The sequence below is a fragment of the Tenebrio molitor genome, chromosome 9, assembly GCF_963966145.1.
Source record: "Tenebrio molitor chromosome 9, icTenMoli1.1, whole genome shotgun sequence".
NCBI lineage: Eukaryota > Metazoa > Arthropoda > Insecta > Coleoptera > Tenebrionidae > Tenebrio > Tenebrio molitor.
This window is the reverse complement of record NC_091054.1, coordinates 14,712,845-15,200,431: the sequence shown is the minus strand read 5'-3', so window position 1 is coordinate 15,200,431 and position 487,587 is coordinate 14,712,845. Positions and strand designations below refer to the sequence as shown.

At 36.6% G+C, this 487,587-nt stretch overlaps 24 protein-coding genes, 18 long non-coding RNA genes and 1 pseudogene across 71 annotated transcripts; 18 read left to right on the top strand and 25 right to left on the bottom strand.

Moving 5' to 3' along the window:
* The first annotated feature begins 2,668 nt into the window (after nt 1–2,668).
* On the top strand, nt 2,669–8,390 carry LOC138138288 (dipeptidase 1-like). Of its 2 annotated transcripts, none has more exons than XM_069058123.1 (12): nt 2,669–2,810; nt 3,348–3,488; nt 3,718–3,775; nt 3,860–4,022; nt 6,303–6,438; nt 6,492–6,642; nt 6,696–6,762; nt 6,811–6,987; nt 7,729–7,810; nt 7,873–7,948; nt 7,999–8,143; nt 8,193–8,390. In XM_069058123.1, the coding sequence occupies exons 2-12, from the start codon at nt 3,431–3,433 to the stop codon at nt 8,340–8,342; spliced, it is 1,263 nt and encodes a 420-aa protein (XP_068914224.1). In that variant the 5' UTR covers nt 2,669–2,810; nt 3,348–3,430; the 3' UTR covers nt 8,343–8,390. The 2 variants fall into 2 exon arrangements, with proteins under 2 accessions (XP_068914224.1, XP_068914223.1); XM_069058122.1 differs by having other exon boundaries at nt 2,801–2,932.
* A 2,119-nt stretch (nt 8,391–10,509) lies between these two features.
* LOC138139101 (uncharacterized) lies at nt 10,510–11,445 on the top strand. Its single transcript, XR_011162208.1, has 3 exons — nt 10,510–10,651; nt 10,714–10,802; nt 10,851–11,445. It is a non-coding gene; the product is annotated as an uncharacterized lncRNA (long non-coding RNA).
* A 5,989-nt stretch (nt 11,446–17,434) lies between these two features.
* On the top strand, nt 17,435–18,302 carry LOC138138760 (uncharacterized). 2 transcript variants are annotated; one of them, XR_011162100.1, is made up of 3 exons: nt 17,456–17,836; nt 17,902–18,000; nt 18,063–18,302. It is a non-coding gene; the product is annotated as an uncharacterized lncRNA (long non-coding RNA). The 2 variants fall into 2 exon arrangements; XR_011162099.1 differs by having other exon boundaries at nt 17,435–17,836; nt 17,902–18,302.
* A 961-nt stretch (nt 18,303–19,263) lies between these two features.
* LOC138138657 (uncharacterized) lies at nt 19,264–20,640 on the top strand. Its single transcript, XR_011162065.1, has 2 exons — nt 19,264–19,525; nt 19,883–20,640. It is a non-coding gene; the product is annotated as an uncharacterized lncRNA (long non-coding RNA).
* A 2,617-nt stretch (nt 20,641–23,257) lies between these two features.
* Nucleotides 23,258–38,542, top strand: LOC138137721 (serine/threonine-protein phosphatase 6 regulatory ankyrin repeat subunit B-like). 5 transcript variants are annotated; one of them, XR_011161858.1, is made up of 4 exons: nt 23,258–23,383; nt 27,012–27,116; nt 29,018–36,586; nt 36,793–38,542. XR_011161858.1 is itself a non-coding variant. In XM_069057250.1 (4 exons), the coding sequence occupies exons 3-4, from the start codon at nt 30,716–30,718 to the stop codon at nt 36,337–36,339; spliced, it is 4,788 nt and encodes a 1,595-aa protein (XP_068913351.1). In that variant the 5' UTR covers nt 23,258–23,383; nt 27,012–27,116; nt 29,018–30,715; the 3' UTR covers nt 36,340–38,542. The 5 variants fall into 5 exon arrangements, 2 of the variants coding, with proteins under 2 accessions (XP_068913351.1, XP_068913350.1); XR_011161857.1 differs by having other exon boundaries at nt 29,018–36,683; XR_011161856.1 differs by having other exon boundaries at nt 29,018–36,743.
* Nucleotides 38,543–46,039: 7,497 nt separating this feature from the next.
* LOC138137722 (uncharacterized) lies at nt 46,040–52,439 on the top strand. 2 transcript variants are annotated; one of them, XR_011161860.1, is made up of 4 exons: nt 46,040–48,028; nt 48,084–48,451; nt 48,509–52,007; nt 52,063–52,439. It is a non-coding gene; the product is annotated as an uncharacterized lncRNA (long non-coding RNA). The 2 variants fall into 2 exon arrangements; XR_011161859.1 differs by having other exon boundaries at nt 47,284–48,028; nt 48,509–52,439.
* Nucleotides 52,440–61,648: 9,209 nt separating this feature from the next.
* Nucleotides 61,649–168,861, top strand: LOC138139437 (alpha-tocopherol transfer protein-like). The gene is made up of 8 exons (XM_069059716.1): nt 61,649–61,704; nt 61,925–62,070; nt 165,289–167,784; nt 167,835–167,979; nt 168,029–168,278; nt 168,326–168,436; nt 168,483–168,585; nt 168,637–168,861. The coding sequence occupies exons 3-8, from the start codon at nt 167,640–167,642 to the stop codon at nt 168,783–168,785; spliced, it is 903 nt and encodes a 300-aa protein (XP_068915817.1). The 5' UTR covers nt 61,649–61,704; nt 61,925–62,070; nt 165,289–167,639; the 3' UTR covers nt 168,786–168,861.
* On the bottom strand, nt 66,950–69,349 carry LOC138138069 (uncharacterized). Its single transcript, XR_011161956.1, has 5 exons — nt 68,991–69,349; nt 68,634–68,910; nt 68,373–68,581; nt 67,964–68,321; nt 66,950–67,901 (listed from the first exon to the last, which is right to left on the bottom strand). It is a non-coding gene; the product is annotated as an uncharacterized lncRNA (long non-coding RNA).
* LOC138138067 (uncharacterized) lies at nt 69,482–72,828 on the bottom strand. The gene is made up of 3 exons (XR_011161955.1): nt 72,483–72,828; nt 72,318–72,429; nt 69,482–72,266 (listed from the first exon to the last, which is right to left on the bottom strand). It is a non-coding gene; the product is annotated as an uncharacterized lncRNA (long non-coding RNA).
* On the bottom strand, nt 127,912–130,330 carry LOC138139440 (uncharacterized). The gene is made up of 2 exons (XR_011162300.1): nt 129,897–130,330; nt 127,912–129,849 (listed from the first exon to the last, which is right to left on the bottom strand). It is a non-coding gene; the product is annotated as an uncharacterized lncRNA (long non-coding RNA).
* On the bottom strand, nt 133,488–136,130 carry LOC138139439 (uncharacterized). The gene is made up of 2 exons (XR_011162299.1): nt 135,740–136,130; nt 133,488–135,679 (listed from the first exon to the last, which is right to left on the bottom strand). It is a non-coding gene; the product is annotated as an uncharacterized lncRNA (long non-coding RNA).
* On the top strand, nt 137,752–139,406 carry LOC138139435 (alpha-tocopherol transfer protein-like). Of its 2 annotated transcripts, XM_069059710.1 has the most exons (7): nt 137,752–138,026; nt 138,118–138,285; nt 138,335–138,479; nt 138,537–138,786; nt 138,841–138,951; nt 139,008–139,110; nt 139,161–139,406. In XM_069059710.1, exons 2-7 carry the CDS (start codon nt 138,141–138,143, stop codon nt 139,307–139,309), a joined length of 903 nt encoding a protein of 300 aa, XP_068915811.1. In that variant the 5' UTR covers nt 137,752–138,026; nt 138,118–138,140; the 3' UTR covers nt 139,310–139,406. The 2 variants fall into 2 exon arrangements, with proteins under 2 accessions (XP_068915811.1, XP_068915812.1); XM_069059711.1 differs by having other exon boundaries at nt 137,753–138,285; nt 139,150–139,290.
* On the bottom strand, nt 149,523–172,030 carry LOC138139438 (uncharacterized). 4 transcript variants are annotated; one of them, XR_011162297.1, is made up of 6 exons: nt 171,547–172,030; nt 171,409–171,490; nt 163,432–163,608; nt 163,153–163,375; nt 149,861–150,111; nt 149,523–149,804 (listed from the first exon to the last, which is right to left on the bottom strand). It is a non-coding gene; the product is annotated as an uncharacterized lncRNA (long non-coding RNA). The 4 variants fall into 4 exon arrangements; XR_011162296.1 differs by having other exon boundaries at nt 171,409–172,030; XR_011162295.1 differs by lacking the exons at nt 171,409–171,490; nt 171,547–172,030 and adding an exon at nt 163,788–165,297 and having other exon boundaries at nt 163,432–163,729.
* Nucleotides 154,800–160,170, top strand: LOC138138510 (uncharacterized; the record flags this gene model as incomplete). The annotated part of the gene is made up of 2 exons (XM_069058487.1): nt 154,800–155,135; nt 156,030–160,170. Coding segments are annotated over 2 exons (828 nt in total), but the record flags the coding sequence as incomplete, so codon positions are not given.
* Nucleotides 172,031–178,004: 5,974 nt separating the features above from the next.
* Nucleotides 178,005–179,638, bottom strand: LOC138139029 (uncharacterized). Its single transcript, XR_011162186.1, has 2 exons — nt 178,750–179,638; nt 178,005–178,694 (listed from the first exon to the last, which is right to left on the bottom strand). It is a non-coding gene; the product is annotated as an uncharacterized lncRNA (long non-coding RNA).
* Nucleotides 179,639–189,435: 9,797 nt separating this feature from the next.
* LOC138139436 (alpha-tocopherol transfer protein-like) lies at nt 189,436–200,209 on the top strand. Of its 3 annotated transcripts, none has more exons than XM_069059713.1 (7): nt 189,436–189,607; nt 198,844–198,997; nt 199,049–199,193; nt 199,243–199,492; nt 199,540–199,650; nt 199,697–199,799; nt 199,851–200,209. In XM_069059713.1, the coding sequence occupies exons 2-7, from the start codon at nt 198,853–198,855 to the stop codon at nt 199,997–199,999; spliced, it is 903 nt and encodes a 300-aa protein (XP_068915814.1). In that variant the 5' UTR covers nt 189,436–189,607; nt 198,844–198,852; the 3' UTR covers nt 200,000–200,209. The 3 variants fall into 3 exon arrangements, with proteins under 3 accessions (XP_068915814.1, XP_068915816.1, XP_068915815.1); XM_069059715.1 differs by lacking the exon at nt 189,436–189,607 and adding an exon at nt 195,891–196,343; XM_069059714.1 differs by lacking the exon at nt 189,436–189,607 and adding an exon at nt 198,534–198,685.
* Nucleotides 200,210–209,488: 9,279 nt separating this feature from the next.
* On the top strand, nt 209,489–222,001 carry LOC138138162 (E3 ubiquitin-protein ligase UHRF1-like). 4 transcript variants are annotated; one of them, XM_069057942.1, is made up of 10 exons: nt 209,565–209,677; nt 209,739–209,920; nt 209,978–210,411; nt 210,463–210,638; nt 210,690–210,876; nt 210,922–211,105; nt 211,157–211,362; nt 220,918–221,203; nt 221,260–221,520; nt 221,765–222,001. In XM_069057942.1, exons 2-10 carry the CDS (start codon nt 209,759–209,761, stop codon nt 221,909–221,911), a joined length of 2,043 nt encoding a protein of 680 aa, XP_068914043.1. In that variant the 5' UTR covers nt 209,565–209,677; nt 209,739–209,758; the 3' UTR covers nt 221,912–222,001. The 4 variants fall into 4 exon arrangements, with proteins under 4 accessions (XP_068914044.1, XP_068914041.1, XP_068914043.1 ...); XM_069057943.1 differs by having other exon boundaries at nt 209,489–209,677; nt 210,922–211,362; nt 221,793–222,001; XM_069057940.1 differs by having other exon boundaries at nt 209,531–209,685; nt 210,922–211,362.
* A 5,898-nt stretch (nt 222,002–227,899) lies between these two features.
* On the bottom strand, nt 227,900–229,248 carry LOC138139332 (uncharacterized). Its single transcript, XR_011162272.1, has 3 exons — nt 228,882–229,248; nt 228,144–228,235; nt 227,900–228,042 (listed from the first exon to the last, which is right to left on the bottom strand). It is a non-coding gene; the product is annotated as an uncharacterized lncRNA (long non-coding RNA).
* A 20,661-nt stretch (nt 229,249–249,909) lies between these two features.
* On the top strand, nt 249,910–253,343 carry LOC138138052 (cathepsin B-like). Its single transcript, XM_069057769.1, has 4 exons — nt 249,910–250,440; nt 250,493–250,699; nt 252,622–252,850; nt 252,954–253,343. The coding sequence occupies exons 1-4, from the start codon at nt 250,051–250,053 to the stop codon at nt 253,286–253,288; spliced, it is 1,161 nt and encodes a 386-aa protein (XP_068913870.1). The 5' UTR covers nt 249,910–250,050; the 3' UTR covers nt 253,289–253,343.
* A 10,424-nt stretch (nt 253,344–263,767) lies between these two features.
* LOC138138849 (uncharacterized) lies at nt 263,768–470,707 on the top strand. Of its 2 annotated transcripts, none has more exons than XR_011162120.1 (5): nt 263,768–264,100; nt 264,158–264,271; nt 468,399–468,659; nt 468,723–470,559; nt 470,621–470,707. It is a non-coding gene; the product is annotated as an uncharacterized lncRNA (long non-coding RNA). The 2 variants fall into 2 exon arrangements; XR_011162119.1 differs by lacking the exons at nt 263,768–264,100; nt 264,158–264,271 and adding exons at nt 468,011–468,166; nt 468,228–468,341.
* LOC138139384 (uncharacterized) lies at nt 267,227–267,863 on the bottom strand. Its single transcript, XR_011162280.1, has 2 exons — nt 267,473–267,863; nt 267,227–267,418 (listed from the first exon to the last, which is right to left on the bottom strand). It is a non-coding gene; the product is annotated as an uncharacterized lncRNA (long non-coding RNA).
* LOC138139183 (cathepsin B-like cysteine proteinase 4) lies at nt 273,933–276,321 on the bottom strand. The gene is made up of 4 exons (XM_069059375.1): nt 275,878–276,321; nt 275,623–275,832; nt 274,373–274,601; nt 273,933–274,312 (listed from the first exon to the last, which is right to left on the bottom strand). Exons 1-4 carry the CDS (start codon nt 276,211–276,213, stop codon nt 273,951–273,953), a joined length of 1,137 nt encoding a protein of 378 aa, XP_068915476.1. The 5' UTR covers nt 276,214–276,321; the 3' UTR covers nt 273,933–273,950.
* Nucleotides 296,661–299,712, bottom strand: LOC138139234 (cathepsin B-like cysteine proteinase 4). Of its 2 annotated transcripts, XM_069059439.1 has the most exons (5): nt 299,074–299,712; nt 298,890–299,025; nt 298,816–298,838; nt 297,092–297,320; nt 296,661–297,031 (listed from the first exon to the last, which is right to left on the bottom strand). In XM_069059439.1, the coding sequence occupies exons 1-5, from the start codon at nt 299,407–299,409 to the stop codon at nt 296,679–296,681; spliced, it is 1,077 nt and encodes a 358-aa protein (XP_068915540.1). In that variant the 5' UTR covers nt 299,410–299,712; the 3' UTR covers nt 296,661–296,678. The 2 variants fall into 2 exon arrangements, with proteins under 2 accessions (XP_068915540.1, XP_068915539.1); XM_069059438.1 differs by having other exon boundaries at nt 298,816–299,025; nt 299,074–299,711.
* Nucleotides 305,750–307,478, bottom strand: LOC138139331 (gut-specific cysteine proteinase-like). Its single transcript, XM_069059569.1, has 4 exons — nt 307,009–307,478; nt 306,751–306,960; nt 306,190–306,418; nt 305,750–306,129 (listed from the first exon to the last, which is right to left on the bottom strand). Exons 1-4 carry the CDS (start codon nt 307,342–307,344, stop codon nt 305,768–305,770), a joined length of 1,137 nt encoding a protein of 378 aa, XP_068915670.1. The 5' UTR covers nt 307,345–307,478; the 3' UTR covers nt 305,750–305,767.
* LOC138138851 (uncharacterized) lies at nt 310,681–327,338 on the bottom strand. The gene is made up of 5 exons (XR_011162122.1): nt 327,320–327,338; nt 327,082–327,270; nt 326,495–326,726; nt 326,258–326,434; nt 310,681–311,077 (listed from the first exon to the last, which is right to left on the bottom strand). It is a non-coding gene; the product is annotated as an uncharacterized lncRNA (long non-coding RNA).
* On the bottom strand, nt 352,540–392,230 carry LOC138138843 (cathepsin B-like cysteine proteinase 3). 3 transcript variants are annotated; one of them, XM_069058944.1, is made up of 7 exons: nt 390,546–392,230; nt 389,881–390,497; nt 389,576–389,804; nt 388,428–389,525; nt 388,170–388,379; nt 387,632–387,863; nt 387,194–387,572 (listed from the first exon to the last, which is right to left on the bottom strand). In XM_069058944.1, exons 2-4 carry the CDS (start codon nt 389,923–389,925, stop codon nt 389,479–389,481), a joined length of 321 nt encoding a protein of 106 aa, XP_068915045.1. In that variant the 5' UTR covers nt 389,926–390,497; nt 390,546–392,230; the 3' UTR covers nt 387,194–387,572; nt 387,632–387,863; nt 388,170–388,379; nt 388,428–389,478. The 3 variants fall into 3 exon arrangements, with proteins under 3 accessions (XP_068915043.1, XP_068915044.1, XP_068915045.1); XM_069058942.1 differs by lacking the exons at nt 387,194–387,572; nt 387,632–387,863; nt 389,576–389,804; nt 389,881–390,497; nt 390,546–392,230 and adding exons at nt 352,540–352,919; nt 352,980–353,208 and having other exon boundaries at nt 388,428–388,918; XM_069058943.1 differs by lacking the exons at nt 387,194–387,572; nt 387,632–387,863; nt 388,170–388,379; ... (2 more) ...; nt 389,881–390,497; nt 390,546–392,230 and adding exons at nt 352,540–352,919; nt 352,980–353,208; nt 353,538–353,726; nt 353,775–354,244.
* LOC138138853 (uncharacterized) lies at nt 354,852–357,375 on the top strand. Its single transcript, XR_011162124.1, has 4 exons — nt 354,852–356,091; nt 356,144–356,351; nt 356,406–356,764; nt 356,825–357,375. It is a non-coding gene; the product is annotated as an uncharacterized lncRNA (long non-coding RNA).
* On the bottom strand, nt 360,159–376,078 carry LOC138138837 (cathepsin B-like). The gene is made up of 5 exons (XM_069058936.1): nt 375,307–376,078; nt 375,069–375,257; nt 374,482–374,713; nt 374,245–374,421; nt 360,159–360,555 (listed from the first exon to the last, which is right to left on the bottom strand). Exons 1-5 carry the CDS (start codon nt 375,640–375,642, stop codon nt 360,248–360,250), a joined length of 1,242 nt encoding a protein of 413 aa, XP_068915037.1. The 5' UTR covers nt 375,643–376,078; the 3' UTR covers nt 360,159–360,247.
* LOC138138848 (cathepsin B-like) lies at nt 396,352–397,848 on the bottom strand. The gene is made up of 4 exons (XM_069058950.1): nt 397,305–397,848; nt 397,038–397,247; nt 396,739–396,973; nt 396,352–396,689 (listed from the first exon to the last, which is right to left on the bottom strand). The coding sequence occupies exons 1-4, from the start codon at nt 397,638–397,640 to the stop codon at nt 396,358–396,360; spliced, it is 1,113 nt and encodes a 370-aa protein (XP_068915051.1). The 5' UTR covers nt 397,641–397,848; the 3' UTR covers nt 396,352–396,357.
* Nucleotides 397,958–399,283, bottom strand: LOC138138842 (cathepsin B-like). 3 transcript variants are annotated; one of them, XM_069058940.1, is made up of 4 exons: nt 398,897–399,281; nt 398,637–398,846; nt 398,350–398,577; nt 397,958–398,303 (listed from the first exon to the last, which is right to left on the bottom strand). In XM_069058940.1, the coding sequence occupies exons 1-4, from the start codon at nt 399,242–399,244 to the stop codon at nt 398,118–398,120; spliced, it is 972 nt and encodes a 323-aa protein (XP_068915041.1). In that variant the 5' UTR covers nt 399,245–399,281; the 3' UTR covers nt 397,958–398,117. The 3 variants fall into 3 exon arrangements, with proteins under 3 accessions (XP_068915041.1, XP_068915040.1, XP_068915042.1); XM_069058939.1 differs by having other exon boundaries at nt 397,958–398,577; nt 398,897–399,283; XM_069058941.1 differs by having other exon boundaries at nt 397,958–398,577; nt 398,637–398,850; nt 398,897–399,027.
* LOC138138847 (cathepsin B-like) lies at nt 399,397–400,916 on the bottom strand. Its single transcript, XM_069058949.1, has 4 exons — nt 400,518–400,916; nt 400,262–400,471; nt 399,811–400,039; nt 399,397–399,762 (listed from the first exon to the last, which is right to left on the bottom strand). The coding sequence occupies exons 1-4, from the start codon at nt 400,860–400,862 to the stop codon at nt 399,431–399,433; spliced, it is 1,116 nt and encodes a 371-aa protein (XP_068915050.1). The 5' UTR covers nt 400,863–400,916; the 3' UTR covers nt 399,397–399,430.
* Nucleotides 401,284–402,808, bottom strand: LOC138138838 (cathepsin B-like cysteine proteinase). Its single transcript, XM_069058937.1, has 5 exons — nt 402,718–402,808; nt 402,223–402,664; nt 401,966–402,175; nt 401,689–401,914; nt 401,284–401,641 (listed from the first exon to the last, which is right to left on the bottom strand). The coding sequence occupies exons 2-5, from the start codon at nt 402,661–402,663 to the stop codon at nt 401,337–401,339; spliced, it is 1,182 nt and encodes a 393-aa protein (XP_068915038.1). The 5' UTR covers nt 402,664; nt 402,718–402,808; the 3' UTR covers nt 401,284–401,336.
* On the bottom strand, nt 403,247–405,322 carry LOC138138509 (cathepsin B-like). Its single transcript, XM_069058486.1, has 5 exons — nt 404,506–405,322; nt 404,366–404,451; nt 404,105–404,314; nt 403,634–403,847; nt 403,247–403,584 (listed from the first exon to the last, which is right to left on the bottom strand). Exons 1-5 carry the CDS (start codon nt 404,705–404,707, stop codon nt 403,247–403,249), a joined length of 1,050 nt encoding a protein of 349 aa, XP_068914587.1. The 5' UTR covers nt 404,708–405,322.
* On the top strand, nt 407,853–409,130 carry LOC138138852 (uncharacterized). The gene is made up of 3 exons (XR_011162123.1): nt 407,853–408,438; nt 408,494–408,924; nt 408,982–409,130. It is a non-coding gene; the product is annotated as an uncharacterized lncRNA (long non-coding RNA).
* LOC138138846 (cathepsin B-like cysteine proteinase 4) lies at nt 409,992–411,399 on the bottom strand. 2 transcript variants are annotated; one of them, XM_069058946.1, is made up of 4 exons: nt 410,931–411,399; nt 410,675–410,884; nt 410,394–410,622; nt 409,992–410,345 (listed from the first exon to the last, which is right to left on the bottom strand). In XM_069058946.1, exons 1-4 carry the CDS (start codon nt 411,276–411,278, stop codon nt 410,014–410,016), a joined length of 1,119 nt encoding a protein of 372 aa, XP_068915047.1. In that variant the 5' UTR covers nt 411,279–411,399; the 3' UTR covers nt 409,992–410,013. The 2 variants fall into 2 exon arrangements, with proteins under 2 accessions (XP_068915047.1, XP_068915048.1); XM_069058947.1 differs by lacking the exon at nt 409,992–410,345 and having other exon boundaries at nt 410,452–410,622; nt 410,695–410,884; nt 410,931–411,394.
* LOC138138835 (sialin-like) lies at nt 414,276–416,631 on the bottom strand. 3 transcript variants are annotated; one of them, XM_069058933.1, is made up of 6 exons: nt 416,359–416,627; nt 416,116–416,315; nt 415,526–416,066; nt 415,178–415,480; nt 414,882–415,120; nt 414,276–414,832 (listed from the first exon to the last, which is right to left on the bottom strand). In XM_069058933.1, the coding sequence occupies exons 1-6, from the start codon at nt 416,390–416,392 to the stop codon at nt 414,683–414,685; spliced, it is 1,467 nt and encodes a 488-aa protein (XP_068915034.1). In that variant the 5' UTR covers nt 416,393–416,627; the 3' UTR covers nt 414,276–414,682. The 3 variants fall into 3 exon arrangements, with proteins under 3 accessions (XP_068915034.1, XP_068915035.1, XP_068915036.1); XM_069058934.1 differs by lacking the exon at nt 414,276–414,832 and having other exon boundaries at nt 414,952–415,120; nt 415,182–415,480; nt 416,359–416,631; XM_069058935.1 differs by lacking the exon at nt 414,276–414,832 and having other exon boundaries at nt 414,952–415,120; nt 415,194–415,480; nt 416,359–416,631.
* LOC138138507 (putative inorganic phosphate cotransporter) lies at nt 425,821–426,700 on the top strand (the record flags this gene model as incomplete). The annotated part of the gene is made up of 3 exons (XM_069058485.1): nt 425,821–425,974; nt 426,022–426,324; nt 426,513–426,700. Coding segments are annotated over exons 1-3 (645 nt in total), but the record flags the coding sequence as incomplete, so codon positions are not given.
* LOC138138850 (uncharacterized) lies at nt 426,715–427,967 on the bottom strand. Its single transcript, XR_011162121.1, has 4 exons — nt 427,816–427,967; nt 427,576–427,772; nt 426,964–427,520; nt 426,715–426,907 (listed from the first exon to the last, which is right to left on the bottom strand). It is a non-coding gene; the product is annotated as an uncharacterized lncRNA (long non-coding RNA).
* On the bottom strand, nt 435,791–436,574 carry LOC138138854 (uncharacterized). The gene is made up of 2 exons (XR_011162125.1): nt 435,998–436,574; nt 435,791–435,949 (listed from the first exon to the last, which is right to left on the bottom strand). It is a non-coding gene; the product is annotated as an uncharacterized lncRNA (long non-coding RNA).
* LOC138138841 (putative inorganic phosphate cotransporter) lies at nt 440,219–441,828 on the bottom strand. Its single transcript, XM_069058938.1, has 5 exons — nt 441,694–441,828; nt 441,105–441,652; nt 440,756–441,058; nt 440,432–440,670; nt 440,219–440,382 (listed from the first exon to the last, which is right to left on the bottom strand). The coding sequence occupies exons 2-5, from the start codon at nt 441,568–441,570 to the stop codon at nt 440,233–440,235; spliced, it is 1,158 nt and encodes a 385-aa protein (XP_068915039.1). The 5' UTR covers nt 441,571–441,652; nt 441,694–441,828; the 3' UTR covers nt 440,219–440,232.
* On the top strand, nt 441,966–445,864 carry LOC138138834 (sialin-like). 5 transcript variants are annotated; one of them, XM_069058930.1, is made up of 6 exons: nt 441,966–442,320; nt 442,406–442,560; nt 442,611–443,151; nt 443,199–443,501; nt 445,378–445,616; nt 445,673–445,864. In XM_069058930.1, the coding sequence occupies exons 1-6, from the start codon at nt 442,290–442,292 to the stop codon at nt 445,820–445,822; spliced, it is 1,419 nt and encodes a 472-aa protein (XP_068915031.1). In that variant the 5' UTR covers nt 441,966–442,289; the 3' UTR covers nt 445,823–445,864. The 5 variants fall into 5 exon arrangements, with proteins under 5 accessions (XP_068915031.1, XP_068915030.1, XP_068915028.1 ...); XM_069058929.1 differs by having other exon boundaries at nt 442,364–442,560; nt 445,673–445,860; XM_069058927.1 differs by having other exon boundaries at nt 441,966–442,560; nt 445,673–445,861.
* Nucleotides 470,708–471,462: 755 nt separating the features above from the next.
* LOC138138845 (cathepsin B-like) lies at nt 471,463–473,676 on the bottom strand. Its single transcript, XM_069058945.1, has 4 exons — nt 472,843–473,676; nt 472,584–472,796; nt 472,059–472,287; nt 471,463–472,009 (listed from the first exon to the last, which is right to left on the bottom strand). Exons 1-4 carry the CDS (start codon nt 473,173–473,175, stop codon nt 471,660–471,662), a joined length of 1,125 nt encoding a protein of 374 aa, XP_068915046.1. The 5' UTR covers nt 473,176–473,676; the 3' UTR covers nt 471,463–471,659.
* Nucleotides 473,677–483,563: 9,887 nt separating this feature from the next.
* Nucleotides 483,564–484,811, top strand: LOC138138611 (alanine--glyoxylate aminotransferase-like; annotated as a pseudogene).
* Nucleotides 484,812–487,587: the final 2,776 nt, after the last annotated feature.

Genomic DNA, 487,587 nt, shown 5'->3' with positions numbered 1-487,587 from the left:
AGAATTTAGGCCTTCTTTTACGACTTGCACTGCATCTGGTCTCACTTTTAAGTCACTATCTGAACTAGACATTCTTTCAGTCGATTAACACACCAAAATCAAATTTTCAAGCACTAACAGTGAAAATTTAACCTAATAAACACAGCAAATAATTTGTTAGTAAAAAACAAATGAGTGATCACCGTCGTTAAGAAATTGATTCCATAGCGTTCGATTCTTTATTGACGATGTCAAATTCTACAATAAAATTAGACTTGATTTTTAAGAAATTTAATATTTTGGTCAGTCGAAAAGTCTAATACAAATGTCGTACGGGAGGTATTTTCCGGCGCTCCAACTAATCAGCCACACGGCTGCGTCATCGTGGCTAAAAGTAATTGTCGCGCCGGAAAATTCACCTCCCGTACTCTAATGTAAATAACTATTTCAAGCCAAGGAGACACTTTAGGCAAAGCCGAGGGCGTAAAAGTCTCGGAGGCGAAGAAAAGGGCTTACATATCGTGCATTGTATTACATTGTTCCTTCTCCCCGCTCCTTATCAATATTTGGTGGCCGATTTTGAGAACCTACCACCTAGCGACCAGTCAAAATTTTCAAACAAATTTCTCTGCCTAATTTTGTGAAGAAAAAATGAGTTCAATTGAAGAGGCTGCTAAAGTTGCGTCTGGTTCCTTGTTGCCGACTAAATCCTAAGAAAGATACAAGCAGACCTATGAAAATTTTATAAAATGGTGTGCGACGAAGGATGCAGAAGAAATAAGTGAAAACGTTTTACTGGCGTATTTTTTGGAAAAATCGAACGTACTGAATTCTTCTGCTAGCCTGTGGTCGAAATATTCAATGCTCAAATTAACAATTTCCGTAAATAAGTATTCCCAAGTTTTAATGTTTAATGTTTAACTTGATAAACATATCAAGAGGAAAGATGACGGATATATCGTCCGAAAATTGGAGGTTTTTCGAGAGACCTGGTTGTGAAATTTCGGTTAGACGCTCTTATTGTAATTTTACATTCAATGTGAATTTTAAATAAATACTTAGCAATTTCACTTTTTGTCCTAAACCCGAAAATAGAAAACCTATGAAGATTTTATGAAATGATGTGTGAAATGACGTGTCACTTTTTTGCCCCGGGAGCGTAAGTAGTACTTTTCGTACCTAGCAACAAGAACTTTGCATGTTTCACTTTCGGTTGCATCGCTCTATACTCTAATCTAAACTCGTGATTAACATAATTTCTCAATCATTAGGGCAATTCTATATGATAATCACATTTACTCATGAATCATTCAAGTTAAATCATACGTTTCTAATGTTTTTGTTTTTCATAGCCTACTCGACCACAATTTTTTTTTGAAACATACGGTATAACTTCATGTGCAAGATTTGACTTTAAAATATACGATCGTTTATGAATTATATGTATTTTTTTTAAGAAGCCATGTCAAATTAAAATTTGGCTTTTGACAAAATCGAATAGCGTTCAGTGATCAAGTACATACTTATTTTTGAAGGGATAATCGAAGGTAAAATAACAAGACCTAATTTCTCTATCTGATAAATTTTTCAATTTTACGAAAACTTTTTGCTTTGACAATTTTACGAGTTGAATTTGGGCATTTTAATTCTGGTTAGACCCGAGAGCTTTAGCTCGAGGGTTTAACCCCTGAATAAAAATGCCCAAATTTAACTCGTAAAATTGTCTAAAGCAAAAATATTTGAGTGAAAATTGGGAAATTTATCAGATTTAAAAAATTAGGTCGCGTTATTTTTGGCAAGATTAATTTCAGAATACAAAATTTAACGTTAATTATTTATTTGTAATACATACAGTTATTAAAAACAATTTGAGAATCTGACAGGAGTAACATGAAATTTTATCCGCTTTTGACAGAAGATAGACTAGGATGATTTATCCGCGATAAATATTTTTGATTGGATGAAAGCGAGCGCTCTGATTGTCTAAACACGCACATTTGATGTATGTGGGAATTAATCTGTCAAAAACATTCTTAATGAAATTAGCAGATCAATATTGAGTTATGGCGAGGAAAAAAATAAAGACGAATAAAGAACTGGAAGACAGAATTCTGCGTCAACAACATAAGACGACGACGTTGTCCACGATATAATTTTGAAAGATCAATAAATCGTTGTTAAACGAATATCAGAGACCTTGAGCATCTCATATAAATCCACTCAGTTTGGACGTTGGATGTTGGACCCTATAGCTGCAATCTGCAATTGATCAAACTTGGGTTCATCGTTATGCCTAAAGACCAAAGAAATATCAAAAGAGAGGAAACGTGCTCGATCAAAAAAGTTTTGGCAGCAGAAAATCTGCCAGAAAAGACTTCGTCGATGATTGCTGTTTTGGAAGTGAAATTGCAAAAATACGTGGTGGAAAATTTTTTAAAGGTGCGTAGCTTTTGAAAAACAATGCACCTGCGAAATTCAATGAAATGATTTTAAAATTGCCAATCGTTCAACATATTCTCCTGACTTGGTCTCTTCCTAAATTTATAACAACTGTTTCTTCTCAAAAATTTGCATCAAGCACTTTATGCACTATGCGTGTTGACAAGCCAATCACAAATCAAATTACCACCAGATAATTTCTTGATTGCTGCGAAATTAACACCACGGACGTCCTTCAAGTGATTATGTCCAGTAGCATTACAACATAACGGCGGACCTTAGCAGTTCTGCCAGTATTTTTAGAAATTTCATTCTTCACATCGTCAATCCACACCCGCACTTACATTCGTGTTGTTCCCGTCCACACTCCAGGATTTTATCGCCTCGTCACAGTGAGTTAAAAATATATTTCCTCGCACATTTCCATTTATACGAGCACGTGTTGTTAAAGTTGCTGATTGAAATTTTGTGATAAAAACTTACCTTGGTAGACAGCACTAGCAAGTGAGTCAAGGTAAATTAATCACCACCACATATTTGTCGTTTCTCAAAAACAGGTAAATATTTTTTATAGGATTTTCATGACGAATTTTTGAAAACGCTTCTTTGGCAAAATTACTTTTTTGCCACTTCCATCATTAATCGAACATACAGGGAGTCAGAGCAAATTTAAAAAAAAATTGTTTATCGGAAACTGCAAGAGGGATTAATTTTTTTGCCGAGAAAGTATTTAATCTCTTGTTCTAATTTTGTATTTGCTGTCATTTCTTCAAATAACTACTTTCGTTTGTTTGAGTTCTTTACCAAGTTTTGCGAGACGACAAAAACTACAATGATAATCTCAGTTTAATCCTAACGACTTAATCCATTTATTAAGCTTGTAAAATATATTTGTTTTTAATACTGTTTTATTGAATTTTCAATGTCAGTTCTAAGTCAGCGTTCACGTCATCTGACCTAAAATTACAGTGTTAGTTTGAGTGCAGTGTTGTTTAAATTTAAAACAATCGAAATGTGCAGAAATCTGCTGTTATTACTTCTCTCTTCATTTATTTCGTCCAGTTTGCAAGGTAACGACATATCCAGCGATCAAATTAATTTGTAATCAAGTCATCTATGGATTTGAATTGCGTTTGATATGTTGAGATCTAACCTGGGTTTCGCGCTGTGTTTATTGGAGCGTGGAGTTCAAGTAACGACATACGATTCCGGATTCATGGATAACTTGATTGAAAAATTAATTTGATCGCTTTTTATTAACAATCAAATAAAATGTTTGGTGAATTTGTTTTGAAATAGCTCCTAGAGCGGATGAACCAGGAAGCACGGCTCTGGACAATTACCCTCTGGTCGATGGGTGAGTGTATTTCTTTCCACACCCAGTTTAGCAGCAAAGCTAATGATTTGTCGAAGAAAAAGTGCATTGTTATTGTTGTTGCAGCCACAACGACTTACCCTTCAATTTGTACAGCTTATTGAAGAATCAGATAGCCGATTTCAATTTTGATCAGGATTTAAGTAATGATGCGGTGTTCGGATTTGACAGTTGCAAATCCTGTTTTACTGATTTGCCGAGGATAAAGAAAGGAAAGCTCGGAGCTCAAGTAAGAATCGATTGATAATTTTATTACAGAGGCGTTTCATTCCGGAGAAATGGGAAATAAACAAATACATTTGCGAATGTGTGAAAACGAGTTTTTACAGGTCTTTCTTTTTATTACTGTGTTTTACTACATTTAGTCACCCACCTTTTGTTTAGTTAATTTTCATTTCTACAGCTCTGTCTTTTATTTACATTTTAATTCAACGAGCTAAATTTTATAAATTACCGAAATATGTGGAGATTTAGATTTACTAGATGGTTAATTTTTTATGTTTTGGATTTGGATGTGGTACAATTTTGAAAAATTATTGTGACGGTTCTGTATATGATTCACTTTCTTTAATCGTTCTGTATACAGAATGTCCCATTATATGATCTTCGAAAATAAAATATATGGATTTTTTTCACTTTTGCCTCCACTTCTTTATCTCTACACCTAAAGACGTTCTAAACTCAAAATTTAATAACGCAGAATCGAAATATGAAGTCAAAATGTTCACGTCACATTAGAGTTATGTTTCAATAGAGCGGCAAAAATGTCATAATTGTCATAACATGGGCATGGTTTGCTTCGCCTACAATAATTTATTATAACCTTGTATTAAAAAATTAGTAGTTTTTGCTTGGAAGACAGAAAATATTTCCAAGTAAACACTAAATACAAACGAATTGTTCTCCTTTATGATTGTCGTAATAATAATGAGGGCGCTAATAACAATAAAACGTTAGTTCACGGAAAGCTTATAATTCATAAAATGATTTAATGAATTAAATATGATAATAATATAAGATAATAATTTAATCTGTAGTAATAAAAATACAATGTACCTACAAAAATATTTCGGAATGATAATACAAAATATGACGACGCTTTTTTGAAGGGTAGTTTATAAATGAAAATAAACAATATATTATAATACATTTAGCGCCGGCTGCATCAACGCCAGTTAAAGTTAACTGTAGGTTAAAATGCTTCGTTACTGTAGTTACCTAGTGTTATAACAATGTTTTCGTATATTTTAATCTGTAGTTAAATTTAGCTCACGTTGGTGCAACCGGCCCCTAGAATTTAGTGGGACTTTACACACGCGAGCGCACTTTTTGGCAGAGGTGCACATAAACATTTTTGGGCGACCGCAGGAACTACAAAATAGAAGACATCATTAGAAACATTTAAAATTTACTTTGTATGTATCTACTTTTTTATGGATACATTTATTAATACACATTAACGATTTTTTGTAATATTTTTTATCAGTTTGCCAACAAAACTTATTTACATAATTTTTGGTGACAACACAATTATTGCAATTATCATCTGCGATTTCTGGCGGCAAATTAGACATTTCTTCATCACTTTCGCTGTTGCTATTGATTATATGAACGTTCATTTTTTTATTATGCAGCGAATAAGTACCAGAAATAAACGATACAACACTCCTTCGGGCAAATAAAATATTTCGGTTAAATTTAACTGTCACATATTCATTTCTGTTCAGTCGGTTTACTCGTTTTTGTTGGTGTCGTTGTTAACTTACTAAACAGACCAACATATGGCGCCACGGTCAACGTCCGAAAAATAGTTACTTTTCGTCCGCTTGTGAGTATGTAGAATTATCGTTTTTATTAAGGGTGCCTAAAATAGCTATTTATTATACAAGTGTCTTTTAAGGCAAATAAGTCATGAAAGAAATGTTGAGCCACTAGAGCTTGTTCGAGTGGGCTAATTGTTCTTGAGTGACTTATTTGCTGTTAAGGCACGAGTGTAACAAGTACATAGTTTTATCCAACACCTCCTTCTGTAACTGTTACTGTTCAATTCTCTCTAAACTGTTTAATTATAAAGACAGTTTAATTATGGGTTCATAAGTCGACTATAGTGTCTTATAGACCTCATAATATATTCAAAATCGGCATTATTATGACTTCATAATAAACAAGTGTTGGAAAAATATATTAACACCTACTTTTTTCTTTAATTTCCCATTTACGTCTCTTTCCTGTAGAGCTTGAAAAAAATCAATTATTCCCAATGAAATTTTTCGCTCTCTTTTAGTTTTTGTAAGAGTTTATACTCTAAACTGAACTACTAAATAGGAGTATAATAATTAATAAAATTGGTCCAGATTCCGAGTACAGTAAGGTACCTAACCTTTCTTGTCATTGTATAATTTTCTTTTCCTCTTTTAATCATTAACATCGCAATTTTTTCGAATTAAACGAAAATAGTGGCCGTAAATGTAAAAATGTTCCGTTCTTCAAATCGTCATAAATGTTTCAGTTCTGGGTTGCTTACGTGTCCTGCGACCCCACATATTACAACACTACTGTGTCGCGCAGTTACGAACAAGTAGATGTCATAAAGAGACTAATAGCAAAGTACCCCAACGACATGGAATTCGTCACAACCGCAGACGGTGAGTACCCACTCGAACACCATCTTGTGACAAACACCCCATTCATTGTGCAGGAATCGAACAAGCTTTTGCCAATAAAAAACTGGCCAGCATGATTGGACTGGAAGGGGGACATTCCATTGACGACAAGATGTCCCTTCTGAGACAATTTTATGAGCTGGGGGTACGATACATGACTCTAACCCACTCCTGTAACCTGGATTGGTATATTTCTCGTTTTATTTATTTTTTATCTCATCAATAGGTATTTCTTCCAGGGCCGATGCATCCCCCGTCGATGGTAAATCCGGATCTCCTGTATTAAACCTGACGGATTTTGGCAAGGTTGCTCTGTTGCTAATTTTAGCTTGTCTTTTTAATTTTCGTTCTTAGAAAATCGTTCTGGAAATGAACCGTCTTGGAATGATGGTGGATTTGTCTCACGTCTCGCATAATGTGATGAGTGAGGCCATCGACGTTTCGAAGGCCCCAGTCATCTTTTCACACTCTTCAGCATATTCGGTCTATGCCCACCACAGAAACGTTCAAGATGATGTCTTAGAGAAAGTGGTGAGTAATTAGTTGTGGCTGGTCCAGAAGTTAAGAGATTCAACACACGGTGTTACACACAAGAAAGTACCTACTAGATTTGAAGCAAAGAAAAAAACTAAACTAAAACTTCATAGTAGTGAAGAGGCAAAAATATACTCTGGAATTGAATCTAATTGACATTATAGAGTTGTCTGTCTGGTAATCTCTAATACTTTTTTTAGATAACAATATTTAGACTAATCTTTGGATTAACTAGAAGGAAAACTATAATCGATTATAGTCTGAATTGAAAAGACAATAATTTTTTTTCCATCAATTTAATTTAGGCAAAATTTATCTAAGACTCTTTGTACAACTGAACTGCAAGGCCCCTAAAGTGCAGCCCTGAGGCGCTCCGTTTTTCTATTTTAACAAAACTTATAAAATGAAATTTTGCTTCAAACAAATAACTACTGGGTGATTCACAATGATTGTGGCCAAGTATGGCAACTATGTACGAAAATTTATGTGGCAACTGTGTGGATGAGGTAGAGTTGTCATTTGTACGACCTTTCATAAGCGTGCATTTGATTTTTTTTATATCATTACACATTGATTTGACAGTTTTCAAAATTGCGCGACTATGAACTGTCAAAAAATATCAACTCTACCCTACCCACACAGTTGACACAAACATTTTCGTACATAGTTGCCATACTTGGCCACAATCATTTTGAATCACCCAATATATAGATCCTAGTAATTAATAAGTTATTTTAGACAGTAAATGGGGGTGTCGTAATGGTTAACTTCTACTCCCAGTTCATTGGAGAAGGAAATGTCACAATAAATGATGTAGTGAGTGAGTATTCAGTTTGATTCCAATCGATTTACGTCTGCTGATTAATTAATGTCTTCTTGCAGATCACATCAACCACATTGCAGATGTCGCTGGGGTCGACCACGTGGGTATAGGTTCTGATTACGACGGAGTTAACAGGTGAGGTAGTAAAAATGTATTTTGATTCGATATTAAAGGCAAGTTTGAAGCGTTCCAAAAGGGTTGGAAGATGTATCGAAGTACCCCGACCTGTTTGATCTTTTGAAAGAATTGAATCCGGACAGATGGACCATCGCTAATTTGGAAAAACTGGCGGGAAGGAATTTGGTGAGAGTTTTCAAAGGAGTGGAACAGGTAAATAATCTTCGATTGGGGAGACTGATTGTTGAGTTGATTTCCGCAGGTTAGAGATCAACTGTCGGCGGAACTACCTGATGAAAGTTTGATCCCTCAGAAACTAGGTCATAATAATTCAGACCGAGTGTATGCCAGTCTTGCCAGTTTTTCTACAGCAGTGTTGATCCTGCTGTTGCAGACGCTGAATCAATTATAATAACATGTGTGTAAAGTTCTACATAGTAATAAATATTCATATACTTAACACGTTTCAAGCATTTCATTTTAAGTTGCTCCAATGTCTTTTTTTAATTCGTAATATTCGACAAGCACAGCATAAAAAATGTTGTATCTTAGATCTCCAAGTAGATTTCTCATGGATCATCTTGGGTGCCAAATTGAATATGATGAGAGTTTTAATAGTATATTATGCAACAAGTTTTATAAACGGTATTTTAGTCACGAGCGTCTAGAGAAATTTATAAACGGGTTGCATACTATACTTTTTCTACGACCAAATAAACAATACAATTACACCGTGAATTCGAAATACGTCACAATCTTAAAACACCAAGATCTTCAGACCAATTGTGAAAATCACGTGTACTCAGTATTGCGCTATAGATCCGCATAAGGACAGAAAAGCCATGTACAGATCAAGCAAAAAAGGATCAAGGGAAAAGACCAAAATTTATGATGGAAAATTTTCAAAATATAGGAGCACCATCAGCGCTGTTGTGATATTCAGTGTTGAAGACTACACTGTTTGTATTTCAAAACGTTGACATCTTCAGGTAAGAGGATTTTTAAGAAGCCATTAGTTGTGTTGATAAAGAGCGATCAAATTAATTTGTAATCGAGTTATCCATGAATTCGAAATTGTATGTCGTTACTTGAACTACACGCTCCAACAAACACAGCTTGAAACAGGTTAGATCTCGACATATCAATCGCAAAAGATATACGGATTCAAATCCATGGATGACTCGATTACAAATTCATTGGATCGCTCGATATAATAAATGGTACAGGTTCAGCAGTCTCACCTCCTTTTTGAAAACAAACTGTAGAAGCTATCAGCTGAAAAAAGCTGCAACTTTTTCAAAAAACGTTTTTACTGGAAGCGGCGGACCAAGAGTGACTCATTCAGAAAGTTGTACTGATGATGAGCATCAGTGGCGTAGATAGCTTTTTGCTTTGGGGGGGGTCCACGTACTTTTGCATTAAGTTTTTGGTTTTCAATGTAGTTTCCTATTTATAACACTAGAATATGAAATTATCACAATACGACTTGAAGGAACACATGTTTATTGTTTATACTCATGTTGAAAAAAAAAACCTCAAAGAACAATTTTAGATAAATAGTCCAGCACGGAAAAAATCGCCAAAAATTATGCTGTTTTAATTAAAAAAAAGATCATGATTTAAACAAATACGTACTATCGGCGCCAACGAAATGTGAACGAATTTGTGGTGCCATAGAAACGTCTTCAGTTTTGTTCTACATTAAATAAAACTTTGTTCACTGGCGTACTATATGTATGGAAGTTAAGAAAAGATTTCTATTACCTATAACTTTCTATTACAATTTTTACAATTTTCGTCGAGTTTGGCAACAGCCCTCGCTTTTCCCATATCGGTCAAGTGTCGTGGCAGGTATATTGTTAAAAAATAAATTAAATCTGTTGACTAATTATGTTTGTGAAAATTGTCACAAATCTGTCACATTAACGCACGCCTATGATTGATGCTTCAACACACACTAGGAAAATTTGGCGTTCACATTTCGATGGCGCCGATAGTACGTATAGTCGCGATCATTAAATTTAGGTCGTCAATGTCATTCTTTGACGCAATTTAAATGGTCCATTGTGTTCAGGCCGTTAGCCCTACCACTGGTGGGGGTTACCACCCCCCCTAACGCAAACCCTTGTTAGTTCTATATCGCACTTGCAACTGAGAAATAAAACCAGAAACATCATTTCAATAAGTCTTTTTTTTTGCTTCACCAATTTTAAAAGCGCCAAACGATATCGCAAATCTGGTCCTTCGAGAAAACGCGATGACATTGTAAAACGGTCGTACCTAAATATCATAACCTATCATCATGTCGTATGACATTAATTTTAATTTTTTTACACTTTGTTGACGTGGACATAATCCGCTAGGGATTTTTCTTTAATTTGTGACTAACCAAATTTTGAAATGACATTGACGACCAAAATTTATTGCTCGCGACAGTACTTAGACAGGCAGGCAACGTTCACGTTGTTTTGGTATAAGGAGAGGCCATGGTTATTTTTTTTAACGTTGGACACACTGTTTGATTTCTGTCACTAAAGTGCCTGACATGCGGACCTATTAAAATGAACATAACATGCACAGACCATCAACAGAATTAAGACTTTCAAAACCCGTATAAAACATGGGAGACACGGACAACACTAGCGCTGCTCTAGCGTTAGGCCAAACTAAATTACCGAATTTACTCGTTAATCCGATCGGGAGTTTCCGTTTAAAAAGAAGGTTGATTTTAATATTAATTAATAATGTCATCAGTAATTTTGAATTTTCTCATTTCTGTCAAGGTTTAGTCAATAAATTTTATAAATTGTTCTACAAAATAAATTACTCCAAACCAGTCTCTTGAGATAATTTTTCGTTATCTTTTTATTTGGTAAGTTATCTTTTTCTTTTTGAAAAAGTACGAAATATGGTTTTTCAGATCGCAATTTTTATTTTATTTATTTGGATATGGGAAAAATTAAACATAAATGCTTTGTAAACAACAAGAGCGGCGATAAAAAATAAACATTTTAAGTATCCAAAATTAGAAGAACAAAGGAAACGATGGATAGAAGCTTTAGATAAATGTTGCACCACCCTTCAAAACAGATAATGCCTTTATTTGCGAGAAACATTTTAGCAACAATTTCTTTACTCAAAAAACAAAACTCCATAAATACGCCCTGCCGTCGATTTTTCTTCGTGAAAACAAACAAACTTCAATAAATAATGTTAGACCAGCTGAACAAATTGAAAATTCTACGATTACTAAAAATCCCACTGTAGAGAATCTAATCCTTCCTGTTATGCCCAAGGCCCAAAATAGACACCCAACAAAATCTTCTAGTGTGTTGCAAGTACTTGAATGCAAGAAAGTTAGTAGTCGTACTTCAAAAGGTAGAAACATTTATTATATGGACCGATATCAGCGAAAAACAATTTCAAAATTAAAAAATCTTTTACACGATTCTAAAATTATCTCCAGAAATTTTAGAAGTTAACGCAAGATCAAATTATTGAACTAGATCTACCCTTCAATTTCAGTTTCACTCGCCTTGAACTAGCCCACTCTTGCCCAAAAAATCCCAATTTACACACAAACTCGTTTAATGAACTACTAATTTGTTGTATATGTTAGAATTTTTATTAAAATGTTTAATACTTATTTAGTCGTTTCTATTTTTTTTAAATAAGTATCAATTTAAATCAAATTGAAAAAAAAAATAGGCAACTAGGTATACAGAAAGTCAGATATGCAACTTGTTATACATTAGTTTGGCCTAACGCTCGGGCAGCGCCACTTGAGCGCGTCCCCGAAAATGTAATCCCACTTGACAGTCTTACTATAGTTTAATTGTCTGTGATAACATGTTGCTGAATTTCCCACGATGTCTGAGTATTCTTCTATTGCAAAGTAGTAAAACTGACAAAAATGCACTAGACATTGACGCTATTTATAACCTCAAACTTAAAAAAATATAACCTAATTCAACAGACACCGTTACTAAAATTAAATGCAACATTTCCATGGCCTCCCATTAGGCCAAAACAACGTGAATGAATGAATGAATGTAGTCGATCTTTCAATTTTTAAATCGTGATTTTTTTTTCAATACTTTATGTATAGGTACAGTGCAAAGGTGCCAAAGGTAATTGCATGGTAAAACTTATACCCCCTCTTAACTTTTGTTCAGATGAAAATATTCAAACCATTTTTGGAACAAAGTTGGAAGATTTTTTAAACTAAACTGTCAAAAAAGTTGTGAAAAAAATATTTTAGTAAAAGTATTTTCTTGCCACTATCATTTTTAGCAGGCTGAAATGTTAGTTAACTTTTGCCACCTTCATTTTAAAAAAAGTATTATTCAGTTGTGAAAGAATATGGATGAGCTCTGGGGGGGGTCCGGACCCCCTGGACCCCCCCTTATCTACGCCACTGATGAGCATATACGGTGGCTGTCGTTGTGATGAATTATGTAAAATGATGAATTGTCATAGTTACTATTGGTAATTATTTTCAATATACAAATTCATTTTCATCAAATCGAACTCCAATCATGCGTGAGCGAAAGACAGTGAGCGAAAGAGTGAGGGAAAGTGAAACCTTCACCCACTGGTAACCATGGATACAGACTCACTTTCTAGGGAGGTATCGAACAAAAAATATTTTTCCGTCTCCCAAACTCGGAAATACATCGTTACCGTACACTTTAGGTCAAAGGAGCTGCGATTTCCCGAACAATGTCAAAAATTTCTAGTGGAATAAGGGAAAAATGTCTGGTGTAAAAAAACACATTTCCCTGTATTATTTTTCCGATAAATGTGTTTGTTTAATTTATATTGACCAATAAATAATCATAATCAGAACAGGGAAAATACAACCTATCGGGTTGGTAGCTGTATATGTCAAAAAGTTTGACAATTATTATTTCGTAAAATTCTGCAAAATTGCACAATAAAACAAAACCACAGAAGTTGATCTATGGTCTTAAAAACGTTTTATGTACCTACTTTATCTACATAGTACTAGCTGTTGGTGCTAAAGTACAATTGGAAAATAGAAATCTTGTATTCATTCACCTGCAGAAAGATAATTCGTTTGGGTCCCGCCTCATGATGCACGTTGTCTCGAAGAAGAGCATCGTCTTTTTGTCCAGGTAGCTTTTACGGAGCCGCAGTCTTTCTGGTACAGGAAGAGGAGAGGAGTGAGCGAAATGAACACGTTTAGAACGTGAACGAATTTCGGCTGGCGTCACCTACTTATCGGAAAGTTGGGACCAAACACGGCACGAACGGAATCCGTTCATCGGTCGGCCAATGAGAGAGCAGAGTGCCCACAACAAAACCTTGATGCAATGGCGCTCGGGTGACACACTCCCCTTTTCCGGAGGCCCAACTTCCATAATCGGAGACGCCAGCTTCAATGGTCATCTTTATTTATTTCCAAAAATGAAAACAAACAAGCAAAATTAAAAAGAACAAAACTAAATCTAAAACAACCAAATTTAAAATAAAACAATGCAAAACTAAAATGAACTTAAAACTAAACACGAACAACGAAACAAAATACGCACACACATACACACGTACGCGATGTTCTCGTCTCGCCCATTTTACGTCCTTGATGTTTTCCGGGCTTCGCGGCGCGTCGTCTCCTGGTACCTGGTCTTGTCGGGCCTGTCGCGGGCACGGATTCTACTCCGACGTGCTGGCTGGAGGTTGAGAGGAAGGGGAGCCAGGCGTCTCGATGGTGGTCCGGTGACTTAGCAGCTGCGTCATGGTGGTTTTGGAGGACCAGGAATCCACCTTGTTACCAGTAAGCGAGACGCTAGGCTGAATTATTGAATTCTCTCAAAGCCCGGCCGGTGACAATTTTGGCGCCCAACCGGCCCGGCTTTGAGAGAATTCAGTAACGAAGAAATGAAAGTTTTATTTAATTCAATCAACAAAAACAAAAGTTGTTAATACAAAAATTAGAAAAAGTGAAGTCAACTTGACAGCGACCGCGTGCTACTTCATCGGTGCCTAGCGTCTCGCTTACTGGTAACATCCTCTCCCTCTGGGCGATTGACTTGGCTCCTACCTGGAGCTGGACATGATGGGGTCGACTATGGGCAGCGGCTGACCAGCGACGTCTTCTTCCCGGCTTCGCTCTCCGGTCGACGGGAGCGACTGCTGCTGCCATCCGGGACGCGGACATCGGTCGAAGAAATGAGCTCTCCAGCTTAGATTCAGATTACGATGTCAAATGAAACAAACGACCAAAACTGGTCGTCGCCGGATTTCGAGAAAACAAAACAATTTTTTACATAACTTACATACCGGGTGTAATCAAAATAGGCGGAAATATTTTAAGCCGCAAACCACCAACACATTTGAAGACGATTTGCACTAGCTGAAATTGCCAATTAAAAATTCACCTCATTCCGGCAAATGAAAGTGAAATGGTAAAAAAGCGATAACGAAAATGATTACCACGCAAGAAATTTGACACTGACGCTAAATTGTGTCGAAAAAATGGACAAAATTGACAAAACACTTTTACTTTTAGCGTATACCTTATTCACAGTAAATGCTGAAAATGTTGCCCTCTTGATGCACGGACCCTTAAGAAACTTCACAATCTTCTCGAATTTGGGGACTAGCTGCCACGACACGCCCAGTTAGTTCTTCTACTGAATTTATCGACTGGCTTTAGACCAGTTGCCCCGATAAAAAAATTATAAGTTCACAAGGATTTAAATCCGGAGATCTTGGCGGTACTTTTGGTTCAACCACTCGCTGCCACGATCATCCGTTCTTGGATGGAAATTTCCTACATATGTCTCAATCGTTGCACCGTGGAAGTAAATGTTTTTGAATTAGGTAAACGTACAAGCCTGTCTGGAAACTGTTCCCGGTACAGTATTTGCGCTAGGACCGCGTTGCCACCTGCCGCACCGTACGCGAACACCTAATCCGTTAATTCCTGGTTTCTAAAATTTGGCATTTTAAATGATTCACTAACAAATACCTACACGATTATTAACTGCTACACTGCACCGTTTGTGGAGCTGCAACTAATAATTGACCTACGCCAACCTCCGATAAAAAAATGCTTTTTTGCCATACAAGATAAATGTCACAACTTGTAAAAACGAAACGTCAAGTTAATTTTAAAGATTTTAAGCGATTTGAAGCCTTTAAGGGGCTCGTCGAACAAAAAACGTTGTATTCAACTCGTTCGTTTCACTCGCGTTTTAATCTGGCCCACTCATGCCATAAAGAGCCCAATTTACACACGAAACTCGTTAAATCGCTAAAAAATATTTATCACGGTTAACGAAAATATGTCAACAGTTTATTTATTTGAAACTGTTCGAAGAAACTTTCTCCACTATTACCTGCGACAAAGTGATGTTTTACAAAAAATACTGAACTGTAGTTGACAGTCAGTTGGCAGTCTATATACACAAACTTTAGCAAGGTTTTTGATAAGGTTGGCCGTTCCTTACTGCTGCAGAAATCATCCGTTTACAGAATATAAAAATGCCTGTATAGTATTTTTTACCCCGATTATAAATATTGACTAAAATCATAAATCATACCAACAAAGAAACAGATCTTAAAGCACCTCATCCGGTAATTTATGGTGAGGTGGTTTTTTTCCTATTATAATAGTATATTAAAAGACAAGTTTCATAAGACCAGTCTTGAAGCACGAATTCAAGATTAAAAAACGAGTGGCGTGGCCACGAGTTATTTTAAAGAATGAGTGCTTCAAGGTCTTATGAAACGAGTTTTTTTATACTATTTTTTGAAATTGGCCCTTTTTAAACAAAAATGTTTACTTTCTTCGATTTAGGGATTTTTGTGGCGGTTGGTAATGTCTTAATTTTAAAAGTGAAAATTTGATCAAGTCTTCAAAGTCGCCTTTTGTTTTATCCAAATTTTGTCACAAAACACGAATATGGAAGATAATCTTTCATGTACGCCCGCTGAAATACGTGACATTGCCAAAAGTACGGTCGCGAATTTGTTGCCTGATAAATCCTGATAAATAATTCTTTGCACATTTTGTAATTTAAACTGACACGCATGACGGATCAAGCTTTGCCAACCTAAATATTTTCGTAAAATGTTCCGTGAAATAATGGCTATAAGGACATCCCAGATGATGACATCGCGTTCGTTAATATGTCTATTAGAGAATCAAAATGGAGGCAAATTACAAAAAATGATTTATGTACAATTTAAGTCAAAATTGACTATTTTTCAACGAGGACTTTACCGCGAGGTTCTACAAGTCTATACAGCGTGGAAACTTTAACTGGAATAAAATTTGTAACTCGGACATTTTTGTGAAACCGGTCAATAATTTATTGTTGTTCCTCACCCACATTTTCGCATATACAGGTCGCTAAAAAGTATGGATACAGCTAAATATTTTCAGAACGGTTTAGCAGGACTCGTTGAGATTTGCCACACAGATGTGTTTTAAATTCTATAATCTGAGATTTTTTTTCAATTTTCTAACATCGTTTGTTTTGAAGATACAAAGCTAACTTGATTTTTCTTAAGTGTAAAAATAAGACATTTAACTGAAACAGAATATACATATGTATTTAATTTTAAAAAATAAAAAGTTGAAACGCGAAATACACTGCGCCGCAAAATTAGCGCATACTGTGTAAAAACTTTAAAAAAGCCTGTAAATTTAAATTTTAAATGAAGCATTATGAAAAGTGGTTTTCTAATGAGTATCGGATTTAAACTTTAAGATAATGCGAATTAACATTTTTGGTTTCTAAATGGCAGTGAAAAATTTTCTAAAAGGAATACGATTAATTTTCTAGATTATGCGTTAATTTTGCGGCGCAGTGTACATAATTTTTATGCTAAAAAGATTTTCAAAATGGCGGCGAATATTAAATTTGACCCCCCCGGGCCATTTAAAAAAATCAAGTTAGCCTTGTATCTTTAAAATAAACAATGGTATCAAACATTATTTGATTAAAGAAAATCATAGATTTATACTGGGTGCCCCAAAATTCGCGGAACAACTCAATGAGGCAATGTCAATTCAAGTTAGAAAATAAGGAGAAAAATAATTAAAAAATTCTATACCTCTTAGATTTGAAGATATGGGGGCCCAAAAGGTGCAGCTTTGATCTCATTTATTTTAAATAATAAAATTGTTTTTGACTATTTTTCTTTTACTAGCCAGTGGCCTAATAATTTTGAACGATTGTGATCAGGTTTGTAATTATTTTCTTCATTATTTGCAGCATTTCCAAGTAGTAATTTTACGTTCGTTTTACCTCAAATAGCGTACGGCAACACGGCTTTGATTTTTCCCTCTTATTTCCATGGATACAACAAAAATGAAATATTTGCAGACTATTGGTATGCATAGAATGTTTTTAAATGTTGCCACATTTAGTGTAACGAGTAGGTCCATATCTTCTACAAACAAGAAGATTGATTTTTTTAAACATTTTTACCTGATCTCTTAATGACTACTTGACAACGTACTGCAGCGTGATCAACAAGGACTGAAGCTGTTGGCAGCAAAAGACAGCAAAATATTCCCAAAGTATGAAAATATTTTGTGCGTCAGTGTTGGCACCCGCTGCAAGTTGTGAATGTCAAAAAATTTAGGTTATGTTACGAGTTGGTAGTTTTAAAACACGATACGTATCAAACGACCAAAAACAGTATAAAAAGTAATTAGTCGTACTTAATTAAATGGCCCACTGTTTCGAAATTCATAAAAGCGACAGGGCGTGCCCGCATGCCCCTCCTGAGAAACAGAAACATGATGCAGGGATAGGATGTGGGTGAAATTTGTAAGGGTGGAACTTTAATTTCTTCTTTAAAATGGTTAAGCAACTTCCATATGACAAGCTTGTACAGTAAGGAAAAGGAATGACGGGATTTTTAATGGTAAGAATTATTAGGCCCTGCATTAAACGTGCCCAACAAAGAACTTTGGATGCGTGTGTTTTAAGATAAGAGTCACACCTGTTTGGAGTGAAAGCTTTCGCACTGACTTTCGAGGGCTTTGTTCCATTCTACCTCGAACATTCTCGATCTCGACTACATCTTCTGTAAGTGTAGATGATGTTCTTTCTACCAGTAGCTTTTGCCTTTTTCCATCACTGGTTTGTAGGTAACGTTGCACCAATCTCGTGCAATGCTGCTTAAACGCAACTAAGGTATATAACAACTGGCTCGGGGAACATTTGTTGAAATTGGTGAAATGCATCATCCGTGCTCCGTGGAATACATGGTGGAATACTACCAACCGTTAGCAACATCAAAATTTCCAGTCCGAAAGTACGCCATACCAATTAAAATGTCTTGTTCTAGTGTAAAAACCATTTTAATAAATAAATTGATACAAAAATGACACTTGATTTTGAAGTTTGAATTTGCCCGTCAAAATTGACACCTGAAAATGTAATGCTACCAATTTCACTGAAATTTTCATCATGTTGTCATTGTTGCCAACAGCTTCAGTCCTTGTTGATCACTCTGTACTATAGTAAATTCAAAAAACTCCTGGACTGTCAAAATTAAATTTTAAATAAAATGCTTGTTTTGACTGTACTTGGATATAAAGAATTTTCGCTAGAGTGTACCGACATCAAAATCTAGTTACAAAATATATTTAGGTTATGTTATATGTTTTCATTTTTAATCATTGAACTAAAAATGTTTTGAATCATTCATTGCTTCGAACACTTGAAGTGAAATGCAGCAACTAAATGAATTAAAGCAATCTAATAAAGTTCATAAAAAACAAGCGACAAACTAAAAACAGGTAACAAGTTAAACAACAACCAAAATCATCCAAAATAAACTAACCTGTTTCATTTATTCAGAAGAAAATTATTTAACACTTGATTAACACTTATCTCTCCAAAATTTTGATTTGTGAATCACAAGAACGAACACCAATTCTTAGTTAACAATACTGGAGCAGCTTTGGCACAAATTTGTAATTTCTTTCCGTTATTATCACTATTTTGTTTGTTCCTCATAATGATTTCTAATGGCCCTCTTCTCTCGCGCAAATAGAACCACCCTAGTTCGTTTTGAACTTTCCATTTGAACCTTTTTACAAAATATACTTAAATAATTTTGGAATTTATTTGGCAATGTCAATTTAAACAAATGAATAGTTTGAAAAATCAAAAAATCATAGATACCGACCGGGCAATATGAAAATAACTAGTGATTTAACCAACCTAACAACTGCAATTTTGATTTTGACAGTCCAGATGTTTTTTGAATGAACTTTACGTTGTTCCGCGAATTTTACGGCACCCAGTATACACAGTAACCCTAACAACATCAAAATAGCTAAACTCCGTCCAGCGAGAGATTGGGAGAGTTTAAATTGTAGGCTTGTAACCCAACACTACAAAATGCACTAGAATACAATACAAAAAAACTTAATAAAATAAATTATTGTGGTGGTACCTTTGAAATAATTTCGCGGGCATTGTAATCCTACGCCAATTTATGCTGTCACAGCAAATTGTCAAATTTCAGCTGTTGTCGTTGCCGCTGTCATTTTGAATCGTCAACATCGTGTGTGGTTTATTTGCTCGTTCGTCTTCAAGTGAGGTATTTTGTTGTGTTTAAAACTTCTTAATTATCTGGGATAAGTTAGTTTGTTCGTTTGTATTGACTAAGTTCTGTATTGTTAACCTCCGAGTAATGTGTGTTTTGTTCGTTATTTCTTGCTTAACTATTTTTTTTGTGGTGTTTAAACATTATAAGTTTTTAAGATTAGTTAGTTTGTTGTTTTAGTTTGTTTCTGTTCTATAAGTTTCCTATTGTTTATCTTCGAGTGCCTTTTTTAAGTGACATTTCTATTTATAAACATCCCTTTAGTGATATCACGAACAATATCTAGACTGATGCAAAGCTTTGAAGATAATATTTTTAATTTAATTACATTGCTTTAAAACTGTTTTGTAGGCAACCCGAAGCTATTTGACTGCTAGCTGGCAACCCAGCAGCCCAGAGAATGATGCAAGTGCTTATTCATTTTTCATAAATGAAAAACTTACAACTGAAAGTCCACTGGAAGTTGCTTTTCATACCTTATAACACAAAATAGTATTATATCATAATTTCAGTGACATCATCATTGATTAGGTCAGATTAGTCAAGGGTTAAAAGTATTTTTCTTAAAGGTCACTGCGAGATGCTTAGGAGTTAGCAAAAACACAGTGTCAAGGCGTAAAGATGGTCCAACTAAAACATCATCAAGAAAGTTGACGAGGCAACGTTCCAGAAGAGTTACAGCAGACTAATATTGCAATATTAAGCAAGAAGTTCATCTTGTACTCAACGATATGTTGCAGAGCAGTAAGACAAGGGTTGTGTACTGTAAAGCTAGTTTTTTTTTCAATGAAATATTTCTTTTTTAAATTTTCAGTCTTCTACCGCCACAGGCTCTTCTGATGTTTATTCAATAAGTAAAGTTAATATTCTAAAATATATTTTAATAAGTCAAATTGAATTCGGACTGGCGCACGATAGTCGGTCATTCAGACAAACGTCTGCAGAAAGTCTCAGGATTTAATTTAAATTAACCTTGACGATCTAGTTGTCCATTTTTGTTTTATGTTTATATTACGTATTAATAAAATAACCAGTTACTGCAGGTGAAAACAAGTATGTATTTGATTTTATTTATTTGAAAAATTAAATACAGGCGTCCTTCAACCCAAGGAATTGTTTTATTTTAACTCCTAGCCCCCTGAGAAGTTCCCCATATTTTGCTTCACGAACTGATCTTCTGTTATTTTGAACACAACAATTTCGTAGACATTTCACGACCAGCAAAAGTAAGTCTTTTGATTTCGCATTGATATAAAATTGATATATAAACGATCTTATTGGTTGAGGTTTTACTTTTAAATATTCTTGACGCAAGTAATTATCAAGAGTACACGTCTTCGTGTAAAATACTGCAACTGTAATATTTTCATTCATTTTATCTCTTATTCGTTATGGTACTTCATTAATTAGAGCATAATTTCAGGGCACAAAATGTTACTGCTTGGGTATATTTCAAATTTTACGCGCGCTAGGTACTACTTTCTCTGCGTAGAATTTAGTGATTTTTATGTCAACCAATCTCTCGCTGGACAAACTATAATTAAATTTGCATGGACACAACTTTTAGTTGATTTCCTTTAAGGAATACTAAATATTTGTTTGAATCATTTACAAATTATAAAATAGAATAAAACGTTGTATGTACCACGGGCATAATTGTCGATTATGGCCCTCGGGAATTTAACAGCCCTCGTTCCTCGGGCTTTAAACATTCCCTCGTGCCATAATTTCCTGATTATGCCCTTAATACATAAATAACTACATATTAACCTCTAAATTACAAGTCTCACAAAATTTTACACTAGACAGCATTGCCGACAGTAATTATAGAGGAAAATGCGTCGTTGATGGTTTTTTTATTTTTGAATGGACTTTATCTATCTTAATTAGTAACGCTAACTATTTCTGAATTTTCATTTTAAGCACCACAACGTATCGGAGACTTCAATATATTTCATCAAAAAAATTACTATTATTTGTCAATAATGTAATCTACTTCTCGATATCTTCTGCATTTAAACACTTAACAAGCTATTTGCCTAAAATTATTAGACTTTTTTGTAACACGTGTTATATTGGCAACTATTTTTTGAGTACTGCTTAAGATAAGAAATTGACAATAAAATCACGCCGCATTCCGTGATAAGTCCGTGTTCGTTTGACAAAAATACACAGCTGCTCCAGCAATATTGGTTAAAATATATGGATTTATAGATTACAGCAGTAGGTATGTGTAACTGGAATAGAAAATATGTTACCTCAGTCCTGAGGATTGAGGAAAATTGAAAACTTACATAGTGAGACTCCAAAAAAATTTCTATACCCAATAGGTTCTTGTTTATTTTATCCCTGAACAAATATTTGTTTCGATTATCGAAAATATGTTGTCAACAGTTTATTTATTTGAAACTTTCAAATAAATAAATTTCTCCACTATTACGTGCGACGAAATGATGTTTTACAAACATTATTGAAGAGTATTTGGAATTACCCTATCCACATGCACGTATTTTTTCACAAATTTTTAGGACTTGATGAAAAGTGGTTGTTGTTTGTGTGGAAATTTATTTAGATATAAAATTGGAATTTTACTGCGATCCTGTTTCATTTTACTTTTGATCAAGTGTAGAATAAAGGCCTGCTGAATATGTTTCTGCCGCTTCAATATTCACAACTATTATAATCCTATTTATCAGACAGATATTCAGAGTAAAACGAGAAGAAATCTACTCTAGGCTTAGGAAGCAAATAATGCGTTGTATTCCTTGCGAAATGGTCTTTCAAACGAGGTGTCACTTGACACACCCTTACATTTGAAAAAAAAAAGTTAGGGGTGGTTGCGCACTTCTGGGAGGAGATATGCAAAAACCATATGCGCTAAAATGTGGGCAAGGAAAAACAAAAATCGACCTGTTTCGGTATTTTTTTTACAAAAACCGCCTATGTCCACGTTATGAATTTTATTCCAGTTAAAGTTTGCTCACTGTATATTGTATCATCTATCAAGCACGCGTGCTGTGTTTGCACTTGGCAAGAAAAGTGATTAGAAACGTACCTTAACTGGAAATTCCATATCATTTTTACTAGAATTATGTTGCTAGGCAATTCAAAGTGTGGGTTAAATTTACCTAAAATTCAAATTAACAGCCTTTTTTTTTCTGATTGGTCAATTTTAATTATTCATTACAAAAAATCGAATATACCCTGTACTTTTTTTTAATCGCAATTGCTTTCAGTTATCACCAAGGAAAACGCACTCTAAGTTTGATCCGCGAGTTCTGGGACACCCTGTATAAATATAATTTTAACTAATTTGTAAAACATCACCTTGTTAAACATAATAGTGAAGAAAATTTCCGACATTCGTTACAATTCGTAGGCCCGGTTGTATAAAGTGATGTAAAGTTCTTGTTAAAGTTAACATAATGTCAAGCGATCTATTTAAAATTGGATTTGATCAGCCATTCAAATGGGCGGATTTCCGACTTGACGCGTTGTTAGCTGACACGATGTTAATCTCGATGTTAACTAAGCTTTATAAAATCGGGCCCAAGAGTAATAATATGTATTACGAAATAAAATGTTCAATATTTTATGAGTTGAGTGTTTAAATATGATAAGCAGAAATAAGGAAAAATTGAATTGTCCAATTTCTTGGAACAGTTACAAATAGATAAACTGATAATTAAATATTTTCGATAACTGAAATAAAAATTATTTTGTAGTGTACAATATAAATTGTTTCAGGGATAAAATAAATTAGAAGTTGTTGGCCAGTGAAATAAGTTGAAGCCGACATTGTTTGCTGTTGCCCTTCCTGGATTTCAATTTTCTGCAATCCTCAGGACTGAGGTATTTCTTATTTCATTTACCTACTGTTGTAATATCAAAATCCACACATTTTAACCTAGCTTGCAGCAGCTGCGATTAATTTACGTATTTTTGACATATTTACCTCTCTTGAAGGGAATGGAAAAATGAATGTAAAACGATACAAACATTCTGCCATATTTTATTCATTGCGTTCATTTAAATTTATCCTCAAAGTAGGCGCGATTTGCGACCGCTTGGAGATAAAATAACTATTTTACGTGTAGTAAAAAACATAGGGTATTAGACTAGTGGAATATGAACTCATATTCCACAATTCTTAGAAATTTTTAATCAAAAACAATTTGTTTCCTTGACAACTACCACAGCTCACTTCGGCAAAGCATTTTAGAGGGCGATTCAAACCAGAACAGGACATCACGTAGTCCGCGTAGAAAGACGTCGGCTTAGTCCATTGTTTCAGAAGGGAAGGACGTGTATTACAGTGCCGGCGTTAGAAAGTAAAATTTTGCCCGTTTTTACGCTTATTGTTGTCTGTCATAAGTGCTTGTGTACTACTTGTGTTGCGTAAAATGAAAAAAAATCCTGTTGAAAATTCAAATCAATTTTGCCCATTTTCGTATTTCGTAATGTTTATTATTTTAATCAAGTAGTAATAGTTTCATACGCCACTGGTCACTTGAACGGCGCGCATCTTAAGCCCCGCCCTTGTCTTGTTCTGGTTTGAATCGCCCTCTAGTTGAAAATTCATAAGTAGTACTGTAGCAGGTCAAATTGCCACTATTCGTTTTGGCCAAGAGGCCAAGAGGTCCTACTTTTGCTCGCGGGACAATAAGATCGCTGTTCGAAAATCAGGAACAAGCAAGACAACGCACGGCACATGACGTCGCGACGCGCCCACCCTGCCGTAACCTTTTTCGGGACGCTCATTTCGAAATTCTTTCAGTTTCGCTTTCAGTTTCACTTTCGGTTTTCGTTTGTCTCTTTCGCGGTTTTCATTTAGAGGTTTTCATTTGGTAGAGTCTTTGTGCCAGCCAGTTTTGGGGCGGCTGGAATAACACATGTTAGCCCCTAAATTTTAGGCTGAGGTGGCCTCACGCCTCTAGGCTGTCTAGCTGCGGCCTATCTATTTATCGTTCGATTTTTTCTTCTTTCTCCTTTCCTTTTCCTTCAATCCCTCTTCTTTTTCTTCTCAGCTCGGGTAACCGTACGGCAAAGTTAGTTCCGATTCCCTTTTGTTCCCGTGACTTGCCGGAAAGTTATCTTCTTCTCTTCTTTTCCCCAACCTTCTTCCTTCATCCTTGTTGTGTTCAACCTTTTGAGATCCTGCGGGAAATAGCCGTCAACATCTTTCGTGAATTACGCGCGGACTCACCGACACATTACCGCTTCAACATCTGAATTTTCGGATCGGTGAACGTCCAACGTAAACAAACCGGCGCCATGATCGACCATCTGTCATTTAGCGCGCAAGTGTAATATCGCCGGAAGTAGTCATCAAGATGCGCGGTCAGTACAATTACTGGGACGCCTTATCGCCCAACGGAATAAGGTCCAGATCTTTCGTGTTGATCTCCTAGAGTCGGGGGTAGCCAAAAAAACCCATCGCGAGCGGAAATTGGAGGACTCGGTCGGCGACCGCCGAGCGGGCGGCAGGTGCCGCAAGTCGCGAGCTGCGAATCACGTGCGTGGCGTTCGGGATCCGCAATCATCCCTGTGGGTGGATTGCCGAACGCCATGGCGCTTATCGTCCGGCGCTGCCAGCCTTCAGGGCCGTCGAGGAGCCCGAAGATTTACCGTTACCGTACCGCTACCGTTACCGTTTTGCCGTGGTCGAGAAACCCCTCGTCATCTAGCGAGATAGAGGTAATTATTGTTCATTAGCGAATTCACTTCACTAACTTTCGTCTATTAGGGGTAGTTCGAGCCAGATTACCGTACCGTACCGCGAAGGAGAACCGGAAAGTTCTCCTTCGATTTATCGTGAAGCAACCCCTTTCAGCGGAAAGGGATCGTTCCCATTGTTCTTAAGGGTCAGCCGGACCACTTACCGTCGTTTGGATATCGTTTTGAGAATGATTCTTCGCCAGAATCACCGTTTTGAGAGTGGCCGTTAGCCACATCGCATTTTGAGTCGTCGCCAGACAAGTCATCGTTCGTAAGGACCATTTACCGTTCAAATAATGAGTACCGTCAAGGTCACGCCGTGACGCCAAAAAGGAACAGTACCGTACCGCAAGCAAAAAGGACGCAATCGAGGACACACCACGTTACCGGCATAAGATAAGTCGCACAATTTTATTGCGGAATCATAAGAATTTGCGCCTCAATTTTCCCGCTTCTCAACATTTAGAACCGTCTCATACTTGTAAAATTTCATACTTCAAACATTTCAGATTTTTCACAAAATTTCACAAATTTCAAGTTTTCAATTTTGCATTTCAATCATTTATAGCAGTTCTTCTACTTTCAGAAAGTTTGCAAAGTTCACATAGTCAAGTCAAATTTTCGGAACTCTTCCGACCGCAGTTTTTATGACTTTTTTTGTAAAACTATAATGTCAGGGTCACTGCCAGGCATTTTTCAATCATAGAATCAAAGTTAGTTTATCGTTGTAAATTTATAAAAGCAGAAGACTGCGTTTCTTTTTCGTTTCACACCAGTAACAAATTCTATCTTCTTTACATCGGAGTTGTTGTATTAATTTTAAGTTTATTCACAACAAAATAATCAGATAAGTTACAAGGTCACCTGTAAGGGAAAGCTTTCTTAATAAGACCAGAATAAGTGTATTTAATAAGATCATTAATGTGAACTGGTTCGAAATTTCCAATTGAACAGAATTACGTAGAATAGCGTTTGCCAATTCCACGGACCAGTGCACACTTTAGTAAGCACTTCTTATTTCCTGGACTGTTGGCCCTAAAGTTGAATAAACCAATTATTTAATTCCCAAGGAATTAAGTTTTTTTATTTGTATTGCCTCCGAAGTATAAGAGAGTACTGAGCACTTGTCCCGGCAGCTGGACAAGCTTAACAACCAGCTCAAAACAATAGCTGCCTGGCGCCCATTTTTTTATTTTCCGAACCCACGCCCTCTGCCCCGAAAAACCCCCTGAGAGCCCGGAGCTGTCACTGGCCAACTTTTGGTCACAGTACAACAAAACTGTAATTTTAAATAAAGTAGCTGTATAGGAAGTACTGGTAGTATTCAATTCGTATAGGTATAATGGGCCACTCAAATAATTACAATTTCTCGTGAAATGTCCTACATTATACACTAATTAAATTTTTAACATCATGCCCCACGTTGTGGACCACTTTTAACAGTGTCTGTGTTGTAAATTGTTTATTTACATAAAGGTAAAGAAAGTTAACAAAGGTTTGTGGTGAGACTCTTGAGGGAGCTCGAATGATCAAATGAATGATTCATTGTCCATGCGTGCATCCCTCTTATAGCCTGGCTGGGGATGGTGCGGCACGCTCCGACGACGCGCAGCTGATGTGATGGTAGGGGCCCAGCAATTAGATTCTCGCTGGTGACGGTAGCGCTTCGAAAGGGTTAGTACGGGGCGCTTTGGTACTACATCCGTGATTTATGCTACAAATGATGTAATATACTATTGTGCTAATTTTATTTTCGTTTCAGTGAATTACAAGATCAAAATATAAACTGAATTCGTTTCTCATCGTCGATTCCATTGTTGCTTTTCCTGGACCAACTATTTTAATTGTATTCAATAATGGCCCTAGGGTAAGAATCTTTCATTGAATTTACATTGTCTACATCTACTCGTAGAAATTTGGAATTCCAACGTAAAACATTAATTGATGTTTTTATTAACTTTCGTATTTTTATTTTTAATTTTACGTCTTCTTTCACTTAACGTTTTCACTAACATGTGACGATTAACGTTCACAAACAGAAAAATGTACAGCAATTTTTAAATTAATTAAAATGTTATATACAGGCTGAAATTGAAATACATCACAATATTATACCATAGAATCTTCAGACCAATTGTGAAAATCGCATGCATTCAGTTTTACGCAATAGATCCGCATTAGGGCAGAAATGCCATGTACAGTTTAAGCACAAAAGTTGAATACACCACTGATATCACGTTAGGAAGAATAGTAAGATTAAAATTATCGAATGCGTTTAGTTTACAACCACCTTGGGGACAGAAAAATAACGATGCTCATTAGTAATTACTGATAATATTTCGGGTGCTCTGCTGTGTTCCGGGCTATTGAAACTGTTTGGTTATAAAGTAACGCGAGGTGGGCATTTCCAGTCCTCCCCATTGCCTAACTCTCACCCCATTTCTTGTAACTTGCTTCCTAGTCTCATTTCAATATTTGTTTTTAAAGCAAAAAGATTTTCCCCAGTGATTGTGTCGTCATTTGGTATTAATTTTGATTATTTCTTCCCAAATGTAATTTCTTTGTAATTAGAAGTTATTGGGACCGCGTTTGGCACAAGTCGCTTCATTTTGTCCCCATTGATATCTGTTCCCGTAAAATGTTTAGCACAAGCATGCCTGCTTTTGCGAATTCTTCAGTTTTCGATTTTTAAAATCTCTTTCCAAATTGGCTTCGTTTGCTCAGTTGATGGAAATTAATATACCGGGTCATCACTCGAAAATAAATGACTCCTTGGAATTTTGTTTGGTATTAAAATATGTAGAAACTAAAATTGACCCGTCCAAAGATTTAATGTTTTTTTTTACTTTTGACAAAAAAAATCTGGAAAATTGGAGAAATATGCACTAATATGCATTTTTTCCCAAACTATGCTCAAGGTGCTTAAAATATGCAAAATATGCATTTTCAAAATGACGTAATTTCATTCAAAATTTGTTAATACGTCCAGAAAATCCAAAATTTTGTCTGTATACGTCATAGAAACAAATATGCAATTTGCATAGAATCCGAGCTTTACTTATAATAAGTGATTCATGATTTTTTTGTTGAAACTAATTTCGGAATCATCAGACACGTATTGCATCTGTGCTGTCAACCATAAAGTTGAATACAAAATATATTAAAGAAATATTGCAAATTAAATTCATCTTGTCTTTTTATTTGTCATCACATTCACATTATTTTTGTATAAATTGAGTTGAATTTAGTTAGATTGTATCGTCCCAACATAATCTACAGTTTTATTTATACTGCTGTTTTTTGTTTAAACACTTTAACGGAGAACGTCATGAAAGGAATTGGACTTTTCTAATTCTACACTTTGGAGTTAATTACATTTTTAAAAATTCATTTTTTGCATATCGTAATGAAAGTGGCACTTTTTTACACGAAAAATCGTAGTGAAAGTAGTACTTTTTTTGCATCATTTTATTACATCTCTTTGGAGATGATTGTCAAAGCATACCTATTTTTTTTTTGTAATTTTTCATTAATCTTTTTAGACCAAATTTCTCAAGTTACATCGATATGCAAAAGATTAGTGTGTACAACACGTTATGAAAGTCTCTTTTTTTCATTTATTTGCTTAATTCAATCAATCTGCAAATTCGGGAAAAAAAGTATGACTTTCATAACTAGTTGTACAAATAACCATTCTAAACTTTGATTACTGCTTTTAAAAATCGAAGATATTATATCCGTCGGAGGTTAAAAAATTCTCTCTTGTAGAACACACCTGGTTTCGGAATCGAATACAAAGTACTAATTCCGGCATACTTCGCATTAAAACTCAACAAAGAAAATATTGAAGATTTTGAGATGATTCAAAGTAACATCGAAGATTTGGGACACATAGAGGATGTCGTAATTGAAGTGACAACGAACAAGACACAAATTTCTTTTGCCATACAACTTAAACATAAGGAAGACAAGGACAAGTGGTTGTTACCGTCAGCTTTGGAAGCAGAGCAAGGCGATTTCAGTTTGAAGAAATATTGTGAAGCATTTAAATGTTTGAGCGACGTGAACAAGCAACGTCAGTTTATTCTCTATACTAACGCCAAATTCGATCCAAAACGGACAGCAGAAATGACTAATTTTACGATGATCCAAGACGACTGTTGTAATGGAAATATGTATTTTAATACAAGTTCCGGTGGAGGAAACGTATACAGATTCGAAGTCAATGATAGAACTCACCAAGATGGAAAAATAACGAAATCAGATTACAAAATATTTTTTTCACGATTTAAACTTTTCGTTTGTCAGAAAAATTTTGAAGATCTGAAACAAGACACGGCCGAGATTTTGCAAAACGATACCATGGACGTAGTTCCAAAATATCTCGAATTATTCAGAAACTGGCATCAAGGAAAATTTACAAATAAAAAAATTGACAAAGCGACGGTGAATGTTCATCTTATCGAGATTTTTCTGTCGCCATTCATAATAACAGATCGCTATTTCCCCGTTGGTCAAAATGAGAAATTAAAATTGTTTGAAAAAGTAATTAAAGAATTCGACGTTACTTTAATAAAGGATTCTTTCACATACTTTACGGAACACTTAACAGATAATTTCAAACATGAAGAAGGAATTGAGGGAAAATTGAAAAGCTTTAAACAACTGTACAGAATTGACCGCAATGCATCATCTGAAGAATGCATAATGCGTCTAGCGAAAGAAATCAAAATAATTGACAGATCTGTATCACTATTAGAAAATGAAGTCAAACTGAAAGTATTGCATTATGTTTTCGAAAAACCAATCATCGTCAACTTCAATGAAACTTCAGAAGAGTTGATTTACAAAATAATGGAACTACATCAACTAGGAAGCAAAATAAAATTTATCTTGGTCGGTCAAGGAATTCAATCGGCTAGGCTGTCAAGATTTCGAATTTTTGAAAATGTGAACCACTTACAGAACAACGATGAATTGTACAGCGAGGTCACTGGGTCATGTCGCCTATCTCTGCAGGGCAGGCAAGAGACGACTCTAGAAGAACTGATAGATTCCTGCGAAGAAATTAGGGAACACGTCGGAGCAAGTGAAGTACTCCAAATGTTGAGAGGAAAGTTTTTAATCGGACAAGAAACAGAGAGTATTCCATCATTTTACATAAACAGAAAAGTTTCTTTAAAAGTTAAAACAATCGATGCATTTTTCAATAGAACATTTTTTGAAAATCATTTAGCCGTTGTTAAATTCGACAGAAAAGTGACAAGGATACAAAATGAAATTCGTAAGTGCAACATAAATGTCGTCGATGTTGACGATTATTTGAAGTCGACACAAATTTCAAATGAACCAACGATAATATCGACGGTTGAAGAATGTTCGAAGCAATTACTCCAAGATGTTTAAAAAAAAAGCGACAATAAATCTGTAGTCTATTTAGGCATTTCAGAAGACAACGGTTTACTAATGATATCTATAGAAGACAACCAAATTCATTATTTAAACAGACCAGTGAATATTTTATGCGCCGATGCTGGCATGGGCAAAACGACGATGTTGAAAAAATTGAGAAACGAATGCGATTCCAGGTTTTGGACAATCGCTGTCGACCTCAAAGTCCATAATGAATTCTTTAAAACAAAGCATGACGTTAACGAACGTTTTAACCATTTGATCGAAGGAAACGAGAATAGCTTTTCGAAACACATTAAGGCAGTTTTTCGATCGAAGAAAAATATATATTTCTTTTTTGACGGTCTCGATGAAGTTGAAAGGAGTTGCGTCTATAACGTTTTGGATTCCGTCAAAGAATTGTCGTCGGAGGGATTTCACGTTTGGATTTCTTCTCGAAAAAATCTAACAACGAAATTAGAAGATCGTTTCGACAAAATAGTGATGGACATGGAGGATGTAGAAGAAGAGCAGCAGAAATTCTACATAAAGAATCGCTTGAAGAGAGAATATAACCACGAACAAATAGAAAACCTTATTAGTAAAATTTTTAACAGTTCTGATATAGACAACAATTGTCAAGTTTTGGGTAAATTTCTTCAACTTTACATTATAACACAAAACTTCCTTGATAACAAAGATTTACATCAACGGATGACCGAAAACACATTTGTTTTCACAAAAATGTATGAATTGTTTTTCCGTGGAAGATTCAAACATAATCTAGACAAGGAAGAGCCAAAAAATTCATATCTGTTCTTGGCAAACGTGGAAGATGTTTTAGAACTATACGAACTTGTAGCTGTGCATTCTGTGTTCGGCGAAGAAATTTTAAAAAAACTAAACTTGGACCAGAGACGAGTGCGACGTTTTTTAAATCAAATTAAAACGAACAAGGACCCCTTGTGTATCGTAACAAAAGTAAACGACGAAGGAAAAGTAGTCTTCGAACATTTTACTTACGGGGAATATTTTGCTGCCCGCTTTTTCGCAAACAATTTCGACAAAGCTCGTCTGATCCGAGAAGAACTGTTTTCCGATGAACGCAAGAACTTGATGATGATTTTAAATGTCTTACTTGCCGAAGAAAATCCTCTACATTTGGCCTTGATATATCGAGATGTGGATGAAATTGCAAAATATATTGAGGACAAAAACGTGTACGATAAAGCTGGTCGCAATCCCCTCCATTTAGCGACGTACATTGAACCAAGATGTGTCGATCGGAAGTCTTGTTTAATTGATGTTTCAGTAGAAGCTTTACAGTATTTGACAAATATTAGTATTTTTAAAAAACTTGTACAATTTAACTACGCCGATTGCGACAAATTGTTCCAATGGAATGCTCTGGAATATGCTTTCGAAAATAAAAGTTTTGTTTCTGTAGAAATTATCATAGAAAGATGCGAATATTCAAACGAGCAATTACATCAGTATACCAAAAAATATATCAATAATGACAACTTAGTCCTATTTTGCTTAACGCATGGATGTAGAAGGTTGTTGTCTTCAATACTGGAAAATATCAAAAAGCAAAGCAAAAATTATTTTAAACTAAACCCTTTCACTATCATTGAGCACACAATAATAAACTGTTACTTCCAAGAAAAGGAAACATTACGCTTCGTAATCGATACTCTTGGACATAAATACGGTTTTAATGTAAATTCCACAAATGAACGAGGAGAAACTGCTTTACACTTAGCTGCAAAGTACGGAAAAACATATGCCGTCCAAATATTACTCGAAAAAGGAGCATCTGTTACAGTTGTTACAGCTAATAAGAAAACTCCATTACATTTAGCTATTGACAATGGACATGGACAAATTGCCAATTTATTGACAGAGAAGACTAACAAACATTGTTTGCCTATTGGGAGCGAAAGTGTGAAAACAGTCGAATTTGTACCCGACAATAATGAATTTCGGTTACACTTGGCTGCTTACAGTGGAAATGTGAAAAGAGTGAAATTATTAATCGACGAGGGGGAAATTGTCGATGCCGTCACAAATATTCATGAAACTCCATTGCACATTGCTGCTTTAAAGGGGCATGTGGATACAGCCAAATTACTAATCGAGAAAGGAGCATCTCTTAACGCCCTTACAACTGATAATCAAACTCCGTTACACTGCGCTGTCCAAAGTGGAAATGCAGAAACAGTCGTATTACTAATGGCGAAAGGAGGATCTGTTAACGCCGTTTCAAGTTTTAATAAAACTCCTTTACATCTCGCCGCAGAAAGTGGAAATTCAGAAACAGTCGCATTACTACTCGAGAAAGGAGCATCTGTTAATGCCCTTGCAATTTTTAATGAAACACCATTACATAGCGCTGCAGAAAGTGGGAATTCGGAAACAGTCTCATTACTAATCGAGAAAGGAGCATCTGTTAATGCCCTTGCAAATCTTAGTGAATCTCCATTACATCGCGCTGCAAAAAGTGGAAATTCGGAAACAGTTGCATTATTAATCGCGAAAGGAGCATCTGTTAACGCCCTTGCAAATTCTAATGAAACTCCATTACATCACGCTGCAAAAAGTGGGAATTCGGAAACAGTTGCATTATTAATTGCGAAAGGAGCATCTGTTAACGCCCTTGCAGATTCTAATGAAACTCCATTACATCGCGCTGTGGAAAGTGGGAATTCGGAAACAGTCGCATTACTAATCACGAAAGGAGCATGTGTTAACGCCCTTGCAGATTTTAAGGGAACTCCATTACATTACGCTGCAAAAAGTGGGAATTTGGAAACAGTCGCATTACTAATCGCAAAAGGATCATCTATTAACGGTCCTGCAGATTTTAATGAAAGTCCATTACATCGCGCTGCAGAAAGTGGGAATTCGAAAACAGTCGCATTACTAATCACGAAAGGAGCATTTGTTAACGCTCCTGCAAATTTTAATGAAAGTCCATTACATCGTGCTGCAGAAAGTGGGAATTTGCAAACAGTCACATTACTAATCGAGAAAGGAGCGTCGGTTAACGCTCTTACAAATTTTAATGAAACTCCATTACATCGCGCTGCAGAAAGTGGGATTTCGCAGATAGTCGCATTTCTAATCGACAAAGGAGCATCTGTTAACGCTCTCGGAAATTTTAATGAAACTCCATTGCATCGCGCTGCAGAAAGTGGGAATTCGCAAACAGTCGCATTACTAATCGACAAAGGGGCCTCTGTTAACGGCCTTGCAAATTTTAATGAAACTCCATTACATCGAGCTGCACAAAGTGGGAATTTGCAAACAGTCGCATTCTTAATCGAGATAGGAGCATATGTTAACGCCCGTGCAAGTTGTAATGAAACTCCATTACATCGTGCTGTAGAAAGTTGCAGTTCGGAAACAGTCGCATTACTAATCGAGAAAGGAGCATTTGTTAACGCTCTTGCAAGTTATGATAAAACTCCATTACATGGGGCTATAGAAAGTGGGAATTCGAAAACAATTGCATTACTAATCGCGAAAGGAGCATCTGTTAACGCCCTTGCAAGTTATAATAAAACTCCATTACATCGTGCTGTAGAAGGTGATAATTCGGAAACAATCGCATTACTAATCGAGGGAGGAGCATCTATTAACGCCCTTGCAAGTTATAATAAAACTCCATTACATCGCGCTATAGAAATTGGGAATTCTGAAACAATCGCATTACTAATTGCGAAAGGAGCGTGTGTTAACGCCCTTTCAGATTATACTAAAACTCCATTACATCGCGCTGTAGAAAGTGAGAATTCGGAAATAATCTCTTTACTAATCGCGAAAGGAGCATCTGTTAACGCACCTTCACATTTTAAGGAGACGCCATTAGATTGCGCAATAGAAAGTGGGAATTCGAAAACAATCGCATTACTAACCGAGAAAGGAGCATCTATTAACGCCCTTGCAGATTTTAAGGAAACTCCATTACATCGCGCTGCAAAAAGTGGTAATTCGGAACTAGTCGCATTACTAATCCAGAAAGGAGCATCTGTTAACGCCTGCACAAACTCTAATGAAACTCCATTACATTTGGCTTGTAAAAGTGGGAATTCGGAAATAGTCGCATTACTAATCGAGAACGGAGCATCTATTAACGCCCTTGCAGATTTTAATAAAACTCCATTACATCGCGCTGCAAAAAGTGGGAATTCGGAAACAGTCGCATTAATAATCGGGAAAGGAGCATTAATTAACGCCGTTACAAGATTTAATGAAACTCCATTACATTTGGCTTCTAAAAGCGGCAATTCGGAAACAGTTGCATTACTAATCGAGAAAGGAGCATCTATTAACGCCCTTGCAGATTTTGAGGAAACTCCATTACATTGCGCTGCAAATAGTGGGAATTCGGAAACAGTCGCATTAATAATCGGGAAAGGAGCATCAATTAACGCCGTTACAAGATTTGATGAAACTCCATTACATTTGGCTTCTAAAAGCGGCAATTCGGAAACAGTTGCATTACTAATCGAGAAAGGAGCATCTATTAACGCCCTTGCAGATTTTGAGGAAACTCCATTACATTGCGCTGCAAATAGTGGGAATTCGGAAACAGTCGCATTAATAATCGAGAAAGGAGCATCTATTAACGCTGTTACAAGATTTTATGAAACTCCATTACATTTGGCTTCTAAAAATGGGAATTCGGAAACAGTCGCATTACTAATCGAAAGAGGAGCATCTGTTAACGCCCTTAAAAGATTTAATGTAACTCCATTACATCAAGCTGCAAAACGTGGTAATTCGGAAACAGGCGCATTGCTAATCGAGAAAGGAGCATCTGTTAACTCCCTTACAAGATTTGATGAAACTCCATTACATTTGGCTTCTAAAAGTGGGAATTCGGAAACAGTCGCATTACTAATTGAGAAAGGAGCATCTGTTAACGCCCTTGCAGATTTTAAGGAAACTCCATTACATCGCGCTGTAGCAAGTGGGAATCTGGAAATAGTCACATTACTAGTCGACAAAGGATCATCTGTTAACGCCCGTTTAAAGTCTAATGAAACTCCATTACATTTGGCTTCTAAAAGTGGGAATTCGGAAATAGTCGCATTACTAATCGAGAAAGGAGCATCAGTTAAGGCCCGTGCCATATCTAATGTAACTCCATTACATTTGGCTTCTATAAGTGGGAATTCGGAAACAGTTGCATTACTAATCCAGAAAGGAGCATCGGTTAACGCCCGTGGAAAAAATGATGAAACTGCATTACATTTGGCTCCTAAACGTGGGAATTCGGAAATTGCAGCATTACTAATCGAGAAAGAAGCATCTGTTAACGCCTGCACAAACTCTAATGAAACTCCATTACATTTGGCTTCTAAAAGTGGGAATTCGGAGATAGTCGCATTACTAATCGAGAAAGGAGCATCTGTTAACGCCTCCGCAAAGTATAATGTAACTCCATTACATTTGGCTTCTAAAAGTGGGAATTTGGAAATAGTCGCATTACTAATCGAGAAAGGAGCATCTGTTAAGGCCCGTACCATATCTAATGTAACTCCATTAGATTTGGCTTCTAAAAGCGGAAATTCGGAAATTGTTGCATTACTAATCGAAAAAAGAATGCGGTGTTGACCTGCAACATTGTCCAGGTTCAGGGACCCGAAGCCGAAGTAACCAGACAACTCCCTCGGCGCCGACGACACTGAATGACAGTTGCCGCCAGAGTTAAGAAGAGACTGACTTGGACCGTCGGCGTCGTGCAGGAACCATGAACTTCAACTCCACCTTCACGACCAGCCGGACCCCGAGTGGGACCTACCGAGTACTTCGTTGCATGAGTGAAGTGGATATGTACACGATCGACCTCTGGAACCGCGTCGTGAATTGCCATGTCGATCAAATCCGCCTGATATACCCATGCCAAATACATCAGCTTATCATAACGAAAACGAGGTAAAGTTCCCCGAACCCAGGTCCACAAAAAGACACAAAAACCAACTTAATAAAAAATAAGAAAGAATGCAAATCACCCCCAAGGAAAAGCATAACAGTAATTATTCTTATAAATAAAATACTTGCAGCTTGTAAATATAGAGCATTCATTTTAAATGTAAGTTATTAAATGTATACCTGAATGGTTTCACATCTTACTTTTTTAGGCAGGATTCCGGAGTTCCGCAGCGATCAGTTCTGGGTCCGCTGTTTTTCAACATTTACGTAAATGACATTGTAGAATCTTTGAACTTGCCATGCTTGCTTTTTGCCGATGACATGAAGGTTTACTCCATGATTGGTTGCCATGATGATGCCCTACGACTGCAGGATGGTATTGACAAGATCGTCCGATGGTGCGCTGATAATAATCTATTTCTGAACTGCGCCAAGTGCAAGGTGTTCACGTTTCACTAAGAAAACTGAACCTCTCTTGTTCAATCATAGCATCAACGGTACAACACTTCCGCGCAATAATTCAATTCAGGATCTTGGTGTTGTTTTTGACTCCAAACTGTCGTTCACTAACCATATTGAGTCAATCGACAACTCATCCTTTAAGTCTTTCGGATTTGTTTTGAGAAACGGCAGAGAATTTTCGGATGTTGACACGTTAAAGCTGCTCTACTTCACCTACGTTCGATCACGCTTGGAGTACGCTTCTATAGTTTGGTCACCAATGTACAGTATTCACATATTCTCTCTAGAGCGCGTTCAGTGCAGATTCTTGAAAAACGGGGTACATATGTTAACTGGTAGTTACTGTTACGATTTAAATTTAGCGGCAAATCGTAAATTTTAGAAGGTTCGTTAACGTTCCAGAACGGGCCCGATTTCCGGTACCGGTCGCGACGAAATTGCGAGAGAAGGGGCAAAAGGTATAAAAGGTGGAACCGACGCCATCTCAGAGGTTCACGGGTCACGGTTCACGGTTCACGACCGATTCCGTGTGTGTGTGTGTTTGTGCTCAAAGGGGGGAGATTAGGGGGTGTTTTCTCACTGCAACAGGTGTTGGCGAACCCGTGGAGGAAGACCGAAACGGCTGGAAGAATCGTCCAGAGGGAGCTCCAACCATACGATGCGGCGGATCTAGGCTTCTTCCACGAGGGTCAACCACCCTACGCTTCGGCCGATCATATTTCGCCACCCTGTTGGGCCGCTGTCATCACCCAGGATCCCTCCAGAGAGCAGGACCTCACACCGGACAGTCCTAGGCCGAGGATCCCGAAATCCAGGAATCGTAACTATCTGGCAAGGTCCTTCAGAGTCATCTTATCTTGTCCGCCATTTTGGCAAATTTCTTTTACATAGTTTATGTTATCGGACCTGAAGTTTTTGTTCTGTTTTGTCACTTTTTACATCAGGGCTATTTCCTTACTTTGTTTCGTTTTATCTCTAGGAAGGGTCGAGGGGAGGAAGGACCCCGAGGACCTTCCGTGGATACGGACGGCGTAGTGGACTAGCGGCGAAAGAAGGACTCGGAGGACCTTCCTTCAGCTCGCTCTTCCCAGGACTCATCTGGATTGATTTTACGCCTTAGACCCGGTGTAAGAAATTTATTTCGTGTTTAATTGCAACATTATTCAAATATTTAATTATCGCCTGGTTTGTACCGGCACTGTTTGTAAATTTCAATTTGTATTTTACGCGCCTTCTGCGCTATTCATATTTCTAGTTTTCACTTTGCTTTATCGACTACATCTCTTACTTAAGGACATTGTAATTGTCTATCATCTTACTTTTGGGGTCACTACTTTTACTTTGATTATTTGTATCATTTTGGATTCAGGTTTTACTCTTCAACTCAATTAGGTTACAGTTGTATCGCCCGAAGTGGCATCTAGGTTGTCTTTTGCTTTATCGTGGATTGTTTCACTGTATGACCTGTAGTGGAGAATTAAACTTCAGTAATTTGAATCTGAGTTTTCATCCAACTTCTGGAGTTATACCGTGCTAGTTAGTCGTTACTAATTTTTCACCTTTCTTCTCGCTCTCGAGACTTTAATGTGTTTGTGAACAGGACCGAGGAGACAGTCAGTCACAAAAAGCGTTATTTTAAAATTTTCTCAGTGTAAGTTGAAAAATCTATTTTACTGATAGAGTAAAAAATTAATAACGTAACATTACCCACCCAGAGGCTATCCTAATGATCTTCTTTTGGGATAACTCGGAATGTCATCATCACAGGTCATCACTACTGTCGAGACGTACTGAGCACTCAGTAGTTTTCGTGTTCAAATTGATCCAAGGCCTTGTTGATTGTTCAGATTTGTTGTCGCAAGTTACTTTTAAGGTAAATCGTCCAGCTTGTCGCACGAAAAACACTTTCTTTCTTCCGACCAGACGTACAAATACTGAACTCTCGTCGCCGGTCGTCCGGATGATGATCAATTATCAGAACATTGAGGATATGGCGGACATATTTTGTTGCGGCATCGATGCTACTAAGTTATTAAGAGGTGCTATTTCAAGCCTCTCATTAGAAACCTGCAAAAGGATGCTATAGGGCATTCATTTTAAACGTTGGGTAATAGTTGTAAACTCAAAACACCATAAATTACGAAAGCGGCAAATTTTCATTGTATCGGTACCGTAAAGTAGGAATCCCTCTGTTCATATAAAGCTGGTACCACGTCGCACTTTCACCATCTTATCGACGAGCAAAAGAAAGAGACGTTAAAATATCCACAAGTAAAAAAAAATTAAAACACATTTTGTGATCAGTAACCAAAAAAATGTAAAGAGATTGTTGATTTTAAATAATGCATTTGACAAATAAGATTACTTAATAAAGAAATAAGAGTAATTAGTAAAGTATCCATTTAAAGTAAGTAAAAAATAAATAATAAAATACGTAAACAAATAAAAAATTAATCGTCATCTGAATCAAATTCACTAGATGATTCACCAGTATTGGCAACAAATGTTAATGGTTTCACTTGGTCTGGTTTGGTTTCTTTTTGGTAAATTGACTCCACAAACCACCAGATGAAAAAACTCGTTCTTCGGTTTTTTATCGGGTTACGATTCCTAAAGGTTTATTTACACTTTACTTGAATGTCAAGAAAGTGACGCCAAAATTTTTTGTCCGCCATAGTACTATTGCACGGAATTAGACGTATTAATAGCCTCATTTTAATATCTACTATTGCCTCATATCATTTTGCAAATTGCAATCGTCAATTCTGAAAAACTGCAAGTTTTTAGATGTGATTTTCTGAAAACTAAACCGTCTTTTTTATTAAACTTTAGAAATCAATAACTAATAATTGTGCATAATTGTGTTGTTGTGTGAAGTTCCTTCAAAATTAATTATTATGACATTTATGACAATAACGCTTAGACTACATTGGGTTTTTTTAAATGACATGACATGTAAATTGCTGCCCGAAATTCCATGCTCGCAATAGTACAACGTAAGGAGCAACGTGATCAAGAAGGACTGAATCTGTTGGTAACAATGAAAATTTGAATGATTTTGGTACCACTGTAATCTAAACGCATTTCCGGTTGTCAGTTTTAACAGAGTTGACAGGCGAATTTGACGTTTACCAGCAAAGCGTCATTTTTGTAATAGCATAAACATACCCGACATAACCTAATTTTTTTTTAATGTCGTGTCAAGTTAAAACATCCGGCCAATTACGAAACAGAAAAACACCAATATTTTTCAATTGTTTCATTGCCAACAAACTCAGTCATTGTTGATCACGCTGTACAAATTACAAAATATTTTAAAATTCAAAATTATGGGCAATGCCTAACAAATAATCCATAGTGTCTATCCTACCGTAACTTTCTGCACTATATTTTATGTTCAAAGGTTTTGTTATACACATTCCACATTTGAATAGAAAATTGAGGAGCACGCCTTTGTCTTCTGTTTCTTCGTCCTAACGGGTAACTTTTAAAATTTTCACTTAGGGTTGGCTTGGATCAGTTATAACCAGTTATAAACAAATAAGCACAATTTATTTTAAAAATAAGTAATAATAAGTCAAATAAGTTATAATATAATAAGGCCTGGTTTATTCACCTTCAAGTAAATTTATCTGGCCAGTAGTTGCTATGATTTAGAATCTGCTATTGGTAGATCCATGGTAATTACCGTTCAAATAAAGTTACTTGAAGGTGAATAAACCGGGCCAAATTCAAATAAGTTATAATCAGTTATAAACTCGTTCAATAGTCACCTGTTATAAGTATGTATAACAGTCCTCAAAATAATAAATAATCATTTTGTTGCATTTCTGTCACGTCCAACTGTACCCACGAAGGTGTCGACCCTTATTTTTTGTAGAAGTAGGTAGTATATAAGATGTAAAATTTTGTAAATAGAGAGATAATAACTAGAAACCAGTAAGAGACGAATAAAGCGCTCAACAAAAGTTATTTTTTTCTCTCGAATAAAGACGTCCAACACAAAACGTACAATTCGATCACCAAAACCCAGCAAAACACAGCATACAAAAGGATTACAGTCCTAACATTTTTGGTCCTTCGAGCCGGATCCAGTGACAGTGCATTAAAAAGTTTAACAAAAGAAAACATTGGAATCCAAATCAACTCAAGTCGCTACAGTGAAACAAGCAAACCGTGTGGTCCTCCTCGAATCGGATTCACCGGCTGTGGAACATCAAGGTGACATCGTATCCGCCAGAGGTACAAGCAAGAAGTTGAATTCAAGAAACGAAAGGTCAGTCCCATCTACCAGTCATTTCCTATCAGTAGAATAGTTTCTCAAATTGCATCGATTTTAATTATGGCAGAATTACCAGAACTGTTGAAAAGACAATTTTAAAGTCAAGCTTAACTCGATTCATGACATTCTTTGAAAACCACAAATCAGATATTGCACACGCAAAACAAATTTCAATTCGGAAAGAGAATTTAAACAAAACCTTTAACGATTTCAATAACATTGGAACTTCCATTGAGTTATTGAAAGATGATGAATAAGAGAGAGTTTTGAAACCGATTACTAAAGAGCGATCAAATTAATTTGTAATCGAGTTATCCATGAATCCGAAATCGTATGTCGTTACTTGAACTTCACGCTCCAATAAACACAGCTTGAAACACAGGTTTGATCTCGACATATCAATCGCTGGATATAAAATTATCGCGGATGTAAGCTGTTATTTAGAATTACGTACATTTTCATCATCGTCAACATCAGTCAATTCAAATCAAGGTATTGCTGAAAGTGTAGTAGCCAAACTCCCGCCAATAAACCTACCTTCGTTTGAAGGAAATTATATTGAATCAAGTGTAAAGGGCTAAGCACAAAAGCTAATTGTTCATTTAGCAATTACCCATGACAATTACATGACAGCCTACAAACGAAAACTTTGTAAAAATTGCTTAAAAACCAATCATATCTCAGACAGCTGCAAAGGTAGTGTGTGGCAGTAACACAACACATTATTGCATAAGGATACCATGGAGCAATTGGGTGAAATTAACAATGAAGTAAATGTCCTAAATTCGAGTACTCCGACATTGTCAACAGCAATGGTGCAATGGTGCAAGTACGAGATCACGTAGGTAATTTTACCCAGTTACGAGCTCTCTTCGACGGTGGCTCACAATCCAATTTCATTACAGAATCAGTTTTGAAAAAGTTAAATTTGTCATGCTACAATACGAATATAGTTTGTGTGGAGTTAACAACAGCCACAGCTTGGTTAATAAGAGCACAACGCTGATTTTCAAATCAAATATCAATAATTTTCAAGCATCAGTAAAATGTCTAGTGTTGCCGACCATCACTAAAAACATCCCAGCGAGTTCGTTAGTTTAGGACACTTACAAATCCCTAGTAATATAAAATTGGCCGACCCTACGTTCTATAAACCCCGTCCCATTGATCCTTTTCTCGGAAACGAGCTGTTCGGGAAGGTACTGAGCGTCGGGAAGGTGCAATTAGGCCCGACCAAACGGTTGATAGCTAAAAATACTCAGCTGGGGTGGATTTTAGGTGGATGTTGGGACACTAACAAAGAAAACGCAAAGACGATCTGCACTTTTTCCAGCAAGGACTTGGATAAGCAAATGGTCAAGTTTTGGCAAATTGAGTAAATAGGCCATAAACCGATTCGTTCCAGGGAAGATGAAAGGTATGAGAAACAATTCTCAGAATTTCACAAACGGCTTGCTACCGGCAAATTTCAGGTATATTATTATAGACTACGTCCACTGATAGAATGCAGTTTTTTAAATATCCTTAAATAACAAAATCCCCAAAGCACAACATTAAAATATTAACAAAGTATCATAGGTTGTGTTGGTAATATCTTGAAACATTCGCGCCACGGATTCTCATTGGTTGTTACGAAACCCACGCGAAAAATAAATTATATGACATTTCAAATTTGAAATTGTCAGTGCTGTTATAGTATTTTACAGTAGAAGTCCGTTAGGATAGCCTTTACTGCCGAGCCAGAGATTTTGTGAGACGAGCTCGCAGAGCGAGTCGAATAATACTGGCGAGGCTGTAAAGGCCCTAACGGACGTGTATTGTACAATAGTTTTTGTAATATCTGTACGATTCGTTCACAATTATCTTTTTGAAATAAATTTTTTTCAACGCCATCGAAAAAACCGAATGATTAATAAGTGTGCGGAGGACGTCGTCATGTTAACCGTTGTTTGTGAAAAAAAGTTGTTTCAACGTTGTTTGTCAGATTTATTCAACGCTTAACTTTCCGTTGAAAATAAATTAATGAAATCAATAAAAAATCGCAATCAAGATATGCCCGATGTCCGGAAGTGAGGTATCGTTATTGCCTGCAAAATCGTGCTTGTGTTAGTCTTAAAATTGTGAAGCGTCATCTTCTATCTTGTCTACATTTGCTGCTGTTTGTCAGATTTGTTCAACACTTAACTTTCCGTTGAAAATAAACGACTGAAATCAATAAAAAATCGCGATCAAGATATTCCCGATGTCCGGAGAGCAAGTGAGGTCAAAGTTATTCCCTGCAAAATCGTGCTTGTGTTGTGGTGTTAAAAGTCTGAAGCATCATCTTCGATCTCGTCTACACCTGCTAGTGGCATACGGATTTCGATTAATTCAAGGTGTGTCCCATAACATTAAACATTAATTATTGTACCAATTAGTTTTATCGTTCTTATATTATAACATAATTACATAAACATTTTTGTTTTATAATACAAAAATTTCCGATAATATTGCGGAATCTGGAAAAGTGCCCCGAATGCTTGTAGCGTTTCCACGTTGAATGGCAAGGGAAATCCTCTCGAAAAGGAATTTCTTTGATTTTGAATCGCCTGATTCCGCGATAAGTCGGTTTCCGATGACATTAATGAAATCGATGGCTTCTTTGCACCAAGGGCCTAAGGTTTCAAATGCTAAACCTTTAAACACGTAGTTTGACGAAATGATTGAACTATATTTAAAAGTTATTAGTTTAAATCTTGTTGCGGTTTTGATCTGTTGCGTTGAGATTTTTTGTTGATTTTTTTGAATTTGTGAAGAGAGTGCGTGCCACAAGAATCTAGCATAATGAACCCTTTCAGTGACATTACAAACATCGAAAATGATACAGAGGATACAGAGGTCATTTTTGTTCATGCATTAAATATTAAATAATGTCGTGTTTGTGTTTAGCCATTTCCGAAAAAAGCTGGATCTTTTAATTTCAGTAGGCAGCTTTTTTCGGAACGTCACTTAATACACTATATTCCAACCAGCTAGGGTAGAGTTTATACCATGAAGTCATGAACTATTAAATTGTCTAAATTTATCATTGAATTTCGTTCTCGGAAATAACTTCAAGATTGGTTGTGTGGGTCCATCAGTAACATTTTGTGAAATATCTCCTGGCCCTGGAGGCTGTTTGTGAGTCGATGGCTTTTCTTTTTCACTTTGCTTATTTTTGTCCAACAACCATTCGTTAAATTTGGGAGATTTTTCATCATCTCCACCAGGGTCGGACTCTGCGTCTGATAAGACGTCACTTTCAAATTGAAGATCTGGTGTACATTGAAGACTGGACACAAGGGCAACTTTAGTTTTGGCGCTTTCAACGAGTATTTCAAAGTCAGGAGGCTGATTTTCAGTAACTTTTGTACTTGTTGATGGTTCCTCTGATGATTCTCCATTTTTTTTTTGCTTCTTATGTGATGAAAAAAATCTTGCACCTGTTGTTCTTTTACCACTCATTTTAATCAGTAACACAGTACCACAGTCCGCACAATAAAATGTCAAACCTGGCGGTAAAGACAGAAGAAAGAAACTGAAAGCTGAACCGGGAATTAACCCATATGATTGTTTTTAGTTTATTTTTGTATTTGCTGAGTTGACGACTAAGAAGTTGATAACGTTGTGGATAGCTTGGACGGGCAGGTCTGATTTAATGACTCAAGTATTTTTATTGGGAAAAATGTTCATGTAAGTGCTTATTCACAATGGGCATAAGACATAAAAAATACATAAGAGATACCTAAGAATAATTTATAAATTTGGGCAATTGGAAAATAATTTATGTGCCCATATAACTCGAATATGATTCTCCATGCCTTTTTGTACACAACAATATTCACTGAGGTCACTTCTCACAAGTTATATAAAAATTAATAGTATACACACTGCATGTATCATGAATTTCTTATGCCTTATGTCAAGCTTATGTCCAGTGTGAATAAGCACTTAGGGATATTGTTCTAATAACATCGTCAGCGACAAATTTACAACACCTGAAACTTTACACTAAATTCATAAGTGGATTCCTTTCTTGTTCTAAAAATATTTTCTTAGTTTTCTTAACGTGGGCACACAGGTGAGGCCCTAGCTACGGGCCTGAGTGAGGACAGGTGATACATATAAAAAAATTAGCTTACCTGAAATAATATCTCAAAAACGTTGCTAGTTCCTAGACTAATAGTTTAGCATCAGTTGTTATGTTTTCGTTATAAAGCTTATTTAATTCAAAGTTATATAGGTTAGGGTTGTAGGGTTCATCTTATAAATTTAATTTGAGAGAGAACACTTTTTCATCACCCAGCATCACTATCACTAGTCGGTGACCTCGTCAGCTTTAGGGTATCGGCAGCGTCTCCAACCTTTTTGTACGGGTTCTTCTTCGGGCCCTATCGGACCGGAGATTTCTCACGTTGTCGCGAGATTCCTTCCCGAAACGGGGAGGAGCGCAGGACCAACCGTCGCGCGAGGGCGGGTAGTGGGCTTAGCACCCCATAAAGGGACCTCAACCCTTCTCCTCCTTCGTGGAACCAAATTCTCCATTTTCGGGGTCAATATTCTTTTACGTTGAGAAGTCTCGGGGGCTCGGGGGGAAAAAACACAAGTCATCTTTGAAAAAAAAAATCTTGACAACTAGTATTTATATTTTTATTTATTTTATTATATTTAGAGTTTTTTTAATGGAGAATGATGGAAAAATTCTTGCTTATTGTGATAAATATCAGCTTAACCCCTTCATTCTTTACTCAACTGGATGATGATGTTTTGTCTGATAACATTATCGAAAACAGTCAAAATTTGAACTGGGTCGCCGGAAGGAACTTTCCAGAAAACGAAGCCAAGGAGTTGGCGAAAGGAATTGTCAACTACATAAACTTGGACGAAATCAACACCCTCGACACTCCAAACTACAGGGCCGCTCATTACAAACACATCCCATCCTGGTTCGACACAAGATACCAATGGCCAAAATGCAAAGATCTAATAAGTTCTAGTCTACGTTACGTGCCAGTATGTGTAGACGATGTGTGGGTAAGACCTCAAATTGTAAAGCTTTTACTCAAAGTAGTGATAGGTTGCTGCCCCCGCTAAGGTTATGACAGCCAGGATGTGCATCGAAACAAACGGGAATATTCAAGTACCATTGTCTGGAGATGACATATGGACGTGTTGTGACTTCTGTCAAAATAGAGGGAGGACACTCTTCAACGCATGGAAGTTTTGGGTCCGCGAAGGAGTTGTGAGTGGAGGCGATTATTATAAGTCAGACCTCGTAAAATAACAACTTCCATTTTGTGAATATTTTTCCATGATTTACTAATTCGTAAGGGTTGCAAACCTCATTTCACATAATTGAAAACAATGATATAGTGCGGGTTCGAATGCAAACGCGAGTGTACTATCGCGGCCAAAATACTTTGGTCGTCAATGTGACATAAATGATATTCAATTGTAAAGCAAGCTTGAGGATGTTTAACCTTATTTTTTATTGTTGTCAAAATTATTTAATAGTTATTTAAGATATAAGTGTAAAAAGTTATCCTTTATTGCACGAACGGGTTTAAAATACGACCGAGGTACGAGGGAGTATTTTAAAAGATGTGAGTGCAACAAAGGAACTTTTTACACGTATGTCTTACAACATTTTATTTACGATCGTGAGCTCATCACACCGGTTTCAACATAAATTTGTATAAAATAATTCATTGGTTCAATATTTCATGAATAACCACAGTCGTTTGAGAACCACGTCATTTAGCAACCTAAACAATGTTTCCAACAAATTCGATTGTTGTATTCTGACAGTTCTGTGCCATAAAAGCGAGAAATCGTGCTCTAAAACTTTTAGAGAACGATTCCGGCAGTTTCTCTAAACGTCAACTTTGACAACGATTTTTAGTGCAAAAAGTGCCTACTTTTTACGCGATCGTAGATAATAGTGATTTAAGATATAAGTGTAAAAAGTTATCCTTTATTGCACGAACGGGTTTAAAATACGACCGAGGTACGAGGGAGTATTTTAAAGAATGTGAGTGCAACAAAGGAACTTTTTACACGTATGTCTTACAACATTTTATCTACGATCATAACCTTTTACTTTTAGTAATTGTTTTATTTGTGATTTTTTAAATTGTGACAATGTGATAACTACATCAGCGTGCGTTGATCGCCACGTGCTACCTGCGTTGTTTAGCTCCCAGTTTATAAACAAAGTGTACGAATTTAAGACGCCATTTGTAAAGTGGAAACAAATTTTTGAAAAAATGTGTGAAAACAATGAAGAAAATATTCCCCCGGAAGTATTTGAAGCTGCACGTAAAGCTACTTTAAATTTACTACCCCAAAAGTCTCGCCAACAGTACGAACTGGTGTTCAAGAAGTTCAATGAGTGGTGCATTAGGAACAAGGTCGAAATGAATGTAACGGAAAATGTGTGTCTAGCTTATTTTGCTGACAGGGCTAAACATGTAAAACCATCAAGTCTTTGGTCGGAATACTCTATGGTAAAGTCTTCGCTGCTGATAAAAAAAAACATCGACCTTAAACATTTTTTTAAATTAACTGCGTTTATGAAACGGCAATCGGCAGGCTATCAATGTAAGAAGTCTAAAGTATTCAGCAAGGACCAAATTTACAAATTTATTAATGAAGCACCAGACGAAACATACTTGATGATGAAGGTAAATAACTTCATTGTAATTATTTTCAATTAATTATAATATTCTAAAACTGCAGGTCGTGTCTATTTTTGGAATTGCAGGCGCGTGTAGAAGGGAAGAGTTTCTCAAGATGAGCACTAAAGATATAGAAGACACTGGTTCTATCTTAGTAGTGAAAATACCTGACACGAAAACCAATAAACCCCGAACTTTTGTCATTGATGGAAGAGATCATGACATCAAAAATATGGTTGAAATTTATAGAAGATATGTCTCCCTTAGACCTTCACATACAAAACATGAGCGATTATTTGTTTTTTATCGAAATGGAAAATGTTCCACCCAACCAGTCGGGATTAATACCTTTGGAAAAATATCTAGTGACATTGCTAAATATCTTGGCTTGACAAATCCACATGAGTATAGTGGTCACACTTTTAGAAGGTAATTATTATAAACTCGTATATTATACACTCATATATTATTTACTATTATCATTAGATCCTCTGCCACCATCCTTGTCGATGCTGGAGGAGACATATTATCTCTAAAGAGGCATGGAGGATGGAAGAGTACAACCGTGGCAGAGTCGTATGTGGAGGAATCCATAGCAAATAAGATTTCCATTTCCAATAAAATTTTGGGGATAGGAGAAAATCAGCCTAGTACTTCTTCTACTAGTCGTGCGGAAAATGAAATGGGTACATCTTCTCAACTGCCAAGCACTGCCAAATCCTCACAGCCTCAAGTACCAAACTCTTTACCGAAGATTATTGTTAAAAATTGCCCCAACTGTAAAGTGGATGTACATATAGGGAAGAATTATAGTATATTATACAGGGTGGTCCCGATATAACCTGCCAAAAAAATTCTGGGTCATTAGAAGGATCTAACAAGTCCAAAAAACCCCCCTTCGTTAGGTCCAAAATAATGGGGATAAATTAACCCCTATCCACACCCATTCGACGCTGCTGACCACAAAAATACGTACCTACTCAGGAATTAATTGTTGGTGTTTGTAAGGATGACAGTATCTAAGCAACATAGATACCTGTATCGTTTATGACAAATCTCAAATCTGACAAACTAAGGCCGGTATTTATAGTCGGCAACTCAAGTCCAACTTGGGTAAGTTGTACTCAAGTCCTGAGTTTTGCTCAAGTCTAGATGCATATTATAGTCATTATTTCGGCTAAACTCGTAAAAGTTAGACTTGAGTCTTACTCCAGTTTCGTTTGAGTCGAGTTGCCATGGTTATACCATACACCTTGTGACAGCTTGTTTTGAATTCTTTTGAAAAATGAAAATCCCGTACAGTTTAAAGGAGAAAATTCTGTTGGCTTCTCTCATACACGATATGGAAGAGGCAATAAAAAATAAAAAAACAAATACAGTTTCGGTAGAACGAAAAAATAGTATTTAGGAAAGGATTAACACCCAGTACAATAGCTAACCAGAGAGTACTACAGTACGCACGGCCCAGCAATTGAAAAAACTGTGAACCAATATACAATACAGGGTATTTCACGAGTGATAATGAGCCTAACGGAATAAAAATGAGACCCACACTACATTTCCGAAAAAAGCTGGCTACTGAAATTAAAATGTCCGGCTTTCTTTGAAAATATATTGTGGGGTGCATTTTTTATTCCGTTAGGTTCATTATCACTCATGAAATACCCTGCATACAAAATACGTTGTATTTGGAACTTCTTCTTTAAAGTCATAACTCATAACAATCTTCCATCCTGCGATAAATAGGTATTTAATGCTTACATCTGAAATTCAAATCTGAACATTAGTGCCTACCCATATACTCGTAATTGAAACGAAACGAAAAACAGGAAAACAGCAACTGTCAGACAATACAAAGACAATTTTGGACCTCTAAACTCATGTAAGCAAGACTTGAGTCTGCCTAACCCCTAACTTGGGCTTGAGTCAAACTTGAGTGCTCATCAATGCTCAAGTATTGTTTATAAAACACAAATCGGAACTCAAGTCTGTCTCAAGATTGAGTCTAACTTAAGTTTGGACTATAAATACGGGCCTAAATCAAATTAATGACATTTATTGAAAACGCTGGACACTGTGTGCGTTAATTCACCAGTACAAAAGCTGATTTTGTAAATAAATGTAGAGATAGTGTGTGCAAAATTGTGGAAGAACTGTGTAATAAGAGTATCGTCTTAATTGTGGTTAAATAGCCAAAATAATGTATTGAAAACATTTATTTACACTTTACATATTCCTACTTTCAACTCTAACTGAGAATATCTACTAACTAATGAAAGGTAAACTAGACTAGAAACATTATTTTATAATAAATGTTCTGTGTGCCTTCCGTTGGCATTTAAGCACATTTGAGTACGCCGGTACCAATTTTCATAAACAGAATTCAGCATTTCTGGGTTTTTACGAATCTGGTTCGCGGCATCTGTGTCGCGTTTCTGGAGTTGACTTTTTGTATTTATTTCAACTTCGTATACCAAATCTTTCGTGTGGCCCCAAAAATTAAAATCCAGAGGGGTTAAATGGAGGATCGGGGACGCCATCGTATTGGAATCAGTCAGAACCAACCTCACATAAATGCAGATGTAGCTCCACAAAAGTACAACGGGACGGAAGGACTCCTTCAGGAAAACGCTCGCCGTATGGTAGCCTTGCCGGTCTTGAATTACCACGTGCTTCGCCATAGAGTAAATGCAAATCGGCGTATTCTTGTTTCGTGAATTTCATAACTTTTTAAAGGATTCGCAAATTTAAAATTAAACTTGACAAATGTCATAGGTGTTGCAGGTACCGTTGCTAAAGAAATCGCAGCCAAGTAACCAGAATTACCTTTTTAAAACTGATTAACTCATTAGCGTACAGCAAATTTTGACCAAATTTTCAATTATTTTTATCTCGAAAACGAAAAGACTTTTATTAGAAACTTTTTTTGTGTATGAGTTCTACTCATCGTCACCTATTACTGGATTTCTTCTGGCAGGTTATATCGGGACCACCCTGTATATTGAGGGAGAGAAATGCATGATTTTTCCTAAGGTGCAGTTTGTAGCCAGAGGGCGAAGCCCGAGGGCTACAAAGCACCGAGGGAAAAATGAGCATTCTCTCCAGAAGTATATATACTATTTTTTTCACGGTAGGGAGTAGAAACAGCACAAAAATCTCAAATTTTAAGAATAAAAAAATGATGACAAATGAGTTGTCATCTTTCGATGAATTTAATGGAATTAGTAGTTGCCTTGACAACACAATTAGATTTTTGTCACAACAGTCAAAAAAAAATGAAAACTCCCATTAGATTTTTGTCACAACAGTCAAAAAAAAATGAAAACTCCCATTAGATTTTTGTCACAACTGTCAAAAAAATGAAAACTCCCTAGGGAGCATATTTGCTCCCTAGGGAGAAAATGCTCTACTTCTGTCACGATGTTGACATCCGAAAAGTTGATTTCTACTCCCGATCGTGAAAAAATTCTTTTAATAGTAAATATGTATCTATGTTTTGTTAATACCAACACTCTGTATCATAGACAACACAGTAAACCTATAGAACGCAAACTCCTATGCATTTTCCCCATTTTTTTGGAAACGCACCCACCACAAGCCGTCAGGGGACGCTGCCGTTTTATAAAAATAAAAATCGCGGAAACTTATGCCAAAATTTAAAAAATTATATTTTGACATATCAAGTCATAAGTAATAAATTTACTATTGTGCGACTTTGCACCCTGCAAAGGAATTATAAACCATGTGGAACTCGCCATAGATTTCCATATCCCGGGCGTTTTATGGAATGGATTAAAAGACGGGTAACAAGCAGTTATCAACTTTGGAGCCTATGAAAGTACCTACACTTTCATAGGCTCCAAAGCTAACACAGCTACACTGTGTGTGGACTTCATTTTACCAGCAAAGACTTCGGCACGAACGAATATGGCCGTAGATACCCTCGATACAACTTCCCTCCTTTTCCAGTCCAGACTTACTTCCAGTAATAGTAAAAAAATATTGATAATTATATTTCAACTGAAAACTATTTTTTATAGAATTTTCATCCGATCTACTGATCTACGATATTTCTACTGAAGACGCTATAAGTAAATTGTGTAAATCCTGTTTTATGTAGTAATGAAGATATAAATTCTTGTGGAAGTTTCAAAAAGAAAATGAGAAAAGCTGAGCATATTTAAAATTATAAAAAGGCAGAATGTTAATCCAAAATTCGGACTGCAACTAGGGGCTGCAATGTACCGAAAACGTTACATGCAAAATTCGATGTCAAAATAAAGAGCAAAATTTTGAAGGTGAGGAAGCCATAAATCTCTGTTTGTCACAATTGAGGAAAAGAAATACCAAACCAAAATTTATAAAAATGCAATGGAAATGTATCGAAAAAAATTGAAAATAAAAACTTCAAAATAAATGTAGTCTTAATTTCATAAATAAATTATTTTGAAAATTAAAATGAATGAAAAAGCCAGGATATCCAGCTGGCTGTGTCTTATTTTGCACCTACCACAAGCCAGTAGATGGCGTCGGGACACAAAAAACTATGGGAGTTTGCGTTCTATAGGTTTACTGTGTTGTCTATGCTCTGTATATTAAATCACTGACCTCTAGAGGTCAGTGATATTAAATAAATATAAAAATCGTTATTACAGATTTCTTCTTTTTTGACATAATCGTGCACTAAAATTTTTATAACACTATTTTCTTGTTTGACATAATCGTGGACTAAAAGTTTTATGGCACGATTCCGTCAATTCACTAAACGTCAACTTTGGCAACGATTTTTAGTGCAAAAAGTGCCTACTTTTTACATGATCGTAGATAAAAGTCATAAAGAAATTTCAAAATTTAGCACCAGGTATTAAAATTTGTGACCGAGGAAGTTTATCTCTTTTAGGCTCTCCAATCTTTGACCAAGGCTTCAAAAACACTGTCGAAAAAACTATTATTACAGTTGAAAATCTTTTAAATAAAGCTGAATTTCTTAGCAGACACGTGGCTTATACCTTAATCAAGAACTGTCTTTTCATACCGAAATTTAATTTTTTATTAAGAACAACTCCTTTTTGGAAATTTTCTAATTACGTTAATTCCATTGATTCTTCTTTAAAATCATCTTTAGAAAAAATATTTAATCTGATTTACAATGGTGTCAGTCCACTTTACGGATTAGATTTGGTGGACTGGGAATTCGCCGCATTTCCGATATTTGCCTCCCTGCTTTCCTATCTTCAGTTTATGGTGTTAAAAAGCTTGTTTCTCAATTACTAAATTCAAAGGATAATGAGCTTATTATTCACCATTATGATGAAGCTTTAGCAGGCTGGGATGTAGAAAATGAGAACGAAAGACCAACAATTCCACAATTTCAGAAGAATTGGGATAATATCAATATCAAAAGAATAATTGACAATGACTTAATCTTTAATCCATCTAGGGACTTGGCTCGTTTTAAGGCTTTGCAATGCAGAGAATCAGGACCTTGGTTACATGCAATACCTTCTCCTAATATTGGTACTCTTTTAGATAACACTTTCTTCCAAGTTTGTATTGGTTTAAGATTGGGTTGTAATCTTTGTACACCTCATATTTGCAAATGCAATGCGAAAGTTGATGAAATTGGTATTCACGGTCTAAGTTGTTCCAAAAGCAGTGGTAGATTTTCAAGACACACTGAAATTAATTCTATTATCAACCGGTCTTTGACTTCTATTCATGTTAATTCAACTTTAGAACCAAACGGACTATCTCGTGATGACGGAAAACGCCCTGATGGGATGACTTTAGTACCGTGGATTAAAGGTCAACCTTTGGTTTGGGACGTTACTGTCGTAGATACACTTGCAGACAGTTACGTATTGAAATCATCTGAAGTCTCAGGTTTTGCCGCTGAAATGGCTTGCAAACGCAAACATAACAAATATAGTTCAATTATTTCGTCAAACTACATATTTAAAGCTTTAGCTTTTGAAACCTTAGGCCCTTGGTGTAAAGAAACAATAGATTTCATTAATGTCATCGGAGACCGACTTATCGCGGAATCAGGGGATTCAAAATCTAAGAAATTCCTTTTTGAGAGGATTTCCCTTGCCATTCAACGTGGAAACGCTGCAAGCATTCGGGGCACTTTTCCAGATTCCGCATTATTATCGGAAATTTTCGCATTAAATTAAAAATGTTATTTTATGTTAAATTTTAATAAATGATACTAGACTTTTAATCTATCAGTGTCATACAGGTGGGGTAAATCCCAGCTGCGGAGGCAGGGTTCAAAAGCAAAAGATCAACATGGTCGCGGTTTAGACAACCTTCAGAAGCAAGTAAGACAATTCTATATTTATCAAAAACTGAAGGTGCCATATTTTTGACAAGAATAATTTGAAATTGTCATGTATATTGACATTAATACTTGATTTACATTTGAAGTGTCAAAAAGTGACGACCAAGGTATTTTGGCCGCGATAGTACTAACAAAAAAACAAAACAGAGTGTGTCGTGAAGACGCACGATAGAAGTGAAACTTTTGTATTACAGGGAACCATTGTAATTATTCATCAATCACTTTTAAATAGCATATTCACAACAAAATTGTATATTTTAATGAAGAAAATATATATTTTTTTATAGCCTTCCCCTTTCACCATATTGGCCTATCAGGTACCCTGCGGTCGACTAATGTTTTCCATTTTTCCTTTGGTGGTGCGGCGGGGCTCCGGCCACCCACGCCCACCCTCTGCCACCCTCTCCTCTCCTCTCCTTTGTCTGGACGATACGAAACGCACACAACACAACATCCATGGGAGGCCCATCCGGCCTGGGATTCGAACCCTGCTGACCTCGCGGTGGTGTCGGAAGAGTGTCGCTCTTCCTTCCACCACGCTACCGTCAGCCCCTGATAGACATACACACACATCCATGGCCCGGCTGAGGTTCCTTCCTTCGAAAAAATCCTCCCCCAGCGACTTTACATGACAATAAGAAAAATACAGAATAACACAATAAATTTGACTATCTACCTCTGGAGGAGTGTAGAAAAAGTAAGAGTTCCCTTTCTTTTGTTTTGTTTTTGTCGGGATGAAACTATACAACAAATAAAATAACAACGGTTGTTCAGAACCTAAACTCGTAATACAAGAACAAAGCGGCACCGTGAAACAAATGATAGTTATGTTATTACGAATAGACACTGTAAATGGGATGAGTAAAACCCCCAAAAATCATCCACAAATGATGGCGCACTATAATCTTTTCAATTGCCAAAGTTACACAACATGTTACATAAAATTGCACAGCAAGACTCTAAATTGCAATAACAGACACTCTAATTTCCTAATTGAATATTACGGACCTCTGACTCTCAGCTCTTCAAGATAGCACGCGGTCTCCGATCGCGAAGTTAACCTAGTTCTCGCCCCCCAGTCTCCTAATTTCTACCCTAGTGACGTCGGGTCGTCCAAGTCCCTGCGACATCTAACTCGTTATGGGTGCAGTGCCCCAGTTTGTGTCCTCCGAATCACCCTTGCGGGTCCCACACTGGATGAAACAGAGGCCTTCCACCGAGGGCGTCGAGAAACTACATGGCCAAGGTCACACGTCATGAAAAAGCCTCGTGGGTCCCACGTGGGCAATCTCACGTCGGCCCTTTTTATGTGTTCTCGTTCTTCATTGCAACGTGGATGAACTGACCCCGCGTTTACACTCCTAATTTCGGCCAAACACGTCCCACGTTTTTTCTTGTGGCAAATGGAAGGCCGTTCCCAAAATGGACTCCCGTTTTCCCTTAAATCGCTGACGCAATGTGTTCGGTTAACCGTTTCTACCCCTACTCAGAAAATGGACTCGCCCAAAGTATTTCTAACTGTTCACCGCTAAATAACTCTGATTTTAAAACCTGGACGCGACCAACTGATTCCCACGGTTCACCCCTTACTCTCTCTAACTTTGAAAATGGACTCGTCCCACGGCTGTTAACTACCTGACAACTTTATTGCGACGTTCCCTCAAGAATTTACCCACTCTATCAATTCCTACTTCACCCGAGCTTATCGGAATAACAAAACGCAATAACATACCTGCTAAACACTACTTGTTGTCTGTAAGATCGTCCTACCTGAATTACAACGCGCAAACTGTTGGCGACACACGAGGTGCACACCTGTAATCTCCTCCGCGATTGGCGAATGTTTACGGAGCACGGCCCAGATTACATTGACAATACACAAGAAAATGCACGACTCGAGATTCGTAACAGCAATAACTACATTTTCAACTAAAACAATGAAAGCGACCCGTTTAACCAAATACCACCCTTCCCTTCCGAGGGCTGAGAGTCGAGTACCGCGTCGGTTCGTGTACCAACTGTACGCAATCAAAATCTAGCAACCGTGCACAACAAAAGAACCAAATAGTTCCTCTAGCGTTTGTTTCGGCGGCGGCAATTTGAATTCAAACTGGAGCAGGTGATCACGTAGTTAAAATTATAGGGTGGGGTGAAGAAAAACGTGAACCATACTGGCTCGTTGCTGGCAACATGGGTAATCGTTTCGGTAAACATAATGATAAAATTTCCCAGAGGTAAAGACGAATTTGAAATTGAAAGACATGTTGTGGCGGGAAGAAAATACTCATTACTGTCACCTCGTGAGTATCTGGTACCGTCGAGAAGTGAAGAGACACAATTAAATATAAGTTTTAATAACTGTTGTACTGATGTAATTAGAAAATCTCTTCGAAATATACCTTACCAAAATGATCTTGATTTAGAAGTAAATTTATGAAACGAAACGAAATTTCTCCCGATTATTATTTGTAGGTATGTTGATAAGTGTACAAGTCGCAAAACTTAGCTTGATACTAAGGAAATCGATGCGCAGTGAAATTGTGGAAAGTAGTGGGGAGAGAACCATGAACCACAGTAAATGAAGCCGTCGGAGGATCTTTCTTGCAAGTCGAATTTCTCACTCTATTTGCGCATCCCAAGTATCAAGCTACTTTTTGCGAACATGGACAACGAACGAAACCCTAAAGAGCAAAATCCCATCTTGCGAAATGAAATACGAGGAGAGATTCTTATATTATCTACCTTGCTATGAAGGAAAAGAGTTGAGAGTAATATTTTATTTTTCAACCATATAATCCATTAAGGCCCGGTTTATTCACCTTCAAGTAAATTTATGTGGCCAGTTGTTGCTATGATTTAGAATCTGCTATTGGTGGATTCATGGTAATTACCGTTCAAATAAAGTTACTTGAATGTGAATAAACCGGGCCTAAGGGTTACACACTTGTTCCAATGTTTTTCCAATAAATCTATGCCTTCAAAAAAATTCTTTTGATTAATCCTCGAAAAATTCCTCCACCGCTCCTTTCAGGTATTCATTCGATGTGCTTTTTTAATTTAGGAAAGAGACAGTAGTCACTCGGTGCCAAATCTGGGCTGTAGGGTATAGATGCTCCATCTCTAGAAAGCCGCACTCGTCGATTACTTCACGGATTTGGCGGGCTTTGTGATATCTGCAATTACACATGAAGCAGCGTAATCTTTTGATCACAGTTGTGGGGCCTTTTTTGCCGTATGGCAGTTTTCAACATTCTGATTATTTCCTTATAGCTTTCTCCTGTATGTAGAGCCTTTTTTCATGTATTCAATCAGTAAGATTCCATGCATATCCCAAAACATCGTCGCCATCAGCTTTCCTGATTAATTTTGCGTTCTTGCTTTTTTGACGGAGGAGATCCCTTGTGGACCACTGCATGGATTCTTGTCTTGTCGGTCGACCCCAGTGATACACTCACGTTATATCACCTGTTATAATTTTCGAAAAAAGCTCTCTGTCGTCAGCCTAGTTTTCCTCGCAAATGTGTTACCGACACAGTTTTTGTTCGGGATTAAGCAATTTCGGAATCCAACGTGCTGAGTCCTTATTCATTCCTAAATCTTCATGCAAAATTTTCACTACTGTAGGTTCCGAAATCTCAATTTCATTGGGCAGTGGAGGAAGAACCTGTATCTAAACGCTGTTCAAAAATCAAAAAACTATTGTGGTTCAAATGACTTATCTGTCACTGTGATATGATAAGTAATAGGAAATGTCATGAAAAATGTGTGTTATTTGCACCACACTGTTTTTTTGATTTTTGAACAGCGTTTATAATAGGTAGGGCGTATTTTTTGCGCTAATAAGTTTCACCCCTACCACATCTGTTTCGTACAAGAACTGAAGCCCATAGATTTTCCGAAACGGGTGCAATTTTGTCAGTTTATGCAATAAAAGATCAATGAAGACGGAAATTTTTGCAAAAAGACCTTGTGCAGTGACGAGGCCAGAATTAGTAATTACGAGGAACTAAATCTGAGCGGGTTTAAAGAGACACACTTTCAATAGTTTTTTTTTTTGTTTCAAAATCAAAAATCCACCACCCGTTGAATTATGTTGGCAAAAAAAAAGAAATCCCTATCTCTAGAATAAGTTTTATTTATTTGGGTTGGCCCAACTTTTTTGAGTGAAAAAATAATAAAATGAGAACAAAAAAACACGATGAATTACGACCAAAACGACTCAACACTTTTCTTTCATAAACCCACTTTTTTCTGACATTTGCAGACACACTAAAAAAAAAACAAAAGTTGGCGACGTTGGACGTTGTCGGTTGTATTTTCGAGGTAGAATGCAGAATGCAGTGTTGGTGGAACGTATTCTCTGGTGGAACGCTATACTTGGGCCAACCAACAGATATAAAGTTTGTCTAAACATAAGTGAATTTTATGGTTTTAACATCTAAAGTACTGTATGAGGGATTTTAGGGTTGTTCACGACAAATCCGTCACAACAGAATATTTAGCTACCTTGTCGTAAATTTTGCAAGGCGTGCCTGTCTTTGTTAAACGAAAAGCTGCAGATTTGGTTATTCCCACTTTTACAACATCCCTCATAAAGTACTTTAGTTGTTAAAACCGTAAAATTCACTTATGTTTAGACAAACTTTAGTAATAAAACCGCCCCCTAGTGCCCGCGTATTTTAAATAGCAGCTTCCAATTGGCTTATTCAAAACGTGCGCAGATTTTCGAAAGCCTGATGTACATCCACAAAAATTACTTGATGGCATCCGGCATCTCATTCGCTTCGGGAGTTTGACCAGGTGTTTATGTCTGTTTGTTTTCCTTGGCATTTTTCGATTTGTACAGTTGGCTTCAAAAAAAAACGGGAAATGAAATTTGACCTAATGTGAATTGAAAACTTAATTTGTCAATTTATGTCAATTTGTGTCTGTTTGACAGTAGTATTTCTGACACATAACTGCAGTTTTTTAACCTAAATTCTAAAAGGCCGTTTCAAACTATAAAAATTTAATAAAATCTAACAGAACTTTTTCTAACAGTTCCCGTTTTTTTTGAAGCCAACCGTATTACAAAATAATTTTTTTTCAAGACTTATAAGAATGACAAAAATGGCAAAGAACCTGCTTCATTGTGAAACAGGCTTCGGCGTATATCGTTCTACGCAACTAGGCCACATCCCCTTTTTTTTATTACTATATCTGTTGGTTGGCCCAAGTATAGAACGCTGCTTAGTGGTATAGGGCATTCTTTCAAATGTTGGGTAAAGTTGTAAACTCAAAACATCATAAATTACGAAAGCCGCAAATTTTCATTGTATTGGTATATTTAAATAAAGAAATAAAAGTAGTTACTATCCATTACATGTATATTTTAAAGTAAATTAATAAATGAAATAACAAAATACTTAAAGTCCATTCAAAAATTAAAAAACCACCACCTGTTGCTTTAGGTTGGTAAAATTTAAAAAACCCTAGGTAGATATTTTTTCATACTATGTTGGTAACTATAAATTATGACATTTATTTGAATCAAAATAAAATTCAATTGCTTTGAATTTCGTTCATATTGTTTTATTAGCAGCAGGTTTCATTTATTTATTGATTCTTATTATTTTTACTTAAACATGCCCACAAAAACCAGACAGTTAATAAACATTTAACCTCAAAATTACAAGTCTCACCAAATTTTACACTAGACAGCGTTGCCGATAGTAATTATCGAGGAAAAGGCGACGTTGGTGGTTTTTTGATTTTTGAATGGACTTTACATACTAACAATAAAAAATTAATCGTCATCTGAATGAGATTCACTCGTGGAGGGAGAAAAGACTGGAGATGGCATTTCCTATGCTTCCCATGTTAATAATCCGTACCCTCTAAAAGCACGTGCAACAACCTTTTATGACCCAGTCCACAATGCGCTAGATAAAGAAGCACAATGCGCCTGGAAGGAAGGCGAAGGAAGCCATTGGCCTAGCGTCTATGTTCAGAAACCTTTTATGACTCTGTAGTTTTCGCGGGCCGGTACACTTATTTGAATTAGTGCCATCTCCAGTCTTTTCTCCCTCCACGGATTCACTAGATGATTCACCAGTATTGGCAACAAATATTAATGGTTCCACTTGGTCTTCTAAAAGTTGATCTCGATCCCACCATTCTTTAATTTTGGACCCGAATATATTGTATTGAACACAGTTTTAGATTCACTGAGTTTCGGACAAGTGTCAAAGCACTCAAAGCAGGTAAGTTTTATTTCAAAACCCAACATTTAAAATGAATGCTCTATGCTCTATAGTGCTTAGTGACTTTAGCGATAGTGGGTTGGCGCTGTTGCCCGTTGGCAGTGTTGCCAGATTGGGGGTTTTCCCCCCAAAAATGGGGGTTTTTTAGAGAGATGGGGTAAATTTTGGGGGATATAAATGTTTGGGGTTTTTTTTGGGGGGACAATAATTTTTGGTGGTATTTGTGGGGGTGAGGAACATATTATCAATATTCAAGATAAAAACACTATTTTAAAAAAATGTTTTCAAATTTATTTTCATATGTATCTACGAGCAGAAAATGTAACAATTTTAGAACTTTTTTCAGGAATTCCCTAAATTCATAGGTAGGTGAACAGTCGAATGCAAAACGTTTTGGTCGTCAATGTCACTAAAAAATTATGTATTCGTTTATGTCAGAATTTTGTAATTTACACTGTGTAATCAAGCCTTATTGCCATCAAAAAATCAAAAATAATTTAAACGTCAATTAGTATCCTGCGTTCATTTAAATTTATCCTCAAAGTTAAAGTTGAAGACGCACTATACATATTACGGTTCACGGATCAGCTGTTTAAATCTTACGTTTTTACACGAGTGAAGTGATGCGATCACAATCGACTCTTCAACGCCAACTTTGAGGATAAATTTAAATGAACGGACGATAGCATTATGGGCCTGACACCGCAGCGCCAATGTCACAATTAACGTCAAAGTTTGTCAAAAAACGACATTGACGACCAAAATATTTTGCATTTGACTATTGTAGATTTCCAAAACTGCATTCCGGTTACTACCATCAATCTTTTACATTTTTGGGACTTCTATGCGTGTCTGAAGGGGTATATTCGTTTTTTTCCTGCGTTAAGTATATGTATTTGATTTTTTTTTGTTTTTTCAAAAGTTGATGAGTATAATAAATAAATGTTTTATTTATTTGAAATTTTGGGGGTTTTTCTGCAAAATACCATTATTTTTGGGGGATTTCGTGCTTCCAGTTGGGGGATTTTAAAAATATCATCTGGCAACACTGCCCGTTGGTTTCGCGCGCGGTAAAATCTGTCAAGTGTCGACCGGACGTAAGTAATTTTTTTTCATATCTTTATAATTACGCTCATTACTAATTATATTTTTTGTTGATAATGGCTGTAATTGTGTACACGTCTGTTGACTGTATTTACTTCTTCTGTGAAGCGTAACGGGTAGCACAAATTTTGAGGTTATGTTACAATAAAATCATTTTTACTTTATCAAATGTGAAATGTTTTCATTAATTACATGTTTTGTTTTGTTTTACAGATGAGGTGTGCGAATTGAGGGACCGTTGTGTGTGGCTTTTGTGAGGTATCATTCGTGAATTGGTATTTTAAGACCAACAACATCGAACAAAATGAGGGACCAGTTTAACAATTTGCTAAGGACAATTGATAAGTCACTGGTCAGGGGTAAGTTTTTTTAACAAATTTCACAGTTCTATGTGTAGCTATTTCAGAGTTATAAAAATGTTGGATAATTAGGTATGAACTTATAGTTATTAAGGGTTATGTACTATTGCGATCATTAAATTTTGGACATCATTTTTCTGTCATATAAAAACAATTACTCTAAATCATGCTTTATTGAAATTGTCACACATGATTGATGAAATTGTCAAATTTATCTACAATTTGTCAATATGAGCGATGATTTTTGTCTGATTTTTAAAACTTCTTGAATGTTTTGTCGGTAAATCTGACATTCACATTTTCAAAATTGACACAATCAAAATTAAGGTTATTAATACATAAAGGTCGCTTTAGAATGTATGACAGCATGATGACACTAGTGTCCAAAATTTATTGATCGCGACTGTACACCTGGAATAAACACTGAATCATGTGAACCATAGGTGAAGTGTGAATATGACAAAAAGTGTAAACTAAGGTATCTATTGTACAGGGTGTTACTAAAATGAGTTCAGAAAATTTAAATAAATTCTAACCAATCTCTAAAGAAGTTTTCACACTATGAGAAAAATTGTAAAAATGTGTCAATTTTATTCTGACAGTCCTTTTTTTTGCAATCAACTGTACTCTGCTTTTTGACACATCACTACATAAGTTCAAGTGGCTTGGTTTTCTTTAGTCTTTGGAGTAGGTGTTGATTGTCCAGCATTGTAGAAATCTGCACTTTCAATTTACACTGAAAACCTAGAGTTTCTAGAAAAAATAAACTATGTCACAAATACATATACAGGGCTGTCTCAAAAGTATCGCCTTTCCTTGAAGGTACGTCATTTAGGGATGTGGTAGAGTGCTGGAAAAATATTTTTTTAAAATCCTGACTCGATTTTGAAGAAATATACCCAATTTTAAAATATAAAAAAGGCAGCGCTATAACCTGAGAATTACCTCTACCTAGAAATACGTAATATCATTGTATTATTGAATACTTAGGCAATCATTTTGATGAGCTTGAGAGGTAACACAACAATCAAACACTTCAATAAGAGATTAAAAAAAAATAAATGTTCAAAATTTTGCCCATTTGCGTCTAAACATGCGTTGGCTCTTTTAACGATGTTGCATTAATGCCCGAATTTTTTATTTTTTATTTGAGGGATATTTTTAGGCTTCTCTGTCTTATAGTGGGATTATTGCATAAATAAAACTAAAAGATACAAGTTTTTATTAATAAATTTTGAAAAAAAGTGCTTTTTTAAAAATGTATAAAACTTACAATTTTCTCAAAAACATTTATTTTGTGTGGAATATTTCGAAACAACTAATACATAATCCAACATCGCATTTCTTACACATCGTTCTTACATGTGAACTGCAACCCTCACCTGCGCAACATCTTCGCTTGTTGTGCGGGATTGAGACCACAAGGTGGTCAACGGAGTCGTACCGTAACTCATCCGAAACTCGATTGAGGCTTACTGATGACGATGATGTTGATGGTCTTCCTGCTCCCTTTGGAGGAGTTCCATAGGTCTTCAAGTATGCTTGAGCTATGCAATGCCTAAACTCCAACTGTGAAAAAGTGCCTCCAGACTTCCTGTGGCACTGCCATGCATTATGGGCGCATACATCTATGATCCATGTGAACAGGCACCACCACCATTTTTTCCCCTTTACGGCAATTCGGTACTGGGATGTGTTTTCATCCATTTGGTCATTCCCCCCCATAGATTGGCTATATTTGCCTATAATATTTGGCCGTGGAACTTGAATATGTTGTTTCTCAGCTTGTGAGTAGCGTCGAACATTTGTGATTGGTTCTACCCCAAAACAAGAAGAGGCTGCCGTAACAGTGCTATTATCCACCCACCGAACAATACTAATGCCGTCAGTTCTGTCAATAACGGATTCGTAGGAGCCTCGCGGTTTTTTGTCCATCGACTTTTGGTTGCAATAGGGTAGGATTGAATGCGATTTTCGCGTAGAGTGCCTGTTCCTTGAACGCCGTTGTCCCGAAGGTATTTTATCAACGACAATCCCGTGAAAAGATTGTCGAAAAAGAGTATAGCCTGGATTATAGTGAACATAACAGAACCGTAGCCGGATCCGCTTTCCGTACCGTAAAGTTAAACTCTGTGCCAGGCAGTGAAAGCTATTATAGTGGCCGCAGACCGTGCCGCATCGTATTGTTACCGTATGAAAGTTCGCCAACATTTATCTTATATGGGATGGGTACCTACGAAAATGGCCTTGAGCTGTAACAAATAGCCAATCAGAATGCAGAATGTGAGAGTGGAGTGGCAGTGCCTATGGCATCTAATGAGTAATCTGTCCTATGGTGCCGACAGCACAGCCCACAGCCCGACAGTTGTTAAAGAAACAAAGGGTAAACTGTTTGACATCGGAAATTCCCGTCAAAATTTCTTACCTAGTAACCAGTAACCTATTAGTTATTTATTTAACGAGTTCGTGTGTAATTTTGGTTTTTTTTGGCATGAGTGGACCAGTTTAAAACTCGAGTGAAACGAGAGTTTTAAAGGTCCACGAGTGCCATAAAAAGCCAAAATTACACAAGAACGAGTTTAATACAACGTTTTTTTGTTCGACGAGCCCCTTAAAGGTCCCATATCGCTAAAAATCTTTAAAATTAGCTTGACATTTCGTTTTGACAAGTTGTCAAATTTATCAAAATCCGTTCACACAGGAGAAAATTCTCAAATTCTGAGAGTGTCGAACAAAAATAGTAGTTTATTTAATGAGTTCGTGCGTAAATTGGGCCTTTTTTGGCACGAGTGGACCATTTTAAAACGCGAGTGTAACGAGCGTTTTAAAGGCCCACGAGTGCCAAAAAAGGCCCAATTTACACACGAACGAGTTGAATACAACGTTTTTTGGTTCGACGAGCCTCTTAAAAGCTCCAAATCGCTAAAAATCTTTAAAATTAGCTTGACGTTTCGTTTTGACAAGTTGTGACATTTATCAAAATCCATTCACAAAGGAGAAAATTCTCAAATTCTGACAGTGTTGAACCAAAAAATTATTTTATTGCCACGAGGTATATTTGTGGCTATAACAAATAACTAAAAAAGCAGGTTACTTTAATTTAACATGAGTCGTGGTAAAATTGTGGCAATATTGTTAGAATCTATTATCTTATATTATTTACGTTTTTTTTTTTTAACTTTTATAGAACAACCAAACCTGGGCACATTGATTAATCTAGTTGCGCTCGTTCCGAAATCTTGCCTTCTCTCAAAATAAAATCTTACTTTTAACACTTATATCACTAAACTAAACTATATTTTGTACCTAATTTAGACACTCTCGTGTCAAAAATGGATTACTCTCTAGGATTTAGGGATCCAATCAGCTTTAATTAGGTTTTCATTTCCACAATGGAAGATGTTGTTTCTCCACAGTTGGGTTAAAATCAGAAACGTTTTTTGTTGAAGGGATGGCTTTATAATATAATAATTTGTTATGGCCCTTTTCTCTCGCGCCAATAGAACCACCACAGTTCGTTTGAACTTTCCATTTTAAACTTTTTACAAAATGCACTTAAATAATTTTGCAATTTATTTGACAATGTCTATTTAAACAAATGAATAGTTTGAAAAATCAAAAAAATAATAGATATCAACCGGGCAATATGAAAATAACTAGTGATTTAACCAACCTAACAACTGCAATTTTGATTTTGACAGTCCAAATGTTTTTTGAATGGACTTTATGCGAGAACAGGCATGGGACGAAATAGGAAGGACCCTATCTACTGAATATAACATTTTAGTGGGAACGCAGCAACAATGACATACGGCAATTCTATATCTGTTCCTGGAAGTTTTTCACTTCCCAACATTTTTATTTGCTTTGCTAAATCTGTCAAATATTTACTGGTATTAAATAGGTATTACATAAATTATTATTAATATTACTTTATGTCTTCTGGGATCTCTCTGGCTTCTCAACAAAATACGAATTGGAATAGCATAACCTACAATATTTAACATGAAATCTGTCAATACCTTAGGGGTACGGCAACGTTACGGGTCACTATAACTAGCAACGCATTTTTGCGGGGACGTTGCGATTGCGGGGAAGGGCACGGTTCGGGATACGGAAGCGTTCCGGTCACTATAATCTAAGCTTATGTGTGGATGAAAACCTTTTGCTTCCTTCAGTTCTTCCAGCATTGCTACTAAAGGGGCGGCCGATTTCCCAAAATTCTTCTCATACTCAAGAGAACGTCTTGGGTTGTTCCCCTGGTACTTTTCGAAATTTACTAAGTACGCAGATGGAGCGTTGAGGGACCAGATTTTATACCCAAAGCGTATGGGTTTTCCACGTATGTATTGCTTGCACCTGTGCCTTTCGAAATATTTCACCATACAGTCGTTGTAGCACAAATTTTCTTCAGGGACAAAACATTTCAGGCAATTGTTCTTTACTCTGTCCATTAGGGGCCTAAGTTCCCAAATTTTGTCCTGTGAATCAGGCTTCGTATTATCAGCGCAATGAAGAAAACGGCATATTTCCAAAAATCGATTCCGCCTCATTCAGTTGTAAACCAGCTTGTTTCGCATATCGTTTTCGGTTTCCCAATTGTACCTCTTTCCCGGCAATTCATTATATGCTGTCAAGATGAGAATTCCGAAGAAACATTTTATCTCACCAACAGAGACTTTCGGACCCTGACAATTTTTAAACAGAGCGTAACGCGTTGTTTCTTCTCTCAGAAATGATACAATTGTATCAATTTAAAGACCGGATTTTTAGGACCTTAAAAGTTGGGAATTGGATCCTAAAATAGATGTGAAAAAACCAAAAATAGGATCTAAAAATAGGACAAATCCTAAAACAGGACTTTCAATAAAAAAATCAGTAAAACCGCAAATTACTTCGTTTTTTATTTACAAAAATTTTCTAGAAAATTGCACATAATACACTTTGGTAAAATAGAAACACATCAAACCTAAAAATGAGTAAAACCAAAAATATAGGATTGAACAATATAAATATATGTAGTAAGTAATAAACTAGGCAAAAATGAATAGGGAATTCCACAATTTTTCTTGGAAATCAAAATAATTGCCCCAATCCTCCCACATATTCTTAAACACAAGATAAATCTGAAATGTTACAAGTACTTGAAACATTACATTTAATGTGTATATTAATATAATTGTAACACATTTCATTACAAATTTTAAACGGTATTTATAAAAAATTCAAAAAATGAAAAATTCCCTATTCATTTTTGCCTAGTTTATTTAAAATAAGTGTAATAAGAATATGATGATTGCGGATAATATTGATGACGATATTGCACATAAAATTTAACTACAACTGGTATTGTGCATTTGCATAGCACACTAAATAATTTTCGAGATTTTCAACTGTGAAATTGGTCCGCCTTTCGGTTAGAACATTTTTTAAAACAGAAAATGATCTTTCTACATCACAACTTGTGATGGGACAATACTTAAAAACAGTGCAATCAATGTCAGAATCTAGGGAACTTCCATTTAGTAAATTATAAATTTGTAATACATATTTTTTCATATCCAGGGTTTTTAGCAAGAGTACCCTGCAATTTTTCAAAAGCAGCTTCAGCAACATTCCCCGCTGCAGATTCTAATGATTGTTTCACATTTTGCACGATTTTTAATGATTCTGTGAGCGGTAAGCCTGTTTCTTCTACCTTTATTATGCCCAATGGTAATACATATTGCAAAATGGGCCTTTATACAACGCAGTTCATTTATTGTATTACTTTTTCTGCAAATGTCTTTTTTTATTGAATCAGATTGGTTAGGTGGAAAATCCATAACGACCTAAAAGTAAAACAAATTCTACAATGGTACTATTGGCTGAACAAAAAAAAAAATGCACTTACATTTTTTATGCTTTCAAAATTATCAGCATAAAAAATAGCAGCATCCAACCAAGTTCCTCACCGAGTTAAAACTGGTTCTGGGGGTAAAGGAACATTTGGCATTCGATCCTTGTAAGCTTGTATCATGAAAGGTGCTTTTAAAAAAAATTTTTCACACTAGATATTATAATATTTACATTTTTGTATTTGGATCTAATAGTCTCACACACCAAATTTAATGCGTGTGCCAAACATGTTACATGGATTAATTCACTGTAAAAAATCTTTAGGTTTGTGCCAGTTTTTAACATGTATGCGGCACCGTCTGTTAATAGTAGTTTCACTTTATGGTATTGAATGCCATTAGGCCATAAAATACCTGCAATATAAAAAAATTACCTCTAAAACAAAAATGATTATCTTGTGTTACCTAGTGATTCATTAATAAACCGAGTGACGGTTAAATGGTTTGTTTTTTTCCAAACTTTTCGATGCCAACAAATATGGATGACCTGCTTCATAGGAGGTCAGTTTGCTGACTACAATGTTGGCCTTATATCGACCAGTAATATCAGTGGTTTCGTCAACAATTATACATATGTCACTTTCACCTATTGATTTTCTAATGTTGCTTATAATCTAAAATTATTTTGTTAAATTGCAATGTAACATTAGCAAATAATTCACGTACCTCATTGTAGCAGGGAAGCATATAATTTTTACGTAGTGTACTTTCATTTGGTATGTTCCGATTACAGTATTTTGTTAAAAAGTTTTTCAGTGGGGCAGAATTCACTTTGTTCCATGGTATATTTGCAGCAACAAAAGCATTGCAAAGATCCTGGTTAAATGAATCATTTCTATTATTTGAATTCGTTGTATTAATAAGATTTTGTTTCAAACGATCCTTAATACGACGTTGATGTAAATCTGTCTTTTCATGCTGCTGTACTTTTTTTACAGCTGAACTGGAATATACAATAAATTTTAATATTTAATAGAAAAATTATCTTAAACAAACATGCACCTAATATAAATTTATACTTACACTTTTCACACAAGATCTGCAAAACAACGTTTCATCTTTTTCACTAAATATTTCGTACGATCCAGTTTCTAAACTGTGGCCAAATTTGTTCAGCCATAGCCTTACTTTACTCACGAGATCACTTTTTTTTTCGGCATTTTCATTAAAGGGTCGTTTTCATGGTGGCTTTACAAGCGTGGCTCGCTTGGCTTCGAAGCCACTCGACCAATGGGAGCACAGTTTTTAAAAAACGCCGCGGCGTGGCTCGGACTTTGCTAGAATAGGAAATATTTCTATTTTTCAAAGCCACGCTTAGGCTTTGGAAGCTTGCGCATGCGCTCGAAGTCGCAACTACATAATCAAATCAGCTGATGTGACAGTTCAACCAACACCACCGAAAATCAAGGCCTGATGACGTGAAGTATGAGTCATCACGAGTAGTCATGATGTCGTTTAGCGCATATAGGCAAGGCAGACTGAGCGGGTTAGTTCAAATCATCGAACAAACGCCAAACTTGAAAAATAGTTTATTACTTCATATATTGATTAAACATAATAACAATTAAGGTGTTGACCGAAAAAGGGCCCATAAGCAAAATTATGGTCAAGAATAAAAGAACGCATCACTTGTATTTTAGGCTAGTGTTAAGAACGGTGTTTGCAACAAATTTTTATTGAGATAGTCCATACATTAAGTAGGTTTGACTCTTTTACATTGAGGCATATTTTTTCTTACAATAACATCATTTTTGTTTCGAACATAATTATTTAAAAGAGTATTTACACTACAACTTACTATATGCTTAAATATTAGAGTTTTATTATGTTTAGAACATTGATGTCCAAGAAAAATATCCTGATTTTCCAAAATGGGTAAACCCAGCTTTGCTATTACGTTCTTATGCTGGTTTAAAGCCAAAAAATCTTTTTCATATTCCCCCGATATTAATTTTGTTACAATAATATAAATTATTGAAAAGCAGCGTACTACATCGTAACTGGGATATTGTAAACCCCCTCTATTTTTGGCAGTAATGAAAGACGTTGGTATTTCATTACTTTCCTCAAAAACAAGATCATCTTTCTTAGAAACGAAAAACGTTTCACAGTACTGACATTTTATTTTTTTATTGCATGCAAATGAACAATAACCAGCTATGAACGTTATTATTGGCCACATATGTATGGATTCAATATCATCATCATCAACTGTTATTTCAACAATTTTTGGCGGCAAATCAAAATCAATGTCGTAGTCGAGGACATCAGAGTCTGGAATATTTAGTACATCAGCAATTATTTCTTTCAACTTTCCAGGGTCTAAATTTATGGAACCGTAAATCGAAGACTTTAAAATTAAAGGCAACACGCTCTGCATTCGGAGTTTTGCTTCTGATTCAAATATTTGCCTCAGAGACACATGATATTGAGCTCCTGCCAACTGCCTGTATTTTCCAAAGCGGTCTTCCAAATTGTCGGTCTGAATTTTACCCGGAAGAAAATAAGCATTTCCCTTTTCTCTAATCCAATAATCAGAAAATTTTATTAAACCCTCTGTGGTAAATTTGAGAGCGCAGAAGGTTTCTGACGTTAATTTACCACGATTTTTAGCAGGCAATATTAAACTATTCCAACTCTGCAACCAACTTAAAAAAGTGTTCAAAAATTCTAAAATATTGTGTGAGTCAGCAGTAATCGGTTCTTGAAAAGGATTCCGGAGCCTTACGCCTTTAAATGGGGTTTTAACATTTACAATATCCCACCATTTACATATAATTTCTATAAAAGCACTTGTATCCTTCCAAGATGTAAAATTTTTTTTTGGCCCTAATTCTGATAATGCCGCCACATTATTAGAGTTAAAAACTTTCAACGCTAATTTGACATTTTGTCGCTCGATGGATGTTGGATAGAGTGCTTTAAGGGTTAAACCAAATCCATATTTTATGAGGCTGTTTTTTTCAAGTGCATGCATCTCTTTCAGAGCACTAAAAGATGCAATTAATTGTTGAGTGTGATCTGCAAAATCAGGACAAATCATTTCTTGATTTTTCTCATTGATCCAATTATTTCTTATGCACTTAATAATGTGAACTGAATCAAACCAAAAAAACATGGGTTTAGTGCTGTCGTTTGGATGCGGATATACATTTATAAGTTGAGGAGGATCAGAAAACAAAGACATACATTTCCTGTTTATAGAATGATTATCAGTTACTACTCCCATCACTTCAAAGCCAATATTTTCTAAACCTATGATAATTGCTTTCAAAAATGAATGTAAAATGTTTGCATTAATTTTTCTTACAGGTAAAATGTGGACAACGTCTTTATATAGAGATTTCAGACTATTAATCATAAAGACAAATGCGCTTGAAGCATTTTCTGTACCATCAAAAGCAGCTCCAACAATTTCGCCCCCTTTATAGTCTAAGTCAGGTTTTAGATGAACTTCATCCATAAGCAAAATTACACTTTTATCTTCTGCATTCAAAATATTAAATTTGGAAGTGATATATCGCAACAAATTGTTTTGTTCAATAACAGGATTAGTTTGCAAAGTGTTTGTATATGACTTGATAACAGAACGACAAGGAAGTCGCAAGTAATCAGAATTTCTAAAAAAATTATATGCATGAGGAGAAATTGAGCGAAATAAACTACAAAACACTAAAAAATCCGCTGAATAACGCGTTTGATTTTTGCATATGTTTAGAAAAGAAATTTGCTGCTTAAAAAAGTTAATATTGCTTTCATCATGTGGTAAATGTTCTCTCAATAGATCTAAGTACGTCAAAATAATTAAAATTAGTTCCTGCGCTGAGCTTTTCTGACTAAATTCTTTGTTGAAAAATTGTTCATGACAACTTTCAATTAAATTATCAATTTCATTTAAATTATTTACCTTCTTGGGAATGCTTTTTCCACGAACAAACTTAATTTGTACATTATTGTGGTAAACAAGAACATTCAAATCGCTGGTTATTTTTACACAACATACTATTGTAGGATTAGGATCATCTTTAAGTAAAAGTATAACAGTACATGACTCTTTTACAATTACCGACCAACCTAATTTGACCGCATGATTTTTCAGCTTCATTTTTAATTCATTAAAACATTGGAAAGATTTCGCTTGCTCATAATTTATATGTGTTTCCAAGCTTGCAGCAATAGCATTGCTGAGATTTTCAGAATCTAAACGAGCCCTTTTCGTACTGGGAGCCTCTCTTCGAGGCGGGTCGTTCTGCACAGCCGATGATGATGGGCTATTGAGGACGTGAACAGGCACAGCACCTAAAGATTTTTTTATTTAAACTAAATACTTATATAACACTAAAAAAATACCAGGTGCAGGTCGAGGATATTTAAGGGGAGCCTTCAAAATCGTTCCTGTTTTTTCGTCATGCATGGTTGTGAACCGAAGAATGTCCTGCTCATGAAAATGCAGTTCACACACCTGTAAGTGTGTATTTAACTCACGATATGTTACACAAAAAAATTTGTTCTTACCTTTGAAGATGCAGTTGGGACAAAACTTTTACCATTTTCTCCTTGCCTTTTAATCGCTTGCACCCATCGGGCCTTCAGGTCTTTGTCTTTTGGAAAATTAAAGAGGCTAACTTTAGGGCCGCCAGGGTAATTTCCCCTACAGTTGGGCGCACAACACCGAAACGGCATGATATATGAAGATATAAATCACATATAAGTGAAGATGAACTTTATTAAATCACCGCTTGGGTTTAAAATCACCACGAGATCACCGTTTTGCTCATTTGCTTTGCCAGCTTTACTCAATGTTCTGCGCACGCTGTTATGACTACTTGTGCTGACGTCACAGACTGCCTTCTTTTTCGCCATCTGGGGTGTTGGTTCAACGCTAGCTCGCTCAATAGCGCATGCGCGTTGGCGTGGCTGTCTTGAAGACAAGCGTCTGCGGCCAGTCCACGGGGCAACCCAATCCCTTCTACTTATACAGTTGGCGGTATATTTAAAGCTAAATAAGTATTTATTTCATAGTGTCCGGCATACCCTTGCTTACTATCACTTGAAGATTTGAGTCCCGTAAATGGAATATTATACCGAGCGATCATTTAAAAAATAAATCGAGTTTGCTTTGGAGCCTATGCTATAGCATGGGTTGTCATAGGTAACACGCCGACTCGATTTATTTTTTAATTGATCGCACCGTACATTATGTGCATTTGTCTTATTGTTGTTGTTACTTATTATGTTTTATTACTGTTTTGTTATTTTGATTTAAATAGATTATTATACGAGTACAAACATTCTCGATTCAATGAATGCACTTTACTTATTTTTGAAAGTTAACTTATGATAAATTAAAAATAAAGAAAAAACTACAAGTAAACGTATATATTTATTTAAATAATAAACAACTATTTTCTTTAACAAATAAATGCATTTCATTTTACGTATTGCTTTGCTGCCAATTTCCCATCATTTCTAGAGCCAATACGGTCTTTTCTGTATTTAAAGGGTTTGAATATTTCTTTTGCTTTCCTTTATTTTTCTTTTTTGTTGAAGAAAATCTCTTTTGGGTCTCAATCTTCTTGTTGGATGGCTCTTGCAATGTTTTTGGAAGAGGAATGTCTTTTTTTGAAAGTGCATTTATGATACTTTCCAGAGGGGCAACTTGTTTTAAAACTGCTTCCAACTGTTCTTCATTTTCGACGGTGTTACCCACTTGCAGGATCTTATCCAACATATGTTGCTTTCTTTTTTGAAAAGTGTTGCCTGATTTTACCCACTACACTTAAAATTGCACTTTCTTCTGTATTAGTGCCAGCAATATTAGGGATAACTTCGGTTGAATTATTCATTTCAACGCAAGTTGCTTCCTCAAGATGCCTTTCGGCACAATTTTGATTGGTTGGAGTTTTATTTTTTAAAAACATGCAAACTAGATGAATGTGCTTGCACATGTGCCATCTGATAGAAAAGTCTATACAGGTGCACGTGTAATCATGAATGCATGCGTCACAAACCTGACAACGTAAATTGCAAGTACAACTAATTTCTGTTGCTTCAACTTTATAAATATCATTGCATTTAGTAGCAGATACATTCCAGAAATCACCTTCCTCTATTATTGTATTGTTAACCCCAACTGACTTTTTGTGAATGTTCCTTATAGAAGCTAACTTTGTTGAAATTTTTCCTTTATGTAGTAGGTACTATCAATCTATCAAACAATTTGTCTCGTATGAACTTCATTAAAACAATAATGGCCTTGTCCATTTTCTTCACTTTCTTACCACAAAAATAAATATGTTTTAAGACCTTATGCATATTTTCCAAATTCATGTTAGTGTTTATTCCGCACTGCTTGCGGTAACAATAGGCCCATGTTGTACTTTTTTTTGCATATGCCTCAAAGTATCCAAAAAATTCCAGACATTCGGGATCTGAACGTAACTCAATTAATAAATTATTAATCATAGCGTTAAATGTTGCTAAATCTGTTTCATGCATGATTATTTTTATTTTTTTGTAAATAATAGCCTGTTTCTCTTTGCTTTTTATTTTGCCTAAATTTTTTCGCCATGCCCTATCCACGTGCCAGCTGCAAAATAAGCGATTTTCAACGGGCCCTATCACACCAGTCCATGCATTATAAAATGTATCGTCCATGTCAGACATAAAAGTCTTAGGCTTAATGAAGCTATCATGAAAACAATTTTTTATTGTTGTGAAATATATTTTCATAGCGACAATATCTCCTCTATTTGAAAATAAAAAAGAACAAGGAAAGCCTTGCCTTGCATCGTCCAAAACCATAACAGTATATAACTGACTATATCATTCATTACTTTATAAACCAACTAGCTGACCCGGCGAACTTCGTACCGCCTCAGAATCAATAAATGTTGTGTTAACTTATTAGCTGAATTGAATGAAGTTTTTTTATTAAGATAAAATGAATAATCAAAAGGAAAACTCCCATGAATTTATGACAATTCATTGAGTTCTGAAAAATTAAGTTTTTTCGGTAAATTCATTTGCAAGAAGTCAGAGTATAATGAGTAGTAGAGCAAATTGCTGTGTCCCGAGTTGTAACTAACTATGCAGTGAATTTTTTATCAATGAACCATAGGGATTGACATGGTGTAAACTTTATTTCATGTCGGAAAAATAATTTTGAAATTAGCAATAGAAACACCATTGACACGAAATAAAGTTTATACTTGTAAATCTCTATGGTTCATTGATAAAAAAATTCACTGTATAAAAATAATCCGGAATTAACAATCACCATAAACGGACTATTTTAATGAGTTTGGTTGGGATGCAGTCAACATCTGACGGGAAGAAAATATGGAAAATTAAATTAAAAATTGGAAAGAGAATTACTAAGCATATGCGTGTTTGTTGGAAACATTTTGTAGATGAAGATTTTGTTCCACTGCTTTGTTGGTTTCATGGTTTGGACGCACTGTTCATTTGTTTTTGTTTGATAGTTTCGAGGTTAGGTATGCCGCACAGCAATAAATGTTCAACCCTAAAACAACTTCCCCCGAGACGTAGCATTACTTGGGGTAGCATTTAAATAATTACAGACAGTTGACTACTTAAATGCATAATTAGTTAGGTAGATACAGGTGCGATACACTGAATAAGTGAATAAGCCCATTTCGAGTGTTAGCCATGACATAGCAGCGGGTATGTTCCTGTACGGATGTTGGCCTTGTAGGGTCCTTTGATGGTTGATATAAACGCGAGATTAAAAAAAAAAACAAACAAAATTGCAAGGGGACAAATCCGGCGAGCGGGCTCTCTACTACAAATTGCCCCTTATTGAGGTGAGACTACAGTTCTTCGTCTTGTCGCACTCCCGGTTTGTCTGAAATCATGGTCTGAACGTAGTGACCCATGTAACAATTGATTTCTGGTTCGGGACACGACCCAACATTGAAGCAATTACGGAAGGGTTGCGATCACAAAAAATCAGTTTGAAAAGTAGACCTCGACGGCAAACGCAGGCTTACCACTCTTCCAACGCATGATGGCAGGGTAGGGAACAAATCTTGAAAACCATGGCTTCCGAATGAGACCACTCTCGTCCCATTACGACCCCTACAGTCTGAATAGCGCGCATTTCAAAAAAGGAAGTTATGTTGTCGCACCCTGTACAATGCAAAAGTAGGTGTTGTTGATCACCATTGATCACAATTGGTGTTAAAACTCAGCTGACGTTAAATCTCAATTAAGTTCAAATTGTCGATGCGCGCACAATGACAGATTGTGACAGATGACATAACCTTTCAAAATGAATTTTCTTCATAATTTTTTTTTCGTTAGTTATTCGATGTTTTAATAGTTATTCTGCTAATCGGGGCGAAGACAAATCCAACAATATAAAGATCATAAAAATCTGTCCAGCCGTTCTTGAGTTATAAATAGCGTAACTAACCCGACTTTGTTTTATATATACCGGGACATTTTTTTAATACTGAACATAGCCCATACTTATTCCCTATGTTCAGTTTTAAAAAACACAGGTCAATGCATGTATGTAATCACGTAACCAAGGTAACAAAAATAAGTACTTGACAGTTTAACAAAATGGTCAAGTTGTTTGACGAAAAAAGTACACATAATGCTCTTATTTCATGCTAATTAGACCACTAGAAATGTGCGTAACATTTCCAATACAACACATGATAGACCAATTTCATCAATCGGAACAAATTTTAACATTATTGCAAAATTTCGACCATTTTTGTAGGTCGTGTATAATTGGTTGCATAGCAACTCACAATTCATTGATCTGTGTTTTTTAAAATTGAACATAGGGAATTAGTATGGACTATGTTCAGTGTTAAAAAAATGTCCCGGTATAAAGATAAGAATCTTTGATTTTCTTTAGTTACCATGTATTACAGCGGTTATTGTAGTAACCAGGGCGATTTCGAATATACGAACCTTTGTATATTCGAATATACCAACCTTTGTATTTTCGCTCGCCGCCTTAACATACAAAATTTTTTGCGCTAACCGTCACATTAAATTGCTCTGCTACTGAATGCGCCCAGTCGGTTTCAGGAACCTGTTTATTTATTTCTTTATTTATTTTATTCATGATATAGTCTACCCGTATACAACTCGAGGATGGAAAATTCTCGATTACTCGACGTGTTGCCGGAAACATCACGAGATCGTAGATCTACGATCTTGTGATGTTTCCGGGCAACACGTCTCGTATAATCGAGAATTTTCAATCCTCTAGTTGTATAATATATGAAAATCATAAGCATTAAGACCATGTGTACCGTCAATGCACACACAATCATTGCCAAATTTCTGCAGTATCTCTTTTTGGGCTTCATTCATAATAACTAAAAAGAAATCCTCCTTTTTAAGTTCCGGAAAATATTCTAACAGTACCCCTTGGGGTTTATAAAATCGAATTAAATTAGAAGATGTTTGCATATTTGTCACCCAAGCTTCGACACTTATATAATCATTTTTGTTCAAAATTGCTTCGTTGTTTAAATTATATGAATCCGCGATATTCCATAAATCCTTCCTAGTTATTAGATGAATTCGATCCAGTTTATTGTTGACGACGTTCAAAATTTCTTCAAATGGAATTTTTAACGCAAGTTTTTGAGCTATATTTGCTTTATCGGATTCGCTAATATTTAAATGACCTAAATCTAATTCATGTCCAACATGAGTCTCCATATAATCCACCACAATATTCTGGTCTTTTGCATGAAGTACAATATTTGCTGGACAATGAGCATTTATTTTGTTTGAGCCAACTAATTTAGTGTGTCTAAAACCTTTGCTTTTTGAACGAAAGTAACCGTCTCGGTGACAAATATATGTTGTAATATCTATACCACGTCTTGCTGCATGTCGACTGCGAGTTGTTTTTATGAAATGTGACTTTGTAAGCTTTTCAAAATTTTCTTTCCAAGCATTAAACTCTTCAGTTGAATTAAAGTTCAACGTTTTTTTGGAAATATCCACTTCATGACTCACCTCGTAATGTCGAAGTACATCTGCTTTAGTTGACGCACTAAAGTCACAAAAAAAAACAATTGATTTGATTTTTACTTTTATCCTGATCCTTATTATGGCAATTATTTTCATGTCTCTTCAAATGATATTTTCTAGTAAATGTCTTTTTACACACACTGCATTCGAAACTAGATGTTTTTTCATGTTTCCACTTGTTATGTGATAAAATAGCAGTCCTATTTTGGAAACGTTCTCCACAATTGTCACAAACATATAGGGTGATTTCTTCATTGCAGATAGTAAAACCAGAAATTTGGGGGTTGCCGGTTAATGCAGAACTTCTTACATTAGATTCAGAATAAAAAAACTTTTCTGGAATAAAAAAGTGAAATAAAGGAAAAGTATGTACAGGTCTTCCAAAACTGCCGCCAAAACTTTACAGAATATGATAAAATATGCTATACTGAATAATAAAATAAATAAATCCTTTAAAAATATTCCGTTTTTGTATGTCTCCAAAAGATAAGAGTTGCAAAAGCTGGAAGAAAGAGATAATGGGCCGTATCACGACACCGTTACTAAAGTTGCCAATAACTAAAATTGTGATTAAAGTAAACAAAAACGATATAGATTTACGCAATTGCGAGAAAGAGATGAATTCGTCACCAAGATAATTAGAGTCATGAATCATGATTAAATTTAATAAGGGTGTCGTGATACGTCCCCATGTACTCGTATCTAAGCATTCTATGTGTGTATGTGCATTCACATTATTTTAAGATGGGCCTACGGACATAACTGACATGTTCCATAAAAAATAAACTGTTTTCCTTCTTTTACAAGGTTTTCGAAACCCTCGTTTTATTTATTTATTTTTTTTTAATTTACATTTGGCAACATCGATTTACCTTATAATTTGCAATGTCCAAATATTAATCAAATTATACGGCAAACAGTATCGAAAAGTATAAAATCATACCGACGCATTTAAAAAAAATTTTTTTTGAGTCTTCGAAATCTGCCCTTCAACAAAGCGTAAGCACGTTCAATAGTTACACGTGATTTACTTAAAATAACTGTTGGTTGTGGTTGATTCGGAACCAACGTGTGTGGCTCCAGAAAATAACTACACAACGTGTAAAGCGTAACGAGATAAAGTTTATTAAAATAAAATGTGTAGGTATTCAGTACAACGTATTGTGATGGAGTCACGGTGTATGCGCGCCGGGGTGCGCAGAACGCAGAATCGTTGAATCGCTTGAATATTCCAACAATAACATTAAAATTTTTTTGACGAAGAGTCAAGTTTCCGTGATTTTTGAAGCCAACCATTAAGGTGCTGGATAACTTATAAGCTAGTTCATCAATCTCGTGTAAAGGTCTGAATTTTTGAAGAGAGAATGGTTTGCGAGCGGATGACGTGAGGGTCCCCTTCGGGGGACCGATGCGCGTGAGACACTGCAAGGGTCCCCGTTTCGGGGACCGATGCGCGGTGTAACGTCTTTCTTGCCTTCGGGCAAGATGAGGACGGGGGAGACTGCGGTCTAGCCCCCAAGTGTGGTACGGGTAAATGGCAGACCACAATCTGTTTACCCATAAAGCGTTCCGGCAGACTACCCAATCCCACCGCTCCGTGGGTAACGGGCGTCGCGGTTCGCAATTTATGTGTGGGACTAAGGGGGGAGGGAAGCCCATCGGCCTAGCCGGTGCCCTCCCACGGGAACGGACTCTTAGTGGCAACGTGTATACGTTAACCGGTAGGTAGCAATCTTCTAGGACTTTTAGTCGTTACGGCAGATAAGTCGGGCCAAGGCCCAAGATGTACATTCATGCCCCGAAGATTTGCGGTGTTTCAGCGATTCGCAGCGGACCGGCAAGTCGCACACCGTCGTAAGATTGTAGACGCCGCTTTGGTCTCGACGACCAGTGGTTTTTGCCTCTGGGTCATTCTGCTAACCTTGGAAGCGGTTATTCCTTGCGTCTTCAGGTCCTCCTTAACAACGTCGCAGGCCATGCCTCGGTCTATACCTTTGATGACAATGTTTAGTGGGTTCTCGCATTTCAGCTTTAACCAGTGATAGGGCAGCTTTTTTAGGTCGAAAAGCGCCGTCATCGCTCTGAAGTGGTCCACGGATGTTGGCTGGATCCGGATCCCGTCTGCGGTAGTCTTGGCGGAATTGAAACAGATTTTCTTTCTGTTTAGTAGGCCACCTACTTACACAACTGTTGTTGGCCTCTCTCGCCCTTTGCTTTTTCGGCGTCTGAACTTTCTTGGCCGTCCTGCATTCGCAGTTTCCGGGAGCGACGGTCTTCGACGACGGTGAATTCGCCGTTTTCTTCGTCATCGTCTCTGATGACGGTTTCGGGTGTCGATCCCTGCGAGTCGGCATTTAGGACTAACACTCCTTAACGAAATTGCCGCAGAAATATCATCTCCTGACCACCGCACCTTTTTTTGCGAAATTAAACTTTTTATTTGCCCATGAGTAAACAAACCCTTTACTCCAGTTACATTTTTTTCGCTTTCATCCCTCACACTTAATTGTTTTTGAAAATGAGTTTTTTCTTTACTTACCTGTTCCAGTTTGTCCGATTTTGTTGTACAAAACGATTTTTTTTTACTTTTTTTGATCGAATGGTTTCTGTAGCTCTTTTGTCTGGAGTCACTGCCAAGCAAGCAACTGGTGGACAATGACCTGGAGGGCTTCTTTTAGTGGGTATGGCTGTTGTTAGTAAGCGTCTTCTGTTAGTAGGGCAATAGACCAATAGTTTTTGTTGCAAGGATTTATAACTAACATTGTCCGAAAAATGTTCAAAACATATACGAGCTGTAAAAAATAGTATTTCATTTGTAGTTAACACTATTGTTACAATTTGAAAATACTAAAAATTATTTACCGTTTTTTGGGTTTATATTACGTTTGCTATTGCAAAATTTTACCCATTCTTCACATATTATTGTGTCTTTTGGGAACCTATAAAAATGAACGTTTTGCGTCTTTTTTTGGCTATTATTACAACCAGAGACTGCACAGTATGCCATTATAGCCCAAATTCAACGTAAGCACTGGATCACAATTTTCACCCCTTAAATTGTTGGTCGGTGGCGACATGTTTTGGGCCCTGGAGGACTTCTTCGAGTTATCGGTCCAGCCCGTGTCGCAGCGTTCCTTTAAACACGTGGAGCGGCGTCTCGATGAGCTCGGGGACGGGGGTTCCGGGATCTCGGGAATCGGGGATAGGGGATCCTGGATCCTGGGGAGTCAGCAACTTGTAAGAGCGCAGCCGTCTTTGGCCCTTCGCCGGAGTCCGAAATTGGGCCATGAGCAGGAACGTCTAAAACGAAAAAAAGTTAGTCACTAGCAACACGATAAGGTGTACAAAAAAAGGGCCTATATTTATATGCGCCCGGCTGAAGGCCGAGGCGCCAAGGACGGCTCTTAATTGGTCCGGCCAGAAACTTTGGTGGCGCAGCCGAGAGAAAACATGGGCCTATAAAGCCAGCGGAACAGCCGCGCGCGCTCACCGAGTACTGTGGCCAAGCGCCTAGCGCGCCACTTTACATTCGGGAGGTCCCGGGTTCTAACCCCGGTGCCGCCTGACCAGGTGTGGGTTTTTTTCAGAGGTTTCCCCACACCATCACATCGTGGTATGTCTCATATCACAGATGAGGCGAATGCTGGGTCAGTATCAACCTCTCAGTACCTACCACCTTCCTTCCGCACCCATCCTCACCGTACCCATCCCGAATCTTCCCGTCAGTGTGGCTGAAAAGGCTGAAAGCCTCAGCAGCCCGCCCCCCTTCGGGGGGGAATGAAAGATGTACCGTTTCCTTTTTTTCCGCGCGCGCTCACTATAGGACAGGCCTCCTCGTCGACAGCACCACACCCCGACCGGTTCAAAATGGGACCTTAACCTAAATTTATTGACAAAAAATGCTTAACCTAACTTAACTAACTTAACCTGCTTGTTCTTAATTTACATTTATGTACAGTATTTACAAAATCGGGACTAAATCGCGAAGCGCTGCATCAAGTTCGAATGTTACAGAACGCAGAGAACAGAAATGAAGCGTCTCGCATTTGTGTACGTGGCCGTACAGTTCGATCCCGTCCATCAGCAGCTTGTCGAGGGAGTCTTCATCATCTGTCACGATCCGGATGAGGGAGGTTGGCTTGTGGGTCTTCCTCGATATAATTCTCCAAGCCTTTTTGATTTGGAGTTCGGGGACGTATTGGATGACGTCTTCGGCGGTGATCTCGCTGGAGACGTTTTTTATTTCCACTGAGAAGGTGGGCTTTTTGGGGGCTCGGGCCGCGGAGTGGTTTTTCGTGTTGATCGGTGATACGGTTATCGTCTTGCTCTCTCAGGATATTTTCAGCCTGTTGCTGAAATTAGAAGCCAGAGCAGTTGGGAGTTCTAAGAACGCGGTCTTATTGAAGTTGACCTTCAATGAGACGTGTTTCAGGCCGAGCTCGGCAACCAGAAGTTCATAGAAGGTTTTTTGGGAAGCGTACTGGGCCGGGATGTTTTTTTTTATTAAACAGTTGTTTTCTGTGGGTGTCGTCCGGACGAGACGGGTGGCTTTTTCTTGTGGCCCTTCGGAAATGTTCACATGTTCACTCTCCACAAAAACCGGGCGAGCCGGGCACAAAAGCTGGGCGAAGTTTGGAGCTCTGCTGGTCAAATTCAAATACATTTTATTAATTTTATATGAGTACATTACAATATGGTTCATTTAAATTTATCCTCAAAGTTGTTGGGGGAGTAGTGGGAGGAACGTCGACGTTTTGGATCTTGGCTGGTCTGCAAAGGGAAAATCTGTGCAGTAAATTAAATACAGAATGGGGGAGAGCACGGAGCCTTGTGGGACTCCTGCCTTGATGTTTACAGGGTGTGAGAGGGTGTTGCGTATTTTGACTTTGCATGTGCGATTTGAAAGGAAGGAGTCGATGAGTTTAATGAAGCTGGGGTTTAACCGTAGGGAAATCAGTTTGTGTAAGAGACTGTCGTGCCAAACCTTATCAAAAGCGCGCTCTATGTCCAGGAGTACGGCGATTGTGCATTCTTTGAGGTTGGCGTGTCGTGTTGAGTCTGTATGGAGTTCGAGGATGGGGTTTGTTATGGAGTGTTGTGGTCGAAAACCGAATTGTTGTTTGGGGATGATGTTGTCTGTTTCGAGGATAGTTTTGAAGCAGTTGTTCAGAATTTTTTCAAAGATTTTTCCCATTATATTTAGTAAGGACATGGGGCGGTATGAGAGAGGATTGTGTGGGTCTTTTCCATGTTTGGGGATCATTATGGTGGAGGTGGTTTTCCAGGATTTAGGAAAGTACGAGGTGTTAAGGCAGTTGTTAACGATTGTTGAGTAGGGCCTGGCAGGCTGGTTCGGGTAGTTGTTTAAGGAGGATGGGTTTTATTTTATCGGGGCCTGGGGCTTTAGTGTTTTTGAGTTGTCTGATGTGGAGGTGTATTTCGTCTAGTGTAATTTCTTGTATTAGGTTGTTATCGGGGGGTCGGGCGACTTATCTCTGAATGGTGGAAGAAAGTTTGGTTGAAATTGGGGTTTTGGGGTATTGTGTGGATGTTTTGGAGGGTGTCAGCGAACAGGTCTGCTTGTTCTTGTGGGGTGGTTAGGAATGCGCCGTTTTGAGTTAAGAAGTGGGCGGATTGGGTTTTTTTGTCCTGTCAGTAATTTAAATTTGTCCCAAAATTGTTTGCCGTCACGGTAGTTAGTTTTTCGTAAGTGTTTGTCCAATGGTTTTCACGGAATTCATTTATGTCGCACCTGACCTGAGCATTGAGTCGGTTTATATGGGTTCTGGTGACCGGGTCTCGGGTTCTTAGGTGAGAGCGAAAAAGATTACGTTTTAGTTTAATTAAATTGAGAATTCGCGGTGGGAGCGGACGTTTGTTTTTCGGAATGTTTTTTTATTTGGATTGCAAGTTCTTTCGCGGTGTTAATTGTTATTGTGAGTTGTTCTATTTGTCTGTCGATTTCGTCAGGGTCGCATGCGGGGGTGATTTGTGGGAGGTTCAGTTCAGCCTTTGATACGAGAGCAACAACACCTTTATTTTTTCCGCACATGTTTTTGTCACCATCAGTAGTGATACTCTTTAAGTTTTTCCATTGAAGATTGTTTTTCTGAACAGCATTTTCAACTCCTTTAAAAACGTCTTCTCCAGTGGTCGTACCCTGAATACTGTTAACGTCAAGAAGCTCTTCATACACTTCATAATTTCTGTTTATACCGCGAATAAAAACTAACACCTGAGCAGTGTCCGAAACATCTGACTAATCCAGGGCCAAAGAGAACCACTCTAAGTGTCGATTTTTGTCAGACAATTGACTTAGTATATTTTCAGCAATATCCTCTACTCTTCGAGCCACAGTGTTTGCTGACAAATTGATGTTTTGAATATATTTGCTTTTTCTGGACACATTTCTTTTGCTGCTGCAATAATGCAATCCTTAATTAATTCGCCGTTAGTAAATGGTTTCCCATGTTTCGCTATGGAATGAGCCACACGGAAACTAGCACGAGTTGCTGCTTCTTGTTCAGAATTTATTTTCTTAAACAACAATTGCTGCGATTTCAACCCACGTTTTAAAGATTCATAATTTTCTAGCTGTAGGGTTCCCGTAAATTTGGAGTAATTTTGAGAATGTTTACTCTCATAATGACGTTTTATTCTTTGAGCACTGATATTGTTTCATTGCAAATTATACACATTGCCTTATTACTTGACTCAATCACAAAATATTGATGTCCCTATTTCTCTTTAAATGTTCTGCACTCACTATATATCTTTCGTTTCTTTTCCATATTGTATTTTCACTAAGAAATTATAGTCACAATACACACTAGTCGCACTATATTTCGCTTATTAAATCGTACTTCTCATAAGTTGTCGTAACAATACGTAACGCACACTACATCAGCAATCTCGACCTCAATGTACAAGAACTAAACTCAATCGAGAGACGACAGAGGTTTTGTGATCGAGTGCGGGAAATACCCAATACTAAAAAGAACATCATCTGGACTCCAGAACGGAGCGGAATCCACCCCCGCGGGTTGCGCCATAGATATTCACTCCCCGGCTAGTCACGAAACGAACATTTGTACGCAATTAAAAACTACAGGATGTTGTATGATGAGCTAACTAGGTCTTGGCCCTTGGGATTTAGTGGAGGAGTCAGTGTGGCCTTTAGACTTAAAAGTTTGGAGACCTCTGGTTTAGGATATTGAATTGTAATCTATCCGATAGTTTAAAAAATCTTCCAACTTTGTTTCGAAAATGGTTTGAATATTTTCATCAGAACAAAAGCTAAGAGGGGGTATAAATTTTACCATGCAATTCCCTATGGCAACAGTTAAAAAAATGCTCTGTATAAGTGTGTTCGGCACTAACACTCACAGAACAAACACGGAATGGGAACGTCCGCTATCATCTTAAGGCGGGTACAGATCAAGCGCGCCGATCCGTGCAAAACGTTCGCGAACGTTGCAGACCCTTTCAGTTTGGACGGGTTACCGAGCACAAACGTGCAACAAAGCGCACGAACAAAAATTCGCAAACATTATCTGCCTGATGTCGGTACATCAAAGAAATTTGCTTATTCGTTCACGTTCGTTTTGGACCGACTTTTATTAGTTTGTCGGTTCATTCGTCAAGAGCTGTATTTTAGGGCCTAATAATTCATTAATATTTGAAAGTCTTCAGAGGATGTCACAAATTTTTTTGAATTACCTTGTATTTTCAATTGACAAATCACACAGTAAGTCACTGCCTCTGTAACGATTTCTATTTTAAAAAATTCTTGTGATCCAACATCGGCAATCGTTCTTCTTCTCCTTTTTTAATATTCCACTTAATACAATAAACGCAGCACTTGCTACTTTAACTTTATCATCATTTGCCATGATTGCTATTTACGAATGAAATAAACGCACTGAACTCGGAACCTTTCCGAACACAGCCAAACATTCGCGCATTTGGTCTGTCTGGACAGTTCTGTGAGCGTACACGAATTTTGTTCGCAAACGTTTTACACGGTACGTCGCGGATCGGTGCGCTTGATCTGTACCCGCCTTAAGGACTCAACGAACTGCCCTCTCGCCTAGCTGGTTGGTTTTTTGAAGCAGTTGCAATTTTATCCCTTGGCTTCCTATTTGTTTGTGGTTTTTATGTGTGGTGGCTTTGCGTGTTGTCGTTTTTAGGGGACGATTGTTAAGTTGCGCAGTTCCTCGTGGGGGTGGTCCTTCAGTTTTTCTTGTAATTTGTTTTACATACTTTGTATACGTTCTTTGATGGGTTCTGTGTTTGTCTCCCTCTGGATTTGTGTGTTTCTCATGATGAGTGGTGCTTCTAGTGCTCTTCTGAGGTATGTGTTTTGCAGTTGTTCCACGATTTTTATGTTTGATTTCACTGTTGTGGACCATATTTCAGCTCCGTACATGATCGCTGGTCTTATAATTTGTTTGTATATTAAGATTTTGTTGTGTTTGTTTAAAGTGCTTTTCCTGTTTATGAGGGGGGAACTGTCCTGGATGTACATTCCTCTTATATAGGGGTCGGTCGACGTCACTGCTTTGGTCTGGCATCGGGCGGGGGCGTTGATCAATGGGTTTGCGTGGAGCGGTGATGGGTTCTGTGGAAGGGTAGTACCGCAAGGTACTACTAGCGACACCATGAGGGTAGTAGCGGGGCGCGTGTGTACCACTAATTCGGAATGGTGCCAACGGGAAGGATTCGAATATCCTTGCACGCATCAATTTAACAATAATAATATTTTTAATATATATATTTTTTTTTGTTTAAATAAAATGAAAATAATTAAGTTATGACCTTTCTGGGTCTTGAGATTCTCTGTCATTTTCTGCTGCATCGCTATCCTGTCAAAGTTATTGTCATTATTGATGTCTTCTGATAATACAGAAGGACTGCGTATGTTAGAGATAATAATAATAGATATATTTCCGGATTCCGGATATTGTTTTATCCAAGCAAAAATTGATCCAGATATTTTCGGTATATTATTTTTAAAGGCACTTTTATTATTGAATTGAAATTACAAATTACAGTGGTGATACTTACAGATCAAAGTCATAATCGGACTGACTAATCACATTTTCCTGATCGTCGTTGTCTTCCTCCTCTTCGTCGCTGGAGCCTGTATTCACAACAAATTCTATTTGTTTTAACGCAACGTCTAAAAGAGGCTCCTTCGCAACATAATCGTCCACTATTTTGTTCATATGATTACAAACCACTTCCCAATTTTCCTTGCCGATTCTTTCAAATGACTGCCTCGTAAGTTTTATGAGTTCACCCATATTTTGACGACCTACATTATGCGAGGCTGTGCCCAAATTTTTTCAATCGGGTTTAATTTAGAGTGGTAGGGCGCAGCCGTAAAGCAGTATGCCCATGTTGGCCAAGCAACATGTTCAGTTTATAAACTGGGCAAGCCGGCTTATTTTGTTTGACCAAATTGTAAATTTCCGGTTTTAACATTTTTTCATCTACTGGTATGTCTGTGTCTTTCAACCAGCAAATCATATCACCCTTCCTCGTGGCCATTGTAGGATCTCGTAATTCTTTGGTGTTGTGATACGACGCATTGTCAATCACTCACAGATCTTGGCGGCAAATTCGGGATTAAGTGGTCTGTTGTCCATTTTTCGAAGTTAGTCCAGTTCATATCTGCGTGGTAGTCACCTGACTTTGAGCCTGATGGAAACAGTAAAAGCCCGTTTTGTACAAAACCATCTTTATTGCCCGCATGAACCATAATTAGTCGTTTGCCTTTTGCGACGCTTAATTTTACTCCCTTTGTACTACCGTCACTCCATTAATAGGACGGTAAATGGTTGGTATGTATGTAGCTTTCGTCAGTAAAAAAAATTGGACGACCTTCAGCCATAAATTCCTCCAATTGCTTCACATACTGAATTCTCTTGAAGCGAATATTATGCCCTTCCATTAAAACTTTTCTGTTATCTAAAGTCACTTGACTTATGCCATGATGAGCTGAGCTCATTGTAACATTAAATCGATCAGTAATTTGCCTAAAGGTTTCCAAATTCATGTTAAGAGTTGAATTTAACATGAGAATTTAACAAACCAGAACCACAGACATTTACGAAACGGTTCAAGTTGACTTGAACGATTTCAAGGTCAAATAATTTTATTTTTTGGCTCTGTAATTATGTCTGCTGTGTGGTATTTAAAAATTAAATCAGGAATTCAAGTAGGTATTCTATTTATTTCTCCTGCAATAAAACCACCAATCGTACAGCAGGTGTTATTTTTTTACCTTGTTGCTTAAAATGGAAAGCATATTGGGTGATTCAAAATGATTGTGGCCAAGTATGGCAACTATGTACGAAAATTTATGTGGCAACTGTGTGGATGAGGTAGAGTTGTCATTTGTATGACATTTCATAAGCGTGCATTTGATTTTTTTGATATCATTACACATTGATTTGACAGTTTTCAAAATTGCGCGACTATGAACTGTCAAAGAAATATCAACTCTACCCTACCCACACAGTTGCCACATAAATTTTCGTACAGAGTTGCCATACTTGGCCACAATCATTTTGAATCACCCAATACTTTTTTCCATTATTATTCCATTCCAGAAATTTTATTATTATTATTATTAAAATAAGCGTTCGGGCAGAGGCCGAGTCTGTTATGCCCTCGCGTCCAAAACAATAGTAAACCACAATACGTTTTAATTAATTACTGAAGTCACATAACTGTCATACCGGGATTTAAAGCCAAGAGGTGTTTTGCTGGTAACTACTTCTACAGGTAGGGAGTTCCACACGTCGAATACTCGATTCGTGATGAAGTTTTGCCTAGCACTTGTGCGAAAATTGTCCTTTGCCAGCTTCAAATCATGCCCTCTAGTTCTCCCCCCGTCGTTTAATGGAAAAAGGTGCTTAATGGAGGAATTTTTGTCACCAGTCAGCGCTTGATGTACCAATATAACATCTCCTCTTTTACGTCTGTCGGAAAGCAGGGGAAGGTTCATTAAGGAAATCCTTTCAGAGTACTCGGGGCGATTTCTACCGAAAGGGATACGAGTCGCTCGTCGTTGTACAGATTCCAACTAGTCAATGTCACGTTTTAAATTAGGAGCCCATACTCCATGACCGAACTCCAGAACTGGCCTAACATATGACTTAATAAGCTTAGCAGTTACAGCCAAGGTAGTCTTAGTAAATGTTTTGCTCAAAAGATAGACAATTTTATTCGCCCTCTTGACCACATATGAGGTATGTTCCGACCATGACAAATTTGATGTTACCAGAACTCCCAAATCCAAACATGAACTCGACTTGAGCAGTTCCACACCACCGAAATAATACCCATGACACGGGTTCTTGTCGCCAATATGAAGAACCGTGCATTTCCCAATGTTAAGTGGAAGCTGCCAATCGCTTGCCCATTTACTGATGTTAGAGATGTCGTTGAAAAGCATTTGGTAATTTAAACTGTCATTATATATCTTCATATCATCAGCATACATGACCCATGACGATCTTACACTGTATTTGACATCGGCCGTGTAAACTATAAACAATAACGGACCGAGTACGGACCCCTGTGGAACCCCACTTATTACCTTTTCCGATGCGCTAAGCATGCCACCAACTTTAACCTTAAAAGTACGATCACTAAGAAAGGCGTCAAGCCAATAAAAAAGACTGCCCCGGATACCGATATGTTGCAATTTAAATAAAAGAAGCTTTCTTGGCACCCGATCGAAAGCCTTGGCAAAATCGAAATATACAACATCAAGAGGTCTGCCTAAATCTAACAGTTTGGTCCAGTCAGAAAGACAACATAGTAGATTGGAGGTGATGGACTTCCCTGGAATAAAACCATGCTGATTATCAGGTATGACATGATGCTTCACTAAGAATTTTATGGTAGTATAAATAATCGACTCCATAATTTTAACCACTAACGACGTCAAACTTACAGGCCTATAGTTACCTGGATCAAATTTATCTCCTTTTTTAAAGATGGGACAGATAATTGCCGTCCTCCAATCCGAAGGTAAAACCCCCGAGTCAAACGATTGCCCAAATAGCATGCTAAGAGGTCTGCACAGAATATCAGCACAAGTCTTTAATACGCTGGCTGTGATTCTGTTGGGGCCGGGAGACTTTGTTTTGTCTAACCCACGTAACTTTTCCAAAACCAGCTCCTCAGAAAATTCTATGTCAGTAAAAGCTGTAGTATTTCGGGGAAAATCTAGTTTCGGCGTACCCGCCACCGATTCTCTTGTAAAGACCTTGGAAAAAGACTCAGCAAAAATATTGGCACAGTCAGTATGGTCCCTTACGATATTTCCATCTACATTCCTAACTTGAGGTATCTTGACCGGTCCTCCCAACGCAGTGCGAACGTGCTTATAAAAACTCTTAGGATTGTTAGAATTCGCAATCTTCAGTTCGTACCTAATCCGCTCCTCCTTAATAATTATTGTAGACAGCTTGTTCGAAAAAGCTCTGTGGACTACATGGTCTGACTTACCCACTGGGTCAAGATATTGCACATTTGTTAGTGAGGAGTCCTCTGTTGTTAAAATCAGATCAAGAACTGACGGTTGCTGGTTGGCTCTAAATCTAGTTGGTTGCGTTATTAACTGGCGCATATGGTTATTGGTTAAAAAATCAACCATCAGTTGAGAGGATGGACTTCGACAGTGTCCCGAGTTCCGGGACCAAGAAATGTCAGGCATATTAAAATCCCCAAATACGAACACCTTGTCGTGCCTAGGCGTTAATTCCCCTAACACGTCCAATAAAGTACAGTCATCATTAATGTTAAACGATGGAGGTCTGTATACACACCCCAGAATAAAATTCCATGACTGATTATGTACCTGCAAAAAGAGCGACTCTATACCCGGTGTGTTGGTAACTATGGGGATGAATTCGTTATCGGACAGTAACTCATTGGAAACGTAAATACACACACCTCCTCCTCTCTTATGATTTCGAGCATTCCTGTAAATGGTATAACCATCCAAAGAGGCTAGCGAGTCCGGTACGACGTCCGAGAGCCACGTTTCAGTTAATGATAGGAAAGTCGGTTTCAAATCGTTAACATATGCAACCAGGTCCGAATACTTTGCCAACAAAGAAGCTATGTTAGTGTACAGTATGGAACTAACAAAAAAATTGGAGAAATTATTACTATTTAACGGTTCCATTTTGAATTTAATAAAAAAAAAAAAATAATAGGAGTATAACGTAACCAAGGTCCTTGTTGAATCATCAAGAAATTATTGTTTAGTGTCCTGGGTTGTCACAACTACTTCCATATTGTGAGAATTATCATCTAGAATGTTGGACTGTGCTTTTTTTTATCTTTCTTTGTATTTTCCTACATCTGTTTTTTATGCTCTTGTGCTCCAAACTAGGAAATATCTCATACAACATTGTAGAAACACCTTCAATATCAGAGGTATATTTATGTATGAGCTCGAGTATGTTACTTTCCCCGGGAACCTTATCTGCAAATTCTACCAACGCATCAAAACTAAGGGGGTATTGTTGCTCGGAGCTGTCGAATAACGATTTAGCCGGTGACAACAATTCGAACGTAGAAGTCAAACTCTCCGTTGAGTCGGAAGATTTCTTCCTCTTGAGATCCGGATCCCTTGTGTCTAAAATTGTATCCATTGAATTTGCGGAGATATCTACAGGATTAGTTTTAAGCGCATTGTCATCATCAGTAGACTTTCTTTTGCCAGAACCTTCCCCAGGGCCAACTGTTTCTTTGTTGCTTTCTGGTGTCGGTGAAACGTTACTAGTGCAATCATTAGCAAAATGTCCCGCCTGTCTACATTTGTAACAAACATCGTCATAACTCATATATATTCTATAGTTAGTTTCCTCAAATTAGAAAAACCATGGATGAAGGAAGGTCAATAGAGTTGTTTGGTTGAACAAATATCTGTCTTCTAAAACTTAGGACGTGGTTGTATTCTTCCCTATGGATTCCAGCCCTCAAAAATGACATTGGCGTCACCGTAACAAATCCTAAAGTTTTGACCAAATTCTCAATTACAGAGTGGGGGATACACGGATAAACATTTGAGAGAATAATTCGCTTAGCCGGGTTTAGTAACCGTCGGACAGTAATGTCTTTTCCGCTAATTACAATAACACCATGCTCTAATACATTTTTGTCTACTAAGTCTTTGCTACTCAAATACATATATATGCGGCTATTAGAGATTCGTGAGGCAAACAAAACATTTTTTGGTGTCACTATATTACCTATAGCTACAACATAATCATCAAGTTTCAAGCCTTCGATAGCGTTAAAAACTATCGCCTGCTCCTTAATGGGGAATTGAGCTGAAGTGGAGGACGCCATATATGATAACAAAAGGTGCTATAAATTGTTACACCTCTCCTTTCAGGAACGCGCCCAAATGAGGCGAGTACCGCGAACTACCGCAGTCACTCGCCTCCGTATAAAGAAATGGTCAATGATAACTGAAAAAGTTGTGATAATATTCGCTACGAGATAAGCAAATACTCAACCAATAAATCAAATTATTCCCAGTAGACTATAGAGTAACCAGACGTCTCATTACGTCCCACAAAATATGAGGATAACGTAACAAAACAGATCTGTGCCGTTTCCAAATTTAATGAATTGGAAAGAACTCACCAAACGTTAGGTTTAACACGGAGCCACCGAAAACACAGCACACACCTTGCAACCTCAATTATAATCAATAATAATAATTTTAGTGCTGTTGCAACCATTTCATCCATGTGTCTTTTTTTGTCAAATGTTATGTTTGATAAACAAATAATTCACATCCTTCCTACTCGTATTTAATAATTGTTCCGGCTTGGAAGCATAATCAAGAAACGATCTGATTTTATATATGTAATGCCATAACTGGCTTGACCTTTTTTTGGCATATTTAGGTTGTCGTTGAGATGCAAGTGTATTATTCTTAAAAATCGTTTGACTGGTTATTACATGTCGAATCCTGGAGAATGAAAAATATTGGTCCGAACTCCAATACAGATGCATAATTGGTAGGGAATGAGAGCCCATTATTATAAGGATTCCAATATGCCTTCATTTATTCTACCGTCAATTTTAAACAAATGTTCTTTTGTGCTGCATACAAATTGGGCTGTTAGGCAATGTAATCAAGAAAGAGGGGTATCCAAAATACTAAAAAATATTTGTAGTGGGTTTTTATATTGAATACGATGTAGTTTATCTGACATCCCGAATGATCTATCGAAAACCGCAAATTTTCTTCCGCGAAGGTCTCAAAGCCGGAAATATCGGGATTATAAGGTGAATGGGTGGATGGTCAATTTCTGTGAAACCGCAGTCTTGTACAGCACCCTTTGCAATTGCCGCTGTGTGGAGACGACTTGCAACAGCAACACATCACGGGCAAGTTTTTCTCGTTTTTTCAAGGAAAACATAAAATTACTACAATATATCCTCGTATGAGGAAGGTGTAACTATTCTAGCATCTTTTACATTTGTAGTAATCAATTTACAAATTTGTAAATGAGGATAACGTATTTTTTCTCTTGGAAACAAGACTACCACAAAATTCTACTTTTTCACCTTTAGATGTACAGTCAGTATTTAAAAAATCTAATTTAGAGTAAAAGCTAACGTGTCGCATCAGAAAACGGGAGGACTCGTTGGTTAGTTCTAAAAAATAACTGTCATTTGCTAAAGAAATAATTCACATCGCTGTTTGTTCGCCGAATAAATGACGTTTGACATCTGTGGTTTGGCACTCAATTAAGCTACGCCATACGTTCAAGGAACCAGTTTTTTAACGGTGTTGTAATGATATAATACATTACTTCTTTCCGCCAAATATTCGAACCTGCGGGTGGTGGTGATCGTCATCGAAACGTTCTGTTTTTCTTTTGGAGGAAAAGGTTCCTCATGCAAACGATGAGGGTTCCAGTTGGAAGAGTACCGCAAAATAAAACACACATGTGAGGGACGCCAAATACCTTTTATTGAAAAATAGCTGTAATAACTTTGATTTCCGGCGAACAAATGAAACGAATCCAAAATAACGAAAATTAGATTTAACAAATTAAAGTAAGTTAACTAGTGGAGGCCGTTGCCAAACAGCAATATTTATACGGCAGCACTTAAAAACGAACAGAAACCGGTAAACGACAAACAAAAATGAGAAGTTAAAGTTTACAAAAAAACAGGGAACCAAATTATAATGCAGTTATCACAGACAGAGACGAATAAAAACCCTCTTCAAAACCGTATCCCAGGTATTACTCATCTTTTACAATTCGATTAATGACAATCATGTGCTTAGTTAGTAAATACAAAGTCCAAGTACATCATCGGGGACTTAGAAGCTGGTGGCAACAAACTCTCGGTTGCGAGGGGGTCATTATAAATGTTTGTAACAACTAGTGGGCGTAGCGGCGCACCTAAAGCATAGCGCACAGCCACCTATGATGGAACAATCATTTATAATGACCCTGTATTATGTATGCAGTGGCACTCTGCAGTGCAAAAATTTTGATTTTTAATTTATGAATATTAAAGTAATAAAATAATAAAAATCAAATCTCATATTTAATTAATATCGCGTAGATTTTATCAACTGTGCATAAGCAGTCGACCGATTAATAGTCGCCTGTCTGCGCACCGACAGCCAACCAAACAGTTTAGTTTGCCTTGGTTTGCCTGGTGTGCGCGGAAGCTAGCCAATCGGACTAAATTATCGGCCAATTATTTAGTCTGTAGTGTGGCCCTAGCCTTATAGATACTCGTGTTAACGCGCGTCGGGCTATGTTTACCGACAAATAACGAGTGATAGAACCGTTCCGGTGGTTTCACGTAACATCCCAGAGCAAGGCTTAGGTCCACCTCCGCTAAGTAACCGCTGACCCCACGTTTCTTTACTAGCTAACCCCACGACTTCCTGAATGTCCCATAGGGACATAGGGAGAGTCGGTGCGCTCAGAACTATGGATGTGCCTTGGAATAGCGCTGCTGGAACTTCTTGCGGATTTATTCGTCTCGGTGGTGGTAGAATTTCAAGTTGGTCATGTTGTACACCCTTTTTATTTCGTTTGATACTGGATCGGCGATCTGGTACGTGTTTGGATGCGGTTTGGCGATTATTTTGTACGGTCCCCGATACAATGGCACGAACTTGGCGAATGTGTGTTCTCGTGTCGGAAGTGACTTTGTTCTTCAGCAAAACCCAATCGTCCAGTTCTAGTACCGTAGTTTCACCCTTTTGATTTCGTTGACGGAGGTTCGCGTGATGTCGTAGGTTTTCGCGGACCTTGGCATGAATTTCTTCTCTGGAGAGTGGTGCTCGTTGCGGAAGTAAACCTGACGTAACGGCATCTAACGGATTTGGCGGTTTTCTGCCGTACAGAATTTCATACGGGGAAAATCCGGTACTGATGTGTGGAACGTAGTTCAAGCAGTCTTCGATGTTGTTCAGATGGTTGACCCAACTGGCGTGATTTTCTACAGTAAGCTCGGAAGATTCTACCTAGCTCCCGCATTACGCGCTCGCTAGGATTTGACTCTGGATGTCGAATCGATGAAAGTGTTGGCTGTATGTCGGCAGCTCTCAGACTGTTCTCCCAGATGCTGGAAAGGAACTGTGTGCCATGGTCACTCAATACGCATTTTGGTTTGATGTATCCGGCGTAATTTTCGATGAGTCGTTTGGCAGCGACTTTAGCGGTGGCTTTTCTCAATGGGTAGAGCTTGAGAAATTTGCTGAAGGCGTCGATGACAACAAATACGTATGACGCCCCCAAGCGTCCGGTCGGTAACGGTCCATAGAAATCGACGCAGACTAAGGCCCAATTTCATAATCAGGCCGTTAACGGCCTGTTTGTTAAAGTGAACTTTAAAATAAAGTCCACTTTAAGTAAGCACTAAAGTCAAATGCATTTCATAAAACGATAGCAGCATTTTTTAACTAAAGTAACCTTTATCGATTCCGACAACCGTCGAGCATTATGTTGGTATGCCTGAATCTTCCGTTGTTACTGTATCCACTTCTACGCGTCTTTGTTTCGTGTTAACCACGTGAGAAAGTAAGGTTCTGTTTTGTGTGGTTATTGTTAGCCACATTGTCGGTTTTGCGGGTTTTTGCGTTTTTCTATTTATATTTTTCAATAATTATGGCTAGTGCCAAGAGAATGCGCTCTAATAATTATAGAAAAGAGGAAGAATTGTTATTGCTAGAAGAAATTAGCAAATTTAACAAAGCCATCACAGTTGCTTTTGTAATCCGAAATCTGTCAAAGAAATCGAGATCATCATAGTGTTCAAAGTAATTTTTCCTTTGTCTGTAGACTTTCGTTCTTCTGACAAACAAAAATTCTTCATCTTCTGATGATGATGAACTTAATGAATTGTTTATTACGTCCATACTTTTTATACTAATCACAAATTTTAACACTGCAGACTGCACATCCAAGACGGCGAACTGTCATGTCTGCTCCACAGTGTGCTTACTTAAAGTTCCTTTAAATTATTTAAAGGCACTACAATGTCACTTTAAGTTAAAGGTACGTTAACGCGCCATTAAAATAAAGCCTACGAATATGAAACTGTTTCTTATACATAAAGGGACTTTAAAAATTTAAAGACACTTTAATTTTATTATGAAATTGGCCCTAAGTCCCTTGGCTGGCTACTTTTTCTTCGTGTGGGACGGGAATAGGACTTGATCAGAATCCAAAGTAACATGTTTCCTAATTTTGGGAACTGCTTTTTTTTTAAATTTGCACCGTCCCATTGCATCAAAAAAAATAATCTTCTCGATCAAAATGCAAAATACATACTTTTGACCTTTCCGATACAGGTTTAAAATCTTCTTAGGCACGTAAAATGGGTATAATAATAATAAATTAATTAAACACAATATTAAATTAATTAAATCACAATTTATAGTAGATAAATATAAACACCTTTCAAATGTTCGTCTGTAGTAATGCTACTTATCCACCAAAAACGCTTATGTTTGTCGCCCGGAAATTCGTGATACGTGACTTTTGGATTGGAATTTGAACAAGAGAGGATGCAACAAAACATCTTTCAAATTATTACAACACTATTGCTGTCAAAAAACAAGAATAAATAACGCACTTCAATTTAAACTACACGCTATTTAGCTGTCAGTGAAGTGATAACTAGCGCCACGGCAAAAATTGGAACTACTCGATATTTTGAAAACTTCTTTACTTGGCAGGCTTTTATAACCAACGCAGGCGACGAACTGATCAGTTGTTCATCTGTTACAGTTGATGATAAACCATGGAAACCGTTACATACCAGTACATCTTCCCCGGCATTTAGACTAAGTACGCTTTTTTCTTCATTTTCCCTCCACCACCCGGCGGCACGGCAATTTTGCCGGAGTACATACACTATTACGGATATTACTATCAAGTAATAGTGCACTGCTAATCAACATAATTCTGTGGCAATGTTAAGGAACTTCTTCAGGATATGACATGAGTATAATAATATACCTTTTTGAATTTCAACTACCAATGTGTTCCCTAAATCCAGAATTTTTAAATTTTTAAAAAGAGATTGCGGTACTATTCCCGATGCTGAAATTATATGTGGTAAAATCGAAATTTTTTTCTAAACACCAAAGATTTCTCATAGCAACGGAGAGCTGTAAATATTTATTAATTTTTGTGTTATATGTCTGTGTTATATTATTACATTATTACTATTCTATTACTTGTGGAAGTTATATTACATGATGTCGCAATTTCATTATGATGGTAATAGAGTAGAAAGAACCCTTTTATAACGAGAATCAACATATTTACTCATTATAACCGGTTTTCGCTATAAACAGTCATGGACAGTAAAATATGTACAGTGGAACTTCCCTAACTCGAACCTCCAAGGGACCGAAGATAAAATTCGAGTTAAGGAAAATTCGAGTTACAGAAAAATACATTCAATTACAGATTTTCAATTTATTATGTATGTATGTAATACGTATTATGTTATGCATATTATACAGGGTTATTCTAAATGATTGTAGTCCGAGTAGGCGTAAAAACTGAATGTAAAATTTATGGTTGCCGCTCCGTATAAAAAACATCAAAATGATGTGAATAAGTGAGTATACACCGTTCAGACACAGGAGTTAAATTGGGTGCAAAACAACTCAATATTTTTGGATTCAATCGTTAATTGAAAAATAATAAATAAAATCCTCATCACCGCACTTTTCACCTAAAAAATGACAGTGACAGCAATAAAAATTGTACAGTTCACATGAAAGCGGCAAAAATTTCATAACATGGGCATGGCCTGCTTCGACCACAATCATTTAGAATAACCCTGTACAATACACAAAATTATGTATAACGCTCAAAAGATGAAATAAAACAAATTGTGAAAAGAAATTGCTATTTAAAAAAGTCAGTAATTTTTTTTCTGTGTTAAATTAGACTATTTTTCCTTTTCTACAAAGTCTTCCACTAAATTTAAGGATCTGTGTATTGGATTTGGATAGCAGAACACGCTTGGTCAAATGTAGGAATTGCAACAGTTAATTCATCGTTATCATCATGTTCATCCTCGTCTGAGTCTTTTTTATTTTGCTAGGTTCTAGGACAAACTTAGGTACTTTATTCATTTGAAACAAAACTTTCCATTACACTTTCTAATATGTCTGTTGGAAAACCCATTATGTGCACGCCATCATCAACATTAACATATTCTTCAAATGTGACTCCCTCCATTTTCATAACATTTTGGTAGGAAGCCCAAAACCCATGTAACTCAGCCAGGGGAAGATCGTCTTCCTCATCCCAGTTATCAATTTCCCCTTCAATTTTAGCAAACCTTGCTTTTTTGAAGCATTTGGCAAGTGTTTTTGCTGTGACATTGAGATGCCACGCTTTATTCAAATCTCTAATTGCGTCAAGTAGTGATACACTTGTTGAAGTTGCCTCTTCCATATGAGCCAAAATTTTCCTTACAATCTTTTTTCTGTAATACCCCTTCAGGCAGTACCATGGGTCGTTTATGGAAATATACTCACCGGTTTACGCACGTGTCGTGCGGGGTCACGCCCTCCTGTGGTAAAACTTTAAATTCGTTATATTATAATTACCCTTCTTATGCCCAAGGAGTATAGAAGTAATAGGGAGGGGACATACGCCAGCTTATGGGCGCGTTAAATTAAAGCAGTGAGGGACAAGGAAACGGGTGCAATTTTATGCAACCTGTGAGATACGCCCCAGTTAACACTATTTGAGATTTGGGAATTAACAATAAAACTGCAGGAAAATAAAACACTATATTTTTTTTGCATCACTTCAGAGTATGAGAAACTAGAAAACCACACTAAATATCACAACGCAAGTGATTTTATTTACTTTCTTGGGGCGTACTAATAGCAGACATGCGCATTAAGGCGGCTTCCCTCGGCCGGCCGTATGTCCCCTCCCTATTACTTCTATACTCCTTGCTTTTGCCCTGTAATCGGGTCGGCGACCGTATAGAGTTATAGACGTTAGGGTACGGACACTCGCGGATAACATAGGGCCCGGAGTAGAGGGGATAAATCTTCGCTATCACCTTCTTGGCGGCGTTCGAAATAGGACTTTCCCGAAGAAGAACGTAGTCGCCCGCATGAAAAACATCCTCCCAGTTTTCCCATACCTCCTCCGTCGTTTGGCTGCGCGTTGAAGATGGACTCGTACATCCGCGCGAATTTGGTCGACTGGCCGGAGTGGCACCGCTGGAAGAAGTGGCCCGAGAAGCTTGGTCAACGGGTTGGTCGGACAAGGAAAATATTTGTAAAGGTTAGGCCTGAAATGGTGAACTCCAGTAGTGCTTGCCACTTGATCCGCGAACTCTGTTGTCCGGCAGCACCCACGAGACGAGATGTGGACACCGGCAGTGTGTGGATCGTATCCCGGGCCTTCAGTGCGATGAAATATTCTTCATTAATGCAGGTAACTTCACTACCAGAGTCCAAAAGCGACAAGAGAGGGGTTCCTTGGATCTGTATTGTGGTGTGAGGCAACAACAGCCATTGTCTGCCCTCGACGGAAGTTATCACCGGATGTGGTCGCAGGGTGTTGATGATGGCATCCACATCTGGTACTTCTACGGCGGAGTGGACCATGGGATGCGGCGGGGTGATGACATGCGCGAGAGGTGTCTTGGTTTTCCTGTTTATATGAAGTTTTATAGAAAAAACTCAGAGAGCTTTCTTTCTTAAATTGAAGGCACTTTATTTCTTCCCAAAAAACAGTATTTCCATCAACACGCCACGCAAAAGGGGGTTTTCGAGCATTTCTTATTAAGGTGACATACTGATGTGGAGATTATTATTAGTATTAATCTAATTTGATTTTCTATTAAATTTATTGCCGCAGTTAATAGAGCTCTTGGTTCCACGATTTGAAGCCGATTATTTAATGCTGCCCATTGTTGCCATTTGGCAATTTTACATTTTCCTCCATTTTATTTTGTCTTTGCTTGTTAAATCGTTGCTGGAGACAAAATTCGTCAATATCACTTTTCATTGGTCGGACTGCTATGCTACGACATGGTTGATTCATTGCGATCTCATCAGCGGCTGGGGTCTCTGTTTCGGCTACCTCTTCATGGATTTCGTCCTTATCAGCGCCAATGGAATTGACTTCCCAACCATCATCTTCATCGTTTGATTCCTCTCCAGAAAAAGTTCCAACATCCATCAACTCTACCAGTTGTTCATAGGTTAGTGGCTTCACAGTTTTTATTGAGGGTGCTATGACCCTGTTGTTATTTTATTTTTTTTTTGAACTGGTAAGTTCCAATTTTTTTGTATGTGCCAGATGCATACTCGTAAAAGTTTGCTTCCAATTTCCCCCATGATGTTTGTCATAAATTAATGTATCGTCAGTCATTTAGGATGAATTGGACCTGTTTTCTCCTTCGGGGAATGCAAAAATACCTCTTGTACAATTTTATCCTTTCTGTTATAAAAAATGCAACTGTTTTTATCGTCCAGAATTAACACTGCTCATATTTGTAAGGATGATTGGTTCCGTGGTACATACCATCCATACAAATAATATTTTTTCCGTACCTTTTCAACTCCATTTCTTCATTCATGAATCCAAACAAGAAATCTTGAGACAGAAGATTAAATTTTTCCTGGCCTTATGTTTTGTATAAAAAAAAATTTCTCTTTCTGCATTCCATTCTTCTATTTTTAAATTTTGGTGAGGAGATTTAATCTAGAAATTTGTTGTTCTGTAACTTTTCTAGCATCTAGTATTCAACCCCATTTTCTGCATATGTACACTGATAAATTAGGACAGAAACTGTCGGAGTAATCATGTCAACAATCATAATTGTTACTTGAATCCTTGCTTAGAATAGAAGCAGACTTGTTTCATCCATCGCTAAACAATTTGTAGCAGTGTGTTTTAAGTCATGATGGACCAAAAGTCTTTTAAAACTTTCTACAAATTGTTTGGCAGAAGGATTGTTAAAGCCTCCTTGGCTTCGGGTCGAAGAGAAGAATAGCTCGATGTGGTCCTGGCTGTCCTTATAGATATTTGAAACAAATATAATTAAAACAGACATTACGTTTTTGCAAAAAAACATACTTTAATGGAGGATTGTGCCTTTGATCAGCATTTTTTACAGTTTGATCAAAAATGTGCTCCGTGCTTTCTATAAAAGTCAAAAATTCCAAAAATGCGGCTTTTCGGGGAGATTCAACAAACAATTTTCCATTTTTCATAGTACACTTTTTGAGCTAATTGAAACTTTCTTGTAAAAATGGGCGGAAAACCTTTTCATTTGTAAGCTTTAAGGGAGCTTTATAGTTTTTACCAAAAATATTTTTGGTATTGAAAATGTCGAATAACCTAATAACATGTAAATAGTTAAATACCTAGTTTTTACGAATACTTAAAGCAAGAGAAGATTGCTCACGTGTCACAAACTCTAATAAATCTTGTGGTAGCTTTTGATCCAACAAATTGTGGCAAACCAAATACCTCCCGGCAAAAATCAGTTGCATGTCAGGCACTTTAGTAACAGCAGAGATGACAGAAATCAAACATGTATCCAACGTTAAAAAATGAAATCATAGCCTCCCTTTATGCCAAAACATCGTGGTATATACGCAATGAAAACAAAACCCACGAAATTCAAAAATGGCCAAGAGCGCGTGGTCGTACCTCGTTAATATTCCTACGTTGTGTATTTTTTTTTAACAAATTAAACAATACCAGATTCGTTCCAACAGGGTTTGTGAACCACACAGAAGAGTGCAAATAAAACTACACAATAATTATAACCAGCTATTTTTGCAACGCTGGGATTAATGAATAATAAACGTCTCGGGAGAGGGCACCCAAGTCTCCCCAAATGTGAGAAGACTACTCATTCGGAACTCTAGGAAAATAGTTAGCTCTGGCTATTCCCTTAGACCCCCGAACGAGGCTCCACTAAAACCCCTCCGGAAAATACGAACAAGTCCGAAGTGACAACGGAGACGTGGAAAGTTGTTGAAAGTTGAGCAAACCTGATTTCATAAGCAACACAATTCAAAATTCAGAAAGAAAAACAGCAGGGTCATAAACATTACAGCAAGGCAGTTACTTCGGACCGTTCGAACACAATTCCGGAAGTTTGTGCCAAGGAACTCGGATTCAACTTACGTCATGAGCGACGTTGCGGACTAGCATTCAGCAAGCCCCGCCAAGCGTTAAGGTTTTCAGGCCTCTCTTGGGGCGCAAAATGTTAACGAGGGGTCGCGGGGTCGTGTTCGACGCTTGGATGTTCGAGGAAGCAAAAACCCACAAAGAGAGAGAGACACTCGCGATAAGGAAGAATTGACATTTACAGCAACTGGAAAATGCAAACGAAACCGCGACAAAGATTTGTTGACGGAGTTACCTAAGAAAACTTTCAGTTTGGGATAGGATAAGTGGTAACAACCAATAACACATACATAATAATTTAAAACCACAGTCCGGTCAAAGACTAAGGATGATAAAGACCGAACACTTCTGTCGGTCCCTTTGATGTTTCACCGAAGCATTGTATGACCTTGAATCCTTGTCCCTTTAAATCAGGGTGCAATTTGTGCGGGAAATTTGAATGACAGAATAATCAAACCCGGTTGCACCAAAATAATAACATTTAGAATTGAAAAAATATCGTTTTCGTAATGAGAAAAAAATTAAAAAATTTCATCCTCTGAATAGGCTGTTGGAATCGCTATTGTCAAGAGACTTTTTTGTGTGCACTGCACACACGATATGAGTACGAAGGTCCTTGTGACTCTTGCACAACAAATCAGCACGCCCACAAAGGTTAATCCATTGCTTGCACCTTCAAAAATTAATAGGTAGGCAATTTATAAATAATCACGATTTATATAGCACTTTTGAAGAAATACCAACGTATATTGTCTCATCACTCGGAAAGTGAAAAAACTTTGTCACTTGAACAAGAGTAATATTTATTTGTACATCCTTTGTAGGAACAAACGTTTCCGCCCCTTTTAGATTTTTTGCTCGATGGATTCATAATGTCAACACCTTAGCTTTTAACAAATAGGTAATATAAAGTAGCACGGCTGTTCATATCTATCTAGTTCGACACATTAAAAACTTTGGTTTTTGGTTATGTTTTCCTCCCAGACCGCGTGTTTGTTCGGAAAATGGACCAATTGCAAGCGTTGATCTTGGTTGAATTCACGATAACGTAGGAAAATACCCGATTTCAACCGAGAGGACATTTAAACGGGGGTACATCTCCCATCTTTGTCAAGAAACACGACTTTTCTTTCTAGTGAGCCCTCTTTATATAGTTACTCTTTGGTCCGGTCGACCCCAGCTCTTTGTTGAGTCGACGTAAGGTGGCACCCTTAATAATATGTAAATGAAACTGCATTTGTTATGTCATCGGCAATTCTTTCCGGCAAATCTGATTTGCATGGGAGCTACACCAAGGTGCTGCAGGTCCAGGTCAGCTGATGTCGTCGGTTCTTTATGCGTTGTTACAAATGAAACCAAGTTGCTCAGAAGATGGTGTTGGTCGTCGACACAATTTGTTCCAGAAAGATTTTGATTTGTTAGGCCATTTAAAACTTGAGTTTTTAAGCTGGCAATAAATTGAGTTGCTGTTGGATTGTCGCTAGACCCACAACCTCCTCTTATCACCCCAAACAAATTCTTGAGTGAATCTTGATTTAGGCTCCTGCCCCGTAAATAAGTGAGCCCCTTTTTCCTAACATAATCCCAAATCAATGGCATTGCTCTAAGGGACGTCATCCATCCAGTTTGAGGGTTCCAATAAGTCTCATGAGGCCCATTTTCTTTGATTGAACATTTCAAGGGCTTCCCATCTGGAGCGGTTTTTTGGCTCCCATTAAAGCTGTCAAATAATTCATCAACTTATTGTATAAATACTGCAGTAGCAATGGATCGTTTTTCCAACTCAGCTATAAATAAAACATTAATTAAATTAAAACGATGAAATCAATGAATGGACTACTGAACTCACATCTGGATTGTAAGGTGTAAATAAAGGATGCGACACTTCTGCTCATAGTTTGTACCGCAATGCAAACCTTCATGGCATACCTCATGATGGGCGCCATATTAGTGGAGTTTCTTTATCAATGTCATATGCCTTCCTTATGTCTGAAAATTTAGCTTCTAGCATAATGTCCTCATTCTTCACATTTACAGACAATATCACGTTGTGCTTGCGAAATAAAGCAGCTATGTACTTCAATAGGTGGGGCGGATCAAACAAGGTGAAAATGTCCTTCCCTTCAAAATATGGACACTCAGTTGAAGAACCCATAGATTTTAGGGCTTTCACATTGGTGGTACCCATATCACAAATAGTGGCAACAACATCAAGTCCCCCTAAATCCTTTGCTGCTTGCAAAACTTGCAATATGCAGTATTTCAAGTTTTCAGAAGAACAACCATTCCTAGAAAAGTAATAAGCTACTGGTTGCTTCCAGGGGCTATTCTGATCCCCAAGATCGGCGAGACCAATGATTCTATCACAACTTGAATCATTGAAGATTTTCCTTGATGTTCATTTCGTCAAATAGCACACATCTTGTTCATGACTTAAACTGTCATTAATGTGCCTAAATAGGTGGGCATTGATGCCAACATCAAACGGGACCTTTTCTAATAGTAAAAGTGATGTTCTCTGTGAAGGCATTGCAACAATCTTCGATAATAGTTTGTAGCACTTTCGTGAATCTGGTCTTGATTCTCGACCCTCTTCGTAAACTCGAGTTCGTTCGGCTACGAGTAGGTCGATGGGGGGAAACCCCGCTATCACCTCCAATGCCTCCGTCGATGCAGTCCTGTACGCACTGCTTACCCTCGCAGCATTCTGCCTGACAATTCTTTTCAAATAATTCCTGAACCTTTCCACTTTCATGGCATGTTCCCATATAGGGGCCCCGTACAACAGTATCGAGAAAACTACCGCATTTAACAGTCGGTTCATTAACTGCAAGCAATATTGTGGCAGATTTTCTATAAGCGCCTTGATTACCTCCGGAGGAAAAGCATCCGGTCCTGGAGCCTTGCCCAGCTTCAATCTCGAGGCTGCCTCCTCAAGTTCTTTGGACGTGAAAGAAGTAATGTCTTTTTCTTCTAACGGTCTTATTTGCCACAGTCTTCTTTCACCAGTTGGTGAGCTTTTTGGCCATCTGCAGCTTTTCTTCTTTGGATAGTTGGATCTTGGGAAATGTCTTAAACTTTTTCAGTACTATTTTATACCCATCACCCCAGACGTCGTTGTCGACTTCTGCGCAGAGGTCTTTCCATGCTTTGTCTTTTGCGGCCGTTATGGCTTTTCGCAAGGTCGATTTCTGAGCTACGTATCTCATTTGCAACACCTTTCTCTCTTCTACGGTAATGTTTTTACCATTTCCCCGTACGAGTTCTCTTTTTTTCCTGAGGCTAGCAATCTCCGCGCTCCACCAGTACACCGCTTTTTTTCGCTCTCCAAAATTTCGTTTTCGTTGAAGGGATCTATCACAAACGGATCTGAGGATCTCCTCGCATGTACCCGATGTGTTTTGATCCGGCTTGCCAAACCTGCTCTCTTTGCTCAGATTGTTACTGAGCACCACTTCCATTCCCTCTTTGGTGACTTTCCAACCTTTTACCGTTATTAGATCCTTTTTTATACTTGCAGTCAGTCCGCCCATTGCAATTTTGAAGCATATGTACTGGTGGTCCGAGAGATTCTCCACGTCCAGAACCGTCCATTCCTTTATGTTGCTCGTTAAATTTTCACTACGAAACGTCACGTCTATGTAGGAGTTGCTGGCACCTCTCACGAAAGTTGGGGCGCCCCCTGTGTTTAGCACGTGCAGATCCTGACCCGCCAGCCATTCCACAAGGATCTCGCCTCTCCTATCATCTGTGGGAGATCCCCACATCCCACTTTTTGTATTCAGATCCCCTGCTACTATAAATCGCCTGCTTGTCTGGCCTCGAAGGTTTATTTGGATCGAGTGCAGAATTTTCCCGAATTCGATCCACGCGAATCCGTTTCCACCTCCTGCATTCGTAACTTTGACGTTTTTATTTATAACCTTGATGGCCGCGTCCTGTGCCCTGCTGGTTTGCCAGTGTTCTTTCTCGGTCAACTTGACATTGGGTTCTGCCACTAGCAGTATGTCGAAGTTCATTTCCGTTGCCGTCTGTTTAAGCAGTTCGTGTGCTGCGCGACTTCTGTTAAGGTTTACTTGCAACATTGTGAGCGTGACCGTGTTCTTTTTCCTCTCCGTCTTGACCTGTTTGCTTCCCCTCGCTTTTTCGTTTCCCAGAGGTTCCGCGTATCCGACTTGGGTTGGTCTAGTCACAGGTCGTTTGGTTTCTTGTGGGACGGCGGTCGCGTCCCCTCAGGCGGTTTGGAGCTGCTCTCGATGTTTTCCTGTAACTGCGTGCCCTGTCCCTTCTTCGGGCAATTTTTCCCCCCGGATATTGCAGAACACGCAATAGGGGGTGTTCTTGCATGTGGATGCTACATGCCCTTCTTCGCAGCACACGCGACATAGGTTTCTCCTGTCCAGCCGGCTGCACGCTTCTTTTGAATGACCGCTGTGCCAACATCTCGGGCAACCCATCTAAGACAAAAAACCTGAAGAACCTTCACCAAACATGCCTGGAGCACAACCTGAAGAATCTTCACCAACAATTCCTGGAACATACACTACCTCCTCTGCCTGATGTGTCAACTGACGACATGGGCAAAGAGTGGGTCATCATCAAATTTACATTTACATCATTTTCATCAGTAAAATGTCGGGCACATTATTATTATTATTATTATTAATCAGCGATCGGGCAGAGGCACAAGCCTGTTTGCCCGCGCTATCAGTATAGGCAGCGCTTAGCGTTATGGTCCATCTGGTCGTCTAGACTTTAAGAGACTGTCATATTTTGCTTTAAAAGAATCAGCGGTTTTACAGTTGAAAATCTCTGGTGGAAGAAAATTCCATGGGTCGAAAATCCTATTTGTAAGAAAGTACTGTCTTGCAGTTGTCACAAACCTGTCCTTCAATAGTTTCAAAGAGTATCCACGTGTGCGATCCCCTTCGTGCAGAGTCAACAGATGCCTAATAGGGGATTGTTCAGAGGACAAGCCGCGAAAAACTACCAGGAGGTCACCTCTAACGACGTAGCATAGGTATTATTTCCATAACTTTGTTGCAAATTCAAATGTTGCATATTTAGTGGTAAATTGTGTAGCTGATTGTAAAGTTAATTGGGCCAGTTCTCCGCAAAATAATGTTTCATACATGGATTTATTAGTACTGGATACGGCAATACCCTATAAACGTATGTCGACTTTGAAAAAACATATCACAGACTTCGGTACCTTCCCCCATTTCGTTCTAACCTGTATTAAAAATTAAAATATGTTTCTCTCTGTTATTACAATACGTATGTCGTTTTGATGTTTCGCAAATGTCAATTTTGAAGTTTGAAATTAATTCAAAAGTCTGAACCTGCGGTCTGAACTGTCATAAAACTTCCTGCATTCGTAAAATAGAATAATTGCAATAATGAAAATGAAAATTTGTTCTACTCCTTATAGTTCTTCAAGACAAGACTTATCTTTTCACTGGTATGTACCTAAAATAGACGATTCTTTACAAATACCGAAGACTTGGGTGAAAAAATGATTTCAGTTTTCCAAAAGAAACCTTCTTAAGAAACAAATGGATATCAGTGTGGAAGTGACAATCAAAGTTGCAAACGATGCGGTTATTTGTTCAAAACATTTTCGGAATTCTGATTAGGATGAATGTAAAAAACCATGCAAAATTTTAAAAAGGGTTTGTATAGGTATCTTCACAATACCTGAATTTTCCTACCACACCTAATGCCCCCTTTAATCTCAATTTCGCAGAAGAACATTGTAGTGGCAACAAAGGTAGAGCGTATAAAACTTAAATATTTAATTTCTCTTTCATAACTTACTTACCTATTTTTAAAAATTGTTAAAAATTGGCTACTCAATCAGTTGATTCGAGATATAATGCAGATGTAACAGTAGAGCATTTTAGTAGCCCTCGAAAAGCAAAACGACATGTAAATATCATCCAACATATTGACGAGCAAAGGGAAATAGACTACGAAGTACGAATGTAAGAAAACTGCGAAAGCTATAAACAAAAACAAGATAAAAAGTAAACTTAACAAAGTTGTATTATTTAATAATGAATAAATATAACAATCTGTTACGATTAATATTTATTTTGGTGTTTTTTTTTGTAAATTTTTCATAGATACTTGTGAGTTTGAATTTACGCACAAATTAAAGTTAAGTGCTTCACAAAAGTATAGTTGTTGAAGGCAGACAACTCTCTTCAACTTTGTAGTCCAAACCTGGATTTCCTTTTGTGAAATCTTTACCAACAGCATTGTCAGTGTTTCACATTAGAGTGAAAAATACCTGGCTTTAGACGAATTAGTCATTCTTAATATGTTCAAGTTCTAAAACAATAACACTTGATAGAGTTAACAGTTCAAATACTCTCGAACCATGCAAACTTGAGAGAAACAGATTAGAAAAAAGATGACACGAATGACAGGAGAGTAATAAATAATTGATAGATTGAGAATTTAAACCAATCAGAGTCGGGGGACTCGCTAAAGGATAGTGCTAATACCCAGATAATGCGTTGAGAGCGACAGAAATAGATGGTACGTCTGGTCTGACATTTAACGAAATAAAATTAGGTTAAAAAATATTTTTAATTTTTGTAGTGCATTCATCTCAGATTATTGAAATTCACATTAATAAAAAAATCCAAACATTATTCCAATCACAAATTATTTGCTAACTAATGGCTTTTCGCCAATATACGGAAGATGATGTTTCAGCTTTCAAAATCTTTGTGAGGCATTGCTGCAAATTTTAGTTAATCTTCGGGACGAAAATACCCCAAATTCGAATGGAAAGTCGAGTAAGATCGCAAAATGTCAAAAGCACCAAAGTCAAGTAACTGTTAACAGAAAGAGAACAAGTAAATGGGATGTTACACGGTTAGTTCATATTCTCCATTCGGTTTCAGTATTTATATTGAATGAAAACTGAAACCGAACATGGAACTAAACAGACAGTCTGAAAGTAGCCACCTTAAGCAAATTGACAAATAGTCGTATCAATTAAAATTAAATTAAGTATTGCACATAACCTCACACAATAGGAGATAACAATTTTATACATAATTTAGAGTAAGTGTTGAAAATGTGCACCCTGTTCTTGTAAACACAACCTAGTCCTTCGTCTAATTGCATTAGTTACATTTTCTAAAACAATAGGATTATTATTAATTTCATTAATTTTCTGTGTTATCCTATTTCGTAGTTCTGCCAAATCATTTATGGGTGTTGTGTAAATTGAATTTTTGATGTGTGGCCACAAGAAGAAATCACAAGGAGTGAGATCACATGATCTAGGGGGCCAGTTGTTTGGTGTATTACGGCTTATAATTCTCTTGTCGTAAAATTCGGCCAAAAAATCTATTATAGCCCTTGTGGTATGAGCTGTAGCACCATCTTGCTGAAAGTTGCCATAAACTAACTCATCATCATGTAGCTGATTTAAAAATGGAGTCAAAATTTAATTTCTCTATCTTGCAGCATTGATATTTCCTAAAAAACATTGATTATTATTTAATTACTAAAACATTATTACAATTGTTACCTTAAAAAAAGATTGGACCAATAATTCTGCGTTGGCTAATAGCAGCCCAAACGCCTACTTTCTCGGGGTAGTGGGGTGTTTGAATGAAAAAATGTGGATTTTCTGAACTCCACATTCTTGTATTTTGAGAGTTGACATATCCACTAAGATGGAAGTAGGCTTCATCAGTGTAAAAGGTTCAAGGTGAACATCTAAAGTATTCAGAAACCATTGACAATATTCTAATCTTTGGGGGAGATCAGGGGGATGTAATTCTTGAACAGATGTGAGACGGTAGGGAAATAGGTGAAGATCTTTTTTCACAATTGAATGACAGATACCAACAGACACACCAAGTTGTTGTGATAAATGTTCAATTGAAGTGCCTGGGGCTTCTTCCATTGTTTGTCTCACCTCTTCAATCACTTCTAAAAGTTCTTTTCTTTGGCGTGCCGCTTCCAGGTTTTCGTCCCACAGATCCATTTTCTTGGAAATTCTTTAAGTTTGTCGAAACTGCGTATATTCCACTGCAATGTCTGGGAATTCTTCTCCAAACTCTTCCATACATAACGCAAGGGAATACTGCCAAACTCCATCTATTTTCACACTATTTCGAAAGTACCATGAAGATTTTATGTTGTTCAGTGAAAGCCAATTATCTACACTGTTAACAGAATTAAAACGTCGTCAACACCTACTCTAAATATATATTTATTTGAAGGCACGATATAATTTTGCTATTTGTGCTATAAGTTTTTGTCTTTTATTGATATTTCTTAAAGTATTTTCAACATGATGGCCGAAAATAGTAAACTCATCTTCTGGCTCCTTCTGCAGGGTTTTGTAAGCCATATTTAGGACTGTGTCTCGACATAGTTCTTGTGATTTCCTCTTTTTCATGGCTGCCATGTGACCAGGGATAGCCTTATTTCTTTCTTCTGTTTCCTAAAACAATTTTTGTTTCAGTTTACACAATCTGAAGAGGAGTGGATGCAAATTGAAAGAGATTTTGAACAATCATGGAATTTTCCTCATTGTTGTGGAGCTTTGGATGGAAAGCATGTCAATATAATCCCACCTCCTAATAGTGGAAGTTATTTTTATAATTATAAGGGTGCTCATAGTATTGTTATGTTGGCTTTAGTAAATGCCAATTATGAATTCATAATGGTACACGTTGGGACAAACGGAAGAGTAACTAGGGAATTCTCTGTACATGTTAATAAATTCTTCGATGAATTGTTTGGAATAATTTCGCAAATCACTCATTTTTGTGAATTTTCTATTAATTAATGGAGGTGCATCAGACGTAGTAGCTGTGTAAATTACACTAAACAACACTGCACGAAAGCCAAACCTGACCTATTGTTCTCGTTGATGCGCTTGTCCTTGGACAGTAACTACGCGTAAAAATCTAACTCCAAATTCTTCGCAAAATGATTGTATGATTTGTTTCTACCAACATATCTCCACGCTACACTCAATTATTGGTTTGCCCAAACAGATTTATGCAAATATCTCCACAAAGATGTTCTAACATGTGGGACCATGTTTTGTTGATGATACAATTATTAAGGCGCGTCCAGACTATATAACAAAACATGTATAGCAATGTTATACAACATATTTGTTATAAATAAAGACCGGATAAAAAAGCATAAAAATTTAAGAAATAAGCGCTTAAAATGGCACATCATTTTGTCAAAAAAAGCATATAAAAAGCCTAAAAAGACATAAAAAAGCATATTAACCCAAAAATAAAGCTTAAAAAGACTGAAAAACGTATAAAATTGCACTAAAAAATACTTTTATTATGAGCATACCAAACTGTATTTTAACATAATAGTGGAGTAACGATAGACAAAAATACGGCGTTATTTCGGAACCGGTAGCAAGAGTTCCGATTGTAATAATTAATTTTTTTTTATGTCATGAATACAAAATACTAAAACCTTTATAGGTTAAAAATTGACGCTCATAGTGGGAAATACACTCACCGGCACAAAAAGCGACTCATTATGATTTCTTTAATAAATAATTTTGAAATTATATTTGTGCTTATTTTTTTTTTAATAATAGTTAAATTGGGATATTTTCAAAGATCGGGAGTGCTATGGTCACCATGGCAACCGAATTGTTTTGTTTAAATAAATTATTGAAAAGTTTGCTCTACTTCCATGTTGTGTTTTTGTCGGTTGTTTTACGTGTTAAAATTTTTAATTTGACAATACGAGATACTAATTCAAAATACTGTTCAAATTTTGACAATTTTTTATAACATTTTTTTTTTCTAAAAAATAGCTTTTATCATTTTTCATTAAAATCTTATTTCCTGTGTTTAATGTTTTGTTTGTCGGATATTCTTTGGCAAAGAATAACTTAAATAGCACCTACCAATACAACATGATACAAAAAAAAAATTCTAAGACAATGAATTACTTAAAATTCAAAGTGAGTAGAACTCTTCAAACGATCATTGTGACGGGTATTGGTAAAAAATATACAAGAGATGCTGAAAGTAAAAATGTATTAAGAGTGTATTATAAAAAAAAAGAAAGTTGACGAAATTGGCACCCACGGTCTAAGTTGTTTCAAAAGCAGTGGTAGATTTTCAAGACACACTGAAACTAATTCCATTATCAATCGGTCTTTAACTTCAATTCATGTGAATTCAACTTTAGAACCAAACGGACTGTCTCGGGATGACGGAAAACGCCCAGATGGGATGACTTTAGTACCGTGGATTAAAGGTCAACCTTTGGTTTGGGACGTTACTGTTGTAGATACACTTGCAGACAGTTACGTATTGAAATCATCTGAAGTCTCAGGTTTTGCCGCTGAAATGGCTTGCAAACGCAAACATAGCAAATATAGTTCAATCATTTCGTCAAACTACGTGTTTAAAGGTTTAGCATTTGAAACCTTAGGCCCTTGGTGCAAAGAAGCCATCGATTTCATTAATGTCATCGGAAACCGACTTATCGCGGAATCAGGCGATTCAAAATCAAAGAAATTCCTTTTCGAGAGGATTTCCCTTGCCATTCAACGTGGAAACGCTGCAAGCATTCGGGGCACTTTTCCAGATTCCGCAATATTATCGGAAATTTTCGTATTATAAAACAAAAATGTTTATGTAATTATGTTATACTTAATATTATAAAAATTAAATATTTTCCCCGGTTTCATCCTCTTCTATGTCATTTTCATCTAAAATTGTTGATGGTGGGCAATTACAGTGTCCTATTTTTGAACACGTTGTTTTTCAGGAATGGAAAAACAAAATAATCAAGGCAAGTTGTTGGTACAGTTGGGAGTAAAAAAAAACGGACATCAAAATTGTGACATTTTCAAAAATTTAATATAATCCATTCTTTATTGTCAATGTGACAGTTTATGACAACTGGAACATTTGAAGAATTGTCAAAAATAAATTACTTCCTATGTTTCGAACTTTTAGAGAAATAACGTTTTTCATGTTGTGTAACTAGATTTTTCAGAAGTAATTTTGAATGCCTAAGGTTTGGTTGAGGGATAAAGTTCAATTAAATATGCCGACAGAAACCAAAATTATTGTGAAACGAAAAATCATCTATCACTTAGCGAGGCATTAGTCATTAATTTGCAACTGTGACAAGGAATTAGCCACAGCCTTACATTTTTGAGATATCTTTTGTCTGCCACCAGAAACCACATAGCCCCCAACCTAACCAAATTTATGGCAACCTACTATTGAATATCCCTAAATCCTAGAGAGTAATTTATTTTTGACACGATTGTAGCACAGTTATTAACTAAACTGTCACAATCAGTCTAAATAAGTTTAAATGTTGGAAGGGCGGTTTCACACTTAATGACTGTTATGTCAAAAATTATGTCTGGTTTTTTTTACTCTCCACTGGAAGTGCCTTGAAAGTCCGGAAACTTGTTGAAATTCCTCGAAAACTAGAGGTGTTGAATAAGACGATTCGCCGTTTCTGAAGTAACCCTGCACAATGAAAATTTTTTGCTCTGAAGTGAACATACTGCAATAGCAATTTTAATAATCAATAATTAATAATGACAGTTCTCCATTGTAATGGCATCTGATGACATTTGAATTACATTTTTACGTGTTGCCAACTGAAGCGTATTACTCACGGACCTCTGCATTTTTTTTATTTTCGATCGCATGGTATTACTAAACACTTTTTTGTCAAAAACCATTAAAAATAATTATATATTTTCTTCAGAAAATGATAACTATGCGACTCTAGAAGACAAACTGAACGTGTTTCTATCTGAGCCGGTCAACACCGGGCTACCGAACATCTGCCTATTGTACTTCTTTTCCCACATACAATTAATTCCAAACAAGTTTCAATATAACAAGATACTCTTCCCAAAGTCATTCTATATTGTTCTCTAGTATTTTTCTTGCGAAAATAACGATTTCTAACTGGAAAATTTCAGTTCTTATAAATAAACAATAAATTAATGAAACAAACAATGAGCGGCAATTTTTAACCTATAAAGGTTTTAATATGTTTTATTTATAACACATTAAAAAAATTACGTTCAAATCCGAGCTCTTGCTACCGGTTCCGAAATAAAAACCTAACGTTACTCCACTATAACTACAAAAATAAAATAATACCTTATTCTTATGCTATGGTAACAATCTTCTTTTAAACATATTTTGTGTACAAAAGTAACTAACAAAAACCATATAAAATTTAAAAGTCAGATTCTTGTTCCTGCTTGAAACAGCTGATAATAAGATGTTGTTCTATACTGGCCATTGTGAAATTATGCCTCCTATCACTTAAGATGTTTTTGTACGCTGAAAAACTTCTTTCTACATCGACACTAGTGATATTTCAATTTAACAATTATGTCAGAATCCACATCTGTATCAGCTTCTCCATTTAAGATTTTACAGATTCTGCAATTTAAGAAAACCTTCGTTTTTTGAAAATGTTTCCTCTGTTTTTTTTTTAACGATTTCTCCTATTTTACCCGGGACAGAAGGAATCCTCTCTTTAAATTTCTCAATAATTTTTATCGATTCGGTTAACAACAACTGCTCTTTTTCAAGATGTTCTATAGTTTTGCTTACAAAATTGAATCGGTGAGTCCAAGGACGACAGTATGAGTCCAAAAAGTCAGTTTTGAGATAATCGATAAAAACTGAATAGATTTATAATAAATGAAGATATTACTTTGGCCAGTACAGAAGACTTGTAGAACCGGTAAAGAATAATGTTTTTGCCCAAAAATATTTATGAAAAAACTAAACTGAATTAAGATACAAACAAAAAAACTTCATGGACTAGTACTGTTCTTGAACTCAATTATTTTCAGGCAGTATTTTGGTAAATTTTAAGGGTCAGTGAGTTAGTTGATCTTAAAAATTAATCACCAATTAAGAGTATAGTAAACGATACGACATTTTGATCAAGTTTTGTTTTATTCAGTAACTTATATAATAATAGAAAATGAACAAATATTAAATTTAGTGAGTAGTGTTATCTCATTTCGCTTCTAGTCGTCGTCGAGATTACTATTTGTCGTTTTCCATGAAGTCACATAATAATAAAACTCCAGAACCTCCCCTGTAATGTACTGCATCACCTTCTTTACGTCATTTACCTTATTTTGGTTGATGGGAACTGGTTCCTTATAAGCACGTCCAGTGGGAAGTGAAGGACTACGTTTGTTTTGTTTCAGTAGTTTAAATGAATGCGAAACTAAACCATCAATGTACTCGTAAGTGGTGACATATCCAGGGTTTGAACTGTCATAAACGAACTGCCTGTAGCTCGAAATTGCAAAATTGTCTTTTCCTGCATTGCCACCAGTCGCAGTTGAGCTGCAGTTCTTTTTGTAACTGTTGGGCCACCAGTTTTTAAAGTCAATAATATCTTTATAGGTAATTTGTTTTACAGTAAATGGGTTATTTTTTCTACAAGATGTCATCATTTCCTCATATTCTTCTGGGATGTATACACGGTCATGTTTTCTAACCAATCTCTTCAATGTTCCAAAATCCCTGTCACAGGGCAAAAACGAGTGTCCTCTTACGGGGAAGTAATGATAGATTTTCTTGAAACGTTTAGTAGCTTGCAGTGCCAAGAGAAATCTAACCATTGTGTTATTACGATTCTGCCCTGGACATCCATCACAAAATATGTGCAATTCGGTTATATCTTCAGAAACGTGACTTTTTATATAGTCATTTAGAAAAGTGCATACCTCATCAGGTCCTTTTCGGGCTTGGCCCTCATGGTAAGTATAAAAATGTCCAGTATTGTCTTTAATATTATGCACTTCAAACGCGTATACCCACAGTTGCCGAAAGTAGAATATCTCTTGGACTGGTATGTGTGACAGGGGTAAATTTTGTATATAATCAAATGTTATTGCTGCCACGTCAGCTCGTTCAGAACAGAGTTGCTTGATTTGCTTTAGTTTAGTATACAATTTCTTTGCACGTCTCTTGTGCACCATTAGTTCTGCAGCAACAACTCGCTTGGCGTTATCGTTAAGATTTTTATCTTTTAATTTCGCACCTAATCTTTCACACTCAGAACATACATCTACTTGAGGTCTTCCAAATTTTAGAGCATAATTTTCATTAAAATATTTTAAGTAAAATTCATATTTTAACAAGTGTTGCATGTCTGGAAATTTTTTAACAAAGAGATTGTGCATAGTTTTCACATTCAAGGTTGCATCTAAGTAATGTTTTGTCTTAGCTGAATAATGTGATGTCTTAAGTGGAAAAGATTCGATATGTTCTTTTATTTTTAAAACAATAGTGTCTGATATAGCGCGTGGTCTATTGTTATGTAGTCCTCTCAAATCCTTTGGTGATTGTCCTGCTGCGAGTAGTGTAGTTAAGCGCTGCACTTGAATATGCGATATGGCATGCAGACTCATGAAGGCTTGTTTGCATACGAGAACACGATCAGAATTTTTCAAGACATGGTATGCAAAATTTGTAGGTCTAGATTTAACACTTTCTTCTGAACGTGGTCTACGTCTCTGAATTGGTTTAAGTTTAATGAGCCCTTGCAAAAACGTATCGTGTTCATTTTTAGGCCTACCATCGTACAATTTTGCTATCACAGCGTTCTTTTCGTCGTTAGTAAACTGATTAGTACATTTTCGTTTACACCTAATTAAAACAGAAAAATACCTGTTAGTAATTTTATTCTTTGCAGACCTAAGGTTCTATGAGCTTACATGCACGAAGGTCCAGACTTTTTGCTTCAACTCTTTTCTCCGCCGTGGTATTATAGGCCTGACCAAGTGAACGGGCAAGTTTTATTTGATTGTTTTTCCAAGTTTTGGGATTTCGTTTTCTCTTCTTACTCCCATGCACACTGTCTTCATGATCACTACTGTCACTAGTTGACATGGTCTTTTAAGCCAAATACACACAATAGTCACAATTGGTTAACACCACGCTATGGTTTCTAGGCGACTGTTTTAGGTTATGTGCTATGACCGCGCCATTCTCCAACTTTACACTATTGTGACGTTTCTGAGAGCAAGAACAGTTTAAGTCCTGGACTCATACTGTTCTTGGACTCATTGCAATAAATGGGAAGCGTATTCTCTCACAAAGATCGTTCGTTGCGTACTGTTCTTAGGCTCATTCGATGAGGGAACCAATTTTATTAACTTTGGCTATCTTGACTCAGTACCGCCATTTTGTGACTCATACTGTTCTTGGACTCACCGATTCAATTGTAGTTGGCTTTAATAAACACCAAGTTGTTTTGTAACTCTTGACGTTGCATAACATCTTTGCAGTCCGTTATGGCTTTTGTAGTTGTATCAGTAAATTCCAAAACAATTTTCTTAAAATCTTGAAAATTATTCGCATAATAAACTGCGGCGTCCAACCAAGTCTCCCATCTTGTGAGTACAGGTTCCGGAGGCAGCGAAACATTAGGTAATGCCGTTTTGAAGTGCTGTACTCGTAAAGGTGCTTTCACGAAAATTTTCTTACCACTTTTTACCAACTCGTTAACTAATGGAAATTGTAAGCGAATTGTTTCAGCGATCCGATTAATGAGATGCGCCAAGCAGGTACAATGGATTAATTTCTCATAAAAAATTTTAATATTAGATGCCGCTTTAACCATGTATGGCGCTGCATCTGAAAGCATTAACAAAATCTTGTTTTTTGGTACTACATTTGGCAGGAAAAACCTTGCCAATTCTTCAGTAATAAATTGTGAAATTGTTACAGCATTGGTTTTATCCAACTGTTTGGAGCTGATTAAAAATCCTTTCGTGGCAATCTCGTCGTTTAACACTCCTACAATGAAATTCGCCACGTATCTGCCACAGCTATCGATGGTTTCGTCAACGCTGAACCAAATGTAGTTGTCTCCAACGATTTTTTTAATCTCCTCGATTGTTTCCTTGTAAATCGAATTAACGTAGTTTTTGCGAAGGGTACTTTCATCCGGAATGTGTCTGTTGGAGTACTTTTCTAGGAATGACTTGAAAAATTTGTTCTGCAATTTATTCAGAGGTATATTTGACTTGATCATGGCCTCACACAAATCTGCATTAAATTCTCTTTGTCCGGTAGTGGAAGATGCAGCTACACATCCGGTAATAGTTTGTTGCTTAGCCACTGCATTTTTTGTCTTTTTAACACGGTCTACATGCAAATTTGTTTTCACGTGTTGAATTATATTATACTTTTTGTCACATGGAATCTGCAATGTAAGAAATTTAACTATTAGATAAATAACGGTCAACTTAAGATATATGTACATATTATTTATAACGTGAAAATATTTTTTTTAATTTGATTGAAGGGATGCGGATGACTTTGTTAATTCTATTTTAATTTATCTTACAATGAAGTCCTTAGAAATACGTCAATTTTTTTCTAAATTATATTTATAACTAGCTGACCCGGCGAACTCAGAGTCAATAAATGTTGTGTTAACTTATTAGCTGAATTGAATGAAGTTTTTTTATTAAGATAAAATGAATAATCAAAGTGAATTGAAATTTAATGATTTAATGCATACACAAATTTAATGCTAAGCACTACGCCCTCTGACGGAGATTATTGATATTCACGTCACGTGATGTGCAAATGTGATTAACGATATAGTACCTTAATTAACTCCCATGAATTTACGACAATTCATTGATGAATACTGAAAAATTAAGTTTTTTCGGTAAATTCATTTGCAAGAAGTGAGAGTATAATGAGTAGTAGAACAAATTGCTGTGTCTCGAGTTGTAACTAACTATGCAGTGAATTTTTTATCAATGAACCATAGGGATTGACATGGTGTAAACTTTATTTCATGTCCGAAAAATAATTTTGAAATTAGCAATAGAAACACCATTGACGCGAAATAAAGTTTATACTTTATATCATGTAAATCTCTATGATTCATTGATAAAAAAATTCACTATATAAAAATAATCCGGAATTAACAATCACCATAAACGGATTGCATATTTTAATGAATTTGGTTGGGATCTGACGGGAAGAAAATATGGAAAATTAAATTAAAAATTGGAAAGAGAATTACTAAGCATATGCTGTTTGTTGGAAACATTTTGTAGATGAATATTTTGTTCCACTGGTTTGTTGGTTTGATAGTTTGGACGCACTGTTCATTTGTTTTTGTTTGATAGTTTCGAGGTTAAGTATGCCGCACAGCAATAAATGTTCAACCCAACCCTAAAACAGCTTCCCCCGCGACGTAGCATTACTTGGGGTAGCATTTAAATAATTACAGACAGTTGACGTACTTAAATGCATAATTAGTTAGATACAGGTGCGATACACTGAATAAGTGAATAAGCCCATTTCTAGCATTAGCCATGACTTTGATGGTTGATATAAACGCGAGATTTAAAAAAAAAACACAAACAAAATTGCAAGGGGACAAATCCGGCGAGCGGGCTCTCTACTACAAATTGCCCCTTATTGAGGTGAGACTCCAGTTCTTCGTCTTGTCGCACTCTCGGTTTGTCTGAAATCATGGTCTGAACGTAGTGACCCATGTAACAATTGATTTCTGGTTCGGGACACGACCCAACATTGAAGCAATTTCGGAAGGGTTGCGATCACAGAAAATCAGTTTGAAAAGTAGACCTCGACGGCAAACGCAGGCTTTCCACTCTTCCAACGCATGGTGGCAGCTGACAGGGATAGGGAACAAATCTTGAAAACCACGGCTTCCGAATGAGACCACTCCCGTCCCATTACGACCCCTATAGTCTGAATAGCGCGCATTTCAAAAAAGGAAGTTTTGTTGTCGCATCCTGTACAATGCAGAAGTAGGTGTTGTTGAACACCATTGATCACACTTGGTGTTAAAACTCAGCTGACGTTAAATCTCAATTAAGTTCAAATTGTCGATGCGCGCACAATGACAGATTGTGACAAATGACATAACCTTTCAAAATGAATTTTCTTCATAATTTTTTTTTCGTTAGTTATTCGATGTTTTAATAGTTATTCTGCTAATCGGGGCGAAGACAAATCCAACAATATAAAGATCATAAAAATCTGTCCAGCCGTTCTTGAGTTATAAATAGCGTAACTAACCCGACTTTGTTTTATATAACGGGTGACTATTAAAATTTTCACTTGGAGTTGGCTTTGAATAAGTTTTTATTTTTGCTGTTACTTTAGACACACGCAAGAACGAACGACAAATGTCAGTCAGTACAATTGAAACATAACCTATAATGTTAATCATAATGTCAAACTTGTCAGTGTCTAAGGTGCAACGTAAAATAAAGAATGATCCATAGCCAACCCTAAGTGAAAATTTTAATAGTCACTCGTTATATAGATATCTTAAAAAATAAAAATTGACTTACCATTTTCATACATGGTTGGCAGAACAGTTTTTTATTTTCATATTTTAATTCCGGGTAATCCTTTACCCACTCATCTACAGTAGGCTTACGTTTTGGCATTGTAACTGATTTTAAAAACTTTAATTATTCAATAAACAGGAGATTGTAGAACTTCACAAACATGCACTTTTCTTACGTTACACTTGTCGAAAGACTATCAAACTACTAACTGCTTTGTATATGTACCGGGTGGGGCATCGTATACGCGCACGCGAGAAATCGCAACTTCTAATTAAATAAAATTGTCGAAATTTTTCAGACTTACCTGGCTATTGGTAAGGTACATTTCATAATTTTTTGATAATTTTTCACTTACAAACAAAGCCAAAAAAAATTAAAATGTAAATTTCAACCAAAAAGTCAAATTCTGATTTTTATACTAACCTACCCAGATTCACTTCCTATAATTATTTACGAAATCTACGGAAAAAAATACCAATTAGATTTTGAATTAAACGCAGTTTTACATTTCAACTTTCAAAATCATTTTTATTTATGACCTGCTACTTGTGCTGTCGTAAATTTAGGTGACAATGGAAACTGTCAATTTTATGGCAAAAAGGTTTAAAACGGTCGGCTATACCTTTGTTGGGAAATTATACCATTGTGCCGTAAATCACCCGTCTGGTTTACGTTTAAATAAAAAATCGAATTATTTAGCTAACCAAGTCAAAATTTGTAATTGTGCCACCAGGGTTTGATGGGCTAGCAGATACAGATTCATTTAGTATAATGTAAGATTTATTTTACATAAAGAACTAAAAACTCACAACACATTCAAAAATCCAACAGGACAATTACATATCTAATTTACTGAATATGAAAATGGCACAGCCGTGTGCTCCAGGCAACAGTCAGCCAGAAAGTGGTGAATGTTGACAGGCGGCGGTGACTCTGTACGTGTCCTTTATCAAAACATAGGATTTCGTTCCTAACACGGCCATCCTGACAGGACTTCGTTCTCGAAGTTGAGGAGGCGACTGGGGAACGACTACTGAACAACGATTCTGCAACATGAAAGCACACAAGTTAACAAACTCTCCGTCCTAAGACGTTTCTAAAACAAAACATTCGTCTGATCAAGCTCACAGACGTCGAACTCCTTTTATTGAGTTCCATCTGAAGACTAAAGCTTGCAGATGTTAAAGACATTTTTTTTGATCAACCCATCTGAAGACTAAAGCTCGCAGATGTTAAAGACATTTTGATCAACCCATCTGAAGACTAAAGCTCGCAGATGTTAAAGACATTTTGATCAACCCATCTGAAGACTAAAGCTCGCAGATGTTAAAGACATTTTGATCAACCCATCTGAAGACTAAAGCTCGCAGATGTTAAAGACATTATTGATCAACCCATCTGAAGACTAAAGCTCGCAGATGTTAAAGACATTTTTGATCAGCCCATCTGAAGACTAAAGCTCGCAGATGTTAAAGACATTCTGATCAACCCATCTGAAGACTAAAGCTCGCAGATGTTAAAGACATTTTTGATCAATCCATCTGAAGACTAAAGCTCGCAGATGTTAAAGACATTCTGATCAACCCATCTGAAGACTAAAGCTCGCAGATGTTAAAGACATTTTTGATCAACCCATCTGAAGACTAAAGCTCGCAGATGTTAAAGACTTACATTGTTCATTTTCCGACTCTGCTTCCAAAAACTCAAGCAGGTCGTCCATATCAAGAGCCACACTCCAATCTTTGGGCCACGGACGCAGTTGTTCCTTTGCCGCCTTGGTGATAGCATTCCGGCCCAAACGGCGAATCTCGAATCGGCCTTCGGGGGTCACACTTATAATCTCATACGGCCCCATAAACTTGTATTCCTGTTTAGATTTGTGCATAGTCGAATCACGGTGCATGAGAACAACATCTCCAACATTGTATCGAGCAGTGTTACGTCGTCTGGTATTTACGGCACTCAGGTTAGGGGAGTTTTCTTTTAAAGCTTTCCTCACCAGCTCGCGATCTGCATTTATGTTACGTATCGGGCGAACATCATCGGTCAGATTTTGTACCATCGACTGGACTAAAGGAGTTGAGGCCCTAATACCCAACAATGCCTGCAGTGGTGTCATTCCGATTGTTTTTTGAATGGTGGTGTTCAGTACTAATTGAATTTTCCATAAGTGGCTCGACCATTCTGACTGCACAGAAACTTCTATCCGAATTAAGTTCATTATTGTCCGCATATACCTTTCCACCTGTCCATTACCGCGGTGTACGTCGGGAGTAACAAAATGATATTTAACACCCCATTGGTCAAGAAATTTAGCCAGATCTAAATTCTGAAAATTGCGCCCAGCATCGGTTATAATTCGTTTCGGTGCCCCGAATAATGAAAAGAAATTTTGTATTTGTTCTTTCGTTTCTTTTGAAGTCAATGTTCTTATTGGTAGTAATAGACAAAATTTGGTAAAAGCATCAATGAAAACCAAGACGTGTTTATGACCATCTACTGTCGGGGTGAGAGGTCCTAAACAGTCAGCGTGAACAGTATGCAAGGGTTCATCGGGCTTAGGCAGAGGCCCGATGTACCCCTGCAATGGACCAGTGCGAGTCTTCTTGACAGCACACGGGAGACAATGTTTTACATAATTTTTAACAAAATTTCTCATCCGTGGAAACCAGAAATGTTGTCGGATCGATTCTAATGTTTTTTCGGTGCCAATGTGGCATTGTTCATCATGAAAAATGCGCAACAACCCTAGTCTGCTTTGACGAGGCACGAACCAACGCAGAGTATTCGTACCATCGGAATTCAACTCTTGATGGAGTAGCATACCGTCTTTTTCAACATATTGCTTGGGGTCTAGTTTTCCGTCTCTAAGGGAGGACAATAATCTCTGAACTTCTTCATTGCCTCTTTGCGCAGCGCGCAACCAATCGTTATGTGCCACACGACGAACGGAAACAGGGTTACGACTAAGAAAATTGACGTGTGACAATGAACTGCCCTTACGGTATTCAAGGGTAAAGTTAAAATCCTGCATGTAGGACCACCACCGGGCTACTCGCGGTAGGAGGGTCTTTTTGTTAGCAGTGGATTTGACCGTGTTGCAGTCTGTAACGATTACAAATTCGATCCCCAAAAGATATACACGAAAAAATTTTAATGAATTAACAATGGCCAACGTTTCCAATTCATACGAGTGATATTTGGCTTCTGTTTGCGTGGTACGCTTGCTAAAGTAAGCAATTACTCGAGTCTGTCCGTCACATTTTTGTATTAGAATACCGCCGTAACCAACCGCGCTCGCGTCAGTATGGAGCTCTGTGGGGAGCGTAGGATCGTAGATAGCGAGTAAGGGTCTACTTGTTAGATGAGTTACCACATATTCTCGCGCCTTATCTTGTTCAGCACCCCAACGAAAAGGTTCATCAAGCTTTGTGAGCTTAGTAATACAAGACGTCGCTGATGCGAAGTTGGGCACAAATTTTCGGAAGTAACCAGCCAACCCCATAAATTGGCGCACCTGTTTGGGGTTCGTAGGGGTTGGGGAGCTCACCAACGCACGAACCTTATCCGCATCAGGGCGAATCCTATCTGATGAAATTTCGCGGCCAAGATATTTGACTGACGACTGTAGGAATTTACATTTCGAAATATTTAGCGAAAACCCCGCTACTTTCAGGGCCTTCAATATTAGTTGAAGAAACTCTAACCCCTCTCCTACCGTTGCAGACGAGATCAAAATATCATCGAGATACACTACTGCTATGGAATCCTTTAAGGCACCTAACGCATTCAACAAAGCCCTCTGGAACACCGCGGGGGCATTTGCGAGCCCGAATGGCATCCGCAAGTAGTCATAGTGCCCGTCAGGAGTAATGAGACCTGTTTTCTCGATCGATTCGTCACTAATGGGGATCTGATGAAAACCAGAAGCTAAATCAAGGGACGTGAAGAATTTTCCTTTTCCCAACCTGTCCAGTTGGTCATCGATTAGTGGCAATGGATAGCGGTCTTTGATTGTATGGGAATTTAATTCGCGGTAATCTACACACATCCTGTAATTCCCATCTTTTTTTTTTCACCAGCAGGATCGGACTAGCGTGGGGGACTCGCTTTCGCGAATGATCTCATGTTCCAGCAAACTTGTGACTATTTCCCTAACAGCAATTCGTTCCGTCAAAGCAAGACGAGGCGCCGGTCGATTGACTATGTGGTTATCAATTAATCTTATTGTTAAATTAGCCGTTTTTTATAGCTGGAACATTATACCCTGAAGTTATGAGTTCGGAATACGCGTTCAATAGGGCTATGACATCATCGGCATACACAGAAGGCACGTCGTAAACTTGAATCTGAGACGTCCGACCTTCGAAGGCGCGTCGTACGGCTGGGACCTGCTCACGTAAAACATGCGTTCCAGAGTGATCGGTTACAGTAAACAATTCAGAGTCGTGGAATAAGTTGCAACCGATAAGAACATCGAAATCCAACATGCCGTCCGGAACGATTATAAAAACCAATTCGGTACTCTCGCATGTAATTTCCACCTTGTCGTCCCACCCGTAGGTAGATCTGCGCGTATTCGTCGGCCGCATGAAGTCAGTCGTTGACGTTACCCGTCAATGGATTGAATTCATTAAGAATGCCGCTAGAGATGGTTCCGACGCTTACCTCAGTCCGTGGTTTAACCTGTCTTACCACCTCGGACATGCCCTTGAGGATAACTTCGCTCACGCGGGAGACCGTCTCCTCCGTGCGCTGGGAGCTGGTGCGGCTCTCGCTCAGGTGTCGCCTCCGCGATTTCCCAGAACGGCCCTCGGTTGTTGACCTCGGGGTCCGGTGACGATGACGCCGTTTCTCCTTCCCCGACCGACGACGCTTGGGTCGACGCTCATGAGACCTGGCCCTGGACCTGCTACCCCGAAGTTCCAACTCCTGGGATCCAGATCCGGAGCGTGATCTCCTCGAGGCTCGTGAACGGGGCATTGTTTTTTTTTTCGCACTTATTCACTGAGACTAACTAACTAACTACTCTTTTCACTACACTACTTTTCGGGTCTTTTATCCCACTCCTGATGTAAGATTTATTTTACATAAAGAACTAAAAACTCACAACACATTAAAAAATCCAACAGGACAATTACATATCTAATTTACTGAATATGAAAATGGCACAGCCGTGTGCTCCAGGCAACAGTCAGCCAGAAAGTGGTGAATGTTGACAGGCGGCGGTGACTCTGTACGTGTCCTTTATCAAAACATAGGATTTCGTTCCTAACAATAAAAACTTTATAGGTAAATTAACAGTTAATTTCAGAAAACTAATAAAACCGTTCCGGCCTTATTTATTAACAATTTTTTTTTTTTAATTCTCAAATATACCTTATCAATAATTAGCCAGGTATATAAAATTTCGCCAATTTTATTTAATTAGAAGTCGGGATTTCTCGCGTGCGCGTATACGATGCCCCACCCGGTATAACAGAAAATTATTTCTTTCGGCATGAAGGCGTCACTTCCACGAATTTGATACATTTGGTCGATGTGTGTGCCGGCAAGAGAATTATTGCGTACGTCGGAGTTAAAAAGGCCGCCGAACAGCACCACAAAAAAACTTATCAGTTTGCATTGTTCTACTACCCGGAAATCGCACCAACTTAAAACATCAGCACTTTAAAGTGGTATTATTACTTTTCCAAGCATTGCAGCTGTGCCGGCATATCATAAGTAAATTAGGTACACAAAAAAAATTGAAAAATAAAAATAAAATTTTATATAAGCATAAAGCATAAGCATAAAGCATAAAGATAAAAAATAAGCGTAAAACTACAAAAAAAGCGCAAAAAACATAGTGTCAAATAGTTTGTTTTTATACGATTCATAAAGAAATGAATTGATTTTGTTGCTGCTTTTAATTTTTGTTGTAAGCATAAAACTTATAAATCCGGTCTTTAGTTATAAAACTATGCTGTGTAACTTGTTAGAATTTTATGTTTTTTAACATGAGCATCTAGATTATATAACAGGATTTTTATAGCAAAATGTACCGCAGCTCAGTACGTAAAATGGCACTAAATGCAGAGGATGCAATTTTGGCAGCAGCAGCAGCCTATATAATCATTGTCTAGACCGCGCGTTAAGTCCACACGAAGATTTTGGGTACGATCATCTATTTCAAATTCTGTGCCTAGTTCACTCCATGCGTCGTGTTTTTTATCCCTGTTTTTAAAATCCATAAAGGTAGAATCCCATAACACTCGTTTTTCACGAAACAGCTCAATTAAACTAATGGTATTTTCTTTCGCCCATTCCATTGCATACCGGGACATTTTTTTAACATTGAACATAGCCCATACCTATTCCCTATGTTCAGTTTTAAAAAACGGCTTATGTTTATTTGATCAGTAACATTATTCAGTTGACAAGTAAAAAAATAAACATTTTTCAAGTAGAAAATTCAGTTTGATCAGTATGTTCTGTCCGGATAAAAATTAATCTTTGACTGATTTAAAAAAAAATGATATGTAGAAATACTATTTGATCAGATATTTTGTTCAATAATTAATTGCATTTCGATTCTTAAAAAAACTTAAGTTTCATAATAATTTATGATAAGTATTTTGATTCAATATGATTAAGTATAATAGTGAAATTGAAATATAAATAACGATAAATGGTCTGAGGGCAGAGCCAATGGCAGAGCTGACTGATAATATACCTACAGAAAATGTACGGCAGCACGGCAATACAGCATAGATTGTGAGGCAGGTTCTGTACTAATCTCGACAAGAGGAATTTCAAATAAATAAAATCAGGACAACATTATGGTAGAATTTACTTGAAAATTAAACGATAAAATAAACAATGAAAAAATAATTTTCAAACTTAAAAATTAAAAAAAACATTTTCTTAAGTACCTATAGCTTAAAGTTTATGTATATTACTACTGCACAATAAGAGCTTTTTTTGCCTTAGAAGGACGCCCTCTTTTACGTTTCCCTTGAATACTTATATTTCGCGCTTCTGGTGGTGGTTTGACATATTTAAGTCTAATGGCTATGCCAATAATATGTTTACATATCATATTTTTAAAAAAAGCTGGACAATTACAGTTTCCCTTAATCCACTCATCTGGAGAAGTTGACATGGTAGTTATCCAGGATGAAAATGCCTTATTTTTAAACTCTTCAAATTCCACCCAATTTTCTGCGCAAATGTCATTTAATTCTCCTGGTTCTTCGGTTGAATCCCCTGCTGGAATTTTGTAACTAATTTGACTCTCCTGTTGGGAGACAATGAGAACTGGTTTATTCTTTTTAGTCCACTGATAGGCAGATGTCCACAGGGACAATGTAATTGTTGGTATTTTCGAAAATTTTTTCAACTCAGTTTTATAGTCGTTCGACCATTGTTGAACACTTTCAAGAGCAACCGATAGAAAATGGTTTAATGAAAGGCGTTCCCGAAGGGTATGAGTGTCTTTTATAACTTTATTAAACGCTTCTAAGGCGTTATTAGTACTTGGTACATGTTTCATTACACCTTCGTACCAATTGCTATTATCAGACAGCCACTCTCTTTCAAAATAATTCAAAAAAGCTTGCTCCGTATTCCATTTTTTTTTGAAAAGTTCAACAGCTTTTTCGAATATCTCTGGAGATGAAGAAAGTTGAAGAGTGTTAATATCACTCAGAATTAGGGAACGGTTTTTTTTCTCCACATCACGCTCTACACGTTTCTGAACATTTTTCCTCATATGCGCCCAGCACATGATTATCAACTTATCAGTTCCGAAAATCTCTATGAAAGCATTCTGAATACTTTTTGCAGCATCACATATCAACACGTTAGGTTCAAATTTTTTTTCAAATAATTTCTTTGATGTGGCAACTAACGCTCTAAAGAGAAACTTGAAATCCTCCTTCTTCTCATTAGTACAAACAGAAAGACCAAAAGGGTGAAAATGTTTATCCATATCGGTAGTACCCACTATTAGAACTGGAAAACCTTGCCACAAGAGTTTGTAGGTTGCATCAGCATGAATTTTGTAACTGTTGGCACAAATACTCATCAAATATCTACTTGTTATGAAAAATCGAAAAATGCTTTCCTCTTCCTCAGTCTCTAATTCGTATTGTGCGACGAAAGGGATATGCAAGTCTTCTGGAATAACTGAGTTTTTCAGTAGCCATGCTTCCAATTCTCCAACACTTATTTGTGACGGGCCATATTTGGATTCTCGCAACTGATGCAAGTAATTATCTAATTGTCTTTTTGAGGGAAGCTTCCTGATATCACTATTCTTGGACAATTCTATTAAAATAGCCTTTGGCTTTAACTTTAGGTCAAAAAGTTTTTGGATTTCCAACTTTAGAGAAGGGTCAATTCCAAGAACGCCTTTTGTTTCAATAGAGTCATGATTGTGTTCTGATTTAGTCTTGAATAAATGCACTTCATGCGATGTCGAATCATACTGAAGATATATTTTTGCAGAACATTGTTGTCCACGAAGTTTAACTTGATTGCACCTGAAGTATTTCTTTATTCCTTCTTCTGTTTTATTTTTATAATGAAATCCCCATATTTTTTTATCTTTTATAAATTTTTCAGCCTCATCCGATCCAGAAAAAACTCCAATCTTTATCCAATTTCCTATAACTCTCCTCTTTGGCGATGATTCGTGATGACGTCCTTCCTCAGAGGATGATTCCGACGTTTCGTACTCCGCAACTAGACTATTGTTCATCCTGAACGCCTGCAGAATATGACTGTGAAAAAATATTTATAAATACCTCAATTTACCTTGTAAACTTATGCAATTTATTTCACCATAACACAAGACACTTGCAGACTATTGCGCGGTCAAATTTATAGGTTATGTTGTTTTTCTCGAATCGTACCTAATTGACACAATTTTAAGAATCAAGTAAATTGTACACTGAGCAATTGTTTTTTTACTTGTGTTCTTCAATATTCTGTGCCACAAATTAAATTTAATACTTAACAAACGCAAATTCATTGAATCAGATTTAAAATTTCGTAGATCAAAATGTTTTACCACTGTCCAAACAATATTTTACTGATCATTCAGTATTTTAACTTGGAATATATATTTTTAACTTGCCTCTAAATATTTTACTGTGCATTCAGATTTATTACTTAATTATTTAGTAAATATTATTACAAATAGTTACTGATCAAAATGTATTTGTACTCATCAATTAAATTGTTCCGTTAAAAAACACAGGTCAATGCATGTATGTAATCACGTAACCAAGGTAACGAAAATAAGTATTTGACAGTTTAACAAAATGGTCAAGTTGTTTGAAGAAGAAATACACATAATGCAGTTATTCTATGCCAATCAGAGCATTACAAATGTGCGTGACATTTCCAATGCAACACATGATAGACCAATTCCATCAATTGGAACAATTTTTAACATTATTTCAAAATCTCTGGTGTTCGGTATAGTTGGTTGCATAGCCACTCACAATGCATTGATCTGTGTTTTTTAAAATTGAACATAGGGAATAAAAAGTATGGACTATGTTCAGAGTTAAAAAAATGTCCCGGTATAAATACCTCGTAAATATAGGCCAACAGGAGAACACAATCGCGTTGATCACGTTTCGCGCTATAATGAAACGCAAACGCCGAAGAAATGTTTCAATAACATGTTGTCCATTGTCCAGTATGGACAAGTCTGAACATGTTATAAAACAGTGTTTTAAAACATCGTTTGATCTTTACCGACAACTGATGGATAACATAAAACATGTTATAAAACAAGAAAAATGTTATAAAACACTGCGTTATATAACATTTTTTCTTTCGTTTTTCTAACAAGTTGTATAACTTTGCTATATAACATGTTTTGTTATATAGTCTAGACGCGCCTTTAGGAAACATATATGTCAAACATTTTAAAGTTGCTTAGACTTGTTGGTCAACCTTGTTTGCACAAACAACTTTGCAAAAACATAATTAAACGTGTATGTATGTGCATACAAATTACTCAAACATGTAAGTCATCTTTGTTTTGATATCTAGTCTCTCACTAATTTTGTATGTATGATTTGTTCGTACAGTCAACTTCATAAAACTTGAATGTACGTCTAGGAGCCCCTTTATCAAAACCTCCTTTTTGTTCAGATCCATTGTTTTGTAATGGGCCGCCACATGAACGTTGGCAATTTCTGCTTTGGAAGCTATTTCAGTTTTAAATTCGATCAAATCAATGAACTCCATTTTGTGAGCTGTTTTGTGAGTTTTTATTTTTCTCCTCATCATCATCAATAAAAACTTAAATTCACGAAGTTTTTGTATGTCCTCCATACTCACCAAATTTTGTTCCCATCTTAAGCTGACCTTGAAAATTAATAACAGAGATCCTAACCTCAATTTCAAAAAATAAAATAGAAAATTATCTAAAGTTTTACTTACTTCTTCAGTCAGTCCCGAGTCCAATAAATAAGCGAGCAAGAGTTGTCGTTCATCAGAGGACACGATGAAGGCGAAGGATCTTTGAACCGCGGAAATTTTAAAGAATTAATTTCATTGTTTAGTAAACGTGATGTTAACTTAAAAAAATTTGTAGAGAAAGATACTAATAGCAGATCCGTTTTTTGCGGCACTTCGAAAACGATTCAAAATTAATTAATTGACAGCATTAATTATTATGTTTAAATACAAAAATTACGACGGTGCTGCAGTTATGGCGAGTGAATTAAATGGCTTACAAGCAAAAATTAAATCATTTGCCCCTCAGGCAATTTTTACGAACTGCTATACACATGCATTGAATTTAATAATGGGTAAAGCATGTAATTCAATCTAAAAAGTACGTACTTTTTTTTTTCTTTGTCTGGATTTTCAGCTTATTTTTCAAAATATACAAAACGTACCAATGTTTTAGATGAAATTTGTGGAAACCGCTTACCTACTAATGCTCCAACTAGATGGAATCTTACTTCCCTGAATTATTGTTGATTACGTAAATTTTGGGACATTAGAAATTTAACCATTTTATTACGTTCAACTGACTAAGTTTAGACCATATACAAGGTGATTCACGAGTAATAATGAACCTAACAAAATTTGTAATGCAACCAACAATACGTGTATCCCGTAGTTTTTTTTTTAGTTTGTGTTTTTATTGATTATTCCCATATAATGATTTTGATTAAATTTGACAAATGTAATGCCGGGCACATTGACGTGTTTTATAAAATTAAAATATATTTTTTTTATCCTCATAATCAGTCCAAATGTAATGTTGGCTGCATCACAAATTTAGTTAGGCTCATTATTACTCGTGAATCACCCTGTACCTTTTTTTAAATCAGATGGTGAAATGTAGCAAAAATCGGTAGGTGTATTTTCTATAATAAACCTAATGCATGATATTGTTTTGTTAATGTTACTGTCATTTTCAAGACGTCCAGGTTAGCGAAAGGTGGAACATTTTGAAATTACGTCTCACCTTTGTAATAAGCATTATACCCATCACCACCGTTTAACTGGTGAAAGGTAAAAAAAAAAAACGCGAAAAAATGACCAAGTGTTCCAACTGTAACTGCAGTTAAAGTTTTGAAAATGCGCCCATCATCTCACTATCCGAGGTACAATGTCTTTCTTATTCACGGTGGCCTTGACGGAATTAGAATCAGTGTTAAAGAATTCACATTTCACAATGGCCGATGTCTCTAGTTCATAAGAATGATAACGCACCTTAGATGGTGAGGTACATTAGCTGAACGTACAACTCTATGCTGGGGTGCGTTTATGAAACACTACCCGAGTAGAGTACGAGTTGTGTTAGTATGGCGTCGAGTAGTTTACTGGTCGACATATTCAATGAACGCTCCCGAGTAAAAACCTAAAAATTCAGAGCTGTCACACAACCTGCCATTTATCGGCATTTAGAGGTTAAAAGTTGAAAAAAAAACATGAATAATAATAGTAACCGTAATAAGATTAAAAAAGTAATTGCAATGAACATATTATCATTTGCTAAGAATTTTTTAAATCACCAAGAGGTTTGTACCTATAATTAAATATGTATTAAAAAATAGACATAATTTAGACATAAACGTGTTTTTTTGTTCGACACTGTCAGAATTTGAGAATTTTCTCCTGTGTGAACGGATTTTGATAAATGTCACAACTTGTCAAAACGAAATGTCAAGTTAATTTTAAAGATTTTAAGCGATTTGAAGCCTTTAAGGGGCTCGTCGAACAAAAAAACATTGTATTCAACTCGTTCGTGTGTAAATTGGGCTCTTTATGGCATTCGTGGGCTTTTAAAACGCTCGTTTCACTCGCGTTTAAACTAGCCCAGTCAGCCATAAAGAGCCCAATTTACACACGAACTCGTTAAATAAACTAATATTTTAGTCAGATGACGAGGAAAGTGACGTGGTCAACAATGGTTTGCTATTAATATTGCAGAAAGGAGAAAAACCCATTCGTATTACTGTATATGTGGAAAATGTTGTTGCCCATTATAATTCGACCGAATTTCAAAGTCATTTTAGAATGACTTACGAAACGTTCGAACATCTTTTGTCGATAATGAATCCTATTTTAATAAGACATACTTCTGGTCCTCCAAACGTTTCACCTGAAAAACAACTGCTTGCAGTAATTTGGCTTTTAGCCACACCTGATTCATATAGGTAGATACAAGTTTAATACAAAATTATCATCTGAAAGTAATGCATGTAATAAATGGATAAAGTAATGTAATGAACGTTATTAATTTTTAGATCTATTGGGGAAAGATTTGACTTGGCCAAGTCTACACTATCTGTATGTTTTGTCAGAATAATTAAAGGTTTATGCCGAATTGCACCAAATTTGATAAAATGGCCTCAAGAAAATGAGATAGAGGGATTAAAACGCAAATTTCAAAACTTATGCAGACTCCCACATGCTATAGGAGCCATAGATGGAACTTACATTGCTATTAAAGCTCCAAAAGAAAATCCTGAATCCTATATAAACAGAAAGTGTTTTTATGGAATGACATTGCAAGCTGTTTGTGATCCCTGTTTACAATTTACAGATTGCTTTGTGGGATATCCCAGTTCAGTTAGTGATAATCGCATTTTCAGAAATTCTCACATTTATGAAGGTGTTCAAAATCACCCACAAAGATTTTTTCCACATAATGAGTATATTTTGGGAGACAAAGCATATCCTGTACTACTATGGCTCATGACACCTTACATCAACCGAGGCAACCTAACTGCAAGGCAGATTTATTATAATTCTGCAGTATCTAAAGGAAGACAAGTCATTGAAAGAGCATTTTCATTATTGAAAGGACGGTTTCGAAGACTGAAATACATTGATATGAATCGGACTGATTTAATTCCGGAAACAATTCTAGCTGCATGTGTATTGCACAACATTTGCCTGCTACACAATGATGACTTAATTGACCAATATATAAACGAAGGTCGAGAATTAGATAATGATGATCAAAATGCTGATAATGCAGCTATGGAGCCACATGGGCGACATATTAGGGATTCTCTGGTAGATTTTCTATGGAATCATCGTTAATAGTAAAAAGTTATGTAAGAAGTGGATAGTGGATATTGTTAATCAATGAAATTATTTCTCAATAAACATAATTTTCATAATTATTGCGCATACATTCAAAAACAAACCTTTTCAATAAAAAGAAGAAAAAAAATTGAATTTACAATTTTATCAATAATAATAAAAAACAAAAACAAGCTAATAATAAAAAAATAAACAATCTTATGAAACAAAATAAAAACTTTGATAAAAAAAAAATTAACAAACTTTCCTCAATATCTACTTAATAAGAAAAATCAACCTTGATTTTTACAATTTATCAATTAATTTATCCATTTTCTGGGCAAATACTTGTATGGCTTCTCTTTGAATTTCCATCAACTGCTCATGACGAAATCGTTTGCTCTGTTCTTTTTCCTTTTCAGTGTTTTGAATATGTTCCAAGAATTTCTCGGCTTTAGATTTCCTCTTCTTTATTTTATCTTGCACATCTTTAATATTACTGTTGTTTGAATCTGATGTATTTTCTTCTAATGCATCTTCTATTAATTTGGTCTCCATGTCTGTCTGTCTTCTAGAAGATGAAGCTATTGCAATTGGATTGACATTTGGCTTTTTCCCAAAGATTTCATCAAATTGACTGAAATACTCAAATTTTACTGAAGCAGCACCTGTATTTCTCATACTATCAATTTTTTTTTGGTATTGTCTTTTCAAATTTTTAAATTTATTTTCGCACTGAGTTCTATTATATTTAAAACCATTTTCATGTAATTTTGCTGAAATGGATTTCCAAACTACATCATTTCTCACACTTGTCGACGTAAATAATGATAGCGACGATTTATATTGATCAATTAACATGAGAATTGCCTTATGTTCCCATCTGTTATTTATATCAGGAAGATCCGTTTGGTAACTTGTACTTGCACACTTTGAACTTTCATCATTTGAAGTTTTATCACTAAGAATTGCAGCTTCGGATTCCACAGGTTGACTTATGTCTTCATCCTCTACATACACCAAACAATTATCTAAAATTTAATTATTTCTATTTATTGTTCAATTAGGTAGATAGGTCTAAAATAATTAACTTGTTTCATCATACATTAATGACAACCCATTTTCATTTTTCATATTGTTCCCTTCAGTATCCTTAACTAAGGAATATTTAGGTATTGAAGTAGCCATTTCAATATAATATTTTAAATAGCTAAATCGTTTTGCAAATAAAAACAACAACTTAACCTCATTCAAAAATATTGGCGGTAACAAAATGAAATGACCACGCGGTTGACCAACACAACATCCACCGTGCGCATGTGGTGTTAATTTTACCCATCGCTAGAGGTGGGTTAAAAGTGTTAACTGGGTGCAAAACCTAGGTGTCCTTATGAACGCCCTATCCGGATATTTGGGTTAACGCAGATGTTGTCATAAACGCCTTGGGTTACTCCAGAGTTACTCGAGTGAATTTCATGAACGCACCCCTGGCCGTCATATTTCTGAATCAAAATACCACCGTAGCCAAGGGAGCTAGCATCTGTGTGAAGTTCAGTGGATAGATCAGGGTAAAATACAGACAACAATAATTTTGAAGTTAAACAATCATTGACATATTGCCTTGCTGCTTCGTGTTCATTGGTCTACATAAAGTCGACATTCTTTGTCCTCAACGGATTAATGCAGGCGGTTCGAGACACACAACTAGGAACGAACTTCCGGAAATATCCGACGCACCACGAACTGGGAAACCTGTTTCACGTTAGAAGGGGCCGGAACGTCGATTAGCTGTTTCACCTTGGTTAGGCTAGGTTTAATAAGATAAGATATCATCTGGAAAAATCTCACGACCAAGATATTCGATCCTGGACTGCAAAAAATTGCAATTTGACACATTTAACGAAAGTCAAGTTCAAGACTTGTAGTGTTGCTTCTAAATGCACCTATCGCTCCCTGTTCAGCTGTTTCAGATGGGATTAAAAATTCATGCAGACAAGAGCACTAGTAGGTATGTTTTCAATTCTCCAAGGCACGCTGAAAAACAGCAGGCGAATTTGCCAGACCACAAGGCATTCGTAAATACTCAAACTTCCCATCAGGCATCACGAATCCGGTCTGAAAAATTGAATTTTTTTTGATAGGTATCTGGTGTGTGTAAAAGTCATCTCTAACCAGAAATTTTCCGAAAAAAATATCCATCTCTTAAAAAAGAAGATAAACCCTAAAATTTCATTATGAATTCCCTTTTGGGTTGAAACTTTAGTAATTTCATCAAAACATCAATTTCTTCCAAAATGTCATTTTATATATTTTTCCTGTAAAAAGTTGTCTGGTTCAAACTTTAGAAGGGGGGACTGTTTATGTCCTCGACATATGGTTTTTCTAAATCGTGTTAATTTGTTTGCGCACTGTGTAGAGTATTACGTATGTCTTATTTTTGAATGTTTATTTCCAGGGCGCAGAAAATACGTAAAGTTAATAATGGCACCAATCCGAAGCTAAAGTTATTAAATAAAATTATCGTAAATAATGTGTTATTTGCCGGGGCTATTTGACAAAATGTCAATATATTTTTAAATATTTCTACTTTCTAAAAATTAAGATTTTCAATTTCATATTTATTTTATCTTACAATTTTGGACCACTTCTAGCCAAGTGATCGTCAATTATTTTAATTTTTATGTAACTTTTTCAATGTTGTTTTTTTGTATGCTAAAGTGAAGATCTAGAAGAGGAGATGCTTCATAACAATTAATTAATTCCTTCCTAGGCAGAATTTAGGACATTGAAGTTATTCAACTGTCACAGTGAACTCCCAGCAAACATCGATAATAGTCAGAGGATATTTTTGTAATTTGTTTTTAAAAACAACTACACTGTTTGATTCAACTATGTCATTGTTTAAGCTGTTCCATGACAGAAAGACACGAATGGGTAAGAAATGTTCTCTGCATTTGGTTTTATGTTGCATTTTTATTATGTTTTTTGTTGTAAAAATTATTTTTTTACTAGAAACAACAGTTTCCATATAAAAAAATCTTTGGAATAAATATCGTGGAAAAGGGAATTTTTTCCATAAATAGCAAATTATTGTTTAAACAATATAAATATTCACGTGCTCCAACCAAAATGTTTCTGATTTCAAATAATATGTAAATACTCACATTAAAAAAAAAAAAACATCAAAATCGGAGCTGTTTCTGAGGATTAAGAGGTAAAAACCTTCATTGACTCGACTAACTGGTTTGTCTGCTATTTTGTACTTTGAATGCAGGATCAACAGTTTCAATGACGTCTAATTTATATGTAGGATATTTATTATAAATGGCTTGTAGTTAAATACTCACCACAACTGTGACTACTTGTGCTTTGAAAATTGTAAGGATTATTTTTTTTAAACATTTAAAAAATCTTTGGAATAATACCATCTCTGAATTTATTTATTATTTATTAAACAAAAAATAATTAGCCGCTTCTCGAACAAATTGTGAAATGGATTCACTGTTAATAACTACAGCAGAAGAAAAGAATCAGATTCTAAAATTGTACAACATCGGTGAAGCTGAAATAAAAGAAGACGTCAACTTGATCAAAGCGTGGATAGTGAAACAACCTCATCTTCCACAAAATTTATCCGGTTTGTATCAAAACCTACACAGTTGACAATTCAAGATTTGTTATTGCAGATGATTGCATCGAAAAAGTACTATTGAGAAATAAATGTCGCGTAGAAAGAACCAAACAAAAGCTAGATAACTACTATTCACTTCGTGGACACAACAGAGACCTCATCCGTGACTTTGAAAATGTTGTTCCATCAGAACACGTTTCGTGAGTTCTCGATAGAATAAAATCTAAAGACAAGCTTATTTTATAAATTAATTTTAGTACGTACTTGCCAATGCCCAAGCTGACACCGAAACTTGAACGGATTCTTATTATGAAAATACTGAAACCTGAAGCAGAGCTGTACGACATCATGGAAGTCATTAAAATTAACCTGGCCACTACGGAATTGTTATTTAAATATGACGACAGCGTTGGGGTGCGTTATTTGTACGATTTTCAAGGTTTTACCCTGAGACATATGGCGAGAATGAATCCAGTACCGATCATAAAGCAAATATCCATGATAGAAGTGATTGTGAAGTTTTTCTCCCAATTTTCCGAATGTATGTTTGTTGACTTTTAGAAAGGCTATTCTTGTCGAATGTTGGGTGTCGATTTGGTTAACTTTCCGTCCTTTGCGAGCAAGATTATGGCATTGTTGAAAATGCTGTTGAGACCAAAAATATACGAAAGAGTAGGATTAACTTAGAGAATGTAGTACTTTGAGTAACAGTGATGTGTGATTTTCAGGTGAAAATTCACCCCAATTTGGAGTCCGTGTACGAAGTAATGCCGAAAGACTGTTTACCGAGTGAATACGGAGGTACCTACAGTACCATTCCAAAATTGACGAGTAATTTGTTACGCTTTGCTAAAATGCATATGAGTTTAGTATATTTTTAGAAATGTGGGACAAAGCGATACGAGATCATCGCCAGTTTTTCGTCGACAATTTTAACAATATTTCTTTGGAACATCTGCGTCCGTTAGAAGTACCTGACGGTGATGCGTTCGGAGTTCAGGGAACTTTCAAGAATTTAACTATCGATTAATAATTGTTTGGGTTTACGCCTATATTAATTTTATGTAGTTTTTTCCAAATAGTCAATAATCTTTGTTAATTGGTAATAAAACCAGCCACTTACTAAAGTTCTGTTTTTTAAAATCATCAAAGCTTTCCCACTGTCTTTCAAAAACTTCACAAGTGTTTGTTTAACCTGCTGGAATTTGGTAGTAGGTAAGTATAATCGTCATCGTTACCTAGCACACTCTTTTGTCATTTTTGTTCATTGATAAGAATCTGTCCAGTCATTGGGACTTATGGTAGGAACGTTCACAACTTCATTATTTTCTGGATTGGTAAGATATATTAGTTGACCATTCGTTCATCATTTTTGTTGCAACTACGAGGGGTCGTTTTTATATTCCCGGACTAGGCATGAAATAAAAAGATTAGAACAGCAACAAAAATATATTGTTGAATATAGGCTTTTTGCTTTTGAATACAAGTATTACATCGTTTCAATAACATTTTTAATCCATTATAAAAATATTAATTTGGTTTGTCTGCAAAATGCCTTTCAACAGCCGCTCTAAGTTCATCATCCACCCTTAGTTTTGTTCCCCTTAAGGTTTTTTTGAGATTTGGAAACGGCAAATAGTCACAGGGGACTAGATCTCGACTATAAGGCTGATGGTCAATTTTTACGAAGTCACATTCAGCAATGGCAGCTTTTGAAAATCTTGACTTCAGGACTGGTGCATTGTCGCGGAGTAACGGGACACCTTGCGTCAGTTTTCCGCGCCTTTTCACTTTAATAGAATCTCTGAAGCCATGCATTAAGTTTGCATAATACTCTCCTGTTACCGTACTACCCTTATCCAGAGAATCAATCATTAAAATTCCTTGCCAATCACAAAAAACAGTTGCCTGGCAGAGATCATCATCCAGTGATTTTTCGACCATACTTAAACAATAAAGCAATAAAGCAATTAGTCGATTTGGAAGAATAATCATCCCCGTATACGGCCAATACTTCTTCACGCATAATTTTTGGAGCTTTTCCTTGTTTTGTTTGGAATTTTATAACTGTTCGATATTCAAGTTTGTTCATTTTGATACGCGACAACACAAACTGACAGATATTAGGACTAATACTGCTGCAATTGTTCTCGAAATTGTCAAACACATTACTAAGGTATACGTGATTAAAAACCATGATGTCTAACACGTTGATTTTTGTCCAATAAAAATTCAAGAAAATAAACAACATTTTTATTACGTTACAATGTTTTATTAATGAATTTGAAAAAAAATCTAGCGCGCCGTGGATGTTTTAAATCACACACACCTTCTTCAGTGACTTATTTAGCATTTTCCATTTACAAGCAACCAAGTTTTCTAACCTAAGTTGTTCAAGGAAAAAATCTGACATACGTTGACATACGTACGGCCAGAGTACGGCGGTACACATAACCTCACCTCCGAACTCCGCCGGCTGAGTTAATTCAAGCAAGCAGAACAGCTTACTTGGCAGGGGTGAGGGACGAAGTAAGATACTAACCAATACTAAGATACTGAGATGGTAAAAGGAACGTGCCATTAAGTTAGTATCTTAAGTTAAACTCAGAATTAACTTAGTATTCTGCCAAAAGGAAAGCAGCAATTGTCTCCACCAAACAGTAGGCACACAAAACAGAAAAAGGTATTTGTTTCTTCAAAACCACATATCCACAGCGTTTTTTTTTTAAACACTCTTATTAAACCGCCGGATAAATGCAGCTTTGTTTTTATATTGCTTCTGTTCATGAACAATATTTAAATTCGGCACTGGTTGACCGCTATTTTTTAGATAAATTCAACCAAACTTCAGTATTTTTAAATCACTTACTTTCGTTTTGTCAACGTTAAAAGAGTGTAAATACTGCCAACACGCGTCAAAATCTCGTTTGCAACGAGCCTATGAACGTTGGGCGCCGACTTTGCCTGCCACAAACGGCCTCGTGAAACGTGACGTTGTCATGGCAACGCAACTCGACGCTGCATTCCATTGATACAGGATACGCGATCGAGAGCTCCAGAGCTGGCCGCCCTCCCCAAAGAGGAGAATGAATAATATGAAACTTATCGCGGACAGAGTTAGGTTACTATCTACAACCTTTGCATACGATACATCTACATACCTATATTATTGACATAAAATAAATAAATCAACCAATCTTTAATAAAAAATTTCACACATTTAAAAGAATATATTTTCCTTATGTCCTATATAAATTTCTGGGAGGGCGCCGCCCCAGAGCCCCCCCCCCTCACGGGCCGCCACTGCGCGAATTCCTCAGGTATGTTTTTTACCGTCTATTTGTACAGGGTGGGCTTCGGTGTGGGAGAGTCGGGGCGGTAAGCGCTTGGACCACTCGGTCGTGCGTGCGTGTTTTGTGAGGTTATGTTTTTTTTTTTGTGTGTGGAGTCACCAGTTAAGATCCTTCCGAGGAAGTTCTGGTGGTTGTTTCTGCAGAGCGCGAGACATGGGAGCCAAGGGCGTAGCAAAGGGGGGGGGCAGGTGGGCCCGGCCCACCCCAGAATCCTTCTGGCCCACCCCAGAGTAAAAGTGAAACACTTATTAAAAACAAGATACATCGGCAATAATATAAAAAAATCTAACACTAAAGCGCTTAAAACAAAAACAAATTGCAAAAAATAATTTTTAAATCTTCCCGCGCTCACGGAATTTCAAGCGAGGGCCGCGACTACGGCGCAGGACACAGCATGGTGGCAACAAACAAAATATCATTTGTTTACATTTGTTTGAAAGTGTACATGCAGTGTATTTTTCTTTATTTCAAGTTGGTTGTGCTGTGAAATTTGAATTTGTGACAGTTTATATTCTACCTATTTACTTACAATACGGCTGTTGTTTTTGATGCGAAGAAAGGTAAGTGTAATTACTAATTACAACTCACTCACTTTGTCACTTTGCCTAATTACAAATTAGGCAAACAAATATGCCTACATAATAATTAGTAATTATTGCTTTGCGTGAAGTTACTCATTTGCTTAGAAAAGATACACTTTAAAAAAATGTATGATCACAAGAGTGTGATGTAAATAATTTTTTCATCTTCCCTAACTGGTAAACACACCTTTACCTTTCAATTTAGATTTAGGTAGTTGCGGATGTAGTAAATTTCTGGAAGAGTACGGTAAATTTACGGTTAATTTACTCTTTTAGCAGTTACTTTAAAATTAAAGTGTTCATACGTTACTTTAATTCAGTGTAAAAAAACACATTTACTCTACGACATTTACATATATTATTTTTCCGATAAATATGTTTCTTTAATTTTTATTGACTTATTATAAATAATCATAATAGAGAAAATACAAATTATCGGATTGGCAGCTCTGTATGAGAATATAGCCTAAGGGAGTCCGTTTCGGCTCAGGGACGCGAGGGTCGCGGGTTCGATTCCGACCCAAGGCGAAAAAAAAAAGGCTATATTCTATCTCGTGATTCGGAAGTCACGTTAAGCCATTGGTCCCGGTCTATTGAGTTGGTCATCACGTCCCTCATAGATTTGTAAACCAGTCGTAGACTGTGTAACAACATTTTTCATAAAAATCTGCAAAAGTGCAAAATATAACATTTGGTCAGCCGAAAAGTCTAATACAAATGTCGGTCATTGTTTGACCTGACTTTTCATACGGTAGGTATTTTACAGCGCAGGTTCGAGGCGAAGCCGCGCTGCAAATAGTTATTTACATTACTTACACATTACACATTATTTATGATAAAGCTAACAGTTTTTTGGAGGTCCCTGAAAGCTTAAAATTTTCGTGGTATTTTACACGCTCCGTGCGGTAAAATGATAGATAAAATTAGATAAAAATATTAATCAATAGGTATGTATTTAAATCTACCAATAACAATAACTTCAAACAATAAGTCATCATTCTACATTAATTACACGCCAGCCTTGAGTTACCTTTTTTGTAAATATTATACTCATCGTAATAAATTTCTCATATTTTAGAGCGATACGTAATGAAGAAATTTAAAGATATAAGATCATTCTTTAGGAATCAGAATCCTCCAGTTCAGTCAAATGATATTAATAAAACCAAATCCAGTTCCGGCGATATCAGTACCACTAGTACCAGTGACACCAGTGTTGCTCCTGATGTCAGGCAAGAAATTAGCTGTCCTGCCAAGCCCGTTTCGCCCTTACCGTCATATTCTGCGGCTGGTACTAATACCAGTAAAGACGATCTTGGATCGTGAAACTGGTCCATCAAGGCCAATTTTACATTTTCCGAGGAAAAAAATCGGTGACAGACAGAGATGCTTTTCTTTAAAATATTATGAAGAATGCCCTTGGATTGAGTATAGTGTTAATGAAGACAAAGTTTACTGTTTTGTCTGCAGAAATTTCTACACTAAGGATTTACGTACTCAAAACGAAAAGTTTATTACAAGCGGCTATGATAATTGGAAAAAGATAGGAGAAGCATTACACAAACATCGAGATTCTTTAATACATAAGCGGTCCACGGAAATGCATATTGCTTTCAAACATTCGCTTGTTTCGGGAAGCGTGCAGGACAAAATCGTGACGCAACATGCAACAGAAATAGTTGAAAGAAAGCAATATTTGACCAAGCTTATAGAGTTAATAATGTGTTTGGCTCGTCAAGGAATGCCACTTAGGGGCCATCGTGAAGATATTCTTTCCCGGAATAAAGGAAATTTTTTAGAACTCTGTGACCTTTTCGCCAAATATGATGCCACATTTAAAATCTATTTAGAAAAAAATACAAATTATTGTTCCCCTCAAATTCAAAACGAGATAATTGCTACTATAGCTCAACTTACTCTATGTGAAATAGCAACTGAAGTGAAAAAATGCGGTTTTTATGCTTTAATGGCCGACGAAGCACGATCATTCAAAAAAGAGCAGTTATCGGTGGTAATAAGATACGTAAATAAAATGGAAGTTGAAGAGCGCTTTCTTACCTTCATTGATTGCTCTACGGCACGAGACGCACAGGGATTGGCGACTTATATTTTAGAAGCAATAAAGAAATGTGATTTGCATGATTTGCCCATAGTAGCGCAATCATATGACGGGGCAAGTGTTATGGCGGGTAAACACCGAGGCCTCCAAGCAATTATTAAAGAAACGCACCCGGAGGCAGTATACATACACTGCCTAGCACACAGGTATAATATTTTAATTACATTATTATGTCTTAATTAATGTACAATAATTAATTTTTTTATGTTAACTTTTCTCAGCGGTTACTTTACAAAATCTCTAAATGATGAAAATTCTCAAAAAATTCGGAGCTAATTCAATGATTATTTCAATTTCACAGGCTTAACTTAATAGTGGTAGATGCGTGCACCAACATATCTACAGTACTTGGATTTTTTAGTACAATAGAAGCTCTACATATACATCTCGCACACCCAGGTGTAAATGCACAACTGAAGAAACTTCAGGAATCACTTGATATCAAATCAAGTAGAGAAATTCACAGCCTAAGTGAAACTCGCTGGGCTTGTCGTTTCGAAAACTGTAAGGCTGTTTTAACAAATTACGAAGCCATCAAAACAGTTTTAGAAGACGAAGTAAATAACCGGCAAAATAAAAATTCAGTAGAAGCAATAGGTCTTCTAAATTGCATCTCGAAAGCAGATTTTGTAGTATGTCTGTTTATATTTAGATCTGTTTTATCAATGATAAACGTTTTGAGCAAATATTTCCAAAGTAAAGACGCTACATTAGGCCAAGCAGTTGATATTATCAAAAGCACCATAGCAACGTTGGAAGAGGACAGAAATAGTACGGAACACTTTCAAAAGCTATGGGATGAGATAGAGAAATTTTCGGACGCAAACGAAATTTCCTTAGAGCCGTTACGAGTGTCTAAAAAACGAAGACAACCAAATAGGCTGAATGATTTCATTGTCGACACCACCTTGGGGAAAAGACATGATGCAGACAATCTGGCATCATCAGCATCAGATGTAAATGCTTCTGAGTATTGGAGAACAAGTGTGTACCTTCAAGTCTTAGACAATATAATTAATCAATTCAAAAATAGATTTGAGAACTTGCCATTTGCAGAATCACTAGATTTTTTCATAAAGCTGGATTTCAGAAAGTCTGAAAGCTTCATTAATGCGTATAAAGACAGATTACTAGTAGATACGGACTTACTGCAAGCAGAAATTACAATTATAAGAAGTATTTTTAAGAATAAAAATTTAGACTTCAATTTGAGAAATTTAAAGCAGGAAATAAAAAAAGATTTTTTCCCTAATTATTACAAATTGCTACAGGTAAGTATTTTTTACATTTTTGTGATAACGTAATGCGCTTATGTTGCAATTTTAACGGGTTTCAAAAAAGGAAGATTTTTCTCAGTCTTAAATTGACAGAATTATGTTGAACTCCGATTTTATTTCAGGTTGCTATAACAATACCGGTAAGCTCGGCCGATTGTGAGCGCAGTTTTTCGGCAATGCGGCGGATAAAAAATTGGCTACGGGCATCTATGGAGCAAGAACGATTTTCTAATTTAGCTTTAATTAGCATTGAAAATTTATTTGTCAAAAATATAAGCGCAGATCAAGTAATGCAGGAATTTTTAAAGAAGAATAGAAGAATAAATTTCGATTAGTTAAACTGATAATAGATAGTGATGTGGTAAAATAAATATGTATAATATGTCTTTGCATTAAATTCTAACTGTTAATTACACTGAATTTTAACTACCTCTACCACCTATATACTTATTTAAAAGTTGAAAAGTTTGGTTTTCGTTGTCTATCATCTGTCATCTGTCTGTGGTCGGTCGGCAGCGGTGGTTTAAAATCTGGCCCACCCCAGCAAAAAATCATTGCTACGCCCTTGATGGGAGCCCGAGGCGTGGAATCTGGGAGGCCGTGAGCCGTGGCTGGGGGCCATTTTTAATGGTGGTCTTTGTTCCCCCACAGTGTTTCTCCTTGCGGGAGTTTTCGGAGCGGAGCGTCATCCGACTAGTGATGGGACATCGAACTTTGAACATCGATGTTGACATCGAAACCAACATCGAACTTTACCATCGATGTTAAGAAAACAAACATCGATGTCTTAAAGAAAAAGGATATTTTTATTTTTTAATATTTTATACAGTGAGTTTTTTTTAAGACTGGCCATAGGGTTTTACATGCTAATTTTTCAACCCCCTCTTAACTTTTGTTCCCATGAAAATATTCAAACCATTTTTGTAACAAAGTTGGAAGATTTTTTAAACTATCGGATAGATTACAATTCAATATACCAAACTGTCGAAAAAGTTGTGAAAAAAATATTTTTTAGCGCGCCGAAAGCGTCCAAAAGTGGTGCTGGTTCAACCGACGATGGCGCTACTCTGGCGGCCGCTCGACGTACTATTATTTCGGCGCCCTAATAGTATACGAGCCCTAACAACTAAATGTTCGGACAAGCATTGTTTTATTAGTGAAGAAGGCAGAAAGTAAAAATTTGAAAGAAATAACTTCCTTTTTTTTAAGTATACTGAACATCATTGAATATAATAAACATTACAATAACTAATAATCAAAATGAAACAATTAAAACAGAAAAACTTGGCAACTAAATGTTCGGACAAAATACTTATTGTTTTACAAACTTAATATTCAGTTACGTCCCCTTTTGCTTTTATGACTGCCTGAATCCTGGCGGGCATAGTTTTTACTAGATCCCCACAAAATTCTGGGGTAAAACGCCCATATTTTTTCGATTTGATTTTTTAAATCCTGAATTGTTCTCTGTGGGTGATTTCTCAAATAGCTTTTCATTTTGTGCCAAAGAGTTTCGATGACATTTAGGTCCGGACTATTTGAAGGCCATGAAAGAACATTTATGTTATGTTCACCGAACCATTTTTTAGTTGTTTTCGCGGTGTGACATGCTGCCCCATCTTGTTGGAAAATAAAATCATCTTGAGGATACAAAAACTGAAGAGTCGGTAATAAACTATTTTGTAAAACTTCTTGGTATTTTTCTGCATTTACCGTACCCTCAATAAAAATGAAAAGCCATGAGGGGTCCAAACTATGGATATGCAATATTTTCTGTCGGTGACCTCAAGTAATCCCTGTATTTGGTAATGATAAGGATGATTTTTTTTAGATATATTGAAATCATGTAGGTACATAGTTGATTGTTATTGTCAACATTACAAAATTTAATGATTTTTTTACGAACTGCTTGAACAGAAGAAAGATGTTTTCCACTAAATGGACACTTAATTTCAACTATTCCCTCATTTCCTACTAGAGCATCAGGAGATGCACCGAAATAGGGCAATGTTTTGTGCACAAACATGCCACATTGTTCATAATTAAAATTTAAAACTGTAGACGCTTCTTTTAATGCTTTTAACTCATTTTGTTGACCCCATCTTGTATACTTATTTCCTTCAAAATTTGAATAAAGTAAATTTTTTTATTTCATCCTGTGTCAAATTTCAATACTTTACGTCATCAGTTTGAATCCGGGAAAACGCAAAAAACGGCCGGACGCCGGTTAAGTGTTGCTATTGGAAACACAAAAGTAACAATCGCAATAACAATTATTTATTCAGGTTTAAGAAATGATTTATTCAAAACTACATCTAAATACAAATTAACAATTTAACTATTTCAGCCACAAAGAAGATGCACTTACTCGTACTTTCTCAGACTAAAAACGTTAGTTCACAAATAAAATAATACAACCATTTAAACCAAATCTAAAAAATAGGCCAGCCAGCATAACCTCTTCCGTAATTTTCTTCACATTATTTTCTGATTTCCATTTACAAAAATGGCTGAATTGTTTTTGATACCTTTCACCAGACTTGCTAGGTATTAATTCAGCACAGGCTTCTGTAGATTTTCTTACAATTTCTGGAGGATTTGCTTTAGAAGTCATTTTGACGCACCAAATTATTTCAACAAAATAAACAATTGCCAAACATCCGTTACTAATCATGTTCCAAAAATGTGACTAGATTTGGAGCTTTTGTTAAATTATTTTGAAATTAATTTCAATGTTTCTTTGAATCTTTGAAACGAAATTTGAGGCAGGATGAAATAAAATGCATAACGACATTCGTCCGGGAACTCATAGTTTACAGTACGTGTTAGACGTTTAAGGACGAGGCGACGAAGGAGCCGAGTCTTGAAACTCGAAACGAGCATAATTTATAACGTTAATTACTATAGAACCGTTAGCCGAGCGGTACTATCTCAATTTGCAAATTTTACCAAAATTTGAAGCAGTCAATTGTTTGAATCTTTCGTTATGCCATAATTTATTTTGGTGTTGACTCCTTGTAGATTCTTGTATGTTTTTATGTTTGGATAGTTCAATTAAAAACTGAGATGATTTTTGTTCATATTCCTCTTCATCCATTAAATTCGTCACTCCACCGTTATCCTTGACTGCTCCAGTTACTTTTGCTCGGGATGTTTTTTTTGTTCTTTCAAATTTTAAAGAGCGTTTGTATTTGGCACTCTTTCTTTTACTGCAATTATTTGCAAAACGTTTTACGTATTTTCCGGGACTGCGATGTGTCATAGCTTTATTAATTTTAATTAATTATTGTTAACGTTAAAAATTAAACTTTGCACATTTTTAATTAGCACGGTATTTATTAAATGCATTAATTACAGCATCCCATAGTTTAGAACTCTTTAAATCATCAACAAAGTCTACATCATTTTCAGGATTTTTGCAATTAGTGCTTGTTCAAAACAGATGTCGTGTCTACCAAAAACATGGTTTGGGGCATTCATAAGATCTTTCATCAAATTGACTTGCTTTTCATTTATAGATGTAAACTCGTTGGGATGTTTTTTGATTGCGGAATATACACCGATCCTCTTGCGATCCAAGTTTATTTATAGTAGTTTTCGCATTTCTAGTGGATCAGTTCTGTCTTTCGATAATTCTGATAAGCGTTTATTAAAATTCCGACAGATGTGATTAGTGCATTCAACTTTTTCAATTGGTGAATCTACACCATAAGGTTTAGCCCTCCTCAGTTTTTCGGTGACACTACTATCACCGTCACCTTTGAAAAAAGCAAAATAAATACGAATTGAATAGAAAAGTAAAATTTTTCTAGTTTGGATATGTACTATTACAAACCCTTTGGTTGTAGACTCGGGTTTGCACGTGACAACTGTGTAGCTTCGAGGGGGGTTGGATGTAAATATAACACATCCGTTAACTTAAGACAATGTATTTTCACCAATGCTGAATGTGATTATAAACAAAAAGATATAAATGTCAATGCGGATACTACTGTTGGGTTTGCGTGGTCTCGGACCCTTGGCTGGTGGACCTGGATGGTGGAGCAGCTCCGTGCTCGCCCGGAACTGTTCCGGACCAGGGTAGGTGCCGGAGCTGGTGGGCCAGTGGCCTTGAGGGGTGTGAGTTTCTGAGGAGGACAACGGGCGTCTTCCGTTCTAGCCGTCAGGTGATGTGGCCTCCGGAATGAGGTAGGTCCTGTCCGCCGCAAATGGCGTAGTTGATTTGTTCGACGAAATAAGGAGTTTGCTTACTGTTCCGCTTCCGGTGTGATCGGTTGATCCGCGCTACGGCGATTACCTTGCTGAGTGCCCCAGGTTTTATCCGTTCGACGGCGGTGATGCTTTCGTCTTTTACGAATCGTGCACTGTGTTCTGGGGAACTAGAGGTCCGCAACCTTTCCGGAGATGTTACTAGTTATAAGCGCGGTGTTAGAGTGTCCTCTCTCTCCCCCAAGCTCGTCACGTCCCCCCACCGTGGTTCGATATTCTAACGACGGCCGTACCTTAAATATCGTAACAGTACCTATAATGTAATCATTATACAGTGAGCGGCAAAAGTATGGAATAAATTCATTAAAAATTAAACAAAATTTTTTTCAAAAAAATCTTTGAACAATTTTGGTTTATAAAAATAAATGTTTTAGTATCAATGAAAATTCCAAGCAGTCATTTGTTTTCGAGTTATCACGTCAACGATAGTACAAACCCCCTATTTTTTTTCTTGATTCTGATAGCCCTTTTAATTGTCTAAATGACAGTATAAAAATGTTGTTATCTTAAGGGCCCTATACACCTAGCGTTTTGTTTGCAGGACTTGCTTGCGCTTGCAAGTATGTGATACAAGTTTGTCAGCAACACACACTTTCTGGCATGTTTGTCAAACTTGTTTGCGTAAATTTGTATGAGATACAAGTCTTGTCCACACACGAATGAAAATTTTTATGACAGCACATGGTTTGCTCAAACAAAATTTAGTAAAATCACAGTGAGTGACCGATTTTTGTCTGTTGCGATGTATGTTCATACAAGTATAATTGATTTCATATAAATGTTCATCAAGTGAGCTGTGCATTTATAAAAGCACCTTTAATTTAGTAACATTACAAAAGTCACATTTATGAAGGTCATGTCCAATAAATCTTTATTTGGTAAAAATACAAAGACAAAAACAAATAAGAATTACTTTAATGTAATCAGTAAAAAGACGTAACATTGCTTTTAAAATCAGCAATGTTAAAATTGACAAAAACTGAAAAATTAGTCAAATCGGGTTCGCGCAGAGCAAGCAACTTTGAAAGTCAAAGTCACTAGCTTTAGCTTTACTACCAACAGAAAATCAGATTTTCATGACTTTCTTAGATGCACATTTATATGAAATTGAGTATATAAGTCTATCAAACGTGTTTGATATTTTTGCGGTGCGGCTTAACTTCGAGTTCAGTCGGTGAACATCGATACAGTTTCTAGGGAAACAAACACTGATTTTTGTAAAAAATCAAGATGAGTGACATTAGAAATTATAGTCGGAAATTCATCGAAGAGTTTATACAGTTGTGCAGGTATGTATGTTTTATTGATTAAGCAATTTCTTTGCTTTTGATTAAAAAGCAAAAAAAAATTAAGTAGGTACTGTGATGAACGCGGTATTTATACATTTTATTTTATTACCATCGCGGAAATTATTCACCTTAAATTCAACAAATTCAAATTTGTCTTAACGACCTCCAAGTTGTTTCTGTGCAATTTATGCATTCCATTTATTTCCATTTTTAAATACACACATGTTTTGTAAATGTCAGAATGTTGAGAAAAACAGAGCCGTTCCCACGAAGGGTTTCCTGGAATTTAAGACCGTTGCAAATCGCAAAATTAACTTCTTTAGTTTCTTTCAAAAGGCCATGTGGTATTTCTCCAAGTTATCAGGGTGGCGAGACGCCCACCACACGACCAGTCGACCAAGCAAGGCATTCATTTGCATACGAAAGGATAAATAATTTAATTGTTGTTTAAAAATTGATGAAAATAGAGATATAACGATAAATAAATTAATACATCCGTTTAGAAAGGAGTCGCCGTGTATTTTGAGTGACACAAACAAAATTTAACTAGAATTAACAATGTTGATAATAATTCAGTTCGTCTGAGTTTGGTCGTAAATGATGTTTTTTCACGATCGGGAGTAGAAATCAACTTTTCGGATGTCAACATCGTGACAGAAGTAGAGCATTTTCTCCCTAGGGAGCAAATATTTGCAAATATTTGCTCCCTAGGGAGTTTTCATTTTTTTGACAGTTGTGACAAAAATCTAATGGGAGTTTTCATTTTTTTTGACTGTTGTGACAAAAATCTAATTGTGTTGTCAAGGCAACTACTAATTCCATTAAATTCATCGAAAGATGACAACTCATTTGTCATCATTTTTTTATTCTTAAAATTTGAGATTTTGTGCTGTTTCTACTCCCTACCGTGAAAAAAATAGTATATATACTTCTGGAGAGAATGCTCATTTTTCCCTCGGTGCTTTGTAGCCCTCGGGCTTCGCCCTCTGGCTACAAACTGCACCTTAGGAAAAATCATGCATTTCTCTCCCTCAATATATAATATACTATTCATTTACATTTCTCATAAGATGTTTACATTAAATAGGAAGCTTTGTTCGGGGTTGCTGAATCCATATATGTAGTAAAAATTGTTAATTAGTTTAGTAAATCGGTCAAATCGTTTAAAATATTCACAATTGAATTGGTCCACTAGAATTTGGTGTCTGCGATTTAGATTTTAAACACAGCGTCGCCAGCCAAGGGTGGTCCGTTTTGTTAAGGTGGCGAGAGACGCGTTACAGATCGAGACTTTTAAGTAAGATATCGGATTACACTTGCACGTGTGGTCAGTTGTGGGAAAATTTAGCGAAATTAATAAATTCTTGTTTAAACAAAGTCAAGTTACAAACCCACTATTTTAGAAAGACGCGCTGTATTTTTCTGAACATTTTGATATCCAATTTAACCCTAATTTAAGCTGGTGTAATCGTAATTCTGATGTACAAACCAATTTTCCTTATTTAATTATTGTAAGCAAATCTTGCACCGTACGATTACTGCCCATTTACTAACATAGTTTTACCAGGGAAGTAGGTAGAAATTTCTGTAGGAAAAACGTAGATAATCGTGAAAATGTAAAAATAGTACTGCTGTAGTACTGGGGGCGACATCTAACAGGGGGTAGTACTACGAAATTTACAGTTTTCTTACGTCTTTCTTCCGTATGCTTTCCATAAAATTTAAACAAACGAAATTTGTTGTTACATTCATTAACCACCTTCAGTTCAACAATTAGTTGCAGACCGAACAACAACCAATTTTGGAGTTTAATTTCTCTTTCAGCGTAATTGGGGTGATTCGCTATCGTTACTGTGTTGTATTATATTGTCCAATGGACTAACAAATTGTATTTATCAGTCATTCAACATGGAATATTTAATTTCAATTTATTCAACAATTTGAAATAATCAAAATCCAAATTTAAAATAATTTTTCCAAGTTTCGAGGTAATTGAAGTAAATGTTTAAAGCTAGGGGGTAGCCAGCAACAAATGATTCTATTTCCGATGGAAAGGGGCCGCAACACTTTGGTTGTCGGATTACTTAAATTACAAATTTAACTTATCTGATCCTTTGATTCTACATTTTTTATATTAAATTTTTTACTCCATATTTGAGTGTAACCACCAGTCAGGGATTTTGAAACTTAACAGTCAATTACTAATTTATAACTAAATCGTTCCTGAATTTTCTCAACTGGTGCCCTCAAATCAGATCGAAATTTCTAGTTATAAACTTTAGGGAGATAGAATAATTGGTTGCATATTCAATATAGGGTAGAGTAGGGCTATTTCTCTCCCGCGTCGTGTTTAGGCGACCAAGCAAAATTATTGTTTTGCACCAATTGCACCTGAAATTATAGGCGTGTTTGTCGGCCATCAACGATGAGGAGAGTCGTGGTTCCCGGGGACCCTCTTCTCCAACTTTACTAGGTCTAAGACACGGTGTCAGGTCGTAGTTTCCGACCGTGGACTAGAATGGGCGTCGTAATTCCCGCTCCAACGACATGTACTATGTATGTGTGGGCTACCACGAGGACAAACGAGACAAAATAACCATCCCGGTTACCTGTAATACACTGGTGTCGCGTACGACAAAGTTCTGTACAAGTCTTTGTCGAAGCTCGTGGACGAAAATTTGTGAGAGAAATGACGCCTACAGTCATTCAGATTAATTTGCGAGGACTTGTGTACCCGGGTTTTGTGCCGAAGTTGTGATTGGTGTTTTAAGCACCGGACTTTTACCGGAAGCGGTATTTCGGCAGTAGGGCGTAATAGTTAAATGCGATGCACTTATCAAATGCCGCGAGCATGTTACCTTCCGACTCTGGTACAAGTCTAACTTAGTAAACGCGATATTAAATGTTGCTTGGGTGACATAAGTTCGAACAAGTTACCTGAAGGTTAGGGTAGATTTGCCGTACGTAAATAGGGTTGCATAAAAATGGGGGTTACAGCAAGATTAAACTTTTTCAAATCTAAATTGGATAACATAAAATATAATCAGGTGAAGACTGACGACTCAATCATCTGTTTAAATTCATGATCACAATTACCAAGAAAGTCTCTTACGAATTTGATTACAAACATAACCTCAACAATAATTTTAGCACAGGGCAAAATTTGATCAAACCCGCAGAACTCATCCATTTTTGTAAACAAGGCTTCGAAATATTTTGTAATAAAATAATTGTGGGGAAACTTGTGTTTAAATCTCTTCCTCCATGCGTTTTGACACTACTTTGTCTCCGAATTTGTGTTACGACTACTGAGTATTGCCTAATAGGCCTTAAGATAAAACATCATCATCGCTATAAAGGTGACTAGCGACGAAAAATAAACACAACGTAGTTAAGTGAAATTAATAAGTGTAAAGGGTTACTGGAAGAACCAAATAGATTAGTATATCAAATTGAGAGTTTAAAAGATAGATTAACAGTTAAAAATGCAAAAATTTACGACATCCTCACGATCAAAATGGACGGTCTCACTAGAGTACCTATTTGAAATGATAGCACAGAATTAAAGACATGAAACTTTATTTTCCTAGCTGACTTATAATAATTTAATAGTATATACACGTTTATAACTTTTTAGATTGTCTCCGAGTCTATGGAAAGTTAAAAGTAAGGACTATAGTAACCGGAATCTGCGAAATGAGGCTTACGAGAAATTGATAAGTAAGCTAAAAGAAATTGAGCCTACTGCTGATAGAGACATGGTGATCAGAAAAATTAATTCTCTGCGTTCTGCTTTCCGGCGAGAGTTAAAAAAAGTGAAAGATTGTACACACTCCGGCATGTCCAGTGAACAAGTTTACGAGCCACATTTGTGGTATTTTGATTTGCTATCTTTTACGGTTGACCAAGAAACTCCACGAAAAGGAAAAAGTTCAATGGATTCCGACAATGAGGATAATGAGACGGAGGTATGTATGTTTCTATTTTATTTGCATTTTTACGCATAATAGAAATGGGTATTATAAAATTTTAAGTTAGTGTTGTACCATTTGGTCTTGAAATAATACCTTTCCTTCATTCATAAAATATAGTTTAAGATGATCTCTGATAGATTTTGCTTCCAAGGGTGCATTTTTGCCTCTTGTTATTTGTAGTGGTACCAAATGTTGAGGTTCAGTTCGCCATGCGCCTTCAATTATTGTTCCACTGTCAATGTTTTCAGAATCGATGAGTTGGGGTGGGGAGTACGTACTTCTTGCATTTTCACGTAAAAAATTGTGTAGGGCACAACATGCTAAAACTATTGTCTCAACCTTGTCCGGCTTCAAATTAATGGCGGTATGAAAAATTCTAAAACGCGAAGATAATATTCCGAAAGCATTTTCGACGACCCGCCGTGCCCTTGACAATCTATAGTTAAAAATTTTTTCTTCATATGCCAGCGTGCGATGACTAAAGGGTTTCATGATGTTGTTACTCAAGGCAAATGCATCGTCTCCTAGAAAGACCCGTGGAATCTCCCTATTATCTCTACTCCTTGGTAGGTTCACTGTTAGGAAGTTTTAAATTGGAATTTTGTAGTTTGTTGTAAAACGTTGTTTGTTCAATAACACCACCATCCGACACTCGTCCATTGACACCCACATCTACCATCAAAAATTTGTAATTAGCATCTACGCATGCCATGAGAACAATGCTGAAAAAGCCTTTATAATTGTAGAAGTAGCTTCCGCTTCCTGGTGGTGGAACGATTCTTATATGCTTGCCATCTAGCGAAAATTCCAACCTTCTTGAAAATCCGTCTCTATTTTTAACCATTCCTGTTCTGTTCGTGGAAACTAAAATAAAAAATTATGTTTCAGGAAATCGCAAATTTTGAAGAAGACTCTACGGTGAGTGATAAAAACGAAGAAAATCAACCATCAATCGATTCGTTCACTCAGCACTCAACGACAAACCAAGTAAAACCAAATAAAAGATGTTTAAAAAGGAAAAATACAGGACAAGAGGAGAGAACTAATAAGGAGAGACTTCTTGGTTTACCTTGTGAAACTTTAACTCAAAACAAAAGCAATGACCGGTGTGAAATATTTGGTAGCAATGTTGCTGTTAAGCTGAAAGTGATGTCTCGCGAACAGCAGCTATTAGCAGAGAAAATTATATCAGAAGTGTTGTTCTACGGAGAACTTGGACAATTAACACTTCACACTGTCAAAATGATACCAAATGTTCTTTCATCTGATTCACAATTGCCCTCACGTACACCATCGTCATTATCATCCCCCTCGATGGTTTATTATCCACAACAAATTTCGCCGGATATTCCTTCGCCGAAAATACGGGGTGATCAATAAGGACTGTTTAAGTTGGTAACACTGAATCGTATTTTAAATCGTATAACAGAAGTAACTTCCGGTTGTTGGTGGCTTGTCGTTGTTAATGCTATACCTATATCAGATATTTGTCAAATAAACCAACAAAACATATCCAGTTACAGTGTTGTAAATAAAAATTTTCTTAATTGTATTGCCAACTTAAACAGTCCTTCTTGATCACCCGGTATATACTCAACTTCATAATTATAATACTGATAACATTATGTAATACTAATATTCATTGTAATAAAATACAGGGTGTTTATAAATGTCTGTGATCGCGGTTTGCCATGAAATTAGATTCATACAAATGGTAACCAGTAACCACTATAATAAATTTGAGGTTAAGTGTAATCTGACAACAAATGTCAGTGCAAAATGTCAATGCCAGCAATGTTTTACCCTTTTACCAATAAAGTGATAGCTGTAGTATAAGTGGTAGGTAAACGTGAAATAGACTTATCCATTTCAGGCAGATTTGATTTCAGTCAAGTCTGCCTTAAGTAAGGTGACCATATTTTCATTTTGAAAAACCAGGACATGAGTTTATAAAAATTAAAAATACTTAAACTTAACACATTGGGGTATCATTTAGGTATATGTATATTGAAACAAAAAGTTAAAATACATTTTCAACATAAACACATTTTTTTTTAAATAACATTTATAAAATTTTCATTGAGGAAACATGAAGTAAATTACATATAATTATTATTGGTTAGTAGGAATATATTTTTTTGATGAATGGATTGTTTTCAACAAGGCTTCGTTTTGTAGCAGCATCATATAAAACTGCACACAATCTAGCTTAAAATTATATTTCGTAATTAACAAGGATTTTAAAGTTGTTACTTTCAGTTGAGATTTCTCGCTTGTCCACAGTTGGTTCATCAACGAAAAAACTCTCTCCGATGCTGCATTACTACCCGGCAAACAAAGACAGTACTCCACTAAACTCAAAAAATTTTTGTAGGAAACATCATTTTCCCGAAAATTTTTGAAAATCTCTACCCAGCGTTCAGATAAAGGAACCGAATTACGTTTCCAATGATTAATTTTTTCAGGTGTTACATATTTTATAATCAAAGAGGTTTCGTCAAATAACTCTCCTTCATCTATTTTTATTTTCATTTCTGCAAAACTTGTCGTCATCACATCACTGCATGTTTCCACCATGTCGTGTGTTATTACATTATTTAACAAAATCCATTGAAAATTGTTTGTAAAGTCAAAATGACCGCCCCATTCCTCTAAGTACTGATGACATGTATTATAGAATACGTTAGCGTTTTCTTTAAATGATGCTGTTGATATGCCTTCCTCTTCCATTTTTTTCAAATTCTGCTTTACTTGAAAGGGTAGAAACAGATGTTTTTTTCTTTCAAAAACTTGCATTTTCAAATCGCTGTAAATTTGAGCTATCTCGATAATTGAAATCTCCTGTTTTTCAATCTTTAAAACCGCATTTTGATAAAGAGACGATATATTGTGTAAAAAGTATAACCAGCTTTCGGTCTCAGGATTTTCAAAACAGTTCTTTATTAGAGTTGGGCACTTATCAATTGATAAAAAGTAAGATTTCAAACCTGAGTAGATTTGCAATACACGTTCAACGGCAGGTCTTAGAGCTAGCCAACGTGTAGCACTGTAGCCAAGTACTTTTTTGTATTCAACCTGGACAAATTCACAAAATTCTTTTAATTCGTTGACACGAACAGTATAAATATAAAAATATGAATAAATTTTGCTTATGAATGCCATAACATCTACTGGTAAACAATCAGCTGCAGTTTGTATAGAATTGTTGATAATGTGTGCAGCACAGCCAACACCTATCAAACCTTTTCCTAAATCTGCCTTAATTTTGTAAAATATATTTCCTGTTCCGTGTCTACGTCGTCCCCCAAAGTTGCTGTTTGTATTATCTGCACAAATTCCCAACAGTTTTGATTTTATATTATGTTTCTGTAGAACTTCTAAAATATATTCTGACATAATGGTTGAAGTTTCGCCAGGGAGATCTTTTAATTCTAATATTTTAACATGGACACCGGTTTCAGGCAAAAAGTATCTCACTATAATTGGTACTATTTTAATCTCTTTGTGATTTGAACTATCAAAATATATTGAAACAAAATGTGTTGTGTCTCTATTAAGTTCTGCATCTAATATATTTTGAATATATGGTACAAAGACCTGGTCAATAATACTTTCACATTTTGTGCGAGCACATGTAAATCTTGGCTCAAAACAGTGTTTTATTAACTTACATGTGCAGTCCATAGATCTAAATGTCTGATTGTGAACTACAGTATGATAAGCCCAAGCGCCTTCAATAGCTGCTAATTTTTTTTCATCGCTTTGAAAACTCTTCTTTTTGAAATACGACGTCATTGACGAAGAGCCAATTTCAGCAGCAATTGCCCGTTTATGTTTCCCTGTGCCAATATGATTTTCTATATCCGTTTTCCCACTATTTGCAATCGAAAATGTTCCCTTGCACTTGAAGCATTGTACTTCACTGCTTATTTTTGTAGATTTTAAGTACGGGTATTTTTGTTGTAGTTCTTCGTTAAACACACACTTTCTTCTTTTAGGAGGCATGGTCACAAATTACATGGGGCCAGGAACGTACAAATCACAATCTATCCAAGTGCACTCGCTACTCGCTCAACTTTAACCTCTAACTTAACCTAACCTCATAATAACCAAACCACAGAACCTAATTGACATTGACATTTGTGGTTGGTCGTTGGTATTCTAACTTCAAGAACCAAACAACGTAAATTCCCGAAAGGTCTCATTTTGAAGCGCAAAACTACATATGTACTTATACTTATCCGCTTATACTTTTATTACAATTTAAAAAAATAGGTTGCCAACGTGAAAAACCAGGACAAAATCCAGTACACTGTTTATCCAGTACAGAGGTGTTAAAAACCAGTACTGTACTGGTAAAACCAGTACGAATGGTCACCTTAGCCTTAAGCCAGGTTGAAAAAGAATGAAGGTTAGAGGAGGAACCATCTCTAAAAAAACCAGGATTCATCTGGTCCGGATGATAGCACCCTAGAAGAGCTTAGGGTTACCAGATGAACATACGAATGGTCAGAAAAGCAAACGAGAGCAGAGGAGCAGATCAGTGGATTTAGACTGAAGTGCCAATCTCCGCAAAAAAATGTTTGGATTATCTTCAATTCTTTCGCGGATATCTTCCACAATGTCTTGAGCAACTGGTGGCCTACCTGAAGACTTGCTTTTTACGACGCTCCCAGTTTCCTGAATGCGTTCTAAAGTTTGTCTGATTTTCTGACGTAGACAATGATCGTTACAATGGTAATCTGGAAATCTGATGCGGAATTGATCGAGACAAGGCTCGACAGAGTATGCCCAGACACCATCGTTATCTGTACCGTTCCTAAAATAAGCCTCTAAAATGAATTTATTTTGTTCGAATTCGATCTTTCACAATCTGTCTACGTGCATTGCTAGTCAAGTTCACGATTTTGTAGAGAATTAGCTTTTTTCAAAGGCAACGTGATAACAGACATTTATAAACACGCTGTATAATAAATAGTTTACCTTCATGTATTCATTCTTCAGTACTGAATAAATAGCTTTGCACGTTTCGGGAATAATTTTGCCAAGCGCCTTTGGAGAAATTATCGCAGAAAATTTAAGGTCTTCTTATGATCGTCCAGTGGCCAAGAAACGAATTGTTACTGCTAACCGTTCTTCAGCTGTAACAGCTGTCCTCAGAACTGTATCCTCTTTCTCGATAAGAGGTCTAACTTTTTCTAACAAAATCATAAAGTTGTCTTCAGACATCCTCAAGTAGTTAAAATAATCTTGAGATGAACTTCGTAGCTCTTTTATTAATTCTATATGTGATAATCTACTTCTCTGCAATAGCCACTCTTTACACCACACTTTACGTTTCTTCTTTTTCGGCTGTTCATCAGTTAATTCTGCTATTATTACAGCAACACAAGCGAGCTTGACGTTCTCGTCACACATGTTTTCTGAAAGTGACAGCTCCTGGGTGTGTGGTCGAGTTTTTAATATTAAAAAATCCACTTGTCTTTACATACAAAATAAAGTACCAAAAACATATATTAGCCACACACTTAACAGCATGCATGAATACAATGTTAGTACTACACATGTGTTTTATCAAATCCTGTAGTATGTGATCATCATATGTATTGGAAACATGAATGCGCATACAAGTACTGCAAACAAAACGCTAGGTGTATAGAGCCTTTTACATAAGAAAATTTTTGAGAAAAAAAACTAAAGTTTGAAAAAATTAATTTTATAACGAACAAAAACAAGTCAAAAAATCAAGTAGGTAAATCAAACAGTCAAATGTTATTGTCAATTTCAATCGTATGTGTTATTTGTTTTACAAAACGTTTTCGAAAATGACTCATTTAACAGAAACACAACGTATAAAAATTTTTTTGTAATATCTAGTTGTTAAAGGTGGATATCCGGACTGTTTGTCACCATGTAAACAACCTCATAACGGCCGGAGTCCGTTAAGGGTGTCCGTTATGAGCGGGAGCGGCCGTTATGAATGACCAAATAACTATAGCAACGTAGATCTAAACTTTATTTTTCAACTTTTTTACAATTGGTACAATAATTAATAATTAATCCGTAAGTCACTAGCAGATGTAGACGAGATCGAAGATGATGCTTCAGAATTTTAACACCGACACAAGCGCGATTTTGCAGGGAATAACGATGACCTCACTTGCTCTGCGGCCATCCGGACATCGGGAATATCTTGATCGTGATTTTTTATTGATTTCAGTCGTTTATTTTCAACGGAAAGTTAAGTGTTGAACAAATCTGACAAACAGCAGTAAATGGAGACAAGTTCGAAGATGATGCTTCATTAACACAAGCGCGATTTTGCAGGCAATAACGGTGACCTCACTTCAGGACATCGGGAATATCTTGATTGCGGTTTTTTATTGATTTCATTCACTTATTTTCAACGGAAAGTTAAGCGTTGAACAAATCTGACAAACAACATTGAAACAATTTTTTTTTCACAAACAACGGTCGACATGACGACGTCCTCCGCACACTTATTAATCATTCGGTTTTTTCGATGGCGTTGAAGAAAATGTGTTTCAAAAAGATAATTGTGAACGAATCGTAGAGATATTACAAAAACTATTGTACAATACACGTCCGTTAGGGCCTTTACAGCCTCGCCAGTATTATTCGACTCGCTCTGCGAGCTCGTCTCACAAAATTTCTGGCTCGGCAGTAAAGGCTATCCTAACGGACTTCTACTGTAAAATACTATAATTTTGATTGGGTGCGGGGATAAAACTAGATAAAACTAAAACAGGGGGAATTTCTTCATAAACTTGCTTATTGTCAACAAGCTGGGGGATGGCAAATCGAACATTTAATTCCAGAATTTTAAATACTTACTAACACAGTTTTTGACTTGTTTTTGTTCGTTATAATAGTATATTATGTTATGAGGAGCAAAAGTGAAGTTTTATGTGCTGCGGCTGGTAGATTGGCTGCCGAACGCAGTGAGGCAGACAAACCAGCCAAAGCACATAAAACCATTTTTGCTCCGAATAACATATACTATTTTTTCTTCAAACCTCCATAACAAATTATTTAAGACATGTTAAGAAACCAGGTAGGAATTTCAAATGATTTAGCTAGTTTACTTTACTGCCGCTCATCAGCGGAGATAATAACTTCACGGACGCCCTCAGCGGAGATAATAACTTTATCTGCCGCTCTCAGCGGAGATAATAACTTTATCTGCCGCTCTCAGCGGAGATAATAACTTTATCTGCCGCTCTCAGCGGAGATAATAACTGTATCTGCCGCTCGTCAGCTCGTTAGATGCCATGACAATGAAGTGACACTTTAGCATTATCAATGCAGCAGGATAATGTCATAATTTACGGACGTTTGAAGAAAAAATGTATTTTTTCCAAATTTATTTTTTTTTCTCAAAAATTTCCTTATGTAAGGTAACAAAATTTTTATACTGGCGTTTAGACAATTAAAAGGGCTATCAGAATCAAGAAAAAAATAGGGGGTTTCCATTTAAAAAAAATATCGATGACGTCATGACTGGAAAACGAATGACTGTTTCGAATTTTATTTTGCATTAAAATATGTACAGGGTGATTTACGAGGAATAATGAGCCCGACGGAATAGAAAATGCAACCCGCAATTCATCAGGAGAAAAACCCGGACATTTACCGCTTCGATGTCCGGCTTTTTGTTGCAATGTATTGTGGGTTGCATTTTCTATTCCGTCGGGCTCATTATTCCTCGTAAATCACCCTGTATTTTTATAAACTAAAATTGACCTGTCCAAGGATTTTTTTGAAAAAAATTTTACTTAATTTTTAATGAATTTATTCCATACTTTTGCCGCTCACTGTATTGTACCTATACTTATAATTAATAAAAACGAAAATATAGATAATATTTGATGATAATTTATTATTCACTAGATGAAATTTTAGATTAACTACATTATAGAAGCCAAAAGTAGAAAAATTGTAAATTAATTTTCGTCCTATAAGACCCATCGTAGCAGATGTTCTTACAAACCTATTAAACGAATATTCTTGGCTCCATGCATTGGAAGGCTTTGTTGAAAACCTTCAACAATTATGTCGGACTCCATTGCATTTGGAGAGCCCGAGCAATTTTTGAAGCAAGTATAGTTTGGTGTGTCAATTTGCCTTTTTTCCGCCAATCTACAAGGCAAACAGAAGATGTTTCGTACACCAATACACAAATATTTTCCCGTATGGAACCCTATTATAGAAGCCTATAAAGAACCACAAGATTAAAAATAGAAAAACCTTGACATTCTAAATAATTTACCATTCCCGACAAAGAGCTATAATTACATTTCTAGGACCGTTTAGCCCACGATCCGTCAGCAACTACCGTCAAAAGAGGTACCCCGTTTTCGTCTACATCTCCTCTTTCTATGGCGAGTTGTTTCTCTTCATCAATCGTTTCCTTCATTTCCTCTAGAGTTCTCTCACCAATTACCTTCTGGAAGCGTGCCTCTATTTTAAAATACGTTTTTGAAGACATAGAAGGCATATACAACACGGCATAGCGCTCTTCCATTTGGGAAAAGCTTTGTCCGGTACAAGTGTTTCCTAGTAGGTACCTTGAGACGATATTGAAATGAATAAGCACACTAACAAATTTTACAACAGGTAACTCACAGTAGCTGTGTTGACATCCATATATAAGATTCGTCTTTAGGCTCAAAAAAACGTTTTTCTACCTTGTGGCACATATCACATTTGAACATCAACTCAAAACTACTTCCTCGTCTAATTTCTTTTTGAAAACTCATGTTCTTTCCACTACAACCAAATAAACCTTCTGAATGGTGTCCAAATGTTTTTAATTGTTCCACAAGGAACGCAACGTCAAAAATCCTTCTGCCTTCAATTATAGCAGAAACAGCATGATCCGATTCTACTATTTCTGTATCATATATGGCAAATCTAGTAGTTCATTAAGGTGAGCCAAATTGTTATTTAAATTTTTATAATAACTTTTCCATCATACCTATTTTGAGTAGTAATACTTTCAACTTCTTCTTTTTTAGATTGAGAATCACTACTATTGTCTTGAAAAGATGTCTCCATGAAATCATACCTGCTTTGAGTGCTATTGCTCTCGGAGTTGTTGCTAAAGTAATAAGAGTTGTCCATGTGTATAAAGACAAATAGAAAACTTACTCATCTCAATTTGTAAAACTTGAAAGCACTCCTTGAGCCTCATTATTATTTTTACGGCTTTGAGATCTAATATGCAATTAGACAAATTAAACAAAAATTATTTTGTTTTAATTAACTTTTATTAATATACATATACAGGGTGGAACAAAAGTATCAAATATTGGCTGTAACTTTTTAATTTGACAATTTATGAAAAAATGTTGAAAATAAAAGTTGATTGGTGTATTATCCTGCATCATGTGGTCTTTCTAGTTTGTTCCTATCTTCTTTTGTTTCGCTGCTAAGGCAACCAACTTTGGTTTTTTAAGTAGCACCCATACATTTTTTGTGTGATTTTCAAACAAGCGTATCTTTCTGTATTCATAAATACAGTTTTGCCATTATGGGGAAAAAGAATAAAATTTAAAAAAAAGGTGATAAAATTAACTTACTAAGTAATAAAATGCAATATCATGAATGCCATGGAAATTTAACAATTTTTGTTGAACGTCATGCATGATAATAAACCAAAGTACTTTTATATTAAACATTTTTTCATAATTTTTCAAATTAAATTTGTTTAAGTTGAAAAGTGAGGCTGTAGAAAAAATACTTTATGGTACTCAAGAAGAAAATTTATTTTGCACTCCCGCGTAGGTATCTTATATTTGGCAAAAAAGCATTATTTTCTTTTCTTTTAGAGTCATTTAATATTATATTTTAATAATTAAATGAGTTTTGTTTATAAAATAGTGTCATTATTATTACCCTGTTCAATTTAGGGCCAAAATAATAGTATATTATGTTATGAGAAGCAAAAATGAAGTTCTATGTGCTGGTAGATTGGCTGCCGAACGTAGTGAGCCAAAGCACATAAAACCATTTTTACTCCGAATAACATATACTATTTGTTCTTCAAACCTTCATAACAAATTATTTAAGACATGTTAAGAAACCAGGTAGGAATTTCAAATGATTTAGCTAGTTTACTTTACAGCCGCTCATCAGCTGAGATAATAACTTCACGGACGCCCTCAGCGGAGATAATAACTTCACGGACGCTCCTCAGCGGAGATAATAACTTCACGGACTCTGGTCTGCTCGTTAGATGCCATGACAATGAAGTGACACTTTAGCATTATCGATGCAGCAGTGCAATGTTATATTTTACGGACGTTTGAAGAAAAACATTATTGAGTTCGGATAAGGTATTTTATAGATGTTGTACAAACTGTTTTTGGGAGCAGGGACTATGTAGACATTATAGGCATATATAATCTGTTTCAAAATCAAAAATCCACCACCTGTTGAATTTTGTTGGCAGAAAAAAAGAAATCCCTAGAATAAGTTTCATTTTTTTGGGTTGGCCTAACCTCCCGCCAAAATTTGACTGAGAACTGTTGAATTTACTCACGTAATACAAAATAATTATTATGTACAAAAGGTGGTAGCTAGCAGATCATACCTTTTGAGTGAAATAATAAAATGAGAACAACAAAACACGATGAACTACGACCAAAACGACTGTCAACAATTTTCTTTCATTACCCCACTTTTTTCTGACATTTGCAGACACACTAAAAACAAAAGTTGGCGACGTTGTCGGTTGTATTTTCGAGGTAGAATGCAGTGTTGGTGGATTTTTGATTTTGAAACAGATTATAGGTTTGTTTATTATTATTTCTAAAAAAAAATTTATTACCATTGGTGAATATTTTTACCTGTATTGGCTTGCTCATTTAGCACGATTTCGTTTCGAAAGTCTCTTTTTTGAGAGTCTTAAACGGCCCATTTTTATATTAATTTATTGGTTAGGCGAAAACGCGGAAAAAACCAATTATTCCACTACGATCGAGACTACGATTCACAATGGATCTTTGCGAGGACACGACGGCGTGAGGTCCCTCTTGCGTCACCCCTTTACCTAGCCTGAGTGAGGGTAAGCAAAGTTTGAGCGTGCAATTTCGGGCTGCAGAGTGTTGCAAAATTCCGTCTCATTACTTTATTTGCTCATCATTTGACAAAAATGATACATAGATATCTTCATAAAAGATGAGAGATAGTACCGCCGGTGTTATTATTTTTTAAAAAGCATCAGAAATCAACAATATTATACCGTGAAAGTGACCATTTTTCAGTCGCAAACCTGCTGTCATTCTACATTTACCTCATAGATGTCAATGTTATTTTTTTGTCATTTGAACAAATAATGCTGTCGAATATAAAATATTTTATGTTCGACTGTGACAAATATAGATGGTTTATGACGTTATTTTGAGGCCATAAACTACCACTTTATCGGACTAGTCCGATAAATAAGACGGTAAGGTAATAAATACTACTACATATAATAAATAAAGTCGCAAACCTGCTGTCATTCTACATTTACCTCATAGATGTCGCCGTTATTTTTTTGTAATTTGAACAAATAATGCAGTCGAACATAAAATATTGATGCTTTATTGGACTCATCTATTTATGGCCTCGCTCGCTGCGCTCGCTCGTCCATAAACTCGACTCGTCCAATAAAGCATTACATTATGGACTTGTTACATAAATAGCTATTACATATTGTATTAATTCTAGAGATTGTCTATAAAAGAATGTAGGATCGCAGATCTGGAATTTGAATTCGCCACTTCATTTAAATTCTTGAAATACTAATCGCAAACTGCCACATATTGACAACCTGTCGACACAAAGTCAACTTAACCTTAACCTCATGGTAATTGTTCACTTTAACTACTTCTGGAATTTTCGCGTTTTTTCTGGCTAGACAGCCTCAGGGCGTCCTCCTAGATCGTGTCCCACCATTAAAACCTTGTGCAAATGCCTTTTTTTTCTCTCTTGTTGTGTTTCAAGGTCGCGTCAAGTCTTAGTATAACTAAAGGGTAAGGAAAATTTTCATTTGCACAAGGTTTGACTGGTGGGAAACGATGTAGGAGGACGTCCTGAGGCTGTCTAGCCAGAAAAAACGCGAAAATTCCAGAAGTAGTTAAAGTTTGTGGTTTCTTATTAATATTATTTAGGCGAAGAGATTCGCTTAATCTTAATTTGAGTCAAAGATTTTCTACCAGATTAAACGGCAATTGACAACTTTATTAGTCTTTTTGACAAAAGAGAATAATACATTTTAAAATAAAGTGTGAACTAGTGAACACTTGTGTATTATGTCATTGCTTTAATTGCATCTGTAGATGTAAAAAACAAAAAGTACATGTGCGTGACTAATCAACACCGTTAGTAGATTATTTAGTAATGGTCACGAAAATAATGCAAAACATTCTTTTTCCATGACTTTGTTTTAAAACAAGTAAAAGTTTGTTTCTCCCTCAAAAACAATTCAAAATGGACAAGCTATTAGTGGTGACTGAAGAAGAAAAAGAACAAATGAGGAAGCTGTACAATGTGAACGAGATTCGGATTAAACAAGACATAGAAATCATCAAAACATGGATTATTAAGCAGCCCCACCTTCCTCAGAACTTGACAGGTTCGTATTGAATAATTTTAAGTTTTGAACAAAACGGGACTTTATTTTAGACAATATGATTGAGAAATGTCTGCTGAGGAATAAGTTTCGAGTTGAACGAACTAAGCAGAAAATGGACAATTACTACTCGCTCCGTGGCCACAACAAAGATCTGATTCGTGATTTTGAAAATGTGGTCCCGTCGAAACACGTCACGTAAACCGGTTCAAACCAAAACTGCCCAAAATCTGATTAAATATTTCAGAACGTACTTGCCACTACCGAAACTCACTCCGAACTTGGAACGAATCATTAACATGAAGATCCTTAAACCTGATCCCGAAGACTACGACATCCGGGAAATCATCAAACTCGATCTGGCTATCGAGGAGATGTGCTTGCCGTACGACTCCTCCGTTGGGTTGCGCTATCTCTTCGACTTCTCCGGATTCACCCTTCGACACCTCACCAGGATCAACCCCATTCTACTCGCCAAGCACATTACACTAATAGAAGTGAGTATCTTGTGCACTCTCTTGCTCGAATTCATTTGCGATTTTAGAAAGCCTACTCGTCTCGAATGCTCGGATTGGAGTTGGTTAATTTTCCAGCATTTGCGAGCAAAATCTTGGCGTTGATGAAGCTCGTGCTGAGGCCCAAGATCTACGAGAGGGTGAGAATCAAAGTCTAAGGTTGAATTCGAATGATTCGGTTTTCAGGTGAAGATCCACAAAGATATGGAATCTGTGTATGAAGTGATACCTAAGGAATGTTTGCCGGTCGAATATGGAGGGACGTTGGGGACCATTCCAGACATGCTGAGTAAATTTGATCGGTTTAGCTTGACGACTTGCATCGCTGTTTTCTTTTCAGGAAAGTGGGACAAAGCGATGGAGGATCATCGCGACTTTTTCGTCGAAAATTACGAAAACGTGGCGCTGGAGCATCTGCGGCCTTTGGAGAGTAAAGCGGATGATGCGTTTGGAGTGGATGGAACGTTTAAAAAGTTAGCAATTGATTAGATTGTCTTTTTATTTGGTTGTATTATTACAATTGTTACAACTAGCGATATTTATCAATAAAAAGAATTGAAATGGAGATAGTGAATTGTAACTGAAGAATAACGGATCTCCTTTCATGACTAAGGAATATTTAGTGTACTCTTGAGTGAATTAAGAGTTAGTTAGTGATGGCTGAAACGGTTGGAGGAAGTTTTCGACCAACTACAAAAAAATCGACTGAACACAAGTACGACAGACAATTTACATTGTATGGTTAGGACGATGCAGCGACTAAAACCGTATTTTTATAGTTTTTCAAAAATGTGTTATCTTTAACACATTTTCAACTATAGCTTATATAGGATGTTTTTTTTTTTTAATTTCACCTCAAAATTGGCGTTGAAGAGTCGATTGTGAACGCACCACTCGTCAGTCTGCAGAGTAAAAACACAAACAACACAAAACGTGAAGTTAGCTTTAAACAGCTAATCCTTGATCTGTACGTAGCCAACGTTAAATAACTAGCCGTGCTGAGAAAAAGGCAACGTCGCAATCGTTCAGACTGGCGGACCGGGTGAACCGCCGAACATCGAACGCCTAACAAACATAAAAGCGCGTTTTTATACGTTCTCAATAAATTGACATTGTTTATTAGATGATTCCCATCTTACCCCTATGGAGTGAAGAATTGATGATATCTAATTTTACACTGTCCAGCAGTAGCGGCTCGTAACAAAATCAGAAGGGGGAGCAAACTTTTTTTTACAGACAGATTAGATATTTATAACAAAGGTACAAAGGTGCGGTGCTACATACTTTTCCTCATCACCGAAGAGGTAGAGTGCAAGATGCGTTTTTTTACTGTGGTTTCCCCAGTAGGCCTAACCCACAATAAGAAAAATTCTTCGTAACAAGTAACTAAATAACTTGTGGAGTTAATTCTTCTCCTTTTATAAAAACTTTTACTTGAAGACATTCAGTAATATAAATTTTTGTCTCAATATTTAAAGAATTATTAAAATTCAATGTAAAAAAATATATACTTACCAAACTCAACAATTTTATGTTCCCAGCCAATCAAATTAAGTTCGATTGAAAATGTTGTTATTAAATCATTAAAATTGTTTACTATATCTGCTTTCATAAAATTCTATACTTCATCGTTTTGCCTTTTAGAAATTGTTTCACGCCTATTCACTGGATCAGTTCTCTCTTTAATTGCTGGCTTTGATAGATAAGACGCTAAATTTGGAAACATGCTAGGAACAGCCGCATCTTTTAGTCTGGGTCTTTTTAAAAGCAATTGTTTACAGCTTCCATCAGGTTGCAAATGTTTATCATATAAAATCATATCATCAGAACTAAAATGTAATTAACAGACCATACTTGAAGCTGAAGTTTTTTCAAGGGATTGCTTTTAACCATGCTTGTTTGCGCTCTACATTTTTGGGATTGTTTTGTGCATTTCATAAAGAGGAGTCGTAATTACTTTTACAGCCTGTTACATAACACCTACTAGGCATGTTTGAATAATATTTAAATTTTAAATACCTGTTAGAAGTTAGAACCAACGATATTTCGTTTAACACACAAAAGTTAGGTTAGGTTTGTCTCGGTTTAACTTCCAACAAGTTGTGGGCTTTAATTCCAGAAGAAAATGCCACAATTTATTTCACAAACTCTATACTAAATTCCCTTCAACTTTTAAACAACTTGGTAGCTTAAAATTTTTGAAATAAACACTGTTTTCTGAAGTTAAAACGTTAAGATCACTGTGTACACACATGCAAATCTGCACAAACTGACTCGGTCCTAGGTCTGCGGGCATTGTTGCCAAATTTACTTGAGCACGGCTAGTTCATTTAACGTTGGCTACGATCTGTACCTAATCTTTGGTTATTAATTATTATTATTATTAATTTTTTAAATACTGTTACCACCACGTTTTTTTGAAAGGGGGGAAACAATGAATTGAACACAAACTTCGGAGTTTAAGGAAAGAAAATTAAAACCGTTACGAGGATCGACAAAAAGAGTACACTTTCACATGACCCGTCTAAAAAAACTAAAAACTTTTTCTTGTTATTTTCGTTCTCCCTAGAAACAAACAAAAACCAAAAGTCGAGTGTACGTAGTTGCACCTGATTGGTTCGCGACAAACTCCGGGATACGGGGTGGTCTGGCTTGCCCTTCATTTGTTTTACCGTCGCTGACAATACATAATTATGTAGTTGTTAAAAAGATATTTCGAATTTACTATGGCCATGGGCCACCGGGTGTTATGGAAGTCCACGTAATAAATTTAACCACCAATAGGACTCGTTAAAATAAATAAAAAATTATTTATCATTTTTTCCGCACTTAAAATTATGTAAATTTAATTTGAACCCTAAAATTCATACCCATTCATGTGTGTCTGCACATCCATTGATAACGAAGCACGAAAAAAGAATTACTCGATTAAAATATATACTCGAATGAAAAACTGTTAATACGGAGTCATTATAAATGATTGTACCATCGTAGGTGGCGGTGCGCTATGCTTTAGGTGCGCCGCCACACCCACTAGTTGTTACAAACATGATGACCCCGTATTAGAACAGAAACTGTAAAGTTTTTACTGCACAAAAACATTTTCACTCACTCTTTCGTTTCAATTGAGGAGCGAGCCTTTCTTCCTCTCAATATCCGAGTAACTTCCTTGAGTAGGCTGTGAAGTTGACAATCTGCAATTTTTGTACATTGTGGACATTGTGGAATAAAATGATTTACATCTAGTTACCTTTGCATTACCCTTGTAAAAATACGAAATGCCGCTCTACAAAAAAAAGAAAACCTAACCTCAAAATATTCCAAAATTCCAAATGTGATTTATAGCGAAGGGATGATATGAATGCAAAGTAGAGATTGAAATTAAAAAGGAGCTAACAAAAGCAAGTCACAGCTAGTGTTGAAAGTGGCCACCAACGTTTGTTAATTCAATTTAGTAAATTGTAACAATTCAAAAAAAAAAATACAGCGGTACAGGAAAATTTACATGTGCAAAAATTCCAAAGGTAACTAGATGTAAATCATTTTATTTCACACTGTATAATAATCGTTACAGATATGAATTGTCAAAATGACGTTTGGCTGGTATCAACATGAACCTCTAATATCCCGACTCGGCACCCCGCACCCCCCACTTTTCGTCACGTGTCAGGTCGGGTTTTGTGATCAGGTATTGCGGCGGCCCCAGATATCAGGTTCAAACGTGTAAATAGTATATTGTACAGTGGGGAGCACGGAATTTCGCACGCCAATTTGTACGTCATTAAAAAAAAAATATCTAGTCTAAGCTTTATTGTCATTATAATCAATAATGAGGTGGGATACGCATGATATATGTGATCATGACTGATGTTTCACCTAAACTGTCACGAAACTGCCGCCAGTATCTCATTTTAATAAAATTAAGTCAGTGAAATGTCCAATGTGTGCGAAATTCCGTGCTCGCCACTGTACATATATCAAGAGTTGAAAATGAAAGATTTCACACGAGTTTGCAGAATTGAGCCACAAGCCGTAGGCGCGTGGCTTAAGCAAACGAGTGTGAAATCGAATTTTCAACACGTGGTATACACGATATTTTTCCGACGACCACAAAAAAAACCGCTAATATTCGGTATTCCTTCAAACTTCAAATATTATTCGACAGAGCTGCAGACAAAACATACATTGGTGGCCATGGTTACTACAACTGTGTGCAATGATTTCATTGCGCACAGGCTAGAAGGTATCTGATTGGCTAACCAGTTTCATTGCACACGGGTTCGCTATTTGCATGCAATAGCCAACTTTCAATAATAGTTATTTGTGCGAATTTACGCATTTTTCATAGTGGTCGTCGGAAAATAATAGTTATTTTCGATATAAGGACGCTGTCACATCATTTTTCAGGTCAGGTCCGGTGTAGTCGGCGTTTTAATTTTTAATATGATTTACTCTTACATTTTGACAAGTGGTGCATAGTGGGGGGTGCCGGGTCGGGAAATTAGAGCTTCGTGGTATCAACTACTTACTAGGCGCGCTTCTCGGGATTTTTGAGTTTTGGTTCTGGCACTAATCGTCAAACGTGACAGATAGATTTATACAAGTTATAAATTCGAACATTTTATTGGAAGACAAATTTTAAAAAATACCAATATATCCCTCTTATAGTAAAATTTAACAATGATTGCCCAAAAATGGCAATTTAACAATTATTATAATCTTTTAACAATGTTTTCCATTAACCTCACTTTTAGCAAGTGACGTATTATGTAGGTATTCGTTTTTTAAATGCCTGAGGGTTGGTCATGACTTTGTTAGAGTATCCACTCCAACTATGAAACTATGACAGTATATCATTTTGGAGTGAAAACGTCAGTGTGAAAGCACAAACAACAATTACAGATTCGAATTTTATAAAATAAAATGTTTTCATTTTCTGAAGAATCATGTAATTATATTGATAAAATTCGTAAATTACAATGGTAAAGAAGTCTTACTTCTCTTTGATTTTAGAAGCAATATTTTAAACTTAACTTAGACTTGATCTTCTTCCATCATTTCACTATTAGAATCGAATTTTTGATCATCTGATGCTGAATCTTGCAGGCGTCCTGGTGTTTCTGTTACAACATCGTTAATTAGACGACGTCCAACATACAGATCGAAATTACTAATTTATTTCTCAATACTATTAAGGATTTTAGTTAGGTACGTTAAAAATATCTGTTAGCCTGTTAACAGATTATCATAGCTCAAATCAGGCCTATCTTGCTTCATGTTTTCATAACATTTCAAGATGCTGCACTTGGTTTCTTGAGACACAACTTTCGGCATCGTGTTTAAGAAAATTTTTACTTGATACCTACCTGACAGTTGATGACAGTTTGTGTTGTCAAATTTACTATACTGTGTGAAATGTGTCAAAAGATCATGGCCAACCCTCATGCGTTTAGAAAATGAATACCTAATACGTACAATCGCGGCTATCCAAAAGTGAACGATAGCTTGCGAAAATTTCCGTATTTTTCGTTAGATTAAATGAGGCTGCATTCATTGGCGTTCCTGCAACAGGAAGATGCAAGTCTTACTGCAATGTAATTCCTCGCCACAGCAGCCAACGACCAGTTTTCTTCTAGCTTTGCAATAGCCCTAGATGTCTGAGTCGGAGTGAGATGTGGCATTTAAAAAAATACTTTCAATAATTTTTTTAACGCTAGTGTCAAACTGTGACATTTTAGGACTCCTATGATTTAAAGTAAAAATCAAACTACGGGGTGATCAAGAAGGACTGTTTAAGTTGGTAACACTGGATCGTATTTTAAATCGTATAACAGGAGTAACTTTCGGTTGTTGGTGGCTTGTCGTTGTTAATGCTTTACCTATATCAGATATTTGTAAAATAAACCAACAAAACATATCCAGTTGCAGTGTTATAAATAACCGAATGAAAAATTTTTCTTAATTGTACTGCCAACTTAAACAGTCCTTCTTGATCACCCGGTATAAAAAAAAACGTTCACTTTTGGATGACCGCAGTCAATTTAAACTGTTTGAAGCTCAGATATTCCAAAAATCCGACATGAATAAACAAACTTAGAGCAATCGTACACGTACACAGATAACCTGAGGTAAACGTTCTGTGTAGTAGAAATGACAAAATAATTTTGAGTTTGGAAATTTACCACCCAAAAAAATAGCGTTCATAATCAAGACGGTAATCATGATGACAATAAAGTACGGATTACATTTTTTTTTTTTAATTGACAGACAATGACGGCCAAAATTTTTTGGCCGGCATAGTACTATGGCGAGCATGGAATTTCGGGCAGCAATTTAAATGTCATTTAAAAAAACCCAATGTAGTCTAAGCTTTACTGTCATAAATGTCATAATTAATTTTCGACTGAACTTCAAAATAAACTGTCACAATTATTATGCACAATTATTTTACATTTTAATTATTGATTTCCAAAGTTCAATAAAAGACTGTTCAATTTTCGGAAAATCACATCTAAGCACTAGCAACTTCTCAGGATTGGTGAATGCAATTTGTCAAAATGATATGTGACAATAGTGGATATTAAAATGAGGTTATTAATACAATTGCGGCCACGGAATTTTGGCCGTCACTTGTCATTCCATTGACATGAGATGTAAAGCTCCCCTTACGTATTCGTAACCTCACTTTCTGCTCTTGCAAGTTGCAAGACTTGTCATTTTGACTGACTTGCATAAAAACGCGCTTCCTCATTGCCTGCAACAAGTCAAGCACACACATATTATAGATGTATATGCAGGAATAACGCAAAGAGATCCATTCCCTCGGATTCAAGACAAGACTTTCTTGGATCTTCTTGAATCTTAGCTCTCGGTAAGATCTGTGCACCCTAGCAAGTGCAAGTGAAGATCAAACAATGATATTTTATTAACCTAATGTTGAAAAGGAAAAAGAAAGCGTAAATAGGTACGGATAATAAAATAAATAATAAATAATACGGAAAATAAAAACAACAAAAAAAATTTTTTTTTTTGGTAAAATAGGTATTAGAAACATGCAAAGAAACTAGTATTTTGTAACTGCCCCATTTGCGTCTAAAACTTTTCTTAGTCTATTGGGCATGGAAAGGCATAGATTTCTGATGTAGTCCTGAGGTAACGCGTGCCATGCATCAGTGATCGCAGTAAGAAGTTCCTGTCTATTACGATAAATTTTTCTCTGTTTTTGCAAATGCCTTACCAAAAAACCCCACATATTTTCTATCGGGTTCACATCTGTACTACGACTGGGCCAGTCGAGGATGTTTATATTTTGATCCTGGAACCATGTTGCTACCCTATGAGACGTATGCACGGAGCAGTTGTCCTGCTGAAAGATAAAGTTTTGATTGGGATAAACCCTAGTCACTGAAGGGCGCATCACATTTTCCAGGATCCTAATATAAACACCAGAGTTCAGCCGCTCTTCCAAATGGAGCATTACCCCAGGACTAACAGCAGAAATCCACCCCCATACGTTAACAGAAAAGCGACCGGATCGTTCGGTCGGTTCAACGTAGCGTTCATCATATCGGCTGTTTCGTGGTCTATACACCCTAACACGACCATTATGCGACGACTGGAAGACCTTTTCGTCGGAGAACACAACTCGGCTCCAAAAAGCATTATCTTTTGCTAAGTGCTCTAAAGCAAATCCAAGTCTTGCCTCCTTATGCCGAGGGGTAAGGCGTATTTTCCTAGCAGCTGCGTGGTTTCGAAGTTCACTATTCCGCAGACGACGACGTGAAGTTCTGACGGAGCCCGGAAAATTACTGATATTCACTGTTGCAGTAGCAGTAGTAAAAGGACTGTTTCGTATCACAGTTAAAAGTTATACGTCTTGATTACGTGTAGAAATTCGACTTCCCGCGGAACCTGGTCGTCGTTGCACTGTTTGATTTTGCTTCCATTTTATCGTGCTTCTTCCTATACCCAAACGTTCCGAAATTTTAGAATGTGATAGACCATCTTGGAACAGGGATATTAGCCGCTTTCCAGTTAGGAGTTGGAGTAAGTACAGAGTTACTCCTAAATGTCTTGTATCACTTTTGGAACGTTCCCGTTAAACAAGTTCACTTTGACTCGAAGGTCCGAGTGTTACATTCCCCTTTCCTCTCGAGCACCACCTCCGTAGTAGGATCATTTCGACTCACGCATGCGCTTTTACCAATAACAAGTGTCAAATTGGAACATTTAAATGATTTAAATCCCTCAAAGTTTTAAACTTCTGTGTTTCAAACTGTTTCAAATTTAGTTGGTTTAGTTTGTCTCTGGTTTAGTTGATCGTTAGTTGCACCTGTATTTTGTATTAGGTATGTTTGATTATGCTAAAAATACATAATAAATAGGAGTCATAATTATGATTGTAGTGAAGCGACAAAATGGCACAAGCAATTGAGGCCACAATTGAAAATTTTATAGAAGAAATGTTCTTTGAATCGTTAACCACCACATCTGGAAGTAGCGACGATAGTGAGGATGAAAAAGTACGTGTTAAAAGGATAAAAGTAGAACTGTATGTAGAAAGAACTGTCAGTATGTATAGTGATATCCAGTTTAAAGAACATTTCCGTCTAACAAGAGTTGTAGCAAACTGTGTGATCACCAGCTTAGGCCATAGTGGAGTTATTCCTCGGCATACTTTTGGACCTGAGAAAATTAATGAGGAAAAAGCTGCTTTGCTAACTATTTGGTTTCTGGCAAACAAAGAGACTTTTCGACAAATATCGGACCGATTTGATGTGTCATTAAGTTCATCTCATCGAGTGTTAAAGCGAGTATTAAAGTTTTTCCTGAATGTGAAAAATTGTTTCATCAAATGGCCAGATGCTGAAAGATCTGAACAAATTTCAGAAGTCTTCCAAAGAAAATACAATATAAGAGGTATTGTAGGGGTTATTGATGGGTCTCATATTTTGATCAAAAGACCAAAAAATGACACAGATTCATATGTAAATCGAAAGGGTTTACATAGTATAATCCTACAAGGGATAGTGGACTGTAAAAAAAGCTTTACTGATATTTATGTTGGTGAACCAGGTTCACTGCATGATGCTAGAGTTTTGAGAAGATCAAGTTTATACAGAAAAGCGGAAGAAGAAAAGTTATTCAGAGATTATTTTTTATTAGGTGATCTAGCATATCCCAGCCTATCCTGGTTAGTGCCACCATTTAAGGATAATGGCAATTTAACAAATAATCATCGATTATTCAACTATAGACACTCTTCACAAAGAATCATTATTGAACATTCGTTTGGACTGTTAAAACAAAGATTTAGAAGGATGCAACTATTGGAAAATTTATCCATTCATTTAGTGGTACAGTGTGTTATGGCAGCATGTGTTCTCCATAACATTTGCATATCAAATAATGATATATTACAAGAAAGAATTATTTTGGAACCTAATATTGAAGACGTTTTTGAAGGGCCAGGACAAAACAGACCCAGCAGAAGAGAAGAAATTTTCAGAATAATGTTTGAATAAAGTTATGTAGTTTACGTCAATTACAATGAAAACAGTACTTGAAAATGTGTTTATTTTTCCTGGAATTTTCTAATTCATCACCCACCTGATCCCAGATGAGACGAATTATCGAGTTTCTACTGTAATGCCTTAATTGAAATAATATGTATATTAGTGATAATATATAAAAATAAGTAATAAAGTATTTATAGAACACTTAATTTATTGAACAAAAAATTAACAAAATAAAATAGGAACTCTGGTTGTATAAAAAACTAATAAAAAAATATCATTGTTATTAAATGAAGTAACTTAATTTGTATTGGTCTTTAAATTCAAATATTGTTGCAGCAGTTCAATTTTCTTTTTTTCAAGCTCTAATCTTTCTTTTGCAATTTGCATTTTCTCTTAGATGGTTGCTGCATCACATTTGTCGCACCACCACTTTCTAAAGTATGAGTGCAACTATTTGACGGCTTCTTTCCAATAATATCATCGATATCATTAAAAAAATTGTATCTGGATGGAGCATTTCCTGTTCTTCTTTTGCTGTCTTTTGCAGTTTTATAGGTTCTTAAGAGATTTTTCCACTTGTTTTTACAAATGGTTGCATTAACAGTGTAACCGTTACTAACAACATCATTGGCGATGTTGTCCCATGCAAATTTTCGTTTTTTTGGATGTGATAATTCATCCTTATGTTGTTCAAAACTGTGAAGGAGGCATTTCACCTCATCATGCTGCCATTCGTGTTTGTGAGTGGTTTGTTGCTCATGAGAATCCTCATTTTCTTCATCACCACATCCAACTTCAGAACCACACAATTCCGAACTATGGGACGGTGATGACGATGATGAACTTGCACTGATGAGTAATTGTTGTGCAAAAGTTATATCTTGAATTATAAAAAAATAAATTAGTAAATACATACTCGTATTCATTCTGAATACCTGTCATTGCACGCACATAATCCTCTGCGCTAACTTTAACTGTGATTTGCACACCTGTTTCATCCGTTAAGATCAATTCGTGATCCATTATTATTTATTCGCGCCCACCACAGAGACAGAACATTGAACAGCCGCCAAAATGTTAAAATCATAACCTTAAAAATTATGTCGTTTACACCCCCACCTTCGTGACCACTAACTGAACTGAACTACTCCCAATTTGATTGTTCCCGCAGGAGTAGGTTCACTTTGACCTCGATCATTTAGACCTAGTTCATTTTAATCCCTAACTGGAAAGCAGCTATTATCTGCACTTTATTAAAATAGGGTATTGGTGCCATGTTCGCAACGATTTGAATGAAGTATGACATTGACAAATTTTTGGATGTCACTTCCAAAAGTCAATCATAATGACAATAATAATAAAATCCATTTTTTTTGAATTGACATGAAAGTGACGGCCAAAATTCCGTGGCCGCGATAGTACTATGGCGGACAATAAATTTAGGCCGGCCTGTCATTGAGTTGACATCAAAATGTGAAGCTGGCATTATGTTCAACTAACCCCATTTTCGATATTGGTCATTCTTGTCATCGTGACAGCGATAATCAAAATTAAAATTGGGAAAAGAAGCGTGCACCAGAGAGAAGTGCTACTACAAATCAGTTATGCTAGTGCGTCATGATCTGTAAGTTACGAAAAAGGCGAAGGAAACGCCAAACAGCTTGAAAACCTTCAGTTTGACAAACTGACACATCAGTCATAATGACAATAAATGGTCGCTTGCATTGACTTTTTTGAAATGTCAGAAATTTGCCGGCCTAAATTTATTGTCCGCCATAGTACGTCTAGCACCTAAAGCCTATTTCACATCTTATGTCAGTCAAATTTCAAGTCTGCCCGAAATTCCATGCTTGCAATAGTACACACAGAGTATTTCATGAATGATAATGAGCCTGACGGAATTGAAAATGCTACCCACAATACATTTATAGTTGCATGTAAATGTATTGTGGGTTACATAATGAGCCCGACAGAAATGAAATTGCAAACCCACCTAGAAATATAAATGTATTGTGGGTTGCATTTTCAATTCCGTCGAGCTCATTATCACTCGTGAAAAACTCTGTATGGTGTATGCGTACAAATTTGACTATGGAGCGATCAAATTAATTTGTAATCGATTCATCATGTAATGTCGAGATCTAACCTGTGTTTATTGGAGCGTGGACTTCAAGTAACAACATGCGATTTCGGATGCATGGATGACTCGATTGCAAATTTATTTCATCGTTCTTTAGTTACTGCTGCAAAAGTGTAAATTTTTTTACTTATTCAAACGTAGAAAAAACAACTTTACAAGAATAGACTAAAAAAAATTAGGGTACTATTTAACAAAAAAAAAGTTGTCTTAATTTTGACATATGTCATCGGATGCAGCTTAGGTAACAACCGATTTAATATGCTTTGCTATATTTTTTTCTTAAAATAAAAACGCTAGAAGAACACGAATAATACCAATGAGAATCACCCTGTATATGTACACAAGATCAAAGAGAAACTATCTCGTTTCAAACCTATCGCAAAGTAAGGTTATGTCAACGTTTGTGCAAACTTTTTGACACTCTAATGGATTTTGTTAATTTTTCTTTTTTTGTTTGTTTTCAATTTTTTTTTTGACATTTCTCAGATTAGGTGTCCTCAAATTGATTGGCGTTTTCAAAATTTGAATTTGTTGCCAACATAAAGAGGTACCAAAAACAAAACAATTTAAATTTCGCAGTAATTCAATACAACAAAAATAAAATTTCTTTTTTCCCTACCGGTTAGAAATGTAGGCTGTGGATACCTCATTTGAGGTGAGAAAATTCAACTTTCTCGCTAAGGTAAGAAAGTTAATCATGAAATGTTTATGGTAAAACTGTACCAAAATACAAATGTCAAAAGTGTCAAAAGTGAAATAAGTTATTGATAAATGAAAGCCAATTCAATAAAGCAAGTTGGTAGATCAATCATATAAACTGGAAAATAAACAGATAAGTTAGGTAGGTAGATTATACCGAGCGATCATTTAAAAAATAAATCGAGTTTGCTTTGGAGCCTATGCTATAGCATGGGTTGCCATAGGTAACACGCCGACTCGATTTATTTCTTAATTGATCGCACCGTACTTTACCCTGTTTATATGAAATTTTCGAACAAACGTCAAATCTTCAAATGCGATGACAAGTTAATTAAACAAATAACCCAGCCTACTATTCAATTCTCAAAATTTTCGTTTTAATCAGGAATATAACCGTCTTTTTTACTTTTTTCAACGAAGTTGTGCTGGTAGGGGAAAAAATAGTATTCAAACCTTGTTAAGAAAGTGCCCTTGCAGACCTTAGGCACTTAAAACCTCGCTTACGGCTCGGTTTATAATCTTTGCCTGCGGTCTCCAAGAAAGCACTTTCTTACCTTGGTTTGAAATATACTATTTAGTTACTAAGGTCAAAGAAAATGCATAATACAGAGTGTCCCAGAACTGGCGTACATCACGTTAACTGCAAATGTAAATATTTATTCTGAAATGGATTCTGCAAGAAAAATTGTTTAAATCCATTTTGTTTTTAAGTTACAACGATTTTAATTTAACCAATCATCGTAGACAAATATGAATTCAATCCATGCGTTTCCTAGGAAACAACAGCTCACGGTAGATTTATCTGTAATCTTTCTGTTGTGATTGGCGAACTTAAAATTGCTGTAGTTTAAAAACTATAAGGTTAAACAAAAAAATTCTAGTGAAATCTTTCTCAGCAGATGTACGCCAGTTCGGGGACAGCCTGTATAAATATACAGGGTTATTATAAATGACTGCCCCATCGCAGTTGGCGTTGGGCCTGATTTCAAGTTGAGCTGCGACGGTCGCACTTGTTGTTGTCATGGTAACGTCGCAAGAGAGAAAGATGACGCATATTGGTAATTAATGTGTAGAACAGAGATAGCTAAACATTTGCGCTGCATCAGCTATTTGCGACCATGACTTGAAATCGGGCCCGTAGTTGAATGTACCGCAAACCTGGTAAGTGATAACATGAGTGAGACTAGTATCGCCGACAGGTGGCGATACTCATACTGGCGGTAGCATAGGGCGGTAGTGGAAATCCACTGCCGTCTCTATTTAAAATAAAGTTAAATAGAGGCGGCAGTGGGAAATCTGTCTATAATACTAATATACTTTGTCCAACCGTAACCTCCGAGATAGATAGAGGCCGCGAACAAAGCTTGTGTCACGTGATCTGACGTCAGACCATCAGGCTCTCGTCCATGCGATGCGTCGAGCGGGAGCTCAAAACAGTCTATTTGTTCGTTTATCGCAGCGTGTAAATAGTCCCGTTTTCGCAAGTTTTCTTTGTAAAAAGTGTCAAAAAAATTAAAGGTGGTAGTCTTCTTATATTTATCAAATTTATGGTGAAGACAACTCTTGAAATCAGTGAAAAACGTTAATTCATTTCAAGTGATTGATTGATGCTGTTAGCGTCAGCGGCGTCAGCTAATATATGGCCGCTGGCTGTGTTTGAAGTGCACCGAAAATTTGTGTTTTGCAACAAATGAAAACAGTGAAAGTTATATATTATTAGTTAGGTATAAAATAAACTTTTGGTTGGTGCCCTTTAGGATACTCGTATAATAATAAACATCATTTGACTAAATATTTACCTGGGTGAGTCTTTTTCCTTTCATTAAATATGCCTGAAATTTATTGTTCAAGCAATTACGACAGTACTAATATGTATGTGACCGTCTTTTCTTTTCCAAAAGATGAAGAAATAAAAAAAAATTGGATTAAATGCATTCATAGGGAGTCATTTAATCCAACAAAACATTTGGAACATTTTCTTTAAAAGACTTTTCAGTGGATGACAGAAATAAAAATGATAATGGTCTTTTTCGGTTATCTGAAAACATCTCTTTCTTTTCAGATATATAAAAGAATTCATTTGATACATCCCCAAATTCTGCTATATTGTCATGTTTGTTCTATATTACCGCATACTGTGCACATTCACTAATTAAATTTGTTAACGATTGTGAAAATTGTTTAACATACATTACCACCAATTCAGATTTTGTTATAAATTTTACCAACTACCTATGGCGAAAACGACTCTGCAAATGTTGGTGAATATTTAAAAAAATTAACAAGAGATGCTCTAAAAAACAACCCCCTGAATTATTCTTTGAAACTTTTATTAAGGCACATCAGATAGGTATTTAGTGAGCTTATTTCTGATAAATATGAAACTGAATTTCTAAGAAGCGGTAAACAAAGGATCATTTTACGGGAGTTGACAATGTTAAAATTGGAAAAATATGTAGAATAAATTAATGACTAATGTATTTTATGTAACAAAACATTGAAGTCGAAATTGATATTGAAATAGTCATATTCTTGCCAGTATATTTCTTAATAATTATTCAAACTTAATCAACGACCAAATTAGCACCCAAAATAAAGATCCATCAAAAAGAAAATTACTTAAATTTAAGAGTTAAACTTATAAAACACATAGAGATAGGGCTATTGGCGAGGCCTCCACAAGAGCCAACGCATGTATTGGGTACCTCTAAGGTGATCTGGATCTTTATTGTTTTTTATCATAATAATTATTTTTCTTCAAACAATATTCAGTTTTACTCATTGAAATATATAATTTTCTTTATATTGGGTATTATAAGTTACACAGCAGTGAGCCGGATTTCGTGACGTCACTATTTCTTGGTCGCGGCCTGTATTTTCACGGAGGCCTCGGTCAACGTTATCAATATCAAATCAGCAGCAGCGATTTTCGTTGAATGTTTGGGCTGGGATCTTTCAAAATTCCTTAGTTGGTCCCTTTTTTATACCCAATCCTTTAACCGGAGATTTTTTTCAAAACGAGTTAGAAAATTTCTTAGACGAACTGTCTTTGCAACAGCGATTCAGTATGTGGTATATGCAAGATGGAGCACCTCCTCATGCACACCGAGCTGTTGTGGAATATTTGAATAACAGATTTCCGCAAAGATGGATAGGCCGACGTGGTCCATTTCCGTTGCCCGCCAGGAGTATGGACTTAACTCCTTTAGATTTTTATTTCTGGAGTCATGTGAAGTCAATTGTTTATGCTACCGATGTTCTGGATGTGAATGAATTACGAAATCGAATATTACTGGCGTCTGATCAAATAAGAAATAATGTAGATGTTTTTGAAAATCTGAGAACAGGATTACTGCGACAGGCCCGACTATGTATCCAGCTTGATGGTCGCCGATTTATTTATTATAAACTTTCATGTACCTTATTCATATTAAATTAAATTGCATTCGTCATCGAAATTATTGTTTGATACGCCACAGAATTTTGACGGACGTTTGCCGTCAAATGTGACATTTTTCCTTTTTTTCCAAACAGAGTACTTGATACAACATAATAGGCGCTAATGAAACTCCAATCGTTCTTCAACTTGTAATAAAAACAAAAAAGCAAATACACAGTTTATTTTCTTTGGACTCTGTGAAGTAGCAGTGAAGAGATGGCCGTCTATTTATCGAACAGCCTGTATATTGTTATAAAAAAATAATAATAAAGATTTTTATAACTGCTTTTCTTGTCACGAAGCTTAAAAGAATCGTAGGTATTTTAAAAAGAAATTGCTACAGTTATAAACAAAGCCAATCATTAAATTAGATTTTATAAAAGATATTTCTTAAAACTTTATGAAGTGGTGTGTATGAATAAGTGTCCAAAATTCATATTTCATTGGTGCCGAAATTAATTATATCATTCATCTTTTACCTTTCAACGACAACTTTCAGATTGTTTCAAAACGGAGTAATAATTATCCGCGGAATTGTACCATTACAGGGTCTTAAATCAATAAATCACAATAAAACATACAGTCGCGGGCAGAAAAAAGTAGGACAAGTCTTATTAAGAAATTTAGCTGAAATTGAGTTGAGTAAACGGGGCTTACTATAATAAATAAATAAATATTTTAATAGTAACCGTAGAAAGAGTAAACAGACTTACATTAGCGAAAAAGCATTGTCCTACTTTTTTCTGTCCACGACTGTATCTTAATCAAGCATATTTAGGCCTTGATATCCGATCTGTAACATAATTTACTTAACAGTGGCGTAATACCAAGTGACTATAAATGATTGCAGCAAATTTAGTGAGTTGGCATTCCTGAGTAATTAGTAACTTTCATCATTACCAACATGTCAATCTTGATTAATTTTTTAATTTAGGGTTTTGGAAGTTTAGTGTTTTTGAGAATAATGGACATTGTGAATTATATTTTACAAAATACGAGTACGACTAAAAACAAACAAAATACACCATCACAATAGGTATAGTATATTATGATACGGGTTTATAAGGAAGCTTTTAAAGCACACGCTACGAGTTTCAGAGCACGACGCGTAGCGGAGTGCTTTTAACGTCACAAGTGCTTTAAAGGCCCTTATAAACATGTATCATATGCTATTTTTTATTATACCCGCATTACAATCTCAAAATTATAACAAAAAAAGTAAATTTCCGAAGTAATCTGTGTCATTAATCGTTGATATAGAAATGATCAATTGTTGTTGTTTCGTTGCCATGTATATTTGTTATAAATTGTGTATAAATGTGTATTTGTCATTGTTCAACATGTAGGTGAATTTGTTGTTACCTAAGCAACCCATAAAGCTTGAGTGTTTTAAAGGCCCTTTTTCGCACGCATTTTAGTGTCAAAAACAGGGATTATGATTCAGGTTTAATATAGTATGTTATACACCAAGGTCGAGAACATATTTTTCTAAGGCTTAGAAAATGTTCTCTACCGTGGTTTATATACACTCGCGAGCAAAGAAATCGACCCACCTCACACTTTTGAGTTTGAATGCATTTTTTTTAGTCGGCAGGAATCAGATTTAAACAAATAATATGTCGTTTGAAAGACCGTTTATTAACGTTTTAAATGACCTTAAATTTTCTCAGATTCGTTTTGGTTTGTTTCTCAAGTGTAGAGCCTTAAAGAAAAGTTATTGCTATATGTTGTGTAGCGGACATGTGCATGCTCTAACTTCTACGGCAATAAAATTAAGTCTCTGCAGGAAATTTTTATTACATTTGTTGACATTTGACATTAGCAGCCCCATTAGCCACATTATCCGTGAATATAATGGATACCACACCTGAGGTAGCTGCCCAAGTCGTTGCTTGCACACAACTTGGGCATAGTCAGCGATTTGTTGCTCAACAACTGAATCTGAGCCGATCAGCGGTTCGACGGGTGTACCAGCGATTTCAGGACACTGGTTCCTTCAATCGGAGACCAGGAGCAGGTAGACGTCGGTATACATCGGAGAGAGATGACCGCTTCATTGAATCAACATCGTTGACGAACCGTCGACTGAATGCTATTCAAATTCAACGGCAACTCCGTGATGTCCGAGGGGTGGTTGTTAATGAGTGGACAGTGAGGCGAAGACTGCAGGAAACGAACCTGACACCTCGCAGACCTGCAACTGGTCCAAAGCTGACTGCAGCTCATCGACAAACACGGCTTCGTTTCGCATGGGAGCATCTGAATTGGACCTTAGACCATTGGATGTCTCTTCTGTTCTCCGATGAGACCAGGATATGTCTCAACGGCAAGGATGGAAGAGGACGAGTGTACCGGCGACCCGGAGAACGATTTGCCCAGTGCTGTATGGATGAACTCGTCAGTTATGGAGGTGGTTCCTGTATGATCTGGGGTGGGATATCTGTGGAAGAACGAACTGAAGCTGTTTTCATCGTTGGGGCAGCCCGTGGTCGCAATAGAAGGAGTTTGACAGCTGCATGGTATGTCGGAGAGATTTTGGCTGACCATGTGGTGCCCTATGCTGGGTTTGTGGGCGACCAGTCCATGTTAATGCATGACAATGCAAAGCCACACACTGCGAGAATCACCAGAGAGTACCTTGTGGAAGTGGGAGTTCGAGTTTTAGAGTGGCCAGCATGTAGCCCCGACCTAAACCCCATCGAACATCTGTGGGACGAGCTCAAGAGAAGAGTTCGAGCCGGAGTTCCTGTTGGTACGTCCATCCCAGAACTGATGGTTGCAGTGGAAGAAGAGTGGCATAACATTCCACAAGAAAGAATAGTAAATTTGATTAAGTCAATGCCCAATCGCATGCAAGCTGTTGTTAGAGCGAGGGGAGGTAATACGCGATACTAAAATTAAAGAATTGTTGCTGTAGTCTTATTTAATTTCATTTTAAGGCGCTATACTTGAGAAGAAAGAAGCAGTTGTGAGAGAATGTAGGCTCACTGAAAACGTTAAGAAACAGTCTTTGAAACGGCATATGATTTGTTTAAATCTGATTCCTGGCTACAGAAAAAAAATGCATTCAAACTTGTGTGTGTGGGTGGGTCGATTTCTTTGCTCGCAAGTGTAGATACAATTTTTTTCCACTACTAGATACGTTAAAACCCTTTCTCCGAGTTCTCATTTTTCAACGGTTGCTATGAAAATCGTCTACGTTAATCAATAAAATAAAAGAAAATCTTTCGTTGCTAGGTGACGGCTGTTCATTATTGACCTTGGTTAATAATGAAAATTATTATTTACCTTGGGAGAGAAATTCTACTTCTGGGGTCGGTTCGAGAGTCAATAATGACGCCTTCTGAGACTAGTAGTGAAAAAAAAATGTATTGTGTTCAATAGTAAAAACCATTTTTAACAAGAAAGCGTATTAATTATTGATAACATTGTTTTATTTGAATTTTGGTTTGACCACATAATTATCTATTTGAATTTGAAAATGGGGTAAGCCAACGTGAAACTTAAAATATTTTGCCAGCCTAACAACAAACCACAAATACTTATACTCCCTTGAGACTATCAACATATTGCATTGTTAATTTCTCGTATCCCACCTCCACCCGGCGGCACGGCAATTTTGCCGGAGTACATACACTATTACGGATAATACTATCAAGTAATAGTGCAGTGCTTATCAACATAATTACCGGCGTCTCGCCTCCACATTTTGACTTTTTTGTGTTTTATGTTCTGTGTCAATGTTAAGGAATTTCCTCACGATGTGACATGAGTATAATAATATACCTTTTTGAATTTCAACCACCAATGTGTTCTCTAAGTCCAAAATTTTTAAATTTTTAAAAAGAGATTGCGGTACTATTCCTGTTGCTGAAATTATAAATGGTAAAATCGAAATTTTTTCTAAACACCAAAGATTTCTCATAGCAACGGAGAGTTCTAAATATTTATTAATTTTTGTATTATATTTTGTGTTATATTGTGTGAATTTGGAACAGCTATATCTAAAAGATATGCTTGCTTTTGTTGTTTATTTAAAATAATAATGTCTGGTCTGTTATGCTGAATGTGAATGTCAGTTAAAACTGGGCGATCAAAATATAATTTGTAATTGTCATTTTCTAAACAACTTTCTGGTTTATAAATGTAATGTGGTTGTGTATCCTTTAATAAATTGAATTTAACTGATAAATTCATGTGTATAATTTTTGCGAATATATCATGACGTTTTTTATATTCGCTTTGAGCCAAAACGGTGCAAGAAGAAATGATATGTTCAATGGTTTCCCCTTCAGTTCCGCAAATCCTACATTTATCAATGATCGATTGTAAACCGCATATGTGTTTTTTATAATTTCTTGTATTTATAACACGATCTTGTATTGCAAATATAAAACCCTCAGTCTCAGGATGAATATTTGATTTTTTAAGCCATGCATGAGAAGCTTGAATATTAATTTCTGGCTGTTCTAGCTCTTTAAAATATCTCCCATGTAAAGACTTTCGTTTTATATTTGCTATAGTGTCAGGTATATTTGGCCCAACAATATCTGAAATTATATTATCACTTAAATTTAAAGGTGTGTAACCTTTATCCGCTGAAACCAAAGCATTAAAAAAAGTGTTATCACGAGTTAATAGTAATTTAAATATATAATACAATTAGTACGGACAATATTATGTAATTCATGTATCACGTGATCATGAATAATCCAATGAAAACGCGAAAAGTCCTTAGTTACATGGCTATCACAGCGATAATAAAAAACGAAAAAATTATTATCTTATTTACTTTCGTCGTTACGATTTTTGATTGAAAGAAATTTGTCAGTTTGACAAATAAATGAATAATTTTGTATTTCATTCATTATATTGTCTCATCGAATATAACACGTGGTATGATTAATCATCGATGATATTAAATTCGTGAAATTGAAGCAGGACATTTCACTCATAATATCATCGATAATAATCATACCACTAGTTATATTATAGCTGACAATAGTTGAGCATTTTCCAATTTTTCCTAAATTCGGCTGACAAAAATGTTTACCTACCTTGGGGAATAATCTCGTCTACCTTGACTTCCTCTTTTAATCTCGTCATCGTAACCAAAAATTACTTTGCTCAGTTAACCTTTATTCATCTAGGCCTTGTAAAAATACTAATTTATTAATTAATTGTTGGATTGAAATAAGGTTCGAAACTAACTAAAGTAAAGTTACTTAATTGTGTCCATTAAGGATTGTGCTAAGTAATTTTATAACGAGTTAGAAAATATACGACATGGAAAAATAAAGTGAGCAATCGATTTATTAATAAATATGAAAACCTAGACGTCAAAATAATAATCACTACACTCGTTTACGGCCATGGTACCCATCGTGGCTAACGTTCCATCGGCTTGTTTGGTCAGTCCACCTCTAGCTGCCGCTCAAGACATTTACCATAAGAAGTGAAGTGGCAGTTCGTGTTTCTTTTGGCCGCAAAATCTTGTGCATCAAGTTCACAAAAAGTAAGTGTGCGTCCCCTCTAAATTTTTTTCTAAAAATAATCTAAATAAGTACCTACATAATTTCCATTGAAACAATTTTATTCAGGCTGGTGATAGTTTAAAAAACGGAGATATTTTCAATGCAGAATTTTATCTTATAGTGGTGTACTATCTTTGGCCTCCGAAAGAGTCAAAAAAAAATTCAAATGTGTGAAATTTACAGTTTGAAAACATTCCAGGCAATAGTTATTTATGGTATAAGTGGGTTATTTAAGATATTACCCACGAGAGGTATTTGTAACCTACGAGGGCTTGCCCGAGTAGGTTATTACCTCGAGTGGGTAGTACTTAATAACCCACGTATGCCATACAACGTTTTATCCAATATTCCACAATTTTTAGATAATGACATTATTGATGAAATTCTGCTCCCGATGGGTTATGAACGTTAATAACCCACGGTGCTAATGGCAACGTGGGTTATGTATGTTATAACCCACGGTGCAAATGGCAACGTGGGTTAAAACAACAGACTAGTTATAGCCCAGTTTACTCAATTAAAACTAACTAGTAAAACACGATATTACTATTGAATGTTGGATAAAAAGCTTTCCGCACCAGTTTGTAGGTTAAGGGGTACAAATTAATTCGATTTGCCACACCTCTTACAGGAGTAGAGAAGTGTCTAATAATATTAGACACGACTAAAAATTAGACATTTTAACTATTTTATGGTGTTTATCCCAAAAATTTAAAAAAAGCCACCAGAAAAAGATTTTACCTCAGTTTTCAATAAAAAAATAACAGTTTTTCCAAGATACTTGAATTGAACCCTCTACAGGGTGTCAACGATACCCCTAGCACCCCTCTTTCACACTCCATTTTTCAAGCTATCAAAACAAAATCCGCCACAGTTATTTTATTACAGAGGCAAGATGCCAATTTGATTTTTCTTTTAGTTTTACCGGAAATGACAGTATTTTTTTATTGTCAAATAGAACACTCTGAATATAATTATATTTTTTCCATATCGTAATGGAAGTAGCACTTTTTTAAACGAAAAATCGTAGTGAAAATAGTACTTTTTTGTATCATTTTATTCCATCTCCTTGGAGATGATTATTATCAATGCATAATCTCCTTTTTTTATAATTTTTCATAAATCCACGTAGGCCAAATTTCTCAACTCACAACGATATGCAAAAAAATAGCGTGTTCAACACGTTATGAAAGTCTCTTTTTTTCACTCATTTGCTACGGCCTCGTTAATCAAACTGCAAATTGATGAAAAAAACTATGACTTTCATAACTCCGGCCTACGAACAAATATATATAGTAATAAAAAAAAGGGGATGTGGCCTAGTTGCGCAGAACGATATACGCCGCAGCCGGTTTCACAATGAAGCAGGTTCTTTGCCATTTGTCATTATTATAAGAATGTGATATAGTTATTATAGTTGATAGACTGAGAAAAATGTTGCATTCATTGACGTGCACATCTTCTCCAAACATGAACACGTGGTCAAACTGCCGAAGCGAGGTTAAAACTAATGAAATGCCGTCAAGTAATTTTTGTGGAAGTACATCAGGCTTTCAAAAATCTGCGTTTGGATGAGCCAATTGGAAGGTGCTATTTAAAATACGCGGGCACTAGGGGGCGATTTTATTACTAAGTACAGTGTGGAATAAAATGATTTAAGTACATCTAGTTACCTTTGGAATTTTTGCACATGTAAAATTTCCTGTACCGCTCTACTTTTTTTTTGCAGTGCCGAACTATTAATTCTGTCAATAAATGTCATCAATCGAATTGACAATTGTTACAATTTACTAAATTGAATTACCTAACAAACGTTGGTGACCACTTTCAACACTAGCTGTGACTTGCTTTTGTTAGCTCCCTTTTAATTTCATTTGCATTCAAATCATCCCTTCGCAATAAATCACATTTAGAATTTTGGAATATTTTGAGGTTAGGTTTTCTTTTTTTTTTTGTAGAGCGGCATTTCGTATTTTTACAAGGGTAATGCAAAGGTAACTAGATGTAAATCATTTTATTCCACACTGTATATGTATCTGTTGGTTGGCCCGACTTTAGTATTTTTTTTCAAAGTTTTTGACAGACTAGAACATGAGATAATCGTGTTCACAATTAGAACCCTATACATTGATTTGCCTACAGCAAGTAAAAATTAATTCACACTTTTTAAAAAATTCATTGAAACTCATGAAGGTTCGCTTGACAGAACAAATCTAGATTTTGAACTAATACTTAAACATGACTTAGATATTAGCAAAAGAAGAGGAAACATTGTATCGGGTGCTCGTTTAAATGTATCCTCAAAGTAGGCGTTGAAGAGTCGATTGTGAACGCACCACGGAAACAGATCACGGATCAGCTGTTTAAATCTAACCTCACTTTTTGTGTTGCGTGACCAAGGAGGTTAAAGTAAGAGGAGGGAAAGCGCCCTATGCTGGTAATGCATTGAAAGCGTGGAGGGAGAAAAGACTGGAGATGGCATTTCCTATGCTTCCCATGTTAAAAATCCGAACCCTCTAAAAGCACGTGCAACAACCTTTTATGACCCAGTCCACAATGCGCTAGATAAAGAAGCACAATGCGCCTGGAAGGAAGGCGAAGGAAGCCATTGGCCTAGCGTCTATATTCAGAAACCTTTTATGACTCTGTAGTTTTCGCGGGCCGGTACACTTATTTGAATTAGTGCCATCTCCAGTCTTTTCTCCCTCCACGATTGAAAGTGATGCCAATCGTTCCTTCTCCAGCAACCTTTTATGACCGCGAACGTCCTTGAACGGCCCACCGGGTATCGCATCGCTTTGGCGCCAGTGGCGTTCCTTTCACCCCCGCAACAAGGTGTTAAGCGTTTTTATGACGGGGCGCACTGGAGCATTTGTTGTAAAATGCTCCAGTGCGCCCCGTCATGTACTTATAGTTTTTTTTTAATTATAAATTTACTTCTTTAATTTTTGTTGATTTTTTTCATGTACTTCATGTTACAAATTACAATAAATGCATCTGTGCGTCCCGTCTTTTATACGCCACTGGTACCATCCCCACCAACCACCCTTGTTTAGCAACCTTTTATGGCTCTGCACGATTTGGCGGGTGGCATCACTTTTTCAAACTTGCTTTCCCTCCTCTTACTTTAACCTCCTTGTGCGTGACTGACGAGTGGTGCGTTCCAATCAATCGACTTTTCAACGCCAAATTTGAGGAGAAATTTAAACGAACACCCGTTACATATTATGCTGTCTTACACACGTAATACATAAATTTTCATTTTGAAGTTTTTATTTGATTATTTAACATATTGATTAATTGATACCTAGATAATATACCTAGAGTAGAATATATGAATAGATTTAAATTTAAATAATGACAGCGAATAATTTTAATGACACGCCGCGTTACCATGATCTTGTTTGGTAGTCAAGGATATTATACAGTGTGGAAACCACTTATGGAATAAATTCAGTAATTTCAAAACTAATGACATTTGTCAAAAACGCTGAAACAAGTCGATTTCTCATGGTGCTTATTTTAAGTTGCTTCACTTGTTCATGACGTCATCCATTTTTGAGTTATGACGTCATCACCATTTTTTTTAAATGACAACACTGACTTTTTTCTTCTTTTTCTGATAGACCTTACTACTACTTAAAGGATTAATGAAAAAAATTGGTACCTTAGAATTACGATTTTTTTGAGAAAATGACAAATTTTACTTCAAGAATTTAATTTAATTTTTAATGTAAAAATTTTAATTGACCTTAAACAGAAACAAACAAACATCTAAGGTTAACAATAAAATGTAACGCAAATGTTGAAATTATCCCCCGACAACTTTTGGCACTGTACACCGCGCTCAATAATGTCAGGGCTGATTTGTTCCATTTCAGCGCGAATTCTCTGTCATAAATCTTCTAAATTGTTTGGTCTAATAAAGTAAACCCTCGATTTTAAATAATCACATAGAAAAAAAATAAGTACATTAAAAATTAAATTAAATTTTTGAAATAAAATTTGTTATTTTCTTAAAAAAAATGTTATGTAAGGTACCAATTTTTTTCATTCATCGTTTAGGTCGTAGGAAGGTCTATCAGATAGAGAAGAAAAAAGTGGGGGTTGTCATTTAAGAAAATTGATGATGACGTCATAGTTCAAAAATGGATGACGTCATGAACAAGTGAAGTAACTTAAAATAAGCATTATTAAAAACAAAAATTGACCTGTTTCAGCGTTTTCGGCAAATGTCATTAGTTTTGTAATTATTGAATTTATTCCATAAGTAATTTCCACACAGTATAAATACAAAAGTTTTTGTCCCATATGAGGCGTCTTTCCCACAATGAGTGTCCAAAAGAGTTTTTCTTTGTAACAAAACTATTTTCATATTCATAATAAAAATCTGTCGGCATCCGTTATTTATAAAAAAAACAATTTTTTTGTTCGACACTGTCAGAATTTGAGAATTTTCTCCTATGTGAACGGATTTTGATAAATGTGACAACTTGTCAAAAGGAAACGTCAAGCTAATTTTAAAGATTTTAAGCGATTTGGAGCCTTTAAGGGGGTCGTCGAACAAAAAAACGTTGTATTCAACTCGTTCTTGTGTAAATTGGACTTTTTTTGGCACTCGTAGGCCTTTTTTTGTTCGACGAACCCCTTAAAGGCTCCAAATCGCTTAAAATCTTTAAAATTAGCTTGATGTTTCGTTTTGACAAGTTGTGACATTTATTAAAGTCCGTTCACACAGGAGAAAATTCTCAAATTCTGACAGTGTCGAACAAAAAAATATTTTAAATAGGTATTAATAATTCATTTCTGCAAGCAGTGTAGCACGCACACCTAATATCATAACAGACGCAATAAAAAAAGGCGAAATTAATAACGGAAAAGAATATAGACGAAGCTAAGTAGATTTGAAAGCAATAAAAAAACAAACAACTTTTCGATAATTCAAATCGTGAAACAAAGTCTATCGAGGACAGTTCAGAATCAAATCCAAGCCTCTCGAAGAGATTTCGGTGTCAGAAACGACGCCGAAACCAATTTATAAAGAATGAAAAAAATCCAATTTTGCAACAAAACCCAAAGAATTAAAATTCCCCGGTGTTTTTAAGTTGTAATAAAACTTTCTTAACTGTGTTTCGTAAGGACTGGTCTAAGTAATTTTAGAGGGAGTTAAGTAAATATACAAAAAGAAAAAATTGAGTAATTAATATTATGCTAATTTTGTTTTGGCCAGGCCAGCTTGAGAAATCGCTAAAGCATTTACCAAATCATAAAGTGAAGTGCCACTAGATCGCTCATTTGCACCTTCTAACGGCATTATCGTGAAAATTGTTAGTCTCACCGAAATTTTGCACATGACTAAATTTATTCCGAATTTAATGAGGTACAAAAAACGTTTGAATCATTTTCACGTGGGACTAACGCACATCGGTGTTTTCTACTGAAAACGCTTCTTTTGACTTTTCCACACCTAAAAGATTCTTGTTAATTGTTAAGGCGGCCACACACAGAGAGGGAAGAATGTGCAGTTAAAAGTGTACACGCTTGTCTTAAGTTAAACCCGTACTCTCTGTAAGTACACACCGTGTACATACACACTACTGCTTAGTGCTTCTCCGTCAGTTGTGCGGCAAACATTCATTGTGATTGTGACCAAAAAGGAAATTTGTCTGATAACAGTGGCGTGCCCCTGTATTGTATTCACAAGACATACTTCGTAAATCAGACAAAATAGGGCCGCCACTGAATTTTAACCGATGCATGCAGAGACTTGTCGCCACACACAGTTAGTTATCCCCGCGCGGGTTTGAATGTGCACGCCAAAAATCAAGACAGTCTTGATTCAACTGACTTGAATGCGCGTGCCACATTCTTCTCCACACGCACGGAGTTTTAACTGTACCCCGTGGCGTGTGCATTCAAATCTTGACTCTGTATGTGTGGCCCCTATTAAGCATCTTTAAAAACATTTCAATTAGTAGTTATGTTAGTCACGCTGAATATAAATTAACTCTGCAGTAGCTTTTTGCGTTTTCGAAAAGCCAAACAAGTTTTTTGTTTGTAATTTGCATCACGTTGGTGTAGAATTTATGCAACACAAAACAATCAAAACATAGTTACAAGCAATAAATTTGTTGCAATTTGTTTTAGATATTTTTTAATGAAATATAGACGTAAACAATTCATTTTGAAACTGGTTTCGACCAAACTAAACAGGTTTTTTTCTATAATTGCTTCAAAAAATTGATATTCACACACAGTTACCTACTATCTGTTTATTAAACTCCCGCACTGTCAGTGTCAAATTTTTGACTTTTTTTTGGAGTATACCTATGGTGTCGTACATTTTCAGTTGCCTGTACACAAAATCAAACAAACAAGAAAAGTTTGGTTATGTTAATGGGGTTAATTCTCTTCTTTCCAAACAATAATTAACAATAATTAACAATCTCTGGCCGTAAACATTATTCCTTTACGTTTCATATCGTCGTCTTGTTCAGCCATTTCTTGTAAGTAATACTTTGAATGAAAGAAAGCGAATTTATTAAACTTAACTTCAAATTTGAAATTTTAAATTTTTGCGCCAACGTTCAAGTAAAAGTTACTAGTCTCAGAACGGCAGTGCGGCAACTTGCAAACACTTTGACAGTGCGGGAGTTTAGTAAATGGATAAATTGTCGTGCTTTTTTACAGCGTAAATTAATTGGAGCATGTTGACAGGTAACCAAAAAAATATTCCTTTTTTTCTTTCTTTGCAATGTTTTACATTAAAAATAGAATAACTTAACGATTCCTATTCTTGAAGCAAATATCTAAGGGCACATTTTGCTGAAAACAAGCGTGTTAAACAAATGTCATTCGTGTCAAACGGCGGGAAATTCAAACTTTACACTGTTCTAAACGGTTTACTTTTTCCATCGCCTACTCAACCCAGGATTTCATTTGAACGCGCGCTATTTATTCACAGTGAAGTAAATTTTACTTCATTTTACAAAATTACAAATTTTCGGTTGCACACAAAATGTTGTGTACACTTTGGCCGCGAAATTCTTTGAGATCCTCAAGATTGTCTTGCCCGGCTGCAAGCGGCCTCGGCGACAATTTTTCTCACGATACGTTAAAGAACGATTTCGCAGCCTTGAAATACAAATAACAATTAAAATGTTGGGAATGGCACATCCGATAAACTAATGCGGTCCGAATAATTTATCGTCATTCCTTGAATTCGACGAAGCAGGTTTGCTGAGTTAAAAAAGTTGTATAAATAAAAATCCTAATCATTAATCTCGACTTGTCACTAAAAAAAAAAATATACTTCGCACACTTACATCTGCAAAGTATACCTACAAATCGGACTCTGAAAGATATTGTTGTGCGCCTCGACGAACAACGTAGGATTTGGAAAATGAAGACATTGACTTCACTTACTAACACTAGTTTATTAAAATAAGAATACAAAAATTAGACCGACGAGCGACAAAGTAACAGTCATCGACTAAAGTAACATGTGTTCTCCCCTCCTCTCGCGATTTATACCAGTAATCTACAAACTAAAAATGGACCTTTGACTGGTTTTCAAAAGATCAAAGTTCAAATAGTTCAGAGTTCGAACTTATAGCTTAAATATTAAGATTATTTTACAAAACTTTGTCTTTTACTTGGTTGACCTGTAATTGGGACATCCTGTTGATCAACTTGTCCAAATAATAATAATAATAATAATAGGCAGAATATAGCCTAAGGGAGTCCGTTTCGGCTCAGGGACGCGAGGGTCGCGGGTTTGATTCCGACCCAGGGCGAAATTTAAAAAAAAAGGGCTACCTCGTGATTCGGAAGTCACGTTAAGCCATTGGTCCCGGTCTATTGAGTTGGTCATCAATCCCCTCATAGATTTCTAAACCAGTCCTAGACTGTGAAATAAAATGAAAAAATAATAAATAAAAATCCAGAGAGTAGAGTGAAGACATCCAGGACATTAACAGATAAAGCTGACAATAATTCAAAAAGATAAAGTAGACAATAATTCTAAAATCTAATTATTCTCTGACTGAACTAACAATAAATGAAATTTAATTGGAGGTAGATTCCTAACAGTATCAGGAATAATAAATATGTAGAAGGGTGGTTTATCGTAAATGTATCATTAAACTCCGGTAAAAGATAGGATCTTTTCTTGAATTCAATTAGTAGATGAAATCGTCATTTTCACATTTAATAATTGTTAGTAAATGCACGTGCGGTATTTGACATGATTATTTTTCAGACTGAACCACTTTTCATCCGACATTCACGAATCCTGCGTATAAATACATTTTTACCGTCATTAATTTCTCGAAATTAGTTATTGTGGAGTAAGTTAATCCAAATAGTAATAAATACGTGAACAAGACAAAAATGACTTTACAATTTAAGACACTCGAATGAATGGTAATGATCGAATAACATTCAACTTTCACCTAATGAATGAAGACTAATGACAACCACACTCCTTTCTCCAAAAAAAGTTACACTAGATAACCTTGAATTTAAGTAACATTCTATTCAAATTATATTTTTATTGTAATTATTATTACTTTGAGAATTTGAGGAAATTTAAGAAAGTAGTACTTAGTTAGAAATGTAAAAATTACTTTATCGCGTCATGTGTTTGTTTAAAACAAATTATCAAGAAGTTTACTATTCTTAGATTTTAATTCATTATCAATAGACCTGTTTCTTCGTAACTTTTTCAAATAGAAACAGGTTAAATAAGTTATTAATGTCACGATAAGATCGATTGCTTGTTTTTTTCTTGTATTATTGATATATTTATTATTAAATTCTATTTAATGAACTCAAATACATTTATATTTGTTATGCCAATAATTATATTATTTACTAACACATTTTACATAGTTTTAATTATACACATTTAATCAAATGAAATTATGGTAACGTCAGTGTGTTTGATTGTATCACAGCAGAATTACGTTTTTAATTTATTTTCGATACTTCTTGCATATTTATTTATTCTAATAGATAAAAAATCCCTTCAAGTACTCGTCCATTTATAAGGTTCACATGTGAGTAGTAAAGTTTTACTTGTTTCTTTCTTATTTTATTCACTAAAAGAGAATAATAAATTTTAATGGAAATTATGAACGACTGAACATTTGTGCATGTCACTCTCCTATCTGCGTCTGTAGATGTGGCAAAGTAAACGTTTTTTCTCTCCGAGTAGCAATTCAGAATGGAAAAACTGTTAGTGGTGACTGAAGAAGAGAAAGAACAAGTCAGAAAGCTGTACAATGTGACGGAGACTCAGATCAAAGAAGACGTAGAAATCATTAAAACATGGATTGTTAAGCAGCCCCACCTACCTCAGCACTTGACAGGTTCGTGTTGAACAATTTTGAGTTTTTTGACAAAACATGACTCGATTTTAGACAATGTGATTGAGAAATTTCTGCTGAGGAATAAGTTTCGAGTAGAACGGACTAAGCAAAAGATGGACAATTACTACTCGCTCCGTGGCCACAACAAAGATCTGATTCGTGATTTTGAAAATGTGGTTCCGTCGAAACACGTCACGTAAACCGCTCCAAACCAAAACTGTCCAAAATCTGATTAAATATTTCAGAACGTACTTGCCACTACCGAAACTTGGCCCGAACTTGGAACGAATCGTTAACATGAAGATCCTTAAACCTGACCCCGAAGACTACGACATCTTGGAAATCGTCAAACTCGATCTGGCCATCGAGGAGATGTGCTTGCCGTACGACTCCTCCGTTGGGGTGCGCTATCTCTTCGACTTCTCCGGATTCACCCTTCGACACCTCACCAGGATCAACCCCATTCCACTCGCCAAGCACATTATGCTCATAGAAGTCAGTATCTTGTGCACTCTCTTGCTCGAATTCATTTGCGATTTTAGAAAGCCTACTCGTCTCGAATGCTCGGATTGGAGTTGGTTAATTTTCCAGCATTTGCGAGCAAAATCTTGGCGTTGATGAAGCTCGTGCTGAGGCCCAAGGTCTACCAGAGGGTGAGAATCGAAGTCTAAGGTCGAACTCGAATGATTCGGTTTTCAGGTGAAGATCCACAAAGATATGGAATCCGTGTATGAAGTGATACCCAAAGAATGTTTGCCGGTCGAATATGGAGGGACGTTGGGGACCATTCCAGACATGCTGAGTAAATTTGATCGGTTTGGGTTGACGAGTTGCATTGCTGTTTTCGTTTCAGGAAAGTGGGACAAAGCGATCGAGGATCATCACGACTTTTTCGTCGAAAATTTCGAAAATGTGTCGGTGGAACATCTGCGGCCTTTGGAGAGTAAAGCGGATGAAGGGTTTGGAATGGATGGAACTTTTAAAAAGCTAGCAATTGATTAAATTAGTCTTTGTATTTAGTGTTATTGTTGAAATTATTACTAGCAGTAGGTATGTGTTATTAAAAAAAAAAAATTGAGATGGGGGTAGTGGGGACAAGTGAACTCGAATATTTGAAAAATTTGTGGTATGTATTAATATTAGCTGTATAGTTGGTTGTGTATTAGATAATAATTAAATAAATTATTTGTTTTAAAGAAAATGAAGGATTAATTCCGAACATCTACCAATTTTCAAAAAGAAATTTAATGGAAAGATGTCCCGATTGAATGGCACGTTTAACAACAAAAGTTTATTAAAATGAAATTTTCTGTGTCAATGTTAAGGAACTTCCTCACGATGTGACATGAGTATAATAATATACCTTTTTGAATTTCAACTACCAATGTGTTATCTAAATCCAGAATTTTTAAATTTTTAAAAAGAGATTGCGGTACTATTCCCGTTGCTGAAATTACAAGTGGTAAAATCGAAATTTTTTCTAAACACCAAAGATTTCTCATAGCAACGGAGAGCTCTAAATATTTATTAATTTTTGTGTTATATGTCTGTGTTATATTATGTGAATTTGGAACAGCTATATCTAAAAGATATGCTTGCTTTTGTTGTTTATTTAAAATTATAATGTCTGGTCTGTTATGCTTAATATGAATGTCAGTTAAAACTGTTCTATCAAAATATAACTTGTAACTGTCATTTTTAATTATTTTTATTATTATTATTATTAACGGTAATTCAATGTAAACAAAGATATATTCGTACATCATTACCTTGCAATGTTACCGTAGTGGATGTAAAATAATTTTTTCGATTTCCAAAGCTTCTAAATTCTCTATTATGCAGGACTAGATATTGGTAGTGAGTGATCTTGTACTTTGTGATAATATGTAGATACGATTAGACGTAGCTGTCATGACAATTTCATACATATTTTTCAAAATACCTAATTGACCTGTTAAGTGCCACTTTCAAAGACCGCTAAATCATAAAATAAGTCCAATAGAATTTTTTTAACATTTTTCTGACGTTTAAAGTAATCTCTTCTACACCGTAGTGCACCGTTAGTACGCCATTTTTGGGACACCTGTATGTTGTGGTTTGTCCAACAACAAAAATAATTCAATGCACGGCCTCCTTGATTTATAAGAGACTCGTCTCTTATCCGGCCTGTCGCATTCGATAAATGTCTGTTTTTGAAAATTCCCCATAGAGAAAATAAAATACTATAGAATGAAAAGTCCCTAATAAATTTTTGGAAAATTGTTTAGCGCACCCTCACCACACCGCAAGAGGGCGCAAATGTTTTAAAAAGTCAAAACTTTAAAATCAAAGTAATCTCAATAATCTAAAAATCAGTCAAAGCAGTGTCAATCTTTATGTCACTATCTTGTAATTCAAAATGAGGCTGTCTCACGTTCACATATAATGTAGTACCGCTGCTAAGATTGCTAAATTTGTTGTTGAGAGAATCAAGCAAAATTTGTATAGAAAACAATCAACAAATTAAAAGAAAAATAATACTTCAACCAAGAGATTACATCATTATTTGATACACCTCATCTTATTAAAGGAATTAGAAGTTATAGGATAACAAAAGATTTGGTTTGGAAAGTAAACGAAGAAATTTTAAGTGTGAAATTGGACTATATAGTGAAGGTTTATCTTTATGATTCAGCGTGGGGCGAATTAAGAGCCCTCCACAAAATTACGGACATCCAGATAAGATCCAAAAGATGCAACTCAAGTTTTGAGTCGTCATAATCACGATTAATTCAACTATCACGCTATTAGTTAACTGTGGTAATTTCTAATAACATTGTTGTTAATAATCTAATATACAGTATGTCCCCGGATTGAGTTTACAAGAGGAAAACATTTTTTATTTTTGATTGTACGTAAAAACTTCAGAGGAATAACATTTTTTGCTTCATCTGAAACCCCCATTTCCGTTATTAAAATCTCAGTATTGATACACTGTATTCTTAAATTAACATTTTTTGTTCAAATTTGGACTTAGAATTAATTTTTATGTTATAAATTTTATTACAATTGGCCTGGTTTTTTGACAAACAACTTATTACTGTTGCAAAATGTTGTCTTAAGAACAAAGAATTTATTTAATCCAATGTTGGACCGGTTTTTGTCACATAATTACAAAATTTAATGAAAAATTTCCCAACAGTTATGTATCAGGCATGGGTGTTCAGAAGCTTAAACTTCGATACAGGGTTGAATGATGTACAGAAAACGGCGCATAGTTAATAGAATAGTTTTATATTCAATTATCATTTGATTTTTTCAAAAAAAAAGGAAAATATTTTTTCTGCATATTCTTTGATTTTAATGTTAAGTCTTCCTCTGTGTTTAATAACAGAAATGGGGGTTTTAGATGAAGCAAAAAATGTTATTCCTCTGAAGTTTTTGCGTAAAATCAAAAATAATTTTTTTTTCCCTCTTGTAAACTCAATCCGGGGACATACTGTATATTTTAACTAACAGGTAGAACAAACCTAAATGATGAAGACTTTTATAACTTTTTTGACAAACCCTTTGATAATAATCTAGAGGGAGGGACATTTCGCCCACGTTGCGAGAAACCTCTTGCTTGTGGAGTTTACAAAAATCCGGGGCACACAAAATGTTGGCAGGAAGCAGTCCTACACTTACGCAATATGTACCTACTTTGGAAAAATTTTTGAATTAAAAAAACAGTACTTCCTTCCATAAAAAAAATTGAATGAAAACATTGGAAGGATTTTTGGATGTATACTAAAATTTAGCAGAAAGTGGCAAGTGTGAGTTTTTTAGAGTTTGTAAAAAATGATAATAAGATTCATGATATTTTCAAAATTATATTCAGTAACATAATTTCGGCCGATAATATTAAAAGCAAAATTTTAACGGTAATTCAAACATAAGTACCTAATGTTAATTTTTCGTTCACTTAAAAATAAAATTGAAGATGAAATTATTGGTAAAATAATTCATTTAACCACATTTACATTAAGGGGTAAAATTTAATTTTAAGTGGTAGGATACGAGAACGGTAACATTTAGGAATAATATTTATAAAAATGAAGCAGAACTGTATCAAAAACGGTTGAAAATAAAATATCGAAAGTATTGCTGGCGTTTTAATTTGTTGTGAAAATTTGCGATGATAAAAAAAAATCAAAGGAAAGGTAAACTCATCCAGTAGGCTGTGATTTTGCACCCTCACCAGGATAAGAGATGGCGGTAAACGCTTTGTGCCCAAAAAATGTATAGGGAGTTTGCGTTCTATATGTTCTTATTTTGTCTATGAAATTCCCCGTATAGTATGTCCATCTAGCGACTTTAATGTGACCCATATATTAGTATATGCAACTAAAAATACATATGAATAATGACATTTTGTATAATAAATTGTCAATTTGAAAAACTAAGTGCAGTCGAAACTTTAAAAAATGCCACAAACAAAGAAAAAATGTTGTACTTATTAGTTCACGACATAAAGTTAACATTTCTTATCATAATCTACCCAATGATATCACTTTAAATGCAGCATAGAAGATACGACAGAGATCATACTGGTAATACAGCGTGATCAACAAGTACTGAAGCTGTTGGCAGCAAATGACAGCAAAATATTCCCAAAATATGAAATTTTTTTGTGTGTCAGTGTTGGCACCCGCTGCAAGTTGTGAATGTCCAAAAATTTAGGTTATGTTACGAGTTGGTAGTTTTAAAACAGGATACGTACAAAACGACCAAAAACAGTATAAAATGTAATTAGCGGTACTTAATAATGGCCCACTGTTTCGATATTCATAAAAGCGACAGGCCGTGCCCGCATGCCCCTCCTGAGAAACAGAAACATGTTTTATGCGTTATTTTCGAGTTGAAAGTCTGCGGGATGCAGGGATTAGATCCGGGAAAATTTGTAAGGTTGGAACTTTAATTTCTTCTTTAAAATGGTTAGGCAACTTCCATATGACAAGCCTGTAAAGTAAGGAAAAGGAATGACGTAATTTTTAATGGTAAGGATTATTAGGCCCTGCATTAAACGTGCCCAACAAAGAACTTTGGATGCGTGTGTTTTACATAAGAATCACGCCTGTTTGGAGTGAAAGCTTTCGCACTGACTTTCGAGGGTTTTGTTCCATTCTACCTCGAACATTCTCAACTACATCTTCTGCCAGTAGGTTTTGCCTTTTTCACATCACCTGTTTGTAGGTAACGTTGCACAATCTCGTGCAATGCTGCCTAAACGCGACTAAGCTACCGCGCCGCCCAAAGTACCAACTGGCTCGGGGAACATTTGTTGAAATTGGTGCAATGTATCGTCCGTGCACCGTGGAATACTGCCAACCGTTAGCAGCATCAAAATTTCCAGTCCGAAAGTACGCCATACCAATAAAAATGTCTTGCTCTAGTGTAAAAACCATTTTCATTAATAAATTGATACAAAAATGACACTTGATTTTGAAGTTTAAATTTGCCCGTCAAAATTGACAACTGAAAATGTAATGCTACCAACTTCATTGAAATTTTCATCATGTTGTCATTGTTGCCAACAGCTTCAGTCCTTGTTGATCACTCTGTATCATGTTCATGAGTGCCGCAGAATATGCAAGTAGTAAAATGTTACCAAGATTCCAAAATTTTAGGATCAATGTAAATATTTCAGTCACCTTGCAAGATAGTTCTCTTGAAAAACTAGAAAAATTGTCTTCCTTTACTTATTTTCAAATTGAGACGGCGGCAACAGCTTTTTTATGTGGATACCTACTACTTAATTATGAAAATAACGGAGGCAGTCCATGGATGTGATTATTGCTTGTCACATTTACAAGATTCAAATTCGAAAAAGAATTAATTTATTACTAAGATAGCGGAAGGCTAAGTTACCCCAATGATCAATTTGTGGGTCTAGTATAGTTTGGGAATGAGAAATAGGAATTTTAGCTTCTTCACTTGCAATGGGTTTTGGGAAGGTTAAACATTATAGATAATAATGAAGATTTACGGCTATGAGCAGTTCATTCCAGGAGGGACAAACAATCTGCATTTTGCGGATATTTGGCATCCCTTTTTAGTAACTAGCAGGTAGATAAACTTACACTATCGTAAATCTTCATTATTATAATCTTTACAATCTACCCATTGCAAGTGAAGAAGCTAAAATTCCAATTTCTCGTTCGCAAACTATACAATTTACAATAATTTCAATAATAGTAGAAATTCTACCAAGCATTCCAAAGGAAAATATAAATTTTGTTTTGAAGAATATCTTGGCCTCAATCTTTCGGGAAATCCACTAACTCATTGTCCTGTTCATGGTAAAATGTGAGTGAGACACTTATTTAAAAATTAGAACTTCCTGTCATTGTAAATTTTTGTAACTTGCACTCAGACAAATAAAAAAATATATATAAAAAAGAAAATTGTTGAAATTAAATTTACCATTCATAAAAAAATTTTTTGATTTGAGATTTTGAAAAGGTGTCAGATGTATGTGTGCGTGAAAACTGTTGAAAAATGTTGAAAACACGTCTATAAAACAATAATTTCCTGCAAGGCAGGCAACCAGTACAACACATAAGCCCCGTACTGTGGCGCACCCTATAAAACAAAAATAATGCCTAGAACTACGAATGCGGCAGGCACGACCTCCTAGATTAATAAGAGACTTTTGTCTCTTAACGGCCGCGTGAGTTTTTAGTACGAGGCCTTATTTCTGTTTTTGTGAGGGCGACACAATACATTGCATATTTGGTTGCCTACTATTCAATTTAACAATAATCAATTATGTTACAGTGCAATGTGAAACCAAATAAAAAACGCCGTTTTTGCATATTGAAACAATGTATTGTAAAAAAAAAAACTAATTAATAGGATGATTATTTTAATTTTAATAATTTTCTCTTTTTGGTATTAATATTGATTTTCTTAATTTTTTGTGATTCTAAATTACAATAATTTTTTAATACTGCAGGCACTAATTTGGCTACTATAATGTTACATACCAACTTAAAATGACACTCGCATTGAAAAATTGGGTTATTACAAAGGTAGGATACAAATACATTCTTTAAAATGAAGTCGACCTTGTTGGTTGGAAGATTAGGCAGAATTTTTACCATAATTTGAATGGCATATATTATTAAAGCTACAAATTTTTCATTGGGGTAATTTAGTCTTCCATGATCTTGATTGTAAATAAGTTCCAACAAGGCATTTGTTTTTTCAAGAGAGGAGCTTCGTAAGAGGGATCAACATAAATCACAATTCACAGATTCTTGAACTTTCATAATTAGATATCCACATAGAAATGCTGTAGCTGCTGATTCTATATCACGTGAACTGACATCACATCTAAATGTAGTTAAATTTTCTAAATCTTCTACTATTTCGTCATTTAGAATTATGGCAATTTCATGACTATCATTATAGTCAGAATTAACGTCAAGCTTTACATTGCTGGTGTATTCAACTCCATTCATTGCGTTACTATTATTTATAGTTTTTATCAAACCACTTCTTAAAATTTGTCTGAGAGCATATTCAGCTGTTCTGCAATCTGTTAAATCATTACAACCACCACGAAGTCTGACGTTTGCAAATAATGATTCCACCGGATCCGAACTAAAACTTCTTGTCAAAACGTAGAAAAAATCAAGATCGCCAATTAAATATTTAATACATAAACTTGTGCTTCTTGCAGTAAAAATTAATGCTTCAGCTGTTTCTTTGCTTAATCCCTTAATTCCGAGATTTTCTGAACTGGATTGTATATCATTAATATATTGGATAAATTCTCCATTTAACCATGATAGTCGAGCATCGTCAATGTTGTTATAGGGAGCAGTATTAGCATCTCTCTGATGAATATGTTGGGTTTTATTGCTCACGTCGTGCAGCTGGAAAAATTTATACATAGTTTCCATATATTTCACAGTTGCAGTGCAATCCTTAAAATGAGCCAACTCTTCGCCACCATGGTCAGCAAGGTATATTAATGATGCAGTAACCCGTGGTGAAAATATTTGCACTGCTAAATATACTTTCATCTTTTCAAAATTGGATGGATAGAGATGTTTTTTGGTTAAATATCTGACAGGCTTTGTTATTAGACCTTCTTGAATATCTGAGAGTTCTTTTAAATAATTTGCCGAAATTTGTCCATCAGACGAAGCCATGTCATGATCTAAAAACAAATTCCGTGCGTTTTTGACTAGGTGGCAATAGTCAAAACTCAAAAAAAACTTAAGTCCGGGATTGTATGGATGCGGGACTACATTTTCCAATGTGCCATTTCCAAAATGCTTAAACAGTGCAACGTGGGATTTGTGATTATCCCCTACAATTCTAATAACAAAAAACCCGCACTCACTAAGCATCTTCAACACTTCCAACGTTAGTTTATATAAATCCTTTCCAGTCAATTGCCTATGAAAAAAGTAGCTTGCGGGTATTATGTATTTTGTTGACAATCCATATATTACGGAACAAAGAAGCTGATTAGCGATAACTGGCTTAGCTCCAATTTTATCCTGGGACTGATTTATTGTTTCTAAACCGAATATACGGTCCTCTGCTTTCGAATAAGATATGCTTTCTCTGACAGCCATATCGTCAACCACCAAAGAACAAACTTTTTCAGAAGCTCTCAAGGTTTTAATTTCACACATTAGTCGGTGTTTGATTAAGTTATCATTTCCTGTACCAAAGTATTTACTTAATGTTGATTTGCAGGGTAGTTTAAAAAGTAGATTTCTTGGAAACTCGTATCCTTTTGGGGAAGAATATCTCCACGCAATGCACTGGCGAATGGTTAATTCTGACCATCTTGGAACCTTCTTGCTATAATTCTTAATTTGGTCCAAAATAAATATGGCTCGGGAATTCATATTAGCGGCATCAGTTTTAATTGTTTGCATACATTTCCACTCTGAATTATTTTTGTCTTTTTCCACTCTTACTCTTACTTGTTCTTTGAGTCTGTTGTAGCGAATCTGCAACCGCTTTAATTTTTGTGCCAAACACAATTTTGTATAGAACAAGTCTTTTATAGTGTTAGACTTGATTGTCGTTTGAGTACCGATTTCACAAGAACATCCAAAGTTTTCCAAAATATTAGTTGCTATGTTCATATCATCATTTGAAGACTAAAATTGTATTAACATAAAATTTGGTTTTATTATGATGATAAATATACCTTAAATATAGAAGGTATCGCTCCTGTAACTAACATTCGCCGCTTCGTGGTCGAACGAAAATCATTAGGCTTAAAGTGCTCACTACATACGAGTGAATATTCCTTTAAATTGGGAATATCTAAACATATATCAGTGCAACAATGTTAATACCTATACTTGTATATGAGGATAATTACACCTTACCAGTATAATTAATCAATGTTTGTTTCCATTTTAAATTCAAACTCAAATTTGCGGGAAAGCCATGATACGAAATGTTGTTCAAATTATGTGAATTGCAATTATTTACACAACATTTCCTTATTTCAGACATATTTTAGCAGTTTACGAGAAAAATATTTGTCAATGAAACACGCAGAATGAAACAGTGACAATTAAAGTGTTGGTGACATTATTTTGTCATTCGTGTCATCAATCCTTTTTAACACCCGTCTCCTGTGATGTTTAAATTACTACCGCGAATTTGCAAAAATTTACAAAACGGATCAATAGAGGGAGTTAGTATAGAAAAAGCTAGAAAAAACAGACATTTGATGAACTCACGCAGCCGTATAAGAGACAAAAGTCTCTTTCTAATCTAGGAAGCCGTGGCGGCAGGCCGGATAAGAGACGAGTCTCTTATGAATCTAGGAGGCCGTGATTCAATGGGAGCAGATGACATATTATATTATATAGGAGTCGTCCGGGTCCCTGCACGTAAGGTTAACTGTCGAACTTTCTGATTCTGAGTCTGTGACTCCCATTCGTCACGTTACACAACTTCAATTCAGTTTATCCTCATCTTACGATATCACCTAAAGTATCTCAGTTATTTTACATGACTGTTAACCACACAAGTATGATTTTATGATTTCTGCTTTGAGTCCGATGACCCGAAAGATTCAAATTCCCCAAACCAGTCGACGTGCTTCGCACATGTGGCGGCACACTCTGCAGTGTTGCCAAACATATTTCATTATCTAACTTATAAATTGTAGTTATTGCACACACATTCAAAAATATATTCCACATTTTCTCAGTAAAGTTTTAATGCCGAAACATTTAATTTGTTCAAATGCACTTAGCAGCTACTTTTTTATAACTCTAGAAAAGTCAAATCTACTGAAGGCGGGATTCCCCTAAACAGTAACGTTTCTGATTTTAAACAATTTTTAAACAACTAATCCAAGAAAAGTTATTTCTATATATTTTTTTATTATGCTTACATAACGCAGATTCCAGACGTGTCAAAACTTAAAGGAAAAATCCAAAATAATCTAAATCCGGTTTTTGAATTACAGTATTACTGTCTTACCCCAATTCTAGCGTAATTATTTATTGATAAAATCATAATTAATCTTAATTAATCATTTCTCAATTTGACAACAGCGCACATTCCTTTTTTTGTTTTATTTCAAATATGTTGAACTAGTGAGATCATCATTATCATTTAGTTGTAGTTTTTAACACAAATTCCCTTTTATTTTCAGTTTTTAAGGAAGTAAATACGTTAAAGTAGTCACACTTTGATAAATTTCCCACTGACAATAAATATTTTTCAGGTTTTAGGCTCCATTGAACAATGCAAACTGTACGAATTCGAAGAGTAACCGTCGCCGGAGTACAAAATGATTTAGTTTTGACAGTACCCCTCACATCTCGAATAGAAGGCTTACAAAAGCTAATTTATGACGAGCTGGAGGTATACCCCTCAGAACAAAAATTATATTATGGAGGAAAAGAAGTAAATTTTATTGACCCCCATTTTGACAGAAACTTGTGGAAACTACTTTATTTGCAGTTAATACCCGACCATTTGGTCACTGACTACAAGATAAAAAACGGCGATGTAATCCAGTTGTTAGTGAGACACTTCACCTGCAATGTAGAAGAGTCAGAAAGTGATGACTCCACCGAGTGTGCCAATCTGACCTCCACTGCAAGTAACTACTACAGAACTGGAGACGCTATTGATGTCGTGTACAGCGAGCTGGGAGCGTGGTTTGAAGCCAAAGTTGTCAAGATTTTTGTTGATCAAAGCCTGGAGAGGGTGAGGGAGGAAGATTTAATTTTTCAAGTGGTCATGGACAGGAATGAGAGAACAGCCCCCATAAACGTGAAATTCAAGGAGATTCGGCCCAGGGCGAGGTATATCTATGAGAGAGCCGAGCTCAGAGCTGGGATGGTGGTGTTGGTGAATTACAACATACAAAAACCTAGAGAGAGGGGCTACTGGTAGGTGAAGATGTCAAACGTTTTGTATTGTTAAAAGGGGCAGTGTTGTAGGTACGACTTGACGATCACCAGAGTGGATGGGGACGTTGTTGAGGGCAATCTAATCCTTGGCAACAACCATGAAGGAGTGAACAACTGTGTGATCCAGTTCGCAGATGAAGTGATGAAGATTGAACCAGCGACACCTTTGACTGACAGAGTTGAGGCAACAGGGGATATCCCATTAAGTACAATTATTTATAAGCCAACTTAAGTCATCTTGACTCGTTTGTTTTCAGGAAAGTTGCCTCTGTACTGTGACAAGTGTAAAGACGTGACATCTAAGAATTGCAAAGAGTGCAGTTGCAACATCTGCGGCAAGAAGAACTGCATCGACAAGCTGATTATCTGCGACGAATGCGAATACACTTACCATCTCTTCTGCTTAAATCCGCCTCTTCTGGAAGTACCGTCGGACCCCGAGTGGTAAAATACGTCGATAGATGGGATCGAATTGCAAATCTCTTTTAGGTATTGTCCAGACTGTAAAACTGACGAAAGCGAAATCGTGCGGGCTGGCGAGAAACTGAAGAGAATAGAAGGCAAGAATTGGATCAAGAAGTGCAAAGATCAGATGCGGAACTATATTTTGAAGAATCATTTTGGACCGGTGTTCGGGATCGAAGTGGGGACGTGCTGGACGTCGCGGCCCCAAGTATCACCTTCCAAGTTGTCTAGAGTTCTGATTGATTTAAGTCGATTACAGCTTTGTGAAATTCATGGAACTAGTTCGACTGATATTCACTATAATGAGTACCACGGTGTCTACAGTATTATACTGAATGGAAACAACGAAAGCGACGTCGATAATGGAGAAGAGTTTTATTATACTCTTCTCGATGGTCACAGCGGTTCCGACAGACAAACTATTACTCTCCAAGTCTCGAGCCAGTTGCCCACACGAATGATTAAGTAATCTTTTATCATTTTTAAGCATGGTAGAACCAGAACATTTGTGTTTTTTTAACAGGAGTATGATTCTGAGAGGGTTGGCAATTAACTTCATTGCTAACTTCATATAATATACGTTTCATGCAGATTTATTATTTTGTTGCTTAAAGAACACCATATGCTGTAAGTATCTAGTTTATTTGAATGTTTGGTTCGGTGGTGGATCTTCGATATTCGTTATTTTCGTAGATAAGCTGTGCGGGTTCTACTCCAAAATTCCATGCTTTTCTTTATGGAGATGCAGTTTTGAATTTCAAGTCCGTGTTGTTTGCACAGAGTGATAAGTGCTATTTATTCCGTTTAAACCGATTCAAGTTATTTTAAAAGTGGTAATCGGTTTGAAATCGGTACGCGGTAAATGATTAACTCATATAAACGATTTGAAATCAGTTAAAAATATGAACAAAATATAATTAGATACGTAGGCAACCCAACATACAATAAAGAAAAGCAGAGTAGAGATTGTTTGGAGTTAAGGTAGATATGAAAATATCTCTAGATCAACACACTACAGGTCGACCAGAGAGAATATAATAGTTTATTTTTCACTTTAGTATAATTGCATGATAACTCCTAGGATACGAAATACGTAAACATGTCCATAACAACCGGGGCATAATACAGGGCATAACAAGAATAAGCGGGCGTAATAAGAATAAGCGGGCATAATGAATTCATAACGCCCTCATCAATTCATAATTGCAAAGATGCCAATTTTTTTTTTTTTTTTTAGAACACGTATAGTGAAAAATAAAATCTTGTATGCACCACGGCGTCACCGAATGATTACGCCCATCGAACGATATCCATCTCTCGGGCTAAAGCCCTCGAGCTGGATTCATCGTTCTCCGGGCGTAATCATCGTTGTAACGCCCTTGTTGAATAAATAGCTATAAAACGAGAGTGTCAGATCAAACGGGCGAATAAGGACCACGGATAGGCCACTCTTTGTATAAGAATGAGAACCAGTTTCAGAGCCATCTATCCGCCCTGAGCCAAAACATTTGGCCAGGCAACAGACCAAACCACGGGTCCAAACCTACTACCAAATTTAAATTTTTAATTTCAAATTCAAAGGTAATATTATCAATAACAATTAATCATTAATAATGTGTTACTTTATGTAGTATTGTTTTTATACAATTTTATAACACATTATTAATGACTAATTGTCAATGATAATAATTAATTCAAGTCGAAGATAAAACAAAACATTCTGTAATAACTGTTAAAAAAAATGTATTATCACAAAAATATTAACTCAAAACGACACTAATCAACTTAAGACAGGTACAATTATTGTCTGTTAAATCGTTTTAATAACAATATAGTAATTTACGTTATAAGTCCGGTAGACGGTAGGTTAGGTATTTGTAGAACGTTATGAGTTAGACATTATGGATGAGGCGACGTTAAGTATCCTTATTATTACAATTGGGCATACAACACTTTTTTTTAAACACAAACGACGAGAGCACGGTTTAATTAAATTAAACTGATCTTGAATTTTGAAGTGCTGAACTGCTGACTCTGTGATTTACACGGTTTCTTATATTTGTTTAGTTAAGAGATAATTGATGGCGCTAACCTACATCAAATAATTATAAAATAAAATAAAAAATACGAGTTAATATGTACTTTTTCATTAAAATTAAGTTACAACATTGTGTTTTGTACTATAATTTTATTGTTACTAGTTTTTTTTATTATTATATTTGACTTCTGAGGATATAAGTCGTCTCAGGGCGAGCAGATGGCGCTGATGCTCGCGGTTTCAATACTCTCAGGTCGACCAGAACAGCTTGGCCACAGAGAGTATAGGATAGAGGGGAAGCAGAAATATAAGTGTAAGTGACGACCTCTGGTGTTTCAGACTCCTAACTATTCAGTTTATAGGCTGCTAAGGGGCAACGGGGAGCGGGAGGAACAGTTTATTCATTATGTTTAAGAGTCTCACACACCAGAGGCGCTGAAAATCGTATACTATAATTTAACATTGGCTCTTATGGGTTGCTTCTCCTCTATCCTATACTCTCTGCTTGGCCAGTGACGCAGTGGACTGAAATCCCTCCCACTAGCGGAGCCCACTTGTCTGTTGGGTCTGGACGTGTTTAGATCGTGTACAAACGGGCGAAAATCAGCGCTTCAAGCTTCAAGTGAACCGCATGTCCGGGCTGTTTTGAGCAGATTTGCTTCGTTGAGTGTACCGTACCTACAACCATAGCCACATCCTTGTCTTACAGACACTCGCTCGTTTCCTGGTCGGCGCATCTCACCATCTCAGGCGCCAAGCTATTCTGGTCAAGCTGTACGTATAGAGGTACCGCCATTCCATTCCTCGCGAGAGTGGATTGTAAGATAAAGATATCAAATGCAAATTTCACAAGTGAAATAAGGAAGACAATAGTTTTGGGGATTTTTTTAATGAAATAATGGCATTACTACAATGTCAAAAATATGTTGGGTTATGTCGCCCGTTATTAATCAAAATTTTTTAACTGAAATGTTTTACTGGTTGCAGATATCTTTTTAATTAAAATTTACAAAAACACCACTAATAAAACCCAAACAAGTTACCAAATTTTTAATCGTTTAAAAATACAATATCAAAATATATTTTGAACTGCTCTTCTCATTCCCGTACTTTTATGTAGATACTTACACAGCAGATTTGTAGTTCACGGTTGGAGCACGAACTCACAGACAGTCTCAATTTTTTTAGCCACTGTTCCCTCCGTACTCTGTTTTTGACTCCTAATATTAAATTGCTTGTTTAAATCCATTTTTTCTAGAACTTGAACAGCCGCTAACACAACATGTTACTGATCATGTTAAAGTATTAAAATAAACGTAAGTAACTGAACCAAGTTAAAAGATGTAACAAGAACAAAGAAATAAATGGCAATACTTTAACACAAACGAAAACTGTAACGAAATAATAAGTTAGATGAATCTTGAACGAGGATTATTAAATATGCAGCAGAATAATGACACTAGTTTTTGTCAAATTACGTCAAATCATTTTTAGATTGTGTTTTTTTTATCCAGATATAGTATATAGTAGTATAGTAACAGATATAGTAATAAAAAAAAGGGGATGTGGCCTAGTTGCGTAGAACGATATACGCCGAAGCCTGTTTCACAATGAAGCAGGTTCTTTGCCATTTGTCATTCTTATAAGTCTTGAAAAAAAACTATTTTGTAATACAAATCGAAAAATGCCAAGAAAAACAAACAAACATAAACACGTGGTCAAACTCCCGAAGCGAGGTTAAAATGAATGAGATGCCGGATACCGTCAAGTAATTTTTGTGGATGTACATCAGGCTTTCGAAAATCTGCGCACGTTTTGAATAAGCCAATCGGAAGCTGCTATTTAAAATACGCGGGCACTAGGGGGCGGTTTTATTACTATATCTGTTGGTTGGCCCAAGTATAATTCAATTTTACCTTATTTGGAATAGAACCGCAAGCCCATCTACTTATTTTAATGTAAGTTTAACAACAAAGACCGAGGCCTCCGTGAACATACAGACCGCGACTAAAGCTTGTGTCACGTGATCTGACGTCACAAGTTCCAGCTGACCGTGCACACGCCATGCGTCGAGCGGGAACTCGGAACAGTCTATTTGTTCGTTGAGCGCGACGTGTAAGTAGTTCCGTTTTCGCAAGTTTTCTTTTTAAAAAGTGTAAAAAATAGTTCAGAAAAGTTAAAGTGATAAATTAAAGGTGGTAGTCTTTTTATATTTACCAAATTTAGGTGAAAGACGATTTTTAAATGAGTGAAAAACGCTAATTGATTGTCAAGTGATTGATTGATGCTGTTAGCGTCAGCTAATATGGATGGTCGTTGGCTGTGTTTGAAGTGCATCGTAAAATTTGTATTTTTCAACAAATGAAAAAAGTTAAAGCTATACAGGGTGTTTTCGAAGTTGAGGTGTTCCTTTTAACCTGTGATAGTATGCGTTGTTCTAAAGAGTTTTAGCCAAAGTCACCTTAGTAAAATGTGTACGGCAATGAAGATACAATAAGTTAATTTTTTTGAAATTTTTGAAACCGGTCCTGCTCAAATATGCGCTGATTTGCTGGAAATTAGAACTGACAAAAAAAATCAAATAAGCACGGACGTTAACCAAAAATACTGTCAGAGTTGTCATCTAATTAGTCGGAATGGCTTTATCATGACGAAAATAATGAGCTCACAGATATGTTGCTAATGTATGGGCAATGTTATCACGTTATCAGAATGCAGCTGCGGCGTCCAGAGAGTACGCAGAGCGATTTCCAGAAAGACACCATCCTGGGCCACGTCAGTTATTAATCTAGTACAGCGGAGAAATAGACAGGACCGGACTCAAAATTTTAGAAAACAATAAAAATATACAATCAATTATCTCCGTTAAGACAAACATTTTACTAAGAAGATTTAGGCTAAAATTCTTAAGAATAATGTATAGTATCTCGTGTTATAAGGAACCCCTCAACTTCGAAAACACCCTGTATATCGCGGGTTCAAATGAAATCCTGGGCTAGGAAGGCGTTGGAAACCGTCAATTGTTGTGCTTTTTTAAAGCGTAGATTAATTGGAGTATGTTGACAGCTAACCTAAAATTTAAAGCCAAAAAAATCTTTCTTTTTTTCTCTCTTTTCAACGTTTTACATTAAAAATAGAATAATTTAACGATTCCTACTCTCGAAGCAAATATCTAAGGGCACCCTTTGCTGAAAACAAACATGTTCAATTATGTCCCATTAAACATAAACAAATGTCTTTCGTGTCAAACGGTGGGAAATTCAAACTTTACACTGTTCTGAACTGTTTAATTTTTCCAACGCCTACTCAGCCCAGGATTTCATTTGAACGCGTGATATTACTATAGTTGAATTTTTTTAATAAACAATTGTCAAAACGTTGTCTTGTTGGTATGAGCCAAACTGTGATTTTCATGATAATACGATTGGTCACATTGAGTGTCAACATTTTTTTATGTAACTGAGCCTGCGCCCTAACGAGCGAGAGTGTATTTCAAATTCGAAAAGGTTTCTCCTGATTTCTCATTAAATTTGTTTTGAAAATGAATTCACGGAAGAAAAGTACGGGAAGTGAAGTGAACATAACCTTAACCATGATTTGGTGTCAAATTGTTATACAGCTGGTGCATATGTCCAAATTTTAGGGTGGTACAGTATGGTTTTTTACTTCATTTTGACACTTGTTTATTAAAAAAATTTCACTATAGTTAGGTGTAAAATAAACTTTTGGTTGGTGCCGTTTAGGATATAATCAAGGCGGTCTAAAGTTACAGGCCAGGACACTGGCTACGTTGCCACATTCTCTGGTAGGCCATTCCATGACCTACGATGTTCCTAAAATTTTGAAACCAATTCGACATTTAAAATAAATTTTGACAAGTCCTTGGTCAAATTCGTCAAACTGAATTAAAAGTGCCTTTTAAGTGTTGCGTACCAAATTGCAACTCAAATTATGCGTCTTCTTCTTCAAATTACGTACCTAGGTACCTGTATTTAAGTTTCCATCAAATGAGGAAACGAACCCAATTTGGAAAGAGATTTTAAAAATCGAAAAGTGAAGAAATCGCAAAAGCAGCCATGCTTATGCTAAATATTCTAGGGGAACAGATATAAATGGGGACAAAATGAAGCGACTTCTACCAAACGCGGTGCCAATAACTTCTAATTACGAAGAAATTACATTTTGGGAAGAAATAATCAAAATTAATAATGACCACACAATCACTGGGGAAAATCTTTTGGCTTTAAAAAGGAATATTGAAATGAGACTGGGAAGCAAGTTACAAGAAATGGGGTGGGATTTAGGCAATGGGGAGAACAAAATTCTTATACATATTTAAGTTGGAAATTCAATGACAGGTTTAGTGGATTTCGAATATTTTCACCCAATGTTGGTGAAGCAATGTTGCCAGACTGTGGTAGGCCATTCCATAGCACACTGTCTTGGGTCAGTGTCATGGCCTGGTAAATGAAGATCGCCTTGATATAATATAATTTTTTTTAACATATCATTTTTATCAAAACAGCTAAAAATTTGACTAAAAATATATCTGGGTGAGTCTTTTTCCTTTCATTAAATATGCCTGAAATTAATTGTTCAAGCAATTACGATAATACTAATATGTATATACAGTGTGATTGGAAAAGGATGAGGACAAGTTGAATTTGGCGCCATAAATTATAGTGCGTTTCATGTTTTGTGTGTGGCAGTTTTGCTTCAGAAGAGCATCGCTGACAATTTTGACATTGGCCCTTTTAGCATCAAGCCACAGATTTTTGCTGTCAATACTTGTTACCAACATGACAAATTATTCGCTAGGCGCCAAATTCAAATTGTCCTCATTCTTTTTCAATCACACTGTATAGTCCAATTTTTTTAAAAAATAAATTGTCATGTTGGTATAAGCCACTGGTTATTTGATACTTATTAGATTGGCAACGTAAAATGTCAACTGTATGTTAGTCATTTTGATGTGAAGGCGCTTGCGCTACTGAAGCCGCAATTACATTTAAATAAAAATACAAAGTTAAATGAGTTTCCGAAAACAAGGATCTAACACAACGAGAAAAATTGGCTATGATTAGATTACGTGAAGAAATGCGGACAGAAAAACCGACCATGCTAAATTGCAGTTAATATCTGGGTTCGTCACTGCGAGGAACTGATTATAGAGGACTGAAAAAAATTGATGGGAAATCTACCAATTGAGGACATTCCTCTTCCGCAGAATCATATGCGGAAGACGATTGGGGGTTAGATTCTGAAAATGAATAGGTAAACTGCTTATATAACCCACTAAATAAATCCCATTCTCCTGTATATGTTCAGTTGCACTTTTCAGTGTCATTATCGTCTTTTGGTAAAAAATTTGGTTACACCATGGTTACACCTGGAACTTTTCTGACATTTGAAAATTACTGATATAACCTCAAACCTGATCTAGGGAGATTTGACGATAGCGGTGTCCCGAAACCATATAACTAGGAGGACTATAATGCGTGTTTTCTATACCTCCCATGTGCAAAAACTGTCGCCAAGAATATGAGATAGAAAAATGTATCTTCTATGCCGTTCAGTGGGTCCAGTCCCAATATGCGCATGTACGCGTGAGCCGTGAGTTGACGTAGTGCATAGATGCGGCACATGGGCATATTGGGATTGAACCCAGTGAGCGGCATAGAAGATACATTTTCTATCTCATATTCTTGGCGACAGTTTTCAGCTTAAACACGCATTATAGTCCTCCTAGTTATATGCCCGAAACGAAAGGTTTTAGGGTGGTACAGCCTGGTCTTTGAGGTAATTTTGACATTGACAACTGATTGACGTGACGTCACTATTTCTTGGTCGCGGCCTCTATCTATCTCGGAGGTTACGCAAACACCAAAGAGATGACTAAAAATAAAACAAAAGTGCGTTGCATCATTTTTGAAAAAACGACTCCGTTTTTCATTGTTAAACGATATTATGTAGTTAAGAACTTTAAGAATAATTTCAAAATAAGTGTGACTTTCTCTTCAGTGTTTGAAATAAAAATACATAAGTCGGTGGGAGAACGGCTGCATTTAATTTGTACATGCCTGAATAAATACATTCTCGTTTCCATTTACAATATCGTTTGGTTTGGAACTAGATCACATGATAAATTAAACGATTCAGCGGCGCCACTTTGCATGACACAAACATAACAACACAATTGGTGAACCCTCGCTACGAGAGGTTCGTTTAAAAGAAGTTCCCCTTAGTTGAGGTGGAACAAGTTGAAATAAAAGGACAAAGCGGCACCGTGAAACTAATGATTTGATGTTAAGAACCCCCAAAATTCATCCACAAACGATGGCGCACCATAATCTCTTCAATCTCTAAATTTACGTTACATGTGGATTATGAGTGAACAAAGGCTACAAAATTACACTAAGTGACGACCTAACTGAATACTATACGCTCCTCTAATTCTCAACTCTTCCGGATGACACGTGGTTCCCGATCGCGACCTTATTATAGCTTTCGCTCGCCCCCTAGCTATCATTCCTTACACTACAACACCCAACCTAACTCCCTACGTTGGTTGAGGACACCACAAACCGAGGTTTTCCGTCATGGAGGAGCTCCGCAGAGACTATGACGGCAACTCCATGTCGGTTCCCGTAGCGTGTCTTTTTCTTTCCCTTCCCCATTCTCAAGCTACCCTCGCGCGCCGACAACCTAACCTCAGGTATTGGTTTGGGGCACCACGAACCGTCATGGAGAAGCCCCGTGGAGACTATGCCGGCAACTCCACGTCGGGTCCCATAGCGTGCTCCCTTCTTTCACTTCCTCATTCTCAAGCTACCCCCGCGTCGACAACCTAATTTCGGCTTGACACGTGCTCACGGCCTTCTTTGTGGCAAATTAATGGTCGTTTCCGACCACCTGGATCGCGACGCCCCGGAGTTTCGCCAGTTTTCCCCATTTACATTGCCGTGCGATATCGGAATAAACAAAGCAAAAAACATACCTGTGGAACACGTGTTGTAATTACAATGATACTACCTGGATTAAGACTGCGCAATCCGTTAGCGTCATACGTGATTCGTAGATATCTCGCGGTTCTAATTCGAATTTGACAATAAACACAATATGGACGACTGGAGAATCGTACAGGCAAAACACTCAATTTACAAATTAAACCAACTGCTCCGAAAAACACAACCGTTCAGTTTAAGAGCTGAAAGTCGAAAGAGCACTCCTTTTTCCAACAGGTAAAAAAACAAAAATGGCCCCACTCCTGTCCGGTCGGAACTTCTCGCCGGTATTCGTGCGTCGTCGCTTCTTCTCCTAATTCCTAGTTTAGTTTGTTACGGCTGCAGCAAATTGAATTCAAATTGAGGTATTACAAACATAATCTTCAATTTCACAATAGTAGTTTATTTGACGAGTTTGTGTGTAAATTGGGCCTTTTTTGGCACGCGTGGGCCAAAAAGGCCCAATTTACACACGAACGAGTTGAATACAACGTTTTTTTGTTCGACGAGCCCCTTAAAGGCTCCAAATCGCTTAAAATGATGTAAGGATAAAGATGATGTGTTAGGTAAATGGTTTGTAACGGGCGAGCACTCGAAATTCTCCAGGCTAGGTCTGAGTGATAACTGATAGTTTTGCCCAAGAACAAAGGCTATAAATTATAGAAATTATCTTCTCAATTTTTTGAACGTGGCAAAAACGATATTGCGTTAAAAAATATCTACGAAATCTAAGTAGGTATATTTGTTTTGATCGTGGTCTCTAGGAAGGCCATTAGAAGAATATTTTCACATTATATTCGGCGAAGAATTATTATTTCAGAAGTATATCTGAAACAAACAAAATCCTTGTCGTCAGTGTTGATAAATTCGGATTGACTTTCATCTCTCGTAGCTTTATTTGAACTCTGTTTAGCTTAGTGAAAATCTTATCCATCTGTCATTTTTGTTATCGTCTAAAATTTGTGTAAACTTTTGTAGAATCTTGGCACTGAATTGTAGCAACATAAAAACAAAGAACAACGGATTTGGAAAAGCAGACGCGTGGAAACAGGGCAAGCCCATCCGCGTGATAAGAAGTTCCAGACTGGGAAAACAATCGAACTTCGCCCCGACAACTGGATACCGATACGACGGTATTTACAAAGTCGTGGAATACTTCCCGGACATCGACAGATCTGGATCTGTGGTCTGGCGCTACTTACTGCGAAGGGACGACCCGACGCTTGCACCGTGGATCAAGAGAAACCCGTTGGATTCTATAGTGGTTTGTCGTAGCTTATTTATACAAATGAAAAATAAAACCAACTCTGATGGTTTCAGTTAGGAAATTGTGAAAGCTCAGAGGAGCTCGAATCAAATCCGGCCAAGAAAATAAAAACATGTTTTCAAATCGATCCCAGAACTGGAAAGTACATTGACGGCGACCTTGCAAACGAAAAAGTGTGGAACGAATGTAAGGAGAGTGCCGTCAAGGGAAGACAAGCGTTTATCGAAAAGGTGGCGGAATTGTTTACTTGTGCTTGTTGTCAAGACATAGTTCGTGTGCCTGTCACAACAAGCTGCAAGCACAATATATGCCAAGTAAGTGTACAGACTTTTTTCCACCGAGTAAGTTTATTTTTGCGATAAACGAGAACTGTTTTCAAAATATTTCGAAAATTAAAAAATAAGACGGCGAAACGGAAAGCCCACTCGTAGCTCGATTCATACTGACGTTGTCACAACTGGGTCCAACCCAACTCAATGCGTATGAATCAATCCACGAGTTTTGTAACTTTGACCGGTGTCGCAGTTTTTAACTGAGCCATTCGTTTAATATTTTTAGGGATGTTTGAAACAGTGTTTTGATTCAGAAATTTATCACTGCCCCAGCTGCCGACTCGATTTAGGACAAAACTACTTCACAACTGTCAATCGATATTTGGAGGCGGCGTTGAAACTTATTATTCCAGGATATGGATCCATTTATTAGTTTTTGGACATACATAACCTCAAAATCTTTTTATTTTATTTATCTTTATGAGAATTTTTTAATTTTATAATAAAAATATTTCTTGCAACAGTCATTTTTTACTGCAAATATCTATATGATGCAGAAATTTGTTTGAAAATATGTAACACAATTTAAACCAGTCCATTTATACGGGGTCTCTTTGAAATGCATGTCAAAAAAAAATTGGTAAATGGTGACGATAATTAAACTTAAATACAAAAAAAATTTCTAGTAAAAGTCTTTGTTTTTGAGATATAAAACATTGAAAACTTGCTCGAAATTTCCAGTATGCTACTGTGTTTAAGTAATTGAGAAAAAAGATATTGGAAATTTTGAGCAAATTTTCAATGCTTTCTCTCAAAAACAAAAAGACTTAATAGAAAAAAAAATGTATTCAACTTCTATTCATCGTCACCAACTACCGATTTTTTTGACATGCATTTCGAGGACAGCCTGTACATATTTTTTTAAACAATTTTTGTATCTCCATCTGAATCTGATTTTTTTTTAAATTGATCTTTAAATTGAACGCATTTCGATATAAATTGCACGTTGTTTGGGTTTGGGTCGACAGAGCGTAGGGGAGAGTGGTCCAAAATCGATAGTTGTAAGGAAAAATTGGGCACTAGGTATTGATTGCCATGCATTAGTAGTCGCAGTCAAAAGTTCTGCCCTATTCCGAATCACTTGACGTCGCTGTTGCAAATTACGAACCAAAAGTCCCTACATGTTTTCTATAGGGTTCAAATCTGGACTGCGACTCGGCGAATCAAGAACGTTTATGTTATTATTCCTGAACCATTCTGCTATCTTATATGCTGTATGCACTGAACAATTGTCTTGTTGATATATGAAGTTAAAATTCGGAAAAACTCTTGAAACTGAAGGCAGCATCACGTCTTCAAGAATCCTAACACAAACATCACTGTTGAGCCGATCTTCTGCATGCAACATATTACCTCGGGGCTAGCTACTGAAATCCATGCTCATATGTTTGCCGAAAATCGACCGTTCCTCTCGGCCATTTGGACACGATTGAAACACTTTTTCATCTGAACAAATGACTTGAGCCCCAAAAAGCGTCGTCTCTTGTTAGATGCTCCAAACAAAATGCCATGCGGGCCTCCTATGCATAGGTATAAGGCTTAATTTTCTTACCGCGACATGGTTCTTAAGCTCGCTTGCTCTTACACCACGGCGAACTGTTCTAAAGGAACCTGAGAAACCGCTCGTATTTACCGCTTCAACAGCCGTCATAAATAGTATATTGTATATCAAGAGTTGAAAATGAAAGATTTCACACGAGTTTGCAGAATTGAGCCACAAGCCGTAGGCGCGTGGCTTAAGCAAACGAGTGTGAAATCGAATTTTCAACACGTGGTATACACGATATTTTTCCGACGACCACAAAAAAAAAACGCTAATATTCGGCATCCCTTCAAACTTCAAATATCATTCGACAGAGCTGCGGACAAAATAATTATGCCGTTGCGCGGAGATAGACATCGTTAATCATCGGCCCGTGTACAATATAAAAACACACAGCTGTCGGCCAATCAGATTTCTCAAATTTTTCATTGTACACGGTTAGGCTGTTCGTTCGTGTTCGTGTTGAAATCGTTTGCAATTTTAAATTTTCACTAAGGAAAAACCGTGTGAAATGTGCCATATTTCACAGTGGTCGTCTGAAAAGGACTATTGCGTAATCTATTGAGAATCATATTATCCTCTTCTGCAGTAGATGTGCTAGACGTCTCTGACCCTTGGCGTCTTTCAATAGTTCCATTTTGTCTCCATTTCTGAAGAATGGACGAAATTGTACTTTTAGGTATACGAAGGTCCATCGAAATCTCAGCTTGGGACATTCCACTTTGTGCAAGAGTTACTATCTTAATTTTATTAAAATTTGATACCGATAGCATTTTGCTTGACTTTCAAAAGTGACAAGTAAAAACATCAATCATAATGACAATAAGGAATGGACTACACCGATTTTTTTTGTTCGACACTGTCAGAATTTGAGAATTTTCTCCTATGTGAACGGATTTTGATAAATGTCACAACTTGTCAAAACGAAACGTCAAGCTAATTTTAAAGGTTTTAAGCGATTTGGAGCCTTTAAGGGGCTCGTCGAACAAAAAAACGTTGTATTCAACCCGTTCGTGTGTAAATTGGGCCTTTTTTGGCACGCGTGGGCCATTTTAAAACGCGAGTGAAACGAGCGTTTTAAAGGCCCACGAGTGCCAAAAAAGGCCCAATTTACACACAAACTCGTCAAATAAACTACTATTTTGAAATGACGGAAAAATAACGGACGAAATTTTTTGGCCGCCATAGTAAATGAGAGTGACATTGAAGTTACGCACCACACTTGATCAAGGGCACTAACCTTTAAATTAAATGTTCGAAATGACGCCCTCCGTAATCGATGCACGCTCTTGTGTGCCCTTCGAGCCACAGAACCTCGAGTTCTCATCAACATGTCAGAATTTTATCGAATTGCCTCGGTGTCAACTGGAGTCTCATTCACAATCTATTTTAAATGGGCCCATAAAAAAAGGCACAAGGGTTTAAGTCCGGTGAACGAGCTGGCGATAAAACTGGTCAATTACGACCTATTGAAGAAGCCATTGACAAAATGCAATTGTACGTGGTGGATCCGGCCCAAACGAGTTCCTCCAAATGCAAGTACTATTCCGGACACGGAATCTTGGCCACAAATGACATTTAACTGACAAATAGGTGTGAACTGGTCTTATTGAATATAACCCAACTTTTGACTCGATAATTTATTTTATACTCCTATTTTCCTTTTCCAAATGCCCTCTTCTTTTGGGAAAGGTAGATTTTGATTGGAACTTTGCATTAAATAAATATTCACTACGTGCTTACTTACAATCATTCCCTACAACCTACAATACTTAATGACAACGTCAATCAGTTCAAAGTAGGGTTAGAATCAGATAAGGGTTATTTCACATAAAAGTCAAGACAATGACGTTGATGTCCCACTTTTTTTGCCCGCAATAGTACCTGCTTTCCCGTATAATTTGCCCGTCCCTGATAATCCTCTACATTTCGCTACCTGACCTGATATTCACCCTGGTAGGTATGTACTATTCCGGACACAGAATCTTGGCCAACATTTTTTAGACATTTCTAAAAAAATGATGTAAACCAAGCATTAGTGTCATTAATAAATGACAATTATTAAAAATCACTTTGAAGTTTTTCTTGTGACATCAAAAAAGCAGGGAAATGGCATTTTTAAACTCTCAGCTGGAATAGTGTCAAAAAAAAAGACAATAAAGCTTGAACTACATCGAATTTCTCAAAACTGACAGAAATTTGATGTCCCACTTTTTTTGCCCGCTTTTTTTTTAAATAAAGTCCATTCACGTTGGATTTTCCCTGCCAAATTGTCGTCACGTTGCAAGCCTGCGCCTCCTTTCCTAGTAATTTTTACATTATCGTGTTTTACTCGTGATAGAGCGATTGAGAGCGATTTGACGTCTTTAATTTTGAATGTTAGTTTGACGTGTGAAATAAAGTCACAGGTTTTTTAATAAAATTCTATTCCTGGGTGATTTTACCATGGCGAAAAGACAAAAGGTTAATTTTAAAATTGCGTTAACCTTCCACAACTGACGTAATGTGACGAAACCCGCAAGCTAATACGGACTCAAGAAAAAATAGCTTCAGTTCGAAAATTAATTAGTTAGAATCCTTTAATATTTAATGTATTGTATGTATTAACATGATTATAATCTATTTACGACCTTTATTGAGCAGTTTTAACAATACAACGTTATTTTAAAGGTAATATGTACACCAAAAAAACTTAAAATAGAAAAAAATCATTAAGAATCAAAATACACCTTTCTTTTGTGGTATGCAATTGTAACAATACATTCTTGAAACGTTACAACCACAATCAAAACGTGGAAGTGTCTCTGAATAACTGAAATTTTATTGCCAAATTTGTTCCATCATTTAGATGCATTCCTTACTTCCATCGCTTCCAATGAAAGAAACTTCACACAATTTCCTATTGGGTTCATTTTCTATAACTTATTCTTGCTCCTCATCACTCATCATGTTAGTCGCAGAAGGTTAGGTAAGTAGGTAAATGTAGTCATTAAGGGTTTTTTCACTTAATCAACAACCCAAGCAGAAAAATACAACACCAGTAGGTAGGAGTTAGGTATTTTTTTTTATACCTATTGTATGTTCCTAATCCTATCATACCGATTAACAACTGACACTATTTTTAGTGCAAATGATAACAAAATGGATGTATTATTACCTATTGTTCAGTGCGATTCTGTTTCCAAATAGTTATAATATCGATCGTTACATTGAAAATTGGTTGTTTTAAATATTTTTTTAAAAATTAGAAAATCACTTCCGAATCAAAATTTAAAAAAATCAAGTTAATTTAGCAAATATATACTTGTAGAGATCATCAACTTGCTTTAAGAAATCAGCAAGCTCTTTCAAAATCATTTTAAAAAATCGATCGTTAAAATAACGATCGCTAAATCATAACAATGTGTAAATGGAATCGCACAGGTTATCCTCTAAAAATGTTAATATAATCTGTTTCAAAATCAAAAATCCACCAACACTGCATTCTACCTCGAAAATACAACCGACAACGTCGCCAACTTTTGTTTTTAGTGTGTTTGCAAGTGTCAGAAAAAAGTGGGGTTATGAAACAAAACTGTTGACAGTTGTTTAGGTTGTAATTCATCGTTTTTTTATTCTCACTTTATTATTTCACTCAAAAGTTATGATACGGTAGCTGCCACCTTTTTGCACATAATAATTATTTTGTGTTACGTAAATAAACAACAGTTCAATGTCAAATTTTGGCGGGAGGTTGGGCCAACCCAAAAAATGAAACTTATTCTAGGGATTTCTTTTTTTCTGCCAACATAATTCAACAGGTGGTGGATTTTTGATTTTGAAACAGATTATAACAATATTTGAAAAATGACTGTTTCTTTGCTGACAGCGAATAACATAACCTCTACAGTCTACGAATGACTTGGTTACTTTATCAGCCCGTATTGGTGACATACACAGCTAAAGCATTTTTGAACTAAAAATCACACCGCCATAATATTGAATTATTTGACCTTGACTAGGAAAATCCAATGTGAATGGACTTTAGTACTCTTTAAAGTATTTATTCTTTCTCAAAATGAAACACTTAGTACAAAATTTTTAAACATGTTTATTAAAATATACAAATTAAATTGTATTATAATACGAAACTGCTTTCACATAACTAAAAATGTCAACAACATTATTGTATTCACAATTTGGTTGTAGGTCGTAAAATTTTATTGCATATTATGAGCGATTAACGGGCACAATGGTTGGATTTGAAAAGGTTGGGAAGCGGCGCGTGCCGTTTGCCGTACAATGCAAATACAGTGAGTTTTTTTTAAGACTGGCCATAGGGTTTTACATGCTAATTTTTCAACCCTCTGTTAACTTTTGTTCTGATGAAAATATTCAAACCATTTTTGGAACAAAGTTGGAAGATTTTTTAAACTATCGGTTAGATTACAATTCAATATTCTAAACAGTCGAAAAAGTTGTGAAAAAAATATTTTCAGGGCGCCGAAATAATAGTACGTCGAGCGGCCGCCAGAGTAGCGCCATTGTCGGCTCAACCTAAGGTACTAGATCAACACACTACGTATAGAGGTACCGCCATTCCATTCCTCGCGAGAGTGGATTGTAAGATAAAGATATCAAATGCAAATTGCACAAGTGAAATAAGGAAGACAATAGTTTTGGGGATTTTTTAAATTAAATAATGGCATTACTACAATGTCAAAAATATGTTAGGTTATGTCGCCCATTATTAATCAAAATTTTTTAACTGAAATGTTTTACTGGTTGCAGATATCTTTTTAATTAAAATTTACAAAAACACCACTAATAAAACCCAAACAAGTTACCAAATTTTTAATCGTTTAAAAATACAATACTACTCTTCTCATTCCCATATTTTTACTGTCACATTTTGCGGATCTTTCAGGTTTCAATCGCTGAAAATCTTCAGCCCAAAAGAAGTCATCTTTACTAAAATGTTTCTGCAAATTAAAATAATATTAAGTATACTATAGCCACATACCTATATCACCTAACATAAGAAAAACTAAATCTTTACTTTATTATGTATGTAGATACTTACACAGCAGATTTGTAGTTCACGGTTGGAGCACGAACTCACAGACAGTCTAAATTATTTTAGCCACTGTTCCCTCCGTACTCTGTTTTTGACTCCTAATATTAAATTGCTTGTTACTGTATATAAAGTCCATTCATTTTGTATTGAACTTTTCAAGGTCAAATAATTTAAATTTTGGCACTGTAATTATGTTTTGTAAATAGTGACATGCATATAACCAACATAATGTGATTTAGCAATGCTCAATTCAACGTTTACGGTGTTTACCTGCATGTCACTATTTACAAAACATAATTACTATGGCGGACAATAAATTTAGGCCGGCAAATTTCTGACATTTCAAAAAAGTCAATGCAAGCGACCATTTATTGTCATTATGACTGATGTGTCAGTTTCTCAAACTGAAGGTTTTCAAGCTGTTTGGCGTTTCCTTTGCCTTTTTCGTAACTTACAGATCATGACGCACTAGCATAACTGATTTGTAGTAGCACTTCTCTCTGGTGCATGCTTCTTTTCCCAATTTTAATTTTGATTATCGCTGTCACGATGACAAGAATGACAAAAAGCGAAAATGGGGTTAGTTGAACATAATGCCAGCTTCACATTTTGATGTCAACTCAATGACAGGCCGGCCTAAATTTATTGTCCGCCATAGTACAAAGCCAAAAAATAAAATTATTTGACCTTGAAAAGTTCAATACAAAATGAATGGACTTTAAGTATATGTAACGGGTGTCTTACCGTTTGAAACATAAAAGAATTTAAATCCATTTTTTTTAGAACTTGAACAGCCGCTAACACAACACTTGTTACTGACCATGTTAAAGTATTAAAATAAACGCAAGTAACTGAACCAAGTTAAAAGATGTAACGAGAACAAAGAAATAAATGACAATACTTAAACACAAACGAAAACTGTAACGAAATAATAAGTTAGATGAATCTTGAACTAGGATTATTAAATATGCAGCAGAATAATGACACTAGTTTTTGTCAAATTACGTCAAATCATTTTTAGATGGTGTTTTTTTTATCCCCAGTTTGAGTGGATTGTGCGACAAGGACAGGCATAAAAAATCACTGATGGCGGTACCTTTATACGTAGTGTGTTGATGTAGTTACCTTAGCTCAACCAGCACCTGACGATTTCCACTTTTGGACGCTTTCGGCGCGCTAAAAAATATTTTTTTCACAACTTTTTCGACAGTTTGGGATATTGAATTGTAATCTCTCCGATAGTTTGAAAAATCTTCCAACTTTGTTCCAAAAATGGTTTGAATATTTTCATCAGAACAAAAGTTAACAGGGGGTTGAAAAATTGAATTATACTTGGGCCAACCAACAGATATAATAATAAAACCGCCCCCTAGTGCCCGCGTATTTTAAATAGCAGCTTCCAATTGGCTTATTCAAAACGTGCGCAGATTTTCGAAAGCCTGATGTACATCCACAAAAATTACTTGACGGCATCCGACATCTCATTCGTTTTAACCTCACTTCGGGAGTTTGACGATGTGTTTATGTTTGTTTGTTTTCCTTGGCAATTTTCGATTTGTATTACAAAATAGTTTTTTTTCAAGACTTACAAGAATGACAAATGGCAAAGAACCTGCTCCATTGTGAAACAGGCTTCGGCGTATATCGTTCTACGCAACTAGGCCACATCCCCTTTTTTTATTACTATTTCAGTTGGTTGGCCCAAGTATAGTGCCGTTTCCTGCGTTCCCATTTCGTGCGTTACTGAAAATATTCCCGATTCGGGCGTCGTCCCAAGTCTTTACCTGCGGCGAGTGCCGTTTCGTGCGTTAGTCCGCTGACAAGGCGGGATACGGTCACGTACGGAATACCCACCCAATATTTTTAATCAAAAACATTATATTAGGTGTTTTTTTAAATTTCAACTTGTAGTATGCCTTGAACAATCGATTGTGAACGCATCACTCGTGTAAAACGAAAGATTCAAACAGCTGATCCGTGATTCGTAACCAGTAGGTACAGTGCGTTCACAATTGGCACTTCAACGCCTACTATGGGGTGAAAAAAAAATACCTACCCACATACTCGTATTTACTATGTTTCGTTGTCAAATAATGTTATCCAAAACTCTTCAAGTTGGGATTGATTTCGTTCACTTGACTATAGATTTAGCATAGAATAAGGTACACTTACCCTTATAATGGCTTTATGACATACTTCTACTTATTTTACAACTACCTATCTGAGTGCATTTAAGTCCAAAATAAATGTGTTTTTCACTTTACACATTAGACGTGAAGAGATTTTATAATAACTTTTCCCTCAGCCAGTAGCTGTTCAGGTACAGATATAAATTGGACCCTTTTAGTACATTGTACCATTGCGGAGAAAGCCCTATAAAGGACGAGGCACGAACTGGCACTACCCAATTTCTTGGCGCCCGAAACGGCACTAAAACAGATAGGAACCCAAAAACGCACGAAATGGGAAAAGACGGAAAAATTAGCATGTAAAACCCTATGGCCAGTCTTAAAAAAAACTCACTGTATACAAAATGTACAATACAACCCTGCTTAAAATATTACCTGCTAGTGGTAAACTAGGATTTATACCTAAGCCCCGCAAGATCTTAACTTAAAGTACCATAAAATTTTACGACCTACAACCAAATTGAAAACACAGTATTGTTGTATTTACTAATCAAATTTTCTAAACGTTCTTTCTGTTGATTTACGTCTTTTCTTAATTTTTTCCTATTTTTTTTATTTTGCTATAAATGAACGTTTGAAGCCTCAAGAGAACATCAACAAATATATGTAAATATAGAGGGATGGCTACTGTAAAATTTACTCTTAAAATGAGAATGAAAAGATTCACTGGCATTTGTTGTAGGTGTTGTGCTTGTTGATTAATTAATGGTCAGTCCGGGTGGACCGCCAGTGTCTAATCCAATTACAGGTACTTGGAGGAATTCGTTTGCCGATAAGGGTCAAAAAGGTAGAGACCTGCAAAAATTTGGCCGCGTGGAGGAACTCATTTGCGACCGGTGGATCTTCTGATTTTAAGTGTTGGACGCGTTGAACATGATAAGGATGTAGTCCCTGTTCGTGCAGGGTTCTCGAAATTGTAAAACTGCAAACGTCAATTCTTAATGCAAGTCGTCGGCAACTAACATTCCATAATCCCTTAAATGCTGGACAGCATTCACAAAGGTAAAGTGGAACCAGAAATATAGTGTTTTTATGGACTCTGGTCGATAATTTTTTTTACAATTTTGGGGTCACTTTTATTACCAACTTGAAGAGAGTTATAAATCTTCTATGACAGATGTTTTTGAGCCGTCTGAAAATGGACCATCGAAGACAAAGGTAGGTAGAGCCCAGTCGCGCGACGAGTGCCAGAAGATTATTGCCCTGCCATAACTGACCCTCTCAAGTTAATGTACTCCATCCCTCATAAAAACACTATATTTCTGGTTCCACTATACCTACGTGGACAAGGAACTTGGCGACCGGGAAATCTCTTCATCTTCATGTACCTACCTACATACAAACGCCTGGTTGCATCAGATTTGATAAAGCTTCCCCGTAGATGAGCACCATGTCTGTTAACTCCGGATTAGTGTACTGCAGTATTTTTAACGATAATTAGGGGAAATTCAGTTTCTAATAAATTGTAAACACGGCCGCATGCAGGTGAAGGACGTGACTAAATTGTGTCAGTAAGTTTTTGCAAGACCTATCCCCTTGGGTTTTTGCTCTATTTACTTTTTTTGCGTTAACGTTTTTCGTACGAAGCCGTTGTTCTTTTACCGTCCCATCCATAAACGACTTGATGACACGGAATACGGTGAAAATAAATTCGAACATAAATTTGAGTTTTCGAAAAAATGATAAATAGAAAAGTAATTTGTTTTGATGATAGTCCAGTCAATGGAGACATACAAATGGCTCCACCTTGCAAAAGGTACAGAAAAGTTTATACTTGGCAGGAATCTTCTATCAGGCATATTATTAATATTGTTGAGTTTGCGACCTTGGGGGGTTGCCGCTCGCCCCGCCATACTGGAGAATAGGGGTGGGAAATCACATTTCTGCGATTATTTCATTATCCGTGCGAGATACGTCTATCTAAGTTATTATAGAAAATGTAGAGCGTACAATTCTCTACATTTTTTGTTCTTTAGGTTTTTTTGTTAGATCAATACCGTTCGATCCAGATCATTCGGGTCCGTCTACGTTACAAAGAGATCAAAAAGAGTAAAACAGTAAACTTCTACTGCATCGTGAACTATGCCCACTGGGGACACCACGTCAAAAAAAACGCACCCTATTGCTCTACCTCTGTGGTGGTGTGGAAAAGAATAAAAAGTACAAAAATAAAAGAAATTCTTGATTTCTACACGCTGTAATTACGAAACTATTGATCTGACAAAAAAAACATAAAGAACCAAAAATCTATAATAACTTAGATAGAGGTATCTCGTACGGATAATGAAATAATCGCAAAAATGTGATTTTGCACCCCTATTCTCCAGTATGGCGTGGCGAGCGGCAACCCCCCAAGGTCGCAAACTAAACAGTATTAATAATATGCCTGATAGAAGATACCTGCCAAGTATAAACTTTTCTGTACCTTTTGCAAGGTAAAACTCCCTATTGATTGGACTGAGTTCTATCACCATTTAAATTTTCATAACGCATTTCAATAACACGCTGTATAAGTGTTTGTAAGGTTAGAAAGATAAACGTCAAATATGTTACCTGCGTTTGTGCTAAGAGGGTGACCAAAATTCGGCGATAGTGCGCGTTTGTTTTATATAATTAATAAACCGATAATGTGCAATTATTCACCTAAGGGACACCAGGTGGCTCGGTGGCCGCATGGCTGTCGGAGAAAGTACTCCGAGGTCGCGGTCCCGATGCTAGTGGGTTCGAATCCCACCGAAGGGGGAGGATTTTTTCAAAGGAAGGAACCTCCGCCCGGCCATGGATGTGTGTGTATGTCTATCAGGGGCTGACGGTAGGGTGGTGGAAGGAAGAATCAACACTCTTTCGGCCACCACCGCGAGGTCAGCACGGGTTCGAGTCCCGTCGGGAAGGGTGCCCATGGGTGTATAAATGTTGTTGTGTATGTCTGTGAATGTGAGGTGGAATGGGCGTGGGTGGCCGGGGAAAGTGCCCCGGAGCCCCGTCGCATCACCGATAGGCAAAGGAACAAGGAACATGAATTGGAAAAACGGCCGACCGAAAGGTACCGTAAAAGCCGTATGGCAAAAAACGGGAATGGCAATTTAAAAAAAAAAAAAAAAAAAAAAACCTAAGGGACACCAGATGAAGCTGGTGGCACCGACCGTTTCATTGTAATTTTACCTTAAAAATATTTCACCCTAAGGGTCATTTTTGTCTAATTCATAATTCTTGTCAAATCAGGTAAACTTCCTCCAGCGAGAGATTGGGAGATTTTAAATTTTATTAAATTAACCCAACAGTACAAAATGCACTAATTAGGGCATAATTTCAGGGCAAAAATGTTACTGCTTGAAGGATATATTTCAAATTTTTACGTGCGCTAGGTACTACTTTCTCTACGTAGAATTTAGTGATTTTTATGTCAACTAATCTCTCGCTGGACAAACTATAGAAACTCCGAACGAATATTCATTCCTTCATCTACAGGGAGCGTTCTTAGTAAATGCAGATTAAGAAGTCTATTTTGTAAAATGTAGAGAAAATAACGATATCGCTATTTAGCGACAACCATTCGGAGAGTAATATCGACAGTTTAACGATTTTAGCAAATAACTGTATTTTATAAGACATATCGTTACGAAAATGTCTTGGATTAAAACATAACAATTAGTCTTTAATTTTATGTTGATTAATATTATTCGTACCTAACTTCACTCAGTACAATAACCAACGCAATTGCTCGACGCCAGCGTGCGAATTTTAAAAGTTGACTTTGACGTCATTTGAAAAATATAGGTACACTATTAGAACATTTAATGCATGAAAATTATTTCTATTAATGAACAGATTTCCAAGATATAAAGGATGATTTGCTGGGGGCGGAACAATACTCACAAAGGTTCCGTCAATGCAGCCAATAACTCCAGGAAAATTATAATTTTCACTAAATATTATAGTTTTATTAGTCGGGCCTTCAGAGTCAGAAAAATGAACTATATCAGTCTAAGTTTTTGCATCTGCAGCCACGTTTAACACAGTTTTTTCTTTTTTCTTGCAAACCAGACGTCTTTCACGGACGAGTTTTTCCTTACAGCATTTTTTATTGACGATCAATTTTTTGATATAAATTTTAAGTGATTCAACATTTTAAAAAGGCATGTACAAATTACGTTTTTTTTTCGACACTGTCAGAATTTGAAAATTTTCTCCTCTGTGAACGGATTTTGATAAATGTCACAACTTGTCAGACCGAAACGTCAAGCAAATTTTAAAGATTTTAAGCGATTTGGGGCCTTTAAGGGGCTCGTCGAACAAAAAAACGTTGTATTCAACTCGTTCGTGTGTAAATTGGACCTTTTTTGGCACTCGTGGGCCTTTAAAACGCTCGTTTCACTCGCGTTTTAAAATGGCCCACTAGTGCCAAAAAAGGCCCAATTTACACACGAATTCATTAAATAAACTACTATTTTCTACTTCGGTGTCACAATGAGCATTTTGTGACACCGAAAACAGTTTCACAAAGATCAATTTTATAGCATCGTTTCTAGTGATTATTGAATTTGGGGTTGGTATTGAAAGTAAATTTCAGTGTTAAATGTAGTGTTGTGAGGTCCGGTATAATTGACTTAGTCAATGACCCATTTGACCGGTCAATAATTGTCAATGATTTGACGTATTTGACCAGTCATTTGTAAAATTTTAATTTCCCGCTTGTAATGTTGAAGATTATAGAATATGATGACTGTTTGACTGATGAGATAAGGTTATGTTGGGTTGTCTGATTTCATTTACGTAGCTGCTGACAATGAAGAAATCGATTATGACAATAAATAAGTGAATTATGACAATGAAACATACCGGGACATTTTTTTAACTCTGAACATAGTCCATACTTATTCCCTATGTTCAATTTTAAAAAACACAGATCAATGCATTGTGAGTTGCTATGCAACCAACTATTCCGAACACCAGAGATTTTGAAATAATGTTAAAAATTGTTCCGATTGATGGAATTGATCTATTATGTGTTGCATTGGAAATGTCACGCACATTTCTAATGCTCTGATTGGCATAGAATAACTGCATTATGTGTATTTCTTCTTCAAATAACTTGACCATTTTGTTAAACTGTCAAGTTTTTATTTTCGTTACCTTGGTTACGTGATTACATTCCTGCATTGACCGGTGTTTTTTAAAACTGATCCCGGTATAAAACTTTAATAAAGATCATTGTGGAAAACGATTAAGCTTTTTATCTATTAGGAAGAAGGGGTTTTTGTTTTTCAATCGTTTTTGTGTCTTCTTAACATGACATACAATATATTTTATTTCATAAAATACTTACCTACTTTTTTAAATTCTAAACGAATGTTTAAGTATTTTAAAAGAAACTAAAAAACTGAAAATACACACACACAGTTGTGTTGAAAGTTTTAAAGCGTTTTAAATTAACCATGGCCAAGATGGCGGACGATGTAAATACCATCTCCTGTGCTCAGTGTTTTGAAGAGTTTGAAGATGTAAAAAACGCAATTAAATGCGTAGCATGTAACAAGATGTATCACAGTAAGTGTGTAAGTGTGGATTTGCGAGGTTTCCGCAAGAAGCAAGGAACCTGGACATGCAAAATGTGTGTCTGCGGTGAGAACGCTAATAAAAGTGAGGTTATGAATGTACGTAGTTTTCACATCTTACTAAATAAAATCACGGAACTGACAAGCGCTACAATCGAAATTAAGTCACTTTTGCAAACGGTATTAGCAGAGAATAAAAAACTGCGGGAAGAAGTGGCCTTGCTAAAAAATGTACAAAATATTTCCGGCAATGACAACTTAACCTATGCGAACGTGACCAAAACAAATGTGTTAATGATAAATCCAAAAAAAGAAGTAAAAGGTGTAAACAACAACGGAAATCAAGTGCGTAAGGAAATTAGAAATAAAATAAATCCGGTACAACTTGGTGTGGGTCTCTCAATGGGAAAAACAACTAACAAAGGAGCGGTCTTCTTAAATTGTACCACAGAAAAGAACATTGACGAAGTTAGGAATGCAATACAAGCAAATGTGGGACATGGGTATGAAGTAACAGAACCTAACTCATTCAAAGGCCGAATTAAACTATATTTTATCCATGAAGATGAAAAAGAAATGGAAGATGAAGTGCTAGTGCAAAAAATTATAAATCAAAATGAACTTAATCCCAATAATGTTGAAATTAAAATCCTCTACAAATCTAAAGTGGTCAACAAAAAATTTAATATGGTATTGGAAGTCAATAATTATGTGCTAAATTCGTTAATGAAAAATGATAAGATTAACATTGGTTGGAACCGCTGTCGCTTTGAGCAAGACAATGGAGTAGTACGATGCTTTAACTGTTGTATAATATATTCATTTTGATTGTGACCACTCCCTAGTAACTTTTCAGTTGCTAGGTTATCGATGGGGAATTTTAGATAACACTAAATCCAGTCGCAGTTGGCAACTCTCGGAGGTGCCATTTTGACAGAAACGTCACGCTCACAGAAGACAGAACGGAGAACGACTTGCGCAAACGTTTTTCGACGTACACTGTGCGCATATCTATAAAATTGAGTTTTGGTACAAAATTTTAGAATTCAAAAAGAAAATGCCACGTCGTCTTCTCAAAGTTGGGACCAAACGGTTAATATTGACTTGTTTCGAGACATTTATTGAAGTCAACGGGAAAACAACTCACAAAGACGGACATCACCAATAGTTAACTCTATTTGTGCTTTTTTGCTGTTCATTTTGGCTAGTAAGTGTTGTAGTTTGATACTTTCTGCCTTTTCATCCCCCGTAAATAATTTTTTTGAACTTTCTGTCTGATTAGTTTTTATCTGAAAAGATTTGTATTAATCAATGCTAATTGAAAGTTCTGATTAGCTTTAATAGGTAATCCCCAGGCATTTTTCGCGTTTGTTTTACTGCCAAATGACCATTTCCTTCGTTTTTCATGCATGAGGTGATTACCAAGTTTTTACGTTACCTAAATAATCTGTACCTGGATATAACCCCACTTTTCAACAGACATGATCACAGAATCAGACAGACGTTTTTAGTTTCTCCTACTTCAAATATTGATTTCCGTTATTAATATTGATAAATACATTAAAATCATTGCTTTACTACGATGGTCAAGTTTTGACAATTCTGACATTCTCACATCATCTTCACACCACACAAATATTTAGTGTAAAACGTATGCAGCACACAGCTAAACAGCGCCTACTATGTTTTTCGTTGTGGTCACAATCAAAGTGAATAGATATTAAGTATGGACATATTGCTTCTAAATGTACAAGTCAAGAAGTTTGCCCCATCTGTGGTGAAAATCACAACCAAGACAAATGCAACAGTACCGTAAAGAAGTGCAACAATTGTAGTCAAGCTAATAAAAAACTGAAAACTAACCTAGATACGAATCATCAAGTTTGGAGTAAGAATTGTACAGTACTGAGTAGAATTATAGAATCACAAAAAAAAGTACCACACCATATAGCAATCAGAAATTCCAAAACAGAAAAATTCCATCATATACTTCAACTGTCAAGGATTCCTAAACAACAGAGACGAAATAGAAAATTATATATCCATGGAGAAACCCTTCATCTTATGTTTATGTGAAACACATATCACCGATAAAATAACACCTTCAGAAATCAAACTTGATGGTTATAAATTTGAACAGTGCTGTAGCTTCAATAGTAGGACTGGAGGTGCAGTCATTTTTATAAAAAATAAATGCAAATACACCGTAAAGGATATAAAAAGTTTTGAAAATTGTGTGTGAATGGTAGTTATTGAAATACAAATGTCGTCTGAAAGATACCTATTGATTAGCTTATATCATTCTCCGAATAATATGGATGCAGCATTCTTGAGTTTCTTGGATGAATACATGGAAAGAATTTCTGATTATAGTGGGACCATCATTCTAATGGGTGACTTTAACCTAAATTTATTACAATTATCTTATTATATTAATAAATACAGAAATATAATATATAAACATGGATTAAGTCAAATAATACAGCAACCAACTAGAATAACCTATGATAGCGCAACTCTCATAGACCATGTAATCACAAATGTGAAAGAGCTTCAATATGAAATTCTTATATCACCTCGCATTAGTGATCATTTGATAATCAAAATCAAAATTAATACAGAAGAAGGAAATAAACATTTTACAAAAGCTCATAAAATGAAAAGAGACTATAAAAGTTATAACAAAGAAATAATAATAATAATAATGATTTATTATTAGCAATATGCTACAGAATCACATAGATAATATTAAAAAAACTATACAAAATAGAAAGAAAATAAATAAATAAAAATACATCCGCTATACATAATATCAATAATTATCAATAATGTACACTCTCAACATACGCTTAAAATTTGACAAATCATTACATGCCTTGATGTCTATTGGTAACTGATTAAATAACATAAGTCCCTGATGGTATAGACTATTGCACTTAGGATTAAATTTACAGAGTTGTAAATCAAAATCTTCACAGTTTCTTAAATTGTATCGTTGCCGTTCCTTTACATAATTAATTTTGTCATGCAAATAACGTGGTGTTTTCTTTATCCTAATTTTGAACACAGTTATAAGGGTATTAAAGATAAGTGTTTGTTTCACAGATAAAAATTTCAAAATCTTGAGCATTAGATTAATCGGTGTATATCTACTGCAACATAGAATATTGCGCATTGCCCTATTTTGCACTATTTGTATTTCATGTACTTTATATGCTGGTAACATAAATAATACTGATGAACAGTAATTCAAATGTGGTGAAACAATTGTTGTATATAATAGGCGTCTGGTATATATGTTCAAATTTTTACCAATTCTACTTAATAGATAAACTTTTTGTGACATTTTATTTAAAACATATTGTATATGACTATGAAACGATAATTTATGATCGAATATAACACCTAAATACTTAATCTCATTAACCCGCTCTAAGAGAATTTTATTTATTTGTACTGTCATGCCTATGTTATTGATTTCAGATTGGGAATATCTGTTTTGAAATATAATATACTTAGACTTGTTTACATTGACACTAAGGCTATTGCTACATAGATAATGATAGATACTCATTAAGTCTTCATTAATTTCTGTTATGATGTTTTCAATATTTTTCCCAGACTTGTACAGCATAGTGTCATCAGCAAACATACTAATGTTACAATATTTGACATGCTTAACAATATCATTAACATACAGATTAAACAATAATGGCCCTAAGACTGTACCCTGAGGTACCCCGTATTCAACCAATATATCATCAGATAGTATATCACCATATTTAACTTTTTGTTTCCTGTTCGATAAGTACGACTTAAACCATTCTAAGACTGTTCCTGTTATGTTGTATTGATATTTAAGCTTCTCTATTAAGATCTGGCGATCTATTGTTTCGAACGCTCTTTTTAAGTCCAAAAATACTGCTACCACAATGTTTTTATTTTCTATTTCACTAAACCATTTATCACAAATACTAATGATGGCTGTTTCACATGAATGGTCATTTCGAAAACCCGATTGTTCGCTAGCGATTAAATTGTTTACATTGCAATGAAGTGTAATCTGTTCTTTTACCACTATTTCCAATAGCTTTTCATATACTGGCACTGTATTTATCGGTCTAAATTCTTCACATTTCTTAGTCTTTGAAACTTTTTGAACCGGGATGATTACAGATGTTTTCCATTCTTCAGGGAACTTTCCATATGTTAAGGAACAGTTGATTAAGTCTATAAATCTATCTGCAATTACTTCTGCACTATCCTTGAGTATTGATGTTGTAATACCACTTTCACCTCCTCCTGTATTTTTCATTATTGCAAGGGCACTTTTAAGATCCCTCATATCTATTAATTTAAATGTGTTCATTTCACTAATTTCGTGATTGTTATTCAGTACTACAGCGGGTTTACATTTCAAGATGTCGACAATATTCTTTATGCTGTCTATGAAGTAAATATTAAATTTCTCACTAATTTTTGTTGGATCCTCGTATGTGGTACCTTCAAAGCTTACTTCAGAGGGCTGATCAGTATTTCCTGGGAGAAGTCTTTTCAGTTTTTTCCACAACTCCTTCGGCTGATTCTTTCGATTTTCAACAAGATTTTGATAGTAGGTATTTTTAGCTTGCCGTATCATAGTAACTACATTGTTTCTCATCGTTCTATACTCATTCCAAGATTCTTCTGATTTACTTAATATAGCTAACTTGTACAAATCATGTCTGTGTTTCATCGCGTTTTGGATATCTAAGTTGAACCATGCTTTGTGACAATATTTTTCACTTATAGTATATTTTCTATAAGGACATAACGTATTTAAACTCTCCTCCAAGGACTTCGTTAGTTCATTTGCCATGACATTAATGTCACTGATGGAATTATTCCACTTATATTGTGTGTTCAATTTTTCTTGAAATATTTCTTTGTTATAACTTTTGTAGTCTCTTTTCATTTTATGATCTTTTGTAAAATGTTTATTTCCTTCTTCTGTGTTAATTTTGATTTTGATTATCAAATGATCGCTAATGCGAGGTGATATAAGAATTTCATATTGAAGCTGTTTCGCATTTGTGATTACATGGTCTATGAGAGTTGCGCTATCATAGGTTATTCTAGTTGGTTGCTGTATTATTTGACTTAATCCATGTTTATATATTATATTTCTATATTTATTAATATAATAAGATGATTGTAATAAATTTAGGTTAAAATCACCCATTAGAATGATGGTCCCACTATAATCAGAAATTCTTTCCATGTATTCATCCAAGAAACTCAAGAATGCTGCATCCATGTTATTCGGAGAATGATATAAGTTAATCAATAGGTATCTTTCAGACGATATTTGTATTTCAATAGCTACCAGCCACACACAATTTTCAAAACTTTTTATATCCTTTACGGTGTATTTGCATTTATTTTTTATAAAAATGACTGCACCTCCAGTCCTACTATTGAAGCTACAGCACTGTTCAAATTTATAACCATCAAGTTTGATTTCTGAAGGTGTTATTTTATCGGTGATATGTGTTTCACATAAACATAAGATGAAGGGTTTCTCCATGGATATATAATTTTCTATTTCGTCTCTGTTGTTTAGGAATCCTTGACAGTTGAAGTATATGATGGAATTTTTCTGTTTTGGAATTTCTGATTGCTATATGGTGTGGTACTTTTTTTTTTGTGATTCTATAATTCTACTCAGTACTGTACAATCCTTACTCCAAACTTGATGATTTGTATCTAGGTTAGTTTTCAGTTTTTTATTAGCTTGACTACAATTGTTGCACTTCTTTATGGTACTGTTGCATTTGTTTTGGTTGTGATTTTCACCACAGATGGGGCAAACTTCTTGATTTGTACATTTAGAAGCAATATGTCCATACTTACAACAGTTAAAGCATCGTACTACTCCATAGTCTTGCTCAAAGCGACAGCGGTTCCAACCAATGTTAATCTTATCCTTTTTCATTAACGAATTTAGCACATAATTATTGACTTCCAATACCATATTAAATTTTTTGTTGACCACTTTAGATTTGTACAGGATTTTAATTTCAACATTATTGGGATTAAGTTCATTTTGATTTATAATTTTTTGCACTAGCACTTCATCTTCCATTTCTTTTTCATCTTCATGGATAAAATATAGTTTAATACGGCCTTTGAATGAGTTAGGTTCTGTTACTTCATACCCATGTCCCACATTTGCTTGTATTGCATTCCTAACTTCGTCAATGTTCTTTTCTGTGGTACAATTTAAGAAGACCGCTCCTTTCTTAGTTGTTTTTCCCATTGAGAGACCCACACCAAGTTGTACCGGATTGATTTTATTTCTAATTTCCTTACGCACTTGATTTCCGTTGTTGTTTACACCTTTTACTTCTTCTTTTGGATTTATCATTAACACATTTGTTTTGGTCACGTTCGCATAGGTTAAGTTGTCATTGCCGGAAATATTTTGTACATTTTTTAGCAAGGCCACTTCTTCCCGCAGTTTTTTATTTTCTGCTAATACCGTTTGCAAAAGTGACTTAATTTCCATTGTAGCGCTTGTCAGTTCCGTGATTTTATTTAGTAAAATGTGAAAACTACGTTCATTCATAACCTCACTTTTATTAGCGTTCTCACCACAGACACACATTTTGCATGTCCAGGTTCCTTGCTTCTTGCGGAAACCTCGCAAATCCACATTTACACACTTACTGTGATACATTTTGTTACACGCTACGCATTTAATTGCATTTTTTACATCTTCAAACTCTTCAAAACACTGAGCACAGGAGATGGTATTTACATCGTCCGCCATCTTTATTCAAATATTTCAAGAAAAATTGAACACACAATATAAGTGGAATAATTCCATCAGTGACATTAATGTCATGGCAAATGAACTAACGAAGTCCTTGGAGGAGAGTTTAAATACGTTATGTCCTTATAGAAAATATACTATAAGTGAAAAATACTGTCACAAAGCATGGTTCAACTTAGATATTCAAAACGCGATGAAACAAAGACATGATTTGTACAAGTTAGCTATATTAAGTAAATCAGAAGAATCTTGGAATGAGTATAGAACGATGAGAAACAATGTAGTTACTATGATACGGCAAGCTAAAAATACCTACTATCAAAATCTTGTTGAAAATCGAAAGAATCAGCCGAAGGAGTTGTGGAAAAAACTGAAAAGACTTCTCCCAGGAAATACTGATCAGCCCTCTGAAGTAAGCTTTGAAGGTACCACATACGAGGATCCAAGAAAAATTAGTGAGAAATTTAATATTTACTTCATAGACAGCATAAAGAATATTGTCGACATCTTGAAATGTAAACCCGCTGTAGTACTGAATAACAATCACGAAATTAGTGAAATGAACACATTTAAATTAATAGATATGAGGGATCTTAAAAGTGCCCTTGCAATAATGAAAAATACAGGAGGAGGTGAAAGTGGTATTACAACATCGATACTCAAGGATAGTGGAGAAGTAATTGCAGATAGATTTATAGACTTAATCAACTGTTCCTTCAAAGACTAAGAAATGTGAAGAATTTAGACCGATAAATACAGTGCCAGTATATGAAAAGCTATTGGAAATAGTGGTAAAAGAACAGATTACACTTCATTGCAATGTAAACAATTTAATCGCTAGCGAACAATCGGGTTTTCGAAATGACCATTCATGTGAAACAGCCATAATTAGTATTTGTGATAAATGGTTTAGTGAAATAGAAAATAAAAACATTGTGGTAGCAGTATTTTTGGACTTAAAAAGAGCGTTCGAAACAATAGATCGCCAGATCTTAATAGAGAAGCTTCAATGTCAATACAACATAACAGGAACAGTCTTAGAATGGTTTAAGTCGTACTTATCGAACAGGAAACAAAAAGTTAAATATGGTGACATACTATCTGATGATATATTGGTTGAATACGGGGTACCTCAGGGTACAGTCTTAGGGCCATTATTGTTTAATCTGTATGTTAATGATATTGTTAAGCATGTCAAATATTGTAACATTAGTATGTTTGCTGATGACACTATGCTGTACAAGTCTGGGAAAAATATTGAAAACATCATAACAGAAATTAATGAAGACTTAATGAGTATCTATCATTACCTATGTAGCAATAGCCTTAGTGTCAATGTAAACAAGTCTAAGTATATTATATTTCAAAACAGATATTCCCAGTCTGAAATCAATAACATAGGCATGATAGTACAAATAAATAAAATTGTCTTAGAGCGGGTTAATGAGATTAAGTATTTAGGTGTTATATTCGATAATAAATTATCGTTTCATAGTCATACACAATATGTTTTAAATAAAATGTCACAAAAAGTTTATCTATTAAGTAGAATTGGTAAAAATTTGAACATATATACCAGACGCCTATTATATACAACAATTGTTTCACCACATTTGAATTACTGTTCATCAGTATTATTTATGTTATCAGCATATAAAGTACATGAAATACAAATAGTGCAAAATAGGGCAATGCGCAATATTCTATGTTGCAGTAGATATACACCGATTAATCTAATGCTCAAAATTTTGAAATTTTTATCTGTGAAGCAAACACTTATCTTTAATACCCTTATAACTGTGTTCAAAATTAGGATAAAGAAAACACCACGTTATTTGCATGACAAAATTAATTATGTAAAGGAACGGCAACGATACAATTTAAGAAACTGTGAAGATTTTGATTTACAACTCTGTAAATTTAATCCTAAGTGCAATAGTCTATACCATCAGGGACTTATGTTATTTAATCAGTTACCAATAGACATCAAGGCATGTAATGATTTGTCAAATTTTAAGCGTATGTTGAGAGTGTACATTATTGATAATTATTGATATTATAGTTCATTCACGTTGGATTTTCCTCGTCAAGGTCAAATTATTTAATTTTTTGGCAGTGTAATTTTTACTTCAATAATATTTTAGCTGTGTATGTCGCCAAAACGGCCTGATAAAGTAACCAAAACCATGCCATGCGTAGACTGTAAAGTAGAGGTTATGTTATTTGCTGTCAACAAGTCAACTTGATAGGGATTTTTCAGTTCTTGGCTACATTTAATTAACGCAATTTTCAAATTAGCTGTTAATAAAACCTTCCTTTTTCTTTCCGCCATGGTAATATTACCCATGAATAGGACACGAATAGAATTTTATTAAAAAACCTGTGACTTTATTTCACAAGTCAAACTAACACTCAAAATTAAAGACGTCAAATTTTTCCAACACGATAATGTGAAAATTACTAGGAAAGGAGGAGCAGGTTTGCAACATGACAACAATTTGACAGGGAAAATCCAACGTGAATGAACTTTATGTATAGCGGATGTATTTTTTTTTTTTTCTATTTTGTATAGTTTTTTTAATATTTATCTATGTGATTCTGTAGCATATTGCTAATAATAAATCATTATTATTATTATTATTAAAAAGTTCAAATTCAAGCAAATATGTTAAAGAAAAAACAAAGTATAACTTCAAACAATTCAAACTTAACCTTACTTACACAATTTTAGAACAATAATTTAGCGATCAATAAATCTTATAAAAAATGGAATTAAGAACCATTATTTGGTATCTATTAAAATAATCCGTGACATTGAAAGAATCATTTTGTGATGTTTAACTAGTTCCTACTTTTGACCAATAATGACTGGTAATTGACCGATCAAGGACCGGTAAATTTTGACCAAAAATAAATGACCGGTCATTTATGCATCACGAGTTAAATGTGATGTCATTTGAACCTGAGTCGATATTTTGGATCAAAATAAACTATTAAGGGGGTAGATTGTAACAACATCTGGGAGACCATTTAAAATTTAATTCTCATATATAATATACCAAGGGACAGATATATTGCCGGAAATTTTTTCGAGCAGTCCTGACACACGAGTGTTTGTAGCAAGAAAATTACACGAGGGCGCCAGCCCGAGGGTAATTTTGAGCGACAAACACGAGTGTTGGACTGCAAGAAAAAATTTCTGGCGATATACAGGGTGACTGACGAAAAACCTTTGACGCTGTATCTTCCTTATTCTTCATCCGATTTGAATAAATGACACATCAAATGAAATAGTTCGAAAAGCACTTCATTATTATCCTATTCGATATTTTTTTCGACATCTATTTTTTGACAGACGATAGCCAACTTTTTTTTTTCAAATTACACTCTATATATTTTTTTATTCGTTCTTATAAAGAATCTTCTTCTGAATATTCGTGCATTAAAAGAAAAATCAAAAAATGTATTTTAATTGAAAAAAATTGAAAATCAAAAATCAAGTAATCAAATTTGTAAACAATACAAAATCTATTCTAGTTGCTCAAAATTTCCTCAATACTCTTGCAGACACTGTCGATACCTTCTAGAAATACCCACCTTTGCATTCAGTAAAAAATTTCGGGGTTTTTCCTGACATACTCGCACTATCCATTTTCTTCACTCTTTTTGGGTACCTGGTGGGGTCAAATAAACATTGTCTCGAAAGTTTCGAATGAAGGTAAAGAAATCCAATGGATTCAAATCTGGGGATGTAGCGGGCCATCGAATAGCTCCATGAGCACCCATTCATGGTTCACCAAAATGATTTAAATGTTTTAAAAATACAAAATTCATGCGTGGATTACGTGGTATGGCGCCGTCCTGATGAAACACGACTCTATTCAACACTGCTAATGGTATCTCATCCAGAAAGTTGCTTATTTCGTTTGATAATAAATAATATGATATTTTGTTTGATCGAGACTTCTATCAATAAAAAAGAGACCCACTAGTCCATTCTATCTCCAAAAATGCCACACCACACGTTAACACTAAATCGTCTTTGGAAATTTTCTTCCACAGCAACATTATTATTATTAATATCATCAAACTGTTTTGACAAATGAATATTCAGAGCTTACTTAGTCATTTCGAGCATTTAGAACAAACTTCTCTCTTGTTTATTTTCGTCACTTGATTTTTAAATTTTATACATTTACTCGTTAATTTCTCGACTTTTGTTTAATGAATGGGTATAGTTCTTTGCATTTTTATATTCAGAAGACAAATCTCTATAATACTGAACAGAAAAAAATGTACAATGCTATTTGAAAAAAAGAAGCTGATGCTCATCTGTGAAAAACTGGACGCAAGAATTTTTTTTATTAAGTTGGTATTGAAGTGTTTTCAAAATTATTTCATTTGACGTGTCAATTATTCAAATCGGATAAAAAATAAGCAAGATACAGCATCAAAGGTTTTTCGTCAGTCACCCTGTATATCTGTCCCAAAGTATATTCGGAAGAGAATTGCCCTCAAATGTCACATGATTTATATTGACAAATCACAACTCCGAATTGTTTGAATAGCAACCAATCACAATTTAATTAAGCGGAAATTTTCCCTAGGGAAAATTACCGATATAATTGACCTAGGGAATAGTAATTAACGTTATAAGTCCGGGAACTCATAGTTTACAGTACGAGTTAGACGTTTAAGGACGAGGCGACGAAGGAGCCGAGTCTTGAAACTCTAAACGAGTACTGTAAAAAGAGTTCCCGGACGAATGTCGTTATGTATTTTATTTCATCCTGCTTCAAATTTCGTTTGAAAGAAACATTGAAATTAATTTCAAAATAATTCAACAAAAGCTCCAAATCTAGTCACATTTTTGGAACATGATTAGCAACGGCTGTTTGGCAATTGTTTATTTTGTTGATTTTGTTGAAATAATTTGGTGCGTCAAAATGACTTCTAACTAAAGCAAATCCTCCAGAAATTGTAAGAAAATCTGCAGAAGCCTGTGCTGAATTAATACCTAGCAAGTCTGGTGAAAGGTATCAAAAACAATTCAGCCATTTTTGTAAATGAAAATCAGAAAATAATGTGAAGAAAATTACGGAAGAGGTTATGCTGGCTGGCCTATTTTTTAGATTTGGTTTAAATGGTTGTATTATTTTATTTGTGAACTAACGTTTTTAGTCTGAGAAAGTAAGTGCATCTTCTTTGTGGCCGAAATAGTTAAATTGTATTTAGATGTAGTTTTAAATAAAACATTTCTTAAACCTGAATAATTGTGATTGCGATTGTTACTTTTGTGTTTCCAATAGCAACACTTAACCGGCGTCCGGCCGTTTTTTGCGTTTTCCCGGATTCAAACTGATGACGTAAAGTATTGAAATTTGACACAGGATGAAATAAAAATTTTTTCGGGCGATTCTCTTCCGAATATACCTCGGGACAGATATATATCGCCAGAAATTTTTTCTTGCAGTCCAACACTCGTGTTTGTCGCTCAAAATTACCCTCGGGCTGGCGCCCTCGTGTAATTTTTTTGCTACAAACACTCGTGTGTGAGGACTGCTCGAAAAATTTTCCGGCAATATATCTGTCCCTTGGTATATTATACCGAGTGACTATAAATGATTGAAGGAAAATAGTGGATTGGCAACACTGATGCAGTTGGTAGTGCAAGTCTTCTCGTGCATCATCTGTCAATCATTTCTATTTAGGTTAGGTTAAGTCACGAAGTACATTGTCGATTTAGATTTTTTTGACGTTTGTTTCAATTTTAAAAATTACGTGTGTCATGCCAACGATGTTGCCAACTAAAGATTTCAAATGTGTTACCAACATAACAAAATAATTTTCAATCATTTATAGTCACTCGGTATATGAGATTCGCCCGAAAAAACTTTTCCCTAGGTAAATTATATCGAAAATTTTCCCTAGGGAAAATTTCCGCTTAATTAAATTGTGATTGGTTGCTATTCAAACAATTCGGAGTTGTGATTTGTCAATATAAATCATGTGACATTTGAGGGCGATTCTCATTAGTAATACAACGAGAGGGTACGAAATTGCCGGAAATTTTCGATCTCATTATACGAGTATTTGTTTCGACGACAATTTCCACAAGTGAGCGTAGCGAACGAGTGGAAATTGTCTAAGAAACAAATACGAGTAAAATGAGGAGAAAAATTTCCCGCAATTTCGTACCATCGAGTTGTATTCGGCATGACAATTCCACGAAGGAAAATTGCATTTTCAAATTTTACACAATTTTTTTAATTTATACGTATTCTTATGACTCTCAAAGCGTTAGTTAACGTAGTTGAAAACAACAAAAATTTTGCTGTGGACCAAAAATGAGTTTATCAAAATTCGAGGAAGGAGGAGAAAATTACAGCGATAATTTTTGGAAGGTGGAGATGATTACAGCGATAATTTTTCGATAATTTTAGGACCATGCTAAATTATCGGTGTAATTCGTTCCTAATTGGTCCAATGATTCAAAATACTACAAGCTGATTGGTTGAAATTTTCTGAGTGGAATTGTCAATGAAATGACATTGCTTCGTCAATACCAACCCAATTCCATTAAAATAAAAGTCACTAGATAATTATTTTATATTAAAAAAATAAATTAATGAAGCCGAAGTAGAAAAAATAGCATGTTACATTCGTTGCACAAGACATGTTGTCGAACTCGTTCCTTTAGAACACCCCGCACTGCGTTCGTCAATAGACTGTCTTGTACAACTCGTATAACAATACACTATTTTAAGACTTGGGATATTGCATTAATGGAATTTTACTCTTCAACGTCTAAAATATCCGCATTTTAAATTTCACAAAAATCCGTCGGAAAATAACCGAGATATTAAGCTCGAAAATCTTAGCTGAGACAGCCTGTATATTTTCAAGGCCGTGTTATTCTATTCTGACCACTCGTCAGTCTGCAGAGTAAAAACACAAACAACGCAAAAAGTGATGTTAAATTTAAATAGCTGATCCATGATCTGTAATCCGTGGTGCATTCACAATCGACTTTTGAACGCCAACTTCGAGGATAAATTTAAATGAACACCCGTACTCGTAATGTAATTGACATTTTCAAAAATGTATATTTTTTTAACTTTCGATTGAAGAGCAATTCTAAAATGTCTCGTCACAACTGAAATGGATCAAGCCGACATTTCTTTTTTTTTCGGTACGTGGCATAACTGATAATTGATAAATTTTGTTTTCGCGTCGTCAGAGGGATAATGTCAGTTGTTTAAATAAAAATATGACAACTGAAAAAAATATTTACACTTTGTAAACAATTTTGAAATTCACTTCGTAATTTTCAAGCTTGACTGAATTTGAACGCAATGAAAATATTGCCGATAATTATTTTATTTATTCAGCTCAGACTAGCAGCATTCCAGTGGAAGAGGTTTGATGGTGACCCAACAACACGGAGAACAACAAAAAAAACACGTTATAAGTTTAAAGATTCTTTAGACATAGTGAGGTATTACGGTTCAACTGGTCCAGTTAGTGGCTTTCGCAGCAATTTTCCAAACGTGACGGCAGAATACTTAGAAAGTCTTGTCGGACACGAGGACTTGTTAAGGACCCACGACGAACTAGAGGTGCTGCACCACAAACCGGAGTCCTTATCGAAATTACCGAAAGATTTCGACGCCAGAAAGGAGTGGCCGATTTGTGAGCCCATAATTGGGCACGTCAGAGAGCAAGGACAGTGCGACGCCGCTTGGGTAAGATACATGACAATTCGAATTGGAAACAAATTGAATTGGTCTGGTGCAGGCGGTGGTGCCTGCTTCGGTGATGAGCGACACGTTGTGCATCGAAAGCAACGGAAAAGAGCTGGTCCATCTGTCTGCAGAGGACATAATCACGTGCTGTTCCGAATGCAGAGAGACAAATGGTTGCGAGGGGGGCTTGATGTACAAGGTGTGGGATTTCTGGATGGAAACTGGCATCGTCACCGGTGGCGAGTATAGCTCAGAACAGGTAAGGTTGCACTATTTGTACAAAATACATTTGCCACTAGCTGAACGCTTTGATTTTCTCGCATTAGAAAATTTTACTCTTAAGGACAGATAGCTAGATAGAATTTATTAGTGCCAAAAATAAACAAGTATTTTACACGAGTCGCAGATAGATATCTATAGTTGAATTTTTTTAATAAACAATTGTCAAAACGTTGTCTTGTTGGTATGAGCCAAACTGTGATTTTCATGATAATACGATTGGTCACATTGAGTGTCAACATTTTTTTATGTAACTGAGCCTGCGCGCTAACGAGCGAGAGTTTATTTCAAATTCGAAAAGGTTTCTCCTGATTTCTCATTAAATTTGTTTTGAAAATGAATTCACGGAAGAAAGGTACGGAAAGTGAAGTGAACATAACCTTAACCATGATTTGGTGTCAAATTGTTATACAGCTGGTCCATTTGTCCAAATTTTAGGGTGGTACACTATGGTTTTTTATTTCATTTTGACACTGACAATTGTTTATTAAAAAAATTTCACTATAAGAAAAAGATATTTTTTCACCTGTTTGTAGGTCTACCACGACCCCTTTATTAGGTTGGAAAACACTGATTTATGTTAAATTACCACTTATCATTTGCTAAGACTTTTTTCTGATTCACATTTTGGAGTTGTTTTTCTCTTTTTGAAGTGAAACTTTTTATGGGAGGGTCTTGAAATTCTGATCGGCAACCTTTTTGTGTGACGAAAAGTGGTGGGGGTAAACACTGTCTCGCACAACGGTTGCGCCAATATTTCCATCTCACTTAATAGTGGAGTAAAATCACATACCTATCTAGCTCGCTTATTTCTGAGGGTAGGTGATTCCAAGGTATAACTAAATGAGACCTATACTATCTTGTAGAGGACATTTTGGGGCATAAGGAATGGCCATCTACAACTTTTTTTAATAGGACGGAACTTTGAAAACGGCCTTTATACGTAGTTGAGGTGTAGTCCGAAAAACTACGTTTCTCGTAACATTTAACGCTGTGTTAATTCAACCATTGAAGCTATAATTATGATTTTCTGTATATTTGTAGTAAAAAGTACAGCGCTTCCAATAGTGAATCGTAAATTTCGCAAATATCGATAGTTTTGAAAAAAATAATTAATAAATTTAGATTAATCAAAAATGCGCATCGTAAACTTCACTCTGCTGGGACCTATGTGAAATGTTGAAAATTTCGATACACATGCAGCGAGTCAAATGTAACTAAGATATTGTAAAAGTTTTTAAAAAAAGAATTAAGTCAGTAGCCCGTATACTTTTTGAGAAAATAATTTTTGAAGTGAAACTTTTTATGGGGGGGGGTTTGAAATTCTGATCGGCAACTTTTTTGTGTGACGAAAAGTGGTGGGGGTAAACACTGTCTCGCACAACGGTTGCGCCAATATTTCCATCTCACTTAATTTGGAGTCTAATTAATTATGTAAATTATAATAATCTGTTTAAGACGATACAAACATCCCTTAAAATTGTGTATACATACTTCTGTCTTTGTCACACTCACGGCATTTGTCGATAATGTCCTCTCTTTTAATTAAAAATGAACAATGAGGTACGCATTTTGATAGATATTGTTTAGTGTTATCGTTAAAATATACAATTTTGTTGTAAATATGCTTAAGTCAGGCGCAGAAAGAACAAGAGCGTGGCGTGAGAGAAAACGTACGAGTGAAGTGACAGTTCAGAATGTGAAAAAAACGGTGTAAATAATAAAGACAATGAACTAGCATCTCGGCTCAGCCACCGCCTCTTGCATCTATCAGTGATAATTTACAATATTCTGATTTTCCTGTAATACAAAAGTTTCACTTCTATCGTGCGTCTTTACGACACACTCTTTTTTTTCCCTCCCCAAGTAATTATGTAATTTAACAACTTTTCGATATCGAAGGGGTGCAAACCGTACACCGAGTCCAGTTTTAAAAGTCACACAGCTACGAGCTGCGAGTCGAGCTGCTCCACTGAAAATTACCAAAAGACTTACTCAGAAGACAAAAATAAGGGCGCCCTCGCATACAGGCTACCGAGAGAAGAAAAACAAATAAGAGCTGAATTGAAGAGTCATGGACCTGTCACAGCGGTGATAGCGGTACATATAGATTTTTTAAATTATCAGGATGGTAAGTTGACAAATATGATTAAAAAATCCCTCTTGCTCAAAGTTAGATGTGTGTTATGTGTCCATGTTAAAAATTAAATAAAAAGCATTTGTTGGGGATTTAGGGGTCTACACGCACGAGACAGGTGAAGAAATTGGTACTCACGTGGTGAAAATTATTGGTTGGGGTGAAGAGAAAAAGAAGAAATATTGGTTAGCGGCAAACAGTTGGGGTAATCAGTGGGGGAACATGGGGGGATTTTTCAAAATCGAAAGGGGTACGGATCATTGTGGCATCGAGTCAGACGTAAGGTCAGGACGAATCTCTAAGAAATTGAGCCCTCGTGAATTTTTGGAAAAATATGACCCTGCTAAAGGTTCATCTGAATCAAGACGACTGATTTTGTCGTTTGCTTGGATGCTGATTTTATGGTTGACCACTGTTACTTTATTGTTTTGAAGTAATTGAACTGTAGGGTTTTTTTGAAATATATTTTCTATTTCTATGTTTAAAATGCTATTTATCCCATGACGGTAAGTGATCTTTTAAATGCACCTTGACAAGTTGTGACTTTATGCGCTTCACTCACAAGGTGAAGTTAGCAATGGATTTTTTAGTCACGGGCTAAAGTTAGTTCCAGCTTTTTTAATCGCAAAAATTGTGTGACTCAAAATCAAGTTAGTTGTAACTTGTCAACTGATGTTTTTCAGTTTCGAATTTTATTTTTAAATTAACATGGGCCGTATTCGGTAACTGCTCCGCTAAATTTTAAAGCCCGTTAAATTAAGTTGTCATAGCAATGACCAATCAGGGGTGCGATTTTTGAGATTCATAGATAAATAGGGATGGTGATAATTATCGAAGGCATTAATAACGACCACATGTCAATATTCGAATTTTTCACATCGATCGTTATGATGTTTATCACCCAATGCTAATTATCGAATGTAATTGGCAACTATGGGAAACTTTCTGTTTTAAAGTTTGACATATGTTTGACATTTCGCGCTCTTCTAAAATTGTTCCGTCTTTCGTTCAAAATGCAAGCTAGTAGTGTTGTCGCAATTCGTAAAAGGACGCAAAGACCATCCAAGAAGCAGAAAAAAGCTCTTGTGAAATGTATAAAAAAAATCCGCAAATAATTGCATCAAAGTTTTCCAACTCCTCAGCGCAAAAAGACGCCGAAGCAGAATGGAAAAAAATTACCGACAATTTGAATAGTGTTCCTAATGGAGCTATCAAAGAATGGTCCCAATGGCGTAAAGTACTTTATTAAAATCTTTGCATACATTATGTAGGTAGGACTAAACACATTTTTTTAGACGTGGCAGGATTTACGTGCACGAACAAAAAACAAAATTAGTATCCATAAAAAGAACGCTCGCAAGACAGGCGGAGGGGAAGCGGAAGAAGAATGTTTGAGTACAGTAGAAGATGTTTTTCAAATTATAAAAAAAGTATCTGTCGAAGGGCATGATGTATCCGAATCAAAAGTGTCTACATTTATTGATGAGGAAGTAACAGTCCAAGAACAGGACAATTTTTATGAGCAGGCTGAGGCAAGTCAATCTTTATATACAAAGCAAATCGTGAATCAGGAAAACAGCTCGGCAACATCTGCAGAAAATTCAGCCTTTTTGTATAACGCAACAAAAGACTACACAGAAAAAGTTGCCAAAAAAATTGGAGAACTTTATGAATTCGGTTGCAGCATCAGCAGCTTTAAAAGAAAACCTAGATAAGAAAATTAAACTGAAAGAAACTTATTACTCTGAAAAACTGACCATTTTGCGTGACATTGCAAGATCGAAACAGGAAAAGGTTATAGAGCTTCACAGAATAGCTGATATTCTGAAGGGTGTAACTGAAAAACATGCTTTTGATAACATGTTATTAAATTTATAAGATACAATGTTTAAGTATTTCTTGCGTTTTCAGTGTAATAATTTCAGATTTTCTTAAATAAAGTTATCTTAAGTTTCTAGCTATTCTCATCCGTGCTCTTCTACCATTAACCAATTCCGGATTAACCCGGCTTAGAATTTCATCGTCGTCTCTTCCATTGTCATCATTATTCATTATACATTCTAAAATCTATTTCAGGAACATTTTCGTCTTCATCATCGGGTTCTGGTATCCTATGAGTGGTACATATGTTGTGTAAAACGACACATGCATTAATAATTTTGTAGGCAAAAGTTGGATGGTAGTGCAACATCCTACGTTTTAACAAACATCGAAATCTTGACTTCAACACTTCATTGCAACATTCAATTTTCACCCGTGTTGTTTTATGCACTCTGTTGAAGTCAGCTTTGGGAGTATTGGGCACTACATCGTCAAATGGGGTCATTAACCACGTGCGTAGTGGATATCCTGAATCCCCTAAAAATAGTAATCACTATGACCCCTTTGGTGAAGGTTCTTCATGAATATCTGCACATTGGAATTATTCCAAATGAATGCATCATGAGTGCTATTCTACCAGGATATCTTGCGCATACATTTAAAATCATCATGTTTTAATCACATATCTAAGAATGAAAATTACTTGTCATGTACAACAGAAAGTTAAAAAATTTCGGATTTTTTACCAACTGCACATTTATTGAGTGGTAATGTTTCCTGTTGACATACAGGGTGTCCCAGAACTCGCGGATCATATTGGAACTGTATATTCCTTGATGGTAATGAAGGTAAAAAACGTTTAGAAAAATATTCAGGGTGCAACAGCTTTTTAGTTATGAATTAATCAAATTGACCAATAGAGCTCGATCTAATTTTCCCTTTATGAGAAAATTGAGTACCTTCCCTCAATTGCCAGGCAACGTATAATTCGATGAATAATAAAATTATTTTCAATATTTGTCTGGTCAACTTGTCGAAACAGACGTCAAAAGTGACAACTACTTTTGAAATAACCAAAAATGGGAAATTTCACCAAAGGCAGGTGAACAAATGTATAAAATCCAAATCAGAGAACGCAAGAAGTTTCTTCTTCCGGCAGTGAATGAAATATGGTTTGTTATGAGTGAAAATTTCCAGAGCAATTGTAACCTTGAGGGGTATGGCAAATTGACGGGAGGGATATGATGAATTGAAAATTGAACCTTTGTTGATGGAAGGTAAAATGGCGACGTAGCGTCAAGTGAGTAATATTACTACCTTTAGTAAAAAGTGAAATATGCAGGGCCTGTGAAGTGAATCGGAATCACAAGAAATTTATCCTGACTCCTGTGCATACATTCTGCATCTGCAACGTATTAGCGGAGCTACACGAGCGGGACTTTTCATCGTCGAAATGAAAGAAAAGACTTTTAGGAACATTCTTGACATTGCAAAAAAAGCTGGAGTTACACGTAGATTTTGAACAAATCAAGCATAGTGGCAGTTCTGAAAGAAAGAAGACAAAACTGGATTGAACTAACCTATTTATTTTAGCATCATTATTAGTAAAAATTTAAGGTCAAATTTTATAACTAAATGATGTAGAATGCAACAAATGAAATAAAAAACATGCAAAATAAAAAGAATAATTTCTAACAAGTATTCAAAATGACCACCTTTCATCTGAAGGAATAGACGAGCTTTTTATTAAATTTTCCCTTGCCAGTCTAAGCATATTAGCCAGTGTTTCGTGAATTTGGTCATTTAGTTCTTCTAAAATATTGATAGGTTCGCGGTAAATATAGTTCTTCAAATATACTTCTTCTACCGTCGTCATCAAAGGACTGAAGAACAGCATCTTCAGTCCCTGGCGTTCTAACTTCTCGCGGGGGACCACCAATTTCTTGTCAGGTAGGCACCAAGGACCCAGTGTCTCGAGCACGGTACACCAACCTTAGAAATACGTTATAATTTGGATGTGGCAAACTGGCAAACGTCGTGGAAAACGTATTGCATATTCCCTTGCATCCTCACGTGCATTGCGCCGGCACTATCCATAAATTATTAGCATTTCGGCATACACTGCAGCTGTATACATGATTTCAATACGAAGTTTGACAATTTCGAATCAAATTATAACTTGACGTTGTCAAAATCTTCACAGTTGCCCAAACATTTACTTGAAATTCCATACCATTCATACTAGAATTATGTTGCTAGGCAATTCAAACCGTTGGTTAAATTCACGTGAAATTCTAATATACAGCGTCCTTCTGATTGGTCAACTTTAATTATTCATTACAAATAATCGGTTATACCCTGTCCTTTTTTTAAAACGCTATTGCTTTCAGTTATCACCAAGGAAAACGCACAGTAAATTTGATCCGCGAGTTCTGGGACATCCTGTATAAATGCTCTGGATACTCCGGGTCTTCTGTCTTTGGAGGAACTATTGCAACGTGTGTGCAGTCAATGCACCCAATGACACCAGGAATATTATGTTGTTGATAAACTCTAAAAGGACTGCATTTTTAACAATAATAAAAAAACCCTAATTCGAAACCCATACTCCAGTCTAAGAGCATTTAATTCGTCAAAACTATTCGGAAATTTAACCCATTCATTAAAAATCGCCGGATTATTTTGAACATTTGTCACTTATTGCAAACTACGACTCAGAGTCGACTAACTGATGTCTAAGAACTTATTCGAAGCTACATCGAATTGGCAACTTCTTCCTGCATAAAACCCTACCGCTGTTAAAATCTGTAAATGAATAAGTAGTTGGGCAGCATATTTATGAAATGTATCCCATAGTATAAAATTATAATATAACTATACATACTCTAGTTTTAACATCAAGATCTCTTCGACGAATGTGTGGTCTCATGTAAGGTTCCAAAAAGTAAATTAACCAACGACAAACATTTTTAGATAAACGGAACATCCGTATAAACTGCCGATCGCTAAGCAGAAGAAAAGGATCTTGAGGATTGTACTGATTGTTCAGTATTGGGCCTTGTTCAAGCAGTTCTAAATTTTCTATGGCGAAAACTTGCATTAACTCTTCCATGGTGTGATAAGTAAAACTAATTTTATTTTTGACATTTAATTTTTATCATTACATCCAACTGCGGTAGCTACTTATCGATTAAATCTTTGCACCAAGTGATAATTATCATAGGTCAAAAATATGTGATTTACCAAGGCGATCTTACTAATTTCGCTAGTTAACGAACGATTCGTTACTTATCGAATGGCCAAAAATTGCGCCCCCGGGCTTGAAGTTTTAAATTTTACAGGGCGCTAAACGCCCCTTTAAAAATTGCAGAATACGCCCCAATGAAGAAGTTAGGTGTTATATTTGTTTTGTTTATTTGGTCATAGTATGCAACTCGTTTAGAAACTTTCTAGTCACTCTTCTTCTTTGTACTAATGCTGATATCCTTGACAACTTCTTCATTTAAAAATTACACATCGTGTGACTTTCGTTAAATTAAATAAAAAAAATTGGTACTATGGCGGACAATAAATTTAGGTCGGCAAATTTCTGACATTTCAAAAAAGTCATTGCAAGCGACCATTTATTGTCATTATGACTGATGTGTCAGTTTGTCAAACTGAAGGTTTTCAAGCTGTTTGGCGTTTCCTTCGCCCTTTTCGTAACTTACAGATCATGACGCACTAGCATAACTGATTTGTAGTAGCACTTTTCTCTGGTGCACCCCTCTTTTCCCAATTTTAATTTTGATTATTGCTGTCACGCTGACAAGAATGACAAAAATTGAAAATGGGGTTAGTTGAACATAATGCCAGTTTCACATTTTGATGTCAAACCAATGACAGGCTGGCCTAAATTTATTGTCCGCCATAGTACCTTACATAACCATTTTTTTTGAAAATGACAAATTTTACTTCAAAAATTTAATTTAATTTTTAATGTAAAAAATTTAATTGACCTCAAACAAACATCTAAGATTAACAATAAAATGTAACGCAAATGTTGAAATTGCCCCCCGCCAACTACAGCGTGATCAACAAGGATTGAAGCCGTTGGCAGCAAATGACAGCAAAATATTCCCAAAATATGAAATTTTTTTGTACGTCAGTGTTGGCACCCGCTGCAAGTTATGAATGTCAAAAAAATTAGGTTATGTTACGAGTTGGTAGTCTTAAAACACGATACCTACAAAACAACCAAAAACAGTATAAAATGTAATTAGCGGTACTTACCTAATAATGGCACATTGTTTCGATATTCATAAAAGCGACAGGCCGTGCCCGCATGCCCCTCCTGAGAAACAGAAACATGTTTTATGCGTTCCATATGACAAGCCTGTAAAGTAAGGAAAAGGAATGACGGGATTTTGAATGGTAAGGGTTATTAGGCCCTGCATTAAACGTGCCCAACAAAGAACTTTGGATGCGTGTGTTTTACATAAGAATCACGCCTGTTTGGAGTGAAAGCTTTCGCACTGACTTTCGAGGGTTTTGTTCCATTCTACCTCGAACATTCTCAACTACATCATCTGTAAGTGTAGATGTTCTACCAGCAGGTTTTGCCCTTTTCACATCACCTGTTTGTAGGTAACGTTGCACCGATCTCGTGCAATGCTGCCTAAACGCGATTAAGTTACCGGACCGCCCAAGGTACCAACTGGTTCGGGGAGCATTTGTTGAAATTGGTGCAATGTATCGTCCGTGCTCCGTGGAATACTGCCAACCGTTAGCAGCATCAAAATTTCCAGTCCGAAAGTACGCCATACCAATAAAAATGTCTTGCTCTAGTGTAAAAACCATTTTCATTAATAAATTGATACAAAAATGACACTTGATTTTGAAGTTTAAATTTGCCCGTCAAAATTGACAACTGAAAATGTAATGCTACCAACTTCACTGAAATTTTCATCATGTTGTCATTGTTGCCAACAGCTTCAGTCCTTGTTGATCACTCTGTATTATATATCCTGCTCTAATTATAAACCTTTTTGATAACCCGGCACTCACATTACATACCGGAACATTTTTTTTAACTCTGAACATAGTCCATACTTATTCTCTATGTTCAATTCTAAAAAACACAGATCAATGCATTGTGAGTTGCTATGCAACCAACTATACCGATCACTAGAGATTTTGAAATAATGTTAAAATTAAAAATTGTTCCGATTGATGGAATTGGTCTATCATGTGTTGCATTGGAAATGTCACGCACATTTCTAATGCTCTGATTGGCATAGAATAACTGCATTATGTGTATTTCTTCTTCAAACAACTTGACCATTTTGTTAATCTGTCAAGTACTTATTTTTGTTACCTTGGTTACGTGATTACATACCGGGTGAGTTAAGTTTTACCGCCAAAGCGAAAACACCCACTTCTAATCAATTTAAAATTCTCAAAAAATTCAGGAATGATTGTGTATCACTGCAGAATAATCTGTAAAAAATTCAAAATTTTTAATGAAACAGGTAAAGATTTCGTTTTAATTCAATAACCGCTACATTAATATACATAATTTTTCACTGAGAGTCCTTTCAAACATTAAGGAAAAATTTGGTGTCATTAAAATCATGAAAACATCACAGGTTTTTGAAATAAATGGAATTTGAATTTTTGTGCAAAATTTAGCTGATTTATTATTAAATTGGGCGGTCAGTTACACAAAAGAAGTTGACGTAGGTTGTTTATGGTACCCTTTAGGGGCTTAAGAATTACTAGAAAAGTTGTCAACAGATCTTTCCCAACAATGAGATATTTATTTATGACTCTGTAGCTGTAAATCTTAGTCATTTTTCGCTCTTAATGTTAAAATTGGAACAATTCAAAAACGAATAATTTTCTTTTGATGCTAATTTCATAAATGTGTTCTTTGAATTAATTGTGAATTATGAGCGTGTACGAAAAAAAATGTTTTTTTGCTCAAAATCGATTTTTTAAATTTTATGGCTCTGAATGAAGTGATAAGTGATAGCGGAAAATTGATTGCACACATTTGAAGTCTTATATCAAGGGAATGTAACCCTAAAGTTTCGTAATTTGTATTAATTTTTTAATAGGGTTAATCGTGCGGGCGGTAAAACTTAACTCACCCGGTACAGTTGCGGAATTAAAATTTCGGGCACTAACTGACATTAAATCATTGCTTTGATATGTTGCCTACCCGTTATTATTCCACAAATGACAATTTTTGAATGCCAAAAAGACAAAAACACGACAAGAGTAAAAAATAAGGTTATTAACGTAAAGGTATATAATTATTTATTAAAATTTAACATAAAATAACATTTTTAATTTACAATGCGAAAATTTCCGATAATAATGCGGAATCTGGAAAAGTGCCCCGAATGCTTGCAGCGTTTCCACGTTGAATGGCAAGGGAAATCCTCTCAAAAAGGAATTTCTTAGATTGTGAATCCCCTGATTCCGCGATAAGTCGGTCTCCGATGACATTAATGAAATCTATTGTTTCTTTGCATCAAGGGCCTAAGGTTTCAAAGGCTAAACCTTTAAATATGTAGTTTGACGAAATAATTGAACGATATTTGTTATGTTTGCGTTTGCAAGCCATTTGAGCGGCAAAACCTGAGACTTCAGATGATTTCAATACGTAAGTGTCTGCAAGTGTATCTACAACAGTAACGTCCCAAACCAAAGGTTGACCTTTAATCCACGGTACTAAAGTTATCCCATCTGGACGTTTTCCGTCATCCCGAGACAGTCCGTTTGGTTCTAAAGTTGAATTCACATGAATAGAAGTCAAAGACCGGTTGATAATGGAATTAATTTTAGTGTGTCTTGAAAATCTACCACTGCTTTTGAAACAACTTAGACCGTGGGTGCCAATTTCGTCAACTTTCGCATTGCATTTGCAAATATGAGGTGTACAAAGATTACAACCCAATCTTAAACCAATACAAACTTGGAAGGAAGTGTTATCTAAAAGAGTACCAATATTAGGAGAAGGTATTGCATGTAACCAAGATCCTGCTTCTCTGCATTGCAAAGCCTTAAAACGAGCCAAGTCTCTAGGTGAATTAAAGATTGGCAATTATTCCTTTGATATTAATATTATCCCAATTCTTCTGAAATTGTGGGATTGTTGGTATTTCGTTCTCATTTGCTACACCCCAGACTGCTAAAGCTTCATCATAATGGTGAATATTAAGCTCATTATCCTTTGAGTTTAGTAATAAAGAAACAAGCTTTTTAACCCCATTAATTGAAGATAGGAAAGCAGGGAGGCAAATATCGGAAATGCGACGAATTCCCAGACCACCAAATCTAATCGGTAAAGTGGACTGACGCCATTGTAAATCAGTTAAACGTAAATTAAGTATTCTCTCTAAACAAGATTTAAAGAAGAATCAATTGAATTAACATAATTAGAAAATTTCCAAAATGGAGTTGTTCTTAATAAAAAATTAAATTTTGGTATAAAAAGACAGTTTTTGATTAAAGTATAAATTAGAAACAAATAAATAGTACTCCTATTTATAGTCCAATGTTTTTTTAAATCAATTGTCAATGTCAAAATTCCCTCAAAGACCAGGCTGTACCACCCTAAAACCTTTCGTTTCGGGACACCTCTATCGTAAAATCTCCCTAGATCAGGTTTGAGGTTATATCAGTAATTTTCAAATGTCAGAAAAGTTTCAGGTGTAACCAAATTTTATACCAAAAGACAAGAAATAAAGACGATAATCACACTAAAAAGTGCAACTTAACGTATTCCTACAGGAAAATGGAAATTTATTTAATGCGTTATACGGGGTGATCAAGAAGGACTGTTTAAGTTGGTAACACTGGATCGTATTTTAAATCGTATAACAGGAGTAACTTCCGGTTGTTGGTGGCTTGTCATTGTTAATAATATACCTATATCAGATATTTGTCAAATAAACCAACAAAACATATCCAGTTGCAGTGTTATAAATAACCGAATTAAAAAATTTTCTTAATTGTACTGCCAACTTAAACAGTCCTTTTTGATCACCCGGTATAAGCAGTTTACCTATTCATTTTCAGAATCTAACCCCCAATCGTCTTCCGAATATGATTCTGCGGAAGAGGAATATCCTCAATTGGTAGATTTCCCATCAATTTTTTCCAGTCCTCTCTAATCAGTTCCTCGCAGTGACGAATCCATATATTAAAAGAAAATACCTCGAATATGATGTGTGCATCTTTACTGCAATTTAGCATGGTCGGTTTTTCTGTCTGCATTTCTTCACGTAATCTAATCATAGCCAATTTTTCTCGTTGTGTTAGATCCTTGTTTTCGGAAACTCATTTAACTTGTATTTTTATTTAAATGTAATTGCGCCTTCAATAGCGCAAGCGCCTTTACATCAAAGTGACTGACATACAGTTGACATTTTACGTTGCCAATCTAATAACTATCAAATAACCAGTGGCTTATACCAACATGACAACACTTTGACAATTGATTATAAAAAAAATTGGAGTATATATTTTATTATAAACGATTCATAACAAAATTCCGCACTCTACGTCCTGCTACAAGATCTGGATTAACTCTCCCTCTGACTTCATCAGCAGGTCCATCAGCATTATTTTCATTATCATGAAATCCCAAATTGAAATTATTTTGGTCTCCCAAAATGTCTTCATCTTTCAAATTTATTTCAATACACATATTATGTAATACAGTGCATGCTTTTATAATTTTGCAAGCTTTAATGGGATGCGAATGTAAGATACGGTCTTTTAACAAACATCTCCATCTCATTTTTAGCACCCCATTGGATCGTTCTATTAAAGAACGAGTTTGTTAAAGTATGTCTGGAATTGTATTCTGCTTCTAAAGTGCCAGGATCAGGATTTCCTCTAAAAGGTCTCAATAGCCATGGTCTTAGAGGGTATCCTGAATCGCCCAACAAAAAGAAAGAACGTTGTATTCTGTGATACAAATTTTGTAAGACAATATACATTGATAATTCGATAATTCGTCAAGTAGGTTTTTCAGATGTTTTCAAACCTATTGCTAAAGTAGGTAATAAAATAAATACTGTTAAACTCTGTCCACTCATAGATTGCTTGACATAAATGTTACTATAGTCTATTTTTTCCTGGTAGGCGCGTGCGTGCGCATTTACAAAATCCTGCAACGAAATGCGACTTTCCTATTGGTTACTTTATTTTTCTACTTACACTAGAGAAATGTGCAATATTACAGTGTTCTGTACTGTCAATCAGGTCCAAGCTGCCATTTTTGTTTCATCGTGTCTTAGTTTTCCTTTCGTGTTTTGTGCGTATTTTGTGTTGTGTCCGTTTATTTATTAAAAAAACAGTTCTTAGTTCTTAGAGGTTAAGAAGTTTTTATATGTCAACAAGATGTCTTAATTTCGATCACCAAACGGCGTAAGTTGGATTTATGCTAACATCAAGTAACAGTTTTTTATTAATGCATATTTATAGCAAATTTCTCACAAGCCGAGAAAGAAATGATCGTTTAAGTATTTCGTGGGATCTCCAAGGATTTTGCCGAGTTAACCAAGACGGCTCAAATGGAAAAAACTGCAGATTATACTGGTATTGATTTCTGAGGTTTTTTTTGTTGTATCACAGCTTAATTACTTTGTGTTGAAGGTTCAACACAATGATACTTGGCGGAAGAAAAGAAGTGTGGGCAATTACAGGCACTGAAGAAACCTGATAGGAAATGGATGAACATCAAAAATATCTCATTCGAAAAACAGTGCACTCATTTTTCTCTGCAAACAGAATTCCTACAATTGATGCTGTGTACAGGGAAGTGCAAAACAATGAAGAAATTCCAAACATCAGTCGTTCTAAGCTTTATAATGTTTTACACGAATTAAAATTCAAGTAAGTACATACATTGTTTTCAGTTAACTATAAAACATTGAAATCTATGTTTATTTCAAATAGCACAAATAACGAAACAGAAAAAGCCTGTTAATAGAAAGAGAAGACATATCTTGGCGAAGAAGATATTTACGGGAAATAAAAAAAATACGCCAAGAAGGGAGACCTTTTCTGGTTATTAGAAATGATTGTAGTCGAAGCAGGCCTTGTCCATGTTATGAAATTTTTGCCGCTTTCATGTGAACTGACAATTATTGTCGATGTCACTGTAATTTTTTTTATGTGATTATTGTTGATATTTTATTTTATTTTTTTTTTAAATTAACGATTGAATCCAAAAGTATCGAGTTGTTTTGTACCCAATTTAACTCCTGTGTGTATAAAATAAAAAAATGTTGTACATATAATATTTGTTATCAATTTTTCCACGAGTTGATTCATAAACTTTTTTGTTTACATTTTACAAATTATACAAAAATTAAATCATAAACATGAGTTTTAATCTGCAACCACAAATACTGATCCCCCTAAATAATATGCAACCAAAAATACTAACAATTCCTGCATCCTGCTAAAAATCTTAGCTATGTGATTCTACCTTTCGGAGATGCGCACGCACGCGCCTACCAGGAAAAAATAGACTTTAAAAATGTTCACTCTACGCTACAACAAATAGATCCGGCGCGAAATTTTAAAAAATGGAAAGAGCAGGTTTACACGTGATGTTTTATTATTATTCTGCATGTTTGCACTTAGGAAAGACGAAAGAAAACTTCAGTACAGTAGGAGTAATATATTACGTTTTATTAATACAGGGTATTTCACGAGTAATAATGTGCCCGACGGAATAAAAAATGCAACCCACAATACATTTTCGAATTTCCGAAAAAGCTGGCTAATGAAATTAAAATATCCAGCTTTTTTCGGAAATGGCTAAACACAAGCAAGAGATTATTTAATATGTACTCCTATTCCATGCATGAACAAAAATTACCTCTGTATCATTTTCGATGTTTGCATGTAAACTCCATCCATTTTCAATATACACAACTAAATCTAGTGCTTTTAGTAACTTTTGTGGTGTAATAGGATACAGCTTTTTTCTATTGTAAATGCAATGTCACAGATAATAATGCAGGTTATGTGTATTTTGAAGAGGTTGTAATGTACGATTTTTGTCATTTTTGACAAAGCTCTAATCGGATCCGCAATCAAGGAAAGTAAACTAGTTTTGAATATTTTACCTAAAATACGTTATCTACAGGTTAATATTAAATACCTACCGGCATTGAAACCAGCAAGTAGGTGGTTATTGTTTTCCGGGTTGTGCCGCGGTCGTCTGGATTGCTGGGTAGCTGACGTTTCAATAGCCATGCTGCTATCTTCTTCGGAGCTTGTAAATAAACTGTTTATTTACAAGCTCCGAAGAAGATAGCAGCATGGCTATTGAAACGTCAGCTACCCAGCAATCCAGACGACCGCGGCACAACCCGGAAAACAATAACCCTATTGACAACGGCCGTGAAAACCTGCATTCGATTACAGCAAGTAGGTGTCCTGTACCTTAATAAACATAATCAGATTTTAAAGATTTCAGAGCAGGACACAGAGTGGAAGCATGATACATTCAAAATGAATAGTGCTCAGAAACAAACCCTGTCAAGTCAAGTCTGAAGCCTGGCAGTCTTGTAATAAAAAAAAAAAAAAGCTCCACGGCGCAAATATTTCTTCGTTGTTCCATCGTGCGTCGTTTCCATTCTGTGCCTGTGCCCCCGACCTAGAAATTACTCCCTACTTTTCCTTCAGATATCTGTAGGAGATTGAAACTAACATTTTAAATAGATCAATTTAAATTAAAAGTGGATTTATCAGCTTACGGCAAAAATATCCCCAACCATTCCGTAAACTGGCATCCTCCCCAAATTTGGACCATTTACTTCCCAAATGTTTTTAAAACACCGGTCAACACTTTGTTTTGTCTCCAAAGTGAGGCATTTTCTCTTTATAACCCTGCCTATGGCCTCCATAATATGTATCGCTACTTCATCGTATTTTTTTCAGTAGTAATTATAATCTGACAGTGTCAAATTTTTTGACAAATTTAAAACGTCCGCTTTGAATGTTGAATATTAGAAAAAATAAAACACTTTCATTGCAATACAAAAAAAGAAAATTCCCTAACAGTAATGTATATTGAAAATGGATGGAGTTTAATTAGATTTTTGAGGCAGCAACTCACTTCACAAATTTAAAAAAATAAACAAAAAATCGCAACGGAACAGATCAAAACAGCAACACGGTCAAAACTAATAACTTTTAAAATCAGAGAATCGCGAAACAAAGCTCTAAAGATGAAAAATCGCAAATCTATAATCTATTCATTTTGATTGTGACCACTCCGTAGTAACTTTTCAGTTGCTAGGTTATTGATAGGGAATTTTAGATAACACTAAATCCAGTCGCAGTTGGCAACCCTCGGAGGCGCCATTTTGACAGAAACGTCACGCTCACAGAAGACAGAACGGAGAACGACTTGCGCAAACGTTTTTCAACGTACACTGTGCGCATATCTATAAAATTGAGTTTTGGTACAAAATTTTACAATTCAAAAAGAAAATGCCACGTCGTCTTCTCAAAGTTGGGACCAAACGGTTAATATTGACTTGTTTCGAGACATTTATTGAAGCCAACGGGAAAACAACTTACAAAAATGAACATCACCAATAAAGTTAACTCTATTTGTGCTTTTTTGTTGTACATTTTGGCTAGTAAGTGTTGTAGTTTGATATCTTCTGCCTTTTCATCCCCTGTAAATCATTTTTTTGAACTTTCTGTCTGATTAGTTTTTATCTGAAAATATTTATATTAATCAATGCTAATTGAAAGTTCTGATTACCTTTATACCAGGCATTTTTCGCGTTTGTCTTACTGCCAAATTACCATTTCCTTCGTTCTTCATTAATATCGAGAGTTGCATGAGGTGATTTCGAAGTTTTTAGGTTAAATAATCTGTACCTGGATATAACTCCACTTTTCAACAGACGTGATCACAGAATCCGACAGAAGTTTTTAGTTTCTCCTACTTCAAATATTGATTTCCGTTATTAATATTGATAAATACATAAAAATCATTGCTTTACTACCATGGTCAACTTTTGACAATTCTGACATTTTCCATCATGTTCACACCACACAAATATTTAGTGTAAAACGTATGCAGCACACAGCTAAACAGCGCCTACTTTGTTTTTCGTTGTGGTCACAATCAAAGTGAATAGATAATAAATGCTTAAACCACTTTGACAGAACTGACAATTTCAAATTTGAAATGTCATATAATTTATTTTTCGCGTGGGTTTCATAACAACCAATGAGAATCAATGGCGCGAATGCTTCAAGATATTACCAACACAATCTATGATACTTTCTTAATATTTTTAATGTTATGGTTTGGGGATTTTGTTATCTAAGGATATTTAAAAAAATGCATTCTATCAGTGGACGTAGTCTATCAAATGGTACTATTTAATTCATGAAATAATCAACCGAATTACACTCTAGCTCTTGAAATGATCTGTTTTAATACTCAAGCTCTCCTAAGGTAACCACTCGTGTCACTTTGACATAATTTCCCTCCACCTTCGGTGTCCGGAAAATTAATACTGTCAAAGTGACACTCGTTGTTACCTAGGAAAGCTTTCGTGTTAAAAATCGATCATTTCAGAGCTCTCGTGGAATTACAACCGAGAATTCTGCCAAATGAAACTATCGTGTGCAGAGCCCGGATAGTTAGCAAAAACATTCAAAATTCTCATGTCTGAGTCGCAGATTAACTGTACATTAATTGAATGGTAATGTTTTCTATTTACATACAGGGTGATTCTGAAATAAGTTTGGAAAAAAAACCGGTAATTGGTGATGATAAAAAGAAGTCATAAACAACAAAAAATCGTATAAAAGTTTTTTCGTTTTCGAGATACAAATGATTGAAAATTTGGTCAAAATTGCTAGTACGCTGCTGAGTTAAAGGTTAAACCTGATTATCTTGGTAGGCGTTGAAAATACAAGGATATAGGGTAATTTCATTCCTTTTGATTTAACCTCCAAAAGTCATTTACGCAGAATTATGTTGTGTCAAGGATACTCCACATTTTTTTCCCAACTTATTTCAGAATCACCCTGTATGAATGTTCATCTTCACTAGGCAGCACTATTGCGACATGTGTGCCATCTATTAACCCAATAACGCCAGGAAAATTAAATTTTTCAAAAAACATTTTGTTTTAAGTTTTCACATTCTACTATTGTTCTGGGAAATTTAACCCACAGATTGAAGATTTTTTCTCGATTTAAAGCGTTTGTTATCTCCTCAAGGCAGCGACAAGCTGAAGATTGGCTTACGGCAGCGTAACTGCTTATTCCTACATCTTTCTGGTATTGTTAAAGACAATTTTTAACTTACTTTTGTTTGCTTATCAATTGCATTGTTAGTTATGGTGGGACTTAAATATGGATCCAAAATTTTTGTTAGATTTCGAACCATATCTTTGGTTAATCGGTAGTACTTTTTGAAATTCAATTCACTTAATTTAAATGGGTCAATTTGACGAGTCAGTCTTCGTCTTATATTATACTGAGGTTGAGATTGTTCTTCTAAATTATTAACTATGTTTAAATAAAGAATTTCATCAAAATTTGCCATTCTTGTATATTGTAATGTTACTGTTACTGTCACTTAATTTTAGAACAAATTGTGAAGAATTGACAGGTCCAAGTAACAAATTTAATGTGGAACGAATAATTGATTTCACTCGTTGTCGAACTAATAGCTTACGGACGAGTGACTGAACGAACGAGTGTTTCAGAATAGGAAATATGTACCGAGTGACTATAAATGATTGAAGGAAAATAGTGGATTGGCAACACTGATGCAGTTGGTAGTGCAAGTCTTCTCGTGCATCATCTGTCAATCATTCCTATTTAGGTTAGGTTAAGTCACGAAGTACATTGTCGATTTAGATTTTTTTGACGTTTGTTTCAATTTTAAAAATTGCGTGTTATGCCAACGATGTTGTCAACTAAAGATTTCAAATGTGTTACCAACATAACAAAATAATTTTTAATCATTTATAGTTACTCGGTATTTCATTTGTTCGTAACGCCTTGAACGAATACGTTCGAGTTAAGCGAATCGTTTAGAATTACCCCCCTGTGTTTTTTAAAACTGAACATAGGGAATAAGTATGGGCTATGTTCAATGTTAAAAAAATGTCCCGGTATAGTCGTTTTCAATGGCATCCGTGCTGTCAATATGATAATATGTTGGGATCACTTGTTGTTTCAGTTTAGTAATTTTGAATTTCCTAATTTGGCAATTTACCTTGACGCAGCAAATTGACAAATTAAAATTATTATCTATCATTTCCGTCAAATCTAAGAAAATATGTAGTATGATTCGGATTCCGAGGATGATTTAGTTTAACCGTGTTGTACACCATGTGGAAGACTGGGTTTTATTGTTTGTTGTTGATGTTTCACGAAATATAAATTTTCTTTTACCATAACCTCAATTTCTTGTTTGACATTTTTTTAACTAGGATTTGCTTATACTCTGAATACTGGTATAGTCCATGTAATACCCCAAGTCAGTAAACTATCTTTTTCTAACTTAAAGACTTTGGATGAAACAGAAAAGAACTAGAAAATACGTATATCGGTGCTATAGATCTAAATAATTCGGTAATCATGACAATTTTTGAAAATTTAAAAACAACTGTCAAATTCAGACATTTTATTGAAAGTGGTAATAATAAATCGTTAAAATGGTGAAAAGGTTTAACGACCACTCAAAAAAGTTTATTTTGCATGTGTACGAGTATTTCCGCAAGCAATCCATCGAAAAAAAAAGACCAGAAGGTAACTGAAGAAATTATTGTATCGCAGACTGCTGGAGCTTTAAAGATCTCAACAAGATCCCTTTACCGCTTAAACAAGCCGACAAAATCTGATAGCGAATTCAGAGCTTCAATGTCGAAGAAAATTAAAGAACTGAAGACCAAAATAAACCCCAAGTTCGAGACGAGAAATTGTTTATAAAATATGTGCTGAAAAAAACCTTACAATGAAATCATTGCATTCAAGATTTATGGAAGAACATCTTGACTTTAAGTGTTGCGTCAAATCAATACATACATGGGTTCATCAAATTGGATTCAAGTTTAGAAAAAACGACAATCAAAAATTCCTCATGGAGAGACCCTGTATTCAAATAAAAAGAAGACATTTTCTGAGACAATATTTACGTCATAAGAGAATGCAATTATACCAGCCCGTGGCAAGATGGTAGTATGGCTACGACGTCGAAAAAGACTGGAGATGGATGCAGATATATTGTGTTACATGCAGGAAAAGAAGATGGTTTTGTTGAAAATGCGGGGCTCATTTTTAAAAGTACGACAAGAAGTGGAGATTACCACGACAACATGAACCGGAAAAACTTTGAGAATTGGTTTAAAACAGAATTGATACCCAATTTAGAAGAACCATCACTTATCATAATGGATAACGCAAGTTATCATAGCGGATTGCAGGTTTGATTTCTGCTTGTTACCATTTAGTATAAAAAATACAATATTTGTAATTCCAGGAAGAAATTCCTATAAAAAGCTGGACAAAAAAGAAGATGAAAGAATGGCTACAGAAGAAAAACGTTATATTTTCACTCAGCGATATGAAAGATCAAATTTGGAAAATCGTTTCGTGTAATTTACCAGAAAAAGTATACCATTTAGACCAATATGCTGAAGAACACGGGCATTCTGTCTTAAGATTGCCTCTATATCATTGCCAGTTCAACGCAACCGAAGTGGTTTGGTCTGAATGCAAAAGATTTTATGACGAAGAAATAATCAAAACAAGATCAACTGTAGAGTTGTATTTTACATGAGAATTTAACAAACCAGAACCACAGACATTTACGAAACAGTATTTATTAATTATATCAACAATGGTAATTTCTGCCACTGAAGTAGACCCCCATCTATTTGCTTGCATAATGACAAATTTAAACTGTCAAAAGCGAATTTGTTGATTTGGTGACAATTGAAGAGTTAGATGCAGAATAATCGCCTATTTATTTTGTACCTACAGAATAATCAAAAAAGCTCGCTCGTAATTGGCTGTTATTCAGTCCAATTCTCAACGTTCATTGGTTCTTTGACACGTGCGTTGAATTCTATGATTAATCAATTTTCGACAGACAAGGATGCTACAATGCGCGTACCCAATTAGCACATCTGGGTGCATCACTGCCAGGTTGTTTTTCTTCATCGTCTTCAAGCGTTTCCTTCTTTGATCCTTCGAATGTTTTTTACGCTTTTCATTTGGAAAATAAAAATTGTCTTTCTCAAGACAATATTTTGTAAGCTGTGTTTTCGGGGTAAGTTTGCATTAATTGTCAAATTATTTGAAGTTATGTTTTACTTTTGATGGCAGGGGTGCTGAATACGACCCAGTTTCTCCTATTTTCTATACATGTCAATCACATACTTATTCATCTTTTTAAATTAATAAACTGTATCTTAAATCAAGTAATGTGTCTTTAATAGAGGTATGAGAACTATACAGGATGTTAGGTAAATGTCCTGCCAAACTTTAACTGCGAGCTACTGGCTTCATGTAGAACTCGTAAAATAGTTATTTTTATATTAAGTGCGCGAAGAGAATGTTTTTTGTGCATGAAAAGGTCTTTTACGCCGAGACGAAGGTCGAGGCAGTATAAGCCTTTGAATGCACAAAAACATCTTCGCGCACGAAATATAAACAATATTTTTTCTATAATTGATTCAAAAAATTGAAATCAAAAATTCAAATTTTTGAAGGAACTCTGAAGTTTCAATGCAGTGACCATGTTGCTAGGTAACTAATAAAAAACAGTGCGTGAAATGAAAAACAGAAATAGTCGTATGAGTGAAATTGCATTTCACACACTGTTTTGTATGGTTTCTACGGTTTAGATCTTACTAACAATGCAAAAAAAATACACGTCAGAAAATGACCCACTTCAGGCACAGATAACTATGCGTGAATTTCAATTTTTTGAATCAATTATAGAAAAAAGATTTTTTTGCATATCGTAATGAAAGTGCACTTTTTTACACGAAAAATCGTAGTGAAAGTACTACTTTTTTGCATCATTTTATTCCATCTCCTTGGAGATGATTGTCAAAGCATACCAATTTTTTCTTTTTTGTAATTTTTCATAATCCTTTTAGACTAAATTTCTCAGGTTGTTTCGATATGCAAAAAAATAGTGTGTACAACACGTTATGAAAGTCCTTTTTTTTACTTATTTGCTTGATTAACTCGGGCTACGCCCCTCGTTAATCAATCTGCAAATTCGTGAAAAAAGGAATGACTTTCATAACTAGTTGTACAAATAACTATAAAAAAAAAGTTTGTGTGCCTCACCCACATAAGCGCAAGTGAAACTTCTATCGTCTTCGTTAAGGCTGCAGCTCCAGTGGAGTAAAATAAAATTCCAGTTTCGGGGAATGTGGGTTGTATACTCTGTAAATTGTGACGGGTGTCAATCAATTTGCCGGGGTCCTTCGAGCAGAAGTTATGGTCATAAAATGCATGCATTTCTGTCAGGTAGAAATACCGACACTGACGATGGCCAACAAACCCGTTCCCGTTATCCCATAAACCATTATTTCGGAATACTGACACTACAAATACGGTAAAAGAAATTTTGTATTCAGAAAAATCATCCACTAGAAATTCTGTGACAAAACAAAGCGACCGAAAAATAGGAGCACATTATCGGGTTGAATGTTAAAAGTTGTGCCATGTTTATTGGTAAATATAAATCATTTGTAGCAAAATTGACTATTTCTAGACGAGGACTTTATACAGGGTGCGTCCTTAAAAACGCCGCAAGCCATATCTCCGTTATTTATGGCTTGATTTAAATAAAACAAAAACTGGAATAAATCACTTTAAAAGCACTATAAGCAAAACATGCATAGACTAATTTTTTTTCAAAAAGTAATTCAAGGTCAGATGATAATCAACTTAGTTTTTTTAAAAAGCTTGGTATATTTTTTATACCCATTTTGAAAGAGATTATTTTTCTGAATCCAACGATATGCCGCATCTCGATCTCCAGACCTGAACTTTTAACAGAACGTGAACCTACACCTGGACCTTCAAATTCAGAACTTGTTCCCATTGGTATAGGAGGCTTTGTTGACCTTGGCAAGCTTTGTCCACAGACTCCTCTCTTTCCAGTCATGGGCTACGGCGACCACTGATCAGTTGAGCTTACTTACACAAACTACATATTGCGTCACCAGATTAAACATTTTGAGAAAAATCTCAGTTATATTAAAACAACACTGTTTATAACAGACATGATGATGAACCATATAGGTGCGACAAGCAATGATCTACGCTCAGCTGATCTAGGTGATGGTCGTGCTCGGATTTCGAAATATTCATCCTTGTCCAGCCATGGAGACGTCCTCCCTGCCCTTACTTTCGATTCAATGCCGCACTGATTCGTACCTCTGACAATTTTGAATGATCCTTTTACTCCCCACTCATCACCCCAACTGGTCACTACGATCCAGTAATTTACACGGTCATCATCGCTTTTGCCGGTTACGCTTTCATCTGAGGACCACCCGATGATTTTAACAACTTCAGTTCCAATTTTTTCCCCTACAACGTGTTCATAAATCCCTAAAGCAATCAGTTTTTTGCTAAATGTCATTTTGAAAGTGGTGTTACTGTTGATCTTACCACTGCTATAATATAGAAGGTCTTCGTACACCGTCATTTCTGCCACAACAGGACCATGTGTTATAATTTCAACCTGTATCTGTAATTCATCGTTTGGTAGTGTGTACGAGAGTGATCCGAAATGTTTATCTGCTATGTACGAAGTGCCAAAGTTGGGATTGGTGCATCGTATCTCACACTCGCTACTTTTCTGGTCCACAAACGAAGATTTCGAGTACGGCATGCAGCCCTTCGTTATCAAAAAGTATTATCTAGTGTCGGTTAAGGGAAGTTCGTGAAGAAAAATGAAAACACTACACAAGAAGAAGTAGGAAGTAGAAGATTCGCAAAAACGTGCCCCAGGTATTCATGAGTTCATTTTTTCTTTAAAACAATTGTCAAAGTTTTTCATGTTGGTATGAGCCAGGAGCCACTAGATGTTTGATGGTTATTTATTGGTTTGGCAAAATTACATGTCAATTGTATGTCAGCCATTTTAAAGGCGCTTGGACTGCTGAATATATTCATTTGTATTTTTCAGTGTCATTATTGTCTTTATTTCTTGTCTTTTGGTAAAAAATTTGCTTAAACCGGACTTGAAAATGATTGAGATAACCTCAAACCCGATCTAGGGAGATTTTACGATACAGATGTTCCGAACGGTGCACATGAGTTCCTATCAGTAGGTATAATATTTTATCCTTGGGCTTGGACGTAGGCCCTGCACACGAATTTCCGTCAAGGTAAAAATGTGCCCCAAATTCTAGATTCGAATTCCTGTCAGAAAAAAATCTCCGTTATTGAAAGCACTATTACGAAAGTAAGATTCAATGATGAATCTTTTATGTTCTGAAGTAAAAACCATTTTTGTGTTAAAATTTGATTCATACCTAGTGATAGTTTGATGGAAATTCTTGTATTACTTTATAACAAGAAATAAAACAGACGGGAATTCGAGTGCCAGTGCCTCCGTTCCGAAACGAAAGGTTTTAGGGTGGTACATCCTGGTCTTTGAGGGAATTTTGACATTGATAATTGTTTAAAAAAAATAGGACTTTAGACAACGGATCAACGTAAATAGAAATTTATTAGTCGCTGATGGTTTACCTGTTTGAAAAATGGCCGCTCCCTAACCTTGACGCTTCAGTTTAAATAAAGGACAGGAAGTATGAGAATCAATGAAACTAAGAATATTTGGAGAACGTACAACATACCTACCAAGATATGTTATTTGAAGAGTAGCTACAAGAAATAATTTAGCTGTGTCTTACTTCTGATTTATTGTAAGGTCCACCTGAAACAATGCCTTGCATCATCCAAAACTGGAACACATTCTGCACAATCCCTCCATCGCAACCATTTCGTTGTGTAACACATTCGGGACAACACGCGAGTAGATCTTCTGTAGAGAGACGACTCGTGATGTTTCCGTTACTCTCAATGCACAATCTGTCGCTCAAAATCGAAGCTGGTATCATCGCCTAAGGACCAAATCGTAATTGCACTCAGAATGAGATTTTTTTTACCCAGCTAGCGTCGCAACTTCCTTCATTTAGGTTACCATTAATGAATGCATCAATGCAAGCGGCCCATTTGCCGAAATAGTGAAACGATTTGGGAATATCTGGTAGTGATTCAAGTTTGTGTTTCAGCACAGGAAAGTCGTCTTGTTTGTCGGCGTGCTTTCTTTTCCGAAAACGATCGTACAATTTCTCGGAGGTCTTGCCTTTCCCGGACTCCCATTCGTAATACTTGTCATTGTGTTTTACGTGGCCCCAAAAATCTTCAGGAGGGTTAAAAACTGCGACACTAGATTGTACAGTAAGGACAGTGACAAAAAGAGTAATCCATAAATTCTTCATTGGTTCAATTAGGATTCTGACAAATTAATAATGGTGGATTTCTAAATTTTTTAACTCGAAGTAGAAGTAGAAATGCGGTCGTGACATTGAAATATTTTTTCTTAGAGATATTTTCATATTTGGTGGCGGAAACAAAAGACTGAGAAATGTCATAAATTGGTATTGTCAGTGTCAAATTTCTCAAAGACGTTCGTGATTTCGACAGAAATGCAGCAAATTGGCAATAAGAAAGTTATTCATCGTCGAACTAGAAAAATAATTTGTAATACGTTTGATTATATGAGAATAACTTTTCCTTTTGAAGCAATGACAAAAATTGGTTGCCTTAGAATTTGTTTTTTCAATCTATTTAGCGAAAATTTAAATTTACCTAGACATTCCTTTTTACGGCGTTTATGAGAAATTTGACACTGACAAAACATTTTTGTGACATTTCTCAGTCTTTTGTTTCCGCCACCAAATATGAAAATACCTCTACAACTGTTTCATTTCTTTGTTACTACCCAACTAAAATCGTCTTGACAACGGTTGCGAAGGAGACAATGTTATAGGTAGATCGATCATGCTTTTACATCAAGTTCTTGGTATTGTGATGCAAACAGTTTTTGGATTAAAGCTGTTGTATTTAGGAAAGACTCAATATGCTTCACATTGTTATTTCACGATTAGAACAACAAAAGATCAACAAAATAGATACGGTTTAAAAGTAGCTGCCCACATTCAGAAAATCGAGATTTAGAACTTGCATGTCGGTACTGGTTTCATGATAAACTCACGAGGATTCAAATCTGGCGAGGTTCTTCCTGCTCTCACATCTGATTTAATCCCACAGTGACCTGCACCCCTCACGATTTAAAAAAAAACCCTAAATTCCCCCCCCCCCCCACTAGTTACTCCAATTGTTTGTCACCAACCTGTACTTGCCATTCTTTTTTTTACCCCATCCCATTATTTTGACGACCAGCTTCACAGACGAAATGTTTGTACACGCCTGAACCAATTACAACTCATCGAACCTTCAAGACTCACCTTTTTTGTAAAAGAAGAAGTTTTATAGACCGTCATCACTGCTGCAACAGGACGGTGACTTATCATATCCATTTGTATTTGTTTCTCGCTATTGGGTAATCTGTTATGGAGGAATCCCAAACGTTTGTCTTCGTTGTAGACACTCCCGTATCCTTTGTCAAACATTCGTGTTGTGACCGTTGTAGGAAGAGCATGAGTACGGTACGCAAGAGTCATAAATTAGTTTTTGGTATTGTACACAAATGCTGGCGACAAGCCCAGAGCTCACTGTTTTGTCTACGAAAAGTCTTACTTCTTTCGAATTGTAATTTCCTCCAGACACGACACACTCGTTCGTCCAACACTCCCAAGCTTCAGACGTCGACCCTCCGTCACAAGCATTTGTGTTTTCTGTGCAGTCTTTATAACACCTTAGCACGTCTTCGGCAGAGAGCTGAACCATCTTGTGATGGAACAACACAATAAAAAAGTTTCAAAGCACAAATATGTTTTGAATATTATTATAAACTTCTCACGCTTTTGCGGTAGTTTTGATTTATCATTATCATTATTTTACTTCCTAAATAGTAAATAGTACAGGTGCGTGACAGAGGATGTTCCGGCGGACGGAAAGCGTAAGAGAGAGAAAAATGATGGCAAGATTCAGATGCGGGAACGAGGAGAGAGAGAACAGGTGTTGGGCGGAAGGAGAGGACAGAAGGTGCAGGATGTGCCGCGAGGAAAGTGAGACCCTCGAGCACATGTAGAGCGAATGCGGCGAAATGAGAGAGAGGGAGCGAAAGGAGTGGGAGAAATACTGAGCGAAGACGGAAGGGAGATAGGATGGATGAAAGAGATATGGAAGAGGAGAGAAAGGATGGAGTATGTAATTTTTAGATGTTTTTAGTTTTTTGCCTTTTGGAATTGCGCATTCGTTGGCATGAATTATACAAAGTGTCTATAAAAGAACATATATCAAGAGTCCTGTGGAACTCGAATATATTTTATTTTTGCCGCTTTGTAGCATATTGTGGTACCAAATAGAAAAACAGAGGTTATGTAACTTCATTAATGACATGTTCTTTGATTTTTACAATAAAAGCAATTAAACGCCTTCGTGAAGCAGCAATCCATACTCCAACCTTTATAGTATGCAATCGGGTTTCTACAAATACATGTGGATTTTCTGAACTCCATATTCTATAGTTTTGCGCTTCATAAAAAAAAAACTGATCTCTAATAATAACCTGTAAGCAAAGTTAAAAAATTAAATTGTTTAATTCAAATTCATTATTACGAACCTGTCATTATTCAAATTGTTCAAAAACCAATTTCAGTATTCTAAGCGCCTCTCAGAATCACCTGGTCGAAGTTATTGAAGTGTTGTGATTTTGTGTGAATAGAAGTTCAGGTTTTTTCTAACGATACATCAGCCTGAAGTGATAACTTCCTGAGGGATTTTTTTGAGCTTTGTTCCATTCATTGGAGTAAATCTTCAACAATTTCTTCATTCATTGGCGCTCTTGCTACACTTTTACCTTTTTCAACAGTTGTCACAAATCTATCCACAATCCTTCTAATGTGTGGAATTAATTTGCTTCGACGATGTTGTCATTTGGAAATTTTGCAAAAAATTCTTCCTTGCAAGCGTCTATAAGTAGAATAAACCCACTCTCCATTCTGCAGGGTACCATTTCAGTAATACGACATCACAATGAAGGTGTTTTGCTCTAGCGATAAAAACATTGCGGTTTACTAAAAAGATTGCTTATTACTTACTGTAAACATACGAAAATAAATGTCTTACCTTTGCTACTTTCTAACTTGTTTTTGGTATTCACAGTTCACACTTATGCGGAAAAACGTTTTACTCTTAATAAAGACTGTTGAAGAAAATCACAAGCAAAACAATTAAGACGCCGAACTCACAAACTGACGCTAAGATTTAATTATTAATAATTTGACATTTGTCATTTGACATCTCATTTGCCAGCTTCAACGACTCGACATAGTTCGGCCAAAAAAAATATAGAGCCGCACAATTCCACAGGACTCTTGATATATTATATTCTTTTATAGACACTTTCTACTAAAAACAGAAAAAAACGCTACACTTTGAAATAATGCTTGTCGGTGTTCGAATTTTGGTGAGAATATTCGCCCACCATTGGGAACTGATCGATGAAAATTGCAAATTAATAATAATCTCGAAAATTTGTGTTTTTTTATTAAATTTTAAAATTTTATTTTGTCCCTAGAAGTGCCTTTATCAAACTCAGACCGCAACAATATCTTCACATTTTGTTGTGTTAAGTGTGACATTATGCCTCCTGTTCGTAGACGCTTAAATTTTTTCCAACTTAGCCAATTTGAAAGAAGTAGAATTGTTGGGCTCCGAGAGTTTGGAATGTCGTTCCGCCCATTTGATAGACTCTTACATCGCAATGCTTTTACGGTGACGCGATCATGACGAGCATGGTTGGAAGAACGTAGAGAGCAACGTGCTAGGGGTTCCGGGCGAGAAAGACAGACCACAGAACGGGAAGAACAGTATCTGTGACCTCTTGTATTTGGAGACCGCCATATCTCGACACGAGGGGTTGCAAATGCTTGATATGCTGCAAGTATCCCGGTCAATAGGGATATTATCCATATACAGCAGAACAAGAGCTTCCGATGTTACCGACCGCATTGGATGTTACCGACCGCATTGGGTGTTACCTTTAACTGTTAACCACCCATGCCAACGGTTGGAGTGGTGTGAAGAATGGCTAAACTGGGATGAGGAGTGGAACAACTGATGAGTGCAGATTTTGTTTGGGGTTGCACGAAGGCCGACAGAGAGTGCGATGTTTTCATGGAGAACGACGATAGCTGAGATTTCAAATAGGACATCATGTAGCGAGGACCGTGGGTATAATGGTTTGGGATGCTATCAGGTATGGAAGGCGGTCACGTTTGCTGTTTACTCGAGGATCAATGACAGCTGTTCTAGTACCTTACATTCGTCGAGGTGCAGACAGCTTTTCCAACAGAATAATGACAGACCCCATGTCGCAAGGGTTTCTTTAAGGTGTCTTGATGATGCTCATGGACCGATCTTACCTTGACCCCCGCGTGCTCCAGACCTTTCTCCCAAAGTACATGTATGGGACATGATCGGCAGAAAGTTGTCTGGGTTGGAGCATAGCAGGTTCCAGAGACCCTAGTGCGACTGCAGCACAAAATTTTAACTTCATGGGAAGCTATTCTTCAAGAGAAAATCGATCACCTCATAAGAAGTATACCCCGGCGAATGAGGGAGTGTAAAAATGCACGACGGGATTAGACGCATTATTGACTTTCTTTCTGTAAAGTTGGTCTAAATGGCTTAAAATTTTTATCATGTATACTCTTCTATATATGAGTATTCACGATCTATGATTTAAATTCGGACTATACCAACGCAGAGATAACGTTATCTCTGGTAGACGCCCTCAGGTGGCTTGTGGTAGGTGCGCGCAAACATTTCAACAAAATTTTTAATCTGCTTTGCATTCTATAGTACCGTGCGATCGAAAATAAAAAAAATCGAGATGGCCGTGATTAATAGGCTTCATTTACAACACGTAAAAATTTAATTCAAATGTCGTTACAACAGTAGGTAATTGTCATTATTAATCATTGATTATTAATAGTAATTTGTTGTATAAGTGTTTTAGATAGCATTTTATTCACGCAAGAATGTTTAAACGCGAGAGATTGCTCGAGCGTTTAATTTTCTTAAGTGAATAAAATGCATCTAAAACACGCATGCAATACAACGTTTTATCCCAATCACACTCATTTACAATCAGAATCGCCGAAATTTTAGCTGAAGTCATCCAAAATTAATTTGAAATTTCACTCTGACAGCGGCTGTCACCTCAAAAGTCATTGAAATTTCGCATTTAGTGTTTTATGGCGTGTTTTATGACTTATAAAACACTAAAGTTTTATAGACCACATTAAAGGTTGCCAAGCAATTGAATTATGACCTTATAATATAGTGATTGTGGATAATAGTATATTATACACCAAGGTGAAGAAGTTCATGATTATCGCCAGAGCGCCAAGATTAGAGGCCGAGGCGTGCCGAGGGTTCTAAGGCGCGAAGGCTATAAGGGACTTCTTCACCGTGGTTTATATACTATTTTTTTAACACAACTTGTCAAAACGAAACGTCAAGCTAATTTTAAAGATTTTAAGCGATTTGGAGCCTTTAATGGGCTAGTAGACCAAAAAAATGTTGTATTCAACTCGTTCTTGTGTAAATTGGACTTTTTTGGCACTCGTGGGCCTTTAAACTGGCCCACTTGTGACAAAAAACCCCAATTTTAAGATATTGGCACGACCTTGACGCGACCTTGAAACACAACAAAAGAGAAAAAAGGCATTTGCACAAGGTTTGAATGGTGGGAAACGATCTAGGAGGACGCCCGGAGGCTGTCTAGCCAGAGAAAACGCGAAAATTCCAGAAGTAGTTAAAATGAACAATTACCAAAGCTTTTTTCCCTTGGGAATAATTCATTATTTCTGCTATGATTTTTATGTTATACAGGGTGTCCCAGAGCTCGCGGATCAAATTTAGAGTGCGTTTTCCTTGATGGTACCTAATGAAGGTAAAAAATGTTTAGAAAAATGTTCAGGTTTCAACAGCTTTTTAGTTATGAATTAATCAAATTGACTAAGGACCGATTTCACCAACGCCAGTTAAAGTTAACTGTAGGTTAAAATGCTTCGTTACTTTAGTTACCTATTGTTATAACAATGTTTTCGTATATTTTAATCTATAGTTAAATTTAACACACGTTGGTGAAACCGGCCCTAATAGAGCTCGATCTAATTTTCCCTTTGCGAGAAAATTGAGTACCTTTCCTCAATTGCCAAGCAACGTGTAATTCGTATGAATAATAAAATTATTTTCAATATTTATCTGGTCGGCTTGTTGGAACAGACGTCAAAAGTGACAGCTACTTTTAAAATAACCAAAAATGGGATAATTTCGTCAAAGGCAGGCGAACAAATGTATACAATGTTCATCAGGGAATGCAAGAAGTTTCTTCTTCCGACAATGAATGAAATATTGTTTGTTATGAGTGAAAATTTCCAGAGCAATTGTAACCTTGAGGGGTATGGGAAATTGACGGGAGGGATAGCATGATGAATTGAATCTTTGTTAATGGAAGGTAATATGACGACATAGCGTCAAGTGAGTAATATACCACCTTAAAAATCTAAGTAAATACTGAAATATGCAGGGCCTGTGAAGTCAATCGGAATCACAAGAAATGTATCCTGACTCCTGTGCATACACCCTGCATCTGCAAGGTATTAGCGCAGGTATACGAGCAGGACGCGTCATCATCGAAATGAAAGAAAAAAACTTTTAGGAACATTCTTGACATTGCAAAAAGCTGAAGTTACAAGTAGGTTTTGAACAACAGATCAAGCACAGTGGTAGTTCTGAAAGAAAGAAGACAAAACTGGATTGAACTAGCATCATAATAATTAGTAAAAATTTACCTAAGACCAAATTTTATAGATAACTTAAACGATGTAACAAATGAAATAAAAAACAAAATAAAAAGAATAATTTATAACAAGTGTTCAAAATGACCACCTTTCATCTGAAGGAATAGACGAGCTCGTTTTATTAAATTTTCCCTTGCCAGTCTAAGCATATTAGAAATAACAGTAGCCAGTGCTTCGTGAATTTGGTTATTCAGTTCTTCTAAAATATTGATAGGTTCGCGGTAAATATAGTTCTTCAAATAAACTTCTTCTATCGTCGTCATCAAAGAACTGAAGAACAGCATCTTCAGTCTCTGGCGTTCTAACTTCTCGCGGGGGACCACCAATTTCTTGTCATGTAGGCACCAAGGACCCAGTGTTTCCAGCACGATCCACCAACCGTAGAAATACGTTATGGCAAACGTCGTGGAAAACGTATTGCATATTCTCTTGCATCCTCACGTGCATTGCGCCCGCACAATCCATAAAGTATAAGTATTTCGGCATACTCCGCAGCTGTATTACATGATTTCAATACAAAGTTTGACAATTTTGAATTAAATTATAACTTGACGTTGTCAAAATTTTTACAGTTGCCCAAACATTTACTGGAAATTCCATACCATTCTTACTAGAATTATGTTCCTAGGCAATTCAAACTGTTGGTTAAATTTATCTGAAATTCAAATTAACAACGTCCTTCTGATTGGTCAACTTTAATTATTCATTACAAATAATCAATTATATAGGTAATATCATCAGTCTAGGCAGTTACGTCATCAGTTGGTGAACAGTTATTTCACCTTCACAAAATTCAAAGTGACAGATATTGTCATTTTATTTGGTGATTATTTCTGAATTGTGAAAATGCCAAAACCTTTACGAAAGCAAAGTAAAGAACTTGTGTCGGCCCTTATTTCTTATTTTGAAAGAGAACGTGACAATGGAGGACCTCTGTTACCGTTGTCTGCTGTAAGAGAGGTAAGTGTGAATTGTAGGATAATATTTTTAGCTATAAACACACAACTTAATGTTTATATTAATTAAATACAATAAATACTGTTACGTTATAAATTACGCTCCCGAAACTGGGCAACCCTGTTACCGGTTACAAATCCGGAATGTTCAGGGGTATAACGAACAAGTCGTGGCTTCGACTCGGTTTACAATGCGAACCACGAGAAACCGACTGAAGCTGAAAAATTGGTGAGAACAGCCCGGAGTACGGGAAATGATACACAATCTTCCAACTAATCGTTTATTCAGATGTCAAACAATGAAAATAATGATATAAATGAAAAAGAAAACAACGAAGCCTGACTAGCCCTATGGCGTGTACAAAATTGAATAACCCTAACTCCTCGGAGGGTCCTCCGGGTCCCAGATATTCAACGAACGAGTACCGGCGAAACAGTAAAAAAAAAAATCCTTCTTCAGCGAAGGAGGAAGGCCGACTGGTCCTACGTAACGTCGCTATTCGGCTACGCCGCCCGCATAAGCGGGGAGGTCCTCCAAGTCTTCCTTCGCTCCAAAAAAAAATTGATGTTAAGATGTTTTTCTCCGGTACGAACCACGCGCAAAAAAATGTTCGGTGAGCGCGATACACAATTCCTGGCGAGGTCACTCACGGATTGATAATCGTTCGTGAATATAAAAACCCGACGGACTTGATAAGGAAATTTTTTCTTAAGTTTGTACGATTACTGAAATGACGCGTCTTATAACAAAACTGCAACTTTAACAGTGGAACAAATTATAAATCCTAAACGCGATATACAAATAAATGAATTTGATGGAACTTTTCACCCGTCGAAATAATGAGTGACAATGGAAATTTGACTATAGTTAAATACAAACGCTCAATTAGTTCGACGGAGTGACAAAATACAACCGAAAACTTTGAGAAGCTACGGCCTGTAAAAATTGGGGTGTCACCACTGCTCCGGACTTGCTGGTGGGTAGATCCGGCACCTTCCGGTGAGTCCGGGGACGACCTGGACTGACAGAACTCGACGAGATCCTGATCCGCAAAAGCGTTCGGTCTGGAACCTTCCGTAGTGAAGTCCGTGATCCGCTAGGCGATGTGGGCGGTGGTACTTAGACGAATCGTCTCCAACGGCCCTCGTGAACTCCACTACGTCGTCTCGTCGGCCCTGCAAATTCACTCGATCACTGTCCCCTTGACTCTCCCCAGGCACTGACAACACCACCGGCAAAAGGTCGTGAAAAATCCTCGTTCTGTCTCTGGTTCCCCCGATTTATAGCTTCCACCCCCTCTGTGCGCAGATTTTTCGGCGGAAGTCCGAGTACGTTTCCGTCGCGATGGATTCTAGAACATTCTAGAAAAATCGCGAAGATTTACAATCGCGCGGCGATTTAAATCGTAACAATACCCATTTTGTCGTTTATTAACTTATTATCCATGTTTAGCGGGTGGCAAATGCTTTACAGCTAAGTTTATCTAGCGTAAACCGCATTTCAACCACCAGAAGATGTGGATTCCCTCAGACAAGTCCGAAAAAAACGCGTCCGCGAAGAAAACCTGTCACGGCAGTGGATGAAACTATACAAGCAGAGATTCGGAATCAGATATATGATATGTATAAAGAAAGTAAGCTTGATGTAATTATTTTGTAAAATTAGTTATTTATTTCATTACAGAAAAGCACATTACTCTCGACACTTTATTAGTACGACTACAAGAAAAATATATTTTTTAAGGAAGTAGACAATCGCTTTGGAGAATATTAAACAACATAGGCTTCCAGTGGAAAAAAGACAATTTACGCCGTGGACTTATGGAAATGAGCCATATTGTTTTTAGAAAAGAATTAATTTTTTACGTTCTTTTATTGATTTGAAAGAGGAGGAATTATTTAATTTTGTTTTTATGGATGAAACGTGGATATTTCAAGATGGAACCATAAGTAAATCATGGCAAGATAACAACGTAAAAAGTGTACGAAAAACTAAAGTCGAAGGAAAAAGGTTTGTTATTTGAAATCCTTATAAAGAAAATATTAAAAGTTTATAATTTTAGATACATAATTGTTCATGCAGGTAACAGCGATGGTTTTATCAAAGGGGCGGAACTTATTTTTTCATCGTCAACGAAAAACTCTGATTATCACGGTGAAATGAATAAACATAATTTTTTCCTCTGGTTTCAAAATCAATTATTACCAAGTTTAAAAGCACCTTCAGTTATTATAATGGACAATGCTTCATACCATTGTGACACCGAAAACAAATCACCTACATCAAATTCAAAGAAGGCTGAAATTCAAAACTGGTTGCGTGAAAGAAATATTGCATTTGAGCCAAAGAGTCTAAAACCACAATTGCTGGAAAAAGTGAAACCACCAAAATCTTACATAGTGGATAACCTGGCGCTGCAAGCAGGGCATAGAGTAAAAAAAAAAAATTTGTTACACAGTCTAGGACTGGTTTACAAATCTATGAGGGGCATGATGACCAACTCAATAGACCGGGACCAATGGCTTAACGTGACTTCCGAATCACGAGACAGAATATAGCCTTTTTTTTCTATTTTTTTTTTAATTTCGCCCTGGGTCGGAATAGAGTTATTATTATTATTATTATTATTAATTTCATGCTCAACAGGAAAATCCCAATTAAAGAGCACGTATAATTCGACCTATACAAATTAAATATCCGACAAATCCAACGATTTTAACTCTTCAATGCTACAGGAGAACAGATCAACGAGATCACCGACAGAGTTGGAAATATTGAGCATATTGTTCAAAGGAGAAAATTTAAGAAAATCCGTTCTTGGAGTTGATAAATAGAATAAGTTTTTACTACGAGTAGTAATAGAATGCTTACCAACACAAAAATTAATCTGACTGAGCAGAGAACAGCAGTCAATCAAGTTATGAAGGATTTTGTACAAGAATAATAAATTCATTAATTTATTGCGTTCAGATAAAGTTTTAAACGAGAAACGTTCTAATAAAAAGGTCTGTGAATATCAAATAGGAGGATAGCGTCCATCCTCTCTGAAACACAAGTATTTTAAGAGTCTACGCTGCAAATGTTCAATACTAGCAATGTGAACAGCATGATGAGGAAACCAAACAATCGACGCATATTCAAGTTTACTTCTGACAAATGATTGAAATAAGTGTATTAATGTGGAGATATTAGAGAAATCTCTGGTATTCCTAATAATATAGCCATAGGTCTTCCAGGAATTTTTTATAACAGAGTTGATGTGGCCTGTAAAAGACAGCTTATTATCAAACAGCACTCCCAAGTCAGAAACCAATTCAGGTCTCTCCAAAACAGCACCATCAATATTATAATCAAATTCAATCTTTTGTTTTTTATTACTAAGAGACATTACAACACATTTGGTTATATTTAACTGAAGGCTATTTCGTATGCACCAAGTGGACATTAAATCAATATTATCCTGCAACCTGACACAATCACCAAATTCTTTAATAGACGTAAAAATCTTCATATCATCTGCGTACAGCAAACAGGATACTGAAAGATCCTCAATTATGTCATTAATAAAAATATTGAAGAGAAGCGGTCCCAACACAGATCCTTGAGGCACACCAGAGGAGCAACCAAAAACATTAGAACGGTGTCCATGAACGCTAACAAACTGTTTACGACCACTCAGGTAAGAATACAAAAAATTTACAAAGTCAGAAGAGCAACCCAATGTCTCTTGCTCTCTGACAAGGATTTCATGGTCCAGCCTATCAAAAGCTTTTGAAAAATCAATATATATCAGTTTGGAGGCCCAGATCCATTGAATTAGCTACATACTGTGTGAAAGTACATATTTTGGATATCGTTGACTTACCTCTCGCAAAGCCATGTTGTGACTCTGAGATATAACTTTTAAAATAAAAAGACAAGGTATCTGATATTATGAATTCAAATACTTTAGAAAAATTGCTACAGATCGAAACAGGCCGATAATTTTCAATACAACTGCGATCACCCTTTTTAAAAACCGGCACAACCCTTGCAGTTTTCCAAATTGCAGGAAACGCATTAGTCTTCAAACACAAGTTGAAAATCACTACCAAAGGAGAAACGAAAGCCTCAACACATTCACGGATTAGAAATGATGGGATCATATCAGGACCAGCTGTGAATTTCAACTTAAGTTTGGATATTGCATTCAAAACATCTTGTTCGTTAACAGCATTTAAGAAGAAATTGCAAGATGTACTCCATTCTTCAACAGATGACTCTATGACTGAAGCTTTTTCACAATAAGCAGACTCTCAAAATAATTAGCAAAAGCTCCCGTAATCTCATCAGCGCCAGAAACTTCCGCTCCCGAAAAAGTCATATTAAGAGGAATACCGGTACCGTTCTGTTTGAATTTGACGAACTGCCAGAACTTATTAGGATCTCTCTTTATGTGAGCCTCAGCTTTAGCAACGTATTGATCATACTGTCTTTTAATGTCACCTTTAATATCTCGACGTAACATTCTATATCTCTCCAGATCACACAGTTTGCCAGACACCCTAAATTTCTTCAATATTCTGTGTTTCAACTTAATTTTCTTAATAAGCTCATACGAAAACCAAGGTGGATAATTATGCCTACTTTTTTTTTTCTTTGGAACAATTAAGTCAAACAGCTCAAATAACTTATTGTAGAAACCATGACATGCCAAATCTACATCCTCATAGCTCTCAAGAAAAGACCAATCTATAAGAAGAAGTTCGTTACGCACCATCTCCATATCAATTGCCCTAAAATTAAAATTATCACCATCATCAACACCACAAATGATCTTGATTCTAACGCCAATGGATACCAAAAGAGATGGATGATGAGGATCCCCAGGGACAAGACCCTCCTCACCCCTGGTCACACTACAATGTAAATTCGACAGAACCAAATCGAGTAGCCGATCATTATCATTAGTAATAGAGTTATGCTGCTGAATAGATAACTCACTTAAAATATGAAAAATCGGAACTGCATTACCCCGAAGTTGATCTAAATTCAAAAAGGTAATGTATTCAGTGACATTAAAATCACCTAAGAAAATTATTTTAGAACCATGCAAAAACCGCAAGGAAAGGAAAGCATAAGAAAATTCATGATAGGTATCTATGCAAAGCCAGACCAGGAGGAATATATACAAGACAAATATAGATAGTGGAGTTGAACCTTAACACAAATGAAATCAATTTCCGGAAGATTATCAAAGGCTAAATCTACATCCATCAGCTTCACTGACAATGTAGATCTAACAGCTAGAGCAACACCACCACCTCTGGACTGAAAAGTTCTACTAAAATTACGATCCTTTCTGAACACAATATAATCAGAGGAAAACAATTCGGTAGATAATACATCGTCTTTTAACCATGTTTCCGTCACAGCAACCACGTCAACATCAAGAACAGATACAGCATTATAAAATTGCACCAATTTGGTGTTAAGCCACGTACATTTTGATAAAATATTGATAAAGTGTATATTATTTTATCACACTGATTGGAAGAAAGTCACTTATTAGAGCTATCACCAGCCACAGAGTGCTGTCCATCAGAAATTTTGCTCACAGGCAGCTCAGTTGTGATGCCAAACAGATTTTCTTTGAACTTCGCCGTGGCAAGTTTGAAGTTCTTCGACTTCTACCATATCATTGTATATTCAATGCAATTGAAAATGTCTGGGGAATTGCAAAATGTTACTATAATAAACATGTTGGTAGAGATGGTCGGTCTGTGGAAAACTCGATATCCTTGTGGAAAGAAAGTTTGGCAACTGTAACTCCCCAAATTTGGGCAAACACAGTACGGCATACTGAAGAAGAAATACATCGATGGTGGGAAAGAGAAGTGCATTTTGATTTAACGGATACTTCTCCGATTATTGTTAATCTCAATGAAGATTCAGATTCTTCAGACGAAGAACATTTAAGTAGCAGCCATTCTGATTAAACTTTTTTGTGTTAATCTTTGGTTCTTTTTCATATGCATAGGTATAGTGGACTCAAGTTGCAAAAAACCACTTGTCATTTGCAACAGCATTTTTTTCATATTTTTGAACCAAATAAAGGCACAAAGGGATCAGAAAATCATAGTTTGGGTTGAATATTTTCCATATAAACAGTTTAATAGTAGTTTTTATTATACCTGCATCACAATCGCCGTTTTAAGCACGCCTGAGCGTGCGAAAACAGGCGATTTAAGCACGCCGAGCTTTAAAGGTTGCTTAGGTAACAACAAATTCACCTACATTTTGAACAATGATAAATAAACATTTATAGAAAATTTATGATAGTAACGAAAAAACAACAATTGATCATTTCTATATCAACGATTAATGACACAGATTACTTCGAAAAAGGTATTTCAATTTACTTTTTTTATTATAATTTTCAGATTGTAGTCCAGGTATAATAAAAAATAGCGTATGATACACGTTTATAAGGGCCTTTAAAACACTTGCGACGTTAAAAGCACTCCGCTACGCGTCGTGCTCTTAAACTCGTCGCGCGTGCTTTAAAGGCTTCCTTATAAACTTGTATCATAATATACTATTATTTGACGAGTTTGTGTAGGCCTTTAAAACGCTCGTTTCACTCGCGTTTTAAAATGGCCCACGCGTGCCAAAAAAGGCCCAATTTATACACGAACGAGTTGAATACAACGTTTTTTTGTTCGACGACCCCCTTAAAGGCTCCAAATCGCTAAAAATCTTTAAAATTAGCTTGACAAGTTGTGACATTTATCAAAATCCGTTCACATAGGAGAAAATTCTCAAATTCTGACAGTGTCGAACAAAAAAAGTATTTTCAAATGACTAATGCCATAAAAGTGCTGTTGCAAATGTAAAGTGGTTTTTTGCAACTTGAGTCAACTTTACTTATATAATTTGACAAAAAAGGTTGTTTATTGACATCATAATTCTAACATTCCCATAAAGTGGGACATCTTGTTGTACCGACGTAATTCACAATTCTCGAGTTCTGTTGTGCTTTGATAGAAATCGACAGTACCTAACTTAACCCGTAGCCAACGTTAAATGAAGTAGAGCCGTGCTCAAGTAAATTTGGCAACAATGCTCGCAGACCTAGGACCGAGTCAGTTTGTGCAGATTTGCATTTGTGTACACAGTGATCTTAACGTTTTAACTTCAGAAAACTGTGTTTATTTCCAAAATTTTAAGCTACCAAATTGTTTAAATGTTGAAGGGAATTTAGTATAGAGGTTGTGAAATAAATTGTGGCATTTTCTTCAGGAATTAAAGCCGTCAACTTGGTGGAAGTTAAACCGAGACAAACCTAACCTAACTTTTGTGTGTTAAACGAAATATCGTTGGTTCTAACTTCTAACAGGTATTTAAAATTTAAATATTATTCAAACATGCCTAGTAGGTATTGTGTAACAGGCTGTAAAAGTAATTACGACTCGTCTTTAAGAAATGCACAAAACAATCGCGGTGTAAGTGTTTTCAAATTTCCTAAAAATGTAGAGCGCAAACAAGCATGGTTAAAAGCAATCCCTTGAAAAAACTTCAGCTTAAGGCTGTTGCACAGTAATAAAACTTTTGGGCGAGGTGTAGTTCAAGTTGCAGAAGTATTCAGAATTCTTGGATCGGTCAAACACTGCAGCAGGTACCCTCTCGAGACCCGTCAGTCATAAAATTAGCATTTTACAAGAGCATTAAATCTTCGTATTGTGAACAAATTTGTTGGCAAATTTTAGATTTTCTTATTTCTTGTAGTTTGGATGTATTTATCTGTGCACTTTAGTGGCTGAATCTTACTTGCAGAAAATTCTTTTGAAGAAAATAACGGACAATGGTTAATACAAATGTAAAGGCTATGACTTTGACAGTGTCAGATTTCATATAAATGTTCATCAAGTGAGCTGTGCATTTGTAAAAGCACCTTTAATTTAGTTACATTACAAAAGTCACATTTATGAAGGTCATGTCCAATAAATCTTTACTTGGTAAAAATACAAAGACAAAAACAAATAAGAATTACCTTAATTTAATCAGTAAAAAGACGTAACATTGCTTTTGAAATCAGCAATGTTAAAATGGACAAAAACTAAAAAATTAGTCAAATCGGGTTCGCGCAGAGCAAGCAACTTTGAAAGTTAAAGTCACTAGCTTTAGCTTTACTACCAACAGAAAATCAGATTTTCATGGCTTGCTTAGATGCACATTTATATAAAATTGAGTATAGCTAATAAACGTCAAACAACTGACACTATTAATCAAATTTTAACGCAAAAATAGTTATTAGAGTCCAGTTTTTACCCATTTGTGATGACGTCACGATTTCCTTCCTCGCTTTCTCTCTATTGAAACGACAGAAAGGGTAAAAAACAAAATAGCGGTGCAATGGCGGACAAAAAATTTCGTCCACTGTCATTCCACTCACATATGCTATAAAGCGACCTTTAGGAACGAATAACCTCGCTTCACATGTTGACATGTGTCAATCAAATTATGTCTATAATTTATGTTTTTATGGGTGACAGTCATAAATTTCAAATTTTAATTTGCAAACGTCAATCATAATGACAATAAAGCTTAAACTACACCAAATTTTTGTGAAATGATAGGAAAAAGGTGGACAACATTTTTTGTCCGGAATATGTAGTATGTTTATTTATTGCTGGTTACTTTGTGGTTATTTTATGTTCCTGTCAATTTGACAATTTTTAATTTCTTTCACTTATTACATTGATTACAAACGTAATCTTTCGAAGCAGTTGTCAGAAAATTTCATAACATGGGTATGGCTTGCGACTACAATCTAACCTTATAGTTATTTATGATCAATTCAAATTAGTTTCTGATCCTAGCTCAAACATACGTGAAGTTACTAAATAATGACGTCATCGCAAATGGGTAATAATTGGACTCTAGGATCAGAAATAAATTTGGATTGATCAAAAATAACTATCAAATTTCAATTTTGTTGACAATTGCTTCGAAAGTTTACGATTGTAATCAATGTAATAACTAATAAGTGAAAAATAAAAAAATGTCAAATTGACAAGAGCATAAAATAACCACAAGTAATCAATAATAAATAAACGCATCGCATTTGTTTGTTTGTTACTGTTGTTTGAATAAAGAGAAAGCGAGAAAGGAAATCGTGACGTCATCCCAAAAGGGTAAAAATTGGACCATAACTTCAGAGTTCAGAGATTGAATCTTATTTTCCTAATCCTAGGGATTATTTAGCGTAAGAAAGGTAGGATTACAATAGCGCCCGTTTTCATTACCTGTATGCACAAATCATTTCCATTAAAAAAAACCTGTTATCGGATAATACATACTTACAACTTTTCTCCAATTGCAGAAAAATACTTAGAACTCTGTCAGAATCATTTAGACATTTATTGGAGAAAATTATAGTTTCTGTATAAATTAGTAGGGGTTTTAATATTCTATATTCAATCGTTACTGAGAACAACTAATTACCTACAGCTTGGCCGTTTACTCGACGTTACTAGACGCAGGTAGTTTGGCCCAAACGACCGATACCGGGTTCGATATTGGAATGGATGGGAACAGAAAACTTTATGAATGTATAATTGGGATAAATATTTTCCGTTTTGTCATTGCATTTTGAGTGTCACATTCTGAGATTATATAGTTTTTAGGTTAATAATAATTATACCTATTTTAACTTAGGTTTCTTAATTTAATTTTTTTCAATCCATTTTCATAAAGTAAAACGCCCCAAATTAAATAAACCAAATATCTTTACATCAAAACATTTTCATTAAATTCTAATCACGGATTTTATTTCTCTATGTATTATGGTTTCATAACGTGTATCAAATTTGAACTGCATCGAACAAAATTTAATTTTTAAAGTGATAGTTTTTTGACTGCTGTACCTAGGTAATTAATTTTAACAAAAAAGTAATACCCAATTTTTGTGGCGGTGAACAGTATTTATGCATCTAAGTATAATACTTTCGTATAAATATAATTTAGTTTTAAAGTCATTTTCGTGCTTGTCATAAGTGATGGGACACCCGGTACATAGTTTAAATTTTTATTTCATACTATCCGGTAGATGTTCAATTGCATCATCAATTTGAGTCCGGTAAGTAATTTATAATAACAATATCAGAGCCGGAAAGTGTCACTAAGCAACACCTAACGGGCTGTTTTATTTTTATACATCAAATTTGATATTGAAAAGTGAAAAAGACAAAAAATATTTGACAGTTTAACCTTGAAGTCGTTAGGGCTTTACGTGAATTTAGTAGGCCATTTTGTAGCCTACTCACAACAAATTAATTTGGTGTATAGATAATTAAAATCGTCCGATAAATAAGGGAGCTATGGACTCGTCTTTTTTTTTTGGATACCTGTATAATTGGTGCTCGATTAAAAAAAGTGTTATATGTAGGTATTAGGTATTTTAATTACTCGCTATTATTAGAATTAGTGATTGGTTTACTTTGTTAAAAAGATAAAAAGGTTATGATACCGCACCGCGGCAATCCGGCCATCTCCTTTCAGGTATATTTTAAAAATGGGATTCATAAGTTGACCATCGCGGCACGCCGGGCCTGCCCCGAGGTGTTCCCGTGAGCCCAGTGCAAGTATCTTCCCAACAACCCGAGTTTACGACCTCCAGGGGCTGCAGGTAGTTGAGAAGTATAGTGGACTGCCTAATAACCGAATTTTACGTGTTTTGTTGAGGCTTTTGTTTATTTTTTTGCTTCCAATCTAATTTGTTTTTCCAAAAACTGAGACAGTAGCCCCATGAGATACGTTCTTCTGAATCCAATGCACTTTTTAAATAGTCTCTAAATAAAAAATTGAGCAAAAATAATTAGAATTACTGAAAAACGTTATTAATTTTTTTTAAAAGAATGAAGCGATTTTTCAAAAAACTGAGACAGTAGCCCGGTGAGATACGTTAATGTTTAACAAAAAATATAGTCATCATAGCTTCAAACATAAAACTGTGGAAAAATAATTATCCGTTTAGCGCGCTTTACCATTGCTTGGCCAACCACTGGGCAACTGCCTTAAAGTGTGGTCTGTCAATTACATTTTAGTTCTGATGATATGATTTTATATGATAAACATTTGCAACCTGATGGAAACTGTAAACAATTGCTTTTAAAAAGCCCCAGACTAAAAGATGCGGCTGTTCCTAAGGGCGTGTTTCCAAATTTAGCGTCTTATCTATCAAAGCCAGCAATTAAAGAGAGAACTGATCCAGAGTTTAGGGGTGAAACAATTTCTAAAAGGCAAAACGATGAAGTAGAGAATTTTATGAAAGCAGATATAATAAACAATTTTAATGATTTAATAACAACATTTTCAATCGAACTTAATTTGATTGGTTGGAAACATAAAATTGTTGAATTTGGTAAGTATATATTTTTTTACATTGAATTTTAATAATTCTTTAAATATTGAGACAAAAATGTATATTAATGAATGTCTTCAAGTAAAAGTTTTTAGAATTATCTCCACAAGTTATTTAGTTACTTATTACGAAGAATTTTTCTTATTGTGGATTAGGCCTACTGGGGAAACCACAGTAAAAAAACGCATCTTGCACTCTACCTCTACGGTGATGAGGAAAAGTATGTAGCACAGCACCTTTGTTATAAATATCTATTCTGTCTGTAAAAAAAAGTTTGCTCCCCCTTCTGATTTTGTTACGAGCCGCTACTGCTGGACAGTGTAAAATTAGATATCATCCTCCATGGGGGTAAGATGGGAATTGTTGTAATACTAATAATCATCTAATAAACAATGTCAATTTATTGAGAACGTGTAAAAACGCGCCTTTATGTTTGTTAGGCGTTCGATGTTCGGCGGTTCACCCGGTCCGCCAGTCTGAACGATTGCGACGTTGCCTTTTTCTCAGCACGGCTAGTTATTTAACGTTGGCTACGCTTAACCTTACTTTAACACGTCCAACTCTTGTTTGGAAATTTTGCAACAATGTACTATTCCAGGGTGATGACGTAACTGCCTTGACTGATGATATTACCTTTACCCTGTACTTTTTTTAAACACTATTACTTTCAGTTATCACCAAGGAAAACGCACTCCAAGTTTGATCCGCGAGTTCTGGAACACCTGTATATTTTTTTTATTAAAGTAAGGCCGGGATGAGATATGGCAGTTGGTGGGGGTGAGCATAGACGGAAAATAGTCGGACGAGTCCATCTTTCGTAAAATAGGGGTGTTTAACAGATTTCCAATCAGCTGATTGTTACTGTGACCGCTATTCTCTGCTGTGACCGGTTTTGCTACGCCACTGAACACTGAAGTATTTTGTCCGAGCAGAGTTCCCCCACCGACTTTTAATCTCAGTTGTGAAAATCTGATATTTTCTGTGTTGTGAAAGTAAGAACAAAAATAAAACTGGCCTACGCCACTACACTCGATTTTGGGTCGCCCTACCCTTACGTCTTGCTCATCTTGTTAGCCACGCCTATGTACCTCTCGTTGAAACGACCTCTAACGGGTTCTCTGTCTACAATCCGACCCTCAACCACCAGACTTGGATCTCCTACAAATTCTCTGGCTTTAACCCGAACATCGATCTCCAGACCTGAACTTTTAACAGAACGTGAACCAAGACCTGAACCTTCAAATTCAGAACTTGTTCCCACTGGTCTAGGACTAGATTCTTTTCTAAAATAAAAATAGCTTGTAGCCTGCTAACATGACTCCGCCTACTGACCTCGAGGATCTGCACCCATTTTCCCTGAACTTGAACGGCCCTGTCCACCAATTGCGTCCAATCCCATTCGATGGCTTTGACCTTGGCAAGTTTCGTCCACAGACTCCTCCCTTTCCAGCCATGGGCTACGGCGCCCAAGACCACTGACCAGTTGAGCTTACTTACGGAAACTATTGCGTCACCAGATTAAACATTTTGAGAAAAATTGCAGTTATATTAAAACAATACTGTTTATAAGAGACATGATGATGAACCATATAGGTGCGACAAACAATGATCTACGCTCAGCTGATCTAGGTACTCGGATATCGAAATATTCATTCTTGTCCAGCCGTGGAGACATCCTCCCTGCCCTTACTTTGGATTCAATGCCGCATTGATTCGTACCTCTGAGAAATTTGGATGATCCTTCTACTCCCCACTCATCACCCCAACTGGTCACTACGATCCAGTAATTTACACGGTCATCAGAGGTTTTAGCGGTTACGCTTTCATCTGAGTACCACCCGATGATTTTAACAACATCAGTTCCAATTTTTTCCCCTACAACGTGTTCGTAAATCCCTAAAGCAATCAATTTTTTGCTAAATGTCATTTTGAAAGTGGTGTTACTGTTGATCTTACCTTCGCTATAATATAGATAGTCTTCGTATACCGTAATTTCTGCCACAACAGGACCATGTTTTATAATTTCAACCTGTATCTGTAATTCATCGTTTGGTAGTCTGTACGAGAGCGATCCGAAATGTTTATCTGCTATGTACGAAGTGCCAAAGTTGGGATTGGTGCATTGTATCTCACACTGGCTACTTTTCTGGTCCACAAACGAAGATTTTGAGTACGGCATGCAGCCCTTCGTTATCAAAAAGTATTATCTAGTGTCGGCCAAAACAATATTAAGGTTAAGGGAAGTTCTTGAAGAAAGATGAAGACACTACACAAGAAGAAGTAAGAAGCAGAACATTCGCAAAAACGTGCTCCAGGTATTCATGAGTTCATTTTTTCTTTAAAACAATTGTCAAAGTGTTTTCATGTTGGTATGAGCCAGGAGCATAGAGGTAGTATTGACAGGAGGGAGCACTATTTGAAAAAAGCGGAAATACCGCGTAAATGCGTACTGCCATAAAGTGGTACTAAATGCAGAGCGCCTCATGTGCCTTTTCAGTGGCGTTGTAAAATTGGGATTTTTCACTCTCTTTGCAATTCTTCCGAATTACAAAAAGTTTAACAATAACAACAAAAACAATAAAACAACACCCAAATACGGAGAAAATCCACACCAAAACCACTCATACGTAAAGCCGAAAGTGAAATAGCTGAAATGCCTAAATTACCCTTGTTGAGCACGCCACTGAAAAGATCCGAGCAGTGGACCAACGCTAACGCTTGCGCGTAGTTTGAGAAGAGTCATAAAGTGGTACTAGAGAGTGGCCGACTGATACCGCATCTAAAGCATTGACGGTATAGGGAATGCTCCCTCCTGTCAATACTACCTCCATGGCCAGGAGCCACTAGGTATTTGATGGTTATTTATTGGTTTGGCAAAATTAAATGTCAATTGTTTGTCAGCCATTTTGATGTAAAGCCGCTTGCGCTACTGAATATATTCGGTTGTATTTTTCAGTGTCCATTATTGTCTTTATTTCTTGTGGTTTCAAGAAAATTTGCTTACATCTGAAAGTTTTCTGACTTTAGAAAATTATTGAGATAACCTGATCTAGGGAGATTTTACGATACAGATGTTCCGAACGGTGCACACGAGTTCCCATCAGTATAATATTTTATACCGGGGTTTGGACGTCACGCACACGAATTCCCGTCAAGTGCAAAATGTACCCCAAATTCTAGATTCGAATTCCTGTCAGAAAAAAATCTCCGTTATTGAAAGCACTATTACGAAAGTAAGATTCAATGATGAATCTTTTATGTTCTGAAGTAAAAACCATTTTTGTGTTATAACTTGATTCATACGTTGTTTGACGGAAATTCTTGTACCTATTACGTTATAACAAGAAATAAATCAGACGGGAATTCGAGTGCCAGTGCGCCTGTTCCGAAATGAAAGGTTTTAGGGTGGTACAGTCTGGTCTTTGAGGGAATGTTGACATTGATAATTGTTTAAAAAAAAGGACTTTAGAAAACGGATCAACTTAAATAGAAATTTATTAGTCGCTGATGGTTTACCTATTTTAAAAATTGCCGTTTCCTAACCTTGACGTTTCAGTTTAAATAAAGGACAGGAAGTATGAGAATCAATGAAAATAAGAATATTTGGAGAACGTACAACATACCTACCAAGATACGTTATTTGAAAAGTAGCTACAAGAAATAATTTAGCTGTGTCTTACTTCTAATTTATTGTAAGCTCCACCTGAAACAATGCCTTGCACCATCCAAAACTCGAACACTTTCTGCACAACACCTCCTCCGCAACCATTTTGTTGTGTAACACATTCGGGACAACACGCGAGTAGATCTTCTGCAGAGAGACGACTCGTCTCAGATCCGTTACTCTCAATGCACAATCTGTCGCTCAATATCGAAGCTGGTATCATCGCCTACAAGGACCAAATCATAATTGCACTTCTGAATGAGATTTTTTTTACCCAGCTTGCGTCGCAACTTCCTACATTTACGTCATCCTTGATGAATGCACGAACGCAAGTGGGCCATTTATCGAAGTAGTGAAACGATTTGGGAATGTCTGGTAGTGATTCAAGTTTGTGTTTCAGCACGGGAAAGTCGTCTACTTCCTCGGGGTGCTTTCTTTTCCGAAAACGATCGTACAATTTGTCGGTGGCCTCGCTTTTCCTGGACACCCATTCGTAATACTTGTCATTGTGTTTTACGTGGCCCCAAAAATCTTCAGGAGGGTTAAAAACTGCGACACTAGATTGTACAGCAAGGACAGTGACAAAAAGAATAATCCATAAATTCTTCATTGCTTCAATTAGAATTCTAACAAATTAATAATGGTGGATTTCTAATTTTTTTAACTCGAAGTAGAAGTAGAAATGCGGTTGTGACATTGAAATATTTTTTCTTACAACTGTTTCATTCACGACTTGCTAGATAGTCAGAGGGTCTATAGTGTCTATAGTGTCTCTTCCTCGCTAGCATCTCCCCATCGATGGTGATCTACTGCACTACTGGTTGAAACGTTTTCTGGTTAACAGCACTATTTTCTGACTTCGACGCGTTCATTGAAACTTTCTGTCACTTTGACATTAATCAATTTTATTTATTAAAAACAGGCGAGAGTCAACATGTAGTGATAAAATTATCATCGATTTGATAGCCTCTTCTGCGTCTTTGTTTCTGTATTTTAACCAATAAAGTTAATCAAAAATGTACCATGTGACACGTGAATTATATTCTAAATGATTAAATAACTAGAGCAACGTACTCGTAGATCACGATACCTCGTAGATCTAAACTTTATTTTTCAACTTTTTTACAATGGGTACAATAATTAATGTTTAATGTTATGGGACACACCTTGAATTAATCGAAATCCGTATGCCACTAGCAGATGTAGACGACATCGAAGACGATGCTTCAGAATTTTAACACCAACACAAGCGCGATTTTGCAGGGAATAACGATGACCTCACTTGCTCTGCGGCCATCGAGACATCGGGAATATCTTGATCGCGACTTTTTATTGATTTCAGTCGTTTATTTTCAACGGAAAGTTAAGTGTTGACCAAATCTGACAAACAGCAGCAAATGTAGACAAGATCGAAGTACGAAGTACGAAGTAGGATTGAAGTACGGGTACTTTCGTTTCTAGTAGGTATGATTTTAACATTTATTTTATTCCATACTGATTCATTATATGTCAGTAATACCTTAGATACGGTAACCATTATGATAGTCATAACTCCCTTGGGAATTATACTAGGGAATTATTAGCTATTTATGCACCAAGGGCGTTACAACGATGATTACGCCCGGAGAACGATGAATCCAGTTCGAGGGCTTTAGCCCGAGAGATGGATATCGTTCGATGGGCGTAATCATTCGGTGACGCCGTGGTGCATACAAGATTTTATTTTCACTATACGTGTTCTTTAAAAAAAAAATTGGCATCTTTGCAGTTATGAATTGATGAGGGCGTTACGAATTCATTACGCCCGCTTATTCTTATTACGCCCTGTTTTATTCCCCGGTTGTTATGGACATGTTTACGTATTTCGTATCCTAGGATTTATCATGCAATTATACTAAAGTGAAAAATAAAAATTCTTAATTCCCTTCAATGTAATATCAGAAGAATTCAACAAAAATACAGCGAGAATTCTTGAATTTACCACTAAAATTGTTTCCCGCATTGCTAAAATTGAACAATTTGTCCGTTAAAGTGCTGTTAGTACTCACGATTGTGCCTAAACATGATTTTGATGTCGCACTTTTTTCGTCTGACATGCCATGACATTACATGACAGTTCGCTCAATTTAACCTCAACAATTTTTTTTTTATTTAATTTTATTAGTATGAAATAAAATATAGGTATTATGAATCGCGTGAATTACAAAGTCAGTAACGACCTCGGGCAACGTTACTTCCCCTCGGGCCCTAAAGGGACCCTCGGGATAGTACTCGTTGCCCTCTGTCGTTATGACCTATGTAATTCCCTTGATGCATAAATATCTATTTTATGTTTAGCGTAAACATGTTTGTTTGTGATATTCACGAGTTTTTTTATGCCTCTTTTCATCTATAATATACCAAGGGACAGATATATTGCCGGACATTTTTTCGAGCAGTCCTGACACACGAGTGTTTGTAGCAAGAAAATTACACGAGGGTGCCAGCCCGAGGGTAATTTTGAGCGACAAACACGAGTGTTGGACTGCAAGAAAAAAATTCTGGCGATATATATCTGCCCCGAGGTATATTCGGAAGAGAATCGCCCAAAAAAACTTTTCCCTAGGTAAATTATATCGGAAATTTTCCCTAGGGAAAATTTCCGCTTAATTAAATTGTGATTGGTTGCTATTCAAATAATTCGGAGTTGTGATTTGTCAATATAAATCATGTGACATTTGAGGGCGATTCTCATTAAAAAAAAGCATGAGTGTACGAGTAGGTTCTGCAGAAATTTCAATTATGGACGCTCAGGGTCCATATTGTCCAATTTTAACCCTACAGTATAGTCCGGACAAAATACCTAAATGTGAATTCTGACTTACTAAGGTCCGGTTGCATAAAGCGATGTCAAGTCGTTGTTAAAGTTAACACATTGTCAAGCGATCTGATTGGAGGATATTTAACATTTTATTTGAATCAGCCAATCAAATCGACGGATTTCCGACTTGACGCGTTGTTAGCTGACACGATGTTATAGTTGTCCGTTTTCTCTAAGGTTACATTGGGGCCGTAATAGTTATTTATGTATTAAGGGCGTAATGAAGGAGATTGTGGCCCGCGGCCATAACACGCTAGGGTCACAAACGCTAATTATGCCCGTGGTACATACAAAATTTTTTGTCCGGTCGAAGTTTTGAATTTTATAATAATTTAGGTAGATTCAATTTCAAAATAACGACACAAAAATCAGGAAGGTGGAATAAGCCAGTTATTGTTATTACTGTAGTAACGGCATAAACAAGGGCCATAATAGTTATTTATTTAACGAGTTCGTGTGTAATTTGGGCTTTTTTTTGGCATGAGTGGGCCAGTTTAAAACTCGAGTGAAACGAGAGTTTTAAAGGTCCACGAGTGCCAAAAAAGCGCAAATTACACAAGAACGAGTTGAATACAACGTTTTTTTGTTCGACGAGCCCCCCCCAAAGGCTCCAAATGGCTGAAAATTGTTAAAATTAGCTTGACATTTCGTTTTGACAAGTTGTCAAATTTATCAAAATCCGTTCACACAGGAGAAAATTCTCAAATTCTGACAGTGTCGAACAAAAAAAACTTTTTTGTAATATCTAGTTGTTAAAGGTGGCTTTCCGGACTGTTTGTCACCATGTAAACAACCTCATAACGGCCGGAGTCCGTTATAGGTGTCCGTTATGAGCGGGAGCGGCCGTTATGAATGACTAAATAACTATAGCAACGTAGATCTAAACTTTATTTTTCAATTTTTTTACAATTGGTACAATAATTAATGCTTAATGTTATGGGACACACCTTGAATTAATCGAAATCCGTATGCCACTAGCAGATGTAGATGAGATCGAAGATGATGCTTCAAAATTTTAACACTAACACAAGCGCGATTTTGCAGGGAATAACGATGACTTCACTTGCTCTGCGGCCATCGGGAATATCTTGATCGCGATTTTTTATTCATTTTAGTCGTTTATTTTCAACGGAAAGTTAAGTGTTGAACAAATCTGACAAACAGCAGCAAATGGAGACAAGATCTAAGATGAAGCTTCACTAACACAAGCGCGATTTTGCAGGCAATAACGATGACCTCACTTCCGGACATCGGGAATATCTTGATTGCGATTTTTTATTGATTTCATTCACTTATTTTCAACGGAAAGTTAAGCGTTGAACAAATCTGACAAACAACATTGAAACAATTTTTTTTCACAAACAACGGTTGACATGACGACGTCCTCTGCACACTTATTATTCATTCGGTTGAAAAAAATGTATTTAAAAAGATAATTGTGAACGAATCGTAGAGATATTACAAAAACTATTGTACAATACACGTCCGTTAGGGCCTTTACAGCCTCGCCAGTATTATTCGACTCGCTCTGCGAGCTCGTCTCACAAAATCTCTGGCTCGGCAGTAAAGGCTATCCTAACGGACTTCTACTGTAAAATACTATTACAGCCCAGGGCTATAATATACTGAATTACGCCCTAAAAACTAGTCCATAAGTAGGCAAAAATCGCCCGATCGGACATAAAAGTAGTTACCTCCTACTAACAAGCTGCTTTTTTGTGTGGGTTTCAGAAGCTACGCGCCCCTGCAATAAATAAAAAAACTCTGAACAAAACAACCAGCCGGGTTTGCCTTCTGTTTACAACCACAAAATGTTTCCTATTGTAGACATATCAACTTTTACACAATGGGATAATTTTACGGCCTCAATATAACCTTAGAGAAAACGGACAACTATAACTAAGTTTTATACAACCGGACCTAAGTCAAATTATTTAACAACATTATAACGATAATAAAGATTTATGATAGGTCGTTCTCGAAAAGGAGCAGGTATAGTTCTCCCAGAGCTGCAGTGATTTTATGGCAGGGTACCATTGCATAAACGTTAACAACACCAACAATAGGTTTAAACCACAAGTACAACCCCTAATCGTAAATTCGTCCAAGTACTACCCTGTAAACTGGCAGGTATAGAACGAAAATGATGATTGACAGGGGTCTGTTTATGTCGCTTATCGGCATGAACAGGCGTAATAATTACTATTGCCCTGCCATAAAATCGCTGCAGCTCTGGGAGAACTATACACAGGTGTCCCAGAACTCGCTCTCCAGAGAAAAGAGGAGAAATCTTCATAAGGACAAATAAATAATCCCAAAGGAAAATTTTTCTATCTTGAATCGTATTCAAGAGAAGAACATTTTAATTCGACCAGTTAAAGCGTTTTAAGCCATCCAGGTCTATTTCCCGTAATTATTGCTAGGTTGCATATTTTATTACGTTTTCAATAAACTGACCGGCTATGAAACTTTTGAGAAACGTCAGTGCCAAATTTCATTCAAATCGCTTTAGTACCGCCGTCGTGGTCAACCGTGCTCTTTCATCATGTATTTTGCAGCGGATTATGTGAAAATGTTGATAATAATTTACGGAGAATGTGGAAATGAAGAAAATCCACATGCTCTATTTTCAATAGCAACGATTTTATATAAATTTGTGGGCTGGTCCTTTAGGGAATCGTGTGGTATGTCTTCAATAGAAATTAGTTTACATGTCAGCTAACTTCTCTCTTTGAATTTCCTGCACGATTAACGAGAGACATTTACGCAGAATTTTTGAACACAGACATTCCACTTCTTTTTTGTGCTAACTTGCTGGTTTAAACATGACGGCTCATCACCAGACTTTAGCCGACAAGTTCGAGAAATTCCCGGTAAGAATAACTCAGTGGTCGCGTTTAGGGACCTTTGGGTACAATAATTACTCCTGAAATGATTACGAATTCTAATCTGATTCTTTTTCGACGGGCACGGTTATACTTGCAAATGAATGGTGGCCACTTTGAGCACTTGCTCTAGTTGTATTTATTTTTCGTTTCATAATCCCTTTTGGCTAATGTTATACATTTTCTCCCGTTTTTTAACGATAATCTTCCTTGCATTAGAATAAACAAGGTTGTTTTCAGAACCGCCATTAGTTGTTTTATTAAAAAAAATAAAAATAGATTTATACGATCGATGGTGAGTGTCACATCTTGAAAGACATCTGTCTTAACCTAACATGTTGATATTGACAGTTTGGCAGAAATGTCATTCTGACAGTGTGATAATATACGGTTAGCAACCAATTGCATTCACATTAACACCTGGAGTTCTCTTTCTGGAATTGGTGGATGTTAGACGTCTCACAACTATGTTACGCACGGCCTCCTAGATTAATAAGAGACTCGTCTCTTATGAATCTAGGAGGCCGTGATGTTACGTAAGCTTGGGATCTAGATCGTGGTCGGTATTCGTCAGTTTTCTCTGGGGAGCGAGTTCTAGGACACCTGTATAAATACAGTGAATTTTCGAAATTCTCTACCTGCAACTTTGGTGGTAGATAACCATCTGTTCCCCATCCTAAATCTTTATTATTGTTATCTTTACATTTTTATTTGAACATGTTAAATAATTTGACTATATCACGTTCTCCGTCTGCAATCGGACCATCAACCACCAGACCTGGATCTTCTACAAATTCTCTGGCTTTAACCCGAACATCGATCTCCAGACCTGAACTTCTAACACAACGTAAACTTATTAGACCTGGAACTTCAAATTCAGAACTTGTTCGCACCGGTCTAGGACTTGTATCGCCGTATGATATAAGTCCAGTAGGTATAAATCTATGTTTCGTGAAGATTCTTTTCCAAAATAAAATTAGCTTCTAGCCTGCTAAAATGACTCCGTACTGACATCGACGAACCGTACCCATTTACCCTGAGCTTGAAAATCCCCGTCCACCAATCGCGTCCAATTCCACTCGATGGCTTTGGCCTTGGCAAGCTTCGTCCACAGACTCCTCCCTTTCCAGCCATGGGCTACGGCGCCCAAGACCACTGACCAGTTGAGCTTACTTACGCAAACTATTGCATCACCAGATTAAACATTTTGAGAAAAATCACAGTTATATTAAAACAACACTGTTTATAACAGGCATAATGATGAACCATATAGGTGCGACAAGCAATGATCTACGCTCAGCTGATCTAGGTGATGGTGGTGCTCGGATTTCCAAATATTCATCCTTGTCCAGCCATGGAAACCTCCTCCCTGCCCTTACTTTCGATTCAATGCCGCACTGATTCGTACCTCTGACAATGTCGAATACTCCATCTCGTCCCCACTCATCGCCCCAACTGGTCACTACTGTCCAGTAGTTTACGCGGTCATTATCAGTTTGGGCGGTTACGCTTTCCCGTGAGTCCCACCCGACGATTTTAACAACTTCAGTTCCAATTTTTTCCCCTACAACGTGTTCGTAAGTCCCTAAAGCAATCAATCATTTGCTTAATGTCATTTTGAAAGTGGTGTTACTGTTGATCTTACCCCAGGTATAATAGAGAAGGTCTTCGTACACCGTTATTTCTGCCACAACAGGACCATGTTTAATAATTTCAAACTGTATCTGTAATTCATCGTTTGGTAGTCTGTACGAGAGTGATCCGAAATGTTTATCTCTTTTGTACGAAGTGCGAAATTTTGGATTGGTGCATCGTAACTCACACTTGCTACTTTTCTGGTCCACAAACGAAGATTTTGAGTACGGCATGCAGCCCTTCGTTATCAAAAAAGTATTATCTAGTGTCAGCCAAAACAATATTAAGGTTAAGAGAAGTTTGTGAAGAAAAATGAAGACACTACACAAGAAGAAGTAGGAAGTAGAAGAATCGCAAAAACGTGTCCCAGGTAGACAATGAATCTATCGTCAAATAGAAATTATGGTTTACCTATTTGACAAGTGGCTGCTCTTCAACCTTGACGCTTCAGTTTAAATAAAGGACTAGAAGTATGAGAAACAATGAAACTAAGAATATTTGAAGAACTTACAGCATACCAAGACACGTTATTTGAAGAATAGCTACAAGAAACAATTTAGCTGTGTCTTACTTCTGATTTATTGTAAGGTCCCCCTGAAACAATGCCTTGTTCCATCCAAAATTGGAACACTTTCTGCACAACACCTCCACCGCTACCATTTTGTTGTGTAGCACATTCGGAACAACACGCGAGTAGATCTTCTGGAGAGAGACGAGTCGTGAAGGATCCGTTACTCTCAATGCACAATCTGTCGCTCAACATCGAAGCTGGTATCATCGCCTACAAGGACCAAATCGTAATTGCACTTTTAAATGAGATTTTTTTTACCCAGCTAGCGTCGCAACTTCCTTCGTCTACGCTATCGTCCCTTAATACATCTCTGCAAGCGTGCCATTTGTTGAAGGAGTGATACGATTTGGGAATGTCTGGTGGTGATCCAAATTTGTGTTTCAGCACGGGCAAGTCGTCTTGTTCTTCGACGTGCTTTCTTTTCCGGAAACAATCGTACAATTTGTCGGTGGCCTTGCCTTTCCCAGAGTCCCATTCGTAATACTTGTCATTGTGTTGTACGTGGCGCCAAAACTGATCAGGAGGGTTAAAAACTGCGACACCAGATTGTACAGCAAGGACAGTGATAAAAAGAGTAATCCATAAATTCTTCATTGGTTCATTTAGGATTCTGGTAAATTAATAATGGTGGATTCCTAAATTTTTTAACTCGAAGTAGAAATAGAAATGTGGTCGTGACATTCCATTGAAATATTTTTTCCTACAACTGTTTCATTTCTTTGTTGTTACACAAATAAAATCTCCTTGACAACGGTTGGCTAGGTGACATAAATGCAACACTTGTGTTATTGAGATTTATAATAAGAACAATGATTTCTTGGCTAAAAACTGATATATTTAGAACAAGACTCAATACACTTCACATTAGAACAATGTTCAAAAGGATCAACAAAACGCAGTTTAAAAGTAGCTGTTCACATTCAGAAAATCTAGATTTAGAACTTGCATTATAAATTCACGAGGATTCATTTCTGACGGGTTTCTTCCTGCTCTCACATCTCACTCAATTCCACAGTGATCGGTATCCCTCATGATTTAAAAAAAAAAAACATAAGTTCCCCCACTCGTTAGCCCAACTGTTTGTCACTAACCAGTGCTTGCCATTCTCTTTTTTAGCCCATCCCATTATCTTGACGACAGCGCACCGACTTCTTAATCGGCGAAATGTTTGTACACGCCTCAACCAATCACAATTCATCGAGCCTTCAAGACTCAAGCTTCAACTCACCTTCTTTGTAAAAGAAGAAGTCTTTATATACCGTCATCACTGCTGCAACAGGACCGTGACTCATCATCTCCATTTGTATTTGTTTCTCGCTGTTCGGTAATCTGTAATGGAGGAATCCCAAACGTTTGTCTTCGTTGTAGACAGTCCCGTAGTCTTTGTTGGTGCATATCCTATGGCAACCATTCGTGCTGTGACCATTGTCGGAAGAGCTAAAAGTCATAAATTAGTTTTTGGTTTTGCACACAAGCCCTAACCACTACGAAAAGTCTTAGTTCCTTCGAACTGTAATCGTGTCTTCCAGACACGACACTCTCGTTCATCCCAAACTCCCAAGCTTTAGTTTAGGTCAACCCTCCGTCACATGCATTTGTGTTCTCTGTGCAGTCTTTCAACACCTTAGCTCGTCTTCGGCAGACAGCTGAACCACCTTGTGGTGGAACAACATAGGTAATAAAAAAGTTCCAAAGCACAAATATGTTTTGAATATTATTATAAACTGCACACGCCCTTGCGGTAGTTTTGATTTATCATTTTAGTGGAGTAACGTTAGGTTTTTATTTCGGAACCAGTAGCAAGAGCTCGGATTTGAACGAAATTTTTTTAATGTGTTATAAATAAAACATATTAAAACCTTTATAGGTTAAAAATTGCCGCTCATTGTTTATTTCATTAATTTATTTTTTATTTATAAGAACTGAAATTTTCCAGTTAGAAATCGTTATTTTCGCAAGAAAAATACTAGAGAACAATATAGAATGACTTTGGGAAGAGTATATTGTTATATTGAAACTTGTTTGGAATGAATTGTATGCGGAAAAAGAAGAACAATAGGCAGATGTTCGGTAGCCCGGTGTTGACCGACTCAGATAGAAACACGTCCAGTTTGTCTTCTAGAGTTGCATAGTTAGCATTTTTTGACTAGGGACCGAAGAAAAAGAGCGCTTTAGCCGGGAAAGCGTTATTACCAGGAAAAACTTGTCGGTCCTTTTTTTGCAAAATCGGACCACTTGTCGGGATGTTAGAGCTTCTGCCTTGGAAGAACAAATATTTTCGCTTCCAGCTCCTCATATTTCGCCGATTGTATTTTTTTTCCGGCTGGCTCCTTCATGGGCCGAAACAAATTCATTTTTTTTTAATATCGTACGTAAAGTTGACCCACTTATGTTCTTGGACGCAGCAAAATCTTTTTGATTCAATGTAGATCGATCGAACTCTTTCATTAATGTATTTTTTTTCTTTTATTGAAAATTATTTTCACGGCATTTTATACGTTGTTAACAGTACCGAGGAAGAAAAGGTAGAGGTAATTTGAATAGAGAAGAACCTGTCACGTGACCTTTGCTGCGCGTTGAAGTGGAAGGGACACCGAGTGCAGGGGCGTAGCTAATTGTTTTTCCCATCTGTCTGACGTTCGACATAGTTTGATTTATGTGATAATATGTATTTATTGATACTAAAAATTCTTGAATATACTTTATTAGTTAACATAGGTCACTTTAACAGACATTATTAAACATAACAATACCTATTTCAGAAGCTGTTAGCTGAAATTAATTGACGCTACACTTGTGCAAGTGCGCACCTGAGTCGCCACCTCCCCTTGCAGAAAGAAATGGACTAGTCCGCCCGAGTCCAACCAAATTTCGTCTCTTACGCATATCACGTGACAGGTTCTTCTCTATTCAAATTAGCTCTACATACAAGTGGAAAATTTGTGAAAACCTTTTGTAGGGGAGAAAAAAAAATCCTAGAAATTTATTTTCGCAGAATCCATTAGATCATGGTAGGTATAGTCCATTTTGTTTTATTATGGCCCGATGAGCTTAGTCCGAATCAAGAAGAAGTCGACGTGACCTGCGTCTGCTTTCGACATTTGACAGCACTGCATAGTGCTAGAGTAAGGCCGGCCTGAGATATGACATTTGGTGGAGGAAATCTGCGCAGACAAAATATTCCAGTTGCGTGGCAAAACCGGTCATTCGTTTGAACAATTTGTGATGGTGTGATATGATCAAAATATTAAAACTTGTTTCGCAGTCTAGGACTGGTTTTACAAATCTATGAGGGGCATGATGACCAATTCAATAGACCGGGACCAATGGCTTAACGTGACTTGCGAATCGCGAGGTAGAACATAGCCTTTTTTTTAAATTTCGCCCTGGGAATAGGCAGAATACGGGATTTTTGACATATTTGAGGGCGAAGTCTAGCATTGTTATTTTATAACTTTATAACTGAAGTAATTTATGCATACAGAGTTGTGGATAAAAGTACACGTAAAATAATCTTTTTTCATTCAATTTTGTAATCGTATAAGTGTTCGGTTGGGTGTTGGGTGAATTTGGTTAGCACAAAAAGCAAAGTCGTAAACAAAATTGCACTACATGAACATGTTAAACAAATCTCACAAATCTCCCATATTTACTGGCGAATGGACTCGTCCACACAAATTGGTTTTGCGCGCAGGTAACGTGACCGTCCCTTTACACTTTACGGCAAGTCTACACTATTTTAAAAAATAACGTAGCCAATCAACTACCAGGTCATCAAAAAGGACTGTTTGAGTTGGCAACACAATTATGAGCATTTTATTATTCGGCTATTTGCAATACTGCAACCGTCTTTTGAAAGATATTTGACGTGAAATCAACAGCCACAAATTTGTAGGTTATATACGTATAAAAATCAACCTCTTAAATCAATTCAATTCAAATGCATTTTATTCAATTTTTAATTTGGTACATTTTGTAGTTTGTCATAGTTGTGAACATGTGTTATTGGCTGCTGAGGGTTAGGGCCCTTTCAGCCTTGGGTCATTGTTTTGGTTTTTACAATTTTGTGACTTAAATATCTGGTTTGGGGGCTCTTGGGGATCGCTTGCCCGTTGAGGTTGAGTCTGTCGTGACGGAAGTTGCGGGGGCGACATCATCAGGATGCTGTTGGATTTGATGGGGTTGATCTTGACTCTCCAGGCATTTGTCCAGGGGCAGCTGGCTTCCAGTTTTCCCCGAAGAATTCTTTTGGCCATCGTCGGCCTTTTGTGGCTGGTTCTTAGCGTTGTGACGTCTGCAAACAGTCTAGGCTTGGTGTGCTGGTCACCTGCAACAGGAAAGACACTACAGTGTAGCTTGTAGAGTGTGGGTGAAAGCTCGGAGCCTTGGAGGACTCCGGCGAGGATTGTTTTTGAGCATGAGTGGGTGTTGTGAATGTTGATGGTACAGGTGCGGCGTACGTACGTCATTTTGACATTTTATGTATTAATAAATGGTGTCAAATAGGCGAGGACGCCTATGTTTATGTCAACTATCACATTAAAAAGCAGAATAACCAACAATAATATTACCAACCTATGAAAAAAAGTCACATTCATTTAAAATCACCCGGTATAAGCCGTTCACGATTGTTTTAAACACGCAGCAGGCCAAGATATTTTTTTCTTAGATTGGCGCCAGGTCCTGTCATATGACGTTTCCTTTTTAAATATTCGCATTGTTGTCAATTTCGTCATTAATTTAGTTAATAATAATTTATCCAGAACTGCCCTACAAATATGTATGTTTCATTTCAATTAAAATTTTACGATTATTGGTGCTAATGCGTCAATTGTTTAAAAAATTTAATAACCTCGGAGCAGTGTTCGGTTGAATTATAACCTAAAATACATTTCTTATGGCAAATCACAATACTGCCAACTAAAATGTCAGATTTTCATAGATAGTCCAAATTTGAAACAATCGTGAATGGTATAAATTCGGTATGACCGACTCTGTCGAGACAAATACTTTCTAAATATTATAACTCACCAAATATTGAAAATAGTCCAACTGGAGTTGAATAAAGAGCTTTTTGCACGACCTGTATTTGTATAAATGAGCAATTTTACTCCCTGATTGTCTGGAGTAAACCGGGTCTTTTTTCCCCTTGGGAAAAAACCATAACCAATTCAACCTTTTATGATACATATTTATTTCAAATTAATTTGTTTTTTTACGCGAGATGCAGTTTGTAGCCCGAAGGCGAAGCCCAAGGATCCTACAAAGCACCGACGGTAACAATCGCATGATTGTTCCGAGGTGCAGATAATATCGCGCGTTCAAATGAAATCCTGGGCTGAGAAGGCGTTGGAAAAATTAAACCGTTTAGAACCGTGTAAAGTTCGAATTTCCCGCGGTTTGACACGAATGACATTTGTTTATGTTTAATCGGGACATAATTGAACATGTTTGTTTTCAGCAAAGAGTACCCTTAGATATTTGCTTCGAGAATAGGAATCGTAAAGTTATTCTATTTTCAATGTAAAACATTGCAAAGAAAAAAAAAAAGAAAGATTTTTTTGGCCCTAAATTTTAGGTTAGCTGTCAACATGCTCCAAATAATCTACGCTTTAACACACACAACAATTGACGGTTTCCAACGCCTTCCCAGCCCAGGATTTCATTTGAACGCGCGATATTATTTGCACGATCCAAACATTTTATTTGAAAAAGCCCAAAGGTTAAAAATTATTTTTTCTATAATTGATTCAAAAAATAGTTATCCTTGCGTGAAGTGGGTCATTTTCTTACGTGTATTTTTTTTACATTGTTAATACTGTAGTAACTATAACATTAACATTGACACAGAACATAATACACAAAGTCAAAATGCGGAGGCGAGACGCCGGTAATTATGTTGATAAGCACTGCACTATTACTTGATAGTATTATCCGTAATAGTGTATGTACTCCGGCAAAATTGCCGTGCCGCCGGGTGGAGGTGGGATACGAGTGACTATTAAAATTTTCACTTGGAGTTGGCTTTGAACGAGTTTTTATTTTTTCTGTTACTTTAGACACACGCAACAACGAACGACAAATGTCAGTCAGTTCAATTGAAACATAACCTATAATGTTAACTATAATGTCAAACTTATCAGTGTCTAAGGTGCAACGGAAAACAAATAATGTTCCATAGCCAACCCTAAGTGAAAAGTTTAATAGTCACCCGTTAGAAACAATACATACCAGTGTGTGAAATGCGATTTCACGCACATTTCCGTTTTTCATTTCATGCATTGTTTTTTATTAGTTACCTAGCAACATGGTCACTGGTTGATATACGTCAGATTCAAAGGCTTTTACTGTCTCGACCTACGTCTCGGCTTAAAAGACCTTTTTCTACTTCCTTCTCTAAAGTGTCACATTTTGCACTGACAAAACGTCACTTTAAAAACGATTGTTCATTAGTCACAACTTGGTGTCCATTCGGGCGTTTTCGGGATATTAAACACGCTCGAAGTTTCTTTAAATACGGCTTGAATTTTTTGGACATATTTAGCTCTAGATTAAGTTCGTATTTTGACGTTTATCAGTTTCGCATCCGGCGTGAAAGAAAACGTCATTGCAGTGGAATAATTCGTTGTATTTTTCAAATATGGACCTGAAGCCACCAACAGTTTGTATCCCCTGAGAAATATATATATTTCTATTTGGTATGTTCATTTAGTTTGTATGTTTAAATTAACGTTTAATAAAAAAGTTGCTTGTTTCGTTTGTGTGTTCCATTTGTTAATTTGGTCGTAGAAAAAGTATAGTATTCAACTCGTTTATAAACTTCTTTAGACACTTGTTTATTAAACACTCGCTCCGCTACGCTTCGCTCGTGCCTAACATGAAACGCGTGTCTAAAGTGCCGTTTATAAATCTTGTTGCATAATATACTATTTCACGCACTTAATATAAAAATAACTATTATTTTTTAGTAACACGATATTGTTTCTTTTCGTCATAGATACACATTATGAAAAACAACTCATAACTCCCTTGGGATATTGCAAATTTTTTCGCCCTCCACATTATTTACAACAAACTCATGATTAACCAAACTATAGTAAGCGTATATTCACGCATCTCTTCTCTGCAAAATATTTTTAAGAAAGTACAGGTACTAAAAAATTAAATATTGTGTGATCCAAGGGAGATATTCATGTTTTCCCCTCGGTGGACTTATAAACCTCGGGCCAAGGGCCCTCATATCTCCCTTAATGCCTTTAATGCATAAATATCTATAGGTCAACATGACACTTAAATTTAGCTTGGCAGTTAGTGATAACTGATAATTTACAAATTTTCGGCTTTTTTCAATTAAAATCATTGGGTCGTGCAAAAAATACTATATGGACCGCGGGAGTGAATGATTTTTACCCTCAGCGCCTTGTCAAACCCTCGGGCCGCGCCCTCGAGCTACAAATTGCACCTCGTGTAAAAATCATCCACTTCACTCCCTCAGTGCATAATATACTACCGTGCTTTCAAATAAATTCGGAATTAGAGTAGGCTTTGATTTTATTATGAAGTTGGTAATATGGCATTTTTAAAGGCACATCAGTGACCTTGGACAGCACAATACACGTGTTTAAACGTCTATACCAACTGTTATAGACAAAATATATAAGTAAATCACAGCCTGCTCTAATTCCAAATTTATTTGAAGGCACGGTATTAATGAAGTTGGTCATGATACTATAGCGGACAAAATACATTGGTCGTCACTTTTTGACACTTCAAATGTAAATCAAGTATTAATGTCAATGTTCATAACAATTGCAAATGATTCTTGTCAAAAATATGGCACCTTCAGTTTCGGATAAATATACAGGGTCTCAACAAAGATTTTCGAGCCTAATATCTCGGTTATTTGCCAACGGATTTTTATGAAATTTAAAATACAGATATTTTAGACGGTGAAGGTTCAATTAGTAATACCTAGTAAAATTATCTCAAGTTAAAAAATGTAATTTTAACACGTGTTTCCTTTATTGAAAATTAAGCGCAATTATTATTAGATTGTTGAACATTAAAAAATAGGTGTCTACACAAAAAAATTAACTAAATCACTCGTCTGATTCAACGAAAAAATTTGATTTTTTTGTGAAAAATTTATCGCAGTTATCTTTTGAAACGATTGATGAAAAGTTGCCAAGCAACATTTTGTATACCCCTTAAAATCTGTTAAAAGTGGGCGCGCTTTATTAGAAAAGTCAAATTGTGTAAATTTATTGAAAATACTTTAAAAATAGACTACAATTGCAGAAATTTCAATATTGTTGAAAAAGGAAACAATTTTTGCCTATGGAGAGTGTCGTAAGAACTTCAATGACACAGTTTGTTTTTTCGTGGAACATTATTTGTCACAGCACGGAACACAGGTTAGATCTCGACATATCAATCACAAAGACATACTGATTCAAATCCATGGATGACTCGATTACAAATTAATTTGATCGCTCGGTATGTCTGTCCTTGTATCACAATAAACTCAATCTGAGGATAAACAAAACAGAGACACGTTTGAAAACTTTGAAGTGTCACTAACTGTCAATAATTGTATCTTGCTTTTCAAGTTCCAATTCACTAGTTGTCTCGTTAAACATTTATTCTCTTTGTTTTAAAAACAGTTTCAATTGGTTTTTCTCTGTTCTCGTTATATTTTTCGTTTGAATTCAATTACGTTTCTTTAGATAAATTACTATGGTCGGAAATAGGCTAATAGGTGTTGTGTTATGAGTTGTTCAAGTTCAACAAAACGTGGTTCTAAATTGTGTAATGTTCCGAATGGTCAGTTTTTTTTATGGTTTTAACATGATTAACGTTTGGGTTTTAGGAACCAAGAATATAATGCGAAGGCAACAGTCTACATCAAACAGATTTTGATTTTCGAAAAAATCGTATTGTTTTAGAACGGAATTTTCTTGTGGTTGATTGGCGACTGGGCTATTTTTGTATTATGAATAGTGAGACTATGTAATTACAGACTTCCGTTCCTTATAAAATGGTGTAACTACGCTCAAGAAGTGCTGATCAAGCTTGCAATTCTAACAGATAACTCTTCAAAAATAAAGATATTTAGACTGATATACAGGCTGTTTGAAAATTGCTAGTACAAAAAAAAACTGGTAATTGGTGATGGTGAGTTGAAGTCATCGGCAAAAAAAAATTCTAATAAAAATCCTCTAGTTTTCGAGATAAAAATGACTAAAAATTGGGTTAAAATTGTTAGTGCGGCACTGAGTTAAGGTATTTTAAAAAGATACTTCACGTTGTTTAGCAATAATGAAATAAAACATTTGATGTTCTTAAACTGTCAATCTGTGGTTGCCAAGATCTTGCAAAAAAATATAAATTTTTCATATTGTTGTATAGTCCTTCATTATCACGCTTGGTTACCAAGGTTTAAAAAATATTGCCCCGCCTGAGGCGTAGAATATGCAGGGATAGGGTTACTTTATCCATTTTGTTTTAAAAAATTAAAAATTGGTTTCTTGGATTTCTTAGGGCTTCCAGATGCCACAGTTTTTTTTTGTACTAGCAATTTTCAAACACCCTGTATAGTAGTTTTCTTTTTGGGTTCAGGCAATTAGCAATCGATCCTATATTTCCGTACCTGCATCTTTTAAAGATTTCTAATTAATTTAAAAAATGTGAGCATTCAAAGTATACACGGTGTCCTAGAACTCGCGTCCCAGAGAAAAAAGGAGAAATCTTCATAAGAGGACAAATGAATAATCCCAATGAAAAATTTTTCTATGTTGAACGGTATTCAAGAAAAGAACAGTTTAATTCGACCAATCAAATCATTTTAAGCCATCCTGGTCTATTTCCCGTAATTGTTGCTAGGTTGCATATTTTATTACGTTTTCAATAAACTGACCGGCTATGAAACTTTTGAGAACCGTCAGTGTCAAAATTTCATTCAAATCGCTTTAGTACCGCCGTCGTGGTCAACCGTACTCTTTCATCATGTATTCTGCAGCGGATTATTTGAAAATGTTGATAATTTACGGAGAATGTGGAAATGAAGTAAATCCACATGCTCTATTTTCAAGAGCATTTCAGCAACGATTTTATATAAATTTGTGGGTTGGTCTATTAGGGACTCGTGTGGTATGTCTTCAATACAAATTAGTTTACATGTCAGCTAACTTCCCTCTTTAGGTAGGATCTTTTGAATTTCCTGCACGGTAAGCCCGAGACATTCACCCAGAACTTTGAATGGAGAATTTTTGAATGCAGAACTTTCCAATTTGCTTGAAGACATTCCACATCTTTTTTGTGCTATCGGCTAGTTTCAACACGACGGCGCACTACCACACTTCAGTCGACAAGTTCGAAAAATTTTGGATCAACAGTATCCTCATCGATTGATAAGTTGTGGTGGTCCACGACACTGGTCTGTGCGGTCCTATTACCTTATTGCTACAGGAGAACAATTCAGGAGTTGCGTTCAGGAAGCTTTTGTCACAATCACTCCTGAAATGGTTACGAATTCTAAATTGAATCTTTTGCGACTGGCACGGTTATGCTTCCAAATGAATGGTGGCCACTTTGAGCACTTCCTCTGATTGTATTTATTTTTCGTTTTATAATCCCTTTTGGCTTGTGTTATACCTTTTCTTCCTGTTTTGTACGATAAGCTCACGTGCATTAGGATAAACAAGGTTGTTTTCAGAACCGCCATTTGTTATTTTATTTAAAAAAATAAAAATTAATTAATTTCCAAAACGGAGTAAAGCATCAATAAGCAAGCAGACGAAGCAGCACATTTTAAAGGTTTTCAACAAAATAAAAGAAATTACTCATGGAGATAATAGAAACGCAAGTACGAAAAGTACAAAATTGTAGATGCAGTGGCGGATGTTTTTTCGGTAAATTCTAATCTAAAATAAAACTCTCCCTAAGTGCTGTACAGGCTTCAGTCGCAGAAGAATTAAGGACAAGGACAAAGCTTATGGAAAACTTTAGCATCCATGACATATCCCAAATTATTGTTAATTTGGTTGAAAATTCCGATTCGGACTTAGAAAACAGCGACGATGACGAGGATGAGTAGCAAAATGCAAAATTATTTCATTGTTACGTTCAACTGCCTTTTCGTATTTGTTTAGTGCAACTTTGCTTTTTTTTTCAAAATAATTATACAAATTTAATTTCACAATACTTTGATTGGAGCCAATTTTGACAGAACAAATGACGTGACCTATAAAAAAATTAACTTTTTGCACGACCTGTATACAGGTCGAAGAACAATTAATGGCTTGCATAAGAGAATTGTGAGACATCTAAGATCCACCAATTCCAGAAAGGGAACTCTGAGGTGTTAATGTGAATAAAATCGGTTGCTAAGTTTGTAAATTGTCACAATTAAATAATGTCAAAATGACATGTCCGCTAAAGTGTCAACATCAACATGTTAGGTTAAGGCAGATGTCATTCAAGATGTCACACTCGCCGTCGATCACATAAATCTATTTTTATTTTTTTAAATAAATGGCGGTTCTGAAAACAACCTTGTTTATTCTAATGCACGTAAGCTTATCGCACAAAACAGGAAGAAAAGGTATAACACAAGCCAAAAGGGATTATGAAACGAAAAATAAATACAATCAGAGGAAGTGCTCAAAGTGGCCACCATTCATTTGCAAGCATAATCGTGCCAGTCGCAAAAGATTCAGGTTAGAATTCGTAACCATTTCAGAAGTAATTGTGGCAAAAGCTTTCTGAACGCAACTCCTGAATTGTTCTCCTGTAGCAATAAGGCAATAGGACCGCACAGGCCAATGTCGTGGACCACCACAACTTATCAAACGATGAGGATACTGTTGATCTAAAATTTCTCGAACTTGTCGCCTGAAGTGTGGTAGTGCGCTGTCGTGTTGAAACTAGCCGATAGCACAAAAAAGAAGTGGAATGTCTTCATTCTGCGTTCAAAAATTCTCCATTCAAAATTCTGGGTGAATGTCCTGCGCTTACCGTGCAGGAAATTCAAAAGATCCTACCTAAAGAGGGAAGTTAGCTGACATGTAAACTAATTTGTATTGAAGACATACTATGGCGGACAATAAATTTAGGCCGGCCTGTCATTGAGTTGACATCAAAATGTGAAGCTGGCATTATGTTCAACTAACCCCATTTTTGATTTTTGTCATTCTTGTCATCGTGACAGCGATAATCAAAATTAAAATTGGGAAAAGAAGTGTGCACCAGAGAGAAGTGCTACTACAAATCAGTTATGCTAGTGCGTCATGATCTGTAAGTTACGAAAAAGGCAAAGGAAACGCCAAACAGCTTGAAAACCTTCAGTTTGAGAAACTGACGCATCAGTCATAATGACAATAAATGGTCGCTTGCATTGACTTTTTTGAAATGTCAGAAATTTGCCGGCCTAAATTTATTGTCCGCCATAGTACCACACGATTCCCTAATAAACCAACCCACAAATTTATATAAAATCGTTGCTGAAATGCTCTTGAAAATAGAGCATGTGGATTTACTTCATTTCCACATTCTCCGTAAATTATCAACATTTCCACATAATCCGCTGCAGAATACATGATGAATGAGCATGGTTGACCACGACGGCGGTACAAAAGCGATTTGAATGAAATTTTGACACTGACGTTTCTCAAAAGTCGGTTTATTGAAAACGTAATAAAATATGCAACCTAGCAACAATTACGGGAAATAGACCTGGATGGTTTAAAATGCTTTGATTGGTCGAATTAAACTGTTCTTTTCTTGAATACCGTTCAAGATAGAAACATTTTTCATTGAGATTATTTATTTGTCCTTTTATGAAGATTTCTCCTTTTTTCTCTGGGGCGCGAGTTCTGGGACACCGTGTATAATGAGCAACTTTACTCCCTGATTGTATGGAGTAAACCTGGTCTTTTTTCCCCTTGGGCAAAAAACTATAGCCAACTCAAGCTTTTAGTCATCTTTTTTCCCCTTGGACAAAAAACCATAGCCAATTCAACCTTTTATGATAAATATTTATTTCGAATTAATTTGTTTTTTCACTCGAGATGCAGTTTGTAGCCCGAAGCCGAAAGGTTAAAAATTATTTTTAACTGTCAACACGACACTTAAATTTATCTTGACAGTTAGTGATAATTTACAAATTTTCGCCTTTTTTCTATTGAAATCGGTGAGTCGTGCAAAAAATAGTATATGAACCTCGGGAGTGAATGATTTTTACCCTCAGTGCTTTGTAGAACCCTCGGGCTACAAACTACACTTCGGGTAAAAATCATCCACTTCACTCCCTCGGTGCATAATATACCATTTTAAAAGTCCAAATTCGCGGTGAAAAGATGTGTTCACAAGACAAAAGTTACTAAATTTTGTAACTTTAGTTCGTCATTAAAAAAATGAATCTACTATAGTGTGTTGATTTAGTGACCTTAGTACCTAATATGATCACTACTCTAAAACTTTTGGATAGAGGTACTATTCCGGACATGGATTCTTGGCCACAACTGACATTTAACTGATAAATATGTGTGAACTGGCCTTTATTGAATATAACCAAGGCGGTCTCTATTTAACAGGCCAGGACACTGGCTGTGTTGCCAAATTTCTTAGTGGGCCATTCCATAGCATCCTGAGTTTCAAAAATATTGGCACTTCCATAGAAATTAATTGTGCAATTAATTTCAGTAATTGAAAAACTAAACATGCCACACAAATGTTGCGTATCCAAATTGCAAGTCAAATTATGCTTCAAGCAAGTCTTCCTACGTTAGCGTTTTCAAATTCCCATGAATGGGGATTTTGAAACTAAAAAACTGGCGCGTGAGGTCTTTGTTGCTCGTTCCATTTTCTCTTTAATGGTCTCTGTGTACGACTTTTTGTCCTGAGCTGTACAGTATACAGGTGGCATGCGTTGGAATTTGCACTGGAACTAATGCAATCACGGTGAACTAAACGGACTTCTACCTTCATTTTGGATAGGATACTTGTTCAGAATACAGGACTCTATGAAATTTTACTAACAATAGCTATCTTATAAAACAGGATACACATAATTACCTTGACTTGGACACCTGATATACTTTGACTGAAGTAAACTTGCAATACGAGAATTAGAAAAATATTTTGTGATGATTGAATGACAGCTGACAATGACAAAATAGTGAGTGACAGTGAGTGATCACGATCACGAAACCTCAAAACTAGTAACTTTTTTTAAAGGTTGGCGAAGCAACGTTGCCAGACCTTAGTGGGCCATTCCACAGACCACTTTCTGAAGTCAGTGTCACGGCCTGTTAAAATAGAGACCGCCTTGATATAACCCAACTTTTGACAGATAATGCCATTTCCTTGCTTTTTTGATATCACAAGAAAAACTTTAAAGTGATTTTTAATAATTGTCAGTTATTAATAACACTAATGATTGGTTTACATCATTTTTTTTAGAAATGTCAAACAAATGTTGGTCAAGATTCCGTGTCCGGAATAGTACGTAGGATTGAAGTACGACTATTTATTTTTCGTTTCTAGTAGGTATGATTTAAACATTTATTTTTTATGTTTAGTTAATCGTAAATATTGGCTTTTAATGTTAAAAGCTTAAACAATAATAATGCGGCCGCACTGAACGAGGCGCGTGGTCAATCTGTCAGGTGCGGTCCGCACTTAAGAATGTGTACCTTCTGCATAATAGTGCTAGTCTTCGGTTACCTAAGACTAGCACTATTATGCAGTATTACCACTTGGACACGTAATTGCGGTACGTTTTGGCGCTAACAGTAAACATGTTTTTGTAATACCTAGTTGTTAAAGGTGGCTTTCCGGATTGTTTGTCACCATGTAAACAACCTCATAACGGCCGGAGTCCGTTAAGGGTGTCCGTTATGAGCGGGAGCGGCCGTTATGAATGACTAAATAGAGACTTATTGCAAAGCACGGTAATTAACGTGTACCCTATTACGGTGGACGTTAATATGGGTAAGGTTGACAAAATAGCGTTGTTCTAAATGGCATTTATTGCAAAAATATATTAGAGTAATACGCTATTTGTACATTTGTTACTATGATCGTTGAACTGACGTAAATAGATAAACTGTATGACAGTAAAAATAATATTTGTGAATTTAAAGTTTCAAATGGAACAAGTTTTGGAAGCAATAATATTGGGTGTGGGTGAATCGTGGAATTGGACAACACCCCAATCTACGTTTTAATCTCAATGAAATTAGTAATGAAGAAGCTAAAGGAAATTTTAGATTTGAAAAACAAGATATTCCAATACTGGCCAGACTGTTGGAAATTCCAAATCTTATAAGAACCGAAAGTAGGAATGTCGTCGAAGGGACAACAGCTTTGGCAATTTTATTAAGACGCTTAGCGTATCCAAATCGTTGGCAAGACCTAACGACTCTATTACATTTGTCTTCGCAGTCCTTATCGCAAATTGCATCACATACGGCCAACATTATTTTAACAAATAAAGGTGCATTACTAGAAAATTTAAACAATCTGCAGTGGTTGAATCATAACAGATTAAGGCAGTATGCAGTTGCAATTCACGAAAAGGGAGCAGCAGTGCCTAATTGCTGGGGTTTCATAGATGGAACCGCTAGACAAATTTGTCGACCCTCAGTGTACCAAGATCAATACTACTCTGGACACAAGAGATGTCACTGTGTAAAATACCAATCTGTTTTATGTCCTGATGGACTCATTGTTAATCTTAAAGGTGCTTGGCCAGGTAGAAGACATGATGCTGGTATGTTCAGAGAGTCAAATTTATACCAAGAACTGGTAGAAGTAGCTCGTTTTCAACATGAAAGTTATGTATTATATGGAGACGCAGTTTATGGTATCAGAGAGTTGCTTCTTGGTCCATATACTGGAGGAAATTTGCCTCAGATTCAAAGAAACTTTAACAATTCTATGAAGGTTCTGAGAATAGCTGTCGAATGGGGGTTTCAAAAGGTGGCTAGTCAATTCGCGTTCGTAGACTTTAAAAAGAATCAGAAACTTTTATTGCAAGAAGTTGAAACAATGTATAAAATTGCTGTTTTGCTAACAAACTGTCATACATGTTTGTATGGCAGTGAAACTTCACAATATTTTGACATAGTACCTCCACCATTAGAGGTGTATTTGGGTTAAAAAAGTTGAAATAAAAATTATTTAATTTTATTCTAAATGTGAAAAGTATTTTTTAATTAAACTACTGTGAACTCTGATGATCACTTGAATTCGAATAGAATTTTCCAAAACAATTTAACTGATTTGAAAGCACTTGTATAACTTTGAGTTGACTTTCTAATACATCATTCAAAAGTTTCCTATCTTCTGTCTTTTGTTCAATGTCGAAATTTAAGCGCCTTTCCTCCAAATTTAATTTTCTTTCAGCCAACAGTAATTTTCGCTCTTCCAGTTCTAACTCTTTAGATCGCAACTTATGTTCCCGTTCACCTTTATCGTTCAAATATTCCAAAGCATTTTTCTTCAAATAATTGTTTCTGTTTTTTCTTTTCCTGTTTTAGTTGGAATTCTTGATGTTTCATTATTTGTTTCAAATGTTGATTCTTGGCATTTAGTGGTATGGGCATTAGAATTTATACATCTATTATCTTCTATTAAATTAATAGGATTTTGAGTAAAATTCACCCCAGCGTCTATTTCATGTAGTTCAGCGGTGAAATTATTTTCTGCATTAACATTCTCATTCTCATCACCGTTGTTAATGGTATGAGATTCTTCTAATTCAGTACAATAAAATTCAAATGCGTTACGATCCCTCATGTCTTTTCCTATTTTATTGCTAATTTCTTCAGATGATAACTCTTTACGTTTCTTTTTGTTTGATGATGGGCTTAAATTTTTATACAAATCCTCGATTTCTTGCAACAAATGGTCCTTTTCAGAATATACATCCTCTGTTCCGGATCTTAAATTATACGAATATAACGTACTCATTTTGATCTGATTTTTACCATGCTAAAGAAATTACTTTGGCAGGTGGTCGTACTTACCTTATCTTGTCGATTTTATCTTTTTGCCTCCAAATTGCTAACATTCGTTGCAAATGCTCCCTCAAAGATCTTATTGTAAAATTTTTTGTAGTAATTTTTTCAACTGCCATTTGTACATGTTTCCAATTCTCTAGGTTCTCCAGAGGATTGTTGGATACAATTTCTCTTAGTAAAATTATATCGTCGTCACTCGTGAATCTTAATCTTTTTCTAATGTTCATTTTAATATTTGATCGATAAATTAATGTCAATCAAAATTTAAATTTTTATTTGACGTGTTGTCAAATTGCATAAAGCTATAGAATTCTAACGTTAAGGTAGGAAAATAAGGTTGACTTTATAACAACCTAATTAAAGTCACACGTTAAACCTTAATAAAGTTCCGCTATTCGTTTTTCATTCTGCGCATGCGCAATTGTCAAAATAAGGTTCCCTTATTAAGGTTTCGTTGCCATTTGAACTTGCAATAACTCTCTAATAACTATAGCAACGTAGATCTAAACTTTATTTTTCAACTTTTTTACAATTGGTACAATAATTAATATTTAATGTTATGGGACACACCTTGAATTAATCGAAATCCGTATGCCACTAGCAGATGTAGACGAGATCGAAGATGATGCTTCAGAATTTTAACACTAACACAAGCGCGATTTTGCAGGGAATAACGATGACTTCACTTGCTCTGCGGCCATCCGGACATCGGGAATATCTTGATCGCGATTTTTTATTCATTTTAGTCGTTTATTTTCAACGGAAAGTTAAGTGTTGAACAAATCTGACAAACAGCAGCAAATGGAGACAAGATCGAAGATGATGCTTCACTAACACAAGCGCGATTTTGCAGACAATAACGATGACCTCACTTCCGGACATCGGGAATATCTTGATTGCGATTTTTTATTGATTTCATTCACTTATTTTCAACGGAAAGTTAAGCGTTGAACAAATCTGACAAACAACATTGAAACAATTTTTTTTCACAAACAACGGTTGACATGACGACGTCCTCTGCACACTTATTATTCATTCGGTTTTTTCAATGGCGTTGAAAAAAATGTATTTAAAAAGATAATTGTGAACGAATCGTAGAGATATTACAAAAACTATTATACAATACACGTCCGTTAGGGCCTTTACAGCCTCGCCAGTATTATTCGACTCGCTCTGCGAGCTCGTCTCACAAAATCTCTGGCTCGGCAGTAAAGGCTATCCTAACGGACTTCTACTGTAAAATACTATTATCTACGATCGCGTAAAAAGTAGGCACTTTTTGCACTAAAAATTGTTGTCAAAGTTGACGTTTAGAGAAACTGACGGAATCGTTCTCTAAAAGTTTTAGAGCACGATTTCTCGCTTTTATGGCACAGAACTGTCAGAATACAACAATCAAATTTGTTGGAAACATTGTTTAGGTTGCTAAACGACGTGGTTCTCAAACGACTTTGGTTATTCATGAAATATTGAACCAATGAATTATTTTATACAAATTTATGTTGAAACCGGTGTGATGATCTCAGGATCGTAGATAAAATGTTGTAAGACATACGTGTAAAAAGTTCCTTTGTTGCACTAACATCTTTTAAAATACTCCCTCGTACCTCGGTCATATTTTAAACCCGTTCGTGCAATAAAGGATAACTTTTTACACTTATATCTTAAATAACTATTGTTTGTGATATTCACGAAGTTTTTTTATGCCTATTTTGATAAAAAAAAAAATGAGTGTACGAGTATGTCCTGGAGAAATTTCCATTATGAACGCTCAGGGTCCATATGATCCAATTATGGAATTATTTTGACCCTACAGTATCAGGTTCTCCGTCTGCAATTGGAACATCAACCATCAGACCTGGATCTCCTACAAATTCTCTGGCTTTAACCCGAACATCGAACACCAGACCTGAACTTCTAACAGAACGTAAACTTATTAGACCTGGACTTTCAAATTCAAAACTTGTTCGCACTGGTCTCGGACTTGTATCGCCATATGACATAAGTTCAGTACAAATCTATGTTTCGTGAAGATTATTTTCCAAAATAAAAATAGCTTCTAGCCTGCTAACATGACTCCGTACTGACATCGACGAACCGCACCCATTTACCCTGAACTTCAACGGCCCCGTCCACCAATCGCGGTCAATCCCACTCGATGGCTTTGGCCTTGGCAAGCTTCGCCACAGACTCCTCCTTTTCCAGCCATGGGCTGCGGCGCCCAAGACCACTGATCAGTTGAGCTTACTTACGCAAACTATTGCATCACCAGATTAAACATTTTGAGAAAAATCGCAGTTATATTAAAACAACACTGTTTATAACAGACATAATGATGAACCATATATGTGCGACAAGCAATGATCTACGCTCAGCTGATCTAGGTGATGGTGGTGCTCGGATTTCCAAATATTCATCCTTGTCCAGCCATGGAAGCTTCCTCCCTGCCCTTACTTTCGATTCAATGCCGCACTGATTCGTACCTCTGACAATTTTGAATCCTTTTGATGCCCACTCATCGTCCCAACTGGTTTCTATTATCCAGTATTTTACGGGCTCCTCATAGTTGGTTTCGGCGGTTACGCTATGCTCTGAGTCCCATCCGATTATTTTAACAAGATCAGTCCCAATTTTTTCCCCTACAACGTGCTCGTAAATTCCTAAAACAATCAATTTTTTGCTAAATGTCATTTTGAAAGTGGTGTTACTGTTGATCTTACCATTGCTATAATATAGAAGGTCTTCGTACACCGTCATTTCTGCCACAACAGGACCATGTTTTATCATTTCAACCAGTATCTGTAATTCATCGTTTGGTAGTCTGTACGAGAGCGATCCGAAATGTTTATCTCGTTTGTACGAGTTTGTGCGAAATTTTGGATTAGTGCATCGTAACTCACAGTCGCTGCTTTTCTGGTTCACACGCGAAGATTTTGAGTACGGCATGCAGCCCTTCGTTAAAAAAAAAGTATTATCTAGTGTCGGCCAAAACAATATTAAGGTTAAGGGAAGTTTGTGAAGAATGATGAAGACACTACACAAAAAGAAATAGGAAGTAGAGCTAGAAAGTAGAATTTTCGCAGAAACGTGCCCCAGGTAGACAACTGGTCAACGTCAAATAGAAATTTGTTAGTCCCTGATGGTTTAATTATTTGACAAATGGCCGCTCTCTAACCTTGACGCTTTAGTTTAAATAAAGGACTGGAACTATAAGAATCAATGATACAAGAATATTTGAAGAACGTACAACATACCAAGACACGTTATTTGAAGAGTAGCTACAAGAAATAATTTAGCTGTGTCTTACTTCTGAAACAATGCCTTGTCCCATCCAAAACTGGAACACTTTCTGGACAACACCTTCACCGCAACCATTTTGTTGTGTAGCACATTCGGAACAACACGCGAGTAGGTCTTCTGCAGAGAGACGATTCGTCCTGGATCCGTTACTCTCAATGCACAATCTGTCGCTCAACATCGAAGCTGCTATTATCGCCTACAATGACCAAATTATAATTCCACTTCTGAATGAGATTTTTTTTTACCCAGCTAGCGTCGCCATTTGTCGAGGGAGTAAAACGATTTGGGAATGTCTGGTAGTGATTCAAGTTTGTGTTTCAACATGGGCAAGTCGTCTAGTTCTTCGGCGTGCTTTCTTTTCCGGAAACGCTCGTACAATTTCTCGGTGGACTTCCTTATCCTGGAGTCCCATTCGTAATACTTGTCATTGTGTTGTACGTGGTGCCAAAACTGATCAGGAGGGTTAAAAACTGCTACACCAGGTTGTACCGCAAGGACAGTGACAAGAAGAATAATCCATAAATTCTTCATTGGTTCAATAAGGATTCTGACAAATTAATATTGGTGGATTTTTAAATTTTTTAACTCGAAGTAGAAGTAGAAATGCGGTCGTGACATTCCATTGAAATATTTTTTTCTACAACCATTTCATTTCTTTGTTACTACCCAACTAAAATCGCCTTGACAGCGGTTGCGAAGGAGACAATACTATTATTATGGGTATTATAGATACCGGGCGATTTTAAATGATTGTGACTTTTTTTCTTAAGTTGGGAACATTTTTCATAAATTATTTTGGCAAACTTGATACCTTCATCAACACATTGGCGTACGTACGTCATTTTGACATTTTATGTATTAATAAATTGTGTCAAATGGGCGAGGACGCCTATGTTTATGTCAACTATCACATTAAGAAGCAGAATAACCAACAATAATATTACCAACTTATGAAAAAAGTCACAATCATTTAAAATCATCCGGTAGTTGATTCCCACAGAATTATTTTTGAATTTTAAACTTTTATTGGATTAAATTTAATTTCTATTTCATTATTGTGACTAACTTTATAATCCAATATTCAGTTGTAATACGACGAGTAGTCAATGTTACGCCGACTATATCATTCATTACTTTATAAACCAATAAGAATCTTTGATTTTCTTTAGTTACCATGTATTACAGCGCTTATTGTAGTAACCAGGGCGATTTCGAATATACGAACCTTTGTATATTCGAATATACCAACCTTTGTATTTTCGCTCGCCGCCTTAACTTACAAAAATTTTTGCCCTAGCCGTCACATTAACGTCACATTAAATCGCTCTGCTACTGAATGCGCCCAGTCGGTTTCGGGAACCTGTTTATTTATTTATTTATTTATTTATTTATTTATTTATTTATTTATTTATTTATTTTATTCATGATATAGTCTACCCGTATACAACTCGAGGATGGAAAATTCTCGATTACTCGACGTGTTGCCGGAAACACGTCTCGTATAATCGAGAATTTTCAATCCTCTCGTTGTATAATATATGATTATTTTTGTGGTGGTGTTACGAATGTCAACGGCGCTGGGATATGAATTTGACGAGTGCGTTAGCACGAGTCGAATTCGAAAGCGCCGTTGAAAAAAAAGACAAATAAAAAAAATCAAGAAATACACATCTGGTGGAGGCTTTAGTCGTTGAATGAGTTTCAAGAACGCTATCTTTAGTTTAACAAGCAGAAAAGTTCATCTCCAAAACGGAATCACTTTTTTTAAAAGACATTTAAACTTTAACCTCCTCCATTATTTTTTCATCTTCAGAATCATCTTCATCATTAGGTTCCGACTTAAAATTTTGACGTGTTTTTATTCACAAAGAATTTTTCCCTTATTAACAATTTTGTATTTAAACCTCATTGATTTTAATATTCTGTATAAAGTATTTCGGCCCCCTGTAAATTCTAATAAATTCTTCACTGTTTCCAGTAAAGTATCTAAAGTAAAAAATGCGTTTTTGCTGACCATGACTAGATTTTTTCGCGATATTCGGCGCACTATTCGTCAGTGTCAACTGTTTGCATAACATGAGTGAATTTGTCAATCCAAAAAACACACGAAATCAGTCGGACGCAGTGTTCGGACAGATTTAGGCGATTTAAGTAGTGGGGGACGATTTCATGAACGTGCGGCACCGTACTTGCAAGGCGTCAGGCCCAATGTACCTAATTTCACGATTTAATAATGGTTTGTCTGTTTTTTGAAGCAGTACAAGACTCGACGATTACCTGGCGTCTCATGGTTTGAATATTGTTTCCATTATTATTTGATAATTTAGTTTTTACTTTACAACCTTATCGAATTTTATTCAAATAAATTCGCTAAACACTTGGGACGCCACCGAACATTGCTTCCGTCTCACGCTGAATAAAAACGGAACAAAAACTCGGCAAAAACCATACAGTCGACCTGTTCAGCAATAAACACCATCGCAAGTCGGATTAACTAGCATTATTTCGTGCGCTAATTGTATTTATAATATGAAACCACATCAATTGTGAGCGATTAGTACTTGGGCTACTTGGTTAGCGTTTTTGCATGCAATTATATTAGGAACTGATTATCCGCTTCCTACCTAACGCCTATTTGAATCCGATCTCTGGTCGGACATTAAATTTTGAAGGCATCATGGGTGTTACGCAAGGGCGTAGCAATGATTTTTTGCTGGGGTGGGCCAGATTTTAAACCACAGACAAATGATAGATAGATATTGCAGATGTATCTTGTTTTTAATGTGTTTTACTTTTATTCTGGGGTGGGCCAGAAGGATTCTGGGGTGGGCCGGGCTCACCTGCCCCTCCCCTTTGCTACGCCCTTGGTGTTACGGCCTCGGTCGGCGTACTCCTCTCGGGCCGGAGGCCCTTGGGTTTCACTCTGCCGACCTCGCGCATTATCAACCTTATAACACCCTTGACTTGATACCTTAATAACTATAACACCACATCTAGGTTTACTGATCAAAGCAAGTGTTTCTTGATTTAATGTTCAATCAGCCTGTAAATTATAGAATTCTTGAAATCTTATTAAAGAGTCGCTTGTTTCTATTAATAAAGAGTCATTACTCTCTAGTCGTAGACCTGAGTCTGCTTCGGCATGCGAAGCACTAGTCCACTGTGTGGACGCTGACGCTAAATACCCAAACTGTTCCAAATAGTTAGTAATATTCATTTCCATGTCTGATAAAGATTAAACAGTGAGAAATAGAGTGGCAGACCGAAGTAATACATCTCATTTATTACAATAAGAATCATCAATTACCGTTTAAGTGGTCTTTTTCTAGGTATTTCTCTTTGGGAAAATAATTAAAATTACTGACAAATTCTTCTTCACGTAAATTTATTTCTTTTTTATTTATTTTATCAGCCTTATATGAATGCAATAACTGTCTATAAAATTTATAAATTAACTTATATTCTTCAATCCTTTCTGATATTTTTAATCTCTTATCTAAGATTTCGTTTACCCCCGCACCAAGAGATAAACAAACTAGTGGAGGTAGGGCTAACGAAGATTATCCCGATGCAGTAAATAATAATTTACTGATGGATAATCCGATTCCAGTTTTATAAAAATGTATGTAACTTTTTCTGTATACATACAAGCGTTTTTGTAGATATTTTTCCCTTTATAACATATACAGGGGTACTTCTGAATTTTTATTTTGCCGCAACCAACAATACCAATGGCAGTGACTACTAAATCAAATGTGGTATTTCTTTTAAATTAGAGATCAAAGTAAGTTGGATAGATTTGTGAAAAATGTCAGATTGGCAGATAACCTTTATTTAATCAAAATTAAGTTAACCATCGCCTTGTAAACATCCGCAATGGCGACAGAATTCTTTCCATATTCTTAATAAATGAGAAGCATGTCAATTTTTTCGTCGTTATTGTAAAATTTTTCGAATTGACAAAGATTTTTTGCTTTAACGTCAAAGGGACAGGACTAAGCCATCGTGGATTCAGTTATAATTATTTTCAAAATTTGAAATCAAGATATTGTTGCAATGTGTATAATGGGTTGCGGCAAAAAGAAATTGAGAAATACCCCTCTCGTGAATAACCCTGTAGATAATATATAATTTTTTAATTACATTCAAATATTGAAATAACACTTGTGGACTTGTCTCCATTTGATCTAAAACAAAAACCTACCTGAGGGGATGGTCCACTGCGCCGGCATCAGTTGGAGAGCAATTTGTGTATTGGGGGGTTCCTTTTCGAAAAAAATAGGGCGCCACGGATTTGGTTGTAAAAAAAGTTTTAAAAATTTAACTCTGGGTCCAAATCCGAAAACCTCAGAAGAAAAATTCCGGCAATTCAATGATACAAAGGGGTTGAAATGAACGTATATTGAAAAATTGAAAAAATGAACATAAAAATGGTATTTAATATGATAAATGAAATTGTGAAAATTAAATGTAAATATTCCTATAAAGCCGCTACCATTTGAAAATAAAAATAAATTGCGATTCAGTTTATGACCCGGGAGTTTGTCCTATATTAGAGCGCGTGGCCACGTGTCGTACAGGGCGTTAAAATTGTTAAAAATGTTTGAATAATTCGAGCGAACAATCACGCGTCAAGTTAATTATGACTTATTTTATAACAATTCAGCGGACTGGCGCATCAACTCGGTAGATTTGTTTTGCGCAGAGTAACGGAACAAATCGTCCGTTCCTGGTGACAAATTTCCGCTAAGAATTAAAAGCTCTGACCGTAGTTGCTGCGGTGCTAGTCGCTGCCGGAAGCTGGACTCCGGGACTCCGGGACTCCGGTGAGGGTGAGCATTGGCGGTGAGGACTACGCCTGCGCGGAGCGTTGTAGGTAGATCGCCTCAAGAATCCGGCGGTAACTCCTGTAGGATCACGAACTTGCCTCTTGGGAGTACGGGGTACGAAGACGGTATTTGACGGTAGAACGAAGATAAAGAGCGAGAGTGACGAGATAAACAAAAAAGGCCTGGGAAAGACAATAGAAAATTACCTAGGTGAAGAAAAAAAGGCGGAAGGTCGAAGATAAGAAGGTTGGAGGTCTCCCCTGAGTTTTTACTCTGGCCTTTCTCGGGAAATTGTTCAGCGAGATGTCTAGTCGTGGGTGTTCTCGACTGCAACTACGGGATTGTAGCTGCTTTTCCCTTTTGCGGCACTTAACGGTAATCTGACGGTAACGTTCACCACGTAAACAAACTTGGTGCACACGCAAAACGGGAAGAGAGCTAAAATCTCCTATCTCTCCCTTTTATAAACTCGGTGTTTTTGTTAACTCCACGTGAAATTGAGTGGGCCAATGGTGTACTGCCGTATGCTGCGGTCGCAGGAAAAGTATTGGGTGTTGGATTTTAATGAGAGAAGACAGTTGACAGACCAAAATAAACAAAGAAGTGAGGTTTAGTTAAACGAAATTGAAGGAAAATTGAGAAATCAGCAAACCTTTGCTCGCTGAGTCACATGGAGAAGACAATGGGCACTGAAATTGAACTAGTTTTGCCCACGGACTAGTTCGCGGCACGAAGGAACGAAGGCACTCAAATTGAGGCTCACAGTGCCCGAGTGTTGGCATCCAGGGTAAAGTTAAAAGGAACAAGGTGGCTAAACTACCCTGCTAGTAAAGCTGTTTCCGTAGGTGACGGTGAAATTTTAATTTGACTAGTGGAAGACTCCTACATCCCCTAAATCACAAAGAGTGGCGATATTCTTCAGCCCTTCACCACAGGGCGATGAAGATGAGGAACTTTAAGAGAAAAATGCGGAAATGAAAGAGGTTGACGATGTAATTATATCAAGTATCCATCAAATTTCCGGAGATGAGTATTTTAAACAATTATTACTGAGGCAGAGTAAATAAGAATAGTATTCTGGAATGTAGCGGGAATAAAAAATAAAGAGAATGAGTTTTGGAAGTATTTGGGAGAATCTGACGTAGTGGGATTGGTAGAAACGTGGGTGGAAGAAAAGGGGTGGGAAAGATTGGAAAAGAGAATGCCGAGAGAGTTTGAGTGGAAGTGTCAATATGCAGAGAGGGAAAGCAAGAAAGGGAGAGCGAAAGGTGGGATAATAATGGGTGTGAAAAAGGGACTGGAAGAAGAAAACGGATCTGGAGTAAAAGAAGAAAGAGGGTTTATGGAAAGAACGGTAAAAAGAAAACAGAGAAAATGGAGAATTGTAACAATATACAGCAGAAGTATGAAAGAAACGAAGAGAATAATAGAAGAGCGAGTAAAAGAGCAGGAAGAAGGAACTCTGGTGATTGGGGGGGATTTTAATGCAAGAATTGGGGGAAAAGGAAGGCGGATGGAAGAACAACAAGCAACAATAGAAAGAAGACCAACAAAAGATGGAATAGAAAACGCAGAAGGGAGAGAACTGGTTAGCTTAGTAGAAGAAAGAGGGTGGGACGTACTTAATGGAAACTGCATAGGAGACGAGAAAGGGGAGTACACGTATATTGGATCGAGAGGGGAGACAGTTATTGATTATGTAATGGTGAACGAAGAAGCATGGGATGAAATAGAAGAATTTAAGGTGGGAGAAAGAGTGGAGTCGGATCATATGCCATTGGAAGTGAGGACCAAAGGAAGAGAGAAAGAGAGAAGTATGAAGGATGTTAAAAGAAAAATTGTGAAGAATATTTGGACGGAAGAAGGAAAAGAAAAGTATAGAGCAAGACTTAGGGAGGCAAAATACGAAGAAGAAGAGATAAACGAAAAAGTGAGGGAGCTGAGCGAGAACGTAAAAAATGCAACAGAAAAAAAAAGAGATAGAGATAAGAGAGAAGATGGGGCTGTGGAAAAACGAGTGGTGGGATAAAGAATGCAGGGAAGGGAAGCAAGCAGCAAGAAAGAAACTAAGAAATTGGAAAAAAGAAAAAGCAACGAAGGAAGAGTACAAGAGGTACAAATTAGTATGCAAAGAGAAGAAGGAAAAGAAACGGATGGAAGAGGAAATGAAGATGAAAGGTATAAAGACGGAAGAAGAGGTGTGGAGATACATAAATAGGGAAAGAAAGAAAAAAGGAGAAATAGTGAGTGATAGAATTACTATGGAGGAATGGAGAAAGTACTTCAGTGAGTTGTTGGGGGGTGAGGAAAACAGACAAGAAAAGGAAAAGAGACAACACAGAGTGGGAGAAATAGAAGAGATAACAAGAGAAGAATTAGAGCAACAACTAAGAAAACTGAAAAGGAAAAAGGCACCGGGGAGGGACGGTATACATAACGAATCGTGGATATATGGAACTGAAAGGGAAGTTGATAGGTTGTTAGAGATAATGAATGGAGTGTGGAAGGGAGAGGGCTTCCCCCAGGAGTGGAAGGAGGGGATAATATGCCCCATATATAAGAAAGGAGAAAAGGATACAGCCAGCAATTACAGGGGGATCACGCTCCTTAATACGGCATATAAGGTATACGCGATGATTGTGGAACAAAGACTGATGAAGGAAATGAATGAGCGGGGTGCGTTACCAGACGGGCAGGCGGGATTTAGGAAAGGTAGAGGGACTATGGACAACGTATATATCTTGAATCATATAATAGGAAATGAGATAAAAAAGAGGGGTAGCAAGATATATGCATTTTTTGTAGACCTGAAGGCGGCTTTTGATAATGTGGAAAGAGACTTACTGTGGGAATACTTGAGAAAGAAAGGGATAAATGAGCATCTGGTAACAAAAATAGAAGAGATATATGAAGAGACGATAAGTAAAGTGAGAGTGGATGGAAGAGTGAGTGAATGTTTCAAGACGTATAAGGGAGTAAGACAAGGTTGCCCACTAAGCCCCAGCCTGTTTGCAGCGTTTATTGGAGATATAGAGGAGATGTTCAGGAAGGGGCAGGCAGGGGGGGTCGTGGTGGGCAAAGAAAAAGTGTGGTCTTTGGCATACGCGGATGATTTGGTGGTGCTAGCGAGAGAGGAGAAAGGTATGAAAGAAATGTTGGGAAACATGGAGAAATATATGAGGAGGAAAAAGTTGACGGTGAATGTAGAGAAATCCAAGATGATGGTGTTTAGAAAGGGGGGTGGTAGGAGAAAAATAAATGAGTGGAGATGGGAAAAGGATAAAATTGAAGAAGTGAAAGAATTTAAGTATTTAGGTTATGTGATGAATGAAAGAAACACAGCAGCAGCACATGTGAGAGAGTTAGTGAAAAAAGCGAATAAGATAATAGGAGCGGTATGGGGGATAGGAGAGAGAAAATTTGGACATGACTTTAGAAGGAGAATAATGATGTTTGATAGTCTGGAGAAAAGCGTGATGATGTATGGAGCGGAAATATGGAGATGGAGAGAGCAAGAAGGGTTGGAAGGGGTGCAAGGAAAATATTTGAAATAGGTGCTAGGAGTAGATAGAGAGACACCGGGCTATATAGTGATGGAGGAAACAAAAAGGGATGGAATAAGAATAGAAGCAGGAAAGAGAGCAATAAGATTTGAGAAGAGGTTGATAGAGAGAGGAGAGTGTAGAATTTTGCAAGAGTGTCTGAAAGAAAAAAGGAAAGAAATAGGAAAAGGGGTATGGAAAGAGAGGGAGGCATATTTCGAAAGAAATGGGTATGCAGGAGCGCAGATAGAAAGAATGCGAGAGGGAGGCAGAGCAATGACAGATGAATTGGTGCAGAGAGACAGAGATGTGCAAGTGCAGGAAAGAAGAACGAGAATTAGGGAATCTAGGTACAATGGGAAGTATGAAAAAATAATAACGGAAGAACTACCAAAGTACCTAGGAAGAGAGAGTAGAAAGGAGAGAGTGATAATAGCAAGATTTAGGTGTGGAAATGAGGAGAGAGAGAATAAATATTGGAATGAGGATAGGATTAGAGTGTGCAGGATGTGTGGAGAAAAAAAGGAGACGATAGAACATTTGTTCAATGAATGCGTAGAATTGAGAAAGAGAGATGAAAGTAGAGAAGAAATGTTGAATGAGGATGGAAGAGGGATCGAATGGATGAATAGTGTGTAGTGTTTTTGGGTTTTTCATGGAAACACACGCATTTCTAGGAGACTTTTACTAACTTTTACATTTTACAAAAATACATCATGGAGTGGATCGTGCCAGCGTTCACCGGTGAATCTCCTACTCCGCGATAGGACGCAGGTCACCTTTTTTCCTACAGATAACGGCAGGCACCGATACCACACCCCTACACTTAGCCTTAAACTTATCACTTAACAATCAAAAGAAATTTTACACTTAAACAATTAAAGAAATGTTATACACTTAAATAAATAAAGACATGTATACACTTAAATGATCGAAAGAAATGCACACATTTAAACAATCACAAGAAATGCGTACATTCAAATTTAACTAACCTATGTGCGACAAGTTTTTACTACTTGAAATTTAATCTAGACGGAGGTTTCCTAACTCTGACTGGTCTAGGCGATGCTGACTCGTGAATCAACGGTTCTGTCGGTTGGGGATCAGGAGTAAGGATGGGTTGTTCTTGGAATGTACTTGGCGTCACGGAATTCTGGGCGATCTTACTCGTAGTTATTCTACTGGGACTGCTTTTGGTTTCTGCAACTTCTGGAATATCAGCTTTCAGTGTCGTATGAATCAGCTGATTTGCGTGTCTCTTCCAATCTTCACCTGATTTTGTTCTACAGATGTATGTAGTTCTTCCCAGTTGTTTTAATATTTTCGCTTCCGTCCAAGTCCTTTTGTTTATTGTTCTGTAATCTCTGGCCATTACCACATCTCCCACCTTGAATCTTCTGTGCAGCTTCTGTGCGTTTTCGGATTTCACTTTTTCTATCTCTCTTTGATCGTCCTTGCCTTCTTTTAGAAAAGATAGTCTTGTCCGTAGGTCTCTACCTATTAGCAGTTTTGCAGGAGTCTCTTTGGTGATAGCATGTTTGGTGTTTCGATATGAGATCCGAAATCTGGAAATCAGAGTGTTGATGTTCTCTCTGTTGCATTTTTCGTCCAAGAGTAATGCTTTTATCTTGTTTTTGAAAGTCTTCACAGAGTTTTCCGCCGCTCCGTTGCTTTGTGGGTGAAATGGAGGGCTTGTTCTGTGCTGTATCTTGTTTCTCCTCAGAAATTCTTCTGTAGGGGTCGCTACTAACGATCTTCCGTTGTCGGATACAAGTAGTTTTGGTATACCCCATCTGGCGAAACAATCTCGTAACTTTTCCTCCAGTTCATCCGCTCTCAAGGAGTTAACTTGGTAAACTTCCGGCCATTTGGAATAAGCACATGTGATTATCAAGTACATCTTATGTCTGATCGGACCTAAATAATCTATGTGTACTCTCTCATATGGTGTCTTGGCTTCTGGCCATGGAGTCGGGTTTGCCCTGGGAGGATCTTGTCTCGTCTGTAAACAAGGTAAGCATGATTTACAGAACTGTTCGATACTAGAATCTAACGATGGCCACCACAGCCACGTTCTAGCTTGTGCTTTCATTCTTGACATTCCGAAGTGTGCTGAATGCAATTCATTCAGTAGCTGTTCTCTCAATGTCTTTGGAATTATTATTCGATAACCCCATAATAGTACTCCTTTTTCGTAGGATATTTCATTTCTCCTATGAAAGTAAGGTTTGATAGTCGTATCTACTTCGTGTGGCCATTTTCCTGTGACATATCTAGTTATTTGGAGCAGTTCCTTGTCCTCTTTTGTTGCTGTAGCTATGGTCTCCATGTCGATTGGTAATCTGTTGGATGTCGCTGCAAAATTAATGTATTTTCCATCTTCTTTGTACTCGTTTGATATCGTGGTTACATTTCTAGGAACACGAGATAAACAATCAGCTACGGGATTTTGCTTCCCTCTTATGTACTGAATTCGATAATTGAATCCTGACAGATAGGTTGCCCATCTCTGTAACCTGTTCGCTTGCATTATGGGTGTTGCTCTGTTTTCTCCGAAAAGTGCTAAAAGTGGTTTGTGATCCGTCTTCAGAATCCACTTTTGTCCCCATAAGTATTGATGAAATTTCGTTACTCCATAGTAAATAGCTAGAGCTTCTTTATGAACTACCGCATAATTCTTCTCTGCTGGCATTAGAGTACGTGAAACACATCCTACCATCTTCTCTTCTCCATCTATGATGTGATTCAGGACTGCAGAAATTCCTTCGTTCGACGCATCCGTTGTCAAGGTGATTGGTAATTTCGGATCGAAATGTACTAAACATGCGTCTGAGATGAGTATCTCTTTTATTTTCTTGAAGGCTTTTTCGCATTCCGGTTTCCACTCAAATTTACCATTCTGACTTAGCAGATTGTAAATTGGTCTTAGAATCGCCGCTAAATTGGGAACAAATCTCGAATAGTAATTGACCATTCCACAAAATGACCTCACTTGCGTGACTGTTTTCGGTTGTGGGGCTTCCGTGATTGCACTTATCTTGTCTTTGGTTTTCCTTAACCCGTTTTTGTCGATTATATGTCCCAAATATTCCACTTCGTCCTGGAAGAATTTGCATTTTTCTTTCTTCACCGTTAAACCTGCTTCATCCAGTTTCTTCAATACTTTTTCTAATGTTTCCAAGTGTTCTTTCTTCGTCGGACCCGTGATCAGTATATCATCTAAAAAATTAATAACATTTTTCATGCCCATGAATAGTTGTTCTATATATTTTTGAAATTTTGCGCTTGCTGGCGATATACCGAATGGCATCCTGTTTACTGTGAAAAGTCCCCTGTGAGTACTCCATGTTAAGAGTTTCTTCGCGTCTTCATCTAACTCAAACTGCGTGTATGCTTGGTTTAGATCTATTTTTGTGAAGTGTTGTCCTCCGTGAAGTTTTGCGAACATTTCTTCTATTCGAGGGAGAGGATAATTTACTTCTACCAGATGTTTGTTCACCGTTGTCTTGTAGTCGCCACACAGCCTTACTGTGCCGTCGTTTTTGAGGATTGGGACTAGAGGTGTGCCCCATTCGCTCGTTTCGATCTGGTTTAAAACTTTGTCTTCTATCATCCTGTCCAACTCCTTGTCTATCAGTTCTTTTAATGCCAATGGAATTGCGCGGGGTTTGCAAAAAATGGGTTTGGAATCTGGTTTGAGCTCTAAGGAAATTTTGGAATGTTTGTACCGTCCCAATTTTCCGCTAAAAACTTTAGGAAATTTACTTATTACTCTTTCTACTTCACTAGGTTTCGAAATAGCGTTTATTGATTGGAATCCTATTTTAAATGACTCTAGCCAGTCGCGTCCTAACAATGGTGGACCGCCTCCTTCGACTACGTAAAGTTTTATTGGCTTTAACATACCCTTGTAGCAAATTTTTACATTAATGTATCCCAATGGGTTTATTGCATGCCCTGTATAACTTTTTAACTTTGTATAATTTTGACTTAATGGGTAACTGGAAAATTGATTGTAATACGTTTCCCTACTTATACAACTAATTGCTGCGCCGCTATCAATTTCCATCTCGAGTACAGTATCGTCTATGTTTACTTTTACGATAAACGGATTACGAATTTGGTTCACATTTAAATTTATGCAGTACAGATCTTCTTCAACTTCTAAGAAATTATTTGATTTGAGTTTACTATGACAAATGTTGGCTAAGTGTCCAATTTTGGAGCACTTGTTGCACTTATAATAAGCAAATCTGCACTTCCCCCCGTGCCTCTTACCGCAATGTTTACATTCACCTGCTGGGCCGACTTGACTTTTGGGGTTGTGTTCTCCTCTTGAGTGCTGTCTGTTGTCGTTCGGTCTTGGTTTTTGGCTGCTTGACGGCTGCGGGTACTTCTTTTGGATCCTGTTGATTTCCGCTTCTAGGACTGATTCCTTCCTTTGCGCTGTTGAGACCAATTTGGACAGTTCTTCGGTTATTGGCTCCTCGCATATTCGGTCTAGGATTTTACCCTTTCGTAATCCTACGACGAACTTGTTTTTCAGCACTTCCGTCAGCTGTGCGCCGAAGTTGCAATTTACTGATGCACTCCTTATTCTCGCGTACCATTCGCTTATTGATTCGTTGATATCTTGCTGAAGGTCGTAAAATTTAATCCGTTCTCGCCATTCTGAGACTTGCGGGCTGTACTGTTTCACTAATAATTGGCATAACTCCGCGTACGTCTTGCTTTTTGGTAGGTCAGGATAGCATAAGTCTCTCAACAACTTGTAGGTCGGTGCACCCACCAAGCTAATTAATGTGGCTACCTGAATTTTCCCTTCGGTGATCTTGTTGGCTGCAAAGTACTGATCCAACCTTTCTTGGTAAATTGTCCAGTCATCTGCGTTGGCGTTAAATTCCTCTACACGTCCGATTATGACCGCCATTTTGATTTCACCGTTCTTTCGCCGTTTTTCCTTTCTGTAGTGGAGAGTTTTTTTCTTCAGTTTCTGCCCGTTAATTCCGTTTGGATGGTTTTCCTCGTCGCCACTGTGGTGTTTTTGGGTTTTTCATGGAAACACACGCATTTCTAGGAGACTTTTACTAACTTTTACATTTTACAAAAATACATCATGGAGTGGATCGTGCCAGCGTTCACCGGTGAATCTCCTACTCCGCGATAGGACGCAGGTCACCTTTTTTCCTACAGATAACGGCAGGCACCGATACTACAATGTTGAGTGGAGAAGAAGGACAATATGTGGGGAGGGATAATTGCTAATTTGTTAATTGGTTATTGATTTTGAATCACTGTTTTAGTTATTTACTTAGATTAGTTTTTAGTTATTATAAATATTATATTAAGTTAGTGGAAATGCATAAAAATCGGATTACTTTGAAAACCTGTATAGGTACCAAATATAGATACATACATACTGAGGCAGAGTCAAAACTGTGTTTCAGCATGTAGTGCAAAGGAACCCTCAACACAAAAATCGCGACTTTGGAATTTTTTGTCTAAAATGGGGCGCTTTAACCGGTTACAAAGCATTTCGTTTATTTTTGAAGTGAAACTTTTTATGGGAGGGTTTTGAAATTCTGATCGGCAACCTTTTTGTGTGACGAAAAGTGGTGGGGGTAAACACTGTCGGGTCGAGTGGGAGTGTCTCGCACAACGGTTGCGCCAATATTTCCATCTTACTTAAATGTAAGTTAATCTGTTTGACACGATACAAACAGCCCTTAAAATTGTGTATACTTCTGTCTTTGTCACACTCACGGCATTTATCGATAATGTCCTCTCTTTTAATTTGGAGGTTTAAAAATGAACGATGAGTTACGCATTTCGAAATTGTTTAGTGTTATCGTTGTTTATTAGTATATTGTATATCAAGAGTTGAAAATGAAAGATTTCACACGAGTTTGCAGAATTGAGCCACAAGCCGTAGGCGCGTGGCTTAAGCAAACGAGTGTGAAATCGAATTTTCAACACGTGGTATACACGATATTTTTCCGACGACCACAAAAAAAAAACGCTAATATTCGGCATCCCTTCAAACTTCAAATATTATTCGACAGAGCTGCGGACAAAACATACATTGGTGGCCATGGTTACTACAACTGTGTGCAATCATTTCATTGCGCACAGGCTAGAAGGTATCTGATTGGCTAACCAGTTTCATTGCACACGGGTTCGCTATTTGCATGCAATAGCCAACTTTCAATAATAGTTATTTGTGCGAATTTACGCATTTTTCATAGTGGTCGTCGGAAAAATTTATTTTCTTCATTAAAATATACAATTTTGTTGTGAATATGCTATTTAAAAGTGATTGATGAATAATTACAATGTTTCCCTGTAATACAAAAGTTTCACTTCTATCGTGCGTCTTTACGACACACTCTGTTTTTTTTTTAATAAGTAAGTGTGAAACAGTATTAAACAAATCTAAAAAGTTCACCGAAGGTTCACGAGTTGGCAAAGCCAAAGAAGTGCAATTCACGATCTTCGGTTTCTTCAGTTAAGGTTAATTTCATAACAGCCTCTTGTTCTTGACTGGTACTTGCCATTGAGATCATTTTTATTAAATTGCTACTTACCTACTTACCGGCACTAGCCTGCATAACCTAACTAAACCGAAATGTTTAACAACAACAACATTAAATTTCAATATTAATTAAAGATCTAGGTAAAATATTTGGAGTAAAAGCGTACTATATAACATCACTTTTGAAATTATTTTGATAACTAGATGAAACTAGGGAGCAGTGAATCAAGATTTATCAATATCTTTGGTGATATTACCAATTTTTGTTGCATAGTTTATTCCTTCTTTATACAGGGTGGTCCCGATATAACCTGCCAAAAGAAATCCAGTAATAGGTGACGATGAGTAGAACTCATACACAAAAAATGTTTCTAATAAAAGTCTTTTCGTTTTCGAGATAAAAATAATTGAAAATTTGGTCAAAATTTGCTGTACGCTAATGAGTTAATCGGTTTTAAAAAGGTAATTCTGGTTACTTGGCTGCAATTTCTTTAGCAACGGTACCTGTAACGCCTATGATGACATTTGTCAAGTTTAATTTTAAATTTGCGAATCCTTCAAAAAGTTATGAAATTCACAAAACAAGAATACGCCGATTTGCATTTACTCTATGGCGAAACACGTGGTAATTCAAGACCGGCAAGGTGACCATACGGCGAGCGTTTTCCCGAAGGAGTCCTTCCGTCCCGTTGTACTTTTGTGAAGCTACATTTGCATTTATGTGAGGTTGGTTCTGACTGATTCCAATACGATGGCGTCCACGATCCTCCATTTAACCCCTCTGGATTTTAATTTTTGGGGCCACACGAAAGATTTGGTATACGAAGTTGAAATAATTACAAAAGGCCAACTCCAGAAACGCGTAACAGGCGCCGCGAACCAGATTCGAAAAACCCAGAAATGCTGAATTCTGTTCAGTACCGGCGTACTCAAATGTGCTTAAATGCCAACGGAAGGCACACAGAACATTTATTATAAAATATTTTTTCTACTCCAGTTTACCTTTTATTATTTAGTAGATATTCTCAGTTAGAGTTGAAAGTACGAATATGTAAAGTGTAAATAAATGTATTCAATACATAATTTTGGCTATTTAACCACAATTAAGACGATACTCTTATTACACAGTTCTTCCACAATTTTGCACACACTACCTCTACATTTATTTACACATTGAGGAACACCACTTTATTTATTACTCATTCATCTCAGTCTACAATATCAGCTTTTGTACTTAAATAAGCTGGTGAATTAACGCACACAGTGTGCAGCGTTTTCAATAAATGTCATTAATTTGATTTAGTTTGTCAGATTTGAGATTTGTCATAAACGATTCAGGTACCTATGTTGCTTAGATACTGTCATACTTACAAACACCAACAATTAATTCCTGAGTAGGTACGTATTTTTGTGGCCAGCAGCGTCGAATGGGTGTGGATAGGGGTTAATTTTTCCCCATTATTTTGGACCTAATGAAAAGGGGTTTTTTGGACTTGTTAGATCCTTTTAATGACCCAGAATTTTTTTGGCAGGTTATATCGGGACCACCCTGTATATTTTTTTATCAAATCCCAAACGCTCATGTATCTTACCGTGGGAAATAGTTATTTACATTAGAGTACGGGAGGTGAATTTTCCGGCGCGACAACTGGTTTCGGCCACGATGGTGCAGCCGAGTGGCTGATTAGTTGGAGCGCCGGAAAATAACTCCCGTACGACATTTGTATTAGACTTTTCGGCTGACCAAAATATTAAATTTTTTGAAAATCAAGACTAATTTTATTGTAGAATTTGACATCGTCAATAACGAATCGAATGCTGTGGAATCAATTCCTTGACGACGGTGACCGCTCATTTGTTTTTTTTCCTAACAAATTATTTGCTGTGTTTATTAGGTTAAATTTTCACTGTTAGTGCTTGAAATTTTGATTTTGGTGTGTTAATCGACTGAAAAAATGTCTAGTTCAGATATTGAGTTAAATGTGAGACCAGATGCAGTGCGATTCGTAAAAGAAGGCCTAAATTCTGAATACATAATTTTTTTGACGTCCAACTCGGAAATAATGGAATGTCTGACAGTAACCAAACACAATCCTGAATTGTTCTCTAAAGTTGAGCATTGTAACATTAATGTTTATAATAATTGTAATTTTACAAAATAAATTATGTTAATAATGTTGCAAATTATTAAAATGTCATGTACTTCCTGGGGCCTGTTTCATAAAACTTACAAGTTGATTAGTGACTAGTGACAAGTGATTATAGAAATAACGACAAGTACTAATAATAATTTGTGTTTCATAAAATAGTGTTTACTACTTGTCAAACAAATGACAATTTCCTAAATTGTTATGGTGATTAATTGTTTTTTGACAAGAACTTGAAATGGCAAAAAAAGGCAGTTGAATCGCTGATTGCAGAAACCACATGATTCAATGAGTAAAGAAACGCCACGAGTGTAGTTATTAGAACTACTCATAGCCAGCGTGCAAGAACTTGAGTTAGTGCTGAAACCCCACGAGTAAGTTGTTTTGGGTGGTTTTATTTTAATTCCCAACATTTTGATATTATATTGACTCACGTCGTTTCTGCAATCAGCTATTCAGTTAATGTTACTTTCCTACAGGAAATTAATAAAAAAAAAACAGATTTTATTTGGAGCTTTAACACTCCAAGTAACTAAACAATCTAAACAAAAGGCTTGGCAAGAAATTTGTACCACGGCTGCAAGTTTGGAGATAGTAGCGAAAAAAGCTGGTGTGTGGCAGAGCTATTTGAATTTGATGCTGTATACTCAAAGCATAATTTCTTTGCGTTTCGTGTTGTAATCTATGTCCAATGGCATTAGATAATACTTCTATTTTCACAGAACGTAGACCGAACCGTTCATTAAATTTAAAAAAAGATTGAAAACGAAAATTTACTCTTTTTCGAAATACTCTGGGACGTTTTACAATTTCAACTTGTTCAGCGCCATCAGTCATCATTCTTACTGTCCAATAGTATAAAATATCGCACGTTCAAATGTAATCCTGGGCTGGAAAGGCGTTGGAAACCGTCAATTGTTGTGCTTTTTTAAAGCGTAGTATGTTGACAGCTAACCTAAAATTTAAAGCCAAAAAAATCTTTCTTTTTTTCTCTCTTTGCAATGTTTTACATTAAAAATAGAATAACTTAACGATTCTTATTCTCGAAGCAAATATCTAAGGGCACCCTTTGCTGAAAACGAACATGTTCAATTATGTCCCGATTAAACATAAACAAATGTCTTTCGTAACAAACGGCGCAAAATTCAAACTTTACACTGTTCTGAACGGTTTAATTTTTCCAACGCCTACTCAGCCCAGGATTCCATTTGAACGCCCTATACATATTTTAGTACGTATTTATTAAAATGCACGGTGCTCCCTTGACTTATTTGTCACTGTGATAAGTAATAGGAAATGTCATGAAAAATGTGTGTTATTTGCACCACAATGGTTTTTTGATTTTGACACAGCATTTAACTAATTTTTCGTGCCTCCGGCCGGAATTTGGTAAATTACAGATCTCGAAATCGTCCAGAAACACATGCATTGCCGGCCTAGTCCAGCTAAAAGTAGGGATTTCAAGTTGTCATCGGTTTCGGTTGGCATTTGTTATCAGAATTCTATCAAACGTCAATGTTTGTTCTGTGGATGGCTCGTTAAAAATGTTTTTCTATATATAACACCGTACAAACTACAAAGAAGCAATATTTAACTAAAATTAATTAATTAAAATTAAGTTTCGAGCCACTTCTTGAATATGGGCTGGTGTATTTATAACAACAAATGTTTCAGGAAAATGTCAAAAACAAAACAAATTAATTAAATTTAATAAATGTCAGGAAACAAGAGCGATGTTGATTTTAAAATTTTAATGTTTAAATGTAAGTGTTGCCAACACAAAAAAATCCCTAATACCAATGGGTATTAATATAATGTTCACCAAATTAAATTATACATAGCGCTGTACTCCAAAAAATTAAATTAACATCAAAAATTCTTAGTGGACACCAAATAATGATACTTTGGAAAATGAGAACAGCGTCACCAAAATAGCAATGTTTCGTATTGTTTTACTCTTGCTTGCATTCTAAATGCTATATGTTTACCGATTTTACTAAATGTTCACCAAATGTGGAACGCTCACGTTACGCGCCTTTACTGCAAATAAAAAAAAAACATGTCTTTTTCGCATACGACGTCTAATGTGTCTAATGCGAAAAAGACATTTATTTATGGGCGTGAATTTTGGGACTTCATATTACTGGACCATTTTAATTTATTATAATATTAATAATTTTATTATTCGACAATTTTCCAGAAGAAAATTATGTCTTACATTTTTAGACAAAATAAGAAATGTATTTATTGTTTGTCTGATAAACCAGATTAAACCATAAAGCTCCCAGAACCTTTCGCTAAGGGCGTGGAAACGGTCAGGGCCTCAGGGCATGACCAACTTCATTAAACTATGTTATGGCCATTCCAATTCCATTAAAATACGCTTCGTATGAAGTATGCTATGGATAGTGATGAAGTGGTGCCATCTGTTTGTTAGACATCACGGTAAAATTGCCGTCAAATTTGAAATTTTGTCAATCAAAAAACTCTGAAAATGCTCATTAAATGCATTATTTGTGGCAATTCTGAAAAACCTTTATTTCAATTTCCCAGCGACAATGGAGTTAGAGCTAAATGGTTTGAGATTCTTCGGGAAATTTGTGGCACTAGAAAAGAAATTCGTTAACATAGTTTAATGAAGTTGGTCATGTGATGGAGATGAAGTGGCGATATCTAGTGAAATTTAGAATAACCACACATTTAAAAAGTTAAATATCAGGTTATGTTATATGCCATTTCATTGTCAAAAAATGTCAGTTTATACTTTTATGACACTATGGCAGGAACATGAAAAATTAGTTAGCGTCTTAGAACCTCGAATTCTGTAATTCTTGCATCGTTTTACTCCAAAATGATCAAGTTCCACGACGAAAACGTATAAACTGACAGTTTTTGACAATGAAATGGCATATAACTTAACCTGATATTTAACTTTTTAAATGTGTGGTTATTCTAAATTTCACTAGATATCGCCACTTCATCTCCATCATGGACTTGTCATTTGGTTTACTTTTTTTCGACATTTGGGATGGCCATAACATAGTTTAATGAAGTTGATCATGCTCAGGGCTTATTATTTCAGGTAAAAATTCAGTTTGGTTTCCATACTTATCTATACAACTGTGTATTAGTGGCTGCGTTATAAAGGTGGCAAAACTGAAACACTTCGCCAGTATCGGTCACCCTTAATAATCTAATATATATTTTAACTAACAGGTAGAACAAACCTAAATGATGAAGACTTGGGAACTGCAAAAACAATAACTTTTTTGACAAACTGTTTGATAATAATCTTGCTTGTGGAGTTTACAAAAATCCGGGGCACACAAAATTTTGGCTGGAAGCAGTTCTACACTTACGCAATATGTACCTACTTTGGAAAAATTTTTGGATTAAAAAAACAGCACTTCCTTTCATAAAAATTTGAATGAAAACATTGGAAGGATTTCTGGATGTATACTAAAATTTAGCAGAAAGTGGCAAGTGTGAGTTTTTTATAGTTTGTAAAAAATGTTAATAAGATTCATAATATTTTCAAAATTATATTCAGTAACATAATTTCGGCCGATAATATTAAAAGCAAAATTTCAACGGTAATTCAAACATAAGTACCTAATGTTAATTTTTCGTTCACTTAAAAATAAAATTGAAGATGAAATTATTGGTGAAATAATTCATTTAGCCACATTTACATTAAGGGGTAAAATTTAATTTTAAGTGGTAGAATACGCGAACGGTAACATTTAGGAATAATATTTATAAAAAATGAAGCAGAACTGTATCAAAAACGGTTGAAAATAAAATATCGAAAGTATTGCTGGCGTTTTAATTTGTTGTGAAAATTTGCGTCGATAAAAAAATCAAAGGAAAGGTAAACTCATCCAGTAGGCTGTGATTTTGCACCCTCACCAGGATAAGAGATGGCGGTAAACGCTTTGTGCCCAAAAAATGTATAGGGAGTTTGCGTTCTATATGTTCTTATTTTGTCTATGGTAGATTTCATAGATAAAATAAAGATAAATAGAATGAAAAGAGGCCTATCAATTTTGTGCAACAGAATCCATGGTAATGGTTTATTGCACCGTCCACAAGCCAAGAGATGGCGCAAATTTGGAGGGAAGACATGACCAACTTCATTATAGTTTAATGAAGTTGGTCATGGGGAAGATTTAAACTTTTGAAATCAAAGTTGTCTCAATTCATTTCATTTACTTTCATGTCACGAAGTATTGTTATCACGTCTTTTCTAAAAATTTAATTACGACAATTCGTGTTCGTGGCTAAAACTGTAATACTATGAAGCTTTGTAGTGTTCAAAAGTGCTAGCACCCGCCACAGGTTCCCCAATCCTTTAAAATATCCTGCGCGACTTCGTGAATGGTTATGAAGAATGGGTAATGTTTATCTCTTCGAAATCGATCAAATGAAGGTTTACAATGGATATACGGTTTGTGCATCCACATTTCAGACTTTCCGATTACGACACGAACAATAAAGGGAAAATACGGCAATTCCTAGCTTACAAATTCCAATGGGTAAAGTGAACACTATTTAGAATCAAAATTCTATAATAATCACCTTCAAACTTTTTAGAAAATGAGGATGATCCAACCAGGTCTATTATTCATGGAAATTACGAAAAAAGAATTCCCGAATTGACTTCCTACATCACCAATTCGCCAATTCCTTACCACATATCCGGTGACCAAATACATTTTCAAACTTCAAAAGAAAGTAACCAGTTTTCTGTTGAAAAAATCAAATGCTGTGTGAAATTATTCTCAAAATATTTATGTATTAAAGGCGTAATGAAGGCGTTTGTGGCCCGCCGCGTGACATAACACGCTAGGGTCACTAACGCTAATTATGCCCGTGGTACATACAAAACTTTAACTTTAACAACGACTTGACATCGCTTTATGCAACCGGACCTTAGTAAGTCAGAATTCACATTTAGGTATTTTGTCCGGTCGAAGTTTTGAATTTTATAATAATTTAGGTAGATTCAATTTTAAAATAACCACACAAAAATCAGGAAGGTGGAATAAGCCAGTTATTGTGATTACTGTAGTAACGGCATAAACAAGGGCCATAATAGTTATTTATTTAACGAGTTCGTGTGTAATTTGGACTTTTTTTGGCATGAGTGGGCCAGTTTAAAACTCGAGTGAAACGAGAGTTTTAAAGGTCCACGAGTGCTAAAAAAGCGCAAATTACACAAGAACGAAATTGAATACAACGTTTTTTTGTTCAACGAGCCCCCCCAAAGGCTCCAAATGGCTGAAAATTGTTAAAATTAGCTTGACATTTCGTTTTGACAAGTTGTCAAATTTATAAAAATCCGTTCACACAGGAGAAAATTTTCAAATTTTGACAGTGTCGAACAAAAAAACCTTTTTTGTAATATCTAGTTGTTAAAGGTGGCTTTCCGGACTGTTTGTCACCATATAAACAACCTCATAACGACCGGAGTCCGTTATAGGTGTCCGTTATGAGCGGGAGCGGCCGTTAGGAATGACTAAATAACTATAGCAACGTAGATCTAAACTTTATTTTTCAACTTTTTTACAATTGGTATAATAATTAATGTTTAACGTTATGGGACACACCTTGAATTAATCGAAATCCGTATGCCACTAGCAGATGTAGACGAGATCGAAGATGATGCTTCAGAATTTTAACACTAACACAAGCGCGATTTTGCAGGGAATAACGATGACCTCACTTCCGGACATCGGGAATATCTTGATTGCGATTCTTGATTGCGATTTTTTATTGATTTCATTCACTTATTTTCAACGGAAAGTTAAGCGTTGAACAAATCTGACAAACAACATTGAAACAATTTTTTTTCACAAACAACGGTTGACATGACGACGTCCTCTGCACACTTATTATTCATTCGGTTTTTTCGATGGCGTTGAAAAAAATGTATTTAAAAAGATAATTGTGAACGAATCGTAGAGATATTACAAAAACTATTGTACAATACACGTCCGTTAGGGCCTTTACAGCCTCGCCAGTATTATTCGACTCGCTCTGCGAGCTCGTCTCACAAAATCTCTGGCTCGGCAGTAAAGGCTATCCTAACGGACTTCTACTGTAAAATACTATTACAGCCCGGGGCTATAATATACTGAATTACGCCCTAAAAACTAGTCCATAAGTAGGCAAAAATCGCCCGATCGGACATAAAAGTAGTTACCTCCTACTAATAAGCTGCTTTTTTGTGTGGGTTTCAGAAGCTACGCGCCCCTGCAATAAATAAAAAAACTCTGAACAAAACAACCAGCCGGGTTTGCCTTCTGTTTACAACCACAAAATGTTTCCTATTGTAGACATATCAACTTTTACACAATGGGATAATTTTACGGCCTCAATATAACCTTAGAGAAAACGGACAACTATAACTAAGTTTTATACAACCGGACCTAAGTCAAATTATTTAACAACATTATAACGATAATAAAGATTTATGATAGGTCGTTCTCGAAAAGGAGCAGGTATAGTTCTCCCAGAGCTGCAGTGATTTTATGGCAGGGTACCATTGCATAAACGTTAACAACACCAACAATAGGTTTAAACCACAAGTACAACCCCTAATCGTAAATTCGTCCAAGTACTACCCTGTAAACTGACATGTATAGAACGAAAATGATGATTGACAGGGGTCTGTTTATGTCGCTTATTGGCATCAACAGGCGTACTAATTACTATTGCCCTGCCATAAAATCGCTGCAGCTCTGGGAGAACTATACACAGGTGTCCCAGAACTCGCTCCCCAGAGAAAAGAGGAGAAATCTTCATAAGGACAAATAAATAATCCCAAAGGAAAATTTTTCTATCTTGAATCGTATTCAAGAGAAGAACATTTTAATTCGACCAATCAAAGCGTTTTAAGCCATCCAGGTCTATTTCCCGTAATTATTGCTAGGTTGCATATTTTATTACGTTTTCAATAAACTAACCGGCTATGAAACTTTTGAGAAACGTCAGTGCCAAATTTCATTCAAATCGCTTTAGTACCGCCGTCGTGGTCAACCGTGCTCTTTCATCATGTATTTTGCAGCGGATTATGTGAAAATGTTGATAATAATTTACGGAGAATGTGGAAATGAAGAAAATCCACATGCTCTATTTTCAATAGCAACGATTTTATATAAATTTGTGGGCTGGTCCTTTAGGGAATCGTATGGTATGTCTTCAATAGAAATTGGTTTACATGTCAGCTAACTTCTCTCTTTAAATTTCCTGCACGATTAACGAGAGACATTTACGCAGAATTTTTGAACACAGACATTCCAGTTCTTTTTCGTGCTAACTTGCTGGTTTAAACATGACAGCTCATCACCAGACTTTAGCCGACAAGTTCGAGAAATTCCCGGTAAGAATAACTCAGTGGTCGCGTTCAGGGACCTTTGGGTACAATAATTACTCCTGGAATGATTACGAATAATCTTCCGTGCATTAGAATAAACAAGGTTGTTTTCAGAACCGCCATTAGTTGTTTTATTAAAAAAAATAAAAATAGATTTATACGATCGATGGTGAGTGTCACATCTTGAAAGACATCTGCCTTAACCCAACATGTTGATATTGACAGTTTGGCAGAAATGTCATTCTGACAGTGTGACCAATTGCATTCACATTAACACCTGGAGTTCTCTTTCTGGAATTGGTGGATGTTAGACGTCTCACAACTATGTTATGTAAGCTTGGGATCTAGATCGTAGTCGGTATTCGTCAGTTTTCTCTGGGGAGCGAGTTCTAGGACACCTGTATAAATACAGTGAATTTTCGAAATTCTCTACCTGCAACTTTGGTGGTAGATAACCATCTGTTCCCCATCCTAAATCTTTATTATTGTTATCTTTACATTTTTATTTGAACATGTTAAATAATTTGACTTAATAAAGTCAGGATTCACATTTATTTTGTCCGGACTATATCACGTTCTCCGTCTGCAATCGGACCATCAACCACCAGACCTGGATCTCCTACAAATTCTCTAGCTCTAACCCGAACATAGATCTCCAGACCTGAACTTCTAACAGAACGTAAACTTATTAGACCTGGAACTTCAAATTCAGAACTTGTTCGCACCGGTCTAGGACTTGTATCGCCGTATGACATAAGTCCAGTAGGTATAAATCTATGTTTCGTGAAGATTCTTTTCCAAAATAAAACTAACTTCTAGCCTGCTAAAATGACTCCGTACTGACATCGACGAACCGTACCCATTTACCCTGAGCTTGAAAATCCCCGTCCACCAATCGCGTCCAATTCCACTCGATGGCTTTGGCCTTGGCAAGCTTCGTCCACAGACTCCTCCCTTTCCAGCCATGGGCTACGGCGCCCAAGACCACTGACCAGTTGAGCTTACTTACGCAAACTATTGCATCACCAGATTAAACATTTTGAGAAAAATCGCAGTTATATTAAAACAACACTGTTTATAACAGGCATAATGATGAACCATATAGGTGCGACAAGCAATGATCTACGCTCAGCTGATCTAGGTGATGGTGGTGCTCGGATTTCCAAATATTCATCCTTGTCCAGCCATGGAAACCTTCTCCCTGCCCTTACTTTCGATTCAATGCCGCACTGATTCGTACCTCTGACAATTTTGAATACTCCATTTCGTCCCCACTCATCGCCCCAACTGGTCACTACTGTCCAGTAGTTTACGCGGTCATCGTCAGTTTGGGCGGTTACGCTTTCCTGTGAATTCCACCCTATGATTTTAACAACTTCAGTTCCAATTTTTTCCCCTACAACGTGTTCGTAAACCCCTAAAGCAATCAAATTTTATCTAAATGTCATTTTGAAAGTGGTGTTACTGTTGATCTTACCTTCGCTATAATATAGAAGATCTTCGTACACCGTCATTTCTGCCACAACAGGACCATGTTTTATAATTTCAACCTGTATCTGTAATTCATCGTTTGGTAGTCTGTATGAGAGTGATCCGAAATGTTTATCTCTTTTGTACGAAGTGCGAAATTTTGGATTGGTGCATCGTAACTCACACTTGCTACTTTTCTGGTCCACAAACGAAGATTTTGAGTACGGCATGCAGCCCTTCGTTATCAAAAAAGTATTATCTAGTGTCAGCCAAAACAATATTAAGGTTAAGAGAAGTTTGTGAAGAAAAATGAAGACACTACACAAGAAGAAGTAGGAAGTAGAAGAATCGCAAAAACGTGTCCCAGGTAGACAATGAATTTATCGTCAAATAGAAATTATGGTTTACCTATTTGACAAATGGCTGTTCTTTAACCTTGACGCTTCAGTTTAAATAAAGGACTAGTATGAGAAACAATGAAACTAAGAATATTTGAAGAACTTACAGCATACCAAGACACGTTATTTGAAGAGTAGCTACAAGAAACAATTTAGCTGTGTCTTACTTCTGAAACAATGCCTTGTCCCATCCAAAATTGGAATACTTTCTGCACAACACCTCCACCGCTACCATTTTGTTGTGTAGCACATTCGGAACAACACGTGAGTAGATCTTCTGGAGAGAGACGAGTCGTGAAGGATTCGTTACTCTCAATGCACAATCTGTCGCTCAACATCGAGGCTGGTATCATCGCCTACAAGGACCAAATCGTAATTGCACTTTTGAATGAGATTTTTTTTACCCAGCTAGCGTCGCAACTTTCTTCTTTTACGTTATCGTCATTGAATACATCTTGGCAAGCGTGCCATTTGTTGACGGTGTGATACGATTTGGGAATGTCTGGTGGTGATCCAAATTTGTGTTTCAGCACGGGCAAGTCGTCTTGTTCTTCGACGTGCTTTCTTTTCCGGAAACAATCGTACAATTTGTCGGTGGCCTTGCCTTTCCCAGAGTCCCATTCGTAATACTTGTCGTTGTGTTGTACGTGGCGCCAAAACTGATCAGGAGGGTTAAAAACTGCGACACCAGATTGTACAGCAAGGACAGTGATAAAAAGAGTAATCCATAAATTCTTCATTGGTTCATTTAGGATTCTGGTAAATTAATAATGGTGGATTCCTAAATTTTTTAACTCGAAGTAGAAATAGAAATGTGGTCGTGACATTCCATTGAAATATTTTTTCCTACAACTGTTTCATTTCTTTGTTGTTACACAAATAAAATCTCCTTGACAACGGTTGGCTAGGTGACATAAATGCAACACTTGTGTTATTGAGATTTATAATAAGAACAATGATTTCTTGGCTAAAAACTGATATATTTAGAACAAGACTCAATACACTTCACATTAGAACAATGTTCAAAAGGATCAACAAAACGCAGTTTAAAAGTAGCTGTTCACATTCAGAAAATCTAGATTTAGAACTTGCATTATAAATTCACGAGGATTCATTTCTGACGGGTTTCTTCCTGCTCTCACATCTGACTCAATGCCACAGTGATCGGTATCCCTCATGATTTAAAAAAAAAAAACATAAGTTCCCCCACTCGTTAGCCCAACTGTTTGTCACTAACCAGTGCTTGCCATTCTCTTTTTTAGCCCATCCCATTATCTTGACGACAGCGCACCGACTTCTTAATCGGCGAAATGTTTGTACACGCCTCAACCAATCACAATTCATCGAGCCTTCAAGACTCAAGCTTCAACTCACCTTCTTTGTAAAAGAAGAAGTCTTTATATACCGTCATCACTGCTGCAACAGGACCGTGACTCATCATCTCCATTTGTATTTGTTTCTCGCTGTTCGGTAATCTGTAGGGCCCGGATTTTAGGCAAAATGGACTATTTTTATTTTTTAAGGCACATGTATGAAACTTGTCTATAAATGATTTCTGGCTTAATTAGAGTAATTAGAGCCATATTTGATTCTGCCTATTCGGCCTAAAATGCCCTTTAAATACCTATTTTACCTTTTAACTGCCTGAACATGCCTAAAATGACCAAAAATCAATTTCATTTTTGCGGTTTTTTCCCAATTTTCGAATTCTGGGAAGTTTACGGTATTGAAAATGTAAAAGTGGTACCTCAATAAAATTTACAATGCTTTATGATTTTAAAATTTAAGGAGATGTAATTACTGAAATGTACAAAGTGCAGTACAATACAGGAATTACTTTTTCGCTTTTACGGTTGGGACCATGATGTCAGCGGTAAATACTCCGACAATACCTAAGTACCACAAACCATTAGACTGGACTGGCATAAATTACAGAGTTTATCTGTTTGCCTCTGTTCGAAGGGGTGCAGGTATACGCGGTCTAATGTTTTCTGATACTTAGGTATTGTTAGAAGCTTTAACGTTTATAAAATGGTCCTTGCCATAAAAACGAAAATTAAAATCCCGAAGTGAAACAATAAGAGAAACCTTAAGGGTGTCATTTTCTAAAAATTTAAGAAATATAAAATTAACCATCTCCTCTGAAATTTGGTGGGAGACGTAAATATAAGCATTACAAATTTGTCATTTCTCGTTTACTTTATCTCCGTGCAGTGGTCGTGTTTCTTGTGAACCTGTTTAAAGTGAACATAATGCCGAAACAAAAAATTAGTTTACGCGAAAAAATATTACAGTGGACAAGCAAGAAAGATTTATATGAAATAAAATCAACCCGAGAAATGTTTTGTAAAGCTTGTGGTAAACTGGTAAGTTAAGCATAATTAAAAATATGTCATTTTATATTTTTTACTTATTTGAAAATTTTATTTTTTGTAGTTTATATGCGAAAAAAAATGTCACTTGCAACAGCATGAGCAAACGGCCATCCATAAAGAGAACATTATGACACCGCTTCGGCAAACGTTGCTGACACAGAACTTGGAGGAATCGGCAAATAGTACATTCAATATGGAACTTTGTAACGTCTTTTTAGCTGCCAATATACCATGGCACAAACTACAAAATCCTGCGTTTCAGAATTTTCTGACAAAATATTGTGGTAGAAAAATTCCGGATGAGTCTACTTTACGGAAAAATTATTTACCAAAATGCTACAAAGATGTATGAACATACTATCTTTTAATATTTAATTTAAAATTATTTTCACTTTTAGACTATTGACCGCATTCGGAATGAGCTGGATCCTTTTAACATATGGGTTTCAGTTGACGAAACAACAGATGCACTTGGGCGATATGTGGCGAATTGTCTGGTTGGGAAACTTTCAGAAGATGAACCTGGAAAATCTTATCTTTTGGCGTCTAAACAATTAGAAAGAACAAATCATGAGACAATAGCTAGATTCGTAAATCAATCTTTAGGTAAGGGTTTTTCACTTTTTTAAATTTATTTTGATTTAAAATTTCTATGCGTAGAAATCTTGTGGAGTACCAGAGTTGTTGCTGAAAAGTTTCTTTTGTTTGTAACGGATGGAGCACCATATATGATAAAATCTGGTAGACACCTTAAGGTGTTTTATCCAAAAATTGTGCATGTCACATGCTTAGCGCATGCTTTAAATCTAGTGGCTGAAAAAATTCGCTATCAATATGAAGATGTGGATAATTTAATTTCGAACGTGAAAAAAATTTTCGTTAAGGCACCTTTGAGAGTTGAAATGTACAAAGAAAAACTAAAAGAAATGCCACTGCCTCCACAGCCAATTTTAACACGATGGGGAACATGGCTTCAGGCTGCTATGTTTTACAGCGAACACTTTGATTCCATTAAAGAAGTAAGTATATAAAAGATAAGCAAATTAATTGATTGTTAAACTGTTTTTAACTACTCACAGGTTGTCATGTCCTTTGATGGAAGTTCTGCTGTTGCTATTCAAAAAGCACAGTCTATAATGAAGAAACCCGGAATAAAAAACCAATTAATTTATGTTCGCAGTAATTTTAAAATAATCTGCGAAAGTATTACTCAATTGGAAAAAAATGGGTTACCTTTAACCGATTCAATCAAAATTGTTGAAAACGTATTTACCTCCCTAAAAAAATCTCCAGGCCCTGTAGCAGCAGTAGCATTAAAAAAACTTGAAGATGTTACTGAAAAAAATCCTGGATACAAATTTCTTCTAGAATTGGCAAGAATTTTTAGAGGTGAAGATGTGCCGGAACATGACACCAAAATGGAAGAAATTTATTACAAATTTGCGCCCATTACCTCTTGCGAGGTAGAAAGAAGTTTTTCAAAATATAAGTCCATTTTGGTGGATAACCGACAATGTTTTAAAGTAGAAAATTTAGAGCAATATCTTGTATGCAATGTAAATACGTAACAATGTAAATAACTAACAAACTTGTAGTATTGTATATTAATTAATAAAAAATAATTAGTAAATATCTTGTTGTGTGTACCTACTTAAAACTTTAAAAACACATTTTTTAATTTAATTAACCACAACTTTAAGGACCTAGTATGGCTTATTTTCAGTTTTTAAGGGACTATTTGCAGTAGTTTAAGGGACTATTTTAGGCACCTATTTCCGACTTTTTAATTGCCTAAAATCCGGGCCCTAGTAATCTGTAATGGGGAATCCCAAACGTTTGTCTTCGTTGTAGACAGTCCCGTAGTCTTTGTTGGTGCATATCCTATGGCAACCATTCGTGCTGTGACCATTGTCGGAAGAGCTAAAAGTCATAAATTAGTTTTTGGTTTTGCACACAAGCCCTAACCACTACGAAAAGTCTTAGTTCCTTCGAACTGTAATCGTGTCTTCCAGACACGACACTCTCGTTCATCCCAAACTCCCAAGCTTTAGTTTAGGTCAACCCTCCGTCACATGCATTTGTGTTCTCTGTGCAGTCTTTCAACACCTTAGCTCGTCTTCGGCAGACAGCTGAACCACCTTGTGGTGGAACAACATAGGTAATAAAAAAGTTCCAAAGCACAAATATGTTTTGAATATTATTATAAACTGCACACGCCCTTGCGGTAGTTTTGATTTATCATTTTAGTGGAGTAACGTTAGGTTTTTATTTCGGAACCAGTAGCAAGAGCTCGGATTTGAACGAAATTTTTTTAATGTGTTATAAATAAAACATATTAAAACCTTTATAGGTTAAAAATTGCCGCTCATTGTTTATTTCATTAATTTATTTTTTATTTATAAGAACTGAAATTTTCCAGTTAGAAATCGTTATTTTCGCAAGAAAAATACTAGAGAACAATATAGAATGACTTTGGGAAGAGTATATTGTTATATTGAAACTTGTTTGGAATGAATTGTATGCGGAAAAAGAAGAACAATAGGCAGATGTTCGGTAGCCCGGTGTTGACCGACTCAGATAGAAACACGTCCAGTTTGTCTTCTAGAGTTGCATAGTTAGCATTTTTTGACTAGGGACCGAAGAAAAAGAGCGCTTTAGCCGGGAAAGCGTTATTACCAGGAAAAACTTGTCGGTCCTTTTTTTGCAAAATCGGACCACTTGTCGGGATGTTAGAGCTTCTGCCTTGGAAGAACAAATATTTTCGCTTCCAGCTCCTCATATTTCGCCGATTGTATTTTTTTTCCGGCTGGCTCCTTCATGGGCCGAAACAAATTCATTTTTTTTTAATATCGTACGTAAAGTTGACCCACTTATGTTCTTGGACGCAGCAAAATCTTTTTGATTCAATGTAGATCGATCGAACTCTTTCATTAATGTATTTTTTTTCTTTTATTGAAAATTATTTTCACGGCATTTTATACGTTGTTAACAGTACCGAGGAAGAAAAGGTAGAGGTAATTTGAATAGAGAAGAACCTGTCACGTGACCTTTGCTGCGCGTTGAAGTGGAAGGGACACCGAGTGCAGGGGCGTAGCTAATTGTTTTTCCCATCTGTCTGACGTTCGACATAGTTTGATTTATGTGATAATATGTATTTATTGATACTAAAAATTCTTGAATATACTTTATTAGTTAACATAGGTCACTTTAACAGACATTATTAAACATAACAATACCTATTTCAGAAGCTGTTAGCTGAAATTAATTGACGCTACACTTGTGCAAGTGCGCACCTGAGTCGCCACCTCCCCTTGCAGAAAGAAATGGACTAGTCCGCCCGAGTCCAACCAAATTTCGTCTCTTACGCATATCACGTGACAGGTTCTTCTCTATTCAAATTAGCTCTACATACAAGTGGAAAATTTGTGAAAACCTTTTGTAGGGGAGAAAAAAAAATCCTAGAAATTTATTTTCGCAGAATCCATTAGATCATGGTAGGTATAGTCCATTTTGTTTTATTATGGCCCGATGAGCTTAGTCCGAATCAAGAAGAAGTCGACGTGACCTGCGTCTGCTTTCGACATTTGACAGCACTGCATAGTGCTAGAGTAAGGCCGGCCTGAGATATGACATTTGGTGGAGGAAATCTGCGCAGACAAAATATTCCAGTTGCGTGGCAAAACCGGTCATTCGTTTGAACAATTTGTGATGGTGTGATATGATCAAAATATTAAAACTTGTTTCGCAGTCTAGGACTGGTTTTACAAATCTATGAGGGGCATGATGACCAATTCAATAGACCGGGACCAATGGCTTAACGTGACTTGCGAATCGCGAGGTAGAACATAGCCTTTTTTTTAAATTTCGCCCTGGGAATAGGCAGAATACGGGATTTTTGACATATTTGAGGGCGAAGTCTAGCATTGTTATTTTATAACTTTATAACTGAAGTAATTTATGCATACAGAGTTGTGGATAAAAGTACACGTAAAATAATCTTTTTTCATTCAATTTTGTAATCGTATAAGTGTTCGGTTGGGTGTTGGGTGAATTTGGTTAGCACAAAAAGCAAAGTCGTAAACAAAATTGCACTACATGAACATGTTAAACAAATCTCACAAATCTCCCATATTTACTGGCGAATGGACTCGTCCACACAAATTGGTTTTGCGCGCAGGTAACGTGACCGTCCCTTTACACTTTACGGCAAGTCTACACTATTTTAAAAAATAACGTAGCCAATCAACTACCAGGTCATCAAAAAGGACTGTTTGAGTTGGCAACACAATTATGAGCATTTTATTATTCGGCTATTTGCAATACTGCAACCGTCTTTTGAAAGATATTTGACGTGAAATCAACAGCCACAAATTTGTAGGTTATATACGTATAAAAATCAACCTCTTAAATCAATTCAATTCAAATGCATTTTATTCAATTTTTAATTTGGTACATTTTGTAGTTTGTCATAGTTGTGAACATGTGTTATTGGCTGCTGAGGGTTAGGGCCCTTTCAGCCTTGGGTCATTGTTTTGGTTTTTACAATTTTGTGACTTAAATATCTGGTTTGGGGGCTCTTGGGGATCGCTTGCCCGTTGAGGTTGAGTCTGTCGTGACGGAAGTTGCGGGGGCGACATCATCAGGATGCTGTTGGATTTGATGGGGTTGATCTTGACTCTCCAGGCATTTGTCCAGGGGCAGCTGGCTTCCAGTTTTCCCCGAAGAATTCTTTTGGCCATCGTCGGCCTTTTGTGGCTGGTTCTTAGCGTTGTGACGTCTGCAAACAGTCTAGGCTTGGTGTGCTGGTCACCTGCAACAGGAAAGACACTACAGTGTAGCTTGTAGAGTGTGGGTGAAAGCTCGGAGCCTTGGAGGACTCCGGCGAGGATTGTTTTTGAGCATGAGTGGGTGTTGTGAATGTTGATGGTACAGGTGCGGCGTACGTACGTCATTTTGACATTTTATGTATTAATAAATGGTGTCAAATAGGCGAGGACGCCTATGTTTATGTCAACTATCACATTAAAAAGCAGAATAACCAACAATAATATTACCAACCTATGAAAAAAAGTCACATTCATTTAAAATCACCCGGTATAAGCCGTTCACGATTGTTTTAAACACGCAGCAGGCCAAGATATTTTTTTCTTAGATTGGCGCCAGGTCCTGTCATATGACGTTTCGTTTTTAAATATTCGCATTGTTGTCAATTTCGTCATTAATTTAGTTAATAAGAATTTATCCAGAACTGCCCTACAAATATGTATGTTTCATTTCAATTAAAATTTTACGATTATTGGTGCTAATGCGTCAATTGTTTAAAAAATTTAATAACCTCGGAGCAGTGTTCGGTTGAATTATAACCTAAAATACATTTCTTATGGCAAATCACAATACTGCCAACTAAAATGTCAGATTTTCATAGATAGTCCAAATTTGAAACAATCGTGAATGGTATAAATTCGGTATGACCGACTCTGTCGAGACAAATACTTTCTAAATATTATAACTCACCAAATATTGAAAATAGTCCAACTGGAGTTGAATAAAGAGCTTTTTGCACGACCTGTATTTGTATAAATGAGCAATTTTACTCCCTGATTGTCTGGAGTAAACCGGGTCTTTTTTCCCCTTGGGAAAAAACCATAACCAATTCAACCTTTTATGATACATATTTATTTCAAATTAATTTGTTTTTTTACTCGAGATGCAATTTGTAGCCCGAAGGCGAAGCCCAAGGATCTTACAAAGCACCGACGGTAACAATCGCATGATTGTCCCGAGGTGCAGATAATATCGCGCGTTCAAATGAAATCCTGGGCTGAGCAGGCGTTGGAAAAATTAAACCGTTTAGAACAGTGTAGAGTTTGAATTTCCCGCGGTTTGACACGAAAGACATTTGTTTATGTTTAATCGGGTCATAATTGAACATGTTTGTTTTCAGCAAAGAGTACCCTTAGATATTTGCTTCGAGAATAGGAATCGTAAAGTTATTCTATTTTCAATGTAAAACATTGCAAAGAAAGAAAAAAGAAAGATTTTTTTGGCCCTAAATTTTAGGTTAGCTGTCAATATGCTGTAATTAATCTACGCTTTAAAAAAGTACAACAATTTGACGGTTTCCAACGCCTTCCCAGCCCAGGATTTGATTTGAACGCGCGATATTATTTGCACGATCCAAAAATTTTATTTGAAAAAGCCCAAAGGTTAAAAATTATTTTTTCTATAATTGATTCAAAAAATAGTTATCCTTGCGTGAAGTGGGTCATTTTCTTACGTGTATTTTTTTTACATTGTTAATACTGTAGTAACTATAACATTAACATTGACACAGAACATAATACACAAAGTCAAAATGCGGAGGCGAGACGCCGGTAATTATGTTGATAAGCACTGCACTATTACTTGATAGTATTATCCGTAATAGTGTATGTACTCCGGCAAAATTGCCGTGCCGCCGAGTGGAGGTGGGATACGAGTGACTATTAAAATTTTCACTTGGAGTTGGCTTTGAACGAGTTTTTATTTTTTCTGTTACTTTAGACACACGCAACAACGAACGACAAATGTCAGTCAGTTCAATTGAAACATAACCTATAATGTTAACTATAATGTCAAACTTATCAGTGTCTAAGGTGCAACGGAAAACAAATAATGTTCCATAGCCAACCCTAAGTGAAAATTTTAATAGTCACCCGTTACATACCAGTGTGTGAAAATGCGATTTCACGCACATTTCCGTTTTTCATTTCATGCATTGTTTTTTATTAGTTACCTAGCAACATGGTTACTGGTTGATATACGTCAGATTCAAAGGCTTTTACTGCCTCGACCTACGTCTCGGCTTAAAAGACCTTTTTCTACTTCCTTCTCTAAAGTGTCACATTTTGCACTGACAAATAGTGTACAAAACGTCACTTTAAAAACGATTGTTCATTAGTTACAACTTGGTGTCCATTCGGGCGTTTTCGGGATATTAAACACGCTCGAAGTTTCTTTAAATACGGCTTGAATTTTTTGGACATATTTAGCTCTAGATCAAGTTCGTATTTTGACGTTTATCAGTTTCGCATCCGGCGTGAAAGAAAACGTCATTGCAGTGGAATAATTCGTTGTGTTTTTCAAATATGGACTTGAAGCCACCAACAGTTTGTATCCCCTGAGAAATATATATATTTCTATTTGGTATGTTCATTTAGTTTGTATGTTTAAATTAACGTTTAATAAAAAAGTTGCTTGTTTCGTTTGTGTGTTCCATTTGTTAATTTGGTCGTAGAAAAAGTATAGTATTCAACTCGTTTATAAACTTCTCTAGACACTTGTTTATTAAACACTCGCTCCGCTACGCTTCGCTCGTACCTAATATAAAACGCGTGTCTAAAGTGCCGTTTATAAATCTTGTTGCATAATATACTATTTCACGCACTTAATATAAAAATAACTATTATTTTTTAGTAACACGATATTGTTTCTTTTCGTCATAGATACACATTATGAAAAACAACTCATAACTCCCTTGGGATATTGCAAATTTTTTCGCCCTCCACATTAGTTACAACAAACTCAAAAGAGATATTCATGTTTTCCCCTCGGTTGACTTATAAACCTCGGGCCAAGGGCCTTCATATCTCCCTTAATGCCTTTAATGCATAAATATCTATAGGTCAACATGACACTTAAATTTAGCTTGGCAGTTAGTGATAACTTATAATTTACAAATTTTCGGCTTTTTTCATATATAATACAATAAGTGGTCTAATTTTTTCCGACAAAATTTGTCATTTAAGACATGAGTAGCTTTTGCAACGAAAATTACACGAGTCGACGAAGGAGACGAGTGTAATTTTCCAAAAGCAAAAGCTACGAATTGTATTCGACTTGACAATCCACCGAGAAAATTTTTATTGAGTTGACCTAATAAATTTGACGTTTCATTTTGACATAAATTTTTTCGCTGAAAAACCACTAGTTGTTTTTTCACTCAGCTGGTTGTTTTTTCACTCTACTCGGTGTTTTTTCACTATAAATCAATTTGATTGGTCCAAATTTGAAAAATGCTGCAATTCGATTGGTTAAAAATTTTCGAGTTGAATTGTCAATTAAAATCATTGGGTCGTGCAAAAAATACTATATGGACCGCGGGAGTGAATGAGCTACAAATTGCACCTCGTGTAAAAATCATCCACTTCCTCCTTCAGTGCATAATATACTACCGTGCTTTCAAATAAATTCGGAATTAGAGTAGGCTTTGATTTTATTATGAAGTTGGTAATATGGCATTTTTAAAGGCACATCAGTGACCTTGGACAGCACAATACACGTGTTTAAACGTCTATACCAACTGTTATAGACAAAATATATAAGTAAATCACAGCCTGCTCTAATTCCAAATTTATTTGAAGGCACGGTATTAATGAAGTTGGTCATGATACTGTCGCGGACAAAATACATTGGTCGTCACTTTTTGACACTTCAAATGTAAATCAAGTATTAATGTCAATGTTCATGACAATTGCAAATGATTCTTGTCAAAAATATGGCACCTTCAGTTTCGGATAAATATACAGGGTCTCAACAAAGAATTTCGAGCCTAATATCTCGGTTATTTGCCAACGGATTTTTATGAAATTTAAAATACAGATATTTTAGACGGTGAAGGTTCAATTAATAATAGTAAAATTACCTCAAGTTAAAAAATGTAATTTTAACACGTGTTTCCTTTATTGAAAATTAAGCGCAATTATTATTAGATTGTTGAACATTAAAAAATAGGTGTCTACACAAAAAAATTAACTAAATCACTCGTCTGATTCAACGAAAAAATTTGATTTTTTTGTTAAAAATTTATCGCAGTTATCTTTTGAAACGATTGATGAAAAGTTGCCAAGCAACATTTTGTACACCCCTTAAAATCTGTCAAAAGTGGGCGCGCTTTATTAGAAAAGTCAAATTGTGCAAATTTATTGAAAATACTTTAAAAATAGACTACAATTGCAGAAATTTCAATATTGTTGAAAAAGGAAACAATTTTTGCCTATGGAGAGTGTCGTAAGAACTTCAATGACACAGTTCGTTTTTTCGTGGAACATTATCCAAATGTAGGCTTTACAAAATTTAAGGTTCAGCGAGCCGTCAATTTATTTGAAGAGACAGGAAGCGTACGTGAACTAAATTACCTTGCTAAAATCTCCCGATCCCGTTTTAATCCTTTATGGAAGAATTAAAGCATCCAGTATAATAAATTACGTCAAAATGTTGTCTTTAACTTTGTAAGTGTTTGTAAGGTTAGAAAGATAAACGTCAAATATGTCATCTGCGTTTGTGCGAACAGGGGTGACCAAAATTCGGCGATAGTGTGCGTTTGTTTCATACGCGTCTACGTTTTTTCATCTGCAGCCACGTTTTTTTTTCTTTTATCTTGCAAACCAGATGTCTTTCAAGGACGAGTTTCTCCTTACAGCATTTTTTATTGAAGATCAATTTTTTGAATTAAATCTTAAGTGATTCAACATTTTAAAAAGGCATGTAAAAATTACGTTTTTAAGACTTGGGTTATTCCATTAACGGGATTTTACTCTTCACCGTCTAAAATATTTGCATTTTAAATTTCACAAAAATCCGTTGGAAAATAACCGAGATATTAGGCTCGAAAGTCTTAGCTGAGACACCCGGTAGAATCGTCTTACTTGGTTCTGAAGGGTCCTCTGTGGGACAAAAACCGCGACCATGTTGATCTTTTGCTTTTGAACCCTATCTCCGCAGCTGGGATTTACCCCACCCGTATGACACTGACAAATTAAAATAATTTTGACAACAGTAAAAAATATGGTTAACCATCCTAAAGCTAAAACTGAATGTCGTTAATGTCACATTGACGACCAATGTCACTAGAGCAACACACTACGTGTTAAGGTAGAGCCATTAGTTATTTTATAAAAAGCGATCAAATTAATTTGTAATCGAGTTAGGGTGTGTTTATGTTGGAGCTGTGATAAACGATAAGAGCAGGGATACTAGCGAAGCAGAGAGAATGATTGTCATTGGTTTGTATTAAGGCGTTTATGTTGGAGCGACGCGTTGAGCAACGCTTGGTGGCCGAGCAGCGATAAGAGCGGCGATAAATGATTTGTCTATTTTCATTGCTTTTATCAAATTTGTTCGGGATGGATATCGACAAGTTAATTAGTAAAATATTTGTCAGGACGCCCGTGTGGAACCAAAAAATAGAAATCATCATAACAGATGCGAAGAATTTTGCAGGACGTTGCCTTAATTCTTTGTAAAGATGATGAAACGCTCCAAAAACGTGCTTGTGGGTATTTATAAGGTGTGTAAAGTAACAGCACTTGAAAAAAGCATTTCGTCCCCAGAATCACACATGTCGAGATGTGTAAGATCTATCAAGTTCTGCATGCAGAGCAAAGGTCTTTGTTATTATCGAAGCTCCACTATAAAATACCTAGCATGGAAGTGATTTTCGCACTGCTAGTGTCGCTGCTATCATCGCCGCTCTTATCATTTATCACAGCTCCAACATAAACGTACCCTTATCCATGAATCCGAAACTGTATGTCGTTATTTGAACTCCATGCTACAATAATCACAGCGCGAAACACAGGCTAGATCTCGACATATCAATCACAAAGACATACGAATTCAAATCCATGGATGACTCGATTAGGTACAAATTAATTTGATCGCTCGGTAAACTCAATCTGAGGATAAACCAAAACCACGGCCTCCTAGATTCATAAGAGACTCGTCTCTTATCCGGCCTGTCGCATTCGATAAATGTCTGTTTTTGAAAATTCCCCATAGATAACACAGTAAACCTATAGAACGCAAACTCCTATGCATTTTATCGTTTTTTTTTTGGAAACGCACCCACCACAAGCCGTCAGGGGACGCTGCTGTTTTATAAAAATAAAAATCGCGGAAACTTATGCCAAAATTAAAAAAATATATATATTTTGACATATTAAGTCAAATAATAAATCCACTGTTACGAGAATTTGCAGAATGCAAATGTATTTAAACCATGTGGAACTCGCCATAGATTTTCAAATCCAATTAAATATCCTGGGCATTTTATGGAATGGATTAAAAACACGGGTAACAAGCAGTTATCAACTTTGTAGCCTATTAAAGTGTAGGTATAACAGCTACACTGTGTGTGGACTTTATTTTACTAGCAAATACTTCGGCACGAACAATAGATTGCTGAATGTGGCCGTACCCTCGACTCAATACAACTTCCTTGCTTTTCCAGTCCAGACTTACTTCCAGTAATAGTAAAAAAATATTGATAATTTTATTTTAACTGAAAACTATTTTTTATAGAATTTTCATCCGATCTACTGATCTACGATATTTCTACTGAAGACGCTATAAGTAAATCCTGTTTTATGTAGTAATGAAGATATAAATTCTTGTGAAAGTTTCAAAAAGAAAATAAGAAAAGCTGAGCAGAATCAAAATTATAAAAAGTCAGAATGTTAATCCAAAATTCGGGATGCAACTACGGGCTGCAATGTACCGAAAACGTTACATGCAAAATTCGATGTCAAAATAAAGAGCAAAATTTTGAAGGTGAGGAAGCCATAAATCTCTGTTTGTCGCAATGGAGGAAAAGAAACACCAAATCAAAATTTATAAAAATGCAATGGAAGTGCATCGAAAAAAATTGAAAATAAAAACTTCAAAATAAATGTAGTCTTTTAATTGAATAAATAAATTATTTTGAGAATCGCCCTCAAATGTCACATGATTTATATTGACAAATCACAACTCCGAATTGTTTGAATAGCAACCAATCACAATTTAATTAAGCGGAAATTTTCCCTAGGGAAAATTTCCGATATAATTGCCCTAGGGAAAATTTTTTTCGGGCGATTCTCTTCCGAATATACCTCGGGACAGATATATATCGCCAGAAATTTTTTCTTGCAGTCCAACACTCGTCTGTCAGGACTGCTCGAAAAAATTTCCGGCAATATATCTGTCCCTTGGTATATTATACCGAGTGACTATAAATGATTGAAAGAAAATAGTGGATTGGCAACACTGATGCAGTTGGTAGTGCAAGTCTTGTCGTGCATTATCTGTCAGTCATTTCTATTTAGGTTAGGTTAAGTCACGAAATACATTGTCGATTTAGATTTTTTTGACGTTTGTTTCAATTTTAAAAATTACGTGTGTCATGCCAACGATGTCGCCAACTAAAGATTTCAAATGTGTTACCAACATAACAAAATAATTTTCAATCATTTATAGTCACTCGGTATATGAAAATTTAAATAAATAAAAAAGCCAGGATATCCAGCTGGCTGTGTCTTATTGTGCACCTACCACAAGCCAGTAGATGGCGTCGGGACACAAAAAACTATGGGAGTTTGCGTTCTATAGGTTTACTGTGTTGTCTATGGGGAATTTTCCCCGTATAGTATGTCCATCTAGCGACTTTAATGTGATCCATATATTAGTATATGCAACTAAAAATACGTATGAATAATGACATTTTATATAATAAATTGTCAATTTGAAAAACTAAGTGCAGTTGAAACTTTAAAAAATGCCACAAACAAAGAAAAAATGTTGTATTAGTTCACGACACAAAGTTAACACTTCTTATCATAATCTACCCAATGATATCACTTTAAATGCGGCATGGAAGACACTCGAAGACAGGACTGAGAGATCAACAGGACTGAGAGATCATATCATGAGTGCCGCAGAATATGCAAGTAGTAAAAAAAGAGTAAAGTAAAGAAAATCCCGTTACTGGAATTAATTTATTACTAAGATAGAGGAAGGCTAAGTTACCCCAATGATCAATTTGTGGGTCTAGTATAGTTTGGGAATGAGAAATTGGAATTTTAGTTTCTTCACTTGCATCTTGCAATGGGTTTTGGGTAGGTTAAACATTATAGATAATAATGAAGATTTACGACTATGAGCAGTTCATTCCAGGAGGGACAAACAATCTGCATTTTGCCGATATTCGGCATTCCTTTTTAGTAACTAGCAATATTATAATCTTTACAATCTACCCTAAACCCATTGCAAGTGAAGAAACTTAAATTCCAATTTCTCGTTCGCAAACTATACAATTTACAATAATTTCAATAATAGTAGAAATTCTACCAAGCATTCCAAAGGAAAATATAAATTTTGTTTTGAAGAATATCCTGGCCTCCTATCTTTCGGGAAATCCACTAATTGTCCTGTTCATGGTAAAATGTGAGTGAGACACTTACACTTATTTAAAAATTAGAACTTCCTGTCATTGTAAATTTTTGTAACTTGCACTCACAGACAAATAACAAAAAATAATAAAAAAGAAATTTGTTGAAATTAAATTTACCGTTCATAAAAAATGTTTTTGATTTGAGATTTTGAAAAAGTGTCAGATGTATGTGTGCGTTAAAACTGTTGAAAAATGTTGAAAACACCTCTATAAAACAATAATTTCCTGCAAGGCAGGCAACCACTACAACACATAAGCCCCGTATTGTGGCGCACCTCATAAAACAAAAATAATGCTTAGAACTACGAATGCGGCAGGCCGGATAAGAGACGAGTCTCTTATGAATCTAGGAGGCCGTGACCAAAACACAGACACGTTTCAAAACTTTGTAGTGTCACCAACTGTCAATAATTGTATCTTGCTTTTCAAGTTCCAATTCACTAGTTATCTCGTTAAACATTTATTCTCTTTGTTTTAAAAACAGTTTCAATTGGTTTTTCTCTGTTCTCGTTATATTTTTCGTTTGAATTCAATTACGTTTCTTTAGATAAATTACTATGGTCGGAAATAGGCTAATAGGTGTTGTGTTATGAGTTGTTCAAGTTCAACAAAACGTGGTTCTAAATTGTGTAATGTTCCGCATGGTCATTTTTTTTTTATGGTCTTAATATGATTAACGTTTGAGTTTTAGGAACCAAGAATATAATGCGAAGGCAATAGTCTACATCAAACAAATTTTGATTTTCGAAAACATGGTATTGTTTTAGAACGGAATTTTCTTGTGGTTGAATGGCGGCTGGGCTATTTTTGTATTATTTTGAATAGTGAGACTATATAATTACAGACTTCCGTTCCTTACAAAATGGTGTAACTACGCTCAAGAAGTGCTGATCAAGCTTGCAATTCTAACAGATAACTCTTCAAAAATAAAGATATTTACACTGATATATTGTAGTTTTCTTTTTGGGTTCAGGCAATTAGCAATCGATCCTATATTTCCGTACCTATAATCTATTCCATCTTTAAAAAAACGATAGGTTGCCATGCTTTAATTTTGTTAAATTGGCAGTACTGAGGAAAGCAGCAGTTATATTTCATTTCATTTTGGTTGTAAATCTTTTGTAACTAAATGTGAAGTGCTATGTTGCAAGATGATTCTAAAACAAAAAGTAAATAAAGTTGTCAATAAATGTCATTTTGACGTTTTTCCAATTTATTTTAAATTAGACAACACAAAGTAATAATTTAAAGGGTTCATTACAAGTGCATAATGCCAAAAGTTGTGTTTGTCGAGACAAAACGTGTGTTGATGGGCTAGACACATTTTAAACGAGATAAGCCCGATCTAAGTAATGATGCGATTATTAACTGATTGATGGATATCTTCAATGTGAGAACAATGAATTTGTATTCGATGAAATCCTGAACTGTATAACTAATTTATAGGTGGGATCTGTTATACAGTGAGCGGCAAAAGTATGGAATAAATTCATTAAAACTTAAACAAAATTTTTTTCAAAAAAATCTTTGAACAGGTCAATTTTAGTTTATAAAAATACATGTTTTAGTATCTAAGAAAATTCCAAGCAGTCATTTGTTTTCGAGTTATCATGTCATCGATAGTTTTTTTAAATGGAAACCCCCTATTTTTTTTCTTGATTCCGATAGCCCTTTTAATTGTCTAAATGACAGTATAAAAATTTTGTTATCTTACATAAGAAAATTTTTGAGAAAAAAAATACTGAAGTTGGTAAAAATAAATTTTATAACGAACAAAAACAAGTCAAAAAATCAAGTAGGTAAATCAAACAGTCAAATGTTATTGTCAATTTCATTCGTATGTGTTATTTGTTTTACAAAACGTTTTCGAAAATGACTCATTTAACAGAAACACAACGTATAGAAATTTTAATTTTGATTGGGTGCGGGGATAAAACTAGATAAAACTAAAACAGGGAGAATTTCTTCATAAACTTGCTTATTGTCAACAAGCTGGGGGATGGCAAATCGAACATTTAATTCCATAATTTTAAATACTTACTAACACAGTTTTCGACTTGTTTTTGTTCGTTATAAAATTTATTTTTTCTAAATTTATATTTTTTTTTCTCAAAAATTTCCTTATGTAAGGTAACAAAAATTTTATACTGTCGTTTAGACAATTAAAAGGACTATCAGAATCAAGAAAAAAAATAGGGGGTTTCCATTTAAAAAAACTATCGATGACGTCATAACTCGAAAACAAATGACTGTTTCGAATTTTATTTTGCATTAAAATATGTATTTTTATAAACTAAAATTGACCTGTCCAAAGATTTTTTTGAAAAAAATTTTGTTTAATTTTTAATGAATTTATTCCATACTTTTGCACTGTATATTGCATAATTACAAAAAAGGGTCTGGAGGATACTAGAACTACAAAAAGAGGAAAATCAGAAAAGTGGAACCATTTTTTAAAAGAGATCTGAACGAAATTATTCGTGGGCTAAACATTAGAAGATGATTCGGAATTTAATGGTGAAGATAATTCTGAAGATGAAATAATGGAGGAGGTTAAAGTGTAGATGTTTTTGAAAAAAAGTGATTCCATTTTGGAGAACTTATCCGTTTTCTGCTTGTTAAACTAAAGCAAGCGTTCTTGAAACTCATTCAACGACTAAAGCCTCCACCAGATGTTTACATTTTGATTTGTCTTTTTTTCAGTTGCTATTTTTAATAAAAAATGCTGGGTTCTCTATTAATCTCTTGTAATACAGTTTCAATCGATTCGCAAAAAAGCGAAACCTAAGTATGGCCTTCAAAATTTTCAAAATTTTTAACCAAACTTTTATTCAGATATACAGGATGAAATCTGTCAGATTGTCATGGCCAAGCATCGTTTTTTTAAAGTTGGAATACATTATAACTCTTATTAAGATTTCTAATTAATTTAAAAAATGTGAGCATTCAAAGTGGTACTATGGCGGACAATAAATTTAGGCCGGCAAATTTCTGACATTTCAAAAAAGTCAATGCAAGCGACCATTTATTGTCATTATGACTGATGTGTCAGTTTGTCAAACTGAAGGTTTTCAAGCTGTTTGGCGTTTCCTTCGCCCTTTTCGTAAGTTACAGATCATGACGCACTAGCATAACTGATTTGTAGCAGCACTTCTCTCTGGTGCACGCTTCTTTTCCCAACATAATGCCAGCTTCACATTTTGATGTCAAGCCAATGACAGGCCGGCCTAAATTTATTGTCCGCCATAGTACTATTCCGGACATGGAATCTTGGCCACAACTGACATTTAACTGATAAATATGTGTGAACTGGCCTTTATTGAATATAATCCAACTTTTGACCTGATAATGCCATTTCCTTGCTTTTTTGATATCACAAGAAAAACTTCAAAGTGATTTTTAATAATTGTCAGTTATTAATAACACTAATGATTGGTTTACATCATTTTTTTTAGAAATGTCAAACAAATGTTGGTCAAGATTCCGTGTTCGGAATAGTACGTAGGATTGAAATATGACTACTTATTTTTCGTTTCTAGTAGGTATGATTTAAACATTTATTTTTTATGTTTAGTTAATCGTAAATATTGGCTTTTAATGTTAAAAGCTTAAACAATAATAATGCGGCCGCACTGAACGAGGCGCGTGGTCAATCTGTCAGGTGCGGTCCGCACTTAAGAATGTGTACCTTCTGCATAATAGTGCTCAGGGTTGGCAAAAAACATGTTTTTTTTTTTATTTAAAACAAAACATACAGGTTTTTTTTAATTTTAAACAGTTTTTTTTGTTTAAAACATGTTTTAAACTTGGTTAAAAAAAAACATGTTTTAAACCAATTTTAAACACGAATAAAACAGCATTAAACCGGTTGAAATCTTTATTATATTGCTGTACTTTTACGCTCGACCACTGGGCATGCGCACTGCGCAGTTATATTGCAATAATGCAAACTGCGAAATTACCGAAATTTAGATTTCTTATTATTTTCTCGTGTTATCTCTAGTGGTATAATAGTAGTTTATTTAACGAGTTCGTGTGTAAATTGGGTTTTTTTTGGTACTCGTGGACCATTAAAACACGAGTGAAACGAGCGTTTTAAACTGGAGCACTCATACCAAAAAAAGCCAAATTTGTATTGGAAATGTGAATAATCTGAATAAATGAACGTGACTAAAAAAAGTTGAATTCTTGCCTTTTTTTTGTTTTAAAACACATGGATTAAAAAACATGTTTAAAACGTGTTTTAAACAGTTTTAAACAAACGTGTGTTTTTTATACAACATGTTTAAAACACTGTTTTAAACTGTAGATTAAAACATAATATTTTAAACATGCCAACCCTGATAGTGCTGGTTTTAGGTTACCTAAGACTAGCACTATTATGCAGAATTACCACTTGGACACGTAATTGCGGTACGTTTTGGCGCTAACAGTAAACATGTTTGTTTGTGATATTCACGAAGTTTTTTTATGCCTCTTTTGATTAAAAAAAAAACATGAGTGTACGAGTATGTCCTGGAGAAATTTCCATTATGAACGCTCAGAGTCCACATGGTTCAATTATGGAATTATTTTAACCCTACAGTATCAGGTTCTCCGTCTGCAATCGGACCATCAACCATCAGACCTGGATCTCCTACAAATTCTCTGGCTTTAATCCGAACATCGAACACCAGACCTGAACTTCTAACAGAACGTAAACTTATTAGACCTGGACCTTCAAATTCAAAACTTGTTCGCACTGGTTTCGGACTTGTATCGCCATATGACATAAGTTCAGTACAAATCTATGTTTCGTGAAGATTATTTTCCAAAATAAAAATAGCTTCTAGCCTGCTAACATGACTCCGTACTGACATCGACGAACCGCACCCATTTACCCTGAACTTGAACGGCCTCGTCCACCAATCGCGGTCAGTCCCACTCGATGGCTTTGGCCTTGGCAAGCTTCGTCCACAGACTCCTCCTTTTCCAGCCATGGGCTGCGGCGCCCAAGACCACTGATCAGTTGAGCTTACTTACGCAAACTATTGCATCACCAGATTAAACATTTTGAGAAAAATCGCAGTTATATTAAAACAACACTGTTTATAACAGACATAATGATGAACCATATAGGTGCGACAAGCAATGATCTACGCTCAGCTGATCTAGGTGATGGTGGTGCTCGGATTTCCAAATATTCATCCTTGTCCAGCCATGGAAGCTTCCTCCCTGCCCTTACTTTCGATTCAATGCCGCAATGATTCGTACCTCTAACAATTTTGAATCCATTTGATGCCCACTCATCGTCCCAACTGGTTTCTACTCTCCAGTATTTTACGGGCTCCTCATAGTTGGTTTCGGCGGTTACGCTATGCTCTGAGTCCCATCCGATTATTTTAACAAGATCAGTCCCAATTTTTTCCCCTACAACGTGCTCGTAAATTCCTAAAACAATCAATTTTTTGCTAAATGTCATTTTGAAAGTGGTGTTACTTTTGATCTTACCATTGCTATAATATAGAAGGTCTTCGTACACCGTCATTTCTGCCACAACAGGACCATGTTTTATCATTTCAACCAGTATCTGTAATTCATCGTTTGGTAGTCTGTACGAGAGCGATCCAAAATGTTTATCTCGTTTGTACGAGTTTGTGCGAAATTTTGGATTGGTGCATCGTAACTCACAGTCGCTGCTTTTCTGGTTCACAAGCGAAGATTTTGAGTACGGCATGCAGCCCTTCGTTAAAAAAAAAGTATTATCTAGTGTCGGCCAAAATAATATTAAGGTTAAGGGAAGTTTGTGAAGAATGATGAAAACACTACACAAAAAGAAATAGGAAGTAGAGCTAGAAAGTAGAATTTTCGCAGAAACGTGCCCCAGGTAGACAACTGGTCAACGTCAAATAGAAATTTGTTAGTCGTTGATGGTTTACCTATTTGACAAATGGCCGCTCTCTAACCTTGACGCTTCAGTTTAAATAAAGGACTGGAACTATAAGAATCAATGGTACAAGAATATTTGAAGAACGTACAACATACCAAGACACGTTATTTGAAGAGTAGCTACAAGAAATAATTTAGCTGTGTCTTACTTCTGAAACAATGCCTTGTCCCATCCAAAACTGGAACACTTTCTGGACAACACCTTCACCGCAACCATTTTGTTGTGTAGCACATTCGGAACAACACGCGAGTAGGTCTTCTGCAGAGAGACGATTCGTCCTGGATCCGTTACTCTCAATGCACAATCTGTCGCTCAACATCGAAGCTGCTATTATCGCCTACAATGACCAAATTATAATTCCACTTCTGAATGAGATTTTTTTTTACCCAGCTAGCGTCGCAACTTCCTTCGTCTACGTTATCTTTTCTGAATGAATCCCTGCAAGCGGGCCATTTGTCGAGGGAGTAAAACGATTTGGGAATGTCTGGTAGTGATTCAAGTTTGTGTTTCAGCATGGGCAAGTCGTCTAGTTCTTCGGCGTGCTTTCTTTTCCGGAAGCGATCGTACAATTTGTCGGTGGACTTCCTTATCCTGGAGTCCCATTCGTAATACTTATCATTGTGTTGTACGTGGTGCCAAAACTGATCAGGAGGGTTAAAAACTGCTACACCAGGTTGTACAGCAAGGACAGTTACAAGAAGAGTAATCCATAAATTCTTCATTGGTTCAATAAGGATTCTGACAAATTAATATTGGATTTTTAAATTTTTTAACTCGAAGTAGAAGTAGAAATGCTGTCGTGACATTCCATTGAAATATTTTTTTCTACAACCATTTCATTTCTTTGTTACTACCCAACTAAAATCGCCTTGACAGCGGTTGCGAAGGAGACAATACTATTATTATGGGTATTATAGATACCGGGCGATTTTAAATGATTGTGACTTTTTTTCTTAAGTTGGGAACATTTTTCATAAATTATTTTGGCAAACTTGATACCTTCATCAACACATTGGCGTACGTACGTCATTTTGACATTTTATGTATTAATAAATTGTGTTAAATGGGCGAGGACGCCTATGTTTATGTCAACTATCACATTAAAAAGCAGAATAACCAACAATAATATTACCAACTTATGAAAAAAGTCACAATCATTTAAAATCACCCGGTAGTTGATTCCCACAGAATTATTTTTGAATTTTAAACTTTCATTGGATTAAATTTAATTTCTATTTCATTATTGTGACTAACTTTATAATCCAATATTCAGTTGTAATACGACGAGTAGACAATGTTACGCCGATTATTTTTGTGGTGGTGTTACGAATGTCAACGGAGCTGGGATATGAATTTGACGAGTGCGTTAGCACGAGTCGAATTCGAAAGCGCCGTTGAAAAAAAAAAGACAAATAAAAAAAATCAAGAAATACACATCTGGTGGAGGCTTTAGTCGTTGAATGAGTTTCAAGAACGCTATCTTTAGTTTAACAAGCAGAAAAGTTCATCTCCAAAACGGAATCACTTTTTTTAAAAGACATTTAAACTTTAACCTCCTCCATTATTTTTTCATCTTCAGAATCATCTTCATCATTAGATTCCGACTTAAAATTTTGACGTGTTTTTATTCACAAAGAATTTTTCCCTTATTAACAATTTTGTATTTAAACCTCATTGATTTTAATATTCTGTATAAAGTATTTCGGCCCCCTGTAAATTCTAATAAATTCTTCACTGTTTCCAGTAAAGTATCTAAATTAAAAAATTCGTTTTTGCTGACCATGACTAGATTTTTTCGCGATATTCGGCGCACTATTCGTCAATATCAACTGTTTGCATAACATGAGTGAATTTGTCAATCCAAAAACACACGAAATCAGTCGGACATTAAGTTTTGAAGGCACCACGGGTGTTATAATGATACGCCCTCGGTCGGCGTACTACCTCGGGCCCTCTGCCGACCTCGCGCGTTATCAACCTTATAACACCCTTGACTTGATAACTTAATAACTATAACACCACATCTAGGTTTACTGATCAAAGCAAGTGTTTCTTGATTTAATGTTCCATCAGCCCGTAAATTATAGAATTAATGAAATCTTATTAAAGAGTCGCTTGTTTCTATTAATAAAGAGTCATTACTTTCTAGTCGTAGACCTGAGTCTGCTTCGGCATGCGAAGCACTAGTCCACTGTGTGGACGCTGACGCTAAACACCCAAACTGTTCTAAATAGTTAGTAATATTCATTTTTGCGTGATTGTACTCTATTTGGTTGTTTACCACGTCTGTTTCCAAGATGGTAAGCTCTGTTTACTCGTTGCTAACGATAAACTCAATGGTAAGTAATTTTTGGTGTTCTAGAACGGTAAGTAAAGTTTATTCAAAATTAATCGATTATTATAATAATTTTTATGTAGACGGAAGTTGAAAACAAGATGTGGGGGCAGTTTCTGGAAACTCATAAAGCTCTTGTAGTCGGCTTTCCTTGGCGCTGCAATGAAATAGCATTAGCAAACTTGCCGCGACATTGGCAGTGTCAAAATTCTCATACCCCGCATTTTCCTTGTCTTCTTGATTAGGTACACATTGAGGTTGTTGGTTTCGAAAATAATTCTTCATTTATGTAGACAGAAGTTGAAGACAAGATGTTAGCACTTTCTGGAAACTCACACGGCTCTTGTGGTCGGCATTCCTTGCCGCTGCAATGAAATAATATTAGTGAACTTGCCGCGACATTAGTATTATCAAAATTTTCATACCACACATTTTCCTTGTCTTCTTAATTACACGTTGAGGTCGTTAGTTTCAAAAATTCTTTATTTGTAACGCACCCCACATTCAAAGTTTCTTCTACAATATCCACTTCGTTTTCGGAATCACTAATCTCACTCATTTTACTGCTTGTTTTTCAACACAACTGGCGATATTTGCGCACAAAAACTGCAATGGCGGTAGTTGTTTGCAGATTGCCTTAGAAACGCGATACAAAAATCGACATTGTGGCAACACGATGTGAAGGGCGTCGTAGCGCATTGCATTCTAGTTAGGAATGTTTTGTAATAAATATTCAATCGCGCAAAAAATCTCATAAGCATGACGAACGTTAATGACAATGTACGGATCTCAGACAATATTGGAGTCGTCGCAAGCTCCTCCTCCAAACAATTGTCTTCGATCCGTACATTGTCATTACCGTTCTTTATACTTAATATACTATTCCATGTCTGATAAAGATGAAACAGTGAGAAATAGAGTGGCAGACCGAAGTAATACATCTCATTTATTACAATAAGAATCATCAATTACGGTTTAAATGGTCTTTTTCTAGGCATTTCTCTCTGGGAAAATAATTAAAATTACTGACAAATTCTTCTTCACGTAAATTTATTTCTTTTTCATTTATTTTATCAGCCTTATATAAATGCAATAACTGTCTATAAAATTTATAAATTAACTTATATTTTTCAATCCTTTCTGATATTTTTAATCTCTTATCTAAGATTTTTTTTACCCCCGCACCAAGAGATAAACAAACTAGTGGAGGTAGGGCTAACGAAGATTATCCCGATGCAGTAAATAACAATTTACTGATAGATAATCCGATTCCAATTTTATAAAAATGTATGTAACTTTTTCTGTATACACACAAGCGTTTTTGTAGATATTTTTCCCTTTATAACATATAATTTTTTAATTACATTCAAATATTGAAATAACACTTGTGGACTTGTCTTCATTTGATCTAAAACAAAAAGCATTTCGTTTATTTTTTTTAATAAGTTTTCGTATCCCACCTCCACCCGACGGCACGGCAATTTTGCCGGAGTATATACACTATTACGGATATTACTATCAAGTAATAGTGCAGTGCATATCAACATAATTATCGATGTCTCGCCTCCGCATTTTGACTTTGTTGTGTATTATGTTCTGTGTCAATGTTAAGGAACTTCCTCACGATGTGACATGAGTATAATAATATACCTTTTTGAATTTCAACTACCAATGTGTTATCTAAATCCAGAATTTTTAAATTTTTAAAAAGAGATTGCGGTACTATTCCCGTTGCTGGAATTACAAGTGGTAAAATCGAAATTTTTTCTAAACACCAAAGATTTCTCATAGCAACGGAGAGCTCTAAATATTTATTAATTTTTGTGTTATATGTCTGTGTTATATTATGTGAATTTGGAACAGCTATATCTAAAAGATATGCTTGCTTTTGTTGTTTATTTAAAATTATAATGTCTGGTCTGTTATGCTTAATATGAATGTCAGTTAAAATTGTTCTATCAAAATATAACTTGTAACTGTCATTTTCCAAACAACTTTCTGGTGTATAACTATAATGTGGTTGTGTATTCTTTAATAAATTGAATTTAACAGCTAAATTCATGTGTATAATTTTAGCGAATATATCGTGACGTTTTTTATATTCGCTTTGAGCCAAAACGGTGCAAGAAGAAATGATGTGTTCAATGGTTTCCCCTTCAGTTCCGCAAATCCTACATTTATCAATGATCGATTGTAAACCGCATATGTGTTTTTTATAATTTCTTGTATTTATAACACGATCTTGTATTGCAAATATAAAACCCTCCGTCTCAGGGTGAATATTTGATTTCTTAAGCCATGCATGAGAGGCCTGAATATTAACTTCTGGTTGTTCCAGTTCTTTAAAGTATCTCCCATGTAAAGACTTCTGTTTTATAAGTAAGTATGAAACAGTATTAAACAAATCTAAAAAGTTCACCGAAGGTTCACGAGTTAGCAAAGCCAAAGAAGTGCAATTCACGATCTTCGGTTTCTTCAGTTAAGTTTAGTTTCATAACAGTCTCTTGTTCTTGACTGGTACTTGCCATTGAGATCATTTTTATTAAATTGCTACTTAGCTACTTATCGTCACTAGCTTGCATATCCTAACTAAACCGCAATGGTTAACAACAACAACATTAAATTTCAATATTAATTAAGGATCTAGGTGAAATATTTGGAGTAAAAGCGTATATAACATCATTTTTGAGATTATTTTGATAAGTAGATGAAACTAGGGAGCAGTGAATCAAGATTTGATCAATATCTTTGGTGATATTACCATTTTTTGTTGCATAGTTTATTCCTTCTTTATATATTTTTATATCAAATCCTAAACGCTCATGTATAGTATTTTTAAATTCATAAGGAATTTTGGCTTAAGTCATAAATAAACCGAACAAAGACCCTACTTAAAGAAATTTATTGTGATATTGTACCTGTCAATCACTAGGCGGTCTCGGAGAAAAAAATTACCTGGGGTAGTACTCAAAATATTTGTCGGAGACCGTCTAGTGATTGACAGGCACAATATGACAATAAATTTCTTTAACTAGGGTCTTTGTTCGGTTTATTTAGGGCTTAAGTCAGAATTCCTTAGGAAGTTACAAGCACTATATCTTACCGTGGGAAATAGTTATTTACATTACAGTACGGGAGGGGAATTTTTCGGCGCGACAACTGGTTTCGGCCACGATGACGCAGCCGAGTGGCTGATTAGTTGGAGCGCCGGAAAATACCTCCCGTACGACATTTGTATTAGACTTTTCGGCTGACCAAAATATTAAATTTTTTAAAAATCAAGACTAATTTTATTGTAGAATTTGACATCGTCAATAAAGAATCGAATGCTGTGGAATCAATTCCTTGACGACGGTGACCGCTCATTTGTTTTTTTCCTAACAAATTATTTGCTGTGTTTATTAGGTTAAATTTTCACTGTTAGTGCTTGAAATTTTGATTTTGGTGTGTTAATCGACTGAAAAAATGTCTAGTTCAGATATTGAGTTAAATGTGAGACCAGATGCAGTGCGATTCGTAAAAGAAGGCCTAAATTCTGAATACATAATTTTTTTGACGTCCAACTCGGAAATAATGGAATGTCTGACAGTAACCAAACACAATCCTGAATTGTTCTCTAAAGTTGAGCATTGTAACATTAATGTTTATAATAATTGTAATTTTACAAAATAAATTATGTTAATAATGTTGCAAATTATTAAAATGTCATGTACTTCCTGGGGCCTGTTTCATAAAACTTACAAGTTGATCAGTGACTAGTGACAAGTGATTATAGAAATAACGACAAGTACTAATAATAATTTGTGTTTCATAAAATAGTATTTACTACTTGTCAAACAAATGACAATTTCCTAAATTGTTATGGTGATTAATTGTTTTTTGACAAGAACTTGAAATGGCAAAAAAAGGCAGTTGAATCGCTGATTGCAGAAACCACATGATTCAATGAGTAAAGAAACGCCACGAGTCTAGTTATTAGAACTACTCATGGCCAGCGTGCAAGAACTTGAGTTTGTGCTGAAACCCCACGAGTAAGTTGTTTCGGGTGGTTTTATTTTAATTCCCAACATTTTGATATTATATTGACTCACGTCGTTTCTGCAATCAGCTATTCACTTAATGTTACTTTCCTACAGGAAATTAATAAAAAAAAAACAGATTTTATTTGGAGCTTTAACACTCCAAGTAACTAAACAGTCTAAACAAAAGGCTTGGCAAGAAATTTGTACCACGGCTGCAAGTTTGGAGAGTAGCGAAAAAAGCTGGTGTGTAGCAGAGCTATTTGAATTTGATGCTGTATACTCAAAGCATAATTTCTTTGCGTTTCGTGTTGTAATCTATGTCCAATGGCATTAGATAATACTTCCATTTTCAGAGAACGTAGACCGAACCGTTCATTAAATTTAAAAAAAGATTGAAAACGAAAATTTACTCTTCTTCGAAATACTCTGGGACGTTTTACAATTTCAACTTGTTCAGCGCCATCACTCATCATTCTTACTGTCCAGTAGTATAAAATATCGCACGTTCAAATGAAATCCTGGGCTGGAAAGGCGTTGGAAACCGTCAATTGTTGTGCTTTTTTAAAGCGTAGATTAATTGGAGTATGTTGAAAGCTAACCTAAAATTTAAAGCCACAAAAATCTTTCTTTTTTTCTCTCTTTGCAAATATATAAGGGCACCATTTGCTGAAAACGAACATGTTCAATTATGTCCCGATTAAACATAAACAAATGTCTTTCGTATCAAACGGCGCGAAATTCAAACTTTACACTGTTCTGAACGGTTTAATTTTTCCAACGCCTACTCAGCCCAGGATTTCATTTGAACGCCGGATACATATTTTAGTACGTATTTATTAAAATGTACGGTGCTCCAGTGGCGGCTCGTGACTCGTTGACAAGGGAGGGCTCTGTCTCATGTACAGTTACGGCCACGTCAGTTATTTTACTGTCAATTCGAAAAAAATTGTGTAGCCTAAACTTTATTATCACTATGACTGACATTCAAAATTTTTGTGACAGATATTCTGTCACGCACAATAAAAATCAAAATGCCACATGACATCCATGTCAAAAATTCCAATGTGGGGTGTGTATATAAACCCTGTGTTACAGCTAATATCAGTTGAATAACAACGATTGACGAAATTCCCTGGCCGTGACTGTACAGGCTGTTTCCTAAAAAACGCCGCAAGCCGTAGTTCCGTTATTTATTGTCCGATTGTAATAATTAAAAAAAAAAACTTACAATGGTTATAAAAACACTACAAAACTGCTTCATTTTTTATTTTTTTCAACATTAATTGTTATGTCAATTAAGTGTCAATTTGTTTTTTTAAATAGAAACATATATTTATTTATTTTTATTTTGGTAGAGAATTTTTTTCTGACTTCAATGATGTCTAACACGTTGATTTTTGTCCAATAAAAATTCAAGAAAATAAACAACAATTTTATTACGTTACAATGTTTTATTAATGAATTTGAAAAAAAATCAAGCGCGCCGTAGATGTTTTAAATCACACACACCTTCTTCAGTGCACTTATTGTCTCCACCAAACGGTAGGCACACAAAACAGAAAAGGTATGCATTTGTTTCTTCAAAACCACATATCCACGGCGTTTTTTTATAAACACTCTTATTAAACCGCCGGATAAATGCAGCTTTGTTTTTGTATTGCTTCTGTTCATGAACAATATTTAAATTCGGCACTGGTTGACCGCTATTTTTTAGATAAATTCAACCAAACTTCAGTATTTTTAAATCACTTACTTTCATTTTGTCGACGTTAAAAGAGTGTAAATACTGCCAACGGGCGTCAAAATCTCGTTTGCAACGAGCCTGTGAACGTTGGGCGCCGACTTTGCCTGCCACAAACGGCCTCGTGAAACGTGACGTTGTCATGGCAACGCAACTCGACGCTGCATTCCATTGATACAGGATACCAAGGGCGTAGCAATGATTTTTTGCTGGGGTGGGCCAGATTTTAAATCACAGACAGATGATAGATAGATATTGCAGATGTATCTTGTTTTTAATGTGTTTTACTTTTATTCAGGGGCGGGCCCGAAGGATTCTGGGGTGGGGCGGGCCCACCTGCCCCCCCCCCCCCTTTGCTACGCCCTTGCAGGATACGCGATCGAGAGCTCCAGAGCTGGCCGCCCTCGCCAAAGAGGAGAATGAATAATATGAAACTTATCGCGGACAGAGTTAGGTTACTATCTACAACCTTTGCATACGATACATTTACATACCTATATTATTGACATAAAATAAATAAATCAACAAATCTTTAATAAAAAATTTAACATATTTAAAAGAATATATTTTCCTTATGTCCTATATAAATTTCTGGGAGGGCGCCGCCCCAGAGCCCCCCCTCACGAGCCGCCACTGCGGTGCTCCCTTGACTTATTTGTCACTGTGATAAGTAATAGGAAATGTCATGAAAAATATGTGTTATTTGCACCACAATGGTTTTTTGATTTTGGCACAGCGTTTATAATATATTAAGTATAAAGAACGGTAATAACAATGTACCGATCGAAGACAATTGTTTGGAGGAGGAGCTTGCGACGACTCCAAAATTGTCTGAGATCGGTACATTGTCATTAACGTTCGTGATGCTTATGAGATTTTTTGCGCGATTGAATATTTATTACAACACATTCACATCTAGAATAGGCCCAATGCGATACGTGATTATACCCTTCACATCGTGTTGCCACAATGTCGATTTTTGTATCGCGTTTCTAAGGCAATCTGCAAACAACTACCGCCATTGCAGTTTTTAAGACTAAGGCCCGGTTTATTCACCTTCACCTTCTGGCCAGTAGTTGCTATGATTTAGAATCTGCTATTGGTAGATCCATGGTAACTAATTACCGTTCAAATAAAGTTACTTGAAGGTGAATAAACCGGGCCTTATACAGGTAAAGTTGTTTTTCTAGTTTGCTGTTTTAACAAAGCTGTTAACGCATTCGTTTTGAATGCGTTAATAAGCTATTAACACATCCGAAATCTAGGAACTATTTTCAGTTGGTAGCACACATTGCCGGCAGCAAATTGACTCTGGTATTCTCTGCTATTTGCCGCATTTCTAGATGATTCATCTTTAATTGCAATTTCACTTGCGAAAAATGACAATTATGTTTAGTCTAGATTCAAATTTAGAATTTTACGTTAAATGTTAACCATGAAATAAATGTGTCACCAACTGTCACAAAATTCCTTAAATTACCAAAATAGATTTTATTCGTAAAAAAACATGTATTTAATATGCAAATTAGAAAAAATAGCACTCCTGCTTGCAGCATTCGTGCTGCAAATCTGACTCGTGTCTTAATATAAGTTTTATAAAACTCATGTTGTAATATACTATTGTAAAATAAAAGGATTTATATTAAACTATGAAAGTCCGAAAAAATTAATTCCGATACTATAACAGTTATTTGTATATCAAGGATGCGAAATCGTACTTTGACGAACCGAGAGAAAAATTGTCGTCAAGACAATCTCGAGGTCGTCAAAGGATTTCGTAGCCAAGGTGTACACAACATTTTGTGTGCAACCCGAAAATTTGTAATCATAAAATGAACAAGTAAAATTTCCTTCACTGTCAATAAAAATAAAGTCGGCCTACATGTCGCCATGTCGCTATGGAAACAACATGAATAAAACAATTCACTTTGAGAAAAATTGCAAAAATGTCCGAAGAAAATTACGATGTTTCAGTTCCGTGTACTCATTCAGAGTTAAAAAAATATTATAAAATGTGCAGTGTCGCATTTGAAACCTGAACAATCGAAACGGCATATGAAAAATGTTACAATGACTTTGAGACTGATGTAACAAGAAGAATGTGAAAACCGTGTCGGATACTGTTGTACTTACTGGCTTACCTATTCATTGGAATTAATTTGTTGTGGAAGGTAAAAATGTTAAGTTCTGTTATGCTACGTTGTATCATCTGCTCCTTTTTAGGTTATTTTAATCGTGGAAATATCAGGAGTCGTGAATGATCGGTGAAAAATTAACCAAAATGAACCTAATTCACATGTGTATGATGATATATAGATGATAGATGGATAATGGGGATCTTTCTTATCGACTCCTCAACCTCATGCGGCTGTCTCATTTGAAATTGGCGGAAATTTCAAACCGGATGAAAATTCTGTACTAATAGTGGCCGTTCCTGACACAAAATCAAACTTTGACTGTAACCAATCCAGATTTTGTAAGATTACACCGGAAATATGCAAATAGATATGTTGTAATTGTAATAATAAATAAATATAAAAATGACTTTTACTTTTACGGGCGTCGTCAAGGCAACGGCTGCGAAATTCAATTCAAACACAAATCATATTTGTTGAATTTTTACATAGCTGATTTTTTTTCCTTTTGTTTGTTTACTTTTTTCTTTTGTTGTTTCCGTACATTTTATCTATTAGATCTTAGCATTTAGTTTCATTGAAAGTGGTTGCACTTTACTATCGTGTGTCGTTGGCGCGTTTTTCGATTCACGATTCGCCTGACAATAAAACCCTCCCTGTCGGGGAGGCCCAAAGAAGAAAATAGTTCGTCTCAAAGAGTTCGTCGGTAACTACCAAACAAGTAACATCTCGAACACGAAGTGAGTTCCACCGCGTACAGATACGAACAAAATTCAGACGTCCGGGCCCAACGGTAAGTCGTTTTTGAATTTATTGAATCGCGAATCCCGTAACATAGCTCTTCGCTTAGGTAGGCTTATTATCAACAATCGGTTGATATAAGGGAGACACATACTTCCTATTCCTAATTCCTTTCCCGACAAGAGAGTTTCTGAACCTTCCCGTAGATTCTTGCTGGACACTGCAATTAGCAGTGACTAACACACTAACAAACATAATAAAAAATGTAATAATAACATTAAAATGTCTGCCCATCCAGCCAAAAATGTTACGAGCCGCCACTGGCTTAAACAATAATAATGCGTCCGCACTGAACGAGGCGTGTGGTCAATCTGCCAGGTGCGGACCGAGTGTGTACTTAAGACTAGCGCTATTATGGAGAATTACCACTTGGACACGTAATTGCGGTACGTTTTGGCGCTAACAATAAACATATTTGTTTGTGATATTTACGAAGTTTTTTTATGCCTCTTTTTATTTAAAAAGAAACATGAGTGTACGATTATGTCCTGGAGAAATTTCCATAATGGACGCTCAGGGTCCATATGGTCCAATTACGGAATTATTTCAACCCTACAGCATCAGGTTCTCCGTCTGCAATCGGAACATCAACCACCAGACCTGGATCTCCTACAAATCGTCGGCTTTCTTTAAAAACCGTGTATGTCTAATTAGCAAAATTTTTCAGGAGATACATAAAACTGTTTCAAATTCAATTTTTTGGCGCTTATTCTTACAGAGTTTTTAAATTCAACGACAGAGGCGACATTGCCGACATACGAGATTTTAATAGCAGTTGAAAATCACAGTTAAACACAAAAAATTCTAGAAAATAGGACTTACACGGTTTTTAAAGAAAGCCGACGAAATTCTCTGACTTTAACCCGAATATCGATCTCCAGACCTGAACTTCCAACAGAACGTAAACTTAGACCTGGACCTTCAAATTCAGAAATTGTTCACACTGGTCTCGGACTTGTATCGCCATATGACATAAGACATAAGTTCAGTACAGATCTATAAAAACAAAAATAGCTTCTAGCCTGCTAAGATGACTCCGTACTGATATCGACAAACCGCACCCATTCACCCTGAACTTGAACGGCGCCGTCCACCAATCGCGGTCAATCCCACTTGATGGTTTTGGCCTTGGCAAGCTTCGTCCACAGACTCCTCCCTTTCCAGCTATGGGCTGCGGCGCCCAAGACCACTGATCAGTTAAGTTTACTTACGCAAAGTACTGCATCACTAGATAAAACATTTTGAAAAAAATTGCAGTTATATTAAAACAACACTGTTTATAACAGACATGATGATGAACCATATAGGTACGACAAGAAATGATCTACGCTCAGCTGATCTAGGTGATGGTGGTGCTCGGATTTCCAAATCTTCATCATTGTCCAGCCATGGAAGCTTCCTCCCTGCCCTTACTTTCGATTCAATGCCGCAATGATTCGTACCTCTGAGAAATAGGAAATATCCTTTTCTTGCCCACTCATAGCTCCAACCGGGCACTACTGTCCAGTATTTTACGCGGTCCTCCTTGGTTTCGGCGGTTACGCTTTCCCGTGAGCCCCATCCGACGATTTTAAGAAGATCAGTTCCAATTTTTCCCCTACAACGTGTTCGTAAATTCCTAAAACAATCAACTGTTTGCTAAATGTAATTTGGAAGTGGTGTTACTGTTGATCTTACCACTGCTATAATATAGAAGGTCTTCGTACACCGTTATTTCTGCCACAACAGGACCATGTTTTATAATTTCAATCTGTATCTGTAATTCATCGTTTGGTAGTGTGTACGAGAGTGATCCGAAATGTTTATCTCGTTTGTACGAGTTTGTGCGAAATTTTGGATTGGTGCATCGTAACTCACAGTCGCTGCTTTTCTGGTCCACAAACGAAAATTTTGAGTACGGCATGCAGCCCTTCGTTATTAAAAAAGTATTATCTAGTGTCAGCCAAAACAATATTAAGGTTAAGGGAAGTTTGTAAAGAATGATGAAAACACTACACAAGAAGAAGTAGGAAGTGGAGCTAGTAAATAGAATTTTCGCAGAAACGTGGCCCAGGTAGACAACTGGTCAACGTTAAATAGAAATTTGTTAGTCGCTTCAGTTTAAATAAAGGACTGGAACTATGAGAATCAATAAAACAAGAATATTTTAAGAACATACAACATACCAAGACACGTTATTTGAAGAGCTACAAGAAATAATTTAGCTGTGTCTTACTTCTGATTTATTGTAATGTGCTCCTGAAACAATCCCTTGCCCCATCCAAAACTGAAACACTTTCTGCACAACACCTCCGCCGCAATCATTTTGTTCTGTAGCACATTCGGAACAACACGCGAGTATATCTTCTGCAGAGAGACGACTCGTCTTGGATCCGTTACTCTCAATGCACAATCTGTCGCTCAACATCGAAGCTGGTAATATCGCCTACAAGGACCAAATCATAATTGCACTTCTGAATGAGATTTTTTTTACCCAGCTAGCGTCGCAACTTCCTTCGTTTACGTTTTTGTCGTTGAATACATCTTCGCAAGCGTCCCATTTTTGGGAGAAGTGATAAAATTCGGGAATGTCTGGTGGTGGTCCAAATTTGTGTTTCAGCACGGGCAAGTCGTCTAGTTCTTCGACGTGCTTTCTTTTCCGGAAACGATCGTACATTTTTGGGACGGAGTCCCCTGTCGCGGAGTCCCATTCGTAATACTTGTCATTGTATTGTACGTGGTACCAAAACTGATCAGGAGGGTTGAAAACTGCGACACCAGATTGTACAGCAAGGAAAGTGACAAAAAGAGTAATCCATAAATTTTTCATTGGTTCAATTAAGATTCTGACAAATTAATAACGGTGGATTTTTAAATTTTTTAACTCGAAGTAGAAGTAGAAATACGGTCGTGACATTCCATTGAAATATTTTTTTATACAACCGTTTTATTTCTACTATTACTACCCAACTAAAATCGCCTTGACAGCGGTTGCGAAGGAGACAATACTATTATTATAGGTAGATCGACCATGCTTTTACACCAAGTTCTTGGTATTGTGATGCAAACAATTTTTGGCTTAAAACTGGTATATTTAGAACAAGACTCAATACACTTCACATTGTTAATTCGCGATTAAAACAATATTCAAAAAGATCAACAAAACACAGTTTAAAAGTGGCTGTTCACATTCAGAAAATCTAGATTTAGAACTTGCTTGTACTGGTTTCATTATAAACTCACGAGGAGTCAAATCTGGCGAGTTTCTTCCTGATCTCACATCTGATTCAATCCCACAGTGATCAAGGGCGTAGCAATGATTTTTTGCTGGGGTGGGACAGATTTTAAACTACAGACAGATGATAGATACATATTGCAGATGTATCTTGTTTTTAATGTGTTTTACTTTTATTCTGGGGTGGGCCAGAAGGATTCTGGGGTGGGCCGGGCCCACCTGGCCCTCACGATTTAAAAAAAAACCCTCCAACTTCCCCCACTCTTTACCCCAACTGTTTGCCACCAACCAGTATGTACCATTCTCTTCTTCACCCCATCCGATTATCTTGACGATCAGCGAAATGTTTGTACACGCCTGAACCAATCACAAGTTATCGAACCTTCAAGACTCAAGCTTCAACTCACCTTCTTTGTAGAAAAAGAAGTCTTTATAGACCGTTATCACTGCTGCAACAGGACCGTGACTCATCATCTCCATTTGTATTTGTTTCTCGCTGTTCGGTAATCTGTAATGGAGGAATCCCAAACGTTTGTCTTCGTTGTAGCTACTCTCGTAGTCTCTGTTGGTGCATATCCTTTGGCAAACATTCGTACTGTGGTCGTTGTGGGAAGAGCGTGAGTACGGTCCGCATCCCTAAAAGTCACAAATTAGTTCTTGGTTTAGCACACAAGTGCTAGCGACAAGCCCAAACCGCTACGAAAAGTCTTACTTCTTTCGAATTGTAATCTCCTCCAGACACGATACCTTCGTTCATCCAAAACCCCCAAGCTTTAGACGTTGACCCTCCGTCACAAACATTTGTGTTTTTTGTGCAGTTCTTACAACACCTTAGCACATCTTCAGCAGAGAGCTGAACCACCTTGTCTCCTCTGCTTGAATTACATGTTCTGTCACTGATCACTGAAGCCGGCACTATCGCTTAGACCGCACAAGATCTAGTTGCATCTGCAAATCTGTCAACCTTCTTACCCAACTGCTGTCACAACTTCCTTGGCCTTCGATCAGACCAATGATGGACTCGCACGTGTGCCACTTATCTTTCGTGTCGAAAAACATTTGAGTGTCTTTAACAGTGACAAACTTGTGGTTCAACACTCGTGTTGTATCCTTGGCCCTCTGCAAGCTATTCTTTCCGACTAGACCTTTCAAAACATCTACTGTCACATTCTTGGGAAAGTTCCAGGAGGAGATCCATCTGTGCTCTTTCAACTTTAACGTCTTTTTTAAGTGGTTTGCAAAGTCTTTGAGAGGTGTGATGCTGGCACCTGAGTGTGTGCTGATCGAGACAAGAAAAAGAAGGATTGCCAATAGTAGTTTCATTTATGGCTAAAATGTAATCGTAAGCTAGAGTGAAACCAATGTGAAAACTTTTACCTGTAGGTATAATATGAAAGCTTTTTATTTGAACAATTGAAGAAGTGTATCCAGGGTGATTTGTAAACTGTTACTGGTTGATCCAATTGGCGGGGATGAGATTGTAGTACGAAATAAAATGCAAAAATTTTGATTAATACTCTTCTATTAAAATCACGATGACTATAAAACATAGACCAAAAAGAGATGTAAATAAGAGGTTGCAATTGACTTGTACTGACACAGACGAATTCACAATATTCTCTTTATTGGCTCTTACTTGCATTCCAACCCTCGCGTGAAAGTTATTATAGGTCAAAGTATGAAACATTCCTTTCAATTTACCCCACTGGTTCCCCTAAGTGTTGGCGACCAACCAGTATTTATCTTTTGTCTATCTCAAAACCATGAAATTCGGTAATATCGTAACCAACGTGCAGCATTATCAACAAATCATCAAAAATTAAAGTACACAATTTGTCCCAATTCCTTACTTTTGAAACAGAATTTTTTAAATTTTGAAAATTTTGCGTACCCTGAGGAATTTTTAAACTGGGTGTGGCTTCCTTCGTAAACTTATTATTTGCTGAAAACTTTTTATGTACTTTTAAAGTACAAACAACAAACCGTGAGAGGGTCCAACATGAACATTGTCCGTCTGATTCAACATCTCATTGAAATGTTGAGCGTACTCGTACTTACAAGGATTTGGAAATTTATGCCGCGTTGGACTCGCATCTTTATTTGTGAATTCAAAACTTTTTAATATAAAATGTCAAAAGTGACACAATTGAAAACATTTGTTTTATTTAAATCATGGCCAGCTCCATTAAACCTATTTATTGGAATTTATTTATTTTGGAAGGTAAATGTTACGTTCTGTTATGTTAGGTTGTATCATTTGCTCCTTTTTAGGTTATTTTAATCGTGGAAATATCAGGAGCCGTGCAAAGACACAAATAAACCAAAATGTCTGTTAATGACATTTAGGAAATGTTACGAGATATAATACATTCATTTTTGTTTTAGACCAGACTAGGCTATTTTAATTTTTTTAAATGTTGGTATCGGGGCTATGTCAAAATAACACAATCAAAATTGTTTGAACTGCCAGTGTCAAATTTGACATTATTATTAAGTATTAAGGTAAATTAGTTTTAAATTTGTGCAATATTTACATTTATCACTAAATACACACATCATTGAGTCCTCGAAACTATGTAGTTAATTGTAAAATGATAATGCTTGGCTACATGGTCATGAATTTTGACAAGAAAGTGTAACCTCAAATATTATACATGATGTACCGGGTGATCAAGAAGGACTGTTTAAGTTGGCAGTACAATTAAGAAATTTTTTTAATTCGGTTATTTATAACACTGCAACCGGATATGTTTTGTTGGTTTATTTGACAAATATCTGATGTAGGTATAGCATTAACAACGACAAGCCATCAACAACCGAAAGTTACTCCTGTTATACGATTTAAAATACAATTCAGTGTTACCAACTTAAACAGTCCTATTTGATCACCCTGTATATTGTCATTCAGCCACAGTCTTACCATACAACTCGCCAAATTTCCATAGCCTACTCTGGTCTAAAACAAAAGTGAATGCACTGTATTTCTCTTTTTGATCGGTAAAAAATTAACCAAAATGAACCTAATTCACATGTGTATGTTTTATATAGATGATATATCGATAATGGGGATTAGTGTTGGGCGATTATGAATGATATAATCGAAATACAGGGTGTCCCAGAACTGGCTCCCCAGAGAAAACAGGCATGTGCCGACAACAAAAAAGACTCTAAATTGACTAAAATAAATTTTCTGCTAGCTCAAATTACCGAGTTACAAAGTTTTTAATTTCACCAATCCCGGAAGCTCGTCCTCAGGTATTACTAAAAAATCCGATCGGTTGCTAAACAACAACAAAAAATCCCTGATATCGCACAAATCAATAAAATGTTTGGGCAACTGGAATTTTGACGTTTTCCGATATAAAAATTCGTTGACGTTTATCTGTCATCAACATCAAGACTTGACAATTGCAAAATTCGAAATAAAACAATAAAAATGGCGATTCTAAAAAGAACCATTTATTTAAATAGGTAACAATGTTAAAGCAGATGTTCGAAATGACCACCATTCAATTATATGCACAATTGTGCTCTACGTAACAAACTTCTTGTAGTAGCGTTAGTTATCATTTCTTCAGTAACTGAAACAAAAGCCTCCTGAATTCAAACTCTCAGATCAGCCTCTGAATTTATGGGCCGCCGATAAATGATTCAAATCTGGAGACCTGGCAGGCCAATAATGCGGTCCTCCTCGACCGATCCAGCGCTGTGGATATTGGTTATCCAAAATTTCTCGAACGTTTCTGCTAAAATGTTGGAACCAGTCATTTATGCGATAAGCAAGAGGTACAATTTCAAGTAAATCAGGTAGCTCCGTTCCAATGGACTGATCATATCTTGCCCCCGTTAATCTTGCGGGGAATTCAAACGGTCCAATTTAGAGCCGGGGATTCGTAATTTTAACAAATGAACGGATCCACCACGCTTATACTTGCCAAACGATCGCCCAATAGCCCAGTCCACAAATTAACAGAAAACCTATGTTGAAAACTTCTGAGAAATTATTCTCTTGGATTTTCCTCTGCCCAGATATGAATGTTGTGATAATTGGAACAACCTTACCGGCAAAATAGCGACTCATCAGAAAACAGTATCCGTGACAAGAAGTGTGAAGCATCGTTTTGGTTTATTAACCATAGATAAAAGTCTCGCCTAATTGGATAATCCTCTGGCAGAAGATGTTGTACTCGTGTATAGTGGTACGGATGCCTCCTATTATCAGCTAGAACTCTCTGCACCGAACTCTTGGATAAACCCATTTCACGAGAAACTGTTCGAATACTCCGGGTGCCGTCTTCCTCAAAGACATTCAATACGGCTTCCTCGTGTTCGACAGTCCTTACATTTCTTGGAGCACCCCTAACTTCTTCTTCGAACTGGCTGCATCTGACCCGTTTCTCGACCCCGAGCGATTAATTTCAGAATTGTTTTGTCTTTGTGGAAATTGTCACGGTACAACCTTACTGCTTCATGTGCATTGTTCCCACATCGCGCAAAAGTAAGAATCATATCTACGTACTCAGAGGAAGAATACATGTTAAATGATACACTTGAATTAAATATCGCAGTGAAATTCTGACGTAAACAATTATTCTAATAAATGTAGTGGACCAAATCAAATGGACAGAATTATAGAGGTTTACGGATAAAAAGGAAACCTAGGCAACGCAAAATTGCGATTATTCCACCTTAATGATGCTCAACTCTAATTGGTCAACTTCAGAATGTCTTTTCTCATTTGAGATAGGACTTTTTTTCTTCAAAATACACGTTAATATATTCGCCCTAAGGCTCCCTTTTTTCTCTGGGGAGCTGGTTCTGGGACACCCTGTGTATCGATTATAGCCGAATAATCAATCATTCGATTATGCTCTTCGATTACACAGGTCTACAGTGGATTTGGTGCCGGAAAGATTAAAACTGTTGTTGACTATGCCTACTATGCTGATTTGAATGGTATAGATTTTTTTTTAAATCTACTTGTAGTTTCCGAGATATGACACGTGTCCAAAAACTGCTGCTTGTACATATTTTTCACCTTTTATGACATTACTGAACATAAAGAAAGCGTCTTTTTCGTTATTTGTTTGAATGAATTTCTTCAGGACATTCACGCATGATACTCCAGCAGTAGTCAGCCATCATATGTGTAGCCCATCTTATCCAAATGATTATGTACTCGTAGATAATGGACTTTGTTGCATGGTACTTCAATTTTTCCAAAACCAGAAATTTGTTTTGATACTCCTCCTTTAATTTAGTGGAATGAGCAATAGGAACTGCACCATGTTTATTACCATTATGTAGCAGCTTGAGTAAAATGTAGGGGTTTTGATGATGTTGCCTCAACAACAAGCACAGGTCTCTTAGCGGATTCCAGATCGGGATAGGTCTTTTTTTTCGGTTACCGCCATGTAAATTGCAAAAATAACAGTCATCGTAGTTATTTTTTGGTTCCCTCCAAACCATAGGCGCACTAAACTTCAAATGACGTCTTTTTCCATTCATCCACTGTCTTTAAATGTTCCCTACACGTTTTGCAAACATTGTTTGGAATCCAAGGTTTGTCAACGTCTTTGATTTTCATGTTGAAGTAAGCGAAATAGGTATGCAGGTGATAGAAAGTTTGGGCAACCTGGGCTACGATGTCAGTACCATCAATGTGTAAAACCCCTGGCAGATACCATGGTATATTCCTGAGCACCGAACCAGGTTCAGTTGGGACACCTTTGGTTCATAACACAGACCATCAACAGAATTAAGACTTTCAAAACCCGTATAAAACATGGGAGACACTGACAACACTAGCGCTGCTCTAGCGTTAGGCCAAACTAAATTACCGAATTTACTCGTTAATCCGATCGGGAAGTTCCGTTTAAAAAGAAGGTTGATTTGAATATTAATTAATAATGTCATCACTCATCAGTAATTTTGAATTTTCTAATTTCTGTCAAGGTTTAGTCAATAAATTTTATAAATTCTTCTACAAAATAAGTTACTCCAAAGCAGTATCTTGAGATAATTTTTCGTTATCTTTTTATTTGGTGAGTTATCTTTTTCTTTTTGAAAAAGTACGAAATATGGTTTTTCAGATCGCAATTTTTATTTTATTTATTTGGATATGGGAAAAATTAAACATAAATGCTTTGTAAACAAGATCGGCGATAAAAAATAAACATTTTAAATTTCAAAAATTAGAAGAACAAAGGAAACGATGGATAGAAGCTTTAGGTAAATGTTGCACCACCCTTCAAAACAGATAATGCTTTTATTTGCGAGAAACATTTTAGCAACAATTTCTTTACTCAAAAAGCAAAACTCCATAAATACGTTCTGCCGTCGATTTTTCTTCATAAAGACAAACAAACTTCCGTAAACAATGTTAGATCAGCTGAACAAATTGAAAAATCTACGATTACTGAAAATCCCACTGTAGAGAATCTAATCCTTCTTGTTATGCCCAAGGCCCAAAATAGACACCCAACAAAATCTTCTAGTGTGTTGCAAGTACTTGAATGCAAGAAAGTTAGTAGTCTTACTTCAAAAGGTAGAAACATTTATTATATGGACCGATATCAGCAAAAAACAATTTCAAAATTAAAAAATCTTTTGCACGATCCTAAAATTATCTCCAGAAATTTTAAAAGTTAACGCAAAATCAAATTATTGAACTAATTCTACTCTTCAATTCAGTTTCACTCGCCTTTTAAACTAGGCCACTCATGCCCAAAAAATCCCAATTTACACACAAACTCGTTTAATGAACTACTAATTTGTTGTATATGTTAGAATTTGTATTAAAATGTTTAATACTTAATTAGTCGTTTTTATTTTTTTTAGATAAGTATCAATTTAAATCAAATTAAAAAAAAAATGGCAACTAGGTATACAAAAACTAGTCAGATATGCTACTTGTTATACATTAGTTTGGCCTAACGCTCGGGCAGCGCCACTTGAGCGCGTCACCAAAAATGTAATCTCTTTTGACAGTCTTACTATAGTTTAATTGTCTGTGGTTCATAACACGGCTGGGCCGTTGATCGGGCGCATCTTGTAGGGTATAATATGAAAGCTTTCTGTTTGAACAATTGAAGAAGTGTATCCAAGGTGATTTGAAAATTGTTACCAATTGATGGAGCCAATCGGCGGGGATGCGATTGTACTACGAAATAAAATGCGAAAGTTTTGATTAATACTCTTCTATTAAAATCACGATGACTATAATACATAGACCAAAAAGAGATGCAAACAAGAGGTTGCGATTGACTTGTACTGACACAGACGAATTCACAATATTCTCTTTATTGGATAGTTCAGCATTCTTCCTTCCGGCTCTTACTTCCATTCCAACCCCCGCGTGAAAGTTATATCTCAAAGTGTGAAATATTCCTTTCAATTTACCCCACTGATTCCCCCAAGTGTTAGCGGCCAACCAGTATTTGTCTTTTTCCCCCTCCCCCCACCCTAGAATCTTGACGACGTGGGTACCAACAAATTTTCCAGTCACGTGTTTGTACACACCTGAAATATAGACAAACCATTCGATTTTCTTTTCTGTGTGAATATAGACCGTGTTCGTAGAAGAAGAAGTCTTCAAAAACGGCCATGACTGCTGCAACTGGCCCCTGAGTCATAATCTCTATTTGAATTTGTTTCTCTCTTTTTGGCACTTTATAAATTATTTCTCCGAAGTATTTCTCCTGAGTGTAATTGGCTGTGGCGTTGAAGTAAGGGTTGGTGCATCTCTTCACGCAATGGGGAGATGTACCGTTGAGGAAAGTGGAGCTGGAAGTCGGTTTGCACCCCTTCAAGAGAAAAAAAATGAATTGAAGTGTTTGCAAAGATTGAGTGTTTTGGTGAGGTGCTAACTGTCATTGAGTCGTGTCCTCCTCCAGATACAATTCCGTAGTCACGCCAGTACTCCCATACTTTGTGATGCATGCCTCCGTCGCAAGTATTCTCAAAATCACTGCAGGACTTGCAACACGTGATTAAATCTTCGTCCGAAATGTGGATCAGTTCTTTTCCTTTGCTTTCTATGCACAATCTGTCACTCATCACAGCCGCTGGAGTAATAGCCTGCATCAGATATCATCTCAATTCAACGTTCCCAATAGTACTTTTCTTATCTCTTACCCAAGAGCTGGCACAACTTCCTTGGTCTCTAACATAGCTAATGATACTTTCACACTCCGGCCATTGTTCTCTGGCGTCAAAAAACTTCGGTATATTTTCGTAGTACTTAAGTTTGTGGTAGATCGTACCGGTCTCGTCTTTAGTGAAAAACCCTAATTTCTGTCTGATCATTTTTTTCAAATCATCCGTTGTCGAATTGGGGAAGTTTGCACGAGCGCTCCAAGATGTCTTCTTGTTGTTCACTACATCTATCAGCTCGTACGTGTTGTCGAGCTCTTGCGTAAGCTGCAATGCTAAAATGGAAAGAAGAAACAGGACCACGGCTTTCGTTTCCATTTGGTTTTTGCTTGTACCAAGTGCTAATGGCAATGGGTTGGGTAGATGCAAGAGCAAGCTAAAATGTCAATTACGTCAAGCAGATGTTTGACAGGACAGTTTTTTCCTGTTTACAGTTGTCAAAACTGAAACCAGAAAGTGATACAACTTCCAAATTGTATTGTCATCTTTGCATTCTTGGAACCATATGATAAAATATTCGAAAAAAGTGTAAACGAGATTTCTACGTTGTTGCTAACTACAGCTTCTTCAACGGCTTGCCCTTCTACCCTGAAGGTTGTTATGATCTACTTTCTACTCTCAAAAAAGTGCTGAAGTAGTACTACTAACATGACTTTATTGTTCAACTGTTTACAAGATGTAAAAGAAACGGAAGCAAAAAGTATATCGCTTGAAGATTCTGTTTTGGCTTTGCTGAATTAGGGGATTTCCATAGATATTCTCGTGGGGAGAGCTTCCCCAATGTCCTTCCTCCTCTCACTTCCCTCTCGATTTCACACTCTTGCGCCCCTCTCGTAATTTTGAACGTTCCATTGGAGTTGCCCCACGAGGGTCCCCAAGAATTGGCTGCCAACCAGTACTTCTCTCCCTGCTCTTCTCCCCACCCAAAGATTTTGACAACGTGAGTACCGACGTACTTTCCGTAGAAGTGTTGGTACACACCTGCGGACAAAATAAGACATTTGCCATTTTGATCCAAGACACTAACACCTCCTTCGTAGCTGAAGAAGTCTTCGTACACGTCCATAACCGACGTGACCGCTCCGTGAGATAAGATTTCTGCGCGGATCTGTCGTTCGTCTTCGGACAGTTTGTATGTGAATCTGCCGTACTCTTTGTCTTCGTCGTAGGGGATCTGGTAGTGGTCGTTGGAGCATTTGTGCTCACAGGTGGGAGGTCCGTGATGGTATGCGACTTCTGAATTGGGTTTGCATCCCTTAAAATGTCACCATGAGATAGATCAGAAAGAGCAAGCGGTTGTAGAAATTTACTAACTTCTTTTGAACCGTAATCTCCTCCAGATGCGACACCTTTCTTCACCCAAAAATTCCACGCTTTATGATGCCAACCACCATGGCAAGGATTTAAATCGATCTTGCACTCGAGACAGCAAGTCATTATGTCTTCAGCAGAATACGATTTCTTCACTCTTCCGCCGCTTTCGATACAAGTCCTGTCACTCATGGCCGAGGCAGGAGCAGTTGCCTAACTAACTCAAAATAAAATCACTTCCCGATACTGTCCGCTACCATTACCCAAGCAATAGAACAGAACCCTTGGCTTCTCACGTGACTGATCACGTCTCTACACCAGTGCCAATGATTTCTGCTGTCAAAATATTTCGGAATGCTCGACATGTTCACCCTGTGGGTCAGCACCGGGTTCTCGTCGCTCGTGTAGAAATCACTTCTGGTTCCAACTAGTTTCTTCAGATCGTCTTTCGAAACGTTCTTGGCAAAATTATGGCGCGCCGTCCACGTCAACTTCCTCTTATTGATGGCTTGTATGAATTCGTCTTCAAGTTCTGCTGTGATGGAAATTGGTAACGCAAACAGGACAAACAAGAAGAGCAGATGGATCATGTAATTTCTAAAACAAAACATCTGTCAATATTTTGCCAAGTCAGGTCAAAACAAAAGACGTAGCACGTAGCACGCTGTCAAGAAATTCGACTGGACACGTGTCAATCGAATAAGAATGGACCAAAGATTGATCTTTGTGGAACACTGCAGGGAATATGACCATCAAAACAACATTTTAGCTGTTGGGAATGTAGTTTAATGCATTCGTCAGTTCATTACCCAAAACAAAACACAGAGTGGTGGACCGTATGTCACAAGTGACTGTCCACCATGTCCAATATCTGAACTTGGTACAGACTGACTATAATTAATATATTCTCTTAGCGTCAGCTGAGCTGACATCCTTCCTGCTCTTACTTCGCTCTCGATTTTACAATGTCCTTGACCTCTCAAAATTTTGAACGTTCCATGCAATTTACCCCAATATCTCCCCCAAGTGTTGGCCGCCAGCCAGTACTTCTGTTCTTTCTCTACTCCCCACCCCATCAACTTGACAACATGGGTTCCTTTATATTCTCCATCGATATGTTGGTACACACCTGCACTCATGATGATTAGATTTTTTGCAACGCGCTACAACCACTGACCTTCTGCATAGTTGAAGAAATCTTCGTACACGTTCATCACTGCCGACACCGGACCGTGATTCATGATCTCGATCTGAATCTGCTTCTGATTGCTGGGTACTTTGTAAGTTATTGCACCTAACAGCAAATCGTCTTGGTAAGTGAATTCGTATTTGTGGTTGGAACATTTTTTGTCGCAGGTGGGAACCTGATGGTCGACGAAGGTGCTGTGCGAGTCTGGCTTGCAGCCCTTCGAAAGGAAATTGCCAATTAAGGGAGGATTTGAAAGGAACTTGGTGATAAAAGGAGGTATCAAATTAGAAAGAAGGTGAATGGAGGAAATTGTCTGCTAAATGCGCAAATTGTCATAAAGAAAAGTCTTCGTCTAGTGACGAAATGTGATGAAGACTAACCAAATAAATAAGTACTGATTGGACCAGAGAGAAGGAAGAGATTAATTAAAATATGTAACCTCCTTCGAGTTGTACATTCCTCCGCTGACAATTCCCTCTTCGATCCAAAACTCCCACACTTCATGGTGCACACCGTCCCCACAACCGCTACTGAAAGTCTTGCACGAAGAACAGCACGTGATTATATCTTCTGTGGACACATGTCTTTGAAGTCTTCCCTCAGTCGCTATACATATCCTATCACTCATCACAGAAGCAGGGGCGGCTGCCTAAAGACCAAATGAAATTTGCTTCCGACTGATTTTTTCTCATTACCCAAGAGGTGGAGCATAAACCTTGATTCCTGATAAAACTGATTATCTTTTCGCACTCGGGCCACTCTTGTCTCGCGTCGAAATTTTCCGATATGTTTGGAAAATATTGTGTTTGGTAGTTCAACACACCGTTTTCGTCGTCCGTGTAGAACGTCTCTTTGGTCTGAATTATTCCTGACAAAAGATCGTCTGTTATGTTTTTCTGGAAATTTGAACGAGCGGTCCAAGTCGACTTCTTATCGTTGATGGCTTTTATGAATTCTTCTGACGTGATATGTGAAACTTCTGCTGGAAGAGTAAAAGGCAGCAAAAGAGAAACAAGAAGAAAGTGCAGATAGGGCGACATTTGATTGGTGACGTCTATACTTTCAAAAGTGAAGGTTGATCGATCTACTGTCAAATATTTATTTTTTTTTGTTAGGTTACTTGATCTATTACATTACTTGACCGAGATAGAAAATTGTTCTGTTTAATGAACTTCAGGGAACCATGTTTTTAACTAGGCCAATCGAGTTTTGATATCATCAAAGAACACCATAGAGAAGATTAAGATTTTTGATGAAAAGAAGCGCAGCATGGTGTAATGTTATTACTTATTAGATCTATTCCATCAACAACTCATTCACGCATGTGAAGAATTTGTTGCAATTGTTAATATTTCTGATTGCAGATGATTTTTCGTTTTCAGACTCTTTCAAAAATATGATCTAGATATCTATATGTAGAATCTGGATGTCTACTACAACAACAAACAGTTACCACATTCGTCAAGGAGAATTATTTATTTATGTAGATAAATACATTTCAAAATAATTGAAAGCTATGTGTAAATGAAAAATAGAAATAAAAGCGCAAAGAAAAAATTACTCTGGATCTTCCCGGCTGAATTTGCTAAAAGTTCTTCACGTGCAGCCAACACCGACGATCTCCGTCCCGCCATAACATTTGCTTCAATACCAAGATGATCATCCCCTCTCAAAATTTTAAAAAAACCATTCAAATCTCCCCATTTCCTTCCCCAAGTGTTTGCAACCAACCAAAACGGAAGCTTGTCTTCTACACCCCACCCAATGATTTTGATAACGCAATGACCAATCTCGTTTCCGAATTGATTTTCGTAGACGCCTGAATCCAAAAGTCAGTCGCTTCCGACTATTCCCACCCGTACCTACCTTTGCTGTAGACAAATAAGTCTGGATAAAGTTCAAATTGAGAAGTGACAGGTCCATAAGCCATGATCTCGGTTTGTATCTGAATCTCATTTTTCTTCAACCTGTAGAAAATTGCTCCTTCGTATTTGTCTTCCTCGTATGGAGTCTTGTAGTTTGGGTTGGTGCAGTTTTTATGGCAAGAGATCGGCGTGTTGAACTGCTTGGACGGGAAAAACGGCAAACAACCCTTCAACATTGAGAATGGTGAGCAGGAAGAGTGCTATCAAGACCGGCTTACTTCATTCGATTCGCCGAATGCTCCAGAGACGATTCCCTCGTCCACCCAAAATTTCCAGGTTCTGTGTTGCGAGCCATTGTGTCTGCAGGTGTTCTCCACCTTGCACGCTTTACAACAAGTTAGAATGTCTTCGGCAGAGTAGAGAAAATCTTCTTGGCCTTTGGTGGCGATGCATAATCTGTCGTTCAAGGTCGAAGCCACGCTGATCGCCTGGAAATTGTGTCATTTTGAATGTTTACAGAATTCGTCGGTCTTACATGACTGCTGAAACAGTTCCCTTCGTTCTCGATTGAGTCAGTAAAGTGTTTGCAGTACGGCCAGAATTCTCTTACGTCGAAGGATTTAGGAATGTTGTCCGCGCTAACACTCTTGTAATTTAACGTCAATGGTAATTCTACCGTAGCCGACGGTTGTTCAGACAACTCATTCCGGAAATCACTGTAACTCTTCAGCTGGTCTAAATACTTCTCATATCCGGAATCACGAACATCAGATTTAGGAAACCACGATATGAGACCATTACGACGCCGTTCGTCTAATTTGTCAGTCATATTCTTTAACACTATTTTCACCTTGTTACTACACACTTCGTCTGAGAAATCTTCACAAGGAAATTCACCCGATATTTCAAAATTAGCAAAATATCCAGTAGCTGCACAATATGAAATTAGCATCGCCAAAACTACAAAACGGTTCATTCTGTAATAGAAACAAGAAGATTTTAACAATTTCTAGTTGACCTATCAACTTACGTGCACTGAGTTGCTTTTTATTAAAATTATTGTGCTTTACAATCCCTGTCAATCTTTTTTTGACAGTCGAAGAATCGAAAGTACACAGCAAACTACGATCAAACATGTTGAAAAATCTGGTGTGCAAATAATGCCTTCACAAAACTTTTTTGCAGATCAAGGAAAAGGAGTAACTTACTTAGTATAAATATTGAAGACGAAGGATCCTTAGATTCTATTGCTTCAGAAAACCTTCAGTAAGGAATATTTTGAAACAAGGTCTTCTAGAACATTTGTTGCAAAAGGTGTGTCCAGTTTGAGTGAAAGTGTTGAACCAAGTCAAGCTATTGGAGATGTCGCAAAGACAATAAAAGAGTTAGAAGCTGAAGGAGTTGAACTCATAGACTCTCAGTCCTAACCACTTGAATTTGAAGAGTATCAAAAACGAAGATCCGATGAACTAACTTGGAAAGCAAGTTTGATTGTTATTACGTCTATGGAGGAAATGGAAATAACACTAGCTTATGATATAGATAGAAACTGCTATTTATTAAAATAATTTATTTGCAAAGATACTGAACAAAACTGATATTTCTACAACAGCAACATGACATCTAATAATAAAACGATGTGTTGAAGACGTAGAGTTAGGATTTACAAGCTTCTCCCGAGCGCTGATCCTTCGAGTAACTCTCGCCGTCATCACCTTCGACTCTATCCCGCACTCGTTGCCCCCTTTCAAGACCTTGAAGAAGCCTCCCAACTTTCCCCAGTCCTTCCCCCAAGAGTTGGCGCATAACCAATACGGCACGCCGTCGTCGAAGCCCCACCCCAGAATCCTCACCACGTAATTTCCGACATACTGACCTGCGAGGTGTCTGTAAACACCTAAATCAAAAATGCTACAGATTGTCCCTTTTATTCAGAATCAGATTACCCTTTTGGTAGCTGTAGAAATCTGAATAAACCGTGAATATCGCGATGACTGATCCGTGCATCATCAGTTCGCTTTCGATCTGATAAACGTCTTCGTCTATTCTGTAAAATGAACGGCCAAACCGTTTGTCATCATCGTACGAAGTGTTGTATTTGGAGTTGGTGCAGTTGAAGTTGCACTTGGGCGACCAGGACTCGTTGTATGGTTTGCAACCCTGGCAACATAATGAAATTGGAGAGAAATATTTTGAAAGAGGCAGATTGAGAGATTGAAGAAATGGAAAGTAACAAAATTGAAAAGGCAGACACAGGTGGTGTTGATTTGAAGAAAAGGGAAGAACACTTCGAAAGATAGTACAGTTAACGTAGAGGAAAATATGAAAGTACTGCGACATTTAGAGATGTTCATCGGGTTTGGTACTGCCATGACATTTTTTTTGAAAGAACCCAAAAGGAAGTGATTGTGGCTTACATGTTTGGAATTATAGTCTCCTCCAGATACTACACCGTGAATTCTCCAGTGGTTCCAAACCTGTAACGTGCGGCCTCCACTGCAGCCATCATCTCCGTATTTACACCTTTTGCAGCACGTCATTATGTCCTCGGGAGAGAACAAGAATTTAATTTGACCTTCAGTCTCGATGCACGTCCTGTCAGTCATGACGGAAACTGGGGCAAAGGCCTAATCGACATCAACCTTAATATGCAGTCTAGTACGAATCAGTACTCTTACCCAGGACCCGTCACAGTTACCCTGATTTCGGATGATACTTATAACGTCGCTGCAGTTGGGCCACCTGTCTCTAACGTCAAAAGAATCTGGAAGAATTTTGTCGAAGTAGTCGCTGTCATGGTGCAGTATTTTCACGCTACTGGTGTCGTAAGATATCGCCTCTTTGTCGCCGACCAGTCTCTTCAAATCTGCAGTCGTCGTGTTCTTCGGAAAGTTCCTTCCTGCGGTCCAGATCGAGTCCTTCTTGTTGATGAAGGCGATGAAGTCGTCTGAGAGGGCGTCAGCCGGTTGCGCCATCAATGGGACCGGCGCGAGTAGAAGCATCCACAATATGGCGTTCATCCTGACGTTTGAGTTTTCCTCTGGGAGAAATTTAGTGGTGAGAGGTAGAATACTTGGATACGTTGTGATTTATTGTGGAAAGCTTCAGTTGAAATGACACAATGACAGGAGATTACTGTCAGGAAAAACCGGAGTCAGAGAGATTTAATAGGAGAAGTGTGAGGTAGCTTCTGGTGGGAAGACAAAAATGCCGCGTACAAAAGTGGAAAGTAAGACGATGGTCAGGATTATAAAGGTGTTATTGACGAAAAACAGGCAAATGTCGGAGGAGTTGAAAGAGTTGAAGGAACAAAGTAAATTTACGAACAAGAGAATTGACGAAGCCAGAGAAAACATTGTAAAAAAGAAGAATGAGTTGGAAGAAAAAATAAAAGTGTTGGAGGAGAGGATACACCAGGTCGAGAAACGAATCAAGAAATAGATTAGTGCCTGTATGATAATTTTTATCCACTAAGAGAAACTGTTAGGAATTAATAAAAGAATAATTCATTTCAATTAAAACTTGTTACAACATTAGAAAAATAAATTGCAATTATTGTTTAGTTACTTTTGCTTATTTTGTGAATACACCTTTTAGAGAAAAGGTTGTTAGATCATGACTAGAAATAGAAAGAACGTTACAGTGTTTGATTCTAAGTCTCCTCCACTCACAACTTCCTTCTTGGCCCAAAACATCCACACATTGTGCAATTCAAGTTCGAACAAAATTAAAGTATAGAATTGTTCTTCCTCCAAACTTCGGCACTATAGTCACCTTCTGATGACAACTGGAGATATTAGTTGCACGTTGACTTTTCCATTTGACCCAATGAACCTGTCACTAATTCCACTGACAGCCTGTTACTAGATATGTTTAGTAAAATAAAAAAATCGCTGTTCTTATGCGATTTATAAAACTCTTTCATTTTCGTCATCTGAGTCTTCCGTCGGAATCTTTAGTTTGGTTATTAGATGTCAAGCACGTCAAAATTGGTGCACTAAAAAACCATGTGTTGAGAGTGGACGTGTAAATAGGTGGGAATTGGACGGTTGCGAACAAGGACAAAACGAGGAAAGAAGAAAAGAAGAGCTGCTGGAGAAGCTATAAAGGGGGATTAAAGAAAAGTGACAAGGAAAGGGAGAAGAAGAAGGATATATGGAAAGAAATGTACATATAGGACATAAATGGTGGAAATTATGAGAATACAACAGCAAGGAGATGAAGACAACAAGAAGAGATGTCGAAGATAGAATGAAAGAAAACAGAGAAGAATGTATGCTCATGGGAAGGGACTTCAACGAGAGAATAGGAGAAAGAGGAGCAAGAACTTGGGAAGAAATGAGGGGGGATGGAAAAAGAAAACCAAAAACAATGTGGAAAATGCCAAGGGGAAGAAACTGATAGAATGGATCGAAGAAAATTGATGGGAAGTATTAAATGGGAACAAACAAGGGGACGAAGAACGGGGAATGGACCTACATAGGTAACACAGGGGAAACAGTAATAGATTACGGAAGAGTAGAAGAATTCAGAATAGGGGGAAAGAGTAGAGTCGAACCATCTCCCGCTAGAAATAAGTAAGTATAGAATACGAACCATGAAGAAAGAGAAAATGGAAGAGCAAAGGAAGAGCAGAAGAAGGTGAAATATGGGATGAACAAGGAGACTAGAAAAAGTCCGAATTAAAGAAGAGGAGGTAGAGAAGATGGCGGTAAGTCTGAAAGGATTAATTGAAAAATCAACAACAAAAATGAGATAGTAGTCAATGGAGCAAAAGAGATAGGAAGGGAAAATGAGTGGTAGGTCAAAGAATGTGAATAATTGAAGAAGGAAGCAGTAAAGGCGTTGAGAGAATGGAAGAGGACCAAAATCTATAGAAATTGCTTCCTAGAATCGAAAAGAAGATACACACAGAGAGAGAAATGCAGAAAGAACTAGAAACAGAAGAAGGAGGAGGGTGGAGAACGAGATAAAGGAAATAAGAACAGAGAAGGAGGTATGGAAATGCATAAACTGTGAGAGAAAGAAAAATGATACAGTGAGCGAGGAAATAACACTGCAAATATGGGAAGAGTAATTTATAAAACTGCTGGAAGGGAGGAAGGAAGGAGGAAAGGCAGAAACAGAAATGAAGAAGAAGCAGAACGAGTGAGCGAGTTCAAATACTTGGGCTACACGTTCAACGAAAGAGATACAGAGCGCCCAGAAATGTGGTAGCAAGTTTTTCGATTGGTCCCGCAAGATGACACTTTTTTTATGCATGGCAACTGTGCATGGCAATGCCTCTATCTAAATTGAGATAAATAAATGTCAAGAATTGTCAAACGTAAAACATTCAAATTTAAATTTTATTGAAAATGTTCAAATAGACCACCATTATGCTCAATGCATAACTGAACCCTTCGAGCAACATCTCGACAAATTTTAGTGCACAAATCGGTGGTAAAAATTGTTCGGAAAACCTCCTTAACATACTCTTTTGAAAAAATTCAAAAATTGAATGTTGCAAGATTGAACAAATTTGGCCATGGCCTACTAAATCTGAACTGCGCTGCGCTTATTAATAAGCGCAGCGCAGTTCAGATTTAGTAGGCCATGATTTGGCTTTTCGAAAGTGCCATCTTGTGACACTTTGTGTAAAAGTTGCTACCACATTTCTGGGCGCACTGTAGCATGGCCAACTGTATCGATATACACTAGACGTGTATACATGGCCGTTTCATTTTGCAATTTTTCCATAAGAGAAAAATTCCGATGAAACAATTGAAATTTCCCGTAAAGTAGCGACGCCATACGAATATAATTTTAACCAATCTACAATCTACGACTACGTCAACTTGTCAAATTTATATTCTTGGTTAGGTAACGGTTAGTTGTCGTATGTTATTTGTCTGTTAATTTGCTTGTCACTCGAAATTAATAAGTTAAAATGAACACAACGAAACTAAACACGACAATCATAAACAGAACAGTAAATGTTATAATTGACAATGAGCACAGGAAGGTAAGAAAATACTTCCAAAATCTGACGTTAGTGACGTTCAATTTGACAATTTCAAATTAAAAAAATGATTATGAAAGGGTCCAACAGATGTCGCTACTTTACGGTAGTTCATGGTTTGCTTTCTAGGAACACTTTTATTTTGAAATTGAAACGGCCATGTACAGAGTGATCAACAAGAATCCAAATCAGAGCAAGCGTTGCAAATTATCGGTCACGTCGTAGCAGAATCATACGCAAATAAGCGTTCAAAGCATGGCCGTAGACAATTTGTGGTCTCAAACGCTAGTTTATAATAAATCATACCTCATGAATTTTAGACGTTGAAATTATAATTGTGCATTTTATTATTATTATAAGATAAGGGAAACAATTTATAAGATAAATAAGAGCAACATTTTACATTTGTAAGAGTAAGTAAATTATCAGCTTTATTGCCAAACGCGACGCCACTGGTACGGAGATGTTTCGTTTAAATGTCACATTTCAAAATTCAAGGTTGTTGTTGTTGACAATTTAAGTGATTTAACCTAAAAAACAAATCTTCGATTTCGGCAATATTTACAGACGTTTATTGGAATTGTAAGCAATAATTATCCCAGAATAAGTTGTAAAATGGGTTTTACCATTAAAGAGAAGGCATTTTTATTAGATTATTTTCGAAAGAGGATGAAACAAGAAAGTGAAGACTGGCCTTACTTTGTACCCCCTTACACTGAAGAATTTCAAGCCAAATGTCTGAACCTGATGGTATTGGTTATTAACAAGTTTATCAATGTCTTAAAATTATAATGCCTAATTTTAGTGAATCATAATCCATCATTAAGAAGAAGTCAGGTCAGTCCTTAGTTCAAATTTTAGAAATGGTGCAAAATGTTCGACAAATTATCAAGGAACATCCCTCAACTTCCATAAGGCGTTTAAGACTGCAAATTAAATTGAGTTATGGCACTTATTGCAAACATTTTGAAGGAGGCTATTAATTTGTTTCCCTTGTGTGTTGCAAGAAATAAAAAATAAGAAAAAAAAAATTACCTTAAAGAAATTTTCACCATAAATGAATTTTGGCAGTCCATTTCACCTGACAGCTTCATAAGTGTTTTTGGAAAATATGAGAGGCGAGTTTGACTCTTTCTGGACCACAATGGAGAACATTTGGAACAGTTTTTGTGAAAACTTATTTTTTGACCTTGGAATAATTTAAATGTTTTAATTAAACTGCTAGAAAAGATACGAGTAAGTTCTCAATTAACCAAAAATGTGAGAATAACAACTTTAGCACTTTTCTTACAGAAAACAACAAAACAAAGAATTCTGAAAAATAATGACTTAAAATTTTGTAACCAAAGATTACGTGCCTTATGAAGGAATTTTATGTAACTGTGTTTTTTCCTTAATCAGTAATAAATAATAATTAATAATAACTTCCTTTTAAATCCATTATTCATGAATTACAAACAATTTATAAAGGCAATTAATAATAGATTTTTGAGAGGTAGGCAACCAACAAAACAGTGCACAGCAATTATATAAAAGTGTCTGACTAGTATACGACGTACGTTTCGATAAAATAAAAGATGAGGTAGCACTCTTGATTTGGTTTCTTGTTGATCACTCTGTATACACGTCTAGTGTATATCGATACAGTTGGCCATGACTGTAGTAAGGAAGGCAAACAATGTAGTGGGAGGTGTGTGTGGGGAATCGGAGAGAGAAAGTGGGGAGATGATTTCAGGAGGAGAATGATGATGTTGGAGAGCATGGTAGAGAGCGGCTGATGTACGGGGCAGAGATCTGGCGTTAGAAGGAACAAGAGGAGGTAGAGACATTTCAAAAAAATATTTGAGATGAGTGCTAGAAGCGGACAGAGAAATTCCAGGTTACATAGTGGAAAAAGAATGCAAGAGGAATAGACTGAGAGTGAAAACGGGAAAGAGGAAGTCCGTAGGACAAATAAAGCATTTGTTGTAAAAGACCATGTGGTTCACATTTTGTGGGAAGTTCTTTGTACAGTCCAGCTCAACCTTTGCTCATTAATGTGTTGATAAATTTGTTGGATAAAACATTATCAGCTTACGTCATGGATGAAGGAAGTGAAGTACCACAATGACAAGCAAGAAATGTCCCAAAACATCTATTAAATAAAACATTTACTAATCTTGTACTTGCTCGTTTTTAGTTTTTATTGTTTTAAAAAATACGAATTTTGAAAAGATTTTTTTTAAATTGGTGCTGGTCTAGATCTACCTTTTACCACTTGTCTTCCATTTGTTTTAAGTCTCAACAAGTATGTAATAAACATATTCTTACTAGTTTAAATTGTATTTAGTCAAATAGTGTCGCTAATACATAATTTATCAAAACCACCCCAACCATCGCTGTTTTCTGGTGAGTTTCTTGCAGAGGTTGAGAGGAAGAGTGTGGGTTGATTAGTTCCTCACGAGGAGATATTTTCGCGTCGATTCTTCCAGCTACTATAGCTCTCTCAATTTCTTCAGCATTTACACCTCTTACATATTTGAACAATCCTCCGTTGCCCCAATGACGGCCCCAACTGTTGGCAACCAACCAATAGGGTGTGCCGTCTTCCGTACCCCAACCCAAAATTTTGACACTGTGTAAACCAAACTTTGGACCTTTGACTCGTGCGTACACACCTAAGGAACAATATAATTAGTACGGAAACAATCTGAACCAAGAACTACCCTTTGCGTAATAAAATAAATCTTTCGAAAGGTAAAAGGTGGCACTGACTGGACCATATTTGAAGATTTCAGTTTGTATCTGACGAACGTCAAACGATATAATGTAGATCAGGCCACCTCGGTGCTTGTCATCTCTATAACGAATTTTATATTTGTCGTTGGTGCAAATTTTCTGACATTTGGGGGATTGAGATTCGTGAAATGTTGAAGCGGACACAGGTTTGCAACCCTTAAAAAATCAAGAAAATCAATGGAGAAGTACTATAGACTGGTATCTTCACAATATTTGAACCGTAATAACCTCCTGTCACTATGCCATCTCGAACCCACAACTTCCAAGTTTTTAAAATGTTGCCACCCGAACAACCATTGCCCGTTTTTCTGCACTCTTCACAACACGACAACATGTCTTCTGCAGACAGGTGCACTTTGATTTTTCCTTTTGATTCTATGCACATTCTGTCACTCATCACCGAAGCTGCGGCGAAAGCCTACACCTCTTTAACAAAATTGTGCGAAATGTTTGTGAAGTATTACCCAAGAGCTACTGGTGCAATTGCCTTGATGTTCGACGGTGTTTATTATGTCTTTGCAAAAAGGCCACTTGTTTCTTGCGTCGAAGAAGTCTGGGATTGTATCGAAGTAGCGACGGCGGTGATGCATGGTAGAAAGGTTCTCGTCAGAATTCATCCATGATTCGGTCCCACTTAAAGATTCGTAATTTGTCAACATCATGTAGGGAAAATTTATACCAGCGCCAGCGGTCCAAGTCGTGCTCATGTTGTTGATGGAAGAGACAAACTCGTCAGATATTAAGTCCGAGGCAACCTCCATGGTTTGGGGCAAGATGTACATCAGTACTACAACCATGAGATTTGCCAACATGTTTTCTTGAACGAATTGAAAAAAACTGTCAAAATTAATGCAATTTTGTTTAATGGCGACTGCCTAGCTAAATTTTTAGGAGAAATGTTATTTTTAGAGAAGAAACGAATTCCTAACTTCAACAGAAAAGGAAGGAATTCCTAACTTAAACAGATAAGGATTGAAACCTATGATCATTTCTCATGAAAGTTCGTCTCTGAAGTTTGTTTAGTCGTTATTGAAATAGAAGCAATACGAGGACTATAAGTAGTAGAATGCTTTATTTACCATACGGGCTTTCCGAATCCTGACTACAATTTCTTCACATATAAAACAGCAATTCCAAAAAAATACAGATAAATAGTTTTATTCCTATCCCCCACTCCTTTCCTTCTCTGTTCTTTTCCTCCCCTTCTGTTCCTCAAAGCTAATTCGAGACGATCCGACCCTCCTATTCTGCCTTCTTCTACTCTTTCCCATGCTTCTTCGTTCACTGTTCCGTAATCTATCACTGTTTCTCCCCTGCTACCTATACTGGGTGCCCCAAAATTCGCGGAACAACTCAATGAGGCAATGTCAATTCATCTTAGAAAATAACGAGAAAAATAATTACAAAATTCTATACCTCTTAGATTTGAAGATATGGGGGCCCAAAAGGTGCAGCTTTGATCTCATTTATTTTAAATAATAAAAAAGATTTTGACTATTTGTCTTTTACTAGCCAGTGGCCTAATAATTTTCAACGATTGTGATCAGGTTTGCAATTATTGTCTTCATTATTTCCAGCATTTCCAAGTAGTAATTTTTGTTCGTTTTACCTCAAATAGCGTAGGGCAACACGGCTTTGATTTTTCCCTCTCATTTCCAAGGATAGGTACAACAAAAATGAAATATTTGCAGACTATTGGGATGCATTAGGATTGCATTGGGATTTAGTGTAATGAATAGGTCCATATCTTCCACAAAAAAAAGATTGATTTTTTTTAAAACATTTTTACCTGATCTCATAATGACTACTTAACAACGTACTACTACGTTGTTCCGCGAATTTTGGGGCACCCAGTATAGGTTCATTCCCCATCTTCGTCCCCTTGTTTGTTCCCGTTCATTACCTCCCATCCATTTTCTTCGATCCATTCCATCAGTCTCTTCCACTTTGTCTTTGGATTTTCTTTTGCCATCCCCTTCTCCTCTTCCCAATTTCTTGCTCTTCTTTCTCCTATTCTCCCGTTGAAGTCCCCTCCCATGAGCATAAATTCTTCCCTGTTTTCTTTCATTGCGTCTTCGATACGTCTTCTTGTTGTCTTCATCTCTTTACTGTATATTGTCATTATTTTCCACCATTTATTGCCTATATGAACTTTTCTTTCGATGCATCCTCCTTTCTTGTCGCTTTTCTTTAATCTCCAATTTCACCCCTGTTATCATTCCCCCGGTAGTTTTTCCCTTTTTCTTTTCTCTTTATGCCCCTTGACCTCCCATTTGTACTCTTTCGGTAACGACTTTCCCCTTTGTGCTTCTTTTCCGGTTTCCATTTTCTTTGTCTGCCTACATTTTTATTCACCTTCTCTTTTTACCTTTTCTCGCTGGTGCGCCATTTCTTCTTCTATCCTTCTTCTCAAAATGTTTCTTCCGTTTCTCCTCTCTCTCATCCCATGTAAACCATTCCCCGTTTATCTGTATCTTCCTGTATCCCATTTTCACCCTTTTTCCTCTATCTCTCTCTTCTCTAGCCACCTCTCTTAACTTCTTTTGTTTTCCTTTCTTCGTTTGTCAAATCTTCATCTATATACATACTCTCATCTTTTCTTTCGTGCAACTTACTCTTATTTAGCATAATCTTCTTCTTCTGCTCCCACCTTTCTATTTTTGCCAGCATTATCTTATCTTTATTTTAAATGTTTACCTTACGTTCACTTTCACCCCTATCTCCCTTTCTAATCATTCTTCCACCCCCCTTTCTGTATTTCCTCTTATTCCACCTATTCCGGTTATTATAACATTATTCTTCCCCTCCTTCTTTTCTCTTTGTTCCATCTTTCCTCTATCATTTTCATCATTTTCGTCCAATCTGTCTCCTCCGTCTGCCATTTTTCTTCTCTTCCTCTCATCTTCTCTCTCCCTGTCGCTACTTTTTTAGTACTTTGTTCTTTTTTCTTATTCCCGCCGTATCCTCTCTTATCTCTCAAATCATGATTTACATTTCCTTATCCATTTCCTTGCTTTTATTTCCTTCTTCGCTTCTACTTGGGGATCTTCCCGTTCTGGAATTCTTTCTGAATAGGTTCGTGCCTTCTTCAGACGTCCTACCCTCTTCTCTTTCTCCCTTGCTGCTTTCTTTCTTTACTTTCCGCGATTTCGTCATACCCTCTCTCTCTTACCCGCTGCCTTCTGCTTATCACCTCTCACTCACTCGTCGCTCTTTACGTTAGTAATCTCTGCACTTTTTTTTCCTAGACCCGTCTGCTCACTATCGCTGCCAGACCAGGAAACAATACTATAAAAATTCAAGTTTTTTTGGCTTATTCAATAACGAAGAATAAAACAACCAAAAATGAAGGTAGCTCGGTGGCCGCATGGCTGTCGGAGACAGTGCTCCGAGGTCGCGGTCCCGGCGCTTAGTGGGTTCGAATCTCACCGAAGGGGGAGGATTTTTTCCAAGGAAAGAACCTCCGCCGGGCCATGGATGTGTGTGTATGTCTTTCAGGGGCTGACGGTAGGGTGGTGGAAGGAAGAGCGACGACACTCTCCCGACACCACCGCGAGGTCGGTTGTATTCGTGTTGTGTCGTCCAGAAAGGAGAAAGGAGAAGAGAGGGTGGGCGTGGGTGGCCGGGGAAAGTACCCCGGAGCCCAGCCGCACCACATAAGGAAAAAAGATAGGAAAAAACAAGCCGACCGCAAGGTACCTGATAGGCCAGGAGTGGTGAAAGGGGAAAGGCTACAAAAAAAAACTGTTTCAGTTTAGATTTTAGTCAAAAAGTTAGAATTTTATAAAGAGAGAGTAACAAAAATCACGTAGGTATTATGAATTATTATATTTATTTCTATAGAAATAAAATTATCGTTGATGAAGGAAAAATAGTAGCTAAAGCGCAAACAAAAAATTTGTCTGGATGCTCCCAACCGAACCTCCTGCTGGTAGAAGTTCTTCACGCGCGGTCAAAACGGAGGATCTTCGTACCACCGTTGCATTTGCTTCAATACCAAGAAGATCTTTATCTCTTAAAATTTTGAAACAACCACCTAAGCTTTCCAATTTCTTACTTGTTCTCTACACCACTTCCAATAATTTTCATGTGTTCGTCAGTCTGCATGAAGATCAAATTTAGAAGTGACAGGTCCATAAGCCATGATCTCTGGGCCAATGGGCCAACAGCTTATCACTTCGCTTTGGACAAAATAAACAATATCCCTGAGAAGATTTTAACTAACTGGAGTATCAGGTTTACGCGGTCGCTGAGGTTGATTCCAAGACTTTAACTCGGCCTTGCAGGTTAGCACAAATATAAGATTTGCCACAGTCATTATAATGAAAAACATCCAGAAGAGCCGTTGATACTCCTCCATAGTCTCCTAAAAGTTGAATAAAAACAAAACAAGAAAAAACCAATTTTCCGCTTACGTTTGGTACAATTTTATTGACTAGTGGTGGTAAGAAAAAAGTACCAATGTGGCCTCCAGTCTCGCAGAAAGCTGCCAGAAAGCCGACGTAATTTGGTGAAAGATCGAAGATCACAAGTCGTATTCCTGCCGTCGTGACACCCATCAGACCCATCCCCACTATACACATTGCTTCTCCAATTAACCTGTGGCATCCTGCGTGCGTGGCCGCGACCATGTACAGTGCTGGACCCATGCATCCTGCAAAGGTTTCCAAAGCAAAATTTACTTTTCAAGTACACGTTTCGTGGGACTCACCCACATTCGTGCAAACCTTCCGCATGGTGGCCACATTGATAAGATGGTAGTTGACAACCCAGTCCGACAAGAATCCAAAACCCACCCCCGTTATGATCATGATGACAAAAGGCCCCGCTGCCCACATGCCGCTCTGTCTTATGTTGACCTTCCACACCACATTCATATACCGCGGCAAATAGTCCGCCAAAAAAATCCAGTACCATATGAAAACACTAAGGATAATCGCTGCAGACCAGACGTCCAAAGACATCAAGATCTGACACAAAGGTATTTTCTTGTTCTGGTGGTCGACGATTCCTTCTAAAGACTGCTGTCAAAATCGTTCCGGCCCCTTAAACTACTCACTCATTTCCATGTCGAGGTAGAAGCGCTCTGCCGGACTGATGCGAGGATCTTGGTGCGGATTGGAGAAAGCCACTAAATGCCAAATCAAGAACACGCCCACCAGCAATCCCCCGTAGACGTAGAAGGGCAGAGTCCAGTCTTCACTTTTGATGATCATGGCTTCGGTGGCGAGGTTGCTGATGATGTTTCCTGAATATAACGCTGCGAGAGACAAAGACGACAAAGCCCCTATTTCTCCGGGGGGCGCCCAGTGCGCTATGAAGCAGGCCATGGCGGGTATAAGCGCACCCTCTGCTGTCCCCTCGAGGCTCGCCACAAATCGCAGCACGTTGATATTAGCATCAGAGCTCTGGATCAACACAGGAGTGAATATCATGCAGACAGATAACACCACAACAGCCACTCCCACGACATGTTTGGCTCCGTACTTATCGGACACTATGGCCGCCACGAAATGAGTCACAATGAAGCTCGGTATTTGGAACCAAGGAAGACTATTCATGACCTCATCGTTCAAGTTGTACTTTTTGCTATGGATCTCCTGGGGAGCTGATGTTATAAATAGACGAGTCTTTTTTGAGGTACGTTACTTTGTACGGAAGATCTAAGGAGATTATTTTGCCCAGTTCTTTGCACTGTTCGATGCTGGCGATACTTCTGGAGACATTTGAAATGCCAATGTCGTCAATGTATCGTCGTACTACTCTTAAAGTATCCTTCACGGGGAGGACCATGACACCCACGATGCCTGACAGTGCTATCATGACGTATCGTCGAGGAATACAAGAATCTGTTTAGATGTTAAACACGTTACACTGAAAAGATTAACTTACATTTGGGTCGGGAGACGACATCTTCAGAACTCATGTTTGAAGGTTGCTAAAATGTACGTCACCGAAGACGTCTTACGCCCTTTAGGTTCTCATGGCAATCTATTTACTCCTGACAATGATACCGACTGGACAAAACTCTTGCTCTTGTTTCGCATTTTGGGTGGCTGTGAAGATTTGAATGACGTGGAACTACTTCGGCTGTCAAAGTATCAAAATGTAAACATTTGTTTCGGTTTAGTGCCACAATGGAGTCCGAGGACGCCCCAGCGAGACGTAAGTTAACCTGTCCAGCACGCCACACATAACCACCAAGTAGATTTTGTTATTCCGCGACGCTACCTAGTGGTAATAGTAGGGTATAAAATGTTAGGTACTTCTGGACCAGGATATTTGGCGTCTTAAAAAACAGGGTAGAATCTTACAAGTTTAGCTGATTGCTCAAAAGTAAACAACCGAAAAAGGCCTAAAATCCTTCAAAAAGCATTAATTTTTATTCACTCCAAAAGTACCCAAATATCTGTAGATTAACAAAAATTGGGCACATGAAAAAACAGGGTAGAATCCTACAAATTTGCTGTTTTCCCAAATAAACATCCGAAAAAGATCTAAAAAAATTACAAAATGCCTTGTTTTTAAACATCCCAAAATGGCTTTTTATTTCTGGACCAGGACATTTGGCGTCTTCAAAAAACAAGGCAGAACCCTACAAATTTAGCTGTTTTCCCAAAAGTGAACAACCGAAAAAGGCCTAAAACCCTTTAAAAAGCATTAACCCCAAAAGTACCAAATATCTGTAGACCACCAAAAATTGGGCACACGAAAAAACTGTTGAAATCTCCCAAAATAATGCAAAATTACTTCAAGAACGCCCTAAAAAACTAACAAAATACCTTGTTTTTACACACCCCAAAATGGCTTTTTATTTCTGGACCAAGCCATTTGGCGCATGCAAAAAAAAGGAAAAACAACACCAAATCAAAGAGGTATATTTGGCGCCTTACAAAACAAGCCAGAATCCTAAAAATTTATATGTTTTCCCAAAAGTTAACAACCGAAAAAGACATTAATCCTTCAAAAATCATAATTTTTTATGCGTCCAAAAAATACTTGAAAATCAATAGACTACCAGAAAACTGTTGAAAATCATCCAAAATCAAACATAATTACATTAAAAGCATCCCAAAAACCTTACAGCATTCCTTGTTTTTAGACACCAATTATATTTTGGAAACGGGAAAAACACTTTTTAAAAAAGGCAAAAAGTAACTTTTTTGTTCGACACTGTCAGAATTTGAGAATTTTCTCCCTTGTGAACGGATTTTGATAAATTTGACAACTTGTCAAAACGAAACGTCAAGCTAATTTTAAACATTTTGAGTGATTTGGAGCCTTTAAGGGGCTCGTCGAACAAAAAAAACGTTATATTCAACTCGTTCTTGTGTAAATTGGACTTTTTTTGGCATGAGTGGGCCAGTTTAAAGGTGCAAATCCACGATGAGATATTTTCATGCAATTTTGGTCTCATGATACAAAAATTTCACGAACAACTAAATTTCATTGTGGAAACACTCGTGAGAGACATGAAACACTGAAACATATAGCACAAGATATTGTCTCCTGCAAGAGTGAAACGAGAGTTTTAAACTGGCCCATTCATGCCAAAAAAAGCCCAAATTACACACGAACTCGTTGAATAAACTACTATTATTGATGTTCTACAATGTGCGGTAAGACAGAGTGTTTATTTGAGTGAAGCTCCTACTTTATATAATATAAAAAGTGTCTACTAAGCAAGCTAGGAAAAACATATGAATAAGGCAAAAAGAGTCTACATAATTATGTTACATTTTGATATATCGTACCTATCGTACGCAAACTCGTAAAAATCGTGCAAGAAAAGTGCTCCGTGGTTTTTTGAACTTTGATGTGGTTTACTGATCCCAATTTTCAATAATTTTGGACTCATCTTGAGTCTAAGAGGCTGTTCTCCTCGTCTGGTTAGTTGGTTTCCAACTGGTTGGACTATATGGTGAGTTTGTTCCAATTTATTGTTTACTTTTGTGGAGTTTCAGCTGCACTGGCTTATCGGAGACTTTTTTGCTAAACTAGTTGAGGCCGGCGACTATCAAGCGTTTTTGCTTAAGGTTCGCTGACCCACATTGATCGGCTGACTGTGCGTGTTTGTTTATCTTCTCCATTTTTTTTTCTCCCGTTATACTATAGCATGTTCAATTTCTAACATGGTTAGATGCAAGAAATGTAATCGTAACATTGGTAGTGCTACATATGTCTTCTGCAAGCAGTGTGCCTTAAACTTTTATATTCATTGCCTAGGCATTGATGATGATACCTTCGTGTCGACTTAATGGAGAAAGAGGGAACATGTACATCTTGGAAATGTAGATCTTGTGTAAAAAAATCAACCCCACTGGTAGACGGAGCGTGCTTCCTTGATAACATAATTTCATTTTCATATTGAAAATCCAAAAAAAGTAAAAATATTATTTCTAATTAAAACATCTTTTTTATCAAATAATGGTATCCATATACCTATTAGTAAACAAACCATGTTCCCAAATCCAAATCATATTTTTTTAAATTTTATAAATTCAAATATGTCTACCAATCTTTCGTTTTCATGTGAGCACCTTTTTTAGTGGAAAATCTCAAATTTTGATTTTTTTATAGTTAACCCCTTATTCATTTCTACTTTTCAATTTTCAACATAAAGTCTGTCTCAATTCTAAATTTCCACCAACACCGCATTCTACGTTGGAAATGCAACCGGCAACACTGTTTGGTGAAAAATGCATCAGATTCGTAGAGGGATATGGAGGGAGCACTGTTCAAAAAAGTGGTTACGACCGCGCTTTTCTGTAGACCTAATAAATAATAAAAGGTCTCCAGATGAGCCGAGCGAAAACGAAGTTAACGCAGATATTTTATCTTTCCAGTAGCGTCCCTTTAATTTTTTTTCTGGGTACAATTTTTGTAGGAATTGTAGGAAGACGACCGTAAATATTTAGTTCAAAATAAAAACAGATCAGTGTTATACAACTGAAAAAATACAAAGACAATTCACCAACCGGTTCACGTGTAAAAAACCAAATCCCAGTAAAATGACGGAACACCGACGCCTATGAAGCATCTGATGCCCAACGACCCTCGTCACGAAATTTCACGAAGTACTGGCGGTCATTTTAAAAGGCGTCATAAAAGGTCTCCGCACAGGTCTCGCGACGTGCCGCTTCCTTTACATTGCCAGCATACGAGTGCTCCCTCCATATCCCTCTACGATCAGATTGTATTTATTATCCGTTCACGATTGTTTCAAATTCGGACTGCCTATGAAAATCTGACATTTTAGTTGGGAATATTGTGATTTGGCATAATAAATTTATTTTAGGTTATAATTGAATTACACTGAATCAATTAGGGAATTGACAACAAGTCGAATATTTAATAACGAAACGTCATATGACAGGACCTGACGCCAATCTAACAAAAAAATATCGTGGCCTCCTGCGTGTTTAAAACAATCGTGAACGGCATATATTAGGTTATCTGTCAATTTCCGTTTTTACAACTAAAAATTTTAGAATAAAGGAAAAGAACGAAAACCTTTTTTTAAATGCAGCAAGTAAGTAGGTAGAAAATCAAATTCTAAAAGCAAAATAAACTTATGATATGAACTATAGTATTGCCGTTATAACTTTTTATCTGCTCCGCCCACTAAAATTGACCAATCAGAATCAAAGCCAGATTCAATCTGTACAACTTTTCATCACATTTGCCACGTAAAAAAGTTAAGGTTAGAATTTTGCTGTCAAGTCCACAATTATTGTTTTAGGTTCTAAAAAATAAAATGTCATTAAGACAATTCGAATGTCAAAAATTTTTACTGTGTAAATCAGATCATCTTAACAACCTATTTGATTGGTAACTAAGAAAATAAAATGGGCGGGGCAGATAAAATGTTACGTTGTCCTTAGTATAATTTTAATGTTTTCGAATCATGTTTATAAAATAATTATATTACCAACTTTGGTTATAAGAATTCCCAATTTGGAAATATTTTTATTTTGCCAACATAATTCAACAGGTGGTGGAAATTTACAATTGAGACAAACTATACCATAAACTCTACTGATTTACATCAGGAAGTACCTACATCACAGGAGACCAAACATTCACATACAGTTAAGAAGAAACATACCTGTGAAGGACAAATAAGTAAAATATCCAACCAAGATTAAAAAGGGATGCAAATTAGACTACAATTAACCCAAATGTTACACATTTTATCAATCACTATGTGAATATAATATTCACCCAATGTTTTGATCCTATTCGCCATTTCGGATAAGCAACATGACCTCTGGCGGTGGAAAGTCGAATCACCGAAAATTATCCCTTAATACGTAGCAAATGGTAAAAGTAACACGATGAACGGTGTACGGGCCACAGGTACGGGGGTTAGTGACAAAAAGTGGTGTTACAATGGGCAAAAAATAAAACCAAGTGTTGTGTCCATGGGTGTCACACACGCAGAGCGAAAGATCGAGACTTAGAGAGACCAGCTTTCATTACTTTCCACGCTAAAATATTTGTAAAGTGCAAATCATAAACATTTTTCACGGCAAGGAAAGTATAGACAGAAGAAAAGCTTGGGAAAAGGTCTTGTTATTGAGAAAACCTGCAAGACGGCATATGCGAGTATGTGGAAAACATTTTTTACGTGAAGATTTTATAAATCGTAAGTTCCATGAATTTGAGGTTAAAAGTTTGTAGTTTATTCTACTTTTTTCAACTCCACGCAGTATTTCCCAAAAATTGCGATTGAAGCAATTTGCTGTTCCTGTTCCTTCTCAAAAGTTACCCAAAAGGACACACGACACTGAGAAATTTTGCATCAAAAATGACAGGCAAAGTAGACTTTAGTGCACTTGACATAATAAGTGAGAAGGTAATTGAATTAAATAAAGACATTTAGTTTATTGATGTATTTTTATTGAAAACTTGTTGCTGTAAATGAAATTTAATTGAAATTTAACAAAAAAAGCCTAAAATTACCTGTACTGTATCCCATCACACTGTACCACACATCGACTGTCAGCAGAAGCATCCAAGTATTTAAAAAATGTAGGTAACCGAAGAAAAGCCACCCTGTAACTGAAATATCAACATAATAGTATGTTTTCCACTTTTTAAAAGACTTTCAACGTTTTGAAAACAAAATATTTAATGCACCTAACTTATCTTTACGCCCCTATTTATTTTACGCCTGTTTTACGAAATTACATCATAATCTTTGATGCCTACATTAAAAAATGTTACTTTAAGGAATACACTTATCTTACTGAAAAACACACTGCACACAATTAACAAATAAAAGAGTTTTGGACACAAAAATTAACACGTAAACAAATGGAAAATCTCACGAGGAGGATTTTCGAACAGCTGATTGTCAGAACAGCAGCGCCCTCGCAGTAGTCGAAATCGCGGATTGGCAAAGATGTTTTCAGAAACGAAGTTCAGTTAAGTTGAGGATGCGCGTCTAGATTTCCCTTATCTATAAAATAGCGTAAATCTTCTCCAACATCATATAGATTAAGACCTTTGGACATGAATAAACTTTTTAGGTCGTTCCATCTTTTCCTGGCATCGACATCTCTCTTCACATAGGCTTCTAGGTCCCTTACATCTTTGATCTTGTTATTTGTTTTTTTTAAGACCTTTTCTACGATAACTTGCTTTAAATGATTTGCGAATTGTCTCATTTCCAATACAGACACCCGCCTATTTAAATCATCTTGTGCCTTTTCCCTTGCTCTTCTTTCTAGTTTTAAACCATCTTCTAAATGTTGAAGTTTTTCCTGTAATTTTCTTATTTCCTTCTCATGTGTTTTTCTTTTTTCAAATGGCATTCGAAACCCCCTAATCGCTTTTGTCAAAAGTCCAGTTGATCTGATTCTCATTACCCCCAACATCTTTCTGCAATAATACAATAGTAGGTAATTGATTTTTATTGTAAGTTTAAACTGAGAATATCTTTTGTAGTGACCCAGTTTAAAATTTAAATTTAAGTTTCCGGTACCGCCACAACAGCGCGCCAAATGTGAAGGTACTAGCGGCTAGACTAGGAACTACTAGCGGAAATATAGCGGGGAGGAAACGGGCTCGCGCGGGTGGTTGAAGGGGGTAGGTCACTTTTGTTTGGTTTTTCGAAACGAACAGACCTTGCGAAGAGCGATCCAATATTCCAAAAATCTGTAAGTTACATCTGAACCGATTACACTACCGTTCCGAGTAGGTATTTTGTGTACCCGTGAAGAATTCAACGTTTTTAATTCACCTGGGTAATTTATCCCACTTTCGTTGCCTTTTTTTTTGTGTTTTGTTTTGGGGGCCAGGACCACGTGGTAAGGGTATGTTGTAGATTTCATTTTGTTGCATGCTGTTGCTTTACGAAGCGCCCATTCGTTAATTTTAAGCGTTATCTTTCTCCCGGGAGGTTCTTTTTTTGTAATCTTGTAATTTCGGAAATTAGGAGCCGTCGTCCGAACCGCGAGCGTCCATTTTGTTTTCTTTCTTTCTTCACTAACATTTTATTTTAACGGCACTCGACCCGCCATCTTTTTAACTTACCCGACCAAAGGTAGGTAAGTTATTGTGATCGGTCCAAAATTTCGAATTGCTAATTTCATCAGATCTTTACGTTTTGAGGTCCTCTGAACACGTTTATGAAGTTTTTAGAATGATGTCTGTCTGTGCGTCTGTCTGTCCCACTTTTCGTTCTCCCACGATTACTCAAAAACGCTTTGACCGATTGCTTTCAAATTTGACCAACACAAATTTACCCGTGGTCTCTCGAGTTGAAAAGTTTTTGGTGTCAATCGGACCACGGGGGGTGGAAAAGGGTGGGGGTAGGTCGAAAAAATTATAAGGGAACATGGAAATTTGACTTTACCGTTTGAAAGGGCATGTGTTTTTATGTCGGAAACGATGTTTACCATTTGCGGATTTTTCCAATATGGCGGACTTATGAAGTAATTTACATCTTCATAAATCGACGGCTGAAACTTTTAACAAAAAAATCTCGGATCTTGCCATTGGAAATAATTCTGTAATAGTGACCACCGAATAGAGTTTGGTGTCAATCCGACTACGAGGGGTGGAAGGGGTGGGGGTTGCTCGAAAAAATAATGAGGTGACATGGAAATTTGACATTACAAGTTGAAAGGGCATGTGTTTTTATGTTGGAAATGATATTTACTATTTGCGAGAATTAGAAGACGACTTATGTGGGTTAACACGGACAAGGTAGGTATCTCGGGTCAATTCAGATTGGTTTAAATTGATGTCGGGTAAGTTACTAGGCCGGGTCTTCGACTCGGCTCCATCCCAATTTTTTTGTTTAACATTACCAGCGATTATTGTATTCGTGATTTATGTTGTTTACTGATATTTGAGCCATTTCAAGTGGTTCTATTCTATCGTTATTTAACTTCACATTTTATCCCCCTTTTGCGCATGTTTTAATGTTGCGTATCGTTTTGTTTATTTATCATTGTTTAATGTTGCGCTTTGTTTTGCTGAATTTTCTCATCGTTGAAATGTTACGCTTGTTCGATTGAATTAAACTCGGTTTTGTTTTTCTTTGTGTTGTTGCTAGATTCCGGAAAGGTTAAAGTAAAATGTTGTAAGTGCGCCCCTGTGGGAGCTAGGTGACAATCAGGAAGTCGTGGGGTTTGTTTAGTAAATTTCTGTGGAAGCTACGGTTATTTAAAAACCGTTAGCGGGGGCGGACCTACGTCTTCGCTTATGCGGCGGAGGGATGTTTTCGTGAAGCTTCCGTCGAGGTTATAGAGATTTCGGGGGCTTGTCGGGAAACGGTTGGTTGGGGACGGTGGAGCTAAATATTCGCTTATGCTGTTTGGTGATGCTAATCGTACAACCCCGAGACGCTCTGTCACTCTTACTTGGTCGGCGAAATAGTCTGACGTTCATTAATACCCCGAATATCTATAAACGTCGCTTGATTTCAAGATGATTCAGATAATACTTCTGAGTCCCCTCGCGACCGAAAGTTTGTTACCTCCAGCTCTAAGTTCCCGAAGGCGTACCTTGACCGCGTAGTTCCAAATTAAACATTGTTTTGTCATTAATCGCATTGTAAAATATGAGTAATACCTGGGATACGGTTTTTGAAGAGGGTTTTTCATCCGTCCCTGTCTGTAATAACTGCCTTATAATTTGTTTACTTGTTTTGCAAGCTTTAAACTGTCATTTTGTCTGCCATGTGCCCGTTTTTCTGTTATTTTAAATATTGTTGCATTCATCTTGTCGTTTATCTTGTGATGTACTCAACTGGTTAATTTCTTGTACCTCGTTAACCTTAATTTCTGGCTTTTGTATTCGTTTCAACTTCTTTTCATCAAAGTTATTACAGACATTTTTAATAAAAGGTATTTTGCGTCCCTCACATGTGTGTTTTATTTGCGGCACTCTTCCAACTGGAACCCTCACCGTTTGCATTCCGAACCTTTTCCGCCAAAAGAAAATCACAACGTAGGGCTCCTCCGATTCGATGACGATCACGACCACATTTGTTACCGTTTTGCGCAGGTTCAAATATTTGGCGGAAAAAGTAATGTATTCAAATCATTACACTTTTTTCATTTATTGATTTCTCATTGAGGCTACAGTCCTATTTAAGAGATTATAATTATAAACCCGTTTACAATAGGTATCACTCGAGACTGTACGCTAATATCAGCTCAGTATATCATCGACGATATGTTCGCAAACTTTACAAAGGACAACCGAACCGATGACGATTGCATGCACCTGAAAGATACGAGACGACCGGTGTCCGCGTTTAACGTAACGTACCTCGCGGCCCAAAAATCTCCCTTTTGTGACATCAGATTTCCAGAAGATCAACATCAAAAGGTACCACTGGAACAAGAAGAATTATATCGACCTCAATACGTTCTTCTACCAGGGCCACGGATTGTCCCATCTGCCGTCGGGTATCGTGAGCGACAAATATGAGCAAAGCACGTCATAGAGGCTTCTCTTTTGTCGATGGCTCTCGCCAGCATGTTCACGCCTTTTCTTATAGTTCAAACTGAAGGCAGTCCTACCGTTGTCACAATCATTAGATTCTTCTAGGGGTTGTGCGAAGGGACGTTGATGCCTGGTGCTCATTGGGTGCCCAGAAGAGAAAGAGCAATCTTAAGAACCATCGGCAGCTGTGGCTTGAATACAGGGTGATTCACGAGGAATAATGAATAGAAAATGCAACCCACAATACATTGCAACAAAAAGCCGGACATCGAAGCGGTAAACGTCCGGGTTTTTCTCCTGATGAATTGCGGGTTGCATTTTCTATTCATTATTCCTCGTGAATCACCCTGTATAGGCGTTTTAATCAGTCAGGGAGCCACCGAGATTATAATGATCTCAAGTAGCGACTGGACTTTGCCCTTCTACCTCTACGGAGGTCTGACGCTCGGCTTGTTCCTGGTTTGGCACTTGCTCATCTACTCCAACCCCCACCGGAACCCTCACATCAACCCCGTCGAGCGATTCTACCTCGACACGGAAATGAGTGAGTCACGTGTTCGTCTCCCGTCCAGTTTTCATCCACCCTTCCAGGCGCAATCGTCGATCACAAGAACAAGAACATAGCGTTCTGTCGGATTCTATGTTCGCTGGACGTGTGGTTCTTGTCTGTGATCATTGGAGCATACATCTTGATGATGCTGTATCTGATCACCGATCTGCGGGCGTACCTGAGCGACGTATTGAGGCTGCACATCGGCGAACGCGGAATCTGGATGGCCATATCGTTTGCAATCATGATAGTCACAGGATTTGTAATGGCAATTTTCTCTGACTGGGTCGTCAACAGTGGTCAGGTCAACGTGGTCATGATGAGAAAGGTTTGCACGAATATAGGTAATATGAAGGATAAAAAGGGGCAAGGCATGGAGCGAGTGACGACGGAACGCGGGGTCCTAGGGACCACCCACCCAAATGTTGACCGCGTCCAACGTTGCTCGACCTCTCAGAATGCGTGACAAACTCTATAATAGTGTTTATTGCCGTCAAAGACTTCGACTAATAATAATTGTGCGATGTCGCAGGAGGCATGGGACCCTCCGTCTACACGTTGGCAGCTTCGTACGCAGGATGTGACAGACAGCTCTCCGTAGTAATGTTCATAATAGCGACGGCTCTGATGGGCTCTTCGCTGGCGCGATTCAGACTGATCATATTAGAAATCTCTCCGAATTACTCCGGCAGTGTTGCAGCTTTTTGTAATTGCATCGGCATTACGAGTATTCTGGCCTCGTTTACCCCGAAATTCGTCGCCTGGGTTGTGCCAAATGTAACGCGTAAGAAATGATTCTCGACTCTTGAAGAACCAATTCAACTTGTAGGGACGCCTGTCGGAATACATACAGCTCCACTGGTACCTTTTGGCTGTGGTCACCGTTGCAAATTTCTTTGTGGTGGTTTGCGACGACAATTTAAAATCCTAGAATCAGCCACGTCGATCAAATAAACCCGTAACAGAACGTAGTTAAAACCTACCATGCTATTTTACTTCGTACTTTAAATATGTCAAGCGTTGCAGCTACTCCAATCTGGAGTAAAATTGTTTCTTTGAAAGGTGGCATCTGGTTCTATTTGATTTACAGGTAGCGATCTTAGTGGGACGTAGGTGAATCATGGTCAAGAAAAACCCATCACTATCTCTCCACGAAGGTGGAAGGACAAAGTCCATTTGTGTTATAATTCGAGTTGATTCTATTTTCGACGGCAAGACTGGTGACGATAGCTGCTTCTATCAATACCAAACAAACTAGAGTTGTCTTCTTCTCTCTAGAAGATGTCCACCAGGCTATGAAGAAGACCACAAGAGATGCTACCATCCTTTGGCCAACTCCTAACCCCACTGGTCCTATTTTCACGACTGAGACTTTACCTCCGAATTTGTTGATTAACGCAGGTGTCAATATTGTGCTTACGGTTCCCAGCAAAAGTGAAATCCCTATGAGCAGTTTTGCTTCGTCTTTGTCGATCACGATGCCTCCAGCAAGGTGGGCCAAACGGTACAAGTTCCACTTGTACTTTTTCACGTAGAAGATCTGAAAACCCGATGTTACAAAGAAAGCTTGTTCAACTGTGACAAGTGATGCCTACTTTGTAGGGCACATCTGCCAAGACTGCTTCCCCCAGGGTCTTGTAAATTTTGGAGTCGCTCATGTAACTGGTTCCATTTAACGATTTGGTATTGACAATGTATGGCATTATGACGTCTAAGCTGTCTCGTATGGTGTAGACGTTTAAACCGACAAAACTTGCCAGCAACATTACATGGTACCATGGAGTAATGAAAACTATGTGGGGGTTAGGTGCGTTTGATTGAAGAGGCCAACTTACGTTTTGGTCGATGGTTTGGGCTATTTTCGAATTCCATAGATGAGGAGGGTTAGTGACACTTTTAAATTTAGACATTTTGGGAGGCATACAGCGCCATTCAAATTTTCATAGCAACACGATTGTTTTTGAAACAGGGTGATGCAATTTTTTTCATAGCAAAAATTTAAGATAACGATGATGAAGAAGAATCGTAAAATATGATAAAGAACATGAAATGATCAATGAAAGACATACATATAATGTGATACCAACTAAACAAAAATAATTTCAATCATTAAAAGTCACCCGGTACTTAATATGGTTTAAAACAGTGGCGGGTTGTCATGCACGGCAGAGCCAACGCAGAATGTTATTTAAAAAAACACACAATTTAAAACAACTGCAGAATAATTCAACATGCAAGTTTCTACCCAAAAAACACAGTCGATGGTAATCTCTAAAACTCCCACACGATGCAAGCTAGTGTCACCACCGCGTTTTGGAAAAGGGCGACAATCAAAGATTCTTGCGTTGAGGCACTAACACTAACACTGTTTCGCAAAGAAAATAACTTAATAGGAATTATGGTCGAAAAACCGTTGCAACGAGGATTGAGAGCGGTTCACCATTTTTGGTATTACCGGCCTGGGGGTCAATTCTTGACTGTTCGTAACTTTGCGAACATTCGCAAAATTGCGAATTTTTCTTAAATCCAATTATTGGCTATTCGTTTTGTTACGAATTCGCAAAATACGATTCGTTTTTTTGCGAGCGGAATTATAAGTGGTATAAAATTACGATTATGATAAAATATCAACATGTACAGTTGCGGCCGTTGAAATCTCAGACAGGAAAGATTTAAACACTCTGTATAAATTCCGAAATTTGATTAGCGTAAACAGGATTTTCATCAAGGATTATAAAGTCAATGTCAGTATTTGACATATTAGGTCAGAATCGCGCGTAACTTTTGAATGCCGCAATTATCTGATTTGCAAAAATGTGTTTGACTGAAGGACGGCGTGAGTATAAGAGCCATTGCGAGAGAAATTAATGTGGATAATGTTTGAGTGACATTTTGAGAAACGTCACTTTGAATACCATTTACAAAGCTAAAAATTTCGCGCTAATTTTTCATCCTGGCCCGAAGAAAGAACTTCTTACAGTATTTTCAATAAATTTACACAATTTGACGTTTTTAATAAAGGGCGTCCACTTTTGACAGATTTTAAGGGATGTACAAAATGTTGCTTGGCAACTTTTCATCAATTGTTTCAAAAGGGAACTGCTCAAATACCTTCAAAATTTAGATTAAATTTTTAACAACAAAATCTAATCTTTTCGTTGAATCAAACGAGTGATTTAGTTAATTGTTTGTGTAGACCCCTATTTTTTAATGTTTAACAATCTAATAATAGTTGCTCTTAATTTTCAATAAAGGAAACATGTGTTAAAATTACATTTTTTAACTTGAAGTAATTTTATTATTATTAATTGAACCTTCACCGTCTAAAATATCTGTATTTTAAATTTCATAAAAATCCGTTGACAAATAACCGAAATATTAGGCTCGAAAGTCTTAGCTGAGACACCCTGTATATTTATTTTATTGTTTTCAACTGTCATAAATTCTCATTTTTCTCCTTTGTAAACTGCCTCTTAACTGCCCTAAAGCAAAATGAGCAGATAACGAACCGTTGCCCTAGACGATTCAACGTTACATTTCTGACAGGTCTTGAAAAATTTGTCAAAACTGTCAAAAGCAAATGCGAAACCATTTTTAAAAGATTTGGAAGCTTCAGGGACGTCGTTTCAAACAATAAAATTTTGTATGCAACTCGTTTTTGGGTAAATTGGGCTTTTCTAATTGCCCTCGAGGCCTTAAAACCCTCACTACGCTCGTGTTTTAATCTTCTCCCTCGGGCAATTAGAAAAGCCCAATTTACACAAAAACTCGTTGCATAAATAACTATAAAACAACATCATTCTGGTAGAAGAAGTTATTCCTTTTTCAAAAAAACATTGTTTGTGGGCCTTATTGCGTACGACGTGCTTAATAAGGCCCATCCATTAAATTTTCGATAAAAGATAATAAAACATCATTTTCCTCTAGAATACTTAAATAAAAACAACTTTCACTTGCATGAACCACACAAATAATCCAAATGATTATCTTTTATTAGGCCTATACAAGATTCGTGGTACCAAACGGAACAATTCTTGCACATACGCATACTTATCATTTCACAGGTGTCACATCAGGGACGATACCAACTTCCCTTATTTGATTTTCTGTCAAAATAATAATTCAAGAATAAAGCCCACTACGGTGTTAATAAGGCCCACTCCTTTGCCGGGCCTTATTAAAACCAGCTCACATTAAAGGGTATAAGATATGATACGAAAAGAAGCTAAAAGCAGATTTGAAATAAATGCATGCAATGAAAAAGAACTTTCCATGGAATACTGCAATGATATTTTCAAATAGAAATTTGTTGTAAATACCTTAAAATCTTACATTTACTTTTCCCGCTTTTTAACAACACTGGTGGGTGAACTTTGCAATGTTATTTTACCGCGAAATTTGAACATATCTGGTACGGTCATTTGTACGAATTTTATGCACTCATGCTTATGTTGTCGTATATTTGGAGATTTCTATAACTAAGTCAATATCATTAGTGGGCCTTATTTTCGAGCGGGCCTTATTTGGAACAGGTACCTTATTCACTGAGAATAATTGCAGACTAACCTTCGACCTTAAATCAAGATCAGTTGCCCTTTTCTGTGGACTTGAGTAAGGTTCTAAACTATTTATTAAATTAAGGCATAAATGCTTAGAGAGACGACACATATTTACAAGCTGTCTTTCATTCTGTTGAACAAAAGGATCTTCTGGATGTTGAGTTAATATCACCATTTCGTAATTCGGTATTTTCCAAATTTCCAAAAATTATCGACAGTTTGACATGCACGAGAGGATATTTTGGCAGACTATTTCCTAAGAAAAATTTACATGATAAGTAAGTACAAATAAACGTAATTTTTTTTAAAATATAAAATTAATACCAAATGATTTTTTAATTAGGATTACGCGAAAATTTGGCACTAGTGCAAATAATCAATAATTGCACTAGTGCAGTATTATCGCTGTAATTCGATCGCTATTGGCTAAAATTCAAATATTCGAGCTTTTTGATTGGCTTAAATTTTTCGAAGAAAATAGTCTCTACAAATGCGTCTTGATTTCAGTAACATCAGAAACAAACAGCATCTGTTGTTTACATTGTCGCTTTCATTTGATTTCATTTTCAAAATTAATTGAAAACACGTGGTTTGGGAATGTATCGATCTCCAAGTTCCTAAATTTACTTGACACGATCAAGATTAACTCATGCACCGGGTGATTTTAAATGATTGTGACTTTTTTTCTTAAGTTGGGAACATTTTTCATAAATTATTTTGGCAAACTTGATACCTTAATCAACACATTTTGACATTTGACATTTTATGTATTAATAAATTGTGTCAAATAGGCAGCTCGGTGGCCGCATGGCTGTCGGAGACAGTGCTCCGAGGTCGCGGTCCCGGCGCTAGTGGGTTCGAATCCCACCGAAGGGGGAAGATTTTTTCGAAGGAAGGAAACTCCGCCGGGCCATGGATGTGTGTGTATGTCTAGTAGGGGCTGACGGTAGGGTGGTGGAAGGAAAAGCGACACTCTCCCGACACCACCGCGAGGTCAGCAGGGTTCAAATCCCAGGCCGGATGGCCTCCCATGGATGTTGTGTGTTGTGATATTCGTGTTGTGTCGTCCAAAAAAAGGAGAGGAGAGAGGGTGGGCGTAGGTAGCCGGGGAAAGTACCCCGGAGCCCCGCCGCACCACAAAGGAAAAAAGAAACCAAGCCGACCGTAAAAGGTACCTGATAGGCCTGTTAGGTGAAAGGGGAACGGCAAAAAAAAAAAAAAACTTGATACCTTAATCAACACATTTTGACATTTGACATTTTCTGTATTAATAAATTGTGTCAAATAGGCGAGGATGCCTAAGTTTATGTCAATTATCACATAAAAAAGCAGAATAACCAACAATAGTATTACCAACCTACGAAAAAAAGTCACAATCGTTTAAAATCACCCGGTACTATGGCGGACAATAAATTTAGGCCGGCAAATTTCTGACATTTCAAAAAAGTTAATGCAAAATTGCAAGCGACCATTTATTGTCATTATGACTGATGTGTCAGTTTGTCAAACTGAAGCTTTTCAAGCTGTTTGGCGTTTCCTTCGCCCTTTTCGTAACTTACAGATCATGACACACTAGCATACTCGTAACTGATTTGTGGTAGCACTTCTCTCTGGTGCACGCTTCTTTTTCCAATTTTAATTTTGATTATCGCTGTCACGACGACAAGAATGACAAAAATCGAAAATGGGGTTAGTTGAACATAATGCCAGCTTCACATTTTGATGTCAAGCCAATGACAGGTCGGCCTAAATTTATTGTCCGCTATAGTACTATTGGGGACAATTTACTTTGGTCGTCAAAGTCATTTGAGTCACGTAAAGTTGTAAATCAAGCATTAGGATGGTTAACCTTATTTTTTATTACTGTCAGTACTGTCAACTATTGTCACTGACTGTTACTATCAGACTCGTCATTGCAAAATGTTAAATACAGAAAAATGGACCACTGAATGAGATATTCCAAGGAGGAAATATTGAAAAGGTTTTCACAAGGCAATTTGGCTCATGGATAATCCCTTAGAAGCGGGGGAGACCATTCTAAATTTTTGAACGGTGGAAGATGTCATATTTTTGACAAGAGAAAAGTCAATAATTTGAAATTGTCATGAATGTTGATTTGACGTTAAATCTTGGTTTACATAATTTTTTATGAAGTAACAGAAAAATGATTACCAATAGTATATTGTAGGTATAACAAGTGTTGAAAATGAAAGATTTCACACGAGAGTGCAGAATTGAGCCACAAGCCGTAGGCGCGTGGCTTAAGCAAACGAGTGTGAAATCGAATTTTCAACACGTGTTATACACGATATTTTTCCGACGACCACAAAAAAAAACCGCTAATATTCGACATCCCTTGTTAGTAACTAGCAGGTAGACTAGACTAGCACGTCGGCAGGCAAAAACTTAACACTATCATTAATCGTCATTATTATAATTTTTACAACCTATCCTAAACCCATCACAAGTGAAGAAGCTGAAGTTCCAATTTCTCGTTCTCAAAGATAATATTTATTCTCTCTTCCATTTGTTAACGATGCAAACGTCAAGTTAAAACTTCAAGTATCATTCGGCAAATCACTCTAGCTGCGAACAAAATAATTATGCCGTTGTGCGGAAAGGTAGACATCGTTAATCATCGGCCTGTGTGCAAAATAAAAACACACAGCTGTCGGCCAATCAGATTTCTCAAATTTTTCATTTCACACGGGTAGGCCGTTCGTTCGTCTTCGTGTGGAAATTGTTTGCAATTTTAAATTTTCACTAAGGGAAAACTGTGTGAAATATGCCATATGGCATAGTGGTCTTCCGAAAAGTATTTTGTCCCCAATAGTACGGTTGGCTTCAAAAAAAACGGGAACTGTCAGAAAAAGTTCTGTCAGATTTTATTAAATTTCTATAGTTTGAAACGACCTTTTAGAATTTAGGTTAAAAAACTGCACTTATGTGTCAGAAATACTACTGTTAAACAGACACAAATTGACATAAATTGACAAATTCAATTTCCAATTCACACTAGGTCAAATTTCATTTCCCGATTTTTTTGAAGCCAAGTGTATACAGGTGTCCCAGAACTCGCTCCCCAGAGAAAAAAGGAGAAATCTTCAAAAAAGGACAAATAAATAGGTAATCCCAAAGAATAGTACATTCATTAACGAGCGTATAATGATAGCTATTATTCAAGAAGATGAAATCATCAATAATAGCCATTATACACGACTATACCAAGAAAAAGCAATATTTAAAAATTGAATTCTATTTGACTTTTAATATTTGACAATTAAAATTGTGCCTCGTTTAGCGGTTGCTACGCGATGCGCGACTTATGTTTCCAAACGCATCCGATTGGTGATCTGCCGGTGATAGAATGTAAATACGAGGGATGGATTGGCCAACAGCCGTGGGTTTTAGTATTTTCTGTCACTGGGTGCGGAATTGATATCATTCGTTCATTGAATATCCAACAAGAATGCATTCATTCTTTAATGGTCGTGGAGAAATTTTTTTCTAACGGTATTCAAGAAAAGAACATGTTTTAATTCGACCAATGAAAGCGTTTTAAGGTGTATTTCTCGTAATTGTTGCCAGGTTGCATAAATTTTATTAGTTTATTACGTTTTCAATAAACTGGCCGACGATGAAACTTTTGAGGAACGTCAGTGTCAAAATTTCATTCTATTCCCTTAAAATTGCTTTGGTACCATCGCCGTGGTCGTGGTCAACCGTGCCCTTTCATCATGTATTCTGCAGGGAATTATGTGGAAATGTTGATAATTTACGGAAAATGTGGACGGAATGCTAGAGAGGCAGCAAGGGTTTATGCCCAACGTTTTCCCAACAGAAATCATCCCGATTACAAAACGATCGTCTCTGTTATCGCACGAACAGTCGAGACAGGTCAAATTTTACCAAACAGAAAGAAGATTGGTGGTGCTCCCAGTACTGTACGCACTGTTGAGAACGAAGAGACTATTTTAGATGCCTTTGAAAAAGGTACCAAAAGCATTAGAGAAGTTGCTCAGAAATTGAATATTTCGAAAACTTCGATACATCGAGTGATGAAGACTGAACGACGACATCAATACCATTATACGCGTGTGCAGCATTTGCAGCCAAAAGGTTACCCTGCCAGACGGGAATTCTGTACTTTAAATCTAAAAGAAAACAATCTTTTATTTTCTGATGAATAAATGCTACAATGCGTATAATTGGCACATCTGGGTGGAAGAAAATCCACATGCTCTATTTTCAAGAGCATTTCAAGAACGATTTTCTATACATTTGTGGGCTGGTCTATTAGGGAATCGTGTGGTATGACTGATATGTCTTCAACAGAAATTAGTTTACATATCAGCTAACTTTCCTCTTTAGGTTGGACTTTTTGAAATTCCTGCACGGTTAACGGGAGACATTTATGCAGAATTTTTGAACACAGAACTTCCCAATTTGCTTCCACTTCTTTTTTGTGTTAACGGCTGGTTTCAACACCACGACGCACCACCACACTTCAGTCGACAAGTTCTAGAAATTTTGGATCAACAATATCTTCATCGATGCATAGGTCGTGGTGATCCATGACAGTCCCCCGATTTAAATCATCTAGATTTCTTTCTTTGGGGCCACGTTAAAAATATTGTATACAGAAGCCCCATTGCTACAGAAGAACAATTCAGGGGTCGCGTTTGCTACAATTACTCCTGAAATGGTTACGAATTCTAAACTGAGTCTTTTGCAACGGGCACGGTTATGCTTGCAAATGAATGGTGGCCACTTTTGAGCACTTGCTCTGATTGTATTTATTTTTCGTTCCATAATCCCTTTTGGCTTATGTTATACCCTTTCTCCTTTTTTTTTCGATAAGCTTTCGTGCATTAGAATAAACAAGATTGTTTCCAGAACTATAATACCATTTATCTACGATCACGTAAAAAGTAGGCACTTTTTGCACTAAAAATCGTTGTCAAAGTTGACGTTTAGAGAAACTGACGGAATCGTTCTCTAAAAGTTTTAGAGCACGATTTCTCGCTTTTATGGCACAGAACTGTCAGAATACAACAATCGAATTTGTTGGAAACATTGTTTAGGTCGCTAAACGACGTGGTTCTCAAACGACTTTGGTTATTCATGAAATATTGAACCAATGAATTATTTTATTCAATTCTGACGTTTTAAACCGTATTTATCAACTTCATAACAACCAAGGTAAACAATTGTTTATTCGGTAAAGTGAGTTAAAAAAAATTTAACTCACTAGCGATTTAAAAAAATTTTAATTCAGCCTTTGTTAAAGAACAGATATATAATGTACTCGTATGTATGTAGAACTTGTTCTTCCCGTGTCAAAACCTTCTACTTCTTTGCCCTGTGTCCTACAGAATGCTGCTTCAAAAATGTTTCTACTTGATGGAATCTACAAACCTTAATTTAGCACAAATTCTATAGATAAACATCCACAAACCTGTTTATATCGACATTTTCCTTAATCAATAACATTTTCGTCAGCTGTGAACGGTATGACCACAATTAAGATGATTTTACAGATTTTGATAGCTCCGAAATATAAGCCAAACTTATCTTCACGTCGACCCCCGGGCGTTCTTCTTATTTCTCCAATTACACAAACAATTATACTCTTTTTCGTACAATATTTTAGATTTTACTGGCACTACTTTGCCTACTGCTTCTAGTGCTTCATTCATTACATCTTCCGAAACAAAAATCTCGTTTCGGCGCATATTTCTGACTTCGACATTTTTCACGAAAATTATTGACACTAAAATAATTGTTTATAGCAAAATGGTTGTCACGGAAGTGTTGCCACTGTCACAGACTTGATTTTTGTTACAGTATTTTACATAATTCATAATAATTCGTGCATTGAAACTGTCTGTCGCAAAATTGAATAAAATATTGTATAAACCGCGTGAGTTAAACGAATGTTTATTCATTCGAAGAATTAGCTCACTCGCGCTTCGCGCTCTTGAGCTAAACATTCTTCTCTTGAATAAACATTGGTTTAACTCACTTGGTGTATAAATATCTATTATACAAATTTATGTTGAATCCGGTGTGATGATCTCACGATCGTAGATAAAATGTTGTAAGACATACGTGTAAAAAGTTCCTTTGTTGCACTCCCTCGTACCTCGGTCGTATTTTAAACCCGTTCGTGCAATAAAGGATAACTTTTTACACTTATATCTTAAATAACTATTGTTGTTTTATTTAAAAAAATAAAAATAGATTCATATGATTTGATATGATAGATGGCGAATGTGACATCTTGAATAACATCTGCCTAACCTAACATGTTGACGTTGACACTTTGGCAGGAATGTTATTCTGACAATGTAATAATATACGCTTAGCAACCGATTCTGTTCACATTAACGCCTGGAGTTCCCCTTCTGGAATTGGTGGATCTTTGACGTCTTACAACTTTGTTATGCAAGCTATTAATTTTTCTTCGTTTACATTCTTGAGATCTAGATTGTCGTTGGCATTGGTCAGTTTTTTTCTGGGCAGCGAGTATTGGAACACTCTGTATATAGGATATTGATCTTTTGGTTTTTAAGCAAATATAATTTTTTTCCAATTTCAGAAAATGAGAACATTTTTGGGTGAATTTTCAAAGGTTTTGGGCTTATTAGGCGACTTTTTAATAATTTTTGAAGTGCTCAATTTTGGATGATCTACAATTTTTTGAAGAGATTTTGGATTATATGAAACTTTTGTGAGCCTTTCATTTCTACAGTGCATTTTTTTTAAGTGTTGCCATAGGGAATTGCATGGTAAAACTTATACCCCCTGTTAACTTTTGTTCTGATGAAAATATTCAAACCATTTTTGGAACAAGGTTTGAAGATTTTTTAAACTATCGGACAGAATACAATTCAATATCCTAAACTGTCGAAAAAGTTGTGAAAAAAATATTTTCTAGTGCGCCGGAATGATGGTACGTCGAGCGGCCGCCAGAATAGCGTCCCTGTCGGCTCAACCAGCCAGCACCTGACCATCTCCACTTTTGACTTTTGTCACTTTCATTTAAAAAATAAATAGCGAGATCTCCTCTAGGCTATGATTAAAATAAATAACAAAATAAAATATAAAATCTAATTTTTGTTCCCATATCGTCTACTACGTTTTTGTCAAATTATTTACGTTCATTAATTTCAATTTTGAAGAGTAAAATTAGTAAAATAAAACTGCTTGTCGTTGTTCAAACAATATGCATTACGTAGTCTTATTAATGATCTATTACAAAAATAAAAATTAGCACCAAACCTGCAGTGGATCATAAGTTAACAGAGGATATTATTTTTACCATTCAATTATGTAATTCCCTATGGCAACAGTAAAAAAACGCTTAAGAGATCTCGCTATTTTTTAAATTAAAGTGACAAAAGTCAAAAGTGGAGATGGTCAGGTGCTGGTTGAGCCAAAGCCAGTCGATTAATAAAGTACCGACACGATTTGACGTTTACATAAAAGGCAACCGTAACGATATTTTCGCTACAAGAGGCGCTGATATCGCTATTTTGACTGGCCATGGATTTATTAGTAATAATTAGTAATTTATTAGTAATAATTAGTAATATATTACTAATAAATCCATGCCAAAGCCAGTCACAATAGCGATATCAGCGCCTCTTGTAGCAAAAAAATCGTTACGGTTGCCTTTTATCACGGCCTCCTTGATTTATAAGAGACTCGTCTCTTATCCGGCCTGTCGCATTCGATAAATGTCTGTTTTTGAAAATTCCCCGTATAGTATGTCCATCTAGCGACTTTAAAGTGACCCATATATTAGTATATGCAACTAAAAATACGTATGAATAATGACATTTTGTATAATAAATTGTCAATTTGAAAAACTAAGTGCAGTCGAAACTTTAAAAACATGCCACAAACAAAGAAAAAATGTTGTATTAGTTCACGACATAAAGTTAACATTTCTTATCATAATCTACCCAATGATATCACTTTAAATGCAGCATAGAAGATAGGACTGAGAGATCATACTGGTAATATCATGAGTGCCGCAGAATATGCAAGTAGTAAAATGTTACCAAGATTCTAAAATTTAAGGACCAATGTAAATATTTCAGTCACCTTGCAAGATAGTTCTCTGGAAAAACTAGAAAAATTGTCTTCCTTTACTTATTTGCCAAGAACCAATTTTCAAATTGAGACGGCGGCAACAGCTTTTTTATGTGGCTACTTAATTATGAAAATAACGGAGGCAGTCCATGGATGTGATTATTGCTTGTCACATTTACAAGATTCAAATTCGAAAAAGAAAATCCCTTTACTGGAATTAATTTATTACTAAGATACAGGAAGGCTAAGTTACCCCAATGATCAATTTGTGGGTCTAGTATAGTTTGGAAATCAGAAATTGGAATTTTAGCTTCTTCACTTGCAATGGGTTTTGGGAAGGTTAAACATTATAGATAATAATGAAGATTTACGGCTATGAGCAAGTCATTCCAGGAGGGACAAACAATCTGCATTTTGCCGATATTCGGCTTCCTTTTTTAGTAACTAGCAGGTAGATAAACTTGCACTATCGTAAATCTTCATTATTATAATCTTTACAATCTACCCATTGCAAGTGAAGAAGCTAAAATTCCAATTTCTCGTTCGCAAACTATACAATTTACAATAATTTCAATAATAGTAGAAATTCTACCAAGCATTCCAAAGGAAAATATAAATTTTGTTTTGAAGAATATCTTGGCCTCAATCTTTCGGGAAATACACTAATTCATTGTCCTGTTCATGGTAAAATGTGAGTGAGACACTTATTTAAAAATTAGAACTTCCTGTCATTGTAAATTTTTGTAACTTGCATTCACAAATTAAAAAATATATAAAAAAGAAAATTGTTGAAATTAAATTTACCGTTCATAAAAAATCTTTTTGATTTGAGATTTTGAAAAGGTGTCAGATGTAGGTATGTGTGCGTTAAAACTGTTGAAAACACGTCTATAAAACAATAATTTCCTGCAAGGCAGGCAACCAGTACAACACATAAGCCCCGTATTGTGGCGCACCCTATAAAACAAAAATAATGCCTAGAACTACGAATGCGGCAGGCCGGATAAGAGACGAGTCTCTTATGGATCTAGGAGGCCGTGCCTTTTATATAAACGTCAAATCGTGTCGGTACTTTATTAATCGACTGGCTTTGGGTTGAACCGACAGGAACGCTATTCTGGCGGCCGCTCGACGTACTATCATTCCGGCACGCTAGAAAATATTTTTTTCACAACTTTTTCGACAGTTTAGGATATTGAATTGTTATCTATCCGATAGTTTAAAAAATCTTCAAATTTTGTTTCAAAAATGGTTTGAATATTTTCATCAGAACAAATGTTAACAGGGGGTATAAGTTTTACCATGCAATTCCCTATGGCAACAGTTAAAAAAAATGCACTGTATATGCTTTTTTATAAAGTACCCCTCTCCAAAAATGAAAATTTATTTTGGGCTATTGTTTTTTTTTGTTGATTTGAAAAAGCATTTCAGGGTTTTTAGCAATATTTTAACAATTTTGTGAAGTGCCCAATTCCCCTGGTCCCAAAAATATTTCATATACTTCCACATACTACTGTCTGACGACCAAGAACGTTCGGTATTTGCTATTGTTCTGTTACCGTATAGAAAGAAAAAAAAATCCACTATCACATTTTAATTAATTACAATCGCAGGTTTTTGAGGTCGCTCCGGTTGATTCCATTTCTTCAATTTGACGTCGCAGATCACCACAAAGACAAAATTTGCGAGTGCTAATAGGAGAAAAAAGAAAAAAAATATCTGCTTGTACTCGTTCACAGTCCCCTGAAAGTCGAACTACAATTTTCAGAACAACATTGAGTTTTCAACTTACGTTAGGTAGAAATGCATGAAGCACTGATGGTGTGAAAGTACTAGCGATAAAGCCTGGAAGGTTGCAAAAAGCTACCAAAAAACCGGCGTAATTTGGTGAAAGATCGAACACCACCAATCTGCATCCTGCAAGTGTGACACCCTGCAGACCCAACGCTATCATAACCAGTATTTCGGAGAGTGCCCTGTGGCACCCCGCGTACGAAGCCGTCAACATGTACACCGCCGGACCCATGCATCCTGCAAACCAACACACATTTAGATGAAACCTACGACTGCTGACCGACATTGAGGAACTTCTTCTTCACATTTCACGACAACTTACCTACATTCGTACAAACCTTCCGCATGGTTACAACGTTGACGTAACGATTATTTATCAACCAATCTGAGAGCACTCCAAATCCCAATCCCATCACGACCATCATGGCAAAAGGCGCCGATGCCCACATCTTGCTTTTCCTAATGTGGAACTTCCACACGTCGTTCATAAATCGGGGCAGATTGCCCGCAATGAAAAGCCAATACCACAGGGCAACCGATATAACCATCGACAAAGACCAAACGTGTAAAGACGTGAAAATCTGACAAATAGGTATTGTCTTGTTCTTGTGGTCGACAGTTCCTTCTAAAAACTCTCATGAAAAATCGTCCAATTGGCACAGTCCACTCACTCATTTGTATATCAAGGTACAAGCGCTCTTTCGAGGTGATGTGGGGATCTAGATGTGGATTAGAGTAAACTATCAAGTGCCAAATCAAGAGAAGACCGAGCCCCATGCCTCCGTACACGTAGAAAGGCACACTCCAGTTGTCGCAAGCAATGATCATGGACTCGGTGACGAGATTGTTAATGATGGTCCCAGTGAATAACCCTCCGAGGGCTATGCAGACCAAAGTTCCTCTCTCTCGGGCAGGTGCCCAGTGAGCCAAGAACGACGCCATAGCGGGCACAGTCAAACCCTGTGCCACCCCCGTAACTAACGTCACCAGGTACAACCCAATAGCGTTGCGTTCCACGGTATGAACCAATACCGGAGTAAATATCAAGCAGACAGAAGTTAACACCAGAGAAGTCTCGATAACGTGTTTAGCGCCGTATTTGTCCGACACGACGCCCGACGGTACATGAGAGATCATGTAGCTGCCCAAGAAGAGTGCATTGAGAGGTACGTGGGAGCTCGGATCCCACTTGACGGTTTTCGTGCCGATTATCTGAAAACTACGTTACAAATAGAGAGTTATTATTTTTTGGGTCTTTACTTTTTGTGGAAGCTCTATGGACAGTGTAGGGCCCAGGTGTTTGCAATCTTCACTGCGGCCAGTGAGTTTAGTGGCGTTCAAGATGTTGATGTCGATGAAGTAGCGTTTCGCGACATTCAGGGAATCCCGAGCAGGATTGTTCATCAGTCCGACGCAGCTTGCCAAAAAAACCATCACAAATCGTCGGGGAATGGAACAATCTGTCTAGACGTCAAGTGTGTTAAGCTGAAGAAAGTAACTTACGTGTACATCCCGACCTGCGATCATCCTCGGATTCCATTTCTGCAAATGCTCTAAACGAATTTTGACATGTTTATAATAAGATGTCATTAAAAACACGTCATGCCATTCAATCGTCATGGCAACCTACTCTGTTATATCAGAAAACACGTGACTGATTTGTGCTTTCTAAAAGATGTGTTATCAAGTACCAGACGTTGCAAGTTTCATCTCTACTGCCACTCTTGCTGTTACAACCTCTTGCTACCATTACCAAACAAGTAACCACACAGAATGGGTTGCTATGAAGACCTGAGTGTAACTTCGGCACCGTTTGGACATATAACTGTCAAATTTTGTTTCGGTTTTCGACCAAAATGGAGTCTGAAGATACTGGTCAAGCAAAAAGTAAGACAATTTAATCGATGTGCCTTACCTAACCTCAAAATAGGATATCTTATTCCTCGACGTTATGTGATGGTGATGCTGCTAGGTCTCATCACCGTGTCAACGTACATCACTCGAAACTGTTTGACGGTCACAGCTCCGTTCTTCACCAACAAGAGGGCTTCAAACGTGACCGTCGAGTCTAAGGACAGCAAGGTTTGTGTCAACCTGCGAAGGGAGAGAACGAATTCTCAGTTTGATGTAAGGTACCTCGAAGCAAATATCTTTGTGTTGTCACGTCGGTTTTGCAGGATCGTCACATCGAAAGGTACAACTGGGACTTGAAAGATGTTGACAGCATCATGAAATTCTTCTATCTGGGCTACGGTTTGGCTCACATTCCTGGAGGTGTCGTGTGCGACAAGTACGGAGTGAAGCACCCCGTGGAACTTTCTCTTGGGTTGACTGCTCTCGGTACTCTGTTCACTCCTGTTCTGATTCAAAAAACCGAAGGCAATGCTGTTTTTTTGTCAATCCTGACATTTATCATTGGACTCAGCCAAGGAATATTGGTGCCTGCTGCGGCGAGCATGGTAGCTCATTGGGTGCCCAGGAGAGAGAGAGCAACCTTGTCAACTTGTGCTTCCATTGGGATGGTGGCAGGCGCCGTGATTAACAACTTCGGCACCGAAGCCATAATCATCGCCCATCTCGACTGGAGTTTGCCCTTTTACATCTATGGAGGCATGACGCTCGGGTTGTTCTTGCTTTGGTACTTGCTTGCCTCCTCGAATCCACACGTAGATCCTAACATCGGTCCGGTAGAACGATTCTACCTCGACATAGAGATGAGTAAGTCGTGTGTCCGCCTTTTATTCAGTTTTCATATTGTCTTTTAGGGGGGACCGTCGATCACAGAAACAAAAAAATACCTTTTTGTCGCATTTTCTCTACATTGGACGTTTGGTGTTTGATAGTGATAGTCTCTTCTTTCATGTGTCTATGGCTCTACATGATAAGTAACATGACACATTATCTAGACGACGTTTTGAAGTTGCCCCTCAAAGTACGACAATTTTGGGTTACCGCGCCTTTTCTTTTCATGGTAATGGCGGCAGTGGGTTTAGCAGTTCTCTCAGACTGGGCCATCAACAAAGAATACGTCAATGTGGTCACGATGCGAAAGGCTTGCACAAACGTAGGTAAGAGTTAATCGTGTTGATGGTTCATCAAATAATTTGATTATAAATCGTACAGTACATCTAGTAGGTACCTAGATCTAAGTGGTGTTTAATTATTTTCCGTAACGTCATTACCGAGACCAGTAGTGACATTCCAATGCCTTCGAGGTTCTTGTAACGTATTTTATTTCCTACAACTGCTGTCATGGTTGACTCAACATTGGACAGTACAGACACACGAGTGTGATGTTTTACACTCTTCTGTGACTCACAGTGATTTGAAACAAATTAATTGTGTTTCAAATCATAATGGACGATATCTGGACCCATTCCAATGTTCAAACCATTTCATGTCTATCCAAACAAGAATTTTTGTTTAGCAGTGATGGACCAAGAGCTAAAGGACTAAATTTCTCCAGGTATTCTTGGGAAGGACTAACCATCCACCCAGGGAGTCTTTAAGGGTTCCAAGACAGCTAAGGAACAGTTTTCCAGCATCTGCTGCTTTGGATGCGCAAAATACAGGTGGCTCCAGATATCAATATCGATATCAGGGAGGCCGAGGAGCAACTTCTGTTTGGAGAGCACATGTGTAAAGCCACAGAGTTGTGTTCTTCAAACACCTCAGGATCGACCTGACGTATGGCTTAATGAAATCTGCAGGCTTAAAATCAAAGACGGAAGGATCATCATGGTATGCCAAGCTGATGTTCTGAACACGGTCGCTTATCGGCGAGCTATCTTCAAGCCACCGACACCAAACACGTTGTGCCGTGCGTGTAAGATCCATCCTGACACGCTGATCCACTTGCTGTCAGACTGCCCTTCCTAATCCTTGCCTATGGCACATAGACCGACATAACGCGGCTCTGCGGATAATTTCGCTCCGTGACCACAAAGACAATTCTCGGTGAGTAAGCCGGACATCGTCCTTTTTGACTTCCGAGGCAAGACCATCACGGTCATTGAGTTTTCCTGTCCCGTAGAACCTAAGATGGGCAGGAAGGAAGTCAAAAAGAAGGAAAAACACTATGTGAGACTGTGCAGCAGGACAAAAACATAAAATTCGGACAAATAAAAAATAAAAAACAATGCTTGGTAGGGTTAGCACCGGCCTTCTGGAGCGGTCGAATCCATCTTCGGGGCCGGTGTCGATTGGTGGACCGATGTCGCTTCCATGCTGGTGTGACTCAGGAATGAGCCGGTTGGGTCTTATCTCGAAAGAGCCACGTCGTCTTTTTGTCCAGCTCGCTTTTACGGAGCTGCAATCTATTTTGTTTAGGTAGAGGAGAGGAGTGAACGATACGAACACGTTTAGAGCGTGAACGAAAGTGAACGAATTTCGGCCGACGTCGCCTATTTATCGGAATGTTGGGACCAAACGCGACACGAACGCAGCTCGTTCATTGGCCGACCAATGAGCGGACAGAGTATCCCGAACAATACCAGGACGCAACGCTGCCCGGTATTAACCGAGCATTGTGACCAAACGCCTAGGGCGCCACTTCACACTCGAGAGGTCCCGGGTTCTAATCCCAGTGCCGCCTGACCTGGTCTGGGTTTTTTAGTGTTTTTCCCACACCATCACATATGAGCACAGGTCTCATATCACAGATAAGGCGTATGCTGGGTCAATATTCACCCCTCAGTACCTACCACCTTCCTTACGCACCCATCCTCACCGTACCCATCCCTAATCTTCCCGTCAGTGTGGCTGAAAAGGCTCTGGAAAGCCTCAGAAGTCCGCCCTCCCTCGGGGGGGAATGAAAGATGTATCCTTTCCTTTGCCCGGTATCAGTAGCAATATCCGTAAAGATAAAGTTCAGTCTGAGTACCCTTCATCTCTTGGAAGGTTTGAGTAATAATAACAACAATAATAAGACAGCAACCGTTACAGGATGCATGGGACCAGCCATCTACCTCGTGACGGCTTCGTACGCAGGATGCCACCGTATGCTCGTGGGAGCATTCTTCATAATAGCATTTAGTCTGCTGGGCTTTGCGCTGCCAGGATTCAGATTGACCTTCATGGATATATCTCCAAATTACACTGGTTCCTTGGTAGGTGTTTGCAACGGTCTCGCTGTTGTTATGGGTTCATTTGTTAAACAGTTCATCGACATGGTTGTGCCTAATGTAAGTAACGTAAAAAGTCCGAGTTTTAACTCATAAAAAACAAATTCAACTTTTAGAGAACTCTGGAGGAATACAAGCTGTTCCACTGGTATCTCCTGTTTGTAACAACTGCAGCAGTTTTTTTCTTTGTGATGCTCTGCGACGGTACTATAAAATCTTGGAATCAACCACTTCGGCCGAATAAACCTGCAACAAAAAATCTATAAAAATATACTGTGCTTTTTTACTTTCTATTAGGTCAAACGAAATTTTGTCCCTCTAAACTAACTGAAACACAAATTAAAAGAACAAGAGTTTTCCGATATGTTGCTGCAGTGTTAACATAAGAAGTTAGTCGAAACACTTTAACTTAACGGATTAGCACAAAAGATGAGAAATTTCAAAAGAAAAGACGTTGATACGCCATTTTAAAAGGGAAACTTTACTCCAGCGAACAAATAACTGTTACGGAATTATCTCTTCGTAATAGATATCATTTTTCCTCATTGTTTCTAAACAGCAGTTGTAAAATTGTAGGAGTATCCGTTAACGTTGCCTCTTATTCCAGAATTACTATAAAATAGCCTTCCAGAATGTTGAAAAAATAATATCGTAAGAATTTTTCCAAAGACCCCTTTAGCTTATTTATTCACATTTAAGGCAAACAGAAAATGAAGAAATTGTTATTTGTGTATTGACACACTACAGGTTTTTTTTTTCCATGAGTAATGTGGAGTTACAACCAGAGAGTAGTGATAAAAAAACTTTAGCTCCGTGGTGCGCATAATTTTTTTTGAAATAGTGAAATTTTAACCTAATTTAATATAAAATGGGTACACAATCAAGATAGGTGGGTAGCACACATTGTTCACTTGAGCAGAGAAGGAATAGTTAATTAATAATTATGCAAAAATGTATTAACAGTAACATGCAATCAAACTATACCGGGTGTAGAATTGGTTTACGAGACATAGGATTTTACATGTAAAAATAAGGAGATCCAATTATTGGCTCCCCTAATAATTTTATGCCAAAATAGTTAAAATGAAAGTTAGAGAGAGTTAAAAATACTGTCTAATTCCACTCTTAGTTTTATTCTAACATCTTGTGGTACTGAAAGAAAGGCAAGAAAAAAGTTAAGACAAAAACACAAAAAAGCAGTACTAGCAATGAAATTTGACTTCTAAAATTATTTGTCGGGTGGTTTCACTATTATTTAATTTTCTTTTGATCTGTCCTTCAAATGAACTCGTACAGGACTACAGGACGAATGAAAAGGTATCTTCCATTAAATGTTCAAACTTTTCTCTAATTCTTCAAATTATTTCTATGGATGAAATTGGTCGGTCTGGGAAATCTGAAGCAAATATTGCTTGGAAGTTTCTTAAAGAAGACCCTCCGTAATACCATTTAAAGAAAGAAATAAAATTTCATGCCTAGTAGTACTTTTTAGTATTTTTGTGTTGACTCTTTCCTTGCGTTTCTTTCAGTACCACAAGATGTTAGAATAAAACTAGGATTGAAATTAGACAGTAATTTTAATTCTCTTTAACTTTCATTTCAAGTATTTTGCCATAAAATTGTTAGGGGAGCCAATAATTGAAACTCTTTATTTTTACATGTAAAATCCTATGTCTCGTAAACCAATTCTACACCCGGTATATGTAGTTACTGAAACAATATTTCTCTTGCTTTAGTGACGATTTCGGAAAAAAAATGATTACTACTCTCTAGTTCTGACATTAAAGACCAATGTTGTCCTGAAGGGTGTGGTTGAAGTCGAAGATCCTGTAATCAGTTTTTTTTTAATTAACGCATTTGTGAACAAATCAAATTAAAAAGGGATTCGACGGCGAAAAACTTCTTCCAGAACCAGTGGCGGTTCGTGACCATTTTAACTAGGTATTTATCCTTCCGAGAATGGAATTGTATAAAATCCATATAGCACATATCAACATAAGGAGTTACAGTCATTGATTAATTCGCTCTAAAGTATTGTGGTGAACGAGATCGTTCTGCAATGTCTTGCATACAGTCAAGAAAAATTAACACAAGCAGCGCAAAAATCAATTATCATTCCAATATAGGGTTGAAATCTTCTTAAAGATTAAATTTAGTCTATTTATACCAAATGTTTGCAGACCATTTGCTATACACTAAAGCTTGTTTGACACGATACTAAATTTTTGAGAAAATTTACTAGTAAATGAGAGAGGACCAATGAACGATCAGGATCTGACAAAGACAGACTATGATCCTGATCGTTCATTGGTCCTGTCGAGGGTCTCTCTCATTTTCTAACAAATTTACTACGAAATTTAGCATCGTGTCAAACAAGCTTTAAGAAACAAAGTCCTTCTTGATCACCCGGTATCAGTGGACGTAGTCTATATTTCATTCTTTATCTTGGTGAGTGGTCGATGCGATCAAGCAAGTCATTGATAGCTTTGTAAGTTTTACTTTTTTCACCAAATTTGTGTGTCGTGTAAATCAAATATTAACTGTCATTGCTGTCATTCGAATTCAGAATCTTCGTCAAGCATTCATGTCCAAATCTCACAATCTTATGTCGCGAAATGTAAATATATAAACCGTACACATCGATTCTTAAATTTTAAATTTAACCGTTCCCGATATGAAAATTATCGGCGTCCGTCGTCGATCAATCCGACCGAACATTATTCCCGTCCCGTGCCGGGCAATATTGCAAAAAAGTTTGGGTGTGAGAAATTAACCGGATTCTTAAACCATAAACCGGACCTAATTTGACCGGAAAGTGTGTGGCCGGTCTAGAACATTTTGAAATTCCCAAGTACGAGTAAGTTATTAAAATTTTAGAGAACGATGCGATGTGAAGATGACACGTTTGAGGTTATGTCTCGGTGATCTCTGTGCATATGAATCATGAGCAATTTAACCTAGAAAATAATCAATAGAAAGACTTTGCGGCGTCTCTGTAAGTACATTATTGTAATATTTGAATATTTTTCAACAACTACCAACGCACTTTTCCATTGGAACTTTCAAAAATCCCTAAATTCAACTTGACGGCTGAAAATTTCCCAAAGACCACTCACCAAGATAAAGAATGGAGTATACTAAACTCTGTCCACTCATAGATTGCTTGACATAAATGTTACTAAAAATGTTCACTCTAGGCTACAACAAATAGATCCGGCGCGAAATTTAAAAAAATGGAAAGAGCAGATTTACACGTGATGTTTTATTATTATTCTGCATGTTTGCACTTAGGAAAGACGAAAGACGAAAGAAAACTTCAGTACAGTAGGAGTAATATATTAGGTTTTATTAATACAGGGTACAGAATAAAATAAAATACATTTTCGAATTTCCGAAAAAGCTGGCTACTGAAATTAAAATATCCAATTTTTTTCGGAAATGGCTAAACACAAGCAAGAGATTATTATTTAATATGTACTCCTATTTAATGCATGAACAAAAATTACCTCTGTATCATTTTCGATGTTTGTAATTAGATTCTTGAGGCACGCACTCAAATTTTAATAAATCAACAAAAAATCGCAACGGAACAGATCAAAACAGCAACATGATCAAAACTAATAACTTTTAAAACCAGAGAATCGCAAAACAAAGCTCTAAAGATGAAAAATCGCAAATCTAAATGCTTAAACCACTTTGACAGAACTGACATTTTCAAATTTGAAATGTCATATAATTTATTTTTCGCGTGGGTTTCGTAACAACCAATGAGAATCAGTGGCGCGAATGCTTCAAGATATTACCAACACAATCTATGATAATTTCTTAATATTTTAATGTTATGGTTTGGGGATTTTGTTATCTAAGGATATTTAAAAAAATGCATTCTATCAGTGGACGTAGTCTATCCGTTTATTAAACTCCCGCACTGTCAGTGGCAAATTTTTGATTTTTTTTTTGGAGTGTACCTATGATGAGATACATTTTCAGTTGCCTGTACACAAAATCTAGTTATAAAAACGTCAACAAGAAAGTTTGGTTATGTTAATAGAGTTAATTCTCTTCTTTCCCAACAATAATTAACAATACCCTGCTTCTCTCTGGCCGTCAACAGTATTCTTTTACATTTCATATCTTCTTCTTGTTCAGTTATTTCGTGTAATACTTTGAATGAAGGAAAGCGAATTTATTAAACTTAACTTCAAATTTGAATTTTCAAATTCTTGCGCCAACGTTAAAGTAAAAATTACTAGTCTCGGAACGGCAGTGCGGCAACTTGCAAATACTTTGACAGTGCGGGAATTTAGTAAATGGATAGTATCTATACATATCTATAGTACATCATCTGGCACAAATATTTCCATTTTCAAGGAAATTAAACAGAAAATTACGAATCTGGAATACGCAAATTTCAAACCTTGTTTGTTATTTATAAACAAATAACATTAGGCAGAATATAGCCTAAGGGAGTCCGTTTCGGCTCAGGGACGCGAGGGTTCAATTCCGGCGAAATTTAAAAAAAAAGGCTATATTCTGTCTCGTGATTCGGAAGTCACGTTAAGCCATTGGTCCCGGTCTATTGAGTTGGTCATCATGCCCCTCATAGATTTGTAAACCAGTCCTAAACTGTGTAACAAATTTTTTTAAATTTATGTTATTAGGTATCTAAAAATTTAGGAATATTGGATAAAACGTTGTATGGCATACGTAGGTTAATAAGTAATACCCACTCGAGGTAACACGTACACTTGCTTTCAAAACTTTCGCGTACACATTCAAAATCAAGTAACAACGATTTTGCAAAATTTAAGCAGTGTGAATGGGTAATTTTGAGATTAGGTTAAAGATGACATTGACAGCAATTAAAAAAATTATGATCGGTCTTCTACTCACGGTCCCTTCTTGTTCCCACCTCTTCTTTCCTTATTACTTGTAGAACAGGGCTTTTATTTAGCCTATTATGACTTGTGAGTAGCAACCACACTTCTTATGGACCACTCATCTTCTAATTTGGAAAGCATCAAAACTTTGTCTTGCTCTGTCAGTCGAGGCATTTTGACTTTTTTGATTTAATACAGCGAAAAATAGGTGTACGCGAAAGTTTTGAAATCAAGTGTACCTCTCGTGGGTAACATCTAAAATAATCCACCTATGTCATAAATAACTATTATTCCAGTTAAAGTTTCCACACTATATTATAATGAAACTTATCGCTCTTCGTTATGCTACAGTCCGCCCTTAATATACTGAAAGAACGCAATAATTGTGGAATGGATCTCATGGTTAGAACCACACACAGATTTATTTATAGTCTTAGATTCTCACGCCATCAGGAATGCAGAAAAGGGTGATAAATATAAATCTTAAATCCAACTATGTATTTATTGAAACTCATGAAGGTGATATAGACATGAACAAAAGCAGAGAATAAAATGTGTACAGTCACGGCCAGGGTCGGTGTCATTCAACTGACACTAGCTGTAAAACAGGTTTTATATATTTCTAACCCCACATTGGAATATTTGATGTGGCATCTTGATTTTTATTGTGCGTGACAGAACTTCTGTCACAAAAATTTTGAATGTCAGTCATAATGACAATAAAGCTTAGGCTACACAAGTTAGTTTTTTCGAATTGACACAAAAATAACTGACGAAATTCCGTGGCCGTAACTGTACATATTTGTCTTATGCTGTCTTATTTATAAACGCATATGCTTATAAATATTTTTAACTTCTACTTCAAACAGAATTCACTTTATTTCGTAAATTTAAAAAAGTGTGAGCTGTCAAATGTAATAAATATTTGTAATAATCCGTTGACCAAATGACTATAAATGTTTCTGATTTTTTAAGTTAATATTGGCTTATCCGATTTTCAAAGTCGAATAAGTCAAACCAAAACTGAAACAAAACTACTAAATTGTAAATTGTCTCTGTAGCGTTTTATTTTTAAAGGTGATTTTTACTACTGGCACATTTTGAATCACAAATTGAATTAGGTTGGTGAAACTTGTTTTCACCATTACTCTGTAAAAACTTATTTACAATGTCTATTATTTAGAATGACATTTAACTTTCAAAGCCCTAACAAAAAAAAAATGAATCAAGATGTCATGTTGTCAATGACGAAGTATACCAATTGCTGCTGCTGCTGCTGCTAATGACGAAATAGCTGAAACTTTTTTTTTGTTAGATTTTTACAAAATAACTACAAATTAGACAGTTGGCAAAGATTTAAATTGTCATATTATTGTCACTGCCAAAATGAATGAATTTCCAAAAAGGGAATAGAGTATCAGTAAGCAAGCAGACAAAGCAGCACATTTTAAAGGCTTTTAACAAAATAAAAGAAATTACTCATGGAGATAATGGAAACGTAATGGAAAAGTAGGTACTAAATTGTAGAAGCAGTGGCGGATATTTTTTCGGTAAATTCTAATCTAAAATAAAACTCTCCGTAAGTGCTGTACAGGTATCAGTCCCAGAATTATATCGTTTTAAAAGCCCAAATTCGCGGTAAAAAGTTGTGTTCACAAGACAAAAGTTACTAAATTTAGTAACTCTAGTTCGTCATTACAAAAATGAATTGATTATGCAGTGCATTTTTTTTAACTGTTGCCATAGGGAATTGCATGGTAAAACTTGTGCCCCCTGTTAACTTTTGTTCTAATGAAAATATTCAAACCATTTTTGGAACAAAGTTGGAGGATTTTTTAAACTGTCGGCTAGATTACAATTCAATATCCTAAAGTCCTAAACTGTCGAAAAAGTTGTCAAAAAATATTTCTAGCGCGCCGGAATAATAGTACGTCGAGCGGTCGCCAGAATAGCGTCCCTGTCGGCTCAACTAGCACCTGACTGTCTCCACTTTTGACTTTTGTCACTTTCATTTAAAAAATAAATAGCGAGATCTCCTCGAGGGTATGATTAAAATAAATAATAAATTAAAATAGAAAACCTTATTTTTGTTCCCATATCGCCTACTACGTTTCTTGTCAAATTATTTACGTTCATTAATTTCGACTTTGAAGAGTAAAATTAGTAAAATAAAACTGCTTGTCGTTCGTTGTTCAAACAGTATGCATTACGTAGTCTTATTAATGATTTATTACAAAAATAAAAATTTGCACCAAATCTGCAGTGGATCATAAGTTAACAGATGGTATAATTTTTACCATAAAATTCCCTACGGAAACAGTTAAAAAAACGCATAAGAAGTCAACCAGAAACTGTGGAGGAATTAAGGGCAAGAATAACACGCGAAGAAATTTTCAAGATCGCTTGGGACATTGTCTAGCAGTCGAAGGAAAACACTTTGAACATTTCCTTTAATAATTTCTGTTAATTTGTTGAGTTATTTGTGCGTTAACGTTTTGTTTTTTTTTAATAAATAAATGTTTACATGTTCTGCCTTCCAAAAGGTAATTTAATCATAGCCTCCAGGAGATACTAATTTTACTCTTCAAAATTGAAATTAATGAACGTAAATAATTTGACAAAAACGTAGTAGACGATATGGGAACAAAAATTAGATTTTATATTTTATTTTGTTATTTATTTTAATCAAAGCCTAGAGGAGATCTCGCTATTTATTTTTTAAATGAAAGTGACAAAAGTCAAAAGTGGAGATGGTCAGGTGCTGGTTGAGCCGACAGGAACGCTATTCTGGCGGCCGCTCGACGTACTATTATTCCGGCGCGCAAGAAAATATTTTTTTCACAACTTTTTTGACAGTTTAGGATGTTGAATTGTAATCTACCCGATAGTTTAAAAAATCTTCCAACTTTGTTCCAAAAATGGTTTGAATATTTTCATCAGAACAAAAGTTAACAGGGGGTATAAGTTTTACCATGCAATTCCCTATGGCAACAGATAAAAAAATGCACTGTATATTTACTTCAATCATTTAGAGTCATTTGCTATTTCAGTCATCTGTCATTAGTCTACGACTTCGTCCTAAAGTAATTAATCACAGACTCCATACTTTTCTTCTTTACAAACAGAGCAATCGCCATTACCGCTACGACTATCCCCGCACTCACAAGAGCAACCAGGAACCAAGGAGAACTCGAACTAGTCGCAGAACTCTGAGGCTCCTCGGTCTTTGCCTCAGCAGAACTCTGAGGCGCCTCGGTCTTTGCCTCCAACCTGGCGATTCCAGCAAGCACATTTTGTTCGATACCGCACTCGTTGACCCCTCTTCTGATTTTAAAAAATCCTTTAAGTTTCCCCCACATGCAACCCCAACTGTTGCCGCGAGCCAATAAGGATTTCCGTTTTCCACTCCCCATCCTATGATTTTAACAGTGTGTGGACTGACTAATCCTCCGATGGTATAAGTGTAAACACCTGAAATTGCCAAGTTTTTGAACTGTTAAAACATGACGCTACCATCTTTGTAGTAGGAGAAGTCTTCGTACAGGTCAAACATGGCTTCCACGGGACCGTTACTCATAATTTCAGCTTGAATGCATTCTTCTGCTGGGTTCACTTGGTAGTAATCTGAGCCAAAATGTTTGTCTTCAGCGTAGGAAATATTGTAATGCGGGTTGTTACAAGATTTTATACAAGGGGACTTGGTTTCGAGGTAATATTCAGATTCTTGGTAAAACACGCAACCCTGGAAGCAAGTGCAGACGTTGGGGGAGATTCACGAAACTTTGCAAATTTGCAAATCGTTAACGAAACGGCAAATACAATGTTTCAACAATGTCGATTGTCATGGTTTTGATTTTGCAACGTCTCATCGAGACTTACCGAGTTTCGTGAATGACCCCCGTTGTAGGTAACAAGTTATCAAGATAATTTTACAACCTTGACAACACTTAGGTTGTTAAAAAACGGTTCTCGATTCAGGTGCTGTATACGTATTTGACAAAGATCCTATTTCATTTAATGGAAGAAGGTCAACAGGAAGACTTGAAAGAGGTGGTGTGACGACATCTAAATAAGAGATTAAGAATCGAAAAAGGAACAGTAAACTTGCCTACGTAAAAGAAGGAACAAGAAGACTAACAACTGTGTTTTGTACTTCATGTATTCTGCAGCGGATTATGTGAAAATGTTGATAATTTAGGGAGAATGTGGAAATGTTGATAATTTACGGAGAATGTGGAAATGAAGTAAATCCACATGCTCTATTTTCAAAAGCATTTCAGCAACGATTTTATACAAATTTGTGAGTTGGTCTATTAGGGAATCGTGTGGTATGTCTTCAATAGAAATTAGTTTACATGTCAGCTAACTTCCCTCTTTAGGTAGGATCTTTTGAATTTCCTGCACGGTAAGCCCGAGACATTCACCTAGAACTTTGAATGGAGAATTTTTGAATGCAGAACTTTCCAATTTGCTTGAAGGCATTCCACATCTTTTTTGTGCTATCGGCTAGTTTCAACACGCGGCGCACTACCACACTTCAGTCGACAAGTTCGAAAAATTTTGGATCAACAGTATCCTCATCGATTGATAAGTTGTGGTGGTCCACGACACTGGCCTGTGCGGTCCTATTACCTTATTGCTACAGGAGAACAATCCAGGAGTTGCGTTCAGGAAGCTTTTGCCACAATTACTCCTGAAATGGTTACGAATTCTAAACTGAATCTTTTGCGACTGGCACGGTTATGCTTGCAAATGAATGGTGGCCACTTTGAGTACTTCCTCTGATTGTATTTATTTTTCGTTTCATAATCCCTTTTGGCTTGTGTTATACCTTTTCTTCCTGTTTTGTACGATAAGCTCACGCGCATTAGAATAAACAAGGTTGTTTTCAGAACCGCCATTTGTTGTTTTATTTAAAAAAATAAAAATACTACAATGTAGCCGAGAAATCTGATAAGTCATTGAATAAGCATATAAAAGAAAATCTTTCTAATTTTGAAGTAATTCAAATACGAACATCTTCTAACAGACGAACACATTTATCACTAGCTAAGAAAGTGGAAGCAAAAGTACCCGATTTTGATATCAAAGGAGCTGTTAAATTATTGTCCTCGGTTGACTCATTATCTTCATTCAATGAAGATGTTGCTGAAGAATTAAAAAGAAAACATCCTTCACCATCACGCGAACTTTTTTTTCCAGACGCTTTCAAAACGGGAGACTTTTCTTTAATAGTTAATGAGCAAAACGTTCGAGAAGCTATCAATTCCTTTCCTGCCGGTTCTTCATGGCATGAGACCACAATATTTAAAAGATATTATATCTTTATCAGCGGGCGAAGCAGGTCAGCGGGCACTAAGAGCTTTAACAAAACTGTGCAATTTTTTATTGTCTGGCCAACTTCCTTCAGAAATTTGTCATTTATTATATGGTGCTGTCACCCTTGGTTTTTCGCCCAACATACCTCTTCAGGAATCGTTGGTTGCCTACAAAATTCCCTCTTTTGCTAGCGCGAAGACAAGCGCGCGCGCGACTCCTTCGAGAATATTCCATCTTATCAGGAGAATCTTCACTCACCTTTTTTCTCTTCTGAATCTACCGTGCCACGTGCCTTTGCGGACCGTTTCGTTCGAGTGAAATCAATTTATTACCTGGTGCCAGGGATCTTCGTATTCGTCGAAACCTTGTGGATGGTGTGCTGTATCGTCTCCGTGTGGAAAATTTGAGCGCACCCTTCCAACTCCGCTTAGGGAGGATTTTGGTCCAAACGCTAAGGCTCGTGACGCAATCGAAGTAGACTCCTGCGAGGCATTTCCCTTGCCTGAGGGTATAGGTGAGTCTTCATGTAGACAATGTGCTACACGTAGTACTCCTCTAGGGAATCCTCCATCTCCACCCCCTAGACTTTGACCCCAACCGTCTTACGTCGAGGTCAAGAGAAAACCGTGCGTCGGGCTCATCGTCGACGCGCCCGAGACCTCTGTGGCTCCAGTCTCGTCTCTAGAACCGTCAGCTCCGCTCAAAGGACTTTGCCACCAGATCCCCGAACGACTGGGAAAGGACACGCTCCTCTACGGCCCCTGAGCGCGGACTGCCGCCCGTCTGTATTTTTTTGGTTTCGCCTGTTTGAATAGCGCCTAGGTCCAGCCACGTCCACTTTGTGCGTTTCTTTTCGTTCTCGCGAACTTCAAACACCTCTCCTGGCCAGGTCAGCAGGCTACTTGCGGGGCCTGCTACCAAAAGAACCCTCGACTTCGCCGCAAGTGGCGCCCTGAGATCGAGCTAGCCCAAGTATTGTGCCCTCTGGCCAGTTTGAACCGTGGCATAATATTTTGGCGCCCAACGTGGGGCCCGAGGCGATTATTCTCAATTTTCGATTTTCAATTTTGATTTACCTTACTTCAGGCGAATAAAAGTGACGAGCTGATAGGGTGTTTGATACTTACTATTGATATTCAGTTCGATTTCTAACTATCTCCATTTTGTCTTGGCTCTGACGTGACTCTGTCACTCTATTTATTTCGGTTCGGGAAACGGAGTCAAACTTCCGTTGAACATGGCTAGTCTGCAGTACGAAGTGAACCGTTTGGCTCAAGACGAGCTGGTTTACGAATTAGCTGTTAGAGGGTTAACCGAAGTGGGAACCGTAGAACAGATGCGGAAAACCTTGCGGAACTTGTTGCGTATGGAGCGTGGTCCCAATCCACTCAGTTATCCGGCTCATCCGTTTACCGTCGCGGAAGATCTTGCCGCCCTCACTCAGAAAGCGGAGGAAATTAAAGCTCTCGTGGACGATTTCGACGGAATTTCAGAAACCGGTCGCAAGAAAATCCTGTCAAAATTAGCGTGTGCTTTGGGACGGGCGAATACGGTTAGGTCTGCCGAGACCGTTAATCAGTCAGCCATTTCAAAGATAGTAGTGTCCTTACTCAACTCGAATTCCGACATGGAATACAAGGTTAGACATGCTACCGCCGATCAGTCTCTAGGAGCGTTAGATGTCAGTTTGCTAAACGTTGATAGCGGAGAAGACTCCGATGTCGAGACATCACCTACCGCCGCTACTTCTTTCGCGCGAGGCGACACCTCGTTTAGGGCACCTAGTGTTCCGGTTTACAAGTGGAACCTCAAATTCTCCGGTGAGGACTCTCGCCTTTCGTTAAGCGCTTTCCTAATGAGAGTCGAAGAGTTGCGTGTCTCGCGAAACGTCACGGAGGAGGAATTATTCCAATCGGCAAATGACTTATTCGAAGGACGAGCTTTGACGTGGTTTCGCTCCGTTCGCCGAAACGCTTACGACTGGCGCTCCTTGGTAGCTTTGTTGCGGAATCAGTTTCAGCCCGCTGATTATAACGACAGGCTGTTTGAGGAAATTCGTCGCCGAACTCAGGGTCCGGATGAGAGCATCGCGATGTTCGCTGCAGTGATGGACAACTTGTTTGATCGGGTGACAGTCAGAGTTCCGGAGGCTACGCGTCTTAAAATCATCTTAAAGAATCTGGCCCCATATTACCAAAATCAACTGGGTCTCTCTCCGATCACGTCTCGCGATCAGTTGCTCGAGGCGAGTAGGCTATTGGAAGCCAGAAAAGCATCCGTCGAGTGCTACGTTCAGCCAACGCGCCGCCGCGGACAGATTTGTCTAGAACCTGACCTCGCATACGTCCAAGTGGAGGCCTCTTCGGCGAAGAGCTCCACCCCCAATTCTCTCGACGTCCGGCCCGTGAAGGCCATATCGGGAAAGTGTTGGAACTGCGGCAAGCCCAACCATTCTTTCCGTTCGTGCGCTGAACCCCGGAAGAAATTTTGCTACCGATGTGGTGCTCCGGATTGCACCGTTGCCACGTGCGGTAAGTGTTCGGGAAACGGGACACGGAGGAAGTAGATGGTCGTGAGCATTCCTCCGGTTCTCCTTCTAATATCGACCGCACCGGAATCATCCTCGACTACGTCCTCTCGCATTTACACGGCGATGAGCGTCCATTCCTAAGAGTAAAGATCGCGGGAACTCCTTTTCTCGGGTTGCTCGACTCTGGCGCTTCGCGTACCGTCATGGGCGGTGTCGGCTGGCGAAAATTGCAGAACTTGGGTTTACCTCTCCAACCAAGCGTCGTTGACTGCACGGTCGCCGACGGTCGAATTTGCAAAAGCCTAGGTTCTGTTCGGGCTCCGATTGATCTGTTGGGGAAAGTTCGACTCGTAGAGATACACGTAGTACCCGATCTGACAGAAGGGTTGTTGTTGGGAAAGGATTTCTGGAAGACAATGGAGGTCGTCCCCGACTTAAGCAAAGACGTCTGGTATTTTTCCTCGGACTTGAGCCAGACCGTAAGAGTTGCACCTCTGGGAGACGTCTCCGGATTACTCGACCAGTCATCTCTGACCCCGCAACAAAAGTCCGTGCTGGGATCGTTGATCCGGACACAGTCGCAACTACAGCCTGCGCGTATCGGGAAAGTGAAAGAGGTACAACATCGCATAGAAATATCTTCGGACGTCCGCCCCATAAAGCAGAGGTATTATCCCGTTTCGCCCGCGAAGCAAAAGATAATCGACACCGAAGTTGAGGAAATGTTACGGGAGGGAATAATCGAACCTTCACGAAGCGCTTGGTCTTCACCAGTTTGTTTAGTCCCCAAGAAGGACGGATCGTATCGTTTTTGCGTGGATTACCGAAAATTAAATTCCGTTACGAAGCCAGACGCTTACCCGCTCCCGTACATATCTTCAATTTTGGACCAGCTACGCGATTGCCGTTATATGAGTTCGCTCGACATCAAGAGTGCCTTTTGGCAAGTTGAGGTCGCTCCAGAACATCGGGAATTTACCGCATTTACTGTCCCGGGACGGGGACTGTACCACTTCAAAAGAATGCCGTTCGGTTTAATAAATTCGCCGGCCACCTGGCAGCGCATCATCGACTCCGTCGTAGGTGCTGACCTCCAGCCCTACGTCTTCGTATACATGGACGACATTGTGGTCACCTCTTCCGACTTCGACACTCACATTCGTGTCCTAAGACAGATATTCGATCGTCTCCGTGACGCCGGTATAACGTGTAACTGGGAGAAGAGTCAATTCTGTCGCGCCGAATTACGTTATCTCGGTCACCTGGTCGATAGCAACGGCGTGAGACCAGACACCGCTAAGGTGGAAGCAATTCTCAAGATCCCGGAACCAAAGAACGTCTCTGACGTCCGTCGCTTCGTCGGTACTGCCAGTTGGTATCGCCGTTTCGTACCTCATTTCGCTTCCGTTATCGCTCCTCTTGCGCAATTGACTCGCAAGGGCGTCCCATTTTCGTGGACTGAAGAGTGTTCTTCGGCTTTCGTTCGGGTGAAAGAACTGCTCATTTCCGCGCCGATCCTGTCTTCTCCAGATTTTTCGCGACAGTTCGTTGTGCAGTGTGACGCCTCTTCGTACGGTCTTGGTGCCGTGTTGACGCAAACTTTTGATGACGGGGAGAAACCCATCTCCTACCTATCGCGATCGCTAACCCGTGCGGAACGGAACCTGTCCACGACGGAACGAGAATGCCTTTGCGTCATCTGGGCTGTCGAAAAATTACGCCATTATCTGGAGGGAGTCCATTTCGTTGTGATCACCGATCACCACAGTTTACTGTGGTTGAATCGCTTGAAAGACCCTCAAGGTCGTCTCGCCAGATGGGCTTTACGCCTCCAACCCTACGATTTTGAGATCAAACATCGTCCCGGCAAGGACAACGTCGTTCCCGACATGCTGTCGCGATCCGTTCCGATCACCGCCGTCACTGACTTCGATCCGTCTTTCAGCGATACTAAAGACCCGTGGTATCATCGGTTACGGACCGAGGTCGCGGCAAAACCTCTCAAATACCCTCAGTACCGAGTCGAGGACGGAATACTGTTGAAGTACACTCGCTGTCGAATTCCAGAACTGTCCCTCGAACGAGACTACTGGAAGCGAGTCGTTCCGAAAGATTATCGCGTCAAAATTCTCCGACGTTACCACGATGAAGTCACTTCCGGACACGTTGGTATCTTCAAGACCTTTCAGAAAATCCGGACTAGGTACTATTGGCCTAAAATGAAAGCCGACGTAGTGCGTTACGTTGTCGGTTGCAAAGACTGTGCTCAGCACAAAGTGGAGCAGAAACCTCCAGCTGGTCTGATGGGAAAACGTGTCGCCCCTACCGCGCCATGGGAATTGATAAGCTTGGATTTTATCGGCCCATTTCCGCGTTCTGCGCAGGGTTACGTGTACGCGCTGGTCGTCACCGATTATTTCACGAAGTATGTTCTGACATTTCCTATGCGATCGGCGACAGCCAAAGCGCTCACCAAATGCGTTGAAGAACAAATCTTCTTGGTATACGGCACCCCCCGAATGTTGATTTGCGACAACGGCACGCAATTGAGAGGCAGATCTTTTCGAGCGTTGTGCGAGAGGTACGAAGTCAAAATACAGTATACGCCCCATCACTATCCCCGTGCCGATCCGACCGAACGAACGAATAGAGTGGTCAAGACCATGATCGCCACGTACATCAAGTCCGATCATCGCCACTGGTCCGACCATTTGGCCGCAATCGGTTGTGCGATTCGCACAGCATGCCACGAAACCACTGGATACAGTCCGTACTTCGCAAATTTCGGGCGCGAGCACAAAGTCTTGGGTAGCGAACACTATCATCCACTATCTCCCGCGGACCCGCGATTAGAGGACTTTGTTCAAAAGCGTCAGCTAGGTTTTCAGAAACTCTTTGGAGAAATTGCAAACCGACTCCAAACTGCGCACGAGAAAAACAAACGAGTCTATGACTTACGCAGGCGTCCCGTGGACTACCAGCCCGGACAGTTGGTATGGCGCCGAGACAAAAGTCTCTCGGACGCGGTTGGCCACTACACCGCCAAATTAGGTCCGAAATTCGTTGGCCCGTTCAAAATCGCCCGGAAAATCGGTTACGGAACGTATGAGCTGACAGACGATACCGGTATTAAAAGAGGCCATTGGCACGTCCAAGACCTAAAACCTGTTCGAGATCCCTATGATGATGTCACATAAGTAAATTTCACATTGTGATAGGGCTGTAATGACCACACCCCTGGCGCATCCTAAACCACATAAATAGGGCAAGCTCCCCTATGGTCATAGACGAATCAAACGCGTCCTCTGTCGACTCGGTCGACTCTAAGAGCTAAACTTTGTTTTGAATTTTTGTTTTTTTTTAAATCTCGGATTTATCCCCCTTGCCGTGGTGCAGTAAGATCGTGGTCGGTATGGTTGTCATTATCGTTATCGTTTGGTTTTGGCCGTTAGTCGGTCCTTGTAACCCTAACCCACCACCTTCAAGTTTCTCAATTTCGACATTCCTTTTTGTTACCGATTTCGTCTTTGTTGTTGTCTTGACATCTAGCTGGTTTTGGGGAGCAATCCACCACAAAACCAGGCTAGACCCAAGTGTTTTCTTCCGATCGCGAGGTCCACGAGACCGAAAAATTCCTGGCAGTTGGCGCAGGTCGGAGAAGATTTTGCAGTGGGACATGGTAGGTGGACACGACCATTGTTGAGTTGGATGTTCTTTCAATTTATCTCTATGTTTCTTTCTCCACATTTCCGTTCCTCTTGCGAGTGTGTCGCTCGACCGCCATGTGCACCGCACCTCTTCTTCGAGATATTTTGTTTTATAGACTTTGTTACCGGAGTAGTCATTCGCTCTGCTTAAGCGTCGAAGCGGCTATACGGCTTCACATCAATTTCAGGCTGGTACGTCTACATTGTACTGGGTCAGTGGAAACCCCGGGCTTCACCCTAAAAAGTCCATTCCGCTTCTCATTTTTTTTTGTTTTTTTGTTGGCAGAGGTTCAAAGAAAAATTTTCTTCAAAAATTTTTCTTTTGGAGGAAAAGAGGGCCTTGTCACCCTTGGTTTTTCGCCCAACATACCTCTTCAGGAATCGTTGGTTGCCTACAAAATTCCCTCTTTTGCTAGCGCGAAGACAAGCGCGCGCGCGACTCCTTCGAGAATATTCCATCTTATCAGGAGAATCTTCACTCACCTTTTTTCTCTTCTGAATCTACCGTGCCACGTGCCTTTGCGGACCGTTTCGTTCGAGTGAAATCAATTTATTACCTGGTGCCAGGGATCTTCGTATTCGTCGAAACCTTGTGGATGGTGTGCTGTATCGTCTCCGTGTGGAAAATTTGAGCGCACCCTTCCAACTCCGCTTAGGGAGGATTTTGGTCCAAACGCTAAGGCTCGTGACGCAATCGAAGTAGACTCCTGCGAGGCATTTCCCTTGCCTGAGGGTATAGGTGAGTCTTCATGTAGACAATGTGCTACACGTAGTACTCCTCTAGGGAATCCTCCATCTCCACCCCCTAGACTTTGACCCCAACCGTCTTACGTCGAGGTCAAGAGAAAACCGTGCGTCGGGCTCATCGTCGACGCGCCCGAGACCTCTGTGGCTCCAGTCTCGTCTCTAGAACCGTCAGCTCCGCTCAAAGGACTTTGCCACCAGATCCCCGAACGACTGGGAAAGGACACGCTCCTCTACGGCCCCTGAGCGCGGACTGCTCCTGGAGACCGGCAAGCCACCCCTCTTATTCGACTCAATTTCATTTTATCTAACCTTTTTCTAAATATCTTACTAACCATATCACAATTTACAAACTAACTCAATCTAGCAAGTGAAATAGCTCGCGTACTTTTGTTATATATATATCACATTATAACCTTGTTAACATCTCCGCGTAGACATCAGCGAGATTCGCTTATTGTAAAGCTCTGCGGAAATAGCTATTTCGGCCGGATTGCTGGAACCGAGTTTCCACCCCTTTTTATTGTACATTTTTATATCAATTCACATTTATATTTATATCAATTCATATATTTATCCATTCATATATTTATATCAATTCAAATATAACTACAGTCATTTCAATTACATTCAATTTTCACTTACATAGTGTGTATCAATACTACCCCCCCCTCAGCTCGCCCGTCTGTATTTTTTTGGTTTCGCCTGTTTGAATAGCGCCTAGGTCCAGCCACGTCCACTTTGTGCGTTTCTTTTCGTTCTCGCGAACTTCAAACACCTCTCCTGGCCAGGTCAGCAGGCTACTTGCGGGGCCTGCTACCAAAAGAACCCTCGACTTCGCCGCAAGTGGCGCCCTGAGATCGAGCTAGCCCAAGTATTGTGCCCTCTGGCCAGTTTGAACCGTGGCATGGTGCCTCTTTATGCGCCCTTCATAAGAAAGATGGAGGAATTAGACCGATCGCTATAGGAAACTGTTTACGAAGATTGACTTCAAAGCTTGCTTGTTTTCAAAGTCGTAATATTGTAAATTCGTATTTATCTCCACACCAACTTGGAGTGGCAACTAAGCTAGAATGCGAAGCAGCAATTCATACTACACGAACCTTTGTGAATAACGACCAAAACCGTAGAAAAGTTGTTTTTAAATTAGATTTCAAAAACGCATTTAACTCAGTCGAACGAGATTGTATTCTAAAAGAAGTCCAATGTCATACCCCACTTCTTTACCCTTATCTTTATCAATGCTATAGGAATCCTTCAAGTTTATTCTTTGGTATTCATTTAATTTCTTCTTCTGTTGGAGCTCAACAAGAAGATCCTTGAGGTCCTATAATTTTTAGTCTTGCCATTCAACCAATTATTTTATGTTTGAATTCTGAAGTGAATATTTGGTATTTAGATGATGAAACCCTAGCTGATTACCCAGAAGTAGTTTTGTCCGACTTTAAGAAAGTTATCAATTTATCCAGAAAAATTGGTCTTGAATTAAACTTTAACAAATGCGAGATCTTTAGCTGTTCTGGAGACACAGATTTAAAAGTCATAAAGGAATTTCAAAATTTAGCACCAGGTATTAAAATTTGTGACCGAGGAAGTTTATCTCTTTTAGGCTCTCCAATCTTTGACCAAGGCTTCAAAAACACTGTCGAAAAAACTATTATTAGAGTTAAAAATCTTTTAAATAAAGCTGAATTTCTTAGCAGACACGTGGCTTATACCTTAATCAAGAACTGTCTTTTCATACCAAAATTTATTTTTTTATTAAGAACAACTCCATTTTGGAAATTTTCTAATTACGTTAATTCCATTGATTCTTCTTTAAAGTCTTCTTTAGAAAAAATACTTAATTTACGTTTAATTGATTTATAATGGTCTCAGTCCACTTTACCGATTAGATTTGGTGGACTGGGAATTCGCCGCATTTCCGATATTTGCCTCCCTGCTTTCCTATCTTCAGTTTATGGTGTTAAAAAGCTTGTTTCTCAATTACTAAATTCAAAGGATAATGAGCTTAATATTCACCATTATGATGAAGCTTTAGCAGTCTGGGGTGTAGCAAATGAGAACGAAAAACCAACAATTCCACAATTTCAGAAGAATTGGGATAATATCAATATCAAAAGAATAATTGACAATGACTTAATCTTTAATTCTAGGGACTTGGCTCGTTTTAAGGCTTTGCAATGCAGAGAATCAGGATCTTGGTTACATGCAATACCTTCTCCTAATATTGGTACTCTTTTAGATAACACTCATATTTGCAAATGCAATGCGAAAGTTTGAAGAAATTGGTATTCACGGTCTAATTTGTTTCAAAAGCAGTGGTAGATTTTCAAGACACACTGAAATTAATTCCATTATCAACCGGTCTTTAACTTCTATTCATGTGAATTCAACTTTAGAACCAAACGGACTGTCTCGGGATGACGGAAAACGCCCTGATGGGATGACTTTAGTACCGTGGAATAAAGGTCAACCTTTGGTTTGGGACGTTACTGTCGTAGATACACTTGCAGACAGTTACGTATTGAAAACATCTGAAGTCTCAGGTTTTGCTGCTGAAATGGCTTGCAAACGCAAACATAACAAATATAGTTCAATTATTTCGTCAAACTACATATTTAAAGGTTTAGCCTTTGAAACCTTAGGCCCTTGGTGCAAAGAAACAATAGATTTCATTAATGTCATCGGAGACCGACTTATCGCGGAATCAGGCGATTCAAAATCAAAGAAATTCCTTTATGAGAGAATTTCCCTTGCCATCCAACGTGGAAACGCTGCAAGCATTCGGGGCACTTTTCCAGATTCCGCATTATTATCGGAAATTTTCGCATTGTAAATTAAAAATGTTATTTAATATTAACAATAAAAATTGTTACTTTCTAATAATAAAAAAAAAATACTACATAGATTCATGTGATTGATGGCGAATGTGACATCTTGAATGACATCTGCCTTAATCTAACATGTTGATGTTGACACTTTAGCGGACATGTCATTCTGACATTATTTAATTGTGACAATTTATAAACTTAGCAACCGATTTTATTTACATTAACACCTCAGAGTTCCCTTTTTGGAATTGGTGGATCTTAGATGTCTCACAACTCTCTTATGCAAGCCATTAATTGTTCTTCGTTTGCATTTTTAGAATCGAGATTGTCGTCAGCATTTGTCTGTTTTCTCTGGGGCGCGAGTTCTGGGACACTCTGTATGTAAAAGTATTTGGTGCATTTGAAAAATTGCACGTAGGTAAAATATGCTGAAGAATTTGCACAACAAGATGTGTGTTAGTTAATGCTAGGTCACACGGGCGCTATTGTGTCCATGTTGATTTTTTAACATAAGGTGACAGATATGGCCTACGTGATGCAGACTACAAGCGTTTCATTGTCTTGAAAACGTTGCGGGCGAAAATATTAGTGGAATGGATTTGTGGGCGACAACAGACATGGTAGACTGAGTGGATGACAGATGACAGCAAACATGGCTGACATTGATGTAGGTAACTTTTATCGAATTGTTGGTAATAATGGGGCAGTAAAACTAAATTAATCAAGTGAAAATCAGGGTAAAAATAAAAATAATTCTTATTCTTTGACAAAGAAGTTAAGTATACCCCAGTTTCACTGAACTTTGCTAATACTTCCCCTTGAATAGAATCAAATTAAACATTAAACAAGTAAGTGTGAATCGAGTAGGTATGTGAAGAGTAAATACTGGGTCTCTCAGAACTGACAGACCAAATTAATACGGTGAATTCATTATCTTCTGGGAATAATAGAAAAAATGTTCAAAACAATCTACCTTAAATAGTGATTAGGAAAGAAGCAATTTAAACTGACCAATCCTGTTGATGTTAAGTTACCTATAAATTAGTTTTCCTGGTTTATTTGTAACTATGGGTGCATTTCAAATGATGCATTATGCATTGTTGGGTATCCGCATTGTTTGTGCGATGACGGACGTTTTTAGGTTATAGTACTATCGCGGCCAAAATACTTTGGTCGTCACTTTTTGACACTTCAAATGTAAATAAAGTATTAATGTCAATATACATGACAATTTCAAATTATTCTTGTCAAAATTATGGCATCTTCAGTTTTTGATAGCTATAGAATCGTCTTACTTTCTTCTGAAGGTTGTCTAAACCGCGACCATGTTGATCTTTTGCTTTTGAACCCTGCCGCCGCAGCTGGGATTTACCCCACCCGTATGACACTGATGGATTAAAATAATTTTGACAACAGTAAAAAATAAGGTTAAACATCCTAAAGCTTGCTTTACAACTAAATATCATTTATGTCACATTGACGATAGTATTTTTCGGGTTATAGTATTTCTGCTAGGACGTTCCCTATTGGGAAAACGAACTGCGTACTCCCGAGCAGCAACTGTGGCACTCTCATCACACTGTCCATATAAGACAAGCATATCAAAATATTCTGAAGAAGTAAACATTAACCATTGTTTCCGTTGACCGCTTGTTAATTTCAATATTAATGAATTATTTTGTCTAAAATATAGTGTATTAATGGACCTCATTAATACACTATTTTTCATTAATCAACGATTTTTGCGACTTTGACGTTTTGATGAAATTTTGATGTATAAACAACCTCGAACATGCATTGTTTGCACTTACCAACACTGCAAGAGGTAGTGCAGCAGGATTTTCTATATTTTATAGCTCCATAACTGCACAATTACGAATTCACCGACCTTTTTGGTTATAATTCGCATGTCATATTTTTCAAAGGTAACTAGGTTTTCTTAGCAATCGTAATTTTTACGTGAAATTGGATGTGAATGGAGTTGACGTCTTCTGACACTCTTTGTGGAACAGTGAAGAGAAAGTGCTGAAAACATTTAAAATGGCCTACCTGAGGACAAAAGAAGGATGAAGGTATTTTATAAGGTCTCATCTTTATCGAAAAAGATTAAATTGGTTTTGATTTGGCTTTAATTTGAAATTTTGTCACAAAAAAAAGTTTGCGGTCAACGAAAAATGTTTGTAATCAACTCGTTTGTTAATGTGCGATTAATAATCTCAACTATTAAAGGCACTCACTCGCTACACTCGTTCGTGCTTTAAACAGTTTCGATTATTAATCGTCTTCATTAACAAACTATAGTCTATTTTTTCCTGGTAGGCGCGTGCGTGCGCATTTATAAAATCCTGCAACGAAATGCGACTTTCCTATTGGTTACTTTATTTTTCTACTTACACTAGAGAAATGTGCAATATTGCAGTTTTCTGTACTGTCACTGTCAATCAGGTCCAAGCTCCCATTTTTGTTTCATCGTGTCTTAGTTTTCCTTTCGTGTTTTGTGTTGTGTCCGTTTATTTATTAAAAAAACAGTTCTTAGTGGTTAAGAAGTTTTTATATGTCAACAAGATGTCATAATTTCGATCACCAAATAAATCGCGTAGGTTGGATTTATGCTAACATCAAGTATGTAACAGTTTTTTATTAATGCATATTTATAGCAAATTTCTCACAAGCCGAGAAAGAAATGATCGTTAAAGTATTTCGTGGGATCTCCAATGATTTTGCCGAGTTAACCAAGACGGCTCAAATGGAAAAAACTGCAGATTATACTGGTATTGATTTCTGAGTTTTTTTTTGTTGTATCACAGCTTAATTATTTTGTGTTGAAGGTTGTGGATTTAGAACCATTCAATGATACTTGGCGGAAGAAAAGAAGTGTGGACAATTACAGGCACCGAAGAAACCTGATAGGAAATGATTCAGTTGGATGAACATCAAAAATATCTCATTCGAAAAACAGTGCACTCATTTTTCTCTGCAAACAGAATTCCTACAATTGATGCTGTGTACAGGGAAGTGCAAAACAATGAAGAAATTCCAAACATCAGTCGTTCTAAGCTTTATAATGTTTTACACGAATTAAAATTCAAGTAAGTACATACATTGTTTTCAATTAACTGTAAACATTGAAATCTATGTTTTATTTCAAATAGCACAAATAACGAAACAGAAAAAGCCTGTTAATAGAAAGAGAAGACATAACTGGCGAAGAAGATATTTACGGGAAATAAAAAAAATACGCCAAGAAGGGAGACCTTTTCTCTTGCAAGATAATGGTTATTATAAATGATTGTAGTCGAAGCAGGCCATGTCCATGTTATGAAATTTTTGCGGCTTTCACGTGAACTGTCAATTTTTGTCGACGTCACTGTAATTTTTTTTAGGTGAAAAGTGCGGTGTTGATTGTTTTGTTTTATTTTTTTTTAATTGTTTTGTTTCCAAATTTAACTCCTGTGTGAAAAAAATAAAAAATGTACATATAATATTTGTTATCAATTTTTCCACGAGTTTATTCATAAACTTTTTTGTTTACATTTTACAAATTATACAAAAATTAAATCGTAAACATGAGTTTTAATATGCAACCCCAAATACTGATCCCCCTAGATAATATGCAACCAAAAATACTAACAATTCCTGCATCCTGCTAAAAATCTTAGCTATGTAATTCTACCTTTCGGAGATGCGCACGCACGCGCCTACCAGGAAAAAATAGACTTTAGTTTATTAAATAACTATTAATAACTTTTGTAATTGTCAGAAATAATTTATTATGACATAATATTCAGTTATTATGTCTTTGCAACAATCAAATTTGTTTCGACAGTTACTAATATAATTTTTTAAGGTAATTTTATATCTACACGCGATTGGTCAATTAACAACGTTCTTATTTTAAAATCCAATGAGGATGGATTTTTTAAAATATTTTTCCTATTATTCCCAGAAGATGATGATTTCACCGTATTATTTTGGTCCGCCAGTTCTGATAGACCCTGTATTATAGAAAGAAAGAAAAAAATATCTTGTAATAATAGGGGGTGGTCAAGAAGGACTGTTTAAGTTGGTAATGCTGAATTTTATTTTTAAATGGTACAACTGGAGTAACTTCCGGTTGTTGACGGCTTCACACCGACAGCCGCATCAGTGACAAGTCAAATTTGACATTTTAAATTAAATTAAACATGCTGGTGAATCGTTCAAGAGAAGAATTAATTTATGTTTAGAGCAAAATGGGGCGCACTTCTAGAATTTCCTTTATTTAATTTTTAGAATATTATTCCGGATTCTAACTTGGATTTCTTTTTGCCGTTAATTTTTACTCTCATAACCTGCCATTTGGTTTTATTCATTTTTAACGAGTTACCACAGCTATGTACCTTAAAATTTGTGTGTCCTTGTAGTATATACGTTAAATAAAGATGCCTAAAGGTAAAAGTTTGTCTGTAGATATGCGAAAATTAATAATTGATAAGTTTCAATCTGGAGAGCCACAAAGTGATACTGCACAGCAGTTGAATCGGTCAGTTATTTCAAAAACAATTTCTTTGTACAATCAAAGAAGAAGTTTAGTTAATGTTCCAAAATCGGGAAGACTTCGAAAAACCGCCAGAATCACTGAGAGAAAAATAGGAATGTTGTCAAGGCAGAATCCATTTTGGGATGCAGTAAAAATAAAAAAGGAAATTCCAAATGTACGTTTGTCAGTGAGGTCTATTAGACGTCGACATAATGAAATTGGAAAGAGCCCGGTTACAGTTTGCAAAAGAGCATTTGAATTAGACGCCGCGCCTATGGAAAAACATCCTATTCTCTGACAAAACTAAATTTAACTTGTGCAGTTCTGATGGCATACACTGGATAAGGATAAGACGTCCAAAGAACGAAAGATTCAAGTAAACAAGAGGTACCGTTAAACATGGAGGTGGAGATGAAAATTTTATGGATACTTTTCTGCTTATGGGGTAGGCTCATTACATCTCATAGAGGGTAATAATGGACAGATTTGTTTATTTCCACATTTTGCAAGAACAAATGCTTCCGTTTACAGAGGACAATATGCCCCTTCCATGAACATTTCAGCAGGACAATGACCCGAAACACACATGAAATACCGTAAAGGAGTGGTTTTTAGCAGAAAAAGTGAACGTGATGAAATGGCCGGCCCAGAGTCCCGATTTAAACCCTATAGAGAACCTCTGGGACCACCTTGATCGGGCAATTCGTAAAGAAAATGGAGGAAGATTTGAAGCCAGAGAAGATTTGTCGGAGGCAGCACAAAGAGCTTGGAACAACATAACGTCAGAGTATATAGACAAATTGATTTTTTCTATGCCTAGAAAATGTGCTTAAGTAATAAAACATAATGGCTATTCTACTTGTTATTAATAACAAGCATAACAGACCAGACATTATTATTTTAAATAAACAACAAAAGCAAGCATATCTTTTAGATATAGCTGTTCCAAATTCACACAATATAACACAGACATATCACACAAAAATTAATAAATATTTAAAACTCTCCGTTGCTATAAGAAATCTTTGGTGTTTAGAAAAAATTTCGATTTTACCACTTATAATTTCAGCAACGGGAATAGTACCGCAATCTCTTTTTAAAAATTTAAAAATTTTGGACTTAGAGAACACATTGGTGGTTGAAATTCAAAAAGGTATATTATTATACTCATGTCACATCGTGAGGAAATTCCTTAACATTGACACAGAACATAAAACACAAAAAAGTCAAAATGTGGAGGCGAGACGCCGGTAATTATGTTGAATAGCACTGCACTATTACTTGATAGTAATATCCGTAATAGTGTATGTACTCCGGCAAAATTGCCGTGCCGCCGGGTGGTGGAGGGTTCAAATTGAAATGAAACATACATATTTGTACGGCAGTTCTGGGTAAATTCTTATTAACTAAATTAATGACGGAATTGACAACAATGCGAATATTTAAAAACGAAACGTCATATGACAGGACCTGACGCCAATCTAACAAAAAAATCTCTTGGCCTGCTGCGTGTTTAAAACAATCGTGAACGGCTAATAGTCATTTACTATGTCAGTCATCTGTCATTAGTCTACGACTTCAGCCTAAAGTAATTAATAACAGACTCCATACTTTTCTTTTTTACAAACAGAGCAATCGCCATTACCGCTATGACTATCCCCGCACTCACAAGAGCAACCAGCAACCAAGGAGAACTCGAACTAGTCTTTGTCTTTAACCTGGCGGTTCCAGCAAGCACATGTTGTTCGATACCGCACTCGTCAACCCCTCTTCTGATTTTAAAAAATCCCTTAAGTTGTCCCCAATTGCAATTCCAACTGTTGGCCGCGAGCCAATAAGGATTTCCGTTTTCCACTCCCCATCCTATGATTTTAACAGTGTGTGCACTGACTAATCCTCCGATGGTATAAGTGTAAACACCTGAAATTGCCAAGGTTTTGAACTGTCAAAAAAATGTTGGTAACCCTACCATCTTTGTAGTAGTAGAAGTCTTCGTACAGGGCAAATATGGCTTCCACGGGACCGTTACTCATGATTTCAGCTTGAATGCATTTTTCTGCTGGCTTCACTTGGTAGTAATCAGAGCCAAAATGTTTGTCTTCAGCGTAGGAAATCTTGTAATGGGGGTTGTTACAAGATTTCATGCATGGGGACTTCGTTTTGAGGTAAAATTCAGATTCTTGGTAAAACACGCAACCCTGGAAGCAAGTGCACACCTTGCAGGTAACAAGTTATCAAGATAATTTTACAATCTTGACAACACTTAGGTTATTAAAAAACAGGTATCGATTTTGTTCTCGATTCAGGTGCTGTATACGTATTTGACAAAGATCCTATTTCTTTAACGGAAGAAGATCAACAGGAAGATTAAGAAAGAAGTGATGTGACTACGTCTAAATAAGAGGTTAAGAATCGAAGAAGGAACAGTAAACTTGCCTACTTAAAAGAAGGAAGAAAAAGACCAACAACTGTGTTATGTACCCTCATTACTCACCTGATATGAATCGTAATCACCTCCGGAAACAATCCCGGATTCCGTCCAGTAGCGCCAGGCCCTGTCCGAGGAACCTCCTACTGCACAACCATAAGTCGAATTCGAACAATTTTCACAACAACTTAGAATGTCTTGGGGCGAAAACTGAAACTTCACTTCACCCTCGCTCTGAATGCACAACCTGTCAGTCATGACTCCCGTAGAAGAGAACGCCTAAATTGACACAATTACAACTCGACAAAATTTCGTCAGAACTCACCCAACAAGAGGAGCACGAGCCTTGATCCCTGATGTTTCCTATGACATCGGCACAGTGAGGCCATTCTTTTCTGGCGTCAAAACTGTCCGGAATGTGAAGATCTTCTAAATAGCAGTCCTTAACCCTCACCTCGTTGCCCACGTTGAGGACGGGTCGGTGGTAGCGATGAACGAAATTCCTGCTCGTTACATTTTCGAGAAAAAATTTTCCCGCCCTCCAGGATGACTGGTTTTTGTTGATGAAGTCGATGAAGGTCTTGGTCAAGTATAGGCATTTTTTGACCTCGCAAAGTGAAAAGATGGTGAGAGCGTACAAGAGAAATGCGTAGCGCATTGTGTGATGAGTCGAAGGAACTTGTTTTGATTGAAGAATTTTGTAAAGATATAGATCAAGTGGTGGAGAGTCCCAGTTTGGTTACAACACATCTAGATTGGAATAACACACCTAGATTGGAATTCCCCAGTGCAAAGTCGTCTTGCTAACAGATTGCGCAATTAGAAAAATGCAAACAAACGTGCGTTCATTTGGTTTTCTTACTGTACCAAAGTAAAATGGTTTTTGGAAAATGTTTTGACACCAAGAAACTCTAATTACAATTTATACTCTCGTAAATTATTTAAAAATTCAATTGAATACACATTATAGCGATAGACCATGGGTTCGTAAATATTTGAAACTGTGCTAAAAGTCCTCGAGTGAGACGCGATAAAATGTTTTATTTGCAGTTGATACAAGTATTTGTTGTTTATGTTGTAGATTTTGAAATAATCTTGTTAACATACCTTTACGGTAGATGCCTAATCTATTTTGAGAAAAACCTGATATTAATCTTGAATTGTATTATAGTATTTTTACCCCTTACAGAAATATTGACTAAAATCATAAATCACACCAACAAAGAAACAGTTTACAATCCACTCACACTTACTTACACTTACAGGTAAGAAAACGGTCATTTTTGCCCATTGGCTGTCACCAAATATTTGGCTGAGGGTATCTAACACCCCACCATAAATTACCGGATGGGGTGCTTTAAGATCTGTTTCTTTGTTGGTGTGATTTATGATTTTAGGCAATATTTCTGTACGGGGTAAAAATACTATACTCACATTTTTCAATGTATTATAGAGATAATCTTAATAAATCCCTAAATAAAAACATCCATTTGACGAAACGAATGTCTTAGTTTAGTTAATTGTGGTTATAGAGATATCAGTAACAATAATCCAACAGATATAGATTATTTTTACTTTAGGTTTACTTATTAGGAATCTTTGTTATTATGATTATACTTTCGTACATGGAAAACTAAAATTGTTCAAGAGGATTTAGGGAGAAAGCTTCGTCTTGAATCTGGGCAGAATTGTACACAGATTAAAACCTTTTTCAGTCTTGAATTTTGTCCTAAATAAATTTATTTATTGATAGATTTCAACATGCATAGTGATAATATCATGATCTGATAGACGATACCCTTATTTATTATACAGGCTGATTCACGTAGCCCGTTCATTAGAAACTTTTTGATTTCCCAAAATCATATTAATATGAAAATTGGTAGTTCACTATAATCGACTACTTCAAGTTCAAATGAAATATTTTCAAAATGGTGGCACTTCCGGAAATACCGGAAATCGACGCCATCTTTATTTTTTTAAATGGAAAGGCCTCATTTTGACTTCACATTTCGATTCTACGTTAAATTTTGAGTTTAGAGCGTCTTTTTATCAGTACTTATCTGTCATCGTTTTTAACCTGTCATCTTTTTTGCAAAAAAGTGAGGTTGCAGGGCTGCATTAAAAAATTTATAATTCCTGAACCATCAGAAATAAATACTTTATTTTTGCTTTACTGACTTGCCAAAGATTTGGCCGTTTTTTTGCGCTATCAACGATATTTTTTTTATGTTTCATAAGCCTACTGCAATTTTTTAATATTGATAATCAAAAAATGTCGAAAACTTCATTTTTTGAAATGGCAACTACCGTTTCTGATACTAGATGTAAATGTAAAATCAAATTTTAAGGCCACTTTTATTAACATTATGTATGCCTATTTGCAGTCGTTTAGGCGTAATTTTAATTTTTTATTTTTTTATAAGCAATTCTTTTATTTGAATTTTTTTCAAAAATAGCATTGCAATAAATATTAAATAACAACACAACAATAAAAAATAAGCAATAGTAATTAACGTTATAAGTCCGGGAACTCATAGTTTACAGTACGAGTTAGACGTTTAAGGACGAGGCGACGAAGGAGCCGAGTCTTGAAACTCGAAACGAGTACTGTAAAAAGAGTTCACGGACGAATGTCGTTATGTATTTTATTTCATCCTGCCTCAAATTTCGTTTGAAAGAAACATTGAAATTAATTTCAAAATAATTCAACAAAAGCTCCAAATCTAGTCACATTTTTGGAACATGATTAGCAACGGCTGTTTGGCAATTGTTTATTTTGTTGAAATCATTTTGTGCGTCAAAATGACTTCTAAAGCAAATCCTCCAGAAATTGTAAGAAAATCTGCAGAAGCCTGTGCTGAATTAATACCTAGCAAGTCTGGTGAAAGGTATCAAAAACAATTCAGCCATTTTTGTAAATGGAAATCAGAAAATAATGTGAAGCAAATTACGGAAGAGGTTATGCTGGCTGGCCTATTTTTTAGATTTGGTTTAAATGGTTGTATTATTTTATTTGTCAACTAACGTTTTTAGTCTGAGAAAGTAAGTGCATTTTCTTTGTGGCCGAAATAGTTAAATTGTTAATTTGCATTTAGATGTAGTTTTGAATAAAACATTTCTTAAACCTGGATAATTGTTATTGCGATTGTTACTTTTGTGTTTCCAATAGCAACACTTAACCGGCGTCCGGCCGTTTTTTGCGTTTTCCCGGATTCAAACTGATGACGTAAAGTATTGAAATTTGACAAAGAATGAAATAAATTAACAAAAAAATATTTTAATGTAAATGATTTCATTGAAAATATTTTTTTGTTAATTTGCTTATTTTTTATTATTTCGTTCTTATCTACTGTTTATTGCATGTGATTTTTGAATAAAAATTCAAATAAAACAATTGTTTCATAAAAAAAAAAGAATATTTTACTCAAAAAATCGAAATTACGCCAAAACGGCTGGGAATAGGCATACACAATGTTAATAAAAGTAGGTTTAGAATTAAATTTTACATTTACGTCTAGTGTCACAAATGGTGGTTGCCATTTAAAAAAATGAAGTTTTTGACATTTTTTGATTAGCAATTTTGAAAAATTTCAGTAGGCGTATGAAACATTAAAAAAATTTCAGTAATGGGGCAAAGGATCGGCCAGGTCTTTAGGAATTCAAGTAAAAAAAAATCAATTATTTATTTCCGATGTTTCAAGAGTTATAAATTTGTTAATGAAGCCCTGCAACCTCGCTTTTTTGCAAAAAAGATGACATAGGTCAAAAACGATGACAGATAAGTGTTGACAAAAAGACGTTTTAAACTCAAAATTTAACGTAGAATCGAAATGTGAAGTCAAAATGAGGCCTTTCCATTTAAAAAAATAAAGATGGCCTCGATTTCCGGTATTTCCGGAAGTGCCACCATTTTGAAAATATTTCATTTGAACTTGGAGTAGTCGATTGTTATGAACTACCAATTTTCAGATTAATATGATTTTCGGAAATCAGAAATTTTCTAATGAACGGGCTACGTGAATCAGCCTGTATAATGTTACTGACCATGATAACTCAGTTGCACAAACTGTGAGAAACTAAAAAATAACGAGATAAGTCTAGATGTTTGAAAAATATCCCCTATAGAAGCTTTATACTATACAGGGTCATTATAAATGATTGTCCCATCGCAGTTGGCGTTGAAAACCCACACAAATTTTGGATGTGCCGCTAACCTCGCAACGTTAGACAAAATATATACATACATACACTGCCCCAAAAAAGTTAAGGATATTCTCGATATGTGAATGATAACGCTCGTCTGCACAGGATAGGATTGGATTTGGAAACCTTAAATTTGCAGGAAATTCAAAATTTTCAGCTACCTGCACGATCTTCGAACTTCAACCCCACTGAATCCGCCTGAGACCTTGGAAACACTCTCGCGGACTATTTGCCTTATCCAGAGAATATTCGGGAATTGAGTGACTTGTTCCCTATTTTGCGGCAACAGATCCCCCAAGAAAAGATTGACAACTTAATTCGTCGTATTAGAGAAGTTATACGGGTACGACGACGAAATACCGATTATTTGAAAATAAAACCAAAATGATTTAATTTAATTTTAATTTTATTTAATTTCAAAAGTTTTACTTTTTTTTTAGTTCCATTCAGTATTGATTTGGCTGAAAATGAATGGAATTACACGTGTATCGATTATGATCCCTGTTCTTCCTTTCTTGTTGATAAACAGCAATATCCTTAACTTTTTTGGGGCAGTGTAGTAGAAAGATTTCCACTACAGCCGGTAGCCCCACCTATCGGCGATACTCATGTTATGAGGCTTGCGGCACATTCAACTACTTCACCAACGCCTACTGCGTTTATAATGACCCTGTATTTAAATAAACAAGTGTAATTTTTTGTTCTTAATGTTACAAAATAAGGCCTTCAAACTCTTTACAGATATGTTACCTAAATTTAATTGGTATAATATCTCGATTTAAACTGAAGAAAATAAAGCACATGAAAAAATGTGGATGGCAATTAAATACTAAAATTAAAATAGTTTTGATTAATCCATTGAGAAATACAATAGGGCTCTAAATTTTTTAGTTTTTATAAATCAACATCAAACCACTGAAACATTGTAACGTTTCTTCATTTTCATTGCCAACATTAGCAATGCAGATGTTGGTCACTCTGATGATAATTTGGTGTTTGACAACCGACATAGGCGTACGTGCTCAGAAGGGGGGCGTGAAAAACGTGAATTGGTTGAATTAATTGAAAGAGAAAAAACTCTATATATTAACTAGCATAAAAGAAAATGTCCGAAATAGTCGACCTTGCTACAAAAAATATTGAACGAGAACGTTTACGGAAAAAAAAATATTTCGAAAAGTTGTTACTCTTGATGAGTTTTTTTAACAGTTAAAATTAATGTACTTATTTCTGTTACACGCTGTATACAGGGTTATTCACGAGAGGAGTACTTCTGAATTTTTATTTTGCCGCAACCAACAATACTACAGTAACTACTAAATCAAATGTGTTATTTCTTTTTTGTAATACCTCAGAGACTTGATATAACTAGACTGAGCGCAACGTAGGTTTTGCTATAAGCGCCTGGTTGTCAAGACGGTATAGGCAACCAAGTTTGCACTGCGGGGCAGAAGTACTCTCTCACTGCGCTATCGTACTATGCTTTGGCGGATGCATTCAATAGATTTTAGCAGCAAAAAAACAACAACACTGTTTTAAATTTTTATTGGTGTTTGAACTGAACTAAATTGGTATACAACTGCCTTACTCTAGTCTTAATTTGATTTATATGTGAATTTTGGTGGTGAACACGTATGGTGTATGGTAAAATAAACTCTTAAAACTAAAGATGTAAGTTGTAAGATATGATTATTTATCGGATCTTGATTCAATATATGGCTATTCAAAGATGCAAATGGGTTGTAGCTGTTACTGATTTTTCTAAGACCGCTGATAACCATTTTGTTTACAACGGGATGTGGTGTGGATTGAATAAAAAACCTGAACACGTTTTCAGCAATTTGGCAAATTTTTATGACATCTCTAGAGGCGTGCAACAACCCTCCACGATTTTTCCTAATTAAAAGCTTTGAATTAGTCTCTGATGCGAATACAGCATCTGCACAAATGGAACATTTAACAGACTTAGCTATTTTTCTTGCAACAAAACCTGAAATGTACTTAGTTATGTCTATTAAATATGGAGACCAATTTGGAAAATTTAGTACGTCTTCATTTTCTGTAACATGTTCTTCATTGTCATCTATTAAATCAAGTAGATCATCAACATGCTGTTCCTTCCTACATCTACTACTTATTGTTAAAATAGACGTATTATCTATCTGTACACAATTTGCAGAAACAGAGGTTGAAATTTCTGTTTTAAGTAAAAGTCTCTTGTAGGCGCCCTCGAACTGTTTAGCTGTTGGGTTGTTATTATAACCTCCTCGTGATCTTATAGCTGAGAAAAACATCTCTATGTGATCTTGACTTACTTTGTATGTCAAGATGTAATCCAAAAGTTTTGTTTTTATAAGATCGTCCACCATATTCTGAACACTTGTCAGACATATAATGAGACCAATGAAACCAGTCCTTCTACGTGTCATTAAAATATTTTGTCCATCAGGAGTATGAAGTGTAGATATGTATTGAATGGAACTTTCAAAAAAGGTTGTGAAGGAAGTAATATTTTCTAGGGTTAATGGCTTTCCCCAACTACTTTTTGATAACAAATTTCTGGAATTTAAAGCGTCAAATATATCATTAAGTTTTCGGCAAAAATTTGAGGTGCCCTCAGAATCTGCGAATGATTTTAAGTTAAGGTCTTTGTTGCAGAAATCCAGTGCAGCTGCTACACTTCTGCTAAAAATCTGCACTGCTAATCTCACTTTCATAATTTCTTGTTTGAAATTAATATGTCGTTGAGTTAATTTGTTCGCAGCGTGAAGACCTTCAGTTTGTTGTAAATCGACCAACGTTTTAAAAAATTCCCATTTAATTTTTCGTCCATCTTCATCTACAAGAATATGCCAATCCGCAAGAGTATTTCTCAGAAGCTTTACCATATGACAGGGATCAAGGATGATATGTACTCTTTCATTGGTGACGGGATGTAAAAACCATGGCTTCAATTCCGTATACAATAATCTTGCTCCTAATTGTGTTGCTACGGAAAAATTTGTGGCTGTGCCATCAAAGGTCAGAGACGATACTTTAATATTGTCACATTGGCCAATACGTCGAAGACATTCTAATATCAGGTTAGCCTTCTCGGATGCTTTAAGGCCATTAAGTAAAAAATAACCAACAGGGAGTTTCCATCGGCAATTTAAAGCTACTAATAGAAAGACTAGCGCTTCTTTCGCCTCAGGCAAAGCATCACTTTCTATATCACCACCAAAATCTACGTAACCGAAATATCGTTTGCCAGTCCATTCAACATATTTGCGAATTGACATTTCGTCATATATTAATCCACACACCAGCACCTTGTTTTGGGCCTTAAATTCACCGCCCTTTGCATTTAAAATTTCAAAGGCTTCTTTGGTAAACCCGGCAGAACCATCAACAGTAGAGACCCATTTTCGTAAAGTGGAGGGGTGTGGTAAACAATTATTAAATGTTTTGCGCACATAATTATATGCACTGCTTGAATAAAAATGTAGCGTCAATGCGAAGCTGCGAATGTCAGGTGCATATTTTCTATCGGGTGTTCGAGTTTGATGAAGAAAAAGTTTCTTTTGCACTTCACTAAGGCTTTCCTAATGGAAATATTAAAACAATATTACGAGTAGAAAAAGAAAATATTATACAACATGCTCCCATTTCTGTAAAATAAAAAACGATTCTCGAAAAGGCAAATGTTAAAATAAAAATCCTGGAAAAAAACTTGCATATAACTACGTACCTACAGTATAACTATAATTATTATTTATTATCAGCAAGCGATAAGCGAATGGTGATCAATTGATTATTATTATAGTTAATACTACAACAAAAGCGCAAAGACAGAAGCGTACAATAGGTGCAACGTTTACACACCACACTTACTTTCAATACAATTTCACATTCTTCAGAAACTCTATTTTGGTTTTTTAAATGGGTAACCAAATTCTCCAAAGTTTTAATTTTTTTGTTAAGTCGAAAGTTTTTCATACGTAATATTTTTAGTTGCCTATTTTTTTTATCAACTTGTCTTTTTCCTAATTCCCACATCATTTTTGCTTTTTTGGAACACTGCAAGTCTTCTTCAGAAAAATCTCCAAAATACAGTTTCCTAAATGAGACAAGATTCCCATGACTATGCTTTGTTTCGTCAGTTACAAAAATTAATTTACCTTTTCAAAGGCGTACGTGAAAAACCAGAAGTAGAGGTTTTTTCTGTATCGAGGATGGGGACGCCGGAATCGTCCGATTGCGTATTTCTAAGAAGCATACATATTTTTGAAATGTTACAGTTGAACCTAATTACTTATATTTAAAATCAAATGGTATTACCGTTACCTTGCTGGTAAAGGATGTCGAATAATAGTTCTGCGATGTTTTGGAGACTTAACTTTTAAGTGAACGGGAAAATCGAAAACGCTCGGTATTGCATCACTTTTTAAAACTTTCGTCGGCACCTTTCTTAGAAAATCGCCTTCCTTAAAATGTTTTCCGCAAATGACACTATGATAAGTTGGAGTAAAATTTTCTCTTCGAATGGCTCTGATCCATTGGGCCTTTAAATTTTTATTCGCCGGAAATCTGTATAATATTTAAAATCATGTACAATACCTAAGTAATGTTTTTATTCAATTTAGTTTTAAATCAAAAAAGACTTTGGAAATAAGTAGGTAGGTAGGTAGGTACTTACCTGTGAAATGAAACAGATTTGTCCTTAGAGTACCTGTTGCTACATTTAAAGGCTGCACACGATTTAACCATTTTCTCTACAGAAATTTAAGTAGTCCCGGCAATAAACTCTACCGGTTTTTTAAGCGAACTAAATTACGTCAGTGAACGAACATCTAAAAATAACTTTTTGTTTATATTACTCTGTATCTGCGCCCTACGATAGCCCTAGCTACCAAGTGTCTGGCTCTGCCGGACAAGGTTACTACCACGCGGTGCTTTGTGGGCTGCATACTATGCTGACAACACCTTAGATGCGTTGCGCTCAGTCTAGTTATATCAAGTCTCTGTAATACCTAGTTGTTAAAGGTGGCTTTCCGGATTGTTTGTCACCATGTAAACAACCTCATAACGGCCGGAGTCCGTTAAGGGTGTCCGTTATGAGCGGGAGCGGCCGTTATGAATGACTAAATAACTACAGCAACGTAGATCTAAACTTTATTTTTCAACTTTTTTACAATTGTTACAATAATTAATGTTCAATGTTATGGGACACACCTTGAATTAATCGAAATCCGTATGCCACTAGCAGATGTAGACGAGATTGAAGATGATGCTTCAGAATTTTAACTCCCAACACAAGCGCGATTTTGCAGGGAATAACGATGACCTCACTTGCTCTGCGGACATCCGGACATCGGGAATATCTTGATCGCGGTTTTTTATTGATTTCAGTCGTTTATTTTCAACGGAAAGTTAAGTGTTGAACAAATCTGACAAACAGCAGCGAATGTAGACAAAATCAAAGATGATGCTTCACAATTTTAAGACTAACACAAGCGCGATTTTGCAGGCAATAACGATATCTCACTTCCGGACATAGGGCATATCTTGATTGTGATTTTTTATTGATTTCATTCATTTATTTTCAACGGAAAGTTAAGCATTGAACAAATCTGACAAACAACATTGAAACAATTTTTTTTCACAAACAACGGTCGACATGACGACGTCGTCCGCACACTTATTAATCATTCGGTTTTTTCGATGGCGTTGAAAAAAATGTATTTCAAAAAGATAATTGTGAACGAATCGTAGAGATATTACAAAAACTATTGTACAATACACGTCCGTTAGGGCCTTTACAGCCTTGCCAGTATTATTCGACTCGCTCTGCGAGCTCGTCTCACAAAATTTCTGGCTCGACAGTAAAGGCTATCCTAACGGACTTCTACTGTAAAATACTATTAAATTAAAAATCAAAGTAAGTTGGATAGATTTGTGAGAAATGTCAGATTGACAGATAACCTGTATTTAATCAAAATTCAACAAATAAATTAACAAATTAAGTTAATGTAAAAGGTGTTCGAAGTGTACCATCGGCTTCTAAACATCCGCAGCGGTGTAAGAATTCTTTCCACACTCCATAAATGGGGAGCATGTCAGTCTTTTCGTCGTTATTGTAAAAACCACAGAACGAGTTGTTCTGTGCCACAGAACGTAAAAACAAATTTTTCGAATTGACAAAGATTTTTTTGCTTTAACATCAAAGAGACAGGACTAAGAACCGTCGTGGATTCAGTTACAGTTATTTTCAAAATTTGAAATCAAGATATTGTTGCAATTTGTATAATGGGTTACGGCAAAAGGAAGCTCAGAAATACCCCTCTCGTGAATAACCCTGTAAAGCGACAACGACCATTTTGTTTTGCAACCAAATTTTATTTACGTTATTATTATTTACTCTATTTCTGAGCCCGATACCACTAAGCCATAAAATGACCGAAGCGCTCACAGATTCTAGTGTGTCCAAAACATGTCATGAATAATCAATTGATTAATTATAAGCAGCCTAGGCCATTCTCCTGGTATTAAATTGGAGCGTTGTCTCAGAAACACGAGCAGCAGATTGTGTTTCTTCGTTCTGTGTCCACTCTTCGTGGACCGTTGGGAAATCGATGCTGTTTCGGCTGCATCTCACGAAGCTGTAGGAGCCACAACTTTGCATGCTCTCTTTCAGCCCCAAAGCACAGTAATCCTGTCTGGCTAATTTAAAACTTTCACTCCCTTTGTCTTCTTCAGGGAACGTATTTTCGCCAATAAGCGACGACCTCCATACTACCTTGATCTGAAGCCACTTGCAGTCTTCTGGAATTGTTGCGACGCACTCAGAGCGTTCTATCAATGCTGCCACCATACTTTACCAACACGTCTTCAGGTCTTAATGTTCGCACTGTAAGAAAAGACCCAGGCGAAATCTTTTCTTTGGAGGAACTCGAGAATGCAGTCATTACACACCGACCGGCACTTTTTTTCCTAGCCCACGGTGACTCCAGTACCGAAGCTGTGCAGAAACTCGAAGGAATAGGAGCGATGTGTCACAAACACAACTCTCTATTCGCAGTTGACGCTGTCGCTTCATTTTGTATCCATCCAATTTTCATAGATCGTTGGGAGATCGACGCTATTTCTGCTGCTTCTCAGAAAGTTGTGGGGGCTACACCTGGAATCTCTATGCTCTCTTTCAGTCCCAAAGCACAGTATTGTTGATTCATCTTCTCTAATTGTCTTTTGCAGGGAGAAAATGTTCAACACAAAACAGTGACCTCCGTATTACTTCGATCTGAAGCCACTGGCGGCCTACTGGGGCTGTTGTGGCAAACCCAAATTGTAACAAACCTCTCCTTACACTACTCTTTCATGATTGCGACATCTCAGATACCATTACACCTTTTCTTCGTATCTATTGGCGACGCTCCACAGGTTTGTGAAGAGAGGGCATCGTGAACATGTGGAAAAGACACGAAGCTAGTACCCAACTCCTTTGGGTCAAGCTTGACGAACTTGGATTAGAATATCTGCTGAAAAATAGGGAAATTCGATTCAATGACGTGATATGTATCAAGATGCCCAACGGGATTAATGAAACAGCATTTCTTGACTATGTCAAGACCATGTGAATGTTTTCTTTTGAACAGATAAGAAGTTAGTTGTTTACTTTAGGTACAATATTGATGTTAGTCCAGGTTTTGGACCAATAAAGGGTAAAGCTATGAGAATTGGGTTCATAGGTCAGAATAGTAGGGTCGAAGTAGTACAGCATTTAATCGAAGCTTTGAAACATGGATTGAAACATTTCGAGAAATAGGCTATATGTTGTATGTTTTAAAGTCAATAGAAGGTTATCTATAGTTTTGTTTTAAATAAATAAAAAAAAAACTGAAGGACAGAAATGACGACATTTAAAAGATTAAACAAAAAAAAAATTGTCTAAAGTGACGCAATAGTTGGATGAAATACATAATATCCACAAACAACATGAACACCTCTTTTTTTGTTCGACACTGTCAGAATTTGAGAATTTTCTCCTGTGTGAACGGATTTTGATAAATGTCACCACTTGTCAAAACGAAACGTCAAGCTAATTTTAAAGATTTTGCCACGTTATTTTTTGAATTTTGGGTCGGCGGTTGACAATTGTTGCCGGTAGCTCAGTCTTGGGCGGGGTAAGCGAACGAATCAGCCAGACCCGAAAGACAAGAGAGTAAAGGGCGCCAGGATCCTCCGGCACTGATGCTTCGGGAGTATCCGGATCCGGTGATACTCCGGGGCCGATACCCGAAATGAAACGCACGTGTCCCAGTTAACCAATTTAATCAAATTATATTCCCTGGTACAATATTTACAATAAGTGAAAATTAAAAAAATAATTTGTACAATTGATTGTTGGTAAAAAAAAAACTAAATTATTGTTCGATGTGGCCAAACCCAAATATAATTGCAACAAACAAACAAACAAAAATTCAATGAACGGTCCTGACCAGTAACGCACAAAATAAATCTGAACTAAAAATGAAATTCCCGCGAGCCGCCGACGATACTTGTACAAGCTCGGTGCGACCTCAAAACAAACGGTATCGAATTAAAACGCAACTCTACAGTTACCGGCGTCGGATTTACAAATAGTATTGTCGAAAAAGTTTGAATTCCAAATTACACACACACACAAGACAAAATACGCGACAGAGAGAGACGGTAAAGCGAAAGAAGGGACGTTATCTCCCTGCCGAAAAACTGCTGCGGCCTCGAGAGACGGAGATACCCGACACGAGCAAAATGGAGGCTCTGTTCCTGTAGGCGCGATATGATATTCGGGAACGATCTGACCTGAGCCTCCTGCGTCGTCCTTCGGCGTCCTGCGGGGTTCGCCGCTCGGCGGTCCTGCTGCCGTTGAGGCCGCTGCTGACTCCGGTGGAGATGAAAAAAAGAAGGCCAGAAAAACAGGGAACTCGACGGATCCGCGGGAACGGGTCCAACAAAAGGTCCTTGTAATAAAAGAACCTCAGTCGGCGTGAGGTCTTTTTTTGGGGCGACGAAAAGCCAAAAAAAGTCCGTGACTCCCAAGATCCGGAAATTCCGACAGAGTTGGGGTTCCAAAAGGTACGCTATCCAGCACGAAACGGAGAACCACGCAACTCTTCTGACGGGCACAGGGGACTTCGTGAAAATCCCGAAAATCGGTGCGATCCACACGAAAACGCTGCCACGAAGTTCACCCAGTCACGGTACTTTTTCGAAAGAGGAAGAGTGGCATCGAAACGCGAACTTATCGCCTTGCCCAAAAAAGTCTAACCAGTCTCGGTGAAGGAAAACAGACCTTAACAGCTGTCGACAGAAGGAACATCGAGAACCGACAGGTGCATGCGTGGTCATATTTTTGACGCGCGACAGCGGGACCGAGATAGGTTAGAAAAATCAAAACAAAGGGACCAAAAGGCCTACGCCGTCGATCATCGATGAAAACCGTCGATCGAGACCGTCTCCAGGTGTTTCGGGAGATGAAGAAAGGTCCGTGAAAGAAGGAGAAAAAAAAATGTCCAGGGACGAGAAGGTGAAGGGAATTTATGGAGTTGGTGTCTTAAAAAAGGGGAAAGGTAAGTTAACGGTACATTCAGAGGACCTACTCAACTCCGATAAACTCTAGGCCGTGAAGAAAGAAGAAAAGAGGAAAGAGCGAAATTTTTCTGGCGTAGGGCCAAGGTTCGCGACCTGACAAACCCGACGGTATATAGCTACCGTCCCGCTGAAATTGTGAGGATAAGGGCACGATTCCAGCTGCTTCTTCAGCTGGGGCCAAACGAAAAGAAAACGAAGAAAATCCGACAAGGAAAACCAAAAGAGAAGACAAGGTAGAAAGGATTAACGACAATGACAAGCGAACGGGAGGATGAGGGATCGGGAAGGAAAAAGACACAAACAAAACGGTCGCGGTAACATGCGATTACTCTCGGCCTAACTGTGAGCGAGAGTTTACTGAATTCGTTACTTTTAAGGTTACTTTCGAGGTGTTCGAGTAACGATGGTGCATCCCCAAGCATTAGTGGAACCCATGGGCCTTCCACTCCGGCCAAATCCGCAAAAAAAACGAAAAACGAACGGGATGAAATTTTCGAACCGTGACAATTTTAAGCGATTTGGAGCCTTTAAGGGGCTCGTCGAACAAAAAAACGTATTCAACTCGTTCTTGTGTAAACTGGGGTTTTTTGTGCACTCATAGCCAATTTTTCTCGTTGTGTTAGATCCTTGTTTTCGGAAACGCATTTACGGCCGGTTTCATAATGTATTTTAAAAGCGGTTTTAAATTTAAAACCACCTTTAACTAAAAATTGTGTTTCATATTCATTAAAGGCGTCTTTAAATCCTTAAAACCCCCTTTAACTTTAAAAGCTCGTTGTCGGCCTTTTATCTCGTTAAAGGTGGATTTAAATGGGGAACATAACCTCAATTACATGACAAGTGACATTTCGCTAGGCTAGTGCATTACCACAAATTGCTGGGTTTTTTTTGTGAATTAGTAGGTACTTACCGAATAATTTAATCAACATTTCGGAAACTTATAGGTATTCCGAAAATAAAGATATTCCATGAATTCATTAGTTTTTATTGCTCAATTGTTTTCTTGCTAATTCAATCTAAGTCTAATAGGTAACAGTTTTTTCCTTTCATGTTCTTCTCTTTCCTCTCTTCTCTTTAAGTGTAGGATCTTATTTTATACAAGTTTTGTTTTAGATTTATAAAATTCCTCCTTCACTTGAAAGGTTGGATTTGGCATTTTTGGTCGCAATCTTTTATTAATCGGATGTTTTAATTTGGCGCTGCTCCACTAGCAAAATGTAAAATGCAGAATGTAAACAAAAATTAAAATACC

Bases quoted from the DNA above. Each gene is read 5' to 3' on its own strand.
- LOC138138288 (XM_069058123.1), top strand. From the start codon at position 3,431: ATGTGCAGAAATCTGCTGTTATTACTTCTCTCTTCATTTATTTCGTCC. The intron at 3,776-3,859 runs GTGAGTGTATTT...TTGTTGTTGCAG, and splicing joins AATTACCCTCTGGTCGATGG to CCACAACGACTTACCCTTCA. The intron at 4,023-6,302 runs GTAAGAATCGAT...TAAATGTTTCAG, and splicing joins AAGGAAAGCTCGGAGCTCAA to TTCTGGGTTGCTTACGTGTC.
- LOC138137721 (XM_069057249.1), top strand. From the start codon at position 30,716: ATGATATCTATAGAAGACAACCAAATTCATTATTTAAACAGACCAGTG.
- LOC138139435 (XM_069059710.1), top strand. From the start codon at position 138,141: ATGGATTCACTGTTAATAACTACAGCAGAAGAAAAGAATCAGATTCTA. The intron at 138,286-138,334 runs GTTTGTATCAAA...TTGTTATTGCAG, and splicing joins TCTTCCACAAAATTTATCCG to ATGATTGCATCGAAAAAGTA. The intron at 139,111-139,160 runs GTAATTTGTTAC...GTATATTTTTAG, and splicing joins TACCATTCCAAAATTGACGA to AAATGTGGGACAAAGCGATA.
- LOC138139437 (XM_069059716.1), top strand. From the start codon at position 167,640: ATGGACAAGCTATTAGTGGTGACTGAAGAAGAAAAAGAACAAATGAGG. The intron at 167,980-168,028 runs GTAAACCGGTTC...TAAATATTTCAG, and splicing joins GTCCCGTCGAAACACGTCAC to AACGTACTTGCCACTACCGA. The intron at 168,437-168,482 runs GTGAGAATCAAA...TTCGGTTTTCAG, and splicing joins GGCCCAAGATCTACGAGAGG to GTGAAGATCCACAAAGATAT.
- LOC138139436 (XM_069059713.1), top strand. From the start codon at position 198,853: ATGGAAAAACTGTTAGTGGTGACTGAAGAAGAGAAAGAACAAGTCAGA. The intron at 199,194-199,242 runs GTAAACCGCTCC...TAAATATTTCAG, and splicing joins GTTCCGTCGAAACACGTCAC to AACGTACTTGCCACTACCGA. The intron at 199,800-199,850 runs GTAAATTTGATC...TTTTCGTTTCAG, and splicing joins GACCATTCCAGACATGCTGA to GAAAGTGGGACAAAGCGATC.
- LOC138138162 (XM_069057940.1), top strand. From the start codon at position 209,759: ATGCAAACTGTACGAATTCGAAGAGTAACCGTCGCCGGAGTACAAAAT. The intron at 210,412-210,462 runs GTAGGTGAAGAT...GCAGTGTTGTAG, and splicing joins CCTAGAGAGAGGGGCTACTG to GTACGACTTGACGATCACCA. The intron at 210,639-210,689 runs GTACAATTATTT...GTTTGTTTTCAG, and splicing joins AACAGGGGATATCCCATTAA to GAAAGTTGCCTCTGTACTGT.
- LOC138138052 (XM_069057769.1), top strand. From the start codon at position 250,051: ATGAAAATATTGCCGATAATTATTTTATTTATTCAGCTCAGACTAGCA. The intron at 250,441-250,492 runs GTAAGATACATG...GGTCTGGTGCAG, and splicing joins GACAGTGCGACGCCGCTTGG to GCGGTGGTGCCTGCTTCGGT. The intron at 252,851-252,953 runs GTAAGTTGACAA...TTGGGGATTTAG, and splicing joins TTTTTTAAATTATCAGGATG to GGGTCTACACGCACGAGACA.
- LOC138139183 (XM_069059375.1), bottom strand. From the start codon at position 276,213: ATGAAGAATTTATGGATTACTCTTTTTGTCACTGTCCTTACTGTACAA. The intron at 275,833-275,877 runs GTAAAAAAAATC...TTTGGTCCTTAG, and splicing joins GAAGTTGCGACGCTAGCTGG to GCGATGATACCAGCTTCGAT. The intron at 274,313-274,372 runs GTAAGATCAACA...TGATTGCTTTAG, and splicing joins CCTTCTATATTATAGCAGTG to GGATTTATGAACACGTTGTA.
- LOC138139234 (XM_069059438.1), bottom strand. From the start codon at position 299,409: ATGAAGAATTTATGGATTATTCTTTTTGTCACTGTCCTTGCTGTACAA. The intron at 299,026-299,073 runs GTAAAAAAAATC...TGGTCCTTGTAG, and splicing joins GAAGTTGCGACGCAAGCTGG to GCGATGATACCAGCTTCGAT. The intron at 297,321-298,815 runs GTAAGACACAGC...TTGATAACGAAG, and splicing joins GAGCTTACAATAAATTAGAA to GGCTGCATGCCGTACTCAAA.
- LOC138139331 (XM_069059569.1), bottom strand. From the start codon at position 307,344: ATGAAGAATTTATGGATTACTCTTTTTATCACTGTCCTTGCTGTACAA. The intron at 306,419-306,750 runs GTAAGACACAGC...TTGATAACGAAG, and splicing joins GACCTTACAATAAATCAGAA to GGCTGCATGCCGTACTCAAA. The intron at 306,130-306,189 runs GTAAGATCAACA...TGATTGCTTTAG, and splicing joins CCTTCTCTATTATACCTGGG to GGACTTACGAACACGTTGTA.
- LOC138138837 (XM_069058936.1), bottom strand. From the start codon at position 375,642: ATGAAGAATTTATGGATTACTCTTCTTGTAACTGTCCTTGCTGTACAA. The intron at 375,258-375,306 runs GTAAAAAAAAAT...TGGTCATTGTAG, and splicing joins GAAGTTGCGACGCTAGCTGG to GCGATAATAGCAGCTTCGAT. The intron at 374,422-374,481 runs GTAAGATCAAAA...TGATTGTTTTAG, and splicing joins CCTTCTATATTATAGCAATG to GAATTTACGAGCACGTTGTA.
- LOC138138843 (XM_069058942.1), bottom strand. From the start codon at position 388,763: ATGAAAAATTTATGGATTACTCTTTTTGTCACTTTCCTTGCTGTACAA. The intron at 388,380-388,427 runs GTAAAAAAAATC...TGGTCCTTGTAG, and splicing joins GAAGTTGCGACGCTAGCTGG to GCGATATTACCAGCTTCGAT. The intron at 353,209-388,169 runs GTAAGACACAGC...TTGATAACGAAG, and splicing joins CACATTACAATAAATCAGAA to GGCTGCATGCCGTACTCAAA.
- LOC138138848 (XM_069058950.1), bottom strand. From the start codon at position 397,640: ATGGAAACGAAAGCCGTGGTCCTGTTTCTTCTTTCCATTTTAGCATTG. The intron at 397,248-397,304 runs GTAAGAGATAAG...TATCTGATGCAG, and splicing joins GAAGTTGTGCCAGCTCTTGG to GCTATTACTCCAGCGGCTGT. The intron at 396,690-396,738 runs GTCTATATTCAC...TCTATATTTCAG, and splicing joins CTTCTTCTTCTACGAACACG to GTGTGTACAAACACGTGACT.
- LOC138138842 (XM_069058939.1), bottom strand. From the start codon at position 399,244: ATGTTTTGTTTTAGAAATTACATGATCCATCTGCTCTTCTTGTTTGTC. The intron at 398,847-398,896 runs GTAATGGTAGCG...TGAGTTAGTTAG, and splicing joins GGTTCTGTTCTATTGCTTGG to GCAACTGCTCCTGCCTCGGC. The intron at 398,578-398,636 runs GTTAGTAAATTT...TGACATTTTAAG, and splicing joins GAGATTACGGTTCAAAAGAA to GGATGCAAACCCAATTCAGA.
- LOC138138847 (XM_069058949.1), bottom strand. From the start codon at position 400,862: ATGTCGCCCTATCTGCACTTTCTTCTTGTTTCTCTTTTGCTGCCTTTT. The intron at 400,472-400,517 runs GTAATGAGAAAA...TTTGGTCTTTAG, and splicing joins GTTTATGCTCCACCTCTTGG to GCAGCCGCCCCTGCTTCTGT. The intron at 399,763-399,810 runs GTCAGTGGTTGT...TCATGAGTGCAG, and splicing joins TTTCTTCAACTATGCAGAAG to GTGTGTACCAACATATCGAT.
- LOC138138838 (XM_069058937.1), bottom strand. From the start codon at position 402,663: ATGAACCGTTTTGTAGTTTTGGCGATGCTAATTTCATATTGTGCAGCT. The intron at 401,915-401,965 runs GTAAGCCGGTCT...TCAATGTTGAAG, and splicing joins CATTCGGCGAATCGAATGAA to GGTTGTTTGCCGTTTTTCCC. The intron at 401,642-401,688 runs GTAGGTACGGGT...TTTTGGATTCAG, and splicing joins CTTATTTGTCTACAGCAAAG to GCGTCTACGAAAATCAATTC.
- LOC138138509 (XM_069058486.1), bottom strand. From the start codon at position 404,707: ATGAACGCCATATTGTGGATGCTTCTACTCGCGCCGGTCCCATTGATG. The intron at 404,315-404,365 runs GTAAGAGTACTG...GATGTCGATTAG, and splicing joins GTAACTGTGACGGGTCCTGG to GCCTTTGCCCCAGTTTCCGT. The intron at 403,848-404,104 runs GTAAGCCACAAT...TTATGTTGCCAG, and splicing joins GAGACTATAATTCCAAACAT to GGTTGCAAACCATACAACGA.
- LOC138138846 (XM_069058946.1), bottom strand. From the start codon at position 411,278: ATGTTGGCAAATCTCATGGTTGTAGTACTGATGTACATCTTGCCCCAA. The intron at 410,623-410,674 runs GTGAAGATACCA...TGATTTTTTAAG, and splicing joins GTTATTACGGTTCAAATATT to GGTTGCAAACCTGTGTCCGC. The intron at 410,346-410,393 runs GTAGTTCTTGGT...ATTGTTCCTTAG, and splicing joins TTTATTTTATTACGCAAAGG to GTGTGTACGCACGAGTCAAA.
- LOC138138835 (XM_069058933.1), bottom strand. From the start codon at position 416,392: ATGAGTTCTGAAGATGTCGTCTCCCGACCCAAAT. The intron at 415,121-415,177 runs GTGAGTCCCACG...AAACCTTTGCAG, and splicing joins GAAGGTTTGCACGAATGTGG to GATGCATGGGTCCAGCACTG. The intron at 414,833-414,881 runs GTAAGCGGAAAA...TTCAACTTTTAG, and splicing joins TCAATAAAATTGTACCAAAC to GAGACTATGGAGGAGTATCA.
- LOC138138841 (XM_069058938.1), bottom strand. From the start codon at position 441,570: ATGATCTCTCATGTACCGTCGGGCGTCGTGTCGGACAAATACGGCGCT. The intron at 441,059-441,104 runs GTGAGTGGACTG...GAGAGTTTTTAG, and splicing joins GTACCTTGATATACAAATGA to AAGGAACTGTCGACCACAAG. The intron at 440,383-440,431 runs GTAAGTTGAAAA...TTCGACTTTCAG, and splicing joins TTCATGCATTTCTACCTAAC to GGGACTGTGAACGAGTACAA.
- LOC138138834 (XM_069058927.1), top strand. From the start codon at position 442,207: ATGGGTTGCTATGAAGACCTGAGTGTAACTTCGGCACCGTTTGGACAT. The intron at 443,152-443,198 runs GTAAGTCGTGTG...ATTGTCTTTTAG, and splicing joins CTACCTCGACATAGAGATGA to GGGGGACCGTCGATCACAGA. The intron at 445,617-445,672 runs GTAAGTAACGTA...TTCAACTTTTAG, and splicing joins TCGACATGGTTGTGCCTAAT to AGAACTCTGGAGGAATACAA.
- LOC138138845 (XM_069058945.1), bottom strand. From the start codon at position 473,175: ATGCGCTACGCATTTCTCTTGTACGCTCTCACCATCTTTTCACTTTGC. The intron at 472,797-472,842 runs GTGAGTTCTGAC...GTGTCAATTTAG, and splicing joins GCTCGTGCTCCTCTTGTTGG to GCGTTCTCTTCTACGGGAGT. The intron at 472,288-472,583 runs GTGAGTAATGAG...ACTTGCTTCCAG, and splicing joins GTGATTACGATTCATATCAG to GGTTGCGTGTTTTACCAAGA.